Source organism: Ctenopharyngodon idella, chromosome 1, assembly GCF_019924925.1.
Source record: "Ctenopharyngodon idella isolate HZGC_01 chromosome 1, HZGC01, whole genome shotgun sequence".
Classification (NCBI taxonomy): domain Eukaryota; kingdom Metazoa; phylum Chordata; class Actinopteri; order Cypriniformes; family Xenocyprididae; genus Ctenopharyngodon; species Ctenopharyngodon idella.
The window spans coordinates 11,812,771-12,301,969 of record NC_067220.1 but is presented as its reverse complement, the minus strand read 5'-3'; the positions used below and the strand labels follow the sequence as shown (position 1 = coordinate 12,301,969).

General features: G+C 36.5%; 19 protein-coding genes, 1 long non-coding RNA gene and 1 other non-coding gene across 40 annotated transcripts; 13 read left to right on the top strand and 8 right to left on the bottom strand.

The window, feature by feature from the left end:
* The first annotated feature begins 36,451 nt into the window (after positions 1 to 36,451).
* On the top strand, positions 36,452 to 107,148 carry LOC127517021 (uncharacterized). 2 transcript variants are annotated; one of them, XR_007931169.1, is made up of 4 exons: positions 36,452 to 36,812; positions 63,336 to 63,582; positions 71,520 to 71,615; positions 98,603 to 107,148. It is a non-coding gene; the product is annotated as an uncharacterized LOC127517021 (long non-coding RNA). The 2 variants fall into 2 exon arrangements; XR_007931168.1 differs by lacking the exon at positions 98,603 to 107,148 and adding an exon at positions 71,961 to 73,100.
* Positions 107,149 to 107,258: 110 nt separating this feature from the next.
* uncx4.1 (Unc4.1 homeobox (C. elegans)) lies at positions 107,259 to 124,966 on the bottom strand. 2 transcript variants are annotated; one of them, XM_051902055.1, is made up of 3 exons: positions 124,846 to 124,966; positions 110,112 to 110,287; positions 107,259 to 108,573 (listed from the first exon to the last, which is right to left on the bottom strand). In XM_051902055.1, the coding sequence occupies exons 1-3, from the start codon at positions 124,874 to 124,876 to the stop codon at positions 107,590 to 107,592; spliced, it is 1,191 nt and encodes a 396-aa protein (XP_051758015.1). In that variant the 5' UTR covers positions 124,877 to 124,966; the 3' UTR covers positions 107,259 to 107,589. The 2 variants fall into 2 exon arrangements, with proteins under 2 accessions (XP_051758015.1, XP_051758006.1); XM_051902046.1 differs by lacking the exon at positions 124,846 to 124,966 and adding an exon at positions 111,035 to 114,166.
* On the top strand, positions 124,888 to 135,890 carry ubn1 (ubinuclein 1). 3 transcript variants are annotated; one of them, XM_051902013.1, is made up of 17 exons: positions 124,888 to 125,130; positions 127,176 to 127,277; positions 127,576 to 127,674; positions 127,798 to 127,935; positions 128,086 to 128,183; positions 128,337 to 128,748; positions 128,823 to 128,893; positions 128,999 to 129,128; positions 130,164 to 130,282; positions 130,416 to 130,529; positions 131,375 to 131,518; positions 131,711 to 131,761; positions 131,933 to 131,972; positions 132,067 to 132,531; positions 133,206 to 133,443; positions 133,901 to 133,999; positions 135,078 to 135,890. In XM_051902013.1, exons 1-17 carry the CDS (start codon positions 124,888 to 124,890, stop codon positions 135,128 to 135,130), a joined length of 2,616 nt encoding a protein of 871 aa, XP_051757973.1. In that variant the 3' UTR covers positions 135,131 to 135,890. The 3 variants fall into 3 exon arrangements, with proteins under 3 accessions (XP_051757973.1, XP_051757990.1, XP_051757982.1); XM_051902030.1 differs by lacking the exon at positions 132,067 to 132,531; XM_051902022.1 differs by lacking the exon at positions 133,901 to 133,999.
* Positions 135,891 to 138,834: 2,944 nt separating this feature from the next.
* Positions 138,835 to 145,898, top strand: zgc:136472 (uncharacterized protein LOC678514 homolog). The gene is made up of 11 exons (XM_051909700.1): positions 138,835 to 139,069; positions 139,922 to 140,128; positions 140,288 to 140,421; positions 140,855 to 140,992; positions 141,133 to 141,240; positions 141,334 to 141,459; positions 142,412 to 142,609; positions 143,055 to 143,175; positions 144,000 to 144,181; positions 145,184 to 145,273; positions 145,354 to 145,898. Exons 1-11 carry the CDS (start codon positions 138,904 to 138,906, stop codon positions 145,414 to 145,416), a joined length of 1,533 nt encoding a protein of 510 aa, XP_051765660.1. The 5' UTR covers positions 138,835 to 138,903; the 3' UTR covers positions 145,417 to 145,898.
* Positions 145,899 to 147,976: 2,078 nt separating this feature from the next.
* On the top strand, positions 147,977 to 148,867 carry LOC127511511 (proline-rich protein 18). Its single transcript, XM_051892354.1, has one exon. The coding sequence runs from the start codon at positions 147,977 to 147,979 to the stop codon at positions 148,865 to 148,867; it is 891 nt and encodes a 296-aa protein (XP_051748314.1).
* A 2,099-nt stretch (positions 148,868 to 150,966) lies between these two features.
* gng13a (guanine nucleotide binding protein (G protein), gamma 13a) lies at positions 150,967 to 151,962 on the top strand. The gene is made up of 3 exons (XM_051907533.1): positions 150,967 to 151,367; positions 151,482 to 151,579; positions 151,825 to 151,962. The coding sequence occupies exons 2-3, from the start codon at positions 151,482 to 151,484 to the stop codon at positions 151,928 to 151,930; spliced, it is 204 nt and encodes a 67-aa protein (XP_051763493.1). The 5' UTR covers positions 150,967 to 151,367; the 3' UTR covers positions 151,931 to 151,962.
* A 142-nt stretch (positions 151,963 to 152,104) lies between these two features.
* On the bottom strand, positions 152,105 to 171,796 carry chtf18 (CTF18, chromosome transmission fidelity factor 18 homolog (S. cerevisiae)). Its single transcript, XM_051907523.1, has 22 exons — positions 171,574 to 171,796; positions 168,926 to 169,096; positions 168,140 to 168,260; positions 167,489 to 167,714; positions 167,308 to 167,400; positions 167,174 to 167,226; positions 165,500 to 165,641; positions 165,201 to 165,413; positions 164,286 to 164,383; positions 164,073 to 164,196; positions 163,838 to 163,977; positions 163,197 to 163,290; positions 163,017 to 163,115; positions 162,812 to 162,942; positions 162,340 to 162,463; positions 161,379 to 161,603; positions 159,586 to 159,735; positions 158,973 to 159,103; positions 155,617 to 155,761; positions 153,171 to 153,298; positions 152,584 to 152,650; positions 152,105 to 152,447 (listed from the first exon to the last, which is right to left on the bottom strand). The coding sequence occupies exons 1-20, from the start codon at positions 171,659 to 171,661 to the stop codon at positions 153,242 to 153,244; spliced, it is 2,625 nt and encodes an 874-aa protein (XP_051763483.1). The 5' UTR covers positions 171,662 to 171,796; the 3' UTR covers positions 152,105 to 152,447; positions 152,584 to 152,650; positions 153,171 to 153,241.
* A 621-nt stretch (positions 171,797 to 172,417) lies between these two features.
* LOC127521543 (U6 spliceosomal RNA) lies at positions 172,418 to 172,524 on the top strand. Its single transcript, XR_007932396.1, has one exon. It is a non-coding gene; the product is annotated as a U6 spliceosomal RNA (small nuclear RNA).
* A 987-nt stretch (positions 172,525 to 173,511) lies between these two features.
* Positions 173,512 to 189,391, top strand: ern2 (endoplasmic reticulum to nucleus signaling 2). 2 transcript variants are annotated; one of them, XM_051894152.1, is made up of 22 exons: positions 173,512 to 173,854; positions 175,987 to 176,104; positions 176,312 to 176,345; positions 176,568 to 176,640; positions 176,716 to 176,788; positions 177,008 to 177,130; positions 178,154 to 178,258; positions 178,369 to 178,636; positions 178,979 to 179,057; positions 179,135 to 179,288; positions 180,125 to 180,252; positions 180,823 to 180,951; positions 181,134 to 181,353; positions 181,725 to 181,815; positions 182,244 to 182,433; positions 184,567 to 184,666; positions 184,852 to 185,087; positions 185,222 to 185,369; positions 186,723 to 186,850; positions 187,127 to 187,250; positions 187,384 to 187,451; positions 187,553 to 189,391. In XM_051894152.1, the coding sequence occupies exons 1-22, from the start codon at positions 173,789 to 173,791 to the stop codon at positions 187,721 to 187,723; spliced, it is 2,826 nt and encodes a 941-aa protein (XP_051750112.1). In that variant the 5' UTR covers positions 173,512 to 173,788; the 3' UTR covers positions 187,724 to 189,391. The 2 variants fall into 2 exon arrangements, with proteins under 2 accessions (XP_051750112.1, XP_051750121.1); XM_051894161.1 differs by having other exon boundaries at positions 173,513 to 173,854; positions 184,852 to 185,051.
* Positions 189,392 to 190,672: 1,281 nt separating this feature from the next.
* plk1 (polo-like kinase 1 (Drosophila)) lies at positions 190,673 to 197,924 on the bottom strand. The gene is made up of 11 exons (XM_051894175.1): positions 197,198 to 197,924; positions 196,052 to 196,220; positions 195,790 to 195,934; positions 195,619 to 195,712; positions 195,232 to 195,454; positions 194,996 to 195,062; positions 194,750 to 194,850; positions 194,467 to 194,544; positions 192,652 to 192,806; positions 192,342 to 192,524; positions 190,673 to 191,237 (listed from the first exon to the last, which is right to left on the bottom strand). The coding sequence occupies exons 1-11, from the start codon at positions 197,558 to 197,560 to the stop codon at positions 191,031 to 191,033; spliced, it is 1,785 nt and encodes a 594-aa protein (XP_051750135.1). The 5' UTR covers positions 197,561 to 197,924; the 3' UTR covers positions 190,673 to 191,030.
* A 3,488-nt stretch (positions 197,925 to 201,412) lies between these two features.
* Positions 201,413 to 202,799, bottom strand: rasd3 (RASD family member 3). Its single transcript, XM_051895841.1, has one exon. It carries the CDS (start codon positions 202,623 to 202,625, stop codon positions 201,990 to 201,992), a length of 636 nt encoding a protein of 211 aa, XP_051751801.1. The 5' UTR covers positions 202,626 to 202,799; the 3' UTR covers positions 201,413 to 201,989.
* Positions 202,800 to 205,518: 2,719 nt separating this feature from the next.
* palb2 (partner and localizer of BRCA2) lies at positions 205,519 to 217,624 on the top strand. 5 transcript variants are annotated; one of them, XM_051895138.1, is made up of 14 exons: positions 205,548 to 206,403; positions 206,600 to 206,646; positions 206,952 to 207,011; positions 207,171 to 207,339; positions 208,348 to 209,730; positions 210,082 to 210,474; positions 212,001 to 213,463; positions 213,572 to 213,727; positions 215,307 to 215,389; positions 215,591 to 215,752; positions 216,460 to 216,576; positions 216,751 to 216,838; positions 216,914 to 217,062; positions 217,148 to 217,624. In XM_051895138.1, exons 2-14 carry the CDS (start codon positions 206,608 to 206,610, stop codon positions 217,353 to 217,355), a joined length of 4,470 nt encoding a protein of 1,489 aa, XP_051751098.1. In that variant the 5' UTR covers positions 205,548 to 206,403; positions 206,600 to 206,607; the 3' UTR covers positions 217,356 to 217,624. The 5 variants fall into 5 exon arrangements, 4 of the variants coding, with proteins under 4 accessions (XP_051751089.1, XP_051751081.1, XP_051751098.1 ...); XM_051895148.1 differs by having other exon boundaries at positions 208,348 to 209,769; positions 210,121 to 210,474; XM_051895129.1 differs by having other exon boundaries at positions 205,547 to 206,353; positions 208,348 to 210,474.
* A 361-nt stretch (positions 217,625 to 217,985) lies between these two features.
* On the top strand, positions 217,986 to 220,441 carry ndufab1a (NADH:ubiquinone oxidoreductase subunit AB1a). Of its 2 annotated transcripts, none has more exons than XM_051895196.1 (5): positions 217,986 to 218,195; positions 219,445 to 219,573; positions 219,702 to 219,789; positions 219,985 to 220,091; positions 220,184 to 220,441. In XM_051895196.1, the coding sequence occupies exons 1-4, from the start codon at positions 217,992 to 217,994 to the stop codon at positions 220,074 to 220,076; spliced, it is 513 nt and encodes a 170-aa protein (XP_051751156.1). In that variant the 5' UTR covers positions 217,986 to 217,991; the 3' UTR covers positions 220,077 to 220,091; positions 220,184 to 220,441. The 2 variants fall into 2 exon arrangements, with proteins under 2 accessions (XP_051751156.1, XP_051751148.1); XM_051895188.1 differs by having other exon boundaries at positions 220,180 to 220,441.
* Positions 220,442 to 222,391: 1,950 nt separating this feature from the next.
* Positions 222,392 to 232,326, top strand: si:ch211-14k19.8 (mucin-4). Its single transcript, XM_051895164.1, has 11 exons — positions 222,392 to 222,681; positions 223,178 to 223,531; positions 224,691 to 226,892; positions 227,004 to 227,074; positions 227,568 to 227,626; positions 228,686 to 228,843; positions 229,281 to 229,440; positions 229,630 to 229,821; positions 230,058 to 230,279; positions 231,900 to 232,056; positions 232,129 to 232,326. Exons 1-11 carry the CDS (start codon positions 222,639 to 222,641, stop codon positions 232,201 to 232,203), a joined length of 3,693 nt encoding a protein of 1,230 aa, XP_051751124.1. The 5' UTR covers positions 222,392 to 222,638; the 3' UTR covers positions 232,204 to 232,326.
* An 872-nt stretch (positions 232,327 to 233,198) lies between these two features.
* Positions 233,199 to 239,521, bottom strand: cacng3a (calcium channel, voltage-dependent, gamma subunit 3a). Its single transcript, XM_051895177.1, has 4 exons — positions 238,144 to 239,521; positions 236,468 to 236,551; positions 236,067 to 236,207; positions 233,199 to 234,611 (listed from the first exon to the last, which is right to left on the bottom strand). The coding sequence occupies exons 1-4, from the start codon at positions 238,352 to 238,354 to the stop codon at positions 233,857 to 233,859; spliced, it is 1,191 nt and encodes a 396-aa protein (XP_051751137.1). The 5' UTR covers positions 238,355 to 239,521; the 3' UTR covers positions 233,199 to 233,856.
* A 341-nt stretch (positions 239,522 to 239,862) lies between these two features.
* Positions 239,863 to 283,142, bottom strand: prkcba (protein kinase C, beta a). Of its 2 annotated transcripts, none has more exons than XM_051859582.1 (17): positions 282,806 to 283,142; positions 282,266 to 282,297; positions 265,909 to 265,991; positions 263,135 to 263,246; positions 262,578 to 262,706; positions 257,114 to 257,270; positions 256,876 to 257,010; positions 256,691 to 256,787; positions 256,458 to 256,604; positions 254,909 to 255,082; positions 254,724 to 254,815; positions 253,808 to 253,870; positions 253,322 to 253,460; positions 253,148 to 253,228; positions 252,925 to 253,032; positions 251,701 to 251,841; positions 239,863 to 244,400 (listed from the first exon to the last, which is right to left on the bottom strand). In XM_051859582.1, the coding sequence occupies exons 1-17, from the start codon at positions 282,964 to 282,966 to the stop codon at positions 244,248 to 244,250; spliced, it is 2,004 nt and encodes a 667-aa protein (XP_051715542.1). In that variant the 5' UTR covers positions 282,967 to 283,142; the 3' UTR covers positions 239,863 to 244,247. The 2 variants fall into 2 exon arrangements, with proteins under 2 accessions (XP_051715542.1, XP_051774645.1); XM_051918685.1 differs by lacking the exon at positions 239,863 to 244,400 and adding an exon at positions 247,062 to 249,128 and having other exon boundaries at positions 282,806 to 283,138.
* socs1b (suppressor of cytokine signaling 1b) lies at positions 281,271 to 303,311 on the top strand. 8 transcript variants are annotated; one of them, XM_051859883.1, is made up of 6 exons: positions 281,317 to 281,335; positions 295,596 to 295,705; positions 296,980 to 297,050; positions 297,475 to 297,567; positions 297,717 to 298,983; positions 302,097 to 303,311. In XM_051859883.1, the coding sequence occupies exons 5-6, from the start codon at positions 298,882 to 298,884 to the stop codon at positions 302,730 to 302,732; spliced, it is 738 nt and encodes a 245-aa protein (XP_051715843.1). In that variant the 5' UTR covers positions 281,317 to 281,335; positions 295,596 to 295,705; positions 296,980 to 297,050; positions 297,475 to 297,567; positions 297,717 to 298,881; the 3' UTR covers positions 302,733 to 303,311. The 8 variants fall into 8 exon arrangements, with proteins under 8 accessions (XP_051715756.1, XP_051716081.1, XP_051715843.1 ...); XM_051859962.1 differs by lacking the exon at positions 281,317 to 281,335 and adding an exon at positions 295,847 to 295,948; XM_051859796.1 differs by lacking the exon at positions 295,596 to 295,705 and having other exon boundaries at positions 281,271 to 281,335.
* On the bottom strand, positions 286,514 to 293,869 carry tlr2 (toll-like receptor 2). Of its 2 annotated transcripts, XM_051918532.1 has the most exons (3): positions 293,588 to 293,869; positions 293,445 to 293,482; positions 286,514 to 293,097 (listed from the first exon to the last, which is right to left on the bottom strand). In XM_051918532.1, the coding sequence occupies exons 2-3, from the start codon at positions 293,453 to 293,455 to the stop codon at positions 290,736 to 290,738; spliced, it is 2,373 nt and encodes a 790-aa protein (XP_051774492.1). In that variant the 5' UTR covers positions 293,456 to 293,482; positions 293,588 to 293,869; the 3' UTR covers positions 286,514 to 290,735. The 2 variants fall into 2 exon arrangements, with proteins under 2 accessions (XP_051774492.1, XP_051774404.1); XM_051918444.1 differs by having other exon boundaries at positions 293,445 to 293,869.
* A 21,256-nt stretch (positions 303,312 to 324,567) lies between the features above and the next one.
* grin2ab (glutamate receptor, ionotropic, N-methyl D-aspartate 2A, b) lies at positions 324,568 to 428,499 on the top strand. Its single transcript, XM_051905464.1, has 14 exons — positions 324,568 to 325,510; positions 326,076 to 326,259; positions 331,140 to 331,535; positions 390,241 to 390,836; positions 412,241 to 412,355; positions 417,690 to 417,892; positions 418,173 to 418,338; positions 419,197 to 419,350; positions 419,452 to 419,577; positions 419,793 to 420,022; positions 421,005 to 421,165; positions 421,286 to 421,473; positions 423,800 to 424,038; positions 424,459 to 428,499. Exons 3-14 carry the CDS (start codon positions 331,155 to 331,157, stop codon positions 426,238 to 426,240), a joined length of 4,341 nt encoding a protein of 1,446 aa, XP_051761424.1. The 5' UTR covers positions 324,568 to 325,510; positions 326,076 to 326,259; positions 331,140 to 331,154; the 3' UTR covers positions 426,241 to 428,499.
* A 39,404-nt stretch (positions 428,500 to 467,903) lies between these two features.
* Positions 467,904 to 474,612, bottom strand: hapstr1b (HUWE1 associated protein modifying stress responses b). Its single transcript, XM_051897203.1, has 4 exons — positions 474,226 to 474,612; positions 472,977 to 473,057; positions 470,194 to 470,469; positions 467,904 to 469,036 (listed from the first exon to the last, which is right to left on the bottom strand). The coding sequence occupies exons 1-4, from the start codon at positions 474,419 to 474,421 to the stop codon at positions 468,795 to 468,797; spliced, it is 795 nt and encodes a 264-aa protein (XP_051753163.1). The 5' UTR covers positions 474,422 to 474,612; the 3' UTR covers positions 467,904 to 468,794.
* Positions 474,613 to 477,824: 3,212 nt separating this feature from the next.
* Positions 477,825 to 488,191, top strand: abcg2b (ATP-binding cassette, sub-family G (WHITE), member 2b). The gene is made up of 15 exons (XM_051894188.1): positions 477,825 to 478,716; positions 479,771 to 479,830; positions 479,928 to 480,045; positions 480,245 to 480,400; positions 482,192 to 482,349; positions 482,531 to 482,682; positions 483,290 to 483,373; positions 483,484 to 483,626; positions 484,415 to 484,566; positions 484,649 to 484,738; positions 485,677 to 485,801; positions 485,945 to 486,099; positions 486,188 to 486,277; positions 486,393 to 486,445; positions 487,709 to 488,191. Exons 1-15 carry the CDS (start codon positions 478,544 to 478,546, stop codon positions 487,854 to 487,856), a joined length of 1,857 nt encoding a protein of 618 aa, XP_051750148.1. The 5' UTR covers positions 477,825 to 478,543; the 3' UTR covers positions 487,857 to 488,191.
* Positions 488,192 to 489,199: the final 1,008 nt, after the last annotated feature.

The following is a 489,199-nucleotide window of genomic DNA, read 5'->3' as shown; positions in this document are numbered from 1 at the left end:
CATACAAATTTATTCCGGTTCCGTCTCTGTTTGGCTTTGTCGTTCAATGAAGAAATCTGCTGCGACACAGATTATACAGCATGTGAGACCACAAGAATGGGAATGCTAACATATGCTAATGTATGTGTTGATGCTCTGTCAACGCTGATATGGCGAGTGGATTACCTGTGTTTCCTTCCATCTGATCCACTGAAAGTGCCTACAACCGAGGACACCCCATTGAGCTTTACATGTGGCACTGCTTTGATATGCATTTATGCTAAGAGTGTTTGTTTGGTGCCGCTTGAATTGAGTGATGAATATAGGTTTGTAATCTTGTTTAGTTTGCCTCATTTATTTCACTGTTAAAAATGAGAATTCGGCTAAAAATTCCAAACATTTTTAGTTCTTTTGTGGAACACAAAAAGAGAAGTTTAACAATGTTCATATTGCTCTTTTCGCAACACAGACTAATTAAAAAAAAACATGCCTCTATTCCTACATTTTTGCAACTCCAAAAATGTACCTAGAAGTTTCCAGCTGAAATGAACACTTGTGGCAGTACATATCACACAAATTGATTACAGTGGCAAAATATTGATTTAATAATTACTCATTTTCACACAGTTCCTTGCACAATACTGTGTTGTGGCCTCAAAACACTTTTACCATATTTCGTGACTTGTAAACTAATACATGTTGACTTTTGAATCTCATAACCAGTTCTATATGTATGGCTTCATAGTCAACTTGCTTGGTATCTCACCTAGTACAGCATTGCACTTGCAATGCGGAGCACTTAAAGTGTTAGTTCACCCAAAAATGAAAATTCTGTCATTTATTACTCACCCTTATGACGTTCCACACTCGTAAGATCTTCATTCATCTTTGGAACACAAATTAAGATATTTTTGATGAAATCCAAGAGGTTTCTGAGTAGAAAGCAATGAAATTACCATATTCAAGACCCAGAAAGGTACTTAAGACATCGTTAAAATAGTCCACGTGACTACAGTGGTTACTGAGCCCGCGTTCTGACGTAAAACCTTGAATCGCTGCACTGTCTACAATGTAAACAGCATAGCAGAATGACAGGGAAGAGAAGAAATAGTTGAATAAAGTCGTTATTTTTTTTTTGTTTTTGAGCACAAGAAGTATTCTTGTCGCTTCGTAACATTAAGGTTGAACCACTGTAGTCACGTCTTTAGTACCTTTCTGGACTTTGAATGTGGTAATTACGTTGCTTTCTATTGGGGATCAGAAACCCTTCGGATTTCATCAAAAATATCTTAATTTGTGTTCCGAAGATGAACGAAGGTCTTACGGGTGTGGAACGTCACTGGACATTTCAATTTGAAAGTGAAGCGTGCAAGAAGCAACGACAGTGTTGGGGAAAGTTACTTTAAAAATGAATGCATTACAATATTGCGTTACTCCCTAAAAAGTAACTAACTGCATTACTTAGTTACTTTTTATGGAAAGTAATGTTATGTTACTTTTTGCATTACGGTTTTTCACCTGGGCTGAGCTTGCTTGTTTTTTTAAGAACGAACAAACAAACTATATATATATATATATCACACCCAAAAGTGAAATGAATAAGCCTCAGGCTGAAGGAAATGCAAATTCACACCTGTACAGTAGAGGGCGCAGCTCAAACATGCTGCCATTCTGGATTGCAGAAGTGTAGGATGCAGAAGAAGAAAGTTCAACACTTTTACTTCAACAATAAAAACAAACAAATGAAACACACTTGTGATTTTTAACTAAAGTCATTTTTGCTTATTGGCATAGGCGGAGTGTGTGCAAGGCTGGGGAAGGCTTAGCCTTCCCCTGGCCATGGGTCAAAAATTAACTAGGGCTTCGCGATGAATTATGAGTGACAGCTTAGTGATTATAAAGGAAGCGGTTTTATACACGCTTTCTAGGCCTAATTCATTCAGAATTTGAAGATAACGTATTTTTTTGCGTTTATGTTGGGATGTGTAGGTTGCTAATAGGCGATTTTCATGTTTATTTCATGACATAGACTTATGTGTTTTTATGGAGGAATCGCATCTAGCTTTACCCTGGAGTTGGTTCACCCTCTGCCTATGCTTATTGGTATGGTTGAACTGGATCATGGAAGGTCAGCAGCAAGGACATTGGTTAATAAAGTTGAGGTTAAATCCATAAACTACTTTTGAGGAATACTGAATCTGTTTTTGTGCAAATGAAATGAGTAAATGCATTACCTATTTGAAAAAATAACATATTTTGTTGTAAATTAATGCGCTACTTTACTAGTTACTTGAAAAAAGTAATCTGATTACATAACACGTTACTTTTAACCCCCAACACTGAGCAACGTATTATCATTTTTCCAATGAGCCTGCACGTTTACAAAAATTTGTTTTTTAATTTATAACAAATATGTATATAATATTAATATAACCAATGTAAGTCATACCACATTGTCACTTTTGTGCTCTTTTTTGTTTGTTTGTTTGTTTTTCCAGGTACCCATACTGTTTTGTGAGAGAAATATACAATTTATTAAAGGTTAAGAGATTTCCAGCTATTTAAACAATATTATTGTGGCTTGTGGTTTTATAAACACTTTTATCTTGGAGGTTATTTTTGTGAAAGACATAATAGAGAATTTCTCTGCAGGTGCTTAATTTCAAAACGCTGTATGAATGTGTATAATTGTTTTCTTTCTGTAGGTTCACTGTGCTGAGTAGTGTAATTTATCGTCATAAATGCTCTGGGTTAAATGAATTTAGCAACACACACGTAAGGCAGAATATAAGCCCCTCATTGTGTGCGAGGAGATTTCTGGGAAAGACATTAGAGATGGAAAAGCTATCTACACTGACCTGGAGAGATTGTCCATGTGCAGAGTTCTACACACACACACACACACACACACACACACACACACACACACACACAGCTTCATGAGTGCACACATAAGTATTTGAGCCAGGTTTGAACCCAAAACTATCAATTACACAAATGCACATGTTGTATTTGATGGCTCAATAAAACGGTAAACACCCATGAAGGGTCGTGAGCATAGAGAAAGTTTCCTATTTTATGTGAACATTAAATTTTTCAATTTGTGAAAAGATAAAGTTTTTCAAGTCTGCAGAGACAGAAATAGGAGAAATGACTAGTTCTGAATTTAGAGTTTCATGGCTTATATTGATTCCACTATCTAGAGAGCAGAGCGGCTAATGGATGATATACACTTACACAACATCGCTGAATTGTTCAGACACTGAATTCTGATTTAAAGTCATTAAACTTAAAAAAAAAAAAAAAAACTTCAAATAAACACTTTTGACTTTTTAATGCAGAAACTTGCTGTTGCTTGGCTAATTAACAATTTTCTGGATATAATTGTTATATTAAATACAATTATATAAATGTAATTAATATAAATATATTTAACTGTGGTCAAATCACTGTAAAACATGACCTTTCGTAGCTTATTGCTGTTTGCCATATTAATAAAAATTCACTACAAATATGCAAATTGATAAACAATTTGCTAGAAATATGCAAATATTTATCATCTATTGATAAAGCTGTGTATATTGAAAAAAAAGTACCTGTAAGCTGTTGTTGAGTAAAAGACTGTAATAGAAAATGATGACTGGCCTGAAGTCTCTCCATACTGATAACAAAGTAAAGAATCATTACAGGAAACAAATGAATCAAATACACTGTCTTGCGTATTTGATCAGATTACACCTTTTTTCTTTACCATTATTGAATGTTTATCATGATAGAATGCTTATTGTTCTCTATGATGTTGTTTGCGTGCACACTTTCTATTCAAATTCATTCTCTGGTTTAATTTACCTCAGTGTAATTGCTTCTGACTTGGTATTTGATTTACTTAGGGTCTGGCTAAAACTTTTTAAAAATGTACTGTGTAGTGATGCTGAGTTCATTATTGCAAGTTTTGTTGTTTATTGGACAACCTAGATGTGAGGACATTCTAATCTGTTTCATGTCAGTTTGCAGAGAAATTGTTGAGGTGGCATCTTGTCAATGTGTTTTAAAAAAAAATCGACTTAAAAAAAACAACCACTGTCTTGTTAGAGATGTGGCCTATAGCGGTTAGTGCACAAGCTTTGACTTGTTGAACCATTTTCAATTCCAGTTTTCCCTACTTATCTTTCCTGTCATCCTCGCCACTCCTAAGTGGTGAAAAGGCTAAAAAAAAATAACAATAAAAACTACATTTTCTGAAGTAAATTAGTGTGGTGCTTGCAAAAGTTGCCTGCATGATTCTAGGGAGTTCTGGGTGGTTTCTTTGGCATTACTAGATAGTTGCCAGTTGGGCTGCATGATCAAAATAAAACCAAAATTGCAATATGGCTTAGTGTGATTGTAAAGGCTGTGATTTAATTAAATTTATGCGCTGCGTATTTAAGAGTGAAGCACGGCACTGTGTTCTCATCAACCGCAGGTGTTTACAGTGAGTTGCTTGGTTCACAGTAAGTGCTGCTGCACACAAACTCCATCTCTGAATCTGAGTTTGGGTTGCCTTAATGTACATTTGGGAACACAACATGCATCTTCTCATAGGAAGCGTATATAAACAAAAGAGAAGCTACAATATGTCATTTTTTTGCCGCTAAAGGTCGCTCATTCAAAACAAAAGGAGTAGCTTGCTGATGCCTTGATTTCACAGAATCTTGGGAGATGTTGTCTTCACGTCTACAGCCGGTGGAAAAGAATTGGGACAGGACTCGGGCAGTAATCATGTTCATGTTCATGGATAACTGTAGTATGAAGCAGAGCAGGACTGCGTGCTGTTAGAGCAGAAACGAGGCCGCTGGAGCGAATGATAATGAGAGACGAGCACGACACACTTCTCAAGAGTAGCGGAACTTTTATTATGCCGCGGTCGCCGCTTACGCTTTTTCCGGTCATTTGTATGTGGGATAAAGCAGCACTGTTGTGTAGAAAGTTGTTATAATGCTACTCCTTGCGTTCACTCGGCGGCTACTATGAGACACTTGTTGCACACTGCAGTAAGTTAGATCGATATTAGGTATAGTAACCTGGTACTCGCTGTAAATCAAAAAAACGAGATTTAAACAATATAACTTACTGTGTTTAGCAATATAACATGATTAGTTTTCTGTTGATGAATGTATTCACCCAAACAGTTGATCCCTTGTCCCTCCCTAATAAAACACATAATATATTAAAGTGTCTTTGGTGTTTCCATGGTTTCTACAAAATAAAACCGGAAACCGAGCGACACACGGAAACGTCCCGAGTCCTGTTTAAATAGCTTATTTCTCTGGATTTAAACATTCTTGGAAGCATTTGGTATAATGTAAGTGCACAAGTCAACAAAATATATAACATTGTTCTAGTGGTTTTTGGATATTTTAATCATTCAAATTTTACATATTGTGCCTTTAAGGACTCATTGCGGTTTTCCGTCAAAGTAAAAGTTTGATGGTTTAACATTTGAAAATGAAGAAATTAAGATTAGTATTGGTATTGTCAATTTTCAGTGTAATGTAAAATAAAATTATTATTATTATTATTATTATTATTATTATATTTTTCCTAAATACTGTTTTTTTTTTTTTTTTTTGCAGTAAAATATTACAATAGTAATATCTTATTTTTATTTAGTAATTTTTTTATTTAAAGGTGTAGTAGGTGATCTGGGAAATGCTAACATTAGCCTGCTAGCATTGAAAGCATACGATCCCACCCTCCCTGCAAATTGCAGTCCAAAGCCACGCCTCCTCCAAAACACATGAATGCGCATACACACAGCTGCTCTCGGCAAAGCATCACAAGAGACGGCGTTAAACTACCTCATGTTTCAAAGCACATGACATTACAATAATAATGAATGTAAACAACTTTTTTAACAAAAGAGAAGCTTTAAGGACTCAGTGCAGTTTCCATCAAAGTAAAGGTTTGATGTTTTAACATAGTTAAACCTGGATTTTTTTTAAATCGCATTTTAAATACAGTTTTTTACCATTTAAACAAATTCCAGGTTTACTATGCTTGTTTGAAGGGCTGCATAATTCTGTTCTGAGTGGTTGCTTGAGTATTGTAAAAATTACAATATTGCATTACTCCTTAAAAAAAAAAAAGAAATGGAAAACAACACTAATGTTACAGTATAAACGAATTCTCTTGTTATAATCAATGAAGTTATCTACACTCAGGTACTTAAAGTGTGTGCTGTCACTGTTCTTAGTGTTGATGGAGTGAATGACTGTGTTGATTAAAGCTGTTTTCTTGATATATATGTGTGTGTGTGTGTGTGTGTGTGTGTGTGTGTGCGTGTCGCACAGCTTCACTTTATCTCTACATCACTGTAGGATATGAGAGAAAGTGAGACAAGTTAAATTATCTCACCTTTTCTCTTGCTTTCAGGTTTTTTGCCCTCACTTTTCCACTCTTATTAGATGTGTGTGTTCTGTTGTGTAATTCAAAGCGGTTCTGCTTTTTCGATCTAAAAGGTTGTGAATCACCCCCATTGACGCGAGTGTCAGAGAGCATGAACAATTTGTCATTTGTGTCTCTCTGTCACTCACACGTATATAGACTCTCCAAAGCGATAATTCAAAATCATGGTGAAGAAGGACCGGTTGCCAAGCCTAACACGGCGCTGGCATAATTATCGCTTTAAAGACGTGTGTTTGTGCACAAACTGACGTCAGTAGCAAGTGAAGTTTCTCTCTTGGTATTTTTGTTTTGTGTGCGATTGAATGTTGTGGTTTCGTCCAGCACTTTGCAGTCTGTCTGTCTGAACGCAGGCGACTGTGACCCAACATGTGAAGCAGGGTCTGATTTTGGCCCTGTCCATCATCATAACTATGATTCTCTGCTGACGTTTATTACTTTATGACTAACCATCTCCCAAAAACACACACTGGCGTCACCACACCAACAAGACCAGGCCCAAAATGTGACAAGTTATTCAAGAGTTATTCCATCCTGTATTATTCCAGTTTATGATGTATTGTCCCATAAGTCTGTTAAATATTGAGAAGAAATGAGAATACGTCAGGGTTTTTCCAGTAGGCATATTAATTTAGCAAAATGAAGCTGATTGTCCTGCTTTTGGGAGTTTTAACAAGTTCGCAGCAGAGTAAATAAATGGAAGAAAGTTCAAATTAGCCTAGCTAGTGAAAGCTACTAAGAAAAAGTATACATTGAAGAGATAATTTACCCAAAAATGAAAACTCACCCTCTCATTTCAAATGTGTATGAATTTCTTTCTTTTGCGGGACACAAATGTTTGTAACCAAACAGTTTTGGTGACCATAGTATGGACAAAAAAACAACAACATAAAACATACAAACAAACATAACATATCTTTCATGTCACACAAGGAAGAAAGTCATACATGTTTGGAATGACACAAGTGTGAGTAAATGATAACAGAACTTTCATTTTTGGTTGAACTATCCCTTTAAGGGCGATATAGTTTGAGGTTTAGGTTTCTGGCAGAAAGAGTTTTTTGAATGTCAAAACATAAAACTTACTGATAAATTTACACCTGTTATACCAGTTCAAAAAAACATTGATGAACTAAATATTCAGTTATAAAGAAGATAAAATGCTAGGGAAAAGAATCTGTGAATCTTTTTTGTATCCTGTTAATTGAATCAAAGAACCGTCCGAACAAACCGATTCACCATGGTTTATTGGATTAGGCATTTTAATGATAGTCTACTAGTTGTAGCCTATGAAAGAAAGAGAGAGGATCGTTTAGGACGAACCAAATCACTAGAATGTATCGGGCTGTTCATTGTTCAATGCTGCATAGGGCCATTTAGGACAAAACGATTCATTTGAATGAATCGGACTTTCTAATGCTCGCTATTTGGCCTACTGTTAATCGGTGGAACTGAAGATTTGTTACAGGAAGCAGAGGATTTATAATTTTACATGTACAAAACACTGATCAAATTCAACGGTGGTTCGGAATATTTTTGTATGGGAGGAGTCGAGACTTTGATACGCTACATAAACCAGTGTGAGTAGCTGAAGTTTATGCTGTTGAAATGGTTATTAAGTAATTTGCTTGTTTAATAATACGCACACAGAAACGTTTAAAAAAAAAAAAAAACATTTGAAGACAAGCGTTTAAAAGTACGAGACGCAGCGTTTCATGTTGATTAAGGCGCGTTTTTAAAAGTCGAACTTTTCACGGCGTTTTTAAAACGGGGCACTCGCCACACACAGTGTTGCCACCTTGCAAAGTCCACGGGTTTCCCGCGGAATTTGGGCTGCTTTTACACTGTTGCCGCGGGTTGTTTGGAGCGCGATTGGGCTAGTTTTGGCGGGGTTTTTTTTAATAATTTACTGAGCAAAGAAGACACTGGCTGCATCCGAAAACCGAGGCAGCTGACTTGTTGCCTCGCTGCCTTATCAGGCAATGACTTGTAAGGCAGGCAGCATTTGTGCTTACTCCTTGCTTATTTGAGGGAAACGGATGAGGAAAAACAGCGCATAAGGCAAGAGAAGCTGTTATACCTTTTATTTTACGTTATTTTACCGTGCGCTTGCATAAATGCTGCATCCGTAGGGGCTGCCATTGTTGTTTCGCGGGCTATGTGACGTCAGAGCTCGGAACTGGGAGTACATCGATCTAGTACGAGTTCACAGGTGGGAAGTCACGGGTTTGACTGCCTTTCCAGTGAACTTTCACGGGTAGAAGGTTGCCTGGAACACGGCATAACTGATTTCAGACAGACTTCTGAGGCAGCGTAACAGTTTAATGATCTACATCAAAATAGCGTGAGCTTTGGTGAGAACTAACTAAATATTTAATTACTACACTAGTAATTTCTCACTAGAAATGACATTAAAAGTGGAAAATGTTGATCAAAAACATACATTTACACACAAACTGACCAGCAAACGCAACTTTCGGACGCCATCTTTATTTTTCTAGCTCAGCTGTCACAGAATGGAATGCACAGGATTGTGGGATATCAAAAGCAGCAAAGGATACATCTATGCTGCCTTCAAAAATCGATCAGATGAAGGTATCTCAGGAAACATGGACATGCCTTGATGCCTTCCTATGTGTCCTCTGAAGGCAGCATTTTCCAGTTTTCGGACGCAGCCACTGACAACCCAGCGACAGACAGACAAGACAGAGCAGGTCAAATTTTGTAATTTTTTAAGAAATTCAAATAATAAATACCGTTTTGTGGCTCTTTAATATGTCTTGACAGATCACTGTAGCGCCTCAGTTCAAGCGGCACGTGAACCGATCATCTCTTCCTACTAGTTATAGCACAATATAAACATGAATGAACATCAGAATGTATGTTGTTTCAACCGCGGAAAGACGTAAATACACACTATTTTCAAGTTAAAGTCCACCGATGTTAATTTACTCACTCCTGTCTGGTTTGTTCAGAATAGTTCTGTATGAGAAGAGTCAAGAATTTGATGCACCATATGAACCAATGTGAGTAGCTGAATTTTATGCTTTAGAAAATGGCAGCGATGTAAGCTAATATAGGCTATTCACTTGCTTATTTTTTAATATGCATGTGTTAGGGGCAGAAACAGAAAGACAGACATTTGAAGACGAGCGTTTAAAATTACAAGCGTTTTATGTTGATCTCAAGTCGCATTTTTAAAAGTGAAACTTGTCACGGTGTTTTGAAAACGTGGCGCTCATGCACAAAACACCAAAAAGCAGCGGCACAACTGTCAAACACATCCATCTAAGGAATGTTTACATAGAAAAAAATGTAAAAAGCAGCGCAATGTAAAATGGAAAAAGATAATGAATATATGGAATGATTGGTTCTAATTTTACTACATCTTTGATATCTAATCAATAAAAGAAGTAGTAGGCCAAAAGAATATTTACAGACATACACATATCGACTTCTGCCCATTCATTTCTCGTATATCCCTATCTATCCTCTTCATTACACTATTTTCCCCATTACCTCCTCTCTCATTTCTACCCCTTTATTTTTTTTGTCTCATTACAAGTCCTCTCCTCTTTCTCCTCTTGCGTTCCGTCGTCTTGTTTCTAAGCTAACCTGATTTCAGCCCATGTAGTCTGCACAGATAAAGACAGATCCTACTCCGTTTAGTGGATTAGATAGTTAATCACAGTATATTACAACCTCTCTGTTGGCTTGCCATTGAAGAAGAGACACCTCTCTCAGCCAAAGCACATTAGACGGCCTAATCAGATCTCCCCTCCCTCTATTACAAATTGAATGATATAATATTCCTCAGTTTTCAATATTAAAAAAGCCCCCGACCTTTTAGTTTTGCCTTTCCAACGGGCGTGTAGAACTTCATCATGCCCCTATGATAGAATTAGCTGATATCTGAGCTTCCCATTCCAGCATGTCTTCATGGCATGTAAGCTTCCTCTAAGGCTGGCTGATTGAATTTGAGGGAGGCTACACCAACCACTTAAGGATTTCTGCACGCTCCTGATTGATTATGCCCTTATCTTATCATCTTGCCTGGAGTCGTTTGATAGGCCTGCTCTCCATACGTCTCACACTCTCTCCCTCTCTTTGCAAGTAATTTCGCATCTTTTTTAATGCCTTCCAGGCATGTTTCGAACCTATTTCTCATGGTCTGTGTGAGAGAGTCAGATAGCAATGGATAGCTTGTATCCTCTCATATACTGTAGAAGAGTAACCAAGTTATGAATGGGCTATAGTTAGTTATGAAAGGATGATTAGAGATTGAATCATAAGATACTGCATATCTTTGGGGTGTACTATCTCTTGTAGTTTAGATCTGACAATAAAATGTCCCAGTTTCTAACAACACCCAGATAGTCATGTTGATTATTAGATAATGAGAAAGACTTAAGAGTTTCGAACATTGGTGAAGCTAACATAGTATTAAATGGATAGTTCACCCAAAAATGAAAATGATCCCATGATTTACTCACCCTCAAGCCATCCTATGTGTTTATGACATATATCTTCTTTCAGACGAACACAATCGGAGATATATTTAAAAAATATCCTGGCTCTTCCAAGCTTTATAATGGCAGTGAATGGGGGGGCCCGATTTTCAAGCAAAAAAAAGTGCATCCATCCATCTTAAAAGTACTCCACACGTCTCCAGGGGGTTGATAATGGCGTTCGGAAGTGAAGCAACGGGTTTTTGTTAAAAACGAGAAGCATCTAAGCTTACGCTACTCCTACATCCAACGTCATACATCGTGTCACGGGTTACTCTTGTGGTGCAAGTCGACTTGCGCAGTATGCACACGGTCGTCTGCCGGAAGCTAGTTATTTTAGATTATAAAGTTTTAAATATAGATATTTTTCTTACAAAAACCCATCGTTTAGCTTCAGAAGGCTTTAATTAACCCCCTGGAGCCGGGTGGAGTACTTTTACGATTGATAGATTAACTTTTTTTGGCTTCAGAATCGGGCCCTCCATTCACTACCGTTATATTGCTAATCTCCGATTGTATTCGCCTGAAAGAAGATAGTCATATACACCTAGGATGGCTTGAGAGTGAGTAAATCATGGGGTAATTTTCATTTTTCGGTGAACCATACTTTTAAATGTCAGTGAGTAACTCGTTCTGCGTGGTTTGTGCGACAGGATATGGCAGGCCCTGATAGTGATGCACCAAAGTGAATTTTTTATTTTATTTTATTTTTTACCAAAATTAAAGTTCTATCATGACAACTCTCTGAAGATTTTTAGCATGGTAATGGATATGACATTGTTAATGTATTTGGTCTTGGCAGAATATATCTGCTACGCTGCTGCTGCTGAATTGCTTCTGCTGTTGATTATTGCTGTTGTTGTAGATTATTGCTGCTGCTGCAGAGTAAGTACAGGAATTTGCTACTGCCAGTACATACGCTGATACGACGCTGTGAGTATGTATGACATACATACACAAATAGCACATATATCAATTACCCATAGCAGATCTATAATGGTGGAGCTGGGGAAGGTGGAGGGTTTCAGAGGAACTCTGAAAGCATGCTGCAAACTGCTATAGTGAATGCCAAACAGCTATTTAAATATTGAGCAGCAAGCTCATTGGCTGCAGATGCGATACGAACCATTCAACTTGTGCCAAGTAGTTAATGCTAAGAATATCATCGGTTTGCATTAAGGACCCATCAGCTTGCACCATCTAGAGTTTCATGAGGAAACTCGGCATTTTTCATGTAGCCACGTGGTAACACGTCCACACTGCTAACATGTTTACCTGTTGTAGCTTATCCACATGTGTACACAAATTAGATGCTGACACATCATTGGAGAAGCATTAATTAAACATCATTGGTTTGTTCAATGATTTCGGACATCCAAAACTATTTCGGTTAAACTGAAAATGAATTTTGGTACATCATTACCTGATATTGTGTGACGTATTGAGGAAAGGTGCTTTATTATTATTTTTTAACAGTCAGACTTAATGATTTTCAATTGTCAGAGCATAAAATGCGCCAAAAAAAAAAAAAAAAAATCACATAGACTTCCATTGAAAGACAGAACCTTTTGACTTTTTGACAAGGGCTTTTTGACTTGGGTTTAGTACATAACCCCCTAGAAACCAACATGCTAACAACCACTCAGAAAAACTTTGCAAACATATATCCTGAAGATCCCTAGCACCATGGCAGGAGTTTTGCATTAAAAACATTTAAAAAAGTAAAATTCAGGGAGCTTTGCATTCATGCCAGCCTTGAGGACATGTGTGTGTGTTTGGTTATGCTCTCATCAGTGACCGATGTGTGTAATTTGGTGTGCATTTTGCATGTACCTGCATGTGCATGCATGTGTGCATTTCATGGGGTTGAGACAGACCCTCTCTCCTCGTCTCGGCCCGGGCGTTAATTAGTACACAGATAATCCAAAACCCACTCAGCATGTGAACAGACCGATTTGGAGCCTGCCACTACAAGCACACTAATACACACAGGTACACACCTTAAACACACACATACTGTACATGCAGACTTAAAAACACATTTCCAGTCTGACACTTTCTAATCTAATAACACTTTCCCTGGTTTGAGTACAGCAAACTGGACTTATTGTGAAAAGGTCACCACCTTTCTGTCTGGTCAGGTAATAGCTGAAAGTCAACATGAAAATTACATTCATATCCCATTTTACTTTTGTAATATGTATTTCAGAGTGAAACAGGGCTGATGCCCACTTTTGAGGAGGGTTTTTAACCAGGTTGTGGAGGATGAAGGTCAACTCTTTTTTTTTTTTTTTTTTTTTTGTATTAATTTGTATTAATATTGTAAAAAAAAAAAAAAAAAAAAAAAAAAGTAGTAATATTGTGAAACATTATTACAGCAATTTAAAGTAACTGTATTCTACGGAGCCCCAAAAGAGACATGGTGATGGAAAAAAAAAAAAATGAGATGGGAAGAAAAATTATGTAGATGATTTTGCGTTCTCTCGCAAATGTTTTTCATTCCCCAAGAAACTTTGCGTTCACTCGCAAAATGTTTTGAAAAAGTTTCGCAAATTTTCTTGGGGGAACGCAAAACATTTGCGAGAGAACGCAAAAGCATTGACAAATAATTTTTACTCCCATCCCTTATTTTTCCCTTCTCCATGTCCCTTTAGGGGCTCTGTAGTTTTCTATTTTAATATATGTAATTTTTTAAATGTAATTTATTCCTGTGATGGCAAATCTGAATTTTCATCATCATTACTTCAGTCTTAAGTGACATGATTGTTCAGAAATCATTTTAATATGCTGATTTGCTGCTCAAGAAACATTTCTTATTAGGATCATCCATTTTAAAACAGTTTTGCAACAGTTGTGAACAATTTAATGCATCCTTGCTTAATAAAAATATTAATTTATTAAAAGTCTTAATGACCCTCAACTTTTAATGAGTAAAATGAGTTTCGAATGCCAATTCACATTGACTTTATTTAAAGAGGTTGTATTAATAGCCTAAAACAATGCCTAAATAGCTATTTGGCTATTGGTCAACAGTGCATTTGACCTAGGAGACATCAGCTGAAAAGAAAAGTTGTTTCAGAGGCCAGAGCAAGTCATTACATTTACAACATTTTTTGTGCATGAATGAATCCTGCATGATAAGACCAGGACTATGTATTGACAAAGTAAATTGGGTCAATTTTGTCTTCATGATGACTTTAATAAGACGTGGCAGGATGGTGGAGAGTAAGTGGAGAGAGGTCAGAGCAGAATAAGAAAACAGTAGTGAATTATAGGACCTTTCAAACTCACCGGCCAAGTTACACACAGTGATTCGCATACATAATGAATGAATGAGGCATAATTCATTCCACCGTTTGGACAGTGATTATTATAGCAGATAGACTAAAACTGCTTTAGCTAAAATAGCATCCTCTTCTAAATGGGTCTTTTAGTCCACTCTCACTGCTAGAGTTTTCATTAAACAGACTCCAAAACATAGTGAGCAGATGTCTCTTATTCTCACCAAGGCTGCATTTATTTGAAAAATACAGTATATTTAAAATTATATGAAAATTATTACATTTTAAAGTCCCCCTGTAGTCAATAATTTTATCCCTTAAAGCTCATCTTTGATCACCAAAATGACATATTTAAAAAATTTTTCCTGTGAAAAAAAATCTTCATGCCTTAAAATTGAATGTAACTCTACACCCTTGCTTCATTTAGTATACCGGATCTATGAATATGCTAATTAGCCACGCCTCCACTAGCACAAGATCCACTCGGTCAACTTACTGAGGTAAACGCTGCACAATGGTATCGCTCTTTACAACGTCGGACACATAACGGTAATTAATATGATAGCCTTTTGCTTGACTACATTATCAAACAGCTAATAATGTGTTGCTAATGTTACACAAACCATGTTCCATTGACATGATTGGTTACAAGGTAGTTTGTGACGTCAGAAACACCAGCGATTTCAAACTGTGTTTTTGAGACTGTCTTCTTTAGATCACTGCAGTTTTAAAGAGAGATACTCCGTAATGGTGTTGACTTATGAATTTGCACATGGTTTGTCTTAAAGTATATTAAAAACATCACATAGACATATAAACAACATTAAAAACTTGATTTTCACCACAGGGGGATAAATGAATTTTGAATTTTCAGCATCATTACTCCAGTCTTCAGTGTCTTCAGAAATCATTCTAATATGCTCATTTGCTGCTCTTATTATTATCAGTGTTGAAAGTAGTTGCTGCCTAATATTTTTAGTATTCATTTTTTTTCTTCTTACCGATTCCAAACTTGGCATTTTCAGGCAGCATTGATCTATCTTTTGTGCATAAGACAGTCCTAGAATGCATTGTGAAAAAAAGTTCAACATTTATCCAAGATGGCATATGGAGCAGATTTTAAAAACATTTCATTTAATCCTCAAATTATCAATAAAAACTAGTTCAATCTAATTAATACTGAATAAACACTGAATATATTTGTGTTCAGTGTATTTTATGCTTATTGCAGTATTATGTTAGCAAAATGCTAATGCAAAACACCTTTGAAATCAATTGGCCCTTCGCAAAGACCCGCCCCCTTTAGTTACTGTTGCTATGTCCGACAAGCCATGCCGCTCTCACGCAACACATCATGTTCTCACGCAGTGAAAAATACATCGCAGAGCAAAGAGGATACGGACAATGCGCCAACAGACAAGACTTTCAAATTTTGTCATTTTGTCATTTTTTAAAGAAATTTAAACAATAAATACTGTTTTGTGGCTCTTTAATGTGTCGTGACAGATCGCTGTAGTACCTCAGTTCAAGTGGCACGTGAACCGATCATCTCTTCCTACTAGTTATCGCATGAAATAAACATGAATGAACATTAGAAGGTATATTGTTTCAACCGCGGAAAGACATCAATACACCATTTTTTTCACTTCAAGTCCAGTAACGTTAATCTACTAACTCTCCTGTTTAGTTTGTTTGTTGGACAAAATGGCGGATTCTGCATTATGATTGGTCAGATCGCCTGTCAATCAAACTCCAGGCAAAGGGTGAATTGTGTTTTTGTTAGGATTCTGCCTAACAAAGAAGCTGCCTATGTAGACAAACAATTTGAGCCTGTTGCACAATGAGATACAGTATTGCATGCATTGTTGTTTTGTACATTTAGACAGTATACTGAAAATGTCATTACTGTGGACATACATACTGAATACTAATTAATCGTATGTTGTATGCCAGTCTACTCAAAAGCTCTGTATCAATTAGACTGGTGAGCTGAAGATCAAATAAGGAGTGTTGTTAAAGCCCTATTGAAAATGCAATCTTAGCAAAATGCCCTCTCATATATATAACCAGACCGTGGGGTCAAAAGTTATTCATTTTTGCCCTTTGAAAGGACGCAAAAATAACAATAGCCTATTGATGCATGCATTGTAAGCCCCTTATCTGTGCACATCTTTATCGCCGCCACAGATCTAATGACAAAAACAATTACCCACCCAGCCGCTATTCGCAACCAAATTATGTCACACACACGCACACACCCAGTCTCTGACACACATTTGCTGACACTCATGATGTATACACACACACACACACACGAGTCATGGTGCCATCTCGGCCTTAATGAAGTCCTCTGAGTTTAATTAAGTAGCTAAATTATCAGCAGTAATGTTAGCATTAATTATGCCAAATTACAGCACCGGAGAGGCGGAGGGTGAGAGAAAACAGGGGAGGAAAATGTCAATTCAGCTCAGCTCACCTGCAGGGTGAACGTGAGATGGATGGAGGGAAGAGAGGGCAGGTGAGTGTGAGGAAAGGAAATGTTGGCGTAGTCACGTCATTTTAAATACAGGGACAGATAATGAAGAAATGTCAAAGCTGGATCATCTTTTCTAAAATATTCAGGTTTATTTCTATAGCGTTTTTCATGTTTTAAAGCAGCTTTACAGAAAATGCTTGTTTCAGTGTTACACTTTAGGAATTATTCTGTTATCAGCCAGAGATGAGTGTAACAAAGTAATGTCCATATGGCAGTGATATACAGCTATAATACTGTATGTTATGTGGTTAGTTAACTACATTTATGTAGTTAAGCTAACGCAATGAACATGTTAGGCAGCAGTTACAACTTGTACTCGTAATGATTACAATATAAGGATAATATTTGAAAGTTTTGTGTGTCGATCCAAAGTTGCCATCATCTGAAATCTTCACAATTGTTGGCATTGCCTGAAAGCATTGAAATACTTCACGGTTGTGCATTTTTTCCTTCATTATACACTCACCTTCAGCATAGCCTATATTTACCATGGTATTACCATGTTTTTTGGACTTGACATTATGGTTACACATAGGGTTGTCAAAAGTGTACTGAAATTTTAAAAATGTGATGATACCAGCATTTCCCCCTACCATTTTGAGTGCTGTTGAGCGGATTTTTAAACACCTCTGATTGGCCATTGTGTTCATGCACTCAACAGATATGTCTGTGATTGGCTTCAATGATCCACGCATTGAAGTACCATACAAAAACCATGATACATGATACAAAGATTACTGTGGCAGTACCATGGTACAGTAATGGTATTGGATGATAATACCTTAATATGGAACTGATTACCATAAATACCATGTTATTTACATGATTTCCCAACTATATTGCGGTACTTGCACCGTACATGTAAAAACAAGGAACACAAAAACTCTTATAAATTCACATAGTGATAGTATCACATTGTAATGCTATGGTACATTTTAATACCATGGTATATGAATATCATTCAGTACGATAGCATATGTCAAAGTACTATTGTATTACCACTTGATACTGTTATTGCAACATGGTCCTGCCAGAGTAAATCATAATTTTTGTGTTTTTATAAGGGTATGCATACTTATGAATATACTTCGCCACTAAAAATCTAAACAACAGCTTTATGTAAATATAATGAATGATTCTCTAAATAAATTATCAACACAGGCTTTGTGTGAACAGACTGCATGTGTATGTGTGTGTTTCTGCCCGCCCTGTCTATGAATGTCACAGTTCTTTATCTCATAAATGCTCCCTCTGCGGACAGCCTCAAATGCTGCGTTATTAAATTATGAATATTAATAAAAATCAGACATGAAAAAGGTAATAATTCTGCTGGCGCACAGAAATAATGAACCTAATTTTGATAAATGGGGTGATAGCACAGCAGCTGAATATGGAGGCGAATTTATCTTAATTAATATCGCAGACCTGAACACTGTACTAGGTAAATGGGACCGCTGGGGCTGGGAGCAGTCGATGGAGCACACACACACTCGTCTGTCAACATACATTTTTCATTCTTGCCCTGCACAGTACATAGTAACGATAAGGGTGCTAAACTTAAAAGACTGGTTTGCTTATATTTGTTGGTACTGTATGTGTCTGGCCATATGAATGCAATGCTTGTGTTTTAAAGGGATAGTTCACCCAAAAATGAAAAGTCTGTTATTGTTTACTCAGCCTTATGTTGTTCAAACCTGTCTGAGGAACACAAAAGAAGAAACTTTGAAGAATGTACGTGCTGCCTTTTATAATGGAATAAGTTTTGAATGGGGTCTAAAGCATTCAAGCTTCCAAAAGGACAGAAAAGCATCATAAGAGCATCATAAAATAGTCCATAACTATATATCAAGCCTGCTGAAGTCATAACTTTGTAAGAGAAACACTCTAAAATTGGTGCATTCATGAGTTCATGAAGTAGAAGTATAGCGATACCTGATTCATGAAATCTTTTGAGTCAGATTTTTTCAATAAATTAGTTCATCTGGTTCATAAAACCAGTCTGAATGATTCTTTTATGAATCAGACTGATCTGGTTCTCAGGTTCAATTCAATAATTCTGTTGCAACAATTAACAGCCCACTGAACAAAAACATCAGCAGCTAATTATGGTACTTTTGCCTCTTGTTTTGAAGCACAAATGCTTCAGTTCCCAATAGCTGTAGTTCAAAATTGGTAATATAAAATTTCAAATTTTTGTTCGACAAAAGAAAGAAAATCATATAAGTTTGGAACAATAGTAAGTAAATGATGACAGATTTTTTCCTTTTTCTTGCTTTAATATTGTGTCAATATGTTTGTGTGTATCTTAACAATGAACCTGATTTCACCAAGTACGACATGTTCCTGGATCACCATCTTTGTTGATCCTGGAACAACATTCCACTCAACCAATCAGATTTGAGGGATAAGTGTACAGTTTATGTCAAGTTTAGGCTCACGGCCAGGGTTAGATGCTTCTACATCAGTGTTGTTCATCTATTATTTCCCTCTGATTTTAGAGAAAAGTTATGGGTAGGGTTAGGTTTAGGGGCAGGGATGAGGTTAGGACTACATTTTCGGACAGAATAACTAAATATGTTGATCCAGGAACATGACTTGCTTGGGAAAATCACGGTGACTGTATGTTAACCATGTTAAATGGTATCAAAGCACTGGGTGTGTATTTAAACTCTCTCTCTCTTTCTCTTTAAAGCACTTGCCTCAAGCAGCCTCAATTTAACACAACTTAAAAGAGAAAATAGTGCAACAGAAAAAATGTAAATGACATGGATTTGCCCTGTGGTCAACATTACGAAGAACAACAAAGAGGTTAGAAAAAAAGAAAAATGAGGCTAAAGTGAAATGGCTACAAAGTATCCATTTATTAGAAAGTGGGACAAATGTAGTCAGAATAAATTAATTAATCAGATGCTTTTAATTGATTCGTTTGGAGTCCTGGCGCGCTGTGTGATTATGCTCAAGTGTTTAATTACGAATATAGATGAGATGATGCTGTTTAATTAGTCTGGCCGGCGAATGAGCTTTCACACTCTTCGTCGTAATTAGCATTTTGAGTATGCATGTGCACATGCGTGTACGCGTTTGCACTGCTGCAAGTCTGTGGGTTGCATGTATATCAGTTCGTTTATTTCAATGTGTTTTTTTGTGTGTGTGTTTGTAGCCTGATAAAGGAAGTGGTGTTGTTGTTTTGTTGTTTTTTACATGAAACCTGGAAGGAGGGGTGGGGGGTGCCTTACCTCAAGGGTCTCACTTTAACTTTTTCACTTCATACAGTAAATGTATTATGCATATACAAAAACACTTGCAATATTCAACAGTTTACCATGTTACCACCACAGTATTTTTGTTTTAAGAGAAATAAAGTAAAAAACAACAATGTACCACATGGTACTATAGGACTGCCAGTACCATGTTTGATAAGTACCCTTGTATAAGAATTTTTGTACCATATTATTCTGCTTTTCAAAGTACCATGGTATTACCACAGTACTTTTTGTAAGATTAAAAATTTACATGGTACTACCATGTTTTTTGGAAATAATACCATGGTAGTACCGTGGTTTTCTTAGAAGCATTTAGAGTAAATGTAAAAATACAATGGTACATGAATTTCAGTACCATGGTATTATCATCACCATACCATGGTACTTCCACAATACTTTTTAATAACAGAATTTACATATACAGTGGTATTTACTTTAAAAGTTTGGGTTCAGTATGATTTTATTAAAAAATTAATAGTTACAGTATATTCAGCAAATGTGCATTAAATTGACAATAAAGATTTTTTGACTGCATTTGAAAATTCAGCTTTGCCATCATAGGAATAAAATACATTTTTGTATTACATTAGAAATAGATATTTTAAATCATAATTAACAATATTTCAAAATATCACTGTTTTACTGTGTTTTAGATCAAATAAATGTAGCGAAAATAAGAGTAAACATAAGAGACTTCTTTCAAAAACAAAGAATTTTGGTATTATGAACATGGTATTTTTCAAAAACCATGGTATTACTATAATATTAGCCTACTGTATGTCTAAAAAAATGTGGTAATATGGTACTTTTTAGTTCTTGTAATTTCTTAAAAGGATTAGTTCACTTCAGAATTAAAATTTCCTGATAATTTACTCACCCCCATGTCATCCAAGATGTACATGTCTTTCTTTCTTCAGTCAAAAAGAAATTAGAAAAACATTCCAGGATTTTTCTCCATATAGTGGACTTTAACAGTTACCAACGAGTTGAAGGTCCAAATTGCAGTTTCAGTGCAGCTTCAAAGGTCTCTACATGATCACAGACAAGGAATAAGGGTCTTATCTAGCAAAATGATCGTCATTTATAAAAAAAAAAAAAAAATGTATATACTTTTTAACCACAAACGCTCATCTTGCACTGTTCTGTGATAAAAAGTCTATATATATTTTTAATTTTTTTTAGAAAATGACCAATCGTTTCGCTAGACAAGACTCTTATTCCTCATCTGGGATCATGTAGAGCCCTTTGAAGCTGCATTGAAACTGCAATTTGGACCTTCAACCCGTTGGTAACTGTTGAAGTCCACTACATGGAGAAAAATCCTGAAATGTTTTCCTCAAAAACCTTAATTTCTTTTAGACTGAAGAAAGAAAGACACAAACATCTTGGATGACATGGGGGGGTAAGTAAACTATCAGGAAATTTTAATTCTGAAGTGATCTAATCTTTTAAATAATTTTATTGTAAAAACATAATTTATATCTATGATCTTCAACTTCAGGACCTAATCAGAAGCTGCGGCGTGTCTACCTGAAAGGGTTTCACCCTCTACTTTGCTGTTTGTCACAGCCTGCAGTGGAATCGGGCCCCGCAGTGAGGGGCCTCTAAGCCAATCATCCGAAGTGCTTTCTTTTCCATGCCTTTCAATGCAGAGAAAATGTGTGAAACACACCATTCAAACATCCTTTATGAGTGAGGTCTGCTCGAAAAACATCCTAAACATGTTCTGAGAGAATCGATTCTGTTTGGTGTGTGTGTGTTTGTCACATGTGCATTGTAATCTGGTGTGTCTGGTTCTCTTGTGATCCTAAAATGCGACACTGTCTTGTTGGTTGATTTTATTTACAATTATATTATGTGTTTTGTATTCATACACATTCAGAATTTTTTTATGGATCTCAAAGCAATGGAAAAATGACTTTTATTCGTTCTCAGTTTGGCAAACACAAAGCATTTCATGCTTTCCGCGAAACACATTTTCTGTGTTTACAAGCGGATCAGGTTCGGACATCCTCGATTTGATAAGAGTGCTACACCAGAGCCGCGGAAATGTGCAGGTACTGCTTTTCAAATGTTGTACAGCAACATTCAATGGAGCAAATGATATCCATATGGGAGACTTTCAGGCCCTGGAAGGCATTTAATGTATCTGAAAGTTTTTCTGGAGTTTTCGGAAACACTGTTTGTATCTTTGGTAAACAGATTAGAGTTTGGGCCTGGGGGGATTACAGGACAACAAAAGAGTGCTTGAAGACGAGAAGAATGAGAAGAAAAGCCATCATCAGACTGATTTAATTTAAGTCCCCTTTTAAAGAGATTCAGAAACAATGCTCCCAGTATAGCAATTGTATGCTAATGATGAGCTTCTTGGCTGTGGCACTCGTGTGTGTGTGTTTGCGCAAGACACTCTTGTCGAACATGAAACATCTTGTTGAATAACCTCAGTGTTGTGATAACCTCATTATATCCGTTTAATACATCCTCTGAAAGCATTCTGGTTTCAAAAGCGTCAGAATTAGGGTGACTAATATCACTCTTGTTGCACAGAAACAAAGTGTAATTGTTTGGAAATCCTCGCTTCGGCTCGGAAATGGAGGGCGTCAATCGCCGTTCTTTCTTTTGCACCTTGAAAGGTTCTTTTATAGGTTCCACAAGGGAATGTTTCTTCAGAAGATTATCATGATTTATTTCTTTCCTGGCCAAAAAACAGGATGAAGTAATTAACAAGCAATAAGAGACAAACTCCTGGCCAGGGAAAAGCGTAAGCCTGCTATTGTACGTATGGTAGTACGACGATTTTCTGTATGAATATTGCAAGATGAGTGTGTGTTAAATTTGTCCATTTTCTTCACATTGTTCTTCTGAACATTCCAATTTTGTAGCATCCGTTCAAAAAGCTTTTTGTATTTAAACTAATTTTCATGCAGTCCAGCTTAACTACAAGCCTTTCACAGTGTTAGTGTTTGCTGTGTTGAATGATGGCTGTAAGGATGAAGAGCTACAGAACAACTTTCATACAACCTAGACAACTTACAAGACAGTTTGTAGTTGAATAGCCTACTTATGTGAAAATAGTAGCAGATTAATGTTACGTTTCACAATACAAAGAACTTTTTGTTCTGTTTATTAACTTATATTATATTTTTGTAGCTAATTTTGCTAGCTGTTTATTAGGGGTGTGAATCATCACTGGACTCTCGATTCTATTACGATTACGATTATCATGTCAACGATTCGATTCCACGGTGTATCCTCAATTTTCAATATTACTGCACATGGCTACATTTTTGTCAATGCATACAAGCAGTCAGATATATGAACTCCCTTTTTATTTTATGTGAGCTACTCCAAGAAAGTACACTTCCTGAATGTAGAAAACATCAAACAAAACTTCTGAACACAGCATACAACAGTATTTCGAACAAATAAACACTAGTACTAAAAGTGCATGAACGTTTGTCAAGTAGTGTACTTTATGCTGTGTCCCAGGCAGGTTTTTGAGCTCGTAAGTCACTACTCACGACTTTGTAGCGTTCCAGGCAAGTCGACGCCAAACTGCCTGAGTGTAAACAAACCAGCATGGCGGACCGTACGGGGCTTATGCTCATTTACAATCATTTCTATCGCCAAAGGTGCTTGCTCCTTGCTTATTCGAGGGAAACGGAGGAGGAAAAACGGCGCATAAGGCAAGAGAAGCTGTTATACCTTTTATTTTACGTTATTTTACCGTGCACTTGCGTAAACACCGCATCCGTAGGGGCTGCCATTGTTGTTTCGCGGGCTATGTGACGTCAGAGCGCGGAACTGGGAGTACATCGATCTAGTACGAGTTCACGGGTGGGAAGTGCCAGTGCACTTTCACGGGTAGAAGGTTGGAAAAACACGGGTTACGGGTTCCTTGGAACGCGGCATAAGTTACAATAACACGCGCGCTCTCTCGCTCTCTCTCTCTCTCACGCGCACGCACGCACGCACGCACGCATGCTGTAAATGTTAAAAAAGTAGGTGCATTTTTTATTACTTGCTTTTGTGTTTTGCCATTTTACGCTAGCGTGACAAGCGCATATGCGACGAATGACGTCAGAGAAACGTCAGTAGGCTATAATCGATTATCGTCTATTACTACATCGATGCAGAGTCGTCCACGTCCGCATGGCAATTCATCTTAGAAACTATTAATTTCAACACCCATACTGTTTATATAGAGCAGCTTTACAAAACCACTATACTTTACGTTCATCACTTTAGTTAGATGTTCTGTTTTGCATGCCAGCTCCTCTTTTCCCAACTTCCATAACTTTAATAAGTTGGTTATACTTCTTACTAAATAAGTATAACACATTATACATACAGTAGCTTAAAGAATAATTATTTATTTACTGTCCCATTTAGCGAATAAGTTCAAAGGTGTGTTTGAGTTTTTGTGTAAAAAAATAGAAGGTACTTCCAGAAATACCATGGTAGGCCTACTATGCTACATGTCCAAAAAACATTATAGGTCTATAAAGGTTGATTTTTAAAAAAAAAAAATGAATGTTTTTTTTTTTTTTTTTTAAAGAAGTCTTTCATGCTTATGATGTGTTTGTTTCTTAAATTCTGACACTTTGTTCTTACAGTAATGACTTTGCTACTCAATGACAGGCAGGTATGTATTTGTGTGTGTGTTTGTTGGTTAAATGTTTGCTAGCAGGTGATCCTGTAGTTAGCAGATGGTGTTTGCAACTAATGCTAGCTCCCAGCAGAGAGAGACACCAGGAACACACACACATACACACACAATTAGTCTGTGACTTTGTCCCTTTGTGAATTGAGAAGGTAAAAGTGATGTGCAAAATAAGTGGCTGGCAGATTTTATGAATAAAATGGAAAAACAATGAAGTCAATTCAACTGGAGAGAACACTTTGGAATAACGGAAAACATAAAAAAGAGTGTTTCTTCAGTATGTGGTATCTGGCTGTATCCCAAAGCAATCTCGGCAAAGAGACATTTCTTTTTCTTGCCTCCTTTGCACGTCTCACCATTTTATTATTGTAATTTTTAAAAATTCATTAGCTGCATCCCAATTCTCATTCTATTTGTCCTAAATATTATGCAAGAACAGAGTGCCACAGGAATAAGTCCTAAAACCTGGAAAAAATTTTTTTTAAATTATAGAAGTTTATTATTATTATGAAAAATGTATAAAAATACTATTGTAAATTTTATATGAAATATATTTTCCAAAACATATTTACTCTATAACTGAGAAATCAAAGCCATGAATCTAAACAAGATGTGTTCCAAATTTGAGGTTTCATTGCAATTTTGTTTGGGCGCAGTACCAAACGTTTCCACTAGATAAAATTCACTTCCCATTCATTGCCAATGTAGTCATCTTTGACCACAAACAGTACAAGTGTGACTATTTTTTTTTTTCAGGACCATTTAACCTTTTTGAATCAAGTCAATGATTTTCTTGTGTGTGTGTGTGTGTGTGTTTACAAAGCAAGTGCCAAAACCTTTACCAAGTTTCGTACCATTCCAATGAAGTAAAAATAAAGTACGTAAAAAAACAAAACGTAAAATTGCTAAACAGCCAAACCTTATCCCTTTGGAACACTGAAAAAAAAAAAAAAAAAAAAAAGGTGTTTTTTTAATGGGCAGCTTTTCTGTTGAATTAGCAAGGCCACACTGCTTCTGAAATCTGTTTTGTAACTTTAGCATATATAGACAACCACCATAATAACGGGGTAAAGAGAAAGGCGCATGATGAATCAAAGTTCATCAGCTTTTCCACAAGCTGATGTAAATACTAATATACAGAAGGTGCACACACTGTGTCATGTACACAAACACACACAACACCATCATGGTAACACACAAGACACTAAAATAATGCAATAAACATTCATTTAACAACATATGATGTAACAAAAACCTAACTTGTAACAAAAAACTGAGAAGAAACGTAATTATTAAAATAAAAAACATCAAATGTGAAGTGGCAAATTTTGGGAATGTCAGTTTATGTTTTTTCGCTGTAAATTATAAGGTGATTTGTTCTTTTTTTACTTCCAAAAATGATACATTAACCAGTATTTTACTGTAAAATGAAATGTAAAGATCTATTACAGTTTTTTCCATATATAACTTTTCCCAATTTACTGTTAACCAGTTTTTACTGTACCAGATTTTTACTGTAGCATTTTAGTCTTTTATAGTTAAAAAATGACAATCATTTTTGATCAAATTTGGTGTAGTCTTACTATAGACCTTTTGCACCAGAGAAACAAGTGTGCCGTCATCTTTATAATATTGTCTTTGAACTTCCGTTTTCGCGGTTGCCCTGTACATTTCTATGGCGTCGCTGTCAAAGAATAATTAGCTGGTGAAGCGGATTTTCTTGTTGTAGAGTTAATGAAAGTTATTGTGAGCATTGTAATGTTTAAAGCAGATGTCTTAACAAATGTCAGTAGACCGGGAAGATTTCAAAATGAGCAATTCATTCATAAATATGTAAGATCGCTGCGGAAATACAAACTGGAAGTCAAAAGACAACGAGCGCAGTGCTGAAAAGGGGCGGGGCTACATAAGGTCTATACGTCAAAAAGTGTGACCGTTGGGTATCACTACCAAAGTAGGTACATCATTCGAATAGTAGAAGTATGTGAACTGTGATGCAGTGATTGAGGGGCCTTTTGCACGACACCATTTTCAACTAAAGAAAAACAGCGTTTTATGCATTTTGGTCATTCATTTTCACAACCTCTGCGTTTTGGGGGCTTGAAAACGCAAACTTTTGAAAACAGGATTCAAAGTGCAAGTTTTTTGAAAACTACCATTGTCGTCTCCGTGTAAACTACAAAAATACGTATTTGTGAAACCGGTGACGTCATGCGCATGCGTTATTACATATTTTAGTCTATAGGTGCATAGTGTTTCTTTACAAAGTGACATCGCCATCTACTGGCCTGGCAGCATAACAGCGATTTTGGTCATTTTCACAGATCCTTGTGAATGTGGATCGTTTTGACAATGTTGTCGCCTGTACGCAAAAAAAAAAAACTCAAAAGAAAAACTTTTCAGATTTAATTAGTACATCGTTGTCGTGTAAACATACCCTGAGACTTCTCAAATTCATTGAAACCATCTATGCTATCGCTCTCTCTCCCTCGCTCTCTCTGTAATTAAGCTTTTAATTGCAAAGTGTCTCTTGATTAGCTTTGGGGGATGGAGACAGCCTGGGCTTTGTGTACATTTTAGATCCATTTACAGCAGATGACACACACACACACACACTCAAGAATCGTTTTGAGAAGTTGAAGCTAATTCTCTCTGTCTGAACCCATTACAGCATTAATTTAATTTAGAGTGAGCTGCCATTAGCTCATTAACACGTCTAATTAATTCATTGACAGCACTATTAAGATGTCTCTTTTGAAATTGGCATCTGGTGTGTGCGTCTGTGTACTGCGTGTGTGTGCGTGTGTTTGTGTGTGTGTGTGTGTGAGTGTCTAAATTTGTGTCTGACGCTTGGCAGAAGAGGTTAAAATGACAGATCAGGTGACAAAATATGGAGAGTGAGGAGGAGGAATTGAAAAATGTCATTGACGAATCTAATTGTCCGTCATTAATATGAAGCAGAAACACTTACCAATAATAATGATATTTCATGTCCATTTATTTATTAGGTAATTAGATTTTTTATACTGTATACATCTCACTTTTTTTTACATGTGGACATTTGCTTCACTACACACACTGAGAGCCGTGTTTAACTGGATTAACTTCCTGTACTGGCAGGAAGCTCATACGCTCGGGGAACAGGTGTCACTCACAGAGAAGCATCTGTAGGAAGCATGTGTGTGTATGTGTGTGTGTGTATCTGCCTCTCTCCGGCTGTGTGTTGTGCTCCATCACCGTGGGTATCCGCCATAGTGATAGCAGGAGCGATGTCACCATGGCGATATCAGTACACATCACTATAGCTACTCATGTCCCTGTTCAGTGTGACTGTGATACCGTTCTGCCCCGTGTGTGCGAGTGCCAAAATCTTGCTGGGTGCAGCAGTGTTTTCAGTTATTGATACTGTGTGGAGGAAACATTTTATTGGTCCAAGTCAGAGGAGACTCAAAGTTATGAGATGTTTCATTTGAGTGTCAACTTTCTGTTTCTGTTAAAAAATTGGCAATTCATCAAAGAATCCTGAAACAATGTATCACTGTTTCCACAAAAATATTAAGTAGTATTAAAAGGGAACCTATAATGCCCCTTTTACAAGATGTAATATAACTGTCTGGTGTCCCCAAAATGTGTCTCTGAAGTTTCAGCTCAAAATACCCCACAGATCATTTATTATAGCTTGTCAAATTTGCCCCTATTTGGGTGTGTCCCTTTAAATGCAAATGAGCTGCTGCTCCCGGCCCCCTTTCCAGAAGAGGGCGGAGATTTAACAGCTCACATTTTGGTCGCTCAACAACAACAAAGCTGGAGAATCTCACGCAGCCAAAATGAGGATTGTCAGTAACATTGTGTGTGTGTGTGTGTGTGTGTGTGTGTGTGTGTTATTCTGGCAAATTATTCTGGCAAATTAAATATACTATGGCAGGATTTTTTTTAGGATAGACAGACAGATAGACAGATAGATAGATAGATAGATAGATAGATGTGTGTATTGTATATAATATTTGAGTGACAAAAGCAGAACTTATGCACCAAAAAAATAACGTTTTACTCAAGTACACAAATACTGATGAAAATGCAAAATCAAACTTGTCTAGCTAGAAACATTTGCATTTGTGTGGTTGTTTCAGAGTATGTTTTGAGTTCTATACAAAATTCTCCATTTGCCTGTATTTAATTTCATTGCTGGCTAGGAGAAACATCTACTTTTTTCTTTTCTGTGCTGTTACAATAATTCATAGATATTTTGTAATTATCTGATTTATTTATGCATATTTTGGTAAATATCATCTGTTAATTGCTTTGTGTGATAACAGCATAATTTGACTCTGTGCCATCTATCATATAATTTGATATTAGCACGTAGATACATGACATCATCTTGATAAAAGATTTGATTAATGTCTTGTGCGCTTCTTGGATGTGTTTTCACATTCACCTCATCTCATTCTCAGCTCTCACTCTTACCAGCTTTAGCTGTTTGCTTTTTCCTGCAACACCGTGCGTTTCTCAAACATCTGCCAATCGTGAAAAACAGAGCTTTGACTAATAGGTGCCAATTTGTTTTTAAACATGCAATAAAAAACTGCTAATCAACTTTCCAAATGTTTTATCAAACATTTGGGCCGAGATGTGTAAATTATGTAAACTGGGTGTGTTGAACACAGAATAAAATGTGCAAATTGACAAAATACCACCAAAGCTTGTGTCTTGGTGTGTGTTTAGACTTAACACAGTAAGTTTTCATCACTCTTTTTTCAAATGTTTGACTTTCTTCCATATTCCATATGAACGCAACACTGCCACTTAAATATTTACAATATTTATATTTTCATAGAACACAGAAGAATGCATTAGAAATACTTTTATAATGCATTATATATAACGTGTTACCCATTTTGTATACGTACATGCCATTTAGGGATTGATTTATCTGAAACTATTGATATTTGATACCACAATAATAGATCAAAATGGAAAAAACGAATTCAGAAAACAGCAGAAATTAGTAGGAATGCATTTATATCTTGTGTAACAAATGTTGGTACAGTATTTAAATATGGTAATCAAGGCATTTATCAAAATACAATTGTACAAAATAGAGTTACACTAACAAAAAGTATCAAAAGCTCTATTTACATGCAGTATCATGGTCTTCTTTGAAGTACATTACAATCTAAATACTATGGTACATGACTATGGTAATAATTCCATACCATATATATCAGACCACCATTGTATTACCATATACCATAGTACTGGCACAGTACATGTGTAAAGCTCATATGACATTAAAATCCATTGTTCCCAGTCTAATTTTATCTGCTTTATTAGTATGAATACTAACTTATAGTACGGCATCAGCTTGTGTAAACAAACAGCAGCTGAAAAACACACCCTTGATCTGTGGTTTCAGTGGTGTCATGCCAGATACCAGACCAAAGAAGAACAAATAATGAATAAAGAAGGTGCGAACATTGGTGCATGTGTATATATGTGTATGTTCGGACTGTTCTGCCTGTTTAGCACTTCATTAAACATCTCCTTGAGAGAGACATGAAGACTCCGGGGAACATCTCTCTCTCTCTTTCACTCACTTCTCTCTCGCTGCTGCAGCTGTAGTAATTAACCCCTCTCCCTCTTGGGTCTCATTAGTGGAAAGAAGCGCCTGTTAAAGCTGCATATGGCAGCAATTAAATCAGACATACACTGAATCAACATCTCTGTCTGTCTCTCTGCCTTATACCAGCAAATGTCGTGACGGGTTTGGAAATTCCCACTTTGATGCCCATTGATCTGATTTGTGTTCCATTTTTTTTTTTTCCCCTTCTGTTTCATTAGAGGCCAGTCATGATTATGTCCCTTAAGCATCAATAATGAGGAGATGAATATTTAGCCCCACATGTCAGAAGCCAAGACATGCAATATCTGGTTACAGAATGTTTAACTCCAATTATCTAATTCCAAATTTCTGATGGGTTATACACCAAAGTACTTTTCTGGCCTTTATCATTGTCAGGACCTCAGTTGTTAACATACTTCAGTTACCTTACAAGAGGGTCAGAATTATTCTCAAAGCTCAGCACTGAGAGGGTTTCAAATCTTAGTAATGAAACAGGAATAAAAATGATGTCTAAATTACATTTCAAGTATTTGGTCACATAAGATACGTTTAAAGGGATAGTTCATCCAAAATTCAAAATTTTGTCATCCTTTACTCACTCACTTTCGTTCATCTTTGAAACACAAATGAAGATCTTTTTAATGAAATCTGAGAGCTTTCTGTCCCTCCATAGACAGCTACGCAACTGACACTTTGATGCTTCAAAAAGTTCATAAAGAGACTGTAAAACTAATTCATATGAATTGAGCGATTTAGTCCAAATTTTCTGAAGAGACACGATCGCTTAATATGATGAACAGATTTAATTTAGGCTTTTATTCACATATAAACATTGATCAGCGAACATAAAAGCTCAACAAAACCTGCGTGACGTGCGAGAGCAAACCTCATTGGTTCTTGCAGAAGCTCAGGCCACGTTTACACTAGTGCATTTTCATTTTAAAATGCATAAGTTTTGCTACGGTTACACCAGTTGTTTACATTACACCAGCGTTTCCGAACCTCGAAAACGGAGACTTTCGAAAAAGCCGGTGTTGCGTTTCAATGTAAACGGACCAAAACGGAGACTTTTGAAAATGATGGCATGGCTGCCCACGTTCGCTCTGCGTATCCTTGACGACAGTGTAAACAATAACATCAAGACTAAACTGCAATCTTTGCTGACTTTGTTGTCATTTTTAGCAGCCATTGTGCAGTTAAACTCTGCAATTTTTAATACTGCAGCTACTTACACGCGCAAGAGGCAACTGTTTACACTTGTACACGCATGCCAAGTGTGCATGAACAGTCATGTGACATGCGTTTTCAGCCGTGTAGTATAGACGGAGATCGTTTCTGAAACGCTGTGGAAACGCCAGTGTAGATGAGGATCGTTTTCATTTTAAAACGCTGTTTTAAAACTAAAATGCACTAGTGTAAACAGGGCCTCATATGTGCTGCGTAACACGAGAATGAACCTCATTGGTTCTCGCACGGTAAGCGAACATGCTTGAGCTTCCGTTTACCACAAGTGATGTGTGTGTTGATGAATGTTTATGTGAATAAAAGCCTAAATTCAATCTGTTCAGTGATTGTGTCTCTTCAGAAAATTGCGTAGCTCAGTAGCTTCACTGTCAGTTGCGTAGCTCTCAGATTTCATCAAAAAGATCCTCATTTGTGTTCCGAAGAGGAACGAAAGTCTTACGGGTTTGGAACGACATGAGGGTGAGGAATTAATGACAGAATTTTCATTTTTGGGTGAACTAACCCTTTAAAATATAGTATAGAAGTAGAAGAAAAATGGTCATTGTTGACTATGAATCATATGGAGACAAAAAATGGCTTGAATTAGTTAAGGTGCGATATCTGAAAATTTTCACAGGTGAAATCCATTCATTTCAATCCATGCAATCAGGAATTTCTGCATGCAGATTTTGCAATGGGTTAAATTGGGTCACACGAATTTGCTGCGTTGACCAACAAAAAGAAAAGTGACTTCTGTGTGAGCACTGAGCAGTGCTTTATTCATTGCTAAGCTATTGACCTTTTTTGCTCTCAAAGTTTTGCTAATGTGACCGCATCACTAGTAACAGCAGCAACAATCATATATAATGGAGTCTATCAAGAGAAGTCAAGTCTTGGAGTGGTTACAAATACTCAAAGGGGAGCAAGTGATGCACAAAGAAAACACTGGGAATTTGAGTAATTTCCTTACCCAGGTATTAAGCAATTAAATGTGGTTTAAAATACAGCTCTGATCCACAGAGAGGATTTTAAGTCCAAAACGGCGCTCTGAGACTCAGAAAACCCTTTAGACTAATGAGCTTGTTTTCACATGTGTATTTGGGTGCCTGGATACAAACAGCAACAAATCTAACAAACTCTGCTCATCACAGCATCTAGAGGTACCTGTAAATGTTTTTATGATTAGAATTTCTCCAAGGAAATGGTCTCTGCACTCTTTTGTGGCTCTTCTTGATTCTTTTTTGGAAATAATAGACCTAAATAAAACACATGCACAGCCAATGAAAGCAACATTAAACAAAATCTTGAATGATTATTTTATAATTAATGTATAAAATGAAGGCTGTTCTAAGCTATTTATAAACTTTATGTTGGTTTTAAAGTTAGTTATAAAGTAATTGGTTTGAAATGAATGCATCGACATAAATACATATGCTTAATTTACTTTATTACAGTCCTTAATAGTTTAATCCTCTCTGTTTTCTTCCCAGCTGTTATGACATGATGTTGTGAACGCAGGGCTTGATGCATATTCCTTTCTGCCATTTTTCATAAGTGAACTATAATGCCTGAAATGTAGTGTTAAGTTGGATAAGTGACAGTGGATAAACTCTGTCTCCCACTTAATCCAGCAAGCTTTCATGTGACCATATAGTACTACCATTCAAAAGCTGCATTAATTTGATCAAATAATATAGTAAAAACAGTAATAGTGGCAATAAAAAAATATATATATAGTCTTCTGTGTCACATGATCCTTCAGAAATCATTCTAACATGCTGATTTGCTGCTCAAGAAACATTTCTTATTATCATCGATGTATTATAATTTGTGGAAACCGTGATGCGTTTTTTCCAGGATTCTTTGATGAATAGATTTGAAATATAAATTTTTTGCAACAAAAAAATCTGACCCCAAACTTTTGTACGGTATTTAGAAATGGCCCAATGAACATGCCTGTGACTGAGATATGAGAAGAGTGAAAAACATTTTTGCTTGATGTAAATTTATGCCCATGCAAATTTATCCAGATATATAAATAAATTATATATATTGGTGAATTGAAAATATATAAAACCATGCATATTATTTAAAATAAAGAAGCCATTAATTATTAAATAAAGCCATACTGAAAATATCTTTGACTACAAAATATGAAGTCTAATATTCAGATTTTTTTAAACCTTTTCCTTTCTGATTTGAATGATTTATGTGAAAAAATGTTCAGCAAAACAAGACTTTGAATGGGATTAATCAGTATATATTTTATATTCCATTTATGTTCATATTTTTATTTGCTTATATGTATGTGACAAGCAAAGCACTGTCGTTTTTGTTTTGCATTTGTGTATGAGCTGTTTTCTGAGATTGTTCTCACTAAATCCCACTGGCAAACCTCTGACTCAAAGGCCCATGGGTAATAATGTTACCACACACAGCTTCCATGGTAGCGGCACAGGGGTCACAGCAGAGTGTGATGTCTAGAGGTGTGCTTATGGGGCGCATGATCATTAGGAAAGACCATATTATCAACAGTGTTTTGTTTAAGACTGCTTTTCTTTTGAGATACCGATTTTACTGCTAAATAGACACTTATCACTGAAACACTCGAGTACGAAGCATATCAATTTTTGAAATACTCCTAAAATGACCATAAAACCATATTATCAGTCATATTAAACTGTTAATTCAACTGTTAAATCCTAGATTTCACTTTATCTATGATTTGTGTTATATATTATCATGTAGGTATTGATCTTCCGCTGTCCACTACATCTGAAACATAAATATATGAAAATAAAAAAGTCCAATTGCTCATGTTTAAAACACATACATCACAAGTTGCAGGTTTCCAGTGCTGCTAATTTGGTCTGATTTCCATATTGCATAGTGGAAAGCCAAATGAAAATAAACACTGGCCAGAAAGAGAGAGAGCGAGAAATAGAGATGGATGTGTAGGGAAACCTCAGACTGAAATATCCCTGTCAGATTCATGCCAACCCAAATGAACCACTGAGGGCTCATGCCAAAATGCTGACCGGGATCCTTTAGCATGTCTGTTCTATTACTTGATGTGCTTTTTACCCACGATTTGAAATCAGCAGATCATCCATTCTCATAGATGAGCGTTCCATGTCAAGCTGAGTTATTCTGGCGGTGCAGATATCTTCGGTAAATTTGTTTAAAGATAAGTTCATTCACAGTTACACTGATGGGACTCTGTGGTATGGACATGAACCCTGCAATCTGAAATTTTAGGGTTCATTCACATTTATTAATTAGGATAATTAATACCCCAAGGTAGGGGCGTTATATGCACCATTTTTGAAAGGGCACCAGTTGCAGTCTTTGGTGCCCTAAATAAGACATAATATAATAGGCACTCTAAAAAGTAGTTCCGGGGACCTGTTACTACAACTTAAATAAATGCATGGTTGCAAGTTAAAAATTCTAATTTGTTGTTTTAATTAAAGCTTTTCAGTTGCAAACATTATTTAGTTGAGTTCTGTTGACATAATGTTGATCATTACATCAACTTTTTTGTTTGTTTGTTTTGTTTTGTTTTTAAATTAAGTTGTAGTAATGTAATGAAATTATCTTGATAACTTTGGAAATCAGTGGACTTCTAGTTCCCAGCATGCTTTGCATAGGACTGGATAAGGAGAATAAATGTTGAAATTAAGTGTTAATTTATTTGTTTTTAGTGAAGGGAAAGACCTGTTAGTGTTTAATGCTGTTATGTTTGACATTTAAAAGAGTTTCTGTAATGTTGAAGTTTTTTGTGGTTACTATTGTGCTGAAGAGTACATACATGAAAGTAAACACTATTGATAAGCAATGACTCTATAAGCATACTCTATAATCTGCGCTAATGCCAGTGACAAGTAGATTACTTGTTCATTCAATATACATGTTAAATAAGTTATGTTAGCGTGTGCTGTGATAGCTGTTGATTTGAAATAGTTAAGATTAATTGGTTCCAGGGCTACAACTCTGGTAGTTGGAGCGACTTAATTTTTGTAATCAACTTAAAAATTTGTGTTTATGCTACAAATTATTAAGTTCCTCTAACTCAATGTAGCTTGTTGGTTGAACGTAAATTCACTCAACGTTGTCATAACTCAAAATAAATTGATGCAAACTGGTCTCTACCTTATACTTTTGCACGTTTTTTCATAGAACATAATATTTTGTATAGGTTAGGCTATTTACATATTTTCACAATAACAATAAAGTTAAATCTAATCTAAATATTTAGTTAATTATAATAAGTGCCGATAGAACACTGGGATTTTTCAACGTTTTATGTTTGAACGTTGCGGGCAGACTGACAATTTGTGCATTAGTGGTGAGGATAGTCACGCTGTCTTCATAAGTGAGTCATGGAATCGTTCATTCAACCGATTCAATCATAAATACTGATTCATTCAGTAACGAAACACTTCACTCAGTTATAAAGTCTGGTGGTAGCTACCTCCGTTCAAAATACCAAATGGTAGACTATTTTCCACTGATTTGAAGATTTTTTATGACTCTCTAACATCAATACAGAACAATCGAAAAGCTGTTAAGACATCTAAGCTGTTGAAAAGGATACTTAATGTAATAGAAACGTGACTGTTTTGTGATATAAGTTTTATATATTCAAATGTCTTTGTATTCCCCTACTGTTGTTTCAATAATAATAAAAAAAAAACCTTTAAACCTTAAAACCGTTTTAATTATTTTTTATTTAAATAAACCAAGCAAGATTGTAATTGTATTTGACAGTATCAGCATGCAGCATGAACTTGGCCTGCGTCTGCGCATACAGACAATGTGCATACTATCCATCCTAAATAGTAGCCTATGTGACATTAGTAGGCCTAATATTCAATACTATTTAGGGCGGGGTGGATAGTATGCACATTGGGATGCAGGGACAGTGTTTTAATCAAATATTTTACTTACAATATGCGTGTGTAGCGTGCAAAATTATTAGCAGAAAATTATGTGTAGGAATCAGACCTTCATACGGGTAAGCACAACTGAATCGTTTCGCGATTCAGTCTGAATCGTTCACGCACTAAATCGGACTTGAGCACGGAATCGTTTGGAGCGGTTTCTCACTCTGTAAAACAGCAACGCAGCACTTTAGAACACAGAAAATCAAAAACGCGTTGGATGAAGCGGATTTGTACCTACGATTGAAATAAATAAATCTGCAAAAGCGTCCTATATCGGTTGCCAGCGATGAGGAAAGTCTTTACGTTCAGCAACTGCACGTGCAGCTTCTGAAAGACTCCTTACTGCAGGTAAACATTTTCTCGACCTTGTGTATCGTGGAAATACGTTGTTTGTTTACATTTTTGGCCATATGTCTTGGCATTGCCATCGATGTACTGCTGAGACCATGAGGTGCTACTGACCCACTGACCCATGAAATTACATAGTAAGATCATATGGTTAGTATAATTTTCAAATGAAATAATGGCATCAGAAATGAGGGAAAACTACCTTAAGTGTAGAAAATTGTAGTATTATTGTTTGACTTGGAGTTGCCAAACATCTTCTGCAAGGCTGTTATTGGGATCACAGTCGCAACTAACCTTGGAACTCATTAAGCAATGTCTATACCCTAAAATAGATGTGGGGCATCTAAAATACACAGTTATGAGTATGTTTCATTCTTTTTGTCTCTCTCTGTCTCTCTCTCTCTCTCTGTGCTCATCTGTCAGTACCATTTCCTGCTGAGTTATTGGCTCAGCACCGCTCTGTGTGGCATATGTGCTTCAGTGCAGTCCACACACCTCCAATTAGCCTTGCATCCATAGACAAACACATTGATTTTACAATATTCTCCTTCTCTCTCGCTCTCTCTCTCTCTCTCTCTCTCTCTCTCTCTCTCTCTCTCTCTCTCACACACACACACACACACACACACACACACACACACACACACACACACACGGCTATTCAAATAGAGGCTCTTTCAGTCTCTCCTCTGTAGGATAGTCAAATCCTTGTGTATCTGTTTCCTCATGCCGATTGCTGTTTTACTCATTATACCCTTTGGCATGCTGCAAACATGCTGTAGCTAATTAAAAGAATTACACGGCAAAACAATTAACTAGTCACTCTTAAAGTGATCACTGCATTTGTGAATAATACTTTTCATGGCATAAAATATCGGTATCGAGCAGATTAAAACTATAATGAATTAAAACTACATACAGTTTTTTGATTGAAAATTTTGTTTTGTTTTTTCAAAAAATAATTAAAACTATATTAAATTAAAACTATATAAAGCAATTTTTTTAAAGTTTTTTTTTTTTTTTTTTTAAATCAGATGAAATATGATGTACACGACCAGAACTATGTAATTCATTCCTAATAACTTTTAAAAACTGTTAAACCTTTACTTAATTGAAAATTTATACTGCTATGTAATTGAAATGTTTGAATTAATATAAATATTTAGAATTAATATCAAAACTTTTCAATATGTATATGGGTCAATGACGTGACAGGTCTTTTTTTTTTTTTTTGTCCAAAGGCCTTAATAATAATAAAAAACAAAGATATGACATCCAAAGTATGTAAGGTAGTACAACTAGATCTGTTTTATTGAATCCAAAAGGTTTTAATTATATTTTGCTACATATAAAGGTATTTTAAAGATTTTGAAGTGTCAAAAGGTCATTAAGTTTAACCGTCCAAAGGCCAATACAGCCATTTCATTTGTGATTAAAATGTCTTAAAATGTAATAAATGTATATATTTTTTATTATGGCATGATTTTATAACATCATAAATCAACATAGTGGAAAATGGTATTCAAATTATGTTTAGAAGTCGTTGCTTTGTTATGAGAAAGAATGTCTGGAAAAATGAATTTCATTCATGTCATTCGGAGTAACCAATATAAAGGGACCATTTTGGATCAAGTCATGCGGTCAATATCATGTGACAGGATGTGACATCATTTAGACACCTGCAAAGGACCACATGGTCGTGAAGCAAAGTAACTAACTCTCTCTTAACTATTTGAAAAATTCATGTTTTCACTTGCTTATACGCATGTCCCGAAACATCAGGTCATTCAGTACAACCGCTATAAAACATGGAAAATGTTGTAATATTTTAAAAACTTACTAAATATAAAATGTTTGATTGAAAATATCGTCATTCGGTGTAACCAAAAGTGTCATTCGGTAAAACCAAAATTTTAGTTAAACTGAATGACTTTTTTTGGTGACAAATTTTGTCCATCTTGTAAAAAATGTCAAAAGTAGTGTTAATTGATTATAAAAAACACATAATCTTATTGTTAACACTTAATAAAACTTCAAAATTAATTCTATCTCCATTATGTTTTTAAAAACCTTATTCATCAATTAACCATATATATTTTTATAAAATATCAATTGATCTTAAAATTGCATTAAATTAGAACTATATGCAGACATTTAATATAAATAATTTATTTATTTTTAATTATGACAATGACCATTGAAAAAAGTATGATTTTGCAGACTAATAATTTGTGTTTATACTGATGACATCACAAATTTGGGACACATCAGGATTGGTCGCCTGCTCCGCTCCCCTTCATTTCTCTTCATGACATCATATAGCCTGGAGCTTCAGGCTAGGTTAAGCCAGGCAATTACCTACCGTTTGATTTTAAAGGCTCAGTCTCTCATTTCTCACACGCACGCTTGTCTCATTGACTTTAATGACCCTGGGGCTTTGCTAGTTCTCGTTTCAAATCAGTTCTCCCTTTCTTACTCTCACTTTCTCCCTCCCCCCATGTCTCCTCTACTCTTTAACCCCTCTCCCCCTTCTTTTGTGTTTCTCTCCCTTTCCCCTTCTCATTTTTATCATTAATTATTAGTCACTCTCTTTTCTCTGTGGTGCTGAGCTGATGACAGCTAATTAAGTGTTGGCTGGTGCCTCCCTCTCTCTCTCTCTGTCTCTCTCTCTCTCTCTCTCTCCTTCTCTTTCTCTTGTTTCTTCCTTTTCTCTTATTTGTTTCTTTCTCTTTCTCTTTGCATCTCATTGTTTTTAGCTGTGCTCGTTGTCTTTATTTATTCCAAATGAAATCTGTGTCCATCTGTCTTGCTTCTAGAGATCACCAGTTGTGCACGGCTCCGTCTCATGGTTAATTACATCTCCTAATATGCTCATTCACTGCTGCAGGCGTTGTCAGACAATCTCATATTAACTCTCACTGACAGTAGTGTGTGTTATGCTATCAAAGCCATTTGTCATGCTAACATTATGTCGCCATATTACTGACGATGGTGCTGCTGATGTTGTCAGTTCTTCAAAGAGGTTGTAGATCCTTCAGTTCAGCGTGGCTGTGTTACACAAATGTCATTGCAATGCTTTCACTATAGTTTATTTTTAAAAATGACTAGTTAATGACTATTAATCATCTTAATGACTCTCTCTCTCTCTCTCTCTATATATATATATATAATATATCATACACTCTAAAAAAAATGCTGGGTTTAAAACAACCCAAATTGGGTTGAAAATGGACAAACCCAGCGATTGGGTTGTTTTAACCCAGCGATTGGATTAAATGTTTGCCCAACCTGCTGGGTAGTTTTATTTACCTCAACTATTGTTTGAAAATTACTTTATTGCTTGCTTAAAATGAACCCAAAATATGTTGGAAATTAAAAATCAGACACATAAATACTAGAGGCAACACTAAAAACAGTGATTCACAGGGTCAAAAAGAGCCTGCTTTAACGTCACTATTTTTAAACTGTTAATGTGTTAAAATTCAACAGCGATTTTCTTCACACACAGTATGTACGAGTTACAGTCTGAACACGTTTTTCCTCATCCTTTTGATTGACAGGATATAATCGGCCCTGATCATTGGCAGTTTTTAAACAATCAGTGATAATAATAGCTTTTATCGGCCGATACCGATTGTTGGCCGATACATCGGTGCATCTCTAATATATATATATATATATATATATATATATATACATATTAGATTTTTAACCTAAAATCTTTGTTTAATATACATGTTGATGTTTTTATAAAAAATGTTTTTTTGTTTGTTTTTTATAAACACTAAAATTATTTTTTATTATTCATGACTATAGGACTAGGACGGTTTTGTTGAGATAAATTGGAAATGAGACTGGAAATGAGACTGGAAAACAGCTTAAATAAATTAAAATAACAGTGTGTCACATTAAGAGCCAACCAAGCATATGTACGTCAAAGCCAGCTGGACAAACATAGCTGGAGCACAAAACTGGTTTTGGTTAGTTTGGTTTCTGATGGGAGGTAAAAATTCCAAAGGTTGAAAAAAATAAAGTCAACTCTGGACCGTTGGCGGGGAAAAAGAACGGCATGTAATTTCTTAAAAACGGATTACGAAAGTTAACATGAAGATGAGACATACCAAAAACTGATTAAATTAAGGGCTGAATAAATGCAGTACAAGCTTAAGTTTGGTTTCCTATACAGAGAAGATCCAATAATAATAGGAGAGTGCGTTATATTATGCTTCATTACATTTGTTAAACCGGTTCCTTTGCTGAGCACAAACTGAGAGTAACATGGAACTGAATGATCAGGAAAAGCATCTACATGTGCTGGAGTGAATTAGTTATGTGTATTACAAATAAAAAGAAGTTACTCTCATGAAAAGGCTCACACTGTATGCAATGTTTTGGATGGTACTAATTGCACTTTCTAGCAATTTTTACTCTCATACTTGTATGTGTGTTTGCAAGTTGTTGTTTTTTTTACCGGATCACTTTATTGGAGCCTACACTGCAAACTAACACGATCTGCAGTAATATTTACACCTTTGGATGTTCATTAAATGTGAGACAAAAAGAAAGAAGCTGAAGCAGAAGTGTAGTTGATAAACTCTTTGTTTGCCGGATTATTCTCTGTTGCTTCATACATATTTTTTTCTCTCTTTTACAGTTCTGCTTGTTCTGGTTTTTACTGGAATGTCTAATCCTGCAGTGCTGGCCTTGAAACAATTATGGAAATTTGCATTATTTATGGATTAAACTAGAAGCCAAATTAAGCATACTGACATTATGTCTCCAAAATAGCAAGTTCCACTATAATTATGCCTTAATTCTGTCAATTTTCTGTGGTAGAACATAAACACTGACGAATTTCTTGATCTAAATGGCTAAAAGTGAATCATATTTGGATGGCTGTTTTTACAATTCATCCTCCCAGTGTTTCAGTGACTCGGGTCATTTTTGTCACTACAATTTCAGCTCTGTAACTTTAAAAATATTTACTTGTTTTGTAATTTAATAAAGATTTTTAAAAATGCATTAACATATACTTAACCTCATTAACATAGAATTGAGGTTAAAAATGAGGTAACATAAAATAACCTCATTAAATCTACAAGCTAAAGTTAGCCATTGCTCATCGAGAGACTGAACTCACATGAAGGAATAAACTAGAAAATCATTTTGATTTTCTTTAAACAAACATTTATCATTTTACAGTTTTTTTCTGTAATTTTATCAAACCGGATAAGATCATATTAATTGGTTTGCCTTTGCATAATGCCACAAAACATCACAGAATTCATCAAATCCATTACCAGTATTTATTAATGTTTGTGCTTTTGTTTTCCCACCAAAAAGATGTCACTTCCTGGAGGATGATGTCATTAAGGAATAGGCTTTTGTAGGAAAATTAGATGAATAAAAAGTGAGCACAGACCAATTAAAACAATATTCCCAAGAAAACGTGTTTTCTTTGAATAAAAATTGATTAGAGAAAGAAAAAATGAAGGAACACAAACACAAATATGTCTTAATAAATTGCCAATTTTTCATGTTAGAAGTCAAAATAGCAACATGCATTGAAACAAATATTTTAATAAAATATAATAATAAAAATATAAAAATATAATATTTATAATTATTTCAAATTCACCCCTTGACTTAACTGTGATGGTAGAAAACTAACATGATTTCCATTTTAAAAATGTGACTTTAATATTTTATCCAGTGTATTGAGAAATTTATCAATTTTATAACATTTCTAAAAAGGATATTAATATTTTTCCAGTATGTTAAGACAAGTGACAAAGAAATATATAATTTTTATAAAATTATTTAAAAATGTATATTAAATATATTATCTAAGACATATGAGATGTAGAAATTGCTAAAGATTATTTAAAAAGAGATGTTTAATATTTTGTCCAGTATATAAAGACATATGTGATGTAGAAATGTATGAATTGTATAAAATTATTTGAAAAGAGGTATTTAATATTTTATCCAGTATATAAAGACATATGAGATGTAGAAATGTATGCTTCTGCGTAACAGTAATGCGTTGTGTTCACTGACCACAAGATGGCATGAACCTCTCTGCTCTGCAGCCCCGGGTGAGCGTGTGTCGCTGTGATCGTGTGCGAGAGCTTTTTCAACACCCACTGGTGTCCAGATGCTGCTGTCAGCACGCCCTTACAGCATGTTACCCACCACGCACTTTCTCTCAATGTACTCCACACACACACGCACGCACTCGGAGACAATGGGAGGGGTGTGGACCGCGTGAACCGTGACTCCCCCATAATTACTATCCGCCCAGTCTCAAGCTGCTCCCACTCTGAGAGAGAGGGAGGGGTGAGGGGCAGAGGACGAGAGTCTGACCATTGCCCTGTTTCACCCTTTGTGTGTGAGTTTATGTGTTCATCTGACTCGCGTCTCGCCGTATCTCTGGTCTCTGTTAGAGCATGTTAAACATGCCCTGAGGCAATCAATTCCCCTTTAGCCCTCACACACGTGCACACACACACACGAGTCAAGCTGATACGCAGCCTCTAAGCTGCCTTTAATAACCTGAGGCGTTGAATCACAGATCAGGAATTGTATACAATAAACTGTATCTTTATATCTCCTTTACTGAACAGCAGTGATAGTGTGTGTGTTTGGCATTGTGTGCATGCTGTTTTAAGATTCACTTTGAATATATTTAATTTTATTAGTGGGTCTTGCTTCTTGCTACAGGGATGTTCATGCTGACAGCGTTTTACAGCGGCAAAGTGACCTGAAGTAATTAATATTTTAATTTATTAAGTTGTCCAGCAACATGAGCAGTGCTCAAATTTATGCTCAAATGAGCTTGTTATTATAGGGTTTGAATGTTTAGTTAAGTTTTTATTTTTGTTAGTTTTCAGTATATTATTGTACGATTTCAGTTTATTTAGTTTTTTAGTTTCAGCTTTAATATGCTCCATCCACCAGTGTTAATGCGTTAACTGGTATAAATGTTTAAAAATGTTTAACATGTTAAATTTTCCTAGCATCGTCTAGTGTTATTTCTATCTAGGGACATTTTGATGTTTAATGCTGCAATCACGCCATGTCGTCATTACTGTTATTTCGAGATGACGGCACTTGACGTTCTACTCGTAGCTGTTCATTTCCTCGGACTTGGAATTATGCATTTCTACGGCAACACTATCAACGGCAAAATGAAGGTGCTTGTGGAACTTGTAATTACAATGTGTAAACTTGTACTACGTGGCCACTATACTACCTGACCACTGCAGATTTAAGGTGTGTTCGACTTGAAGCGGCGCTGTGCCGACCGATTGGTGTATGACACCAAGGTACCGCAAGAGCAATTTGAAAGCATACAGAGCTTTATTTATGTAATTATGAAATGGCGTGAACACAGCATGAAGTGGTCTGGTGGTAGAGGTCACGTGGTACAAGTTGGAGCTGTCAGAAAATTCCCAGGTTACAAGTTGTAATTACGATTTCTATAAGGATGTGAAAGCTTTTTACAAGTTCTCAATGTTGTGGAAGATTCAATATAATGTGGATAAAATTGTATAAATATTTTTCCGTCAGGTTAGATACTGATTATTAATAAGTCAAACCCCTTTCTCTTCAACCGTCAGTCTCACACATCCGCCATGTTTGTATTTGTGTTTGTAGTTCTAATTGAATCCTTGTCCAGCACTCAATGGGTTGTGGGCAGTATTAGTCATTAGAGTGTGCATGTGTAACTGGTCCTACTCGACCCGCTCTGAGCAGGATTCGAACCAGCATCTCCAGCATGGGAGGCGGGCTTGCTAACAAGGACTCTAACATCAGCCACCAGTGCGCCTCTTGAGGCCAGGGGAGTGAGGTTTACTCAAACGGCTCTTACTAGCGGACCTCTGTTACGCTCAACCCCTTAAACCTTACTCCCATCCGGGTCACGGCACCAAATGTAACCAGTCCTACTCAACCTGCTCTGAGTGGGATTCGAACCGGTGCCTCTGGCTTCGGGGGGCGGGCGCGCTATAATTACAATGTTTTTTAGTTTAGTTTTCCCTTTTATGTTAGTTTTTTTATTTTAATTAACAAAAATATTTTCATTTAGTTTTCACTGCTAGCAGCCATCCAGAACAACCTCACAGCTGTGCTACACCTTAGCAAGTCAGCAACACTCATTTCCTTTATAAAATGTAATAATCAATTTTATATTTAAGGCTTTATACATAAATTGTATAACTAATTCATCAGGCGTTTCATGATAGAGCATATGAAAGATTTTCATTCCTTGCCCAGAGAAAGAAACCCAGTAGAGATGTTCAAATGTGATTTAGAAGTGATTTGCGGTAAATCTACAGTAAAGTACTGCAAACTGCATTTAAACACGAGCGGGTGTAATGCGTTCATGTTCAATTACAGTATTTGTTGGCTCATTGATTGCCTGAGCGCAAGACGTCTGGTTTTATGATGAGAGGCCTTCATCTAGGCCGATTATGGTAAGAGAAGGAGTTAAGTGTGTCAATTTGCCCAAGAAAAACTCGGCACCCAAATGGGGTCAAGCCCTGAGATGTGAGACGTTTCCCTCCACTCTACGCATAATTGAAAAATCTATTTTACTGAAATGAAGGGGAAGTGGTGGAGGCGAGGGGGAGGAAAAGAAAGAAAGAAAGAAAGAGACTTCAGCGGAGGTTTCTCAAGGGGGATGGGCCGAAGGACGGCAAGAAAAGGATGAGGGTGAGGTTATGTTGTTGTGGTTATCATAACCAATATAATATCAGTGACCGTCATATCTCTGAGTTATTGCTTTTAGGGGATTTCCTAAGAATCCGACATTTCTAATGAGAACATGTAAGAAAAAGAGAGCGAGCAAAAAAGGGAGGCACAGGGGGTTAAATACACCTGATCTCCAGCGGTCCCCAGGAAGCCAACCTCATTTGTGTCTTGAGTTATAGAAGCACAACCAATCCATTTAGTATAAAAAATAAAAATTCTTTAAATAAACGTCTTTACCAAGAGTCTGTTCTCTCATCCTCTATTTCTGTTTTCAGCTTTATCTTCAGGATTTATGATGTGTTTTACATTAAAATAATGAGATGTAGAATAATTTTACAATTGTTACATTTAGGCAGCATCAACAATCAGAAGTAATTCAATAAAAATGTCAAGCATTAATGATTTCATGACAGAAGAAAAGCATAAAAATATTTAATTGCAGCACAAATATTCTTTTTCTTTCTTTTTCGGTGAGGGAAAGAGGGGGAGGAGCTGGTCGCACCCTGGGCAGTGGAGATTAGTTAACACCTAATCACCGCTTTAACATGACTGGAGCGTGTGGAATAAGGAGGGAGGCTGGAGGAAATTATAGTATCATTGTCCACTGAATCTAAGCAGATTTTCAGAATGCTTTTAAATGATTTACTTACGTTTGATTAATCCATGTTTTATTGTGTTTTCAGTCTTATTTATCTTGCAATTCCGATTAAATAATCTTGCAATTTATATTATTTATAAATCATACTGTTAATGTGTTGCATTTTAATACATTTATTTATTTTGTAAATAATCTTTTATGAGCAACCCTGACATTTTAAGTAATATATTGTTTATATGTACATTAATATAACAGCATGTACCACAGCTGTTAGAAAAGCACCACTTACCTCTGTGTAAATACTACCACTGTTGCGTAAATAATAATTAGTTGGGGAGCTACAATTAAGTAGCTGGAAACGTTTAAACCTTTGTATTTTACTAAATAACTACATATACAGGTACAACCTTGTACCTCCGTATTTCGTCATTTTTATTTTTTTCACAATTCGCTACTATTGGTCACCCTTTACGTCTTTATGTTTTTGGGTCAATGATGTGACATGCATATTTTTGTGTCCAGATGCATTATTTCCTTTCAAAATAATTTCATAAATTCATGATGACATATATCACTTTATTCTATAAAACCTATTTAGTTTGTATTCATTTTTAGTACATTTAAATAATACATATTATTATATGCTTTGTTATCTTAAACCCCCAAAATGTCAGGTGGTGCAACTGTCTGAACAAATGAACAGACTAAGAAAACTATTTAAAATGGTGTATTAATAATAAAAAATTAAAAACTAAATACTATGGTATCATTTTAGGTTTGAAATCTTTCATTTAAACAAATTTTATAAAGTTTATATAGTTTTAAAGCTTTTTAGATAATAGAAATATAACAAGATAATTGAAAATTTTTTGTCGAGCAATTTGCAAACATGGCTCTTTTATTATAAATTGACAAGGTAATAACAGTAAACATGATAATGCATAATCTAGAGGACTCCAACTGATCCTTGTGGCAGAGTGAAAAGGTTTGTAGATCTCTCTCAAATACTGGTAAAAACTGCTAATTTCAAATATGGTACACTTTCCACGTCAGGTGGTACAACTAGCCTACTATTTGGTTGTACCGCCTGACATAAAAACAGTCAAAAAATAAACGTAAACACTTTGAAATGTTATTTAACAATTGAATCTTGTTTAAACACATTAATGACTCAAAAATACACATTACATCAGTGTATTTGAGGAGCAGAGAAGAGTGTCTTAGTCTAGCATTTGTTATCAAGTTATAGCCAATACGGTCTTAAATAGCCTGTGCATAGCACTTCATCTTTAATAACATGGGATTTTGGCCAAATGACCGAAAAACTGAGCGCTCACATAGTTACAATAAACTTTATAACCTGTAAATTGATGAAAACGTACTGTGATGTACTTATCGCCTTTATTGACGGACAAAACACGTACGCACACTATATGTCCGAAATTCTCAGAATCGCTGGTCAAAAACTTCATAACTCAATTTGAGCTTGATTTTGGTAAAATGTTAATAATATAATGACACATGTATCTGTCTTGACCACACATAAAGCCACAGTATCAACTTTGACAATGCACTGTTTAATTATTTAAAAAATAGTGTTTTTTCCATTTCCTGAAAAGTAGCTATCTTGGAGATACAAGGTTTTCTGCCGACAGCGACGATATAATCATTTCATTGGTGTAACCTAATGTGTTCAGGTTGATTCAGTCATATTAAAATATTTTTTTCCTTGAATAAAATCTGCTAATTTGGATTTTACTGAAGCACGTTTTTTGGTTACCTGACAAAACATTTTTACGCTGTATCTCTTATTTTCATTCCATCATCTTCATTTTACACTGATTGTCCTACCAAGCAGATCAACTATCAGATTTAGTTTCTTTGCACAAGAGATTGTGAATTAACTAATTCATGTTAATTGAATACAAGCAGTATAGACTAATATGATTGCTTAATTAAATTCTTCCTTAATGTTTTCTTTGATTTTAAGCAATTTTAAAGAAAAAATGCCAGAAACTGTAAATTGTGGCCTATGGTTTAGTAGACAGACAAAATGTATAGTTCACCTGAGTTATTAAAGAAAAAGGGATAAGCAAAGGTAAATGAAGAATTGTTTTTCTGTTTGCCACAGGCAGTTTGATTAGTGAGACACAGATTTAGAAAACCAAGGAAATCAAATGATTGAAAAAAATAATATTGGTTCCTCTCATATGAGAGGTGATAAAACTTTAATGGAGAAGGGTCTCAGTGCCAGTTTAGTAATAGACGATATTAAATTACACCTTGAATGTAGGTAATATCTCAATGTGAGGTAAAGGGCAGCATTTTATTTAAAGGGCATCAAGAACTCAACAGAGTCATTGGACAGTTAATCATATATGATACAACCATTTGTAATGTACAGACACTTTTAATTGTAAATGCAAGATGTAATTAATGTAACATGTAATCTAATATGAGCATCAGTGTGAATTAAAACATCAAGTTTTGTACTGCTGTCATGAGAAATATCATATTTTTTGTTTTGTTATTTTAGAGTTCAGATTGGGAAGAAATAGCTCTTTAAGGAATCAGCTGCACATTTTCACTTTTATAGTGTGATTATTGTTCGTTATAAAGCTGTCAAGCATTTAGATTTACAAATGATATGTCCGCCAGCAGCCACGTGTGGGCAAATGCAGTGGTGTCTGTCGACAATATTATGCCTTAAGTAAACAACAGTTGTGTGTGAACCAGAATTGACCTCATTTGCCAAATCAATGGTTTTACCAGACACTAGTGCAGTCCATGATAAAAATGACTTAGGTCAATTACCACAGGTTTCAAAAGAACAAGGAGAAAGAGAGAGAGAGAGTGTGTGTGTGTGTGTGTTTTGAGTGGCGCGGGGAGGTGTTGTTAGACTCCTGTGGAGAGAGTTTACAGCCCACGATGAGAAAAACACACTGAATGCTTTAGTGAGAAACACACACACTCACATTGCAACATATTTACAACCACATAAGCATTTTACACTAATGCATCTGATTATGTTGGACATCAAATGAGATTTTACTGGATGAAATGATGTGTGCATGTTTGTATTTACTGTTTGTGAGGTGGAAATGATTGCAGATTGACTTTGAATGTAGCTACTTTCACCTCTAAAATAAAGTACCCTGGTAATACCATGATATATTTTGGAGTACCATGCATGTAAATACCATGGTAAAGTACTTTGCACCAAACCAAATGTCCATTATTTATTATTTAAGCTGCTCATTACAGTAGCACTCCTCACCTGGTACAATATTGCATATCCTGCATGGGTATTGTATATTATTCTGTGACTGTTAACATTGTACATATCTATGTGTAATGTTATATCATTTGTATTTTATTTGGCATATTTACTATGATCTTAGAAGCAACCCTCCATTTTTTGTAAATAACTTGCTTGGTCAGTGAAACATTTAGCTGAAATTAACTTTAGATTTGAATTTTATAAAAGTTAAACTACTCTAATTTAGAAAATTTAAACTCATTTCATTTTATTTATATTTTTTTCCCCCACCAAAATAGTTTGAGATCAAACAATAATTTACAGACTCCCTGTTGAACACCCCAGGGTTTATCTAATTCAGTACTGCTCATACTGAAAAGCTTGTTTCTGTCAAGGAATAAAAAATAAAAAAAGGTAATTGTGACTTTTCATCTCACAATTGTTACTTTTTTCCTCAGAATTGTGGGATATAAACTCACAGTTGCGAGAAAAAAAAGTCAGAATTGTTGGATTTAAATTCGCAATTACCAGTATTTATCTGAGAATTGTAAGTTTATATCCCACAATTCTGACTTCTTTTCTCAGAATTGCGAGTTTGTCCCACAATTCTACCTTTTTTCTCAGAATTGTGAGTTCATATCCTACAATTCTGACTTTTTTCTTAGAATTGCAAATTTATATCCCACAATTCTGCCTTTTTTTTCTCAGAATTGCGAGTTTGTCCCACAATTCTGCCTTTTTTCTCAGAATTGCAAGTTTATATCCCACAATTCTGACTTCTTTTCTCAGAATTGCGAGTTTGTCCCACAATTCTACCTTTTTTCTCAAAATTGTGAGTTCATAACCTACAATTCTGACTTTTTTCTTAGAATTGCAAGTTTATATCCCACAATTCTGCCTTTTTTTTCTCAGAATTGCGAGTTTGTCCCACAATTCTGCCTTTTTTCTCAGAATTGCAAGTTTATATCCCACAATTCTGACTTCTTTTCTCAGAATTGCGAGTTTGTCCCACAATTCTACCTTTTTTCTCAAAATTGTGAGTTCATAACCTACAATTCTGACTTTTTTCTTAGAATTGCAAGTTTATATCCCACAATTCTGCCTTTTTTTTCTCAGAATTGCGAGTTTGTCCCACAATTCTGCCTTTTTTCTCAGAATTGCAAGTTTATATCCCACAATTCTGACTTCTTTTCTCAGAATTGCGAGTTTGTCCCACAATTCTACCTTTTTTCTCAGAATTGTGAGTTCATATCCTACAATTCTGACTTTTTTCTTAGAATTGCAAGTTTATATCCCACAATTCTGCCTTTTTTTTCTCAGAATTGCGAGTTTGTCCCACAATTCTGCCTTTTTTCTCAGAATTGCAAGTTTATATCCCACAATTCTGACTTCTTTTCTCAGAATTGCAAGTTTGTCCCACAATTCTACCTTTTTTCTCAGAATTGTGAGTTCATATCCCACAATTCTGACTTTTTTCTCAGAATTGCTTGTTTACATCCCACAATTCAGAATTGTGATATGAATTGCAAATTATAAAGTCTGAATTGTGAGATATAAATTTGCAATTCTGAGAAAAAAGGTCAGCTGACAATTCTGATTTTTTTCTCTTAATTATGAGTTGATATTTTGCAATTCTGATTTTTTTTTTCTTCTCATAATTCTTAGAAAAAAGTCATAATTAGCTTTTTAATTATTTTTTTTTTTATTCTGTGGAAGAAATAAGCTTCCCTAGAAACTGGTTAAACATCACCAATTAGAAGAATTTGGATGTAGCTAAAAGTAAAAGTGAGCACATGTCTGGTGAGTTGTGTTAATATATATATAAAAAACCATTATAATAGTTCTACATTATAAAGCTCTACTTGTTTCCGTAGTTTTTTTTTTTTTCATGTCTGTGTGCTTGCAAAAGAAAGGGCTAAAGTTAATATGTGAAAATTTGCTCTCTGAAAAAGAGGGAGAGCTCCACTCATGTTTTTTCCCTTCATTGATTCAGTGAATTGAGGAAAAGAGAGAGTGATTGATTAGTCAGAGCTGTCAGACTATCAGTCGAGTGGAACTCGCAAATCTCCGGTCGTTCTGTGTGTGTGTGTCTGTGAGTACAATTTTTTTGTTTTTTTTGTTTGTGTGTGTGCATTTCACTGCGTTTGATCGTGTAATCCATGAAGAATCGTCCCTTCCTCTTCCTCTAATGATCAAAGCACAAGCTGTCACCCTTCAAACACCTTCTGACCCCCTAAACACCCTGCATAGAAACTGTTTTCTCCATTTCTCCCACACATTTACATAGCAAATGATTAAGACAACTTTGCGTGTGTGAACCTTATGCAAAAGATACAGTGAGCAATACTGTAAGTTTTGAAAAATTAGGCTACTTTTGATTTATTGATTCATTCAAGCAATATTGAAGGCTACAAACACAAATAATGCATTTAGTTATTGCTACAAATAATGCACCGACCAGAACTTTGATTTCTGTCTTTTTTAACAGCATGTTTAGATTTAAACTGTTCTCTTATATTTGCATTGCAAATGAAGTGTATTTATTTATAACATGATTGTAAATAAATGCTGTTCTTTTGAACTTTCAATCATCAAGAAATAAAAAAACTTTTCTATATATTTATACTTGATCTGACCTAATGTACTCTTGTTGAAACAATAATATCAAATATTTTTGTCTTGAACAAAACTACCTAATTTAGTACCTTTTTAAGCTACCTGACAAAACCATGCGAAAATGTGTTGAAAGGTTTGCTTGCACTAATGCACACTTTTTCAATTGAATTAAACATAAGGGTCTGTCAAATCTGAATATGTTGACACTTTTTTAAGGGTTTTATGATAATATAACATGCTCTTCCCAAACAGCACACGCTGACCTTCAAATCTAATTAAACCAGAGCGTTATTTAGTGCCAGGGGTTGAGTTTTTATGCATATAAATGATTCTTTAACCTGTGCGTACATCCAAAGAAATCCACTCTCTGCATCATAACAGGGTTGACCATGCAGCTAAAGTGGACTAATATGTTACTTATTGGAGTCCCTCTCGTTTTGTGGCTGTGAAATGAAATGTCTTAATGGATGTTTTGTGGGGAGGGGGAGCTTTTAAAAGAGGGTCGTTTGCATTCATATACACACTGAAAAGCCATTACAGTAGGAACACACTCACACAGGTTGGCATCCTCTCTGCTGGGGCAGTTTTAATGGTGTAAAGCATTCAATTAGGCTCATTTACCTTGTCGGAAGAGTGTTCAACTAGAACCCCAGTTAAAAGGATAGTTCACCCAAAAATGAAAATTCTCTAATCACTTACTCACCCTCATGTTGTTCCAAACTCATCTGACTTTTATCCATCAGTGGAACACAAAAAGAGGTTCTGTTCCACAAATGAAAGAAAGTCATACAGGTTTGAAACAAGATGACAAAATTCGGTTGCTCAACAACAACAAAGCTGGAGAATCTCACGCAGCCAAAATGAGGATTGTCAGTAACGGTGTTCAGCCTTACGTTGTTCAAACCGGAGTCGGACACTGATGGAGAGACTCAGGAAGAAGTTACAATTTTTAGAATATATCTGGACGTTTCTGAACGGTTAGTGGATAAATTTATGTAGTTTCTGTGGAGTTGATTCAACTCATCGACTAGCATGTGCCGTCATGTTAATCTTTTGTGCAAATTCAGTGTTGAATTGACCCTCGTTTGTGAAGCAGTCAGGCGTAAAATAATGGCATGTCAACAACACTCTACTACAACAACTCTTCCTCTTCTCTAAACCAGCCCAACATGGTCTCACCCACTTTAATGCGTGTTCCCGGGGGCAGGGTTTATGTAAATTTTGGGCTTCATGATGTCACCAACCCAGGAAGAAGCTCTTTAAATTCAACATTTACTAACACATTATTAAAATCAAAAGTAGTATCTATTAACATTATTTAATGGACTTGACCTAACAGTTATATTTTTATTAGCTAATGTTAACAAAGATTAATAAATATTTTAACAAAATGTATACTCATTAGTTATTGTTAGTTAATTCAAACTAGCATTTACTAATGTAACCTTATTGTAAAGTTTTACAAGTTTTTTCTTAAAAATGCATTGTTTTTTGGTTTTAAAAATGAACTGGACTATTACATGTTGAAATTAATATGAAAAAATGCTGTATAAGTATTGTTCATTGTTAGATCATGTTAACTAATGTACTTAAATTTAACAAATGAAACTTGCCCTATTCTGTTGTTTGATGATGATGATGGTCAGGCTGCTTTTGGTTGAAGGAAAGGTCTTGTGCGTGTGTTTATGTAAAGTTTTTTCTCAGTTTCATGCATGACAAAAGGGGCTTTGAATTTTCAGAGGACCACCTGAAGTATCTTTCTGCTTTTTGCTCTCTCTCACTCTTCCGCATAGGTGAAAATGTATTATCCAGTGGAGGTATAATTTATTTGACGTCTCTGGCCCCCTGGTCCCGTCCTCCTCTTTTCCTCTTCCGACTGATCCCTCTCTCAGGTTCATCCCTCTCTCATGTTACCCTGTCCAAAAACAATTAGTGTTTTAAGCTGAGGGGGTTACAGCTTCAGGTCTTTGCGGTTGTGTGAGTTTGTGTGCATGTGTGCACGGTTGACGGGATGAGAGACGCTGCGGTCTTCATTCCCACCCGGGTCGCTTCCGTCCAGAGATCTGACCCTTTGACCTTTCAATGGCATCACAGGGTGAGGAGTCAGAAAGTCATGAAAAATATCCGGTCACCAAGACATTTGTCTGTATGTGTGTACATGAAGATCTAACATCTGGATTTGTCCTTTGATTTTTGTCCTGGATTTGTATGTTAACAATGAACATAGTACACTGTGTAAAAAAAATTTTTTTTCAAAGTTTATAAAACAAAGATTATTGGAGTGTGTTATACAAGAAAATACTGTTTCAGTCTTACCACTTCAAAATTTCACATTTAATTCAATGTGTTTACATTTCTTTGTACTTATGTGTGAAATGTACTAGCAATTGATAAACATTTGACAATGTTTTGTACATGTACCATGACAGTTTCATGGTATTCTAGGAAATATCATGGTATATTCATTTAAATACCATAATATACACCAAAATACCATGGTTTTACCACCCTTACAAGCATCATGGTACAGTGATGGTATCAGGTGGTAATACTATGGTACTTTTAAAGTATACTGAAATACTACCATAGTACATTCTCAAACTACCATGATAGTACTTTTTTTGGTGCTTATCTGTAAATGTGTGCTCAAACAGCTATTTTGGAAAAAGTACTATGGAAATACAATGGTATTTGGACATGTACCATGGTAATACCTTAGTATTCCTTGAAGTACATTGGACTAACCATGGAACTGTATGTGAGTATAGTATTTAAACAGCAAATTCAGCATTGACTTTGTCCTTGCTCACTTACAAAGAAGTACCATGGTAATACACTATACAGTGTTTTTTGGACATGTACCAAAGTAATACCATGGTATTCTTTAAAGTACCTTGGAGTACCATAACAGGGGTGTAATGGTACATGTATTTGTAACGAAACGTCACGGTACGGATGTCACGGTTCAGTACATACACTCAGACGACGAATACAGTCAGTCACAAGTGATCCACACTCCACGCAGAAGGGAGCGTGTGTAGTAATGCAATCCTGTTTGCTAACCGTCACAACAGGAAAAAGAGCAGAAGAAGAACAGGCGATTTATGCATAGAAATGTTTACATGCCATTTTTCAACCAGTGTTTCAAACGCAGAAAGACATCAGTAAAACAGCTTGAGAATAATATCGCATGTAGCATTACATTTACCTCAGGCAAGTCATTTAGTGTCCACAGCATGTTAGTTCACTAGAGAAATGAACTCTAGAGGGGAGCATTTCACTACATATGCACTATATTAGCTTATATATTAATTATATTTACTTAACTTGTTAGTAACGTCTTATTTAATACAGTATATATTTAAATAAATTTGTCATGAAAACAAGTTATGACAGTAACTGTGCAAGTGATTATATTTCAAAAAATGAATTGAAGTAAAAAAATAATTGAAAAATAATTTTATAATTAGATTTAGAAGTTAATGCAAAACCTGCATGTTGATTATTATATTTAAAAATAAATAGAAACTGAATTTAATACCGGTAGTTTGGGCTCTGTTGTTAATTGTAACCTTTAATATTATAGTATGTGTTACTATAATATTATAGTACATTATAATAATTCTCAGAGCTCACACACATCATCATCAGCAGGATGTCTTACAGCTTTTACCTTCATTAAGACACAAGTGTTGCATCATTACCCATGGTTAAAGAACCAGCTGTACAATAGCTATCGCACAGACACTGTGTTTAGACCTAAGATATATGTATGTATGCATAGTTATCAATCATTCACTTGATGTATATTCATTTTAACATTTAATTACATCCGTACTGTATGATGGACCAATCTGGAAACCGGGATAACAGAAAAAGCTTTCGAGGAGCTGTTCCACCTAATGTCACATTGACATTGACTTTGACTTGATTGTAATATATATTAAGAGATCATCAAACTAAAGTACACACATCACCGGGGCAAATTAATACCTCACCTAAAGACACACAATCACACATGCTGCGAGCGCAATCCTCCACCTCACTGAGATAATACCATCTCAGAACGTGAGACAAGTGTACGAAATTTCAATTAGAAAAATGCAATTAAAATGACGGAATTAAACCCTGCTAATTACTCCTCCCCCCCTTTAACGAAGAGTTCTGATTAATTATGCTCTTTTAATTTGCATTCCATGTGGAACTAATTGACATGAATTGGTTTTAATTATTTGAGAGGGTGTTTTTTTTTCAATGGCAGCAGTTTGAAAATTTATCTGACACGCTCACTGTGGGAGTTAGCTCATCTTCTCAACATATAGCGTGAGGAAGCCATAGTTCTTGCATGCGTATATGCGAGAGATGGTTTTTGTGCACATGGGTACTAGACAACAACCTCATCGCTTATTTTTCTTTATAAATTCAATTTTTGGTAGATTTTCATTATGCTTGGTGGTTTTTAATGTGTAGATGTTGGAAGTTTGTGTGATTTAATTGTCACCTTTTCTATGCACATACTCACATTTGCCCAGAATACTTGAACAGGGTTACATCAGTTACAGTTATCTCTGAAAAGATGGTCTTCTCCTCAGAAGCTCATTTGCCAGACATTAAACATTCATATAGACTAAGAGAGAGAGAACGATTGAGAAAAGATAAGTGTGCGTCTTTATTTTCTACTGATAGGCTTCCTCCATGTAATGCACAGCACAAACTCAGCCAGGCATCTCTGATAATCTTGTTAAGAGTGTAAAGGGTCCAGCTCTCTCTGTCAAAGTTCATAGGTCATATAAATAGTTGCTCTCTCTATTGAAAAGAAAAGGTTCCCATGTGCCTTATCAAGTGTGAGAAGAAGAGAGTGTGGGTAAGACGGTGCGAGAATGCATGAGGGAGACGGAAACCAAACACATTCACAGAGGTTCATTAGTACATTAGGTGAAAACCGGAAGAGAGAGAGACACGGCATAAAGCAAGTGAGAAAGTGACATTTTCAGCAGCTTAAGTTCATCAAGGAAACCTCTTCATTGTGGGCTTTTGAGATCATGGAGATTAATAAAGTTATTGATATTACATTAATGGTTTGTGCGGTACAGGGCCCCAGACTGCCGCTAAAATTGTCACAAAAAAAATTGTATCTGTTGTTGGCAATAATATAATGGAAATAATGAGAATAATGGGAAAACTTATGCAGTTTCATTAGATGTGGTGGCATTAAGGCTCTGATATACTTCGAAATCGATGGTGTGACATAATTTCGAACAAAATCAGGCCAAGTTTTGGGAGTTTGAAACAGCTTGCCAAAGCAAACTTTCCGAAAAAAGTTTGCTTCGGCTGGTAAACGCCTTCGAACTAACATTGGTCCATGGTGATTTTGTGATAGGTGTTAATCTAAGGCTCCGCCTTCTTTGACGTGGTATTAATCTCTGATTAATTTCTTCTGTTCAGTCCGTCGAGGTCAGAAGTCTGTGAATAAAAACATCAAATACTTTTTAAACTGTTTTCTCACTTCTGTCATTTTTGTTGTGCCTTTATTTTGTTATTAAAGGGTTAGTTCACTCAAAAATGTAAATTCTGTCATTACTCACCTTCATGTCGTTTGTGACACCAGTGGTTTAACCTCAATTTTATGGATCTACTCGAGTGCTTTATTTGTGCAAAAAAAAAGTTAGCACTTTATTTACAAAATATGAATCAAAATATTAATATTAAATGCATCGGAGATTTTGTAAATAAAGTGGAAAAAAAAAAAAAATTTGCGCAAACAGCACTCGTGTCTCTTCATAAAACTGAGGTTAAACCACTGGAGTCACATGGATTACTTTGATGATGTCTTTACTGCCTTTCTGGGGCTTGAAAGTGGTAGTTGCGTAGCTGTCAATGGAGAGACAGAAAGCTCTCAGATTTAATTAAAAATACCTTCATTTGTGTTCCAAAGATGAACGAAAGACTTATGGATTTGGAACTACTCGAGGGTGAGTAGGCTAAATGATGACAGAATTTTCATTTTTGGGTGAACTATCCCTTTAAGAGGAAAACACGTGGCGCATATTTATATAATCATCTAATCATCACTCCAGCAGCGTGGGTGGTGTCTGGATGTTTGCTAGCAGTATACGGCTGAAAAGGTATTTCAAACTTCTTTGTACCCCATAAGTGAAGAACAGAAAAGAACTTCATTGTGTGTATATCGAGGCAACAACAAACATGGCATGAGCCATGATGTCCGAATCATGAACAAATGACTCTTATGAACCAGTTTGTTTTAATGAATCAGTCACGAGATTCACAAAACATGTATACTCTCGGTTCCTGAAATTTAAAGGGATAGTTCACCCAAAAGTGAAAATTATATCATCATTTACCTATATGAATTTCTTCTATCTCTGGAACACAAAAGATATTTTGAAGAATAACCAAATAGCCAAATAACCAAAACAGTTTTGGTTACCATCGACTTCATCGACTACCATCAATTCTATGCAACACTGCAACATTCCTCGAAATATCTTTTTTTGTGTTCAACAGAAAAAATACATGTTTGGAACAACATGAAGGTGAGTAAACGATGACACAATTTTCATTTTTTTTCAGTAACTATTCCCAATATTTTGGGGTGAACTATCATAAATACAGTAAAGAAAAAAACAAAAAAATCAGAGGGTTTTCTAAACTGCTGTGTGACATTAGGCTATAAAATTTGTCAGGTTGCAGAAAGGTTTTTAGAAAGCATCTGTGCTGAATTATCACGTTTTACTTTCATTGACTATAAAATTTAAGTTGTTTGTTTGGTCCTAAAACAATCTACAATCTTCCGATTTGGCAGTATGCTGGTAGGAAACGTCCTGTAGTTGACATGGCTGGCTAATGCGTATGATTTAAGAGTGTGCATTAAATGCTAATTCATTTTTCACAACATCACTAGTTGTTGCTCACTCACACACAGATGGCAGGTTGTAAAAAACGATTCCCTTTTGTACTGCCGTCATAATAGATCCTGTTAAATAGATAATTATAATACCATATGAGAAAACTCTCCAACACCCAGCTCATGATATACAGTAAGTGTGAGCAGATGACTCCATGAAGACATGAATAAGTGAAGCTATAAATCCAGTCGGATGGTTGGGGAGAGGGGAAACTTATCATTATGCCATAATTCCTAGTCCACTGGGAATGACGCTTCCGACGTTTGAACCTCCAACACCCTCTCCTTTTCTTCCGCCTTAGTTACACATTCACTTGTTTTAATTGCTTGCGTCAGCCCCTCATTGACATATAAGACCCTCATAGATTGTAAAACAAGAGATGTGTTCACATTGACTGGGATTAAATCATCTCTTATGCTCACCAAGACTGGATTTATTTGTATTTTAATATATTGTAAAATTAAATTTGTTCCTGTGATGGCAAAGCTGAATTTTCAGCATCATTCCTCCAGTCTTCAGTGTCACATGATCCTTCAGAAATCACTCTAATTTGCTGCTTAAGAAACATTTCTTATTATTATCAATGTTGAAAACAGCTGCTTAACATTTTTGTGAAAACCTTGATACTTTTTTTCAGGAGTCTTTGATAAAAGTTCAAAAGAACAGCATTTATTTATAATCTAATTTAAAGTACAGTACTGTTGCTTTTTATTAACTCTTGCAATCCTTGTTTAATAAAAGTATTAAAGATCACAATGATCATAAACCTTAATGGTTGTCTTTGTTTGGGTGATTGTTTTGAACATGCTTTAGTATGGTCTCATGAGGATTTGCGTGCGTGTCTATATGAGAGATTATCTGTGTTCGTGAACATGCCAGTGCACTTTTAAGCCCAGCCAAGTTCCACCATATGGGGAGAAAAATTAATTAGACAGCTTAAACACTTCTGATAATGCAGATATGTGTGTGTGTATTTATGTCTGAGCGTGTGTGCATCCATGCGACTGTTTGTTAGTTTTCTCTGACCTCCACTTCAGGATTAATATTTAATTAGTTTGCTCAGGCTAGGGAGAGGCACTTATTAACCCAATATGTCAATCTGACAGAGGCAGTGAGGGAGCATGAGAGAGAGAGGAGAATGAGAAAGAGGCTGGAATATCACAAGGTGTAGTTGTTTACATGATCCACATAAACACCTCACAAATATTATTTAATCTTTCCACAAAGTGGAAGTATGTTTTCAAACCGGTTCCAGACAAAGACTGTACTGTTTTGGCAGGCAGATTCTGATGCAGTCTGAGAAGAAGTCTAAATAGCATTGTGTTCAGTGAAGTTCACTGTATCTTTCTGTAATGGCTTTGAAATAATCTTGTTTTGTCACTCTTACAGGTTCATTATATGTGATTTTAGAAGAAAAAGAAGAAAAAAATCTTCCTTAGTGAAAAATTTCTCTCTCAGAAATCCTTTTTTTTTTTTTTTTTTTTTGTCATTTTCGAGACTTACTACTTAATCAGTTGTTGACTTACAGTAAAGTAAATTTTATTATTTGGTCTTGGGAGAATTTAAGAAACCTCTGAGTTCATATTGACATCTCTGATTTTTGATTGCAGACTTTGGTATCTTGGCAATTCTGACTGTTTGAGATAATTATTAAGAGGAGAAACGTAAGATTACTGGGCTCTTTTTGTCAGAACAATATGAAAAACAAGACATTTAAGCCAAAGTCTTCATTTGATCTACATTTAATCACATTGCTTTCTAAGAGAAACAACTGATATATTAAAGAGAATTGGGAAATATTTAGTAAACATGTCATTTGTTCCTGAAATATGATTCTATTCTGTGCTTTAAAATAAATAGTACATTATAATTGAAAAAATATTAACCCATTATGTTTCCTATTTCAAAACATACTTTGTGTTAAGTCACATTTAAAATGTTTTGGGATAGAAATATGAAAAGTTGAAAGAGCAAAAAATGCTAATGATAGCTTTAATTAGCATGGTTAATATTGATGCCACACACATTATTAAGAATATTTGTTGACAATGTCATAAACAACATTTTGTGTAAAGAATATTTTCTGAAAAACAAAACGTTGTCGCTATATTTTTCTCCACACCAGAGTTAAACTACTATGGAAGCTTATTTCCACACTAAATAGAAAATAAAAAAGGTAATTGCGATCTCACAATTCTGACTTCTTGTCTCGTAATTGCGAGTTTACATCTCGCAATACTTTTTTTCACAATTACGAGTTATAAATCAGAAATGAAATAAAAATCAGTCTTTTTTTCCTCAGATTTGGACTTTATATCTCGCAATTGTGTTTATATCTCACAATTCTGACTTTATTTCTCGCGATTCAGACTTTATTTCTGCGAGTGTATATCATGCAATTCTGACTATAACTCGCAATTGTGAGTTTATATTGCACAATTCTGACTTTATAACTCGCAATTGTGAGTTTATATCTTGCAATTCTGAGAAAAAAAGTCTGAATTGCGAGATGTAAACTCGCATTTGTGAGATAAAAAGTCGCCATTATCTTTTAAATGGTTTTATTCCGTGCCGGAAACAAGCTTCCATAAACGACTGATCTTGACAAGGCCAATATAAGTGTAAACATAAATATTATGGCATGAAATTAAATATTGCCTACTGTTAAAGACAGAGAAATATATCTCTGTTTGAATCACAGTGATTTTAAACAACGGATAGATTAGAAAGATCAAATTGGTATTTTTAAGTAGGGAAGTATCACATAACATGGGTGAACAGAAAGTCAGAAGCAAAGTAAAATTTTGATCATATCCACAATTTCTTTGTGTATCTGATTTTGTTCGATTGAATCCACAATATTTCTTTGAAAATATTTGCTTTGTTGACATTTAGTAGTCGTTTCTACAAATACGTAAACACAACATTACCCACAGTGGCCACATATCACTCACAGATACACAGATAGAGGTGTTTTATAGATCCCTGAGGGGAAATTCAGAAGGATCCTATCTGACATTCAGGAGTATCTGGTATCATAGTAAAACCACGCATGTCTTTGTTCATGTTTGTGCATGTTTGTGAGTGTGTGTGTGTGTAGAGGCTTATAATGGACTAAACAGATACGGCAGTATTAAAGCAGGGCAGTGTACACTCATATATCCAGACCTGTGTTTTGACATTGACATAATCTTACTCCTCATAATCTCTAGCCTCCATCACGCTATTAGCAGATTTTTTTTCCTTTCACCATCTGCAGACGTGTGCCTGTTTTTCGCTTCCACGTCTAGGGTACAATTTAAGGATGTCACTCTCCTATCATATTTGACAGCATAAGATGTGCAAATTTTTGACATCTGTAGTGAGATTTACATGCAAAATTCAGTTCCTGTGTGATCCTCACTTTGCAAAAAAAAAAAAATAGCACTTATTTCAAGTAAGCATCCGTCTCGAATGCTTAGAATATTATACTCTTTACCACCATATCTGTGACAAAGCTATTAAAAAGTTTATTTAAAACATTTATCTTAAAAGCACTTATGCTGAAAAAAAAAAAAAAACATTGTAAATTGGGATTTTGTAATTATCTCTAAACTTACACCATATGTTGATGTATCTTGATGCTAGTCTTGCATTATAAGTACATTTTGTTTTATAATGTGTGCGAAAAGCCTTATTGGAACTCCAATGAACAGTCGGTTTTACTCAGAGAACAAGCTACAGTCTTATAATTGTAATTCATTAGTGGTGCTGGCTAAGGCTTTGATCAGACTTATGAGTTTTATTGCCTGCTGGAGAATAAAATGAAAAAAGTCCAGACCTGACCTGAGTCAGTAAGTAACCACTCAAATCACCCTGGCAAGCCCCTATATAGCACCACTCATATTTTCTTCAAAAATGTAAATATATAATTTATGGTTTTATTTCTTATAAAGTGCAATAATAGAGTGTTAATGGATATTTAAATAACATATTAAAAATGTATGGCATGTTTTGGTGCGAGTGCTTGTGCAGGGATGCTTGTGTGTGTGTGTGTGTGTGTGTGTGTGTGTGTGTGTGTGTGTGTGTGTGTGTGTGTGTGAGAGTACACATCTGATAGCATTAGCTGATGATTACTCTCCGATGTTATGAGATTGATGACTGTTAATTATACACACAATTAGTCTCCTAATTAAACATTTATCACACAGTTCAGAGCGAGAGGGGGAGAGAGAGCTCGAGTTTATGATGCTTTCATGCGATATCTATCAAGTGTGTGTGTGTGAGAGAGAGAGGTTAAATTACTGCTCTATCCCCCCTGGTTGGGTTTCTTTTTTCCTTCCTGCAGGTTTCCAGTTTTGCTTTTCTTCTGTGATGTTTTTGTTTTTCAGGGATGAAACGACCCATCGGATGAATGCTTGTCAGAGAACTGTGACCCTCTCTCTTTCTCTCTCCTCTCCCCCTTTTTCTTTTTTCTCACTCTCACTCGGTATCCGGAGTTTGCAGGCCTTTCTTTGTGATCCGTGGTGGATAATGGTCATTCCTGCTGCTCCGGCAAACAGTGGATCAGGAGAGCATTTCCAGGTGACCAGAAAGAGACCATGGGACAGAGTGAGGGCTAAATTGTGGAATTACATGGTACGCAGTAAAATATTAAAATATTTGTTGTGCTGATTAACAACTGATTATTATTTAAAGGTGCACTACTGAAATTATTAACAGGGAGATTTTTGCAATTTATATGTTGCCTGCAAAAAAAAATGGATTTAGATTTTTTCATTTATGTTTCTTTCATTTATGTTATGTTTTCCTGAACTATTAATATAAAAGTGGTCTTGGACTTCATACTGACATCTATGGCGTACACACAGAAATAACTTTTTTATTTACTGATGCCAGTGTACTTTTTGCTGACATATTTGTCAGCAGTTAAGTTATTCCACAAAAAAATAAATAAATAAATAATAATAATAATTGGGGTGTTACTGAGTATTAAGCTGGTCGTGTGATCTCAGCATGAGGGTAGACCACTCTTAAAGGGATAGTTCACCCAAAAATGAAAATTATACCATGATTTACTCACCCTCTAGTCATCCTAGGTGTATATGACTATCTTCTTTCAGATGAATACAATCAGAGATATATTTAAAAATATCCTTGCTCCTCTAAGCTAATGGTTGTGAATTGGGGGCCACATTTTGAAGCAAAAAAATGCTTCCATCCATAATAAAAGTACTCCATACGGCTCCAAGGGGTTAATAAAGGCCTTCTGAAGTGAAACGATGGTTTTTTGTAAGAAAAATATCCATATTTAAAACTTTATTAACTATAATAACTAGCTTTTGGCAGACGGCCGTACGCATTGATTTGCGGCAGAAGAGCAAAAGAGCAAAACAAAACACCGGTCATGAATTAGAAGTTTTTTAAAGAGAAATGTCGGAGGATTTCAATATAAGAGAAGAGGAACTTGAGTTTGTTGCACAGCCCTATTTGTTTAAACCGTGAGAGGCGTCTAAGCTTACAGTACTCCTACATCCAGCGTTATACATCGCGTCACGGGTTACTCTTGTGGCGTAAGCCGACTTGCGCAGAATGCGTGTGGTCGTCTGCCGGAAGCTAGTTATTTGAATTTATAAAGTTTTAAATATTGATATTTTTCTTACAAAATCACATCGCTTCGCTTCAAAGGGCCTTTATTAACCCCCTCAAGCCGTGTGGATTATTTTTATGATGGATGGATGCAATTTTTTTTTTTTTCTGCTTCAAAATGTGGCCCCCCATTCACAACCATTATAAAGCTTGGAGGAGCCAGGATATTTTTAAATATATCTCTGATTGTGTTTGTCTGAAAGAAGATATCATGGCTTGAGGGTGAGTAAATCATGGAGTAATTTTCATTTTTGGGTGAACTATCCCTTTAAATGAATGATATTACTGAATCTGCTTATCTCATTTGAGCATACATTATTTCAAACATATTTTGTTCATTATCAACATATTTTGTTTATTTCTTTTGGTGTAAAATTTTTAATGTTGAACAAGTACACCTTTTTTTAAAAAAGAAAGCAAATTCAGGAAAAATGGATTAATGATGCATGTTACTGGTCTAATTGTGAAATCATCCATCCATTTTTTTTTTTTTTTTTTTAAGACTTTATATTACAGTGTCCTTGTTACACAACACATCCATTTACTACAGTAATAACAGTAAATTATGCATAATTACATGCAACTAATCTAAACCATTCTCTAACCGTATAGTAAGTACATGTTAATTAAAATTACTCAATTTTTTTGTGACACCTTGAAATACAGTGTAACCATTATTATATTTGATAACACTTTATTTTGATGGTCTCCCAACAGACATTCTACTGACTAAGTAACTTTGCAACTACATGTCAACTTATTCTACTAACCCTAACCTAGTCTCGCGTAGCCAGACCTTCAGACTGACGGCAGAAGGTCTGGACTCTGTCGCAGCTTTCATTAGGCCAAGGACCTCCCAAGAGGGTGTTTGACTGATATGTAATGCAATCAATAACAGACCGGCGTGCATCTAATAAATTATTAATTCAAGAACGTTGTGCAAGTTTACTGCAACAATGGAGCCGTGAACTTCACATACTTCTGAAAATCCAGCGTTTACATAAGCAGAAGCTCAACCGAACCTGAATAACGCACAAGAGCAAACCTCTTCCGGAAGCTCAAATGTGCTGCGTAAGACATGAGAATGAACCTTGTTCCTGAATGAGGTTTGTTCCTGTGCATTATTCAGGTTCTGCTGAGCTTCTGCTTATGTACGCTGATCAATGTTTCCACTGATAAATGTTTACATGCGATTACAAGCCTAAATTAAATCTGTTCATCATAAAAAGTGATTGATTCTCTTCAGAAAAGTTTAACTAATCCGCTCGATTCATATGAATTCGTTTTCCGATCTCTTTATGAACTTTTTGAAGCTTCAAAGTTTCAGTTGCAAAGGCAGTCTATATGGAAGAAAATCTGACAGCATTCTGTCATCAAAAAGATCTTAATTTGTGTTCTGAAGACGAACGAAAGTCTTATGGGTTTGGAACAACATGAGGGTGAGTAATTAATGACAGAATTTTCATTTTGGTGTGAACTAACCCTTTAAGTTAACCACATTCTGCCTCCATTGCAGTATGCAATGCTCATTTTTCACAACCCAATCAATAACTAATGGATAAAATCAATTCCCACTCTATGTTGTTTTTTTCTTGTTCAATAGTGGTTTCATAATCTCTGTCGCAGCTTCTGTTTCATGCTGACTGTAGGTCTGAGTTACTAACTCTGATTAATTCATCTGAAGGTCTGGTGAATCATTTTAAGCCACCAGCTGTTTGCAGAAAATTCACGGTCCAAAGCACAGTACGTGTCTCTAAAGAAATGTAGGTAGGTACTACTTTTTCTTGTTCCCACAAAAAGACCGTAGTATCATGTACCCTTTAGTGGTGTACAAAACATATCTTCGGTCTCTCCAGTAGACCACCTTCTGCACCATCTGACAGATTTAAAGTGTGAGAACAGAGAGATGGCCTTACAAAAATACTTTAGGATTATCATGGTACAGTCATGGTACTGTATCAGATGTAGTCAGATGGTAATACCATTGTACTTTGATATTTCTTCCATGTTGCTGAATGATTACCATATTCATATGCTCTTTCATGTATAGAACTCCAAGGTATATTACCACGGAATATGTCTTATGGTATACATCCAATAAACAATCATTTTACTATGGTACCATGTCATAATACCATATTAATCACATAAAGGATGTATCAGACATACAGTTTGTGGGGTACAAAAAGAAATATACTCTATACTTAAACTTTGCGATATTAAGCAAGCTTTTATTCTTTTCTACCTGTCTTCAACTGTTTTTATGAAAGTCTTGAAAGGAAAAGTGTGTTTACACCAGGAAAAGAGAGGGGGAATGTGTATGTGGTGTGTGTGTTCATATCACTGACAGCCGAGCGAGGTTATGAAAACAGTCATTCTTCCCGTCATCGCTTCATAGCCGGTGATTTAGCGGCGAGCCGCCCCGGTGCAGCAGTAAAACGGCAGGCAGAGATTTACAGTGCACTCTGGGATATCACTCAGCCCAGGGGCCACCGTGCCACATCGTCCCAGCTCACCTGCTACTGTGTTTTACCAGCCAAGCCTGAACACCCCCTACACCCCCCAGACCTCACACACCCCAAACCCACTGGACCTCATTCAGAGAGTTTAGCTTCTGATTGATCAATACAAACACCAATCAGACCCTACTAATAATAACTTATTGAATGTGAATATAGACTTCAAAGATTTTCTGGGAAATGAACTGTTGAAATATTTAAAAAAAATCAAATACAAATGTCATTTTATATATATATATATAATGACATTTGTATTTGATTTTTAAATATATGAATGGGTAATTCACTGTGGAATGAAATCTATTATCAAAAACTAAACTTACAGGAGTCAAATTTCTTTGAATTTAATTCCTTTTTAACACTTAAAGTACCACAAAAAACCCTAAAAATAAACAAAAATATAAAATTAAATATAAAATTATTTTATTTATATATTTATTTTATTTTATTTTTAAAGGGTTTGTTCACCCAAAAATGAAAATTCTGTCATTAATTACTCACCCTCATGTTGTTCCACACCCGTAAGACCTTCGTTCATTTTCGGAACACAAATTAAGATCTTTTTGATAAAATCCGATGGCAAGATAATTAAAGGCCTTTGCACACTGAGTCCGAAATTTTCGTATGCATTTTTTCGTATTCGTGATCCTAAAAATTTGTCACGTCACCTTGCATACTGAGTCCCATATTAATGAATCCATTGCAAAAAAATTCGCAAAATAATACAAAATGAAGTCTTCGAGCAGTGAGCATGATTTAGTGTTTCAAAGTTTACTTCAGGATGTCAGTGCCTCAGTTTGATGCTTGATGCTAGTGATACTGTCACACTCTATCTTTATATTCTGTCTCTTTCCGCACTTGTCAGATGGCATTGGGGATTTTGGCGTTCGCATACGGTGGCTCTGAATTGTCAAAACGTCTCTCAAAATGCGTGGCACGGATGTGAAAAACGCAGAAAATCAAACCTGGTCCGAATTTTTTTATGACGGACGAAAGTTTCAGAGGCATTGTGTAAACGTGATTGACACAACGTGAGGTCGTATTTATTTTTTAACGTGTGAACATTTCAGACGCGAATTTCGGACTCAGTGTGCAAAGGCCTTTACACTTTCAGTGCCCAGAAAGTTACTAAAAACATATTTAAAACAGTTCATGTGACTACAGTGGTTCTACCTTGATATTATAAAGCGACGAGAATACTTTTTGTGCGGCAAAAAAAAAAAAAAATAGCAAGTTTATTCAACAATATCTAGTAATGGGCGATTTCAAAACACTGCTTCATGAAGCTTTGAAGCTTCATGAATCTTTTGTTTCGAATCAGTGGTTCGGAGCGCGTATCAAACTGCCAAAGTCACGTGAACTATTGAAATTTCGAAACACTTATGACGTAACGAAGCCTCGTTTACTGAAATCACTTGACTTTGGCTGTTTGATACGCGCTCCGAACCACTGATTCGAAACAAGATTCGTAAAGCTTCATGAAGCAGTGTTTTGAAATCGCCCATCACTAGATATTGTTGAATAAAGTCACTATTTTGTTTTTTGTTGTTTTTGTTTTTTTGGTACACAAAAAGTATTCTCGTCGCTTCATAACATTAAGGTTGAACCACTGTAGTCACATGAACTGTTTTAAATATGTCTTTAGTAGCTTTCTGGGCATCTGACAGTGTTAATTATCTTGCTGTCAATGCAGGCCTCAATAAGCCATCGGATTTTATCAAAAAATATAGAGTAATTAATGACAGAATTTTCGTTTTGGGGTGAACTAACCCTTTAATGTTTTTCTTCAAAATATTACTTTTTTATTTTTAATTTTACATCTTGTTTTATTCCATTCAAATAACATGTAAAAGATAGGAACATTTACTTTGAGGTCAGTGGTCTTCTCATGGCATGCTTCCATATTTTTTGGAAGTGAGTCAAGTTATGAGATAAAAAACAATTTAAGTATGTTTTTATACATTTTATAGAAATCCAATCACATCAAAACTAGTCAAACAGATATAGCTATATACTGTAGATCTGGGCATCTGTAATCTAATTTACACTTAACAAAATTGCTGCTTTTGTACAAACTACAAGATCAGCTTTGCAATATGTGATTTTCAGTTGTAATGAGGTTATTGTGTTCCATATGAATGTTATCAATGATATTTCAACACTGCCTAATCAACATGATTTATCTCTTGAAAATGACCAATTTCATTTCAGATTGTTTCATCTGTCAAATTGTAATATGGACATTCCCGTTCACTGCTGTCATGAACTGCTTATGTAAGTTGCGTACCGTGACTAAAGAATCACTGCAAATGTGTCATGCATAACAAATATCTTTCCTCGTGATCTTTTTTATATCTGCTATTTCTATGCTAACAATAATTGATTATGTCATGCCTCAATGCATTGTCTGTCACATTTTCTTCAGAGGCAGCGTAATTGGTTTGCCATGCTCTCTCCTCATGAGCTGAATGCTTACTATGACATTAGCCTACTGGTGTTACTTTATCCACTGGTATCTCTGAATGTATTCTTTTTAGCAAGCAGCTGCTATTTTATGTGTTCTATAACAGAGTCCCATAAAGATAACAGCATGTATGGAACAAAACTGATGTATATATTTGTAGATTCACGGTGCAACTTGTAGAAGATATGAGATCAGAAATTCTGCTGTACATGAAAAATGCATTTTATTAACTTATTGCAGATATTTAAGCATGATTATTTATATTATTCTGAGATTCACATTTATGCATTTGGTGGACACTTTTATCCAAATCGTCCAAGGTTTTAGGTGCACTTAATATTCTTTTCAGTACACACTATAATGTTTTAAATATAGAATTCAGGTTGGACAAACAGAATAGGTGCACAAAGTGTTTGAAATATTAAAAACATATTAATAGCATTTATAAAATTTGTTTTGTAAGTAGTTTTGGGAGTGATGACCCTCTTTACATACTGGAGTATCAAAATTTGTGGACGAGTCAAGACATACATGCACTCTTTAAACGTTGCTAGTGCTTTTGGGTCGTTTTTGACCCAAAATTTTCCTTTTTTATTTTTCTTTTCTTTTTTTTTTAAGATTTTTTTACTTCATCGGAATGGTACGAAACTTGGTAAAGGTTTTGCCACTTGCTACGTGAACACACACACACACACACACACACACACACACAAATCATGGACATGATTCAAAAAGGCTAAATGGTCCTGAAAAAAGAGTCATACTTGTATTGTTCGCGGTCAAAAATGAGCACATTGGAAATGAATGGGAGATGAATTTCATCAGTTGGAAACATTTGGTACTGCACACAAACAAATTCTTACTGAAAGCTAATTTTTTGAGATATCAACCTCAAATTTGGAACACGGCTTGTTCAGATTTATGGCTTTGATTTTTCTCAGTTTTAGAGTAAAATGTGTTTTGGAAAATATATTTTTCATATAAAAATTGAAAAAAAAAAGTGCATTTTTCATAATAAATTTTTATGAAACTTTTTTCACTTCAGCAATATTCTGCCAAGTGTTGTTTTTAAAAAGAGGCCAAACTTAAAGGCATAGTTCACCCACAAATGAAAATTCTGTCATCATTTACTCACCCTCATGTAGTTCCAAACCTGTATAAATTTCTTTGTTCTGCTGTACACAAAGGAAGATATTTGGAAGCAGAAAGAAATTCATACAGGTTTGAAACAACTTGAGGGTGAGTAAATGATGACAGAATTTTCATTTTTGGGTGAACTATCCCTTTAAATCTGTGCTCCAAAGCATTCAAGATTTATGACAGTTTAAGTTGGAAATTTCATTTTCAGATCTATGTTCAAAAAGTGAAGAAATGGATTATAACTACTGCATAAATGTAATGTAGTACCATAAAATCCCCTAAAAATACAAAATATTAAATAAAAGATAAAAATAAAAGGTACTACAGTTCCATAAAGAACCTTTGACATTCATGGAACCTTTCAAATGAACAAAGCTTTTTTATATGGTTCTTCTATGGCATTGCTGCAAAAAAAAAACCTTTTTGGAACCTTTATTTTTAGGTGTGTGTGATGTGAATCAAAATCAAACATAAAAAAAGAAATATGTTTAGTTTTGAAATACTATTAATCTCATTATAGTCCTTAATTTGTGATTCTAATGGCAATGGTGATTTTCCATGCTGTCCTGCTCTGACTGGTTAATGTTGTTTTGTTGTTGTTGTTGTCGTCGTCCATGTGACTAATGGACAGAGCATGTGTTTACTTTCCTCACCATGTGTTTACCTCAAACTACAGGGCCTGTCGTAAATGTCGGCATGAACCCTGGCAGTGTGTGTGTATGTGTGTAAAAGTGATCCTCACCAGGAGGGTGTGAACAGGAGCGGAGACATAACCCTTGATACCACCTGTTTCCTGTTTTCAGGTGATCAGTGCTAGATTTGTTGGACAGGGCCGAAGATCAATTGGTCACAGAAGCCCCCATCTTCCCCCAGTGTAGAGCGTGGGAAAGTCTGATTGGGTGAGTGTGCATGTAACGCTTCTTGTCTAGATGTGAGAACAGATGAAATACATATAGAATTAACAGCCATTCTACCAGTTGAATTATTAAGTGACTTTGTACATTGTTTGGGGTCTGTTTGTACCCCAATAGTTTGCATACAGTATGTATGTAGTATGTAATTGTATGCTATACTGTATATAATATATACTGTAATAATAAAGGCCCATTGAATGAAAAAAAAAAAAATATATATATATATATATATAAAGTTCTTATCCCCTTTGATCTATGTGTGTGTAGTTCTATAGTTGTCTAAATTATAATAAAAGGTGATATGATGTATTTTCTTTATGCTTTTCACAGGTCAAGAATTCCTTGTCTTGTCCTTGACACTTTTTTATCTCTCTTCCTAATATCTCTATTAATGTGAACTGTTGCTACAAACCACATTTTTCTGATAAAAGAACTAATTTATTCTCTTTATAGCTTTGCAAAGAGACAATTATGTTGTAAAAAATTTGGGATGTGTGCTCCTCATTCAAAGATGTTGTACCAATATGAAGATGTTAATGGAAGTATGATGTCATGCATTTTAACCTGTAGAACATGCCCAGACCTGTTCATTTTGTCTTTTCTTCTCCCATAATTACCTTTGCTTCAACTCAATTTCAAGCTGAACACTCAATTTACTGAAGCCAAATTCATTAATTTTGAAGAATACATGCAGCACTTCAAGAATCGTTCAATAATTTCAATATCTTAGTTTTGATTATATTGAAAATGTTCAAAGGCTCATAAATTGGACAGAATGATGGATGGACGGACGGACGGATGGATCGATCAATGGACAGATAAGTGGATGTATAAATGGATGAACCCCACTGGCAGTACTATGGTACAGAGATGTTAATACGATGGTGCTTTACTGTGAATGTCTACCATATTTACATACCAATGTCTTCTAAAGTATATCAAAGATTATATGTCCAAAAAAGCTGGTATTCCATGGTACATGTACAAAATTCATGACTTAAGAGAGGTATTATATTGGATTGCTACACTCACGCATGTTGAGAAGCAGAAAGAAATATTGAGAATGAGATCTTTAATAAATTAAGTTACTCAAAAGACTATATATCAGTTTGGCAGCTGAGATTTAGTCAACGTAGAGTGAATTGTCAGTATTTTGAGATGAATTTCTCATATTCCACACCAAACACACACACACTCAGCAGGGTGATCGTTTCTCCCGGGTCAGGAGGTACATGGGAATTATCACATTTGGAGACTCTCACCTGTTTTCTTTGTGACCATACAAATCTCTGTGTCCCATGTCCAGCATGTGAAACTGCTGTGTATGCGTGGACTCAAACATATGTCTTTCAGATGGTGTCTGTCACTGTGATTTAATGTTCTGGAGTGTGTGAATCCACATGAATATATCAATATATCAGATTGCAGTTGATATTGGAATTTTATTTGTTGTTGGGCAGTTCAGTGTCATGTTTTCAAAGGTCATTATCAATAAATTCCTTCTAACGTCTTCTAAATCGTACAGCTTTATAAAATTGAATAAAATACAATTTGAAACTTGTAGTTACCTCATAGGATTACATTACTTTAGTCAGCGCTAAAATGTAAATTTTCAAATTCAAATTTGAATCAATTCAAATACTGCCATAATTTACTTGATACTTCATACTTCATTTACTTGCTTTATTCTATTTTCTGTGGAACACAAAATGTCAACAAAAAAAAAAAAAAACATTCCTGAAATAATGTATTCAGAAATTATTAAGACATTATTAAAGAGAATGTAGTAAATTACACAAGCGTTATAAAGTATACAGTTAGGCTGGCAGTGGGTTCACAACATGCTCTCTCACCTCGCACCTATTCCTAACATACTGTGATGCAACAGATGGGAAGTTATCATTAGAGAGCATTCATTTCTTTTGCATTATCCTCAATAATTATGTGTGACAAAGACAACAGCGCAAACCCATTCAGCAACTACATACACAGGAAGGAGTACTGTAAATCTGAAGGGTTTTCTCTTCTTCATCTGTCCAATGAATTTTTGTTTGAGCATTTCTCCCTGTCGAATCAGTTTATTTGTTATGAAATTAGGCCCTCTGTAGGGGCTTCCTTAAAGGGGATATATGTAAGAATTTTCATGAATAAATCGTTGCCAATGTGTAAACAGCTTGTAACGAAACTTAAAAAACGAGATCTTCCCCGACTTCCTAGGTTGTCTATGAAAGCATGTAGACGGATTTTTATGTGAAGGACTCGGGACGTTTTTGCCGGGAAAATCAAAAGGATGTGACGTTTACACAAGAGCCTCTCTTCTGACACATGAAACGAATGTAATGCCGAGAGAGCTATTCTGTACGGTAATGTCAATGTGTCATGCAAAGAAAATGAATCAAGACAAACTACTAACAACATACACTATATTGCCAAAAATATTGGGACACCCCTCCAAATCAATGAATTCAGGTGTTCCAATCACTTCCATGGCCACAGGTGTATAAAATCAAGCACCTAGGCATGCAGACTGCTTCTACAAACATTTGTGAAAGAATGAGTCGCTCTCAAGAGCTCAGTGAATTCAAGCGTGGTACCGTGATAGCTTGCCACCTGTGCAATAAGTATATTCATGAAATTTCCTCACTACTAAATATTCCACGGTCAACTGTTGGTGGTATCATAACAAAGTGGAAGCAATTGGGAACAACAGCAACTCAGCCACAAAGTGGTAGGCCACATAAAATCACAGAGCGGGGTCAGCGCATGCTGAGGCGCACAGTGCACAGAAGTCGCCAACTTTCTGCAAAGTCAATAGCTACAGACCTCCAAACTTTACGTGACCTTCAGATTAGCTCAAGAACAGTGTGTAGAGAGCTTCATGGAATGGGTTTCCATGGCTGAGCAGCTGCATCCAAGCCTTACATCACCAAGTGCAATGCAAAGCGTTGGGTGCAGTGGTGTAAAGCACACCGCCACTGGACTCTAGAGCAGTGGAGACGTGTTCTCTGGAGTGACGAATCATGCTTCTCTGTCTGCCTGGGTTTGGCGGTTGCCAGGAGAACGGTACTTGCCTGACTGCATTGTGCCAAGTGTAAAGTTTGGTGGAGGGGGGATTATGGTATGGGGTTGTTTTTCAGGGGTTGGGTTTGGCCCCTTAGTTCCAGTGAAAGGAACTCTTAATGCTTTAGCATACCAAGACATTTTGGACAATTTCATGCTCCCAACTTTGTGGGAACAGTTTGGGGATGGCCCCTTCCTGTTCCAACATGACTGTGCACCAGTGCTCAAAGCAAGGTCCATAAAGACATGGATGGTGTGGAGGAATTTGACTGGCCTGCACAGAGTCCTGACCTCAACCCGATAGAACACCTTTGGGATGAATTAGAGCGGAGACTGCGAGCCAGGCCTTCTCGCCAACATCACTGCCTGACCTCACAAATGCGCTTCTAGAAGAATGGTCAAAAATTCCCATAAACACACTCCTAAACCTTGTGGAAAGCCTTCCCAGAAGAGTTGAGGCTGTAATAGCTGTAAAGGGTGGGTCAACTCCATATTAAACCCTACGGATTAAGAATGGGATGTCATTAAAGTTCATGTGCACGCAAAGGCAGGCGTCCCAAAACTTTTGGCAATATAGTGTAGCTAGATCTATATAGTCTAAAATATACTTTATAATCAGACTATCATAATTTTATTTTAATTACCTCATCTGTCGACATTATGAATTGCAGAGCTTGTGCAAACATCCATATCGCAGTGATCATATGCTTGATTTCTCACCACTGTTATTTTTGTTTATTTTTGTTACTGAGAGGAAAGCATGCAGGACAAATTCACATATTCATCTAACCATCGCTTACAGCAGCGTGGACAACGTCTGGATGTTACTTTAACCCCAGTGCAAAAATGTAATGCAAAACCCCAGTGACGGGTAGGTTTAGGGGCGGGGTTAGGGGTAGGTTATTCGTGTGAATTCATACAAATTTGGCAACTCGTAAAATACGTACGATTTAGCAAAAAATGCACGTTATCTTGCATTCAGGTGCCTGATGTTTGTGAACGCAATCACGTAATGCGCTTCTGGGAGGGAATTATACCAAACCACTTTAACGACAAACTTTGCTCAGGCATTACAGGATGACCAAAACAGCATTTCAGATGCTGTGCAATGAGATCGGTCCGCTGGTTGGTCCACTTATGCCGTCCCATCGCAAGTCACATGTCTTTTTTGATGCGCATCAAGGAATTTATTCAGTAAAAGTGTTCATTGTAGTTTATGTACCTCAGTTGAGCACATACATTTTTTATGCGCATTTTTAGAATTCATGGTGATTCCATCCAGTGTTTTTTATGTGATATCCCAAAATGTGCATAAAAATAGGTGGATGAAAACATCACTACTATCTGCATTTATAAAAAAAAAAAAAAAGAATTATACAAATCAGGGAATGATACAAATATAGCCTTGAAATTGCAATTTGCAAAGCGCAATTCCTGATCTATCAGTTCCAAGCGCTTCCGTTTTGTAGAAAGCAGGCAGTAAAACCATAACATTAATTGCAATCTATAATGAGCCCAATTTGCATGAAAAGGAGGGCGTGTTTGCATATTTAGCGCCTGGTTAAACTGGATTGGGTGGTTAGTGAATAAGACAAAGGTTTTGGCGCTGAAATACAGCATGCTATTGTTCACTGAATTCCCCACTGTATGGCTTACCATCCCTTTTTTATCTCTTTATTTACTCACCCTCTCTTTTTTATATAAATGTCAGTTGTACATTGTGCGAGTGATGATCTAAAAGCTTATAGAAAGAGAAAGGTCAGTCGTGATGGTTAATTGATTTTATAGTGACATTGGAGGAGAGTGGAAGGAAATTGCTGTCTCTTATGAGTCCCATTTTACCCAGGGCTAACATGACACTGTGACAGTATTATTTGGCTCAGCAGTCAGGGAAAGGCGGCTATCATATTGCTATTATATCGCCCATCCACAATCATTTAGATTACACACACAATTCTCTCACATCAATTACGTTATTATACCTCCAAAGACATTCACAGACAAACTGAGGATTGTAATGCAAAGCCTATAGCGGGAGCGACGCACATTCACGCTAACACATCCACTGTTTAGGGGGAGATTGGGGTTTTATTGGCCGAGCCGGTGGAGCGGGACTGCAGGATAATGGGTAGTTATCCAGGCCGCCGTTTCGGCTTGCCAGAGCACAGAGTCTTTACGAATAAAACGCAAGAATCGCTGTAATCGGAAGCTAAACAGGAATTTTTCCGAGGGCGCAGGGATGTTTAGCCCCCTGCTGATTGGCCTGGATACCAGGGGCCCGAGCAATCTCATTCCACTTTACAGAGAGAGAGCCTTGTCAAGGTCAGCTGAATGTAAAGTCAGATTGAATGGGAGATAGGAGGGAGATGCTGTTAGATTCACTATATCTTTCAGTTCTCTTTCCATTACAGTGACTCATATTCAGTCTGACACTACACTTTAAACCCGGGGATGGGGGATAACGCGGGAACAGAGAAAGCTCACAGCTGTCACTCATGATGATTGATAGGCAGGGGCGTGTTTGATGGTTCACTAGAGCTCATTTGATCAGTTGTATGTTTATGAGTGTGTGCTTATGAATAAATTAATACATAGGAAATTACTTTAGACAGTATACCAGAGACCAGAAGTTTTTTTTAAAGGGATAGTTCATCCAAAAATCTAAATTTTGTCATCATTTACTCACCCTCATGTTGTTCCAAACCTGTATGAGTTTCTTTCTTCTGCTGAACACAAAAGAAGAAATTCTGAAGAATGTTGGTAACCAGACAGTTGACAGCACCCATTGACTTCTATAGTATTTTTTTCCTGCTTTGGAAGTCAATGGGTGCCGTCAACTGTCTGGTTACCAACATTCTTTAAAATATCTTCTTCAGAAGAAAGAAACTCATACTTGAGGGTAAGTAATGACAAAATTTATTTTTGGGTGAACTATCCCTTTAAATTAGCAATAGGTAGTTCATGTCAGAAGAATATAGAGTAAAGTAAAAGTTAATACATTTATGTTTATACATTAATAAATATGATTTAATGCCATAGAGCAGGGATTTTCAATCTTGGACCATGGCCCCCCAGATATGATCATCCTCGTGTGAGAGACCACATCTTAAATTTTAAAAGGCATCTACACCCAATTTACACACTGAAATACACTATAAATATAAACTTTATATTAAGTTACAGTATTAAATTTTTTTCTACTCACTATAGTACTGTACTGTTAAATTTATTATTTAATTTTTTTATTTTATCCCTCCACTACACACGTTGATGGCACATGAAAAAAAAAAAAAATATTCTACTTCATTTTTTTGGTTCATTTGGGAACATTTTATTGATAAAACATTTTTTTGACCCCCCCACCCCAAAATATTGTGCAAATATTCCAACGTTGTGCAACAATGGTACAGAATCATAGAGAAAATTATCATAAGACAATGCTCAGAGAGCAATGCAAAATCAATTTTTTTTTTTTTTATGTCAAGAAATCATTAAGTAAAAAGGGAAAAACACTTGAAAGACATTGATATATTGGATTTGATACATGCATAGGTCTGTATCATGTAGTGTGTCATGTCATATAATGTACTTCATGTAATAAGATTTCACTCCGTACGAAACTTCAAAAAGCAGTTCTTCTCTGCTGTGAAACAGAGGTGTATGTTACAATTTTTGCTCATCACTTTGTGTGTTCTTGCGCACCCAGGAACCCTACATCTTCCCTTCTTATAACACATTATTGCCAATGTGAAACATCCTCGAAAAGTACCCCTTATTGCACAACGTTGCCCTGAGGCAACGAAAAGAAAAACTGAGTTTCTGAACATGCAAAATAAAAGAAAAACTTCATAAAACCTGACAAAAGGCTTCATTACACCTTTATACACACACACATATTTTTTTATGTACAGTTTATGTCATTTTAAATAAGATTACTAAAGCAAATAATCTTGCCTTCATCTCACACCATGTGCTCCTGTGACCATGTGTCAGAACAGGAAGTCCCACCTTCAAATGCTGCTTGATAGTGACTCCCACACCTTACTGGACTGTTCTTTGGTACTTTTTCAACCTTTCTAATTGGTTGTAATCACTTAAAGAAAAATGTACTAAACATAGGGCTTAAGAAAACTTTCCATTGCCTGGGCAATGCTGTGCTGTAGAGGGTTATTTTATTTCTATTAATAAAATGGTAACTAACTTTATTTGAACCGATACCGATACTTTGAACCGATACTAAATGTGAAGTGTAAACAGCACTGCAGATCACTGATTGGTCAGAGAGAATCGTCACTACCAGCGCCATTCTATTTGAAACACAAGACACCAAACAGATTTAAATAGTCAGTAACAGCCACCGCAGTATCATTTGTTCACGAAACGACTTGCTTTAAACGACTGTCGCACGCAACTTGAAAAAGTCCCACTTTATATTAGGTGGCCTTACCTGCTATTTACTTACATTTAAATTAATCATTTGATACAACGCACTAATTGTGTACATACATGTTTTTACATTGTACTTATATTTTGAAAAATACCTGCATATAATTACATCTGTAATTAATTTCTGTAATTACATTTATAATTACACTGTTGACCCATCCCTTACACCTTAACCCACCCTTAAACCTACCCATACCATCAAACCTGTCCCTAATCTTACCCGTATCCCACCTCAATAGCAGCAAAAGTGTTTTGCAATACAACATGAACACAATAAGTACATTGTATTTATTTTTTTATGTAAGTACATCGTAGTTAAGGCCACCTAATATAAAGTGGGACCAAGAAAGGGCTGTTTCGTGGTCAGTAGATGAGATGCAGACTCGTTGGTAGACGAGGAGCGGATCCACAGCACAACTATAACGATCAGTCTATAATCCCACCCACTTTCAAGCGGTACTAACTGCAATGGAAAAGCAAACTTTTTATTTTTGGGTGAACTATCCCTTTAAGAAAAGTGTGTGCATTTCAATGTGTTACGACATCACTCCATGCTTTAACCAGCTAGCAGTCATTGTAATATCTGCAGTATTGTCATATCTGATCTTAAATGTGTTTTATGATTTAGATCTCAATGGGTTCACCTTCTGTGCTCTGAAATCAATAGCTGTCACTATCTATCAGTAGAAGGCATATAAGCTACACAAAGACACAAAGACACACACACACACGCACACACACACACACTAAAGCAATGATTAACAAAGATGCATGTTTTAATGTCATCACTGACAACTCGGGTATACATTATGCATCAAGATACCAAATGATAATTGTGATACCTCAAATGGCAGTAAATTTGAGACATTTGCATTTTAAACAGCATTAGTGTACTCAATTTGTTCTTGAAAGAGATATGCAGTCTTTTATGTTAATGGATGTAACATTTAGCATTATTGCAACTGTATATAATTGAGCTAATATGTGTTTTAGGGATATGTTTAATTTATTAGAGTCAGGCCCAGGTGAGAAATTTGGATCAAATCAAAGCAGCCTCCAACCAGGGTGAGTAGACTATGCCAAAACAATAACTGTTTTGAATCCACTTAGGCATCATTTAAGTCATTGCTATGGTAACATAATTTATCCCACAATATACATGAAACGGGTGACTGCAACAATCCAACTTGAATTCCACGAATTAATGCTGCAACAATTCTTATCTAGACCTTTGTTCTTCATTCCTGACCAATGCCAATTTAGCCGGTCTAGGCTGTATTCTTGTGGAATTCAGACACACGGCAGTCAAATTAAAGCTTGTTCGAAAGCCAAGTACCTACTTTGATTCTGGAGGAATTAACATTACCAAATGTGTTTCATAAATTAAACAGCGGATTAATTGATTCATTGATAAATGTAATGACATTCTTTTCACGTGCGACATCTCTGTGGCAGAGTCTGTGTAGTTTATTCATCTACTGGGATACGAGAACTGACAGTAATTACTGCAGATGAGGCGACTGACAAGCTTATCAAACGGGATTCAAAAACCAGCAAAAACATCAAAGAGGTGCAATTTATACACATCAAAAAACAGCTTTAGCCCTCGGTGCTTCACTTACACACTTACAGCGCATCAAACAACTTAAGTGCCTGTGCTTCACTCCAACAATACATCTGTCTCTCTTTCATAGCGATCACTCGAAGTACCAAAAATACCTTGTGGGACATATATCAAATAGTTGTTTTTAGGAAAAATCAAGAGTGTCAAAACATAACGTGAACAAAGCTGAAATGTCTGCAGCGCTAACTATTCATCATTAATAACATCGTGGGAGGTGATAATATTTAGAATTTTAGTAAATCACTGATCAGTCAAATGTGTCAGATTTTAATACTTTAATACTAAGCTAATCACAGGCAATCAGAATATAAATGACTAAAACCATTTTTTTATTTGCTCAAAGGTTTTGGAGACGGGTAATGATATAATCTTTGGCTTAATTAACATTTTTAATGAGGCAAATTGAGGTTTGGATTTAGGTGCCCCAGTGAAGGGTTTTGTTGAAGGTCCTGAAATGATCTACTTTGGTCACACTGACCAAGACAGCATATTATATAGATTATCTTTTTGAAGTTTACTTTAACATTGCTACCTTAAAGGGAAAGTTTACCCAAAAATAATCATTCTTTCATCATCTACTCAACCTCATGTTGTTTCAAATCTGTTTTTTGTTTTTCTGTGGAACATATAAGAAAATCAGTGAGGTCCAAAACAACATTGGGCCTCAATGACTTTCATTGAGTGGACAAAAAAAAGAAAAGAAAAGAAAACAGAGACAATTTTTCAAAATATCTTCTTTTGTGTTTTGCAGAAGCAATTCTTGTTTGATAAATTAAAGTCAGCATGAAATGGAAGTTAGTATTGTTTTTTCTTCCCTATTGTGACATATATCCGAGTAAAACAGCTTCTCAAACAAGAAAAAATGTTGGACAGGACTTGATTTTGTCCATTGGGAATTGATTGGATCATTGGATTGTTGTGGTTTGTTATTGGTGAATCAACATTGGGCCCCATTGACATTCATTGAATGGATCAAACAAACAAACATTTTTCAAAATATCTTTTATTGTGTTTTGCAGAAGACAGAAATTCATGCAGCTTTGAAATGACATGAGGGCAGAATTTTCATTTTTGGTAAACAATCCTTTTAGAAACTCTATATAGAATTGTCTGGCATATATAAATTCATCTTGTTTTAATTTTTAGAAGTACTAGATATTTTAAGCTATTAGTGTTTAATAAATTAAAGTCAGCATGAAACAGAAGTTATGATCAGGGTTGCCAGGTCTGTGCATGGGCGTAGAATACGTGGGGGATGGGGGGGACGTGTCCCCTGCACTTTTAATAAAACATAAATTCGTCTCCCCGCACTTTTTTCGGGCAAGATAGTCTATGCATGACCTGCCATTTTATTCTTAACTAAAATGAGGCGATCTAAACATTATGGAGCGCTCACTCTCGTGTAATATATGTTTCATTCATACTGGAAGCCGGAGGGCGCTCTCTCGCAGAATGTCCAAAACTGTTTCGTAGAAGTAATTCAACTATTGGCTCTAGCAGCAGCTGAATAAAATGCAGAAACGCATTGACTGATGAAACTTGAAGACAATAAACAAGATATGGATTATTATGTGTGCTTTTCAAGCCATCTCAAGGTATTTATTGACAAAGTATATGAATAATGCAGTGCTAATTGACAGCCTTTTTAGTGTTTTTGAAAGAAGTCTCTATGCTTGCCAAGGTTGAATTTATTTAATCAAAAAATACATTAAAAACAGTAATGTTATGCAATATTATTACAAATTAAAATAACTGTTTTATATGTGAATATACTTTAAAATGTAATTTATATCCTGTGATCAAAGCTGAATTTTCAGCATCATTACTCCAGTCTTCAGTGTCACATGATCCTTCAGAAATCGAATTGATTTCAAATTAAAATCAAGAGATGAGATAAAAAATTTAAAAAATTGATCAATTATTCAATGGTCAGATAAAAACTGGTATTACACCCAACATTTCTCTCCCCCTCACTTTTGAAATGATGGCTATGCCCCTGGGTCTGTGCAACAAAAGTAGCCCAAAAATAGCCCAATGCGATTTTCTCCAACGGGCGGCTGAATTCTCCACTGAATTTGTACATTTGGGGGGGTTGGAGCACCGAAATCGTACATACGGGAGTGGAAATTAACCCACGGAAAACATTTCTACCCGTGGCAACAACTTAAAAGTAGCCCAATTCCGCAGGAAAACCGTGGACTTGGCAACACAGTTTACTATAGTCTCTTCTTCCCAATTGTGACGTAGGTTATATCCGAGTGAAACGTCTTCTTGAACAAGAAAAAATGTAATGTGGGACTTGATTTTGTCCTTTGGTAACTTATTGGATATTGGACGGTTGTGGTGGATCTATTGGTGGATGTCATGTGAGTGACAGGTTGTCCCGATGTTGCTGCAAGCGGGAGGGGAAGTTATTTTGATTAAAGACTGAGGGTCGTGAATAAAAATAATACTAATAATAATGTGCACGGATAAATCATTTATAATAAATATCCAATATTCCATTAAAAAAAGAACTGTCAATTTTGATTTCATGGTGACTTTAACATAACACATTCTAACCAGCAGTTGTCTTTCCTCTTTCACCTCCTGTTTGCAGTGGAGTTAAGAGCAGGTTTAGAGTAATCTAATCTGGCAGTCTGTTTCAATGGACACTAACAGGTAGGTGTGAAAGGAAGGCAGCTCTAATGTCTCAATCATTTACTGCTCATTGGATTCTACCTGATCTATTCATGGGTCCACTGCTTAACAGAGGAAATGCATGAGTGTAACCATCCGGATCAATTCGTTCATGCATTTGAGCGCAGACACGTGTCCGTACATGACTGACGTTGTAAGTCTTCTTTTAATTTTACGCTAAGCCGATTTTCTTTGCACTACCCAGAATCCATATCTACATGGCGACTATATTTGAGAGACTAGTTGCATCGAAATTTGCATACCAACCATGTGCAAGATGAGAATTAGTGCATCCCAAATCATATGAAAATCAAATGCATGATTAAAATAGTATGCCTGTAAAAGTGCTTGGATTGCATGACCTAGCATTTCTGATGGATTTTCAAAGTGTGTATTCATCATGCTTTTTGGCTACAACACCTTGTGCAAATGAAGGGTTTATGAAGGATCTTTAGCAGCTTTTTGAGTGAGAAATGGCAAAGAATGCAACCTCAGTCTGCTATACAGTGTTTTTTTAATGTATGAACTTTTGTAAAGTAATGAAATTAGCTTTTGAGCTAAAACAAACAGTATTTGACAAAGGGGTCTATGATATTACAATGCAATTTTATGGCTAATTATGTCATAATATTGGCCCACAGAAGTATTGTATATCACCAGAAATGTACGTACTCTAAACTGGGATGCAGTGCATGGTTTTAATTTCTTTATTACTTAAAGGATTAGTTCACTTCAGAATGAAAATTTCCTGATAATTTACTCACCCCCATGTCATCCAAGATGTTTGTCTTTCTTTCTTCAGTCGAAAAGAAATTATGTTTTTTGAGGAAAACATTCCAGGATTTAGTGGACTTCAACAGTTACCAGTGGATTGAAGGTATAAATTGCAGTTTTAACGCCGCTTCAAAGGGCTCTGCACGATCCCAGATGAGGAATAAGGGTCTTATCTAGCGAAACGATAGGCCATTTTCTAAAAAAAAAAAAAAAAAATTTATATACATTTTAACCACAAATGCTCGTCTTGCACTAGCTCTGCGATGCACCACGCATTATGTAATCATGTTGGAAAGGTCACGCGTGACGTAGGCGAAAGTACCGCGGTAGGGCGAAAAACTCGTCATCTGACATCGTTGTTTTACCTTTTATTTGTAAAGGCTGTTTGGCTTAGTCTTTGCACGTTCACTTTGTGAACACTTGCTTGGTACTTAATTTCTTTCGACTGAAGAAAGAAAGACATAAACATATTGGATGACATGGGGTTGAGTAAATTATCAGGAAATTTTAATTCTTAAGTGAACTATTCCTTTAACTTTAAAGGGTTAGTTCACCCAAAAATGAAAATTCTGTCACCATTTACTCATCCTCATGTCGTTCCAAACCCATAAGACATCCGTTCATCTTCGAACACAAATAAAGATCTTTTTGATGAAATCTGAGCTTTCTGTCCCTCCATTGACAGATACGCAACTACCACTCTCAAGCCCCAGAAAGGTTTGCGCAGAAAAAAAAACATAATTTACCACATTATTTACAAAATATTAATCTCCAGCATGCATTCAAGCAACAACGTCTGCTCTTGTGTCAAAACAAAGCACTCGTGTTACTTCATAAAACTGAGGTTAAACCACTAGAGCCACATGAACTACTTTAATGATGTCTTTACTGCCTTTCTAGGGTTTGAAAGTGGTAGTTGCGTAGGCTGTCAATAGAGGGACAGAAAGCTCTCAGATTTCATTAAAAAGATCTTCATCTTTGTTCCGAAGATGAACAAAAGTCTTATGGGTTTGGAACGACATGAGGGTGATTTTCATTTTTGGGTGAACTATATCTTTAAGATAAACATGTTTTTGCAACAGTAAGAAGGAGGGCAACAGTTTATTTGCTCTCCTTCAGACATTTAATTCGATTAAAAAAAAAATATATATATATATATATATAAGAATACAAGAATACAAAGACATTTGTTTGGAAAAACATGCACTGATTAATTTTATTATGATAAAAGTTAATATTGTCAATATTTTGTTATTTTAAAACCAAAAGAGATTCATTTGATAGCACGCCAATGATTATAATTTCAGGGAGAATAGCATGAATACAAAACTTTTGTATATGGCTATTCAAAGGTCGCATTCAACTACAGTTTCAATGTAATCCAGTTTCAGAAAGTGACCAGCTACAAGCAAACACAGAGACTTCTTTTCAGCCCCCCTCTCTCTGTGTGTTTGTGTCTGTCTCACCCTTTTCACTCTCTGATAGCTGTTAGGTGGTAGATAAAGAGATTGGAGTGTTTTATTGATCTGAGCATCCAGACTACAGCAAGACCAATGACCTCCAATCAACACCTGCCAAGACAGTTTAGAGCTCACGTTCTGAGAACGCTCACGAGAGCACACACCTATAGATAAACACCCCCATCGGTTTCCTTCCGCATCGACAGACGCTCAATCAGCTAATCAGGGTTAACGAGGAAGTATGTACATTCAGAAATGAAGCTCAAGCGGCGATTGAAATTGAATAAAGAATTACCACTGGTTGCTCTACTGAAACACGGTGTCCTACATTATGTTCATCTCAGTTCCATCCCCTCCTCCCTCTTTACACATTAGTTAGCCAATTACTGAGTGAGACTGGGGAAGAGGTCATATTCTCCAGAGGAGAGGGAAGTGTCAGACACCGCTAGACTTATATGCGTGCACGCACACACAAAAGACAAACTAATAAATCCAGAGATCATATGTGCCTCATATATTATATGCATATTTGTTTTTGTAGTACATTTATTTATTACATTTATATTTTTAGATACTTTTATACTCAAGCAACTTACAATAAGGTAAGGCAGAAATAACGTGAATGTCAATTACCAGAGCTGATAATATAATATAATATAATATAATATAATATAATATAATATAATATAATATAATATCAGCTACCTACCCTGATAATTGCATTATATTATATTATATTATATTATTGCTGAATGCTAAATGGGCTCAAAAAACCACACAAAATATGAATAATTTGAACTTCTCTATTGATGTTTATTTTGTGATAATTATCAACTGACTGTAGTATCTTGCTTATTGCAAGGCTAACAAATTCATAAATATTGATCTGAGTTTAAATTATTTTAGAGGCTGTAAAGGGATACGCAAGAAATGAAACTAGCGTACAAATATATTTGAAGACAAATATTTGCTCAGATTGACCATTTACAAATAAGGTAAGGCAGAAATAATATTAATGTTAATTAAGTTGCCAGTATAATATAATATAATATAAATATCAGCTACCTACCCTGATAATTATATTATATTATATTATATTATATTATATTATATTATATTATATTATACTGATGCATGCTAAATAGGCTCCAAAAACCACACAAAATATGGAATAATTTGTATCATACCATAAACATCTCTGTTTATCTGTTTATTTTGTTGTAATTATCAACTGACTGTAGTATCTTGCTTATTGCAAGGCTAACAAATTCATAAATATTGATCTGAGTTTAAATTATTTTAGAGGCTGTAAAGGGATACGCAAGAAATGAAACTAGCGTACAAAATATATTTGAAGACAAATATTTGCTCAGATTGACCAATTATCTTGCTTATTGCAAGGCTATTTAACAAATACATAAATAATGGACATTTATATTTATTTAATATATAAATAATATACATTTATTTATTACATTTATATTATCAACTGACTGTAGTATCTTGCTTATTGCAAGGCTAACAAATTCATAAATATTGATCTGAGTTTAAATTATTTTAGAGGCTGTAAAGGGATACGCAAGAAATGAAACTAGCGTACAAAATATATTTGAAGACAAATATTTGCTCAGATTGACCAATCAGAATCAAGCATTCGAAGAAGGCATGTAATAAATGTAACTAATAAATAACTGGTAAATAGCTTATTCATGTGGGTTTATATAGCCTATATAAACCCACCTATGTATATTTCTTTATATAAATATACAAAATAACTGTAACCTTATTTTTTTACATTTTTCTTGAAACTCTTCTTTTTCTTTCCATTTTACACATAATGCTTTTTCTGCTCGGTTCCAAAAATGCTAATTGTTCCATCAGGCCAGAGTTGGTCTTTTCTTGTATGTTGTAGCATTACGTGTGTGTGTGTGTGTGTGTGTCTTATTAGACAATCAGTTTCACCGCCTTGCCAGTCCACTACCCACAATTCCAGTGCGGCACTGGGACTTTCCTGATGAAAGAATGTGAGTATGTGGTTGTCTATTAAGATATGTAAATTTCTAATCTCTCAAAGCCCGCTTTCACACCATCCTCTCCCTATTTCTCTCTCACACACTCTTCCCTCGCTTCTTTTTCTCTGCCTCTCATGTCAACAGCAGTATTATAGTGATTTGTGTAGTGTATTTCAGAACTGTCTTTTGAGAGCACAGCTCATTGCTAATTAGAATCATAGAGGATGAACAAAGCTGGATGTCAGGCTTTAATTAGTACACGCACAAACGTATATTTCAGCACACACGCTCTCTAGGCAGGTATTCACAAACACTTTATGCACATCAACACTTAAAATGCAATTATACTTCTGCCAATCACACATCGCTGTCGTCACCGTCTATAACAGCTGCACTGGTGACACTGTAATACCTCAAATGTTCTGCTGAACATTCCTGGACATCACAAAGTCTATGAGCACAGAATATTCCCATAGGAACATCAGACCGTTCTGGGGAAAAATTAAACAAGAGCCAACGAAAGACAAATGAGATTACAAGGACACATATAGGTGTGGACAGCATAGGACATGCATCATCAAGAATCAATGACGCATATGAAGTAAAGCCAAATATGGACTCTTACTATAGGTTATGTGGTGTCAGAAGACGATGCAAATTGATTTATGTTAATGTGGATAATGCTTTGTAAGGCTGTATATGGGAAACACTACAGTTTGTGAAAGTGGTGCTCTGGTTGTACTTGTGCCCATCCTTAAATAAATATACAGTTGCATGAAAAAGTATGTGAACCACTTGCAGAATCTGTGAAAATGTAAATAATTTTAACAAAATAAGAGAGATTATACAAAATGCATGTTTAGATAAAAGATGTTTACATATTGTCCACAAGACAAAAAAAAAATTAGCTGAATTTATTAAAATGGCTCCGTTCAAAAGTTTGGGAACCATTGGTTCTTAATACTGTGTGTGGTTACCTGGATGATCTACGACTGTTTTTTTGTTTTGTGATGGTTGTTCTTGAGTCCCTTGTTTGTCCTGAACAGTTAAACTGAGCTCTGTTCTTCAGAAAAATCCTCCAGGTCCTGCAGATTGTTCAGTTTTCAAGGAACCCTTTCCAGCAGTGACTGTATGATTCTCAGATCCATCTTCTAACACTGAGGACAACTGAGGGACTCAAACACAGCTATTAAAAAAGGTTCAAAGATTCACTGATGCTCCAGAAGGAAACACAATGCATTAAGAGCCAGGGGGTGAAAACTTTTTGAATTCCCAGATCAAGGTAAGTTGTACTTAATTTGTCTTCTGGGAAACATGCAAGTATCTTCTGTTGTTTCCAAAGGGCAGTACTAAATGAAAAAACAAAAAACAAAAAAATAAATAAATAAATAAATCTTCATCCTGTTCAAAAGTTTTCACCCCCCGGCTCTTAATGCATCGTGTTTCACTTTGTACTCAAGGGTGTTTTCATATGTCAAGTAGGGGTTAACTGTAATTTTTGGGGTAAGTTGTCAAATGTTTTATATGTTGTTTAATATGTTTAAAAATATATGTAACTTTATAATATTTAATTTTACAGGCTATTCATTCAATTTTAAATAATTATATTAAAATTTATTGCAATTCAAGGTACACTATGTAATTTTGTTCATCAGAATGAATAAAATTTAAATAATGAGTCAATACATCATTAATCCTTCTTCCAAAATGTGTTTTATCCTACTCTGATTCACTATGGTAAGCCTGTTATAAATGTTTATATTTTAAACTTGATGGGATGGTTTTCATGGGAAATTGCATACTTTCGGCCCTATCATACACCCAGTACAATGCGACACCAGGCGCGACGCAAGTGTTTTTTGCTAGTTTCAGCCTGATGCAGTTATCATTTTCACAACCTGTAACACGTTGTTTAAATAGCAAATGCATTCATGCTCATCTGTTCACCCATGGGCGTGCTGGTCTGAAAACGAGGTGTGTTCAGGCGCATTGTAGGCATGTTGCTATTTTGAGACAACTGAAAACGACTACGCTATTGACTTTAGACCAGGTTTCAGTTGGTCAATGGCGCAGTCGTTTTCAGTTGCCTCAAACACGCCAACAATGCGCCTGAACACACCTCGTTTTCAGACCAGCACGCCCATGGGTGAACAGTATTTGTTTATTTATTTTTTTGTTATTTAAAGGGCACATTAGTAAATTGCGCCTATAGGCAGGTGCACAATGTGCGTACATTCTGCTTGTTACACACACAGGGACGCGCAGCAGCACACAAACATGCCAAATATTTAAAATAAAAGATTACAATGTAAAAGATTATTATTGTGTAGACTACATAAATATAAAAATGCCTACATGTCATAATGGATAGTCATTGCATGTACCAGAATTACCTATTTGCAGCAATGATGAATGAAATTGGCTAATTATTTAACCAATCGTGGCAATACACACATGTATTTAAACTGACTCATCAGGTTGAGGTTGTCTATATTCCGCCATGTAAATAGCGAATCCACCATGGTGCAAGCGCACCTGGCTTTTAAAGGGAACAGGAGATGACACTCTAATTGGTTTATGGCACGTTACACCCAAAAAACACACATGACTCATTAAGAGACTATAGGTACAACCCTTTTAGACCATGCGCCTGGCATGCTGTCCATTTTTTCCGTCGTTAAACTATAGCAAAAGTGGATTCGGATACGCCCAAAGTGCACCTATGCCATGTGCTTCAGACCATGAGCTCAGATCATTAAAATAGGGTCTTTTCATATCTGTAAATAGAGAAAAGTTGTTCCGGCTACTTTGACGCGTGTTGTGGGAGTGACATAGGTTAGTCGTCACAGCAAGCGAAAAAGGTTGACATGGAGCCGCTAAATCTCGATACTCCGGGGAATCACCTGTTTAAAAAAACAGTGAACAGAGTAGAGTCTGCTGGCAAAAAGAGATCACAACAGCTCGTAATAAAACAAGAATCACCATTGGCTTTGCTATTCGAAGATAGCGAGAACTGAGGGATTTGAAATGTTGTAAAAGCGATGCCGGAGATGGTGTTTTTATTACTCTGCAAGTGAGTAAGTTATTTTATTGAACAAATAAATTGCCATATGTAGCTCTCTAACAGGAGTTCATTATAAAGCATTATCTATTGTGAAGGGTCATTTCATTATGGTTGTTGTAGCACTGTCTGGAATTTTTCAAGGAAATACCATGTCTGTTAAAGAATTAGTTCATTTTGAAATGAAAATTAGCCCAAGCTTTACTCACCCTAAAGCCATCCTAGGTGCCAACCCCCCGGAGCCGTGTGGAGTACACGTTTATGATGGATGGATGTGGATGGAAGCACTTTCTTCAGCTCGTACTCATTGATCCCTATCACTGCCAATATAAAGCTCGGATGCGTCAGGATATTTATTCATATTTCTGCGATTATGTTCATCAGAAAGAAGAACGTCATATACACCTAGGATGGCTTGAGGGTGAGTAAAGCTTGGGCTAATTTTAATTTCAAAGTGAACTAATCCTTTAATGGGTATAGACACAGCTTCGTCTTCAGCTAGTCAGCTTAAGATCCTTTCCATTTAAACTGGTTATATCACTTAAGCCTAGTAGTGAATGTTTTATGAGCAGTAGAATAACCATATATATCTGCAAAGTCACACAGAGAGCCAAAGCACAACCAAAACAATGTTCTTCCGCAAAATGCATGCAGTTTTGTTTTTTAACTGAGGGGGCCAAAAGTTACACAATGTAACTAATTAACATATTATCATTTCTATTTCCCAAAACAAATTCTATGTTTCTGCATGTTATCTTTACATTTTTGCTTTTTTGTGACTTATCTTGTTTCTTGTTTTAATTTTTGCGGAATTGTATGTTTAATGGCAGATTCTTTTGTGTCAACTTGCCCCATATATGTTTCCGCTATTGGAGGTATGTAATCTTTCTGTGGCTGGTAACAGTGGAAATATCCGATTGCTTTTCTTGTAGCTAAGGCTGTGTCTGTACAGAAATTGACTTTGACTTCTGTCAAAAATAAACCCACCCTGAGGAATATTCACTGAGTAAAAAGTGTAACAACTAGGCCCAGTTTCCCCTATAATCCGTATTGTTACTAAATTAATGTATGTGACTATATTACTAAAACACTTTTATATAGGCTATATTTTTTTAAATATATTTTATACATTTTTCTCATTAACCATTAACATTTTATAGCAATTTTGAAGCCATATCAAATCTCCATTTCTTTTCCATTTTTTCACTCTCTCATGCTCTGCCTCAGGTCTTATAGGTGCTAGACGGGGAGACATTTAATCGGCCGAATCGAGCTTTCATATCTATTACAAAAATCAAATAATGCACCATGATTTACTCCCCCTAGCAACCAAGGCGCAGAGCCATAGCAACTGGCATAGCCCGAGGTGCTAGGTTTAATCAGGTTGAAAATATTTCAATTATTGTGTTGGTTTTGAGTGTGTGCGTGTGTGTGCGTGCGTGTGCGTGTGCGTGTGTGACCTAACTCGGGATCATTTTGATTTTAACAGGTAGGAGAAATAGTGCGGTAAGAGGAAATGGAATCACTGCCGTTTTACCTTCAATATCTGTTTTTGTTGGCGTGTGCGTGTGTTGGATCGGTGACATTTGATTCTTGACTTTCCTGTTAGAATCTGTGGACAAAACATCAAATCTTATCCAGCTGATTTTAAATGAAGCTCCTCGCTCTCTCTGTCTTTGTCTGTCTTTCTCTCACTCTCTCTGTTGTTTAGTGTTAAATATTCACGCAGCTCGTTCACAGTCCCTGGAAGATGCATCAGCTCCCATTTAGCACTTGGTGTTTAGGGAAATACCATCCGAAACCTGGAAACCTTCAGGGGCTAAACACAACTCGCAAAGATAACGCATATAAAATGTGTGAGTACACGTGTCTATGCATGTGTTGGTGTATGTGAAGAAGTGTAATTGTGTGTTCTAGTTTGATGTCCTTGGTAGGTTGCGCACTAAATGAGCTATGGCTGTTATTACTGTGTCTGCTCACCCTAGCGGCCTGGGCAGAGTTCAACCTGACATTAGTCACGCCTAATACTGCGATCCGCTGGAGTGCTTTGCCTACAAGGCCAATAGTGCTGCTGCTTTATATTAGCAATAGCATACAGGGTTGGTGATAATTAAAGGTAAAAAATGAGAAAATAACCATGTACACATTGTTTAGTTAGCTGTTAAAATGACAAGGCCTGGTTTCACAAACAGGGCTTAGATTAAGCCAGGACTAGACCTTAGTTCAATTAGGAGCTTTTATAAACGTGCCCTAGAAAAAACATTACTGACAAAACAATGTCTGTGACATATTTTAAGATATGCCAGTGCAAGTTGCTTTCAGTTCAAACAGCTGAAGCATTTTCTGTGAAACCGGGGGAAGAAGTCATCATTAGGTGTATTGTTTGCTGAGTACTCTTGTTTGCAATTTCTAGATGCTCAAATTAAAGGGGACCAATTATGCCCTTTTTCAAAGTCTTGATTTTGTTCTTTGGGGTCTACTAGAACAGGTTTTCATGCTTGAATGTTCAAAATACACATTATTTTTCACATATTTTACATTGTTGCAGCACCTCTCTTCCCAGTCTGTCAGTAACACTTTGTTTAGTTCCGGTCTCTATGTAACCCCTCCTTCCGAAAAACGCAATGTGCTCTGATTGGTCTGGCTTGACCAGTGTCTTGTGATTGGTCAGCTGCTTCGAGCGTATTTTGGAAATGTCACGCCTCTTACCAACTGTTAGTTTCAATACATTACTAACACAACTCAACCAGGCCTTCACCTCCATTGATAAATCCCCTCCTGTGGCCTCATGGGACAGTAAAGTGTCCATTGAATGCGCACTTCAGAATCTCGCTGGAAGTAGTAGGTCATCCAGGGACTTTTCGCCTACTGTTTACTACTACTGTGTACTGTTTTTCGCATACTATATAGTAGGAAAGTATTCGATTTCGGAAAATTCTGAGACGCACACTTAGGACTGCGCGTGCGCATTGGCTGTTCCAGCCTGAAAAATAAACTTTTTAATGCTATTTGAGCATAAGAAACGACATTTATGGGACGGTTCATGTCAGATTTTGTTGCTGCTTTAAAATATTATTAATTGTTATTAAATGTAAGTTCGGCAAGCAGTTTTTGAGATTTCAGGATTTCCCCATTCAAGTAGCCTAGATTGAATTTCCTTGAAAGGGACTTTGCTTGATACTGTGATATGAACAGTAATGATGGCATTGGTTTTACCGGATCAATTCCAACCTGAGTCCTTATCCTTTGGAAATTTGATTTGACTTTCGCAGCACAAAAAACAGCATTTTCTCAGCTATCGACAACACAATCCAAGCTGGCATTATGCAAATTTGTTACTAACCTACATAGGTTCGTGCAGGAAGTGAGACTGGAATTACTGACAACATGTTTCAGGCAGTTCAGAATCGATTCTTTCTTTTGGGAGACAATAACTCCATTTATCATGAACTTTGATCTTTAAAACTTTGCAGACATTTCACATTCTCAAACAGATGCATTACACACTGCATGAAAGGCATCAATAAAATCAATAAAAGAGTGAGCAAAATAGTTTCATCATTATTATTTTAACTAGGCCTATATGCGTGTGTGTGTGTGTGTGTAATGAGTAATTTACATATTCTACATTTATCATGTAGTTTGATTATGGGTTAATTATTTTTGCTTAATTAATAGCAATGACTTAATTATAATAGTATTCAGTATTTCATACAGTAGATAATTGTTTTTTTAATGCAGTTAATGATTTGAACAGCAGTAGGTGAACTTATTTACTTGTAATTTTCTTTTTCTAGAATACAGAAAACATTTTTTCTCTTAAGCATTTAACAGTTTTATAAAGGTTATTGACATTTACTCAGACATGCTATTTTCAGCAGATGCACACAGCTAGATCTGTATATCAAAGGTACAGTTCATCATGACTCCAAACAAACAGTGTAATTGAAATAGAGCTCAACTGTCTTTCTCTTGTTCTTTGACTCTTGTAGCTAGAGGTTTAAGAGAGAGAGAATAAGGGTTAAAAGAGAGAGAGCTCACATCAAACCCTTTTTAATTGCAGGAAGACTATGCCCACTGGCCCGCACCAAAGCAAATGGAAACTGAAATAAGATTTGTCAAATGAAACATTGGAAACAATGGACACTATTTAATTTAGCATATGAGTTATGCCAGCTTAAAACCCATTATATCACATGGACTTGAGCCAAAGTGTGTGTGTGCGTGTGTGTGTGTGTCTTTTTCATTGTTTTTGCTTAAATGAGTAACAAGAAATATAATTGTTTACTAATGCAATAGCAGTGAATATTTGCTTCATTTTCCCCTTCAAGAGAATTTTATATTAATGGAAACTCGATCATTCCCTAGTGAAAATTTCTGCACTCCTGTCAACGTAACAGATTTTAGGCAGAATGTTCAACATGATGGAAATGACTAATCACTGACATCCACTTTAGCATTTGACCAAATCAGTCCGACGCTGTCAGAATAAAGCCATTATTGCATTTAAAAACAAAGTTCTCAAATTGAATTATGGAATAGCACACCATCATGATATTTGATTTGTATTACCCTCTCTTTACCTCTGTATTTCTTTTCTGAAAATAAACTATTTGTAGGATGTGAACTGCAATTCTTTAGCATACAAAATTGGTGATGATTAAAAGTTTAAAAAAAAACATCTTTCAACTGCAATTTTCTGCTTTCTTCATTTTCCCCTTGAAGAGAACTTTATATTAAAGGGGTGGTTCATTGCGATTTCACTTTTTTAAACTTTAGTTAGTGTGTAATGTTGCTGTTAGAGCATAAACTGTATCTGCAAAATTACAGCACTGAAAGTCCAATGCAAACGGAGATATTGTCTTTTAAAGAATTCTCTGTTTAAAGGAATAGTTTACCCAAAAATGAAAATTCTGTCATCATTTACTCACCCTCAAGTTGTTCCAAATCTGTATACATTTCTTTGTTCTGTTGAACACAAAGGAAGATATTTTGAAGAAAGTTTATAACCAGGCTGCTTTGGGGCACCATTGACTTCCATAGTAGGAAATTTTTTTTTATGGAAGTCAATGGCGCCCCAGAACTGTTCAGTTTCCCACATTCTCCAAAATATCTTCCTTTGTGTTCAACAGAACAAAGAATTTTATACAGGTTTGGAACAACCCGAGGGTGAGTAAATGATGACAGAATTTTCATTTTTGGGTGAACTATCCCTTTAAGAACTACAACAAACGGCTGGTAGGGACTACAACGAGCTTCTTTCTGGGTTGGTGATTTAGGGTAAGACAAAAACACGGTTTGGAAAATGAATTCATGTTGTACATTCTCATATAATTTTTGTACATTTTGAACACAAAAAAAGTTACGGACAGCAGCTTTAACTCCACATCAGCTACATAAACTCATCAACTAACCATTTAGAAACGTCCGGTTGCATTCTACATGTTGTCACTTCTTCTTGAGTCTCTCCATCATTGTCTGACTCCGGTTTGAACACAAAAGGCTGAACAGTTTCTGACATTTTCAGTGAGTCTGAGGTAATCAGAGCTGCTAACAGGAGCTCTTGAGACTCCGCCCTCTTCTTGACAGCAGCAGCTCATTTGCATTTAAAGGGACACACAAAAACGGAGTGTTTTTGCTAACCCTCAAAAAGTGACAAATTTATTATGCTATAAAATATTATCTGTTGGGTATTTTGAGCTGAAATTTCACATACACACTCTGGGGACATCTGAGACTTATTTTACATCTTGTAAAAGTGGCATTAAATGACCCCTTTAATGTGAACTTGGGAACTCCATAATTCCTTTGTAAAAATTTCTGCACTCCTTTCAATGTAACATTTTAGGCAGCCAGTAGAAATCTGAATATTCAACATGATGGATATGACTAATTACTGACTTTCACTTTACTATTAGCATATGACCAATAAACTAATCATGCAAATGTTGTCAGAATAAAGTCATTGTTGCATTTAAGCCAAAAGTTCTCAAATTAAATTATGGGATAGTATGATGTCATGATGACAGATCTATATCGCCCCCTCTTTAACTCTATATTTCTTTTCTGACTCTGAGAGTAAACTATTTGATGTGAATTGCACATCCTAGCATATAGAATTGGTGATAATTAATATAAAAAGGCGGTTTTCTGTGAGCATCACTCCAACAATTCAGACCAGCCAATGAGAATGTATCACATAACAACCAAGCTTGAATATGATCATGTTACCATAGACTTGCTTTTTATGTTAGTCAGTATCCCCTAATTCATGCTACTAGTAAGTTTCTCTTCAAATTGTGTTCTTATATCATCAGCTTTAAAAACTTACAAATTTTAATTCAAATTGTAATTCTCTTGAACTTTTAAAGCGAATCCCTGAGTTTATCCCCATTAGTCTCAGACTTTTTTGTCCTCATTCAATCACACACACCTGTGGGTCTGATATCTCACTCACTAAAGCGAACGTCTCTCTCTCTCTCTCTCTCTCTCTCTCTTTCTCTCTCTCTCCCTGTCTCTCAGCAGATGCTTGACTCGTCTCTCCCTGCTGGTCCTGGCAGGCTCTGGTGTGGCCAGGGGGTCAGTGTAGTCCAGCCCAAAGTAAATAATTAGTGATACTGGCTGGAGCTCTTTGTCTATGTGCATATGTGTGTATGTGTGAGCGTGTGTGTCTTAATTTGGCTAAAGCTTGCGGCCGTGAAGAGAGATGTCATTATTTACGCCAGATTATGGTTGCCGGGTGCCACCAAGGGAGTCTGTTGCCCATTCCACCGGAAAGCAGGCTTAAGCTGTTTATTTACCATTCCTTGTGAGTGTATGTGTGTGCGAGCGGAGGTTGGCATTTTTAATACGCCTCATCCTCCATTTAACAAGCACTTCAGTGCATTTAGAATGAAATTAAAACTAATTAATTGGGTCTAATGTGATTTTTTTTTAAATTATTGTTGTTTTTGCTGTATTGGGAATGCCTATTTAACAAGGAGACCTGCCAGTGCTAATTAAAAAATTCTCTAATCAAACTGATAACACCTTTAATATGTTAAACACTGTGATATTATATAATCCACCCTGTTTTACTACTTTTAACTTTGCTATCTTCCTAAAGTTTTTTTCTTATATGACATATATTTTTTATATATTTCTTACATTTCTTATATTTTTTCTGCATAACAGGTACAGAATATAGGAGAAAGATATTCAGACGATGAATTACTAATTTCACCCTATTTCTAACGATTCAAAATGGAACATCAATAAAACATCTTTTTATGGTAAAGTAGGTTAGAATAGTTTGGAAATGTTAGCAAGTCCCATTATTTCATGTTGTCAGTTTAAGAGAGCACTTACTGATATTGTGTTGTTTTTAATGGTGCTTCAATTGGTCATTCTTATGAAAAATGGAATAGGCATAAATCCATTACACATGGTTACAACATTGTAGTTTTAATTAAACTTTTTTCTTTTTTTCTACACACATAAAATTCAATTTCATTTTTATAGCATTTGTACTAAGGATGGCATTGTAAACTTGTAATTGTAATACAAGTATGTACTTGTAATACATATATATCATGTATATATTAGTATATACATGTTAATATATACAGTATATATTAGTGCTGTCAAATATATATGTGTGTGTGTGTGTGTGTGTGTGTGTGTGTGTGTGTGTGTGTGTGTGTGTGTGTGTGTGTGTGTGACTAAACTGACCTCTAAGTGAATTGTTTCATTTGTTTTGTATGTTTCTACATCTTTTATTAAAGGATCATTCTTCCCTTTCTTTGCCATCTGTTCTTGCTATTTTCTCTTTTTCTTGACCCCTTTCCTTGCATTGATTTCCCCAACTTTATCCCCAGGTCAGAAGATCATGGTTTCCTGGTGATAGATGCCAGGCCAGGGGTATATAGTGGGCATGTGTGTAAGACTGGGCCCAACTGCTCTACTCTGCCCTGCCCTGGCACTTCCCTGGCACAAAATAAAGATAGCCCAGCCTCGGTGTGTGCCAATCTGCTGCTTCTCCCCATGCCTTCTGTGCCAACACCTCAACAAGTTCACAGATGACTGGTTCAGTATCTTCCTTGACACTTTTAAATCCATGTTTTGGATTCCAATGCTCACTTCATATACAGATTAAATTTATTTAAGGGGGGGAAAGAGTGGTACATACAGGGTTAACCGTGTGTGACCATCTCTCAGTGAGTAATTCTTAAAATTGGAGAAGCTTATAATGAAACACATTTGGTCAGGTGATAATGACAGAATGAGGCTGGAGAATCAGAATCAGGGTGTGAGATTGTTACAAACACCAACATGCCCCACACAAAGGCAGGGGGTCCATTTAAAGAAGTAGGCCTACATCTCTCTAGTCTAAATAACGACTTTATTTTTTAAAACATTTTTAAATTTGATATAAACTGGTTTGATCTGTAATAGGCCCTACAGAAGATATCCATTTGGGGAGGAAACAATGTTATATTATAATGAAATGATGTGTAACATACCTTTTAATGTAAACTGAGCCAAAACCTTTTTTGGGGGTAACATTTAGGTGATTGGGACAGCACATATTTTCATTGATTTAGGCTAGTGTGAGCATATTCAAATGCAAGATTTCCCTTTTTTGTTCATCATTATAAAGAGTTTATAAATCCATCCACAGTTCATATTTCATACACTATACAACACATGTAATTGAGGTAAAAGAAGGCATGATGTCCAAAAAATGCTTCTGGTCCAAAATTCATAAAAAAAAAAATAAAAAAAAAAATAAAAAAGTAAACTGACCCAAAACCTTTTTTCTTTTTATTATTTTAGTAACATTTGGATGAAAGGTTATGTGGCCCCATCCCCAATAAACTGTTTGACAAACGCATTTAACCTGCACAAACCTTAACATGAATATGGTGTATTGCTGCAACAAAATAAGTTAAAAAAAATGTTTCTATTTTCAGAATAAGGTTGTTTTATTTTAGCAAAATCCAGCTAGTTCATGAACATTTTCGTGGTTGATTAGAGGTTGCACAATGAAGAGGATGGAAACCAGCATACAGAGCATTTTCTTAATTAGCAAAGTCTTTAAGCACTGTTCCCATCCATCCAAATTGTGTTTGAGTGGATGGGACAAAATAAAAACAACCTAATTCTGAAAACATAACATGATATTAACACATTTTTTTAGTGATTTTGTTGCAGTAGAGCAACAAAGTAGTCATGTTTCCATCAAATGTTTGTGCAATATGACACATTTATGACCTTATTATGAAAACTACCTAAAGCTCATTTTCCTCACTTCATGCATTTCAGGGTCAACTTCCTGTTTGATGCCTGCCCTGCCCACCCACATGATGTCACACCAATGAGGGCATTCAATTTTGATTATGTGGTCTCATCAATGCTATCTCATGACCAATTCGTACATATTTTACAAGGTGGCTAATTCGTACCAATTCGTATGACCTCACTCACGAATTCATCCGATTTGTCTAAACCCCAGTGACAGGTAGGTTTATGGGCGGGGTTAGGGGTAGGTCATTTGTACGAATTCATACAAATTTGGCAACTCACAAAATACGTAGGATTAGCAAAAAACCTACGAATTCATAATAGTGAGGTCATACAAATTTGTACAAATTAGCCACCTTGTAAAATACGTACGAATTGTTGTGAGATCAGGTTGGTCTCAAGCTGGCAAAAAAAAAAAAAAGGAAGAAATTCCTTTCACTCATTAGGGCAAGAAAATAATTGGTTATAGGTTACTGTCCCAGTTGACCTTATCACCCTGAATTCACCCCTGTGATTCATACAAGACATGGAATTGATTTAAATCATTCATGAAACTTTTAATAATGTTTATCATGCATCACATTTAGTGCCTTAATTCAGTTTTTACGATTTAACTGTTAATTCGACACAGAAAGTAGGCTATTTCTTCCTTGGCATTCACTAAATAAATAAACGGGCATAATATGGAAATATTAAATAGACACGCCTATATTATATAGGAATTCAGGGAGAGGGTTTTAGGGGTCATTTCTATGAGATTTCTATTCGGTTTCTATTCAGAACTATTACTGAAGACTTCAGTAATAGTTCTGAATATAGTTCATCTCGCTTACACCGGAGGCTACTAGCTACTGTCTTTTGCAGGCTTTTTTATTTGACTAAAAAAGTTTTATATCATGTGTGTGTGTGTGTGTGTGTGTGTGTGTGTGTATGTGTGTGTGTGTGTGTACTTGTATTTATTACTTTGTGATAAAAAAAGTACGAAAGATACGGAATGTTTGAATGTTTGACTTTGTGAGGTCCTTTAATTGGACCCCACAAGGACAAAATCTTTTATATGAGACTAAATGTTGACTCAATTTATTATCGTCTTTCCCTACACTATACCTAAACCTACCCGTCACAGGAACCTAATGTAACAATTCACAAAACCAAACCTGTGTGTGTGTGTGTGTGTGTGTGTGTGTGTGCGTGCGTGTGTGTGTAATAGTAGTAAAGTGCTAAATAATAACAGTATTTTGCCTATGTAACGTTCTGATTCTAGTGCTAGAGCAGCATACTGTTGCTATCACCACACTCTAAAAAATGTTGGGTTGTTTATTGTACCCAATATCTGGGTTAAACATATTGGGTCGCTTTGTTGGGTTATTCCTAGTGTTTATTGGGTTATTTATATATTAACCCACCATTGGGTTATCTGTTGGGTCATTTTTAACTGTTTTAATCGAGCAATTCAGAGAAATGGGATTTTTTTTAGAAAAACTAGCTTTTCTACTCCCAGTGTTAATTCATATTAGTAAAGCAGAAAGAAGGGGCATGTTGAAAGCCTTTAGGCTAACTCAAAATATTAAGTAAAACATTCTTCAGTTGCCACATTGAGCAGTAGGTTATAGATGGATTGTGACAATTTGATATGATAGCCTACCTGTGCTTTAGGTCCAATTAAACAATGAGGACCCATCCGTGCTCAAATGTATGTGTGCAGGCCTATGTATTTGCACGGTGATGTTGAATCAATTTGACACCTCGGAATGAGGGAGATCTTATTTTTCACGCTCGTTTCAGGCTGTTGAAATAATCTGGTCTCATTAGTCGGCCGCCGAACTGGTCTGATTTATCCAGACTGTCAGTGACCCTGTAGTACCGCGGGTCCCGAATCAATCACCGAGCTTGAACGGCTAAACCTGAGACCAAAACGTGCTTGATTTATCTACCAAATTACCGAGGCCTAAAGACACGACCGAGGAAATTGCGCGCTACTCCCTCAAGCAGTGTACCATCACAGGCCCACCCCCACTCAAAGGATCTCAAAACAAATTGTTGGGGGTCTTACAAACTACATTAAACGGGTTATTTCTGTATACTTTTAAGAACGTTTCCGTTGCATTTTAAGTCACCCACATCGCTCGAGCACTTTCAGAAATGATCAGTATCGAACAGTAGCTCGGTATGTAGGCCTTCTTACATTAGGCCTATTTATAAATTTATTATATTCCCATATCACAGTTATTTTAGAAAAAAAAAATTTAAACAAAAACGATATGGGCACCAAAAGACATTATGGATTGCACTGACAAGAACCAGTAGACTTGGTCAATGTGTGGTCATACAGCTGTAAAAAACAAATGTCATAATGAATAAGAAGTCATAGAGATGCACCGATACCGATACCAGTATCGGTATCAGGCCCGAAACCAAGCTCATGTACTTGTACTCGTAAAAATACCCCCGATACCAAAAGACCAATACCTCACGTGACGTAACTGACAGAATTTTCCGGAAACGCTCGCTCTCTCGCGCATGCGCGATCTCAGTTCTCTAAGACAGCGCACAATCAGTTCTCCTTGCGCCTGGATGGTCAAATGCACACATACTGTAGTTGTCAAAATGTCCATCGTGTGGAGTATCTCACGTAAATACAGTCGGTTATGGCTTAAGTGGACGTAAACAGGTGGGTGAAAACAGGATATATGTCAGAGTATATTACATCCATGGATTCGGTCTTAAGGGACAGTAGCCTAATTAAATATTTGTCTGTCATTAATGTTAATAAAACAACAAAAGAAGTTAAATAAATGTATATATAATATATATCATGAAATAAAATTTGTGCTGTAAGTTTGTGACAAACACATAAAAATTATTACTTTTTTCATTTGAATAATAATAAAGAAGCTGTGCTACATTCATTAGACTCACTGTGTTGTTTTTGGAAAACTGCCACATCAAACAAGAAAAAAAAAAGAAATTAATAAATGTATAAAGGCATCGGTATCGGTATCGGCGAGTACCAGAAAAAAGTATCGGTACTCGTACTCGGTCCTTAAAAATGGTATCGGTGCATCCCTAGTCATTATGTTCCGAAAATTTAGTCACATGAAAATGCAGAGTGAATTTAGCAAACCTTTGCAATGCATGACCTGTTATAAGTGTAGCATAAGGTGACGTTAAGTATGAAATTGAATGTATTTATCGCCACTGAACTTCGAGAGGGTGAAAACAAATTCATCTAAAAGCATCTTTATATGGCCATATTAAGGGTGCGCTGCAGCAGGGTTTGTCTCTGCTCCAAATTCAGTGTAAATACGATGGCACAGTATATGTCAGCTTTGAACCATAGTAAATTTGACTCTGTTGCAGCTGCTTCTGTAAATGGACTCTTAAAAATAAAGGTTCCAAAAGGGTTTTTTTGCAGCAATGCCATAGAAGAACTATTTTTGTTTCCTCAAAGAACCTTTCAGTGAACAGTTCTTAAAAGAATCATTTTTAGTGTGAAGAACATTTGAATAATCTAAAGAATCTTTTTACACTATTAAGAGCCTTTTGTGGAATGAAAAGGTTCCATGGATGTTAAAAGTTCTTCATGGAACCATCAATGCCAATAAAGAACCTTTATTTTTAAGAGTATAGGCTACTTCTCAAAAATTGTTGTCATGATCATTTTTAATTATTTGTATTTTAGTTTCATATTTTTATTTAGAAATTTAGATATTCATTAATAATTTCAAATTTTCTATATTTACAATTTAATGTTTAAAATACTTAATAACATTATTTCTGCAATTATTGATGTATTAATGCCACGTCTGTGTATCTTTAAACAGTAGGTGTATACAATTTTTAATGGGGAAATGACATGAAATTATTTAGGAAGTTGATATCCTGTGAATATTTGTAGGGTACATCGGGGCTAAAGGCGCACCAGGGTAAAAGGCGCGTTTGACTTTATTCTCCTTTAAACCACTAGATGGCAGAAAAATTCAGCATAGGACTTTTCTTAACAGCCGCTTTTAATGATGCACGTGGAAATTTGGCTGATTCTTGACGTGATCCGCACTAATTTGATCTAATATTTAATGTTTGCTTGTTTGTTTGTTTGTTTGTTTTTAAATGTTGTAGATTTATGTAGCAAATGAGAATCTATAAAATTATTGTCTATACTTTAAGACAAAGGTCTTGTTAATGGTTTTCAGTTAATAAACCAACAGTTTTTCAATAACGGAAGAATATGTAGCCTAAAAGTATGTATTTGGGGTAAAAAGCGCACCTGCTGTTGGGGCTAAAGGCACAATAATTAACATGATAATAAATAGATGGCTGACTTATCCATTTGTTGACATGACAAGGCTAGATTCAGATGGTAAATATCGCATATCATATTGGGTATCCACCTTAGAGATAATACCCATATTTATAAACCATCATATTTAAGAATATTATATTAATCATATCATAAAATATATTTATTGTGTTACTGTAAAGCGTTATTAAATTATTATGGGATCTCATTCAATGCTTTCAGAATCTTTACTTTTTTTAATAATTTTTGTTTCTGTATTTTTAAAATGAACATATTTTAATGACACAATTCTTTTATTTATCGAAATATACCGAAAATAGTACAAACTTTGAAAAAGTGATTGTTTTGAACAAGTATTGGCCTAACTTAGACATAATTTAAAACATATTATTTTAGCTAAAGTATTTCTATCAACACTGTGTGCCTTTTGCCCCATGCTGGTGAGTCTTTTACCCCATATGTGGGGTAAAAGGCGCACACCTCATACATTTATAAGATTTTTTAACAAACAAACCCATTTTATGATTTATTTTCACACAAAATCTGTTGCTCCATCAATGTTCAATAAACATATATATTTTTTCTGCAATCTATGGGAGTAGTGAAAAGCACATGTTTCTTAGTGTCTGCCATTTTATCCCCGTTGTACCCTACTTTTAAAAAAAATATATACTGCAGGAATATGTAGAATAAACCTAAAATCACCTAGAATATACTTTTAAACATTCACATAAATATTAACAAAATTGTCTTGTTAATTGGGCCTAAGAAAAGTCCATGCACTGTTATGTCAACTATCCATACGCTTCTTTGCCGCCAATGCAAAGAAATTAAGCGAGAGTGAGAATTGACGTTGAGGCTAATTAATTGTGCAAAGGTTTTCTTTTTAAATAAAAATGTGACATGCAATTAAATGAGAAACTCAACCAGCATTAATGAAACTTGATGTCCTAATTTCACAACACAATGTTTTGGGCCACCATCCACGTTAAGGTTTTTATGGGTGGATTTTAAAAAGACAACCCCGTTGTCCGTTGTCTGTTCACGCGGCTCTAGGGTGGCAATCTCTCCCGGGAGAAAAGAGGAAATGAGATACGGAGATAGAAGGCTACGGGAGGTGGTAAATTAGCTGCCTGATCCGCACTCATTGGCGCATACACTTCCCCCATTAACTCGCCCTGACAGCCACACTCTCTCCACCACCCCCCTCTCGCTGCTGTTTCTCCACTCGGTACCCGGGGCATGGCGGCCTTGTAGATTTATCATGCGGAGAAATGAATGTATGATGATCAGTTAAATTGAAAATCAGCAGCCGGCTGTCGATGAGAAGCAACACCTTCGTAATTAGCAAGAGAAATTGCGGCTTACGGACAGATAATAGCGTAAAAACAATTTACACTCCTCCCTTCTCCGTTTATAATGAGTCTCAGGGCTCAAAGTGAAAACTTTTTACTCCCTGAATCTATAAACCGAGTTCATAACGTGTACAAGACTAGATTACAGCACTGGGGGGCTGACCAGACGTGAGGAGAGCCTGTAGTCTCATCAATTCATTTAGTAGAAATCAATTCATTGTTTGTCTTAATAAATTATTATGCCTACTAGTGCTTGCAGGATCCCGAGTGAGTGGATGTGCATTGTAATGGGGATGGCCGACCTTCACAATCAACTCATATAAAATATGCCACTGTAAAATATTGCCTTTCTTACACTCATTTCGTCCTACACTCATAACTACACTAAAACATTTATGTTTCTCCTCGCTGAAGTAGCACATCCCCCCAGAGATGATCCCTTCTCTCATTATTTTTCCTATAAGCTAGGTCTCATGCAGTGCAAATAGCAGTAACCCGAAATAAGAAATTATGTAAATGTTATTAAGGCTGGAAGATGTCATTCATAGGGTAAAGCTCCAGTCCCTCCGTTTACTTTTAATTTATTTGCAAATACAGGGGCTCAATGAAGATGACCGGAGGGTGGCGGTTTTACATTCGTAAAATACTGCCCACTTGTACAGAATCTAAACTGTGTGTTGAGAAAATCTTTTAAGAAATGTGATAATTAAGGGTTTGCTTAAGAACCTAAAATTCATCGCAGACCCATGCTGGGACCGTCTTCTTGTCAAAGACAACCTTGATCATATTGATCACCATATGTAGCCTAGCCTATTTATTAATTCACTTATGCCCGCTACACTATTTTCCAGTGCAGATGCTTTAATGTGCCATGAGTTGACCGTAACATTATTAGAGTAAACTGGTCTGCATGGTTGTGTGTGTGTGTGTGTGTGTGTGTGTGTGAGAGAGAAAGAGAGAGAGAGAGAGGAAGAAAGAGAGGGGGGCTGTTCTTATATAGAGCGACAAATGATCAATAGGCCGATAAGGCAGGAACATCAATGTACGCGACAGAACAATGAGGGATATCATCGAACATCTATCTTAATATTGCCGCCTACGCGTGCCCTGACAGGCCCATGCGCCTCATGAAAATTCCACCCCGCGAATCACTCAGGCTTGCCTCACTGTGCGCGCGCGCACACACACATCCTCACACGTACGCTCGCAGCTGCCTGGGCTATTATTTCCCCATTTCAATCTGACTCGCCAGCCTTTCATGCTAATTCTATTATTGTTGGAAGTTTATGTGATTTCATATCGCTGGAATCGGTAATGTATAATAACCCTTCAGGCTAACAGAAAAAAAAACGTATCCTCCCAGCCGCCACCGGGAAAATAATTACTTTCATATCAAAACTCCACAGGAGCTGACCGAGTCCTACCGCCCGCGGCGTGAGACCTCATTTTAACTGGAGGTTTTGAATGAATGAATTTGTTAAAGCAATAAACACGAGCCTGCTGTACAGCAGCCTCTCAAAACGATAAACAAAACAGACAGGCTAACCGTAAGCACTGAGGTGGCAATACAAGATCTTTTCTTTGACAATATTTTATTATTATTCTTATTATTACTTATCAAAATGTTACATATATAAATATTTTCGATATTTTATCATTTATACAACGTTTGAGGATATGTTGTTCTTGTATGCTGCTCATAAGCTAACTTGTTCCTTGAAGTTAGCCGAGTAGCTGAATTTGATAGGCTAGTTTTAAGCCGAAACAGATAGTTCACCTGAATAAAGAATATCCGTTTCTGAAAAGTATAAAAACATGAATTAAAACAGTCTTGTATACAAAAACGTGTCGTTTCAGCTTTGGGATTATGACAAGTCACTTGGCGCCACTGCTGCTGGCCTATATTTCAGTCCATGTCAACGTCCTCTCCATCTGTATTTGTGTCAGCAGAACTGCGGGTTTTCGTGTCAGAGTATTCAGACAGGTTAGGAGAGATGCTTTCTTTCTGGCTAGAGTTTGTGACAGTGGACTCAGAGTCATTTTCAAACTCCTTTTGTGGCGAATTAGATTCTGCAAAACATTTCTCTGAGCTTGTGTCTGAAGACTGAATGGAAGAGTTCTTGCTTTCTCTTTGCAGCTCGCCGTTTGTGGCCGCATTCGCACCGGTGTCTTTGCACAAATGATTGATGTCTTTCTGGTTTGAGGTCGAGATGTCTGTCGTGGAACAGTTGTGACCCGAGTTTCCTGAATCCTGACTCGGTTTCATCGCTGTCTGTGGCACAATGAAACCCAGTGGCTGGGTAATGGGATATAGAAGGAAATGGCCTTTACCAACCAGTGGTCGCTGCGGCGGTAACTGAGAAAAATCCAGGATAGTTTTTCTCCTGGGACTTGAGTCGGCTAGTAAACTCTCCACACTAAATGGGTTGAGTTTCTGGAGCGTGGAGGCGCGTGTGATGCCGTTCGCGGGGCACATGGCAGAGTTCCGCGTGGAGTCCATGGGCTCCGCTGTCTCGTTGACTGTACTGGCTCTTTGGTGGCGTGGATGTTGGTCACATATATGTTCAGTTTGCTGTCGGTGCGCGCTAGGCTGAGGCCCGCTGTGCGGAGTGGACTCGCTATCGGTGCTCTGCGATACTCCACTGTCGCTGTCAGATCCGGGTGTGTGGAAGAGCTCACCCGCTAAGAGCTTGTTCTGGGATTTCAGCAGTTTGCGTTCCTGTTTTCGCTTCTTCTTTTCCAAGCGCTCCAACTCCCGTCGCGCGATCTCCTCTGGGTCCATTGGTTCGCCGCTGCATGTAGTGGGGTGAGAGTTGTGAGCCGGTCGACCGGGCCCTTTCTTCGTGTTCTCCTTTTTGCGCCATTTAGCTCGCCTGTTTTGGAACCACACCTAGAAAGCAAAGGATGATATTTTTTGTTTCATGTCAGACTCATTTAAAATGAACCTCGAATTGCAAATTTATTATTTAGGCAAATGTAAATTAAACAACTGCTTGAATAAATCTGAAATGCACCTGAAATCTACAAATATTTCGGTTCTTTATCGAAATATTATCATGTAATCACAAATCACTGAATGGTGTCTTTTTATTTATTTTGATGAATTCATTCAATTCAATAAAACAGCAATATTTATCCAAAAGCTAAAGGTTAAAAAGCAGTTATTTTCCGACGAGATGCTTGCTTTCTGAAACGTCTTGTTTTTCTATTTGATATACATCCAAGGTTCATCAACAATATGACACGACTTGGACAGAGGAAATGTTTTCATCTAGGCATATTTTCCATCATAAAGCCCATAGCCACAGATGCGCTTGTCTTAATTGTCAATTGATTCAATGTAATGGCTCACTCTCAATCTTTCAATTAAGCCTGGTTCTTGCGTGGCTAATTTGGGCCTGTTCCCCTAAAGTTCATTTAGGCGCGTATAAGCGCTAGGACAGATTTGGCCCAGAAGAGGTAGAGAGCAGCAGGCTCGCACCTCACACCCAGGCCCCTCACATGGCGACTGCCGTCTGTTCAGCGCTGATAACACGAGAGTTAGCATCCACCAGCAGGCTAAGACGCATACTAACATAGAGACATCGAGGCTATACATGACAATAGCTGTGTATACACATGAAATGTTAATGTCGGTAAAATCTGTGAGCACACAAACCTAACGATAAAGAAGGCTAATCTTCCTTAAGGAATAAGAATAATACAAAGCTTAGCTTTTAACTCCCCAAACAAGACTGCTTCTCATCCAGCGTCGAGTTTTTACAAAAAAGGGAAAATGCAGACAAAGGCTGCACGTCCAACACTTGCAGTACTAGTTAGGACATTATTTACAATCCACTGGCCTATATTTAATTTAGTAAAGAATTGGTAAAACTGATAATATGTAATTATATTAGGCTAACTATAAAATGTAAGTAAGGGTGTTTAATATTGGCTATTAGTCAATAAAACAGGACATTTGTATCATTTTTAAAAATCTAAACGTCACCATTTTAGCGTAATAAAATTAATAAATTGTTTATAATAATCTGCTTTAGAATTACCTGCATTTACAGCTAAATCTGTTAGCATGAATAAATTGTTGTCCAAATCAGGCTAATATTATAAGATCTTTCATGTTTTTAATTGATGAAATGGTGGTTGAACATTAAACATTTAAACTTTGCTATTATTTTAAAATGTGTATCCTGTTGTCATGCATTTGGAAAAATAATAATTCAAACTTTTAGGATTTAAAAGCTTACATTTTTAATTAGGCCTACATTAAACTAGCATTGTAAAAAAAAAAAAAAAAAAAAAATCAAGTAGGCCTATAAAAGTAGCCTATATCTGCTATAGCTAATACGGTGTCTGTTAATAATAAATAGGCCATTGTAATAAAAGTCAATTAAATATTTTGTTATGACATAAAAACAAACCATCGTTTACCTGAACACGTGACTCAACAAGGTCTAGACGTAGCGCGAGCGCCTCGCGCATGAACACGTCCGGATAATGGCTTTCGTTGAACGCTTTTTCTAGTTCCTCCAGCTGCCAGCCCGTAAAATTTGTACGCGTTCGCCTCCGTTTACAACCAGGGCTTTCCTTGTCGGGGTCTCCGGCATCTAGGACCACAGAGTATGTGAGAACGCGCATGCAAACATGAACATGCACACACACACACACACACACACACACACACACACTAGCAATTACTTAGAATTGTCTACATAACATTTTAGTAACAGAAATTATTTAAAACGCTCCAATTTCTTTTTTACAACCCAGTGGTTGTCAAATAAAATACTAGAATAAATAATTTTACATGAATGCAGTGCCTGATTGGCAACTAATTAACCAGTGAAGTATAGTCTACTTTAAAAAAAAAAAAAAAAGAAAAGAAAAAAGTCAATTACTTGTGATTGCTAATAACATGATTCTTAAAATACAGCTTACACAAATAAAATCTGAGGTAATGATTAATTTTCAATATCGTGTTTTATATCACAGTAATTTCTAACACTTTTAGCCTACATAATATGCTTGTTTATTGATTTACAAAGTCTAGAATTACAAATAGGCTTCGGCTTGCCCATAAAACATGAATCAAACGCCTTTAAACCCACGAAAAATAATCTGTGTTATCATGATGATAACAGTAATACATTTCATTATTATCAGTGTATTATCAGCCCGAGTACAATCGGCCTACTTTCTAGTTTACCTGAAATCATGAAAATTAAACAAAGCTTTAATTTCTAAAGTGTGCCATTTACAAACACACACGCACACACACAAAAGTATTCCATATTATTTTGGAATATGCCCAATATTCTACATGGAATAGAAGAAGCGGATAACCGTTCTCTTACCGCTGAGTTTATACTGACTATCCCCGTTAACACCACAACCAGATCCGAGCAATGGGTTGGAGTTTGCAACAGACGCTGAGCATGATCCGTTAAGTAATCCGTCTATAGAAAAAGGTACAGCGGCCGCCGACTGTAGCTGGTGTCCGGAGATATCGTAAACATGATGGTGACCGAGGTGGTAGGGGAAACCCATTCCAACCATGCCCCCCAAAGAGCCTCCAAACTGGGCATGAGGATGCTCGAGGATCCGGCTATCCATCATTGCATCTCGGGAATCAGGCAAGCGTCTGTCTGGCCAAAACAAGCTCCAACTCTTCCCTCAGAGCGCATGCAGCAGCCGTGAAGGGACGTGCGGCGTTGACATGCTTTGCGATCCCAATTAAGGAATAAGGAGACCGAGGCAGGCGTGCGGGCTTTTTCGCTCTCTCCTACTTTGTCAACATCAACTCTCCCCTTGTCCAAATAACTAGCTCTCGCGCTAGGGAATTCGTGACCAATAAGAAACGTTAATCGTCGGTGACGTCAGAGCCACGACACAAACGTTTTCCATATCGATTGCTAATTATACCTGACATCCACCTCAATAAACAATACCAGCGCTGTCACAACACGACATGAGACATCACAACTAGGCGAGAGGGAGGAGAAAGGGGAGGAGGCGAAACCGGCAAATTGATTGATTCCCGACTAAATTCTAAACAGCGACTACATAAACACACAATGGTTCTGTTCCAATAGCTAACTGTTCTGAACGTCGCGTTTGTTCTATAAAAACAAAATAACACATGTAACAACCGAAAACGTCAAGTGGCTCAAATCTGATACTTTTCAAGGAACGCCTGGCTCTCTCTGAATGCGTAAAGTGATGTTCTCCTATTACGCGGAGGCATCGTTCCCTGAATAGAGTGATCCTGTAACAGACGAAGAATCGCCCGCCCTGTTGCGAGCTGTCAAGATGAATTTAAAACTACAAGCACCTCAGCCTTTCTAATATCTACACGCGAGCGCACCTCGAACTCATTTCCACAGTTCTGATTACTGTGGCCATGATTTTGGCAGGTGTTATGAAAAAATATCTGAAGGAAACAAAAGTGAGTCTGACAGAATAACTGTGAGGGGGGCAAGTTATATGAAAGCACAAACGTGCTTCATATTTCAGTGGGGCTTTTAGATTATTGGCTTAAGTTTGTTTAAGTAATCAATTATGCTTGTATTCCACTGATCATTTGTATCTACAAGAGGGAGTGTGGTGTGAGGAGGTCATATTAATCAATTTTACAAAAAAATACAATTATTACAATTTAAAATAAGATAACAAATACATACTTATTTTGAGTGTAAAGGACATTTTTTGTAAATTATGTCATGAATTAAATTAATAAGCTGAAATCCTACTGCACACATCACACGTTAGAGTGTATATTGTGCACAGAAAAAAAAAGGTAAAAGAGGAAGATGATAATAATTATTTAATATTTCTAAATTATGTGATTAGGGAATGGCTGTAAACTCCAGTTTTTTATTTATAATGTAGTTCCCCTGCCTCAATAATTGTTAAATGTAAACGCTGTCCAGCGTTTTTTTTTTTTTTTATTGGATTTGAAAAGTGTGTGAGCGAGCGAGAGAGAGAGAGAGAGAAAGAGAGAGAGAGATGGTTCTGAATACAGGATGGTAATCAATCCTGTCCATGTATAAAGTAAGTATACGGGTCTTTCCCTCTCCCTGCTCTCCTCCTCCATTACCGAGAATTAATTCCACTTTATTTATCCAATTTCTCCAGCTGCCAGAACGTTAATTTGAGTTGAAATTTCTCACCACTCGCTCGCTTGCGCTGACCCTCAGTAGCACCCGGATGGTGTGTAGTAATAACCTAAATCTTTCAACAGAGAGGCACGATAATTGTTACCTTATTAGCATGCAAATTGTTTAATTAATATTATTAAGAAGAAGCATATAATCCGTTCGTCACTTGACCCCGCAGTCTGTTGGCTGGCCGCCTCTCTGCATTTCAATGTGTTCATTTCAAATCAGCACTTTGAAAAAAAAAAAAAAAAAAGGCCTCTCTACTAGCGCTAGTCGCTTTCAAAGCACACATTCCCGGCGTGAGCGCGCGTTTGATGCTACTTGGTTTGTATCTCTCTCCTCCACTCTTTATCCCCAAACATTTCATCACTTCGCATACAGGAATTATGGAAATCGTTTCATTCTGGCCCTCCCCCGACATCTAAGTTCAATAATTGGCTTCTTGTCGTTTGCTTTTTGAAAACCGCTTCTTGAAAGGGCACCCCTCCGGTTCTGAGCAAGCGCTATCCGCTAGACGCGCGCGGCTCCTGGGTAGACAACCCTTGACACGCGGCCCCTGCGAAGCGTTGCAAGGCGCCTGTTGTTTTTAATCCGGCGGAGTGACTGTGTCAGATGCGCGGGCTTTAATTAACTTGATAATCATAAGTAGGCAAGCCACACAAGGGGCAGTGTTCAGTGAGTTTTCGCCCACTTTTATCTCACTTTCGCTACAAGGCGATACTATATAGCCTATATATACAAACGTATTAAGAATCAACACCTGTCATAATTATATTGCCCAATCAATTTGAATCCGGTATGGAAACCGCACCTGGATGTTTTTCCGAGTATCTGTACATTGACATTGCTATGCATTCTTGTCACGCATGGCATAGGCTATACTGTATATTTCTGCTCATAACATTTTTACATTTATGAAATAAGCCCATTTAAAGAAGTTAAAGGGGTCCGATATATTTATGATCGTATATTAAATTCCATGCAAACTTTAGCCAGGAAGATGGAATGGACTGGGCTGTTCATAACCTCTCATCTCACTCTGAAGCTTGAAGCAATTTTAAACGATAATCATAAATAACCATTAGGCTCTAATAAAACATTTTAATTAAAAAATCAATATACTACTTTTGAAGGTCTTAATTACTAAATTAACTTAATGTGAATTCATTTGAAGCTATCAAAACTGAGCTGCACATTAGTCGATGTACAGATAATTGGAGTGTGAAACGTAAATTAATTGTTGAAAGTCATTTGATCCACAAACGGAACCAATTAAAGTGTAAAATGATTTTCCTTTCTGTGTTTGTGTTTCACTCAAGCACAGTTTGGTGTTTTAGTGGGAAACTAGGCTATCCCACCAGGCAAATTTCCCTCTAATCCCGCTCAGCTAATCATGCAATTAAAACTTTCCCGCGCACTAATTATCTGCAATTGTTGGTCTGGCTGCAGAGAAAGCAGAAAGTAAAAGCGATTGATTCCGAGTTTTAATTCACTTCATTTCTGATTGAGAGAGAGAGAAAACGCAATTCCCCTTCAAATTACCTTATTCAGCCTTGCCAACCTACAATGCCCTTCAGAAATCTTATGGTCTGCATTTATGAGGGCAAAATGGAATCCTTTTAATAACAATAACTCAAACTTCTATTAGAGTAATAATTTAATTTCAATTAAAACTGACTTATCACCTTTTGCTAAAACGTGCTTAATATGCCAAAAATTATCAATGCTTGACGGACCCCGAGCAGGGATTGTCTAATTGTAATCAGCGAATCGAAGGTGCTTGTCGCTTCCCGTTGCCTCGCGCTGGTTTGCACGGAAATGGAACTAATTTACTTGCCTCCCCAGGGAAATCCGCCGAACAGATTAACATTTTCAAAATATACTAGTAATAATATAATTTGAGCAATTGTGATGACGCCAATTTTTTGAAGCCTTTGTGAGAGTAATTTACATATTTTTACAGTCCACTATTTTCTCCCGTTAATCACTCTTTGAAACTGAAGGACGCATTAATGTGTAGTAGTCTGGCACTTGCACGTGGGAGTGTGGCTTCGTGCTTATGCGCTCGCGTTTGTGCTAAAAGCATATTGATTCTATCCATCCTCGTGAAAAGTGAGGAAAATGAGCAGAAAAGACCTGTGACACGACTTCATTGATGATCAAGCACACAGGTATCACAGCTGTCAAAAACTTGAACTGTCATGTGGAAGAAGAAACCATTCTTTTATCGCCACCTAGCGTCGAGAGGTTTTATACGGCTTAACTTTAGGTGCCAAGGTGTCAGAAAAGTACAGATGTCTAGGCTATATGGCGTCAAACCAACAACCTTAAGACCATTTATAACAAACAATTCCCTGATAGCACACGTACATCTCGGAGACGTCTATTTGATTTACATGTTTACATCTTGAAAACGTATTTTATAGAGTGTTTGCTCATCTGCAATACGTCTAGACGTTTCCTATCAGATGTCAAACAGACGTTTAAAATGTCTTTAAGATGTTTATGGTTTAGAATATATGTAAAACTGACATCTTAAAGACGTCTATCAGATGTTTGTAAACAGCAGACGCTTTCCAGATGAAGTGATCTTTAGCAGACATCTTGCAGACGTACGTGTGCCATCAATCACTTTAAAAATGTCTAGTGGTGTAAAAACTAAAATACTTTTATTACAACTTAATTGATTAAAAACATTTTAAAAGTTTCTTCTTGACCTGAGAAAAAAACGTGCCTTTTAGAAAACAATTAAAAACAGAAAAGAAGCACCGTCATCATGGGGCTCTATCACAATGACTTTTGTTTCAGTATTGGTTACACCACATTGACAAAAGTTTTTCAAAGAAGGCCTATTAATAATATTTTATGGACAGTTAAACCACCTATACATTTATTTTTACTTTAAACACCTATGTAAAATATTAAAAAAGAGAGAGAACTGAAACGTCTATTACAGAAAAGGTGTATTCAAGACAAAACAATGCCACACCTCTTATGTTATCAAAAAAACTTTAAATCGTAAACGTAAAAGTCAGTGATTCACTGATCATTGTAAATATGTTTTAGAGAGTTAAACGTTAACTCCCCTCTTATAAAAATGATTAATCTGTCAGTGAACGCTTATTGATAGTGGTAAGTCAAGAAGTGCTTGGGAGACTTCAGTTCCTCAGACAACTCCGGATCACCCATCTCTCGCTCCAAGTAAATAAATCTCAGACGTCATGTGAATCGTGTCATCCGCCGGGATATCAATCCGGTTCTAGATGTACACTGACCGCGGTCGTTCGTGAGGGCCTTGAATAGTTAATATCTCTTTGTTATCCACGCTGCTCTAATCCCCTGGTGGCTCGCGGGCTCACGGTTGTTCGGATCTGGTACAATGAAGCATGGGAGGAGGAGCGTCAACTATTATTTTCGGGCGACGCGGCCATCTGCTGCGCGCAAGAAACCCAACACCCCAGAGACGCCCCAGTATCCACACTGTAAACTAGCGAAGATGTTTTAATTAAGGCGAGGCAGGTTAACTCCGCTGCTTAATGAATTGCCTTCGTTGCCCTCCCCTTGTCATCCAAAAGAGCCGCTTGTCTCGGCCCCCTCCAAAAACACTATACACTGTAAAAAAGAATTGTTGGTTTAACTTTAAAAAGTTAGCTAGCTACCTGGTTGCCTTAAAAATTTTGAGTTCATTGAAATTAAAAATTTGAGTTAATACTATGAATGCAATTAGAACTCAAAATATTATGTTATCTAAACCACATTAATTATCTAAGTTGAACTGACAAAAGAAAAAATGTTTTGATAACAAATCATGAAAATAATTTTTTACAGTGTGAAACAAAAGTTCTAAAGTGGTGTTTCTCAATCCTGGTCCAGATTTGGATGTCTCTCTTCTTATTTATGATCTATTTAGGCTATTTATATCATCATAGCATTAGATCATTAAGAGGTTTCCAGACTTAAACTGGGTGTGTCCGATAAAGGAGGCACCCAAAACCTATAAAAAAGATTTATTAATTTTCTTCCCAACTTTAGCCTACCAATTCTCGCTTGGCCTATGTTAAATGATGGATAATAAAAAAAACATATATTAAGTTCAGTTATTTAATAGTTTGTTTTCCAACCATATTTGCCCATTACCAAAAGATGGTTCTCGTGACGTTATACACAGTTAAGCAAAGGAGGTGTAAATTGTGCGACAGAATAATTAGACGAGCCTATCAATTAAATACATAATTGTGTTTATGGAACCCGAGTCTAATTAAATGTAGCCTACTTAATTTTTTGCCTAATTAGGCTACTCAACAGACGACTCTGATGGTAGTCACAGCGCTTCCTAGTGGTGATCCGAGTCATCGCCTCTCCCAAAAACTCCATATCGGCCTTAAATTATGATTATAGACGTTATAGTAATGATAACATGTGATTATACTCCACATAGTCTATTCATCCAACTAAAATGTGGCATAAGAATACAATTAGCAGCTGTGGAAGTGAGTAGGCTTATCTTTCCAAAAACTAGGCTAGTTTAGATTCACACTATACCGAAAATCAAACTTGTTTCACTTTAAGCTTAGTGTTTCTCTTAAACTACCGACTGATGGATGCATTTGGCCGTCGTGCTCTGATCTAACTGGTTAATTAAAAACAGCTCATGTTTGCTCAAGTTAATAAAAGGACTAAATTATTCACTTTGGGGACCTGAGTCCCAGAGCGCCTTAAATCATCCCGGGACAATATTGTAACTCTCTCTCCGCTCTGATGAAACGCTGAGGGGTCCTGCCACTGGTCGGAACCCCCTCCTCACTTTCCATCTGTCCCTCTTTGTCCTCCCTATAAAGCGTGTGTATTTTAGCTCATTGTCTTTCACACATTTATTGACACCTTTTTTAATTCGGCGCTTCTGTCGGCCTTCTCTAGCCGCGGGGCGCCAATCTCTTCCGCTCCATTAGCTCATTGAACAGGAGTCTGGTTAAACAAAAGAGATGCAATCTGATCCTCTGTCCCATCTCTCGCTCTCTCTCTCTCTCTCTCTCTCTCTCTGAGGCCATACATGTCTCTCTCGCACACCACGGGTTTTCGCGCCCTGTTTGTCAGTGAGACTGGCCTGTTCGTTCGCAAGCCAGCGGGGAGGGGGATCTTATTAGCATTAAAAGCCTACACCGTGAAATTCATTTATAATTGCTAGAGAGAGAGAGAGATAGCGAAAGCATATGCGTCCCGAATTACGTTTGAATAAGTTTGTGATATGTTAACATGGAATGGAATGCGACAGACTGCAATTATGACGCCTTTGTGACTGTCAAATTCGATTCATAAGAGGCTCGTTCCACGGTGAGCGCCCGTAGAGAAGAAAGTGAGGTGAATCTTAATGTAGCTATAGCTAAAGAGAAGACTAAGAGATTTCTGCTGGAGGAAACGAAAAGCAGACCGAACAATATAATAAAGTCGGTGAAAATGACCTATCGCCAGAATTTCCTGATGCTTGTTCAATCGGTGTGAAATGGACAGAAGCTTTAAACTAATCTTGTCCATCATTCATATCAGACAGGATTATAGAGGCAGACAAACACTGGTTGGTGGTGAGGACGAACCAGGTGTGCTACCATCTGGCAGATCCAGCATACACTCTCTCTTTCTAATATCAAAAGTTTTTTCTCTCAAAAAAAGTTTGAGATCCATAATGTGCAGCAGTGGACTCGAGGACCAGGATTGAGAGCTATATTGTAGGCCTATTGAGACAACTGACAGTGGTCAAGTATAAGCAGTGTTGGGGTAACGCATCAAATAACTTGAGTTACGTAATCAGATTACTTTTAAGTAACTAGTAAAGTAACGCATTACTTTTTCAATCTACAAATAAGTAACGCAAGTTACTTTAGCCACTTTTCCGTCGGGCCGAACGGTTCTTAGAATGGTGAGGAACTGTTCCAGTTGTTTCCACTTGAGCCCGGTATGGCACGGCACGATTACAAACCGTTCTCTGTCAGACATTCTCGGCACGGTTATGCTGAATCGTGTTGGTAGAATCCATGAAGTGACGTCGCCACTCAGGATTGGTCATTTGTCTGTTGCCTGGCTACCAGTTTCTCTGTAGCTGGCTAAGCGCTCTATTTGAGCGACGTAAACAATTTAATAATATAATTAAAAGAAATATCTGATCATCCTCCATAACACGGTCATAATTTACATCTCATATCATCAGTAAACCGTTGCGTTACCACCCTCACGAAAACCTCCTCTCAATGGTAATGCACTATATGTGAACGCCACAGATGCATGAATTCCTTATTAAGATGCAGGAAGTGCCTCCCAATTTTTTTTTATGATATACAGGTGCTGGTCATATAATTAGAATATCATCAAAAAGTTGATTTATTTCACTAATTCCATTCAAAAAGTGAAACTTGTATATTATATTCATTCATTACACACAGACTGATATATTTCAAATGTTTATTTCTTTTAATTTTGATGATTATAACTGACAACTAAGGAAAATCCCAAATTCAGTATCTCAGAAAATTAGAATATTGTGAAAAGGTTCAATATTGAAGACACCTGGTGCCACACTCTAATCAGCTAATTAACTCAAAACACCTGCAAAGGCCTTTAAATGGTCTCTCAGTCTAGTTCTGTAGGCTACACAATCATGGGGAAGACTGCTGACTTGACAGTTGTCCAAAAGATGACCACTGACACCTTGCACAAGGAGGGCAAGACACAAAAGGTCATTGCAAAAGAGGCTGGCTGTTCACAGAGCTCTGTGTCCAAGCACCTTAATAGAGAGGTGAAGGGAAGGAAAAGATGTGGTAGAAAAGAAGTGTACAAGCAATAGGGATAACCGCACCCTGGAGAGGATTGTGAAACAAAACCCATTCAAAAATGTGGGGGAGATTCACAAAGAGTGGACTGCAGCTGGAGTCAGTGCTTCAAGAACCACTACGCACAGACGTATGCAAGACATGGGTTTCAGCTGTCGCATTCCTTGTGTCAAGCCACTCTTGAACAACAGACAGCGTCAGAAGCGTCTCGCCTGGGCTAAAGACGGAAAGGACTGGACTGCTGCTGAGTGGTCCAAAGTTATGTTCTCTGATGAAAGAAAATTTAGCATTTCCTTTGGAAATCAGGGTCCCAGAGTCTGGAGGAAGAGAGGAGAGGCACACAATCCAAGTTGCTTGAGGTCCAGTGTAAAGTTTCCACAGTCAGTGATGGTTTGGGGTGCCATGTCATCTGCAGGTGTTGGTCCACTGTGTTTTCTGAGGTCCAAGGTCAACGCAGCCATATACCAGTTAGTTTTAGAGCACTTCATGCTTCCTGCTGCTGACCAACTTTATGGAGATGCAGATTTCATTTTCCAACAGGACTTGGCACCTGCACACAGTGCCAAAGCTACCAGTACCTGGTTTAAGGACCATGGTATCCCTGTTCTTAATTGGCCAGCAAACTCGCCTGACCTTAACCCCATAGAAAATCTATGGGGTATTGTGAAGAGGAAGATGCGATATGCCAGACCCAACAATGCAGAAGAGCTGAAGGCCACTATCAGAGCAACCTGGGCTCTTATAACACCTGAGCAGTGCCACAGACTGATCGACCCCATGCCACGCCGCATTGCTGCAGTAATTCAGGCAAAAGGAGCCCCAACTAAGTATTGAGTGCTGTACATGCTCATACTTTTCATGTTCATACTTTTCAGTTGGCCAAGATTTCTAAAAATCCTTTCTTTGTATTGGTCTTAAGTAATATTCTAATTTTCTGAGATACTGAATTTGGGATTTTCCTTAGTTGTCAGTTATAATCATCAAAATTAAAAGAAATAAACATTTGAAATATATCAGTCTGTGTGTAATGAATGAATATAATCTACAAGTTTCACTTTTTGAATGGAATTAGTGAAATAAATCAAATTTTTGATGATATTCTAATTATATGACCAGCACCTGTATTTTGCAAAGCATTAGGCCTACCTCAGGTTCAGGTTATCTTTATTATCCTAGAGTTTTTATTATCCAAGTTTAGTATCCCATTGTTTTTAAACAATTCCAATTTAAGAATCACATTAGATAATTTAATTCTAAATTATTTAAAATCATTAAATCATTCTAGCATTTAGAACCTTGAAATATAATTTCATTTTCTCTTCTTTAGTCATTCTGTTGTTTTTGAATAACCTTTAAATGGTAGTGCAAAAATGAAACTGTTTAGAAACAAACTACATTACTTTTATCAAATAATGACCAAAGCCTAAAATGCAAAAAGTTGTCCATTAATGTGACCGCACTGACTTCACCAAATTGGTAGTTTGATTAACACTCATTACCTTCAGTTTTAAGAAATCTGCTGCCATCTAGTGGTCACCTTTACATCCAGCAGAGGCTTGAAACTGAAAGTGTTTCTTAAAGTAATATGAATGTCTAATAAAATTCTTCATATTATTCAAATCGTATTATTTTACTAGAACAGCCTTCTAAAAACTCTACTATTTGGGTGAAAAGTAGCTTAGGTAGACCATACAACCTCATCCAACACTACAACTAAGCAGAAACAAAATAAAACAATACAAATACATTATATAATTGCAGTGCATATCATTACACTTGCCGTGAATGTATTTGAAAGACTCGTCCATAAGTATTTAGTGGTGGATGTCTTTCTACGTCAGTAGTCTACGACAGAATTCATTCAGTACCATGGACAGCACCATGGCGGACCGTTCCTTTTGTACAATAGTAATGGATATTATGTGGATATTACAAAGTCAAAGCAGTAACTGTTGGGTTAAAAGCGATGCACAATGCCGTGTTGGTCACGACATTTATATAATAAAATATATGTTAAATGAGAAATGGAGGAGGTCATTCAAAACCTAATATTTACAGTAACACTGTTAAGTAGGCTATTATTCTTTAACCTTACCTGTTTGTATACATCAGCTGAACCACAGTAACAACGGGAGACATACACACACTACAATAATCATTTCCTAATGAAAAAGTAAGTAAGGCGCAGGATGATGACGACTAAACTGACTAGGATGCGGTACGTCCAATGAGAACTGTGAACTGTGATTTTGGAAATAGTTGTGGGTGTCCATATCAGTGATGAAATTTGTCTAGTAAATATGTATCGCTACCAGTATCGTCAACATTTGATCGAACAGAAAGTCTTCTGATCGATAAAGCGAACCATCGCACAATTCATATTAGAGATAAAGCCTGGCTGTCTCCTATTTGCGCTCTGCATCTGAAAACAATAATCCTCCATTGCCATGATAACTCGAGCGAGTTCTTTATGGAGAGTGTTCGAATGTCGGCGTGACGACGGCTACGCGATTCACCGAGGGCCGCGGAGATAGAATGAAAGCGCTCAGCCGAACGCTTTCACGAAGAGATTGGCTGCTGGAGACTTCAGAACATGCCTTGCAAAACAGCATATCAACGATTCACCATTACATGACATGGATAAGCATCTGTGGTATGTTTTATTTAGAGGTTTCTTCAGAAATAGCAGTAGTTCACAAACCGGTTCCAGGAGACATTTTGTATGTCTCCCCAATCAAACACACAAATATCCTCCCGTTTGCTCCCCTCCCCCTCTTACAAAAATGAACCGGTTTTATTACAGTAAAAGTGTAGAACCATGTTTTGGGCGGATTAACCATGGTAACTCCTTGTAGTAAAACTGTGGTTATACAAATGGTAAACTATGGTTAGTGTAGCAAAACTCACGGTTAATTTGTGGTCATCATGGTTTAACTATACCCATTTTTTTTTTTTTTTTTTTTTGGTAATAATGTAAGGGCCAGCAAGCAATCTCTAAAATGTTTTCCCCCGTTTTCACAGACAAAGCTTAAGCCTATAGTCCCCAACTAAAATGCATGTTTGAGCTGTTTTATCTGAAAGCACCTTGCAGACATATCTTAAAATATGGCTTGCCATCGTTTTGTCTTGATACACACCAGTAATGTTTTTTTTGTTTGTTTGTTTTTTTTTATAAGGCATGTTTATAAAAGCTACTTAAAGGGTTAGTTCACCCAAAAATGAAAATAATGTCATTTATTACTCACATGTTGTTCCACACCCGTAAGGCCTTCGTTCATCTTCGGAACACAAATTAAGATATTTTTGATGAAATCCGATGGCTCAGTGAGGCCTCTATTGCGAGCAATGTCACTGAACCTCTCAAGATCCAGAAAGGTATCAAAACGTATTTAAAAACCGTTCATGTGACTACAGTGGTTCAACCTTAATATCACAAAGTGACAAGAATACTTTTTGTTCGCCAAAAAAACAAAATAACGACTTTTCAACAATATCTAGTGATGACCGATTTCAAAACACTGCTTCATGAAGCTTTTTTGAATCTTTTGTTTTGAATCAGTTGTTCGGAGCGCCAGAGTCACGTGATTTCAGCAGTTTGGCAGTATGATACGCGACCCCAATAACTGATTCGAAACAAAAGATTCGTAAAGCTTCATGAAGCAGTGTTTTGAAATCGGTCATCACTAGATATTGTTGAAAAGTCATTATTTAGGTTTCTCTCGTCACTTTATAATATTAAGGTAGAATCACTGTAGTCACATGAACCGTTTTAAATATGTTTTGAGTACCTTTCTGGATCTTGAGAGGTTCGGTGACATTGCTGGCAATAGAGGCCTGACTGAGCCATCGGATTTCATATCTTAATTTGTGTTCCGAAGTCCGAAAGCCTTACAGGTGTAGAACGACATGAGGGGGAGTAATAAATGACATTTATTTTACTTTTCGGGTGAACTAACCCTTTAAATGTCCTAGGAATTAAATAATTGAATTAAGGACTAATCCTAGTTTAAAGGGATAGTTGACTCAAATTAAAATTCTGTCATTTACTCACCATAAGTTGTTCCAAACCTGTATACATTTCTTTGTTCTGCTGTACACAAAGGGAGATATTTGGAAGAATGTTTGTAGCCAAGCAGATCTCGACCCCCATTGACTACCATAGTATTTTATTTTTTTTCCTTCTATGGTAGTCAATGGGTGGGCGAGATCTGCTTGGCTACAAACATTCTTCCAAATATCTCCCTTTGTGTACAGCAGAACAAAGAAATGTATACAGGTTTGAAACAACTTGAGGGTGAGTAAATGACAGAATTTTCATTTTTGGGTGAGCTATCCCTTTAATCCCGAAGGCCTGTCTATGAAACCAGGCTGTCAAGTCGCGAAAATGTTGTGGCTAGGTTTGTTATCGTACGTAGCCTACCCAATTTGATAGATAAAACATTACTCGCTGCAGTTGCGTAGCCTACATTGCGACGTTTCAAGAACTCACTACACATTCAACCTGGAATTACATATGCCGTCATAAAACTGTTTTGCCACGTAGGCCTACATCTTTCAAAGTAAAAAGTTTACCAAACAAGTCTGCTAGAAGGATATCGACAAATGAGACTTCGGCTTGTCTAAATTATTTAATGACTCACGCGCAGGTTTTATTATTATTATCAGAGCTCTTTTTTATTCTCGAGAGGTAAAAGTGTCTTTCTTCAGTTTTAAACGATTTAGGCCTACGTGTTACATTTTTGTCAGTTGTTAAATTTACAATTGCAAAAACTTGAAAGAAAAAAAAAAACCGTTGTAGTGTGACGTGGTTGTATTTTTTCTATTTTACTAGGCTACGTTTTTGAATCATTTCAAAAATCTAAATAAGACGTTACAGTTTTGTCAGGTTTTGAATTCATAACGTCAGTATAACTGACGTTTTGCGCCAACTTACCAAGTTAGGTATTTTCACGTAATAAACGACTACTCTACAAATACTACAACTGCAACCAAAGTTAAGCCTGTTTTTGACTAGTCGTTACCAAGGACTGAAACGGTTTTGTTAGCTGAGACGTTAAAATTGTGCAGTGTAGGCCTCCAAGAGCACAGTTGCGAAGCGCTGCTTACCCAGCTTCCCTTTTAGGGCAGGAAAATGACACTTCCTTCAATTGGCTTCACAGGTTCATAATTAATCAACCAAACGCGCACCTGTTCGGGGAGAATCGTGGAACGTTGCCATCGGTCTGAGCAATGGCTGCACCACGAAGAATTCATCTCACCGCAATCTCAAGCAATGCACACTTTCCTCTTCCCGCCGTCCCCCCTGTCCCCAATGCCAATGACCTACCTGTCAAACAGGGTTTACTTGTGCCGACGCAAGCGGTCGGATCGCCACCACTTCAGCATGCTGCAACGAGAGTGGAATTAAAACTCTTCGAGTCGGATGAACAACGCTGCCCGGAGTTTTGCTACCCGGATTTGATCAGCGCAAAGGTAAACAAGCAATGACATTAATGTATTTTCTGATTTTTATTCTTGCTAAAAGCAAAATTTAAACACTGTTATAAAGAAGTTTACCAGAACAAAATACAGCTCTGGAAAAAATTAAGAGACCACTGCTAAATTAGCAGTTTCTTTGGATTTATTATGTATATGTATCTGGTTAAGTAAAATGAATTTTTTTTTTTAATTTATTCTACAAACTACTGACAACATTTCTTCCAAATTTCAAATAAAAATATTGTCATTAAGAGCATTTATTTGCAGAAAATGAAAAAAGATGCCATGTTTTCAGACCTTGAATAAAGCAAATAAAACAAGTTTATATTCATTTTTAGGAAGAGTTCAGAAATCACTATTTGGTGGAATAACCCTGATTTCCAATCACAGCTTTCATGTGTTATGGCATGCTCCCTATCATTGCCGTTGGGCGACTTTATGCCACTCCTGGTGAAAAAATGAAAGCAGCTTGGCTTTATTTAATGGCTGGTGACCCTCTTGCTTACATTTTTCAGGTTTTCAGTGGGGTTTAGGTCTGAAGATTGTGATGGCCATGACAGGGTCGTGATCTGGTGGTCCTCCATCCACACCTTGATTGGCCTGGCTGTGTGGATTGGAGCACTGTCCTGCACGAAAAACCAATCCTTCGAGTTGGGGAACATTGTCAGAGCAGAAGGAAGCATGTTTTCTTCCAGGATAACCTTGTGCGTGGCTTGAGTCACGCGTCCTTCACAAAGACAGATCTGCCTGATTCTGATCTTCTCTGATGAGTCCAGTCTTCAGCTTTGCCCAACACCTGGTCCTCTAATGTTTAGACAGTGACCTGGAGAGGCCTACAACCCAAAGTTTCTCGCGCACACTGTGTAATTTGTTTTGTTGGAGGATTGGTGATGATCTGGTGGTTCTTCAGTAAGGCTAGAATTGGGCAGATACGTCTTTGTGAAGGACGCGTGACTCAAGCCACGTACAAGATTATCCTGAAAGAAAACATGCTTCCTTCTGCTCTGAAAATGTTCCCCAACTTGAAGGATTGTTTTTCCCGCAGGACAGTGCTCCAATCCACACAGCCAGGCCAATCAAGGTGTGGATGGAGGACCACCAGATCAAGACCCTGTCATGGCCATCACAATCTCCAGACCTGAACCCCACTGAAAACCTCTGGAATGTAAGCAAGAGGGTCACCTAGCCATTAAATAAAGCCAAGCTGCTTGAATTTTTTTCACCAGGAGTGGCATAAAGTCGCCTAAAAGCAATGTGACCGACTGATAGGGAGCATGCCAAGACGCATGAAAGCTGTGATCAGGGTTATTTCACTAAATATTGATTTCGGAACTATTACTAAGGTAAAACGTTAGTATTGTGTTGTTTAAAAATGAATATAAACTTGTTTTCTTTGCATTATTCGATGTCTGAAAACATGGCATCTTTTTTTCATTAATTTGACAGTATTTTTATTTGAAATTTGGAAGAAATGTTGTCAGTAGTTTGTAGAGTAAATAAAAACCGTTCATTTTACTCAAACAGATACATATAATTAATAAATCTCTTAATTTTTTCCAGAGCTGTATATGCTTTGAGTTTATATTTAATCATTTTCAATCACTGAACATTTTATGAATTTAGAAAAAAAAGTCACAGTTTAAAACTTTGATTGGAAAAGTACTACATTTGATCCAAAAGTGTTAACAATGGTGTCAAAGTAAGCATTGACTATGTTGTGTAAATTTAAAAAGTCGTGACTTATATTAATTCCTACCAAAACATTTGCTGTGAGTTCAGCAACTTTTAAGTGTATTTTACTCATATTTAGTTAAAAAAAAAAAAATTATTAATTGTTTAAACAAGTATTGCAATTTCGCTACAAGTAAGTGAGGATTAAATCAGTACTGGTGAATTTAGGAAAATCTAAATTGGTATCTGGTTCTCTCTCTCTCTCTCTCTCTCTCTCTCTCTCTCTCTCTCTCTCTCTCTCTCTCTCTCTCTCTCTCTCTCTCTCTCTCTCTCTCTCTCTCTCTCTCTCTTTTTTTTTTTTTTTTCAGGAAACCACTGAGAAAAAGAAACTACAAACATTAGATGAATTGGTGGAGGACAGGGAGAGAGATGAACTGGAGGCACTTGCAAGAAAGTTTGAAGCGAAATATGTGCGTATGATTTCTGCCAAGATGTTATATTTCTAGCTTCATCACAAGTAAGTCTATGTCTATATTAGCAAATTAAAGCTGGGTTTCAAAGTTCTGTCGAAAGAAGTAAATATCAAGAGTCAAAATGCAAAACGATATTCAAGACTGCCTTAATTGACCGTACTGTGTTAAAGGTGGAATTAGACAGCATGATTCATATATTATGTTAAAATTAGTATTTTTATTTTGGGGGAAAAAACTATAGAGGTGGTGTTATTTAAGTTGTATTTCAACTACATGAATATCTGCCTTTTTTTAGGGTGAAGCTGGCAAAAGAAAAAAAGACAGATTACAGGACCTGGTGGATATAGGCTTTGGTTACGATGAATCTGATTCATTCATTGATAACTCTGAGGCTGTGAGTTCAGGCCACTGTTTTTAGCCATATGCTAAAACCACCTTTATCAGATTATTCCCCTTATAGAACGCATGCATATTTTACTCAAGTCTTCTTTTTCTCTGCTGCCACTGCATGCCACAGTATGATGAGCTTGTCCCAGCTTGTCTCACCACCAGATATGGAGGCTTCTACATCAACTCTGGAACTCTCCAGTTCAGGCCAGCCTCTGATGAGGGAGATAACCAGAATAATTTTGAGGACAATGGTTTTAAAACCAAGGTGCATAAACACATTTGATGACCCTTCCAACTGTTTTGTACCCACTATATTGCAAAAATCAGCTTTTTTCTTCAGAACAAAATTGTTTAATATATGAGCATTTCCATTTGTCAGCATACATTATCTCATTTGGTCTGATTCCTCGCTCAGAAACGAAAGCTTAAGCAAGGCAAAGACAAGAAGATGGGGAAGAAAAAGAGAGAAGATGACATGCTTGCTAAGAAGGAAGAGGAGGAAGCCAGGAAGAGGTTTTTTGCTGCTCCAGTGTTCAATTTAGTTTAAGAGTACAATGTTTACTGTTAAGAAAACATGAATTTTTTCACAACCTCCTTTAGGAACAAGGTTTCCACTGATTGTTTCTCAAATGCCCTCATTGTTCCTTCTTCTGGTTTCCTTCTCAGCACCCCACCAGACAAATCATCTGCAAAGAAGAAGAAAAACAAGAAGCCGCTAAGCATTGATAAGATGCTGAAGAAGTTCCATAAGGAAAAGCTTCAGCAGCTGCAGATGTTCAATGCTCTCAATGACACTGGTCCCACCATACAAGCTGAGGTTCAAGAACCACCCATTTCATCTGACCCTCTTCTCACACTCATTGGTTCTGCCAGTGCAGACGACCTCCTTCAAGCAGTCAAAGCAGCTGAGCAAGACTTTGACTTAGATGGGCTCTTGGGGGAGCCGCAGAATGTCTGCTCTCCAAGCCTGGAAGAGAACGGAGAGGCTCTGGTAGCGTCCGTCACTGAGAAGCCACCCACATTACTCCCCGATGGACTGCCACCTACATTAGAGCAACACATTAAGCAACTTTCCCAGGTATTGTTTGATTCTGAGGCTTTAGAGGATTAGACAAGAGTTTGCGGGTATACATGACTTATTTTGTTCTTTAGGCTGTAAAGAAAATTGAAGGACAAAACAAGATGGAGATTTTGTCTTCAGAGCTCAACAGTATTTTACTAGAGTAAGTTACATTACATGATTTTTTTATAGAACAGGAAACATCTTGATTTTATTGCATTGATTGTAGTTTAAATCAATGTATTTTTGTATTGCTTTGTATGTTCAGTGTGGAGGTGAACTCCAAACAGCTTAGTGGGAAAGTACGCTCCAGAATCTTCTCCTACTTGGCATCACAGCTGTCCTGCAGCAAAGGCACTCTGGTTAAAAGAGCCAAAAAGCTCCACAATCTACAGCAGGTCTGTAAACTTACAAAAATGCTTGACACCTCAGCATGGCAAACATCACCATCCCATCTGATCGGTATCTGCTGTCCTAAACCCGATCCTTTATTTTATTACGTCAGCTGTCACTTGGGTGTTGCGCAGTAGGTGGCGGAAAATGCACCTTCAAGTAGGTTTGCCAACCTGCATTAAAGGGTTTTATCATCATTTACTCACCCTCATGTCGTTCCAAACCTGTAAGACTTTTGTTAATCGTCGAAACACAAATAAATGATATTTTTAATGAAATCTGAGCAATTTCTGTCCCTCCATTGACAGCTACACAACTGCCGCTTTGACACTTCAAAAAATTTATAAAGAGATTGTAAAACTTGTAAAATTGAGTGGTTTAGTCCAATTTTTCCTGAAGAGACATGATCACTTTATATGATGAACAGATTTAATTTAGGCTTCTATTCACATATAAACATTGATCAACTCACACATCAGTTGTGGTAAACGGAAGCTCAAGCATGTTTGCTTGAAGCGGGAGAACCAATGAGGCACTCCTCGGCTCATAATGCATCGTGTTCCTTCTGGACCATCAGTGAACGTTTTAACCTTTTGTAATAGTTGCGTATGAGTCCCTCGGTTGTCCTCAGTGTGAAAAGATGGGTCTCAATCATACAGTCACTGCTGAAAAGGGTTCAAATATGCAAAAGATGCTGGAAAACTAAAGAATTTGCTGAAGGATTTTTCTGAAGAACAGTGGGCGTTTTAACTGCTTAGGACAAACAAGGGACTCATGAACAACCATCACAAAACAAACAAACAGCCATGGATCATCCAGGTAACAACACACAGTATTCAAAATCAAGGTTATGTAAACTTTTGAAAGGGGTCATTTTTATAAATTCGACTTTTATTTTGTCTTGTGGACTATATGTAAACATCTTTCATGTAAAATATCTTATTCAGAAGAGCACGAAATAAAATTATATATATATAAAATAAAATAAAATCTTGTTTAATGTTTCTGTAAGCTGAATGTGCTGGTCATGTGTCTTATAGGATGAACAGCTGCAGGAGCTGCTGATGAAGCTGGAGAATGCGGTGGCCAGGTCCATGCCAGAACAGATCACCCGTTTCCAGAATCACTGCCAAGCTCACTCTGAAGCCAGAGCTGCCAAGTAATCAGTCATTTTTAGTGTGTGATAACTTGATCACTTTCACTGTATCACTATACATTCACTGACGTTTTAATTGATATGCAGTTTTCTGGTAGAATACAACCTATTTTTTTGTGTGTGTGTGTGTGTCAAGGCTCGAGGCTGAGAAAGAGAGGGCGATTGATGGTTCCGACGAAGAAGAAGAGGAGAGGAGTGGAAAACGAGTGTTTGGGCCTCGCAAGAGATTCAGATGGAATGAAGAGATCAGGTCTGGTCTCTTGTATGTGTGTGCGCATGATTATTAAAAGCAGTGTTGGGGAAAGATACTTTTAAAGTTAATGCATTATAGTTTTGAGTTACTCCCTAAAAAAGTAACTAATTGCATTACTTTTTGTATGGAAAGTAATGCGTTACTTTACATTTGCGTTGCTTTTTCTCATCAGGGCTGGCCTGTTTGATTGTTTGTTTTTATAACAACAAAAAAGTTCTATTTTTGGCAAATATAGAGGCCCTTTCACACCAAAAGTGAAATGAATAAGCCTCAGGCTGAAGGAAATGCAAATTCATGCCTGTACAGTAGAGGGCACCGCTCAAACAAACAAGTCTTTCAGCTGTGCTGCCATTCTGGAGTACAGAAGAATAGGATGCAGGAGAAGTAAATGAATAAAATATGCTCACATTTAGTCTAGAACTAGTCTAGAATAAGCATCATGTTTACTCAGCGCACAAAACACCTCTGCACTCCTGATTTTTCTCAACATGGGGACAGAAGAACTGTGAGTCAATAAATGGGAAAACAAATTAACTTGCATTACTTATTTAAAAACGTAACTCAGATATTTTGTTGTAAATTCAACAGTAATGCATTACTTTACTAGTTACTTGAAAAAAGTAATCTGATTACATAAAACTCGCATTACTTGTAATGCGTACCCTCAACACAGATTAAAAGTTCTTGGTAGCTACTAGTAAATGATAGAAAAAAAGAGTTCTATGTACTTTTTATCAAATACTCTAATAATATAATGAATAGTAAATTTTGTAACAAAATCATTTAATTATGTAAGCTTTGATCACCTGTATCCACAAATGTCACTTTATTGACTTTTACAGGGAGTTGCTCTGTGAGCTTGTCAATATGAAGATGATGATTTATGATTCTGAGTCGCCCGCGTACTGTAGTTTGGAGGAGTATCTGAAAGCATTCCTGGAGGCTGATGTTAAACCGCTGTGGCCTAAAGGATGGATGCAATCCAGGTATGCAAGTCAAATCATTAAGACATTGAAATTAGAACGAACTTAGAAAGTTCAACTTTTAAACGGTAGTGTATGTGCATGTGTGTATCTATAATATTATTATTATTATTATTATTAATAATAATAATAATAATAATAATAATTCCTTCAGAATGGTGAGTTTCTGTTGAATTTCTCTCATTGTCTCAAAAGGATTCTGCTTATAGAAACCCGAAAAGCACATGGTCACATCACTGGTGTGGTGTAAGTATGATTTTACACTACTACACACTTCCTAGCTATTTAGCCAATGTTTCTGAAGAAAAAAAGGTTCATTATATTCTCTAATTTTAAGAAAAATTAACAAAGTGGAATCTTCTTTGGTAAATATTAAACTTAACCAAAGTTCATGTTGGTTTTCTCTTCATTTTACAGGGCAAGGAAGAAACCAATAGGTACAACAAAACTAAAAAAGGTACATCAGAACCCCTGTCTTGAATGTTGCATTCTTTAGGAAAATATAGTTAGACTTTTGTTTCTAAACCTTGCTTTATCCAATAAATGAATAGGTCAGCGCCGTCTCAGAGGACGGTAAGAATAACCCTGAAATTCAGGGCCCACCAGCACTGAAACGCAAGCGTCTGAGTGTACCTGCAAGCATGCAACTTGAAGTTGCAGCAACGCTGAGCACCACTGCCAAAACACCATCAAACACACAAACATCTGCCAGCTTCTCTACCCATCCATCTAATCAGACCTACAAGGAAGGGAATGGAAGAGATGAGAACCATCATATCGGCACTCAGAGAAGTCCGGTGACCGCAGAGGGTGCTGGATCGGTCCAGATGATTTGGACCAAGTCTGGTATGGATTCGGATTCAAAGCGACTCCAGGCTGGAGAGAAGGCGACTCCAAAGCTGACGCTGGTGGCGCCCCCAGATGGTGCTCAGAGTGACTGTCCATCAGTGGTGCAGGGAGTGGCCAGGCTGCTCACTACCACCTCAATGGGCGACAGCCCTGTTTCTATGGCAGCAGTGAGTTCTCTTAAAGAAAAATTCAAGAAAGACACATATTGGTTGGTTACTAGATGTGTATCATCATATGAGTTGTGGTGTCATACAAAATGCTTCCTAAATCCTTAATATTTAATATAAACTATGTCCAATGTAGGATGTTACATTAACATTGTCTTATTTTTTTTAATAAGTCTCTTACCAAGATGCTAACCAAGGCTGCATTTATTTTATACAGTAAAGTAATATTGTGAAATTATTACAATTTACAATAATTAATTTTGATTCATTTCTGTGATGGCAAAGCTGAATTTTCAACATCATTATTCCAGTCTTCTGTGTCACATGATCCTTCAGAAATCATTCTAATATGCTGATCAAGTAACATTTTTTTTTAATAACAATTTGGGAACAATTGTGCTGCTTAATATTTTTGTGGAAACCGTGGCACATTATTTTAAACATTCTTTGATAGAAAGTTCAAAAGAACAGTATTTTTTTTTAAAAAAACAACATCTTTACTGTCACTTTTGATACATTTTTTTTTTTTTAATAGTTTGATCAGCACTCCCGAAATGGTCAGCCAATTTCTTTGGAGTCAAATAGGAATTTGTCTGAAGCATTAAGGTTTTAAAAGTTGTCTATATTTGAACAAAATTGTATAATACTAACATTTTTCTTTGCTTGTATTTCAGGCAGCTGGTGAGATCTCCTGTGGGAACCCAGCGCTTCCCACCCCTTCTCTGTCTCTCCTTCCGTCCTCCTATCCCACCACAGTACAGCCGGGTGTCTTACCAAGCTTTGCCCCCCTGCATGCTCTCCCGTTCCCTGGACTGAGCCCTGGCACCAAGATCCCTGGACAGCCTCAGGCCTGTAAAGGAGCTGTTTTTCCTGGCCCAGCACCTGGAACTTTCCAGCATGGTCTCGCACATGGTGAGCAGATATTGATCCTGAAAATAAGCATGGAAACTTGGTAAGAATCATCTCTGTTTATTTAAAGGTGAAGTGTGTTATTTATGCTCCAATTGCTGCACCAGATGGAATTGATTCCAAACAGGTTCTTAAACACTTGCATGCTATTCTAATATTTCTGCTTTATATAATGCGCAGTGCAATGCACTTGACTTGATATTCCATTTCCCAAAACCATTTTAGTATTTAAAAAATGATACACTTCACCTTTAACTACGTACAGGGACTAGATAACTTCATGATCTCTGTCACATATACACCAAAGGTTTTGTACTCTTGTCTTCATGGGCATTGGATAGAATGGATGAGCTGAAGCACAACTCTGGTGTAATGTGGTTTAAAGCACTTTGCTCCATCGCTGTAATGTTGCATTTGTCATCCTGGTGTTTTCTTCTTCCTCCTCTCTTTCCTATTTCAGGTAACTCCATGCTGTGCTCTAGCACGCTTCATCTTCTGTCTGTCCCTGTTTCCTCTCCTGCTCCTCTTCATTCTTTAACACCATGGCTCTTTGGTTTAGGTAAATTTACACACCTTTGGGAAAGCCCATAGGGACCGTTGAAACATGCCCACATTGTTCATTGTGTTCGTTTTGATGTTTGCTTGCATTATGTGCATTTGCTTTTTTTTTTTTTTTGGTCCTGCTTTACTATTATTAATAGTTTAGCTTTTTAAATTTATTTGAAGTTTAAGCAGTAATGCATGCCAAGCTTGTGTTTTCTGATTTGTATTCTGAGTTTTAGTTCAGCTGATCATCTCTAGTAATTAATATAGTAAAAAAATATTAATTTTTTTGTTGTTGTTGACAGATCAATACAAGGTACACAATCTGTTTAATAAGAAGTAATTTAGGGTACTTTACACGACAACGATGTACTAAAAATGGAAAAGTTTTTTTCTTCATGTACAGACAACATTGTCAAAACAATCCCCGTTCACACGGATCTGCGAAAACGACTAAAAACGCTGTATTATTCCTGCCAGGCCAGTAGATGGCAGTCATTTTGTAAAGAAACAGTACATGCTTATAGACTGAACATGTAAGACACATGCGCATGATGTTGCCGTTTTCACAAAATCGCATTTTTGTTTTTTACATGGAGAAGATAACGGTATCATTTTCAAAACCTTGCAGTTTGAATCCTGTTTGCATTTTCAGGCCCCCAAAACCCCGTTGTCATGTAAATGAATGGCAAAAATGCATACGTTTTCCATTTTTTAGTTGAAAACGGTGTCGTGTAAACGGCCTCTTAGTTTTTATTTTTATTTTTTTGACATCATAAACTAGACTGTATGATGTCAGTCTTATAGTTTTGTAGTGTCAACATGAGACCAAAATTGACTCCATTTACTGTAATACATGTTCCTGGTCTTATTGTGCCTGATTCATTTTCAAAAACTGATAAATTCAATGGATAAAGTCCCACCATATTATAAATCATCAAATGTTCTTTTACATGGAAATATGTCAAATTATGGAAGTGAAATTGAGTCATGAGTGTCATTTCATATTGATTTTTAAATTAAACCAGCATTACATTGAACAATCACATCAGTGTTATATTGAGAGATTAAATAAAATTTTGTTTTTATGACAGATGGAAGCAAGATCCACACAGATGGTCTTAACGCTCGGAGAAAACTACATTAATGGCTATTAGAATGAAATGAAAGATGGCTGATACATAAAGCAAAATTTGCCACTTTTCCTAAGATCTTGAAGATGGAGTTGATATGACTGAACATGGATATGAATTCAATAGATTACGGCTTGGCAAGGAGACTTTTCAGTTGTATATTTTAGAATCAAAACTCATTCAAAACTGTTTTTTGCAGTAAAAAATGCTCTTATCTAGAATGGGCACATGGACTATAATGTAAGTATTTTGGTTTTCACGGTATTAAGATTAGAATTTGAATATGACCAGCCATGTCACCTCAGTGCAGTCCTATGCACTTGTAATGCACTTACTTTAAAAACTTGAAGGCAGATACTACTTATCTATTCGTAACTTTTCAATTGCCATTTCTCTCTCAGAGGCCATTTTATCAATGAAGATCTACAATCCTTGACCTATTTATGAAATGAAACGGGAACAATAGTAAAACAGGTGGTGTAGGTTACCACCCTATTATTTTACTTTAAAAAGTTAAGTAACTCAGAATCTGTTGTACTAGTAAAAGGCAGAAATTGCACTTTTTTTCTTGTTTGTTTTCTTGTTGTTGGACTTGGTAATGAAATGATGCCAGTGTAATGATCTCAGGGCTGTGTAAGTACAATAGCCTAGTTATTGAGTAATGCTGCAAAATATGTAGAGAACATGCACTTGCTTTTGTTTTTGAACATAATGAAAATGTCTTTGGGGAAAAAAATGAAGGAATAATGTGGAAAATAAAGTTTCCTAAAACAATCTATTGTTGACATTTTGTTGTTTAAGGAAAAAATAAAAAACACAGATTTTTCACTCTACCAAAAATGGTTTCATAGGCCCCCCCCCATATTTTTTGCACATATTTGTTTAAAATGAACATTGTCGTATCAAGCCTCATTTAAAGGAACACTCCACTTTTTTTGAAAATAGGCTCATTTTCCAACTCGCCTAGTTTTACCGTTTTCGAATCCATTCAGCCGATCTCTGGATCTGGCGGTACCACTTTTAGCATAGCTTAGCATAGTTCATTGAATCTGATTAGACCGTTAGCATCTCGCTCAAAAATGACCAAAGAGTTTCATATCAAGAATATCATTGCGCCTGCTGCACCCATGGTACGGCAGCAAAGTTCCTTGATTATTACACCGGAATGAGAGTGTAGTTCCTAGCCATATCGGCCTAGAAAATCACAACTTTTAATTTTCCGTCGGTCTTAGTACACGATGTAACTCCAGAAGAGTCAAGTTTTAAATAGGAAAAATATTGAAACTCTTTGGTCATTTTTTTAACGAGATGCTAACGGTCTAATCAAATTCAATGAACTATGCTAAGCTATGCTAAAAGTGGTACCGCCAGACCTGGAGATCGGCTGAATGGATTCGAAAATGGTAAAACTCAACTGTTTAACTCTAGGGGAGTTGGAAAATGAGCCTATTTTCAAAAAAAGTGGAGTGTTCCTTTAATGTCTTTGCTAAATTGAAATTGAGCAAAATTGAAAGTGCTGTTGTTTAATTACATCTACAGTCAGAATTATGATATTCCTTTTTGTTTAAAAGTTATGATGTGAAGTTAATGATGTTGACCCAAAATCATATTAGATTGATTTTTCAAAACAAAACTTGGTATGCTTAATCAGCACCATGATCTGAGGGTACATGTGAAATTTGGGAACAGTGCCACCTACAGGTCATGAGTTCCAAGAGTTTTTGCTCATAACTTTTGAATGGTCTATCAGAAAATTAGAGCTTGGTGTCTGCAGATTCCTTGGGTCATGCCGAATCAGTCGATACCAATTTTGCCAGGATCCGACAAATTGCCTGTCTGCCATTTTGAAATTTGACATAAACTGCGATATTTCTTAAAAGCTTAGACATATCGACACAAAATTTGGTAGGATTTATTGACTGCATGTCCTGAAGGTACCTGAGAAATTTGAACACAGTGCCACCTAGTGTTCCAGAAACACTAGGTGCAAAAACACAACTTTTGAAAACTTTCAAAATTTGTTTTCTGTCATTACATTCCTTGTTTTATGCTGATTCTGATAATATCTCATTAGTCATTTTCCATCAATTTGCCTGTCTGCCATATTGAAGTAAATGAAAAACAGTTTTTTGTTAGACCTACATTTTCTTTACACAGACACACTGAATTCCAGTGTTCATCAAGCATATATAACATTAAGGAAGTTTGTTCTAGTAGACAAATTAACACTCATGCACACACTCCTGAGTCAAACAGGAAGTGGATTTGAGTTATGACCAGTCACAGAAAGAGAGACGTTTTTTTAATGTTCTTTTGGATTGCTTAATAAAACTGTTTTGAAGTATATTGCATGGTGTGGCTGCTGTTTTTCCTGCTTTTGTCTAATTGTTATAACTAACCCCAGCATGTGTTACAACTTATGGTTGTAATATGGTGAAATGTCCAAATTGTTACTGATATGCCAAGTGCATTAAAGTGTTTGTCATTATTACATTTACCCCCGGTTTCACAAACAAGGCTTAAGCTAGTCCTAGACTAAAATGCATGTTTGAACTGTTTCAACTGAAAGAAACTTGCACTGACAGATCTTAAAATATTTAAGTGTCATCAGAAATATCTCTCTGATGCATATCAGTAATATCTTTTTCTAAGACACATTTATAAAAGTTACTTAAATGACTAAGTAAATTGAACTAAGGCCTAATCCTGACTTAGGGTAAGCCCTGTCTGTGAAACCAGGCCTAAGAGACTTTCCCCCGGTTTCACAGACAAGGCTTACTGATATGCCAAGTGCATTAAAGTGTTTATTGTCATTATTACATTTACCCCCGGTTTCACAAACAAGGCTTAAGCTAGTCTTAGACTAAAATGCATGTTTGAGCTGTTTTAACTGAAAGCAACTTGTACTGAAATATCTTAAAATATGTCACTGCCATTGTTTTGTCTCAAGATGCACACCTGTAATGTTTTTTTCAAGTGTACATTTATAAAAGATACTTAAATATCCTAATTGAACTAAGGCCTAATTCTAGTATTTTATTTAGGGCCAAAAAACAGTAGCCCCTCACTGCAGAACATGAGATCCAGGGGGTGGAAAAGGGTAGGTTTAGGGATATGTAAAGTGGGAGGAGTTGGATCCAGATCCAGGGGGTGGAGAAGGGTAGGTTTAGGGATATGTAAAGTGGGAGGAGTTGGATCTGGATCCAACCTCGCCCCCTGGATCTCGTGTTCTGCAGCGAGGACCATCTCACAAAAACTGCAGTTTAGCCTTCAACATCTCAAGTCTCTGAGAAATTAAGCAAATCAAGGCGTATGAGTGGTGTGCTCTGTAAAGCAACAGGCAAGATGTTTGAAGAGTGCTTGATCAAATCCAATGTGTAGTAAGAATTTAACCATGTGAATTGTGCAATGTTCATAAAGTTTCCTAACAAAACCCTATGTCCAAATTATGCCAAATATAGCCATAAAGGGTTTGGCCCCATAATTTCTGATTGCAGCTATATTTAACTAGAAAATTACTGCGTGTACCTATGAGAATGAGTTGTCTCTACCATGTGGACTACAGAGATTTGTGCACAAAGCACAAAAAGCTATTGTTCTCTCTATGTTGCTGTTAAAATGTTATCTATCTCTCTTTGTATTGGCTGTTAACGGTCCATTGCCAAAGTACACATTGCTATCACCTATACACTCAAGATTACTACACACACACGCCTTTTAATGTAGCACTTCACACATTCTCTCACGCTCAAAGGTCAGAGGGTCCGTTTCAGCTTCAGAGGGCAGAATGAAGGTGTGCATTACGCTGTGCCTGAGCTTGTGCGTGTATTTACACGAAGCTCTGGCGGAAAGCGATTCTGACTCAATCGTTGAAGACAAAGACGTTCTAGTGCTGACAAAAGGCAATTTCAAACGAGCTCTTAAACAACACAACCAGCTATTGGTGCACTTCTGTGAGTATATCTTCCTGCATGTGTTTTTATTGCTTCCCTGTCATAAAGCTCCATGAGGTAACAAATTAATACACCAACGCGAAGTAAGAGTACCGGTAACGCTTTACAATAAGGTCTCATTTGTTAACATTACTTAATGTATTAACTAACAATGAGCAATACATTTGTAACAGTATTTATTCATCTTTGTTAACATTAGTTAATAAAAATCCAACTGTCTATTTTGTTCATGTTAGCTCACGGTGTATTATGTTAACAAATACAACTTTTGATTGTAATGTATTAGTAAATGTTGAAATTAACATTAACTATTAATAAATGATGTAGAGGTATTGTTTATTTTTAGTTAACTAATGTAGTTAATAATGTTAACAAATGAAACCTTAAGTGTTACCAGACTAGTCTACCTTTAATTTTATGCAGTTTTTTTCCTCATTGACACCCCTCGAGTTGCTTCCCAGAGATTTTAACATGTATATCAAAGACTTTTAAAATGAACCCACTCCTGATGAATGATGTTGGCCTGGTGTTCTGCTCGAATCTCAGGGCTGGTAATTGGAAAGTTTCTGGTTCGATCTCCAAAAGAAATGAACCATGAGCTATCACCACTGTGCCTTTGAGCCAGTCACTTAACCTATGGAGAATTTTTGGAATGAAAACATCTGCTGAATGACTATTTACTTACTAATGAAGACACATAAGAGTATAAAGAAGACAGACTAGAAGCAAACTTAAAAGCAAATTAGAGTCGGCACATCTGGGACTGCAACAAAATGCCCCTATAAAACATTATATGGTGAATATTTGCAACAAGGAGTAAACTGTTGCAGCTTTTTCTCATATCTGCTGTAGATGCGCCTCTTTCTGGCCAGTCCCTTGGCTCTATCCTGGAGTTTAGAGAAGCAGCCATTGCGTTAAAGGAAGCAAAGTCAGATGTGAGGCTGGCAGGAGTGGATGTAAAAAAGGAAAAAGATCTTGCTGCATCCCTTAATGTCACAACAATACCATCACTACGGCTGTACCTGTCTGGAGACAAAAACAACCCAGTGTACTGTCCTGGTAATGTTAAAATATCTCTTTTTTTTCTTATGTTGACAGACATTTTAGATGAAAAAAAAAAATTATTTAATCACCCTCATGTCTTTCAAAACTTGAATAAGGGGATACATCCCCTTTAGGATCATTGTGTCAATGTTTGATGTGTGACTCCACCCCCAGATCTTAAGAGCTCCGCCTCCATCCTGACTTGGCTTAAAAGAAGAAAGGGTCCGAGCGCTGAAATCATCAGTAGTCTCACACAGCTGGAAGAGTTCATAGGTGAAGATGAGCTTGTGGTGCTTGGATTGTTTAAGGTAACCTGGGAATTTATTTTAGTGAATCTGTCATTTTCCCCAGTTATTCTCAGTTTAAAAAATGCTTCACTGATTTATTTGAGTCAACTCTCAGAAATGTTAACAAAAGTCCTATAGGGCATCATATTTATATGAATTTTTGTGGTAAAAAATTATATATATTTTAGCTGAATACTACTGTTTATTATGTTTTCTCGGACAGTGGAGTGATTTTGCGAATGAATTGCAAATTTGATCATATTATATAAAAAGAATCAGTCCAAATGAAGGATTCATTCACGAGACAGCCATAATTTAAGATGTTTTAAAACATTAAAACATCTTTGCAAATAGTTGCAAGTTCAAATGAAGGACTCATAACTCAAGATGTTTTATTGTATTGTCGTATTAAACACTGTTTTAAATGTTGCTCATCTGTGTTAATACATTACAGGATCTTGAAGAAGGCATAGTCAAAGTGTTTTATGAAACAGCCAATGACATTGCTGACCTGCCCTTTGGAGTAACAGGACATGATGAAATCTTCAGCAAGTATGAGATCAGCGGAGACACTGTTCTCCTCATCAGAAGGGTGAGAATCTGTCAGAGCTCACTTGGACAGTGCAAGGTCGAATCTGGCTTGTAACATTTCTTAAATGTCCCAAAAAACAGTAAAGTGCCTTCTTTTTAGCACATGAATTGTGTCTCATCCATGTATATCTTTTTCTTTAGTCTAAAATTGACAAGCAATTTGAGATGGGAAGCAGCACAGTGAAGAAAGATCTCGTTCATTTTATCAGACTTTATGAGATGGAACTTGTGACCGAGTACAATGGCGTGGTAACTTTATATATTTTAATAAATAGGCATTGTGACATGTAATAATAGATGTATAAAAATAAACAAACCACTTTCTTTTTGGGTTCATCCCAGACAGCATCTAAGATCCTGAATTCAGTGGTGCTGAACCATTTGCTTCTGTTTATTAATAAGACTGAGGATGGATTTGAAGAGTTATACCATGCTTTTAAAACCACTGCGGAAAAACTCAGAGGGAAGGTCAGTGTATACCAATTGGCTTGCATTTAGACACAAACCACATCAATCCAGTACTGCACAACTGCAAAATAAAAATAAATCCATAGAAATACTGTAGATTGTTATTATGATATTGCCTGATGCTAATAGTTAAAGGATTAGTTCATTTTCAAATGAAAATTATCCCAAGCTTTACTCACCCTTAAGCCATCCTAGGTGTATATGATCAGAGATATCTTAATAAATATCCTGACGCATCCAAACTTTATAATGACAGTGAACAGGGGTCACGAGTATGTGAAAGTGCATCCATCCACATCCATCCATCATAAACGTGTACTCCACACAGCTCTGGGACCTTCTAAAAAAGGCCTTCTAAATCTAAGCAATGTGTTTGTGTAAAAAAATATCCATATTTAACAAGTTATAAAGTAAAATATCTAGCTTCCACCAGACCGCCTTCCATATTCAAGTTATGAAGAAAGTGTAAACTGGCGTCACGTCAGTTACACTTTTTCCATAAGTTGAATAGGGAAGGCGTAGGACGTAGCGTAAGTGTTTTGAACTGCAAGAGTTTTACACTTTCTTCGTACGTTGACTATGGAAGGCAGTCTGGCGGAAGCTAGATATTTTACTTCATAACTTGTTAAATATGGATATTTTTTTACACAAGCGCATCGCTCGCTTCAGAAGGCCTTTTTAATCCTCCGGATCTGTGTGGAGTACACGTTTATGATGGATGGATGTGGAGCTCATACTCATGACCCGTTCACTGCCATTATAAAGCTCGGATGCATCAGGATATTTTTCATCAGAAAGAAGAAAGTCATATACACTTAGGATGGCTTGAGGGTGAGTAAAACTTGGGCTAATTTTCATTTAAAAATAAACTAATCCTTTAAGTCTTTCTGTTGTCTGTCTAGTTTCTTTTGTATTACAGTAATGTTAAACACTTTAAAAACTCTGTCATCAGGTTCTGTTTGTAATGATTGATGTGAGTGAGCCACGAAATGGCCGTATGATGGAGTATTTCCGTGTGAGGTCAGAAGAAGCGCCTCAGGTCCGTATGGTCAATTTATCAGACAACACTCAATACCAGCTGCCATCTGATCAGTTTGACGCACACACTCTTTTAGAGTTCTGTCTGAGTTACCTGGATGGGAAAGTTAAGGTGAGTATACATAGGTAAATGAAACAAGTGGATTTTTTATTTTTCTGTACTTTTATGGTAATTTAATTTAAAACTATTATTATTATATTCAAATGTACTTTGTTTAATTATAATATTGTTTATATTAAATAAATATGAAATATATTTGTATACTATATTTTATATATTTATTACGTTTAATTAATATCTGTATATAATAGGGCACTTAACACATTCGATTAATTCAAAATCCTTAATACGTTAAACAATAAATGATGTATGCATAATTTCACAATAACTTTGCGATTAATCGTACAAAAGGGTGTGATTAATCACGATTAAAAATTTTAATCTATTGACAGCCCTAGTATATAATTATGATAATGTTATTCAAGATTTATATAACTATAATATAACATGTATAGAACTCCAACCTCAAACAATCTGTCTAATTTGTGTGTTACAGCCTAAGCTGCAGAGTGAGCCAATTCCTGAAAACTGGGACACACAGCCAGTGAAAGAGCTCGTTGGGATGAACTTTGAAAAAGTGGCCTTCAACCATAACAAAAATGTCATCGTCTTGTTCTGTAGGTACCTGAAACTCTTAGTTGTGGAACTCTCCAACTTGATATCATAAGTCTATGCAGGGCCTAAAACTAACTTTTTGCCACACCTGCCAATGGCCGGTGACTTTTGACTGGAATTTAGCGGCCATAAATATTTTTTAGTCCAAGAAGATGTGAAAGAGAGCTTGATTCAGTATTTGTGCGCTAAAATGCGTATTTCTAGGTGCGCATTTCGAATGTTGCGAACAGAAAACTTCCCACACGGCGCGCGAGTAATGAATTGAGTTCCCTTTTACGTCTTCTTGAGCTTGAATATTTAAATTAGCAAGGCTTAAACTTTCATGACGATGCAACACTTCCCTATCAACTGTCCCAAGCATCGTTCATGTTTGTTCACGTTCATGTTATCTTATAATTTTGCATTGTAAAAATTCATAAAAAATGTTACCGGCCAGCTGGCGATTGATACAGTTTCATATACTTGCCAACAACGATTTTTACTCGCAGTTGGTGCTTGACGGATGTTAATTTTAGGCCCTGGGTCTGTGTCTTCACTTAGCTTGCAATTGGCTGTGGTAGTTTTGTTTTTTGTAAAGTTATCTGTGTTAACCAAATACTTATAAATGAAATCAGAGCAGTGGATCTCAACCTTTTTGACTTTAAGGCCCCCCATTATCCAAAAGAATATTTGGAATAATGCTCTTTTTATTGTATTTTAAATAATTTTGTCATCTTAAGGCAGCAGCCCCCTGGTTGAGAAGCACTGAATTAGAGTATGGTTGTACCTCTGTGTCCTGACATTTCCAGATACATCATGATATAGTAAAAATCCCCTTTTTCAACAGATGCACCTTGGAGCAGTGAAAGTCATGCTCTGTTTCCACTGTGGGAGGAACTTGCTGAACACTTTAGTGAAGATGAAGATGTTGTTGTTGCCAAGATTGACGTTACTGCTAATGATGTAAACATTCATCTAGGAGAAAAATACCCATCAATCAAATTATTTCCTGCTCTTTATGTGGAGAGGGTAAGCAGTCTCTTACAATTAACTGTTCTCACATGTTCTACATAATACACTGCCCAGCCAAAAAAAAGTCGCTGTTTGGATTTTAATAGGCAAATACTTATCTTATACTTATCTTATGTCTATGGATGGATCATTATTACAGTGATTATTTTGTGTCTAGCATGTTATATGTTTGGGTTCTTTTAACCCTAAAAGATGGAGTGTGTAGCTTTTCATTTCAAGATGTATTATGGCCATATTCCAGGATGACAATGTCAAGATTCATCAGGCTCAAATTGTGAAAGAATTGTTGGGAGGGAGCATGAAGAATCGTTTTCACACACGAATTGTCACTGACTTTAACCTCAGTGTAAGTTTTTGGGATGTGCTGGAGCAGACTTTACAGACTGCTCATCTCTTGTACTGTCAATACAAGATCTTGACCAAAAAATGATGCACCTCTCGATGGAAATAAATGTTGTGATGTTATTTCCATCAAAAGGTGCATCAATTTTTGGTCAAGATCTTGTATTGACAATGCAAGAGGTGAGCACTCTGTAAAGTCTACTCCAGCACATCCCAAAGACTATCAAAGAAATTAAGGTCTAGACTCAGAGGTGTCAATTCATGTGTAAAATGATTCTTCATGCTCTCTGAAACATTCTTTCACAATTTTAACCCTGGTGAATCTTGACATTGTCATCCTGGAATATGACCGTGATGTGTCTTCCTACATGGTTGTTTATGAAATGAAAAGCTACACACTCCATCTTTAAGGGTTAAAAGAACCGTTGTCAAACATATAACATGCTGGAAATATAATAATCACTGTAGTAATGATCCATTCATAGATTCTTAAGCATTTGCCTATTGAAATCCAAACAGCGACTTTTTATTTTTGGCCAGGCAGTGTATTTTAAATCTCATATTCATTGTAAACTCCATATTCAGGACAGCCATGTAAATGAGTACTGTCCATGATTTATTAGCATTTTGTAATAATCGTACTAAAATATTTGCTAGGTAGTACCATATTCTGGCAAAAGGAAGCTGAGGCCTATAGTAACATTTATGAAAAAAGAGATTGAAAAAGCCAAGAAGGAAAAAGCCAAGGTAAGATATTTCCTTCTCACATTAATAGAAATGGATTGTGTTCATTGTGCCCACTCAGCATGCTGTGCTTGTGTATCCAGGAGGAGGAACTGAGGAAGAAATATCTGAATGAACAGAAGGCTGCAGTGAAAGAGGAACTGTAATGGCTTATTCATTGGTTTGAAATTTAAATTTAATTTTAAATTTATTCAGTTAATGTGCTCTGCACATGGCTGATTAATCATCTTGTGTCTAACAAGTATTTTCAGTATATACAGCTACTTGCATTCTTGAAAACAAAATACCAAGGTGACTGGTTACCTGGTTTACAATGTATCATTAGGACAATTTACACACAACCTTCATTTCCACTAGAGGGAGCCTGTTTCAAAGTGCTGCCTACTTTCTAAATTGAGCACTGCATCCTCATACCAACATAAAAAACAACTTGCAGGTATAATGTTAGCAGATAAGGATTCCATTTAAGGATTATGAGTGGTTAATAGCACATTCCAGTCACACTAAAATAAACTACATAGCAACAGTGAGAGAACATTTCTTGTGTGGGATGAGACTGTAAATAATGAACTTGCTTAATAAAATGACATTCGAATGAAAACTGTGACATTGATGTTTAGGCACAGACTCAAGACTCACTTTCTGTAATATTTAGGTTAATCATGACTGATGGAACCACAAGAACATGCACAATCTAAACATTTACAAGTTACTAGGCTTGTTGGACTTGAAGCGCTGTGCAGACCGCTCTCTAATCGCTCTCACAGTACTTTGTCGTACACCAACTGGTCTACACAGCATCGCTTCAAGTCGAACACACCTATTATCTTGAGTTAAATGTGTTCCTGGGTCAACATATTTTGTTGATCCTGGAACAACATTCCTGTCGGAAAATCTAATCAAAACCATATCCCTACCCCTAAACCTAACCCTACCCATAAGTTATCCCTAAAATCAGAGGGAAATGATAGATGAATAACACTGATGTAGAAGCATCTAACCCTGGTTGTAAGCCTAAACTTGACATAAACTGTAAACTTGTCCCTCAAATCTGATTGGTTAATTGTTGATCCAGGAACATGTTGCACTTGGTGAAATCCAACCCGATCTCACCGCAATTCGTACGTATTTTATGAGGTGGCTAATTCGTACGGCCTCACTCGTACGAATTAGTATGTTTTTTGCTTAATCATATGTATTTTACGAGTTGCCAAATTCGTATGAATTCATACGACTGACCAACCCCAACCCCGCCCCTAAACCTACCCGTCACTGGGGTTTAGACAAATCGTACGAATTCGTACGAATTAGCCACCTCGTAAAATAAGTACGAATTGGTCGTGAGATAGCGTTGGTGAAATCAGGTTCTGCGATTTTGACCTATGATGTCAAAGGGTGCAGACGTGAAACAATAAGCCCATTTAACTTTTAAAAGACCTTCAAAAAAACTGTAATTACCAAAATATCTATTATTTAAGCAAATATTTGCAGTTAACATTGTGTCAGAATTCACATTACTCCATAGTCAACAATGTACAATGTAGTCCTTTTAGCCCCTGGTGCTGTAGTTACGGTATCTACCAACAGTTCTAAACTCAGCGATGAATATTTATTGCAAAATCTGTTCAGAACTCCTAAAATACCACAAGAATAGTGACCAATATATTAGCATGTGCTGATTTTGCCAAGTCAGACATTCCTGTTCGAAAATTTAATCCTAACCATATCCCTACCTCTAAACCTAACCCTACCCATAATTTATACCTAAAATCAGAGGGAAATGATAGGTGAAAAACACTAATGTAGAAGCACCTAAACCTGGTTGTAAGCCTAAACTTGACATAAACTATAAACTTGTCCCTCAAATTTGATTGGTTGATTGGAATGTTGTTCCATGAGCAACAAAGATGTTGATCCAGGAACAAGCTGCACTTGGTAAAATCAGGTTTTGCGATATACCCAGGCCAATGAATTGACTGTCTACAAATGACTCTCCACCCTGACAGAAGTTTGTGGGTTATGACATGTTTTGGCCTCACCTCAGAAATGACCATCTGCTTATTCATACTCAGGTTGGGATGTTAATCTTACAACATGCAGTAGGAACCTTTACTTGGTGCCAAGAAGTGAATCGAAAGTTACTATATGCGTGAGAGAGATTATGTGACCTTAAAGAGATTAGGTTCAGTAAACCCTAAGATCCTTTAATTGGGAAAACGCTTAGACACGTGTGGATCAGATACACATACTAATGCTTGATGAGCACTTGGAACTAGAGTAGTGTACAGCAGTCAAGTCTTTTAAATCTTAAATTACAACGTACACACAACCTTTATTCCAGACATTTATGTAAGGATTATGTATTTAGAACTACAATTTTTACCTCAAAAGCTGCCGAGTTGGGTTTAACCAATGTGACCAAGACCATTTGGTGAAAAAGAAGCTTTGTAAATTGAACAGTCTACTGTAGTCTACTCTTATATGCATTACTACCTTTACAATCCCAAAGTTTAGCAAGAATGCTACTACTGCATTGAATGTTTACATCTCGTTCCATTATGCAACTCTAAGCCACACGTGTTAGGCTTACCTACTCCAAAGGATTCACACATTGCCTTGGCCAAACCCCTTTCCCAACACCCTATAAAGAGCCAAGCTATTCCTGCACGCTATTTCCGCAGTGGCTGTGTCTGAAGAAAAAAGTGGATGTTGGGGGCTCTGGAAACCACTGGTTGTCCTGATCATGCGAAAGATCACATCCCATTTCCGTCGCACTACACCTCAAAGACTGAATTCTTGTCCTACGTGCTGCTCTATCTGGTGAAGATGCCTTTCCCGCCTGTGACCAGACCTCGAAGTCTTCCCAGCTCGGGCAAAGAAAAACTTTCAGGACCGTTGCCTGTCATTCCGATCAAGACTGTGGAAGAGAAAAGTTCTGTGAAGGAGCGGCTCAAGAAGTTGAGCAAGAAGGCCTCGCCGCACAAAAGCAAGTTGCCCACCAGTCGAGCCACTTCTGGCTTGAGGATGGAGGGTAAAAACACCTGGATTATGACTCCAAGACCTGCAGATCCTTCAAGCTCCTCGACCCCAACTTCTTCTAAAAGTACTTCTGACATTAGTACCTCTGCAACCAATCTGGCAACAATCTCCTCAGCGAACTCCTCTAGCAAGAAGATGTTTCCTGCCAGCGTTTCAGCAACAAGCATCCCAACAGACTCTTGTAGTCTGCAAGCCTCCTCTGGATCAGACCATGGATTAAACAGCAAATCTAACTTCTCTCTCAACCTGACTCCTGAGGCCACCTTGCTCCTGCAGAAACGTAGCCGTGAGAAGCAGCTCCGTGGCACCGTAACAACACCGCACCAGAAAGCCCGCCCGCCTGCCAAGTCGGGTTCTCGATCTAACATCCCACTGGTGAAGATATCTCTTCTGAATGACCGTCACCGATATGATGACGTGGAATATGAGGAAGACAAAGAGCAGAGTGTGGATCAGAGCGTCCTACTGAAATGTTCTGAATGGTTGCGAGGAGTGGAGAACGCTGCCGGAGCTACGGTCCTGTGTAGAATGGACAAAATCAGCCAGAAGAGCATTTAGCAGATGAGATATCCTGTTACTTGTGCTGTTGACTGTGACTTGAGAAACATGGTAGTTTTGAGTTGTGGTTGACCAATATGGGTCCTGCAATGGCTGATGTTGATCCCAACAACTAAAGAGCTGGGTGCCTTATGGCCAGTACATGCAGAACATTTGGTAACACTTTATTTCGATGGTCCACATTAGACATTCTACTAATTACGTTACTTTGCAACTACATGTCAACTAGCAGTCATTAGAGTATTAGTAGACTGTCTGCTTAATATCTGCTAACATGGTCCCCCAACAGACATTTTACTCACTAAAAGTAACTTTTCAACTACATGTCAACTCATTCTATTCACCCAAATCCTAATCTATCAGTCTACTAATACTCTAATGAGAGCTTGTTGACATGTAGTTGCAAAGTTATTTATAGTTAGTTCAATGTCTAAAGCGGACCATCGAAATAAAGTGTAACCGAACATTTTATTGCTTAGTTTAATAGCAGAAAATGAGATGTAGATATAATTGCAAAATTTATTTTACACAGTATCTCTAATATGGAATATTTAATGTTTACATTCAACATTGAGATTTCAGACCTGACTTCAGGGAAACTAATACTTGTTAAGTGTTAATGCACACAGTTATTGGCTTATTTTGATTTATCAGTCTAGCACTATTGCTGTAGTACTGTAAGACTTCTGGAGACTTCACATGGATGGGGGGTTTTTTTCTTTAAAATGCGTTCATAAAAAGACATTGTCTATGATCTGACTTGGAATAAAAGATGATCTGCATCATACTATCACTCATTGCTGTCTGAACACATCGAGCCCTAACTCTTCATTCTAAGAACACATGACTCACAGATATATTTGCTGTACTTCACTATAAGTAGCTTAAAGGACAGGCTTAGCAACAACACTGCACACTCGTAGCATTTCCTGATCTCATTAACAGACAGGTGCATTCACTTTTAACCCAATAGCAAACATGGTAGAAGTAACCAATGGTTATGTTTCTACTAATAAAGTACATCAATCCCAAGTAGAAATGACAGGAAGTGGAGCGCTAAGAGGTTTTCCAACATTCTCCCTGTTGTTAGTTGCTTTAGCAAAAGCATGACAACTGTTGTTTTTAGTGTCAAACAAGTATTGTTTAAGTGTTCATTCAACAATCATTCAAAGAAATCAGAAATTGCTTTTTGGCAAATACACTGACTTTATGATTTTTATATATATATATATATATATATATATAGTACCTGTCAAAAGTTTGGAAACATTACTATTTTTAATGTTTTTGAAAGAAGTCTCTTATACTCATCAAGCCTGCGTTTATTTGATCAAAAATACAGAAAAAAAACAGTAATATTCTTAAATATTACAATTTAAAATAATGGTTTTCTATTTTAATATACTTTAAAATATAATTAATTTCTGTGATGCAAAGCTGAATTTTCAGCATCATTACTCCAGTCTTCAGTGTCACATGATCCTTCAGAAATCATTCTGATATGCTGATTTGATACTTATTATCAAAGTTGGAAACAGTTGTGCTGCTTAGTATTTTTTGGATACTGTGATAGATTTTTCAGGATTCATTGATGAATAAAAAGTTAAAAAGAACAGCATTTATATAAAATAGAAATATTATCTAACAATATAACTCTTGCTGAATAAAAGTTTAGTAAAAACTTTTTATTCATCAAAGAACCCTGAAAAAAAGTATCACAGGTTATAAAAAAAAATATTAAGCAGCACAACTGTTTCCAACATTGATAATAAATCAGCATATTAGAATGATTTCTGGAGGGTCATGTGACACTGAAGACTGGAGTAATGGCTGATGAAAATTTAGCTTTGCATCACAGAAATAAATATATTTCAAAGTATATTATAATAGAAAACCAATATTTTAGATTGTAATACTTCACAATATTACTGTTTTTATTTCTGTATTTTTGATCAAATAAATGCAGGCTTGATGAGCATAAGAGGCTTCTTTTGAAAACATTAAAAATAGTAATGTTTCTAAACTTTTGACCGGTACTGTATATATATGTATGTGTATATGTATATGTATGTGTGTGTGTGTATATATATATTATATATATATATATATATATTATATAACAACAAGAGGTCTCTTGATAACATCACAACATTTATTCTAAAGTTTATTGTCCCTGGCAAAGTCTAGGTAAAGCCAAAAAGGCATTATTTGACAGTTTTGCATGTGTTTTACATTTATCCAACGAGCTAAACATCCCTCCCATTACAACTCACGATGTAGAGAGAGAATTTGAGTAACAAAGTAGTTTGAATGCTCCATAACCTCAATGCCAGGTGTGTGTATAAATCTCCTGCGTGTACACTAGGAGTTTACAAAAGGGACAAAAACAGACTCCCTCCTGTTCAACAGAATACAACATTCAAACTCAAGCTATTTGCTGGAAGACTCCTGACAATCCCATCACTTCACTTCTCAGATACATAACTCTGAATTCATCACGGTAGGCTCAAAATTATAGATTTTATATACAATTATTTTATAATGAATAATCTAGCTATTATTTACAGATAATTTAGCTTTGAGACTTTAACAAACATGCCGGCTGGTATTTCAGATGGATGAGCTGGATGAGGCTCAACTGAAGAACCATGTGGACAGTCTGAAGCAGCAGCTACAGTTTCAAAGAGAGAAAACATCCGTCTCTCTTCCAGAGTAAGTATCTATCCATCCATCCATCCATCCATCCATCTATCTATCAAAATCTGAATATGTGCTAAAAATACTGAAATATTATTCAATATATAATATAGTAATAGTAAATATAAATTTTGATTTGTGAAGTTCCAAGTTTAGTGTAGTAAATTAAGTAAATACTAGGTCATATGGGCTAACAGAACTTACAGAATTTTTGTTGTTGTTGCTATTTTTCTATCTTCCTCTTATCTATTTATTTTTAGGTTAACTAAATGGATGGAGGAGAAAATGAATGAGGATCCATTTCTGAATCCAGATGTACTGAGGGAGAACCCATGGGTGGAGTCAAGCAAATGTGTTATAATATAGAGCTGTCAATCATCACTATGGCAACAGGAATGACTCCACCCATTGTCATGGTTACACTGTCTGACTTTGACTAGGATGGACAAAGATGCAAATGAATTGATTCTGAGTAAATCTGCTTTGTTGTTTACTCTTATCAGGCCATGACATTATGAAAAGAAAGAAAAAAAACTGCTGTTACTCAGTGAAAACATGTATTTATAAAAGTGTAAGACAACTATACAAGAATACAATAAAAAGAAACAAAAGAGGAACCAGTGCTTTTTGTTTGTTTGTTTTTTTTAGACATTGTAGATGTTTTTTACTATACAGTACAAGGTTCAGAACATTTTTGTTTTTTATGTATTGATTTACAATGGTAAATTAACATGGGCTTCGTTCTTCTGTCTTTAAAGTAACTCCCGAATGTAAACGTTTCTGCGCACTGCATTGGACACACCTTCATTGAAACGAAACCATACATCACTGTTACCCACAGCTTTACCAATGTGCACCACTCCGCCTGCTTTGCCATCTTCACCTGCGGAGAGAAGTGATATCAGCATAAGTGATATTTCGCATTTCAGGTTATGCAGAACACATATGCTTTGATTTATTGTACGAGTGTGTGAAAAGTATATATAATATATAGTATAGTATATATATAGCAAAGACACCTGTAGTGGTGGTAACCATTGGCTTCTCCTTGGGTACAATGGCTCGTCCAAAGAAATCCAATTCAGGCTATAACCGTGAGAAGGATAAATAAACAAGTCATCATGTGAGAGCACTTTGACCCTGATCCACTGTTAACCCAATTAATCTGGGATTATCATGAAGCATAAGTCAAGCATAAGTAAAGAGAGACAGTATGAGGACAATCATTTAACATAGTGGCACAGAATCACTGCGAGGGCGAGTTAAGTGCAAAAACCAGCATCTTATTCACATACCATCCCCAGGCTAATTTAACCAGGTACTTAATGTTCTGGTTTGGCATTACAAATTTGGTCATAATCAATAACCTATAACTAGCAGTGCTCATTTGTAAATATTATCTGCATTTTTAACTGGTTAGTTATAGTTGAGTTTCACACAATGCCAGAATGAAGTTGTGAATCACCAATCCCAGCATCGAAATTGTTATGGTAATATTCAATGGTGGACTGGACTTCAGAATTTAAAATGGGATTTTGTGTGGGATGCTGTGGTAGTTCAAGGACAGATATAAAGGATTTAAGGTGGTTTAATATAGATCTTTTACCCTGCTTTCCACCACAGTCTGTTTAACGATGTTCTCCAGCCTCTGTTGATGGTTCCTGCTTGTCTGTTTCTTCACTTCGGTTTTCTTCTCCTCTTTCTTCTCTCTTGATTCTTATTTACTGCCTCTGTCTAAACACACAGAACAAATACTATGCAATATATATAGCTTTGTATATTGTACAATGTATATTGTTTGGGAACTGCACATCTGTCCAAGTTTACATAACACAATGGTTAATCAAATATTTAATAGCCTCACTTCTATCTAGTGTGCATAGTGGATGAAGTCGAGATTCAATGGCAATATCTTTGTTAGTCCAACTTCGCAAAGACTGGTACAACTGCAGCCGGACAAAACAGTGAACATTTTCAAAATCATAATGATGTAGTCCAACTAAAATCGATTAAGTGCATGTAAACATATTCTGTGTCAACACTGCAAATGAGTGGTGAAAAACTAAATCACACCCATTTTAAATCAATAAGATTTCCAAATGCAAAAGATGCAGCGTGTATAAATGGGTATTGACTATTTTGCAGGCACAACAAAAGCAAGATTAGGCAGAAATTCATTACAATATTATTATATATTAATATTTTATCTATCTATCTATCTATCTATCTATATTAGGGCTGTTGATTTAACGCATTAATTTAATGAATTAGTTATGACAAAAAATAAAGTGTTAAAATGAACGCATTTAAAGCACCCGCCCTGCCCCAGACCTACGTAGGTCATCTGACATTTCACAAAGTTAGGTTGTGACTATCACTGTGTGATGTAACCTATAGAATGCAGTTAGAATGGCTTAAAATTTAAGCTATCAGGGCAAAAATGCCCCTATATGAGTTTTTGTCTCATATTTATATAATATGTTATAGTTAAGCAACATCACACGAGTGCTGTTTTTGCAAAAGTGATATTGATTTTATACAACAGTTCAATAAATAAGTTAAAGGTGGGGTATGCATTTTTTCAACTACACTGTTTGGAAGTTAGTCGGGCCGATACCAACAACAAACGTCTAACCAATCAGCATTAGGGGGCATATGACGGTCGTGGAGACAGAACGAGCAAGAGGGAGATTTTGGAAAAAAAAAAAAAAAAAAAAACACAGAAAGAGATGAGACAATACAAAAGAGCTCAAAAGAATACCACTGGAATGAAGGTTTATGTGTTTTAGGACCTGTGGTAATATTAGAAAAGCTTTCCAGCGCTGGAGAGAAGGCCTGAAAACAGACGCGGCTGCTTTGATTCTGCTTCACACGTGAGTAACACTGGGTTTGATTGTCTGGAGCTGCTGTGCTGTTGGCGACTAACAACAAACTCTTGTTTGTATTTACTCTTGTGTACTGTACGTTCATTTTTTGTGTGTCCTTGTCATTCGTTCATCAACTGCGCTTTATTTTTCGTGAAGCATTTTGTTGCGCGTCAGTTGTGATACACAGACACCCACTCTTGTATTGCGTGTGTAACAGTGGCCAGATAGTGAGAGTTGTGCAGGTAAACCACTGCACACTGATGACCTCTAGAGAATGAGGTGTTTAGCATCATCGTTAGTGCACTTGCCTCTAATGCCAGCAGCGGACGGGCTGGGGTTCGAGACCGACTCGGAGCAGGGTGGTTAGGATTGGAGAATGAGTTTTGGAGGCAGAGCAATGAAGAGAGGGGTGGGTTTGTTTGGGTTGATTTCAAATATCAACAATGTCCAACGGCGTTGAGAAAAAAAAAAAAAAAAAAACACCCCACCTGTAATATTATGTTATATTTTAGACACAATATTGTCTGTTTTTGCCAACAAAAATATTACCTATAAAGCCAGAGCAGAACTGTTGTGTGTCTCCGAGCAACACGGTTTTCGTTTGCGTGTTTTGCGCGAATCAATGGGGTGAACCAATGATTCAATGGCCCATTGATAAAGAGAGCCATTTACTTAATTCCTGAATGAATCAGCCGTTTGACTCAATGACTTACTCATTAGGACATTTACCGCCACCTACTGGCAGTTTTAGTTTCTTATTTAAAGTATCATTTTATGAATAAAATTATTTCATATTTCCATAAAAAAAACATAAAAAAAAAAAAACATTAAAAGGTATAGTTTATCATTTTATCATCATTTACTCACCTTCATGGCAGTTGAAGCCTAAAAGTTTGCGTAAAAAATACATATATTTCTTTCTAAAGCTACTTTTTGTAATGTCTATTTGAAGTTTTTCTCATTTAACAAAATAATGATTTTAAATTATCTTATGGGGGGAATTTCTCAGCCAAATTTGATGTGTGATTAATTTGCGATTAATTGCCACAGAGTAATTAATTAGATTAAAAAAATTAATCGCTTGACAGCGATATATATATATATATATATATATATATATATATAAATATAAATATTGCAATACTGGTTGTAATTGTGCACATATGTTTACAGTCTGTGTTTTACCTTTTTTGGGTTTCGTTTCTGCTGGGCCCTCTCCACCCTCCTCATTCTCTCTAATTCTGTCTCCCTGGCGATCAGCTGTTTCACCTGATAGGTTAGCTGCCTCCGGGGAGGCAATCCCGGAAAACGCACCACATCTTCTACATTACTGTGGAAATACAGGTCATAAAATTACAGCCTGAAACTGAAAAAAGCATACTATAATGTTAGCATAAACCTGTAGATAACATATAGAATCTGAACAAGGGACTCTAATGAGAAGGGATATGAAGGCAAATGAAGTTGTGATGGTTTAAAGAGTGGAAAGCGGGTAAGCTAAATAATCCCTCTTACTTCTAAGGTAAAACACTGTTCCAGGAATAAAAGGAAATTAGACAATATGTACAACACACACAAGCAGATACAACTCCAAAAGCAGGATTAGTTGTGCAGGGTATTCCTGGTCACGTACACAAAGTCATTTCTCTAGGACAGTTGGAGAATGTTCTGTCAAAAAAAATAAATAAATAAAATATCGGAGCAGAGGTTCAGAAGTTTTTGTTCCCATATATTATGTTGCACATTCACATTAAAATCAAAACATTTCTCCCTTTCTAGGGAACAGGATAGCGATGAAAGCTTCCCAGGTTATTTCCAGTGTGAAATCAGATGAAATCCAGATACTTCAATATCTCTGGGCAAAATATGCTGCTCATGTGCCATCACATCTCACATTAAATAGTCAAAAAAGACTTCATGTATACATGGAAATGCTTGCTGTGTATTGGCATGATTGAAGATTGCACAGTGGGATTATACTGACAAGATGGTCTGTCAAAATATCACAGTAATTATAAACGAAGCAGAGATGTTTCTTCTATTTTCCTCTGATGAAAGTTGAATTGTAATGTTGAACTATTGCTCCTCATAATCGGACGATGCTATGGAAATGCAGTTAGCCATGCAACATTTGGCTTGGGAATTGTACAATCCTCAGTCCATCTTGTTATTTTCCAGGGTCATGGCTTCAGTGTGGTTACTCAGCACTTGTTGGAGTAAAGCTCGATAAGAGATGGCGGGAAGATACAGGAAGGCGTAAACGAGCAGAAGCAGTAACAGGGCGATCAACAGTGGAATACCCCAGTCAGAGGTGACCAGTGTCTCCTCGCAGCGGGCCTGCAGGAACGACTGCTGCATGATTCTACCACACCAATCACAGAGAGAACACACATACACGCAAATAAATAATGAACTTTAGAAACATGATTATGAAAAAACATGCACAGGGATTTCCCCGTCTAATCTAGGCTGTAGTAGGGCTGGATGATATAATACTTAAAGGATTAGTTCACTTTAGAATTAAAATTTCCTGATAATTTACTCACCCCCATATCATCCAAGATGTTTATGTCTTTCTTCAGTCAAAAAGAAATTAAGGTTTTTGAGGAAAACATTCCAGGATTTTTCTCCATGTAGTGGACTTCAACAGTTACTAACGGGTTGAAGGTCCAAATTGCAGTTTCAGTGCAGCTTCAAAGGGCTCTACAGGAAAAAGGGTCTTATCTAGTGAAACGATCGGTCATTTTCTAAAAAAAGTAAAAATGTATATACTTTTTAACCACAAACGCTCATCTTATACTGCTCCTCCAACTTCAAAATTCACCCGACATTGTTGTTTTACCTTTTTTTCGTAAAGGCCATTTGACTTACGTAATTGTGTGGTGCATTGCAGAGCTAGTGCAAGATGAGCATTTGTGGTTAAAAAGTTGTTGTTGTTGTTGTTGTTGTTGTTTTTAGAAAATGATTGATCGTTTCGCTAGATGAGACCCTTATTCCTTGTCTGTGATCATGTAGAGCCCTTTGAAGCTGCACTGAAACTGCAATTTGGACCTTCAACCCGTTGGTAACTGTTGTAGTCCACTTTATGGAGAAAAATCCTGGAATGTTTTCCTCAAAAACCTTAATTTCTTTTCGACTGAAGAAAGAAAGACAAACATCTTGGATGACATGGGGGTGAGTAAATTATCAGAAAATTTTAATTCCGAAGTGAACTTATCCTTTAATTTAAATCCAATATCATTTCATTGGCAATATAAAATTAACTGATGATTTTAGTTTGATTCATTTACACAAAGCAGTTTGAACTTTCAATGAATCATTAAAAAAAAAATTCACAGAAATCTCTGTGGCATTTTACAGGCTAAAAATACATTTAAATGTAGGTAAATATTACTGTTTACTGTTAGATAGATACTATTACATTTAGTGCATTGTTATATTGTAACATGCATATAAATAAATGTGCTAATTTAGTGAAAATATGCCTATATTTTTAACTAAATTTTGTAACTAGTAAGAAATTAATACTTTTATTCAGAAAGGATGCATTAAATTGATCAAAAATGACAGCATATTTATTATGCTACACCCAAGATCTCTATTTTTAAATAACTTTCTATTCAAGTAATTATGAAAAAAAAAAAAAAAAAAAAATCAACATTGTTTACACAAAAATATTAAGCAGAATGTATCATGTGACACTGAAAACTGGAGTAATGGCTGCTGAAAATTCAGCTTTGCCATTACAGGAATAAATTACATTTTAAAAACATTTAAAATAGTAAACAGTGTTTTTAAATTTTAATAATATTTCATAAAATTATTGTTTTTACTGTATTTTTTTTAATGCAGCCTTGGTGCGCATCATTGACATTTAAAAAAAAAAAATCTAACATTCATGCAAAAACTTTATATAAAATGAGAAATGCTCAATAAGAAGCAAACTTACAGAAATGCTCTTCTTAAGTTCCAGCTTGAACAGGCTGTCTGAAAACCAATCCAATAGCGCAAATTGTTACCTTGTTTATCTTCTCATTCCTGGTTTTTAATCCACCTTTAGCTCCGTCAAGCAGACTTTCAAAGGTTCAGCGGCAAGTGCTCAACTTGTGAGTGTTGAAAGCTTATTTGTGAACATTTTCAGCATCTCTTCCATCAATCAATGTGAGTGGTAGGACACGGTAAGCCAGAGAGGATTGCGGGTCTTTTTATATGCTTGAGTGATGAACATGTGTCCATGCATGACTTTCAAAGGCAAGTAACAAAAACCCCCAAGCTCTCATGTGAGAGAATCGCCAAAGTGAAACAGAGGACGGAGAATAATAAAAAAAGTGGAAGAGGAGGGGATGGAGAGACCGTAATCTGGAGCTGCAGCCTAATCTCTCATAAATCGTGATGAACAGGAATCAGTGCCATGTGTGTTAGTGTGTATTGTTGTGATGTATGAGTTGCATAACTAAAGTCCCGACAGACAAGCATGGCTATTTGTGTTCAATGAGTCTGTAGGTCAGGTTATTGTTGTTTGTGTATATGCATGTACTCACGGCTCCAGCACATAAGTGTACTGTCCCTCTGGTGTGCGGTCCTGTCTGTAGGTCAGGTTGTAGTTGATCATGGTGTCAATCAAATCGTAAAGCTGCTGCTTCTCCCTGATGCTGTAAAGCTGAGGGTTGACCTGTAATAAAGACATCAAGTCTCTAATTTGAGCAAAAATATTCAAATGTAAAATAACTGTTTACTATTTAAATACGATTTAAATTTTAAATAGTAATGGCAAAGCTGAATTTTCAGCATCATTACTCCAGTCTTCAGTGTCACGATCCTTTAGAAATTATTCTAATACGATGATTTGCTGCTCAAGAAACTTTTTTTATTATAATCAATGTTGAAAACAGTCGTGTCTTGTAGTCGTGTTGCATCTAGTGTGGACAAATTGCTTGTCGCTGGAATCTTGTTGCATCCGGTTAGAACACAGAGTTACAAAGCAGCATAATTATAAGAAATATAGATAAGGATATTTCTTTTTGTAGCGTTCACTGCTATGATGCTGTCTAAGTAGGCAGCTCACTAGGGTTTAGAACCAGCTTGCAATTTATCTAGCATAATATCATTATTACATTGTTACCTTGTTTGCACGCAGACTTTAAAATGACTCACCGGCCGCAGTTTGGGGGAGATGAGCTCCAGGAGAAGGCTGAGGATGTCCAAACAGAGACTGCTTATGCAAACACGGCTCTGTATGGCAGGTGGGATGTCATTCAACATGGCAAGGAGGGCATTCTTGGTGTGCTGAGCTTTAGTGAAAGCCTAGAAACAAATTTAAGACTTCATTTATTACCACTTTCATTTTACACTGAAAACATATAATCATAATATAATCATTAAAATCATTATATAATGACATGTCAGCATACCTGATATCAGCAATCCCAAATACGTTAAATCATTTAGGGTCAGTGTTTCTGATTGGCTAGTTGTCTAAGTGGCCTTAAAAGTGCGGGTCATTCCTCTCTTTTGTTTTATTACCTAGAACATTTGAGTTTGCTGACATGTCTTTGAAGGGCAGGACTTTGGAGATGGGGTGTGTGTTTGACTTTGAAGCTAGCAAAATGGCACAAATTAGCAAACCTGCTGCAATTGACTGCAGCAACTTTTTAAATAATGGGGTTCATAAGTGTACCGTCATATCAAAATTGGTGTGTAATACATGTGTAATACACTTAATTTTTGCATGAAAATACACAACCATGTTTGGGGTCATTAAGATTTTGAAATTTTTTAAAGAAGTATATTTTATACCAAGGTAGCATTTATTTGATCAAAAATACAGTAAAAACAGTAATTTTGTGAAATATTACTATTCAAAATAACTGTTTTCTATTGTAATATAATGTATGTAATGTAATTTATGATGACAAATCTGAATTTTCAGGATCATTCCTCCAGTCTTCAGCGTCACATGATCCTTCAGAAATTCTAAAATGCTGATTTGATGCTCACAATTTTTTTTTATTATTATCAGTGCTGAAAACAATTAACTTGCTGACATGTCTTTGAAAGGCACGACTTTGGAGATGGCGTGTGTGGTTGAAGCTAGCAAAATGGCACAAATTAGCAAACCCGCTGCAGTTGACTTTTCGTAAGTTCATAAGCATATCGTCATATCAAAATCATTAGAGATTCATTAAACTTCTGTCAACACCAATAATGGTACATGTGGAATACAGTTCGTCAACTGTTCAAAATTTTGGGGTCATTAAAGATTTTTAACATTTTTAAAGTCTTTTTTAAAGGTGTATTTTATACCAAGGATGCATTTATATGATCAATTGTTCAAAAATTCAAAAAAACAGTAATTTTGTGAAGTATTATTATAATTTAAAATAACAGTTTTCTATTTTAATATATTTTAAAATGTAAAATTTCCTTAACTATTCCTGTAATGCAGCATCATTACTCCAGTCAGTGTCATAAATCATTCTAATGTGCTGATTTGCTGCTCAAGAAACATTTCTTATGTTGAAAACAGTTTATTATTTTTGTGGAAAGAGATTCATTTTTTTCCAGGATCTTTTGATAAAAAGAAAGTTCAAAATATATAAATGTATTTACTGTCACTTTTGAACAATTTAATGCATCCTTGCTGAATAAAAGTATTAATATCTTTCAAAAAAAAAAAAAAAATCTGACCCAAAAAGTTTTGAATTTTCACTATTATCAAATACCAATAAAACATTCACAACACTTGAAAAACAGATGCTCAATGGCATAAATGCAGTCATAGTGAAGAGAGACACATGAAGTGTTTTGAGGCATTATGGTCAAGTGTGTAACTGGGACAGTGCTTTCATTTGATGAAAGGTAGAAAGGGAACGACAGGACATTAGGGTATTAAGGATAAGGGCAGATAGACAGTATGCACTGTCACCTATTCAACTGCATTCTCTCACCTCGTAGTGGCTGTGTGGATAATTGATGCGTGGCACAGAGTTTGCGGCATATAGGTGGTGGAAAGCAGCGGGCAGGAACGGGAAGTAGCGCATGAGCGAGTAGTTTTGTCCATGTAGCACACACTCATTCAGCAGGTCAGAGAAACACAACCAGTCAAGACCCGTGCACACACCCAACATCCCAGGGTCCTTCAGCTTCATGTTGAGGAAGTTATCATACAAACCCTACAGAAGAGAGAGAGTAAATAATTTTGGCTGAAACATCACTCTTTTGTAGAGGTTAAACAGATGCTGTCTAAGCCATTTAACGTCAAACAACCAAACACAGCTTTAACAAAGATTAATCACTATAGTTTTATTTTACATTTAGGTTTAATTATTACATGTCTGTACCTGAATACACTACAGTTAGACCTTACTTTATTTGTAACTTTGTTATATTGTATTTATTTATGCTTGTAATTAGTGTATTTGATCTCATTTTTGTACTGACTGTTCACTTGTCTTTAATAATGTTTGGACTTTATTAGTTAGGCTAGTAGTTTTTGCTGTGGTATCAGACTACTTAAAGTGTGCTTTAAGTAATACTGTAAATGGAAAGCAAAACCATGAACCGTGATTTTGTGATCCGTTGATTCACTACTATTTTGTATGGATTTTTGAAGGATATTTAAAAAAACAACAAAAGGAAAAACACACTTTTCAAGTAAAAAAGTTTGTGAGGTTTTAAATGCTAAAACATCATATATATGGTTCAATACAAAATGACACTTTCTGGTTGTCGAACATTTTAGGAACATGGCTATATTTAATGTGATGAACTACTCTGACATTTTGTTATATTAAGCAAACAAATTCAAGCATTTTAAGTGTGATTTATGTGTCCAAATATTTTTGGGGCCACCGTTCGAATATGAAAATCAATTTAAAAGGAGCCCAAAGAGCGTAGAGCTCTAGTTACCTGAGTGAGTTTCTCATGCTCTCCATTTGATGAGACCAAATGTAAGATGTGCTGAATCCTTTGTGCACCATCTTTAGGTCCAGCTTCATCAAAACCACCAAAAGGATCTCCACCAATCCGCTTCCTAAATCACAACACCATCATAAAATGAAGAATGCAGTAATCAGCGGCACAGTGATTGAGTTAAAAATGACAGCTGACAAATAAAAGTTTTTTAAATTTTTTCCAATTTTATCTTTTAACTTTTAGATCGAAAGACAACATTTTCAGGTCACATTTTATCCCAAAAATCAGATAAAAAAATACTATTTGTCATAAAGACAAAAAATCCTAAATATATATATATATATATTATATATATATATATATATATATATGCTTCTATTTCATTGCCCACACTGAAAAGCTATTAAGGGGAGGGCTGAGTGAAAAGACCATGTGCTTGAGTATGGCATATTGTGTTTTAGTGTACCTTTTCAGCCGAGGAAGCTGGAAGATTTCCTGCCAAACTGAGAAGAGTCCCTTGTTTTGATCTTTCAATCCCACACACATGGAACTGACGCTGCGCTGATCCAAGTGCTTCTGTCCACGACTGTGTAAAAACTGCACACACACTTGATTAAACAAACCCTTATTTTAATTCTGACAACTTTTAAAAAGGCACACATCTCTCTCACCTGTAACGTGTTGATGCAAGAACGGATGTCATTGTCGGTTTTCTCACACAAGGCCATCAGAGTGCCTGTATCTGCTTTCATACCCTGACGCCGCGTGATCTACACAAAGAAACAAAAGCTTACATGAGTCTATACATTCATGTGTTTATGAAATCATGTGAGTGCATGTGTGTTTGTCACCTCTGCCAGTCTTTGAGCTAATCGGGAGGGCAGAGTCTGGGGAAAGGACAACAGGAAAGCTTGCTGTCTCAGCGGCCTCAGAGCTGGAACATAACTGACAAAAGTACAGGTAAATGCATTATTATTTTTTTGTATTGATTTTTCAGTGTTAATGTATATTGTGATGGTGATGCACAATTATAATTAAATAGTTAACACTTTACAAAAAGGTTTCATTTGTTAACATTAGTTCACATTAACTAATGTAGTTAACTAACAATGAACAATACTTCTACGGCATTTATTAATCTTAGTTAATGTTAATCTCAACATTTACTAACACATTTTTAGGGTCAAATGTATCCATTAACATTAGTTTATGCACTGTAAACTAACATAAACATGAACATTTTTTAAATACAATTACAAAGGTAAATAAGTGCTGTTAGAATATATTGGTTATTGTTAGTTCATGTTAGTTAATGCACTAACTAATGTTAACAAATGAGACCTTATTGTAAAGGGTTAACATTGAATGTTCAGAAATTTTGTTGGATATTATTTGTATGTTTTCTGAAAGCTTAATAGTTGACTGGGAAAATATGTAGAAATTCAAATATTTTAAATCCAACCAAAAAAAACAAAAAAAAAAAACATATTACAGGTCATTGCAGATGCAGATGATTGGTCTAAGCAGCACAGATTGCTTCTTCTTTTTCTTTTTCAAGGCATTAACACCTGACTCCTCTCCATCTCGGCTATCCTTCCGGTTCAGAGTGGCCAATAAAATATTAATGGCAGCCTGATTCAAAAAGAAAACAACAAAAAGTGAGAAACAGCTACAATTAGACAAGCCGTTGATTAAAAGTAACCAATAAAACTGAGAGCAGATCTCACAGCAGGAGCCCCGTCAATTTCATCTATAATAAGGCAGTTGGGCTTTTCATTGGCTCCCAGGACTGACTTCATCTGTGTAGCGGTATCAATGCGTTTCTGGAAGAGCTCTGCGCTGCGGTCATCACTGAGAAGAGATCAACGCTATTAGTTTGTGAGTGTTGAGATTTATATGTGCATACTTCTATTTCAAGATTGGTTAGCATCAGGGCTTACCTAGCGTTGATTTCTACTACATTGTAACCAGCATGCTTTGCGATAATGTGTGCTAGCGTGGTTTTCCCCAGTCCAGGAGGACCTGATAATAGTGCCACCTGTGTAGTATGATACATACGGTTACACTACATACACTAAACAGGTTTTAAAAAATGCACACATTGTAGCATTACATTCACTACTTGGTCAGACCATGTGTCATGTAGCTTGTGTTAAAGGGACAGTTCACCCAAAAATGAAAATTCTGTCATCATTTGCTCACCAGAAGTTGTTCCAAGCCTGTATGAATTTCTTTCTTCTGAACACAAAAGAAGATATTTTGAAGAATGTCGGTAATCAAACAGTTGATGGGCCCAACTGACTTTCATAGTATGGAGGGGGGGGGAAATACTGATTACCGACATTCTTCAAAATATTTTCTTTTGTGTTTAGAAGAAAGAAATTCATACAGGTTTGGAACAACTTGAAGGGAGAGTAAATGATGACAGAATTTTCATTTTTGGGTGAACTATCCTTTTAATATTTTACAATAAAAACATCTGGTAAATGTCAAGCCAACATGGTCTTTTGGCAAATTTAGCAATTCCAATTTTCCAATATTTTTCTAAATAAGTCATTTTTTTTTACATATTCATGAGCTAATAAATACATTTTATTCATATATAATATAAAATATATAACAAAATATAATCTTTTTTTATATTATGTTACATAACTAATAATGTAAATGTTATAAATAAATCTAAACTAACAAATATATCAATGTAAAAACTATTAAATCTAACACATTAAATCTAAAAATTAAATCTAAATGTAAATGTTAATCTCAAGTACAAATATAAAAAGGTTAATTTATATAAATGTAAACCTAATATAAATATAACAAATCTGGTGTGATTGCTCAGTTTCACTCGCCTTAAATTTAGGCCTTTTGTACTGGTCTAGCTCAGCCTCTAGTATCTCTTCTGTCATTTGAGACTTGGTTTTGAAACGCTGGGACTGGTTTTGGTTTTGAGCATTTGTAAAATTCGATCTGACGTCTGCAGGGGCCGGACGGGGTTTCCTTTCTCGCCCAAAGACCACAGTGTCCCAGAGCTTCAGCCACTTCAGCAGACAGCGGTTAGTGAACTATAAAGATAGAGAGACATTGTAAAGAATTACAAGTCAAATGCCTGCCAATAATAAGTTTTCAAGTGAACGTGTCTATGACTCACATCATCACTCAGCAGATCAGTGTAGTGTTGTGGTGAGAACTGATCCACCCACAGCCGCGAGGATGAGCCTTCATCTTCCCCACTATCGCCATCCACACCAGAGTCTGCCTGCTCTTCTGCAATAAGCTTTGGATCGATACCACTAAAAAGTGTAGAGAATAGGGGTGTGTGATATCACGATTTTTGATCATGGATGATTAAAATGTCTCCAGGATCTGCTTTTAAAGAAATATCATAGTATCATGTTACAGTGCATTCTATCAGTTGAAATTCTGGCACCTCCGTCCAAACATAGTGTACAACACGGGGTACATTCACATGTTAACGCATAGGTAGGGTTATACACACGACACCGCAGTTACTCACAATCATGAAAGTTTATTATTTGCATGCGTTTTAAAGCCTTGCCGGTTAAACATTTTAATCGCACGCTATTCTGACATGCGCTTTTCTGAGCACATACATCCAAAGCGTGCACGAACACACTGAACAGTCATACAGCGCGAGTACTGAACTATGCTATATTTTGCGTCTCATTGCGCTTAATCTGTCAAATACACACAAGGTTTACATAAACACAGTCAATTATGTCTTAAAGGGTTAGTTCACCCAAAAATGAAAATAATGTCATTAATTACTCACCCTCATGCCGTTCCACACCTGTAAGACCTTCGTTAATCTTCAGAACGCAAAAACCAAAAATATTCTTGTTGCTTTATAATATTAATATTGAACCACTGTACTCACATGAACTGATTTAAATATGTTTTTAGTACATTAATGGATCTTGAGAGAGGAAATGTCATTGCTGGCTATGGAGGCCTCACTGAGTCATCGAATTTCAACAAAAATATCTTAATTTGTGTTCCGAAGATTAACGAAGGTCTTACGGGTGTGGAACGGCATGAGGGTGAGTAATTAATGACAGAATTTTTTCATTTTTGGGTGAACTAACCCTTTAAGTGAACGTAAACAGTTGGGAGAAAACCGGATGTGGTAATTTCGTTGCTTTCTATGGGAGAAAAAAAACCTCTCGGATTTCATCAAAAATATCTTAATTTGTGTTCTGAAGATGAACGAGTCTTACAGGTTTGGAACGACATAAGGGTGAGTAACTAATGACAGAAATTTCATTTTTGGGTGAACTTTTGGGTTGATCAAACAACAAATAACAAAGAAAATCACTGCTCTTCACTAAATATCTTCAGTAGCTTTAATATGAATCAGTGTATATATAATTTATACAGTGAAGTCTAGTGTTTTATTTTTACATTTGTTTATTCAATTTCTTACTTGAATACTACTGTTAAATACCTACTGTGAAAAAATAAAGCACTGTTTATTTCATTTGTATATTATGTTATATAAACAATTAAATAAATATTTTCATCTTCTCCCAACCCTACTTTGGCCTAAATGGTCTGTCATTCTTTTTTCTTTTATATTTTGTTAGCTTGTAAAGCTACATTTTTAAAATAGGGAAATTAGTTTGGCTGTACTGCTCAGTCACTTGCAAAATAGTAAAACCAAAACGGACAAAAATCGTGAATCATTATTTTCCTGCAAAAAGTCATGATATGATATTTTTACCATATCGCCCATCCCTAGTAGAGAAGTACAACAGTTTAGAGTAAATAATTGACTGGTACAATCCACACAAAAATGTGTACGCACCTGTTCATAAGTTCTGTCAATCTCTGGGATTCCTCCACCACTTGTCGATGGCGCTGAAAAAACAAAACCATTTCAGACAGATTTCCCCCTAAACATTAATTTAGTTTTGTCTGTATGTTCACACATATTCTTACTCTCTCTGCAATTTGTTCTTTCAGCACTTCTATTGGAACTGCTAGCAGTCCTAGTCCATTAAGTGAGTTACGGAAGGCTCTTGGGTCTGGTGCCTGAGAAAAAGGATAAGAAAAATTAATAAACTTCACACATTGTACTACTGCAAGTAGTCAAGTAAAATTTTTGGGTGGGGTTTAAAACCTTCTCCTCATCCTCTTTCTTGTTAAGGTAGACTCTGTTTCCTATGGAGTCTGTGACTGTGATGTAATCTCCGATTGCAGGGGGCCGTTTCTGGGCATGACGTCTAGCTGAGGTAACCCGCTTTGGTGACTCCTGTAACGCTGCCAGTCCACTGATATCTAACACGTTGGTTGTTATTTTTGTGGCTGCTGGTCTATCTGGACTTAGGCACAGGGAAACTGCAGGTCTGTAAAAAGATAAAAAAATAAAAAAATAAAAATAAAATAATCGGTCACACTTTAGATTAGGGTCCAATTCTCACTATTAACTAACTACTAACTACAACTTTTGACTCAAACTCCTAATTACTGCTTATTAATAGATAGTAAGGTAGTTGTTAAGTTTAGGCATTGGGTAGGATTAAGGGATGTAGAATATGGTCATGCAGAATAAGGCATTAATATGTGCTTTATAAGTACTAATAAACAGCCAATATCTTAGTAAAATGCACGCTAATAAGCAACTAGTTAATAATGAGAATTGGAGCCTAAACTAAAGTGTTACCAAAAAAATCATACTTAAAATGTCAACAACCAATGGTTGTAATGTTATGATGTGAAATGTGTTCCATGCAGCAGCACAGATTAAACTGTGATGTGCATAAACTTTTACCCATCTCTCACTCGTCTGTCGTAAACCTCTGGGGAAGACGGAGGAGTGATGTCATCATTGTGTTCAACACCAAACTGGAGCTTTTTTGCCACATCTTGTCTTCTTTTCTTGGGTTTAGGAGCTGTGAGAAATCACAAACACCATTAGACACACTGCAATACTTTTATAAACTCACTTCACAAAGTTTACACTACCGTACAAAAGTTTGGGGTCAGTAAAGATTTTTTTTTTCCAAGTAATTCATACTTTTAATCAGCAAGGATGCATCAGATTGATCAAAAGTGACAGAAAAACATTTATAATGTTACAGAGTTCTATTTCATATACACTGTTCTTTTAAACTTTCTATTCGCCAAAGAAACTTGAAAAAATATATCACTGTTTCCACAAAAATATTAAACAGCACAACTGTTTTCAACATTGATAATAATTGGAAATATTTCTTGAGCAACAAATCAGCATATTAGAATGATTTCTGAAGGATCATGTGACACTGAAGACTGGAGTAATGATGCTGAAAATTCAGCTTTGCCATCACAGGAATAAATTACATTTTAAAAAATATTACAATAGAAATTATATTAAAATAGAATTTATTTAAACATTGTAATATATACTCACAATATTACTGTTTTTACTGTATTTTTGATCAAATAAATGCAGCCTTGGTGAGAAGAGACTTCTTTCAAAACTATGAAAAAAATTTTTTACTGACCCCAAATTTTTAAACTTGTAGCTCTGTTATGGAGGTGAGAAAAGTGAGAAAATTCAATATAATGTACTGACTCAGGGATTCCTCCTCCTCCTCATATACTAGAGGTGAGATGCTCTCGGGATGTTGGTTATTTACTGATTTATTCAATTGTACATCACCGGACACAATGGCTTCCTCGAACGTCTGTGGGATCGGCTTCTTATTGCGGAACTCAGACACTTTTGCAGATGATGAAAGTTCGCCTATACACACAGAAACATTCATACATTCAAAATTAACAGTTTTCTAGTGTGTTTTTAGTTCAATTTTATGTGATTATTTCAAAATAAATTACACAATATAGCTTGCAATATTTCTTAAGATATATTGAGCACTGTATGGCAATGTCTTACAGCAATGTTTCCAGCAGAAATATATATACAGGTGCTGGTCATATAATTAGAATATCGTGAAAAAGTTCATTTTTTTATTGTAAATTATTTTAAAAAATGAAACTTTCATATATTCTAGATTCCCTACATGTAAAGTAAAACATTTCAAAAGTTTTTTTTTTTTTAATTTGTTGATTAGAGCGTACAGCTAATGAAAGTCCAAAATCCAGTATCTCAAAATATTAGAATATTTACATTTGAGTTTCATTAAATGACCATCCCTACAGTATAAATTCCGGGTATCTTTTGTTTTTTGAAACCACACTAATGGGGAAGACTGCTGACTTGGCAATGGTCCAGGAGACAATCATTGACACCCTCCACAAAGAGAGTAAGTCACAGAAGGTCATTACTGAATGGGGTGGCTGTTTACAGAGTGAAATATCAAAGCATATTAAATGCAAAGTTGACTGGAAGGAAGAAATTGGGTAGGCAAAGGTGCACAAGCAACAGGGATGACCGCAAGCTTGAGAATACTGTCAAGTAAAGCCAATTCAAACACTTGGGAGAGCTTCACAATGAGTAGAATGAAGCCGGAGTCAGCGCACCAAGAGTCACCACACTCAGACATCTTCAGGAAAAGGACTACCAAGCCACTTCTGAACCAGAGACAACGTCAGAAGCATCTTACCTGGGCTAAGGAGAAAAAGAACTGGACAGTGAACAGTGGTCGAAAGTCCTCTTTTCAGATAAAAGTAAATTTTGCATTTCATGTTGAAATCATGGTCCCAGAGTCTGAAGGAAGACCGGAGAGGCACAGAATCCAAGCTGCTTGAAGTCTAGTGTGAAGTTTCTGAAGTCAATAATGATTTGGGGGGGCCGTGACGTCTGCTGGTGTTGGTCCATTGTGTTTTATCAAGTGCAAAGTCAATGCAGCCATCTTCTAGGAGATTTTGGAGCACTTTATGCTTCCATCTGCTGACAAGCTTTATGGAGATGCTGATTTCCTTTTCCAGCAGGACTTTAGCACCTGCCCACAGTGCAAAAACCACTTCCAAGTGGTTTGCTGACCATGATATTACTGTGCTTTATTGGCCAGCCAATATGCCTGACCTGAATCTATGGGATATTTTCAAGAGAAAGATGAGAAACAGTCGATCCAACAATATACAGATGATCTGAAGGCTCAATAGTGCCTCAGCAGTGCCACAGGCTGATCACTTCCATGCCACACTTCAGTGATGCTGTAATTTGTGCTAGGAGCAAGTCATTTGCTGTAATATGTCCTGCCGATCAAGTATTGAGTGCACAAAAGAACATACTTTAAAATACTTGAACTTTTCTGTTTAGCAAATCCATTTTTTGATTGATCTTAGGAAATATTCTAATATTTTGAAATACTGGATTTTGGACTTTCATGAGCTGTACGCTCTAATCATCAAAATTTAAAAAAAAAACTTTTGAAATGTTTTACTTTACATGTAGGGAATCTAGAATATATGAAAGTTTCATTTTTAAAAATAATTTATAATAAAAAAATGAACTTTTTGTTGATATTCTAATTTTATGACCAGCACCTGTATACACAACTTGAACATTTCATTCATTAATACAGTTTATTCACTATAGTTTTAAAAAAATGGTAATAAAATATGACAAGATCTCAGAGTTAAACTGTGTCAGAAAAAAAATAATCTTAATTATGTCAGATAAATAAGCAAAACATGGTCAGTTCAAAGTGTCTGAATAATTGTTGGTTCCAAATTTTTATCAATTTTACTGGTAATCCACTGTATGAAGAATTTTTGGGTATAATACGTCACAGTTTACTTTATTTTGCTATCCTCGCTTTCATAAATGAACTATAGTGTCCTGCTCCCACTAGTAAAAATATATTAAAAATATCAAAAATGTATGAATAATTTTTGGTTTGACAGTATCAATGTATCACTTTAGGAGCTGTTACCTTTAGGCTGAATAAAAATCTGATCTTAGGTATATCCATACAAATGGTGCATAAAGTATGTCATCATGATCATGATTCATTTTCTGACACTAACCAAGAGAGGAATGTTAACTTTTTTAGTTCTCTTAAAAAAAGTATTGTGGCAATCCCATGGTACAGTGCTATTTTCAGATGGGACGATCTTAATATATGTAATGGCACGGAATATTTACCATATTCATGTACCATATTAGTATTATTCAAAGAATACCGTTATATTATTGCATGCTATATGTACAGAAATCCTGTTTTGTTAGTGTTATTTTTATTAAGTAGCTTTAAATACAGTCAGTCAGCCATTATGCCATCTGGGAGTAGACATGAACATATCTTTCTAACTTACGATCCATTTCAGCCATGACTTCCAATTCATCCGCAAACTGTTGTTCAAAATCATCTTCAATCCCGTACATTTCGTCATATTCGTCCATGTTTACGTTCTCTTGTCTGTTTTGACACGAAATTTAAAGCCAATGTGACATTAGAATAAACAAGTGGCAGAGCGTACATGAATGCACAACAGAAATTTTCGCGCAAAATTTTTGTGTACGTAAGTGTATTTCCGGTTCCATTGTAAGTCATACATCCGCTCTATAAAAGTCCTTGATGGCCAGCATTTATATACAGGCAACTGATAAATATAATAAACGAGAAAGAATTAAACAATTTATCACTGATATGGAATAAGAAACAGCATGATTACAAAGTCTAATATCAGCCTTTTTGAACGGTCAATTTTACAATAGTTCGAATTAAGTGACGTGACGAATTAATATGAAATATTTTTGTTTCCTAAATATCGTATGCACTAAACAATGATATAACTACATAAAAACAACAGCTGATTTATTTTTAATCTAAGTTAATTCCCTGACATTCCCAGTCCAACACTGAGGGGGCGGGGCATTACGTCAACAACGACAAACAAGAATGCCAATCATTCCGCAAGAACGCAAGTATTTTGCATATGTCCCAGAATGCTTATTAGAAGTAGTAAACCCTCTTAAAATGTAAGTTTTTATTATCTTTAACTGTGCTCAAGATTTCTCATAAACAGCTCTACGACATAACCAACTTGTTGTATAATTGTTATTATACTTAATTTCGTCTACACCTTTTGACTACCGTCGAGTACATTAATAGCCAGTATCGGAGCTATTAATTTAGGCGTTCCTCATTCATTAGTCGTGCTGTCTCGGCAGCACATGTACTAAAATTGGAACGATACAGAGAAGATTAGCATGGTTCCCTGCGCAAGGATGACACGCAAAATCGTGAAGCGTATCCAATTTTTGTCATTTATCAACTTACATTCTAAATGTTCTCAATGATTTCAAAAATCGTTATCTATTGTCATAGATACTGTCATAAAGCTCATTAACTACAAAAGCAATGAAATTAGGAGCGATTAATCAATCATTTGATAGCTTGTTTGTGATTTTATGACAAAAGTGTTGTACAATAAATGTTTACATTAGTGCAATGATGCAAATTTGTAGCTGTCTTGAGTTTAAATTGTTTCCTTCACATTAAAAATCTTACACAAGAGGGCAGCAAAGTTCGTCGGACATAAGTATATATTTCAGCAATTTGTCACACTTTATTAAAACACATTTAAGCGTTTTAAATGTTTTACAAGTTTTAATTACAGAATACGTTGGTCATAATAATGGTTTTATATTTTGTATGTTACCTTTTTTTTTTTTTTTTTTACACATCCTTGTTTTAATTAATTGTTTTATAAGTGTTTTAGTGTTTAATGTTCCATTAAGGTATAAATTATATATAAATTATAAATGTGTCTATACAGAATATATATATATATATATATATATATATATTAATATTGCTCTATACATTGCATTTAATTCAGTTTCACAAGTATACCAGTATCTGTATTATTCTTATGCTTTAAATGATCAAATTGAGAAAATAGACTTAACAAAATATGTCATATATGTTCCATGTTATTTTTCTTAATAAAACATTGTTAGGTTTTATTACACTAAAATTGCAGAAAATAAAGCGGTCAATACTTTTCTTTTGCCCACTTAATAAGCAGAGAGAATATTCTATGTTGAACTTCGAAAGGAAAAGAAAAAGTACACAGAACAGGCCTGTTGTCATCAATTGTCGGGGCCAAACTATTATTGTTCCACGTGTTTTAAAATGACATCCAGTTTTCTCGAAACTCCGCCTTTCAACTGACCGCAGCGAGACGCAATTGGTCAAACGCGCTGTCAATCAAACAAACATGGCCGTGCCTTCTAGTTTTTTTACTGTATGCTGTTTGATTTGAGTGACATCACCAGTTCCGTCCCAACGCGGAAATGTGCAATATTTGTTATTTTATTATAGGATCAGTTGTTTGGCATGTTACAGACTTATGCTGAACCGTAACAGTACTGTAAGTGATTGAGTATGTCGCTGTGAGGTTTTTCCGACACTATGTGATAATGGTGTTTTGTTGGAGGAGTTTGGAGCCCGTTCGACCTTAGTGTATATTTATTGACACGGACCGAGAACACGCCGCGACTTTAACCAGATTTAGGGAGAGAATGATGGACTGGAGACAGATGCTGCTGCTGCCGTTGTTGCTTAGCTTCACTGGAATCGTGTCACAGGTAAAAACGGGAAAATGTATCTCATGTTTACCACTTTATGTTGCTGGTCACCATAGGGAATGCACGGGGACAGTGATATGTGTTGATCTATTTTTGGGTACGCTTTGGGGGGGGTTCCTGGAAAGATAATTAAAAATAATAAGCAAATAAATGAGAATCAGAAAGAGCTTATTATTGTTGTTTTTATAATAATAATAATAATAATAACAAAATAATAATTATAATAATTATTATTATTAATATGAAATGTGTGTCAGCCAATCATTTTGTCGAATCGGTTCACTCGGACGGTTCGTTTGAACGAATCTGTTCACAAACCCCATTCACTCTAGTTATCATTCACTCAATTGCGTCCATAGAAGTCCCGCGCTGCTTTTTAATGTTTATTTTGTAGTGATATTGTTGTTTCTTATAATTATGTTTTCGATTAGGTACTGTAGGTTGCATCTAATAGGTTTTCTGAAATAACAAAATTTGCTGTAACTATGGTTTTTTGCTGAAACTGATTTTTTGGCCTTTTTTTTTTTTTTTTTTTTGTAATGGTAGGCTATTGATAATATTGAAAAGTAGAATTAAATATTAGTAATATTACTATTATTTTTTTCCTGACATTGATTGTGCCTACCTCACGGTTTACCCTCACAGTCGAGTGGTTTACAAACGATTTGTGAATCGTTTCGATCGGATCATTAAAAATACCGGTAATCAGTTCAAAAGGATTCATTTCGTGAATCGGACATTGTTTGAGTGATCTAAGCAACAAGTTTGGAAGAAGTTGGAAACATACCTATAGTAGGCTAATTGAGGTTTTTAAGCTCATTTCAATTTGTGTTCTTACAATAGTGTCATATTACCCGGATCTGAGCACGAGACCTGCATGGGAGCGCGCTTAATAGGCTTGTACTGGAGAGCTCGCGCAATCCATTATGCATTGTTCCCAGAGCGGGTGCATGTGTGTTATAACAAGAGTTGCTATCATGTGTGGGGGGAAAAAGAGTGGTCAGTGTTAAGTTAGATGGTGCTATATGGTAATTTCTTTTATTCACTTACTGGCCCATGTGTTATCATATTAGTAGGAAGAGCTTCAGTCTAGTTTGACCTGAGTAAATATCACTGTTCTTTGCGCCCTAATGATGAATCATTCTAAATGTAAAATATTGGTAGCACTTTATTTTACAGTCATGTTACTCATGTACATACTATGTACTTATTATGGTAATTGCAATAACTAGGTAATAACTAGGTACTAACACTGAACCTACCCCTAAACCTTACCTTAACCATGTAAACTAATATTTCCCAGTACATAATATACGTAATATTTCCCGATACCTTTTAGACCATGTTTATATAATGTTTTTGCAAGTTCTACACAGTCAACTTTATTATAATAAAAATAACAAACATATGTTCTGAGAACACTTTGCTAACTTTCCTGTTAAGTTATGAAAACATTATATCTGAATGTTCAAAACATACAGTTTTTAAAATGTTTTAAAAAACGTTTTTCTTTGATTATGCAAATGTTAAGGGAACATTCCATTTCATAATTTTGAACAAATGTTCTATAAATGTTACTGGAAGAATGTTTGTGAGAGAACGTTAGCTAAACATTGGGGGTAAGATAGATATCTTACAGTAATGAACTGGATATGTGAAGGTTTAAAAATTATGTTATTCAGAACCAGGGTTGAGTAATATTGACTCTTTCATAGTTGCTTGTCCACACTTTCTCAGCTGTATAATGTCTGGCAGTTTTTTGGTAAATATAGGAGTGGTGTTAACGGCTGTGAAGAAGGATATCCTGGTTAATAGTCGTTGTCTGTTAACCGTGCTCTCTAACACAAACACACACAAACCTCTGAAGCTATCAGGACCTCTTATGGATACAATGGTTTTCGTTCTTAAATAATGACATTTACTATACCCTTCACCTAAAGCTATCCTTTCAAACATGTTGACGTTGTTAGATTTAGAGTTGAATGATTTTAAAAAATAGCCCTTGCAAGTATCCAAACCTGTATACAAACACACTCACTCTCAAGAGAACACACATTATGGGTATTTCCGGCTACATATCAGGTAGCATTTAGTTTTAAATAGTCTGATATCTGCAGGTGTTTCTCTTTCAGTGTGAGGGAGGAAGTTCAGTCTCACTCCCTGAGTCTCTGCTCTTTGTTTCTACACTGGATGGAAGTCTTCATGCCATCAGTAAACAGACAGGAGACATCAAATGGACACTAAAGGAAGGTGTGTGTGTGTGTGTGTGTATGTGCATTATGAAAAGTGATAACAGAAAGTATGATCATGTTGTAGCAGTGCTGTTTTGTAGCATCAAGACAAGTGTTTAAATAGCTTTTTGTTGTTACAAACATGACATATTTGACATTTTTAAAAGTAGTGTAAATTAATATCTGCCAAACATCTTCCATAACCATTTCACCCTCTCTCTTCTAGATCCCATCATACAGGTTCCTACATACTTCCAAGAGTAAGTGTTTAACAGATTCAGAAGCAAAATGATCATACACTACGATTCATAAGTTTGGAGTAATATTTTTGAAAGAAGTCTCTAATGCTCACCAAGGCTGCATTTATTTGATCTAAAATATAGTAAAAAAAAAAAAACAGTAATATTGTGAGATATTATTACAATTTAAATTTATTTATATATTTATATTCTGTATTTTCATTTAATGTTCAACTCTTGTAGGCCAGGCTTTTTACCGGATCCCAATGATGGCAGTCTGTATGTTCTAGGAGGCAAGCGCAAAGAGGGTCTGATGGTGAGTGTCACTGCAGCGAATGTGTTTATCTGAGACAGTTACAGCTGATGTCATTTATACTAATCTTCTCTGCAGAAACTCCCGTTCACTATTCCAGAACTGGTCCAGTCTTCTCCCTGCAGGAGCTCCGATGGAGTGCTCTACACGGGTAACGTCTAACATGTTTGTAATGTTTTATGGTGAAATCAGTGTTTGATATCTGTAGTTACTTAACTTAATTGTCTAGATTAGTTTTTTCTGTGTGTTTGCATAGACTTGATAACATTAATTGGTCTGGGAACCCTGATGGCATGTTGTGATGAAATGTGGCATAAAATGTGAAACTTGTGAAAAGCACTCTCATTTATTGTACTGTGTACTTTCGCAGGTAAAAAACAGGACACTTGGTTTGTGGTTGATCCTCAGACAGGTGAAAAACAGACAAGTCTGAGCACCTCCTCCTCAGACTCCATATGCCCCTCTGCTCCTCTGCTGTACATTGGTCGCACAGGTCCGAACACACATACATGCACCTTGTCATATAACTCAGCACACTCATTCCTGTATATGTGTGTCCCTTTGCTCATTAGATTCCTTTATATACACCCTGAGTCATTCTGACATGGCACATATATTTATATATATATATATATATAAAATAAATAAACAATAACATGTATGGTAATATTGCAACCAGAACACCCCAGCCACTGCATTGCAACACCCTGGCAACCGCCAAGAAACTGTAAAAAATGTACTTATATTTACAGCTGATATCTTGAAATTTTCACAGATTTAGTTGCAATGTAGCATTAATGTTTTTGAAAGAAGTCTCTTTTGCTCACTAAGGTCTTTTTTTTTATCAAAAATACAGCAAAAACAGTAATTTACAGACTGTTTTGTAAAGAAATCAATACTTTTATTCAGCAAGGATGCAATAAATTGATTTAAAAAATATTAAAAGAAAAATATTTATATATATATATATATATATATATATATATATGTATATATATATTTATATATATATATATATTAAATGGCAGTACAACTGTTTTCAACATTGAAAATGATAAGAAATGTTTCTGGAGCAGCAAATCAGTATATTAGAATGATCTTTGAAAGATCATGTGACACTGAAGACTGGAGTAATGATGCTGAAAATTCAGCTTTGATCACAGGAATAAATTACATTTTAAATACAACCCCAACTTTTTTGGAGTGTGTTGCAGACATCAAAATCAAAATGTTGGTGAGTGAAACCATTGCGTATCTTTTCTTTGTACTTTTGTCAGTTAAATGAAGAAAAGGTTCAAGATAATTAACAAATCACAGATTCTTGATTATATTGCATTTTACAAAATGTCCCAATTTTTCTAAAAATGGGGTTGTATATTAAAATAGAAAATAATTATTGTAAATTGTAATAATATTACTGTTTTTACTGTATTTTTGATGACTTTGGTGAGCATTAGAGACTTCTTTTCAAAAACATAGAAAAATCTCACTGACCCAAACTCATGTATGTCTGCAGAATATATGATCACCATGTATGACACGAAGACTCAGGAACTCCGCTGGAATGCCACCTACAACGACTACTCCGCTCCCCTCTATGATGACAAGAAATATGAATACAGTAGGTTCCTCACCACACATGCACAGATTTAACAAGCCATGTGAATGCATATGAGTATATTTGTGGTGTTTTTCGAGTTCCTCATGGTTGCGTGTGTCTGTGTATCACAGAGATGTCACACTTTGCATCCAGTGGGGACGGTCTGGTGGTTACGGTGGATCGGGACTCTGGTGAGGTCTTGTGGATGCAGAAGTTTGATTCTCCAGTGGCAGGGTTCTACTTATGGAGTCAGGACAGTCTGCGACGAGCTCCTCACATGACAGTCGCAACAGAAACACTGCGTTACCTGACCTTCACTGCCGAAAACACACAGTCCCAAACCATGAAGTGGGCCTACCAGTTCACAAAGGAGAGCCACAGCACTAAGACTCAGCTAGTGTAAGACGATCTTATAATAGTTTTTTAAATCCCATTTATTTAAAGGGATAGGTCACCCAAAAATAAAACAATTCTGAAACCTATAATGACAAATGGAACACTCTACGGTCTTGTGAGTCCATTGTAAATCCACAAGACCACAAGTGTACATAAAGTGTGCCATTTGGGACAGGGCCTGGGAAGAGAGGTGCTGCAACAATGCAAAATATGTGAATGTTTTTTGAAAATTCAAGCATGAAAACCTATTCTAGTTGACCCCATAAACAAAATCAAGACTTTGGAACAGGGCATAATAGGTCCCCTTTAATGTAATTATGTATTTGTGTGTGCTTTTTTTGGTAGTCCTACTCTCTATGTTGGCAAGACGGACTCTCATCTGTATGCTTCTACCTCCCTTGTGCATCAAGGTGTTGCAATAGTGGTAAGTTCAGCTATCCATTTTTTCAAAATCAATATTTAAGCTTCCTTCTGATTAACCTTATTCTGTTCCCATGGCAGCCAAAAGGTCTCACTCTTGCGCGCATTGAGGGGCCAATCACAGCTGGCGTCACAATGGGTAATGGGCGGCCCGAGTGTGAGATCACGCCCAGCACTGATGTGAAATATCCACCAGGAAGCAGCACCTCCCTGCAGAATCAGTGGCTGCTGATTGGTACGGCCAATTCGTACACTTGAACACACAATGTATTTATTTTTATATATGCATAGACACTCTAAATTTTGCTTACTTACATACTTAAATGTGTGTACTTCAAGATACATGCATGTGCAATGCTGTAACACCCACAGGTTAAATTCTAGTTCAGTAGTTTCAGGACTGAGGTTAATATTCTTACCTCTGAACCTACTTAAACCTCTTTTAAAACCATTGGGCTGGGCTGATTATAATGTAAGAGATATATGACAAAAATCATCTTCCCTAAAACAGTTGTCCTAAAGTAGCGGCGTATCTCTGTAAATGGATAATAGTGTTCAATTTATTAATTCAAAAACAAATGATATTATATTATACATTTTGATTTAATTAAAAATTAAAAAAAAAAACATTATTATTATATTGTATTATATTATATGTTTAAAAATGTAGTTTACAAAATAAAATGAAATTGTTAAAGAAAGAGCATTTCTTAATGTTCATTCAACCAATATCAGTATTTTTTATTACATTTATGCATTTGTTGCTTGGTGTGTGTGTGTGTGTGTGTGTGTGTGTGTGTGTGTGGTTCAGGTATATCCTACGTGATGGGGACAAAATGTCCCCAGAAAGATGGCAATATCCGAAATCCTCAACCTTGTGGGGACATTTTTTGGTCCCCATGAGGAAAACAGCTCATAAATCATAGTAAATTATGTTTTCTGAAAAAGTAAAAATGCAGAAAGTTTTCTGTGATGGGTAGGTTTTTATGTCTAAAAATCATTATGTCTATGGAATGTCACCATAAAACATGAAAACCTAAACATAAAACGTGTGTGTGTGTGTGTGTGTAGGTCACCATGAAATCCCTCCTGTGGCTCACACCACCATGTTGAGAGATTTCCCAGAGAACCTGCAGCGCTCTGGTGATGTCATCCCACCTCGAGGTTCTGGTTCTTCTTTCCGTTCTGCCTCTCACCCAGTGAGTCCAATGCATAATCCCACACACACTCTTAAAGGGATAGTTCACTTAAAAATAAAAATAAAATATGACGAGTCATTTATTCACCCTCGTGTTGTTCGGAACATGAACAGCTATGTTAGTGTGTGCGTTATGTTTCACATACACATACAAACACATACAATGATATTTTGCATAATGTTCACAATGCTGTTTTCCAGAAAACGTTCAAAAAAGACAAATTAAAAGTACCATAAAAGTAATCTATGCAACTTTATTCCAAGTCTTCTGAAGACATGATAGCTTTGGAGAAAAAAGACTGAATTTTAAGTTATTTCACAAAAAAAAACTTACATAGTTCTGACACCTTTATATTGTGATTGATTGTTTATAATGGCTACATCCATGTATCAAACTATGCTGAGAATAATACTGTATATTCTTAAATGAAATTGTGAAATAAATTGAGATTCAGATGATGGAGTCTATAGCAACTTTATAAGTGGTTGTAGGCCGTTGAAAATCTCATGCATGTTGAAATTGCAAGCATTCTGAACAGCCAAGCACAAACTTGTCATTTTTTGTTTACAGTTGCCACCGGTAACAAAGCCCAGCTCTTCCCCCGTGTTGCCAGACTCCTTGACCTCTGACCCCATGACCGTGCTGGTGGTGACACTGCTGCTGGGAGCTTGGATTGCCTTCCTGCTAACACACAAAAGGGTGAGTAATAGATTTAGAGAGTGAGAGATAGATTTTGAATTAATTGGTATCAGTGTCAGTGATAAAAATATATAAATCATATATAGTATATATAATAGATCTATACATAGATAATATATATGTTATATAAGCAATTAGACTTAAAAATGAAACATAAAAACTGTTGTTCTCTTTTCGATCAGCCTGTCAAAATATCCCAGAGATCTGAAGAGCCAGTGGACTCCAACCTTCTGCCCGGGCTGACCAATCAGAGCGCTCCCACAGAACCCAACACTCCACACTCAACATCATCCTACAGCAACAACAGCAATTCAGAGAAGACTAGTTCTGTTGCATCCAATCAAACAAAGCCATTCTCAAGCAAAGACTCCGCCCCAATGACGACAGCCGGCCAATCACAGAGTACGGAATCTATTCTACTTAGCCTCATTAATGAAACACAAAAACAAATTTCTGTGTAAATACAATTAAATCCTAGCTGTAAAGCTATTCTTAACTAAATTGTTGCTTTTTATGACTGATTATAGGAATTATTTTTTTAAAGAAGGATTTTACAAATAATTTACACAAAAAAATTTGTTCTGCTTGTATTCAAGAGTGAGGCCCATTGTTTTTTTCTATTTATTTACATAAGCAGTTTATTTAATTTACAAACCTATATGTTATTCACTATAATGCTAATTTTAGTTAATTATGTTTTTTTAATTATGTTTATTATGTTAGCTCTTTCCCCATTGCATATCATTATAATTTTTTGTGTTCATATTCTTCAGATGAACATCCTGACGTTGTGGAAGTTGGTAAAATCTCTTTCAGTCCTGCTGAGGTGTTGGGGCATGGGACAGAGGGAACCTTTGTGTTCCGGTGGGTTTTCATGGATTGTGATACTAGTTGTGAAGTTAAAGTGTAACCGCCAATTTTCAACCCACTTTGTATTGTTACAATGTTGGTAGAATATGTAAATTAACAATGTTTCCTCGTTCTCCATGTTACCTGGACAGAGCAATTCACGTTTATTTGTTAACAAAAGTCTGCTGTTGTTGTGCTGAAATTCTGACCCCGCCAGATTATTACCCCCCTGAGCGTAGGTAAATTTAGGGTTAGGTGTGGGGGTGGGGTTAGGATTAGGCAACCAGGTAGCCCCTTCAACGAAGGGGGTAATAATTTTGCCAGGGAGTTAAAATTCAGCGGTGAAGTACCCCTTTACATTTTTGTAATCTATGAGTATTTTGTTTACTGGTTTGGTTGGTTGGTTGTTCTTTACTCTTAATTCACTGGTATTGTGCACACAGGGGTCATTTTGACGGTCGGCGTGTAGCGGTAAAGCGTATCCTTCCGGAGTGTGTAGAGTTTGCAGAGCGCGAGGTTCAGCTTCTCCGTGAATCAGACGAGCATCCCAACGTCATCCGTTACTTCTGCACAGAGCGGGACAGACAGTTCACTTACATTGCCATAGAGCTGTGTGCCGCCACACTCCAGCAGGTGTGTTTCAATGAGTGTGTGTGTGTGTGTGTGTGTGTGTGTGTGTGTGTGTGTGTGTGTGTGCATAGACTGATGGATTCAATGAATGGTTTCAAGTGATTCTAATCTTTTTGTCTTCCACTTTTCAGTTTGTTTTTTAAATATTTCTATTTAGCTTTATTTTTATTTCAATTTTAATAATTTTAGTATTTCTACTTATTTTATTTCAGTTAGTGTGCAATGCAACATTTTTAAAGTTTAAGTTTTTCGTCTAATATTTGTGTTGCATCTTTTCAATTAACAAAAACACTTTTCTTTACTAGTTTTAGTTAACAATAGCCTAAATTACAAAAATGTGCTGAAAATAGGAAACATAATAGTGAACAGATTTGGAGAATTTAAATTTGAGAATTTGATGTTTCCCCATTCAAAGAGATAAGAGCTGTACTTGCATGACTGAAATAGCTGCCCGAGAGGTATTTCAAAGATGGCCGCCAAGTGAAATGACTTGCCTTAAAGGGGACCTATTATGCAAAATTCACTTTTGCATGATGTTTGGCTATAAATGTGTGTTGGCAGTGTGTGTACACAACCACCCTATAATGATAAAAATCCAACCACTCCTTTTTTTTAATCCCCATAAATCATAAGCAGTGTCTCAGAACAAGGCGTTTCCAGATCCCTGGCAGTGTGACGTCACATTAGCCACAGGCCCCGCCCACGAATAATTACAGACACTTCCGTTTTAACATAGAACCGCCCTGAGCGAGTTCACAGCAAGTTGTACAGTCCGCCATTGCTGCACTGATGAGAATGTCTCCTAAGCGTTTTAGGTGTTCTGATGGATTAATCCACATAGCTCTCTCCATTTACTCCCTAAATCTGAGCCGCTGAAGACGAGGTGGATTCATTTTGTTTTCGAAGAAATTGCTCCCTCAACTCTACCGAAATTCATTTATGTCTGCGCAAATCATTTCACACCGGACTGCTTTGTGAACAAATTTTTTAGTCTGTGCTAAAAAGTTGTTACTCAAGGATAGATCAGTTCGTGATCCAGCTTACAGCCTCCAGAGTGATATTGGATACGGCAGTAATGAAGGTGAGAGCACTTTATTACTGTTCATCGGAGTTGATTTACGGATATGAAGTTTACCAGTTTATTAAGCACCACCCGAAAAGGTCTTTATATATTTGTTTACTGTTAGTTGTAACGAGTGTTTCTGTGTAATTCGCTATGTATGTTGATGATAATGCAAGGGAGAAGCGAGAGAAAGTTTATGGATAATATTTTAAGGCACACTTGCACTGTTTTATTAAGCTCTTACAGTGATTTTCTAGAGTGAAAATGGATGCTTCATCTTTTGTGTGAAGTACAATAAACATCATAAAACTCATCTGTAAAGTTTGGCCATCATTCGGACGGGGTCCGGTACAACAGGCTTGTACTAATATAGTGGAAGAAGACAATATAAGTTATTGAACTAAACTATACCTGTTCTATCTCCATGCAGCATATATTTGCAGTTTCTGACATTATATTGCGTCCTGACCATTTTTTTTTTACAGTCTATGGTCCTGACTGACTTCTTGCGCCGGAGAACGAGCTCTTGAAGCTCCGCCCTCTTAGACCGAATGCAGCAGCTCATTTGCATTTAAAGGGCATACACTGAAATGGCACGTTTTTGCTCAACCCCAAAAAGTGACAATTTAACAAGATATAAAAAATTATCTGCGTGGTACTTTGAGCTTAAACTTCACATACACACTCTGGGGACATAAGAGACTTATTTTACATCTTGTAAAATGGGGCATAATAGGTCCCCTTTAAAGGGACTTGTATTCAAGATACATTTTCTGACAAATATACAAAATGCTTCATTTAAAAAAAAAAAAAAAAAAAAATAGTTTAAGGATTTCAATATTCCTTCTAAAAAAAAAAAACAGAAAACATAGTGATAGAGGAAAAAATAAGATTTTTGCCACTACTAACACAACAATATTCTTATACTATACTGTATTCTCTAATTTCTAACGATATAATCACAGTTTCAGTATTCAATTTCATCAGTATAATCAACTGTATTTTCAGCTGTATAATCACAACTGATCTGTTTCAATGCACTCTTTCTCTGGTTTTTATGTTTTTGCATGTAGTATGTGGAGGACCCAAGCTGTCCTTACTCAAGCCTGAACCCAGTGTCCCTGCTGGACCAGACAATGTGTGGCCTCAGTCACCTTCACTCCCTCAACATCGGTGAGTCACTGTTGTCATAGTAACGATTCCAATGAATAACTTCCTGTAACTACATAAAAATGCATCATAGTTGCACATGGTAGTATTGCATTGCACTGATGTTTATTATTAAACGAGTAAGTGGATGGTGACGGCATATATGCAACCCACTATCGTTTGTAATTACATGACCCTCTCGTACTCAGTTCACAGGGATTTAAAGCCACGGAATATTTTGCTCTCTCTCCCGGGGGCACTGGGTCGAGTCCGGGCGGTGATCTCAGATTTCGGCTTGTGTAAGAAGCTTCCAGATGGTCGCCATAGTTTCAGCCTACGCTCTGGGATACCAGGAACCGAAGGCTGGATTGCCCCTGAATTACTCATAAATGCACCAAAAGGGAACCCTGTACGACTGCCAGTACACATGCATACAAACACATATGTCAGTTTAGTTGAGTTTGAAAAACAGATACTGTGGTGTACTGAATATTAAAAACTAAATAAGTTTCTAAATAAGATATATTTCATTGTAATTCATTGCATTGTTTCTTATTCCCTCTATTTTTATCTGTTTAGACGAGTGCAGTGGACATATTTTCTGCAGGATGTGTGTTTTATTATGTGACGTCTAAAGGACAGCATCCGTTTGGTGACACTCTGCGGCGTCAAGCTAATATCCTCTCTGGAGTCTATAACCTCGACCACTTTATGGAGGATATACATGGTTTGTGTGCATGCTTTAATGTGCATGTGTGCTCTTTGTCTCAGAAGTGTCCGGCTTTGTTTAAAAACTCTTATCACTGCCATAAATGTCACACAAAAAAGTCCCATCAGTAGAAATGACTTGATTGTATGTTTTTTTTTCTTTTTTTCTAACAATTGGCTTTGCAAAATTTGAGCATACAACTGAACAACTGGCAAATTATTTGATCATTTTGAAATTATTGGCATCAACTAATAACTGTGTTGTTTGGCTGACTAACAAGTGGCTTTTAAAGGGAACCTATTATGCCCTTTTTCAAAGTCTTGATTTTGTTTTTGGGGTCTACTAGAATAGGTTTTCATGCTTGATTTAAAAAAAAAAAAAACTTATTTTCACATATTTTACATTGTTGTAGCACTTCTCTTAGCAGTCTGTCAGTAACACTCAATGCGCATACTATCCATCCTAAATAGTATGTGACATTAGTAATTTTCAATACTATTTAGGGCGGGTAGTGTGGATAGTATGCACATTGGGATGCAGGGTCAGTTTAGTTCCGGTCTCTTTGAACCCCCTCCTTCCAAAAAGCATAGTGTGCTCTGATTGGTCAGCTGGACCAGTGTGTTATGATTGGTCAACCGCTTCAAGCGTGTTTTGGAAATATCATGCCTTTACCATAACTGCGAGTTTCAACACACTACTAACGCAACTCAACCAGGCCTCACCCTGTTATTTGTGTTTAACTTGGGAGGGAATTATTTAAATGAGTAATATTGTGATGTGTTTGTTCCCAGAAGAAAACTCAAGACACTACAATTGAGGCATTTCAAGGAGTTCAGAAACAGTGCATGCAGATATAGAGAACACCTTCCTTTGAACTGGGCTTTGTGCTTTGTAACTTTTTCATGCTTAAACAGCAACATTACACACTAAAGAAAGTTGAAAATGTAAAAAAGCAAAATAGGACCCTTTCAATAAATCAATTCTAAAACCAGCCTTGTCAATGAATAATACAAATTTTGTGTTTTCAAAATATTATTGATCAATTTTAGGTATTTATTAGGTAAAATAAATGTTTAATTTATTTGTATGCATTTTGTCATCATATATTCGCCCTAATGTTGTTCCAAAACTGTAGTAGTTTCTTTCTTCTGCTGAACACAAAAGAAGATATTTTGAAGAATGTTGGTAACCATACAGTTGACGGTAGCCATTGACTTCCATGGTAGGAAAAAAAAAAATAGAAGAAAAACGATAGAAGAAATAAACTCATACAGATTTGGAACAACATAAGGGTGAGTAAATGATGACAGAATTTGTATTTTTGGGTGAACTATCCCTTTAATGGTTTTATGGCTATTTTGGTGTTTGTAGAGGACGTGATTGGCAGAGATCTGATTGAGCGGATGATCGGTGCAGAGCCAGAGACTCGTCCTTCAGCAGCGTCCATCCTCAAACATCCCTTCTTCTGGAGTCCAGAGAAACAACTGCAGTTCTTTCAGGTGTGTGTTTGTGTGTGTTCAGTGAAGCATGTTTAAGTGAAGTGAATTAGGTAACACTTTATTTTAGTGCCGTTGTTACATGTAGTTACTGTAGTAATAACAGTAAATTATGCATAATTACATGCAACTAACCCTAAACCAAACTATATTCCTAACCCTACCCTATAGTAAGTACACGTTGTTAACTAATATTACTCAGTACTTAAATGTATAATTACACTGTAACAAGGACACCTTAAAATAAAGTGTAACCATGAATTCATTCTTTGGCTACAGGATGTCAGTGACAGAATAGAGAAGGAGCCGGCAGACAGCGCTATAGTGGCCCGTCTTGAGAACTCAGGCAGGTTTGTTGTAAGAACCAACTGGAGGATGCACATATCAGCACCACTGCAGGCTGGTAAGAAGTTTATAGAAATATTGAATAAAATGTGGAACTTTTTGATGTATATGAAAAGAACAATGTTTCAATTTATGTTTATTCATGTCTATAAATTCACACGTCTAATGTAAACTTTTTTTCCATCTGGCAGATCTTAGAAAATTTCGTACATATAAAGGAAACTCTGTGAGAGACCTACTTAGAGCAATGAGAAATAAAGTAAGTGTTTAGAACTTGAATGTGCTTCATAATATAATATAATTAATATAATATAATATAATAAAATATATCCTAACCTCTCCTCTAATGTTTTTCAACAGAAACATCATTACCATGAACTCCCATCAGAGGTTCAGATAGCTCTCGGTGAAGTCCCTGATGGCTTCGTGGCATATTTTACCTCCCGTTTCCCCCGGTTACTGCTTCACACACATTCAGCGCTTAGCATCTGTGCCCCTGAGAGACTGTTTTACCCATACTACCACCACTAAACATCCACAGAGACATGCTTGTTTGTTCCTACACTGGACTGGAGAGGAAAAGTAGGGTGCTTGAGGAAACGGAGACCTTGAAGACTAGACTAAACACTACCGATCTATAATTCTGGACATCAGAACTGTGAGCGCATTTCGTTTTGGGGCACTACTGACAATTTTCTCCTAAATATCCCACTGGACTTGCTGATTTTTATGCCTATGCTTTTATAGAGGCAGGTTTTATAGGTCAGATTAAGTTACTGAGTGTATTAATGGGCTTTTACAAAGCTGCCATTGTTTGCTGCTGGTTTTGCTGACAGAACCAAATAGCAAAGAAATAAAAAGGCCATATTTTCTGATAAGTTGACATCAGCCAGTAGATTGGCGTATGTTCCACCATTTCTGTCAGTTTGTTTTATTTTAGTTCTGGCTTTTAACACGCAAGATTACGTGAATCTCCAGCCGACTACTTATATTCTTGATAGGTAGAATTCTACAAATTCAAAGTATTTTTATATTAAGGACATGGTTTCTTAAAGGGATAACTCACTGCGAAATTAAAATTCTATAATCAAATATTCACCCTCGTGTCGTTCTCAAATCATATGAATGACTTTCTTCCATGAAACTCAAAAGGAGAAAGTTTTGAAGACTGTGCCATTTTTCCATTCAATAACAATGAATGGATGCTTCAAAAGGGTGAAAAAATACTCTAAAAATATCATAAATGTAGTCTGTCTTGTGCAGTATATTCTAAGTGTTCTGAAGCCACAACAGACAGTCTGTTTTCATTTTTGGATGAACTATTCCTTTAGCCCGGTTACATGCTAAAAGAATGATAAAAGCCAGCACAACATCCATTGATATTTGCAGATATATGAAGATCTTTGATAATTCGTGGACTAAAAACAAGAAATATTCTTTTTTCATGTGTCATATTGTACACCAAGTGTACTGTACATGTATTTGTGTGATTCAGATAAATTTGGACTGTTTTTTTCCCCTTTGTGTTTTTAATTGCAGTTTCATGCTACATTTACGGATCTTCTACAGTCTACCACACATTGCAGTTTCACCCTTATCTGTGTTACAGCTTTAAAACACAAATATGGTGTTTTCTTGAAGTATTTTTACAGCCTGCTGTACACTAGTTTATACTAGTTAAAAAAAAAAAATAAATAAAAAACATTTATTTTTATAAATTAAGTGTTATAAAGATTTTTGCCACTGGAAATATTCACCAAATGTGGAAATACTAGTGCCTTTGTTTTTCTACCAAATGTTGAGTACATTTATTATATGTTTTACCAAAAGAAAACTGTGCAAATATTTGTTAAAGTGGCACAGATCTGAGAACTGTTATACTTGATTCAGATTAATGTTGTTATGGATTTTCATTGCACAAATACTGATTGTATCAGGTGGTATTCACACACTGTGATAATTACAAGGTACTCAAAAATATCATTATGTTACCATGGTGCATGTACAAAAACATGGTAGTACCATGGTACTTTTATGTGCCATTTTACTATAGCATCTTCAACAGACTATTGGCCAACTTCATGGAACTACATGAAAAATGTTCCAATTAAACATGACTTGGTGCCATGCAAACACTTTGGGCAGAGATATACAGATTTTTTGTTTAGTGCGCAAATAAATAAACTGTACTTTTAAGCATTTTATTTGCATTTACGTTTTCCTTGCAGTTTTATTTTATCCATGATAAATCAGTCAGCTCCTAACACAACAAGTATATCCCATCTGGTCCATAGTATTATGTTGTGGTAAATGCTATTATTTTGCAAATGTACTGAAAATAGTGTTTAAATCATTTGTCAGCTTTGTGATGGCCAGTGTTACTCTTAATGATAATACAGGTGGTTTTGGTAACTGACAGAAGCAAATGACAAGCCTAAAAGCAAGAGTAGACCGTTAATGTTTGTTCATGCACTCAATGGCAATGTAAATAAACACTACAAAGAGGACACAATTAAATGATGCTTGGAAGTACCCGCAATTACCTTCATGATCTTCGCTCAAATATTCTTATTTGCACATGCTGTCTTAACAAAGGAGCATAAGCTTAGAAAGTAAAAATGCTTGTGGCATCAAGTCATAATGCAGAAATATGCAATATTATATTTGGGGTCAGTAAGATTTTTAATGACTTTGAACGAAGCCTCTTATGCTCACTAAGGCTGCATTTATTTGATCAAAAATACAGCAATATTGTAAAATATTAGAATTTGATGAGAACAGTATTCAAAATAACAGCATTTACTAGAATAGCATTAACAGAAATGTCTTTTTGTTCAAATTAACACATCCTTGCTGAATAAAAGAAAACGTCAAAACACAGAAAACGAATTCGCTTGTGGTTCCCTCGAGATTTCTTTACCGGTTTTTATAATGGTTTTTCAGTTTGTGAGTAAAATAAGGTCTGTGGTAAACATAAGTTGACGATACTTGGACGTTTTGTTCCACAACAAATTACACATCCATAATGAAAAGGCAAATTTTGAATCCATTATGTTTATTTTAAAAAAAAATTATGTTTCTAATAAGTTACTAGATAAGAACATTTGGGGTGCGAGTGTGTGTAAGTAAAGTGTACCACATATTTTACTCAACCAAAAAAAAAAAAAAAAAAAATTTCAAGAGAACCACTTGCGAATTAGGCCTCCATGTTGAGACGTCCCAAAAAAAACACTAAACTTGCTGATCCCAAAATTTTCAATAGTAGTGTATATTAATTATTGGACCCCATATCAATTATTTTACTCATATGGTGGGTGGGGTTGTTTATTTAAAGTAATGAGTGAAATATTAGTTTGATAGTAAACGGTTTCACGTTGATTCAAACACATTTACAAAACACATTTTAATTAATTAAACTCGTAATTATAAACTTATATATATATATATATATATATCATTAACAGTATCTAACATTCAAAATTTCTCTAAAAAGATCTTTATTTTGGAATACCAACTTATTTCAAATATTTCTCTTACAAATTAAAAGATTAAATGTCCAAAAGCTTTTATACAAGGAACAGTCAAAAAGGTAAACAGACAAGTTCTAAAACATTAAAACATGTACAAAGAGCATTCACATGATACAGATAGCTGGCAAACTCCCCAATCCAGAAAAACAAGTGATAGAGTAAACAGATCAAGAGGATGAATTCAGTGTAGAACTCAGAAAACTGTACAAGTTTTGCTGTTAGAATATCTAAGGGCCCTCAGACTCAAGTGAGGGAGATCAGAATCGATGGGGACCTCTCATAGCTATACAATTTGTGACGTCAGTGGGTCAGCGGGCGGAAGTAGCGGCTGCCGCCGTGTTTCTGCTGGCCATGAGCTTCTCCACCATGTTGCGAGCGTAGCGCAAACGGCTGGCCAACTCTTTGCAGCAGCCGAACTCCTCGATTAAGCTAATCTTATAGGTGCAGAACTCTCGTTTCTCGTTGATGTACGTCACTGCTCCCATCAGGGGACACAAAATAAGCTTAGTGTGGTCCTGGAGGGCACAAAGAGAAAATGGTGAGTTCAGTGTCAATTTGGCTCCTTCTGTATTTTGTTAGACATGTCATAAGTACCCAGGTGCAGTACTTGACCTTTTTAACAAGGGCCCTATGATTTACGTGATGTGGAAAACATGGGCAATTCAGTCATAAAAATGGGATTTACTGTGCATTTCAGAATGTCACAGAATTCAAATTTGGGATTATAAAGTAGGGCTGTAAATTCATTGCATGCGCACATCTAAACATCACTCAAGCAGGTGCTCAATCAAAAGAAAACTTAGCTGAAATGCAAAAGAACTGGCACAACACCATTTCTGCTCCCAAAGTAGTTTAATAAATTGCAACGTTTTGAACACAAGCCTCCTAATGAAGACTGCTTGAGGTCAAAACATTGCAATTTATTAAACTTTTCAGAAATAGCAGTGTGCCAGTTCTTTTGCTTTTCAGCTAAAAAGTAGGGCTGTACACTTAAAGGGGTACTTCACTGATGGCAAAAAGTGCTTTCAATAAAACTTGGGTGCCTATGCAGTAGAAAGGTGACCTTTTTATTTATTTATTTATTTATTTTTAATCAGTGCTACCTGACTAGAGAAAGCAGAAGAAAGGCTGTTGTCTTCTTTTGCCAAATATAAAAGTAGGTTGAAAACTGTTGAAATTACAATTTAATCAAATCGAGATAAATTGGACTAGTGTCTGTGATTAATAAACCACAAAAAGACTATTTAAACATGAGGACTGCATGTTGTGTAATGCCTTATTTGATTGCCACCATTTTTAACTATAAATTTGTATTAAATTATAAATTTGTATGCATTTCATAGGGTCCTACTTTTGCACAAAAAATAAAGTATTATGAAATCAATTGATTAGACATGCTTTTAAATTATTTGATTAAATCATTAAAATGGAATCCAGAAAAATTAAAACTAAACAGAATTTGTGAATTGAAACAGAATGAGGAAAAATTTAAATGCATTTCATAGGGCCCTAAAAATGATTTCTATTAAGACAATCTTTGATTATAAAATTTAATTTAACCATTAAACCAAAGTTTCTCATTTCACCATTAAATCAAAGTTTCGGCCCTAGTTTCTCACCTGGAAGAAGTTGATTTGCACAGTTCCGTTGCTCAGGTGTAGCACAATAGCACTTTTTGTGCGGAACCAGTGACGAAGGTAAGGCAACCGGGTCAGTTCATCCCCATCGCGGGGTGTTATGTTCGCCCCGGCCTTCAGCAAGTGCTCGCTCATGTAATTTCTGAAGTATTTGAGGAGTGTTATCTATGGGGAGGAAAGAAGAAAAAAAAAAAAAAAAAAAAAGAAAAAAAAATTATTCAGCAATCCTGGATAACCAGAAACCATTATGAAACTCATTCATTGCATCGCATTATTTCCAGTGCAGACAGACCTTTTTGGAGAGTGCAGAGGGGTAGGAGCGAACACTGAGGTAGGATTCTGCCGAGTTGCGGTCGATGTACTGCAGACTGTCACCATCAGCGTACATGATCAAACGTGTGGAATCATTGAACAGAACACCTACACTGTTATCACACAGCTGGTAACCTATGAAGGGGGAAAATACAGTAGCATTAGGGCAATATTCTATTTTTGGAGAGCATGTTAATCAGTATCCGTTTCCATCTAAGGTTGCAATGGCCATCAAACTTGTGAAAAATTGGAATAATCACAAATATGTAAGGGATAATCCACTGCTAGGGTGGTTGCCTCCGTGGAGTGCGTTCAAATCATTTAATGCACAACTAGCCGTGGATTATCCTGTTTATACCATGGGCATTTGCCAGCATTTTACATCATAAAATTACTTGCACTTCAGAACACACAGATGAAACACAAATGTTATCCGGCGTTCGGAGATGGTTAATTTTACTGAAAACTGAAAATAGTTTCAGTAATCAGGATACATGAAGTTGATAAACTTTACTATGACTGGTTTAATTTATCGGCAATGAGCAGTCCCTCTATATTTCAGCCAAACAAATTTCACATATTGCTATGCAAGCATCATTTTTGGTCACAGTGAAGTGTCCACACGGCTTACAAAGCTGGGTAGATTACTTGCAATTTGTAGTCCATTACTGAATACAAATTATATGAAACTGTAGTTAGTAACAATCTATTACATTATACGTAATATAATCACTACTTTTTAATTACTTTTGGATTATTTTTAGTCATCTCACACAAATTTGAATGGGATCATTTTCATTGATATAAAATCTGATTACGTAATCCAGATTACATAAGCCGCTTTTTCACCGTCGGGCCGAACGGTTCTCATCACGCAACCGTTCCATTCCAGGCCAGCTGGTACGGTTGCGGTTTCATTTTCCACTGTGGGGCTGATAACGGCCGCTCTTTGGAATGTAACACAAGTGTCAGTCGTTGCCTTGGTAACAATGGTTTACTTATGATGAGAGATATAACCACGTTATGGAGGATGATTAGATTAGATTAATTTTATTAATAATGTGTGTTTACGGCACTCAAAGAGCACCTAGCTAGCTATGGAGAAACTGGTAGCCAGGCAACAGACAAGTGACCAATCCTGAGTGGCGACGTCACTTCACGGATTCTACCAGCACAATTCGGCACAAATTCCGGGCCGAGAATGGTTTGTAATCGTGCCGTGCCGTACCAGGCTCCAGTGGAAACAACTGGAACCGTTCCTTACCATTCTAAGAATCAGTCGGCCCGACGGTGGAAAAGCGATTATAGGTGTATAATCAGTTACAACACAGCACTGACTGCTGACATGTTCACCTGTTGTAGCTCATCTACGTTGTGCGCATGAAATAGACATTGACAGTCAAAATGAATCATCCGAGAAGCGTTAAGGGGCTCGCACACCGGACGTGAAGCTCAGCGCTGCGACACGTCTTTAAATTTCGAACGCATTGTTTTCTATCGTTTTCCCGAGTCGTAGCTGGGTGCTGTGGACAGGCGCCGAATGTCGCCGCCGGTGTGTGTACGCTCATAGAAAACAATGCGTTCAAATTTTAAAGACGTGTCACGGCGCTGCGCGGCGCTGAGCTTCGCGTCCGGTGTGCGAGCCCCTTCAATGAAACATTACATTCGGTCAATGATTCTGGCCCTCCAGAACTATTTCATACAAAACCCCAAATTCCTTTTTTTTTTTTTTTTTGGCTGCAGTTTCTGCCTTATTTTCTTAATAATGAAACTTCGGAATTTAGTGATGTCTTACCAAGACCATATTTGTCAGAGTAGTCGACCCATTTACTAATCCAGAAGATAGGAATACAAGCAGGGTCCTCGGCTTCCTCTGTAAAGGGAGGGAAAACAATCATTGCATTGTGCTTATCAAAAGTTTGAGCATGTATAACTTTTAAACTAACCAAACAGCACCCGACTACATTTTGTTTGGCTTTATGTACAAATGCATGAAGTATACTTTGATTTCTGCTATCATTAAAGCTTCTTCCATTAAAATACAGCAACTCCATTTCACTTGCAAGATGTGATGTTACCTTGTCTAATAAAGTCTCTCTCAGAAGGCCTGGCATTGTTGACACTGGCCAGCTGCTGCAGCATGTCACTTAGGTTGGAGTCAGGTTGCTCAGATCCATCCCTGAACATGTATAAAAGCCATGGAATACAAATTTAAGCCCAACCTCTAAATTTATAATTGACTAGAACGCATGCCTATATTAATAATCATGGTTTTGATAGTGTTGGCCCAGTAGTTCTCCAATATCTACACTGATAAAACTGACCTTTGCTGAAGATCTTCCCTTTGTGGCTGCTCCATTTTCCCCATTTTCTCAATAGGACTGTCCGTTCCTGTACACACAGAAGAACGGTTACAGGTAACTTACAAGCATTCATTTTAATTCATTTCAAAGTGACAGGATATTCAACAAAGGGGAAAAAAACCCTAAAATCTAGAACAAAAAGCAGGTGTGCCAAAATACAATTTGCATTTTAAACATGGATTTGTCTATAAACATACCTTTATTAAGTGACGAGAGGGGTTTGCGAAGGAGGGCAGGATCCAGGCTGGAGGGGGCGATGGAGAACCTAGGAGGAACAGTGAGACAGGAAGTGGGCAGCCGCAGAGGCGCATAACCGGAGGTGAAAAACTCATCGGCCAGCAGCTCAGCCACAGAAGGTCTGAGTGTAGGGTCAGCGTGCAGCATCCGGCGAATCAGAGCAGCAGCAACTGGGTTAATGTGCTAAACAGGAAAGAAAAATAAAATTCACTTTTTAAGTTGGATTCAAAATTCAACAAAGGTGGGCGGAGGATTGGGAAGTTCTATGCATTAGTTGTTGATCGGATTTTGAGATGTGTGCATTACACAAGATATAAAAGGCAAACTCATGACACAAAGATACTTACTCTAGGAACATTGTACTCATTCTTCTTGATTCTGATGTAGGTCTCCTTCAGACAGGATGTCTCAAATGGTGGCTTTCCAACCAGCAAAGTGTATCTGATGGACATAATAAAACTCTGTTACCAGTGTTTTGAAAATGCTTCCATAGTTATGCAACTTAACGTGGGACTTACAGAATACACCCCAGTGACCATACGTCTACTTCAAAGCTGTGGCCTTTCTTGCAGAGCACCTCAGGGGCGATGTAGTTTGGAGTGCCACACAGGGTCTTCTTTCTCTCGCCATCAAATTCGATCTTAGTGGCCAAACCAAAGTCACCTAAAGAGTGAGAAATACAACAAATAGTCTTGATTTAAAAAAAAAAAAAAAAAAAAAAAAAAAAAGAAAAGGTCAGGAGAAAAGAAAAAAGGCAAAGAAACACCATTGCTTACTTACCAATCTTCACATCCATGTCATCATTGAGAAACAGATTTCCTAGTTTGAGATCACGGTGGATGACCCGGTTGTTGTGCAAGTACTGACAACCCTGAATAGTCTGGCGCATAAAGTATCTGGCCTCAGGCTCCGTAACTGCCTTCCTCCTCTTGTGCAATTCAAGGAGAGACTGTAAGGAAAGAAATAAATTAAGGACCAAAATCTAGAGCAGGCGTAAAGTTCAAACAAACTCCATTCATAACACAGAAATCTATACATGTCATTGTTCTCACAGAAACTATCAAATAGGAATCAAATAAGAAATCTCCAAGAACCTACTGCACAAACAATTTGATTTTTCATAATTTCTTTAATCAGGTAGGATTTGAGGAGTATTCGAATTTACAGAATCTATGCATAAAAACACACATATACATGAACAAACTAATGAAAGCAAAAATGAAAATTTACTTACCCTCAAGTTGTTCCAAACCTGTATACATTTCTTTCTTCTGCTGAACACAAGATGATATTTTGAAGAATATGGTTAACCAAACAGTTGATGGGTCCCATTGACTTCCATTGTGTGTGTGTGTGTGTAATATATATATATATATATATATATATATATATATATATATATATATATATATATATATATATATATATATATATATATTATAGAGAGAGAGAGAGAGAGAGAGAGAAAAAAAAGAAAAAAAAAGATACTCAAGTCAATGGGTCCAATCAACGGTTTGGTTACCAACATTCTTCAAAATATCTTCTTTTGTGTTCAGCAGAAAAAAAAACTCATACAGGAACAACTTGAGGGTGAGTAAATGACACAATTTTCATTCTTGGGTGAACTATCCCTTTAACAACAATATCTCCGAGAAACACAAAATCAACTGACGTCACATCCTCCAGTTTAAAATCCACTAGCGGCATACGGGTGTAGAACTTGTTTTAGCTTATAAACCTGTAACTGTACATTATTAAAACGAAAAAACAAATGACATTTGAAAGAATAAAAGGAGTACCTGTTAATCTTAACAGGATTTCATTCGTTTAATGTGTTAAACATCAAGCATTGTAACATACTATCAGTCAGTGACAGGAATACCGACCGTTGACGGTCTGTTTTCAAATCGGTTTCCCTGTTCTTACCCTTCTCCGACAGATTTCCAACACCACGTAAACGAAGTCATCGTCCTCAAAAAACCCATGAAATCCCACGACGTGTGGGTTATCGAGACTTTTGTGAATGGAGATTTCGGTGCTCATTTTCTCTTTCTGATGCGGCTTCAGCAGCATCGACTTCGGCACCACTTTCCCTGCGAAAACCTCCTTTGTGTCCATATCTGTGATTTCGTAGCATTTCGCAAATCCGCCCTTTCCCAAAAAGCGACCTCGCATGTATCTCTTCATGGTTCTGGGATCCACCAGAATATCAGGAATCTCTTTCAGAGGAGCAGATTTGGGATCGACGTGAGCCGATGGCTTCGCCGTCTTTGCAATTCCAGCACTCATCGTTGCACACGTTATAAGATGATTTAAGTAAAATAAGTCACCCTAAAGTCTTGAAAAATAAATAACTGAGGCGAAGTTTCTTGCTCCTTTATCCCGAAACAGCACGCGATTCGCCAATCATCCACACCCGTTGCGAAGCACCGAAAACTACATTCAAATAATAACTTCACCACCTAGAAATCCCACAGTATCCACTGTATTTTATCTAAAAGCTCTATTTTCACCTCCTTAAAAAACGCGTCGGTCGGATTTCACTGAAAATACTGAAATCAAACGGGCATAGATAAAGTGTGTCGGCCCGCTGCTCAGATGGGAATGCAGTGAGTCCCTGCTACTTTTTGAATTGTGCTCGATTCGTTATCTCCGCCTCTGATTGGCTGCTGGGATTTAAATTCTGACCAAACACAGCGAAGCATCATGGGACTCCGCGTGCACGCTCTGAAAAACTTTATTTGTGTTCTTTGGATATTTAACTTTGGAAAGGATTAGGTTTCCTATTCATACAATATTGTGTTTTATGATTTATAATATGAATTATACATTTTATTAGGTCTTCGTTTTAAATACTCTATTATATAACATCTACTATCGTGTAATAATTAGATAAATTAGATACATTTTTAAATATAAATGATCTATATTAAAATGTAAACAACTGAATTGCGGAAAAAAACTACCTGTGCTAGTATATTATTTGCTCATAATATACAGCTAATCCTTTGGTTTTGTACATTATTCCATTTGTTTAATCATGCCACATGTGCACTTTTGGGTTTTTGTTTATACACATTCATTCATGTGTATCTAATCTCGAAAAGTAAATTTTGATGTCAATATCTTGCTCCAGTTTTTCTTCTTGCCAGTGATCCCACGTGTTTTTAAAGCTTTGTGTACATTTGTGGGTGTTTGTGTGTGAGAATGGTCAAACAAGGGCACATTTTTGATTGTGCAGGGGAAAAATAGTACAGTATCACCTATCATTGCACACGTTTTTATGTTTGTACAAGTGTGGGTGTGGGTTCTAAAGGAGAGAAAGAGAGATAAACAGAAAGAGTGCCCTTGTGAAACAAAAACAAAACAGTGTGCAGTACAAACAATATGTATTACAATATCTTACATTACATTATTGGACCGTTTTAGAATTTATTTTAGTGTCTCGTCCAGTACCATGATCTTCAATTATTTCCCTCAGATGTAAAAATCATTAATGAATGCATGTGAAAAAAAATAAAATAATATATATATATATGCAAATGTATTTTTTTTCATAGTTAACCTATAAAGAGAAGACATGACTTAGATTAGCTATGTAGGTGCTTTTTTGTGTGTGTCTGTCTTTGTGAACACTGTGAAGTGTTTCCTAATAAGGTTGTTTACTGTTTTTCATGACAGCTTTCCCACTCTGGCACTCACGACCATCCCTGGCCTAGTTAATTCACAAATGCACGCATACACCCACTGTTTCCTTATTAAAACAGCACAAGTGTCTCTCTAATAGGTTGTCATGGCAGTTAGATCATTTTAGCCTGTATAAAAAGGTGGGTTGCATGGTTGCAGAGAGAAAGGAAGTACTTAATTTGTGCATAAAACATGTAAGCCTCCTTGAAAGCTAAATAAATTATAAACAGGCTAAATTAGACAGTCCTAAAATACTGCAACCTACGCATAGTCATTTATCTTTGGTCAGCAACTGCTGGTACATTACTATGTGCCGACATTGAAATTACTCTTATTTTTGACGAACTGTCTTTACAGATATGAATGTAGCTGGCATATTTAGCAGAACAAAGTTTTTACCACAATTGTGTTGTGCATTATAATGCAATTATGGCCGTGAACCTTGGACTAACTAATAAAAAATATTTTTTTCTTCTCATAATGTATAGCTACTCCATTTTACATTGTCTTATTGGTTTATAAATAAATATTTTTTGAAACTATGGAAATCATTTTTAGGAAGTGACGAAGCAGGGAAACAAGGAGAACTGCAATGCGTTCAGATGGAAAGTACTCTGTTTTGAAATCTTCTGGAAATTGGGGCCGATTCCAAATAAGCAATAACAGTAAAGGCCCATTCACACCAAGAATGATAACTATAACGATAACTATATTAGCGTCCACACCTACGCATGATATCGTTCTGTTTATTCTAAGCGCACGCTGCTGTTTTGTAGTCTGCCACTTTAAATGCTAAAGCTCTTTAAAGCAAGATGGATTCTGTTTGGCTGCCAATGTTTTTATTGTTCATCAGCAGGAAAAAATCGTTCTGAAAGTTATTCCAACTAACGTTTCACTGTGCTGTTATCGTTTTAATGCTTTGCAAAAAATAAGTGAAGATGACGAACAAATGTCAAGGAAGAACAAAAAATGAACTAGTATAAACAAGCAAGACTTGGTTGTTAGTCGCCAGCAGTACACCAGCTCCAGTCAAACACTTAAAACTGTCCTGTTTTATAGCTAATATTACACCAACAGCATATCTTGGTTCTGAGAAACACAGCAAAACCGCAACCACTGTGTCCGTTTTCAGGCCTTCCCGCTTAGGTCTCTCCAGCACTGGAAATCTTTTCTAATATTAACGCAGGTCCTAAACTCTTGCCTGATCCCTTCTTTTTCCAGTGATATTCCTCTGTCCTTTTCTCTTTTGTAATGTCTCTCAGCCATCTCTCTTTCTACAGTCTTGCTTCAAATCTCCCTCTTGCTCACTCTCTCTCCTCACTAATCATGAGTGGACACGCCCCCTACAGAAATCGCTTACTGCACCTTTAAGTTGATATGCCACAAAACAGCCACAAGCCATCTATATGTTTGAATGAATTCCATGGTCGGACTCATTGACCACTATAAAGCATTGCTTACATTTTTATTTTTTGGAGCATTAAATGGTTAGTTCACCCAAAAATGAAAGTTCAGTCATTAATTACTCACCCTCATGTTGTTCCACACTCATAAGACCTTCATCTTCGGAACACAAATTAAGATATTTTTGATAAAATCCGAAGGGGCCTGCATTGCCAGCAAGATAATTAACACTATCAAATGCCCAGAAAGCTACTAAAGACATATTTAAAACAGTTCATGTGACTATGGTTCAACCTTAATGTTACGAAATGACGAGAATACTTTTTATGCACCAAAAAAACAAAATAACGACTTTTCAACAATATCTAGTATGGGCGATTTCAAAACACTGCTTCATGAAGCTTCGAAGCTTTATGAATCTTTTGTTTCGAATCAATGGTTCGGAGCGTGTATCAAACTGCCAAAGTCATGTGAACTATTGAAATTGCGAAACACTTATGACGTAACAAAGCCTTGTTTACTGAAATCACGTGACTTTGGCGCTCCGAACCACTGATTCGAAACAAAAGATTTGTAAAGCTTCGAAGCTTCATGAAGCAGTGTTTTGAAATCGCCCATCACTAGATATTGTTGAAAAGTCATTATTTTGTTTTTTTGGCGCACAAAAAGTATTTTCGTCACTTTATAATATTAAGGCTGGACCTCTGTAGTCACATGAACTGTTTTAAATATGTTTTTAGTACCTTTTTGGACATCTGAAACTAAGTGTTAATGATCTTGCTGGCAATAGAGGCCTAACTGAGCCATTGGATTTCATCAAAAATATCTTAATTTGTGTTCTGAAGATGAAATAAGGTCTTACGGGTGTGGAACAACATGAGGGTGAGTAATAAATGACAGAATTTTCATTTTTGGGTGAACTAACCCTTTAAGGACATGATGATATTATTTGCAGAGTCTGTGAGCTCTCATGTCTAATCCCAATAGTAAAGAAAGGGTGTGATATGGTGTGCCATGCAAAGACCTGAGCACACAGACTGATAGGCCATCTGTAAGCTGCAGAGTTGACTTTATTTATTGAAGAAAGGTCAGGACATTCAGCACATGTAGCAAAACCGTTCGCATGTTCTATAAGTCAGAGTGATATTTTCTGTCTGTTGGGATCAGAGCAGCAATGTGCAGAAAACACTTATTGACAGTCATTGATCTGGCCTAGACTCAAGATAATGTTTCAAATTAATGGATATAAAGTATATGCCTCTCCTTCATTCCTATACAAATAATAAACATGTCTGTTGCATGCACAAGTTTGTTTTTGTAGGCTACTTTTCTTGTAGCCTATATAGGTCACATTTGATAGCCTATTACCTTTTATGGAACAAGCTAAGGAGTATGCAGAGAAGAACACATATTGATTGGAACATAATTTGCATTTATTCACTAATTAAAGATGATTTTGGCTCTCATAGAATAGCGATCATAGAACAGAAAACCCTTTTATTATTATGATAAAGTATCAACATTCAGTGTCCCTCAACTGTCCAACATTTATGTGGAGTCTATTTGATCCAGATCACTCAAGCATCAGTATGATGCATAACAATATATAACGTCACGTAAATGTCCATTAAGACAAGATACAGCTGTTGTTCTTCTTCATTGGAGGTTTTTTCCGCGTCTCTGTAAGCTCTCTGGTCATTGTCTGCGTCCGTCTGCGCAGTGCCGGGCTCACGCGGCTCGGTAACTTCATCTGTTGGAGCAAGTCCCGAAACACACCGTTGACATTCTCGCCGGTGCGCGCGGACGTCTCCACGAAGCCCGCGCCCCAGTCCTCCTCCACCGTGCGCATCACCTCAGCAGTAGCCTGGCGACTCCGACTGCCCAGGTCCGCTTTGTTCTCTATCACCGTGATGCCCGTAAACTTCTCCCCTTTCAACTCCAGAATCTCCTCACGGAGTCGCTGCACTTCATCCAGGGAGTCTGGCTCGTCTGCGGCGTATACAAGCGCAAACGCGTCCCCGGTTCGGATGCACAGAGCGCGCATCGCTGGGAAGGGATAACTGCCGCTCGTGTCCAAGATCTCAATGCGCACCCTCGCGCCGTCCGTGTCGTACTCGAGCGCGTGAAGCTCTTCCACCGTGCGCGTGTATTTGGAGTCGAAGCGATCCTGCAAGAAGCGGGTGATCAGGGCAGTTTTTCCGACTCCGGCGGCGCCTAGAAACACAAAGCGCACAGTCCGATGCTCCGGCACCAGCAAAGACATATTCCTTCAGTCGTTAATTTTATAAATTATAGTTTGCAGAAGATATTTTTGATGAGCAAACATTCAATAACACATATAAATCAAATACTTTGAGTGTACTAATGTCGTCGAGATCCGGTACTCAGTGTTGAGAAGAGACAAGGATGCTGCCCTTATATTAGCCTACCTGAATACGTCCTACGTACCACTCAGTAGCCAATGGAAACGCGAGTGACGTGACGCGTGGGTTTCTGTGTTGTAGAGTTTCACAGGAGTTCAGCTAGGGATGAGTAGGAAAATTTCGAGGCGCAAACTGTTGGGGTTCATTAATCTCGTACAAATGTTGTCTGTTGCTGCCTTAAAGGGATAGTTCACCCAAAATGAAAATTCTGTCATCATTTACTCACCTTCAAGTTGTTCCAAACCTGTATGAATTTCTTTCTTCCGCGGAACACAAAAGAAGTTATTTTGAAGAATATGGGTAACCAAACAGTTGATTGGCCCTATTGACTTCCATAGTATGGAAAAAATACTATGGAAGTCAATGGGGCCCATCAACTGTTTGGTTACCTACATTCTTCAAATGGGGGAGGGGAGGGGATACACTTGTGATATGCAAATATATAATAAAGTGATGAATGATGACAGTACGTTTATGAATGTAAAACTAAACGCGCGAGTATTGCTATGGTTACCTCTTTAGTCATGATTTGTTTACACGAGTTTATCGCAGGTGAAATAACCTAACTTTTGTGTTTGCTGAAATATTTGAAAAAAAAATTAATTTGTCAAATCTCATTTTATTTATTTGTCGATTTAATTCATTTTTGTGAAACATATTTGTGTATCGTATTCATAAACAAATACCGTTGGAGTGTGTTTTACAAAAAAATACTTAGTCAAATTTGCTATAGCAATTTCAGAGTGGAAATTGTTTCAAAGTAAATCCTACACCACATTTTTTTCCAGTAAAAGCATATTACTGTTTGAAAAATGTATCGCTGCATACTTTGTTCTGTTTAAAAAAAAAAAAAATAGAGTTTTGAATTTGCACAGTACAGTATGTTATGAATAGTGTGCTATTCTAATCAGGATTTCTGAGCCTGATTCTTGTAGGTGTGGTTTGGAAAAGTTTTTTTTTTTTTACTCTGCCCTGCGTGTACGCCTATCTAACATCAGGGTTAATTATTGAACTAATGTGTGAACAAGCCAGTTATTTGATGTCTAATATAATCATCTCGATCTTAATGTATTGACTGACCTTTCAAAGACTTTCATAAGAATCCAGGAAATTACCTATTTAATGAGCTTAATTAGTTATGTTTCATCATGTTGTCTTTTCATGAAAAAAACTGTTGAGTACTTATTAAAATATGTAAAATATTCAAAACAGCATTATATCCTTAATTGCTTAAGCAAGGCTATAACTTAATTGTCATTAAGCGAAGACAGACGGCGCATCCTGAGGTCAGTAATACTTCAAACAACTGTTTCATGAGCTCATCACGTCAGAGGTGAGTTTCCATTCATTGCATATTAAAATCATAGTATCAGATGGAAGGGATGGTAATACACATGGCCACCTCAGAGCACCTACATTTTCCACACAAACACTGTTTACGCAAGTCTGAAGGCTATGCAGTCAAAGTGCTTTGTCTAAGTGAATAACATAAAAGACATGATTGATTTTATTTGGCTTTCAGTTCTGCCTTTTCTGAACATTGTCTTGTTTATTAGCATTTAATGCAGTATAGTACATTTATATTAGTAGCCTACATGTTCACATATGATTCACATACTAAATATTCTATAAATATGTACTAATATAAATGTATAAACACATAATGTGATTAACCTATATTAAGATAAGCCTGTTGTCTGTGCTCAGGACAGGTCCATCTGACTTTTTGACATCAGACAGCAAATGTCAGAGAGCAGAGAGCTGACATTTTGTATGTAAATGCCAAGATTAACATATTGGGTAGACATCCTCTTCACTCCACACATACACATTAAACACTACATAACAACAATATCACCTCCAAGGAACCATGACGTATAGAGGCACGACCCACCGTCCTCGCATGGACCCTTGATGTTCATGCTTGTAAAGAATGAATGAATGTCCTGTTTGATGCAAACCCTCCTTAATAAGCTGCATCTAAATTGTGCAGCTTATTAAGGAGACATGTGATATTTCTTTTTTAAAGTAGGCCTATTTTTTCCTTGAGGGAGTCTTTGTGGCAAGGCGGTTGCACCAGTGTCAGTAAAGTGAGATGGACAAGCACCACTCACATTTTCTTCAGAAAAATCAAAATCATTCTAGTTACAGAGCCTTCCAGTGTTATTTTGAGATATCACAGCCTTTAAAAATGTTTTGAAATTGTTTTTATTTTTATACTTTCCATATTTAATTTTAGTGAAAGTTTTAGTAATTTTGTTGTATGTTTTTATAGTTTTTATTCATTTCATTTTTAATTATTTTAAAGGGATAGTTCACCCAAAAATGAAAATTCTGTCATCATTTACTCACCCTTGTTGTTCCAAACCTGTATGAATTTCTTTGCTCTGATAAACAGCAAGGAAGATATTTTGAAGAATGTTTGTAACCAGACAGTTTTGGGGCACCACTGACTTCCATAGTATTGAAGAAAACGTAATATGGAAGTCAGTGGTGCCCCACAACTGTTTGAACAGTATTTTTATTTTTGGGTGAACTATCCCTTTAAACTAAATGAAAATGAGAGATGTTGCCTTGACAACTACCTGAAATAAAATAAGTTTAAGCTTCTCTATATTTTATTTTACTCTATTTTATTTTAGTTAACGTCCATTTCAAGTAACGAAAATGTTTTTAAATGGTTTTAGTTGGTGCCTTCCCATTCAAATTGCAGAAGCTTTAATAAAAATAAAAAATCTTGCTATTATTTGCCACTAACAACTGCTAATATAACTGTTTTATCTTTATTATCTTTCTACACTTGATCGTTATGTAGGCTACTTGACTACTTTGAATTTTTTTTTTTTTTTTTTTTATTAAACAACACATACAGGGGATACATAAAAATAGATTTTAAAACAAAATAGAAGTATAAGTATATAAACAAGCAAGCAAATAATTATGTAACAGAAACATCTAAAACAATAAATAATTAAATATAAAAAAAATTGTCATTTTCAGGAAATACACAGGAGTTATTCGTTAATTATAATTTTTCTCAGCAGTAGTGCAAAAAAAAAAAAAAGGATTTATGAAGCACCGTTCCCTCTAATGCAAATAGACACCTTTAGCTAATATTTAATCTACCATACTACTGTCAATAACCTTACAGATGCGAGATAAAAGTTAAATCCAAGCACATCAGCCCCAAATCTACGGCAAAGTAGCCTTTGCTAGTACTCAGAAAAAGTTTTCTTCTTCTTTCTTGTTTTACGGCGGTTCAGCTTATGGGTGCATTACCGCCATCTTCTGCTCCGCCTGGTAAACAGACATTACTAAAGAGTCCCGATGAGACGGATAATGCATACGTCTGTCTAAAATTAAATCATGCTCTTCTAGAGGTCCTTTAATTTGATTATATAATAGGCTATATGTCTATTGTTGTAATTAACAATTCTAATACCAGTAGCAAAATCGAGTAACATTTCCCTAAAGTTTACAGAATGTGATCTGTTGTCGATTGATTTTGTCTGCAGTCAGAACTCGCGGGAGGGTTGAGTGCGGCAAAATATTCCTCAAGTCTTGTCAGGTTAGAAACAAAACTCAAAACCAACTTTTGAGAATAAAATTTTCTCCTGGGTATGTAAACGAATGTTTAGTAAATGAAAATGTTTGTTTGGGCATCCAAATCTGTGTTTATTCATAAGTGCGTCTCAGTCAGATCAGATGTTTGTGTGGTTGTTTACAGTTGGTTGAAACTCTCGTAATGTTTTCATGTCAAATGTATAACATACCCGCATCTAGTAAATAAAGTAATAACATATTAGCATATTAGTTTACAGGATGTCAGAGGAGATTCTCCATAACGAAGATAAAGAGACAGTAAGTTCGTATGTTTATGTATTTGTGGAAGCACCATTTGAAAAAAGTCATTATACCATGGTATTCTTTGAAGTACATAGGAGTACTATGTAAATACTATGGTACCTTTCAGCATACTTGGTGTAGTGCCATGGTATTAACATCTTATATCCTCTCTGTACCATAGTAGTACTTTTAAAGGTACCATATAATGTTATTATATGTATGATTAACATTTATTTACGTTTTAGAGTTTTTTTATGTTATTACTTAATATGATGGATAAAAACATCATTATTTCATTTGTCATTCATTTAATGTTTTAGCTGAGGAGACGACTGGAGCAGCTTAAGCGAGAGTATGAGAGGACGGCACAGAGACTGCAGGTAAAGACATGCTGTATTTGTGATTATGGAAGAATTTGTCTTCAAACTGATGTTAAAACAATGATTTCTGCAGTATAATAGAGCTTGAATTGTCATCAAATTTAACTTGTTAAAACCTGTTAACGAATGTTTGTGTTTTTTTTTTTTTTTTTTGTTTAGAGAGCAGAGCATCATGATGCCACTTGCAGGCGTGTGCAGAACAGAGACTCTGACCGCAACAGATTTACACAGATTGACTTTGCACACACATCTGAGCCGTCTATTGCGACTTCTTCCGTCCCGGCCTCAGAATATTCTGAAAACCATCAGAATCTGCAATTACGGACCAGTAAGGGTAGCTTCAGTGTGAAATCAAACATGAATAGATACAAACATGCTTTTCCTAGACCATGCAAGATTGTATATGTGGCACTATTCATTTGGAAACCTGAGTAGTTTGAGATACCTTTGATGACCATACGGACCATTTTTAGATTTTTACCAGCCTTATTTTATATTATTTCTATACAATTATAGCATTTATTAATATTTTATTAATATTGATTTAATTGCTTTTGTTGTGTGCTTTTGTCATTTAAATTCATTTATTAAATATTTCTATTTATCTTTAAATTATTTTTATTTCATTTTGTTATTTTAGGACTTCAACTATTTTAAGGCAACATTTCTTAGTTTTTTTTAAATGTTTAATCTAATTATAGTTTTATTTTATATTTCAGCTTTATTTCAATTAATGAAAACAGTTTTTAATAGTTTTAGTTTTTACAAAGTTTACCACACATTGTTTTCAGCATTATTACTTAAGGAATAGCTAAGGCACCATATCTAAACAGTTGGACATATGAACCGGCAAAACATCCCATAGCATTGAAAAATGGCCAACACATTTATTTTCCCAGACTTAATTGTAATATTAATGTTGAAGGGATAGTTCACCCAAAAAAGAAAATTCTGTCATCATTTACTCACCCTCAAGTTGTTCCAAACCTGTATGAATTTCTTTCTTCTGCTGAACACAAAAGAAGATATTTTGAACAATATGGGTAACCAGACAGTTGATTTGCACAATTGACTTTTGATAGTATGGATAAAAAAATACTATGGAAGTCAGTGGTGCCCATCCACTGTTTGGTTACAGACATCCATCAAAATGTCTTCTTTTGTCTTCAGCAGAAGAAAGAAATTCATACAGGAACAACTTGATGGTGAGTAAATGATGACAGAATTTTCATTTTTGGGTGAACTGTCCCTTTAAAGAGTGTTGAAAATAAGTTAAATTCAGATGGTAATGAATTCCAAATACTAATAAACTGTGGTTTTCTTTTTGCTTTTTCAGACATAGTTGCAGAAACAAATAGCTCTGTACAGAAAATTTCTGCCATAAAATTGCAACACGCAGAGATTGCATCCACACCACCTTTGTACTCCCCTGAATGCAGGCGAACCCCTGCCCATCGCCTGCGCTCCAAGCGCAGTCGATTGCGCCTACAGAACAAAGAGCGAGAATCGGACACTGACATCAGCCAAGAGAAAGAAAGAGAAGGATGTGGAGACAATATTCGTGAAAGGGAGAAGGGTAGTGAATGTATTGATAAAGAGAAAAGTCTGAAAGGAGTGAGAAATGAAGCTAAGAAGGAAGAGAAGGACTGTGAAAAGAAAACAAGAACAAGAAAACAAGAACAAGAAATTAAGATGATGCCAGCTATAGGGGAGAAGAACCAGGATAGCCCTATAGGAGTAAGAACAGATTGTAAAATTACTAAAGCATCACAAGAACTGGAGAATGATGGAAAAAGAGAGGGGCATTGTGTATTAAACTGCACTGTGAGCCAATCAGATAACAAACTGCCAGTGATTTCAAGTGAAGAAAATAATTTAGAAATTCAAAACATTCACTGGAGCAAGAAAGAAGTTAACGTACCTCTGATTGATCTGCCTGTTGAGAAAAAAATACAGTCGGGTTCAGCAGTGCCTATTCAAACCTCATCTTTCCCTCAGCCATCTGAAGCAGTACAGATTACTGACAAATCAGAAGAGATGCTTAAACAAACTAACCAGTCAAATAAAGGTTATGATGACAGGATAGACATTAAACACTCCTCGTTTACATCTGGCATTCTGGACTCTTGCACGCTGGTTGAGGGTTTACCGTTTCCTGTGGAGTATTATATTCGGACGACACGGCGCATGGCTGCATCTCACAGCTCTGTCGATCTAGATGCTGTCATTTACAGCCAGCTCACTGGGGGGCGAGGCAGGCGTAGGCTCAGCCAATCACAAATGAGTGGTAGAGGTCACATGACCCCAGAGCGTTCAGAATCAGTCTCCAAGTCCACAGACCAGGCCAGATGCAGAGGAAAAGGTCAGAGAGGGAGGAGAGGAAGAGGCCGTCGAAGAGGCACTGTAGGTAGAGCCTCATGTGCCAAAGCTGCTCAAGATTGTACAATATCACATCCTGCAAGTGATTCTCAAGCAGATTCAGAGTCTCTTACAGAATCAAAGTCTGACACTAAATCACCCAACCAATCAGATTTGGTCCTTGATCAGTCACAGGTAGAATCTCAGCCAATCCATTCACCTGGTTCTACAGTGAGTTTGAAACCAAGCCCAGAGCAGGGAGTTACTCAAGATTTTAAGCATCTCCCAGATTCTCAGCTTCACTTTGATTCCCAACTTCTTGTGGATTCTAATTTGTACAAAGCCAGATGCAGAGGAAAAGGTCAGAGAGGGAGGAGAGGCCGTCGAAGAGGCACTGTAGGTAGGGCCTCATGTGCCAAAGCTGCCCTAGATTGTACAGTATCACATCCTGCAAGTGATTCTCAAGCAGATTCAGAGTGTCTTATGGAATTGAAGTCTGACACTGAATCACCTAGCCAATCACAGTTGCTCCTCAAACAGCTACAGACAGAGTCTTGGCCAATCCAGTCACCTGGGCCTGCAGCGAGTTTGAAAACAAGTCCAGAGCAAGGAGTTACTCAAGATTTTAAGCATCTTCCAGATTCTCAGCTTCACTTTGATTCCCAACTTCTCGTGGATTCAGATTTGTATCAGACCAGATTCAGAGGAAAAGGTCAGAGAGGGAGGAGAGGCCGTCAAAGATGCACTATAGGTAGGGCCTCATGTGCCAAAGCTGCTCTAAATTGTACAACATCACATGCTACAAGTGATTCTCAAGCAGATTCAGAGTCTCTCATAGAATCAAAGTTTGACACTGAATCACCCAGCCAATCACAATCGGTTCTTGAACGGCCACAGACAGAGACTTGGCCAATCCAGTCGCCTGGGTCTACAGTGAGTTTGAAGCCAAGTCTAGAGCAAGGAGTTACTCAGGATTTTAAGCATCTCCCAGATTCTCAGCTTTTCTTTGATTCTCAACTCCTCCCAGATTCAAATTTATACCCTATTTTCAGAAGAAAACAAGGACAAACTGGAAGAGAGTGTCAGAGTGTTTCTCATAAAGATGGTGAGATTTATGTTTTAAATTTTCTTTGAGAGAAAATATTTAGTGTCTGTGTCTTGGAGTATGTTTTTTTGATAATTCTAAATCACTGTTTTTTATTTATGAATGTATTATTAAATTTATTCCTGTAGCTCAGGGGTGCCCAATCCTGTTCCTGGAGATCTACCTACCTGCAAAGTTCAGCTACAAACCTGATCAATCACAACTGAACCAGCTAATTAAGATCTTCAGGAACACTTGATAATTACAGACAGGTGTGTTGGATCAGAGTTGGATCTGAACTCTGCAGGTAGGTAGATCTCCAGGAACAGGATTGGGCACCCCTGCTATAGCTCAAACATTAGAGCAATGGTTCCCAACCCTAGTCCTGGGGGCACGTTCAAGCTCATACTGGTGCGCAACGTTTTGCTATGGTTTCCGGGTTGAACGTTTTCTGGAAACGGTGTGCAACGAGGTTTGAGATACGTAACATCGAGCGTATTTTGCAGTATTAAACACGTATTTATACCGATTTCATCAGGCTCCGAAAATTCAAAAAGAACACAAAGAATGGCCTTCTCAGCTGCAACTCTTGCGTCATCAGAACAGGGTGTTCAACGCACCACCATTTCTGTTTAAAAAACTTTTTGCAACGTTTTGTCAGGGCTGAACGCAGCCCTGATTTGGAGAACCCCCAGCACTGCACAGTTTAGATGTCGCCCTAATCAAACACACCTGATTCAACTCATCAGCTCGTTAGTAAAGACTCCAAGACCTTAGATGGGTGTGTCCGATAAGAGAGACATCCCAAATGTGCAGTGTTGGGGGTACTCCAGGACCAGGATTGGGAACCACTGCAGTAGAGCATGGCACTAGTAACGCCACGGTCATGGATTCAGTTACCAGGGAATGCAATTACATAATGATAAAATGTCAGAATAGAGGGTATGCACTGACGTCATTTTCCCGCCGGGACACGCCCCCTCAGTAGGACTCAGTAGCAAAACATCCTGCAACATGACTTTTTTTCTAAATAAGGGAAACTGCAAAAACGGAGTAAAACAAACTTATCTTCTTAAATGAAGGCAGTTGGACTCGATAGTCGACAAACGTTGACAAAAACTTTACGGTTATGCAGAATATAAGATTTAATCGATGAGTTGACAATACATATAATTTTACCCTAAAACCAACATATCTGACACAAAATAACTGCAAATCAATGTTTCACTGCTTGAATTTCCGTTGTTTTTGCAAATTGCAGCGATTCATTTGCTTCTCTTTTCCATAGCTTTCGGCAGTCTCTAAAAAGTTAGCTCAGATTTCTTGTTGAATCTATTTGTAAAGTGAATCGTGAAGCTCTTTGTTTTGTGTGTTTTTCGCAGCATTTCAGCTACACCAATGCTGCCACTCAGTCTTTTTGCCACTCAGTGACTCCCGCCTACTGTGACGTCATGTGCATACCCTCTATAAGACCATAGATGTGAACAAGAATTATTGCGTAACGGTCATGTACACATTAATGTTTGTGAATGTGTTTTGCATTTTAGATCAGTCACCTCTTCTGCCATCAATAGCTTCACTCATTCAAGCTCTTCAAGAAAAGGATACGAAAACTGTACTGCTGGCTGCTGTTGATATCCAGGATTTCCACCTACCTGATGATGATTTTGGACAACTGAAGCTCGAAAGATTGCGCTTGTCAACTTCAGCAGTAGAACCTTTCGCACAGCGTCCCCTAGTGTACAACACACGGCAGAGCAGCAGGCGCCAGAGAGTGAGTGGGAGAATAAGAAATTGTGAAGTACGCTACTCAGAGGGTGAACTATTTACTCGAGAACCCCCAACTACCTCTTCTCTTGAGGATAGTTTACCTCTTTGTCAGTCAGACCCCACTGACCAATCACAGACAGAGATAAAGAAGGACCTCAATGCTGTAAATGAAATAAAGACCATCTCTTCAGATCTGATGGACAGCAGACAGTTTGGCCAAACTGAACCAGACAAAAGAATAAGTAATGAGACAAAAGTGGAATCTTCTGAACCTGAAAACATTAGTGAGCTTCACATAAACCAGATTCAAAAAGAATCTCAAATGCTCTCTGAGAACACCTCGCTTTGCCCTGTGATACTGAACTTGAGTCCGTCTCTGACCCCACAAATGCAGAAAGGTCAAGATCCTCTTCTACCATCTTTGGGAATGTCCCCTCACTTTTTGATTACAGGTTCACCCATAGAACTCCGGTCACCTCTCTTTTCTTCGTCTGGTGTCCTTAGGTCTCCCTCTTCAGTCTCACTTAAGGGGTATGTGTCTCCAGAATCAGTCTCAGCTAAAACATCAGGGATCATCAAAAATTGTATCTTTACTAATAGTAGAGATCAGGGAGGTTCTGAAACACAGAATCAAAGTCAAATTAGTCAAGAAACAATGACAAAAGTTCAAAATACTGTGAAAACAGGTACTCCATCCCAAAACAACACTGCACTGGGATATGAAAATTTAAACAGCCCAGAAAAGGAGTCCTCATGCATCTCAGAAAATGAACAGGAACGTGAATGCGGTTTCGATACAAAAAGCAATCTTGAATGTAGAAATAAAATCAATTGCACACCAGAAAATGAAGTTCAACTTCTCAATATTCCTGACCCTGGGAGTTTTAAAAATCTTTCTGAGTCTGAAGTCCAAACCCAGAACAATTTTGAAATGGAGGTTCAAACCAATAAACACTCTGAGCTCGGTTCAGAAATTCAAAGTAATGCCGTTACAGATGTGAAACAGTTTAAGTCTGGTAATGTAGATCAAACTCCTGTTGAGACAACATCTTTGGACACTTCCACCAAAGGGAGAACAGAAACAAGGACAGGTTCCGACAATAACACAACTCAATCAGAGGAACGTAACACTGATGCATCCAACAATCGGACATTATTACATGAGGAAACCGTAACTGCCACATCATTCTCTGATGCAGCTGGCTGTTCTGTAGTCCTGCAGGAGGTGCACACTTTTAAGGTATCAATAAATTAGAAGAAATAATCTATTGATATGCAAAGCAACGATATCTGCTTAATTTTGTAATTACCTAATATGTATGTGGGTGGTGCTTGTCTTTGTATTAAGGCACTGGAGGGCGGGTGCGTGTTGGACTTGTGTTTGGTGCGATGGTCGTCGGAGGATTGGTGCATTTGTGTGGCAGGAGAATGGAGCGTTTGTCTTTGGGCTCAGATGAAGGGAGTTCAGTCTTGGAGTCTTTTACACACCTGGACTTTTGCACAGGTAATCCAATTTGCTACAGCATTTCATCATAAATAACAGCATAAATTTAAAGAATTTCAACATTTCAAATCACCATGAAATCAAAATTGACAAGTCTTATTTTTTTACAGAATGTTGCAGTGTTTATTATAAATGATTTATCTGTGTACATCTTTTTTTTTAAATTCATGTGCCCTCATAATCTTTAATCAAAAATGTCAACCTCCCTTCCTTCTCAAAACAGTAACCTGCTCTTTTCATGACGTATATATCTCGGCAGAGGGTGGAACTAAATATCCTCCACAACTGACTGCAATTTGGCATTCAGATCTGCCTCCATTTAGTTACTACTGCCAAGGTCATGGGTTCAATTCCCAGGAAATGCATGAACATAATTATAAAATGTTTGAATAGAGGGTATGCATTGAGATTACTTTCCTGCCAGGACATGTCCCCTCAGTTAGACTGAGTGACAAAACATCCTGCAACATGACCGGTTCAAATAGAGGAAATGGCAAAAATGGGAGTAAAACAAACAACTATCTTAAATTAAAGGCAGTTAGACTCGACAGTTGACAAACGTTGACAAAAACTTTACAGTTGCTCAGAATATAAGATGTTAAATATTAAATTGATGAGTTGTCCATACATTATATAACCTAGGGTATAATTTTACCCCTAAATACAACATATCTGACACAAAATGATAACTGCAAATCCATGTTTCGCTGCTTGAATTCCAGTTGTTTCTGTGAATTGCAGCGATTCATTTGCTTCAGGGCATTGCATTTATTAAGCAATGCCCAACTTCCTACGATCCAATCCATTCCCAAGGATGAAATCAAACTTGCCTCACATTCTTTTCCAGAAGCCATTTCACTTAAATATGTCACAATAGGGAAGAACAGACTATCACAACTTCTGTTTCATGCCAACTTTAAAGGGTTAGTTCACCCAGGGCCAGGAATGAAAATCATTTATTCACCCTCATGCCGTTCCAAACCCATAGGTCTTTGGTTAATCTTCAAAACACAAATTAAGGTATTTTTAATGAACCCGAGAGGTTTCTTTCCCTCCATTGAAAGTTCAAGTAACCAAAACTTAGAAGATGGTCATAAAGGCGTTGTAAAACGAATCCATATGAATCGAGCAAGTCTTGTGGGCTTTTAGGCTTTTTTAGGCTTTTATTCACATACATACATAGAGCGCATTGCATATAGTAAACACGGAAGCGTGTGTGTGCATCACATGAATGCTTCATAAGTCAGAACAAGCCACATTGATTCTTGTGAAACGCACACATGTTTAAGATTCCATGTTTACCATATGTGATGTGCTCTATGTATGTGTGTCTATTATTGTTTAGATGTAAATAAAAGTTTTAGTTACCTGGAATTTCAATGGAGGGACAGAAACCTGTCAGGTTTCATTAAAGATATCTTAATTTGTTTTTTGAAGATAATGTCTTATGGGTTTGGAACAACATGAGGGTGAGTAAATGATGACAGAATTTTCAGTTGTGGGTGACTATCTCTTTATCACTATAATTAAAAAATATGCCTAAGTCCTTCTGCTTTGACTCCTGTGTTTGTATTTGTAGCCCGTCATGTCTTTGCAAGTGATTCCAGACTCTTTGGGCTTGCTTTGTGTGACTTTGGGTCACTTGGAAATCACAGAAACAAGGTAACAAAAATGGCATAATATAAAATTGACAAAATTACCATTATGTGGACCAAAACTGTTATTTTTGTTTTTTTAATTCATCCTTTGAAAACATTGAACTCAAACACTTGGAGAACTGCGCTCAAAAACCAAGATGAGTTTTGTGTTAGAATTCAATAAACTGAAACGCTAAGCTAATTCACTCTGTGTTCTTGAGTGCAGGGTGCTCTGCTGTCCAAGTATGGATGGGACGTTCTCTCAGAACGTGGTGTGCAAGGACACATTGCAAGCAGTGGTGGGTGTGTCTAACAGTCGGCTTGTGTGTTGCTCCACCCCTGGAGATCAACAAAGAGTCAATGTGTTAACAGTGACTCAAGAGGGAAGGTAACAAACCATCATGCCTATATTAAAGGGTTAGTTCACCCAAAAATGAAAATTCTGTCATTAATCACTCACCCTGATGTCGTTCCACACCCGTAAGACCTTTGTTTATCTTCAGAACATAAAATTAAGATATTTTTTATGAAATCCTAGAGGTTTATGACTCGTCCATAGACAGCAATTTAACCACCACTTTCAAGGTCCAGAAAGGTACTAAAGACATTGTTAAAAGTCAACGTGACTGCAGTGGTTCAACCTTAATTTTATGAAGCTATGAGAATACGTTTTGTGCGCAAAAACAAAACAAACAACGACTTTATTCAACAATATCTTCTCTTCTGTGTCATTCTCATACGTTGTTTATGTTCAGCGCTTCCAGGTTCTACGTCAGAACGCTTACTCAGTCACGTCGACTGTTTTAATGATGTCTTTAGTACCTTTCTGAACCTTAAAAAGTGTTGATTATATTGCTGTCTATGGACGAGTCATATACCTCTCGGATTTCATCAAAAATATCTTAATTTGTGTTCCGAAGATGAACGAAGGTCTTACGGGTGTGGAACGACATGAGGGTGAGTAATTAATGACAGAAATTTCATTTTTGGATCAACGCTTTAAAGACCTGAAACTTTTTAAATGTATCATTCACTTGAAATATTTTAGCAAAACTTTTCATTATTCACTTGTGTTTCATTATTTCATAATTACAGGGTAGTGAACACTCTTCCCTTGGTGTCTGCTAAGCAGAACATTCGGACCCTTGCAGTTGTAGAGGGCGAAAAAGATGCTCTGATTGGTTGGACAGAATGTAAAAACCTCCTCATATGGTGATGAATTGAGCAATATTGAGTCTTAAACTTTAAAATGTGTTATTTATTTATATATTTTTTTTATTTAGGAAACTTTTATTTAGGAAACTGACTTAGTACTTATATCTTGTTTTGTTAGTATTTTAATTTTTTCTAATTGATTATCTCTTTTGTCACAATTGTGTATTTCAGGAGCATGAAATCCGGCCAGCTGCTTCAGACTATATACCTGGAAAAGACTCTAACCATGACAAACTGCATGAAGGGATATTCTTACAGAGTAAGTGAGTGTATTGTTCTTGTGTTACTAGAATGAGTATGTGCCAGTAATAACCTTGTGCTTTCATTCCTGCAGGGTGTGCTGTGTGTGTTGCTTCAAAATGCAGGAAATATGTGTGATGAAGAGAGTAACGCATCCCTTTTTACTCTGATTGCCATGAATCCTCTCACTGGCAAACACATCACACTGACCTCAATCAACTACCCTGATCAACACAAACAGCAGTAAGACTAGAAGAAATAAATGTTGTGATATTAGTGCACATTATGTTAGCAGTAAAGTTGAATCAATATTACTCTCTTTCTCTAGGTTAATAGATGGTGATGTCTTGGGCTCTGGGCTTGTTGCTGTTTTTCAGTCTGGTCATGTTGTTGTTTGGGATCTCGGAGGAAGCGTGGCTAAAGTCGTTGGCATGCTGGATGAGTTGTGTCGACTAGCTCGATGGGCAGGGCCAAACACTCTGCTGACTGGATATCTAAATGGGGATGTTAGTGTGTTTCATTATAAATCTACATAAATAGATCACACATCCCAGTTCAACAAAATGTTTGTTAGTCACTTTAATTAAAAGTTCTTTAACACCATTGTTAAATAATACAACATTTAAAATCTTACACTCTTAAAATCATAAAAAAAAAAAAAAAATTATCAAGATTACACAAGATTTGGAAATTTTTGTAAAGTTGTTAAATCTCAATACTGGCACAGCTAATTGTTTCAGAGAATTTGTGCTTTTTGTATGTGATAAGTAAAAATATTTTACAAAATAAAATATAATTCTGTGAATGGACTTTTTTTTTCTGTGAAAGATTAAACACTTTATATGTCTTTAATGTTAAGTGTTAAGGTTTTAGTGGAGATAATGTTGAATTATATTATTTTTTCCTTTATTTTTTTTTTTTTAAATAAATGCCAATACCAACGCAACATAAAAAGAACACAAAAAGAAAAGGTCATAACAGCTTTTATAGTTGACGCTCTTAATGTCCTAAATTGCATAGATATATAATTGATGTAGAATATTATTTGAATATATAATATAGTATGTGTGATCAAACTAAAATTGTACTTTTTACTTAAAAATTTACATTTATAGATTTTTAAGTAATTCGAAAAACTATTTTTGTTGTTTCGTGAGGACAGTGTGTTGCGCATGCGCAGTGGTAGTCTCGTGCATTGTGGGAGCGGATTGAGAAACATGGCGGCGCGCATCATTGCCCGGTGTGTCCGATCCCTGAACCACCGTTCTGTATATTTTAACCGTGTAAATACTGCGGCGACATTAACAGCAGCTCCGCTCACCCATGGCCGAACATTTTCACATCTGACAAATGGACACAAGTCTCCGCTGGCGCAGGTGTGTGTTAGTGATTGACTGATGACATCCAATGACCTACCCGTGTCTTTAGTTATGACTTCAACATGATGGACAAGCTGCCTTATTTCACTCAATTTCAGTTTATGCAGCAACGAAATAGGTGTGAACTAAGTGAGCTGAATGTAGTCAACGATAGTGTTTCTAATTTAATGTGTTATCATCTTAATGTGGCATAACAGATAATTAGACTTTTCTTATCTCTTGCTGTAATCACTTATGGTTTAACACTTATAATGGTTTATAGTATGCATGTATGCATTACAAGATTGTACGTACGTATACCTTAATGAATGTTTAAAAGTTTAAAAATGTTTATATAGTATATTGGCAACAGTTTTCTTTGATTCATTCTTTCTCATTGATATTCTGTGATATTAAACAAATATATGATTTACTTATTATCTTATCATCATACTCATGTATCACCAATTATCGTTTAACTGAACAGTTCCGTTACAGTGTTGTTGTTGTTACCTAAAACTAATACTGTTAAATCGTTTTCGGTAATTGAAATAAAACAAAATCTAAATATTAGATGAAAACTTAAAAACTTAAATAAAAACTTTCCTTGGCAACTAACTGTCGAAGTACTAACATTACTAAAATCTGAAATAAAAATAAAGCTAAATAAATAGAAATATAAAAATGACAATGGCACATAACAAAATTACTAAAACTTAAGATAAAATGAAAACTGAAAATATAAAAATAAAAGCTCATTTAAAACATTAATACTCTAATCATAATATAAATATTATTAAAACAACACTGCTCCAGTTGTCTATATGTGGCCCTGGAGCACAATAAGGGTCATTTTTTTTAAATTAAGATGTATACATCATCTGAAATCTGAATAAATAAGCTTTCCATTGATGTATGGTTTGTTAGGATAGGACAATATTTGTCCGAGATACAACTATTGAAAATCTGGAATCTGAGGGTGGCAAAAAATCTAAATATTGAGAAAATTGCTTTTAAAGTTGTCCAAATGAAGTCCTTAGAAATGCATATCCACTCACAAAAATACATTTTTGAGATATTTACGGTAGGAAATTTACAAAATATCTTCATGGAACATGATCTTTACTTAACATCCTAATGATTTTTGGCATAAAACAAAAATCGATAATTTTGACCCATACAATGTATTGTTGGCTATTGCAACAAATATACCCGTGCAACCAGGGTCACATATATACTTTCTAAAATGTTTTGTTTTCTTTTGTAGATCTCTGGCAGTTCATTTCAGGTCTTTCAGTGGAGGGCGTACGGCGACTTGCCTCCATTAACCCTAGAGACGATCCATGACCGTGTCCTCTACGTCCTGAAGCTCTATGACAAGATCAACCCTGAGAAGGTAAACACTCCATCAGTTTGATCAGATGGACAACATGTTTGTCTGAAATATTTCAAATTAGCTTCAAATATATTGCACTCTGCAGATTAACTGTTTGATGATGATAATTTAAAAGTTAATCTTTATAGCTTCAGGCTACGTCCCACTTCATGAAAGATTTGGGATTGGACAGTTTAGACCAGGTGGAGATCATCATGGCTATGGAAGATGAATTTGGTTTGTACTTGCATTTACAAGTGTTTATAATCTAATTTTTATGCATTACATTTCACAGATTAATTCTCCCTAGTATCACATTATGTTGAATGTATGCAATGTACTTGTTGGTGTATAAGGATTCATAGAATCTGATACTTAAATGTTATGGATGTGTATTTACCCAGCTGATACAGTGTTTTCTCACGTGTACAGGCTTTGAGATCCCTGACGCCGAGGCAGAGAAGTTGATGACACCGCAAGAGATCGTTCAGTACATTGCAGACAAGAAGGATGTCTATGAATGAGCATAAATATTCATTGTGAGTTTAGTTACTATTCACATCTTCTGAAAATTTACTTCAGTTGGAGCTTATGCTTATGAATGTTTATTTGTTCTTTTTCATTCAGATAGAGATCATCCCGTCAGATGACAAAGACCATGGAGGTTTTGTCATGAACTGTTTCTGCTGTTCTTCTTCATCTTTATTCTTTTTGTATTTAGATACGTTTAAATCGGTGTTCATAATTTTGTTTGTGGCCACTTCTGATTTGCAGGTCTGCAGCATTCTATGCTAGATACACACACAAGCTCCTCATTCATACAAAAAGAGCTTGCAAATAATGTTAATAATTCATATGAATGCTACAACAATAAAGACTTTAAATCATTTTTTTTTTTTTAGATTCTTTGTTTTCTGATGCATAAACCATGCACTAACACAAAATCACAAAGTATATATAAGCATTCACTATCAATATGAAGTACACTACTGTTCAAAAGTTTGGGGTTGGTAAGATTTTTTTAATGTTTTTGAAAGAAGTCTCCACCAAGGCTGCATTTATTTGATTAAAATATTATTTATTTCTGTTCTGCAAAGCTGAATTTTCAGCATCATTACTCCAGTCTTCAGTGTCACATGATCCTTCAGCAATCATTCTAATATGCTGATTTGCTACTCAAGAAACATTTCTTATTATTATCTTTGTTGGAAACAGCGCTACTTAATATTTTTGAGGAACGTGATACATATTTTCAGGATTCTTTGATGAACAGACAGTACAAAAGAACAGCATTTATTTGAAATAGAAAGCTTTTGTAAGATTATAAATGTCTTTACTTTCACTTTTGATTAATTCAGTGCTGAATAAAAGTATTTAATTTCTTTCAAAACAGAAAAAAAAAAAAAAAAAAATCTTACTGACCCCAAACCTTTGAATGGTAATGTATAAAACAATAAACTGCAAGAGTTCACGTTCATATTTAGGAGTGGTTGTATTTGGTATGTCACAGCACCACCTACTGGAAATGCTTTCCAAGTCGAAGACTTTTCCAGAGTTGGAGCCAAGAGTTTAAACAGGTCATATTAGGAAACATTTCTTGTCCAGTTCTTAATCTTCATTGTAATAAAACTAATACAATCTTCCACTATAACTTTTAACTCACCCTAAATAATATCAAGCTGTTAACATTTATTGTAGTATGGCATAAAATAGTGAATACTTTCACATTCTTGTTCATATTTGTGCATGAATTCCTTTAATGCCATTTCTAAAGTTGGTGTATTTCAGGCTTTTCTCTTGAACATAAAAGGACTAATGTGTCTGTCTCAACTTTGTATTTTCCTTTAGAATATTAAATATTACACATAATAGTCAAAATAGTCTTGCTTGAGGAGCAAAATGCAGAGAACACAAATGATTTTTGACATGTAATTCATCCTTAATCTAGACTTAATAAATAAGCAATATGCCATTGCCATAATGGCTCATTCAGACTTTAGAAGAGCTTTAGTTGATGTTAAGTTCAAAAGGGTTTAGATTTAAAAGACACTCCTATCTTCCACTTACGAACTTAAATAAGCCCATGTTTCCTTTTCAGGTGTAATAAAGCCTTCTCCCTCCCTCTGTGTTTATGTGTGTGTTAGTATGTCAGTGGATGTCTGTGAACATACCTCTCACTGTGATGATGAGAAGCCAGGGAGGGACGCTTCAGGCATTTCCTTCTTTTCTCTGTGTTTGTGAGTGTCAGAATCTCAGTGCATTTGGGAATGGTTAAGTGAAGTTTTAAATGCAATGATATTAGAGTTTGAAATAGTATAGGCTAGTTTTAGTTTCCACTTGGCTTTACAAATGCAGCTCCGGAGAATAAATTGTTTTAGTGATATTGTTACTGAAACTGATTTGGACTTGTGTCTAAAATCTGAGCTGTCTACACCCTCACACAAAGATACTGTGGTAATTTTTTGTTTTAGGTGCATTCAATCCCCAAAATCTGCTGTCTCTTGACTATCTCTTGATTTTGAGGCGCAGCCACTGAGTCAACACTGACAATGATCTCTGAATGACCTTCTGTGTTAATCTATTTTTTAGTTTGAATTGACAGCACAAGCTCGTCAGGGAAGCGAAAACAAACACTCTCTCTGTTTTCTCTCACACAAACACACACAACCTGGGTAATTAACCTAATCTTGAAATCTCCTCTGTCTGTCCCCTTAACTTTTAACCGCTTCCGTCCCATTTTCCCTCTTAAAAAGATGCCTAATCGTAATCATATGTTTGCACGTTGCCTTGTTTTCTACACCCAGTAGGCGAGCTCGCGCGCTCACAGAAAAGCAGGCACGCGCGTGCTTCATTAAAGTGAGCTGAGGTCAGTTCTACTCAACCTCTCTGCGGCGGACTGAAGGATGAACTTGACTCTTTTATAAAGGTCTTTTTAAAGAATCAGAACGAAAACTGCTGTTGATCCTCGTTACACATTCTTTTCGACTAGTTTAAGTAGTGTCTACATCATACTTAGAACAGTAAACTATTCTTTATGGAATTAACTGTGTGGACGGATTCCTTCCTGGAATGTTTTGGCTCGCAAAATGTTTCGATTTGTCTATGTTTTGTTATTTATTTTCGCTCCAGGTAAGAAGATAATTTCATTAATAGACAAGGAGATATTTAAATGCTAAACATATTATTTAGCCTACCTTATGTTTAAAAATGTAGCAGTATTTTATATTCTTTAAAAAAACTATTTAATATAATTTTAAAATATTTTATATATAATATCCCTACATAAATTTACAATGGTAACCTTAAAATTCACTATACTACAAGAATTGTTATGCACCACAGAATTTACACACATATCAAAAGTACTACCATGTTTTTTGGACATATACCATGGTAGTACTATGGTATTCTTGGAAGTACCATGTAAATACCATGGTACATGAACTCAGTACCATGGTATTTATCAAACTACCACAGTGACATCCCTTACAAAAGGTGCCAAAAGTGCTGTGGTGGTATCAGATGTTAATACCATGATACTTTGAAATATGGTACTAAAATTCATGGCCTAACTTTCAGATGCTTCTTAATTATTGAAGGTGCCAATAATGATGTTTCTCTGTAGGTAACACGTTGTTAAACTTGAGGCAAGACTGCGGCGGTAAAATTCTTGGAGAGAGGAGCGGCTCAATCCGGTACTCTTTACACCCAAACAGCCTTTTATTTAACAGGATAACCAACGAAAGCACAGAAAAACTGTTGGATGTTACCTGCACTTGGATTATTGATGCACATAAAAACCAGACTGTTTGGATAGATGTCATTTCTGTTGGGAAAGGTGCTCTTGGGATTCAGTTTGGGAATGGGGATACACTGACTTATGAAAAAGAGGAGCGGGAGTCATTCTCTGGCACTGGGAGAACCATCATTCAATGGAGCTTGAGAAGGACTGACAAAACATTCGCCCCATTATATCTGAGTAAGTGTAATGAAGTCACTTACATGCCAGGATGTCAATAGCATATTTTTAGACATAGTACTTAGGTAAATATGGTAATACCATGTTTTTTTGGACACGTATAATGCCAATGCCAAGTATCAAAGGTTTGTTCATGTACCCTGGTAGTACCATGTTATTCTAGGAAGTACTACCATGTAAATACATAGTACATGAATTTCAGGACCATGGTAAATTTCAAAGTACCATAGTATTAGCAACACTATACCATAATACCACAACCATACTTTTTTGTAAGGACATGGTACAGTGGCTTCTTGGTAAGGGGTACCGTGGTATGTCCAAAAAACGATGAAAGTACCGTTCCAAAGTTTGGTGTTAGTAAGATTTTTAAATATTTTTGAAAGAAGTCTCTTATTCTCACCAAAACTGTGTTTATTTGATTAAAATGTAATTTATTCCTGTGATGCAAAGCTGAATTTTCAGCATCATTACTGCAGTCTTCAGTGTCACATGATCCTTTAGAAATCATTCTAATTGGCTGATTTGGTGCTCAAGAAACATTTCTTATTATCTATGTTGAAAACAGTTGTGCTGCTTAATATTTTTGGAACAGCATGGTACTTTTTGTACACATATAATCTGCTAATCTTATAAACACGTCAGAAAAGAAACAAGTTTCTTAGATGCTGATGTATTTAGCGTTCATCAATATGAGTGTAAAATATTTTAATATGAATATTATTTACACAATTGTTCAAAAGTTTGGGGTCAGCAATATTTATTTTTTTATAGAGAAATTAATAATTTTATTCAGCAAAGACACATTAATTGATCAAAAGTGACAATAACATTTCAAATAATTTAAAATAACTTCTCTTCTTTTAAACTTTCTACTCATCAAAGAATCCAGAAAAAAAGTATCACTGTTTTCACAAAAATGTTAAGCAGCACAACTGTTTTCAACATTAATAAGAAACATTACTCGAGCACCGATCAGCACATTAGAATAATTTCTTAAAGATCATTTTACACTAGTGTATGTGAAAAGTATGAATAATACCTAGTGAGAATGTTGTTGTATGTTTGTTTATTTCCCTTAGTGTTAGAATCTTGTGTCTCGAATAATCTCATAATTCCTGTTTCCATTCATCTCTCTGTGTGTGTGTGTTTTTCTTAGGATGGAACACGTCAGAGGACAATCACACTCTTGCTATGATTCCTTACACCCACTTTGACGCTGACCCAGTGTCTCCCTCTCTGAGTGGCTCAAACGATGTAACCTACACCGCAGACATTCCAGTGAGCAGCAATGCAGCCCCCAAAACAGACACTCTCAGGGGCGAGAATATACAGCAGGGCGGAGGTGTGTCTGACCTGGTCGATAAGCACAGACCCCTCTTTCCGCAGGAAATCACCAACAATGGACAGGAAACGGCTGGAGCCTGGATCTCCGACCTCACACTCACTGGCACACATTCTTATTTTGATACGCACACCACCTCTGCCCTTGACACACACATGAACACGCTCGTTGGGTTGTCCCATGAACCTTCTTTGGCTCCCACTGAAATCCAGTCACCATTGCCGTCTGTCCAAACTACACCCAGACAGGCAACTGACGTTGCGTCGAAAACAAGTGCACTTTTAGCCACCACTGATTTTGCACACACTAAATTGCATAGAGGAAGTTCACAACACACACATACACATGCATTTACCAAAATTCAGTCCAAAACGACAAAAAGAGGTCGTCCAAGTTCAATGTTTCTGACTTCCAGCTTTATTACGGTAAGTCCACAAAATATTCAGCCATTTGATACAACTTCTAAACTTAAAGACTTCCTTAGTGACACTGTTAACAAGGCTAAAGCTACAACAGTGACGCCCCCAAACAAGGGTGTGTTTACAATACCAGAGAACGTCGGAACGAGTGAATTTCATGCCAGTTTTTGGAGTTCAAACACTATCACAGATGACAACCAGCCTATAGCATCGGAAATGGACAGGACAGATCGCTCTCCAAGGTCAACTAATCAAAATCAAACAATCCATGATGATTCAGTACTCACTCGTAGTACGCCTGCTACAGTATCAAAGTTTCCAAACGTTAATCAAACCAACCTATTAGCATTTTCTGATAGTGACATGACTGAATACTCAGGTTACTCCACATCTCCAAGTGGAATAAGTGAGTCGCCAATAACTCTTACCACTGAGTATGAGCCAGCAACCTCAAGTGAGTTCATGCACACTTCACGTAACACACTTGCAACTCCAACTTTAACTTCTTCGGAAGCATCAACCACTCGCATCTCACACACTATTCAGAGTCAGCACAATACAAGCACCCAAGAAACCAGCTCCGCATCTGCATCAATGTCTGATCTGACGGCACACAACAATAACGAAATTAGTGCCTTCACCACTTTCCCAACTACCATCCCTCCAAACCTGACTCCTACTGAAAGTCCTAATTCACGAAAAGAGGATGAGGGTCTATCACCATCTGGAACTGATTGTCTCGGTCTTGCATGCACCTCGTATTTACCATCTACAGTACGAGGAGAACAAGAAAGCCCCATTACCAGCCCTCCGTCAGTCTCTTTGTCGAGTTCTGCAAGTCCTCAGATTAGTCGTAATGTGACTTCTGACCTCATGGTTGAAGATAGCACTACAGTGACATTTGTAGAGGAACTTGAATCGTCCCCATCACAGAATACTAACACAAAATCAAGTATGCATACTGAATTCCCTACATTTACACCTCAGCATTCAACTCCATCTTCTGAAAACACGCAGAGCAGTGTGGGATTTTCCAATGCAACTGATATAAACGAGATGAGTAGTGGTCAAACAGTGGGTAGAAGTCATTCGAGTCCTACTCTGACTAGTGTGACAAGTTTGAAGACGACTCTTGGCTTATCTTCATTTAATGACATTCATACTGGATCAACAGAAAGCACTAATGACTTTACTGCCCACACTACCACAACATTGAGTACTTCATCTGACATCACATCTCCTTACATCTCTCAGGTCAGTACAACTGATCGTGCCTTTCGGACAAGCACACCTGTTAGTACGACTACTCCACATTGGGAAACCAGTCAGACCTCTGCGGTTCACCCACCTTCAATAACTACGCTGCAGATGAATCCGCATGCCACGTCCACAGAAACAACTTCAGCCTGGGTCCGTACAGTTCCTCAACCCAGCACTGTCAGACCTCCCCAATATATGACCACAAGCTCTTATCTTATTCAAACAAAAGCACACACAATATCTACACAGGCAGTCACCCAAACATCCAGCTTTGACAGGAAGTTGTCACATGGACGGCATTATTTCGTAGTGGAGGACCAGCCAGCAATCATCAAGGGTGAACATTTCTGTTGATTTTGCTTCTTTGAGACTCCTAATTTATTATACATTTCTGAGTAAAAAGGGATCTTCTTTTGTTTTCATGAAAAACATTTGTTCTGTTTTTCAGAGAAAACATTTCAAGTACTCTTACAAATCATCCTGGAAGGGGATTATGCCCCTAGTATGAGACTGCTTGAGGTGAAACCATTTGAATTACTTTATATACACTACCGTTCAAAAGTTTGGTACGATTTCTTTGAAAGAAGGCTGCATTTATTTGATCAAAAACACAGTAAAGACAGTAATATTGAGAAATATTATTACAATTTAAATGAACTGTTGTCTGTTTTAATATCCAGACTTTAGTGTCACATGATTTGGTGTTCATGTTGAAAACAGTTGTGCTTAATATTTTTGTGGAAACTGTGGTACATTTGTTTCAGGATTCTTTGAGGAATAGAAAGTTCAAAAGACCAGCATTTATGAATATTGAAATATAGATCTTTTTAAACATTATAAATGTCTTTACTGTCATTTTGATCAAATTAATACGTTCTTTCTGAATTTTAATTTCTTTAAAAAATCTTACCTCACACTTTTGAACTGTTATGTATGCATACTCATGTCAGTAGATGGTTGATGCCATTTGATTGGCATTGCAATAATGTTTGGTAATCATCCACTCCTGCAGGTGGAGACATTTCTGCAGAGCCTTTCTGGATTTCAGAATCAACAAGTGACCTGGCACAGGTAAAAAGCTGAGAGACTAGGATTTGCTTTCATTATTGATGAACTGATCATTCAGTGAGTATGTAATGTAAAACTTTTTAGTGTAATTTGAGTGTTTTGACTGATTGCCTAAACTTTAAAGGGTTAGTTCACCCAAAAATGAAATTTCTGTCATTAATTACACACTCTCATTCCAAACCCATAAGACCTTCGTTCATCTTCTGAACACAAATTAAGATATTTTTGATGAAATCTGAGTTTTTTCAATTTCCCATAGAAAGCAATGAAATTACCGCATTCAAGGCCCAGAGAAGCAGTAAAGATATTGTTAAAATAGTCAACGTGACTACAGTGGTTCAACCTTAATATTATGAAGCGACGATAATACATTCTCAGGCTAGAGACAAAATTCTCGTTATTAAAGTCGTTATTTTTGTTTTGTTTTTGCACACAAAAAGTATTCTCGCCACTTCATAACATTAAGTCACTGTAGTCATGTTGACTATTTTAACGAAGTCTTTACTACTTCTCTGGACCTTGAATGTGGTAATTTCATTGCTTTCTATGGGAGATAAAAAAAACCTCTCGGATTTCATCAAAAATATCTTAATTTGTGTTCTAAAGATGAACGAAGGTCTTGCAGGTTTGGAACGACATGAGGGTGAGTAATTAATGACAGAAATTTCATTTTTGGGTGAACTAACCCTTTAAGTATATATAACCCCTGTGTAGGATCATAATTGAACTGCAAAGGGTTCATGAGCTTGTGATAGAAATGCCAATGCAAAATGAAGCTAAATAAAAACATTTTTTTTAAAAACAGAATGTTACTAAATATACATTATTTTATTAGGCTATATGAAATATAATATTATTAAATATAAATTATTAAAACAATAAAAATATAAAACATATTTTAAGTTTAAAATCTCATGGAGAACTTAATTAAGTACTTAATTTAAATCACAGTGGTTCAGCAGACAAAAAGATTGTAAAAACCTGATCTAAAATATCTAAAAGTGATTGAACACGTGTTAATTAAGTGCTTTTGATTGACTCTGTCATGGGTGTTTTCATCAGTGGTCCAGTTCTGCAAACAGTAGTTCAATTCCAAACAGTGGAAGCGCTCTCCTGGCTGGGAAGGGTGGAGTCTCTGTTACAGGAGGCGGGGTTAAACCCACTACCGAAGAAAGGAATATTTGTGGGAGGAGTTAAAGTGAAAAATATTACTGTGGGAGGTGAGTGTTGAACAACTAGATCTTAACCAGTTACATCTTTTTTATTATCTCTCATGCTTATTCGTATCTTATGGAGCCCCTATGGGCGGTTGAAAAAAATATGAGATAGGTGGAAAAAATATATATATTCTATGCTTTTGTGTTCTCTCGCAAAACATTTGCGTTCTCTTGCATAACTTTAGCGTCACTCGAGAAACTTTGCGTTCACTCTGAAAAGCACTGAAATAGTATAGTTTTCCCTCCCACCTCATATTATTTCCGCAAAGTTTCAAAGGGGAATGCAATACTTTTGCAAGAGAACGCAAAAGCTTTGTAGAATAATTTTCCCTCCCCTCCCCTCCCATTTTTTTTTACCATCACCATGTCCCTTTGGGGGCGCCATAGTATCTCAACCAATCATTCCACCTTTCTTTTTTCTTTGTTTCTTTCTCTCTCAGGTTTGCAGACAGATGTTTGTGAATGGTTGTTTGAATGTCCATCTGGGTTCCAGTGTGTTTCTTCAAAAGGCAATGCCACCTGTACATCTGTGTGCCACTCTGAATACTGTAAACATCAGGGCATCTGTGTCCATCGCCTCGGACAACAGCCTATCTGCCAGTAAGTTTCATGTACAGTGACTCGCGGCATAAAATCTGGCCCTCATTGCAGCTTTCAGGTCAAGATCTTCTCATTATAAAGAAAGAAACCCTCTGACCGATACGTATAGCTTGTAACTTTCCAGGAGAACTAATTAAAAATACTTGCTGAAATGACCTGCAGGTTTGACCAAACTCTCTCTTTCTGAAGGTGTCCTGTTGGGGAGGATTACTGGTTTATGGGGCAGCGCTGTGACCTCCACATGACTCGACCGCGTTTGGTGGGCGTGTGTTTTGGGGTACTGCTCGCTGTCGCTGCAGTCATGGCTCTTCTGTCTTATCTCGCAGTGCGCCGTTATAAAAGCATGCTTATGCAAGCCAAAGTGGAACAAACACGCAGCAGGTATCACATGCGCAATCATTTTAAACACACACTCTCCCATGAAGTCATCTGTAGTAGCCTGGCTTTGTTATTGGAAATAGTTTGCAGGAAATCATAGGCTAGTTAAAGCAAACTATAGGTTGTGATAACACCACTGAATGTGACACAGGGAGGGACAGGGTCGAGTGAACACACACAGACACTCTTATATGTGAATTTTATTAATATTCTTTTGTTTTCTGTATGTGTGGACACAGTTATCGCAGATTCAATCACTTTGATGAGCTTTCGGCTCGTTTTTGGGGAAGGTCCTGGCCAGGCTCTGACGACTCGTTGGATAACCCTGCCTTCACCCGCTCTGATGAATTACTACATCTGAGAGCACTTGATCGTACTTGCTGTTACCATGATGACACTCTTTCTGTGGTATCCACATACCACGGAAGTGGAACACACCTCAACACCATATATCATCACGGGTACCATAAGATTATTTGCATATTATTGAGTAAAAAATGGTTTACCATTGTTTTTTGGACATGGTACTATGGTACACTACAGTTCAAAAGTTTGGGGTTTGGGCAAAAAGTCTTTTATACTCACCAAGGCTGCATTTATTTGATCAAAAATACAATAAAACAGTGAAATACTATAGTAGAGTTGTCAAAAGTACTGACTTTGGTACCAAGTTGGTACTGAAATTCAAAAAATGTGACGATACCAGCATTTCCCCCTAGCATTTTGAATGCTGTTCGTGAGCACCTCTGATTGGTCATGCGCTCAACAGATGTGTCTGTGGTTGGCTACAATGACCAACACACGGGAGTGTTTGAAAGCACACAGGTGTTTTGAAAGTAGGCGCCTATCAGCGGACCGGTCTGTGCAAGCGCTCGGAAGAGCGTCAAAGATGTCTATTTACATGTTTTTGAAGCGTTGATCGTTGTAGCCAATCAATGCTGATATCATCACATTTTTAAAGTTTCAGTACCAACTTGGTATCAAAGTCGGTACTTTTGACAACACTACTATAGAGTGCAACAGTTGGGTTCCAGAAGTAAAAACTCCATTTAATTTCTCCATAGGGAAATTGATTTTTAATGATAACTTATAAACGTTTAAAGACAGACCTACTGTGAGCTACTAGGTTGTTAATCGATGGTATATGCTTCTGTTGAAGCTGTCAGCCCGCATTATTTCCGCTTATTTTTAAAATAATCGTGTTTAACAGCGGAATTCCTGGTGAAAAACTACATTACCCATGATTCTGTACAGAAAATTACACCAATCAGTGAGTCAAAAAAGCAACACGCTCCAAAAGATCTCATTAGCTTCAACTCCCATGAAGCCTCGCAAATGATGTAATCGAGTCTCCCTACACTCTCAAAATGTTTCAGTATATATGCATATTTTGCAATAAACTTATATGCTGTTCACAATGCTTCATGGGATTGTAGTTCTTTCCCTCACTAAAGCTGTTAAGTACACAGTCTTGTACCTATGTATTTTTGTCTAATTTTCAAATTCTTTTTTGCTTCAAATCAAAGTTTGTAATGTTATGATTAATCTCATAGCTGCTTGAATTGGTTCATGGCTTATAACGCTTTAATGATGACTTTTTTGAAATCCCTATGGGAGAAATGAATGGAAAATTTCTGGAACCAATGCTGCTGAAAAAGTGGGTGGGCACTTATACAACTTAAAATAACTGTCTTCTATTTCGATATATTTTAAAATGTAATTTATTTCTGTGATGACAAAACTACAGCCATTACTCTGACATGTTGATTTGGTGATTTCAAGAAAAATTTCTTATTATCAATGTTGAAAATAGTTACACTTGTGGAAAAATTGATAATTTTTTCAGGATTATTTGATGAATAAAAAGTTCAAAAGAACAGCATTTATTTGAAATAGAAATATTTTGTAATATTATAAATGTCTTTACTGTCACTTTTGATCAATTTAATGTGTCCTTGCTGAATAAAAATATACATTTCTTAAAAAAACATCCAAAACATTTGATTGGTAGTGAATATTCCAAAGTACACAAGTAGAGTAATTTGTTAACTTGATTTTTCTGTGTATGTTTGGGCTTACAGTTCTCAGTATGGTTGGGATCTCAGCAACTGCAGCTTGGCAGATGGTGTGGTGGATTCTGGGAAGGCTAGTGACCTGTCGGTCTGTAGCTGGCCAATCGAGCCAATTCAATGGACACCATTCCCTTTACTGCAGCAGCTCAGCAGGAATACAACTACGGTAAGACACAAACACAGACTCTATTTCTATATTGTTGTAACTGAATGATACATAACTATGCTGCTTATCCAGGTGAAAGCATCTCGTCCTCGCTCTTACTGTGAAGGCATGGAACTTGTAGATTTGGAGAAGAGCTGGACAGCTTAACGGAGATTCAGAGAAACCTTCTGGCCAAGAGTGAGAATATTTCATCTGTTTAAGGAACAACATTGTTGTGCCAATCTGATATAGATCCATCTTAATAAAATGTCTTTTAACTAAACAAAAAAAGATTTTTTTTTTTCTTCTCTCAGTGTACTCTGCAAAATGTACACTGCCGTTGGGGTCAGTACGTTTTATTCAGCAAGGACACATTAAATTGTTCTTTTGAACTTCTAATGAATCAGTTTCCTCAAAAAAAATTAAGCAGCACAATTGCTTTTAACATTTAAAACAATAAATGTTTCTTGAGCATATTAGAATGATTTCTGAAGGATCATGTGACACCGAAGAGTGGAGTAATGATGCTGAAAATTCAGTTTTGCCATCACAGGAATAAATTACACTTTAAATGTATTAATACAGAAAACAATTATTTTAAATTGTACTGATATTTAAAAATATTACTGTTTTTACTGCATTTATTTTGATCAAATAAATGCAGCCTTGGTGAGCATAAGAGAATTCTTTAAAAAACATTAAAAACCCTACCAACCCCAAACATTTGAGCGGTAGTGTACATGAAATTTTTGTAAGTGCTAATTTAAAATAAAAGGTGGTACTTATTCTGAAAGATATAACATTGTTTTTCATATTAAAAGACTAAAATCTTTAAACAAAATTTTGTTTTTGAGAATATTTTGCTACACATCCGCTCTGCCTTCCAAAGTGTGACAACAAACCTGAACATGCCAATTGACTGAGGCAGTGAGACGCCTCTACGATTGGCTAATATGCTAAAACAAGGGTTCAAAGTTCAGTCATAGTCATGTGTGACCCAGACACTAATGTCACCATCCTGTTCCGTCCTCATTGAGTCTAAAATCAATCCACTTAACCCCTGTTGCTCCAGGCCATCTGTCCTATCAATTGAGTTGTCAGTTAATTTGTATAAAATTGTCTGTTAAATCACCCAATCCAGTAGACACACATAAAAAAAAATGTACAAGGACAAAGTAGCATGTTCTCTTCTGCATAAAGACAGCAGAGGGACAATAAACAGCACCATTTTTTCAGTCAACCACTTCATTTAGTATGGAAGCTTGTTTCCACCACTAAATAAAAAAATAAAAAAGGTAATTGCGACATTTTATCTCACAATTCTGACTTTTTTCCATAGAATTACAAGATTTAAACTCACAATATAGTCAGAATTGCATCTTATAAAGTCAGAACTCCGAGATATAAACTCGCAATTCTGAGAAAAAACGTCAGTCTTTTTTTTCCTCACAATTGGACATTATAACATGCAATTGCAAATTTATATCACAATTCTGAGAAAAAAGTCAGAATTACGAGATATAAACTTTTTTTCTCGCAATTCTGACTTTATAACTCGCAATTCTGACTTTATAACTCACAATTGTGAGATGTAGATTCACAATTGTGAATAAAAAGTGAGAATTGTGAGAGAAAAAGTCGCAATTACCTTTTTTATTTTTTATTACATGTCGAAAACAAGCTTCCATACTTTAGTACGTAAAGCTAAAAGCACATAATATGCACATATTCAGTGAAGGTAATAGCTAATCTTCACTCAGACATTTCATATAGCATCATATAACTTTTCAAATAGCAGCAGAGTTCTTAAACCATTTCTTTTCACACTGGAGTTGTTCTTCTTGTCCCACTTTGAGACGCATATGAGGGCTCTTTTACAGCATTTTGCATGTGTGCAATGTCATTCCCAGAATTTTGCACGTGCGCTGCGCTTTTACTGGGATTTACTGAGTTGAGCTTATAGTTCTGCGACAACATGACTCCATTTTCCGGCTTGACTGAATTTTGTCCATGTGCAAACCCTTTCTCAGTGCTCAGCGAGTTCTGTATGTGCGGAAGCCCTCTTTCTGATTTCACAGAGTTCTGCATGGTGACAACGTGAGGATTTGCAAAGCTGTTATTAACAATGACAGAGTTATGAAAATGTGCAAAACCATGGCTAGTGCTGAGGGAGTTGCGCGCGAGTGTGTTAGTAGCTGTAGGTGGAAGCCCGCGTCCCAGGGCGTACAGCCCGAGGTCATTCCCGTGACGGCCAGGGGAGGGTTCGCGAGATCGGGAGTCAGACGAGCGGTTTTGACCCTGCCTCCAACGGTAGCGGGAACGGTAGCTGGTCGAGCGGCGATGCTGCAGGGAATTCGTGCTGGTTTGGAATGTGCGATGCGAACGCGCTCTCAACACGCGGTGCGTGTCGATGAACAGGTGCACGGTCAGGACCCCCACAGTCTCTGCTATGATGAAGGAAAGAGCGCCGCAGTAGAAGCTCCAGCCATACCAGTGACTGCGCTTGGACTCACTCTGGTTGGGGTCGCCGGCATTGGACGAGATGTACACAATAATGCCAATGATGTTGCTGAGACCTGAAAGAAAGGCATGCAATTAATCTTCCTTCCTTTGCTGCAATCCATGTCTGTGTTTTTTTAAAACCTAGTCATATGTTGCGGACAAATTTGCAAAAAAATGTCCATCGAAGTAAGCTAAATGTCCGTAGAAGTTATCATGTTAGGATGAGTACAGGGGCCCTTATCAGAGAGGGGGTCCGGAAAATGATATCTACTGAGGGGGACCCACAATCAAATCATTCCTTAGTAAATCATAATTATGACATCAGCGCTGATAGCCTCGTGGGCAGCACGCCAACATATAGTGCACTTTGGGCGACCCAAGTTTGAGTCCCGGCTCGCGGACCTTTCCTGATCCCATCCCCCTCTCTCTCCCACCTTGCTTCCTGTCCACTCTATAATATCCTATCATAACAAAGACAAAAATCGACAAAAAAATAAAATCATAATAATGGCATAAAGAGTATAAAAATCATAATTATATATATATATATATATATATATATATATATATATATATATATATATATATATATATATATATATATAATTTTTATATAATTATGTAAGTCATAATTATGAGATAAAAGTCGAAATTGTGGGAAACTAAGTCCTAATTATGAAATGAAAAGTAAAGTTGAAATAAGTAACAATTTTGACATAATTATAACTTTTTATCATAATTTTAACTTTTTTTGTCATAATTGGTTTTGTCATAATAATGACCTTGTTCTTGTCATATTTGACTTTTTAACTCATAATTTCTACTTTTTATGTCATAATTATGATTTTTATGTCATAATTCACCCTTCGCCAGGAGTTTGATTAACAGGCAATCTGACCAATCATAACTGCAAATCTGCCATTTTGTCTGACAAACAAACCAGAAAGGAGAGTAGATTAACGTTGGTGGACTTGAACTTGAAAAATGGTGTGTACTGCCATCTTTCGGCGGTTGAAACAACATACCTTCTGATGTTCATTCTTGTTTATTTCGTGCTATAACTAGTAGGAAGAGATGAACGGTTCACTTGCCGCTCGAACTGAGGTGCTACACCTATTTGTCATGACACAAAGAGCCACAAAGTGGTATTTATAAATTGAATTTCTTAAAAAAGTACAAAATTTGAAAGCTGAGACTTTCTTTCATACCAAAAGTAACTGTCTTGTTTGTCGGCGAAGCGTCAATTATGATTTACTAAAGCAAGATTTTTTTGTGTGGCATGTGGCAGAAATTGGCTTCCATATCATTGCCATAAAAATACCAAATAAATTTGTTTACAGTGCCACCTACTGGTCAAAGGCTAAAAAGTTACAAATAATGCAAAATCTTAACCTTACAATAGGCTGCTATTGGAGTGGTTCACCATGTGATTCAGACATATTCATATTTACATGTATTTGAAAATAACATCTATGGTGCATACCCATTTAAATAACTAGGTAAAAGTATATATGTGTGTATGGACATACCAGCTGAGACAAAAAAGATGCCTGCGCACAGGATGACGTTGTGTCTGCTCTTGTAGAACTCGCTGGCGGCTACACACACTCCACCAATGAACAGCAGTCCCACACTCATTATAGGGAAAAGACTAGAGGCGCGCACAGCACCTGCCACACACACACACACACACACACACACACACACACACACAACAAAAATGTATAACTGACTGTTCTATAATAGTGTATTGGCATATTATTTCTTTCTCTGATCTAAAGTCAGTATTTATTGTGATTTATCTAAATAATTGAACTGAAATTTGCTATAATTCTTTTTACTGTGAATATGCACTATAAGGTTTCTAAGCGCTGTTTTTATTGTATGTGTTTGACCTTTAGCTGAATGTCAAGCATTTGTAGATACTCACGCAGTAGATATTCTGCAGCATCTTGCTCATAATCTGCGTCCTCTGGGAAATGATCAATGTTCTTACAAACCCCCTTAAATACGCCTGTAAGAAAGACACACACACATCCAAACGCCTTCACAGTCACACGTGCGTCAGTTAATGGCCAATGCCATTTTCCACATGATTGGACTAATGCTATCAAATCATTAACAATATCAATATCCTCCAATCTAATTAGTCATTCTCAACACGCAGACAGGCAAACACTCTATTTCTCTTTTAAATGGGCAACACATTTTCTCTTTCTCTTATAGTGTCATTCCACATATGAACCACATAACTGTTATCAAAGATGGATTAAAGTGGCATAACTTTAAAAATTGCTCTTTTTTGTTGTCATGTGCAATATAAAATCAACAAAATAATCCCCACAAGGGTATATGTTAGTGTGTGAGGTAGATGCTGTATGTATCTGCATGTTTAGGAGCTGTATTTCTGTTGATGTAGCTCTTTGTGTGCATAATTGACATTTGTAGAGTAAGTGCATAGTCTGTGCCAACCATCTTTCATAACTGTCATCTCGTACCCTAAGTATCTCATACTCGCTCTCGCATTCACACACGTAAAGTGAACGCTGCCACTTTGATGCCCTTTTAACAGAGTGAACGCTTCATTACACATTCCATTAAAAGAATTGACGTTGAACTGATATAGGTCAGAGAGTAGGGTGTGAGATGGGTCGAAACTAGAGGAACGTGTAGTGTGCGAGAAAGTAAAAATAATTCAATCAATAGTTAAATAAATAAATAAATCATCCCACAGGAAAGGGTTTGATTTGGCTCCAGCTTTGATAGTCAACACAACTCCACTACAAAAAAAAAAGTGATGTGGTAAAATGACAGTCATGGTAATGAGCGAGATGGTGTAAGTTAGGAATGATATATAATAGTGAACATTGAACAGTGTTTATACTATATTCATGAGTAATCCAAAAAGCTTCAAAGACTAGCATGATACTAGCATGGAACATGTAAAAAACATGGTAAAACTTTTGTATGAAATGAAAAAAGTAAGTTGATACTTTTTTGTGAGTATGAATATTTCAATTATTCAGTACATTAAATTAAATCAACCATTAAATCTCAACCAAACACTGCATGAAGATTTCAGAACCTTTCTGTCATTTCATTAATTTGTTCATTTTCTGAATTTTTTTTTTTCAATACCAGTTTTATTGCAACAATAACTATAGTGGTAAGGTATTTTAGCTGGAACTATGATTAACAAGGTCAAAATGTATTAAAAAATAACAAATATACAATTTTAGGTATATGTCAAACGATTAATCGCAATTAATCACATTCAAAATAAAAGTTTGCATTTGCATAATATATGTGTGTGTACTGTGTATAATTATGTATATTTTAATACACACATACATGTATATATTTAAGAAATATTTGCATGTATTTACTGTATATATATTTATATAATTGTATTATATATAAATATTTTATATATAAATATATAAAAAAATTCTCAAATATATACATGCATGTGTGTGTATTTACATAATAATTATACACAGTACACACACATAAAAACAAAAATTATTAATCGTTTGACTTGCTTTCATGTCATCCACATAAACATGCAGTAAAAAGCGGTTTATCACCGTTTTTAAAACAATGTACCTTCCATGCAGCACTGTCTCCAGAGCCCAGAGTGCGTAAGTACCTCTTCGTTCTTTCGGTTCGTGTCATTGTCATTCACGCTTTTGGTTCTGCAGACGCCGCGCGAGTACAGCCAGTAGTCGGTTCCCACCGCGATGGTCATCAGACTGAAGGCCGCAAAAGCCCCCGCCGTGGTGAGGAGCATCTGCACTCCACGGTTACACACCTTCATCCTGCACGCGGCTCTCTGGCATCAGTGTACACTTGTGAGGGCCACGACCGGCTTATCCACGAGGAAATTCATTGGTTTTAATGAACTCTCTCGCATGTCAGTGAAGTTTTCTTTAAGTTTTGGCACGCGTCCCTCATGCTGTGCGCGTTTACACGGTAAGTGAGAGAGATAATTCGAGTTTATCTCCTTCAAGTAGGTAAATCCTCATTTTGACGCTCCAAACTTACCTTATACATCAAAAATCAACTCCAAGAACGACTTTCTCCCAACAGTCATTGCGGTGAGGTCAGGTTTTCTCGATATTCCTTCAGATAAGTGAAGTTTGCCCATGACTGAACTGTGCGCATTCCCGTGGATCATGCTGAGGTGGTTTTGATTGAGCCTCTGGTGGGTCTCTCTCTGCTCGTGCTTGTGAATGTAAAGCACCGCCTCTGACTTTGCGCTCGATAGTGCAAAGTTACGCAATGCAAAAGAGTATCTGTGCAATTTAAAGAAGAACATGCACAAGCTAACAAATTAACTTAGCATCATTTTAAAACTGTAAAAATGAGGTGGGATTTTTAATTGCGTAAGATGCATAAGTGGTCACACGTTGCTATAGCAAGACGATTAATTTTAGCGTATATTTAATTCACATTTAATTTTATTGTTTTTTTTTTAGACCGCTTCAAATTTAATTAGTGTTGAAACTTTAAAATCTTGTAAATATGTAATGAAAACTTGTTAAAAAAATTATGAAATCGTATAAAATGTATAAAATTATTGTAATAGGCTATTAGTAGATGGACACTGATGCTGTTTTTTTTTTTTTTTTTTTTTTTTTTTTTACAGTATACAATATTAAATTGCTACATTGTAGCCTATTATTCAGTGTTCTGCCTGCTTATGTGATAGTTCTGGTGTTCATGTTGAATGTATGAACGAAAATGTTATGTCTGACTGTGTGTTTCATAATCAACAGTCACTGCTTTATATAATACTTTCATTCTCAGGAAATATTTGTGTCCCAGTGACTAATATATTTAACAGGAAAAACCACAGATACTATATTTATAAAAATAGATTTAACTCTGTAGTTTACACATTTTTTGCCCCAATTTTTCAGCATCACGTGGACGCACACACACAGACACACACACACACACACACAGACACACACACACAAGCACACATAGACACACACAGAGACACACACACACACACACACACACACACACATTATATATATATATATATATACACATACACACACACACACACACACACACACACATAATGTGCATGTAGCCTACTAGTATGAATATTAGGGGAGATGTGTCCCTATTGTGGTTCGACAACGTCTGTGGCAAAGTTAAGCAGTAACTTTTTAAAGTAAAATGCTAGAAAAAAATCCTATAATTTTCAGATACAAATTCCTCAGTTTCTTGTGAATGGGCCCCACAGGGCTAAAATGACTCATAACCTTTTAACCTCATAACACAATCTTACAAAAGTTATGAACACACAGATTGGCATTTGAAAAGTTCAGCTTTAATAATCCACATAGCATAAATAAATAACATGCAAAATATCTCTGCAATCACCAGCGATATCCCTCCCCAATATAGCCAACCACTGCTGCTGTCTGGATGTTAATGTTGATGTGTTGTTGTTGACATGCATCTGTCTTGCATAGTATAAAAACTCATTTTGGGGGTTTGATTCTTGTACAGGAAGCCCTTTAAAGTCTTCATCATTAAAACATGATAGAAAAACTAAAAAATTAACCAGGGCCAGGGGTTTACAATGCTAAAATATGCACGTTTTTTCAAAGGTGTGACAATTACTTTGATCACTTAAAGGCCACATTATTAATTTACAGTTATGCACATCATGCCAAAGCGATTTAGGACAGGAACGGTAGCAAGGCTGTCAGTTTGTATACGCACTTATTGTATCTGCACTTTCTGATGTCTTTTTCATAAAACATCCAGTTAAGATAACAGCTTTTCTATCCTTCGGTCTGGCTTTCACATCTTTGTAGTTCAGGCTACAGGTCCTTCATAAACATTTATCCTTCCATATACACTATACAATAAATATTATACAATATCTTTACAGTATCCCCACTTTTCCATGTATCGCCTCAGGAAAAGCAGATTATACTTAAATTGTCACTGTTTACATGATCACACAATGTGTTTTCATTTGGAAGACTAGAATACTTATATTTCTATTTCATCTAATTACAAAATGAAACGTTAACAAATATAAATGTTTACACACCATCAACCTTATAAGGATCTATGCTACAACAGATCCAACCATTACTGACACACTTGGTTAATAAGTAAACACCGAGTTAAAGAGAACGGGCTCTACCAGGCATGCATAGGGTAGACTAAAACTCCTTATGGAGTCTGTTTAACACAGACACATGGCATACAATGAGCTCCCTAAACACTGCAGATTCCCCAACAAAATATATGGCACATTAGGGTTTCAGTCAAGACTGTTAGCTGGAGTTGGAGTTTTTCAGCTCATACAGTATGAATCACATTCTCTGCAGCCTGTGATATGCATGGAACAACCTCTGATGCCAATTCCATTAACAGCACTAACGCACTTTATCAAGGACTGCAACCGCACGCACCCGTCATCTGTTTGGAAATCAATTGAAAATACATGGTAAAACTTAATACTTTAAACACAGTAAAGGTTGAATGTGCATTATAACATTTACCAATACATCAGGGCATCAGTTTGCAAATCAAAAATCTGCAATATCATACAATATCATTTGTTCTGTGCCCTCAAAGATGTCTCATTATCCCTTTTATTCACAAGCTATTTTTCATCTATTTGTTTAATATTAATTTTTGCTAGTCACTGCTTGTGTCATGCTTGCAGAAAGTTTCCTTCTCAAACTGTTTTTTTTTTTAACCCCAAAATAGGCATTATGTAAACTTCTCAGTAAAAATATAATTCCGCCACATAACGGAAAAAAACATGCTTTGGTAAATCATAATTATGACATACAAAGGTGAAATTATGACAGAAAAGTCACAAATGACATAAAAATTAATAAAGACAAAATTTAAAAATGTAAAAAATTTTAATTATTATGAGATTAAAAAGAAACTATGGCATTAAAATCAAATATGACAAAAACCTCAAAATTAGGAGATTAAAATGTAAAAATCACATATATAAACAAATTCGACTTTTTGTTATTGTGACTTTCGTATGTCATAACTGTTTTTCACATTGGCCCATTAATTGATTTAAAGGATTAGTTCACTTTCAAATGAAAATTAGCCCAAGCTTTACTCACCCTCAAGCCATCCTAGGTGAATATGACTTTCTTCTTTCTGATGAACATAATCGCAGAAATATTAATAAACATCCTGACGCATCCGAGCTTTATAATGGCAGTGATAGGGATCAATGAGTATGAGCTGAAGAAAGTGATTCCATCCACATCCATCCTTCATAAATATGTGCTCCAAACGGCTCCGGGGGGTTAATAAAGGCCTTCTGAAGCGAAGTGATGCGTTTGTGGAAAAAAATATTCATATTTAACAAGTTATGAAGTAAAATATTTAGCTTCTGCCAGACTGCCTTCTGTATTGAAGTTACGGAGAAAGTATAAACTGACGTCACGTCAGTTACACTTTTTCTGTAAGTTGAATAGGGAAGGTGTAGGACGTAGCGTAAGCTTTGTGAACTGCAAGAGTTTTATACTTTCTGCATACGTTGAATACGGAAGGTGGCTACACTCATATACACCTAGGATGGCTTGAGGCTGAGTAAAGCTTGGGCTAATTTTCATTTTAAAGTGAACTAATCCTTTAAAGGTGCAGTAAGCGATTTCTGAGAAACGCTGTTGAAAGTGGATCGGACCGAGCACCACAACACGCTTGTAGCCAATCAGCAGTAGGGGGTGTGTCCACTCATGATGATGGGGGAGGAGAGAGAGTGAGAGAGTGAGCAAGAGGGAGATTTGAAGAAAGACTGTAGAAAGAGAGATGGCTGAGAGACATTACAAAAGAGAAAAGGTCAGAGGAATATCACTGGAAGAAGAAGGGATATGATCAGGCAAGGACTTTAGGACTCGTGTTATTATAATTATGTCATTACAACTCTCTGGAGAGTGGTATGGTAACAGAGATTGGCATGGTGGTGAATATGGCAATGTTAATGTATTTGATCTTGGCGGAAAAGATCTGCTACGCTGCTGTACCGAGTACCGAGACTTGCTACGGCCAATACATTCACAGACATTGCTGTGAGCATGTAAGACATGCTGCTGCTGCACATGTAATGTACATAAATTAACCCCATAGCAGATCTATACAGGTGGAGCTGGGGAAGGTGGAGGGTTTCTGAAAGTGTGCCGCATACTGCTAACAGCAAACACTGCTGGTATTTGTTTGAATGTTGAGCCGAAGCTCATTGGTTGCTGATGCAACAACAACCAATCAACTGTGCTATGTAGATAATGACGTGATCGCTACCAAATCAGCTTGTGCCATCTAGAGTTTCATGCCAGAACTATATAAGAAAAGCTTCCCAGCACTGGAGAGACCTAAGTGGGGAGGCCTGAAAACAGATGCCAAAGTTGTGTTGTTCTGCTACATATGTGAGTAACATTGGTTTTGCTATGTTTCACAGAACCAAGATATGCTGTTGTTGTAATGTTAGCTTGAGTAGCAGGACAGTTTTGAGTGTCGTTGTTTGTCTGGAGCTGTTCTGCTGTTGGCGACTAACAACCAACTCTTGCTTGTATAAACTCTGCTGTACTCTTGTTCATTTTTTGTTCTTTTTTGTCGTTTATCATCTTCACTTTATTTTTTGTGAAGCATTATTTTTCTTTGCTTCAGCAATGATAAGGAGACATCCCTTCTTGCATTGCGCGTTTGTGCCTTTTGAGGGCGGAGCAAAGAAGGGACGGGTGTGTTTGTTTGGGTTGATTTCAAATTCTCAGAAATTGCTTACTGCACCTTTGAGACTGTTTTAATATCAGATTTTTTACTTATTTAAAATATTCTTAATACCAAATGATATGTAAAATAAGGGAAACAATGAACATATTTTTGCCACTAAACTAAAGTGATCTGTTTTAATATAAAAATGTTGATTTTCAAAGCTTTATGTGCTTTTGAGTTGCATGTAAATTATAAATTAAGCCTGATGGCCTATGCTATTCCCTCCAGCTATCATGACATAAATAATGAATGTTCATGAGCATCTCATGAACAGAAGCCATTATGCCAGTAGCAAACTAAAGGCCATATGGATATCATTATTTGACTGTTTGCTTCTAATGATATGCTAATGCAAGCTAATGCTGAGAATCTCACAACAAGCTGAAAGATATCATCCATTTAAACGAACATCTAGCAATAAATGCTTGAGGATATTTGCCTATCTATCATTTACTGATGCACTGGAACTTTGCTTTGAATTGATACCAAAATGTTTAACTAATTTAAACCAGATTTTAACTTAAAAGATTCAAGGTTGTGCAAGGCTTAATTAGCTTTGGGGGAAAAAGCCATTAGTGCTGCATGTTGTCAGATGAATTCATTTGGAAACGAGGGGCTGCAGTAAAACGCTGACTGAATATATGGAGAGAATGTATAAAAGAAAGAGGTAGGATAATTCTCTTGGAGATGAAAAGACAAGACATTCTCATGGAGACTATGAATACACTCTTTTATAACCGTTCTCTCTCCTCTGGCGAATTCAATATCAAGAGTTTCTGAGGCCTTGGTTGAAAAACTGAGTATAATCCTGATTTGGTTCTGCTTGATCCTGCTGGGTTTGTGCCTTTTTAAGTGAAGAGAGAGGACAATCAAGATGCACTGGGACAAAATAATACTTTCTGGGTAATAAGACAGTCTGTTTGGTGTTAAACCTGGATAACAAACTCAGGGTTGGTGTAGGAGAAGCCTTGGAATTCATTTTGGTCCAGATTCATGATGAAGAGTTTATCGGTTGGTGTCAGCTCAACCGCCATCTTGGTGAACTCCTTGTCGAAATTCCCAGTGTCACGTCGATTTTTCTGAAAAAAAAAAAAAAAAGAGAAAGAGTTATGAATGTGACCATCAAACTGATCATAACGTTTGTAATACCGGATTAATTGTTTAGGTAAGAATTACTCTGCAAAAGTTCAGGGTCAGTAAGATTTGTTAATGTTTTTGAAAGAAGTCTCACCAGTGCTGCATATACAGTGAAACAGTAATATTATTTATAACTAAAAATAACTGTTTTCTATTTTACAATATTTTAAAATGTAATTTATTCCTGATGCCAAAGCTGAATTTTCAGCATCATTATTCCAGTTTTCAGAGTCACATGATCCTTCGGAAAAAAATCTAATGCTCTGATTTGCTGCTTAAGAAATATTTATATTTATATTATTATCAATGTTGAAATCAGCTGCTTAATGTTTTGTGGAAACCATAATTAATTTTTTTTCAGGATTCTTTGATGAATAGAAAGTTCAAAAGAACAGCATTTTCAAATAAATTTATTTCAAAATTATTTGAAATAAAAAAAAAACTTTTGTAAAATTGTTTTACTGTCATTATTGATCAATTTAATGTATCCTTGCAGAATAAAAATATTAATTTTTTTAAAAAGATTCTTATCGACCCCAAAATTTTGAAGTTGCATAAATTAACATTAATCACTGTATTGTGAAAGAACAATTAACAATTTTTGTTGTAAAAAAGACAATTTTTGTTGCAAGATTTTTTTTTCTTTTAACATTTTGTTTTTTTTTAACTGAACTGACTTTGATTTTTCCATCTCTAGAAAATGGGATAGATTTTTTTTTTGAAAAGCATAAACCACATCTTACAACTTTTGCTTTAAGCATCAATTCAATAAGACAGTTATTCTAGCAAAAATTAAATTACAATTTGGTTTTAAAGTCAACACAAAATTGCATTTACTTCCAAAATGCGGTTAATGTCTGACTGAAACAGGATATTCAACAAGAAAAACTTTATCCATGGGAAATTGCTAGTTGGTTAACATTATCCAATAGCCCACAAGGCCTTCGTGACATCAGCAGAAAACTAAGTGGAGCAAGTTGATGATAGGCACTTTGGAAAAAATGCCAAAACATCAAGAATGTGTATTTAAGAAAGCAAATAGGGACCGTTTAGATTTTATGTTGACTTTAAAGCTAACGTCTGTCGTTATAAACGCATATCTATAAGATCACACACACACACACACACACACACACACACACACACACACACACAAAAAAAACATCACAGAGGATATTCAGATAGAAGTAATAAACAGCAAAAAAGACCAAGAGGAAATTGATGAAGAGGAACCCACACCTTAATACATCAGAATCAAAAACTCAAGACAAACAAAACTTTCAGAGTCAATCTGGAATAGGCAGAATAAACCACAAAAAACAGAGGGACAGTACAGAGGAGAGCAGACTGGACCATTAACATCTGAAAAACACCCATGAGAATGAGATGAACGTTTGAACATCAAGTCCAGCCACCAACTGGAGACAAACAGCTCAAGAAAGTTCTGCTAAACACATAAACCAGGAACAGAGACACCAAATGCCCTTTCATTCAAGACAGGACAATCAACAAGGTCCTACCTTCTGACAGAGGCCCAAAACCAGCTCAAGAATAAGGGCCCATGGAGAGAAGTGCTTCTTGAGAGTCTGGTCCCTGTACCTACTCAATAACTGCACCATCATTTTCTCATGAGACCCAGAAGTCCAAATGCACAATTTATACAAAACACTCCTTTTCTTCTCGCATGGATCTGCTGTTCGCGGATGGTTATTTTGCAGGTACGCTATTAGTACGATATAATAATTAAGCATGTGTGTGAGTTCAGAAGAGTTGATAGCGTATTTTTAAGACTAAGTAAAGTGTACTTGCATTGAAATTTATTTATTAACTATTCACATTATAAACATTAATCACTGTTATCACAATTTATGTTTTGAAATCTATAATCATCATTTGGTTGCTGGAAAATCCAGCTCAAGCTGGTATCTGGTATCGTTGTAGCTGATGGTATTTGCTTTCTTTATACTCAAAATGGATAATAAACTATAATTCAAAAGTTTTTTGTTTGTTCTTGAAAGAAATTAATACTTTTACTCATCAAGGATGCATTGAACTGATCAAAAGTGGCAAAAAAGATAAAATCATTTGTTACAAAAGATTTATTTTTCAAATAAATGCTGTTCTTTTATTCATCAAAGAATCCTAAAAAAATTTATCAGGTTTCCATAAGAAAATCAGAAATGTTTCTTGAGCACCAAATCAGCATATTAAAATGATTTATAATAAAATGATTTTATAATAAAAGGATCATGTGACGCTGAAAATTCAGCTTTGACATTTTAAAATATATTAAAATAGAAATCAAACATTACTGTTTTTACTGTATTTTTGATCAAATAAATGCAGCCTTGATGAGAATAAGTTTCTTTCAAAGACTAAAAAACATTAAAAAACATTAGGAAATCTTAAAAATATCTTAAAATTGCAGACCAGCTGTGTAAATGCAGCTATGAAAATGTAATGTTGTCAAATTATGGTACATTTTATGGACTATATTTTAATATTCTAAAATATTAGTATCCATATACTTCATTTCGGCACTGTTTGTGTGTGCAAGAATAAACACAGAGGAGGAAAATATACAGACATACAGAGATCATTAATATATTCCAAATACATATTCATATATTTTCCTCTATAGAAACAGTCTGTCCACAGTTTCACAGTAATTTGATCCAAACACTGCCAGGCACAGGTAACAAGTCAAAAAAATTCATACATCACAGATTTGGCAGAATAAAGACATAAAAAGATATGTTCTCGTAAGTAGTTACAACATCATCATGTCTGGAATTAAGTTGTTGTAGTTACATCACTATCATTTCCAGTTGGTTTAAGGATGTGGTTATGAGTATCCAAGCAGCACTGGTTGGAAAACTATACGTTGTATGACCAGTTCCTAAACTTTAATCTCTGACTTGGCACAGTTTCACACAAACACACGTACGACACCCAACCGAAAAAAGCACTAAAATGGGGTGACCCAGTAAACATCCTGATCAATAAGTGGTAAATGGTTCATCTGAGGCGCATTTGTGTAAGTGTGTGTGTATGTTATGGGGAGACAGAGAGATTTGGCAGCTATATTTGAAATTCTAAAGATATGTTACATCAGAAGCAATGAATGAATCTTATAAAAAATGTCAAGGACATGTCCAGGTCACATTTCACCCCAAACTGAAAAAAATAAGAAACATTTAGAATATACAGAGCCCCCGGACATGACATATGGACAAAAATATATATGCCATGGCCACGAATTAAGAATTCGTTCCCTCGTTTCAGTAAATCATGGCTACGTTGAACTAATTTGTTACGTCAACAAAATATGTTGTTTTGATTTAAAAAACAAATTAGTAATCAAGGGACAAATTGTGTGTATGATTTACTTAAAACAAGGGAACGAATTAGTAAATGTATTTATGTATTATATTGTTGTCAGAAGTACCGTTTTCGGTACCAAGTCAGTACTGAAATTTAAAAAATCTGACGATACCAGCATTTTGAGCGGATTCTTAAACACCTCTGATTGGCCAATGTGTTCATGAGCTCAACAGATATGTCTGTGATTGGCTACAATGATCAACGCTTCAAAAACATGTTGTAAATAGACATATTTAAACATACAGATACACAAGGGAGTGTTTGAAAGCAGGCGTCTATCAGTGGATCCGTCTATGAGTGGATATATTAAGGATCTGCTGATAGACGCCTACTTTTAAACACTCCCTTGTGTATCTGTATGTGTAAATATGTCTATTTACAACATGTTTTTGAAGCGTTGATCATTGTATCTGTTGAGCTCATGAACACATTGGCCAATCAGAGGTGTTTAAGAATCCGCTCAAAATGCTAGGGGGAAATACTGGTATCGTCACTTTTTTAAAATTTCAGTATCGACTCACTTTTGACAACACTAATGTATAAGTCATTGGAACGAATTTTTAATTCGTGGCCACAATGTACATATTTTTTCTCCCAGCATTTCATGTGCGGGGCTCTGTAAGAATAACAACAATTAAGCCTATTTTTTTTTTTTGCACATTTTCATCACAGTTAAGCATGTTATTTGTTTGATTCTCATTAAATTGTCATGACAATAATGTCACAATGCAAAAAAAAAAAGTTATGCTTGCAAAACAGCTTCATTTCTTTATGCAAAATATAATGATTTTGGGGTGAAATGGGACTTGGACACTGGATTCACCCAGATATTTTTGAGTTTTTTGAGACCCGTAACACCACAGTCCATGATATACAAGCATCAAATAGTCAAAATCTCGCAAAGCCGCCACACACTCACTCACTCTTTATAAGTTCATTTACAAAGTTAGTCAATCTTTTCCCTTGATCCTTTAAATCAAACAAGAAATAAGCAAGACGGAACAAAATAGATTGAAATAACCCCCATTCTTCCATCAATCTGGTTGAACTCTCTCATTGGCTCATTCAAACTATGTAATTTCAAGATCTGTAATCTCATTGGTCCCTGTATTGTGCTTGGCTAAAACTGGCTACTTGGATTTCACAGATGCAAAATTTGGGTTAATGTATGAGAAGCCCTGAAATTCTTCTTGGTCCAGGTTTTGAATCACTTCTTGGTCAGGAGGGGTCAGGACGGGAGGATGGCGGGTGAAAAAACGATCAAAGTTCTCTGCGTCTCGACCGCACTGTGGAGAAGACGAGAGAAGAGAGATATGGGATGGGAAAATGATAAAACGGCATGAGCAACCAAATGAAGAATTAATGACAAACGGAAGCCTCAAACGTGGAAAAAAATGGGAAAAATTCATCCAAAAGTGTGATAATAATAACAGTACTTTTGTACATTCCCTTAATTGAGGGAATGCGTAATGATAGAAAATGATGAGCACATATCTGTATTGCATAACTACAATATATGAATGAACATATTGTATTACAATCACCTTCCTGCAAACATTTCATGCACATCATTTTCTGTGTTAAAAACATATTTCTGATGCTGCCAATTATTTTGCTATTACAGAATGTAAGTCAGCAGATGTTAAAGAAGCATTTTGTTTTCAGGCGATGAAGGTGCAGCATTCAGAAAAATGTGATCCGTGGAATTGGAAAATTCCAAGCATTACAAAAGTGAGAGAGTGAAGAGGGATCGTGAGCAAATAATAAGGGATCTGTATTCAAACCACTTACCTGTGAACGGATGAAATCATTTTAATTTAACATTAAAATGTTTATTCGTTGAACTCGTGTCACAAAAAGTGGGGGCGTGGCTTACTAAACAGGCCAATCAGGCCACAGTCAAATGCATTATTAGACATATACGCTTAGACTTTGAATAAAATGACAATCTAACATTAATCTGACTCCGGCAGCACTGTTATATGGTCATCTGCACACAAAGACTCATCACAAAGAAGTCAAAATTCAGCAAATAATAAAATTAAACATGTTAAAATACTCTATCAAATTCAGTTTGTAACAAATAAGAGCAGGGGTTTAGGAATGATCTAAAAAGTGGGTGAGATGCATTAAAAATCTCATTAGCCCCTCTTAACATATACCACATGATTTTAAATGCCTAGTTACCATGGAAACACTCAAATGAGATAGCGTTTGAAAGCTTTCTTGAGCATTTCTGTCACTTTAATTATTAGAACTAAACTTTGTTATGAATATAAAATTGCATATATACACTGTTCAAAAGTTTTGGGTCAGTAAGATTTTTTTAAGAAACAACAAGGATGCATTATATTGATCAAAAGTCACAGTAAAGCCTTGTTACAAAAGATTTCTATTTTAATTATTCGTTTGAACTTTCCATTCATCAAAGAATCCTGAAAAAACTGTATCACAGTTTCCACAAAAATATTAAGCAACACAACTGTTTTAAAAATTAATAATTATAAGAAATGCTTCTTGAGCAGCAAATCAGCATATTAGAATGATTTCTGAAGGATCATGTGACACTGAAGACTGGAGTAATGATGCTGAAAATTCAGCTTTGACATCACTGGAATAAATTACATTTTAAAATCAGTGCTATCAAATCCATTAATTGTGATTAATCACATCTAACATAAAAGTTTGTATATATGTGTGCCTGTATACACACGCACACACACACACACACACACACACACACACACATACACATTATTTACAAACTTTTATGTTGGATGCGATTAATCGTGATTAATTGATTTGACAGCACTATTTAAAATATATTAAAAATAGAAAACAGTTATTTTAAATTGTACACTATTACTGTTTTTGATCAAATAAATGCTGCCTTGGTGAGCATTAGACATTTCTTTTAAATACATTAGAAAAATCTTACATACATACATACATACATATATACACGTATAAAGCCAAAGCAGCTGGTTGGCTTTGAAACAGAATTTGTATTGTTTTATCATTATTAACTTCTTTTATTGTGAAATGTTCTTCTTAAAGTGTGCCATACTTCTTTAAAATCAATGCCATTCATACATTTTGGTGTGGTTTAAGTGTCTGAATATGTTTTGGGGTCACTGCATATCCACATCCTGAATCAGACTCGGACCCACAACAAAACAACACTAAAAACCCGCAAAATCTGCACAGTCAAAATTGTGAAATTCTTAAAATGCTCCATTGTTGTTTTCTACAGCATTCGTGAGTCAGAATCTGAAAGCAAACCTTTCACATATTTGTGTTCACAAAATCTTTGTGGTTTAACAGTGGAACATGAACTGTGACGCTTTACTTCCTGCACTGAGCAGGTTGGAACCACAGCATCTTGTCCACATGCACCAAATCTTCTCTGAAAATTAGGCACTTAAATAACTAAGATATGCTCTATCACCGCAGCTAAAATACAGTGTACTACGAGAAAGAAGTGTCAAAAAGATGCCACTGTACTTTTATTGCCCTCCTGATAAACACACAGCTACACTTTATTTCAATGGTCCACTTTAGACATTCTACTAACTATAAGTAACTTTGTCATCTAACTCTCATTAGAGTATTAGTAGACTGTTATGGTTAGGCTTAGTAGAATAAGTTGACATGTATCTGCAAAGTTACTTATAGTCAGTAGAATGTCTGTTGGGGAACATCAAAATAAAGTGTTAGCAGATATTAAGCAGACAGTCTACTAATACTGCTAGTTGACATGTAGTTGCAAAGCTACTTATAGTTAGAAGAATGTTGGAAGTGGACTATAGAAATAACGTGTAACCAAAACAAAACATACACAGCTGTATTATTACTTACTGCTTTGGGTTTGAAGGGGGGTTGAACCTCTTTATCTTGCAGCTTATCCCAGTCCATGTAGCGGAAGAAAGCGTGTTCCTTAATATCTCGTTCTCCCTCTGGTCCACAACCCAGACGCTTCGCTGGGTGCTTGGTCATCAGCTACAAACATGTAAGATTGTCTGTTAGTGAAAGCAAGCATAGGGGCAGTTGTGGCCTAATGGTTACAGAGTCAGACTGGTAACCCGAAGGCTGCAGGTTTGATTCTCAATACCAGCATGAAATGACTGCACTGTGTGTGTCCATGGTTTGCAGTGTGTGTATGTGTTCACTACTCACTACTCCTAATGTGTGTGCACTAACTTGGATGGGTTAAAGGGATAGTTCACCCAAAAATGAAAATTATGTCATTTATTACTCACCCGTAAGACCTTCGTTCATCTTCAGAACACAAATTAAGATATTTTTGATAAAATCCAATGGCTCAGTGAGGCCTGCATTACCAGCAAGATCATTTCCTATTTCAATGCCCAGAAAGCTACTAAAGACATATTTAAAACAGTTCATGTGACTACAGTGGTTCAACCTTAATATTATAAAGTGACGAGAATACTTTTTGTGCGCCAAAAATACCAAAATGATGACTTTATTCAACAATATGTAGTGATGGGTGATTTCAAAACACCGCTTCATGAAGCTTTGAAGCTTTACGAATCTTTTGTTTCGAATCAGTATCAAACTACCAAAGTCACGTGAACTATTAAAATTTTGAAACACTTCTGACGTAACGAAGCCTCGTTTACTAAAATCATGTGATTTTGGCGCTCCGAACCACTGATTCGAAACAAAAGATTTGTAAAGCTTCAAAGCTTGGAGTATTCTCGTCGCTTTATAACATTAAGGTTGAACCACTGTAGTCACATGAACTGTTTTAAATATGTTTTTAGTACATTTTTGGGCACTGAAAAAGGAAATGATCTTGCTGGCAATGCAGGCCTCACTGAGCCATCGGATTTTATCAAAAATATCTTCATTTGTGTTTTCCGAAGATAAACGAAGGTCTTACGGGTTTAGAACGACATGAGGGTGAGTAATTAATGACATAATTTTCATTTTTGGGTGAACTAACCCTTTAAATGCAGAAGACAAAATCTGAGTATGGGTTATCATACTTGGCCTTCACATGTCACTTTCACGTTTCATAGATAAAAATGTATAAAGTGTGTGCTTGTCTGTGTCGCCTACCCCCTTGCATATGGCCACTGCTTCTTTGGACATGGATTTCGGGTAAGATACATGATGCTCCATGATGGACTGGAATAGCTCATCTTCATCCTCACCATCAAAAGGAGGCTAAAGTGGTGGAAAAACATTGGTACCACTGTATCTATCACAATTACATAATTACTTATGAAAATGGCTCATCCAATCTGAATTTGGACCTAGAATGAATGCAGTATTAGTTTACCTGTCCCGCCAGCATTTCATACAGAAGCACTCCATAAGCCCACCAGTCAACAGACTTCCCATACGGTTGATATGCAATGATCTGTAACACAGGACAGAGCATTTATATGCCTTGTGTACATTAACATGGACTCGCTCTAATTCACATAATACACTCATATATTCACACACACACCTCTGGGGCAATGTAGTCTGGAGTGCCACAGAAGGTTTTGGTTGTGGCCCCATCAAACATGTTCTCTTTGCACATGCCAAAATCAGCGATCTTAATGTGACCTTCAGAGTCCAACATCACATTATCCAGCTTCAGATCTCTACACAAACCCAAGGCACAAAGAACAGTTCACACACATGCATATATTAGTAAATATTTGCTCTCACAACAATTTGAGTATGATTCTTTACTAACAATGCAATGCATCATGAAATATGAGAAATTTGATTCCATTATATTTGGTACTATACATAATTTAGTTTAAAAAAATATAACACAAATTAATTGGAGGGACAATTTACATTACAGTGGTTAAAGGTGCATAATACACTGTGTATTATTATAACAGATTATTAAATTCTGCAATTGTTGCATTTAACTTTTATGCTTAGATTCCACCATTCAAATTTTTTTCACCATACACTCACAAACAAACAAACATGTCACCTGTAAATAATTCCCTTAGAATGAAGAAAGAACAGGCCAATGGCAATCTCTGCAGCATAGAACCTGATGGTAAACAAAAACTAGAATTAAAACAAGTTAAATTACTGATCCGCTGTAGGAATAAATCAAAATATCAGTAGTATATACAGTAGTAGTATACAATATATATATATATATATATATATATATATACACACACAGTCAAACCAAAATTTATTCCTAACATTTCATTCATTAATACAGTTTATTCACTATAGTTTAAAAAAATGGTAATAAAATATGACAAGATCTCAGAGTTAAACTGTGTCAGAAAAAAATAATCTTAATTATGTCAGATAAATAAGCAAAACATGGTCAGTTCAAAGTGTCTGAATAAATTTTGGTTCCAAATGTTTATCAATTTTACTGGTAGTCCACTGTATGAAGAATTATTGGGTATAATATGTCACAGTTTACTTTATTTTGCTATCCTCACTTTCATAAATGAACTATAGTGTCCTGCACCCACTAGTAAAAATATACCAAAAATATCAAAAATGTCTGAATAATTTTTGGTTTGACTGTATTTGATTTATCTGTATTATTATTATTATTATTATTATTTTCCCTAAATTTTAAAATACGCACAAAAGTTTGGGGTTGGTATGATTTTTTTATGCTTTTGAAAGAAAAGTTTATTTGATCAAAAATACAATAAAAACTATTATTGCAATTTAAAATAACTGTTTTCTATTATAATATATATTAAAATGTAATTTATTCCTGTGATATCAAAGCTGAATTTTCAGCAGATATTACTCCAGTCTTAAAATAAAAAATAAAATAGTACTTTGTTCAATAAATAATTAAATGAATATTTATCTAATTAATTTTGTCATTATTTAAGTGTTTTGTGTGCTTGGGAGTAAATACATACACAGCATGGGGTTCCTTAAATTTTCCCACTTGTTGTATCTGATACATCAAATCTCCACCATTGATATACTCCATCACGAAGTAAAGGCGGTCCTACAAACAACAACAACAACAACACAATTGAGTATGAGATTATTAAGTGTTTGTCATGTGTATGTGAGTCTGTTTTGTGTGTGTGATGTGTACCATGGTCTGAAAGCACGAGTGGAGGTGGGTGAGGAAGGGCGGTTTGCCAGAGAGAGCGAGAACTCTCTTCTCCACCATAGTGCATTCCACGTCATCATCCTGAATGACCACATCCTTCTTCAAGATCTTCACTGCGTACAGCTCATCTGAGCCTTTACGCTCGGCCAACATCACCTGGAGAAAGACAGAGCATGAATACTGTGATAGTGATTCAAATAATTGAATTATTAAGTAATAGTTTATTTAAATTTAACATAAAAGTGCTAATTATGTATAACTGACTTGACCATAATTACATCATTTGAAGACTAGAAAGGACATCGTTTTTTGTCAATGTTTTTCATTTATAAATAAATTTGCTGTTGCTGTTTTTTTCTTATAAATTTCTGACTATTCAACCAGTCTTTAAAAAGAACAGACTCTTAAAAACTTTTATAAATACTAAACATACACTGCCATTCAAAAGTTTGGGGTTTGTAAGATTTTTTTTTGGTAACACTTTATTTTACAGTGTCCTTGTTACATATGTTACATGTACTCACTGTAGAAATGACAGTAAATTATGCATAATTACATGCAACTAAACCTACACGGAACCCTAATATATAGTAATATAGTAAGTACGTTAATTGATATTATTCAGTACTTAAATGTATAATTATACTGTATCACGGACACCTTAAAATAAAGTGTAACCAATTTTTTAAAAATGTTTTTGAAAGTCTCTTATGCTCACCAAGGCTGCATTTATTTGATTAAAAAATACAGTAATACCAGTAATATTGTGAAATATTGTTACAAAGAAGAATAAGTGTTTTCTATTTTAATATACTTTAAAATGTAATTTATTTCTGTGATGGCAAAGCTGAATTTTCAGCATCATTACTCCAGTCTTCAGTGTCACATGATCCTTCAGAAATTATTCTAATATGCTGATTTGCTGCTCAAGAAACATTTCTTATTGTTATCAATGTTGAAAACAGTTGTGCTGCTTCATATTCATATTTTTAAGGAAACCATGATACTTTTTTTCAGGATGCTTTGATGAATAGAAAGATAAAAAAAAATCCTAGCAACTATAATATATATATATATATATATATATATATATATATATATATACATATACAGTCAAAACAAAAATTATTCAGATATTTTTGATATATTTTTACTAGTGGGTGCAGGACACTATAGTTCATTTATGTAAGTGAGGATAGCAAAATAAAGTAAACTGTGACATATTATACCCAAAAATTGTAACCAAAAATTATTCAGAAACTTTGACCTGACCATGTTTTGCTTAAGTGTTATCTGACATAATTAAGATTAATTTTTTCTGACAGTTTTATTACCATTTTTTTAAACTATAGTGAATAAACTGTCTAATAAATAAATAATAAATGCTGTTTATTTGTTCTCTTATTGACCCCAAGCTTTTGAACAGTAGTGTATTTAATCTCAAAAGGTAATGTTAGCTTCAACAGCCCTTATACTAACATGATGGCATGTGTGAATGAGTATGTGTACATGAATGAATAGTGTGTGCTACCTTGCCAAAGCTGCCTTTGCCCAGCACCATGATGAAGTTGAAGTCTGTGAGCTTCATGCGGTCTTTGTTGCCATTGGCATCATATTTGGAGATGTCATTCTTTGAAGAGCCATCTATATTCTTAGTACCAGGGCCAATCTTGGCTCTCTGGAGTTAAGAAATCATAATATTGTCAGTAAGGGAGGAAAGCTAGATGTAAAAAAATGGGAACAAAATGGGAAGGTGGACTCCACCTCAAATTTCTGCCTCAGTTCTTCATTGCCCTCCTCTCCATCTGGTGGAACTGGAACATTGAAATATTCCCCTTCCTCTTGACCCAGCAACTTAAACCTACAATCCACACAGATCAAGGTAATGGTCTCAAACCTCAAGCATTGAGGTCTGATGTGCAGGTGTATCTCATCATGGTAGTGCTTACCATCCATTGACAGCTTGTTTCTGCAGCTCCGAGATGCCAAAAGACATGGACCCCATGAAGTCATTTCTGCTGGTCAGATCCCAATCCCACACCTCCACTGACAAACGCCTGTCTTTATCTGTATCTTTGAGGTTACTATGATAACATGAAGATGCAAACAGACATTTCACACATGTAAAACATCCACATCCACATAAATGCATGCACTTGATTGCAGATTGGTTTATTTTTCACTCACAAGCTGAAGTGTTCCTCCCAGGTAGGATTGAGGGAGCACTTGATGGTTTTGGTCTTCTGCTTGCTCTCACTCTTTGGGTCTGGAATTAATTTAAGCTTCACGTATGGATCTGACAGTCCATTTGGATCCATTGGCACCAAGTTACGAGCCTCCTTGACTGTAAATTAAAATACACAATGTGAAAACCAATGAATGCAGGAATTAAAGCATTATTATATCTTCGCTGTGAGGCGGAAACCTTGTAACTCCATTTGAGCTTGATTTTGGCAAAATGTTAATATAATGTCACATGCAAGTGTCTGACCACATATAAAGCCATATTATCAACTTTGACAACGCTGTGTTTAATTATTTAACCCTTACACTGTGTTGAAAAACCTGTAACACATTATGGGCCAGATTTACTAGACAAGATAAATTAGCGCAATTCCAAAAAAGTGCCGATGGGAGTGGAAAGTTCTGCGCGTGATCTACTGAAGACGCACAATTAAAAAACACAGACGCAGCCGGATCATTTCTATAATGACCAAAGCAATCTACAAAGAGCAGCGCAAATTAGCGTCTGGTTTAAGACATGCTTTTTTTTGGGCAGTAAATAATGGCGCAAATACCAGTAAATTGACTAGCGCAAACCTTAGTAAATCACCTTGCATAATTCATTTAAATACTCTCCTCCCATAAATGTTTGCTTCTGAAAGGGAAACTCCTACAAATGCATGTGCAATAAGGTCAGCTGCAAAAATAACCTTGTCCACGCCTTTTCTGTTCTAATTTAAGTAAATCCTGACAGTTGTTTTTCATGCCAAAATAGGGTTTGCGCTGGCGCAAGCTTTTAGTAAATCGGGCCCTTGGTGTTCCCAGTCAAAAATGACCAGCCTTTTAAAAATTGCTTGTAAATCGCTCGTTATGCTATTTTATGATCCAAATATTGGATTTAATTTTTTGTACTTGCTTTCTTTCAATTAGGACAGGTTTTGTCTTCCTTTTTAGAACTGATTGATCATAGATTGAAGAAAATCCTCTCCGGGTCAAAATGACCTGAACACAACATTAGGGTAAAAAATAGTGTTTTTTCCATTTCCTGAAAAGTAGCGTTTTTAGAGATACAAGGTTTCCACCCGACAGCGATGATATGTACTTGCACAATTTCAACTGAAGCGCTTTTATGTACAATTTGTATTACAAAGCATCAAAACAAAGCATTATTTTAGTGTTATTATAGTATTTATTAATATTCTTAATTTAGCTTTTATCTTTTATTTTTTCAGTTTTCATTTTAATTTTACTTCGAATTTTAGTAATCATTATGTGCTTTTGTCAATGTTATTAGTATTTTTAATATTTCTATTTAGCTTTAATTTATCTTTACTTCAGTCTTAGCAATGTTAGTACTTCAACTTATTTTATTTGTTAGCTACCATTTCTAATTTTCATTATTTTATAAGTTTTCATCTCATTTTATTACAGCTTCATCTCAACTAACGAAAATGATTTTTAGTAGTTTTAGTTAACAATAATACCATTGATCTAAACTAAATTTCTAAACTAGAATTGCTAGGCAGTTTATAGGGTGTTCTGGGTGATTGCAAGAGCTTTGCTAGGGTGTTATGGGTGGTTGCTAGGGTGTTGTTAAGCGGCATCTAATGTGTTTTGTGTGGTTGCTAGTAGGGCTGTCAAAAGTACCAACTTCGGTACTGAAAGTCGGTACTGAAATTTTAAAAATGTGACGATACCAGCATTTCCCCCTAGCATTTTGAGCGCTGTTGACCCGATTCTTAAACACCTCTGATTGGCCATTGTGTTCACGCACTCAACAGATATGTTTGTGATTGGCTACAATGATAATCGGTTCAAAAACATGTTGTAAATAGACATCTTTAGATACACACAGGAACGTTTGAAAGCAGACCTCTATCAGTGGATCCGGATATATTAGGGATCCACTGATAGACACCTGCTTTCAAACACTCCTGTGTGTATCTGTATAAGCAGTCCGTGAAGAGCATCAAAGATGTCTATTTACAACATGGTTTTGAAGCATTGATCATCGTAGCCAATCACAGACATATCTGTTGAGTGCGTGAACACAATGGCCAATCAGAGGTTTTTAAGAATCCGCTCAACAGTGCTCAAAATTCTAGGGGGAAATGCTGGTATCGTCACATTTTTAAAATTTCAGTCCCGACTTGGTATATTTGACAGCCCTAGTTGCTAGAATATTGCTACCATGCTGCTGGGTGATTGTTCATGTTTGTTCATACTGGATAGTTGCTAGGATTATATTATAACAACGTCATCTGCAGCTCACCTTTTGACACTAAAAAATCTGTAAGGTTGCTATAAATAATAGCCAAAGTGTATGAAACTTCAGCTAACTATACACAGCCTTCTAAATGTAGCTCTAGAGAGCTGATGGATGGGTGAGCTGGTGTGTGGGTGAGTGTGAATGGGATGTGGGGCAATCGTTGGCGGATTGATCTCATGTTTCCAGAGGATGCTGTTTCTGCCCAAGGCAAAAAGAGCTGAGGAAAAACACAAACTCGTTTAGAACACTTTGTTGCTGAGCAGTTTTTTTTTTTTTTTTGAGTAATAGAAATATTTCTCATGAAAACCATTTTCTAATTTTTTCTTTTGTAACAAGATCTAGAAATCCTCTTTAGCTAAGCTAAAAAAAAAATGCAAAATTTACTATTATTGCAACATTTCCTTTCAATTTTCTTCTCTTGTTCTACTGATTTGCATGCTTGGCTGAAGCTAGTAAAGCAGTTTGCTTTCTGCCCTGGTAATATATCATATAACCCACAACAGCACTGGCTATATTTGCTTATAACATTCCATATTCAAAACCAGCACAGCTGTGGCTTTTCTAGTTTCTGAACAAAGCCCTTCCTCAGCAACTCCAGTCGAGTCCATAAAGATGAGTAAATTATTATCAGAGCATTTGTTTGGAAAAGCAACTGACCAATTGAAAAAAGCACAAATGACACATAAAAATCCAGTGCATTTTTTTTTTGTGTGTATCTCATCTAACACTATACAATAAGGTTTCATTTGTTAACACTTGTTAATTACATTAGTTAATATGAGCTAACAATGAAAAATACTTCTAAAGCATTTATTAATCTTAGCTCATGTTCATTTTAACATTTACTAATACATTCAAATCAAAAGTTGTATATTATTTAATGGATTAGAGCTAACATGAACCAACAATGAACAGCTGTATTTTTATGAACTAATGTTAACAAAGATTAACAAATACTGAAACAAATGTATTGCTCATTGTTAGGTAATGTTAGTTAATGCATTAACTAATGGGACCTTATTGTAAAGGGTTAACTCTAAACCAATAAAATCTTTATCTATCCATGCCAGGACCAAATATCCGCACACCGATAGTGCAACCTAAAAAACTACATTGTAGTGTCTGGAGTTATAAAAGGTTTTGATTTAAACTGGTTTTAGTTGGTCCTCAGCTGAACAATTTTGAGTTCAGCTAGATTAGCCTGACCAGTTGAAAAGTGTCCAAAACTTTACTTCAGTCTTCAGTGTCACATCACTTCCGCTAATATGGATCAACGATTTTGATGACATTACCCTGCACTTCAGCTTCTCATCAGATTTTCTGTCCAATCAAATGCTCTCTAGAATCTAAAGCATCCTGCCCCCTACATTATAAATAGACACTGAAGTGGCGGCTGAAATTGGTCAATTGTTCACACATTTACTATTTTCTACATGGTGAATGGTGCATAGTGCACTATATAGGGGATAGGGAACAATTCAGACAGTGTAAATATGCGGTGAATGAAGTCTGCTTTCATGTTAGTGTCACGAGAACTGCCACAGCGCGCACACACTCTGCTCCGGTCCAGAGACACGACAGCACTGAGCAGATGAGTCGCCGCAGACCAGAAAAAGTATCAGACCCATTTGAATTCTGCACAGAATGCTGCATTTTGAAGCGAAATAGAGTAGATTAGGAGGAGAAACGGTTAGAGATTGAAAAGAAACTGAGGTTTTACCAACTTAACAGCTCTGGCCAAGCTGTGAACAAAACAAAATGCTACTGGCTATTTTAAAAAAGGTGAGGAGCTGTTTGGTATGTACCGCCCTGTTTTCCTGTAAATAACGTCAAAACATTGAATAATGCTGTGCATTCAAAGGCACTTCAGTGCGCCTTTAACATTTTATTCAGGATTCTTTGATGAATATCATGTTCAAAAGAACAGCATTTATTTGAAATAGAAATCTTTGTAACATTATAAATGACTTTAATGTCATTTTGGTCCATTTAATGCGTCCGTGCTTCCGCTTTCCGTATTCTTCAAAATGCTTACGCTGTATGTCCTGCCCTTCCCTATTCTACTTACGGAAAAAACGGAACTGGTGCCACGTTCGTTCTGTAAGTAGAATAGGGAAGGCGTCGGACATACAGCGTAAGCTTTTTGAAGAATACGGAAAGCGGAAGCACGTGCAAGGTGATCATTTGTGTTTATAAAGCATATAATTTGTATTTTTTAAGAAAATGACCGATCGTTTTGCTAGATAAGACCCTTATTCCTCATCTGGTATTGTTTAAAGCCCTTTGAAGCTGCACTGAAACTGTAATTTTGACCTTTAAACATTTGGAGAGACCATTGAAGTCCACTATAAGGAGAATAATCCTGGAATGTTTTCATCAAAAATCTTAATTTCTTTTCGACCGAAGAAAGAAAGACATGAACATCTTGGATGACATGGGGGTGAGTAAATTATCAGGAAAATTTTATTTGAAAGTGGACTAATCCTTTAAACTATGCCAGAGCGCGTACACACCTCACGCACGGAGTGTACGCACGCATGCTGTGCGTAAGGCAGTTGGACACAGTGGTGTATTAGAGGTAAAAAATGATATAAATACTGTTCGTTTTTTTGCACAAACCGATCGTTTCGTGTCCTAGGACATCTATGTGTCGTCACGAGCCGCAGGGTTTAATTTGGATTTGTCTGTGCATGTTTTTTTGACTCTTATAGATTGAGTTCCCATTGACAAGCATTATACGACTTACAGACTGCAACGGTTGGAGTTAAAAATCATCATTTGTGTTCTACTGAAGAAACAAAGTCACCTACATCTTGGATGCCCTGGGGGTAAGCAGATAAACATCAAATTTTCATTTTTGTGTGAACTATCCCTTTAAGTATTAAATTCTTTCCAAATATATTTTTTTTACTGACCCCAAACTTTTGAAAGATAGTGTAAAGACCAGCCTGACCAGGCCAAGAGACCAGCTAAGAGCAGCAAACCAAGACATTGCTATGTGGCTGATTCGGTTGCCAGGACATTGCTAATGTGTTAAAATGTGTGCTATGTGGTTACTAGGGTATTTCAGACAGTTGCTACAGTGTTCTGGGTTTTTTTGCAGGAGGTGTTGTGAAGAACATTATTATATATATAAAGAATGTGTGTGTGTGAACTCACTGGTCACGGAGAGAACATTATTTGTGATATTAGCAGTGATATGCAGCCGTCCTCTCCTTTCGGTGTGGTCTGTTCCGCACAGGCTGGGAACCATTTCCACACATCGTTTATGAATATTCATCATACAAGCTGCAGAAAACCACAGATAATTAGATTGACAGCATTACACATGTAGCGTTTGGTTCTCACTCACTACTATGAAATGCCCACACAAACACTGCAACACCAGGACACACACACACACACTCAAAAACACCCACGGTCACACAAAAGATCACACCCACACTAGCAAAAACATTTACAGAAAACAACACTTAATAAACAGCTGTACCACACACAAAAATAAATGTAACATTTTCAAGATTTAAAAACAAGATATTTTTACATATGCATTTCCATGCATCAGTTCCAAACAGAGTAGCTCAAACAGTGCATCATGTAATGCATCATCATAACCTGCAGAGGTCACTGTATGAGGGGATTCACTGTGCAGTGACACACTGTTGGCTCAGTGTGTGTGTGTGTGTGTGTGTGTGTGTGTGCAGGTTTAGACTCACTATCACATTTCATCCCTTGGTGTATGAGCCCGTATAGTAGAGATCCACAGTGGTCACAGAACGTGGGGCTGGAGTATGTGTGTACCTTGAATTTATGCTTACTGCGAGGGTCCTGTGACACAAAAACACAAGCTTTCAAAGTAAGAAATTTCCTCAACAGGAAAGTGATATTGCTAAACCTTAGGTTACAATGATAATACAAAAGCCAAGCAAAGCTACAAAGCAAGCTATAGCAGGAAAGTATAGTATATATAGGTTTGGAATATATAATAATAACATTATTTAGTACTATATATTTATATTATATTTGTGACATTTAGTTAAATCAATAGATAACTAATTTAAAATCAGCAAAAAAAAAAAATATATATATGGGTCATTGACGAATAAGGTTTTTAAAAGTGTAAAAAAAACATTTTAAAATTTTAAACTTAAAAAGTTTTATTAAGTGTTAACAATGAGATTATGTGGTTTTTATAATCAATTAACACTACTTTTGTCATTTTTTACAAGATGGACAAAATTTGTCACCAAAAAAGTCATTCATTTTAACCAAAATTTCGGTTTTACCGAATTACACTTTTGCTATACCGAATGACGATATTTTCAAACAATGTTAACAGGCTGATATCTAGCTAGTTAGCTTGCTAGCTAGCTAACATAAGGACAATTAAAAAATATTTAGTAAGTTTTTAAAATATTACAACATGTTCCATGTTTTATAGCAGTTGAACCGAATGACCTGATGTTTCGGGACATGAGCAAGTGAAAACATAAATTTTTCAAATAGTTAAGAGAGAGTTAGTTACTTGGCTTCACGACCATGTGGTCCATTGCAGGTATTTGAATGTCACAACCTGTCACATGATATTGACCGCATGACTTGATCCAAAATGGTCCCTTTATATTGGTTACTCCGAATGACATGAATGAAATTCATTTTTCTGGACATTCTTTCTCATAACAAAGAAATGACTTCTACACATAATTTTAATACCATTTTGCACTATGTTGATTTATGATGTTATAAAATCATGCCATTATAAAAAATATATACAATTATTACATTTTAAGATATTTTAATCACAAATGAAATGGCTGTATTGGCCTTTGGACGGTTAAACCTAATGACCTTTTGACACTACAAAATCTTTAAAATACCTTTATATGTAGCAAAATATAATTAAAACCTTTTGGATTCAATAAAACAGATCTAGTTTTACTGCCTTACATACTTTGGATGTCATATCTTTGTTTTTATTATTATTAAAGCCTTTGGGCAAAAAAATGACCCGTCATGTCATTGACCCATATATAGGGTGAATTCAGGGTGATTTGAATTCAACTAATATATATATATATATGTCATCTGCTCCAATGTTGCTTAACATCATTTAAATTACACATTGATTAATGTTACAGTGTTGCTGGAATTCATCATATCATAGCGAATACATTAGAAACAGGTCAGTTCACCTACAATTATGCAGTGTTATTTTACTTATATTGAGATAATATTATAGTTTTTATTGATATTTTGAATTAGTTTTCATTTATATATTTTCCGTTTTCATTTTAATTTTGGTTGAAGTTTTAGTAATTTTTTGTTGTTGTTCATTTTTATGTTCAAGTTTTTTTTTTTTAAAGTATGTCTAAATAGTTTTTATTATTTTTTATTTCAGGTTTACTTTTTAGTTGTTTTAGTATATCAAATTAAACTAAATGAGAAGTAAGAAATTAGACCATGGCAACTAGATGAAAAAATTAATTTTCAAGTAACGTTTATTTGATGTTTTTAAGGTTTTAGTTTTAGTTTACTATGACAAACCCTGGACTAATGTTATCAGTTGTAATCGCTTTCCAGTTTCCAACTGATTCTTAGAAATTCGCAAAAAATATAGACAGAAAAATCGATAGAAAAATGGAAAAAAGGACAGTGCTTAGCGAAGGGTCAATTGCAGCGAGATATACAGGAAGGAGTTGAAAAACAATTCAGTGGATATCTAGGCACTATATGAAACAAATTCCTAAAGCTAGGGGGCGCCAGTAAAGAGACCCAAGGAATAATATGCAGCAAATATTACTATAAAAAATAAAGTGCAGCTATATGAAGAAGCAGAATTTTGATTGCTGCTTTTCCTTTGTTTAAATGATGGCAGAAAGTTAAACAATTAAACAAAAGCAAGTTAATGGTCTAATTACTCAACACATTCTCTGGCATTCTTCAAGCTTTTGTACAGGAGTCACTGGTGTAGAATCAAAGCTTTTCTACGCATCAGTCTCACACAACGGAGATGCAGCAAACATCACTTGTCAAGTACAGTATCATTCAAGGAAAACAAATATAATTGGCTGCAATGCAGAAACAAAGCACAACACAGGAAGTGCGCATGTGTGCGCCTGCTTTTACACATATAGGGAGGAAACGCGGTTATAAATAGAGATTAGAGAAGAGAAAACTGATGTCTCTGACTGTGTGCATGTGATTATATAGTGCAAGCAAACACATGAGGAACATGTTTAGTGTTAGGCTTCATTAAACAGTACATAATCAGTTACCACTGAATAAATATTTAAACTGCTCACCAAGCAGTGTGTATACATGAATAAGTGTGCATTTGTGTGTGCACTGCTTAGTCACAGGAAGACGTTTCTTTCAAATGAAAAGGAAGTGTATTTCACTATCAGAATGGCGCAAGAGAAGCCGAAGGATAGAAAAAGGGTGGGGGTGAGGGAGTTTTTTGAGGTCTAGTGCGCTCATAGGTTTCACTTACATCTGATGCAGGGCCCCTGTCGGCCCCTGGGCAGGTGAAAGTAACAAATTCATGGCAGCGTTTGTGGACCACGAAACAGCACACTGGGGGAGAGACAGCAAGAAAGAGAACACTTCATCAAGTGACCCTAAAACATATTCAGACATTTTTTTATTGTATTCAATATCAATATAGTATCAAAGCAAGTGGCATTTAGTTTACAGAAAGAAAGCATAAGTTCAGTTCTTAGGTTTTAAATGATAAAACGGTAGATGCACAGTTCAGAATGAAGACAAAATGTATTTGGACACTTTCTGGATGTCAAATGTTAGTGTAACAGGTTCAAAGTAAATGCTCTGTTAGTTTTGAGTAAAGCTGTGGCATCATTTGTTTGCAGATGCCACGTGATTAGATATTTTGTGGTCTATTGCAGTCACATTCAGACATATTTACGTAACGCTCAAGTGTTCAAATACTTCTTGGAAACAATGTATATCATCAAAAGCCGATATTCTTCAGGAGGTACATCTTTAGAGGATGAGATGGAGGACATTTGTGCTTCTGGCTGCTGACATTAAAAATGTTATTTTAGAATTATTTATATACTATTATAATTATTGTATTTATACATTTTTAATAATCCCTTATTCTTATATTTCCAGTTTTTGCTTTAGCTGTTGCAATTTTGTTATGTGAACTCTAAAAAATGCTGGGTTTAAAAATAACCCAAGTTATGTTAAAAATGGACAAACCCAGCGATTGGGTTAGGTTTGACCAGCCTGCTGGGTAGTTTTATTTAACTGAACTATTGTTTAAAAATTACTGTATTGCTTGCTTAAAATGAATCCAAAATAGGTTGGAAATGAACATTTAATAATATGTTTAATAAATGAACATTTATTAATAAGTTTAATGAATAATAATTAAACAATAAACATTTATTAAATTGCTTATTAATAAATGTTCACCTTTTGATTATTATTGCCTCTATAGTAATTCTGTGTCTGATTTTCAATTTACAACCTATACTGGGTTCATTTTAAGCCAGACATATAGTAATTTTTAAACAATAGTTGGGTTAAATTTTTTTTAATAAAACTACCCAGCATGTTGGGCAGACATTTAACCCAACCGCTGGGTTAAAACAACCCAATTGCTGGGTTTGTATATTTTCAACCCAACATGGGTTGTTTTTAATATCCCATAATGCTCTGGGCTGTATTTGCATATACTGTAAGTGAAAAGTGAAACTATCATTATATCAACAAATAAACGTCACCATATATAATTGAACTTTGCATCATCAAGCACAGTCTTGCTGGTTTAGTTGAATTGTGGACCTGAGCCAAGAGTCTTGCTCTTCCCACTAGTATTTGCCTAATTTGCCTATTGCGTTATCATAAACCTCACAGCGTAAGGTTATACCAGAATGTGCCTCTGAAAGCCTAATACTTCCCTAAATGATTATAATAAATCACCAAAACCCCAAATTATCTGGCCAATACAAACAGGAAGAGCAACAAGGTGGGACCATGACAAATATTTTCATATTTATCACAGTTACTGGAACAAATAAAGGGTGACATTCACATCTAAATCTCTGCATACAAAGTTAAACTAGCATTAGGTGAAACTATGAATACATATCACATGCTAAAAGAGCCCAAACCATTTCCATTAGGGATCCCATGGAGTTCATGTAGGCTCAAACGAAATATATTGTGCTGATTTTTAGAGGAAAATTCTGCGAAACATATTTAAAAATTGTTTTAGAATAAATCATAAAGCACAATCAAAGTAGCCAAAATGCACATAATGATAAATGTAAGTCACCGTAAATCAAGTAAATGTGTGGGCATCAATAAAGAATGCATGTATTGATGCATGTCTAAATATGATATTGTCACTAGCACACAAGCAGAATAAAAATTTCAATCAGTTCATAATGCTTTACTAGATAATGTCCCTATTCGATAGAGCCTAAATGCATGGGATTGGATAAAAAAACAAAAAACAAAATCTGCTCTTTTTATAATCTAACAGTGTGGCAAGTAAAGCCAATAATCATAAACCGCTAAATGATCAGTTGCCAGCTAAGCCCCGATCAGCACTGAACAATGAAACTGAACACTCCAAAAATCCTCGTATTTTTGTATTATTTGTCTATATCTATAAAATATTTGAATCAAGATAAATGTACTTGAGAAGCAACACTGTTTGAGATAATTAGCATATCTTTAATAAAAGTGTATTATTCTTACTGCACTGACATTTTTTCCATTTGTTTTAGGTTCAAACAAGTTAAAGGAAAGTAAACAAATCTGACAGTGCAGTACAGACAAGTTTCTTATTTATCAAGTATAAGTATTTAATTGATCTTGTTAACCCTTTAAGCCCTGAAGGCATTTTTAGAGTTGTTTTTTTCTGAGTGACATACACAAAAGTAAAGACTCATAACTCCAAAACTATAGCAAGGAGAGTCAAAAGGTAGGTAACTTTCTGTAGGACAGAAAACCTTTCGAATTTTTAGAGGGAAAAAAAAATCATTAAATTTCATTATTACATTTTCATTACATTCTCATACTGAGAAACTACTGATAAAAGATAAAAAAAAAAAAAAAAAAAAGTGTGCTCAAGGGAAATTTTACATATCTTTCTTATTTGACATGCAATAACTCAGGAAGGAAATAAGGTAGGAGGACAATTCTTTTTTTGGTGAAGTTCCCCTACATGTGATCTGCATCTGATAGCATAAAGTAATCAAAAATTATAGCATTTGGGGAAAAAAGTAGCCTTTTTGTTTAGCCAAGCGTCCAAAAACCTCTCCAAACAAGTGTTTCCGGTTTATGTAATTTTATTGTTATAACTCCATGAGGAATATCTTTAGATCGGAGTGATGGATTATGTTTAGTTTTTAATCGGGAGAAGCTGCTGAAAATAATACCGTGCCATTTTCCACAATCTATGCATGTTACGAGCGAAAAATGCCACATGAAAGCTACATTTGATTTCACTTAGCTACATGTGCATCTGTGGGATTTTATGTGTGTTAGAACTCCATGAGAAGATCTAAGTGACAGATTATGGTAAGTTTGGGCTCTTTTTAATCGAGAGAATCAAAAATGTGACATAAATGCCGCATCCGTATGGGGGTTTCACATACAAAAACTTTAGTTTAGTCAAAGCCCAAAACAATTGTGCTTGTTGTATTTTACTCCGTGAGACCTTTCAAATGACATGTGACACTTGACTATCTGAGCCGTATGATGTTTTTGAAATATTACAGTTGTAAAAAACAAAATTTCATAAATTATGAAAACATTTTTTTATTTATCAGCAAATAACTCAGCACTACTTAAGAGTTAAGCAAATTGCTACATGCATTGTAAAGTTCAGACTCTAAGCTTTCAAATGACACCTATTTTGTGTTGATCATGGCAGGAGTTTTGAAAAATATGATTATTAATTTTTTCGTAGCTAAGTGGCACCTGCCGGCGGTTTCTAAGCAGCAGAATGATACATATTTTGTGTTATTCCTGTCAGTAGTTGCTTAGTAATTTGATTATACATTTTTTCGCACGCTCATAAGTACATGTATTTTCTAGAAAGAAGGAAAGTCTTAAAGACTCTTTTGAATACAAGAATTTTGAATAGGTACAGTATGATGATGGCTGACCATCATAACCTGTTAATAACATGTTCAGTCTGTTTTGTTAACAATTTCAGGAACATAAAGGTGTATCTATCTTACCTAATGCCTATATTAAAGCATCATTTTCTGTAAATATGCAATATAAACTGTGAATATTCTGACAAATAAAACTGGATCGACAGCCATAAAGAAACACACAACAACAACACATTATAGGCCTTCAGACTTTAATCACTGGGATCTAGCATTCATTATTAACCAGACTATTAAATATGCATAGTTTGTCAAATTATTTATGAAGTTGATAACTCAGTGGCAACTGTTGCAATCTGTGATTTAACTGCAAATCTGTTTTTCTTTATGTACATTTTACCCTTTTGAATACCTTGCCGAACTTGACAGACCAGGTAAACAAAAGTGCAGTGGTGGAGGTGAGAGAGAAAACCACACACATGCACACATGGTAAATCAAGCTAATCTGACACGCACATTCCAGCCACTGCAATTCATGCTTAGTTACATAGTCAAAGGAGGAGGCAGGTATAGTCGAGTTACAGCGGCCAGACTTAAGGTAAAGGATCTCCCCTTCACACGTAAACAGTCTATTCTACTCAGCAAACCCTTCCCCTTTTCCAGAGAAGCATTCCAGGACATTCCTTCTGTAATCTGTCAGTTGTTGCCTAGCAACAAGAACTAAGGGTTAAAGAGGGTGGAACTGTTCTCTCAGCTAAATGTCAAGTTTATAGTCTGCCTCAGTTTTAAAGGCCTGTTCACAACAAGGATGATAACTATAACGAATTTCGTCTTAAAAATCGTTTCAAATTTAAAAGAATAGCAGAGTACAACTCACAACTATAACGATTACGACACAGAGTAACAATATCGCTGGAATTAGGGATGCACCGATACCATTTTTTAAGGACCGAGTACAAGTACCGATACTTTTTTCTAGTACTCGCCGACACCGATGCCTATTTGTTTATTTATTTAATGTTGCAGTTTTCCAAGCACAACACAGTGAGACTAATTAATGTAGGACAGCTTCTTTATTATTACTCTAATGAAAAAAGTAATAATTTTTATGTGCTTGTCACAAACTTAAAGAACAAAAATTTCACAGTGTCCAATAACCTTCAAAGGGCATAATTACCAATATATATAAAATTGTTGTTATATAAAAAGAAATTTACAAACAAATTACAAACAATACAACAAATACTATAGAGATAGAGAAATAAACTTGTTTTTCAGATACAGTAGGTTTATTTACCATGTATACATTTATTTAACATCTTTTGTTGTTTTATTAACATTAATGACAAATATAGGCTACGGTCCCTTTAAGACCGAATTCATGGATACTGACACATATCCTGTTTTCACCTAAATGTTTACGTCCACTTAAGCCATAACCGACTGTATTTACGTGAAATACTCCACACGATGGACATTTTGACAACTATGTGTGCATTTGACCATTCAGGCGTAAGGAGAACTGATCGTGCGCTGTCTGAGAGAACTGGCATCGTGCGCAAGAAAGAGAGAGAGCGCTTCTGGTCTGTGTCGTTCAGTGCGATTCTGCCTATCCCGCCTTCACTAATCGATAACGAATTGTGATTGAAAGTATGCAGTTCGTAATGTGTGTGTTGTCATCATTAATTTTGAAGTATTTCCACACCTCTGAGGCTGACATTGTTTCTGCTGCTGCCACCTACGGAGCCCCGCACATGACATGCAAGAAAAAAAAAATTTAATCGTGCGCATGATTTACTAATTCGTTCCCTCGATTTACTAAATTGTGTTTACGTTTTAGTGAATCGAGGGAACGAAACAGTAAATCGTGCACACGCTTTAGTAAATCGAGGGAACAAAATAAATTAATAAATTTTTCTGTCAGTTACGTCACATGAGGTATCGGTCTTTGGTATCAGGGGTATTTTTACGAGTACGAGTACAAGTACATGAGCTTGGTTCCCTAGTTGGAATCATCTTTTTTTCTTGCTGATGAACGATAAAAACATTGACAGCCAATCAGAATCCATCCTGCTTTAAAGAGCTTGAGCATTTAAAGCGGCAGACGACAAAACTGCAGCGCACGCTTATAATAAACAGAACTTTATTGTGCGTTGTATTTACTCTTGTGTACTGTATGTTCATTTTTTGTGCTTCCTTGTCGTTCGTTCATCAACTGCGCTTTATTTTTCATGAAGCATTTTGTTGCGCGTCAGCTGTGATAAACAGACATCCACTCGCATTGCGTGTGTAACAGAGGCCAGATAGTGAGAGTTGTGCAGGTAAACCACTGCACACTGACAGCTGCTAAAGAACGAGGTGCTTAGCATCATTGATAGTGCATTCGCCTCATATGCCAGCAGCGGACGGGCCAGGGTTTGAGACTGACTCATAGCAGGGTTGTTAGGATTGGAGTGTGAGTTTTGGAGGCGGAACAATGAAGAGAGGGGTGGGTTTGTTTGGGTTGATTTCAAATATCAACAATGTCCTTATAGCACCTTTAAGTTTTCTTTCTTTCTTTCTTTCTTTATTTATTTATGTCCCCTAGGGGCAATTGGTTTCACAGCAAGACCAGCATACAAAAGACAATTCACAATACATTAATAATTACATTTAAAAACACAAGACAACAACAGGCTCAAACAACTATCTACATCTACCTACTCCCCAAATGCCAGAATTTATCAAAGAAATAGAAGTAGGAATAAATGAATGTTTGTACCTGTTACTCCTAACATAAGGAAATCTTAACTGAGATCCTGAGGGTAAAAGCTGAAACTCAAAATAGTTTTCCCAATTATTCAACTTACATGACATGATAGATTTTTTTATAATAGTTATATTTCTACTGTCCTAAGTTACAGACATTTTGCAATATAATTTGTCATATTAGTTTAATCTCAAACTTTGTTCTTGACTAGAGACAACTTAAGTGGCAGCTTAGCCAGTTCACACCTACGCATTTGTGTACTGTTACGATAAGACACACTTTCTAACCATGACATGTTTAACATGTTTTCTTAGTAGCTAAACAAGTATGAACCTGCACAGTAGAAGTTTAGAAGTTAAACATTTGGTACATCCCATCCCAAACAGTAAAATATTGCATAGCAGTGATAGAAAAGTTGCTCTTGCTTAGACTGACTAACTTGATGTGTGGTCACCACCAAGAAAATCATGAACACCACTGCACTCCAATTAACCCTGAACTGCTCCTGAGCTTACGGAATACATGGTGCTTAAATACAACAAACTCAAGTGAACTACAGAGAGAAGGGGAGTTGTGCTTGTAAATGTCACTGCCTGATGCTAAGGTGTTGTGGGTGGTTGCCAGGGCATTGTTATGTGGTTACTAGGGTGTTCCGAATGGTTCATGTTCTAGGATAATCCTTAGATGTGGCTCAGATCCTTCCTTCAATGTAAATTCAATGTAAGTTTAACTGGTGGGTCACGACAATACAATGCTAAATGAAAGTAATAGAATGCAATTAATCTAACCCAACAATTATGCATTGTTTGTAGTGGTTAAACGGATCGTTGTTGATCCGTTTTAGAGGACCGAGCCCCACGGTTCGGCACGCATGTGATTCGCGGATCAATTGCAAGTTTAACTACAATAGAGTGAAAGGTTATCATTTGCACATGTTTTGTCTTGCTAGTTTACACATTAAATAGATATAAAACCATTCCAGCGCTAGAAGAGGCAAAAGAGGATTTAATTCGGTAGGCTATCGCACGCTGTTATTGGTGTGCACAGACGCACATACATACAAGGCTCGTGCGCACACACACACACACACACACAGAGAGAGGTGCTTTCAGATAGCTCGCAAACTCCAAATTGATTTCTCTTTCGTGTCCTCAATGCACTTAGATTTGTAACTTAATGTTGTATTTATCTATTCTTGTAATTAGTGTACAGTATTTGTTCTTTTTACAGTCTGTTCACTTGCCTTTAATAATGTATTAGTTAGGCTAGTAGTTTCTGCTGTGGTATCGGAGTAGTTAAAGTGGGCTAAGTAATAAATGCAAAGTTACCCCCCGATTTTTTTTTTGTGCTGATCCGAAAAATGATCCGACCCGTGACTTAATAACCGCGATATCATCCGAACCGTGAGTTTTGTGATCCGTTGAACCACTAATTGTTTGGATATAAAAAATAAATAAACAAAGTTTAAAAGGGAAGAGAAATGCTTCCCATATACTTTCTTGTTGATGTCAAAGGCTATGCATCCATTCAAATCAAACTTTATTGTATGTTATTATCTGTGTTTTGTCTTGTCACGGTCACTCTGTTGCACTGTGGAGCTTCTGTCACTACAACAAATTCCTAGCATGTGTAATCATACCTGGCAATAAAGCTCATTCTCTCATTCTCTGTCATGTTGGTGCAAATTCACCTGACGTTTAGTAGCAGCAAGCCAAATTAGGTAGATCTGAACATGAACAGATGAAAACGAGTTCTAAAGAAGTTCTGAAGAAACATCATCTGACACCTTAATAAGAAGCCTTAATACCAAAGAAGCCTTAATACCAAAGCAAAAGGAATTGTTTTGGATTCATGACAAAAAAATCAGCAAGAAATATGCAGAGTAAACACAAAGATTTATTGCAGTGCAGACAGCTTCATTGATTATAATGGAAGCATTTGTAGAAGTCCATAACTCGCACAGACAGTGAGCTCAAACATTGTAAAACTTGCAGTGACAGCTTCAGTGATTCAAACAAGATCAGACTGCTCTAGCATTGTTTTCTGCATATAATATTTTCAATATTTACTTAACGGTTTTGTTTATCATGCTGCTGGCATGTCAATGCAAGTTGATCGTTTAGGAACTGGATTTCCTTCATGCCACTGCTCATCCAGCACAAGCTGCAGAGTCGCACACAGTGCAGCAGGAATCACAGTTCACTGACCATGTGACGAGAAAAGGCGAGATGACTGTCAAGACCATGGCGGAGGATTCTTTGCGCAACAGAGCCTAAGCGTCTGATAAATGCCTTATCTTGAAGAAATCACATTCAGCACCACCGCTCCCTATTCACAGAATACGTGTGATCGTGAATTCGAAAGTAAAACGCGATCTCCCTGATGCGCGCAAATTAGGCTACACACAATAGCCTGTCTCCCAAAATCAAACGTATCTTAGGTTGGGCTGTGTAGTTGTAACCACCTCTTAGCTCTGGTCTCTGTTTGCACTTTGAATATTGAGAGAGAGTACTTTGATTATAGTTGCACTTATTGTTTGCACTTAATAAGTCTAATAAAAAACTGTTATTTATTTTTGTTATTTATACTGTTTTTATTTCTATGTTTAATTTGTGGAAAGGAGTTCAATTAGGAGGTTACACACAGCCTCAATCAGAAGTTCAGAAAGCTCATAATTCATGTACAGTAAGGTCTGAAGAAACTCATGTGAACTCATACAGGAGAGAAGCCAGTTAGTTGAGTTTGTGGCAAAACCTTTTACAGTGCTTGTATATTGTTGTCTTTCAATGCATATGATAATTCATACTTGGAAAGTAGAACTGAAATGACATTCATTTCAAGATGATTAGTTAAAACATTTCAAATGCACCTGAAGACTGTTTTTCCAGTCATGAATTTTGTCATTGAGGATTTCTTAAAAATACTGTGCAAAAATCTTGTCTCGTGAACCCAATCTCGTATATCGTCTCATCTGAGCTAAGTGTCTTGTCACACCCCTAATCATCAATCAAATTTTTTAAGAAATGTTGCAGCATTTATTATAAATTATTTATCTGTGCACATCATTATTTTTTTTAATTCACGTGCCCTCATAATCTTTTATCAAAATAACCTCCCCTGCTTCTCGCAGCACCATCTCGGGCCTCATTTATAAAGCGTGCGTATGCACAGATTTGATCATAGAGTGTGCGTACGCTTAAATCATTAATTAGGTGTCGTTTAAAATGCGGAGAATTGAAACCATTCAGCTGCTCGCAAGTTCTAGATCATTTGTGATTTACGCTCGTTTTCTGTGTGTACGTTCATTCTGTAAATCACATGTACGTACATCGGAGAAATGATCGTAAGATCAAATTTAGGACGGTTTCTGTGCAACATTTTATAAATGAGGCCCCTCTTCTCTTCTACGATGACTTGTTTACTGGCGGGAGGGTGGGACAACCTGTCAATCACATGACATCACAGCAATAGCAAACCACAACCATCCAATCAATTCCCAATGGACTAAATCAAGTCCCGTCCTACATTTTTTCTTGTTCAAGAAGCTGTTTCACTTGGATAAATGTCACAATAGCGAAGAATAGACTATCACAGCTTTCGTTTCATGCTAACTTTAAACTCAGCTTCGAAATTTATTGACTTTAGGGGTTTGTTAAAATCCCTTGTGATGCTTGTCCTAGCAATCACTACCAATAAAAGGAATTACAGTGTACGTAAACAGCATACAACTGGCAAAACTAGGACTTCACACACATTCATTAAGGAATCTCTTAAATCCCACAGCTACATGCATCTTAATTAGAGTCAAGGTCCTTATTAATTATATCTTTGCATTCAATTATTGCCCTCCAGTCATTACAGCTGTGTCATTACAGAAGGTTCATGCAGTCAGTGATGACGGGGTTCTGTAGCAAAGGCCTGCTATCAGTTTGTCTGTCCCTTTAAAACTCACTAAGCAACCACAGTGTCCATGCAGTTACTATCATAACATTTCCAAACATTGCATCCACTGTCCCATTAATTGTGCACATTTATTTATAATGCTACTGTCAACTAAATGTTACTGTTTACTTCATAGTCATTGTCTGTCTAGTGGCAATATTTTTTAGGTCTGACAAGTTTCATTAGACAAATGAGTGAACAAAACAAACTAAAGAAGGGACCAGAACTAGAGACCAGAACATCAGAGACTTCATGGGATGGCAAACACTAAAATATATATATTTTTTGCAACCTAATGTTTCTAATTACCCAACTTTAAAATAATTTTTTTTAGCTGGCACTCATTTTTGCTAATGGACTGTTTACATATCAGACAGCTTTTTACTTCATTCAAAGTATATGCATTTCCCTTTCGAGGGAACTCACGCTGCGTCCGATAGGAACGCTTTGGGAACGCCCTCAGCGTGATTGCGTCTGATGCACGTATGTCAACTAGTCCAATGGCGAAAGTGAGCATCACGGGCAGGTGGCGTCACGACCAGGAAAGGATAAAAACGCATCCGTTAAGACCGATCTTCAGCTTTTGTGCCTCAGCAAAGCGATCTGTGTGAGAACTGTCTCTGTCTATTTATTGTTGTTTGTCGACAAGCATTATATATTCTAGATAGGAGTTTATTGGCGAGCAAATAGCAACTTGAGTCGTGTGCCTCCCTGCCCTCGCTACTATTACGAGTGGGGATACACACGATTCATGTGTTGTTTGTTTGAGAGCATGCCCTTGTATTGGGATCTAACAGTGTTCATTCATATTTTCCCGATGTGTAGAAAAGCATATGCACTTTGAGACTTGAAGCTCTGCTCCTCTTGGCTTTTTTCTCGAGGGGATAAAGTCTTAAGCAATACAGAATCTAGTGGCTTGGATCTTTGCCGAGGCGACGCGTAGATTTCGGGTTTGCAAACTGCAATAAGATCAAAGGGTTTTCTCTGAGGAGGAACCCACTTCGTATGATCAAGATCACGCGGCGGTGGTTCCGCACCTTGGTTACACAGAAGAAAAGTTGGTTACTGTTCCAGGGCCCTGTGTTAGGAGCTCAATGTCATTGAGTTACTCTCAGGACAGACGCTTCTCTCACAGGCTGGGGAGCGGTAATGGAAGGCCGCTCAGCTCAAGGGCTGTGGTGGAGTCATCATCTTTCGTGGCACATAAATTGCCTGGAGATGATGGCGGTCTTCAATGCGTTGAAGTTCTTCCTCCCAGACCTGAGAGGTCATCATGTGCTTGTCCAGACAGACAACACATCGGTGGTCTCTTAAATAAATTGACAGGGGGGTCTGCGTTCACGCCCACTATGCAAACTGGCGCACCAGATCACCAGACCAGGGAAGATGCTCTCCTTGAGAGCAATGTATATTCCAGGGACCCAGAATATAGGAGCAGATATCCTGTCGAGACAGGGGCTGAGGCCAGGGGAATGGAGACTTCACCCTGAGGCAGTGAAGCTCATATGGGAGATTTATGGCCAAGCGGAAGTGGATCTGTTTGTGTCTCAGTATATGACGCACTGTCCACTGTGGTTCTCCCTCACGCATCCAGTTCCTCTTGGACTGGATGCCATGGTACAGACGTGGCCGAGGCTACGTCTGTATGCTTTTCCCCCAATTGTTCTGCTCCCAGGAGTTCTGAAGAAAATTTGCCAGGAAGGGATAAGTCTACTGCTAGTAGCGCCTTACTGGCCGAGTCAGATATGGTTCTCGGACGTTGTGTCTCTACTCAACGGCTCTCCCTCGGAGATTCCTATCAGGAGGGACCTTCTATCTCAGGCGGAGGGCATGATGTTTCACTCCCGCCCAGAAATGTGGAACCTGTGGGTTTGGCCTTTGAGGGGGCCCAACTCATAGAATCCGGTGGCTCAACCGAGGTTGTGGAGACCATTCTTCACTCCAGAGCTTCTTCCACAAGGAAACTATATGCCCTGAAGTGGAAACTTTTCACTTCTTGGTGTGATGTGCGACAGCTAGATCCAGTTAACTGCCCAATTGGTACAGTACTAGTTCTTGCAAGATCACTTTTCATCAGGGCTATCCTCATCCACCCTAAAGGTCTACGTATCAGATATTTCTGCATACCATGCCCCTGTGGATGGTACAACTGTGGGGTAGAACCCTTTGTTGTATTGTTTCCTTCGTGGCACCTTGAGGCTGAGGCCTGCAACACGCACTAGGGTTCCTGCTTGGGATTTGGCCATTGTGTTGGAAGGCTTGTCTGCATCTCCATTTGAGCCGCTTGATTCTGTCTCAGAAAAATTTCTGATGTTTAAGACTGTTTTCCTCCTTGCCATTTCTTCCCTAAAAAGAGTAGGAGACCTTCGGGCCCTATCTGTATTCCCTACGTGCCTTGAGTTTGCACCAGGGATGGTCAATGCATTCCTTTACCCTAAACCGGGCTATATACTTAAGGTTCTGACCAACATTCCACGGCCTATAGTGCTGCAAGCTTTCTGTCCTCCTCCGTCTCAGATCCAGACCAGGAAAAGTTTAATCTTGTGTGTCCAGTGCGAGCAACTATTTGTTTGTTTTGGACCACATAATAGGGGACGCCCTGCGTCCAAACAAATGGTTAGCAAGTGGATAGTCGAGGATATGTCTCTTGCTTATGAGGTTTCTGGTCAGCAGTCTCCACTGTCTGTCAGAGCTCACTCTACTAGGAGTATGGTGGCCTCCAAGGCCTTGTTGTCGGGGGGTTTCCCTCAAGGAGGTCTGTGATGCGGCTGGTTGGTCCTCGCCACTCATGTCTGTGAGATATTATGATCTCGACCTGGACGCAGCTCCAGGCTCATCAGTGCTCTTGTCTTAGTGTGCCACAGTTTCACACGGACAGGCATTTTTGGTAGTACAGCGTTTTGGTATATCGTTCCCGAAGCGTTCCTATCGGACGCAGCGTGAGTTCCCTCGAAAGGGAATGTCTCAGGTTATGTATGTAGCCATAGTTCCCTGAGAAAGGGAACGAGACACTGTGTCATGTTGCCATACTCCCTGCCTCCCTGTGATCGATTTGCTTCGGCAATTGAAACTGAAGACCGGTCTTACCGGATGTGTTTTTATCCTTTCCTGGTCGTGACGTCACCCGCCCGTGATGCTCACTTTCGCCACTGGACTAGTTGACATACGTGCATCAGGCGCAATCATGCTGAGGGCGTTCCCAAAGCGTTCCTATCGGACGCAGCGTCTCGTTCTCTTTTTCAGTGAACTATGGTTACATACGTAACCTGAGACGATTTTTATACCCCAAACTTACATATAAACGATAAGAATTGGATTGATAACAGAAATGAATGACAAAGACATCAACTGTTTTGGCACTGTTCCATCTTGTTCAAGTCTGTGTAATTTAATACGAACCTACCTGGTTGGGTTTATAGATTTACATACACGCAGTTGCACATCAAGTACATGTTTTGCAGTGTTAGAAAGAGCAATGACGTTAATGAATGAATTAATGAGCTGGCATTATTAAAAAGCATTGTACTTGGCTGTGGCTGTAACAAAGGCATTAATATAAGCATTTTGTCAAGCATGTCTTGGTTAATTGAACAGTAGCCTTCTCTTCAACCTCTTGTTTGCATTTTCGCACTCTCTTTCTCTCTTCAATTGAGTCTCAGCCTGCAAGTATTTGCCAGTAAAATTAAATGGTAAAAATAGCTGTTGTGCTGGTATCAAACACATCCCTTTGTTAACTGAAGCAGGTCAGGGACACACAGCACTGACCTCCTCTCTTGCCTTCTATTTTTCATTGCTACCAAATACAAATACTATATATATATATATATATATATATATAATGAATTTAAAGAACCCATGAAATCACTAGAGAAACATTGTTTTCTGTCCTTTGCACTCAAATTTGGATTTCATAGTGTCCTTAAAAACCAACTAAATGCCCACATGATTGACTAAATGATTGACAATGATTCTTGAGTGAATACAGAAATGTAATTTTGGCACAAGGAAAAGTGCAGGCTGTTCACTCTGTTCAATCTGCAAATGTGCATAGACAAGTGGAGGCCAGATCTATGCTTTGTTGAATCAATCTTTATTTCTTTTACAGTTGCATTTCTATGTGTGTGTATTTGTGTGTGTGTCCACAAAGTAAATGATCAACATGAATTGTTAACATATCGCTGCATCAGCAATGGCCCTGGCTAGCCCTTACAAAGAACTATAAATTTATCAACAGAGCAAATATGGTCGTTTGCTTGGTAAACATAAAATCTACCAAAATGAATGCAGTTTTTGTATGACTATACAATATAGCAATTGTTTGCTAAAAATTGGTATCATGCCAATATACTTTACAAAATGGCATGAGATGATAGATTTGACATTAAAAGCTTTCGTATGCAGTTGATGATGCCAGAGTGATGAAATATCAGAAAATCAGTAAAAAAACAAAAAAACAAATTCACTACAGTACTCAACATTAGTGACTGCAAAGATAAAGAGCCATGGAAGAGAGATGTCTCTCCAAGTGTGATAAAATATGCTAATCAATTCCATAAATTTAGAATTTGTTGGAGACCATGTGGAGGCAGGAAACATGGGAACGAGGCGTTATCTCCGCAGACAAGCCAAGCAGGCCATTTGTACAGAACTCATTGTGCTAAAACACGCAGATGACAATTTCAGTGTATTAATTGTGGTGTAATGTTTTAATATAACAGTCCCTACTGAGATCTGAGCTTAATTATCAAAGATTATTCACAAAAGCAGACACAAAGTGGTGAGATCCTTACTGATCATCATAGGAGACGTTTAAAATTTGGAGCAATTTAGAAAGTTTTACTTTGATAAAGGTAGATTTGATCTAAAATGATTTGCTGAAAATACACATTTTCATACAACAGATGGAGAAAATCCACAGCAGAATTTCCAGGTTTCCTTTTTTTCAGACAGATGTGTGCAGGGGGTGGGGTATTGTGATTCATTAATTACCTTTAAGCTAATTGCCTAGTCCACATGTAATTGAATCATATTTGATTGGTCTAAATCCTCTGCGTCTAACTTATTTAGTTTCACCTGTGTTAGTCAAAGCAGTTCATTACACAGTAGTGGCTGGTGTTTGTTGTGTGGCTGACGTAAGTTTGTGTCATTTTAATGCTTTTTAGCTGATTTAAGTAAGAAATGTTCATTGTTGTAAAATGTGACAACTAGCCCCGGTTTCTGCCACAATGTATTCGCTGTCTTAGTAAGTAGCACTGTAATGTAGTAATTGCGGATGATGAGTTTTTAACAGCCCATTAATGATCTGAGTAGGAGGTGATGTGTTCAGGATAATGCTGCCAAATGCCAGTATAATGGCAGTTTGACATTCAAGGCAACACTGCCTGAATATTGTATTTCATATCTAAATGTTCATATAGGGAAGTTGTCACCAAGAGCTGTACTCAATGACACCAAGTTAAGAGCATAATTTCAATTCAACTCTCTAGCAGAAGTTTCATATTCAATGATGTAATTATGCAATAACTTTTGCAGCTAAAACTTTAAGGTAAGTGCCTATACATAAACAAGCTATCCTAGTAAACATTCATTGGCGTATAAACTGTGACAAACAGATCTAATGAGAAAACGTAACTATTTCTGCATGAATTTGTAGTTCATATGATGCGATTTAAACAATAAGGGTCCACCCCTAATCTTAACTGTCAGATTGTACTGAAACGTAGGAATGGAATTGTACAAATTCATAGGAATTAGCCACCAATTGGCCAGAACGTAAAATAGTTAAGTTTTGTCATGTGTGTATGCTGGCTTTGACAACTAGCCCCAGCCTCCCCTCCCAGAGCACAACACAAACTGTCACTAGTAATTTCTTCAAACCACCACTAGAAACCAAAAAAAAGTGTATTTCTTCCTCAAACACACGCAAATGAAACGAGAGCCATGTACTCGTGTTTGCAACACTGCTAGCACATGAAAGCAGCTGTCAGGTAACAGAACATAAATAGTTGCAGTCATTGAAAATGTAAAGACTCAAATTTCTCTAGGGGGGCAAAGAGTCTTACCTTGACACTGGAAGCCTTGTTTGCCGAAACCCCTGCAAAAGAGGAGAGAGTGTGTGAGAGATTACAGCACAGAAACCAAATCTGGACGCATTCCTCTGCGCGCAGCAGCAAGACGCGCAGGCGCGCGCCATATTCCGCAAAATTGCCAAATCCATCTCTAGGACGATGATGATGATGATGATGGCTTAATCATAGCGCGAGGAATTTCATTCTCGTGATATACACTTTAACATTTATCCTTACTAAAGGAAGAGTAGAGCCTAAATAAATGTGCTCTAACTGACCCAAATGCGTAAACATACAAGTGCACTGACATATAAATATCTTGTGAAGCTGCAGCATTGCGTTGGACTCGTTGCGCGAAGCGCTCGTCTTTTCCGTCTGCGCTCAGCGTCTTTGTTCAGTGTTGACACCACTGCGGATGTCTGAGAGCGTTCAAACGCTTTGGTGTTTTTCCTTTCACGAGCATCAAGTGAGTCACCTGTGCCCTTCGCAGCCTTGTATATACAACAACACATCTACGTCCTCCAACATACTCACCAGATGAAGTCGGTGCAGTGGCTGCAGAAGGTCGGTTGCTTGAAGAAGCGCGCGATGAACTTGTGGTTCTTCACTTCGTGCACGTTCTTCTGCCTCAGAGCGCCTTGCCTGGCGAAGCCTCGCGCGCCCCCCTCTCCGTCGGCAGCCGTTGGGTCGGCCATGATGGGGACGGAATGGATGTAGTGGGTAGAAATCTTCTCGAGTTGTAGCCTGCGCCGTTGTACGGGGTCTTGCTCTGCTTGCGCTTCGCTTCCCGGTTGGTCGGCACGCGCGCGCGCACACACTCACGCCTGCCTCTCCCCAGCTGACTGTTGTGGTGGAGCGCGCGGGCAGCGGTGCTTCAGTGATACTGTAACCACGCCCCCTTCGCACAGTCGTTTTGAATGACTATTGCGGTTGACATAAATAATTTGGTCGTGCATCCTTATTGAAAAACCCGTTTAAAATCATTTCTGAGGAAATTGTCATTAATTGTGAGTGATCGAGCACCAGATGCACAGCACACTTGTTGATTTGGCGCACTGCAAACATTTATCAAAATAATATTAACATTAATATTTGTAGCTACTGCACTGGAATTCTGGTACGTGATTATTATTTATCACTGTCATCAAAAATAACAAATGACACAATGTTTCTAGAAAGCTTTTTTATTTTATTTTTATTTTTAAAGTAAAAAATATGAATCGCCTTTTTTGCGAAAAGGGCATTCCCAGGATTCCCTGCACTAACGTGTGGATTTCTTATTTTTGTTATCAGTTTCACTCACTGGTGTGTTTTATGCTGCATTATTTAATGTCCATTGCATTATGTTAGTGCCACGTGTGGGTAACCCTATGTAATTGTGCTGAAGAGGTTGTTTCAACTTGAAATCATTTAAGTATTTTTCATCTGCCAGTTCTTTACATTTAATTTTTATCCAGTCTACAGTAGAAAGCACTGTAGTATTTTGGCAGAAACCTTTTACTAAATGTTTTAATCATTCCTATAGGGCAACCCCAAGGTCATGGGTTCGATTCCCAGCGAATGCATGCACTGATAAAGAGTATACTTTGGATGCAAGCTTCTGCCAAATGCATTAATGTAAATGTGTAAATTAATGTCAAGTACAAGAAGCACTGTTGTTGGTATAATACCACTACTGGATCGAGCTGTAACACTATTAGAAAACATGGACACTTTAAATGTTGTGGATGAATTTATTGCAATAATCAAATTTACTTGTAGGTCTAGACAAAGACAGTTGCACTACTCCACCGTTACCTTTCCCCTCAGTTCATTTTAATTTGAAATGGTACATATTTTATTCAAAACCGCAATAGAAATAGAAAACAAATATAAAACATAGGCTAAAAACATTACATACATACAGTGTGTGAGTGCATGTTAGTCGCTTTTGCAGTTACGCCAGATGTCAGCTTTGGTCCCATTTTGTGCAGTCTTTGTGGGTTTAACAGAAGTACATGTGAAAGTAATGTTACAACCCTCACAGTCTGATCAACCATGACATTTACATTTGAACTTTTCATTTTTTTTTTTTTTTTCTTAATATAGGAAAACGTGTGTGAATATTTCATATTAAATTTAATATGAGAATCACCTGCGGATTCAGGCTGTCATTTATTAACATTCATTAACACAAAAATTCCAGTTAAACACAATTCAAGATTTAAATAACCGTGGAATACTCAAGAAACTTCAGTGTAAACATTTTAGGAACTTTTTGCAGGAACTTAAGGATTGCATTGTGCATGAAGTTTCAGCTTTAAGGTTCTGAGGTCATGATGCAATCTTAGGAAACCTTATAAGTTATTCAAAGACTAGCCTTGTTTGAAAGGGCTCTCCAAATGTTTTATTGTGGCAATATGAGGAGCCCCAAAAGGCATATCAAATATCTTTACTTTTTACTGTTATGTTTGTGAGAACTAGTTTCTGAGAACATTTGGCACTAAAACCAGTAATATCTGTTTAAGTTAACACAAGTAGCTGTGTGCCTGTGTATGCAAATCACCTCATAATATGTGCAGAAGGGGTGGTAACTCGTCTAGTTTCTATGGAAGACTATTTTCATGCCTGAGAAAATTTGTTCTTCATTTGTTTTTAAACTGATGACTGTTGTTTTTCAGACCAAGTACTTTTATTTTCACTTAAATAGCCTCCTTCTGAAGGAGTAGTGCTTCTATTTGTTAGCATTTGATGCAAATTGTGGTTGAAGCCTATGGTCTGTGATCTGAACTGATTCAATCCCTAAAGGTGACTCATGAATAAGAGTTCAGTAAAACCATTGTGCCCTTGAGTACACTTAACCTCAGGTACCATCTATAGGACTGTTCTTGCACTAATTGTTCAAGAGCAAAGCATAAAATGACTGAATGAGGAACAGTTGAGACCTCCCACTTGTTCTTTGTGGCAACAAGTTCCCTTTTTCATTTACATTAAATTTGCCATTTAGCAGATGCTACAGCATAAGAGATTAATCCTTAAAAGGAGGCAAATTCCATCCAGAAGTTGACTGACAGAAAGATGTGAATTAAAGTATATAGGTGACCGGGGCTAATTGTCACACTGGGAAGTGTTTTGAGGCAGAGATCCAATTACACACCAAAAAATATATATATGGGCTTGACATTAAAGGATTAGTTCACCCAAAAATGAAAATTCTGTCATTAATTACTCACCCTCATGTCGTTCCACACCCGTAAGACCTTCGCTCATCTTTGGATAACAAATTAAGATATTTTTGATAAAATCCGATGGCTCAGTGAGGCCAATTAATTAGCAGGCCTCACTGAGCCATCGGATTTTATCAAAAAAATCTTAATTTGTGTTCCGAAGATGAACAAAGGTCTTATGGGTATGGAACGACATGAGGGTGAGTAATTAATGACATAATTTTCATTTTTGGGTGAACTAACCCTTTAACTTTTTTGCTCACCAGCCACCGTAGCTAGCTGTTTTTTTCAAAGTTACTAGCCGCTCAGCATTTTCACCGGCCACACTTTTGAAATAGATACCATGGGGAAAACTGTCATATAGATATTTTTAATATTATCTCATAATTTGGCACCAGGTATATTAGGCTGCTGTCACTTTAAGACCTGACGCGCGGATCTGTTACACCTGCGTTTTCTTCCTCAACTGTTTACGTTCACTTCAAGGGATAGTTCACCCAAAAATGAAAATTATCCCATGATTTATTCACCCTCAAGCCATCCTAGGTGACTATCTTCTTTCAGACGAACACAATTTGAGATATATTATAAAATATCCTGGCTCTTCCAAGCTTTATAATGGTAGTGAATGGGGGATGTGATTTTGAAGCATCCATCCATCATAAAAATCCATACGGCTCCAATGTGTTAATAAAGGCCTTCTAAAGTGAAGCAATCGTTAAAAATATCCACATTTAAAACTTTATTAACTATAATAACTAGCTTCTGGCAGACTGGTGTAATTATGTTTTGATTCAGTTGATGACCAATGATCCTACTGCTCTAGGGCTCATAAATCGGGTTACTAATAAAAACATAAGATCTTGTCAATGAGGCTTTTCTTCACATCATCAAACCTGTCAGATGAGATTATTGTTAAATGAGATTATTGTTAAATGCTATCTGACTCTGAGATACTCTGATTTTGATAGCATAGCCTATCCGTAAAGACTCTTGAGCAAATACTTCTGGAGCTAAGGAATGAAATTATCACGCATTGTTCACTAATTAGCTTGCTGATGAACCCACTAAGGGTCACCGGTGAGTTTAATGATAAGGACACCGACTGTGATTACATTATTTAAACATGCAGTATTTAGTCCAAGGTTACAGTTTATTCTTTGACAACAATATGTACGACCCTATCCAATCACCACTGTACCAAAACCTTTTCTTTGAATCACTTGAATTGGCAACAAAAGCATTTGATACAGTCATCCACCATCTGCTGAGCTCCACGCAGGTACAAGATGAAGATCTTGTGATTTCTACACTTCCAAATCATTGGACAAATATGCCCTGGTTTGGGTTTCATTGTGAGAACAAGCAGGATTTATTGTGAGACCATTAGAGAAATAGTGAAATAACAGGTGACAAAACCCAAAACACTCTCATCTGGTCTTTCCCACCTCACCAGTATATTCACTGATCAGATATGAGTTCACGCTAGAAATTAATTCCTTCAAATTGTAAACTCCATTTAAAATCTTAAAATATCCAACAGGTGGCGCCAAAAACCATAAAATGCTATTTAAAAGCTGTCATTTTTTTTTTAGCAAATCATGAGATTTACTGAAAAAGAGATCTGAAAAACAGATTGCTTAAAAAAAGAAATCTTAAAAAAAGCCACGTTTTCCTCTTACAAGCAATTACTACAACTTGGTTTCAGTACTTTTTATGACATGTTACTTGAATTAATGGCTTCTGTTGATAAAATTATTTCAATACATATATTACAGAAACATCTCAAAGGAACTACTCATCCATAACCTATAGACAATCATGTGTTAGAATGTTATTGAGCAGCTTTAAATTAAAAATTATTTATCAATATAAATAATTTATTTGAAAATATCATTTTTACATCCCCATGGCCAGAAAAGTTACGACATTTTGTAAAATGCAATAAAATTCTGTGATTCTCTTGAACCGCTATTTAACTGATAAAGGTACAAAGAAAAGATTTCCACTGACCAACTTAATTGTATTTTGTAAATATAAACAAATTTTGATTTTGATGGCTGCAACACACTCCAAAAAAGTTGGGACAAAGGCAAAATAAAAGTGAAAAGATTACAGAATATCCAAATTAAACTGTTTTGAAACGTCCACAATAAGCAAGTGAATTGGTAATAAGGTGAGGGTAACATTATTGGGTATAAAGGAGCATCCAAAGCCTCAGTCTTTGCAAGCAAAGATGAGTCATGGCTCATCACTTTGTGCCAAATTTCATGAGAGAATTGTCAAACAATTAAAAAAAATCACACTTCTCAATGCAAGACTGCAAAAACGTTAGGTTTGTCACCATCTAACATACATAATACTGTGAAAAGATTTAGGGAATTTAGTGAAATCTCAGTCCGTGTGGGGCAAGGCAGTAGACCTCCGCTGAATGTGCGTGACCTTTGAAGTTCTGCATGAGAATTCATCATGCTGCTCTATTAAAGGATTAGTTCCTATTCTGAGTGAAAATTTCCTGATAATTTACTCACCACCACGTCATCCAAGATGTTCTTGACTTTCGTTCTTCAGTCAAAAAGAAATTAAGGTTTTTGAGGAAAACATTCCAGGAAAGCCAAATGCCCTTTACAAAAAAAAGGTAAAACGGTATGATATCGGACGATTTTGAAGTTGGAGCAGAAACTTAGATGAAGTTTTCCCCCCTACCGCGATACTTCTGCCTACGTCACAGGTGACCTTTCTAACGTAATGCGTGGTGCATCGCAGTGCAAGACGAGCATTTGTGGTTAAAAAGAATATATATATTTTTTTTTTTTTAATTGACCGATCGTTTCACTAGACAAGACCCTTATTCCTCGTCTGGGATCGTGTGAAGCGCTTTGAAGCTGCACTGAAACTGCAATTTGGACCTTCAACCCGTTGAGCCCCACTGAAGTCCACTATAAAAATCCTGGAATGTTTTCCTCAACCTTAATTTCATTTCGACTGAAGAAAGAAAGACAATAACATCTTGGATGACATGGGGGTTATTAAATTATCAGGAAATTTTCATTCAGAAGTGAACTAATTCCTTTAAATATAGCCACATGGGCTCGGGAATACTATGGAAAACCATTGCATTTCTGCATCAAGAAATGCCACTTGAATCTCTGTTACACAAGAAGAAAGCTATACATCAGTTCTATACAGAGATGCTGCCGAGTTCTCCGAGTCCAAAAGACAGTGGAAATGTGTGCTGTGGTCAAATGAGTCCACGTTTCAGCTAGTTTTGGGGAAAAACGGACATTGAGTTCTCAGAGACCATCCATACTTTCATCAGCGACAGGTGCAAAAGCAAACATCTGTCATGGTATAGGGGTACAGTACATCAGTGCAAATAGCATGGGTGACTTGCATATATGTGAAGGTACCATTTACATGGAGGCGTATATTGGGATTGTACAGAGACATATACTGCCATCAAGATGACATCTTTCCTTGGAAGCAAGACAATGTCAGGCCTCATTCTGCACGTGCTACAACAGAGTGGTTTAGTAGACACTCTACAGAGTGGATGTACTTTGCCTGCCTGCAGTCCAGATATGACTCTTATTGAAAATGTATGGCACATCATGAAAAGGAGAATCAGACAATGATGACCAAACTGTTGAGCAGCTGTCTTGAATCAGGCATGACTGGGCAAACATTCCTCTTTGCAAAACTGCAACAATTAGTATCTTCAATTCCCAAATGATTAAAAAGTGTAATTAAAAGGAAAGGTGATGTGACACAGTGGTAAACATGCTTTTGTCCCAACTCTTTTGGAGTGTGTTGTAGCCATCAAATCAAAAATTATTTATATTTACAAAATATATAATATTGGAAATCTTTTCTTTTGTCCTTTTGTCAGTTAAAGCTTAAAGAGAATTAACAAATCACAGATTATTGATTTAACTGCATTTTATAACTTTTCTGAAAATGGGGTTAGGACAGGTGTTATATCTATGGACCTATGGTTTGAGCCAGTAAAGCTACATCTAGAGCAGTTCCTCAGCCAAAGTATACATACAACATGCAAAGACCTTCTAAGTCTAAAATATCATTATGTGAATAAAAGGATATCATCAGAAGAAAATAGGTTCAGTATTTGATTCTATAGCAGTTCATTGTTGCTATACATTTCACTGTAAAGGCTCACTCTCATATACATTAGCGTATAATTCAATCTAAAAAAAATTACTTACCAAGTAACAGAAAATGGCTGAACTGATAATGGCTGAAATGATACTGGAGATAAACAGTTATCCATTACAGTACATTAAAAAAAATTTAGATAACCTTCCATTGTTTCAGCTCACGTTACACAAACACGTTCTACTGATAACACATGGCCTGGAATGTTAATATTTGTTGTGCTAACTATTAATATTGTTCCTCAAACCATGTGCATTCACAGCGGTGTTAGTCATGTGCAATACTCAAGTAACAATGTATGAAGTAAGAGCAGGACTTTTACATTTTAAAGCATTTAGCAGATGCTCTTATCCATGTTGTCATTTTAATTAATGTGACATGTTTTAAACTTCGCAAATATTATATTACATTATACAGCAATGTTATATTTAGTTGCCAAGGCATCATTTCTAATTTTCATTAAAGGGTTAGTTCATACATTTCTGTCATTAATTACTCACCCTCATATCATTCCAAACCCGTAAGACCCATAAGATTTTTGAGAGGTTCTGAGAGGTTTCTGATCCACCCATAGGCAGCAACTTTCAAGGCCCTGTAGACATTGTTAAAATAGTCCATGTGACTACAGTGGTTCAACCTTAATATTAAGCAACAAGAATACTTTTTTTTTTTTGGCGCACAAAAAGTATTCTCGTCACTTCATAACATTAAGGTTGAACCACTGCAGTCACGTTGTCTCTCGGATTTCACTAAAAATATCTTAATTTGTGTTCTGAAGATGAACAAAGGTCTTGCGGGTTTGGAAAAACATTAGGTTAGTAATTAATGACAGAAATTACATTTTTGGGTGAACTAACCCTTGTGTCATTTTTCATCTAATATTTATCTTTTATTTCAGCTTCATTTCAATTAATAGTTTTAGTTAACAATAACAACAATGGATTCAGTAGGCCTACAAATAAAACTAAATCTGAAAATGCATCCTAGAGACATTAAGTTCTGGCATTGGGCCAGTTTTATTGGGCTAGTTTTGATTGGGCTGTGTTTGTCACACAAACCTGGCAAGCCTTCATGAGGCGTCAACATTAATCCCTCTGTAAGGCGGCTCTCAGATTGCTCCAGAACTCGCCTCTCTTTTCCTCATCCTCGGGCCACTCCAGATACGTCCTGGAGTTCATAATCTTCCGCAGCTTGCAGAAACGCTTGGGAATGGTCTCCTTCTTGATCGGCTCTAGAAGTACTAGGACAGCGGAGTCATTGTGCTCATCGACTATGCGGAAATGTGAGAAGTCCAGCTCGTAGCGACACCATTCGCTGGTAACAAAGTGCTCAGACAGAACAAAGAGAGTCCGATGGCTCTTCTCAATCGAGTCGATTATGTTGTCCACAATCCAACGGCCCGGCCGGAAGTCCCGTTTGTGCAAACACAGGGCGAATGAAGGCTGAGAGCTCTCCAGCTCTGGAACAAGGATCTCCTCGACCCACTCAGCGTCATGTTGACTGTAGGATACAAAAGCATCATAGCGGAGCTCTTCGGAAAGTCGACCAACTGCAGGTTTTCGTTTGGCTTGTATCCATGCTTTAGTCATCTGCAGGTACCATATAACGTGAAGCTTATGGCAGGTGACAGCAATAAGTCCAAGCACTATGATAATCACAGAACAAAGCACTGAGACAGCAGGGATCATATAACACTCGAAGACTGACAATCTGACACTTTCAATAGCATCACCTCTGAGAGTAAATGGAGTGTCGCACACATAATTGCAACGATCATCCAGTAGTGTGATGAAACGGTCAACATCTTGTTTGAAGAAAGATACAAACTCGCAGGAGCACACAAAATTGTTGTTACCCGCCTCCAAGTATTGCAGGTTTGTAAAACTCCTCAAAGAGCTCTCGTTGAACATCCGCAAGGCGTTCCTTTGGATAAGCAACATATGTAGCCTCGGAAATAATTCCCCCTGTGGAAGTTTCATAAATCGGTTTCCTGTCAATATAAGTGTAGTAAGTTGAGTAAATCTTTGGATGAACGCCGTCAGATCATTTTCGCTGAGATCCAGAACCGTCAAGGTAGAAGGCAGGCAAGCGGTCATCGTACGTAGCTTTGTGCTGGAAAGGTTCAGAAACCTAAGAGTCGCTGGCCAGCTACACTTTTCTGGCATAGAAACAAAACTATTATGACTTAAGTCTAAATATATGAGCCTCTTAAGGTTAGTTACCAACCGAGACATCAGCCCAAGAGATTTTAAAATGTTCTGGCTCACATTAAGGGTGTTGAGGTTTTGATATGAGCCCAAACCTGTAAATAAGGTCGGTTCAATTGTCAGGTCTGACAGGAGATTTTGACTAAGGTCCAAGTATTCAAGATTTTTCAACAGAGGAGTTGTTTGTTGAGGAATGACAAACACTGTGCCGTTGATCACAGACACCTTATGGAGATGCATCAGGAGAAATCCCAACTGCATCATGCTACTAAACTCAAAGAATCCTTGGATGTCAAGATTACGTATGTAGGCCGTATATAAGTTTTCATAATGTGTGTATGAAGCTTTCTGCCACCACCCTTGACCGATTAAGTGTACATCTGTGAGACCAATATAAGACAAAGGAGAACCATTCATGACCTGCAATAAAGAGGTGATCGCTTCATCGCTTGTGGTTACATTTTGGAAACTCAAGCTTTTAGTCCCACCTTCTTTCGCCGCTTTGAAGGGTTCAGTTGAAGTGTTCGTTCTGAGTGTGGCGTCTTTGATAGTCAGCAGAGTTTCAGGGTGGGAGACATCTTGAAGAACCTTAGAGACAAGTTCTGGATCGTTCTGAAACAGATTCTGAAGGCTCAAAGAGACTGAACCGATGGGACGGGCTGCTTTCAAGCTCCCGCTCTCATACGACCTCAGGTTACTGCCAATAAATGTCATCTCGTCCAGATGAGTGAGCCCATCTAAGCCATTCTTGTGAACCACCCTCAGCGAAGGACTACCAAATTGCAGCGTCCTCAAGTTAACAAGAGACTGGAAGATGGAAGCGGGTCCCAAGGTGGAGTAAGGGTTTCCAACAAGGTTCAAATGCTGAAGAGATTTTAGCTCATGGAACCAAGACGAAAACAGTTTGTTCAGGTTGTTTAAGGACAGATCAAGAACTTTCAGATTACATTGAGATTTGAATGCCTCCTTGTGTATAAAACTGAGCTTGTTCTTGTGCAAATTTAGGGTTTTCAGCTCACTATAAGGGCTGAGATCATTTATGTTAATAGACTCAATCTGATTGAAAGACAGGTCAAGGCCAAGAGCATTCGCTGGAACCTTTGGGACCTGTTGGAGATGATTTGAGGCGCAATTGCAAAAATATTGCTGATCACATTTACATGTCCTAGAGTACTCAAAGCCCTGAGCCAAAATCAATATAAAAAGAATGATGGACTCCTTTGCTCCCAAGAGTCTCATCCTGTAAAAAGAGAACGATAAAAAAAAAACTTTTATTCAGTAAGGATGCATTAAATTGATCAAAAGTGATAGTGAAGACTTTTACATCACTTTTACAAAACTCTATTTCAAATAAATGCTTCACTTTTGAACTTTCTATTCATCAAAGAAAAACATTTCATTCAGTGAACAGAAACATAAAAAGTTCTTCATTTCCAAAATAGTCACTCAATCAATCCACTCTCATTATATCTATATCTACTCTCTACACCACATTTTGTACTATCACAAGCTGACGTTTGCAGTCAAATATTAAAGTACTGCCAGTCCTGCAAATTCCAAGAAAAAAATAAAAAGAAATTTGATTACCTGACTCCCATTGTATCTGCTCCTCTTACGCACGCAAACTGCAGTTTGGCAGTAGTCATAATAAAGGAAAACAAACAGAATTCAAACATGCAAACAGTGAGTCACAAGAGGTAGTGAAACTGAATAGCCTGATTGAAACTTACAAAATCGTGTCTCTTTTTTCAGCAGCATGATTTAAGGGAACCATCCCTACAGACCAGTCCTACAGAGCATGTGTACATAGATTTACATGCTGTAGTTAGGTAATAATTTTTCAGACCGTTTTAGAATGTCTTTTATGCAAATAGTTTTTTGTAAAACTATTTCAGACACGTTTTTATGTCCGCTTCACTATACGCTGCTTTAGAATTAAGGATATGAAAAGAGGAAGTTAGCCTTTTCTAGTAAAGCAAATATTTAACTTCACCACTACAAAGCATCACTTCACATCTCTCATGGTTTTTGCAGGACTCCACATAACCAGCTTTAATTCAAGACAGTTATTGTATATTATATCTTTTACATTTATTTTATATTATCTACACTGCAAACCCTAACGCTCAAAATAATTAATTGGTTTGAGTAGGACAAACTTAAAGTCAAATTAACTTTTATGAGTTTTTAGCACTTTCTTTTTCCTTCAAGTTCACAGAACTTATATATTTTAAGTTAACTATTTCATTGGTTTGAGGTTTATGAACTTATTTCTTTTAATTTAGACAAACCTAAAGGGTTAGTTCACCCAAAAATTAAAATACTGTCATTAATTACTCACCCTCATTTCGTTCTACATCCGTAAGATCTTTATTTATCTTTGGAACACAAATTAAGATATTTTTGATAAAATCTGTTGGCTCAGTGAGGCCTCTATTGCCAGCAAGATAATTAATACTTTCAGATGCCCAGAAAGCTGCTAAAGACATATTTAAATCAGTTCATGTGACTACAGTGGTTCAACCTTAATGTTATGAAGTGACGAGAATAGTTTTTGTGCACTAAAAAACAAACAAACAAACAAAATAACGAATTTATTCAACAATATCTAGTGATGGGCGATTTCAAAACACTGCTTCATGAAGCTTCGAAGCTTAACGAATCATTTGTTTCAAATCAGTGGTTCGGAGCATGTATCAAACTGCAAAAAGTCAGATGATTTCAGTAAACGAGGCTGTGTTTATTTTATTGTTTTTTTTTATTATTATTAAAAGGAATTAAATAGTTTACAAATTAAAAAGGATTTAAGGGAATAACAAAAAAGAAATAAGATCGGTAAAAGTTACAAGTCTATAGTTAACTTAAGTAATCAATTTAAACTATTTGCTACTTTTTTTTAAATAATCACTCTTATTTGTATGTCTAATATGCCAAAAACAACGTTTCTTGTTTCATCACATTCAGTTATGAATTACATTAATCATATCTTATTATTTACATAATAATAGCATGTTTTCAATTGAAAATGGTGAATCATAAAAAATTTGAGTAGTTTGCATCACTGGATATTACTGTTGGTCGCTGAATATTTCAATAATAAAACAGTCGTAAAATAATGTTTAGCAACTAACTCTTTACATAGTATTTCACTGCTAAAGCGAAAACGTTGCATTGGAATTCACATTCATCTTCTGTGAACAGTAAGCCCCGCCTTCTTTGATTTGATTGGCCAGCTCACTCATTCTGACAGTGATGAACGCTGTTAGATTGCTGAGGCAGACCAGCCTAAAAATGTAACTTTTAAAACTTGTTTTGTCATCCTAACAACAAACAGAGCGGTGCATAATGGGGTACAACAGAGCAACATCAATTATATCAAATATTGGGGGGACAATTTGGCCATTTCTAATTATTAGGGGGACTTGTTCCCCTCAATGTCTATGGTGATTACGGCCTTGAATTAGTGTACTCAAGTTAAGAACAATTAAAATGTACGAAATAAATATCTGCCAGTTCTGCTTACTTAAACTTTGAATTTTTTTAATTTTTTAACCAACTTATTTGGGTTTACAGTGTTTCAAAATAAAACAAAATAGAAGAGTCCTGTGGTAAAATATTGGGATCCTCATGCTTATTACACATTTAATTTAAATTGCAATATTTTTGATTTTATGTTGATTACTTGGTTGCAGAAATTTGCAATTTCATGATGAGAGTTCTTTTTTTCCATTCTGACAGGATATTAAATGTCAAAAAGCCTTCTCTTTTATGGCCTCAGCAGTTCCTCTGGTGAAAGGCAATCTAAAATTGCAAGATGTCTTCTCCCTTGTGTAACCAGTAAGAGGCAGGTGAAAAGAGGCATAAGTCTATCAGACATAAACAACTTCCTCAATTCACTTGAGACACATGAAAGCTACTTTTCTATTTCTGCTTCAGTTGATTTGAATTGTTGACAGCACAACAACCTTTCTGTATTGTTTCAATTTTAGATATTGGCAAAATTAATACGTCACGTTTAGTGTAAACATGAAGACTCCTATAACAAAGAGTCAAAAAAAGAAGTGCATGCAGAGGGCATAAGTCATGTTGCTGTAAGTATCACAGCCCTCTTGGATATATAAAACAGAAGAAAGCAGAAAATGCATTTTGTTATAAGTATAAATTTTGAACCTGTTTTACGCTAATGGGACAGAAAGGAAACCTTGCAAGTAGGTTATGCTAAAAAGCATACATCATATCTTGATATTCTGGTCTCTATAAATGTCTTTTTTTCAAAGTAAGTATATGAAATTTGATCTGCTACCAGGCAAAACTGAAAGTGATTAGCCTAGAAAAGTACATCTTGTCTCAACAAGAAACAAGACGTTTTTTTTTCTTAATGTCTGCAGCACAAATGGTGCAAGACGAGTTATGTTCCTAAGTTTATTAGCCTACTTACAAAACCCCAATCCTACATGATAAGTTATTCATATCTTATGTTTTTAAACATCTCAGGTCACCACTAATTGTGTAAACATCCAAATGCCAAGGATCATTAACCATGGGATAATGATGTCAGTTACCATTACACACACAGTACTATTGCAGGCTAAATGTGTAAGGATATTCTGGATCTGGGAAATGGAGAGTTTAAAAAATAATTTTGTACTTGAGGAAGAAACTTTCACTAAAGGAAACTGCGTTACATTTATCATAGTTTAGAGGAGTCACATTAGAGGAAGAAAGCGGTTAAAAGATATCTATGCGTTAGCCCATCGCCTCAATAACTTCCTCTGACCTCGGTTGGCACGTTCATTTACACACTATTGACCATAAATTCAAACGCGGGCGCTTTAACTCGTTTGCGTAACCACATCTAAGTCCGCCTCCAGACCTGCAGCCATTGGCTGAAAGTCTTCGTTAGGGGAGTTTTAATTGGATGCTGAGCTGACATTTAAAATTTCCGGAACTAAACACAGCTGTAAACAACCGAAGTATGCCCTTGTAGAAACTGTATTTTTAGAGTAATACAGTAAGTGTTGAGGTTTTATATACATTTCAAGACTGACATACTAATATTTCCATGGTCATTTGTTTTGATTTGCAGCAATACACGTTTTAAAATATGTATTTTGTGCTACAGACATGCCGACCTCCCCCGTGAAGACACGGATTCCGCTGACAAGTTTTGGTCATCTTATAAGCGAAGTGAAGGTAGACAAATAATAATTCATAATTCAACATATCGCAGCCATGCATGGTGTCATATTAAATAAATAATAATAATATATATATATATAAAATATTTAAATAAAACACAGATATAAAATATATCCCTCTGTCTTTCATTATAAATAAATAAATAAATAAATAGGCCTAAATGAATGAATGAATGATTGAACAAACATGAGAGAGCTTTTGAAGTCTACCTTTATATCAGGAGTTGCTTAAAAATACATTTATATATATCACTAAATACAGTATAATAAAAATGCCATATGCATATTATAGTTTTAGTACCATGGTATACATAAAAGTATGATATTACCACCTATCAATTAGTTTTTTGTTTGCTTGTTTGATGTTTTTTTGGACATGTACATATCTTAATATTTTGTATTGTGTATTTTTATGACAGAGACAGCTCTTCGGGATTGAAGCACCAGCCCAAACAAAACTTATAGGATGGAGGAAGCATTTTAACAGCTACACATTACAAGGACGCAGAAATGTAAGATCATGTTTCTCATTACTGAAGAATTGCAGTTTGCTTTTAAGAGCATGTCAGATTGTTGACTTGATCAAAGATAAACGTAACATGCTCACGTCACCACTTTCTCAATGTGTCATTTTTTTTCTCCCACTTATTCCCTTTTCCAGTTTGTTCTAGCCACATATGGTATTCTTGCTGTCACAGCTGCTGCCTACATGCTGAGACGCAGCAGCAGCAGGAAGGAGGAACATGAAACAGCATCTGCCTCCTTATAAACTACAAATGGAAAGTTTTTTTTGGGGGGGGGGGTTTAAAGATACAATAAATTATTTACTATCACTATATGCAACTGTGGTTAATGAACCTTATGTTTCTACATGTCACCGGCCAGAAGTTTTTATTTCTTTATCATGTACACAGATTGTCATTAAAAAAAAATGATTAAAGTTGCAGTGTTGTTTGTTGTAGGGCATTTGTGGCCTAATGGTTAGAGAGTTGGGTTTGTAATCCAAAGGTTGTGGGTTTGAGTCTCAGTACGGTGGGGGAGTGAATGTACAGCGCTCCTGAAGTGAGACCCTTGAGCAAGGCATTGAACCCCCAACTATACTTGGCTACATATCACCTCGCTCACTATTAAAACGTGTTATTTTTAAAATATACTCACTAACTTTAACACATTAGTCATTTGCCAGTAGAGTGCAGTGTAAGCTTAACGTCAAGTACATTTCTTGGAAGCGATTTGCTTTATCTGCTCTAAAGGCAAATTGGGTGGTTATTTTACAGCTGTTGATTTTAGGTTAGTGAAACTAGGAGTGCAGATGGGGACGCTTTCCTGTAAAATGAAATGCACAGAAATTATTTCTGAAATAGCAGTGCTGTTGTAATATGTTTTTCTGCTTTCTGTTTCAGGTTGATCATTTCAGTTAATTGTGTTTGGGCATCATTCTGAAAGTGAAGCTTAATTTAAATCCATTGATTACATTAGTCTACAATATTCCATTATTGTGGCAATCAACACATGACTGAAAAACTACCCCTTTCCTTTAAAAATCCAAATTTCTCTGATTGTTTTCCTCTTTTAGACATGGTATACTATATAATTTGTATCCATAGACACTCTCTGACTACATGCACTACAATAATCTTCAAATGTTAACACATGAATGTGACAGAGCCCAGCTAAAGTGAAACTGAAATGAAAGAGCACCTGAATACAGGTCCATGAGGGGGTTGTGGTGAGTTTTTTTCCCTGTAAAGATAGGGCAGTAGTGCACAGCCATAATAAATTCTCTGTAGGTGAATGTGCAGGTGCTGTGCTACATCAGGCAGTTGATGTCACTGGCACAAGAGTTGAGTTTTTGGAATTTGGGGTTCATATCAAAGGTTAAATTGCTTCAAGTGAAAATTCATCTTTGGGTTCATCTGCAGTGCAAGGTATTTTTTTTTTCTCTTCAAAATCTGAAAACAAAACAAAAAATCATAGCAAATATAGATTAAAATAAAATGAATGATGCTTAATTGAGTAATGATTAATAATGTTTTAAGCAACCACATACTTGTTAAATATATTTATGGATTTGGGAGTGTTTTCTGATGAAAATGCATAATGTATGATGAATTATTCAATTATTCTGTCAGGGGTATAGTTTATCAGATGTTTTTACAGATGGTCTGATTAAAGTTATCTTAAAGACATCTACAGAATGAACAGTTGTACAGCATCTGTTTACACTCAAAAATGTTTTTATGTATCCAGTTACCAGTGAATGCTGTTGTTTATTGTGCACGGCACACTAAAAACAATCTGGACACTTTAACATTGCTTACGTTTTACTTCACATTCAAATGAGTATTTATGTTTTTTTCTGTTTGAGCAATGATCTTAAAAAATAAAAATCTTAGTATAAGATGCTATATAATATTGACTTGCATCTGCACTAAAGGATGATCTGTGTTTATATAAGTCTATGGGATTTTATCTGCCATATATATATATGTAGAAATGACATAAATAGTGTAATTTCTGCTGTTTTCCGAGTCTATGAAAAATAACATTGCATATTTGTAAATGTGTGACTCATATTTATATGTTATGCGTAATCTACAGTGTTTAGGGTTACAATCTTAAACAATAAAAGTAAGCCAGGGCTAAGACATGACACTTTTAACGATTAACCTATCCTATGTTGATATGACTTGGAGAAGATCACGTGATTTAAAGTAAACCAGAACGTCCAAAGTGAAAGTGAAACAAAAGTGCACAATTAATATTAGGCAAATGAATAAATTAGCACGTATATTAATTTCAGTCAGTGATTATACTGCAGTTGTTTGCTTATATCAGGCTTTGTATGTGCATTATTTGCTTAAATCGCAACGATCTTCGCCATTTTGAAGGAGTTAGCTTACATTGAATGAGAGAGCTGCCAACCGCATTCCTACATCTAGGATTTCACTCTGCACATTACACATTATGTGCAGAGAGTGGTATAAATAAGAAACGGTTGGACACATTGAGACATATGCCCTTCATCCTGACAGTTCTTGGAAGAAAATGTCATCTTCCAGTCATTGAGGTGCCACAGGCGAGACCGCCTTTTATATTTTTCTGCAAACTTTCGCTTTCGTTATTCTTTTGTAATGGTCAGCCTAACAATAGTTACAACTAAAAATGTAGCATCGCAGGAAATCTGTACACAGTTCTGGAGAAGTCTGGCTTAGTCAACATCAAACTGCATTTGCGGTAAGTTGGATAGTGGTTTTTCATCTGCGACCGGGCTGGAGGTGTTTCTGTCACCTTTAATTTCACCGTGACGTTCTCCATGTTTTTGACACCGTTTTATGAATACCTTTTCAGTATGCATGTAACTTAATGGTTATTCTGAAACACGTACTAGGTGACAGATAATCGATTATTGAAAACGTTTTGCCTGTTTCACATAAGAACCTTCTTAATTCATTTCATGTGATGCCTATCTGAGTTCTTTCGAGAAAACATATAGCCTACGTACTAGGCTTTATGTACTGGTATATCGGAGAAGGCAGGGGGCTTCGCTTTTCCTCTGCTAACGGTTACAGCCAACGCGTTTAAAGAACCTATAACATCAAGACATTAGAAGAATTATGTAGCCAACCAAAAAAAAAAAAAAAAACACATAGAAAAATATGTTTTTCATATTTATGATGTTTAAAATATAAAATGTATTGATATAAATAAATTTAATTTTTTTTTGTAAAAAGTTTGATGTAAATATTGTTTTGATAGAATATTACGAGTGAGGGAAATGTAAATAAAACAAAGTTTTCGAGTTTTCGACATTTACGAGTTTCGAGAAAATATATATATATATTAAATCTAGCCTAGTTTAAAACATGTATGCTAAGTTCTTAAATGCCATCGTTGGATTCATGTTGGTTTCATTCATTTTTCTTAAAATGTTTGTACCATTTTCTACAGGATTTTGATTTACAAATGTGGTGTCACCAGTAACCATCAAGTAAAAAAGGCTTTCACTTTGAGTGCAGTACACAGTCATCAGTGTATAATAATAATTTTCTAAAGATTTTTTTTGTATTGACATTAAAACAGTTTCTAAGGGATACCCTATTTGACCTGAACAAAATGTGCCTTTTCAAAACATGTCAAAAAAATTATTTGACAGAGTCATGAGGGGTTTATTTTTCTGTTTTTATGGTCATTTTTTATGGTAATTGACATCTTGTATGTTGGTTACGCCACGCTAACTTCGATTTGGCTCACAAAAGTATATATTAATAATATTTTAAAACAAAATTTTCTTTATATTTTGAGTCTTATGAATCATCTTCATGTAAAAAGTCAAATTCTTTTTGCTTTCTGTTTCCAGTAAATAATTTTTTTTAACTTTCTGGTGCTGCTTATGTGGCGATCAAAAATGGCGACTTTTTTATTTTTATTTTATTTCAATGAAATGTTATATTTTAGTTCGATAATGTTTTTTTTAATTTTTTTTTATTTTATGTATTTCTAGAGGATTTTATATTACTAAATTATATTTATGGAATAGTTATGATCCATAACTTACCTGTTAATCACCTAAAAAAATGAAATTTCCAACTTAAACTGTCGTAAATTTTGAAAGCTTTGGAGCACAGACTTATGTTTGGTCTTCTTAAAGAAGACACTTATAAACAGCCAAAACTCTAAACAAGTTGTGTTCCAATTTTGACGTTGATATATCAAAAAATGAGCTTTCATTACAGGATTTTGTTTGGGTGCAGTAACAAACGTTTGCGGTAATTTAACCTTTTCGAATTATATCCATGATTTTTGTGTGCATTCACATTGCAAGTACCAAAACCCTTACCAAGTTTTGTACCATTCCGATGAAGTAAAAATTCTAAAAAACCAAAACGTACAGCACCAGAGGGTTAAAGCTGAGCTTAAAATCAACTGTGCCGTCTCATGCATACTCGTGCACTTTCTCGCACGCTCACAGATCTTGAATGTGTCCGGGCATGAGCTCTTCCCACCTCTTGATGTTTGAACTCTTTGTTCATTTGCACAGGCTGCAGAACCATTCATCTATGCTTTGGGACCATGGAGGAATGGTATGAGTGGGCCCCGATTCAGAATGGTCCAGCATAATGACTCTGACCATACAGTTGCGCCACAGGGCCCATCCAAGCCGGCCGAACCCCCTAAACCCTACTCTGACCCACCCACACACTTTCACCCCTTTCGGGATCAGCAGGAATGTGACCTCATCACCCAGGCTGTGAAATACTTGAACCACAGTGGATTTTACTGGGGTCCCATGGAAGCAGACGAAGCTCATGCACGACTGGCCGAACTCCCTCTTGGGACATTCCTGATCCGGGACAGCATGCAGGCAAATGTTTTCTTCACTCTCAGCTATCGGGCTCCCGAGGGCCCGACCAGTGTGCGGGTGCTCCTGAAAGGAGGAGGATTCAGTTTAGCGGGGAGTAAACATACTTTCTCTTGCCTTTTCCACCTGATAGGATACTATATTGCATCCCCAAAAAAGAGTCTGAGTATGCCGTATCGCGGAGATGCGCCACAGAGCCTACAAGATCTGGCAAGAAGAGCTGTGATGCAGAGTTATGGGAAAGATAGTATTCACCAACTACCTGTGAGCAAGAAGCTTAAAGAATTTCTGTGGTTGTACCCTTTTAGTATATGAATGTGTGTTGTTTATTTGAAGGCGAAGTTACAGATGTTGCAGCTCTTTAACAAAGCATCATTTATTTGATCATTTCATAGGATACTGTAGTCTTCATTGACCTAACTAGATCATGTATTTACTATTTATATGTGTAGTGATCGTTTGGATTATTCTCAGAAGAAAAAAAAAAGCACTACAAAACGTTTCATTTGACATGCAGCAAGTTCAGCACAACACCACAATTGGCCTTCGATTGTTTTAAAGCAATCACGTTGGTACTGGTCAGTTTGTATTTGTATAAAATGAATGATTTGACAACTTTGTTGCTTTTAAATAGTATTGTCTGTCTTTATATATGAATGTAAACCACTGACCACATGAGACTGGTGATGTCAATATCAGTATGAACATTTAATTATTTTATATATTGGTACATATATACAATATGTAGACTATATAATCTATAGTATATATTGTATACCAATGTCATTCTGCTATGCAGAAATATGCATTTCACCTAGTGAGAAGTACGGTTCTTTGTTTTGTTTGCTTTTTATTATTAATAAAGATAAATTATTTTATGTGTTTTACAGCTGATTTTGCTGTCATCGTCATCGTCATCTCTCTCTCTCTCTCTCTCTCTCTCTCTCTCTCTCTCCCCCCCCCCACCCTCTCCATTTCCCTTTCGCTTGGTTAGTTTCTTGTAACTCAGCCCAACCCAAAAAAAAAAATCAGAAACCTCTCACATACTAGTTTTACAGAAATGGCCCCATCTAGGGGAAATATATGTGTTGCATATACATTAGTATCTGAATTTTTTATAACAACATATTTTTACTGTCTTAATCTTTATCTTTTTAATTTTACTTAAACATTTCTTTGACAATTCCATAGCAGAATAAAACAGGAAGACATGTTTTGTTCTTGTGAAAAATTGTGTTTTTTTAGGACAGAAAACTGAAACAAAAACATCCATTGTTATTATACTGAACTGAATACCTCACATACCATACACAGAAGAGGACGTCTGCACTAGTGCATTTTAGTTTTGATGAATGCAGCATTTTTGACAAGCCAAATATGTCAGTCTCTGAGTAATGTAATTTATTTAAGACACAAAATAAACTTTCTAATTAGCATTTCTAATGTATCTAGCATGTTTCTTAGTTATCACGTCCATCAAAAAATTAGGTTGGCTGTTGGTTGGAATATTAGAACTAAAAACATTTGATATAACACACTCATGGGAATCAATCACTTGCCGGCTAAGAAATAAATAATTATTACCTTACGATCCATCTGTTTTCAAATCCACATCATTTGAATATCACAACATCAATGTCTGTCAAAAAATAACACGCATAATACATGGTATAGTATTTACGAGAAGCAGAGGTCCAGGAAGTACATGCATTTCTTGGAAAACCCACACCTTTGATGTTTTGACTAGAGTGTGAAGAGAGTGAGGGTCAAAATGAGGATGAAAATGGTGAGAAGAGGGAGAAGATGGTGGCCTGAGCGGCGTCAACATGCTGTCTGTAAGAAACAATAATGTACGTAATACATAATGCACGTGAGTACAAATTTATTCTTCACTCGCTGAAATTGAATATGAATGATCAGGGAACGGAGTGAAATACTTCATACTGGATGCTAAAGAGAATAAACACCAATCCAACTGAAAAACTTTGCCGGGTTAGTGAACATCGTTCAACGTGTTGGTTTTTAGACATTTCTTACGCCAAACCTACGCATTCTGATTCTGACATTCCTGATTTGAATATTTTCAATATTTTCTATTCTTGAATATTTTTTTCATAATTTTGGCAATAGATGAACTGTTAAATAAGTGATCTTCAGATGAATCCCTCATCCAATTTAAAGGAATACTCCACCTTTTTTGAAAACAGGCTCATTTTCCAACTCCCCTAGAGTTAAACAGTTGAGTTTTACCGTTTTAGAATCCATTCAGCCGATCTCCGGGTCTGGCGGTACCACTTTTAGCATAGCTTAGCATAGTTCATTGAATCTGATTAGACCGTTAGCATCTCGCTCAAAAATGACCAAAGAGTTTTGATATTTTTCCTATTTAATACTTGACTCTTCTGTAGTTACATCGTGTACTAAGACTGACGGAAAATGAAAAGTTGCGATTTTCTAGGCCGATATGGCTAGGAACTATACTCTCATTCCAGCGTAATTATCAAGGAACTTTGCTGCCGTACCATGGCTGCAGCAGGCGCAATGATATTACGCAGCGTCTCTCACAAATGTCTCCATGGTTGCAAGGCACGCTCCCTGTGCAAGCAGGGGTTCACAGGCGCTGCGTAATATCATTGCGCCTGCTGCACCCATGGTACGGCAGCAAAGTTCCTTGATTATTACGCCGGAATGAGAGTATAGTTCCTAGCCATATTGGCCTAGAAAATCGCAACTTTTCATTTTCCGTTGGTCTTAGTACACGATGTGTAAAATGAGCCTATTTTCAAAAAAAGTGGAGTGTTCCTTTAACTCTCATAAGCTGATGTAATACATATTATAAACTTGACGGGTGATTTTTATAAAATGTAGTTTGATCACTATCTTCTCAGTAGTTTAAAAGATAAAAGCAAATCATAAAATTTAAAAAAAAAAAAAAAAAAAATTATTATACATTTTTACATGAATTGTTACATTCAATTACCCCTTAGCAGATTTTGAAACCAGCTCAACTTGCCTGTCTGCTTATTTATGTGCATTTTTCGTCAGTAGCCTTCACTCATGCAGCAGCAGAGTAGCAGATCCAAGACTAAGCCTATGTACATTCCATTCTTATTGAAGGGTTAGTTCATCCAAAAATGAAAATTCTGTCACTAATTACTCACCCTCATGTCATTCCAAACCCGTAAGACTTTAGTTCATCTTCGGAACACAAATGAAGATCTTTTTAAAGAAATCTGAGAGGTTCCGTTGATAATCCACGCAACTGAAACTTTGACACTTCAAAAAAATTCATAAAGACATTGTAAAACTAATCCATATGAATTGAGCGGTTTATTCCAAAATTTTCTGAAGAGAAACAATCGCTTTATATGATGAACAGATTGAATTTAGGCTTATATTCACATATAAACATTCATTAAGTTCATCAGTTGTGGTAAACAGAAGCTCAAGCATGTTTGCTTGAAGTGGGAGAACCAATGAGATTCATTTTAATGTGTTACACAGCACGTTTGAGCTTCAGCAAGAGGTTTGTTCTCGCGCATCAAGCAGGTTCGGTTGAGCCTCTGTTTATGTTCGCTGATCAATGTTTATATGTGAATAAAAGCCAAAATTCAATCTATTCATCATATTAAGTGATTGAGTCTCATCAGAATATTTGGACTAAACCGCTCAGTTCATATGAATTTGTTTTACAATCTCTTTATGAACTTTTTGAAGCATCAAAGTTTTAGTTGCGTAGACTGTCAACGGAAGGACAGAAAGCTCTCAGATTTCATCAAAAAGATCTTAATTTGTGTTCCAGAGATGAACTAAAGCCTTACGGGTTTAGAACGACATGAGGGTGACAGAATTTTCATTTTTGGGTGAACTAACCCTTTAATGAATTCCGTTTAAATCTATTCCGAGAGTTGTCTTGATTGACACACACACACACACACACACACACACACACACACACACACACACACAGTAGCTGTAGCAGTGTTAAAGAGAATTCCGCAGCGTAAGGGTCAGAAATATCCGGACAACATGCACAGGAAGCCGGCTAGGCCAAAATATTCTCTCCTCCCCAAAGAATCAAAGATTCATTCAGCATCCAATCATCAGCAGGAGTCTCTCATCAGAAGCCAATTTACTGAGCGACAACATTATACAGGGTTCAACCAGGCATTTCAATGAGCTTCACCATTGTGATGACTGGAAATGTTGTCACTAGCCAAAGCATTCTTCCTGTATGCCTTGGCATCGGCTCTTTCTTTCAAGTCTATTAGTCAAAACTCCTTCAACAAAACTTTCTTTGTGCTGTGTGTTATTGTTACACTTAAAATACAAAAAACCTGAAAGACAGCAGGATAAATAGCTTTTGAATGCTTGAAGCAACGTTTCCTTTTTGCATACAAACACTTCTTTTGTATCAAACATGACTTTGTCTTTACATTGTACATTAAAAGAAATGTCTGTCTGTTCTTTTTAGTATCTGACTTGCATGTGACACTGAAGCAGCATAGCAACTAGTCGACGTGAAATACTCTACACAACCAAATTTACTTCTGTAATCTGGCGTTTTTATAAGTGAAACAAAAGATATTAATTGAGAAAAAAAATGTAGGGGTTGATTTTATCCATCAGAAATTGACTGGACCATGATAAGAGAACGTTCTGCACATGAATGAAGTCAGGTGATTGGAAGGAAGAAAATGAAAAAGTGAAAGCAATTTGTGAAAAAGGAAGTAGTGTCAGAGGAGAAAAAACAAAAAACAAAGAGAACATGAAGACAGTTTATTTTATGTGAAATAATGCGCATCCGTGAATCATGCATTTTGCTGTTGACTTAATTTAAAAGGGAAAACCAAAATACACACACACACACACACACACACACACACACACACACACACACACACACACACACACACACACACACTCCTGGGAAAAAACACGAGCCAAACATGAGCCCAAAATGCACCAAGCTTTTAATAGTCTTAACCACTAATTATTGGTCAGGAAATTTGCAAATTTAAGCAAATGCATTTAGCAGAATATGGGAAGTTGTGCATGGAATGATGAATCACAATGAAACACGAGTTGTATGGTGATGCTCCAGAGTGCTGTCTTTGAAAATCAGGTGAGAGATATAATAATAAATGCATCTCTCCCACAGCGAAGCATGGAGGAAGAGTGTCATTGTGTGGGGAGCCTTTTAGCTGCTGGTGTTGGTAAAGTCATTTAATGCTTCGGAGTGGGAGAATAATGCAGAATGACTTGCTTCCCACAAATGAAAAGTTGTTATCTAAAGAGTAATGATCATGTTATGTTTCAACAAGAAAATGCTCCTGCCCAAACTGTAAAGAAAACCAAGGAGTGGCTTGAGAACAAGTCCATCAGGCTCATGTTTTGGCCTGCTCAGAGTCCAGATTTGAACCCTATAGTGAATATTTGGTCTCATGTTAAACTCAAACAAACTGGAAAACATTTTTCAACTACTCATGAACTGTTTGAAGCCACCCTCTACGGTACGGTGTTGCCTCCAGGCAACATGGTCTATTTTAGTTTGTTTTTAATAAAATAAGGCACCAATTGATTGATCAAACGTATCCCAGGACAGAATAACTCAAATACTAATCAATAAAAGTGCAAAAAAGACCAAAACATGACCAACAGGGGTCCATTTTGTGTCTTGTTTCAGCACATGTGCACATGTCACATGACTCCATATTTTCTCCAATGAAAAGTGCTTTTTTCACTTGTTTGTATCCATTTAATCACCCACAAAAAATATGAGTCACCTTCACTGGCAAGTAAAGAAGTATTTTTAAGAACTTTACATTATATATCATCAAATGTTTTAGAGAAAATAACAAAAAACTGTGTGTTGCCTCAAGGCAACATTGTACCATAATGGAATCGCATAAGGCCATACAGGCATAATAGGTTTGAATACAAATGTATTACATTTGTAAGGAAAAGAGTTAGAGTTATCTAAATATATTTGCATTTTCACATGATTTTGTAATGTACTTATAAGAATAGTAATTCACATACTATATCTGCATATATTATGATCTGCACATTTTCTATTGCACTTCAAAAAGGTATAAAACACAGGTAGCACATGAGGGTGATGATGAGGGGTCATACTGTGATGAGGAAGATAAAATCATAGTGACTATCCGTCAGGGAGAGAGTGAGGGTGAGAGAGAAGATGGAGATGAGGATGAAGATGGATATGATAACTTGATATAATAACATAATAATATGATGGTCTGGTAATACTTGTGTTCCACTATGGTACAATGTTGCCTGAGGGCAACAGCTGGATATAAAATGTTACTTTTTATTAAATATGAAACTTTTAATACATTAAAAACTGGATAAATTTGTTTGTTCAAGTGTCTAGTTAGAGAAATTGATGTTTTCAATAAATATATTTCTTTTTTCTACATGATAATGCCAAATGTTTAAATTTTTCCATTGTGGTACAATGTTGCCTTGAGGCAACAAACTTATAAAAATTAAATAAATTAAAAATTATGAAAATGTTTATTGATATTGTTAAAGTGTCCAATTTTAAGCAGGAAAAACAACACAAATAATTTTTTCCTCATTGATATCATATTGCATACCATAGAGGGTTAACGTTGCATGGAACAACACTGACTCTTCCTGTAAAAAGCTGCCTGCAAGTTTACCCACATGGCTTAAACACTTAAAGAAAACAAAGGGGCAGGCTGTTCTGTGCCAAGTTACTTTATCTACAATATTTGTACAGTTCTTGACCAGTGATTTGTGATTAAAATGTTTTAGGCCATTTCTTGGTCAATATATTTCTTTATATGTGGCTGAAATGTGTATGTTCACTGAGAATCTTAGAATTGCTATTTTGTCATTCATGAAGTGGATGTATATTGGCCACAAGGGGGCAGGCAAGTTATCTGGTTGTAATTCGTTTGATTTTTGTATTTTGTTGGGAAGTGATTGAGAAACATAGTGTAAGCACAGTTTAAAGGCTAAGGCATCATTGCAGATGCTATACCCTCGTGTTTTGCTATTATGTTTATTGTATTGTAGTTTTGTTGCACACATCATTCTTTATTACCTTTGGATCAGCTAAAAAAATCAAAGTACTAAGTGCAAGCTTTGTTAGCCAAGAAACCTGATTCTGAACACATAAAAACCTAGGAGCAGAGTGAACAACAGCTCAAAAACAGGGGAAAGGTAGAGTATGTTGTAGTACGACAGATTTTAGTGAAGTATGACCTGAACATTTGCAGTTCCGATCAGGAAGAGTTTGTACATCTTAAAAATCAAGTGTAGTGAGTTCTTTTAGTAACAGTTTAGTGTGTACCATATGTGAGTTTGCATGACTCATCACTATATGGGACATTTACTTATAGTTTAGAGCATATGCACAGGCCCTTTACAGAAAAATCTTAGTTGTGATAAATAATAATCTAACAAATAGACTGTAAAAACTCCACCATAACCAAAATATTGCAATTGGAATATTTACCAAATAGGGGTTGTGTGTTTGACTGTACATGTTTCAAATGATCACCGGCTTCTTCAAAGAAAATAACTGGTGAGATCTATGCTAAGAAAAAACTGTGGCACTTTTTCAAACAACTCCGCAGGACTGGTTCCACCAGAATACTATGATTTCCCAGAAATCATAATGGAACATTTCCATCACGGAAATCAGTCAGCAACTATGCTTTTATTACAAATGAACCACAATTTAACCAGGCAGGTTTTCAAAGGTATCAAGCCAACAGCAATTAAACCTAGAACTGACTTGATTGACTTTTGCGGTGACCAAAGTATTGAATGTGAAACCAAACACTTTACATTTAACTGGACTACTTTGTGGTACATTGTTAGCATTTTCATATGACAACCAGGATTGCTTTAGGCTGTGTGTTTCTGCTGCAATGATTTTATCTTGTCAATGGTTGGAGAACCACCTCAGGGTTTTGCCATAGAAGAGAATGTTATGTCATGTAATTTGCATAAACATCACACAATATTTGTCTATATAAACTTCCAGCTATATTTACAGACAATGTGATTAACTCAGTTATTATAAACATATCTGATCTGTCTTACCTACAGCGTTTTAAACCCTGTCAAGGGGTTCAAACATATCTTCGCCCCGCAGCTTTCACATTTAAAAGGAGAGTTCACTCCAAAATGAAAATTTGGCATCAAATTCTGTCATCATACTGACCCTCAAGTTGTTCTAAACATGTGAGTTTCTTTGTTTTGTTGAACACAAAAGAAGATATTTTGAATAATGTGGGTAACCTGACCCCCGTTGACTTCCATATTATTTTTGGTTACCCACATTCTTCAAAATATCTTCTTTTGTGTTCAACATGCAGAACAAAGTAACTCATACAAATTTTGAACAACTTTAGGGTGAATATGATGACAGAATGTTCATTTTTGGGAGAACTATCCCTTTATCCCTATTGCAAAATTTCAGTGGATCTTTATGTTTGTGCTTGGTTTTCATGCACCTTGCTCAAACAGTTTCTTGGACCGTTCTTAGTCTTTTTTTCCCCCCTAGATTAGAGAGAAGGAAAGTCTTTAAAAGAAATTAATCTTTCTAATGTGTTCTATGTTCTGATAAACTCTGAACATTTAAAACCAATAAAATGTATCAACTAAGACAAAATCTTTTTTTTTTTTTTTTTTTTTTAATGTAGGAGATGAACACTGAGAATGTCTCTGTTTGATTTGACCCAGATGAGTCATATTAAGAACAAATCTGCATTCTTTAAAAACCAAATAAGACACTCTTTCAATAAGGTTACCTGATGCCCTCTGGTGGATAGTACAGTATTATGGATGTACTTAATCTACTTGTGTTTTTTTTTTTCCTTCATGAGATACTCTTAATCCACCATGGGAACCAAGAGTCACTCAATGAACGTTTTTTCGCTATTTAATATATATATATATATATATTTTAAAGTGGGTGGATTTTTTTTGTTGGATTTCCTCAGTATTAATCACAAATAACAGATACACAATTATTTTGTGTGTATTTTAACATGTTTCTATATGTCTCAGTGTACATGCAAGTATGCAATAATTCTTCAGACCAATCAGCAACGTCATCAGCAAGTTTCAGTATAACATATTCAGGTTTTGTCATTATGGTTGGGAAATTGATTGTACACTAAAAAAATTAATCATGGCACACAGTAGTTTATTATTGAGTATTATTATATTTCATTTGATTTTAATAAACACATTTTCAGACTGTATTTATTCAAATTGCATCAATCTGTTAATTGTGGAAACAATAGCCACGTTTAGGCTACATGTACACTTTTTGTCATTCCGATCGAAAGATTCGGTGGACTGTTTACATGAGACGTTATCTTATCCGATATGGTGTTTACATGTGTCGGCGCTTTCAATCGGAATGACTTTGTGACATGCGCACATTAGCTTTTGTCCTGTTTGAGAGTGGGGTAAGATGAGCCAGTGGGTAAGTTGACCCACCCCCTGTATCTTGGAAACCGTACCATTTTATTGTCATGTGACCATATATTTTAGAACCACCCATCATTTTTTTTTTTCCCAGACTGAAAAGGAAAAGCACATGGGAGGAGTAGAAGTCACTTATTTACTTTAAAAACTGTTTTTGGCTTGTCAAAGTAAAATTTTAACATGTAATGGCTGTTTCATCAAAGAAAATTTGTCCAGGTCTAAAACTATTTATGATGCATATTGGTGATTTAGCAACGTCTAAAACCATGTAAATCATTTACCTGAATATTATTCTGAATTGGTAAGCTATATGAGCCAAATGCTGTGGGGTAATTTGAGCCAGCGTTTTAACTTACCCCACCATAAGGCAATGAATTTAAGTTAAATCTGAAGTATAAACTGGTGTCATTTCAATGTGATATTACGCAACTGGTTTAGTTTATCTTTATTTTTGAGTTTATTTGATAGGAACAGTGTACAAGTACACCAAATCCTTCTCTGATACGAACCAGAGGATGTTTAATCAAATATATCTTTCCACCTGTAGTCTCTAATGGCCTAACATGGTTGACATTGCAGAAAAACTACCATGTCAAGAACCTTTTGACTAAAATGATTATTAGTTTCAGTAACATTTATTCATTCTTATTTAGTTTTTATTTAATTTTACTCAACAAACTCTCTGTTTATGGGAAGGTTAAAACTCTGATGTTCAACATATTGTTGAAATGCAAACAATTAAAGATACTGAAATTTCAGCTTCATTTGGTTGGTTTTATGTTGTTTAATTTAGCTTTAAAAAAGAAATATTTGTAAAATATTTTTACAAAGAATATTTGTAAAAGGAAATTTGATTATTAAATTAGTTTTTAAAATAGGTACATTATCTTTAAAATTTCACATGGGTTTGATTCAGACTCAGTTAGATGGTTAGTTTACACCCACCTACTGACTCGGCTCAACTTATCCCTAACCTGGGGTAAATTGAGCCAGAGGAACACTTTTTTTTAAGAAGCCATATTTTTAGAACCCTTTGTCATAGATGTATTCTGATCATTTAAAATGATAGGAAACATCCTGAAATTACTTTAAATACTTTCATTGTACTTCTGCCTCATTCTCCCTTATCTTGAGGACCACATAAGTAAAAAATGGCTCATCTTACCCCACTCTCCCCTATTCCTGTCAACATGGAGTTCCATTTTTTCTCATGCGCGCTATTTTTATGTAAAGTGTTGCTCTTAATCAAGCAAAAGCAGAAGCGTATGGATGAAGATCCGTAGTAATGATAAACTGATTTCCTTCAGTGTATTTAATAAACGTTTTGTTTTAGTTTTACTCCAGTTTACTCCAGTATATTTTGCCACTGCAATTGTGCATTCTGACAAGCCCTGGTCTCTTGACGCGATGACGCAGATGCAAAGTAATCGGTTTAACTCGTTTACATGGCAGAATTTTTATTTTGTTCGGTTTATAGAAAGGTTTATCCCACCCCTCTCAAACCGATTACAATTTCATTCGGTTTGGGCGTTTTTTATTCCGATTGGAGTGTTTATATGGAGCATTTTCATTCGGATTGGACTTTTAAACCGATTACAATGCTCCATGTAAACGCACCTAATTAAATTCAATCAGTTTAAAAGTATGATCATGGTTTAAATATCACTAGGTGTGAAACAAGCAATATTCAGTTAGTTAAAATGTATGAAATTGAAATGAATTGGTTAACTGGTTATTGTGTTCTTTAAAAAAAAACTTGGTTTATTAGTACTTACATAAATTTAATTCTTGTTTCAATTTTGTATGACTGACAAATATGCATCACATTAAGTTTAAAGTTTATTAGTTTGTTAAAACTGTGTGCCTTTGGCAAAGCATGCTGGGAAATAGAAATCCCAGCCCAGTTTCAGTTAAACTTAAAGGGTTAGTTCACCCAAAAATAAAAATTCTGTCATTAATTACTCACCCTCATGTTGTTCCAAACCCGTAAAACCTTCGTTCATCTTGAGAACACAAATTAAGATATTTTTTATAAAATCTGATGGCTCAGTGAGGCCTGCATTGATGGCAAGGTAATTAACACTTTCAGATGCCCAGAAAGCTACTAAAGACATATTTAAAACAGTTCATGTGACTACAGTGGTTCAACCTTAATGTTATGAAGCAATGAAAATACTTTTTGTGTGCCAAAAAAAAAAAAAAAAAAAAGACTTTATTCAACAATATCTAGTGATGGGGGATTTCAAAACACTGCTTCATGAAGCTTCAAAGCTTTACGAATCTGTGGCACTATGAAATTAGAATACATACATTTTAAACATTAGGGGTACATTTTTGTTTTGAGTGTACAGTTGCCTTCCTACCTGACTTCCTGTCCTACTTCCAACTGTTCTCCAAGTTATTCTTACTCCTATGATTCCCTGCCTTAGTATGTTTGCGTCATTCTGATTGGTGCATCAGGGGGAAAAAAATCCTGCATATTGTCTGCTTATAAGTCTATCTCTATCTCCCCATTCCTTCACTTTCTCTCTGTAGCATGTCAGTTTTGCTGCCATGGAGTCTATATGCAGATAATGACCTCAGTCATTCTCATGCAGAGAGGGAGAGAGAGAAGCACTGACCAGGTGAAAACAGTGTAAACTGCAATAGTGTAAAGAGACGGCAGCATTAGTATGTGGGTTTGACACTGTCAGAGAAATGCTCTCCTCACTACCCACATCTATAAAAAACAACTGACACTTTGCTAAGGTGCGCATGTTATGTAGGTTTGTTGAGTGAAGGTGGCAGTTCTAGAGACATTTTTATTGACACACTGTAACCGATTTCTGTAATTTGAACAGTATTTTACTGTTATATGTATTGTAAGATACTGTACAATTTACAGCAGTCTCTTTACAGTGAATTTGAGAGAGAAAATACGGTTGTCAATCCCACCAGCAGTGTGAATCTAACTTGGACTCAACTTGGTATCCACATTAAGTGATTATCGTGGGCTCAAGACACGTTTCTCCAATAACAGTTCTGAAGACCTGAAAGTATTTGCAATACCTTGGCAAATATTAGAATACCTGCGACTCAGACTTGAGGTGAGTCATATCTTTACAGACTAAACATTGAGTTTTTACAGCCCACAAAAACTGCAGCAAAAATAATCAGGTACAGCTTGGCTCATCTTTTAAAAACTAATGAAGACATGTACACAATTTTTTTTTTTTTCTTTTACAGGAAAATACTGTAAAAATGCTACAGTATCCTGTAAATTGTTAACATCGAATTATGTTATTTGACTGTAAAACACTTATGGTATTTGCAAGTAAAAACTATTGCCATATAAATTATTAAAAAATAAGTAAAAGACACGGACATTTCCTGTGTGACATTAGATTTGATTATATGTTATTTTTAAATAATTTAGTTTATTCTCATTTTTGGTATAAGTGATGGACATGTTGTGTTACTTTTTAAGCTATTTAGTTTATGTTTACTGCATTATTTTAGTGTCATGTGTTAGTCTGAGGGTGTTTTGTGTTTGTGTGTGACTCTCCGCCTCTATAAATGTATTAGCCAAGTATAGACAGGCCACTTCTGATGAACTCTGATTCATCATGTGGTTTTCTATTTTTACCAAATGTATTATTATTAGGGTGTTTTATCTGTACTTTTTAAGGTATAAAGCAGATTTTATTATTAACATTATATCACTTATTGAAAAATATGGTTATAAGTTGTAAAATATACAAGCACAAATTTGACATTCCGTGATACCTGAAACCATATTTTTTATGGTTATTTTCTTGCAACCACAGCTAATGTTTCTTCCTTTTTTCCCCATAAATTTAACAGGATATTTTTACAGTGTGTGTCTAACAGGTGCCAGCTAGTAAAGAGCTGTGCAAGTAAAACCTCACTCCTCTAGTGGCTGTGGTCTTTAGAGTCCTTGTTAGCGTGCCCGTTTTATGCTGGTGACGCTGGTTTGAATCCCGCTTAGAGAGGTGCGAGTAGGACCAGTTACATTGGTGCCATGACCCATATGGGAGTGAGGTTTAGGGTGGTGAGTCTAACGGAGGTCAGCTAGTAAAGAGATGTGCAAGTAAAACCTCACTCCTCCAGAGGCTGTGGTCTTTAGCGTCTTTGTTAGTGTGCCCGTCTTATGCTGGTGACGCTGGTTTGAATCCCACTCAGAGAGGTACGAGTGGGACCAGTTACATTGGTGCCATGATGACCCGGAGGGGAGTGAGTGTAACGGAGGCCAGCTAGTAAAGAGCTGTGCAAGTAAAACCTCACTCCTCTTGCCTCAAGAGGTGCACTAGAGACACTAGAGTTTGTGATCTTTAGCATCCTTGTTAGTGTACCCACCTCCCATGCCGGTGATGATGGTTTCGAATCCTGCTCAGAGAGGTGCGAGTAGGACCAGTTACATTGGTGCCATGACCCGGATGGGAGTGAGGTTTAGGGGGGTGAGTGTAACGGAGACCAGCTAGTAAAGAGCTGTGCAAGTAAAAAGTCACGGTTATGCTGGCCATGTGAGTAGGACCATGTCACATGTGGAACACAGGCCCTGTTTACACCTGGTATTAAGATGTGTTTTGGTCGATCAATCTCAAGTAGACGAGGAAGTCACATACCTATTTACACCTGGTGTTTTAATCCATTTCTGTTGTCTATCTTTTGATCTAATGGACAAAATAAGCTTGCATTTGAACAAGCGTGTTAGAAGCGTGTTAGCGTGTTAGAAATCAGGAATGGTGAGAGAACATTGTGCTTAGTATGTATATCTTTAAACCAAACTTGGGTCTTCAGCCGACAAAGTTTAAATCCCGTTTGGCTTGTGCATTTCCCATTATGTTTAAGTCAGTAGGTGGAGTGTAGCTGGTCTTTTGTGGCTGAACACATTCGACCACATGAGCGTTTACACTACGAAAGCAATCCGGTTGAATCCGGTTTTCGACTACCTCTGGAAGTGGTCGAAAGTGGACAAGCTCAAACCGTTTTAGGCCCCATTTACACCATTATTTAGCGTCGTCCACTTGTGATCCGATTGACCAAAACACATCTTAATACCAGGTGTAAACAGGGCCACAGTTGGGGTCAAGACCAGAAAGTTCAAGACACACACCAAGAAACCTCTTGTTGCCCAGATCCAAACCAAAAAAACAGACTAATTTAATCAACTGAAAAAATAAATGCTGAATTTATTGCAGCAATCATTTAAAAATATCTGATAATAATGTCACCACTTTATTTTCAATGTTTTCAATTTTTCCAAACTCACAAATTCCAATTAATTGTGGCTGTTTTACACAGTCAATACATTTTTGTGAATATAAACATTGTGCACCTCAAAAATGTTTTTTAAAAATGAAAACAAAGACTTCTTACATCTGAGGTCTACTAAAGAGGACAGGAGCTGTGGAGGCATCTTTCTCCTGTGCAGGGTTATGAAAAGATACTGTGCCAAACACTGGAAATAGACTGTGTCTGTTGTCTGGGACTGTAAGCAGTGACCCAGATCCAGACCAAGACACCAAGTGATTACACCCAGACTAAAGTCATGTTTATGCAGTCTAATGAGGACTAAGACCAAGACTAGGTCAAGGCCAAGAGTTGATTCCCTGGGAAAACACAAATGCTCCTTTTTCCACCATATTTAAGACATGACTTTACCAATGTGGGGAGGTTATGTCATGAATTCTGAACTTAATGCAATGCCTCTGGGGTGTTTTATTTAATGCACTTTGTATTGCATATCAGGAGTAGATATGTAACACAAAAAAACGTGGACTTTGTTGCAGATATCTTGAGTTAGAGAAGGCCCAGGACTTTGGGGAAAACAACTGTCCCACTCAGAAATCCAAAGTAGGTTATAAAGTACAACCAAGAAGCCCAAAGCAGAGCTCTGCTCAGATCCGCTATACACAAAAAAAAATTGTGTTTATATATACAATGAGGTCCAAACATCTAAGACCACATTGAAAACTTGGAAGTTTTTGTTATTTAAACTTGGAAGAAAACAGATTTTTCTCAAATTTAGAATCATTGATCATGTCTTGCATCTACTGAAGCACAAGATGCTTTTTGGGTCATTTTCAAATCATAAAATAAAAAAAGTAAAAGCTGTAACACGCGCGCACACAATGATAAAAGCCATGCAAGAAGAGTACCTGTCATGTACACTTCAATAGACACAGCAAGATACATTCATGGACACACATTAAGTTAAATGGTGGAATAATAGCCTGTGTGTCTGAATGTGTGTGGTTTCTGGCTGTTGTCGGATCTGTGGTGTATCCAGGACACCATGTGTGTGTTGCGTCAGAGTATGTGTTAGGCCCACGCGTGCTCCAGATATTGGCTCGGAGTAAAACTGTCAGTACAGAAACTGTGGAGCGAAGCACATGCTCACTACAGTGAGCCATTCAGCTTGATGAAGCTAACCATGCAACCCTAAATTAGTGGATTACACTTAGATGAATACACACACACACACAAGCCATCACACAAATCCTCCATTAGATCTGAACACGTCTTAATAAATCATTATCAGACAGGACCGTGCATCTCCTCCCTCATCTTAACGACCAGCTGACTTTTACAAATGTCCCCTGCACATTCTCTCTCCTAATGGCTAAAGTGCAGTGACACTGGGTTTGCGGGACTGTAAATCATTCAAGTTAGTGTCACACACTTCAGGGATTTACACCCATAGAGGGAGTCCGTTTAAGCTTTAACGAACTGACTTTTGTGTTGCATGTCATGTGCTAAAATATGTTGTATTGGCTTCCAATGACCTTGACAACAGTTATTAAAGAACCAGGAACTTCCAGTGTTGATGTACGCTGGGGAGCCAAACTCTGAACAATGTAAAACATACTTATTTTAAAAATTATTAAGGATTGCTGTAAATTTAGTAAAAAAAGATGCTTCTCTCTGTGACTAGCAGTTCTGAGTTTTGTAAAATGCCTTAATACCATATAGTATTATCTTTGTGTCACAAACAGAATAAAAAAATAAAAATAAAATAAAATACAAAAATAACTGTTTTCAAACAAGTTTCCCTGTCTGCCGGTAGGAAGTCTCGCTCAAGCAAATAGAGCAATGTTGAAAGCAACACAGAGCCACAGTCTTCACACTCTTGTGGGAAATCAACCATGAATGGCTTATTTATAGCTGTCTCTGCACATTAAGATGGGATAGGAGAAAGTATTTTAACATTTAAAAAAAAGTACACACATCAAGCTGAAGTGGATAGGAGAATTTATAGTAAATACTATATTGTTTTTGAACCATACTATAGTAAAGTACTTGAATTAATTTGCTGTGGTAATTCTATAGTTGCTGTGGTAACATAACAACTATAGTAATATAAACAAATTACTTCACCCAATACTGTACTAAGTTTTCTACAACTATAGGGTATATTATACTACAATATACACTACAGTTTACTGTAGTAAAAACTAAAGTATACTACAGTATTTATTACAGTTTATCAGTTCACTATAGTTAATACTACAGTATTCTGAAGCATTCATTAACAAAGTGTTGTAAATACTATAATATATACAGTATACTACAATTTACTATAGTATGGTTCAGAAACACTATAGTATTTACTATAAATTACTATAGTATTTTTTCACCTGCCACTGCACTGCAGCCAGTATAATCACAATGAAAGCATCCAAACTGCAATATTTAACATAGTATACCAACTACAAGCGTCCAATGTGTAGGCCTAATATGATTTATCTAGAACTGCCCAACCTTTTGACGCTCTCGGCCGCTGTCAATCCCCCAATTCACCGCGCGAGCGTAAAGCTCAACTCCCATAGGAATGAATTGAAAACGCTCGCTCTGCGCCATTGGACATGCACCGTACCGACCAGGCCTGCGTTTCCCAAAAGCATCGGGATCGTAGAACCATTGCACCAATGGTCTCTCCGATCAATTTACGCTTGCGATGCTATTTAGTCACACCCTGCAGTTCCTTCATCCAGCCACCAGAGGTCTCTCCATTCTGAATGCTATAATTTAATTGAACGCACCTACGTTTTGTTTACTGCTTGTATGTTTAAGTAGCCTGGCTCTACAGTCATCGGTAAGTCATTATATTGTTATTACGAAATTCTGAGTCTTTTCAATGGCACAGGCTACTAGTGTGTTGTATTCGTGTTTTTAACTTATTTTGATTTGTTTGCCTTCTGTCGGCTAATTGCTTTTGACTGCCTACATTATTACTATGATTACTGCATTAGCGTTTTACTATTTTGCTCATTTAACTCTCTGCAAGGGGATTCTCACACTGTGACAATCTGCTATGTAACAAAGTACGGGGAAGCAAAATGAAATTGCCATTACACTACTTATTAAAAAAAAAAAAAAAACAAACAAAAAAAAAAACACCCTGATTAAGAGGTGTGCAACCCATCCCGAAGTTTAGCTCCATCCTGCTTCAATACACTTGCTTTCTAGTCATGCTGAAGACCTTGATTTAAGGTATGCTTAATTACTTTTGGTGCTAAACTCTGCAGGGAAGTGGCCCTCTAGGAGCAGTATTGGACACACCTGTCCTAATCCATGAACATTTATTGAAAACATCAATATTTTATAATAATGTGAAATGCCATGCTGGGTCTTCTGGGAGCAATGTTGAGTGATCAAATAAATCACTGAAATAGTATTCTGAATCACTACAGGGTAAGAGGTTAGATTTGTAAGCAGTGGTATTGTCCCTTGCTTAACTCTCTTGTATGTATGATGTTATGGAGTTTTTATGTGTTGGAAATATGAGCATAACAATTTCCAGCTCTGAGTTTTTGCAACAGTGTACACCTCCTTGCTCATTGGTATTCAGAAGAGCCTTCAAATTCTCTCCTCATTCATCTCATTAAATGTATCATCTGACTGAAATTACCACCATCAAAAAGGAAATTATCCTGTAAGTATGTTGACCAGCTGTCACATTTTTTTTTGGCCAGAACAGCACGCCTATCATAAAGATGATGTTTTATATATGGAACAAAATTCAGACAAAGCCAGAAACCTGATAAGGTTGTCAAATATGCTATTGACCCATAGAAAAACTAGATGTCTTCTGCTTTACATATGCTTTCAGTTTAAATTTGGACATTTTTTTCTACTTATCTGCAATAGCCAAAACCACAAAGCTCACTATTTTGAAAACAGAATGAGAATTCAGATTCATGTATGGCCATGTGCTGAATATTGAATACATAGAAGCTCTGAAAACCTCTATAATTTTGTCATCTTATATGCACAATATGTGTTCCTTATTGAATTGGTATCAGTGTTGGCCTGAGATGGCCTCTGAGTAAAATGTTTTCTTGCTTATTTGTTTGTTGGACAGCCTCCATGTTGCATTGTAATAATACTGCATTCATTATTCAAAATAATTTCCACATTATATACTGTATCAGACTGCATTAAGGGTATAATGTAGGAAATAATGTATTAAATTGTTATACAAAATTGCATTGCAAATTAATTTAGACATTAAGCTTGCTGTAGTGATTGGTTTATTGAGTTTGAGGAAGGCTTTAAAATGCTGTTTCTGCATTTTTCATTTATTGCTATGAATTAGATGAAGATGCGTTCACATTTGTCTTCAAAATAAGGCTACAGATAAATTTAAAGAAATTATAAACGCATTACCTTAAGCTTATGTGCAGTATGTGTTTTTCACTGTACAGTATGTGCGAAAGCATGCATGTGCATCATGGCTCGTGTTTGTGCATTTTGTTTTCGTATGTTGTGTATAAAGATAGATGTAAATGGATGCATTAGGACTAAGATTAGGGTTAATTTATTCTAATTGCAAATGGAAATTTTCATAATTGCATAATTATTATAGAGTAAACACTGTCTTCATTTTTTATCACCCACTAACACTCTAGATGTTTGCGGGATAGTGGTGTGTTAAAAATTAAAAGTTTGCTCTAGGACTACCTTTAATAAAAGAAAAGTCTAATTAGATAAGATGGCTATGTTCTGGAGTATCAAAGTCAAAGCTAAAACTGTCATGCAAGCTCTGCTGTTCTATTGAGTGAAAGTGAGTGTGTGCGCACATTTGTCCGTGTGTGAAGGGGGGTGTGAGTGTGTGTTTTATGTAATGTAGCATGGTCTGTTTGGTAACAAAAGTGGTGACACTGAAAATTGGGTTACCATGGAGACAGAATTTTCCCACTTTTTTGTGCTCATGACAGACTCGTGCTAACCTCTCTTCCATTTCTTCTTTACTCCTTTATTTCATAATTTCTTCTTTGTTAATTCATGAAGTTGTGCATATTTTTTTTATGCTGTTGCTGTAGCCTTACTGTATTGTGCACTAACTTGGTTTATTTTGTCTGCGTTGGGATTAAAATTTATTGTTGTAAGCAGATGTTTGTCTGTAGATGTGAGATGAGGGAAATGTAATGATGTGTTTTGTAAATCTAAACAGTCCAAGGAAATGGGAGAATCTTCATTAGTCAATGTGAGCTCGTGTCTGTCATTTGTGTATAGCTCTCTCCTTAAAAGAAAAGGTCTTAAATTTATTATCTGTTTTCAGTTGTAAAAATTGTTACATTTTTGAGCTTTCTGGATAATTACCTGCGACTCCTTTCAAGTCAGTTCTGGGCTTTCATTTAATAAGTAAACAACTCCTAATTTGACCCAGTTTAACTCCGCATTAGTACACACACAAATAAGCGCTTGTCTTTGAGTGATTCACAGACTATATAAAAGATTTCTTAATAATTGTTACAGATTCTCTGGAGCTTCAATACTGCTTCCATGCCCACACATAAACATAAACCTGTGTTTTCTAATTAGAATTAATTGAATGGTTAGCTAGCAGACATACTTTCCAGAAAAGACTTTTATATCTTTGTTAGATGCTTTTATCCAAAGCGATTTACTTTGCATTCAAGATATACATTTTCTCTGAACCCATGTTTTCTATATGAGATCATGTATAAACTGGAAAAAAAGTAAAGGAAAATCTTTCTTGCCAAAGCAAATCAGAGTTCCCTTTGAGCCATGAATTTGCATTATTTGCTCAAGCAAGCAGATAATGGGCATAGGTTTCCAAACTTAGATACACAGACATGGATAATCACAATGGACCTGCTGTTACAAATGGTAAAGTTTATCATCTTGAAATTTGTTCAGTGGACTGTAAAACGTCCTTTTCCTGCCTATTCTGAAACATGATTGGTCGGCTGAGGAAGACAAAAAACGCTGGGGGTAACAAAAAGAAGCAATGCATTATGATATGTGAATGTTTGTATAAGTTTAGATGCATCAAAACTACTTTATAGAGGTTTGCATGCTTATATTCAGCATTACATCAAAATCAATGTAATCAATGCAGGTTGTCAAAATGGGTCATAATTTTTAAATATGAATTGGTATATAAAGGTTGACTTAACAGGAATGTGTCATTATAAGGATGAACAGCAAAACAAAAAATGTTCCTGAGGCATATAACTTGTGCATGCATGCCTGTGTGTTTGTTAAATGATATGTACGTTAAATGGTTTTGTAGTGTTACATCACATTCAAACGTAGTTTTCATAAAATAGTAGGCTGGGTGGTCTGTGCTGTGAATAGTGTAAAGTGCAAAGTCAGTTAAACTGCAGACCTTAATATTTGAAATAAGATTTGGCTGCCTCTTTTGGAATATAGAAATGTGTCATTATTCTAAATAAATCTATACAGGGATGTTGTGTAACTAGTTTTTTCAGAAGGTACCAGTGGCAGTCCTGACTCACTCAGTACCCTAGGCGATATAAGACATGACTAGGCCCAGGTGGAATCTGTGATGTTTTTTAAATCATTATTTTCTGTGCTATTTTCAGGGAGAAGCTGCAAAATGAATTTCAGTATGGTAAAATGTGCTAAAAGAGTGTTATACCAATAAACGGCTAAAGGAATAATGAAATCAGACAAAATGTGTAGAACTGTATGAATTCTGTGGAAATCTGCTGAACTTTCTGTGGTGCTGGCACAGGTTTTGTAGGGTTAGACATTACCAGGGGCTGTAGAAACATCCTCAGAATCCAGTTCAATTTGTTTAGTAACCATGGAAACTTTACTTGGGAAAAAGAACTTTTTCAAATCTTAAATCAAGAATTAAGATAGGAATTTAAAACGTATCTTACCTTGCGTGATAGGAAAAACACAATAATGGTGCAGCTTACAAAATCTAATTGTCTCAAAAATCTGATGGGACATTTGCCTTCTGTATATCTATAAGGTGAATTCAGGGTGATTGGGACACTTTTGCCATTGAGATGAATTGGGAAAAGTGTCCCAATCAACCTAAATTCACCTTACTTGTCCACCCTGTCATAATCTGAAGTTTAAAAGACTTTAAATAGATCTGTCAAGCAGTTTTCCTTTGACTGGGTGAATGATCTTAGCATAAAATCATTTAATTTAATTGCATGAGTTGGGGATCATAACGGCTCCCGTGGATTTCCTACAGGGAAATTACACAGCTGGGAGCGTCTGACTCATAACGAACCACCAATTTTGGCGCAAACGGAGCAAGCCCCAAAATCACCGTTTTCATTGAGACAAACAGGAGTCGGTTCGTTGAACTGTTTTGCTCTCTTTAACACGTGGAGGCGACAGTGGTTTTGCAACATCGAGAGGGAAAATGACTTGTTTACTGAGGCGTCGAGTGATTGAGAATTTTCCACAGTTTTGACGCGCCCATCATGCGCAGGGACTGTTAATGGCGCTCATTATCATGACTGTATTCATGTGTGTGATAGGGGAGAGAGAGAGGAAGGGAGAGAGAGCGAGCGAGCAAGCGCCTAACATCTACTTGATTCATGGAGTGTGCGTCTGAGAGCAATGGTCTGTAAAGTTGGGTGGAAATATGAACGAGCATAACCAAATGATTTTCCTCAGATAAGAGATAAGACTAGTCCGTCTGTGTTTACAGACAGAAAATCAGTATATACATCCCTGTAAAACGTATATGTTTATGTTTAATTATAGATGGCAAGGGAAGAGAATTGAGTTGAATTTGGCGCGGAGCGCGTGGGAGGCATTGGCAAGTACAGTCTCAATTCCGCGCTGAGATGTTAAGGAGCGTACACGCGCTCGACAGTTTGCCATGATGTCTCGACTTTAGTCGATGCTGTCGCAGCGGAATCTATATCCGAAATAGATCTAATCCCCGTTATCGACGTTTTAACGTCTGAATACGGCGTGTTGCTGTTTTCTCCAAAAGGATGCGATATTGACGGAATTCCCCTTCAGAGGAGGCACGCGGACCTGTTCCACAAGCTCCACTGCGGAACGCGCTCGAGACTCAAAAATAAATAACACAAATATTAGGGTGAAAAATCCATGTGGTCGTTTTATGTCGACTGAATCACTGAACGCATTTTTCTTCCCTTTTTCTGGTGAACCTCTGTAAGGAATGGACACGGTAAACACAAGGACACTGGTGGAATTACGCCGTTAAGAGCGCTGAACTTGACGGATTTGTTTATAAAGAAAGAGCAAGGTTATACGATGAAGAGTGAGGACACGGTGTAATTCCTGACTGGTATATTGGAAATGTATAACGAGGATATTAGGTAAGTTGTTCTCTTTTTACTTTAAATAAAACATCAAAGAACGTATTATTCACATATTATTATCCTTACCAAATGTGGGTTCGCTCTCTCATTCAAATGGGAGTCGTTGGATCCTCACGTTGACAAAATCGTCGGCTTATTTTTGTGACGGGAAAAATTATTTCAACCGCCTTGATGCGCAACACCTGCTGCGCGAGCGAGCGCCCTACATAGAGACAAACCTCGCGCGCGCGTGAGGGGAATACCACACCGGCCGTTATTTAAACACACCAGGTCTCTCACACACCTTTACATCACTGACTATGCTCTCGAAGCTCACTGATAGGTAGCCTATTCTTTAAAACACGCTTATGTGGTATTGTAGTCAGACTCTGAGGTTACTTGGTTCTGTGCGGGGGACCGTTACGCTTCCACGCAGATCAGTTTGCCCGCGAGCCCACTCGCGAAGCCTTTTGGTGTGGCTTTTCTCTCTGAACACGAGCGAGAAGTTATAGAAATACACTAAATAATGAGTTCTGTCATTTTTGTTGACCTAGTGTAAGGATTTTGGTTGACTTTCTTTCAGAACCTTGAATACTTAAGCTCCTGTCAAGGTGGTTCGCCGAAGGTCTGAAAAAAATGCGCCGAGAAACGCGCCTTCTCTGTGAGGAAATCTTCGTGGATAACATTCACAAGACATCGGTCAGTTTCACAGATGGCACATTTCAACCACGCCGAGTCTTCTTCACTGACACCTCGTGACACGCAAGGTAAGATCCGTTTTAAATATTGAACGGTTAGTAATAGGTGTGAAGCGGCGGACAGGGAGATCCGAAAGGGGGCGCCGTTGTTTCGCGGGTTCAGTCTAAATGGGGAATGAGGGACTTGCAGATTTGGGTGCAGTCACGTTGTCCAAGCACATTTTTGATGTTTTCCTCTTGCTTACAGGACCAGGCCTGAAATAGTCTTAACTGCAATGGAGGATACAAATTTAGGAGCTGAAATATATTTCAAAACCGCCCACTCCCTACCCCCACATGCATGTATAGAGACACTTATGCACTAATGTCTTGATAAAATGACCTTATCCGAGCACCCAGATATACAGCAATGCATTCTTACGTTTGCTATATTGGGCCAACTTTTGTTACGCTTTAGGCTAGAAAAATAATTTACGCAAGTATGCGTAGCACTTGAAGCACTTGGCCAATGCCTGTTGAACATTCTTGCTGGTAACAAGCTTCAGGACTCAAGGGGGCAATGGAGTTACCTTCAAAATTTTGTGCAATTAAAAATTAAAGTTGCTATAAACATTGTGACTTGCATGGCATGATTCTCTTTAAACTGTTGCTTTGCCGTAACAGTAGTTGAGAGAGAAAACTAACAAGACAATGTCAACGATACCGCAGTTTTCCACACATTTCGTAAGCTTGCATTGCTAGAAGTGTCTGCATTCACATACTTAGGTAGAATATGTGTAGACCTTAAACAGAAGAATATATGAGCATATATGTTGGTCAGAGAAAGAGATAGATGGGGGAGGAGGAGCTAGTGCAGGTGCTTATTTTGAGAGTACTCATAACTGTTGACCCCTCCACCTTTCCACACAGTCAAACTCAGAAATCCACCCACAACCTCCCCATTCGCCTGCGAAGCGAAGTGATCTCAGCGGTGATATTCTGCTAACAGAGGAGCCGATCTGCACTTCGCACTTTACGCTGTGGTTTTGAATTATGAAATATGGGCTGTGACAGACCATCAAAACTGTGGTTGGTACTTCCAGGCATATACTCAAACCTCACTCGTACAAACACTCCTATTGGCAAGATGTTTTTGGCAGCGTTGCTTAAATTTTGATGCGTAAAAAGCCATGGGTTTGTTTTTGTATGTGAGCGAAACGAGCTGTCTTTCTTTTGAACCTTGGCTGCTCTTCAGTTGAATCCTGCAAGCTTAGGTTGAAGGTGATGTCTAATGTGGCTGAAAACATTACACACCGTTTACTTGTAAAATGTCCAACAAATCTGACAGATGCACATGCAGAAGGAGTGAACAAGATGCAGATTGATGCTCTACATTTGCAAACACTAAGTGCTACTCCGAGTTAGACTTAAGGGCATGGATGCTTTGCTGGGGTAGCTCTGCGAGCATGCCAATTATGGATGTTAGCGAGTATACTAAATGAGAAAGTTACAGGGGCAACAGAGCACAATTGCCAGCCTCTGGAATCTCTAATGCAGCCATTGAGGCATGCACCACTTTTGGACCTTCATAAACTACCAGTGCAACCATCAAAAAAGCAATTAAGCAATTATGTGATTGGCACTAATTTGTATGCTTCACAATACAGCTAAATGTTTTAGCTGTCAGAAGATAAACCCTCTTACTATCTGCAATAAGTGTTTGGCAACATTTGAAAATGCATCAGTAAATTATTAGTTTGTCAAATGTTAAACAAGTCTTGCTTCATTTATTTAAAAATGATATTGTAGGAGGAATTATATAATACATCAGCAGATAACTCATCCACTTTTTTCTATTCCTGCATTGATGTATTGATGTTGTGATTTAACATATATAAATATCAGTATACTCAATTAATTGTGATTTTCACACACACACACACACACACACACACATATATACAATTGAAAAAGTATGTGAACCACTTGCAGAATCTGTGAAAATGTGAATAATTTTAACAAAATAAGAGAGATCATACAAAATGCATGTTTTTTTATTTAGTACTGTCCTGAGTAAGATATTTTACATAAAAGATATTTATATATAGTCGACAAGAAGAAAAAAAAGCTGAATTTATTAAAATGGCCCCAAAGTTTGTGAACCATTGGTTCTTAATACTGTGTGTGGTTACTTGGATGATCTACGACTGTTTTTTGTTTTGTGATGGTTGTTCATGAGTCGCTTGTTTGTTCTGAGCAGTTAAACTGAGCTCTGTTCTTCAGAAAAATCCTTCAGGTCCTGCAGATTCTTCAGTTTTCAAGCATTTTTTGCATGTTTGAACCCTTTCCAGCATTGACTGTATGATTTTGAGATCCATCTTTTCACACTGAGAACAATTGAGGGACTCAAACACAGCTATTAAAAAAGGTTCAAACATTCACTGATGCTCCAGAAGGAAACACGATGCATTAAGAGTCAGGGGGTGAAAACTTTTGAACAGGATGAAGATGTCCAAATTTTTCTTATTTTGTTTAAATATCATTTTTTTTCATTTAGTCCTGCCCTTCGGAAGCAACAGAAGATACTTGCATGTTTTCCGGAAGACAAATTAAGTACAATTTACCTTGATCTTCAAATTCAAAAAGTTTTCACCCCCTGGCTCTTAATGCATCGTGTTTCCTTCTGGAGCATCAGTGAATGTTTGAACCTTTTTAAATAGTTGTGTTTGAGTCCCTCAATTGTCCTCAGTCTGAAAAGATGGATCTCAAAATCATTCAGTCACTGCTGGAAAGGGTTCAAATATGCAAGAAATACTTGAAAACTGAAGAATCTGCAGGACCTGGAGGATTTTTTCTGAAGAACAGAGCTCAGTTTAACTGCTCGGAACAAACAAGGGACTCATGAACAACCATCACAAAACAAAAAAACAGTCATAGATTATCCAGGTAACCACGCACAGTATTAAGAACCAATGGTTCACAAACTTTTGAACCGAGCCATTTTTAAAAAATAACATGCATTTTGTATGATTTTGTTATTTCTCTTATTTTGTTAAAATTATTCACATTTTCACAGATTCTGCAAGTGGTTCACATACTTTTTCTTGAAACTGTATGTATGTATATATGTGTGTGTGTGTGTGTGTGTGTACAACAGCAGTCCTCTGTAGTGTGACCATCTAAAATGACTTTAAATAGCATTTTGCACAATGATTTTCCTTTTATTATTATGCACACTGGCTTATTACATCATATTAAATGAATACATGGAATGTCCTTTGAAACATTAGTTTGTCACATTGCAGGTGACTAAATATTGTAAAAATAAAGTTTAGTTTATAAAGTTATATGTATTGTTTTATATAAATATATTATGTCTTACAGAAATATAAATTTTATATGAAAGTGTTGAAGATGAAAAAGTTTATATGCGTATCATTTCTCAACTACCCATATATAGGCATTTGCAATATATTCAGTGTAACATTCCAGGGTAAGACTTTTTTGTTAAGCTGTGCATTTATGAGCTTCTGCATTAAGCTTTGTCCTTTGTTGAGGACTGGTGATATAAAATGGTAGTATTTGCAGAAGCTGATGGCAGCACATTCTTATCATATCGTTCATTGCTGAGAACCCCAAACAAACTCCCAAAACTCAAGCTGTGGAGACTGTGGGGTTTATTTCATTTTATTGATTTTTGTGTCATGATGAGTATTGATTTTAAATTACACACCCTGGCACATACAGTATATTAAGAGACAAACTGACACGGTTTCATGATGCTATATATATGTTCTGTTTATGTCAGTGTGTTGCCAATCCTCAACCAGACTTAAATAAGAAACAGAATATTTGACTAGTGCAGATATTTTTATTATAAGATAATTCTCAACATCTCAGCAGTACTTTTTCATCTGTGGTTGGTGGCTGTGGCCCAGTGGTATTCAGTGAATGAAATGTGAGTGATGACAGAACTCTAGGGATGAAGCAGGTGTATCCAGTGACATTTCTGAGAGTGAAAAGTTCAGAGTGAATTTGATGAATCTTGCTATCAAAGCCTGTTTTATAGCAGAGTATTCTCTACCTTGATAAAAGAGGCCAAATGAAAAAATCTATATTTTTAACTTGAAGGAATAATATCAGTCAGTCACTCACCCTTTAGTTGTTCCAAACCTGTTTGCTTTTCTTTTGAGTAAAACAAAAGGAGATGTTTTGAATGTTTTCCATTTCAGTGCAAATGAAAAAGAATACCGTTGAGTATGTATGGACTTGCCATTATTTTGTATGGAATAGAGCTGCGGTAGAGGAATACATCTTCTTTTGTGTTCCACAGAAAAAAAGAAAGTCGTACGGAATTCCTCTATTCTGAAGTTGACTTTTACATTCAATCTCCTGAGACTGAACCATCTTTGAACCACTGACATCAGCGCACTTAAATTTAACCATGTGTAAGCTGTTCTTCACTCATGAAGTTATAATGCTCTCCAGTTAGTGCATGGTTTCATCAATTATTACTATAATTTAAGTGACAGCTACACTAGCCATCTGGAATCATTCAGGCATCAAATTCTGCCTAGAATCGTAATAAACTATTGAAGAGTCCTATCAATTAGACGGGCCATTTAAATGCAACCACGCTGACATATTGTAAGACAGTACATCAGAGTTAATTGCTAATAAGTGAACCACTGTTCCATTTAACTGTTTAGACTAATTGAAAAGTATTGACTTAAAATGATTGAGTAGTTGAACAGAGTACCATGCCATCTTAACCTTTAAATGTTTGTCTTCCGTTTTCACTTTCCATTAATTTCCAGACCCCCTCGCTGAATCATTGCATGCAAAGTAATTGGCTGGATGTAATTTATGTCTGTGTGTTATCTGATTTTGGTCTAGTTTAGATCTAGTAAGCCTTTAGATCTGTTATCTGAGCATGTTTTGCATCCTTTTAAAACTTCTCATCTTGACAGGGGCTGAAGCCAGGAATGATGGGAGCTGTAGTCTGGTTGATGGTCTTATGGGCTTTGCTGGGTTGGTCGAAGGCTGCAGAGAAGCCTCCATCCCTGAGTGTTGCTGTGATACTGGGCCAGACCCCCACCGTATCCGAATCAGCCCTGCGTCCGGCTCGTGGGATAGGTGCACCTCTGGATGTGACCGTACTCAGTGTCCAGGTGAACCAGACGGACCCAGGAAGCATGCTCACACACCTGTGTGAACTCATGTCCCGACAGAGACTGCACGGGCTGGTCTATGGAGACGGCACTGACCAGGAAGCCGTGGCACAAATGCTGGACTTTGTTTCCTCTCAGACTTCCATGCCCATACTGGGAATCCATGGCGGCTCTGCCATGACCATGGCCGAAAAGGTAAGCATGCACTCCTCCCTGGCTGGCTGTATGCGCTTTATTTGTCATCTTATTTTGCTTAGGCATTTACAGCAACCTACCGCAGAATGTTTCATCATATCTGGCATCAATCAGGTGTTTTCCACCAAGGCCTAAACAGAAAGCTTGATTTCAAATATTCAATGCCATGTTTTGGACTGTCTAGCTGTGTGGCATTAAACGAGACACAATTCAGATACCTGGCAGATTTTCTTTATCAGTCATGCCATCTGCATCAGATATAGCCTGACGGATTGCCAGTCTTTCTGTCACTGTCCCTCTGTCTGTCTATTTGTTTCTGCAAAGTTGGCAATGAGCTGTGTTTATAGCAAAATCGGTTTCAGTTGTGTGGGTGTGACAGAAACCTGCGCCTGGGTTAGTGACAGATCTGCCACAAAGAGTTTAGTGTTGAAAAAGTTTATGATTGCACATTGATTCATTGATGCTGTCATGTCTACGTTAAACATCTAGCTGTGGATGTTTTAATGTTTTTATTATCAAAATTATTGATGTATTATCAAATGGATACATTTGACTATTAGGCTATTACTATACATTGTTCATCCACATAAACTGTAGAAACTTCTTCTAGTAGGCCATGTCATCCCGTTGCATCATCTGGCTGAGTTCACTTCAAACTACCCCTCCAAATAATGATTTGATAATTTTAGATGAACGCACAGTCTCTTTTAACAGTGATGAAATACCCAAAGTAAGTGGATTGTGCTATTCTGAAATGGTTAGGAAAGTTTTTCGCTTAAACCCGACATTGTTTTGGATATTTTAATTGTTATTCAATGTGCATTTAGATTTGTAAGTTAATAGATACCTTTTAAGAGCTGCTTTATTTTTTGTTAAACACATTTTTTGTTATTTTTCCTGCATTGCAAATATTTTGGCCAAGATGAATCTTTGTCCTGCCAAAGATTTATTTCATCATTAAATATGACCAGTGTTGGGGAAAGTTACTTTTTTAAATGTAATGCATTACAATATTGCATTACTCCCTAAAAAAGTAACTAATTACATTACTTAGTTACTTTTTATGAAAAGTAATATGTTACATTACTTCTGTGCTACTTTTTCTCATCTGGGCTGGCCTTGCTTGTTTGTTTTTTAATAACAACAAAAAAAAAGTTCTATTTTTGGCAAATGTTAAGGCTCTTTCACACCAAAAGTGAAATAAATAATTCTCAGGCTGAAGGAAATGCATATTTACGCCTGTACAGTAGAGGGCGCAGCTCAAATAAACAAACCTTTCAGCAGTGCTACCATTCTGGGATTAAAGAAGAATAGGATACAAGAGAAGGAATTTCAACACTCTTATTTCTAAATATAATCTAAAGTAATTTTTGCTTATTAGTATGGTTGAATTAGATAATTGAAGGTCAGCAGCAAAGACATTGGTTAATAAAGTGAGATTAAATACATATATTTGTGTAATTTAATATAGTTAATTATTACAGGTTTGGATAAAATTCTGAGATAGCATTTCACTGTTTTTATTCATTTTGAGGAATACTGAATGTTTTCATGCAAGTGAAATGAGTAAATGCATGTTCACATTTAGTCTAGAACTACAATAACCATCATGTTCACACACAACACCTCTGCACTTTTTTTCTCTCAACATGGGGACAGGAGAGCTGTCAGTCAATAAATGTGAAAAAGTAACTTGTGTTACTTATTTGAAAAAGTAACTTAGATATTTTGTTGTAAATTGAAAAAGTAATGAGTTACTTTACTACTTACTTGAAAAAGTAATCTGATTACATAACTCCAACACTGAATATGACAATAACTGCCGTTCTGCAGTACCAATACCCGCTGATAAGCGCTTTGTGTTTTTGCAGCGTTGAGCTTTGTAGCCAATCACAGACATATCTGTTGAGTGCGTGAACACAATGGCCAATCAGATGTGTTTAAGTTAGTCATAATCCACTCAAAACACAAGTTTTGCACATTTACGAATCCTTACATTATAACCAACAAAGTATAAATGTCAATAAGAGGTTCATTGTACAGCTTCATTGATTATAACGGGAGTTTTCACAAGAGCGCAACTTTGTGTACCTCGAGTTGTAATAGACAGCTTCAGTGATTATAATGGCATCTAAATGGTCATTATAATGGTGATCTTTGTTTTCTTTCTGTATATAATATATATATATTTTCATGCTGCTAACTACACATTGCAAAGTTTCTGAATTGACAACCATATTTAAATGTGCGACTGAATCCGACTGACAGGGATAACCATAGCAATGGACAGAACAAAATCTGATTCTATATGTCAAATGATCTGTGCATTAAGTCTTGGAGTGCAAAATAATAGACCTGCCACTTTTTCTATGTAATATGTGTAATAACTTTGTTGTTCACTTTTTAAATCAGTCATTCAGTGACTTTTTTACATTTAAATTTACATTATTTTTAAATATAAAATTGTTCAAAGCACATTTGTTTTATGATCCTTCCTGACAGTGATTATTTTTTAATTCACAAATAGGATGAGATGAGTTGTTTCTTTGCATATTATTTTGGATATATTGTCAGTACTGGGCTCACCGTTCACATGGGTACGGCACTTTTTACTGTGTGTGTGGATGACCGTGTTCATCCGCCACCACTGAAGGCCATTTTTGACCCAGGACACCCCAGAAACCGTATCCTCTCATTGTATGTATGACGAGTTGTTTGTGATGGCAAGTATATATTGAAAGGTGTTTAGAATTCATAAGGTTCCGATTTTTTTTAATATCTAATTTCCTCAGAGCGACATCCTCCAACTTCGCTTTGACACATTAGGCCCCGGTGCTGCTGTTGAGCTTGGAGGGTAATAATTGAAGAGACTCTTCAGGAGGGAAGGGCTGCTTAGGGAGTAAAATGCTGGGGCTGATGTGAATGAAACTCAGACATTAAGAGGCCCCCTGCTTGCTGTTTCCCATAACGCTTCTCATCCCTTCTTTAAATCATCTCCCAGAGTTCCTTTTGATACTCAGGCTGATACAGCCATTGCTGTATTGGCTGTGCAATAACATGTCAAGCACAATGCATTTCCAAGTCTGAAATAAACAGAAATAGAAAGACACAATTACCATCAGATATTGCATTATCACAATTACTATCAGATCCTTTTTACATTTATAAGGTATATTAATCAGGAATTTAGTAAAACACCAATATATACACTGCCATTCAAAAGTTTGGAGTTAATAAGATTTTTTATTATTATTGTTTCTGAAAGAAGTATCTTACTCTAACCAAAGCTGCATTTATATGATCAAAAATACAGTAAAATCAGTAATATTATGGAATATTATTACAATTTAAAATAACTGTTTTATATTTATATACATTTTGTGGTGGCAAAGCTGAAGTTTCAGCCTTTAGTGTCTTCAGTGTCACATGATCCTTCTAAAATCATTCTAATATGCTGATATGGGGCTCAAGAAACATTTCTTATAATATTATCAATGTTGAAAACATTTGTGCGGCTTAATATTTTGTAGAAACTGCTTAACATATTCGCAGAAATGTTTTCAGGATTCTTTAATGAATAGAAAAGAACAGCATTTATTTGAATTAGAAATCTTTTGTAACATTTTCATGAGTTTAATGCATCTTTGCTGAATAAAAAAAAAAGATATTACTACTTTTGAATGGTAGTGTACATTGGCACAAAAAAGCTTGTATGAATTTTCTTCGCATTCAGTATCAAAATATCAAGCCAAATGGTATTTGTAAACAAATACATTAAGCCTTTTTCAGAGGTTATTGGAAATGATTTAATTTTGGTTATTCGGCTTGTGAAGTTTCTGGTCTTTCTGACCAGACTGAACAGAATGAAACAGCTTCAGTGCAAATTTAGGTAAATGCGTTAACTGTGTTAAATTTAATTGTGTTAGATATATTTAATTGATCTCAAAGTACTGTATAACACGTTAACATTGGTATCCTAACTTGTAACTTGCATGCATTAGCGTAGGACTGAGTTTCTACATAAAATGTTTGTCTTGTCAAATGATACTTATTGGCAAAAATAAGGTAAAGATTATAATGTTAATATACTGTGGGGAGTATTGTGGAAGTAGATTTTGTTACATAATGCATATACATTTACGTGAATTATGTATATTATTAACTATTATTAAGCACTATTTACACGTCACACCGATTATCAGTTGATCTCCAACTGCAGCAGCTATTATATCAGTTCTGCTGTTTTATTTCTCCATAAAACCCAAAAGGAGACTGAAAAAAAAAAAAAAATGTTACAAATTAAACTGATTAAAATGAGCTTAAGTAACTCAATTGCTATACATTTTGTCCTAACTTAAATTCATTGTGTTCAATCCACTTAAATATATTTAAAATTATAGACGTTCTTGTCAGTGCAGACTGTACAACTCGCTGTGAACTCGCTCAGGGCGGTTCTATGTTAAAACGGCAGTGTCTGTCAACATTCGTGGGCGGGGCCTGTGGCTAATGTGACGTCGCATTGCCAGGGATCTGGAAACGGCTTGTTCTGAGACACTGCTTATGATTTATGGGGATTAAAAAAAAAGGAGTGGTTGGATTTTTATCATTATAGGGTGGTTGTGTACACACACACTGCCAACACACATATTTATAGCCAATCACCATGCCAAAGTGAATTTTGCATAATAGGTCCCCTTTAAATGTTCAGTTATGTTTGACATTTAAAAAAGAGTTTCTGTAATATTGAAGTTTTATTGTTACCATTGTGCTGAAGAGTAGAGCTTATAATTAGGTTGTGGATGGCTGCTTACACAAAGACTGTGAAGACTGTGAAGTTACATCCAATGAGCAATAGCTTTGCTAATGCCAGAGCACTGAGCAGTTACAAGTATCTTTCTACTTGTGCTGATGTGTTAGTTGCAAGACAGTCTTTTAATTGTATAACATAACAGAATGTCAAATACTAACAGGTATTTTCCATTTCAACAAAATTACAGACTTGAATATATTGGAATCTACTCATTATATTTGAACTAATAACTAAAAAACATTGATCACTGTAAGTTAAACTAAAAATAAATGTTTAAAATGAAGATAAATTAATTTTGCGTAACCACTTGCCTTAAAAAAACAAGTAAAAATAAAATCCAAAAGCCTTTTTTTTTTTTTTTTTGGTACAGAACCTCTTTAAGATTATTCAAAACGTGTTCGTTTGTGATCCATGGACAAAAATGACATTTTAAGTTTGGAATGACTTGAATAATGGCGGAATTAAAATTTTGGGGTGAACTATCCCTTTAAAATGTTTCAGAATGGCCTTTATCTCTCTATAGTATACATCCTTTATCTCTTGTACCTCTGTCTCTTGGCCATGCTTTGATCAAGTTCAACTGCATGTATTTTTGTGGTGCACTCATGGGGGTGTGTAAATGTGTTTTGAGAGTGTGTATGTGAAGGTCCTGGAGGACGCTTCGCTCTGCTGTAAACCCAGGTTTTCCTTCTCATGTTATTAAAAATGAAGGTGCGGGGACGCATCTTTTTAACCATGTTTCTGCCTTCTACGTGGGAAAGAAAGGGCAGGGAGCACTAACACACTCTGAGGGGGCAGGACTGAATATTCTATGAGCTGCTTTATGTGGTTCGCATGTTCAGTTTCTGGAATGAGGTCTGGGCATATGCGTTTAGGGTCTATATGAGGTGGCTCAGAGGGAGAAAGAAAACAGGAGGAAAAGAAAGAAAGAGAGCCAGGGCTGAAGAGTTAAACACTAAAGCTGTTTTCTGCCCCATTGAAGCTGCTTTTATCCCATCTGTATTAGAGAGGTGCATTATGGGAGAAGAGAAAAAAATAGAGGGGCTGACATAAATTAAATATGTAACATACACTTACAGGCGGACGTGCACACACAGAGTCCTTTTCTTTTTCACTTATCCATCTCCCACACAGCCTCAAATTTTCTTGTTATTCATTTAACAATAGACTGAGGTTGCACTGGCACATTAGATCATATGATGTCATCCGCTGTGCCAAATAAGTGCCTATAAAAAAAACACAGTAACGCACAGAAAACCCACTTGAAGGGTGAAAGCCAACTCATCTCCAACAAGCTTATAAGACACTTTGCTGATGTCACCGTGACATTAGTTTGATGATGTCAGCTACAATAAAACTCTCTGCACTGGCTCAGTTCTTTACAAACTCAAAGGTGAAATCAGGGAAAGCCCTTGCGCAGCTATAAATATCCATTCCCATTCAATGACTAGTAGGACTGTTCGATTTTGATTCCCACATTCCAATTCAATTTGATTTGATTCTGATTCCGTTGATTTGATTCAATCCAGTATATTTCAGTTACAGTGTCAATTTCGCTTCAGCATTTAATGTAAATATACAGGAACTTTCTAACATGGAACAAAATTTTCATTCAAAAATTAACAAGGCCCAAACTATGCAGTTTAGCTGCACCCAAAAATTAACTAATTATTCACCCTTATGTTGTTCCACACCGTGAGACCTTCGTTCACCTTCAGAACACAAATTAAGATATTTTTGATGAAATCCGAGAGGTATATGACTCATCCATAGACAGCAATTTAACCGACACTTTCAAGGTCCAGAAAGGTACTAAAGACATCGTTAAAATAGTCCACGTCACTGCAGTGGTTCAACCTTAATGTTATGAAGCGACGAGAATACTTTGTGTGCGCAAAAACGAAACACGAAACACAAAAAAATAACAATCTCTTCTCTTCCCTGTCGTTATCCTTACATAATTGCCGCAGTAAGCACAGTGAAGGCTTCCGTGTTTACGTCCGAATGCCGGCTCAGTATAGGCCAAAGCTGATCACGTGAGCAGCATGACACATGCGTGTGATGCTGGTGCAGGAGCCGGCCAATAATGAGTCGACGTTCTGATGTAGAACCTGGAAGCGCTGAACGTAAACAACGTATGAGAATGACACAGAAAATAAGATAATGTTGAATAAAGTTGTTATTTTTGTTTTGTTATTACACACAAAAAGTGTTCTCGTCGCTTCATAAAATTAAGGTTGAACCACTGCAGTCACGTCGACTTTTTTAACAATGTCTTTAGTACCTTTCTGGACCTTGAAAGTGTCGGTTAAGTCGCTGTTTATGGACGAGAATATATCTCTCGGATTTCATCAAAAATATCTTAATTTGTGTTCCGAAGATGAACGAAGGTCTTACGGGTTTGGAACAACATAAGGGTGAGTAATTAATGACAGAATTTTAATTTTTGGGTGAACTAACCCTTTAATATTTTTGTGAAAACCATGATGTATTTTTTCAGGATTCTTTGATGAATAAAATGCTAAAGAAGCAGCATTTACAGTATATGAAATAGGTTTTTGTAGTAATGTATTTTCTGTCACTGTTTTGATCAATATAACGCATCCTTGCTGAATTAAATGTATCAAGTTTCAATAAAAAAAAACGGAGTGTCTATTTACACTAAGTGCAAATAGCATCCCTTGTTGGCAAAGGCTATTTACACTAGCTCCACCCACCAATATCTGGTTGGGCCACTCAAGTTTTAAAAAGGACACACCAAATTCAACGTCTTCAGTGGCACAGCAGTAGCGAGTAAGGCTCACAGATCTGGCTTTTTTAAAACAATCAACACAGGTTCAAATCCACCTTTTGCCAAACTCACTCTTCTCTATTTTCCCATCACATAAAACATCAGAAAGGCATTTATTTTGAATAAAAATTAAAATAATGTTCTAAAAGTGGAAATAACCTGCCTAACAAGTGTTTAATAATATTTAAAGTATTTATTGGGAAGGGTTAGGGGAAGGTGTAGGAAAGGTTTTTATTCTCCCAATAAGGCAGCATCTATTTAATAATTTTAATAAATATAATCATTTATACTCCATGATATTATTGCATCCTGTTAATGTACAATTTTGAGGTGCAGATAGTTTCTGTCACTATAAAGTATAGATAGCATCTAATTACTATTTACTCTTATTGTAAAGAACATACTTTTACATGGTGTAAATAGAATCTATCAGTATTTTCACCTAGTGTAAATAGCATATCGCTAAGAAAATGCTGCTATTGTCACTTAGTATAAATAACATCTACAGCTATTTGCGCTTAGTGTAAATAGCATCTAATTGCTATGTGCAAATAGCACTAAGTGCAAATAGCATCTATCACTATTCGCATGTAGTGTAAATAGCATCTATAGCTATTTGCACTTAGTACAAATAGCCGCTGCTATAAAAAAATCTTACTGACCCCAAACTTTTGTGTGGTAGTGTATCTATCACTGAAATAAAATGTCTGTTAGTCGTCTGTTAGTCTTTATTTAGCTTAGAACAGCATTCTGTGCCATTTTAAAACGCTGATCCAGCTCTTGTTTACACTTTACCTGTGCTCCTGTGTTCCCAAATGCCCCCAAGGAGGGATCACTACAGCTTAAGTGAAAGTCCTGTAAAAGCCAAAATAAACTTGTCCTTCGTTATTTTGTGTGATGTATCGCTGCGCTTCAAGCAGACACCACAATATAGTTACAATGGCGGATATAAGCTGGAATGTAATTTAAGATGCTTTAAAAGACTCCAGAATGGTACACAGTGGACAAACGATCCGCCATCGCTCAATACTCTGATAAATCCTGCTCTCTCCCAACAGTGCCGCCTTGATGGCCACCTTGTTATTATGGGCTGCACCAAAGGTGACTCCCAGCAGTTCATAGATGCTGTTATAGATGTACTTTTCGTACAAAGATATGAAATTAGATATAAATTTAGTCGTTTAGTGTCAATAGGAGACTGGATAACATATCCCTAGCCCAATTGGTGTCACTTTAAGTCGGGTGACAGGAAAGCTCCCATACTGTATGTGGCGCTTTGAACTATAGAATCAGACATAGCTTTACAGGTCTTTTCTTAGAAGATAAAGCTTTCTGACCTTTGTCAAGTTTCAGTCTGTCTCCTCTTCTTTTAATCTCTGCAATCCCACTATATGTGAACATTTCTTTCCCCCATCTCTCTTTCTTTCTTGTTCTCTTTTATTTTCTTTCTCTATCTTTCTTCCTTCAGGGTTTATCAGAAGAGAGGGTCTACACAAAGGATCCCTCTCCCTGGCAGACCACCAACATGTCTCTCTCATCCTCACTTATTTTCTTCCTTCCTATTCCTCTCGCCGCTTCTTTCCCGCGGGTTGTAAAGGACAATCGGCTAACATGGAGATTGGTGGCTGTATTCAGGACCGAATGAGGTCATTTTCCCTCTTAGTGCTGCCTTCACAGGAAATGACAGTCTGTTTGGGAGAAGAACAGGCGAAGCAACTCGAAAAACCTTTGAAAGCAGCTTTTAAGGGCTAAGTTTAGATTCCCTGTTCCGCAGCCTTCTGCATTTTGTGTGACACTAACTTTATGAATATTGTATAGTGAAGTAGACACACAGGCTAATTCATTTAGAGTGAAACGTTAACCTCATAATTCCTACTGTTTTTCAGATTTGTCTTAGGCCAGAGGCTTTTTTTGTGTGTGTGAGTGTGAAAGACTGAATTATAGAGACAGACAATTAAAGTTTGGGAGATTATGCTAATATGTTGAATATGATCTTTTATATGCATCAGCTTGAGTAGCCTTAGAAAATATTAAGTCACTGCTATATATAGTACTGTTCAAAAGTTTGGGGTCAGTAAGATTTTTTTTCTTAAAGAAATGAATAGTTTTACTCATCAAGGATGCATTAAATTGATAAAAAGTAACAGTAAAGACCTTTTTAATGTCACAAAAGATTTCTATTTCAAATAAATCTATCAAGGTTTCCACAAAAATGTTAAGCAGCACAGCTGTTTTCAAACATAATAATAAGAAATGTTTATTGAGCACCGAATCAGCACTGAATCCACATATTAGAATGATTTCTGAACTGTTGAACTGTTTTGTATGAAGTTGTTTTGTAAAAATAATATTTCATAATATTACTGTTTTTGCTGTATTTTTGAACAAATAAATGCTTCCTTGGTGAGCATAAGAGACTTCTTTTAAAAACAGATAGATAGATAGATAGATAGACAGATAGATAGGTAAAAACTAAATTAGGTATCATATAGTAGCACTGTTTTGGTTGTGCACAGTAGGGCTGCTCGATTATGGCAAAAATCATAATCAACACTACAACAGTATTGGTACAATTCACAAGTTGGTTTCAAACTCACACTTGATGTGTCAGCATGCACCAGGGCATGGCTTAATGTTCCTTAATGCTTGGTATTTGTCATTGAAATTACATAAATACATATCCAGAGACTGTGCCTTTATTTGTTTCAGGTGCTATTTCATAGAACAGCCGTAACTTTAGAGAATGTCCATGTTTGGTCATAATGGTCTAGCAGTCATCGCATGATCAAAGACTGCCTGGCGTAGGATTAGATGCAGAAATGTGTAGCTGTTCAAAGCGCTGGGCCACAGTAGCTGTGTGTGGGACTGATCACCCCTTATGATTCACTTCCATACTCTGTCTGTTCAGGCAGGATTGCATTTCTCACTTTTCTGTTACCAAACTGTATGTCAGTACATTCTCCAATCCTCTTTTTTTAATCAGGTTGAGAAAGTGGTGAGATTCTATACTCTTAAAATAAAAGGTTCCTGTTAAATTCATGTACAGTTTATCCATAGGAAAGAAATATCACAAATGAGACCTCTTTAATATCTCAATTGTTACTCCTAGACATCTTTGAGATTAAATGTTAAGCAGGTAAAGTTTGCTTCAATCTGATTCTTAGATTTTCCTTTCTGAGAAAAAGACCCCAGTAATCTCACATGTGCCACATCTAGAGTTTTAGATGAGATCTCAGAGCCTCAGAGTGCACGTCAATTCTGAATCAAACTGGTATTTATCATTAGCTCACATAAAAAGAGAACACATACTTACTTACAAACACATACATACTTACAAACTTCAGTTGCGCCTGCTTCCATTTATTTATAATCATAGGAATGCACAAAACAACTCCAGTATGACTTTTAAGTCCAAAAGCTTACACATTTAGAAAAAATATTGATAAAATACCATATGCTTACATCACATTTCTTTAGAAGAATGATAATTTCTATTAATTTTTCACAAAATTATGCGATCTGAGGAGGTTTGAGTGATCTCTACCATCTTACTATACTATTACCCTTTCAGCCAGATCAACAGAGGGAGCTCATGGACAGAAAACAGGAGTTATTTGAGTTTATGTAATTTATGACATATGCGGATGCATTAGTCTGGTGTAAACAAAGGCATAGGGAAGAGACAGATTAAACATGAAACCAAATAAATCCATGATTATAATAAAATATGATTTGTCTACGTTCTATGAGCTGTCTCTGGGATTTTCCATAATATTTATTATCGCAATTGTTAGCATAAGTAGCCTTTAGCATCACATATAAATATATTTCTGCCTCATACAGTGATCAGAATCCCCATCAGAATCCAAATACTCGCTTGTGTCTGAAAGTGAATTTTAAGTTGAAAAATTGTTTTAAATGTCTTAAATATTGAGGTTGTAGCCTAATATGAAAACATGACCCTCTCCTGACTTAGATAAACTTTTTTCATGACCACTTCTCAAGCCCCAGTTGGCCTGCTTTGGACCAAGGAATTCCGCGGGCCAAAAACCCTTGGCCGTTGGCCCTGAGGAACGTGACAGTGGAAATGCGACTGGCCCTGGCACGCACTAGCACGCTCGCTTTTGGCCTGACAGTGGAAATGTGGCTATTGACTCATTTTGGTCTGTTTGTGTTTGTATATTCCCTAAGTAATGTCTTTGGAGAAACATCTGAGACACTAACAGGATTATTCCTAGGTCAAAATGGTCTTCGTGATGGTGAATGAACACGGTCATACACACAAACAGTAAAAAGTACCCTACCCATGTGAACTGCGAGCCCAGTACTGACAATAAATGCAAAGAAACAGTTTGTAATACTAACGTATCCTATTTATTCATGAAATAAAAAATAATCACTGTAAGAACAGATCATTAAACGAAGTGCTTAGAGCTATTTTATATTTAAAAATCTGAAGTGACATTTGAAAAGTTAGTAGGCTAATAAATTGAAAAACAAAGTAACACATTACATAGAAAAAGTAGCAGGTCTATTAGTTTGCACTTACATTCCAAGACTTATTGCACAGATTATTAGACATACAGTATCAGATTGTTTTGTTCCGTCCATTGCTATGGTTATCCCTGTCAATCAGATTCAATCACACATTCAAATACAGTTGTCAATCCAGAAACATTGCAATGTGTAATTAGCAGCATGTAATATATATATTATATACAGAAAGCGAGCAAAGATCGCTGCCAATAAAATCACCGAAGCTGTCATTTACTTAAGGCACACAAAGGTGCACTCTTGCGAAAACTCCTGTTATAATCATGAAGTTGTCTATGCTGTGCAATGAATTTCTTATTGACATTGCGTTCATACTTTGTTGGTTATAATGGAAGGATTCACGAGCATGCAGAACTCATGCTGAATAAAAACCCTGCTGTTTTGTGTGGTGTTGAGTGGATTCTGTTCTCAAACACATCTGATTGGCCATTGCATTCACTTGCTCAACAGATATGTCTGAGATTGGCTACAAAGCTCAATGGTGCAAAAACACATTGTAAAAAGAAACCTTTGACGATCTTCACAGAGCGCTTACACAAACACTCACGGGAGCATTTTAAAGCAGGCGGCTATCAAATACTGCAGAACGGCAGGTATTGTCACATAAAATGATCAAATAATTGTTTTTATTTTTCATTTTCGATGCAGGAAATACCCTGAGTACAGAAGATCTAAGAACTCCATTAAGTCTCTCAAGATATGAAAGAGGAACCTCTGAGCAATAAATGTTTTCATTGGATCAAAAACCGATAATAAATAACCTTATAGCCTCAAGAACCCCCTATAAAGTGAAAAATGATTCTTGATAAGTGGGTTATTCAGTTAATCTAAGAATCATTGAACAACCTTTATTGTGAAGAGTGTATCTGAAAGACCCTGCACCGTACAACCTTCCTCCATTGTGCCCTTGAGCAAGGCACTTGAGCCCTGTCTGCTCCGGGCAGGCTGCAGTTTGGCTGACCTTGTGCCTCATCCCCATCCTCATTCTGTGTGTGCATGTGTCTGCGTGTCTGCCAGAGATATATTACAGAAATAGAACATTTCGTGCTTATTACGTTTATGAAGCGTCATTATCTTCCTTTGCCTCATCTTCTTATCAAGTGTTTGCTCAGTGCATGTTCAACAGGAGTGTTTTTCCACTATTAATTAACCAACAGTGTGTGCTGCGGTGTGCTACTGTCAACAAGTTTTAAATGATGATTATGTAATCAGTATTGGTGCATCATGTGCCTGATCTGTAGCACATCAAGGGATACATACATAAATACATACACAAGCAACATGTTTGTCCACATGTTAATTGCACAGTTGTTGCTCTACAGGTAGTAGATGTTATGGATAAATTGAGTGCATTGTTAATTGATTTAAAGATTTGAATCAAATTAATGACATGGGGCAATAACCATTTAATAAATTTTATTGTGCATATCAATATTTGCTGAGAAAAACCTCCAAAAGAGGGAAATTCAAAGACGTTACATTAATGTGGCAGACGAAAGCATTGAATAGACATGACAAAAAGTGGCTTTAAAAGTCATTAGTATTTATTTTATTTGCATATAATTGAACAAAATTTATTTATGGTCGGGGGTAATTGCATTCATTTATCAATTTTTTTTATTTTTTTTAATTAAACCATGTAGAATTAGTCTTATGTAACTTGAATAAACAGATTTAGTTAAGATACTCTCTAGCTACAGGATTTATTTATTTATTTTTTGTATTGGAGTGTCCTCTAAATACCTTTAGGAGTACAAGGGAAAAAGAGAGAGGAAGCGAGAGAAAGATGTAGTCCTCCCACAATGCCCCAGGCAGAAACCTGGTTTTTATTGACAAGTGGACATTTTACCAACTAGCTTCAAAAGGTAAAATGTTCTTATGAATTTACGAAGAAGGTCAGATGACATTCTCAGTCCAGCTGCATTATGTACTAGAGTCCTTCAAGAAGGATAAAGAAAACATACTACATTTGCAGAAGGTATACTGTACGCCATACATACAGATAACATATCTGTCATTGAACAGTGAGAGGGTAGCATGTCTATATTCACACAGCAGCATAGTCACCAAAGTGACTAACTTAAATTTTCATAGTCACAACAACATTCGTGAGAAAGTTCAGTTGATAAAATGCCGTACGAACCACAGTAAGCTAGTCATTGACATGCATATGACATTAGCATGCACTTTGTGGTTTATTCTTTGCTGTCAATCACTGACGTTAGGGCTGTCAGCATCTCTCTGGTTATGAAAAATGGCAGAGAATGGGGTATTGTGTTTGAGAGTGAGATAAAACTGTTACGTGGTGGGAATATAGTGTAGAAAAAAAGATGAACTGCACAAAAAAAGAACACAGAATTTTACACACATCTGAAAGAAAGAAAACAGCGGGAGTTGCCTGAAATGCCAAACTGTTTAGAATACAAATTATTCTTAAAGATGCCATAAAAGGTCTCATTGCTTACTTTCGTGTACTGTCACCTTGGTTACAGGTTTACTCGAGGCTATTGCAAGCTAGAGAATGGGATTGACAGCATACATACAGACAGCATTTGATCCGCTTCAGTTTGCCTTTACATTTATAGACCAGTCTGAGAGTCACACCTCTTTAGGTGATTCCACACTTGAGTTCCATTTTAAGGTTTACACAATTTAACATTCACTACTGTATAAAAGTTTGGGGTCAGTGAGATTTTTTTTAACATTTTTGAAAGTTGTCTCTCTTGACTCACCAAGGCTGCATTTATTTTGATCAAAAATACAGCAATATTGTGACACTTTAATATTGTGAAATAGTATGACATGGGGTGTAATGGCACACAAAACTGACGGTTCGGTACGTACCTTGGTTTTGAAGTCACGGTTCAGTATGGGTTCGGTACAGCAGGGGGAAGAAAACTCAACATAAAATTTCTTTTCTTTTTTTTTCTTTTTTTTTATTAAACAGTAGTTACTTGAACATTACTATAATATTAAAGGTTAACAACAGAGCCCAAACTATTAGCCTAAATTCAATTGCTATTTATTTTTAGATATAATAATCAACACTCAAATAACTAATTGTATGCAAACATGTAAGCTGCACTGAAGGCAGTGTTTGCATTAACTTCTAAATCTAATTATAAAATGATGTTTTGCCTCAATTTGTTGTTGGAATATAAACATTTATACACAGTGGCTGTCATTTTCATGACAGATTTATTTAAACATTAAATAATCAAGACATCACTAACAGGTTAAGTAAAATATAATGAATATATAGGATAATACAGTGCATATATTAGGACGAAAAGAGTTCATTTCTCAAACTAAAATGCGAACTAATAAGCTGTGGACACTGAATGGCTTTTCTGAGGTAAATGCTCAGTGACATATTGTTTACAAGATATTTTATTGACGTCTTTCCGCCTGTTTGAATTTCCTGATAAAATGGACCAAATTTTTTATCAGAATTCTTATCGAAAGTAACAAAACGCAGAGCTTATTTCTATTATTGGTGGTTAGGCTACAGTGCTGTATTCGTACACATGTGCACCGAATCGGAAGTCCTCTACCGAAACAGTTCGGTATGAATACATGTACCGTTACACCCCTAATATGACAATTTAAACTGTTTTCTATTTGAATATATTTTAAATGTAATTAATTCCTGTGATGTCAAAGTTGAATTTCAGCATCATTACTCCAGACTTTAGTGTCACATGATCCTTCAGAAATCATTCTAATTTGCTGATTTGGTGTTTAAAAAGCATTTCTTATTCTAATATTTTCATGGAAACCATGATACACTTTTTTCAGGTTTCTTTGAATAGAACAGCATTAATTTGAAACCGAAATCTTTTGTAATATTATAAATCTCTTTACTGTCACTTTCGATCGAATCAATGCATCCTTGCAATCCATTTATTATTTAAAGCACACTTCTTTGATGCCACAGCAAAAACTACTAGCCCAACTAATAAAGTTCAAACATTATTAAACGCAAGTGAACTGTCAGTAATAAAAATAAGTACAAATACACTAATTACAAACGTACTAAAAAGATAGTACGTTTTATTTAGGAAGTCTGTAACCACTTAAATCATAGAAGGAAAAGACCATTTACAGCCAATACAGGCAAATTACCATTGGAAATAAATGGGTTTTAAAGCTTTTTAACAGTTATAGCACCAACTATAGTCCGATCTCCATAAAAGTTTGCATGCTTGTTTAGAATCATATGTCGCATGTGCTCACCTATTTTCGTGAAGTTCTGAGTTTTCATTTAGGAGTTATAGGCTTTTGTGTTCACTCGGCCACGCCCCTTTTCTAATTGACCCTGTTATAGCTTCAACTTTGTCAACAGTTAAACTTTTTTTTTTTTTTTTTTTTTTTTGATAATTATTGACCTAGAGAGTCCAGAGAATTGTTCTGCACTGGTTTTGTTCCGATCAGGCGAAAAACCTAGGATTAGTTTGCAAAAGTACGTTTTTTTTACATAATCGCGAATATTTAATTAACGATTTGATTGACAGCAGTGGTTCTTGAGGCAAAGTTGTTCAGCATGAGGAGATCTATCAAATGATATGAATATTGTGTGTATGTATGAAACAACGTGATTACAGAAGTGTACAGAAGATTACAGAAGATTTCTTTCAAAATTCTCACAGACCTCTAGGACCATGAGTCGTACATGCCCACCGAGTTTCGTTCCGATCGACCTCCGATAACCTTGTCTAATAGGTGCTCAAATTTCATTGGCCGATGGCGGCCATGTTTTTCGAGTTACTCCAATGTCCTCATAGACAGTCATGGCTCCTTTGACCAAGACACTGAATGCCAATTTTCAAGACATTCGGACTAACGGTTGCGTAGTTATAACTGTTTTCATGTTTTCTCGTGTTATAGTGCCACCTAGTGGCCATTCGCCATGATTTTTTTTTTTTACTGTGACCAAAACTTGCGCCCATAGACAGGTGTTCCAGTCATTTATAATATTTATAAGGTCACTTGCAATGCCCAAAAATATTTGTAATATTTGTATTTGTCAAGGTGAATCTGATCTTTGTGTTCACAAAACATATGCTATTAGTGAACCGAACCATGGACTTGCTATTTGCTTATTGTGCTTATCGTGGTTTGCTTATCCTCCTTTGTCTGTGATTTGGTTTTGACATTGCTGTAATATTTATGCGCAGCAATTTCAGCGATCGCTTTCCAACATCTTCCAACATTTTGAAAAATTGCCTGTTTTATTGGTTTTAATGAAATATCAGTCTGGTTACTAAGTGAAGAGCTTGATTTGTGTTTGTGTGTGTTTTTTTGTGTGTGTGTTTGAGAGAGAGTTAAAGAGGTGAGGTTCTCTTATGCAAGTCATAGGCTCACTGCGCGTGGGAAGTGTGCAGTATAAACACACACTCGCACACTAACAAAAAATCAGGGATGGGAGAGAGGGAGAATACAGTAGCTCTGTTCCATTTCAGAACAAGAAAATTCTTCATTTATTAGTGTTAGAGGTGCCATTTTGCCAGCATTCCTGCTGAGTTTACTATATTGAAGGTAAACACTGTTTTCTTTTATGCTCAGCTATTATTAAAAGTTTGCCAAGAAAACCTACAAGTAGTTAATTCATAATCTGTCCATGAAGTTATTTTAATAAACATCAAGATGTTAGGTTAAAAGGTACAAGGTAATGTGTATATGTTATCTTATTTGAACTTCCACAAAGGATTTAATCCCAATTACCCTTATGATTAATATGGCACAGATGAACATTAGGCAGAACAAAGGCAGACTAATTGAGAGTTATTTGCATTATCTCGGGGTCTTTCAGAAATCACTAGTGGCATTAAGGGTAGGACGCAATCGCTGAGAAACGTCTGAGAGAAAATTAAAGGGATAGTTCTTCTATGCAGCATAAAGGAAGATACTTTAAGAAATGTTACATTTTAGTGTTTTCTTTTTTGTTCATAAAATGTAAGTCCAAACATACATGAGGGTGAGTAATTGATGACAGAATATTCATTTTTGGGGGGACTATAGCTTTAAAATTAAATATGAAATTGAAAATTCTCTGGCTTAGATATTCTTAATGTCTACTAGGGTGTTTGGGATGATTGCCAGGACGTTGCTGTGTGGTTGCTAATGTGTTATGAGTTGTCTTTAGTTGCTGTGCAGTTGCTATGGTGTTCCGGTGTTTGCTAATCTAAAGAGCCTGAACCAAAGCTCTGATGTTCTAGTACCTAGATATGGCTTGGGTTCTTCCTTTAGTGAAAGTTTGTGGTACATTTTCTCCCTTTTAACATGCTCCAGGCAAAATCATAAATCTGATCACTTAGAAATGTAATAGCACACCTCTCCTCCGCAACCAACATGATTTGTGGTATCATTTATGTCTGTAGCACCAACACATTACACACCGGATTTTAATACTTTCGAAAAAACCCTAACCCAAGGAATGAGCAGTACTAGTAGTGATGTTTTGCATTTGTGCATACGTGTTTTGATAAATTTGTGAATGTGAATATGTCTGGTTTGAATAGTACAGCAGATTGGCTAGTTCTGATTTTCTACAGCAGCATTAGTGTAATAAATAGGTAAATATGTTAATGTTATGAATCAGTATTCAGTTTATTTATTGTATTTAAGAGTGTGTGACTCATGAAAAGAGTCAGTTCTGCAGTCTTCACTCCTACAATCACACAGTTGGTTTGACATGATTGGTTTGACCTCTACCAAACAGATACAGATAGAGCAAGTGATGTAAAAAAAAATAAAAGAAAGCCTTTTAAACATTTTGAACCCCCACACAAAGACAATTTAGAAAGACAAATAACATTTCATTGTCACCGTCATGTCATTCCAAACCTTTCTTTTCTTTTCCTTTTACTTGAAAACCAGGTCAAACCTATTTGTGAACAAGTCATTTAGACCAGAAATGATTCTTGATATTTTTTTAAGTCCAGGTGATACAAAGAAACATTGAAGAACCTTCATTTTGAACAGTGTCAAATTGTTCTGTCAGATGTTATTTGATAGCCAGCTGTGCCCCAGAAATAATACATCTTCTTTAAACTAATTAAACAACTCCTCCAGGCAATATGGGAAAAAGAAAAAAGACTCATGTTCAGACCAAATAACTGTAAGTAAGTGTAGTTCCCTTTATGGATGAGTGGCTCAACGATATTACACAGTTCATTAGTGACTGATCTCTAGTCCATTTACAACACTTGTTGCAGATTTTTAGGCCATAGACAGCAACCATTTAAGGATTTTTAATGGCTGACCACTGGCTTGCTCAATCGCTTGTCTCCTCATGCGTGGGATCCTGACACCCACCCAAAATTATATTGCTGTTAAACGCTTTTTAGTGCAGGCAGTTCGAAGAACCCTATGTGCTTTTAGTTTTTGTTGTAAGTAACATTTTAGCTGCAGGGACCCACAGGAATATACATTTATATACATTTTTGAAATATCAATATCGTGTTAATTTGGGGTGTGACAATATACCGGTATTGGCGATAACCACAATATTTAAAATGAATAGGACGCTTAGAACGAATCAGTTCAATGATTAAATGACCCATTCAATAGAGACGGTCACTTGCTTGCTTCCTGAATGAATCAGTCATTTGAACAAATCGGTTGAATGAATGACTCACATACTCAGTTTAGTTTCATATTTAAAGTACTTTTTAATTAAAAAGTTAAAATCAGAAAAAAATCCATATTTAAAAATTGAATTAAATTTTAGACAAATTATAAATGCTGTGTAAATATATTAATGCCACCTCTCATTCTGTGTCACCTCTGTATTGCAAAGACGGATTTTGTTGATAATGATTTCATTTGATTGGTAACAGCCATAATGTATAGGCTACTAGGCTAGTATTAATTTTTATTTCTTCAGGTCTTAAAAAGCCTTAAATTTGACTTTAAAAAATGTGCAGCAACCCTGAAAGAGAAAAACTAAATAAACAAAGTAAAAATTATTTAGACTGATACATTTTTTTCCCCCCAAGGATTCTATAGATATCGCGATATATCGATATTGTGAATTCTTTTGGCCACAATAACCGTGGAGTGAAAAATATAATATTGTGACAGCCCAAATACACATACATATATATATATATATATATATATATATATATATATATATATATATATATATATATATATATATATATATACGGTCATGTGAAAAAGTTTTCCATTTCAGGACATAATAAAAATTCATCTGGTCCTTGGCAGGTCTTAACATTTGGAAAATAAAACCACAACACATAAGATATCACACCATGTCATTATTCATTTAACAAAAACTAGGCCAAAATAGAGAAGTGTTGAAATCTCAGAAGCGAAGATCAGGAGACATGGATGTATCATCAGCAGGATTCTTTATTGAGAACAATATTGTCGGTAGCTGCAGTCATCAAGTCTAACTAAGGCAGTGTACAATGTAGTTTATATACATTTTAGAGGGCAGTGCTTAGGGATGGAGATAAAGCACCTGGGAGACGACCTTAAACAAAGCATGCAAATGAAGTATTCGGGTATAGGAACCCGCCCCAGACTCTAGAGTGTCGCGCGTCCTAATCCAATCAGCATAACTATTCAATAAATGGGACAGGGGCTCCAAGAGCCATTAAAGACAGATGGTGAGAATCTCAGTAATCTGATTCATTAGACATACAATAAAGAGAACAGGAACTGGCAGAAAACTCTTGCTGGAAACTTTGCTTAACAGAATCATTCATCGGATGTCATCATCTTTACCTTAAAATGCTAAATACAATTGACTTCACCTTAGTATTTCATGTGATGTTATGTCAGGATGTAGGATCAGCAGATCTTAAACAGATTCTTAAATTTGTAATCCCACAGAAGCCATGGGTGACAAACTAAGGACACCCTTACTGCTTCCTTAGGAATTAAGAGGGTAAGTAATGATCAGGCACTGCTAATCAAATACCTTTGAATAATTGATCGTCAGCAAAAGTGATCACCTCTATAAAAGCAGAAGTTCTGGCTGTTTGCTGGTCTGGAGCCTTCAGGTGTGTGTTAACACAATTACAAAGAGGAAAGACATCAGCAGTGGTCTTAGAGAAGCAAATGTTGCTGCCATCAATCTGGGAAGGGTTATGCAGCCATTTCCAAACAATTTGAAGTCCATCATTCTACAGTGAGGAAGATTATTCACAAATGGAAGACATTCAAAACAAACACCAATCTTCCCAGGAGTGGACATCCCAGCAAATTCACCCCAAGGTCAGATCATGCAATGCTCAAAAAAATTGCAGACAACCCAAGAACTACACCTCAGACTCTACAGGCTTCAGTTAACATGTTAAATGATAAAGTTCATGACAGTACAATTAGTAAAAGACGGAAAAAGTATGGCGTGTTTGGAAGGGTTTTCTAGGAGAAAGCTGCTTCTCTCTAAAAAGAACACAGCAGCATGGCTTATGTTTGCAAAGTTGCATCTGAACAAACCACAAGACTTCTGGAACAAAGTCCTTTGGACAGACAAAACCAAAGTGGAGATGTCTGGCCATCATGCACAGCGCCAAGTTTGGTGAAAGCTAAACATAGCATATCAGCACAAACACCTCATACCAAAAGTCAATCATGCAATCATTTCTAGCCACAGGCCCTGGGAACCTCAGAGTCATTGAATCGACCATAAACTCCTCTGTATAACAAAGTATTCTAGTGTTAAATGTAAGGCCATCCATCCGACAGCTAAAGCTTGGCCAAAGTTGGGTTATGCAACTAGACAATGACCTGAATATCACCAGCAAATCTACAACAGAACGGCTGAAAAAGAAAAGAATAAAGGTGTTAAAATGGCCCAGTGATGTCCAAACCCCATCCCGTATCGTATCATCATCGTATTTTATATTTATATTTATTTACTCTTATTTTGTTCTTCTTTATATATGTATATAAAGAATCGCAGGGTAACTCACGATATAATACGATCACGATACATGGCTCATGATAACGGTGATATCACGATACCGCGATACTGTGATAATCGATATATTGCTAGACAATCCTATAATGATGCATCATGATATCTGTCTAACTATGAAAACAAAAAGCCAGTGAAAAGGTTAATTGCAGGTTTTCTCTATTTATTAAAGTCCAAACTGTTAGAAAAAGCATAAAAGGTTTTTCAGTCTGTTATTAAATCTAACATTTTAAGTAAAGTAAACATTTTATGCTTATACTTTTTTTAAAAAACTTAAACTTTTGTTTGCGTGTAAACTCACACATTTGGCCTAAGTTAACTGCTTATCGACTTGTTTTATATAAACCTGGTACAGTACATTAAAAAATACCAACCTCTATTATTTAAACCTGGGAACATCTCAGTGTTTAACAGCTTCCTTAAAATAATCCTGGGAATAGTGTTGCCAAAAGGTACCGAGGTAGGTAGCGTATTTTAAAATGTTAAAAATGTTAGCAGCATAGCCTAGCATTTTGAGCGCTGTTGAGCGGATTCATAAACACCTCTGATTGGCCATTGTGTGTTCAGCTATGTCTGTGATTGGCTACAATGATAAACGCTTCCAAAACATATTGTAAATAAACATCTTTGACGCTCTTCACTGAGCGCTTCAGATTCACATGGGAGCGTTTGAAAACAGGCATCTATCAGCGGATACCTAATATATCCGCTGATTGAGGAATCTGCTGATAGACACCTGCTTTCAAACACTCACGTCTATATCTGTGTAAGAGCTTGGTGAAGAACGTCAAAGATGTCTACGTTTGTTGTATCAATGGTATAAAAGCGTATCGATTCTCATATCGCTCAGAGAAGGATGACGATATATCGCCATATCCCACCCCTAATATATAATAAATTATATACAAATAATATTTAGGATATATATATATCCTAAATATTTCTATAAAAATATTCTATAAATAAATTGTCAATTAATTTGTGTTTTTGTCCTGACCAGCCACGACAAGCAGAGGCGTAACTTAGTTTGTCTTTTTTGTATCTTCTCTGCCTCACAGTAAAATCTTACTGATTCAGAATCACTCTCCACATAACACTATATTAAACATGAAATCTTTTCTGATTGGCTGTAATTTATGTCATGTCGTGCAGCATTTTCACTGCACGAGTGAGGAGAGACACATTACTTATTGCTGGAAACTTGTCATGTCATGACTGGTTTAGACAGGATGTTCAGTTCTTGCAAATGGATGCTAGGTGTTACCAGACATCACATCTGCCATGTCTTTTCTGTGGGTTTACTAAGAGTGGTATTGAACAAAGTGTTCGGAAAAACAAGCTTGACTTTGATTTTAGCATTAGCAGTGATAGACATTTCTAAACTCTACATTTTACGATGAGGAGACAGCTTAAAACTGTTTAAGTTCATGAGGATGTGATGAGGATGTGACTGAATTGTGTTAAATGGTGCATAAAAACAACTCGTGGAAAAGAAAAATCACAAATTAGATTTCTTTAATATCTCAATTGTTTCTCCTAGACAGGAAGGAATTTTAAGAGAAACTCTTAGCTGTTTAACGAATTTAAATAATACTAATAATAATAACAATAACAACAGTAATGATGATTAGCAATTCTCAATTCAAGTATATATTTATTCCCTTTGATCACAGTCATTATTTGTTTATTTGTATTTTGAGGCAGATTTCAGATTGTAGTCATTACTAGTATTATGCATGCAGGGTCAGACAGACCAAATGTCAGACGCATTAGCGATTGTCTGATTGCAGCACAGCGTATAGCATTAGTGAGCTGACCGTCTCCTCTGAGTTCAGTGACAACTTAAATTGTTGACTTATTTCCTTGAGTGCCCTATATCTGCTGGAGATTGGCTTCAGTTACAGGAAGTTACAAAAACAGCAAACAGACATTAGTATCAGCAAAGAGAGGCCATGAGAGAGAGAGAGATCTGAACAAGAGTTTAGAGGAAAAGCACAACAAACATATGGACGGAAGGAGGGAGGAAGGGAATTAGAGAACAAGACAACAGGGAGAGTGGGATGGGAAAAGAAAGAAAGGAAACACGACTGCGTTGTAAAAGTTAAAGTCTTTGAGAAGAATAGCGTGAGGGAACAGGGAGAATTCTGAGAGAAGTGAGGGAGTGTTCTGAGAATATGAAACACGGTTTTATTTCTCTTCTGATATAAAGGATGTTACTCCTCCAAGCCACGCTTCAATGAGGAAAAAGACACCGCAAAGGATGAATAAACAAAAGAAGTGTCATCGAATCTGAAAGCTAATTACAGCCTGACAGAATAAAGCTCGACTGTTCAACTTTCCTCCGCACGAGTGAGGGAGAGACGCAGATGAAGACGTATAGATTGAGGGCCAGATGATAAATATTAGAGGATCTCCAAACACAGGCAGTGAGCGTGGCAGAATCATCATCTTTATAACATTGCCCTGCATTTGGATTGACTCTCAAAGGCCACATTTCCAGTTGATCACATTTTTCAACAATAAAGCACTTAAATTGCGTTGAAAATGAATTGAATCCAATTTATATAAAAGTAATGCGCTGACAGTGGCACACGAGAGGGGAGATGTGAGACGAGGGTGATGAATTTAAATGCTCCATGTCTGCGGCGCTAACCACCTCTCTTATCTCTGTAAAAAGGCTCCGTTGCCATGGTGTCACCACGGTGTTGCCAAGGCTACCGGAGTGTTAGCACAACAGTAATGGGGTGTTGTCACGGTAACCCCAGCTGTTACTGTGAAGATTGTGGAGGAATTTTCCCCAGGAAAGGGATTACATGCAACATGTTCACCCACATCCTAAAACGCGTGCACTTGCAATCACACGGTTGCTCTCAAAGGGCTCTCAGAACGGTGAAAACGAGAGATCAAAATCAAAATGCATGCGAAAAAAAGGATGTATGCTGCTGCTCGCATGTTCCTCCTTTATTAGAATTATTATATCAAAAAAGAATAAGAAACCACAGGGAACTTCTGTTTCAAAGCTGTTAAACACACACACACATGGGAAAGACACGGTTAGAGATGTATAGAAGAAGGGTTGAGTGAGGGAGAATTTTGTTGGTTTTGATAGTTTGATCTTTTAATGAAGCCCCCATGGGAGCAAGCCAAACACGCATGGCATCATGGGAACTTTTTTTTAAGCAGTATCATTCATCCCTCTACAGTGCAGTGCACCATACACTCTTTACATTGCATAATCTTCTTATGAGGGATGTTTCCTTTCTGAAATCGCCACTACATTGCAAAGATTTGGTTTTGTGAGTTGTTCTGTCCTGTGTTGTTTTCTGTTTTCTTATTTCATTCAGTTGTCACTGTAAAAAAAATCCTAAATGTCCAAAAAACAAACAAACAAACAAAAAACTGGCAGCTGTGGTTGCCAGACATTCACCTTAAAAAATGATATGAAATATTTCCTGTATTACGGAATAGCTTATTGGTTCATGTATATTTCACAACTTATAGCTGTATATTTTCATTCAGCTTTTCACCTTAAAATGAATGAATAGTCACTGTAATAAAACAGAAGGCCACATGATGAATACAAGTTCATTGTAAGTAGAGAATACACCAAGTTAACACACACGACACTAAAATAATGCAATAAACATTCACTAAATAACAGAAAATGTACAGAACACCCTAATGTACATCATTGATAATAATAAGAATAAGAAACAACAAAAATATTTATGTAAGATATAATCATATGTGATGTCACACAGGGATTTCTGAGAATGTCCTTTACTGTTTTTCACAGTAAATTATATGGTATTTCATAGTTTTTACATGAAAAAAAATAAATAAATTTGATAGTATTTTGTTTTAAAAGTAAACCCATTTAAAATTGTTCACTGTCTTTGGTAAGGTAATTTACAGTAAAATGCTACAGTACAAAACTGTTGTTTTACAGAAAGTCTTTTTCTATAAAAAAAAAAAAAGAATTACAGAAAGTTTTACTAGAGATATACAGATTCTAAATTTCTCTGCCGATGTCGATTATTCAGAATGATATCTGCTGATACTGATAGTTTGAATTTCTTAAGGAAAAAAATCTCCAAACTAGGCTAATGTTGTAAATTATACATAGAACCCTCTCATTTGGTACATCACCATAATATTAGAGGTTAAAATTAACAACAGAGCCCAAACTATTATATTTAATTGCTATTTATTTTCAGACATAATAATTACACTTAAATAAAAACTGAAAACTCAGTTGCACATAAGATAGTTTTCATAAACACACTTCATGACAAATTTATTCAAAAATACATATATAGTAAACAGTAAATAAGCTCCTCTAGTTTTTTTTATAGCTTTTTTTATTGAAATTTTTCCGCAGTTGAAACACTGATTGAGCGATTACATGAGACATGATATATTTCACTAAGTTGTACTGTATCTTTAAACATACCTTCTAATGTTCATGTACATTTTTTCATGCTATAACTTGTATTAAAGTGGAAGAAAAGACTCGCGCTCCACACTGCTGAATTTCGTCATAAAATGGACAGAATTTGAAAACTGAGACTTTGTTTCTTATCAGAAGTATCAAAGCACAAAACTCTTTGCGATTATTGGATGGGAGGTGCTACAAATAATGTTTGATGTAGGGAAAAACCACGGACCTGCAACCCTGGCTTGAACTACGGGTGATTCATAGGGTTAAATAAAGCCTGCTCTAACATCACTATTTTTTTTTTTAACTGTTAATGCTTTATTGGCACGTTAATTCCAACAGCCCTAAATTCAGCACAAGAGATATTTTCTTCACACACAGTATGACTTGCAGTCTGACATGTTTTTCTTCCCCCTTTTGATTGACAGGATATAATTGGCCCTGTTTTTAAACAATCGGCCGATAGTGAAAATAATTGCTTTTATCGGCCGATACCAATTAGTGGCCAATGCTGCACAATATTGAACAAAAATGCGATAACTTGTTAAATAATGTGGTATTCGATATGCGATACGATAATGCTTTGTGTATAAAATAAATGTAAATATATTTAAAAACTTAAAATTACATATATGTTTCACATTCTTTTTGTGAGAAGAAAGCATCCCCACATCTTCTGAAAGCGAACAGCCGAGTTTTACTGTAGTATTGCATAAAAAGTAAGTTTCATTGTATAAACCTAACTACAGCTGCACGGATCCAATATATTGTTACACGCCCACTTTCTTTCTCAACTTTTTACTCCAGTTAAGACATAACTCACTGTGTTTACGTGAATACTCACCAAGACTGGCATTTTGACATAATTTTGTGTGTATTTGGCCATATAAGCTGTGGAAGAGGACTGAAATCGGGATCACGTGCTGTCCGAGAGGTGGCTTCCTATGCGCGTGTGTATTTCGCTTATTGCGCATAATAATTAAGCATGTCACACACAAGTAACAGTCATGTGCCGGTCGATTCTTTGCTGTCTGCGTAGACCTAAAACTTAGACTTTTCGTAATCTTTGAAGTATTAAACCATTCAATTTCCGTAAGCCATTGTGATATGTACAGTATATCACGATATGTACATTTGTCATATTTCGATCATTTCAATGTATCGTGCAGCCCTACATCGGTGTATCCCTATTTTTTTTTGTTTTTACAGTGTATTCCATTGTATTCTAAAAGTTTTAAATGGTCTAGACTAGGTTTCTTCAAACTGTTGTCTTTTGAACCCCCCACAGCCTTATTAGTGAAAAACAGACTCACCAAGTAGCTTGTAGTTTTTGGAACTGAATAAATCATTTTTTTCTTTATATATATATATATAGATTTAACAAAGTAAAGCTGAAATCTTTCCAAGAACCCCCTGGAACCTGCTTAAGTACCCGCTGTGTGCGAATCACTGCTGTAGACCATTATGCGATTTGGCTGCTCACATTCAGATTCCAAACCATCCAAACCACTGAAGGGTAACAGAACCTTTTTTGATTGACATTTGTCAGTTGTGCAGTCAGCAGCGATGTCTCTGCATCAACCAGTCAACGGTAACACCAGCTGACCTCTTTTTACTGCAGAGTAGCATAAATTTAAAAAGGATATTTCATATGCAGAGAGCTCATGAAAACAGTTATTCGCTAAATTATTCTTGCTCACAAATAAATATATCATACCAAATGAACATGAATGATTCCTCTAACATGCTAACAGTGTTTGAATAAGTCTTTGGCTCACTGCTGTGTGTGTTTAGGCATAATACAGCAACCAGCAGTGCAGTAATGGCATGGCATTGTGTGTGTGTTTGTATTGTAAAAGAAGAAGAAAAGAGGAGAACAAGATTGAGAGAAAGAGAATTGAGTGTATGTTTTAACAGCAGGGCTTTGTTCTAATAGCTGAGCTCACACTGTGCTTATCAATGCCATACAAATACATTGAAAGGCAGCAGCATGTGCCAGAGTGATATGCTTACTGTCACTGCAAAAATCCAATGAAATATTGATCACATAGCTCAGGTCACACACACACACCCAGCCCTGTCAGTCTGACATTGTTCTACTGGTCCAAATATATTTGATGGATAAATGTGTTTACACTGTGCAGCCTGTTTTCTGATATATCAATATAATTGTACAGTGATTTGAATGTCATTACTATTGAAAGATGTTTATGCGAGGTTAATATAAGAAAGCCAATTGAGATTTTGAAGGCAAGGGACATTTTAAAGGTCAAGTGAAAGACACTTTTTCTACTTAAACTAATATGAAGCACAGACAGTGTATATGAATTATGTTCAGATAGAATAGGCTTATTTCCAGTTTATGCTAAATCTCTGCCCCCTCAAGGTGCTATCTAGCATATATATGAAAAATGCTGGATTTCTTAACATTTCAATGAAATATGAATTATGTTCAGATAGAATAGGCTTATTTCCAGTTTATGTTAAATATCTGCCCCCTCAAGGTGCTATCTAGCATATCTATCCAAAAATACTGGATTTCAAACATTTCAGTGATATTGCAATGTAACATCCAACAAATGTGAAATGGATCAAAATAATATGCTGTAATATATATAATACATTCATATATATTCATTGTTAGTTCATAATACCTAATGTTAAATATATATATGTGTGATGCGATCTGGGAAAACCTGTCGGATGTCGCAATGGAACGTTTTCAGTAAAGTCAAAAAATAGGTTGAATGTCTTTTTTTTTTTTTTTTTTTTTTTGTCAAAATTGGGTTTTCGTTAAATTATCATTCTATAACATCTTGTCTATCATCTCTGAAAATATCTTGGCAAAATTCACCTGTTAAGTGCAGAAAAATAGCAATTTATAGTGGCACTGTCTTTCTCTAACGTTACTGTTTAAGAACATACCCAGCGGAGGTAAAAAAAAAAACAAAAAAAAAAAACAGCCATAGCTTTCTCTCTCTTAACACTACAAAGACAGTTCACCTATCAAAATAAACCACATAAAATGTAGAATGAAGGTGCATTAATGCAAATTTCCCGCCAGTCCTGTATAAACTACGGCACGCAAAGAGTTTTTTTTTTTCTAATACAACGTTATCGTGAGAAGGCGGAGCACAAGAGAACAACGGAGCTATAATGAACACACATGTTCTAATTATGTGTTTAGAGGTTGAATTCAAATCAAATTTGAAAAATCTGAACTTTGGCGACTTTCTGGCGAAATCTGACTTTTGACTACAAGCTAGCTAAAGCCGGCAAATTGAGCTTATTTGCCATATTTTACAACTACTTTCCCGCTGACGAGTTGATGTGTTTATTCAGAGGAAGTGTGCAGAAACGAGACGAGCCGCCTGGCAGAAGCCCCTCTCATGACGCGAATTCGCGTCTGTTGTGAAGTGAATTTCACGCGCGAATGAAGCGAATTTCACGCGCGAATGAAGCGAGTAAACTCAAAATGTTCAAGCGTTCAACTACGCGCGAATAGCGCGATTTATTCGCGCAATTCGCGTCTGGTGTGAACGCCCCATTACATGGTCAGATATGGAGCTTGGGTGTCATCTAGTGAAAAAAAGTTTGGTACTGCGCCCAAACAAAATCTTACTGAAAGCTGAAATATTTCAACCTAAAATTTGGAATGTTGACATTTTTGGAATTTATTTACTTGCAGAGTAAAACATGCTTTGTAATATATTATTATAAAATATAAACAATTATATTCTTACATCTTCATAAACTTAAACTTTTTTTTTATTTCACTTTCATAATTTATTTCACTTCTACAATAATCTGACTAGTGTCTTTTTTAAAACAAGACCAACCTTAGGTCTATATTCCAAAGCATTCTTGAATAACAACCATTTATGTTTGGATAGTGCATTTTCATGTCTATGCGAAAAAAGGGGATGACAGTTATTTAAACCTGTTTTTCTCAGAGTTCCGTTTTTGAAAATCAGAGCAATCAGCCGACTTCAGATAACCATAACTTTTGTTACAGACAAGCTATGAAAGAAGTAAAAGCAGATTTGGAAATGGTTTGAAACCTGTGAGAGGTAAAATTTCACCATGTGATGGGTTTTCACAGATCACATCACATATATATAGGCTGTGTACACAGCTTTTTAAAAATGGCGGGTGTTGGTGTTTTGCGTGCGTTCGACCAATCATCGTACACTTATGTCACTGGTAGTACCTTTTGTGCTGAAGTAGTCGTGATTCACCTCTCACAACATAACATGCACCAAAGACTTTGTCTGAACAAACCTTTTAAGCACGCAGAATAAGTTAAGTGGATATTTTTTAAGTAATCGTACCTTTGAACGATTATGAAATCATGCCATTCGTAATTGCGATTAGAAACTGGATTAATTGTGCAGCCCTATATTTTAGGGGTTCCCATCATGGGATTATTTGATTGATTTAGTTTTAATTCATTCATTTTTTTTTAATTCATTTTTAACTTTAATTAAATGTTATGAATTAAGGAGCTAGTAAACATACTTTATCACTAGAAAAAAAAAAAGAAAGAAATAATCATTAAACGTGAAATAAATTTTCTCCTAGAACCTTTTTGGCATAGAGTGTTCTTTAAGAATTATAGTGTTCTATATTAAACCCCATTGAACATGTTTTTTTTCTAAGAGTGTATTTATGAATAAACATCAACCTAGATTAATAAATGCTGTAAAAACAATAGCTTATAGTTAGTTAATGATATCTAATGCATTAACTAATTAAACAATGTTGTAAAATATTCACAATATAATATTTCTTCTGTTAAGTGTCAAAAATTGATTTAAAATAGATTTCAGTTTTGTTTTTTTTCTAAATGTGTTCTCAGTACATTAAAAATGTTTTCCAAACTTTTATTCAAATTATCCAGCTCAAGAGAGTGGAACTAAAAAAAGTTTTTGAACATATAATCTCCCTGGAGTAAAGATAATGATAAAATCCTCTTCACAACGGGGTACTTTTAAAATTGGCCTAAAAGAAGTCAAAGGAAATTATAATTCCTAAAAAATTAGTCAGGTTCTTGCCTTTGCTTTCATCTTGTGCTGCTATTGGCTGGTCAGCTCTGAACTAAGGTCTTTTGGCACAACCTTTGCATGGATTGTGCACCAATCTCAATATGTCAGAAGGTGGAAGATGAAAGCTTTAGAGCCATTAGTAACATGGGATGAAAGCAAAGCAGGAACCTGTCGGGTTACCCTATGTGGCTGTTAGATTCCGCTACAAACCTGCCATCAGAGGGGCTTGCAGCACGAGGCCTTTTTATTTTCAGAATACCAATTTGTGCAGGCAATTTAAAGATATTATTATCTGCTTAATTCTGCTAACAAACGAACTCTGTAGATTAGTCCATAAGAAGTGTGAGTCATAATATTAAGTGAATAAGAAGTGCTGACAGAGGTAATTATTCCTTTTGAAGCTGATTTGTAGTGCCTATATGATATTTCAAATCTAATTTGTGCTTGAGTGGAAAGAGCTAAAACTTAAAATTTTGGGTGTGCACTAAATGGTGCAGAAGTTTGATTTCACAATTTGAGATATGACACAGAAGACTGAACTTGTACTTTAATGAGGGAAGTTTATCCCCATTTGCTGGTACATTTGGTCCAGACGGGAAACTGAAGTTGTTGGAAGCGGATTGTTCATTATTCATCAGTCCTGCTTCTAAATCTCATGTATAGTCCTAGTGTAGGCGTATGCAGGGGTCAGAATGCATAAAATGGAAGTCATAATTCATAATGCAATAACAGCAACTTAAACTGGGCAAGCGCACCAAATAAGCATGCGGCCCTTTTGAAACGCTTTTTGTTTTATTTGCCCCGTTTGTGCATTTAGTGGCGTGCAGAATGTTTTAAATGAACCGTGTTTGACAGTCTGTAATTTTATACTTGACACTGATTACATTTTCCAATGCTGCTTGATGTTATGGCTGGAAAATAATGAATTTAATGTCTAATCCTTTTGGAGTTTACCCAAAGGGATGGGATTTCTGGAGCACCTTGAAGGGCTCTGGATAATCTGAATAAACCAAATTATTTGCAGTGCAGAGTCCCATTTCTGTGGATCCTTCAAAACACCCATGTCTGTCACTTCCTGTTGCTATGAAAGGAAATGAGTGACTGCAAATCTTGGCCTCTGATGTTTCGGTCCACTTCGTTATGAAGTCTGTCAGTTTGTCTTTGAAGCTGCAGTGGCAACATTTGTCAAGTTGCAAAAACATTCCAATGCATCCCAGAGCCCAGTGAATTATTTAGTGAGTTTGAGGTCACTTAGTGAGGACCGACATCCAGACATTATGATGTTGCACTTCTACAGAGCTAGAGTAAATTGCAAAATAACCGTGCCAAGACCACACAGAAGCCATTCAAGAGCAAACTTTATGATAGAATTCAACGTGCAAAACTTCTACGACAGAAAACAGCACTTGCATGTACTGACAAAGCCGTTTTTGTCTCGTAGTAGTTCAATCTTATGTTAGTTTTGCTCCATCTTTGTGGGTGTATGTGTGTGAAAAGTGTGTAAACCATCAAGTCATGCAGCTCCCATTAGATTCAGTATGTGTGCATGTGTGTGTGAATAGATATGCTCTTGAGTAACTTTGGTGTTTTATTCATGAGTACCCTGCAGCAGCTATTTCTCTCCATCAGCGGAGTCTTGATGCTCTAAGAATAACACACTCATGTTCACACACACAAACCGTAGATTTTGTACTTCACAAGAATGGAGAAATCCTCAATTTCACTGATGGTACAATCCTGATTGATCATTATTGAGTTCCACTCCATTGATGGATGTAATTGGTTAATACGCATACCGTTCGTCCACTTTAATAAGATAGGATGTATATTGTATAACCTCACTGTATGACCATCTCCAAGTTTGAATGAGGAACGCATAATCTATGCATCAGCATAGATAGTCAACATGAAATCAGAATTGCCACTTTTTTTAATTCTTGTTTTTGGACTATGGTCAGTGTTTAACTTCCTTTCCCTCTAAAAGAAATGGTTTCAACATTAATTATAATAAGAAATATCTCTTGAAATAATAATAAATTAAATTTAAATAATAATTTTATTTAAGACCGTTTTTGATGCAAGAAACCTTGATTTACGTTATAAGTAGGGATGGGTATTGTTAAGGTTTTAATGGTATTACTACTCTTAATGGTATTCTTATTGGTTCTTTTTGTTATTTTTTTTATAAAAGAGAAACAAATTAAGGCATTAATTATTAACATAATTAACATTGCTTTATATTCTGAAATGTAAAATAAATATCTATAGCAAAAGAGACAGCAATATTTGAACAAAAGGAATATAAAACATCTAGGGCCCTATCATACACCCGGTGCAATGCGGCGCCAGGCCGCATTGTTTTTTGCTAGTTTCAGCCTGACGCAGTTATCATTTTCACTTCCTGCGCCACATTGTTTAAATAGCAAATGCATTTGTGCCCATTTGTGCGCCCATGGGCGCGCTGGTCTGAAAACGAAGTGTGTTCAGGCGCATTGTTGGCGCGTTGCTATTTTGAGGCAACTGAAATAGACTGTGCCATTGACCAACTGAAACCTGGTCTAAAGTCAATGGCGCAGTATTTTTATTTTATTTAAAGAGCGCGTTAGTAATAATCGCGGGTGCACAAAGGGACGGGTGAGACGGGTGCGCAACACACGTACAGTGGGTACGGAAAGTATTCAGACCCCTTTAAATTTTTCACTCTGTTATATTGCAGCCATTTGCTAAAATCATTTAAGTTCGTTTTTTTTCCTCATTAATGTACACACAGCATCGCATATTGACAGAAAAACACAGAATTGTTGACATTTTTGCAGATTTATTAAAAAAGAAAAACTGAAATATCACATGGTCCTAAGTATTCAGACCCTTTGCTGTGACACTCATATATTTAACTCAGGTGCTGTCCATTTCTTCTGATCATCCTTGAGATGGTTCTGCACCTTCATTTGAGTCCAGCTGTGTTTGATTATACTGATTGGACTTGATTAGGAAAGCCACACACCTGTCTATATAAGACCTTACAGCTCACAGTGCATGTCAGAGCAAATGAGAATCATGAGGTCAAAGGAACTGCCTGAAGAGCTCAGAGACAGAATTGTGGCAAGGCACAGATCTGGCCAAGGTTACAAAAAAGTACAGGGATATCCTGGACGAAAACCTTCTCCAGAGTGCTCAGGACCTCAGACTGGGCCGAAGGTTTACCTTCCAACAAGACAATGACCCTAAGCACACAGCTAAAATAATGAAGGAGTGGCTTCACAACAACTCCGTGACTGTTCTTGAATGGCCCAGCCAGAGCCCTGACTTAAACCCAATTGAGCATCTCTGGAGAGACCTAAAAATGGCTGTCCACCAACGTTTACCATCCAACCTGACAGAACTGGAGAGGATCTGCAAGGAGGAATGGCAGAGGATCCCCAAATCCAGGTGTGAAAAACTTGTTGAATCTTTCCCAAAAAGACTCATGGCTGTATTAGATCAAAAGGGTGCTTCTACTAAATACTGAGCAGAGGGTCTGAATACTTAGGACCATGTGATATTTCAGTTTTTCTTTTTTAATAAATCTGCAAAAATGTCAACAATTCTGTGTTTTTCTGTCAATATGGGGTGCTGTGTGTACATTAATGAGTAAAAAATGAAATGAAAAACTTAAATGATTTTAGCAAATGGCTGCAATATAACAAAGAGTGAAAAATTTAAGGGGGTCTGAATACTTTCCGTACCCACTGTACACTCTGCTTATTACACACACAGGGATGCGCAGCAGCACACAAACATGCCAAATATTAAAAATAAAAGGATTACAGTGTAAAAGATTATTACACACACCCATTACTCATGAAGAGAATAGGGACAACCCTTTTAGACCATGCGCCGGGCCCGCCAACCATTTTTCCCGTCATTAAATTGATTGTTAAAATAGGGCCCCTAATTTTAAAAGCACCAGTGTGCAGACATTTTGTTTGTTTTATAAAGGGTCAAATAAAAAAATAAGAATCAGATTGTATTTAAAAACCCTCTTTTGTGAGGAGCTACTTTCTTCTGCCACAGATTCAAATCTCAAGTTGACAGTTTACATGGCCCGAGAACGTATAAATTTTTTTTCGAATAGGCTCTATGATTGCATATAAATCGCATATTTGTGGTCTAAATAATTACATTCTCGCCTACAAAAACCTCCTAAGGCTACATTCCGTGAAACAATAACAATAGTATCTGTAAAAATATGGTGGACTTGCTTGTCCACCATAACATTCGCTGTGAGAATGCTAAAAGCGGAGTGATTCAAATGGTAAAACAGTTCCTGTGGTGATACTGGTAGAATATTGCATGGCTGGAAAGACCTCTCAGTCAATCAGATTCGAGAACCAGAACTGTTGTATAAATAGCAATAATATTGTATATATTGTGTGAACCGGCAACGTCTGAGCTTATCGATACAGCGGTCTTTCATAATTTAGCCCCGGGGCCCATTTAATACCGGGTCTTTGTACCCATCCCTAGTTATAAGTGGACACAAAAGTGTTGAATATACGCTCCTGAAGGTTAGTGATAGCATTGCCTTTTTTGGTGAATCAAACCCAGTATATCTGAATTATGCCTCTGACCGTGTGTTTGTGTGCGAGAGGAAGAGAGATTCATGGAGCAGAGCTCAACAACAATAATGGTCCGCTGGCCCGGGGGCAGTGTGAGAGAGTTTTAGGCCAGTTGACACAACTGTCACAACTGTCTCTGCACTGTCACTACATCCTACGTCTGATGATCAGGCACATTTGTTTTAAACTCTACATTTTTTTTGCAAATAAAACTTAGCATTTCATAAAAGTCTAAATATATATTTTTTGCAACATAAAAATACATGCTAAATATAGAGTTAAATTTTTTTTTATGGTGGTGTTAGTTGAAATGTTGTCAGAGAGAGCACTGGGGCAGCTGAAAAAAATCTTACTGTTTTGCCCTGTAGAAGGAATGAAATAGGCTGCATAAGCCAAGCGCCTTTCATAGATTTTGGCCAGCAGGACTCTAGACGACCCCGTGGTGAAAGCAAGGCACAAAGTAATGACGGAAGACAGAGAGAGACAGAGAGAAAGAGACAGTGCCGCCAGTAAGGTCAAATAAAAAGGAGAAAAAGATACTGAGAGAAAAAGGGGCTTAATGCACCCTCCCTTCCTTTAGACTATCTCTGCTAACGTTTTCTTCTCCTCATAAAAGAAAAGAAAGGTGTAGCAGCACAAAGCATAACCAAGTTTTATGAAAGTGAGTTTATGCTTAAATAAAAAATAAAAATACCATGAAATATGAATAAATATTCTTTTTTTTTTTTTTTTTTTAATATTGGTAGGACCACCAAGTAAACATGTCAGAGCATGTGCACTCTCCAACGTGTCTGGAGAAAAAGGTAGGGCCCAGAATTATTTGCTTATGGCCTGTGGAGTGAGTTTTCACTGATTTGGCAGGACGATTACAAGAGGGAGATGCTTAATCTGCAAAATTATGCAGCTGTTTCAACTATGCCAAATTAGCTGGCTTCAGTATGTGGAGCTTTTTGTGCACATGTGGATATATGCTTATATATAAAGGTGTAGTTGTGACTGCAGATATCAAACTCCAAAAATTGCAAAACATACTAACTGTGCACTATATTCGGAGTCTTTTGTCATATGTGATAAATGTGTTTTGATTGAGAGATTTTATGCAATAAAATAATGATTTGGCACATCAACATAAATAATCAACCATGTAATTATTTTGATCTTGAATTTAATGCAGATTTTTTCTTTTTATGTGTTTTTTGGTTTATTAATTCACCCATATTTTTCTCTGTTTATTTAAATTTATTTAAATTATAATTATTTAAATTTTAACTACTGACTTAAGACAACCTATAAGCCTTGTTTGGGAGAGAAGAAAGTCCCAAAAAGTGAGTGACCTGAGGCTGAGGAGATTGTGTCAGATTTATCATTTATTGGGTATCTATCCCTTTAAATACAGAGCAAATGTATGTTTTAGTTTGAACAGTTGGTTTCATTTATAAACTGTGTCCACTAGGGTCCGTGCCCGCCACTGATTACTCACATAACCTTTGAATTTTTCAGCTCTCACCATATGCTCCAGAACCTCTTGGACCCAGACAGGCAACAGGCTTTTTCTGTCTCTGTTATTGGTTATGTTTTTTAACTATAAAAAGTGTAAGTTGTTGTCTTAGTCTATTTCTACCTGATCTGACCCTGAAAAATTGCATTCACAAGGTAGCTCAATGTAGTCAGGTTAATTCAGACATATGAAATAATTTTTTTGACTTGAATAAAACTGGTTTAAATACGGACATAGTTTGTGATTCAATGGGTGAGTCTGATTCAATTACCACTCTGAATGATTCATAAGTGTATATGATTCACTGAATAAAACCTGTTCTTAGAGTCGTTTTTTAGGAGTCAAGTACACTAGTCACATTTTATGTTTTGTCACATTCAGTTATGAATAGTAGCACAAGAAACGTTGTCAGAGTCCCATACGATTCTCAGTCGAGGAACTAGACTGTGACAAAATATTTTTCAGTCTAGGCAGCATTCTCATTGTCCCAGACAAAGCGTGCATTCTTTCTCCTCTTAGTTTTCCAAAATATCCCTGTGATCTATTTCATGCACCTGCTTCTCTAATGTGTTGAACTGAGCCAGCTGCTTCTCCATTGCTGTAATCATCTACACCCTTGCTCAGTCTTTGTTACCGCCCTTTTATCCCACTTAGTTTGAAGCATTACTTGTAATAACCTTTATCATCAATTATCCCAGTGCAATGTTGAGTGAATCTTCTTGTATTACTTGGTGGATGCCTGCTGGCTTTAGCTCGAGAGATGACAACATGACAATATTCTACAATGAAGATTAACTTATTGCAGCAGAGTCTGACTTAAATTCTTTCACATCTTTCAATATGACACTGACAGATTTTTTAACAAAGTAAACATAGAGGCTCATGACAATGACTTTCATTTAAAACTTCAGGGAGTACAACCTTAAGACATGGATGTAAACGGCCACTGCTATGATGATTGGGTAACAGTTTTGCATATTAAAATAATTTTCAACGTCCCCGCCATTACACTTATGGAATTGTTTTAAAACTTCCAATGTTGAAAAATACAACCCGAAAACTAAAAAAAATGAAAGCTAAAAGACTTTCAAATCACATGAGCCAATATTTTATTAACAATAGAACATAGATAGCATAACAACAAATGTTTAAACTGAGAAATTTTACAATTTTATGCACAAAATGAGCTCAGTTCAAATTTGATGCCTACTACAGGTCTCAAAATAGTTGGGACAGGGGAAATGTTTACCATGGTGTAGCATCTCCTCTTCTTTTCAATGTGTGAAGACATCTGGGCAGTGTGAAGACATCTTGGCATCAGTGTGAATAGTGTAAAGACATCTGGGCATCGAGGTTATGAGTTTCTGGAGTTGTGGTGTTGGAATTATATCTCGCCTGATATAGGTTTCCAGCTGCTGAAGAGTTCGTGGTCATCTTTGACGTATTTTTCGTTTAATGATGCACCAAATGTTCTCTATGGGTGAAAGATCTGGACTGCAGACAGGCCAGTTCAGCACCTGGACTCTTCTACGACGAAGCCATGCTGTTGTAATAGCTGCAGTATGTGGTTTTGCATTGTCCTGCTGAAATACACAAGGCCTTCCCTGAAATAGACGTCATCTGGAAACCTTTATATACCTTTCAGCATTCATAGTGCCTTCCACTTACGCACCCCCATACCATCAGAGATGCTGGCTTTTGAACTGAACGCTGATGACACGCTGGAAGGTCTCCCTCCTCTTTGGCCAAGAGGACACGGTGTCCGTGATTTCCAACAAGAATGTCAAATTTGGACTCGTCTGACCATAGAACACTTTGAAACAGTTCATTTTAAATGAGCCTTGGCCCACAGGACACTTCTGGACCATGTTCACATATGGCTTCCTTTTTGCATGATAGAGCTTTAGTTGGCATCTGCAGATGGCACGGTGGATTGTGTTTACCGACAGTGGTTTCTGAAAGTATTCCTGGGCCCATTTAGTAATGTCATTGACACAATCATGCTAATGAGTGATGCAGTGTCGTCTGAGGGCCCGAAGACCACAGGCATCCAATAAAGGTCTTTGGCCTTGCCCCTTACGCACAGAGATTTCTCCAGATTCTCTGAATCTTTTGATGATGTTATGCACTGTAGATGATGAGATTTGCAAAGCCTTTGCAATTTGACGTTGAGGAACATTGTTTTCCACAATCTTTTTACGCACTCTTTCACAGATTGGAGAGCCTCTGCCCATCTTTATTTCTGAGAGACTCTGCCTCTCTAAGACATCCCTTTTATAGCTAATCATGTTACAGACCTGATATCAATTAACTTAATTAGTTGCTAGATGTTCTCCCAGCTGAATCTTTTCAAAATTTCTTGCTTTTTTAGCCATTTGTTGCCCCTGTGCCAAATTTTTGAGACCTGTAGCATGCATCAAATTTGAAATGAGCTCATTTAGTGGATAAAAGTGTAAAGTTTCTCAGTTTAAACATTTGTTATGTTATCTATGTTCTATTGTGAATAAAATATTGGCTCATGTGATTTAAGTCTTTTAGTTTTCATTTTATTCAAATTTAAAAAACGTATGTATCTCGTTACATGGTTGAAACATTTATGCGTATTACATGAACTTTATTTGCCACAAACAAGACTTATAAAGCATAAGTACTTGGAGTTACCACAGTTATAGTTGACAAATGATAACTTACCGTGTTTCATGTAAACGCCGGAAATATGAATGAATGAACCATCATTTGTCACACTGTCATTCTTATAGGCTATTCATCATTCATCTTTTTCGATAAAGTGAAACGTGTATTCATTTTCAGTGTCATGTTTTAAATAAAATGAATGACTGATGACAGAACAGAAGCAGTCACTCACTGAAGCTTTTATTCAGGATTACAGCGAATGGCTTAGATCAAAACAATAACAAAAGCAGCGTTCTCTACCTGCTTGCTTCCGTATCAGGTAATCCAACGCATTAACCTCATAAATGCTGAAGCAAATGAAAGAATAGCAAATCATAACTATTCACAACTATTCAGTTTAATTTTGGTGTTACAATGCTATAAATACATATCAAACGATCTGTATCAGACAAAGCATTACTATCATAATTACATTACTATCGGATCCAATGTAAACGTCACTGAATCATCTTTTATTTTCAGTCTCTCTGAAAAGCCTGCAGTTTCTTGTTTAAAAACAAATCTGCAGTAAAATGAACCGAACAAACGAGCATTGTCTTACTGACACAATCTGAAATTTTGTTAAAAATACAGTTCATTAAACTTAAATAAAATATACTCAATAAAAGCTGTTTTTGGTCTAACAAGGAAGTTTGGAGTTCTGAAACTTACAGAGAAAATTTGATTTCTCAATTCATGACCCCTTTATTATTAACCATTTATCAGTTATTGGCCATAACATGAATCAACTTATCCTGTTGACCAGAATTGTAATATTGGTACTTCCTAATAGTTTGCATTTGGAAAACTACTTGTATTTTTTAGAGAGAGAAAAAAAAAACAGAAATACAAATACTGAACTCCTGTTGCACTGTATAGTTTTATTTATTTATTTAACATACTGTAACTTGATGTCGTCTGCCTAATATCTTGGCTTTGAAATATGCAAATTATTTGTAACAGTTCAATAATCATTTGCATAGTACTCAGATAGCTAAATTACAGGAAGTGTTCCTTTGAAAAAGAAATGCTCCCTCATAAGTGCCTTAGATATTGGACTTGGATGTTTTGTGGAAGTGGTTCTTAATGGGCTTTTTTAATCAAGCTTAATATACATCTTGCTTACATTGCTGAAGCAAGCTGTTGGCACAAACTATTTAGCCCTCAGCAACCTCACCAGCAGCACTTACAAAGATTCAGTGAATGCGTTTTAGATTTCAGAAGCTAGTAACTTGTCATTTCATGTGCAGACACACTTGCTCTTTTAGGAAGACAGTAAGGAAGATGTTGCTTTCACCTCTTTTAGCATAGCGTGCGTTTTAATCATTGTTTGATGGTCTAATTAATTAATTGGCCTGTCGGGTTTGGTTTATGTGTGATTGCGATGTGATGAAGGGATTGGTAAGTGTCTCATAACTAAATGTGTGTGGGGGTGTGAATAATTAAGATTAGATCAGAATGAAGCCTTTTCTTCCGTCTGTGAGCCATCGTGTTAAAGTGTCTGTATTTGTCTGAACCGGATGAGTTGGTTGTCGTACACATCTCTAGACAGAATGTTGACAAACATTACTCTGGGAAAGGTTAAATATACATGAAACTTTGATCTGACTAATGTGATTTGATTTTAACATGCTTTCTGCTTAAGAACGTGGTGAATAAATGTGTGCTTATCTTCGTGCCTGTGTGTATTACGGTTATTATAGTTTTACACTTTACATTTTTGTATTGTCAGGTTTACTAAATTTTAATTAGTTTCAATGTAGTTTTTTTCCAAGGACACCGTTTTTCACTTTTATGTATCTTAAGCCCTATTCAGGACTATTTTTCACAGACATAGATGTGACTTTAATTCCATCCGAAGCAAATGCATTTGTGTTTTTCTCACGTAACGTTGGCAAATTATGTTCTATTTTTCAGCTAACTCTGGTCCTCTGAGAAATCTAATCCTGTTGGGATAGAAATGTATGTGATTGTGGTTTTAAAGAATTTTCACAATGCATCTCCTCATTTAATTTGACCTTTATCGTAAGTATGTAGTGTAACTAAGGTGGAAAACTAAAGTTGTTACACTGCCTAATGCACCTTCATTATGAATTTGGACTTTTTTCCCCAAATTTCCTGGAAAAGTCAGTGGTTTTAGCTAGCATCCCATCTGATTAAAAAAACTGAATGAAATCAATAAAGAGAGTCCAATCCCAAAAACTGCTCAGAATGGCCACTGTAGCAGCATTAGGTATCAGTCTCACCTTTATTAATTATGTTTTTTAATTGTTACATTATGTGATTATATAATTTACCTTTGTTAAGTTTTGTGTATTTTATTATACATACATCCAGAGCACATGCCCTTCTATATTGCCCATCCAGACACTACACGCTAAATTTTTTATTAGTATAAATGCAGATTTGAATCCTTTACAAATTAGAACATGTAATCACTAATATCCTATGGGAATAGCTGTAACACTTCTTTAGTTTTTTAAACTAATCCCATAGTAATACTGCTTTAAATTCAGTTTTTAGTCTTAGTAATTATAATCAGTTAATGTACTGTGTTAGTTTCTTTGGGTATAGCATATGGGTTTAGAAAGACATGAGGGTGAGTAAATGATAGAATTTTCTGTTCCTATTCCTAAGGGAATTAGCTGAACATTCACAGTTGTTTACCTCTAAATCAAGAAAAACATTTGAATTTAAAATTAAGTGGTACTTTTAAATACATTTAAAGTGCAAGAGAAATCAGAAGAGTTCTTTTTACATACACTACAGGAAAGTGCTGCGATTCAACAAAACTTAATTGTTCCTATTATAATCAACAAAATTGTGCTTGCAGTGTAGAAATCTTCGTTGATTATAATTGAAGCGATCATAGAGTGGTGCAGGGATGACGTCAGAACCCGTAAGTCTAATTTGCCACTGGTTTTATAATGGGGGTTTTCCAATTTATGAGTGAAATAAAGCTTGTTGTAAACATAACTTGACTATACTCTGATGTTTTGTTCTACAACGTACACTGCACACACTCACACCTCAAGCTGTCTTATCCAGTTACTTATTAAAAATTTAACAACTTTTACAAAATTTACGTTCTCACTACGGGTGTGTGTAATGTAAAAAGTATAGTCAAGTGATGTTTATCACAGGCTTTATTTTACACATAAATTGAAAAAACCCATTATAAAACCCCATAGGAAAATCTCAAAGGAACCAGCGGCGAATTAGACTTCCAGGTTCTGACGGCCAGTGTTGGGGAAAGTTACTTTAAAAATTAATCCATTACAATATTGTGTTACTCCCTAAAAAAGTAACTAATTGTGTTACTTAGTTACTTTTTATGAAAAGTAATGGGTTACATTACTTTTGTGTTACTTTTTCTCAATTGGGCTGGGCTTGCTTGTTTGTTTTTTAATAACAACAAAAAAAGTTTTATTTTTGGCAGATGTTAAGGTGCTTTTACACCAAAAGTGAAATGAATAAGCCTCAGGCTGAAGGAAATGCATATTTACACCTGTACAGTAGAGGGCGCAGCTCAAACAAACCTTTCAGATGTGCTGCCATTCTGGATTAAAGAAGAATAGGATGCAGGAGAAGGAAGTTCAACACTCTTATTTCTAAATCTAATAAAGTAATTTTTGATTATTAGTATGATTGAATTAGATCATTGGAGGTCAGCAGCAAAGACATTGGTTCATAAAGTGAGATTAAATACATAAAGTGAGATTAAATACATGAAGTATATTAGTGTAATTTAATATATTTAATTATTACAGGTTTGCATAAAAAATGTCACTGTTTTTATTCATTAAAGAATACTGAATGTTTTCATACAAGTGAGATGAGTAAACGCATGTTCACTTTTAGTCTAGAACTACAATAACTATCATGTTCACACACAACACCTCTGCACTTTATTTCTTTCAATTTGGGGACAGGAGTGCTGTCAGTCAATAAATGTGAAAAAGTAACTTGCGTTACTTATTTGAAAAAGTAACAGATATTTTGTTGTAGATTGAAAAAGTAATGCGTTACTTTACTAAGTACTTGAAAAAAATATTCTGATTACATAACTCAAGTTACTTGTAATGCGTTACCCCCAACACTGCTGACGGCATACTTGCACCACTCTATTCATCTGTTTTCTTTGCCCCATTCGTTGCTGTTCTCAAATATTGAGTTAGCCTGCATCACAATCTAACCTGCAGGTGGGAAGGTTCAAGGTTCACACAGACGCACAGGTCAGAATATTCTTCTACCAAGACTCAATGAGTACAAAAATTACTATTTATTTTCATTGTTTATTACTTTATTTAAGTTAATTTGTCAACCACCACTAAATAAACCTTTTAGTTTTGTTTATTTTTTGTCACTGAGATTTTGTCTTTCATTTGTTTCATGTTATTTTTGTCTTTTTTATGTCTGGAATTAACCGCGACGACTTCTGTTCCCATGAGGCTTTGTTTTTGTTATCCAGAGTTACCCTTTGCTTTCTTTTGTATGATGTTCTGGGTCTGCTGCATGAATTTAATGTAGTTGACCTACCTGGGAATACTGGGAAGGCTGCTTGGCATGCCAGTGCTCTACTGACAGAAACAGAAGAAAGAGCAACAACATGGGTGCAGCCAGCCGTAAATGGTGTTCCTGGCGCTGACGAGGGTTAAGGGCTTAACAGCAGTGGTTATAGGTAGGCCTGCATGGATTTGGCAACCAGCAGAAACCTGTACAGATTTCCACGTAATTTGGATAATTTCCACATAAAAAGCTCTACATATGCATTTACTTTTTTTATATATATATATTTTGGCCAATTTGGTAATGCTGTTAGCTACTAGGGACGGGTATTTTTGTACATTTTTCATTTCGTGTACTGACTCGTGTATGGGCCGCATAATGAAAATATTTTGACGATATTATGTATAATGTGATATATGATATTTTAATTAAAACACTGTTACGAAAATAAAAAAAAAATGAAAATATGACTAGAAAAATAACACTGCTAGATTATCAATAATGCACTGAAACATGGGCAGCTAAAGAACAAAGATCTTACAACATTTTATTATAATAGTGTTCTCATTTATAATGTTATGTATATGGCAGATTGGTACTGCACATCTTGCTTAACTGCATTTTCATCTACTTTATCAAGTGATTCCAGACATCACTGCGAGTTTTCGCAGCCATGACGAGAAACAATTTTTACCAGGACTGCACTGGTGAACCGCTTTGCTAGCGGGTTAATAAACTCAAACGCATCTTATCATATATAGGCCTATACAACATAAAAGTAATATTACAAATTACATCTGCACAATAGGACGCAAATGCACACTTGCTTTTCTGAATGTGTAACTCCCATTGTGGATGCGCTCTTCCTGTAACAACAACACTGAAGCACAGGCACAAAGAACTTACAACATTCAATTATAATAGTGTTCTCATGTATAATGTTATGTTTATGGCAGACTGGTGCTGCACATCTTGAACTGTAGTTTCATGATCAAAGTGATTCCAGGTCCATAAAATCACTTTATTTTGCCAGTCTGGGTGGCATGCTGTCATAACACTAACCAGTCGGACCTCAGGTACCACCCAAAATGCCGCAATATCAGAAAAAAAAAAAAAAAATTTCATGGCAATAGGAGTAAAGCCCAAAGTATGCTTTGGCTCTCCGTGTTCCATGACAGTCTGTGCACTGTCCATGTGACATAATTTTTGTCATTAGGAGGGTCTTGGAATATCCACACACACCGTCCGCATGCAGCCCAATTTTGGTGACCGCGTTGGTGTTGCATGTACAACAGCACATGCGCAAGGTGAATGTTGAGACAAAAGAGTCCACTAGGTGGCAATACTCACAGTTGTGATATTTTGTGCAGTAGTCGCAGAAGATTGCGTAAAGAGCAATACAAAACAGTAGACAAAGCAGCATGTCCTTTTCCATTATTTTTGTTTTTGGTTCTTGTTCTAAATTTTGCATTCTTCTTTCCTTCCAAGCGAATGTCCTGTAAATGACATGACTCAGTCCTGCACTCTGACATCTAGTATAGAGTTTAAAAAAAGCAATTGTACTGCATGTGTCAATCGCGTCCATCCACGCTGGTTGAAAGCTGTGCACACACGAAATTAAGTATACCTGGGCCTTTAAAGGTGCTCTGTCATTTTTTTGACTGTACTAAAGCATAAAAATACCATAATTTGCTTGCAGAGATGTAGGAAACATGCTGAATTCAAATACTTTTAGTTATTCTACTCTGAAATGTGCGTTCAGTCTCGGAATGTCTGTTTTTGTTTTAGTCTATGTGATCCCACCCACTGCCAATTTACCCAATAGTATTTCGACACCCCGGGTTGCCAGTTGGCGGAAAAAACAATGATGGAAGCCAGCAAACAAACTGGGTCAGCGATTACATAAAAAGCCTCGGCAATAAAAACATTGCAAACATATACATTAGCTGATCAACTTATACTGTAAGGCTTGTTGCTTTCCATTTGTCAATTTCACTAATTTCTGTTACGTGTCCTCAATCTGGCAACCCGCGTAAGCATTGAGGCTGAGGAAGAGGGGGTGAGGAAAAAAAAACGCTAGCTGTCAATATTACATAGTGTACCTTTAAGGTGATAGATCTCACATGATCCACCTCTTGATAGTTACTGTAGACTCAGCCAAGTCGACATGAAATCAAAATTGACCCTGATTTACATCCTTAATACATGTTCCTAGTTTTATTGTTCATCCTCGGTGCATGAAGCTCCAATGAAAAGAAGTCTTCAAAATATTTTGGCAAAATATACTAACTTGCTTTGCTTTGCCTGTGAATTTGCTTCAGTTTAATTTGTAACCACTTTTCTCAGTCCATTCAATTCCAGTGGATAAAATTCCATCCTACTTTTTGTTTATCCTGTAATATTCTGTTTCAAATATGCCACATTATTGAAGTAAAATAGCTTGTGAATGCTGTTTCATGTTGACTTTAAATCCGTTACGCAGATTTTCCATCACAATCAGAGCAGAAAATGTGCATGGGCATGAAAATTCTGTGTGGGCCCAGTCATAGGTAGTGGTTAATATGGGATTTGAATATATTTTTTTCTTCATAGAGCTCTCATTACTTGTGATCTAATAAGGGAAAGGATTGGAAGAAATGCTTACTTTGGTTGAATGGCACCTCACGTTATGAACTCAGTCTTCCTTAAGTCGCATGATGCTTCTGCTCTTACAAGTTTATTGGACTTTGAGTTTTCCACAGTAATGAAGTTCTAATGAATTCTGGGATTTTGAGTATTTGGGGGTTTGAATGGCCCAAGGGGAGAATAATAGAGACATTAAAAAGGCATTGTTTCTGCAAGCAGAAACAATAATGTGTTTCCGCTCAAAAAGAGAGACTCAGCACCGAATACTAATGTACTCACGCACACACACACAAGTATTTGTATGCATACTGAATACTAAATTATATAATATATCCTGCTTTTTTTTCCAAAAGAGAGAACACATAAGTGATAAGTGACACATGTGGCAAAATATAAACCCTGCCTATATCTCTCACTCTATGTGTATGTGTGTATCATAGTGGTATTTGATGGATGAGTGGTTGTTGTGATAAAGGGCTTTAGGAATGGAGGGATGTCAGGGTGGAGGTGTGTGTGAAGTGAGAAACGTTACGTTTTGATGGCTGAGAGTATGGTTAGGTGGATGATGGATGGTTAGAATAAACAAGTACAGTGTTCTGATGAAAGGATATTTTGGAAGAGTGGTGGAAGGAATGTACTTCATTGAGGCATATTTGGATGGAAAGATGTTAGAAATGAAAGAACATTCTGATTCCTATATGAAAAAAGCGAATGTTTTAAAAAAAATAGATTTGAGGACAGGAAGAAATAAAGTTCTTTCAAAAGTGACAGGAGAGACGGTGAATTTCTTTATTAAGACAACTTTCAGATGAATAAATGAAAAAGAAGGAGGCTCTTGTGACACTTACAGTTAAAGGAATGATAACTGGCATAATGTTATTATTGCGTGAGTAAAGATTTTGATGCCTTTGGTTATTGTCCTAGAGTGGCCCCAAAAAGGTAGGTAGGTAGATAGATAGATAGATAGATAGATAGATAGATAGATAGATATTTGTACTATAGAAATTTGTATTTAGTTTATATTTAATCATATTTTATAAATCAGCTTTTGTGAAAAAGGGTACTAGAACACTTAATTTCCCTTAATGCATTACCTGTGATGAATGTTTTTTTTTATTAATTACAACTCTCAAATTCTTCAAAGTTGAATTTTGCCCAACACTGTGGGAAGCAGTAGTCTTACTATAGTTTAGCAGTTATTCATTACCTGAAGCTAACAACTCATACTGTAGACATTGGACATGTTCCTTTGTGATGCTCTGCCAGGCTTGTACTGTTGCCACCTTCAGTGCCTACATGTTTGCTGTCATTCTGATATCAAATACACACAGTTGGATTCAGATTAAACAATTGTTTTAAACATGTTTTGTTGTTTGTGCCTGAACGCTCAAAGGGTGCCTAAGCAGAGTTATAATCAAGCTGCCAAATAAAGTCCCATCCAGTGATTTTTAAGGCATTCGACTGGATAAGAGCCAACAGTCTAATTGCCAACAGGGAGAGAACTAGTAGTACCCATATACCATTGGTCCTTGGGCCATTATTCAAAGATGAAATTGTGTGGTTTGGATACTGTGAGGGTCTTTCTTACTGCACATTTTTTTTCTTACTGCCTTTATCTAATTTATCTCTGCTTTGCTATCTTAACTGGCTCATTATCTCCTACTCATGAGATTTCATCATTTGTTGTACCCTCTCAGTGCAAGAGTAATTTTATACTACTAAAATTTTCCATTGCTGCCTTCAGCGAGTCTTTATAGAGGCAGGATTCAGAAAGAATCCCAAGACACAATATTATCGCTACAGTTGAGTCATGATACAATGCACATTGAAATTTCCTTTTTTTGTGAATTTGTGCAGTGTAATCCAAGTATTAGATTACATTGTGATTTTGGTTGTTTTTGTTGTTGCTTTATTTTGAATGCAGCAAGACAGACTTTCAAACAAGATCACAAAATTGCATTAGTTGTTTAGGGCTTGTTTTTCTGTGTACTGCCAAAATCAATCTCACATGATTTCAATGTGGATAGGCATTTAAAATTTTTGCTGACATGTCAGCCTAACTTTATGCCATAAAATACCAGTATGCAGGGCTTGACATTTACATCCGCCAACCCGCCAATTGCGGGTGTATTTCAGCAGTGGCGTGTAACGCAGTCACTCCTACAAGCCACTTTGGCGGGTTGAATTTTATATATAATATATGGGTCAATGACGTGACGCCTAAATTGTCTGTCCGATTGCATTTTTTTTTTTTTCAGTTAAAATTTGGTTTAAATGTATAAAAAAAATACCATATGTATATGTAGTACCTCTCCTGTGCATGTACTCACTTTAACTTTTCAAAAAACATTAGTTATTTGTAATTTTCTGTTATTTAAAGTGTCAAAATATCATGTGGTGCAACCATCCGGCCATAACTTCTGTTTTGGAAATGTCTTTGAAATTGCTCTAAATTTATTTGAATTCATTTCTGCACTATTTGGCATGATTTCCAATGTTTTTTGTAATCCTGTACAAAATTGCAAAGCATTTGTATTTATATTTCCATCATAATATACAAACAAACATTGTCCGATTATGTCCATTTTATGAAATATCATGTGGTGCGACCATCAAAAAACTACCACTTTGGGACTTTCATGTTGAAATCCATTCAAAGACAGGAAGTTGCATCACATACTAATTTGTGAAGGACCCATGGAAGCAGTGAGCAGTGAGTGGAAAAAAAAATGTAACGGCTGGTATGTAGTTACCACATTTGGATATCATATGTTATGACATAAAAAAATAAGTGAATATTACGTTATTTCTGCAAATATATACTTTCATTACAAATTTCATTGTGACCTTTTGTGGGAAGCTAGCTTTTTTTGTTTAGGTGGCCAATTCTGTGCCTGTAAATTTCGACTGAATTTGAAAATATCATGTGGTGCCTCCTAATATCATGTGGTGCGACCACTGTAGAGTGTTTTCCACATACATAAAGCTGCCTCTCAGTACTAAATTGAGTTATTTTTTCGCTGCTTATTGTGCTTAAATAGTCAAATACACACAAAATAGTGTCAAAATGCCGGTCTTAGCAAGTATTCACGTAAACACAAACAGTTCTGACTGATGGATCCAGGCTCTAATATATCTTTATGAAGGTAGGTTGAAGTCCAGGGCTCATCGGAACCGGCTCAATGGTGTGGGCTTTTAGCGTACCAAAGGTGATCTTTTCTTTTCGTATCAAAAGTGTCCTTTGTTGATCTGATCTGAGAGGTCAATGGTGGAACAACTGAAGGCAGAGATAGTTCTTCCAGCAGAATGCCTGTGGTACCTCTTTTAATGCCAAGAAACAAGTACTGTCCCAGTCTTTCCTGTCATTCATCAGTAATCATCAGAGCACATCAGAGCTGGGGATGCTAAAGGGTTGAACATGTTCAGCCAAAAAAGGCAAGTTTTGTTTTTGGGTCTAAATTAGACTGGAGGAGATAATTGGCTGAGTACTGTCTAAATTAATAAACATCATGGACTGTTTTTGACCCTCTCTAATTAGCTGAAATGAGTAAGCCATTCCTGACTCTGTCTACTATTATTTATATATAAAATTTTATTTTCTATGTGGTATACCATGATACTGTTGAGCTGCATTTTTCCTCATCGTGATTTTTGTTTTTGAAAAAAGTCTTATGCTCATCAAGGCTGTATTTATTTGATCAAAAATACTGTAAAAACAACTTTAAAAAAACTTTTTTCTATTGTAATATATTTTAAAGGCCCACTGAAGTGCCTTGAAACTCACAGCATTATTCAATGTGTTGACGTTTCTTTCATATCACAGCTCGGCCAGAGCCATTGAGCTCAGTAAACCCGCGGTTTCCTCTTAATCTCGAACCGTTTCTCATCCTAATCTCCTCCATATTGCTTTAAAATATAGCATTCTGTGCAGAATTCAAATGGGTCCGATACATTTTCTGATTTGCACCGACTCACGTATATGATCTGCTTTGTGTTATCATGTCTCTGGTCCGGCGCAGTCTGTGTGTGTGTGCTGCGGCAGTTCGCCTGACACTAACGTGACGTGAAACAAGACTTCATTGTCCCCCAATGGAAAGCATCTTTACACTGTCTGAATTGTTCCCTATCCCCTATATAGTGCACTATGTGCATTCACCATGTAGAAAATAGTAAATGTGTGAACAAGTGACCGATTTTATATATAAAATGTAGGGGGCAGGATGCTTTAGATTCTAGAGAGTATTTGATTGGACAGAAAATCTGATGAGAAGCTGAAGTGCAGGGTAATGTCATCAAAATCTTTGATTCACATTGGCAAGTTTTGAATGCTTATGTCATTTAAATAAGAATTGTCATTGTTTTGGAGCACACTAGCTTATAGATAACAGTAAGGCTAACATAGTCATACTAAAAGCCAAAAAAACTTCAATTTTGATTTCATGATAAGCCTATAATTATTTTCATGTTATGGCTGATGCATTATATTTAAATTCTATACTATTTTGTCTGAATAAATTAAAAATAAAACAGTAAAAACTAAAAATCGTTAAATGCTGTAATCATTATAATGTACAGAATGAAATATTGATATTTTGGGGGGGATTTTCTCAAGATTACAATTATCTGTGTTTTCAAAGATTTACTTTGCCTTTGTTATCATTGAGCAGTCAATCTAAATGTAAAAATAAAGAAAATGAGCATGTACAATTAAATATCCAATAACGGCCAATACCGATAATCTAAAACATTTCTAATATTGGCTGATAACCGATATGTTACTGATATGTTACTGAGCATCTTTAAATTTTTTCTGAAATATTGTGAAGCAAGTCAGCCATGAAATTGCAAGACTGCTAACTACCTCCATCATTCTCCTTATACAGAAGTAATGGGGGTGGATGCTGGTCTCTTTTTTTTTCTTGTCCCGAGGTCCTTTTTTACCTGTTTTTTCTTCTGGGGTGTCAGTCAAACAGATGTTCAAACCCTGGCCAGTCTTTGCTGAGTAAAAGCGGAACAGGGAGTGCTTTCTCTTCTCTACCACTTTGATGAAGTGAGAACAGCAGGCATTTCCACCCAAAAAATGGGATTGCCTTGGGACAAATAGCATACATTCAGAAAGATTTATTCCAAATGTCTTTAATGCCAGAATAGCTCATTACTCTCTAATGTGTTTAAACTTCTAAATTCAAAAACTATGTATTACCGTAGGACAGCAAACTCCCAAGTGTCATCTTCTAAATCATAATGCTAACAGCCATCATAAACAAATCAAATAATCTTTGATAAACTGTATTTTGGAAATACAAATATGAATGAGTATTTCAGGCCTGTTGGTGTCTAATCAGTATGTGTGTTTAGTAAGCATCAGTAAGTATGCATGGATGATCAGGATAAACTCTAGAGTCTGTCCATATCCTCTGAGATTACTTCAAAAGATCCATGAGGATGTTGAATTATTGATATGATTTTTCCATTTCTTCTATTATTAAATTTGCATGACATTCCAGAGCTGTAAAACAAAAAGTAAAACAAAAAATAAAATAAAGATTAGAGAGCGTTGCAATGTTTGCGATGATTATAATGTATATCTACAGTGGCAATCAAACAGTGTTTTCATTAAGCAACATTCGTATGCAGCATTATGAAGAAAATGGCAGCTCTAAGGTCAGGATGTGTGGCCAAATGGGTGACAAGATTGAAGAAGTGCTTTAATGGAAAGATATTTCCACGCTCTGACCCTCATACCCTCTCTGATTAAAGCAATTTCCAGGCGCACACATCTTTTGTGTGTTTGTTTATGTGTGCATCTACCTGCAAACCTCCAGCTCTGCGGCTAAATCCTAACCCTCTTCACATGCTTATCAACCTCCTGCCAAACTGGAAAACCTCTCAGCACCTCTAGTACCAAAAAAAAAAAAAAAAAAATTCTTATGTGCGAGTCTCTGATTCATTTTCAAAACCTGGTCTGAAAGCAGGTATTTTTGATTAGACACACTGTATGTGTACTAGGGGTGCAACGGTTCAGATTACTCACGGTTCGGTTTTTATCACGGTTTTAGGGTCACGGTTTCAGTACAATTCGACATGTGCTATGTTCAGGGAAAATAGGACAACTGTCAAATAAAAATAAAGAAAATAACAACAAATAATCAAACTACAAGCAACAGCACAAATCAATACAATAGAGCAAATATTCAAATAAAATAAACAGTGCTTTTCAGGTTTTTCAGGTATCTAACAGTAGTTTTCAGGTACAGAAAATGGATAAAGTAATCAAATATAAAATAATAACCCTGCATATTATCTTCACTGTATAAATTAAATAAAGATTAATCATTATTGAAGTTACAAAAGCTATTCAGTCATAAGCAGTGAGTGATTTCTTTGTCATTTGTTGTTCGATTAACATTGAAATCACAGGCAGAAGGAATAGTTTCTTTCCCTTGCACGATCCAGTACATATACTGTTACACATGCGTTGACTTTCTCAACTGTTCACTTAAGACAGGGGTTCCCAAACTTTTAAGCCCACGACCCCCAAAATAACGATGCCAGTGCGTTCCAGGAGCGGTGCATCTGCAGCAGTGCAGTGATCATTGCGCACAGTCTATTGCTGCGCTGCACCGCGCTAAATTAAAATAATAGCGCATTGTTCACATTAAAATAAACATGTATTGATGCGAAAAACTAGTAATTTCACCATAGGTGAATATAATTTAACGTCTCTGTCACAAAGTCAACACATCATGGCTTTTTGCCTCGGGTAAAGCAAGGTAAATGGCACCTTACCTGGCATTTAGGTGAACAAGAAGACATAATGGATAGCACTCGTCTCTTCGTGAAGGTGGAAAAAGTTCTTTATGACCTGAGGGATTTCTTGTAAAAAGATTTAAAAGGAAAGAAAAGACGAGTTGCCTGTTTTTGTCTATTGTTTTAATTTAAAATGTTTGTGATTTTAACATAAAGCTTATGTTTAAATGTTTTACCACTTGCGTGAGCAACATAATATGTAAATCTAAAGCATTACTTTATATAAATATAAAGTAATGAATAAAACGTTTGAATGTGCGATTAAACGTGACATCTATGAAATATAGTGTATACAAAGAGAATCACAATGCTGACAAGCCATGTTCAGTAACAACTTTTGGATTTGAAATAAAAATAAGTAAATGTTGTGTTTGTGATATACAGCCATGGATCAGTTGCGCACTGCAAACGCGGCATATGTGAAAGCACAATAGCGCGTGCTGCTCCTGCATCGCATACGCACTGCAAACGGAGTATGTGTGAAACAGGTGGTGCTTCTCCGCTCTCCTCCGCCTCCCTGCATTGTCTTTGGTCGATATTAACCAACGTTTTATTTCGAAAAAAAAATTATATCCATAGCTTAAAGCCTAAAGAATTACCTACGTGCACATGTCTGAATGTTTAACATGGTGCTGTAAATTGACGTGCTGTAACTGATGCTGTTGCTAATATGTCGTTAATCTGTCGTAATCACCTCAGGAGTCATGGTTGAGGGGAAGGAAAATTGAAAGGTTGATGGCTTTTTTATTGACATGTTTTTAATTTAACTACTATTTTTAGTATTTTGTTACAATTATGGAAAAAATATGCTATTTCTAATTGTTTAATTTTTTTTTTTTTTTTTTTTTTGATTTCTGGAAATTATCTCGCGACCCCTCCATCGCTGTCCCGCGAACCCCCCGGGGGAACCACGGACTTAAGACATAATTGACTATGTTCGCCAAGACGGGCATGTTGACATCATTTTTGTATGAATTTGTCCATTGAAGTGCAAGACTTGAAAGAGAACTCAGTATTTGCGCTCTGTCTGAGATAAGCGTGTGCGTGCTCCAGATGAGTGCACACACAGATCTTCTCACAGTGCGTGCAAGTTCTCTTTCGCGTCTTGCTCTTGAATGTTTAAATTAGCAAGGCTTAAATGAGTTTAGTTTAAATACAGATAGCAACGTGTGCTGTTCAGGTCTCACCTGCGCTCGCGCGCTATCAACACCAGGGTGATGACGGCATAAGTGACTGGTCATAGCCGGTGTCACCGGGGGGCGGGGCCTTTTTTTTAACCTTTTTTTTTAAACCGCTTATGGGGCCGTTCACATATCGCGTCTAAAAACGCGTGGATAGCATGGCCACACGCTTCTCCTTGTTTCCAAAGTGCTTGCGCTCCCGTGGCGTCTGTCATTCCTATGCAACCATGAACTGCGCTCTCCGTGACGAGGAATGTTTTTGACATGAAAAATAAAAACCCGCCCTGTATAGCTATGATCAGCTGTTCGGCTGAGCTTTCGATGTTTTGTTACGGAAAGGCCGACTTTCACTTTCAAATTAATGGCAATTGCTTGAATGGTGGGTTACTCTTACTGAAAAACTCTTGACAAAACTGACATGTTGGCATAATTTGTGTGTGTTACGGTTCGTTAAGAGCAGAAGAGAACTCGATACTGGCGTGCGCGCTTTGTCTGTGTGTCACATAGGCAGGACATTCACAAAACAGCGCGTTCTCTTTTGCCTTGTCGCGCTTGAATGGTTTAAAAGCATTAGCATGAATAAGAGCTTCATCATATAACGCAGAAAACGGATACTACATTAATTGCATTAAATGCAAATATTTTTAACGCGTTAAAGTGGGAAAAAAAATTAACCGCGGTGGGCAAGCGATGAACACCGGTAACATCGACTACCGTAGCAAGCCTAGTTTACACCTGAGATTGATGTGGGCCTTCATGTGTATGTGTGTGCGCATGCACCTAAATGTGAGCGCGCCCGAGCTCTGTGCATACCTCTAATCCAGTTTCATCCTAGAGCCTCTTAAACCCTGAAGTGCTGCATTCACAGTGCAAAAGGGACCATCCAAAACATTGAGTACAGCCACTACATTTGCATTGATTTATTAACTCCTCAGTGTTATCTGGGACAGAGTTTTAATGTCTCCTGAATTGTTTGTGTGATATATTTTTAGAATGTGACATAACTGGTTTATGTGAAGTTCAGTGCCTGCTCAGTTTTGGATCAGTGAAGATGTATTGCTTTGTGACTCAGTTACATGCCGTAAATTCAATTTTCTCAGTAGGTTCAGTTACAGTGAGGTACAGTTTGGATGAGCATACATTTACCTCATGTAAATTCAATCGCCTTTGGCCTCTTTTTTTTTTTTTTTATCCTGCACAAAGTATGGTGCTAATCCTTGGCGAATACCTCCTCCTTACCTGTTTATTTGTGTGTCACTGTTTGCTTAAGCTCAGTATTTTAAATCTGTCACAGCTCGTGGTGGACAGATCAGCGTCTGTGTGTTTGCACAGCGCGTGAACCATGATATTCATAAGCTCCATTGTCGCTCGTTTATGTGTTTGTGTATTCTGAGATATCAAGCTGTCACCGCACAAGGATGCAGTCATTATTCTTAACTCAGTCAGTGACTCCAGTGTGACAGTGTGCAGTGTGCAGCGAAGTCTTTCTCCCCTCTCCGGTATTCAACAGCTCACCGTCTGCTCCTGATGTATGCCCTTCTCTCTTGCTCGTTCCTGTTCCCTCTATAGACCTTTTTCACACTTCCATGTTTGCAAAGCTGAAAGCTTCAACAGTAGGGTAAAGAAACTTTATCCGCGGCAGCGAGAAACAGCCGTTTTCAAATATCTTTCAGGGGTGACGAAACAAAGCAAAATAATTTCATGTTACACGACTGGATGAAAGCAGATATTTTATGGTTTACGGGAGTGCATATAGTGGCCTTAAAAAGACACACTTAAAAATGTATGAATATCATTGCATTAGATACAAAATATCAATGTACACTACCATTCAAAAGTTTGGGTTTGGTAATTTTTTTTTTTTTTTTTTTTTTAAGGAAGTCTCTTATCTCTCTTATATAATAACTTTTATATTTTAATATATTTAAAAAAAAAAAAAAAAAGAAATTATTAGTGCAATGGCAAAACCATTACTCCAATCTTCAGGGTCACATGACCCTTCAGAAATCATTTAAATATGCTGATGCTGAAGAAACATTTCTTATTATTATTACTATTAATGTTAAAAACAGTTATGCTGTTTATATTTTTTGTGGAAACAGTGATGCCTTTTTTTCAAGTAATGATAAATAAAAAGTTCAAAAGAACAGTATATATTTGAAATAGAAACTTTTTTAACATTAAATTTTTTTTTACTGTCACTTTGATCAATTTAACGCATCCTTGCAGAATAAAAGGTAATTACTTAAAAAAATCTTACGGACAGCAAACCTTTGAGCGGTAGTGTAAGGCCATGTAAATGTGTGTAAACAGCAGTTCAAAAAGTAGATTTTTTTGTTATTAAGGAAATGCAAAAAATACAATATAAACAAGGCTGCATATAGCACATTAAACAACATTAGAGTAAGGCAAAGACATACATTTATGAGTAAAAATTGTTCTATCTGTGCAACATTATTGTTTACTGTGTATAATAATGTTCCCATTGTTTTCATGCTCTTTTTATTCCATATACTTTCCATGAACATTTTAAAAACCCATCAAAGAAAGGGATCCTTCTAGTCCTAACCAAATGAACGTGAATGTATAATGACCAAATGTATACAACAAGATAAATTGCAGATGCGAGTTTGGTGTAAATGATGTATGCAGTGTAAATAATAGCGCAAATGGAAACATTATGTCTGCAACCACATTAGGTTTGAAATAAAAAGGGAGAATAATGTGCTGCAACAGCATCAGTGAAACATTAGAAGTAACATTAAATCTTTTTGGACTTGAGTTGGCTACATGAAATCCTCTAAGAGTCACTTGACACATCTTGCAGCTCATTGTTTTTTCCTCATGGACCTAAGAATCACCTCACTATTTATCACGTCAAATACTGTTGTACATTTAAAATGAAATAAAAGGCTTACAGAAAGGCTTACCATGCCGAGCTAAGGAAATGTTGAGGTTTTATTGTTAAGGCTCAGCTAAGGTAGTTTAGTTGATTTATCAGAACTGACAACTGTCCATTGGCAAAAATGCAGGTGGAAGTACAATTACCCAACTATCAGAGTCGGATGTGACAACACATGGTTTGTATTTTCCTGCGTTTCTTTATCTAACTTTCCTTTTCTGTCTTCACTCCTACTCATGTTTCCCTTTCTCTTTTTCTTTTCCACCACCTGTTCTTTCTGGCTCTCCCTCCCTCTTGCTCTCTCTCTTTCTTCCAGGATGCCAGTTCTTCGTTTTTCCAGTTTGGGGCCTCCCTCCAGCAGGAGGCACTGTTGATGCTTGCTATAATGGAGGAGTATGACTGGCATGTGTTCTCGGTGGTCACCACTAAGTACCCAGGTTTCCAGGAGTTCATAGCCACCGTACGCGTCACAGTGGACCACAGCTTTGTTCGTTGGGACCTTCAGAGCGTAGTGACACTGGACGGTGTTGGTGAACCTGAGGACCGAGCCCACGTGCAGCTTAAACGCATCCAGTCGCCCGTCATCCTCCTCTATTGCTCCAAAGACGAAGCAGCACTGGTTATGGATGAAGCCCGTTCGCTAGGGCTCACCGGGGCTGGCTTTGTGTGGATTGTTCCTAGTTTGACAACAGGAAATATCGAACATACCCCGGAAGCCTTTCCAACAGGGATGATATCTGTGGCATATGATGAATGGGATTATCCCCTAGAGACGCGCGTGCAGGATGCTGTGGGAATTATCAGTTCTGCGGCTGCTGCCATGTTCAGAGAGGAAGGTCGGATACCTGATGGTACAGCTAGCTGCTATGGCCAATCAGAGAAGCCAGAGGTGCCGGCAAGTGCTCTGCGCAGGTAAGCAATGATTGCTTATGGTTGTGTGCATGGAAATCTGTTTGCATAATGAAATGGACAAACATGCACAAATGTAGAAGTAAATTGAAGTAAATGTCTTTATATGTACTATGCAATGGTAGTTATACTACAACATCAATGTTAACATGATAATGCATAATCTTGTTCAGACTCTGTAATCTCAACATACTTATATAGACACTCTTTTGGCTTGCCTATCTAGACTCAACAACCTCTTTCCAGTGTTGGGGAAAGTTACTTTTAAAAGTAATCCATTACAATATTGCGTTACTCCCTAAAAAAGTAACTAACTGCGTTACTTAGTTACTTTTTTTATAAAAAGTAATGCATTACATTGCTTTTGCATTACTTTTTCTCACCTGGGCTGGGCTTGCTTGTTTGTTTTTTAATAAAAAAATAAAAAAAAATTATATTTTTGGCAAATGTTAAGGCTCTTTCACACCAAAAGTGAAATGAATAATCCTCAGGCTAAAGGAAATGCATATTTACGCCTGTACAGTAGAGGACGCAGTTCAAACAAACCTTTCAGCTGTGCTGCCATTCTGGATTAAAGAAGAAGAATAGGATACAGGAGAAGTACACTCTTATTTCTAAATCTAATCTATTAGTATGGTTGAATTGAATCATTGAGGTCAGCAGCAAAGACATTGGTTAATAAAGTGCGATTAAATACAAAAAGTATATTTGTGTAATTTAATATAGTTAATTATTACAGGTTTGCATAAAATTTTGAGATTGCATTTCACTGTTTTTATTCATTTTGAGACATACTGAATGTTTTCATGCAAGTGAGATGAGTAAATGCCTGTTCACATTTAGTCTAGAACTACAATAACCAACATGTTCTCACAGCGCACACAATACCTTTGCACTTTATTTCTCTCAACATGGGGACAGGAGAGCTGTCAGTCAATAAATGTGAAAAAGTAACTTGCGTTACTTATTTGAAAAAGTAACTTAGATATTTTGTTGTAAATTAAAAAAAAATTGTTACTTTACTAGTTACTTGAAAAAGTAATCTGATTACATAACTCAAGTTACTTGTAATGCATTACCCCCAGCAATGCCTATTTCTTTGGGAAAGCAGTTTCTTTTACAAGCTTCGAAATCACTGACTACCATTACTGTTTCTTGTAACTCAATACAGCAAAGTGGCTAACATGGGTTTCCATTATTCCGCACTGCAATAGATGCACTTAGCAATGAGAATAGTACTTAAAGAAATTAGTAGTACTTTTGACAAATGTGTCAAAATGATGTTCAGTATATGAGTGGCCCAGAAAAAGCTGTTTTATTGTACATAAGTGATCCTTTCATGGTAGCTGTCATGTTGAGATAACTTTGAATGAGTTATAAAGACAAAATTTTCAATTTTTTCAACTTATGTTGTGCACACTGGTCAGCCTGCATGCTTTTGGGAGTTTTGGGGACAACAGAGAGGCTAATGCCATCGTATTGGTGGTTTCGAGAGACAAATATGGACAGGCACACACCAAAGGGTCAAGGTTTGGCTGTTTAGCATGGTCCAGTTAGCCCCTGATTGACTCGTAAACAATTGTGTCCGGAACTGAGTGGCTATGAGCAAAGATGGCAGAATTCAAATTGCATACTTCCGAGAGAAGACCGAGCATTGAGATGAATGCTAACGGACAGCTTTCTCCAGGCATTACAGACCTCCACGCACTACAAGACACAAACTCAGCACCCTTTGCAAGGCACAAACACATGGTGACCCATAGTAAGTCCATTCTTGACAATATTTGCACAGAAGGGCTTACATTTCCCACTGCCTCGCCCTCCTCTAGCGTTCTTTCTCCTAGAAATCTTATTGGCTGTTGGTCATTGCTGCTCAGAGACGCACCAGTGCACACATCTGACCGTTTGGCTAGATTTCAAAAAAGTTTGCGACTACTCTGAGTGTGTCACAAGTGCGCTAGAGCCAGCAAAACATAAAGGGTAATAAAAAGAAACAGCCATCAATATTTATTTTAGTTCACTGATTTTGTGGTAGGTCTCCATCAGTTGTTCTCAATCAGGGGCCACTATAGGGGCCTCAGAGTAACTTAAAAGTAGAGGTCGACCAATAGTGAATTTTAACGATAACGATAACTAGGCTGGGCCACGCTGGCTGATAACCGATTAATCAACCAATAGTTTTTTTTTAATGTATACTGAATGAAAACAAACATAACACATAAAATAGTGCTGAGCTTTATTACAAAAATTGACAGTACTGAACCATGAAACTGTACTATACTTTTTAAATATTAAAAATATTAATATATATCACTCATGCTACTTCATAGTACATTATATAAAATATAAATATTTATTTATAATATAAAAATGTATTAGTAAACGTTTACATTAATAATAAACAATACTTTTATTAACTTTAGTTACTGTTACAGATGTTACCCTTTAATATAAATTCAAAGTCATGCTTAAAGATGGCCATCTTTAAATATCTACACAAAGGCCATAGCATTGAAAATAGATACATATCTATATTTTATGTGTACTTTGACACTGTATTTGCTTCTATTTTAGAACACTTGATGATTATATAATCAAAATAACAAAATATGTAGGCTATTACTGTGAGGATAAAAAATTAACTGAAATTCAATGCGTTTCTGATTTGTTTCTGATTTGTTCTGCATGACAATACAGTTAGCTTTCTTACGTCGCTAGCTTTATATATGCAACTTCGCTGGATAACGAATGCATGTAACGCAACCAGCTGGATATAAACTAATGCAAATAGATGGTAATAATCATGACATTAAACATTTGGGTCAGACTTGCATGTGTTTTTGTCACGTTGTTTTAACGGCTTGAGGTACTACTAATGTTAGCGTCCTCTCAGCCTTGATGGCAAACATACTGCTGTTCTTTCTCCACTAATGCAGCATCTAGACAACAAATTAATTACTTTATAATGAAATGAAAACTTGTACGGTAGTGTACTGTATACATACCGTGTCTCTAGTGTCAAAACAAACAGCACGAGGCATGATAGTTTTTTATTTCCACTCTAGAGGTCTCTCTTGTACTGTATAATGACAGCAGAGCCTTCTCAGACACTCCAGCAATGGGCGAAACCCAGAAAAACTATCAGTATGGATTTTTGCTGATAACAGATCATTCCAGCAGTCGGTTATCAGTGCGATTAATCCGCAAAACCAATAGGTCAACCTCTACTTGAAAGTAGGGGTGTGCAGCTGAGCCAATATTAGTATCTGTATCTGTTACAATCTCAAAATTATTTGTATCTGTATTCGGATAAAACCAGAAGTGGTTTGGGTTTTAAGAGGAAGTTAGTCAAACTACTTGAGAAGACCGTTTTGAATGTATATCTGTTCCCTTTGTAGTTATCAAATATTATTTGTTATAATTATAGCATTTATTTAAATATTTTTTTAACTTTCGGAGCCAATAGCCTCATAGACAGTGCTTCGAGATGTAGTGCGGTTGTGCTTCGGGCGATCCAAGTTCGAGTCCTGGCTTGGGGGTAAATAAATATTTATCTTCTTATTATAACAATAATACTAAATGTTAAATAAAAGAAAAAAATAATAATTTTAAAGAGGAGCTTTGTGGTATGTCGGGACAATAATCAACAACCTCAAATAATTGGAGTCAGACTCTATAAATAACTGATTAGAGAACATGGAAGTAAAAAAAAATAACATTCAGTGGTTGAAAATTGCTAAAAAAAAAATAAAAAAAAACATAAATAAAATAAAAACTTTTACTATGCATACAAATGCAAATCTGAACAAATTATAAAGAATACAGAGACTAAATGCTTGCCATCTCAGAAAGAGAGGGTGAGACAGAGAAATTTCATGTAGCCTATCATATCGTAAAAGGTTAAAAACATTTAAATAGACATATCAAGTAGTAGAAAATGTGTATGATTCAGTATATTAGTTGATATTACTCTTGACAGAGCTGGTTTCTGAGACGCGCAGAGATGATTTGCAATCGTGCTGTGCTTCAATCAATTGTGTATCATATCGTAAAAGGTTTAAAATGTTTAAATATCAAATAGTAGAAAATGTGTATGATGTAGTATTTTAGTTACTCTGCCAAGCTTTTTCACACAAATACTTGGTATAGTTTTGTCTCTAACTAAAACAGATATGCTTGATGTATTCTGCTAGTTGAGACCTTTTCAACGATACATGACACAAGTCCATCTGTTACGTACTATGATTTTACAGATCACATCGTTTCACACTATGAAAATAGAGCACTTTTAATATGTCAGCAGTTTTAAAAGCACTTGTTAAGTGATGGTCATATTCCCTGTATTCACTGTAAATCCAAGCTTCTAAGCTTTAAAACAACACCTATTTTGTGTTGGTTAAGCAAGTGGTTGTTAAGTAACATGATAACTTAGTAGCGCTGCCCGCTTTGGATTTAAAGGGATAGTTCACCCAAAAATGAAAATTTTGTCATTACTTACTCACCCTCATGTTGTTCCAAACCTGTATGAGTTTCTTTCTTCTGTTGAACACAAAAGAAGATATTTTAAAAAATGTTGGTAACCAGATAGTTGACGGTAGCCATTGTTCTTTTGTGTTCAACAGAAGAAAGTAAGTTGAGAGTCAATAAGTGATGACAAAACTTTTCATTTTTGGGTGAACTATCCCTTTAAGAGGTTAAAGTTAACAATTAATTGATTAATTGATTGTTCATTTAAACAACGACCGATTATGGGAATTCATGTAAATTGACATCCCTAGTTTGGACATATTGATTTTATTTGTGCAGTTCATAAAAAAGGTCTAAAAAAAAGTCTTAAATTTGATTAAATTTGAAACCCTGTATGTACTGTCACTTGAATTTCCTTATTTTTCTTGTCTTAATTTAGGTCTCTAAATATTTTTCCTTTCTGGGTCTCGGCTTACTAAGCAGTGACAAACAAGGAGTTTTTTTTTCTGGCAACACATTTTCTTGCTCCATTTGAGAGGTGCTGGATATTTAAGGAAGCACAAAGATTGCTATTTTGGATCCCATTTAATTCCTCCTGCCCAATTCCTTTTATATCTCAATGATTGGATTGGTTTTCAGTTCCGTTCTGAGCTGCGAGGGCAACCTTGTGATGTCTACATTGGCCAAGAAGGTGTCCGTATCGCACACGGTAGTCGGAAACAAAATCTACTGTTAGTTTAGATTGCGAAGGCACTTGCTGTGGCTGTTTTTTTTTCTTTTTCAGAATGCACAGTTATCAGGAGTTGCCATGGGTTACCATCAGTAGCTGTTTGCAGCGTTGGTATCCGTCTGCTCCGAGTAGGTGTTCCTTTTGATCTCTCCCTCGTTGCTAAGGCTGTCTGTATCTGGGACACTGCAGACTCTTCAATGTGGGAACATTTTGTATGACGCCACCATCCACAGAGCTAGAATTAACCTTTGAAATGCCTCCAAGAAAGATGGATAGATGTGTTGTGATACTTGTTATTGCCAAGTATACACATATCGTAATGTGAACAGTGGTATTTTATATAACAGAATGGTCATAAAAGAGAATTAGACTTGGTGTTGTAATAAAAAAATGCTGGTGTAATATTCGGTAAGATGTCAGTTAAAGTTGGAGAATATAAAACAGTTGGCTGTCTATCTTAAGGCAGTCATACATATACATATATACACACAAACCTAAAATGCTTCATCTGAGTAGCAGGTGTAGTTCTGGCCCTTGTCCTTCTGTCCGCCCAGGGGCTAAACTCGTTTCTGACAAACGTACTGTATGTGTTGTCTTAATTAAGTCTGTTAATTCCATCATGCACACACACATATGTATACATACAGCTGCCCTCGAACGGTAATGGCAGCAGTTAGTCCCTAAAGTATATAACAGACTGTCATATGTAGTTAGTAGAAATACACTGATATAGAACCTTTGTCCAATACAGATAGACGTTATTTTTATGTTATGGCTGAAATTATATTTAAAGGCACAATATGTAAGATTTTTAGGTTAAAATATCCAAAAACCACTAGAACAATGTTATTTGTTGACTTGTGTACTTACATTATCCCAAACGTTTCCAACAATGTTTAAATCCAGAGAAATCAGCAATTTTAACCAGAACACAGACCGTGTCATTTTGTTGCCTGTCAATGATGTAATATCCTCGTTACCCTCGATTTCCCGTTTCACTTTAGTATGGAAACACCAAAGTCATGTATATAATATATTATGTGTTTTATTAGACAGGTGAGCAACTGTTTGGATACTTTTACTGACAGAAAACTAATCATTGTTATATTGTTCAAAATTGTAATGATGGGTCGAATGCGTGAGGATCCATTTGCAGCTTGTTTATTAAAAGTACTTACAGAGTAGACAGGGCAAAGGCAGAGACACAAACAGGGACAGGCAATGGTCGAGGCAGGCGGCAGACAAGCAGAGTAAAGTCACAGGCAATGGTCAGGGCAGGCGGCAAACAAACACAGTCCAATAAACAGTCCAATGGCAACAGAAATACAATCCACAAGAAAACGCTCAGAAGTGATCACCGGGGCAAATCAAGACTTCGCAAAGGGTGTGTGTGTGTGTGTGTCTTAAATAGTCCAGGTAATGATCTGCAGGTGTGTGTGGCAATTGGTGATTGGTGCATGTGATTGGAAGGGAGGATTATGGGAAGTGGAGTCCAGGAACTGACAGGAACAGACAGTGATCGTGACATAACGCCCCCCTTCCGGAAGGCGCGTCCTCGCGGCGTAAATGGCACAGATAGGGAGGGGGGGGTGGGTACATTGGAGACCTGTTGGCAGACGGGAACGGGGTCTCCAATGCAGGTCCAGGAACTCGGGCAGCCACGGCGGGTCAGGTGCCACGGGCAGCCACGGCGGGTCAGGTGCCACGGGCAGCCACGGCGGGTCAGGTGCCACGGGCAGCCACGGCGGGTCAGGTGCCACGGGCAGCCACGGCGGGTCAGGTGGCTTAGGCAACCACGGCGGGTCAGGTGGCTTGGGCACCCACGGCGGGTCAGGTGGCTTGGGCGCCCACGGCAGGTCAGGGTCCGTAGCCGGCCACAGCAGTTCACAGGCGGTTGAAGACCGTGGGCGTGTAAGGTCCCCACCCACAAGCTCAAGCAATTCGGAGGCCGCTGATGATCGCGGCCGTGCAGGGTCCCCACCCACAAGCTCCCCACCCTCAGGTATATGGCCCCCCCCAAAAAAGTTCTTGGGGAATTCAACGGAGGCCGTGGCGGTTTCGTGGGTAAGGAGCTCGGGTGGCGCCGGCAGGGCGAGGAGTTCGGGTGGCGCCGTCAGGGCGAGGAGCTCGGGTGGCGCCGGCAGGGCGAGGAGCTCGGGTGGCGCCGGCAGGGCGAGGAGCTCGGGTGGCGCCGGCAGGGCGAGGAGCTCGGGTGGCGCCGGCAGGGCGAGGAGCTCGGTTGGCGCCGGCAGGGCGAGGAGCTCGGTGCCGGCCTCCGTGGCTGTATCAGGAAGAGCGGATTGCTCTGGGACGGCAGCGGACTGCTCTGGGACGGCAGCGGGCTCTGGGAAGGCCTCCGGGCCTTGAGGGCTGGAGGAAGCCTTCTTCCTCCTCCTCCTTCGTTTGAATGGTTGAGGCGGTGGCTCTGTGCCTACCTCCTCGGTGGGCGCTGCAGCGGGCCCACGGGGTGGAGCGGACTCACTGGCTGGGGCGACCCCTATATTCCCAGACACTGGCGGGGCGGCCATCTTGCCCGTGGGCACTGGCAAAGCGGCCATCTTGTCCATAGCATCCAGAGAGTTTGAGTGCGTCGCAACAGACGAACTTGAGGGCGTAGCGGCCGGCGGAGGCTTAGGAATGCCAGCCGCTCGTACTGAAGTCAGCGGTGGATCAGCCACACTGGAACGCAACCCACTCCGCTCCCAAACAGATCCAGAGACGTGATGTGATTCTAGAAGATCAGCGGAGATGGGACGTGACTCAGGAAGTTTAACTTGGACTTGACTTGGCTCACGAAGATCAGCGGAGAATTGACTTGGTGTTGTAGTACTGGTGGCCGCCATTTTATGCATGTTCTCTGGCGCGGCGGCCATTACATGATTCGGCGAGGTGTCGTATTTCTCCGCGACACCCACAGTAAATGGGGAGCCCACAGTCATTAAAGCAAACTCCAAAAAATGACTAAGAGAGGAACGAGGTCCCTCACGAATCAATTGTGTCTTAAGTGGCTGATTAACACCCTCACAGAAAAAGTCTATCAGTACACAGTCTGGCAGATCTGAACCATATGCAACATCCAAATATTCTCTGATGTATTCCTCCAACGACCGGGTGCCCTGCTTGAGCCATAATAATAATTGTGCAATGTTCATACCAGGCCAGTGTTCTCCAGGAAAGCCGCTGGATCCATGTGTTGGCGAAGTCTTCTGTAATGATGGGTCGAATGCGTGAGGATCCATTTGCAGCTTGTTTATTAAAAGTACTTACAGAGTAGACAGGGCAAAGGCAGAGACACAAACAGGGACAGGCAATGGTCGAGGCAGGCGGCAGACAAGCAGAGTAAAGTCACAGGCAATGGTCAGGGCAGGCGGCAAACAAACACAGTCCAATAAACAGTCCAATGGCAACAGAAATACAATCCACAAGAAAACGCTCAGAAGTGATCACCGGGGCAAATCAAGACTTCGCAAAGGGTGTGTGTGTGTGTGTGTCTTAAATAGTCCAGGTAATGATCTGCAGGTGTGTGTGGCAATTGGTGATTGGTGCATGTGATTGGAAGGGAGGATTATGGGAAGTGGAGTCCAGGAACTGACAGGAACAGACAGTGATCGTGACAAAAATGATTGTTTGAATCGCTTGTTTTCTTGATTTACCATGAGTGCTATGTTTTTACCATGCCTCAGAGACAACATCATTTTGTCAAGTGGCTAACATAGCATAATCAGAGAGAGCTTTCTCCATCATACAATATATATTTAGATTAATTGCATGTCTTTCAGAAACAAAGCAAAGTCATTCAGTTTTTATTAATATGACATTCTCATATGGATCTAGATTACTACAAAGTGCAACAAGTCTCTCATACCAACCACTGAGCGAACGCACAGAGTACCATTATAACAATTTTCAACACACTCAAATGTATTTAGTATGATTGTTTTAACCATGTAAAACAGCACTGCATTACCCCACATACACAACGAAAAGAGAGGAAGCTTCAAACCACAGTAACGTTAATAAAACTTTAATGCATTAGCTCATCCATGAACATGATTCCTGCCAGAGTCCGTCAGATTGCTCACCATTGGCTTCTCCCATGATTCCACGCTCATTCACCACCATCAAGCTACGCCTTTGTTTTGAATTATCGACCTCTAGCGGCAAAAATTACATATTGTGCCTTTAAGTATAATCACACAAGCAAATAAGTGCTGTTGTTATACACAATTATATACAAATTTTAAGTAATTATATAAAATAATTACTTTCTGCTCTCGAATTTGGTTAGTCAAGCAGCGTTCAAACTCTTTAATGTTTGATTCACTTCACTTGTCTTTGTTTGTGCTTTCCAGACTGTCTATGCATTAGTGGTGGACTTTTAGTAACACAAGTGATTTGTTCAAAAACATTGATTCATTCTGGAATGAAACAAGTGATTGTCTTTTATGAGTGAATCACTTAATCATTCATTAAGTGGAACGTTTTCATTTATATTATTGTTATTAGTCATATTGTCCAATTTTAGCAATTGTATTGGCAAAATACACTATCGGTTGACCTCTAGCCATTATTATTAAATAATCTGAAGGTCCCCGTTTTTGTGAGAGCTTTGATTTTTTTTTTTTTTTAATGTGATGAATTAGATTTAATTAGAGTTTTTGTGGAATAAAAGTTATAGCAATTTAATCTACTTATTTTTTAAATAAATGGCATTTAACCTATTAAAATTTTGTGAGGTCTGTACTTTCTGTTATGCCGTATACAGATGCAAGTTTTCGCGTCACAACTAGTATTTTTTTTTTTTTTTTTTTTACCATATGTTGTTATAAATAATCAGATTTTGGCTCACACAGATTTTTGCACATCCTTAGTAAAAATGGTGATACGGTTATATCATGTATCCCTAGTTATGTTGGGCAAACTTTAGTTAGTTGGAGAGTTCTGCAAGCTCTGTCTGTGTTTGTGTTTATCTCACTGTTTGTTGTGAGCCCAACCCAGACCTGCTGTATCTGCTCAAGCACAAACACAACAACTCTTTCATAAGCACCTCCTGCAACATTATCACCTTTACACAGAAGACGCTGCCATGAGGCTGACAAGTCTCATGTTTTAAGCGCTTGAGTGATTTCACAGCCTAAGGCAAAAGTGTCTGCCTTTTTTTTTTTTCCAGAGTTGTGGCAACTCCTTTACTCCAAATTATTCACAGTCTGACACATTAACTGTAAATGGCATTGATTATCATCAGCTCATCTCGAGCACTGTTGTTTGGTTTTGTTTTGTTTCTGTTTTTCATTTGCTTGGGTTTAATTTAGTCACACATACTGTATTTCTCACTGTACAGATTTTAAGTTGACTTCATCTGGGGGTATTTTCCACGCTTGATATACTTTTAAAACATTAAACACCTTAGCGGTAGGAGTGCTGTATAATGGGAACACCAATCTGTTTTTCATCAGACATTTTCCTCCGCACTTGCTGTCCTTTGATTCTGGCCTTGTTTACTTGCTTCGCTTGTAGGCAAGGCAAGATCTCTGAAAATCGATTCTGAAGCTTTATGTTGTAGCTTTCCCTCGTTGTTGACCTCCTATTTATTGTCTTTCAGCACACAAAACAACATAATAACTGCTAGGCCAGTTGTTTGCTTGCATTGGATATGTCAGCCTGTGTATTATTACTGACAAACCTATGTTCGCTTACATAGTCTGTGCTAGTGAAATGCCATTTAAAGGTCTCTGTTATTCAGTTAATAATTCATTATTTTTTTGTTGTTTCTGATTTGAAAAAAAATTCTCTTGATTTTTACTTTATAGTCAACTACTCATATTTAGACTTTATTTACAAACTAGGTTTGTTCAGGTGTTCTGAATGGGTTTTAGCACATGTGGTTGCTAGGGTATTCATAGTTGTTTCTAGGTTTTTGATTGGTCTGTCATGATTATTACATAAATATAACCACAATCGTTGTGCACTTTAAATTTAAAAGGCTTAACATGCAGTGTGAATAGAGTGCTGCAGTGTTACTTAATTTTTATAATAGCAAATTTTTTTTTTTTTTGTTATCATGCAAAGTCAGTGACACAATGAAACAGAAGAGACAAACTACTTGCTATTTTTCTAAGGGAATGAGAGAATGAAAAATGTTGAAAAACTATAATGAAGTACACACTAGGGCTGCCCCCTAAAAGTCAACTAAACGTTAGTCGACTAGAAGAGGCTTAGTCGACCAAAATTATATTAGTCGATTAGTCGCAGAAGAAAAAAAACTTGTGGCGAAGTCACAGTTCATGAGGGACAGATCGTTAACAGTGGGACTTTGTGGTAATTACAGTATGTTGGACAGGAAATCCAAACGTTCGTCTATCATCCATCAGCCTCAAATATGGCTTATCATTTGAAACATGTAAGTAGCAACTTTACATGACTGCTCACTATAACTTTAACCTAGATAAATGTTTGCTACACAGCAAAATCCCCAGAGTTAAATCAACTCTGCTTAGAGTACATATAGTCCCTCTCTAAATAGTGTTAAAGTAACACTGAAGCAGAGTTAAAGTTAATGAGATAATCAAGTGATTAATTAAGTTATGATTGAGCATTAATGATGAACACCTGCTGTTAACAAGCAGAATCACTGAAGAAAACAGAGAAACAAAAACTATAACTGACTTTAACTCTGCTTCAGTGTTACTTAAACAATATTTAGAGAGGGACCATATGTACTCTAAGCAGAGTTTATTTAACTCTGGGGATTTTTGCTGTGTATTATTAGGCACATATCCAAGTTTTTGTGCAAAGTGTGGAGCATGCTTACTGCATGACGTGGAGGCGCCGGCACGATCACTTGCATTTTGTCACCGTCATTTTTGGTCATACAGATAAGAGGAATACGAAACTGTAAAGGGCCTACTTTTATTTGTGTAAACTCACAATAACAAGAAAACGTTGTGTCTTTGTAAAATAAAGAAAACAAACAGGATGCGCTTTCTGCCGTTTCAGTCTCCCTGAACTGGAGTGCGTCACAAAAATGAACCAAAACTCAAGAGTATAGGCTACTTACCTCACAGACATGAGAAATATATCTATAGAAAGCTTAAAATGAACTACTTTTAAATGAACCAATTCAAATAGAAAAAAAATTCTCTCTGCTTGTGTAATCCTTATGAAAGGTGCATTTCTCTCTGTAGGCGCATTCACTATACTTGCGGAGATGTCGAGTCAGCATTGTCAACTTCATCTTTGCAGCAGACGCTGACTCAGAAAACAGTAGTTTATTAATAGGTAATTAAAATGTGTTCTTGATATTTTTTCCAACACATTCATAATCATTACATTTGCTGGTGCTTTGCGACAAACTTGATGTGCTTGATGGCAGAATAGGCTATAATATATGCCTATATATTAGGGCTGCTCAATTATGGCAAAAATCATAATCACGATTATTTTTGTCAATATTGAAATCACGATTATTTAACACGATTATTGGTGGGTGATATGATAAAAGTCTTATTTCATGATATGAGTAATTTTAAATGTCAGTGAAATTTCACATTTATCAATACTTAATTAATACTTAATTAATGTAAGTAAAAAGTCCTCAAAACAGCTATAGAAGACAACAAACAGTCAACAATTAAATAAGAACAAAGAAACTAATTACAAACAAAGCAGACAAAAAATACAACAGAACAAAAATACAAATGAAATAGTGCTTTAGGTTTTTCAGATAGATGTACAGTGGTATTCAGATAAGTAATACCCAACATAAATTGAATAAAGTAATCAAATGTAAAATAACTGCTGTATACATTAAATATAGACTTATTCTTATTTAAAACTAAAAAAAGTTCAAGAGCAGTGAGTGATTTTATCTTTGTTTTTTCTTGTTAGATTAACAATGAGTTCAGCAGTCAGTAATGTTGGCTGCTGTCCCTTTAAGCTGCACAGACCCTACTGTTATGCTGCCTACACGTGGTCTCGGAATTATGGTAAATACGAGTTTCGCGCACTTTCTCAGTGTTCACTTAAGACATAACCGACTGTGTTTACGAGGATACTTACCAAAACAGAATTTTGATATATTTGTGTTGGCTATTTGACTGTTTAGGCGCGTATCTGAAGCCCTTTGCTTATGCGCATTCCGCACCGTCTCGGAGCGCGCGCACAGGTGGCCGCCTAGGGAACAGCGTCCGTTTCGCAGCTTAATGCGCTTTTAATAGCACTGTTTAATATCAAGCACATCCCGCAGTTTAGCAACAATAGACTGCATTTTACATCCCTCTCTTATTCGGCTGATTTGGATGTTAAGTTTGGGTCAGGGAGAAATGAAAGCGCACCGCTGTGAAGGAAAGGAAGGTGTGCTGGACGGAATGTGGCAGCGGTACAGTAATCATTTTACCTCGATTATCTTGTTTTAATAATCGTTGGAAGCCAAAATCGAAATTGAAATCGAAAATACGATTAATTGCACAGCCCTACTATATATATATTAAACTAATGGCTTAAATGAACGACTAGTCGACTAGAAAAATCTGTAGTCGGGGCAGCCCTAGTAGACACAGGAATTAAAAGGTCTTCTTTCATGTGAAATACAGGCTTATTGGTTTAATTGACCTGCCTTAAAATGATGTGTGAAGGAAATGAGCACAGAAATGTATTACTAATGTATAATAAAAATAAATATTATAATATTCAGTTTGGCTGGTTTTCAAAAACTACAACAACATTGTGAATGTAATATACTTGTAACATGCAAATATATTCTATTTTATCATAAATAATTTATTGTAAATGTATTTTATTTTATGTCCCTGTGTAATATTTAAATTACAAAGCCTTAATATATTGCAGTCTATTGCAATAATTTGTCGCAATTAGCACAGCACTAACAAGGACCTGACCATAGAAAGATTAATAGCAGTTGTGGCTCCATGTGGAACTATCATCACCTAATACGCATTTAACTACCTCTAATCTCGTACTAACATTTCACTGTTAATTGAGATCATGCATAAAGAGGCTCTGTGTACAGAAAGCCATTTGAAATGACATTTTATAAACCACCAACTCTCAGTGATATAATTAGTCGTAAGCTTTTGATAATTTCCAGAAGACTATGGAAAATAAAGGTCATCCAGTTTATTACTTTACCCCGTCTCTCTCTGTTTCTCAATCAGTGAGATTAGATGCACAGAATGATGTGTTTATTTAAGAGAATACTATGTGACAGCTATGACAAAAATCAATTTTCAATTTGTGCTGTGGAAATCTCCAATATATGAATAAGACACACTTACAAACAAACACGCACAACAGAAGCTGTATTTGAGTAGCAGGTGTAGCTCTGACCCTGTTCTTTTCATTTCTGCCTGAAGCTAAACCTCATTTCCTAGTTATGTTCCTGTTTCTTAATTAAATTCCGAAGAGAGTATGTGTGTGTTTGTGCCATCTGAGTAGTGCACAGCTGAGCAAATCTTTATTGTGCGTTACATGGAGAAGGCAGAGATACAGTACCGAGTAGTTGTTCAGTGGAGTGTATATGATTGAACAGGGCCTTGCGAAATTATTCAGGCCCTTCAAGGATTAGTTCACCCAAAAATGTAAATTCTGTCATTATTCACTCACCCTCATGTCGAGCAAAACCCGCGTGACCGTCTTCCATGTGACACAGATGGAGATATTTTGAATAACGGGACTGCTCGCTCATTTCCATGCCTTTACAATGAATGGGGACTGAAGCATTCAGGCTTCAAAGGATGCAAAAGCACTGTTCAAATATTGTAGTAGAAGTCCATACAACTTGTATTCCAAGTTTTCTGAAGCCATATGATAGCTTCGTGTGTAATGATAATCTTCCCCTCCTGTGAACTGTTGAGTCAGACTAGTTTTGTGAACTGGATCAGCAATTAATTGAAAAGATGCTGATTGTTTTTCCAGGAGATTTAGGGCAGATGTCAAGATTTAAATTTTCTTTTGTTTTCCATGGAAGAAAGAACATTTTACACGTTTAGAGTGACATGAGGGTTAAGTAAATAACAGGCTTTTTTGAGAGAACAAGTTGTTTAACCAAACTGTCTTTTTACTTCATTATAAATTGTTTAAGTATCTGTGACATTTTTATATTTACGCATAGAGTTTAATCAATGTTACATTGTTCCTTTATAAAATTAAAATATGCTGCATGCATGTTCAGTGTCCAAAAGGTTGGAGATGCTTTAAGTTCACAAAAATTATATGGTTGCCAATTTAATACAATTTACTATTTTAAAAAACAATGCATTAAGAAAGTAATTGCATTTAATCGTGTCCCCTGACCCTACACATATTATTACGTCTTTAAATTATCCAGATAGTATTTCATCCGGTGTAATTTTAGTATTATTTATATGCCATTGTAGAATTTTAGTGATGTTTTGAATGAGCTTTTATGTTGTATGCTTTAAATTGTTTGTTTTAGTAATTTTATTTGCTTTTTTATTTTCATTTCAATTTTAGTTTGTCATTTTAGTACTTTGTCTTGTGTAAATAAGTGTTGACAAGGCAACATTTCTAATTTTTGTTTTTACGTTTTTCATCTAACATTTATATTTTATTTTATTTCAGTTGCCAAAAACAATTTTAAATGGATAGTTCACCCAAAAATGAAAATTTGATGGTTATCTGCTTACCTCCAGGGCATCCAAGATGTAGGTGACTTTGTTTCTTCAGTAGAACACAAATGATGATTTTTAACTCCAACCGTTGCAGTCTGTCAGTCGTATAATGCATGTCAATGGTAACAAAATCTATGAGAGTAAAAAAAACATGCACAGACAAATCCAAATTAAACCCTGCGGCTCGTGACGACACATTGATGTCCTAAGACACGAAACGATCAGTTTGTGCAAGAAACCGAACAGTATTTATATAATTTTTTACCTCTAATATACCACTATGTCCAACTGCCTTGAGCGCGCGCACGGCATCCGTGAGGTGTGTATGCGCTCTGGCGTAGTTTAAACATGGTGCCTGTAGTACAACAGTTGTTATACAAATGGAAGTAAACCACTAAAAAACATGGTTTTATTACATTAAAACTTCATTTTATTTTGTTACTTTTCATAAGGGCAGCTTTACAAAAAAAAAGGACACATACAAAGATCTTGTTCACATACCTCAGTTGGATGTGGAAAAACCATAGGCACAGCTGATGGTTTAAGTCGTACATGATCCTCTCCTGGGTATGTAAAATCATCAGGGGAAAAATGATCGCTGCAGACCCTCAATAACTTTAGTACGTTAATGGGTGTGTTGATATCCAGCCGAAGAGCAATCAACCATAACTTCAGGCGAGCAGACTCAGAAGTTGGGAATACGTGGAAAGTCACCAATCCTGAATGAGTTTGCGTGAGAGAACGTAATCTTTTAGTTTTAAGTCAGTTTGAACAATCCGGATAAGCGCAAGTAAGTACCATTTTGATTAGCCGTCGTACCTACAATGTTTGTGCACTGTGTAAACTACGCCAGAGCGCGTACACACCTCACGCACCGGATGCCGTGCTCGTGCTCAAGGCAGTTGGACATAGTGGTGTATTAGAGGTAAAAAATTATATAAATACTGTTCGGTTTCTCGCACAAACCGATCGTTTCGTGTCTTAGGACATCAATGTGTCGTCACGAGCCGCAGGGTTTAATTTGGATTTGTCTGTGCATGTTTTTTTTACACTCATAGATTTTGTTCCCATTGACATCCATTATAAGACTGACAGACTGCAACGGTTGGAGTTAAAAATCATCATTTCTGTTCTACTGAAGAAACAAAGTCACCTACATCTTGGATGCCCTGGGGGTAAGCAGATAAACATCAAATTTTCATTTTTGGGTGAACTATCCCTTTAATAGTTTTGGTTAATAAATTGCAGTTTGTTTGAGTAAGCAGCATTAAATTAATTTGATAAAAAATTTTAATCACTTGACATCCCCCAAAAAAGTTAAAACAAATTTCCTGGATGAGGATATAAACAGGTACAATTGGATTATACCTCAAAGTCATTATAACCTTTCCTAGATAAACAAAAATGTCACGGTTATGGGATAATTATTCAGATTGTTAATCTAAAGGACAGCTGTGAAAATTAAGACTAAAGAGCATTCTAAATATGTCAGAGATAATGTTAGACAAATGCTTTAGGAAAAGGTTACAAAACAATGTCCAAATCTTTGAATGTCCCAGTGGTGTTGGTTCAATTATGAAGTGGAAACTACCACAAACCCCCCAGACACCATCTAGAAAAGGTCATTCCTCAAAACTCTGCACAAACAAGCAGATTTGTGAAAGAGGCCAGTGATCACAAAGAGTTACAGAGTTCAGCAGTTGGGAACAAAGTAAAAGATGGAATGGGCAGTCAAGCGTTATTATAGCGCCATATGGGAGGATGATGTGGCAAAAGAAACCAATTTGTCAGATTTTAAAATAAGGTGTTTTAATTAGTGTCTGAACATTTTAGGAAAAAAATAATTAAATGAATAGTTCACCCAAACATGAAAATTCTGTCATGTTGTTCCAAACCTGTGCAACTTTATTTTAAAAGGTGAATTTTTAAAGAATATTGAATATCAGCGGCCATATTTGCAATGCCTCCGGGCAGCCATTTCAGGCATCCAAGACCAAGTCATATCTACTTGAATGGAGGAATCTTGAAATCTAAAAAACTGCTTGCTTAACTCACAATTAAATGACATTTCAAATTAGCAACAAAATCTGACATGAACTGTCCCATAAATGTTGTTTCTTATGCTCAAAGGCTATGCTCACACTGTCAGTTGTTGGGATTGACAACAACTGACAGTTGTTACAGGGCCTAACCCCCAATCACTCCCTGGGCGCCACAGCAAAATGGCTGCCCACTGCTTCGGGGGTGTGTGTGTGTGTGTGTGTGTGTGTGTGTTCACTACTCACTACTCCTAATGTGTGTGCACTAACTTGGATGGGTTAAATGCAGATGACAAATTCCAAGTATGGGTTACAATACTTGGCATTCACATGTCACTTTCACATTTACTTAAAGGTGCGAGTCTGAAAATGCCATTCAAACAGCAACTTACAGAAGCGCCTGTATGAACTTGCAACAGGAGTAGCACTATCACTATGTTACTTAGCAGTAACATAGTGATAGTGACCAAAGTAATATAAAAAATGGCAACATCTATAAAACTGAAAAGTCTTATCACTTTTGACACAACAAGAGTCCACGTTCATCTGTCAAATCTTCATTAACTGACAGCAGCTTTTATATCTGGGTGGAGAGCGGAGCATTTGAGTCGCATGTAGAAAACAAAACTGACAAGAGCTGCTCCGGTGGAGAATTGTGACTGGATCTAAAACCTTCAGATGACACACAAGCTCATATCTCTGTCACTGTTAGTTACTGAAACCACACATGAAACCCTGCAACACACGGTAGATGCTTGTTTGTGCAGCACAGAGTGGCTCTCTCGGACTGTATGATGTGTCAGACAACTAGTTGTCCGGTCCGGTTCCGTTCACACAGCGCAGGTTTTCCGGGAATGCGTCTGTGAGTCCTGAAAATTTACAGATGCGAGTTCGCTTATAGAATGCAGTTGTCACTCCCGTAAATAACTGAATTTGCACCAAAGCAGGTGAAACTGATTCACAATCCATTATACTTCCTAATTGGACAGATTGATATCCCTGAAGTTTAAGTGACTGTGTTTCATTTTTAAGTTTAATTATACTGTGATGATTGCTTGTTCCTTCCCTTAATTTTTTTTTTTAACAGTGTATTTCAGAAACACGTTTGATTGTTTTGTTGTTGAACCTATTCTTCAATAGCTGCTTTTCCACTGTCGGGCCAGTACGAGCCAGGGCTATCAACGTTCTGTGCAGTAGCCCTGCAGCATTTCCCTAAAACCCGTTCTTAACACGCCTCCACAGAACAACCTCGCACGACCTCACCATTTCACCAGCTGATCACAAAGAAGTTATTTCAAACACTAACTGTTGTCTGAAAGTGAGCTTTTAGCTAAAAATTGTTTAAAATGCTGGTAGCCTGATATAATAACATGGTAAATGAGCAGCGGTGTTGACCGTCTCCTGACTCAGGTCAACTCTGCCTCTGTTCATGACCACTCCTCAAGCACTAGTTGGCCCGCTTTGGACCAAGGTATTCAGTGGGCCAAAAAAACCCTTGTTGTTGGCCCCGAGGAAACCCAGATGAGGCCTGATCAAGCCCAGGAAGTGACAGTGGAAACACAATTGGCCCTGGCACGCACTAGCACGCTCGCCTTTGGACAGCAGAAGTGCAGCTAATGTCTCCATCACAGTCTCCTCTACATTGACAGAGAGCTGTGCACTTTAAGGAAGCTTTTTTTTGTATTGCAGCCACAACTTATGAATGAACTAGCTTGCCTGTAGAACTGTTGACCACAATGGTCTCCAATCGCTTGGATCCATCCAACCCCAGACTGAGATGGCATATTTGGTGCCACCTCAAGTGCATGTCCCCAACAGTGTCCTCCTTGGTACACTGCTATTTGAGGTGCTGCACCAGTCCTTAGATGAGGGGATTTGTTCCATTCCTCTTCCTTTCTTTGTGAACAACGCAAGACAAGCTTGATTGATGTTGAGTTGGCTGCTGGTGATCATAGAGGAGAATTGTGAAGTGGTTCATAATGGAAATCACCTCCTCTGGAATGCTTTTTGGAGCCTTTGACAGGGCATTGAAGGCATCTGTATGGATATATTTCTTACAAAAAACCATCACTTCATTTCAGAAGGCCTTTATTAACCCCCTGGAGCCGTATGGATTATATTTATGATGGATGGATGCATCTATTTTGGGCTTCAAAACACGCCCCCCATTCACTACCATTATAAATCTTTGGAGAGCCAGGATATTTTTAAATATATCTCCGATTGAAAGAAAGTCATATACTCCAAGGATGGCTTGAGGGTGAGTAAATCATGGGATAACTTTCATTTTTAGGTGAACTAACCCTTTAAGTACAGGACTGACAAATACAGGACTGACAATCATAATCTGTTGCTGTGTGAACGTGGCCAAATAACGTTCAAAAAGCTTATTTTTCAGGCTAGACCAGCGAATGCACATGAGCAGTCCTAAGCAGACGTCTCAGAACACTGACTGTTTCTATGGCATCCGGAGCTTCTAACGGCGGCTGCAGTGATGCAATGACTTTACCAATTAGGAATTGGCTCTTTGAAGGCGGGACTTATTACTCCATAATACTTTCTCCCATTCATAAGTAAAATGAGTGCACCATCTTTGTGTATATGAAGTCTTTGGCTCCTGTCAAGAAGCACCCTGAAAGTAATCCATGCAGAGGAGAAGATTTATGAGTGAATGTAAATTTATGTATTACAGTGCAAAGTTATCATTTGGCTACAGAATGGATGAAAAAGAAATGCTGAAAAATATAGGGTAACACTGTTAGAGAACCTGTTTCTGCATTAAAAAAGCCAGTCATTGATCACAAAAAATTAATCCAAAAACATCAGAGAGGTTTAAGAGCATAAAGGTGAATGTCCTACAATGTCAGTCTGTGAAACTAAATTTGCAAACGGTATAAGCGTCATCCTATTAATCTGAACTACCTGGAGCAAATCTACCAGAATTAAATTAAAGGGCAAATTAACACATGTAGAGTGTGTGAAGCTCTTACAAACACACCCCGAAAAGTGTTTGTCTTTGGAGCAAAGGATGGTTCTACAAAATATTAATTTGTGGAGATTGAATACTTTATTATTATTGTTGTTGAAGTGTTTTTTTTTTTTTTTAAATACTTTTACATTCATTTCATATTAAAATAATTTAATTGAATGCTTTGAAAGATAGCATAGAAAAAATGCATAATTTGTCAATCTAAAATGAATTAGTTGGATATCTAAATGCATTTGTAAGACACTGTTTATGTGTGTGCTTGCTCATTGCATTTGGGGTTTTGGCTAAAAAAAACATGGAATTGGGATAGATTGATTTCATTTAAGATCACAAAGGCAATTTATTGTATTTTGGAAAACAGATAAGACACCAAATGGAATTCAATCAGATGTTATTTATATTGTTTACCTTTGAGCTTGTCACTAATATTTCATTAAATGACTTGCATGTCGCCGCCAAACACTTTAGTCAGAGCTCAATATGACTTGCTGAGTTTAAACTGTTTGGGGTTTTTGTGTCTGTGTGTGTTGCAGATATATGATGGGAGTCAATCTAGGGGGTAAAGATCATTCATTCATGGACGATGGCTACCAAGTCAATCCCAAACTGGTTGTCATTGTTCTGAACACGCGGAGGGAATGGGAGAAGGTAAGATAAAGAGCCTTTAATCTTTATATCCCTCCCGAATCTTCATTTTCTTCTGTTAGCTTTGCCTGTAAGGGGATTCAGGAACCATAAGCAATCAATATTCTGTTTACTAGCTCAAAGCCTTTTTGTGACTGTGACTGAAAATGCACTGGACTTTGCTATTAGGGAAAAAGAACATTTCATTTGTACTTCCCATTTCACAGCCTGGGGTTTTTCCATGCACATGACTTCAAGCATTGTTTACTTAGTCATAAAGAGTCAAAATAGCCCTTATTAACGCAATGGTTTCATAACTGATTTATTGCGAAAGCATTAAATTGGAGAAGAGTGCACATGTGTCTCCATCCAGTTCTATTGTGCTGGTTATTGCCCTTTTTCATTTCTCTCTCTATTTTGGCTATTAGCATATATAATTTGCTTGTTTTTTTGTACAGTAATCTATTCTCTGTCTTTGCTCTCTTTCTCTAATTAGCTTTACATGTTCTCCTATTCTATCTCAGTGCTTCACACACTCGTTTTCGTAATCGTTTGCTCACTCATGCGTTCTTTTAATGAGTTGTTATTTCTCTGAGGTGTGTTGGATGCTGTGTGTTTTGACAGTGCCCTGCAGTGTGTGTGAAGACACACACACTCACATTAAAACCCTGCAGTGATTGTGTGAAAAGTGTGACACTAATCATTTCTCACTGCAGCGGGGCTAGAACAGGGTGTGAGCCGATCGTGTTATCGGAGCTTATAGACGAGTACACGCACATGACGGCACACATAACTATTGCGCGAAGAGTACAGAGCACATACATGCTGTAAACTTGACACATTATGTTGTTACATGGGTAGCTGACATGACATTTCGAGCAGTAACAGCGGTTAGGCGTGCGATCTAAAACTACTTTAAGCAGCATTTTTCTGTTGTAATCAGTACGCATGCAGTTTTAAAGGCACAGTATGTAATTTTTGCCGCTAGAGGTCGCATATTCGAAACAATAACAAAGGCGCGTAGCTTGATGACGCTGTGAAGGAGCGTGGAATGATGGGAGTTGTCGTCTTCACCTCCACTGCCGATGGAAATCAATCCGACGGGACTCACAAATCATGTTCATGGATGAGGTAATGAAATAAAGTTTTATAACCGTTAAGTTTGATCTCATGATTTTATTTCATTCTAATGAATTAGCCGCAAGTAATGTAATGTTTAATGCTAAATTACTAATCATCACTTTATTTGTCAAATTAATTGGAGGGGTAACGCAGCGCAGTTTTACGTGTTCAAAATAAACATACTAAAGGTACATTTAAACGTACCCACAGCATTTGCAAAAAGGCTGGCTTGCTATTTTTGTTCACCAGACTTGTTAATTACATACCTGCAAACTAGTCGCTTTTCAGCGAAATTCGCCATTTTGAATGAAAATATGTCATCTATGTGAATCATGTAGATCCGAATAGTTGGGGGGAGGTCGGGGTAAAAATGCAAGCACAATAAACCTCACAAGAATCGAAAATGGACTACTTTCCCATAGAATGGAGTGAGACCATAGATGTCTCTCGAGCTGTCGTGATCTTTCTTGGCGTTCTTTGGCGTGACAGATCCCTGTAACGCTTTGGTTCAAGCAGAGCGCATGTGAACCGACCATCTCTTCTGCTTTACTAGTTACGAAATAAGCATGAACGAACATCCGAAGGTATGTTGAAAGATACAACTTACCGAAATCATATCATGTCACATGTAATCGATCAATCAGTGTTTCAACCGCGGAAAGGCGTCAATAAAACAGCTTGTAAAAATGTCACATTTACTGTCACATTTACCTCAGAAAAGCCATTCAATGTTCAAAAACTCATTAGTCAGCTACAAAAATGAACTTAGAGAGGAGCATTTTGCTAAATATATGCACTATAGGCCATTGCATATTCATTGTATTTGTACTTAACATGTGCTTCCATATTGAATGTATAAACCCGTTTTTACGACGGCCACCATTTAAATGTTTAGGCCTATATAAAAATGAGAAGAAACATAATTATGCCATTAAAATGTACTATAATGTAATTATAAAAACTTCCTTATGTGTAATTTTATTGTAAGTAGCTTATAAATCAATTAATTTTAACCTTTACTATTATAATGATGTGCCAACTGTGGTTCCCTGTATAGTTTACAGCATTAGTTGAGATATTTCTTTTCTTTGAGGAAATTTGCCATGTACTGTACCTGATAGGCCCCAAATTAATAAGTATTGAATTGAAGATAATCAAATTGAAATCAAATCGCAAGCTTCTGTATAAAAATCGAATTCAGCTGTGAAATTTATGTCAATGCCCAGCCCTAGAGTCAATAAATATTTGATTTTGTTTTATTTTACTTGAAGCAAATGTTGTCTTTTCCATTTTTTTTTTGTCAGAGTGCACCAGAATGCTTCGTTTTTACATGTTAAAATCACAAAAATGTTCTCCTGGGGACTATGCCACCAGACCCCCTACAACAATTTATTTCTCATACATGTCACCTTTTTCACCTCTTTTGAGTTTGCAGGTCTGTAATTGCACAAACCAAGTGCAATAATACTGCATGTCTAGTTATATCAGCATAAATTTATTAATATTCATTCAGATTATCTGTACTTGATTATTAATTGTTCAATAAATATATACATATACATACATGTTACTTGCGGTAAATTAAGAAAACAAGACATTCAAACAATAAGACTAACCCTGTTGAGGTATATAATAATGATTTAGTTTTCTGTCAATAAAGTTATCCAAACAGTGGCTCACCTATCTAATAGAACACATGAAAGTTCGGCATCTCTGTCTATTCGAAGTTTGTCGCGATGCTCTCTCCATCTAGGAAATCCCACAACAATATTGATCTTTGTTTTATTTCTCCTCTTGCCCAATCTGGGCAATTTGATTCACCTGTACGTTTACATTTCTTGGAGTTATCTTTGGTGACAGAATCTTTGCAAACGATAACAAATAATTGTTGTCCATGACGAATGTGTGAAACAACAACAGAGTGGCGTGCTAGGAACTACTACTTCTGCGTTTTTTCATGAGACTCCCTGTGTTGCCATGGTTTTTACAGCAGTAAAAAGCGAAAACCGAGGATAATACGGATATGACGCCATTGACAGGTGACGCAATGAGGATAGATGTTACACTGGTTAAAATTGCAAATTTCCCTAGATTTAAACATTGTTGGAAACATTTGGGATCATGGCCGCGGAAACTAAGGGTGCTGAGGGTGCTGCAGCACCCCCTGCTGACAGCTGTTTCACTACATTGGAATTTAAAGGGTTAGTTCACCCAAAAATGAAAACTCTCTCATTAATTATGTCGTTCCGTTCCAAACCCGCAAGACCTTTATTCATCTTCGGAACACAAATTAAGATATTTTTGATGAAATCCGAGAGTTTTTTTTTTACTTTAATCTCCCATAGAAAGCAAAGCAATTACCGTTAAAATAGTCCATGTGACTACAGTGATTCAACCTTAATGTTATGAAGTGACGAGAATACTTTTTGTGTGCAAAAACAAAACAAAAATAACGACTTTATTCAACAATTTCTTCTCTTCCCTGTCATGTTGTCGAATATGGTTTTATGACTTTGAGAAATTAATATAGGCTTTTTCAAAAGCCGATCTCGCATTAGATTGAGTGACGTGACTACGCTGGTTCAGGACCAGCATGTCTCAGAACTCATTTGCCACTTATGCACGTTCACAACTAAACATAGAGGTCTTGAATTAAAGTATATTCATCAGCATTAGGGGCCGTTCACACAGAATACATTTTTCAATTCCACTGTGCTACTTTTCAGTTTTTTTTCTATGTGAACGCACTTGATGCGTTGCGCTCACGTCTCGGGTCTTTTGCAGCGCCTCACGCATGACACCGTTTCAAAAATGTGGCCCTTTCTAAAAAAAATGCATCTCGAGACCTTGCATTTTCCCCCATTCCACTACCTGCGTCTCGCAATTTTGCTTTGAAGGTTTTTGCTTTCTCTGTGAACCGGCCCTAACTGATGAGCGCCAAACTACATTTGAGTATCATAAGGTAAGATGCAGATGGAGTGAAATATGCAGTGTTTTTAAAATTTATTTAATCATGAGTTCTGAGCATTCTCACATAACTCTGTCCTCATTCATGTGTATGTTCATGTTGTTTGGGCTGTTTAATATTAGGATTTTCTTTAAAATCCTCCACCACGACACCGCCCCGCCCCCCCAGCACCCCCCTGATAAAATATGTTCCCGCAGCTATGTTTGGGATAATGTAAGTACACAAGTGAACAAAATGTAAAACACTGTGCTAGTGGTTTTTGGATATTTTATTGCAAAAATCTTACACATTGTACCTCTAAGACACTGTTGTACTTCTAAAAATGTAATTTTACCCCACAGGACCAATGTAGATCCAAACTGGTTTTTCTGTGAGGACCCCAATATTATCTTGTTACGACCAAGATTATTTATTGTACAAAAGTAACAAAAAATGTTCTTGAAATCCAACATTAACATTGATTGATATTAGCATGAACCACAGAGGCCAAACAATGTGCGAAATTATTAACATGACATAGGCTGAATAGGGAAAACTGAGAATTTTGCTAATGCATAAACAGCAGCACAAGTGTTATTTACCACCCTAACACATGGAACAAATACCCGGCCAAATATAATATTGATATTAGTCATATTACCAAGCGACAGATGAATTTGTACCAAAATACCATAAAGTTTGATTGGGCGGCCTTTAAAGTTAACAACAAAATATACAGAAAGTATTTTCTCCTCCCTTTTAAAACTTGATAAGCACATTATTATTTTTCTATCCTGACTGGGGACGATTGTATGGTTAGGTTAATATTTTATTATTTGCATTTAGCATTGTTTTTTTCACCCTGCTGAAAGTAAAACCCCATTCATTAGAAAAGACCTGCAAACAATTTCTGGGTCACAATCCACCAGTTGAGAACCGCTGATTTAAATGGACTGCAAAAATGTAAAAGGATTTAAAATGACAAAAAAAAGATTAGAACAGAAATGAAAATATAAATAATAAAATATAAAAATAAAGTAAATAAAGAGAGAATGAGATGACATGGAGGAAGACTGAAGGAAAGATAGACATGGTCCCAGTGTTTGAATGTGACTTGCTTGCTTGCCGGATAAAATATACAGTGTTTATCTAATAACATTTTTGAGGTTTGCTTTGAAGAGCGGAAAATCACATTTTCATCCCAAAATATATAATAATGGAGGGCACTTGAGAAGAACCTTCAAACCTTGTTTATTGGTGAGTCAATGTTTGTTTGTGTATTTCTACAGATGGGACGATGGGAAAACCACTCACTGAAGTTGAAGTTTCCAGTGTGGCCGCGTTATAATTCATTCGGAGACATGGACGCTGATGAGAACCACTTGAGCATTGTGACTCTAGAGGAAAGACCCTTTGTTATAGTGGATGATGTGGACATTCTTACTGGCACATGTATGCGAAACTCTGTACCTTGCAGGAAACACATTAAAGAGTGAGTTATGTTTTATTTATTTATTTAACTTTAAAGAACAACTTTAGCAGATTATACCAGTTTTGAATAAACCAATAGGTTCTGCAGGCATTATACATCCTGTCTTAACCTTTAGCATGAGAGCTTTCTTTTCCTGGGGAATACAGGAATAATTGTGTTGTCTCTAATGTGGTTATGAACTTTTTAGTGTGTTATATTTAGAACTTATTAGATTGAGCTATCTTCAATCTTTCTCAGTATCAGCTGTGTTTCTGTATCTCTGTGCCTGTATATGCTGCAGTAATACCACGGAGGGCTCCTATGTCAAGAAATGCTGCAAGGGCTTTTGTATAGACATCCTGAAGAAGATTGCCAGAAATGTAAAGTTCACCTATGATCTTTACCTGGTCACAAATGGCAAACATGGCAAGAAGATCAATAATGTGTGGAACGGCATGGTGGGGGAGGTTAGTCACTCTAAAAGACCTAATGAGTCATCCATCCATCCATCGTACTATTTATCTATATAACAGTCTATCTATCTATCTATCGTTCGTTCTATCGTTCTATCTATTTATCTATCTATCTGTCGGTCCGTCCAATCTATCTATCTATCTATCGTTCTATCGTTCTATCGTTCTGTCTATAATTCTATCTATCATATATCCACCGGGCTATCAATCTGTCTGTCTATCTATTGGTCTATCGTTCTGTCTATCAATCTGTCAATCAATCTATCTATCAATCATTCTATCTATCATTCGTTCTATCGTTCTTTTGTTTGTTCGTTCTATCATTCGTTCGATCGTTCTATCTATTTATCTATCAGTCGGTCCGTCCAATCTATCTATCTATCTATCTATCTATCTAACATTCTATCTAACTATCATTCTATCTTTCTATCTATCATTCTATTTGTCATTCGTACTATTTATCTAACGGTCTTTGAAATCTGTTTATCATTCTATCTGTCTTTCTCATTCCCTCATTCTATCAGTTGTTCTATCTGTATCTATCATTCTGTCTATCATTCTATCTATCATATATCCGTCGGTCTATCAATCGTTCTATCAGTCTGTCTGTCTATCTATCGGTCTATCTTTCAGTCTATATATTTGTCTATCTATCTATCTATCTATCTATCTATCTATCTTTCTGTCTATCAGTCAATGGGTTTATCTATCGGTCTATCTATTGGTCTATCTATCATATTTTTATGGCATCCATCCATCCATCCATCCATTTATCCATCCATCCATGTGTATTTCGGTTTCATTCAGTGTGTTTGCTTTTTCTTGAGGTGTTTTCTCTTCCCTGCTCTGTAGGTATTCAATAAAAAGGCGGTAATGGCCGTGGGCTCATTGACTATAAATGAAGAGCGGTCCGAAGTCATAGACTTCTCTGTCCCATTTGTTGAGACAGGCATCAGCGTGATGGTGTCACGTAGCAATGGAACGGTGTCACCTTCTGCGTTTCTAGGTATTAGATGAAATAATATCTTTGAAATCCCCCCTGGAATCAGTGTTTTTCTTATCTCTTCCTTCCCCCATGCATTTTCTCAATTCTCTTTCCTCCCTCAGAACCCTTCAGTGCTTCAGTGTGGGTTATGATGTTTGTCATGTTACTCATCGTCACAGCAATCGCTGTTTTTCTCTTTGAATTCATCAGTCCGCTCGGTTTCAATAGAAACCTGGCACAGGGCAAAGGTATGATACACAACATCAAACACACAGTCAGCCTCTGCTTTAAGATGATCTGAAACAGTCAGTGTATATATAGTTAAAATTTAAAAACCTGAACATTAAACATTTAAACAATAAGCACCTTGAGTACCTGTAGATCCACAATTCTCTGGTCACTTCCTGCTCACTCCTCACTTCTACTCTCTAACTTTCCCTCTTTCTGTTATACATTTCTGAAGACCCTCATGGACCCTCCTTCACCATTGGTAAGGCAATCTGGCTGCTGTGGGGTCTGGTGTTCAACAACTCCGTCCCAGTACAGAACCCGAGGGGCACTACCAGTAAATTTATTGTATCCGTATGGGCCTTTTTCGCTGTGATCTTCCTGGCCAGCTACACTGCCAACTTGGCTGCCTTTATGATCCAAGAGGAGTTTGTAGACCAAGTCACAGGCCTCAGTGACAGAAAGGTAATTTTTTTGTGTCATGAAATATAGTGAGCTGTCTTACTCTCAACTGCTTCTCTAAACTCTATGTGTATTAGTGTTGTCAAAAATGTCAATATTTCGATATGTATTGATACTGAAATATCTGAAACGATTCCAATACTCTTTTCTGCAGTATCGATACACCGATACCAGCTGCACTTTCTTGTTCTCCTCTCTGACAGCGAGTTGACACGCACCCGCCTCTTCTCATTCAGTCGTCTCATTCACTCCATACATTTTGGCGCGGAATTGCGCATAATTCTAGTAATTCCCGCAGATTTCACGCTTATATCCGAAGCGCACATAATAAAGCCGCCTCTGAAATACAAGTGCCAAAATGAGCTCTTTTTCACAACTTATTAATGGTCAAATACATTAAAAAATAATGCCACAATGACCATCTTGGTGAGTATTAATGTAAACACAGTCATAAACAGTTCAGGAAAAATGTGTAACAGTATTTTCTGAATTTTCAGCAGCCATTACATTACAGTCTTCAGTGTCACATGATAATGTGCTGATTTGCATGCTTACAATTCCTTGTAAATGTAAAAATATGCAGTTGGTGCTATGGGAAGTTATTTCTACCTAATTTCTACTTTAAAAAATAACTTTTATTGGTGTAAACTTATGTATTCTGTTTGATTCAGTGATAATAAATAATTTGAATAAAACAAGTTCATTTAGATGTTACAACATGAAGCACAGTTTTTAGACTACCTGACAAAATATATTTTACAGTGCACTGTCTAGTTGGCAGCTCACTAGGTTTTGAGAAAGCGTCCGTATGTCATTATAAATTTACAAGATGGATCGTCTGAACTACACCAGTTACTAGGTTTATCTCCCTGGATTTATTTCTGTATTTGAGCTGGTATTGATTCTCTCCATGTATCTCTTTAAGCTGCCCTCACAGTTCTCTATGTAATTGATGTATTTATTTTTATTTTTTTCTCTTTCATAGTTTCAGAGTCCCTATTCCTATTCACCACCGTTTCGCTTTGGGACCGTGCCTAATGGAAGCACAGAGCGAAACATCAGGAAAAACTACCCAGACATGCACCAGTACATGGTGAAATACCATCAAACTGGAGTTCAGGATGCACTGGTCAGCCTCAAGACTGGGTAGGGCTGGGATATTCAGTTTTCTTGCATGGTCAAAAAGGTTATTTTTGTCAGACATAATGTTAATTTTTCTGTGTATATATACAGAAGCCAATATTTGTGCGTTTTTGTTTTATACAGTAAATTGGATGCTTTCATATATGATGCGGCTGTGCTCAACTATATGGCGGGGCGTGATGATGGCTGTAAGCTAGTAACTATTGGCAGTGGCTACATCTTTGCCACAACAGGATATGGTATTGCCCTGCAGAAAGGATCCTACTGGAAACGGCTGGTCGACCTTGCTATCCTCGGGATCATTGGAGATGGTATAAGTGTTTTTCTGCATTTCTCTCTTGTTATTCCACATATCTCATGACCTCTGTATTAAACACTATCTCTGTTCCAAACCTTAGTGAGATTCCTTGCTCTCTACATTGGCAGCATTCTAAATGAAATGGAATTTCATAAATTATTTATTTAAAACACTGTTAACACTCACCCAGATGCATAGCATCAAGAGCATGATTTGGATAGATTTTAACTTAGCGCATGTTATTGATGCAATACTCTGATAAGCACAAAACATACATAGACACACAAATATGTAAGGGATAATGTACAGTTAGTCATCATTATTACAAAATAAACCCTGTTAGGGTGATCTGATGGATAGAACGTAATATATATATATATATATATATATACAGTTGCAAGAAAAAGTATGTGAACCACTTGCAGAATCTGTGAAAATGTGAATAATTTTAACAAAATAAGAGAGATCATACAAAATGCATGTTATTTTTTATTTAATACTGTCCTGAGTAAGATATTTTACATAAAAGATGTTTACATATAATCAACAAGACAGAAAAAGTAGCTGAATTTATTAAAATGGCTCCGTTCAAAAGTATGTGAACCCTTGATTCTTAATACTGTGTGTGGTTATCTGGATGATCTACGACTGTTTTTTTGTTTTGTGATGGTTGTTCATGAGTCTCTTGTTTGTTCTGAGCAGTTAAACTGAGCTCTGATCTTCAGAAAAATCCTCCAGGTCCTGCAGATTCTTCAGTTTTCCAGCAGTGACTGAATGATTTTGAGATCCATCTTTTCACACTGAGGACAATTGAGGGACTCAAACACAACTATTAAAAAAGGTTCAAACATTCACTGATGCTCCAGAAGGAAACACGATGCATTAAACTTTTTGAATTTGAAGATCAAGGTAAATTGTACTTAATTTGTCTTCTGGGAAACATGTAAGTATCTTCTGTTGCTTCCGAAGGGCAGTACTAAATAAAAAAAAACTGATATTTAAATGAAATAAGAAAAATTTGTACATCTTCATCCTGTTCAAAAGTTTTCACCCCCCTGACTCTTAATGCATCGTGTTTCCTTCTGGAGCATCAGTGAATGTTTGAACCTTTTTTATTAGTTGTGTTTGAGTCCCTCAATTGTCCTTAGTGTGAAAAGATGGATCTCAAAATCATTTAGTCACTGCTGGAAAGGGTTCAAATATGCAAAAAATCCTCGAAAACTGAAGAATCTGCAGGACCTGGAGGATTTTTCTGAAGATCAGTGCTCAGTTTAACTGCTCAGAACAAACAAGAGACTCATGAACAACCATCACAAAACAAAACAAAAAACAGTCGTAGATCATCCAGGTAACCACACACAGTATTAAGAACCAATGGTTCACAAACTTTTGAATGGGGTAATTTTAATAAATTCAGTTTTTTTTTTTGTCTTATGGATTATATGTAAACATCTTTTATGTAAAATATCTTACTCAGGACAGTACTAAATGAAAAATAACATGCATTTTATATGATCTTTCTTATTTTGTTAAAATTTTTCACATTTTCACAAATTCTGCAAGTGGTTCACATACTTTTATTTGCAACTGTATATATACATATATATATATATATATAATAAATTCTAATTAGTATTTCATGTAAATTTGTGATAAAAGACTATTTCAAATGGATTATGTTCTTCCTATGTGATTTAAGGATCATGTGACACTGAAAGGTGGAGTAATGTTGAACCTTTGTAACTATATTTCACTTACAATACTACTGTTTTACTGTACTTTTGATCAAACGCAGCGTTGGTGAGCATAAGAGACTTACAAACCCCACATTTTTGAATGGTAGAACAAAGTAGAACAAAACTGCTACAGTGTAGGAGATTGATAGCCAGGAACAGCAGTCAAATATGCAAAGCAGTCATTATTAAAGCAGTCATTATTTAAAAAAAAAAAAATGACAGCAGCTGTTATCAACCAATTAGAATGAAATATTCAAGGTGTGAAATAAAATATAAAGTAGTTAATTTAGATTAACCTATTGTACCATCTTCTTATTTTGGATGTAAAATGTCATAGAGCTTGTAGTGCTTTATCCATGAAGTGAATGTGTATCAAAATGTATCGAAAAAGATCATTATTTGATTCAGTTTATTTTTAATTTATTTAATACAATATCTCACAAGGCAACATTATTTTGCTGCCTATTTAACAGACTTTCTGTTAAGAACTTGCCTGAAATGCTTAAAAATGCTGCCCAGGTAAACAGCTCGCTAGTGTTTGGAACAGAGCCAGCCTGTTTTTCTGTGCATAAGTATTAGCTGTGATTTTGTGTTGTGTATTAGGTGAGATGGAGGAGCTGGAGGCCCAGTGGCTGACTGGTATTTGTCATAATGAGAAGAATGAAGTGATGAGCAGTCAGCTGGATGTGGATAATATGGCTGGTGTGTTCTATATGCTCGCGGCTGCCATGGCTCTGTCGCTAATTACTTTTGTCTGGGAGCACCTCTTCTACTGGAGGCTACGTTACTGTTTCACTGGTCTCTGTTCTGGTCGGCCAGGAATGCTCTTCACTATCAGCAGGGTATGTTCGCAGAAACACTACGGTAAATTAACTAGAGAGATTCTGTTGCTGAAGGCAACCATTATCTGCTCAATCTTGACATATTAACATGTCATGGTGGCTGTTAACCACAAATGTCTTAAAGAGTAGGGATTGCTGCTTATGTGCTGACAAACACATTTTTTGCTGTTAAATAAGAAAGAGCTTATATAACAGAATATAATAGCCCCAGCCACCGTCTCTAGAATACAGTTACAGGGTGCGGTTGTTTGTCACAGCAGGGATATATTACTTTATTCCATAGCTTTATAGAGTTTCAGAACCCAGAAAAAATACAGCGAGACTATATTGTGAAATATTGTGCTAATATATACTTTTTGGTGTTAGCCTCCACTTACGAACTTCTTTCTGTTCATCTTTCCGTCTTCATTCCACCTATAGGGGATTTGGAGTTGTATTCACGGTGTCCACATCGAAATGAAGAAAGCCCCAGAGTTGGGCTTCAGCCCTCAGGCCAACATGTTGCACCTTCTGAAATCGGCTAAAGAGATCACCACCCTTGGAGTTACCTCACCTAAACGCCCCGTGACTAGCATTCTCCCTCCTACCCCGGGCTTGTTGGAAATTATGGGCGGAGGAAAAGGTAACAACCTTGCCCAGAAAAACTTGCCCTATAGCAATGCCAGCACCATGCTTAGCAACCGTCACAAAGAGCCACTTAACAACACTCTCTTGCCAGGGCAACGTGCCCTGAGCTTGACGGATGCTCAGCCAGGTGTTGCTGGAAATGGTGGCTCAGGAGGCGGAGGTGAGACCATACGACCTCCTGCCTCCAAGCCACGTGCCCTGTGGAAGAAATCTGTGGAGACCCTACGGCAGAACCAAGGACCTGGGGGAAATTCCCCACCATCTGCCCCGCAGCCAACTGAGACCCTGCCTATGAAGAGCCAGCGCTACCTGCCCGAAGATGCACCTGCCCGCTCGGATATGTCAGATTGCTCTGGTCGGGTGGACTTGCAAAAGCAGCACAAGGTAAAAGAAACGGTTCGAAAACGGAACCGCCTACCGCGGGACCTGAGCGACGTGGAGCTTTCAACATTGCGGAGCCAGCCCAGCCAGCAGAGCAACCACAGCGCTCAGATCTACTCTCAGAGCAGCCAGGGGAGTCAGATTTATACCATTGACTCCATTGACCAGGAGCATGGGCTGCACTACCCAGATATCTTCAGCGACCACCGTGACAACAAGCACCGGCCATCCTCTTCTTCCGAGCAGCAGCCAATTCTGCAGCTCAACAGCAGTCTGCTCTCCCAGGCCCATGAACCGGACGTGATGCAAACCGCCATTGCAAAGGATAAAAAATACAACACATATGGAAAGCCCGGCGGCGCAGGGAGCATCGCCGGCGGGCCTGGTTCTACTCAGGATCCACGACAGACACATTGCCGTAGCTGCCTGTCGAAAGTGTCCAGTTACTCTGGGCTTTACACTGTACGGTCCCCTCAGTATCGCTGCGATGCCTGCCTGCACTCTGGAAACCTGTACGACATCAGCGAAGACCAGTTCCTCCATCCAGATGGACGGGGCATCGGCGGCGGAAGTGTTGACAGGGCCTTCTCTCCTTTTCTCCCCCAGCCTGATGCTTCCTTCACAGCCTATCTTCCCCAGAGTGACCAAGAGGGCGACGGTCTTATTAGTCACTACCAGAACGAGGGCGTAATCATCCGCCAGCACTCGTACGAGAACCTGCCCCAGAAGAGCACCTCGCGGCGGGTCAGCCTGCAGGACAACACGCCATACGCTAACATTCCCTCGGCGACTCTGATCCCAGACAAGCCCCTAAAAAATCAGTCGGTGCACCTAAACCACACGCTCGCGGGAGTGGGTGTCAGTGGACTCGGGATTGGCCGTCGCAGCAAGTCGATGTATCCAGCACGCCCGACGGAAAACCCCTTTCTCCAGACGCTCCGTGACGACCAGCGTCTAGCTCATGGCCGCAGCTCCACAGACATTTATAAGCAGCTGGTACCACTCACATTAGGCCAGGCTGATGGCAATGTGCTCGGAGTGGGGATGGCTACCCCTGACCTCTATTACCCCGAGCATGTGATGCCTTATGTAGCCCCTCCCCCTGTCGGCACATACACTGCCCCCAGGGCAATGAGTGCTGGGGGCGCTCGGCGCGTCTACAAGAGGATGCCGAGCATCGAGTCTGATGTCTGATAGAGAGAGAGGTCTGAAAGACTATGAAAAGACATGCATGGATATTTCCACCAGGATATGGCTTAACCGTGGAACTCTTGGCAGGACTGAAAAGCTTTATGACTATAAGGCAAGCAAGTTTGGAATATATTTTGTTTCCCTTCTTGGACTTATCTGTCTGAACAGAAACCAGAGTTCAACTTTACATCAGGTCCTCCCCTCTAGTCGAGCGGCAGCTCTGTGTCTTCCAGAAAACATCAGAAATGGTGGGCAGGACGCTCTTGCGCCTTCGAGCGAAGGAAGAGCAGCGAAAGCTGCTTGGAAGTACCAGGGGCAGCTCCAAAGAGTTTCCTTTTTCACGCAACACGAGCAACCAAAAAATTGAATAAATAAAACATACGTGAATATCCACATTCTGCACTTTTAAACACACACACACAAGAAATACACATGCACATGCAAGAGGCACAAACAATACATGATCTCAAACCACTGAAAGAACAACATTAGGTATAATAATAGAATCTCTCTTAGCCAAAAAATGTAATAGCATACATGACAGGTGTGCACTTGCACACAATGACACGCTCTGTAATAAATAATTGCTAAGCAGATCCAAACCTGATTGAGTTTTTGGAAAGGTGGCAGAACATCTGTTACATTGTTTGAACGGCTTATAAATGCATGTACGGATGCATTTCGATGTAAGAGCTGCACTGAGGCACAGTCCACAAAGACTGCTCAGCTGAAAGATTAGATTTCCATTCCAGCCTGTGACAAAATGCACTACCTGAATGATTAGTCTCGGGTGTAATCTCTGAAATAAAGTACGTTAGAGAATTTCAGAGAAGGAAAGCTTGGTGCACACAAGGCCTGCGACTCGTTCGTGTCTCTTGAGGACACCAAGAGGAAAAAGTCTTTGACCCTCCCCACCCTTGAATCTGTCCGTACCTTGCCTGCATGCAGAGCTCAAATGCAGGAAAACACTCCTCTGCTCACAGCACAACAGTGTAGTAAGTGTCAGTGTTCATTCATCTAAATTTTATCATCTTGAGCATATTTCTATAGTTGTCTAAATTATTGAAAAAAGTGATAGTCAATTTTTACACAGTTTTATACACTGCCAAATATTTGAAAAAGGTGTGCAAAGTATATTTATTGAGATGGGAGGAAAAGAAATGCAGGGAAGTGACAGAAAAAGAGGTATGCTGTCTTTTTTGTGGCCGTAAGGGACTCGGAGAAGGCGTAGACAATATAAAAGCCCACACCAACTAATGATGTCAATACAGAACCACCGAGAGTTAAAAAATTCCTGTTTGCCTCGAACACACAAACACATCACTTCCTGTAGAATCCAACCACAAACTCATACTTCACAAATATTTTTGGTTGTTTTGAATTATAATGGTCGTTCCAGCGATATGCACAATATCAGGTTGCAATATTATATTTATGTATGAAATTTCCTAGTTTTAATATGTTTTATTATTAGTTCTTCATTTTATGAATTGTTATACATGTGGAATTAATTTATTAATGTGATTTAATTGCGTATATATTTAAAAGAAAAAAGATAAGAGCATGTTAATCTTCTCTATGGTCAAACTTTTAGAATTGTTCTTTTTGATTTTGATGTGAATGGGAGTATATGTTTACAGTGAATGTGAAAATATGGATTCATCTCAGATGTGATTTTGATTCTCATTTGAATACAAACATAAAACTGTCGTATGACCAAATGTTAACTGGATCAACTTTCTTTGCTGTGTTTTCAGTAAACGCTGTGTCTGAAGCAAGTGAGGTTAACATTTCAGGGTATATAGGTTTCAGACTTACCACAACAAAAGAGTTTGAAAATAATAAAGAGTATATATTGTGGCTTTAGAAAAGAAAATAATTTCTCATAAGGTCAGTCTGTCATATGCTACATGCTTGCCTCTAGCCGTTTTGGTTCTGCCAATGTATCCGGACAGTCATTCTTGTGTTTACACTCCCAAGAAATATTCAAATTAGCTGTTTGTTTTTAACCTCATTAATGTCTACGAAATACTAGCATATTCATATTTCATATCAGCCTCCATGGAGAAGGCCTTGTTTGTGTGCATCAACATCTCACTTGAATGTAGACAACAACATCCAGATCCAAGACACCATAGTAGGACATTTCAATGTCAAGAGTAGATGGGTTGTGGTTAGATTGTAGTGGTTTACACAACCAGTATGAGTTTGTATTTACAGGTAGATTTGAACTTCGTCTGAATAAATCTATTTGCACATTGATCTGTTTTACATCATTTGCATCACTTTCATTATGCAAATTTAGACTAATTTACACTAGCTTGATTCCCTGTCTAGTACAACTGATTGTTAAAATAGTTAATAATGATAAATTATTCTAATTGAGTTTTATTCCTCAAAAACATTGCGCTGTATTCCTACAGTTCCTACCCATGTGGAAATGTGGAATTTTAATTTGTCATTAAAAAAAAAAAAATGCATGTTAAAACCACATGTAGACCTGAGAGTATAGAGTCAGCTGAAAACAGACATTATAGCCAAATGAGTGCAACATATTATTATTTGTATTGTTTTGACATGCATTCATTTCACTGGATGAGAAAATTATATTTATTTTTTTCCAGCAGGTTGTTTAGCAGACAGCAAGTCATTTTTGTACTGCAGAAGAAAATGTCAAATGATAATGGTGAGATGTAACCACTTCCATTTTTCAAAGTTTCCCTTTAAATATATTTTTACTGTCACTTGAGACTATTTAGGCTATTTTGAAATGACCAGTAACAGTATGTTTCATTCTTTTAGGTGAAATTTAAATATGCAAGTATTCAAAAGATCCAACTGATAGGTTGGCAGATGAGTAGTCCCCTGCTAGTGAAGCTAAAAGGTAGTTTTTCACATATTTTGGTCAAGGGGCATAACAGTGCATTTTTGCTTCATAAAATGAAGCTTGATATGAAATTGTAATGCTGTTTTTCTTTTAAACCCAATTACAGAAAACCACTGTTTTTTGTCAAGTTAATGAGTTAACTTATAATCACTGGAAAACTGCTAATTACATTACCACTTGTCAAAAACAAACAGGAAATCTTGTGCGTTGCTTATCGATGCAAAAAACATTGCCACAATGTCAGGGTATTGTGAGGGGACAGGAAGTAACCATTCAGACTGCCCTAGCAACCAAAGTCTCCATGGCCCTGTTTAAGATGTGTTTTGGTTGATCGGACACAAGTGGATGAGGGAGACACATACCCCTTTATAGCTGGTGTTTTTCCACTTTCGACCACTTCTGTCCTGATTTCTTCGAGGGGAGCATCTATGGGCGGGTAAATGTATGGGGTTTTTTTCAGATCTTTCCATCTAATGGACAAAATAAGCTTACGCAATTAACATATGAACGCTCACGGAGGCGACAGAAAAACACACTGAGAGCATCAGCTTTCATTTCTGCTCTGATAGCCGCAAGACCACGCTGTGAGTACGTGTTAGAAATCAGGAATGGCGTGAGAACATTGTGCTTGGTATGTTTTTCATCTCTAAACCAAACTTGGGTCTTCAGTCGACAAAGTTTAAATCCCGTCTGGCTACCGTAGTTTCCCATAATGTTTATACGTTAGGTGGCAAGTAGGCGGTCTTTTGCAGCTGTTCAAACTCATTGAACCACAGTCGAATGCATTTTCGACTACCTCTGGAAGTGGTCGAAAGTGGACAAGCTCAAAACGTTTTAGACCCCGTTTACACCTGTATTTAGCGTCGTCCACTTGTGATCCGATCAACCAAAACGCATCTTAATACCAAGTGTAAACAGGGCCTATGATAATTCTTTCTGTAGATTTTCTTGTGTAAGTCAAAGGGAAGTTTTCACCAAATTTATCGTCCAGCTGATGAAAATTGTAAGCATGACCGATTTGAAAAATTATTTTTAGCTCTCCTTAAAGAATTTGTTCACTTTAAAATGAAAATTACCCCAAGCTTTACTCACCCTCAAGCCATCCTAGGTGTATATGACTTTCTTCTTTCTGATGAACACAATCGGAGTTATATTAATAAATTTCCTGACGCATCCAAGCTTTATAATGGCAGTGAATGGGACCAATGAGTATGAAGCTCAAGAAAGTGCATCCATCCATCATAAACGTACTCCACACGGCTCCGGGGAGTTAATAAAGGTCTTTTGAAGCGAAGTGATGCATTTGTGTAAGAAAAATATCCATATTTAACAAGTTATAAAGTAAAATATCTAGCTTCCACCAGACCCATTTACATATTCAACTTACGGAAATTACTTTTGTAATTTAAATACGGAAGGCGTAGGATGTAGTGTAAGCATTTTGAACTGCAAGAGTTTTACACTTTCTTCGTAAGTTGAATATGGAATGTGGAAGTTAAATATTTTAATTTATAACTTGTTAAATATAGATATTTTTCATACACAGATGCATCGCTTCTCTTCAGAAGGCCTTTATTAACCCCCTGGGGCCATGTGGAGTACGTTTATGATGGATGGATGCACTTTCTTGAGCTTCAAACTCATTGGTCCTGTTCACTGCCACTATATAGCTGGGATGCATCAGGATATTTATTAATTTACATTCGATTATGTTCTTCAGAAAGAAGAAAGTCATACACCTAGGATGGCTTGAGGGTGAGTAAAGCTTGGGGTAATTTTCATTTTAAAGTGAACTAATCCTTTAATAAATCAAATGATTTGAGGTATATAATTTGTGCTAAGGAAGCTCTGTGATTCTGTATGTAACAAAGGCTAACATATTGGTAGTATCAGTAACTAATATAACCTATTTAATGCTGACAATCTGCTGCAATTTTTTTTCTGCTCTGTCTAAATATTACCATCACTCTACATAATTTACATCTGTCATAAGCCTGGTTATGTTGTTACAGAGAAACATATGAAATAGCCCATTCCTTTTAAACGAAACAAAATTACGTCGATAACCGCTACATGACGGGCTTTTGGCAGATCTTTCAAAACAACTTTGCATTGGATTTTATTCTTTTTTCTGTAATATGTAGTTGCCAAAAGAAGCTGACAAATCTGGCATCTCATGGCACAATAATTGGCTCAGAATGCTCTGAATCCAGCACAACTAGTATTCATAAATTCACAAGAGTTAGAATATTTGTGCAAGGTAAACTATATAGTACAAGTAGGCTGATGCGCTGTAGTATAGACTTTGATATGTAGTATAGACTGTGTGTGTGTGTGTGTGTGTGTGTGTGTGTGTGTGTGTGTGTGTGTGTGTGTGTGTGTGTGTGTACACTGGCAGTAGACAAATGCTGTTCATGTTCATTTGTTCCTTTAGATGTCCAAGACTAGTATGTGTGAAGACTGTGTGTGACTTTTTGGGTAGATAGTAAGACAGTGTCTCTGATTAATCGTTCAGATTAATATAATTAAACGGTCCAACTGTCCTGGTTAAAGGTGAAGTGTGTAACTTTATTAGATGTTAAAACTGATTTCAAAACATTACTCTCTTTGAGTGTCCCAACCAGCTTGATACACCAATATTGACTCAACATTCAGTGTACTGTAAAAAAAAAAAAAAAAATATATATATATATATATATATATATATATATATATTTGTTGTTTCAACTTAAAAAGTAAGTGTTGTGCTGCCTTAAAGTTTAGTCAACTTAAATATCCAAGTTGTCACTTAGTACAACTTCACATTTAAAGTTGGCTAAACTTAAAATTTTTATGCAGCATGAACACTTACTTTTTTAAGTTGAAACAACCTTTTTTTTTTTTTTACAGTGTGGTCCAACCAATGGAGGATGGTGGGAGTTTTCGGAAACCTGTTTAAATACAATAATTTTTTTATAATAATCATTTGGTGGCACAGAAATTACACACTTCAGCTTTAATATATATTTTTTTAGCATTTTAAATATGCAGTCACTTTGAGTTCTACAATATCATAGAGCTGAATTGATAAAAAAAAAAGAAAATCTTTCATTTTATTTTAAATCAATATTTATATGCAGAATGTTACTCAAAATCCAGTTTGTTTTTTCCCCCCTCAAATTAAATGTCTAATAAAATTCAGAAAAAAGGCAGTTAGACTTGTTTAGCAGTTTTATAATGTTTTAACATGCATTCACTTGCCTTTGGCTGAATGGTACCATTTAAAGACAATAATACATGCTCAGACATATTTCTTAACATTTTTCTCCCTAATGGTTATTCATAATGTTTATGCATGTTTTATGATGTTTTATGTATTCATTAAGACCCTTTGGTCTGAAATAAAGGACAGTGGTAATTTCTAGTTTTATTTCTCTATCACTGTTTTTCATGGAGGCTTAAAGACCACTTTGCATGCTTTACAGATTTCAACCAGTTGTGACCTACTATTTCTTGAGAGCACTTTAATGGCAGGGAATGCACTTCATGAAAGAACCTCAATGGGAGGATGTAAGTGCACTACAGAACTGTTTGATTTTCAGTGCTATAATTTATAATGACTTGGGTTGCCATTTGACACACTTTAGGCCATAATGCAGCATTATACGTTTTCAGCCCATATAATTGATACAAAGCATGATATGTTAATGAAATGGACAAAAAGTATATGCCTCATCTAGAAGTTAGATTCATATACTTTCATTTAAAACTACTGTTTTTTATTTGATTTGATCTTTTTTATTATTTATTTATTTATTTATTTTTTGACAGTTACATTTAAACATTTGTTTTAAGTATGATATTGACAGTTGGATTTTACTTTTTTCATAGCAATTCAATGTTATTAGTATTATCTATGTACTATTATTATATTTATTACTATTTTGAATTAGCCCTTTTTCTTTAGAGTTTTACATTTTTCAGTTTTCATTTTAATGTTAAAGCTACAATATGTAAATTTTTCACCACTAGAGGTCACCTATTTAAAACAAAAGCGTAGCTTGATGACGCCGCGCTCGGAATCTTGAGAAATGTCTTCACCTCACAGCCAGTGGAAATTAATCAGGACGGGACTCGGGCAGAAATAATGTTCGTGGATGAGATTATTAACGTTACTGTAGTATGAAGCAGAGCAGGGCCGAGTGCTGTTGGAGCTGAACGAGGCCGCTGGAGAGATTGCTAATGAGAGACGAACGCGACACGCCTCGAGAGCAGCGTAACTTTTATTATGCTGCAGTCGCCGGTGTCGCTTCTTTCGGTCAAGCGTATGAGGTAACACAGCGCTGTTTATCATATTAGATACATTTGAGTGTGTTGAAAATGATGTTATATCGTTACTCTGTGCATTCGCTCGGCTGCTGCTATGAGACACTTGTTGCACATTGCAGTAAGCTAGATCGATTTTAGAATATCATTAATAAATGCTGGATGGCTTGTGTTGATCAATGGCATGCAATTAATTTTAAAACGTATTGTATTATGGAGAAAATGCTGTATTAGCTACTTAGCATAATAGTGTTTTTCTCTGAGGCATGGTAAAGCATGGTACTCTTGGAAAATCAAGAAAACTAGATTTAAACAATAACACAAAACATTTCGAGCTATATAACAATAATTCGTTTTCTGTCTATAAATGTAACCAATCAGTTGTTCCCTTGTCTAATATAACATGCAATATATTTAAGCGTCTTTAGTGTTTCCATGGTTTCTACAAAATAAAACCGGAAACCGAGGGTAATGCGGATATGACACCATTGACAGGCGACTCCCCGTATCCTTGGTTAAAATCGCGATTTTCTCACGATTTACAAATAGTTGGAAACTTTTGGGATATTGTAAGTACTCAACTGAACAAAATATATAACACCGGCCTAGTGGTTTTTGGATATTTTGCTTAAGTCTTACATTGTAGCTTTAATGCTTATTAAAATATTATTATTATTAATATTATTTATTTTATTAGTTTTTGCTTTTTTAATATATTTAAATTTAATTTTTTTTTTTTCAGTTTTTGTTTTAGTAATTTTAGTACTTTAACTTATTTATTTTAGGAGCTGCAAAGGCGATATTTCTTATTTTCGTTTTTTAAGTTTTTCATCTAATATTTATATTTCATGAAATTTCAACTTTATTTAAATTACCAAAAATAATCATTTTACTTAATAATAACACTGTAGCAGTCACATTTTTTCCCTGGGTATTTAAAAACCCTCTTATAATTGTATTTATTTTACTTTTATTAAATTTATTTTATTGTATCTGTCTCCTCTCTTAAGTTTGAGCTGTTGTTATTTTCATGTTTTCATTCATTTTTTCTCTCTTTGTCTTTGTTCTTTCTTTTTTACTTTTGACAGTTATATTTATAATATCTGTTATGTTTTAATGTATATCAAGGACCAAACGCCTCCATAAATTCCCACTCTGGAAATCTGGAGTCTGCGTCTCTCACAGTATGCATGTGTCATAGTGTGTTTAGCGATGCACATGGGTGAAAGCATTACTTTTACTCATCACTGGGCACTAAAAGGTCCAGATGTATTGTGGTGAGCCTGAGAGGAGTCAGTGCGAAGGGCAGAAGAGAGTCTATCAAAGAAGTTTTCATCATTTATACTGCTTTAAACAAACAGCCTCAAATACACGGATGTTAATCTGCAGTTAGTTCATCCTAATCTAATTAATCGTGACGTGATCCATATGCACAACATTATAGCCTGCAGTAAGACTGCACACACATCCTGACACATGTTTACATTGATGCATATCAGAGAGCGAGGATCTGGAGATACTAATTACTCACACGCATACAAGCACATGCCAAAAAAAATAAAACAATGGCACTAAATGAATCAAATTTGAAGAATTAGCATAATTAAGGCCCTAATGTGGACATATGCGACATCCCCTTGAGCAAAAGAAGGGCTATAATATGCTCACAGATTAGCATTTACACTCACACATGACTTTCATACGCTGGATTGCTGTCAGTAAGTACTGCGGAAGTTCAGAATGCGTGTAATCACGCGTATGCTCTTTGCCGCACGACTGCGAGCGTGTGAGCGCACATACGTGTGAGCTTAAACTGAGAGGTCAATGACTCCGAATAAATCTCTGAAGTGCGCCTGCCGCCAAACCCGATTAACATTGTATTATCATGTCACTAACATGGAGCTTGTGAAGAAGTGGAGGGATTTTTTCCTCTGAAGGTCTGTGTGGGGGCTCGTGAGGAAAGCGAGAGACCCAGATCTATCCATTTTTAGATAGAAGTCATTTCTTATTGGCTTAATCTACTGTGAGACATTGAATGTTCATGTAGTGTTAGGTGTGTACTGTATCTCGCTCTCGTGGTGGGTGTATATGTGTGCGTGTTTGTGCCAAACAGGAGGAAGAGAGCTGATGATGAGTTTTCTTCTGGGTTGCAGTTTCGAAAGAATGAGTGTATGTTTGTGTGCATGCATTTGTGAGTGAGTATTTCTGAGCTTTTGCCAGAAGAGCGCGCTCTGCCTACACATAGAAGAACCCATGAAAATTCATAAGGGCGCGACGCCTACTCTCCAATACTAAAAATACAGAGGAAGATAGTTTGAGGCAAGAGAGGGAGGGAGGAAGAGAGATCGAGAGAAGGAGGAAGAGGATGACGTTCGGCGAGCAGGGAAGCGTTGCACACGTGGCACACCACGCAAGGGTTTCTCTTTTCAAATTCCACTCTCAGAGTCGCAACCTTTTATGATCGTGTGTGTGTGTGTGTTTCAGATAGATGTGTGAGACTTTCCTTCCAGGCCTCCTTATGTGGTGTGACCAAAATTCCACATGTCACGTTATGTGGCGAATCAAAGTACAGGATATTGGAGTCAACATGAAATCAAAATGGACCCTATTTAAGTTCTGGGTCTTCCAAATGGTTATTTTGCCTTTCGTGATCTAAAAATCAAATTCCCAGTGAATTTTTGTAATATTCATTTCATATTTAGTCACTGTTTTAGCAAATATTTGTTTTGGTGTCATTCATATATTTAATGGTGATTTTTACGATCCAGTTAATTCCTGATAGATAAAATTTCCCAAAAAGTCCTAATCTACATTTTACAAAAAATTATTTTATGTACTTATATAATACAGTAAATATTTAATTATTATTATTATTATTATTAATTAGGAATGCGCAATATATTAGTTATTGGCTGATATTAGAGATATTGGATATTTCATTGTGCATTTCCCCTTAGATTTTGATTCACTTTCAGCAAACTCTTAGTTATTTAAAAATAACTATTTATTTAATAAAATGTATGTATCTTTTATTGGCTTTAAGAATCTATGAATGGATCATTATTACAGTGATTATTATGTTTCTAGCATGTTTTCCATTTGGCAACGATTCTTTTAACCCTAACAGAGTAGCTTTTCATTTTATAAACATGCATGTCAGAAGACGTATCATAGCCATATTCCAGGATGACAATGTCAAGATTCATCAGGCTCAAACTGTGAAAGAATGTTTGTGAGGGAGCATGAAGAATCATTTTGAATCAAATGTTATTTCCATCAAGAGGTGCATCAATTTTTGGTCAAGATCTTGTATTGACAATGCAAGAGGTGAGCACTCTTTAAAGTCTCCTCACATCCCAAAGACTTGAGGTTAAGGTCAGAACTCAGAGGTGCCAATTCATGTGTGAAAATGATTCTTCATGCTCCCTCCCAACAATTCTTTCACAGTTTGAACCTGATGAATCTTCACATTGTCATCCTGGAATATGAACATGATGTGTCTTCCTACATGGTTGTTTAAGAAATGAAAAGCTACACACTACACATCAATTAAAGAACTGTTGCCAAACATATAACATGCTAGAAACATAATAATCACTGTAATATTGAACCATCCATAGACTCTTAAGCATTTGCCTATTAAAATCCAAACAGCGAACTTTTTAGTGTATATGCTACAAATTAATTTAGGAATCATAACATTATAATGTACCATATGAAATATGGATATCATACAGTAAATTAAAATGTGATTCTTAAATTCATTTTTAGCATGTAAATCTGTTTTTAGTCAGTTGTTTGTATTATATTATTTATTTAGACAAAATAATGTAGAATTTTAGTATAGAAATTTGCTATATATGTTATTGAATGATTGAGGCATTGGTAGCACTTTATTTTCAGGGTCTTTTAATTGCTTATTAGCTTGCATATTACTAGAATTTTGGATGTTTATTAGTACTTATTAAGCAAATATTAATGCCTTATTCTGCATGACCTTATTCTACATTCTTAATCCTACCCAATACCTAAACTTTTCGGGTGTGTTCACACTTGTAGTTCGGTTTGTTTGGTTCATTTGGTCCGGACCAAAAAAGAAAAAAAAAACATTTAGTCCTGGTCCAATTAGCGTTCAGATTGGAAATTTTATCACCGAACCAAAAGATACCGAACCTAAAGGGTTCGGTATCTACATTCACAACCTGATTGGTCAGATTATGAAGTATTGCCTATTTTGAGACGGAACTTACCGAACATCCAAAACAATGCTGCGTACTGAGCTAAATGCACTCGTTGTGTGTGCGTAGCCTGCATGTGATGGTATTTTGGCCAGCTGGAACTCGTGAAGAGCTTATAAAATGTGTAAAGGAGTCAAAACAGCGGCGGGAATCCATCCGTCACACACACAAACGATCTGCTGCGTGGAGACGCGCGTCTGATGCCTGTGATGGGCAAACTCGTGACTATGACGAGAAAAAAATTATATGCGTGAGGATTCTGTCCTTTTTAGGGTCTCATCTTCCTGTTTTTGGTTCGTTTACATGTCTTTGGTCCGTGTTGCATTCATATATCATTCGAACCGCACCAGAGTTTGTTTGGAAGCGGACCGAGACCCATCTTTTCAGTGGTCTCGGTCCGCTTGTTTGGTGCGCACCAGGGTTCGGATGGCAGCGTTCACACATGCTCAAATGAACCGCACTAACAGAGCAATCGCACCAGGGTTCGTTTTAATCTAACCAAACATGCCAAGCATGAACGCACCCTTTCCATTGCCTAGACCGAATCCGAGTTCGATTACTCCCCCCTCCCCCTGCCCCCACTGGACCGTGTTCACATTATATTATTTGGGTCCGAACCGCGGTTTGTTTGCGTCATCAAACCAGCAGCTGTTTACTCCGTTGCTTAGTAACGACGGCACAGGAGAAGGCGGCAAAATGCATAACGTTGCTCTCCTCACTTTTATATTTTTGTTTTTGAACCGTTGGTTTTGTTCATAACGGCACTTGCCTCTATCTGCCGCGAATGTAGAACGCTGAAGGCGAGCAGAAATGAGATAGGCTACACTACAGCTCTCTGCTTGCAGCACGTCAGTCACGCTCGTTGGAAAAGTGAGTGAAACACACACACAAACACACATTTTTTTTCAAATAATACGGCATTAAAAGCGGTTCACTTCCACAATTTGGTACGTTTGCATTCATATCAGAAGTGAACCGTACCGGAGTTCACTTGAACCACACCCCAGACCACCCTTTTTAAGCGGACTTGGGTACGGTTTGTGGGTGCCCCCCCCCGAGTTCAGAAGACAGTGTTCACATCATCCAAACGTACCGAACTCGGGTGCGCACCAAAAGTGCTAATGTGAAAGCATCCTTAACAACTACCTTACTAACTATTTAAATTTGCTACATATTGAGTTTATTGAGGGAAAAGTCATAGTTAATAGTGAATATGTGTTCCCTACAGGGTTGCCAGGTTTTCACAGCAAAACCCTACCGATTGCTACTCAAAACTAGCCCAATCGAGTTTTTGGCAGGGTCCCCCTGGTAAAATTCACATTCCAGGGGCTAAATATCAAGTTATTTGGTGTTGCTTTAACCCGCAGACATGAAAAACAACCCACGGCAATGGTGTTAAAGTAGCCCAATTCCGCGGGAAAACCGCAGACTTGGCAACACTGATTCCCTATGCTAAAGTGTTACCGAGGCATTTATATAGCGCTTTATTATGTACTATTGTACACCCAAAGTGCTTTACAATCATATCAGGGGTCTCTCCTCATCTACCACCACTGTGCAGCATCCATCTGATGATGGCAACCACATTGCAACAGCGAGGGCCAATGGAGGGAATTGAGCCAGGACACTGGGGATACACCCCTACACTTTTTACGAGATGTGCCATGTGATTTTTAATGACCACAGAGAGTCAGGACCTTGGTTTAACGTCTCATCCGAATTACTGTTTTTTTTACAGTATAGTGTCCCCCATCACTATGCTGGGGCATTAGGACCCACACAGACCACAGGGTGAGCACCACCTGATGGTCTTATTAACACCTCTTCCAGCAGCAACATAGTTTTCCCCAGAGGTCTCCCATCCAGGTATTGACCAGGCTCAACCCTGCAGCCGATGGGCATAACATGAGAACTACTATCGGCTTATCTGTACCAGCCAGAATTTTAAATATCGGTGCATTCCTAAAATGAACAATGTATTTTAAAATATAGATATCCTGGATGCTGATTGGTCAAGATAATTTTTTGGTTGTGAATAATATGTATTATGTAGCCTATCAATGTGCCTATCAATGCCCTTCAGCCCTGATTAATGTTATTTAAATAGGCTTTAGAATCAATTTGAAAGATTTTCATAATGTCTTACAATACACATTGTAATTCATTATATTGTATCTTAATTATTAATTATAAAGACTGTCTTAATGCATTAATAATGCCTTATAATGCAGCTTATAATGATATATGTGTTGGTTAAACATGTTTTAATTCTTTAAGGTGCATAACCAAGTAGGCATTTATCATAATGCATATGACTGTGGTCACAATTATTCAAAAGATAATTACAGTTTATAGAACATAAGGTGTATTATAATGAGTACATTATAGTGCATCAAGAATCCCATAATAATGCATTGTACATCCAGACTTCATATGCAGTGCAAGTTATTTCACATTAGATTTGGAAGCATTTTAAAATGAATCAAGTGAACAATATTAAATCTGATATATTGTATGTGAACCCAATAATGTGTGTGAGCGCGAACATCCCTGTGCACCCAGAGAGTGTCAGTCGATGAGAATATGTTCATTCATAAAGTCACTTGGGAGAGAGACCGCACAAATAAAGCTAAGTTATGACTCTAATTATGCGTTCAAAAACACACCAAATGGGAACAGTTTATGCTAATGCATGCAAATTAGTGTTATTTTAGGTGAGTTCCTGGTTGGAGGCAGAAGTCAAAATGTTTGGATTAAATATAGCGCCATTAGACATATCGTCAAGCAGAATGTGATGAAATTCAATTTCAATACAATAAAAGAGTAATACTCTGTGGAATGGAATTGACATAAATGGATGCATATTTGAACAGTAAGCCTGAGGTCTATCTAATAAACACATTGCATGGCCAAAAGTATGTGAACACCCACTTTTAATTAATTAACAGATGTGTGCAGCCATGCAATCTTCTTTTCAGCAGAATGAAGCCTGTTCGGTTCCAGCATGACAGTGCACAAAGCATTTTACTGAGTCTGGTGTGGAAGAACTTGCACAAAGCCCAGACCTGAATCCTACTGAACACTTTTGGGATGAATTTCGGCTGCGTGCCAGACCCCATCACCTAACATCAGTATCTGACCTCCCTGATGCTCATGTCTGAATGGGAGCAAATCCCTGCAGCCGTGTTCCGACATCTTGTAGAAAGTCTTCCCAGAAGAATAGCAGCTGTTAAATGTTCAGCAAGCACATTTTGGTGAGCTGTTCACATATTTCTGGCCATGAAGTGCGTATACACTCTTATTTAGTTCAGCATAAATGTTTTCTGACTTTTCTGTATCAGTCAAAATGTAAATATTGGGGCATTCCTAAAATTAGCAATGTATTTTAAAATATAGATCCTGGATACTGGTTGGTCAATATAGTATTCCAATTGTAATAGTAACAGCTATAATGCAAAATATCTATTTAAGTATGTTTATCAGTGCATATAGCATGTGCCTATCAATGACCTTCAGCCATGATTAATAAAAGCATGTTAATTATACAGGCTTTTTGAATTCATTTAAAGTCCCCCTGTGGTGAAAATCAAGTTTTTAATGTTGTTTATATGTCTATGTGGTGTTTTTAATATGCTTTAAGACAAACCATGTGCAAGTTCATAAGTCAACACCATTGCTGAATAATTTCTCCTTAAAACTGCAGTGAACCATAGACAGTTTCAAAAACGTGGTTTAAAATCGTCACAAACTACCTTGTAACCAAACATGTCAGCGTGCTGGCGGGCTTTATCATTAACTATTACCGCTCTGAAGCAAGGGAATCTCAAGAGAAGTATTTACAGTATTTATGCTACTGAAAGTATATGCTGGAGGCCGCTCAGCGGATATGTTCCACGCATGCGCAGTAAAATGGCTTGAACAGTAAACAAACATGGATTATTGGACATCATTATTATCGCACATCTGGTTGTCTTTATGTTGTTTTACTGAAGAATTGTAGAGGTGCGGATAGCAACAGACGGACACAGCCTCTCTTCAAATTCAATGACCACTTTGTTTTTCCAGTGCATGCGCAGTTGGTGCTTTTGTTGCCTAGTGTCTGCACGGTCACAAAAAAATAGGATGCACACGGAAAGCCTCCGCGTACACCCTCCGATGACGATTTTTGTCTCACAGACCCTAGCACACTCGTGTACATGGAAAGTATAACAAGGCTTTAGAAGGCAGTTGTCTGACTCTGACATGGCGAACGGGAACAAGGTTTGTGTAACATTAGCATTAGCATTATTAGCTGTTTGATAATGTAGTCAAGCAAAAGGCTAATCATATTAATTACTGTTATGTGTCCGATGTTGTAAAAAGCATCATTGTGCAGCGTTTACCTCAGTAAGTTGACAGAGTGGATCTCTGAGCTTGTGTGAGTGATTGGAGGCGGGGCTAATTAGCATATTCATAGATCCCGTATACTAAATGAAGCAAGGGTGTAGAATTACATTCAAGCTTTTTTAAGGCTTGTAAAAAAAAATTTCAGAGGAATTTTTTTTTAAATATGTCATTTTTGTGATCAAAGGTGAGTTATAAGGGATAAGAATTATTGACTACAGGGGGCTTTTAAAAAACTTTTAATAGTGCCTTATAATACAGTATAAAGCATTATATTGTATCGTATTATTTATAAAAACATTCGGTTACACTTTATTTTAGGGTGTCTTTGTTACACTGTAATTATACATTTAAGTACTGAGTAATATCTGGATCAACACGCACATTCGCAAATTTCTATATATCCTAATTATTGTTAATATGTAATTCATTTTTCCAGGAGCTCTTTGCTTCTACCTTCAATTAAATTGCTAACAGTGATTGTATATTAATTGCCTAAATTATTACATTATTAGCTAACTGCATTCTCCAAATTGTAATGTTGACATGCATTCTCTGTAAAGCTGCTTTGAAACGATATGTATTGTGAAAAGCGCTATACAAATAAATGTGAATTGAATTGAATTGAATTAATATTAAGAAACTACATGTACTTACTATAGGGTTTGGTTTGTATTGGGATAGTTGCATGCAATTATGCATAATTTATAGTTATTACCATAGTAACTACGTGTAACATATGTAACAATAACACTGTAAAATAAAGTGTTACCAAACATTCTTATTGAATTAATAATGCCTTATAATAAAACTTACAATAATTTATATCTGAAATAAATATATATAATACATAAATTCTTTAATTCATTTTAACTTTGTAAATATTACAATAATAAATAACATTACTACCTTAATAAAATCTCTGAATACCATTTAAGTGATTGTTTGTGTTGGGCATATATACAGTAAATGCCTAAAAATCCAATAGTTAATCTTTGTCTAAAATTTGCATCTATAATTAAGTTTATTCCACTATTAAGTTTTTTTTTTTTTTCCCCACAAAAATAAATTAGTATTTGACTAACAAATGATATATATTTTTTAATATACTTAATATATTTGTAACATTTCAAACTAAATATTTGAGAATGGAGAAATTATATAATTAGTTACAAGATTAGTATACAATTAGTTACAAGAACTACAATTATTACTCATTCCATATTAATTTTCTTCTTATGTAACAACAAGAAACTGAGTAAGCTGGACACAATTAATAATCGTGTGCAAAAAGAGGGAAATCTTATTTTTCTCAGCATGCTTTGATACAGACTTTAATATGAGAGTAAATGCTAAAACTAAGTGTAATTTTGTGTTTTGTGGATTTTACAGCTTTAAAAATACTCCTTATGTTTAAGCGTAAAAATGTTTCACCAGAGAAATTGAGTATCATAGTTTTTAGAGTATATTGGATAATGGAAAAAAGCATGAGCTATTATTTGTTGAGCTATTATTATTAAAATGGAAAGAATTTCTACACTTCATTACTCTTGCTTGTTCTAGCTTCTCTCTTGTGCCTTTTGGGGACAAATAAGCAACATTTCCTGTTTTGCTGGGCATTTCATGTAGCTGTCAGTAGATGCAAAGACCTAGTTTCCCTCATAAATGCGTGTGTGTGTTTGTGAGAGAGAGAGAGAAGAATGTGGATGGGGATGACAACTGGAAAGTCTGGAACATTACGCAGGTGGCCCCCTACATGTTTAATTCATGGCGAGTGTTATATATTTATTTTTTAATGTGATATCTCAACATTTAATATGCATCTCCTGAGTGTTGACTTGTCAGAGTGTGGGCTGCAGCGATGATGTCATCTTGACATCCTGACTACCCGTGAGCAAACTTCTGAAACAACACACACAAAGAACATCTCAATTAAAAAAATATTGGGTCACTGGGACAAAAGCTGCTGTTTGATGGCTGACAACTTTTGTTTGGTTGTTTCCAGACCTCTAGGTTTAAGATCGTACCTAACAATACATGACGTCCTGACAGCTTCACACACAGTACCTATCAGTCACAAGACTGCAAATGGGTCGTTCTCAGGAAACTGTGCCATTGTGCCTGAAGTTCAGTTTCATTTGAAAAGGATATTGCTGAGCTTGTAAGAAATCATATTTTTGCACCTCAAGCCTGAAGTATCAGGGCCAGAACTGATATCAATAGTGTTTATTTTTACAATAAAAGTTATTGGGGTCATTATTTCAGCCCTGTCCCATTTTGTCACAAATTTGAAATTCATATCCAGTGACTTTCAAATTCATTTGCGTCGTGCCTGCAACCACTTCAGCCGTGACTTATTCACGATACAGCACTAGCCTTGAGTACCTTATTGCTTTTATAAAACGGTTACCACACAATACAAATATTAAAGCAAAAAATATGTATCAATGCAACTTTCATGAAGTAAACTTTCACTAAAAGCCTTACTTCCGCTGGAAAAAATAGTCCCTGACCGTGAACAGCAACAGAAGTTACATTATTATGCCATTAGATGGCGGCAAAGACTGTTTTTATGAGTGTGTCAGTCAATAGTGAAGATTTTTATATTGAAAAAACTGAATTGTTGTGAACACAGAACAAGACGCAACTGACAAATGCTTTGACTAGCGCTGTCAGTCACGGGAAAACCCCTTAACTGTTAAAAGGACAAGATAATACATCGGACATTTAAACAGATTTTTTATTATGAACATAGGACTGACCTGAAGGAAAAAGCTAAATCTGAATGCAGGTAATAAACTCGCTCACTCGATCTCTTTCTCACAATACTCTTCTACATAATACAGTAAGCTTCAGTGAACAATATCAATTGAGAACTTACAGTTTACGTTGCTAAGAGTGGTTTCTAAGGGTGTTGTGTAGTGATACACAGAACCGTTGGGTGAAGCGGTCATAGCCGTGTTTTATCGTGAATAAAACACAGCTATTGACCAATCAGAATCAAGGACAGGAACTAACCGTTTTATAATTTCTTTTAAAAAATCTTACTGACTTCAAACTGTTGAATGGTGTACATGAGTAAATACTGGTAGTGTCAGTTTAGGTGTGCCTTCTAATAAATCAAACATTTTAATGATAATAATAATACAAATCTATAAACAACCAATTTCTCTTTTAAAACAGACATTAAACATTCACGTTTTGGGGTCAAATGTTACAAGACTGAAGGTCAGTGAAGGCACTACACCACATTTTTCATATTTTTCTGTACAAAAAAAAAAAAAAGATTGTACAAAGACAAATTATCTTAAAGTGGCCATATTATGCCCTTTTACAAAGTCTTGATTTTGTTTTTAGGGTCTACTAGAATAGCTTTTTATGCTTGAATGTTCAAAAAACATTATTTTTCATATATTTTACATTATTGCAGCTCTTCTCGTCTGTTATGCTCTGGAGTGAGTTTCCCATACACCGACGTAACTCGCTGCTTAACTACCATAGTACGAATCATCTTTTAAGAAATCAACTAGCTAGTCACGACTGTTTCCCGAAATCGTATTGTCGCAAATTTGTCGTCCAACCACGCTGGGGTGCATTTCCTAAAAGCGTCGTTAGCCAACTAACATCACAAGTTCTATCGTTATCAGCATAGTTCAACGATTTGGTGTTTCCCGAGAACATGGTTCAAATGAACATTAGCAAACTGCATCACAAACTTGTGTGGTTGGAACGACAGCTCTTGAGCTGTGATTAGAAGCATAGTTTCTTGTTTTTATGACGTGGACTTAATAAATCGTTATCTTGAGCAAAATAAGCAAGCTGACATTAAGTACAATGTATATCTTTTATTTCGAATATATAGAGAAGTCATTTACATATTTTAGTTTGTCAGGAGATTTTAAGCACCGTTTTTGAGTGCGCGTGTACGTGCTCTGGTACGTAAGAACAAGCTAATGATTGAATCTGGAAATAAAGCAAAATAACTGAGAAAAATGAGAAGTAGTTTTCAGATTTTATGTCCGTAATTTATGGCAAAAAATCTAGCATTAATTCGATCTCAAACGGATTCATTTAAAGAAGTTATTACTCCATCACCTGCGTGACATCATTTAGCAACGTGGCTGAAGACAGGTTTGCGACAATACGGTTTATGGAAACAGTTGATTTCTTCAAGGATGCATCGTACTATGGTAGTGAAGCAGCACGTTACGTCGTTGTATGGGAAATGCACCCCAGGTTAATGAAATCACGCAGCTGGTGGAGTAATAACTTATTTTATTGAATCTGTTTGAGACTGAATTAATGCTAGATTTTTTGCTATAAAATACGGACATGGCATCTGATGACTAATTCTTATTTTTCTTAGTTATTTTTTCTTATTTATTTTGCCAGATTCAATCATTAGCTCGTTCTTACGTACTGCAGCACGTACGCACATGCGCACTCTTCAAAAACGGTGCTTAAAATCTCTTGACAAACTAAAATATGTAAATGACATCTGTGTATATTCGAAATAAACGATATAGATTGTACTGAATGTCAGTTTGAATATTTTGCTCAAAATAATGATTTATTAATCCACGTCATGCAAAGAAGAAATTTTGCTTCTAACCAACCATTTGAGAGCTGTCGTTCCAACCACACAAGTTTGTGATGCTGTTTGCGAATGTTCGTTGGAACTATGGTTTAGGAAACACTGACTCGTTGAAATATGCAGATAATGACGGAAATTGCGACCATAGTTGGCTAACGATGCTTTCAGGAAATGCACCCCTGTTTAGTTCCGATCTCTATGAAGCCCCTCCTTCCAAAAGCGCAATGAACTCTGATTGGTCGGCTGGACTAGTGTGTTGTGATTGGCAAACCGCTTCAAGCATGTTTTGGAAATGTCACACCCCTTACCATAACTGCGAGTTTCAACACACTACTAACACAATTTAACTAGGCCTCGTCCTCTTTTTTGCATTTGCCATAGACGGGAATTATTTAAATGAGAAATACTGTGACGTGTTCATTCCCAGAAGAAAACTCAAGACTACAATAGAGGCATTTCAGGGAGTTTTTCATGGAGTTCTTTAAATTATGTATAAAACATTTTAGAAAAAACTACGTTTTTTTTTTTAATTATTATTATTATTTTATTATTTGTTTAATTTAATCAATTCTATTCAACCCAGGCCAAAGTTGAACATGCATCCCTGCTAAAGCACTCCTGTGTGTGGGAAGCAGAAAAGTGACTTTCTAACTTCCTCAAATGTCACTGTAAATTGGAAATATCAAGTCAAGTAATTCACTTTTGATCCAGATTATATCTTTCTCAAATACTCGCCCTGTGATTTCTTCTTAAAATACCCTATAAGTCTCACTAATTGCTCTCCAGGGGGGCGGATGTCCAACCCTTGAATAATTTTTACTTTTACTTCACTTAGTAGACTTACCTACTGCGGGTGGATCCGTTCCTCAGGCGCAGGACGGAATAAAGGTCTATCAGTAATTTGAAGAGTGTGAAGCACTGGTCACAGTTAATTACTTCTGTTGGTGTGTGTGTGTGTTTTAGCAGGTTTTAATAGGCTTGGGATGAGGTCGGCACTTAGAACTTCTCTACCAGGGAGTCTCCATTAGACCTAATTGTGAAGAGAACACATTTTAGTAACAGATGGACCAAAGTTTCCAGTTGGTCTGTAACAGTAGCCCATAAACGCACACGCATAGACACACACTTAAGTAGGGCAACCTGACGATAGACCCGAAATGAGAACACACACACTTGCAACTCAAGCTGTCAACCTTCGGTAGTTTTGCAGCAGATTATTGTAGAAGTTTAGCAGGTGTTGACCTTAATATGAGTGTGTTTATGTGTATTTGAACAGGCACAGGTCTGTAACTTCAAGAATTTGCTTTCCATTGCAGTTTTATACAGGCTTTGTCTTCTAAGAACCGCATTTGGCACTTCAGTGCAGTAATGAACACATTTAACATGCCATCTTAGAGAAGTTAGGTTGAAATAGCTTTTGCACACTCTAAAAGTAACGTATAGAAAAGCTATATATGTGTATATATATGTATATAGCTCTATATGTGTATGTGTATATATATATATATATATATATATATATATATAATATATATGTGTGTGTGTGTGTGTATATATATTTCGATGCTTAAACCATTAAAGGGACACTTCACCCATAAATCAAACTTCTGTCATTTACTCATCTTCATGTCATTCCAAACCTCTTAGGCTTTCTTTCTTCTGTGGAGTACACACACATATTTATTTATGTATGTTAATTTTTTTTATTTATTTTTGTCCATACAATAAAAGTCATTGAGGGCTAATGTTGATTGGACCCCAGAATTTTTCAAAATATCTTCTTTTATGTTCCACAGAAGAAAGAAAGTGATACAAGTTTGGACCAACAGAGTTAGTAAATGATAACATTTTCAAAGAAAAAAAAGAACCCAGTTATTTATTGTTACTATATTTCTATCCTGTCACATTTTGTCACAAATTTGAAATTAATATACTTATAATTTGAATACTTTTATTCAGCAAGGATGCATCACATTGATCAAAACTAACAGTTTATAATGTTACAAAAGATTTCTATCTCAAATAAATGCTATTTTTAACTGTCTATTCATCAAAGAATCCTGAAAAAAGTCCACAAAAATGAGCAGCAAATCAGCATATTAGAATGATTTCTGAAGGATCATGTGACACGGAAGACTGGAGTAATGATGCTGAAAATTCAGCTTTGATATTACAGGGATAAATTGCATTTTAAAATATATAAAACTAAGCTATGTTCAATTGTAATAATATTTCACACACTCTAAAAATATCTGTAAAAAAAACTAAACACATTTACACAGTAAAATACCGTTTTCCACTGAAACAGTAATATACAGTAAAAACTATACATTCTGGGTAATATTTGTCGTTTTCGAGAAAGTAGCCTATACGAAAATGACAAATATTACCCAGAATACATTGTTTTATGGCATATTACAGTTTTAATGGAAAACTGTATTTTACTTAATTACAGTAAAAACAGTAGTATTGCAATATTACTGTTTTTACTGTAATTTTAATCAAATAAATAGAGACTTGGTGAGCAGTGAACACTTTTGAACAGCAGTATATATATATATTTATACAATTTATATATTTATATATTTATGGTGTAATTGTATAGATTTAAAAAAAAATATATCTCTCTTTTTTGGCGCAATCAGATTGCTATTCATTTGGCACAAAAACAGTATGGATCTCAGTTAATATAACCAAAAGTAATTGTGAAATTAATTGTTATTTACCAAACGGTTTCCTGAACAGTCTTTTTTTGTCTGCCATTGTCAGCAAACAGATGGCCCCGCCCTAAATTCATGTCATTGGTTGGGTCAGTGTTACTGTGTCATGATCAGATCTCATTTATACCTTTTCCTCAAACACCATTTTGTGATTTATGCTCTTTTGGGATTTTCCTACATTTAAATGACTAATAAAGTGGAGACAGAGCAGTCTGTTTATTAAATGTAAATCATCTTCTCACTGAAGCTGCGCCTGAACATTTAACAGCCCCGAAGGGACAAATACATAATCATACACATTCACGGTGTAAAGTTACTCCATGAATTACAGCTGTTTATGTTCACGCTGTGCTCCCGTTCACATTTCGGTAAGTTTTGTGCGACAGGGAAATGGACAGAAATGTCAGAGGCAGTCGTTTAGTCACTTCAACAGAACAGGGAGCAAGATTTCAGCAAAAACATTTTGGATGTCTGACATCCCCTAGCATAAATCAAGTTGTTTCGAGTCAGCCAGTTGGATGCCGCCTTTAGTTAGTTACTCTCCTCTCCTGTTATGCTAGATGAGCAGCTTTCCATCTCCATCATAGATCTTTCACCTTCTCAGCCGGATGTCTAGTTCTATACAACAGCTTACACTGATGGTTTCCAACAATTCAACTGCATGCATTATTAAATTTCTTCCTACTGCAATGCATCTTCAAATGGATCTTGTCACAGAGCAAACTTCACAGAATGCTGGGTCTAAAACCCTCAGAGAATGCCGTAGGGTACCTTTAAGCGACCTGTGGGAGGAATGATTCCCATAGAGAAGCGCAACGAGCAGAAACCTAGTGAGGAATCAGACCCGAGGGGAGCCTGTCCTCCTTTAATTGGCAGTGGGCAATTACTGTACTATAGTTAGAGGTTGTTCAGTCTTGCTAACTCATTAAACATATATTAAGGGGTTTGGGATTACTTTGGGGTTCTGGAGACATTCGGATGAAAAAAAAAAAAAACAAAGAGCCTGAGAATGCGTGGGAGTAATATGCAACTTGACGGCAGTTGGAAGAGGGTGTAGAGACCAGCAGGCTTCTTCTGTCGCTAACCAAAAGAATGAACGCTGCCAATCCAACACAACACACCATTGTAGAAGTTCACTTTCATTTGTTGAATCAGTACTGATCTATGATAAGTAAGTGTCATGTTCATTCAAACTGAGGTAAAAATCCCCCAAAAGTGGATTTTTAAAGGGTTAGTTCATCCAAAAATGAAAATTCTGTCATTAATTACTCACCCTCATGTCATTCCACACCTGTAAGACCTTCGTTCATCTTCAGAACACAAATTATAATATATTTTTAATAAAATCCGATCGCTTAGTGAGGCCTCCATTGCCAGCAAGATAATTAACAATTTTTAGATGCCCAGAAAGCTACTAAAGACATATTTAAAACAGTTCATGTGACTACAGTGGTCCAACCTTAATGTTATGAAGCAACGAGAATACTTTTTGTGGACCAAAAAAATAAAATAACGACTTTATTCAATATCTAGTGATGGACGATTTCAAAACACTGCTTCATGAAGCTTCGAAGCTTTACGAATCTTTTGTTTCGAATCAGTGGTTCAGAGTGTGTATCAAACAGCCAAAGTCACGCCCCCCAGTGGTGAACCATTGAAATTTCGAAACACTTATGACATAACAAAGCCTCATTTACTAAAATCACATGACTTTGGCAGTTTGATACACGCTCCGAACCACTGATTTGAAACAAAAGATTTGTAAAGCTTCAAAGCTTCATGAAGCAGTGTTTTGAAATCACCCATCACTAGATATTGTTGAAAAAAGTCATTATTTTGTTTTTTTGGCACACAAAAGGTATTCTTGTTGCTTCGTAACATTAAGGTTGAACCACTGTAGTCACATGAACTGTTTTAAATATGTTTATAGTAGCTTTCTTGAAAGTGTTAATTATCTTGCTGTCAATGGAGGCCTCACTGAGCCATAGGATTTCATCAAAAATATCTTAATTTGTGTTCTGAAGATGAACAAAGGTCTTAGGGGTGTGGAACGACATGAGTGTGATTATATTATATTATATTATATTATATGTAAATATTAGATTAAAAACTTAAATTTAAAAAAAATGTAAACTTTATTTCAGTTAGTTGTCAAGGCAACATTTCTAATTTATGTTTAAGTATTAATATTACTAAAACTTAAATAAAAATAAAGCTAAATAGATATATTTAAAAATTAATAAAAAGATAAAAGTTTATAAAAAATGGTTAAAACTTAAACTAAAATTAAAATGAAAACTGAAAATACTCAAATATTATTAAATACTATAATATCTAAATAACACTGGTTCAGTTGAGACACATCATTTGCTCTAAACTGAATGGTTTATCAAAATAATAATCATTTAAAAACACTATATTTCATAGGGGTTTCATAGCTCTGTACTGTTACACTCTATATGTCAGCATTTGTCTCAATCATGTCTATTTTTACTTCTCAGCAAGAATTTCTTAATCTACTTAATTATTTTGATTAAATGTATTTACTTAACATGAAATGTCCCCATAATGGTTCCCATAATGAATGCACATAGAGAGGAAAACACTAGCTGTTTTAAATTATTGACAATGTCACATAAAATGCCACAAACCTAAAAATGCCACACACAATTGTAGATGAAGCACAGAAAGGAAAATAATCATCTGATCGTTTTAATAGAGGAACAAACTCGCCCTGACATTACAAGAGAACAAGTTACTGAACACAACAACTATGCAAATAAAACTGGCAAACAGTGAAACAATGCAACTGTATTATTTATTCATGCCCCAGTGCATGTTGGGATCCTTAGCACTCTGAGAAAACAGCATCTGTGCCGCTAGTTAGTATATAGAAATAAAATGAGCATTCACTGTGGTTGTGACAGCTATAGACTCCAAGCTATGCCATTATGATAAAAGCCAGAACAATGCCAAAATTCACGTGACCCAAGTTAGATTCAACGTCAGATCACCCGCACGGTAGAAGGCATTTGCTACCCGCCGGGCCACGTCTCCAACAAGCTAGCAAAATTTAATGGGAATAATGGCTGATTTAATTTGATCAATAATTTTTTTGTCTGTTCTCTCTCTCTCTCTCTCTCTCTCTCTCTCTCTCTCTCTCTCTCTCTCTCTGTAATGAGTGCCAACTCATGTAATTTTCGGTCTCACGCTATCTGCCAAATGTTCACACACACATTTACTTAACAGACTACAATAAAACATGTTGTGAGATTTTCTTTTGACTTCTAGAAGATTGACGATTACATTAACAAACACACACACTCTCATACAAATAGACACACAGAGTGCATGAACTGTTAACAGAATGATATTTATTCAGTTGGACACCCACTAAGTACATAATTCATCATGCCATGCACACTCATTTTAGGCGTATGTTCACATATTTATGATGAACTCTCTTCTCCCCATGCACATACATGAACACACACACACACTTTGACATTTAATTATATATTTATGAAAGACACACACACAAATTCCCACACCTACATGCTTTTATCTAAGGCTTCATGAATGCATTTATGAAAAGTACACACAGAAGTTCTCATACACTGATTTCAGACACATATGCAGCGTCATGAACATACATTTGTTCTGCAAGTCCATTAGCCTACATACTAACTCTGGTTCATGCACTGGCCATTAGTTATAGGCTACTTAGTACAACTTTACAGTATGTTTACACTGTAAAAAATTATATGAGCAGTAAGTCATGGAACTTGTGTTTTTTACTCATTACTCATTAAAATATTAAATGCCATGAAACTCTAGATGGCGCAGGCTGATGGGTCCTTAATGCAAACTGATGATATTCACAGTGTTAACTACTTGGAACAAGCTGGTTGGTAAATGTCGCATTTGCAGCCAATGAGCTCGCTGCTCAACATTTTAATGACTGGTTAGCATTCACTATAACAGTTTGCAGCGTGCTTTCAGAGTTCCTCTGAAACCCTCCACCTTCCCCAGCTCCACCTGTATAGATCTGCTATGGGTAATTTTATATATGCTGTTTGTGCAGCAGAAGTTTGTCTTGCATATGCACAGCAGCGTATCAGCATATGTATTGGCAGTAGCAAGTTCAACAGCAGCAGCAGCAGGGTAGCAGATCTATTCCGCCAAGACCAAACACATTAACATTGTCATATCCATTACCATGTTAAAATCTTTGGAGGGTTCTCATTATAGAAAGCAATTTAAGTAATTTAAATTGAAATTACTTGTTCAACCAAATTGATTATACATCAGGCGGCAACTGAACTTAAAGTTAGGTGAAAATCAAGATTGTAATGTTGTTCATATGTCTATGTGGTGTTTATATGCAAATTCACAAGTCAGCACTATTGAAGTATTTTCTATTTAAAACTGCAGTGAAAAAAAGACTCAAATCTGCGGTTTAAAATCGCTAGCGTCTGTGACGTCACAAACCAATCACGTCAATGTGCTGGCGGGCTTCAGCTTATCATTAACCATGAGCGCTCTGAAGCAGGAGAGTCTCAAGAAGCCATCCTGGTATATATTTCCATTGATATAAAAAATCGGGTAGATTTAGCAATATAGCGGGTGTATGGTATATAACGATGTTTTGATGAACTATATGACTTTCTCCACTGACGTTCTGAGGTGTTCAAAGCGTTTCTAAGGATACAAATTTTTAAACAGCTGTCTGACTCGCGAACGGGAACATGGTTTGTGTAACATTACCAACACATTATTAGCTGTTTGATAATGTATTCAAACAAAAGGCTAATCATATTAATTACTGTCATGTGTCCGACGTTGTAAAAAGCGATACTATTGTGCAGCGTTTACCTCAGTAAGTGGATCTCTGAGCTCATGCGAGTGAGTGGAGGCGGGGCTAATTAGCATATTCATAGATCCGCATATATTAAATGAAGCAATGGTGTAGAGTTACATTCAAGCTATTTTAAGACATAAAGAAAAAAATTTTTACAGGAAAAAAATGTTTAAATGTGTCATTTTGGTGATCAAAGATGAGTTTTAAGAGCTAAAATTATTGACTACAGGGGGACTTTAAGATTTTAAGTTGGAATAGGTGGAAATATTTTACAGTGTAACAAAGTACTTTTTGTCTATCTATTCATCCATCTACCATTTATCAATATATTATTTCATTAAAGGTGCAATATGTAATATTTTCTGTACGCTAGAGGCCTATTCAAAACAAAGGCATAGCTTGATGACACCAAGTTTAAGCACGGAATCTTGGGACATGTGGTCTTCAGCTCAGCGGCCGATGGAAAAGAAATCATGTTCATGGATGCGATTATTAACGTTACTGTAGTATGAAGCAGAGCAGGACCGAGTGTTGTGGGAGCTGAACGAGGCCGCTGGAGTGATTGTGCAACACACGAGCAGCGGAACTTTTATTATGCCACAGTCGCCGGCGCTGCTTCCGCTTTTCCGGTCATGAGTACGAGGTAACACAGCTCTGTTTATCATATTAGATACATTTGAGTGTGTTGAAAATGATGTTATAACGTTACTCTGTGCGTTCGCTCGATGGCTGCTGTGAGACACTTGTTGCACACTGCAGTAAGCTAGACCGATTTTAGAATATCATATTAAATACTGGATGGCTTGTGTTGATAAATACAATTAATTTTAAAAACGTATTGTATAATGGAGTTCCTGTATTACTGTTACTAAAAATAAAGCTGCATCTGACTATGCTATGTTAGCTACTTCACAAAATAGCGTTTTTCTCTGAGGCGTGGTAAAGCATGGTACTCGCAGAAAATCAAGAAAATTTGATTTAAACAATAAGACTAACGTTAAACGTGTTGAGCTATATAACAATAATTAGTTTTCTGTCTATAAATATATCAAAACAATTGTTCCCTTGCCTATTAAAACATGTAAATATTAAAGCGTCTTTGGTGTTTCCATGGTTTCTACAAAATAAAACCGGAAACTGAGGGTAACGCGGGTATGACGCAATTGACAGGCGACTCGTCACACGTCTCGAGCCTTGGTTAAAATTGCAATTTTCTTACGATTGCAAAGAGTTGCAAACATTTGGGATATTGTAAGTACTCAAGTGAACAAAATATATAACACTAGTGGTTTTTGGATATTTTACTGCAAAATTCTTACATATTGCACCTTTAAACCCTGAGGAATATATTGTCAGCTTGCATTAAATGTCACTGAAATTCATGAGGTTTTGAGGATTTTAAAGGAAACGTATAGCATTTTAGAAACTTTATTTATGAAGTATAAGACATAAACAAGAGCGAATAGATTTAATAAAGTTAATATTTTAAATGAATTAAGAATTAATAAAAAAGTACTTAACATTGTTGTATAAGGAGAAATTCACAAATACTTATACATATGTATGTATATTATATGTATATGTATGTGCATATATATATATAAATATATATATATGGAGACATTTTTGTGTGAATATATTAATTTATTAAAAAAAATATTGAAAATACCATTCATATAGACAATAAATGTCTTCAATGATGAACATGTTTACAATTTCTAATTGAAAGATCATTTTGATATTTTGTGCGGAGTATAAAATAAAAAATGATAATGACAAAAAAAAATTCTCATTAAAATGACACAATCTATTTTGTTGTCATGTGACAAGAAATAGACTGTCGTAACAGATAGTTCCTAATATAGCTATATACAAATTCTTTTTACTCTGTTATAAAATGTTCATTTTCTACTCAGTTATTAGTAGGTCATCCACTTTCAACTCTGAAAATGATATTTACTCAGTTTTTTCAGAAAAATATGAAAAGATTGAGAATGCATTTCTAAATTGCTTTTCTAAGCATATGTGTTTTAAATTAGATTTTTATAGATTGGTGGGGTTTTTGTTTTTTTTACTAAATCCTCATCTTCACAATCCGTAAAAGTTATTGATCCATTTTTTTCCTTTAATATGCAGGAACCAAAGAGAGCAGACAGCAACATGAAGGGAGAGCCTGTGGGAATGTGTTCAGGACACGACGCAGGGCAAACTCAAACCTGCGTCCCAGCGAGCACGTGCAGCGTCACGGCTCCGACAGAGAACATAATTTGAAAAGTTGCCTTCCTTCCTAGAAGGTTCATGCTGAGTATCGCCAGCATCTCCCCAGGACCAGCTGTTTGGCTGAATTTCACATCCCCATTTCAAAAACATCCCAATCTCACCCATTCATACCAAATGAGAAGTAGAAATGCCAAAAGATATGCAAATCAGCCATATAGCGCCCCGTCTACATCTAAGGGGGGAAATCTTCCGAATGCAGCAGAGTTTTTCCTGTTTCCTCCAGATTGCAGGCTTTGGCAGGAGCCTGCAAAGATTATAACTAGAGGAGACATGTCCCCCTCACTTTTAGAAACTGAGAATGTTCATTGTCAGTGCTTTTGGGAGATAATCATTACTTTTCAAAGATCCGTGCTTTGATGTCTCCCCCTTTTGCTTTTCGAATCCTTCCTCAGCCCCTGATGTCAGGCTTTTTTATTCTGTCCATCAGGTAGTCTTAATAGGCAAATCAGAAAGGACAATGTTGGTGCTGCTCAATCACGGGTCTGTCGTCTTCTTTCAAAGTACGCTCTAATTATTCCAGAGTTAGAATTCCTAATTCCAACCATTTGGATGGGTTGGATTTGAATTTGATTAAAACAGATCAAACATTATAAGAGTTGGCACAGCCTTTGTGATTGCTTCTAATCTGGGAATTTCTGCTCTATATGGACACCTAAAATTTGCACAAGGGCCTTTATTTGATAATACATCACATTGGCAATTATAGACCTTATAGGGGTCTTCAGCCCCCTTGTCTTTCATCTAATCAGCAATGAATTTAACTGTCAGCACCCTTAAAATCTGTGATTATGTGATCATTAGTGTTTACTGAAAACAGCGGCATCTTATTTCACAGGTCATTTCACACTGAAGCTTCCCCTTACTAGTCATTAAACTTAAACTTTAAAGCTCATTAGATTAAAGTGATACTCAAAAATGAAAAATGTGTCATCGTTTATTCACCCTCATGTTGTTCCAAAGCTGTGTGGCATAGACAATTATCAAGACACTCTCTTAAAAATCAAGTTTCAAGGGGGGTTTTACAGTCCCAAACGTTTTTGTCCGCTGAACCCCTTAGATGTAAAATATTTTACATCTAAGTAAAAGTACCCCCTGAGATTTTAAGTAAACATTTTAATAATTATTGACACATTTGCATGCTCGTTCTCTGATGTTGGTTATTTGTCACGACATGAAACGTCTCGGGTTACTTGTGTAACCCTGGTTCCCTGAATAGGGAACGAGACGCTACGTCATATGACGTAGCGTCGACAGTTCCCATGAAAGGGAACGTCTCGGGTTACTTGCGTAACCCTGGTTCCCTGAATAGGGAACGAGATGCTATGTCATATGACGTAGCGTCGACAGTTCCCATGAAAGGGAACTAAACAGATAAAATATATATATATATATTTTTTTAGTGTTTTATTATGTTTTTTATTTTTAAATTACTGGACTGCACGTATAGGGCTTATTATTATTGCTAATTAAAAATTTAATATATTACTGTTGTAAATAAAATTTTACATTTTTCTATAAAAATAAAACAAATATTTCATGATTATAATAATTATTTTATTTTACACTGCAAGCAATGTTTATGTCTTAAATTCTCCACTTTCAAACATTCAAATCCTCAAGCTTTTATTTTGGTGGAAAACATACAATAGAAATGTTGGAAATTAAGCAAATGTGTAAAAAAAAACGAAAAAAAAAACAGCGCATGTGCTATAATGCAAGTTCAGTTTTATTTCAATTAATTTTGCAGTTCCCTCACAATCCACCAGGGTTTTTTTCATGGTGTGAACAGCATTTTATTAATCTAAAGAACCTTAAAGAACCTTTTGTGCAGTGCAAAGGTACCATGAATGTTAAAGGTTCTTAAAGGGTTAGTTCACCCAAAAATGAAAATTACCCCATAATTTACTCACCCTCAATCCATCTTAAGTGTATCTTCTTTCAGCCAAACACAATCAGAGTTATATTAAAAATAGCCTGGTTCGTTCAAGCTTTATAATGCTAGTGATTGGAGGATGAGATTTTGAATTCCAAAAAAGTGCATCCATTGGTCATAAAACGTACTCCACGTGGCTCTGGGGGGTTAATAAAGGCCTTCTGAAGCAAAGCGATGCGCTTGTGTAAGAAAAATATCCATATTTAAAACTTTATAAAGTAAAATAATGAGCTTATGGTGCGACAGCTATACGCATTCGACTTGCGTCTAAACAGTGTTAATTTCAGCGAAGTGGTACACAATGCCATGATGTTCTACACTACGCCATGACGTACTACGCTATGTCCTACGTTATAATGCATAGTACGTCATGCGGAAGTTAACGCTTTTTAGATGTAAGTCAAATGCGAATGGCTGTCGCGTCGGAAGCTTGTTATTTTACTTTCTAAAGTTTTAAATAAGGATATTTGTCTTACACAAATGAATCGATTTACTTCGTTTCAGAAGGCCGTTATTAAACCCCTGGAGCCGCGTGGATGGATGCACTTTTTTGGACTACAAAATCTTATCCTCCATTCACTACCATTATAAAGCTTGGAATATGTTTAATATAACTCTGATTGTGTTTGGCTGAAAGAAGATAGTCATATACAGGATGGCTTGAGGGTGATTATGGGGTAATTTTCATTTTTGGGTGAACTAACCCATTAATAAAAATAATATTCCATTAAAGAACCTTTATGTTTAATTATAATGGAAGTGATTAGGGACTATAAAGCTCCAAAGGGGCAAAAAAGGCACCATAAAAGTAGTCCATATGAACATTTTATGTAATTTTATAGAGTTTTTTGGAGTCAAAATGTGCTAAACAGGCATAGTTACATATAGTTATCTTATGGAAAATATGAATATTCTAATGAAATTTTCCTTTTGTGTTCGACAGCATATGAGTTTGGCACAACATTAGGGAGAGTACATAAAAATTTGAATTTTTTGGGTGAAATATTGCTGTAAAGCAAGAAATATTATTCTGAGTTACGGCATCTTAGAATTGCCCCTTATAAAACAGCAGCAGTCTTCAGCCTGTGCCATATACAGTTTTTATGACTCAAACAACATTTTCCTTGAGATATTTTGCTATTCCACTCCACATACACCTACATTATTTCCTTAATCAGAAAGCTTGCTATAAAGACTATAAATTCTCTCAAGATTAATCTTTATTTTAATCTCATTTCAAAGTAGCGGTGAACGGGTGACCCCATCCGAACATCAGCGTGAAGCGTACAGCGGCCCCAAAAGCATGAGATCAGACTTGCTAAATTTACTACCCCACTAAAGACAGGATGATTCTCTTGAGCTGCTCCTGCGGTCAACATATATTATTCAAAATAGTGCATAGGTCCATGCTGAGTCCTGCGACTGTGTGTGTATGTGTGTGTGTGTGTGTGTGTGTGTGTAAGAGAGAGAGAGAAAATGTTCTTGCTGTGAGAGCTCTCATCCCAGACAGCACACCCTGCGGGAGATAAAGGGAGAGAGATAGAGGGTAAAAGAGAGAAAGAGAAAGGGGGAGGGATCGAGAGTAAAAGAGGGAGAGTGCCTAGGGAATGCAAAACTTGAACTAAAGTTAGCATATTTTCTGTCCGTTCTGATAAGTGCTCACCGTCTCATATAGTGTGTGTGTGTTTGTCTTGGTCAGCTGGTCTAACCCAGATTGGAGAGGAAAGTTTGTATCAGATAGAACATTGCTGAGTGGCCTGAAAGTATCAAGCAGTTTTAGCAAAAAATGTAGAATTTTAAATTTTGAAAAAATAAAAAGATATTTTGATCGATAAAGGGCCGCTCATCGCATCCACTTTATGGGGTGCAGCGTAATTGAAGTCTGTGCATGAAAGAGCAAAAACTTGTCTTTGCTCTCCACAACAGACAAATCTGAGTTTCTCATCATCTGTTTGTGTGTAAGGAAAGCCATCTCTGTGGTCTGTGTGGGAATGTAGAAGAATGTAAGATAAGCATAGGAAATTGGAATAAAACTGAAATATACTACAGAACAGATGGTGTTTTCTAAATATGGTAATAGTAAAATGGAGAAAATGTATTTGCAAAGTATCACAAATGCTAAATCAGTTTAAAGTCTTAATGCAAAGATATTCATAACCCATTTTAGTTCCATAATGTGTTTCAGAGTAAAACAGGAAATTCGGTGTGAAAAAAATGGCAGGACTCGACTGGATACTGACATTTTAGAAAAACTGCATTATCTCCAATAACCTAAAACAGTGGCCTCGTGACCTTTCCTATCTCTCTCTCTCTCTCTCTCTCTATATATATATATATATTCATTATTAAACATTTTCCAGGTCTAAAAAGCATTTTTAAGACATTATCATTGTGAATAATGGTTCTTTTGGTTGTTTTGGTTTATTTTACTGCTGCTTGTTCTCAATCAGGCCTCCTAATAGTTTACTAAAACTAATGGGCCGTTTACACAACACCATTTTCAACTAAAAATGGAAACTTTTTTAAACAACAACGGCGTTTTGGGGACCTGAAAATGCACCTTTTGAAAACGTGTTTCAAAGTGCTATAGTTTCTGAAAATGGTACCGTTATCGTCTACGTTTAAACTAAAAAACGTTCAGTCTATAGATACGTACAGTTTCTTTACAAAAGTTATATCGCCAACTACTGGCCTGACCTGGCATCCGTGTGCATGTGATCGTTTTGACAACATTGTCGTCTGTACGTGGAAAACGCATATGAAAAACGTTTCCATTTTTAGTACATCGTTACAGAGCCCTGCATATGACATGCAGGAAAAAATAGTAGGCTAAATCGTGCGCAAGCTTTACTAAGTCATTCCTTCGATTTACTAAATCATTCCCTCAATTTACTAAATCGTCCGCAAGCTTTACTAAGTCATTCCTTCGATTTACTAAATCATTCCCTCAATTTACTAAATCGTCCGCAAGCTTTACTAAGTCATTGCCTCACTCTTTATTCGTTCCCTCGATTGACTAAATCGTGCGCATGCTTTACTTATTCGTTCCCTCGATTTACTAAATCGTGCGCACGCTTTATTTATTCGTTCCCCCGATTTACTAAATCGTGCGCACGCTTTACTTATTTGTTCCCTCGATTTACTAAATCGTGCACACGCTTTACTAAGTTGTTCCCTCAATTTACTAAATCGTCCGCGCGCTTTACTGTCGTTGCCTCACGCTTTATTTGTTTCCTCGATTTACTAAATCGTGCGCATGCTTTATTTATTCGTTCCCTCGATTTACTAAATCGTGCACACGCTTTACTAAGTTGTTCCCTCAATTTACTAAATCGTCCGCGCGCTTTACTGTCGTTGCCTCACGCTTTATTTGTTTCCTCGATTTACTAAATCGTGCGCATGCTTTATTTATTCGTTCCCCCGATTTACTAAATCGTGCGCATGCTTTATTTATTCGTTCCCTCGATTTACTAAATCGTGCGCACGCTTTATTTATTCGTTCCCCCGATTTACTAAATCGTGCGCATGCTTTATTTATTTGTTCCCTCGATTTACTAAATCGTGCGCATGCTTTATTTATTCGTTCCCCCGATTTACTAAATCGTGCGCATGCTTTATTTATTTGTTTCCTCGATTTACTAAATCGTGCGCATGCTTTATTTATTCGTTCCCCCGATTTACTAAATCGTGCGCATGCTTTATTTATTTGTTTCCTCGATTTACTAAATCGTGCGCACGCTTTACTTATTTGTTCCCTCGATTTACTAAATCGTGCACACGCTTTACTAAGTTGTTCCCTCAATTTACTAAATCGTCCGCGCGCTTTACTGTCGTTGCCTCACGCTTTATTTGTTTCCTCGATTTACTAAATCGTGCGCATGCTTTATTTATTCGTTCCCTCGATTTACTAAATCGTGCGCACGCTTTATTTATTCGTTCCCCCGATTTACTAAATCGTGCGCACGCTTTATTTATTCGTTCCCCCGATTTACTAAATCGTGCGCATGCTTTATTTATTTGTTTCCTCGATTTACTAAATCGTGCGCACGCTTTACTTATTTGTTCCCTCGATTTACTAAATCGTGCACACGCTTTACTAAGTTGTTCCCTCAATTTACTAAATCGTCCGCGCGCTTTACTGTCGTTGCCTCACGCTTTATGTTTCCTCGATTTACTAAATCGTGCGCATGCTTTATTTATTCGTTCCCTCGATTTACTAAATCGTGCGCACGCTTTATTTATTCGTTCCCCCGATTTACTAAATCGTGCGCATGCTTTATTTATTCGTTCCCTCGATTTACTAAATCGTGCGCACGCTTTCTTTATTCGTTCCCCCGATTTACTAAATCGTGCGCACGCTTTATTTATTCGTTCCCCCGATTTACTAAATCGTGCGCATGCTTTATTTATTTGTTTCCTCGATTTACTAAATCGTGCGCATGCTTTATTTATTCGTTCCCTCGATTTACTAAATCGTGCGCACGCTTTATTTATTCGTTCCCCCGATTTACTAAATCGTGCGCATGCTTTATTTATTCGTTCCCCCGATTTACTAAATCGTGCGCACGCTTTATTTATTCGTTCCCCCGATTTACTAAATCGTGCGCATGCTTTATTTATTCGTTCCCTCGATTTACTAAATCGTGCGCACGCTTTATTTATTCGTTCCCCCGATTTACTAAATCGTGCGCACGCTTTACTTATTTGTTCCCTCGATTTACTAAATCGTGCACACGCTTTACTAAGTTGTTCCCTCAATTTACTAAATCGTCCGCGCGCTTTACTGTCGTTGCCTCACGCTTTATTTATTTCCTCGATTTACTAAATCGTGCGCATGCTTTATTTATTCGTTCCCTCGATTTACTAAATCGTGCGCACGCTTTATTTATTCGTTCCCCCGATTTACTAAATCGTGCGCATGCTTTATTTATTCGTTCCCTCGATTTACTAAATCGTGCGCACGCTTTCTTTATTCGTTCCCCCGATTTACTAAATCGTGCGCACGCTTTATTTATTCGTTCCCCCGATTTACTAAATCGTGCGCACGCTTTATTTATTTGTTTCCTCGATTTACTAACTCGTGCGCATGCTTTATTTATTCGTTCCCTCGATTTACTAAATCGTGCGCACGCTTTATTTATTCGTTCCCCCGATTTACTAAATCGTGCGCATGCTTTATTTATTCGTTCCCTCGATTTACTAAATCGTGCGCATGCTTTACTAAGTCCTTCCCTCAATTTATAAATAGTGCACATGCTTTACTATTTCATTCCCTCAATTTGCTAAATTGTGCACATGATTTAGCAAATCGAGGGAATGAATTAACTTTTTTTTGCATGTCATGTGCAGGGCTCCGTACATCATTGCTGTGTAAACATACCTTAAAACTATAAATAAACATTAACTGAAATAAAAATAAAATATAAACAAAAATAAACTTGTTTTAATTCAGCTAGCATTTTCATTTAGTTAATGTACTAAAATAACTAAAACTGAAATAAAGATTTAAAAACAAAAAATTACAAAAAACACTACAAAATTACTATAAATCTAACTAAAATTAATATATATATATATATATAATATATATATAAACCACGGGCCTAAAACAATGTATAGGTATTTAGTTATTGATTAACATTATTGGCCCCGCCCCTAGGGCCTAGATGACATCAGCTGAAAAGGAAAATAATTTCAGAGGCGAAGCCAGTTATTTGAAATAACATGCACTGATGAATTGTGCACAATATGACCTAAAACATGTATTACAGAAGTAAATTATCCATTTTGATTTCCTGTTGACTGTCAACATCATTTGCAATTCATACATAAAAAAATACGAAAACATGACGCAGAGTTACTATACAAGATGCTGTCTGAGAAGGCATCGTTCGTACAGGTAGGGACACTCGCAAAGATCCTGGTGATAAAAATAGGCTTTTGTTCACTCTGAGGTGTTTCTGAAATGCAAGTAATTTCACAGAACCAGCCTCAGGGTCTCGCTTTGTGTGTGTGGCAGAGATAGAGCCACAGACAGAGTTGCCCTTAGACAGAAGTAATAATATTTCGAAGGCGCTCCGGGGCTGGGTCTCACAGACCATTCAACACATGAGAGAGACCAAAGTGTTTCTGTGTTTGCAAGTGGAACACAGCCAAGGTGGACGAGAGGGTGGGAGAGAGAAAGAGGAAGGGAGAAATTTGAGGCCAGACTGTATTTGGGTTAAAGTAATAGTCACCCCAAATAATCCAAAATATTTCAAATCTCTATTTCAAACCTCTGTCAAAAGTACTCACTGTAATAACAGTAAATTATGCACAATTACAAGCAAATAACCCTAAACAAAACCCTATTCCTAAGTACATGTAGTTAATTATATTATCTTTTGTATCCTTTTTTTTTAATCTTTTGTATACAATGAATGTGAATGGGGACTGGAGCTGTCATGCTCCAAAATTTGCAAAAATGCACAATGAAAGTAGTTCAAATAACTTGTGCGATATGTTCAAATGATAAATTTGTGTGATAAACAGAATCTAATTAGATTTTGCTTGAAACCTCCATGGCAGCTCTGAAATCTGATTTAAATACTGTGCTTGACAGCTTCAGTCCCCATTCACTTCCATTGTAAAAATAATAATAGCTGCTCTTCTCATTATATTCTGCCTAACATCTCCTTTTGTGTTCAACAGAAGAAAATCATACAGGTTTAGAGTGACATGAAGGTGAGTAGATGATGACACAATTTTCATTTTTTGGTGTGCATTATTAAGTGTTTGATGTGTATTATAGACAGGCTTCTACAATACACAATTATTTTCTACTTTTCTCTCTCTTTCCGTCTCTCTCTCTCTTCCTCTACCCACTCAGGAAGCTTTGTTTGTGATTTTTCTCATTCAGCACAGCACCAGTGAGCTCATCTTCTTTACAGAAATTTATCTATCCCCCTCCCTCTCTTATTCCTCTTCAAAGAGATAGAAAACCACCTTGTTTTGACCCTTTTTGCCAAAACTACTTTCAAAAGATGCTGTTACCTCATTTACACACAATCTATGTCGACAAGACGCGATCTGCAAGAGCAATTTGTGGTTTTGACGGATTTGATTTTTCATGCTCTCGTCACGCTTCTTTGTGTTGTTAACTGCTGCCCCCTAGTGGCGATTAATCAACATTACGCAACAAAAGATAAAAACAGCCTCAGTTTCTCATCGCTAGGAAGGATAAATATTACTTCTAGATATGTAACGTGTTGCTATGGTGATGGGCCCACGGTCCTCTTCACAGAGAAGCGAAGATGATTCGGAGGACAACGGCGTAAAGGAATGCGGAGTCGATGACATTGTACGTTGAGCGGCGGACTGTTACCATAGAAATAGTGAATCATTACACCCCTGATGAAGCGCGCGCACGCAAAGCGTGAACGCGTATTTTATCAATGAAACAACAGGTTCCGCGTGAGAAAGAAGGAGGAATGAATGTACCAAAAATGATGACGAGTGAGGAAGCGGTAAAACGGGTTCAACAAAACAGCAGAAAAAAGTAAACAGTTTTGAATTTAAGAAAATCTTAAAGGCATACTCACCCAAAAATAAAAACTGTCATCACCCTCACCGTAACGGGTTTTTTTTTTTTTTTTTTTTTTTTTTTTGTCCATACAATAAAGTCAATGGCCATCATGGTTTTTTCTTTATTTTTTTCATGTTTAAAGTTTAGAAACGACATAAGTTTTGTTACAGTTTTAATGATCCTGTTTTTTGTTGTTGTTGTTGTTGTTTTTGAGGTACTAATATTAAATGCAGTCTCAAAAATTACATACAGTATGTAACTACAAAATCATTTGAAAAATATTGTTTAAAATAGATTTGGAAGGATCCCAGGTGAAACAAAGTGCACTAAAATACACTTTATTTCAGTACACTCAGAGCACTTTAAGCACATTTTGGAAGTGTACTATTTTCACACATTAATTTTGTACTTAATACACTAAAAATGATTCTTTAGTATTTCTTAAGATAATCTTAAGAACGTCTAAGTGTGCTATTTTGAGACACCATGAATATGAACTAAAATACTATCTCTGTATTAAAAAATTTATTGTTATCACTTGTGGTACACCCTCTTTCATACACTTTTAAATATACTCATCAGACAGAAAATAGACTTATGACTTATTTAAAATATAAGAATATATAATATATACAAAATGTATTTATAATGTATTGCCCACATCATTTTATACATTAAATAATTCATTTCAAACGTATTGTAACTATGATAATATTCCCTTTATATGACGTAGTGGTGTTTTACTTGTAATTAATACATACTGTATTTTTCATGACAATCCACTAAAATAGAACTTAGTGATAGCATATATAAAAATCCACTAAAAATTTTATGTAAAGCTTTCATTTTTAATAATGCACTTATAAAAAACTTCTGTATATTTGGTTTACTTTATCTGACACTTAAAATCAATTTAAGTGTTAGTGCTAATTAGTGCATTTATATTAAGTGTACTTAAGTACCACAGTTGGGAAAATGTACTTATAACTAGTACATTAGTAATATATTTTTAATAAAATCAAATTCAACTTAGGATTACTATATAAAAGTCTAAGATTTAACTAATTTTTAAAGCATTCAAAGCAAACTTTAAATGCTTTAAAATACACTAATAAAACTCTGTATATTTTTGCGGTAGTATACTTTATTTCAGTGCATTAAAATCAGTTTAAGTATTAGTGGTTTTTAGAATACTTTTTTCAAGTGCACTAAAGTACTACTGACAGAAATGTACTTTTAATGAGTGTATTTATAGTGTATAACTTTTACAATTTTATTTAGCACAAAAAATAAGAATGTACTTGCTTGTATTTAAGTATTTTTTTTAGTGCATTCAAGTATACTTTATTTTTACTTGGGATAGCACATCATACTGCTGACACTGTTTGACATGCTGTCACCTGCCAAACACTTTCAACAACTCTTTTTAAAAAAAAAAAAAAAAAAAAAAAAATTGAGAATTGTCAGATATGACATTTGATTCCTCCTTTCCACACAATTCATAGCTTTATAATGTTAGTTCTCCACAACCATATTAGCTGCCCTTTATTAGCTCCCCCATGATGTTGGACATGACAAATCAGTGCAAAAAAAAAAAAAAAAAAAAACTTGTATTGTAGCTAGCATTGTGGGTCTGTAGCATCTCCAGACTATAGAGGCACATTCATTAAGTGTTCAAATACAGCTGAACACATGGGCACAGGCAATCATTTTGAAAGCATCGTTATTGACAGCTGTTGTTCACAGATTGTCAAAGGAACAGTAACAGATTGTACTTTTGACTGTACACAACAGAATGTGCATTTCATATATTAACATAAGATTTAATCCATAAACTGAATTATGTGCTCGCAAAAGTGAATATGCAATGACTCGGATGACAAAGGTAGCAGAAAAAGAGGTAGTTAAAAGCTTGATTTCTTTAATGCAAGAATCATTATTGTACATTAACAATTCAATGGTCTCTGCACAGCTTTTTTTTTTACAATATGTACCACAAGTCTATGTCAGCACCTACATGTATTTACATTACATAATGTTACACTGGAGACAAAGGTGCTGGGGAAGAGTGACGAAAGATGATGAATGAAAAAAAGAAGGATGCTCAGGAAGAATGAAGGGAAATTATTGAAGAAAAATAAGTGATTGAGAGATGTGCATGACAGCGGACGTATGGCTATCACAGCACTTGTGCCTGCTGCTAGAGCAGAATTAAGAGAAGGCAAAGAAAAAAAAAAATCATGAATAACATTGTCAATAATATTAAAATAAAACATTTGTTGCTTTTCAAAGCCGCAGCGTGTGGTAACTGAAAGCTGGGGCAGTGACAGGTGCTGGAGGAAGAGGCAGGTACCACACACACTAACACCCTCTAACACAACATCAGTCATTCACTCACACACATCAAGTACTTGTATACACACAGTCATACAGACATTGCTCATTATGTTGCGAACATGCACACAAAAATGTGTTCTCGTTCCTGCGTTCGATCACGTCTCGGTTCAGCCGTAACACATCCGTACACGCACACAATCAACTCACACAGCAATATAGTGAATGAGGGTCGTGTGTTTGTCGACAGGATCCTATGGAAGGGCACTTAGGCCTCTGCACTGAACACCGTCCCCCACCGATGACCTCAACTGGGCTCTGTAGACCAATCGGAGAACGTGCTGGGCTGTGGTGAGCACTGTTATTGGCTGCTTTTATTTCCTGGTCTGAAAAAAGATGGGAGGATGACTGAGGAGTGGCATTTTTTTCGCTGTTGTTGTTTTCTTTTTCTTAAGAGCTCAGATCATCCTATTGCGTTTGTGAGTGGGCGAGTCTGTTATGACATCATTGCACTGGGCGGAGCTTCGTTTCCGAGTTCCGTTGTCGAGGTGGAGCGCCATCTCCTCAGCAATGAAAGTGTTGAGGTCCACGTCGTGGAGACCGTTTCTGCGGCGACTGGGGGCGGAGCTAGCGCTCAGGTGTGTAGGTGAACCCGGGGCTCCAGAGCGCATACTGATACTCGCCATGGCTCCGCTCAGACCTGTAACACACACGAAGTAGGAAAACAAATAAATTATAAATGCCTGAAATATACTTTTCCATCAAGACAAAAAAATGCAACATGCTCCAACTGTAAGTTTAAAATTAGGCTGTGACAACTAGTGCTGCACGATTAATCGTTAAAAGATCGGGATCTCATTTCACGCGATATTATTCCTAAATGACATCGATTCAACATTCAAACCTGCGTTTGAACCTAGAGAGAGCAGCTCTCATGCACAAGTATGAAACAGCATCACAAACAGTCTTTTCAACCACACAGTATCATTATTTCTGTGTTATAATTATTCATATTATTACAGAAGTACTGGGATAAAGCTCAGATATAAATACTGATGCCTATGGTAGCGATCAAAATAGAGCAAATCACCTTTTGAAAGTAACTTGTAGCTTGTATCAATTACATTGTTACACCAGTAGGTGGAGACAAGTGAAAAAAAAAAAAGTATGTCATTGAATCATTCATTCAAGAGATTCGTTCAAAAACGGTGATTCATCCAGTAATGAATTAAGTGAAGTCTTTATGAGTCACTGAATTATTCATTCAATCCGATCATTTTAAATAATTCAAATTACTTAAATCTTTTTAAATAGACTGCAGCAATTAACATTTTGTTAGAACCGCTAGTAATGTCGTTTTGTTTACTTGTCTATTCAGAATCATGGGAGAATCGTGATCTCTATTTTAAAAAAACAAAAATTGTGATTCTCAATTCATTCAGAATTGTGCAGCTCTAGTGAGAACTAATCCAAAATTGTAGCTGAAAATAGTCAATGCTTGAAAAATCTTCATCAGTGACATTTTGCTGTATTTTGCAGTACTATTTCAGTAAAAAAAAAAAAAAAAAAGGCACATCTGAACAATGCCAGTGGCCATAGAGCAAGCTGAAATGGAAGTGTACAACTCAAAATGCCCAAAGCAAGGGAGCACTTTATATTATACGCTTCAAAGAATGTCATAAGACACATTTCTGTGCTGTTCAATGTGAAAGGGTTGTTTTGCCAGAAAATAACTTACATTATGTGTGTTCGCATGCATATATATATATATATATATATATATATATATATGGATAGATACATACATAGATAGATAGATGTGTTTTTATAATGCAAGCAAGGCACAGTCACACTCACCATGCAGAGCAATGGCCTCCCTGAAAGGCTGCAGGTCTGTTTCTACAGATGAACTTGTCTCCGAGGACGTGGGTCGGCTTGGTGACACCATTGCAAGTCTTGGCGGAGCCCTGGAGCTACGTGGCGGTGGGGCTTTACCACAGAGAAAGCTGATAAGATCCTCACGCCGAATAGTCCGCCTCCTTTTCTTCACCCACGCCAGGACATCTTTGTTTCGTCTCTGATGACCGATCTGAATACCCAGCTCATAACTCCGCTGATGGGCATCAACACTCTCTGGAAGATGGCAAAAAAAACTCAGCATGAGCATTCTTTATGTATGTGAGGAATCAGCCCAGCTGCATCAATGATGTCGGTCTCATTTAACAATCTGAAATCAAAAGCTCTTGTTAGAATTTTTAATGCGGCAACAAGCAGAGAGCAAGTATTTAATGTGAAGGAGAAACTGAAAAGCAGGTAAATTATTGCTAATGATTAAAATAAGCTTTTAATAATGTAATTATGTAAATGTTACATCATCAACTTCCAAAGCAATTGCATAACACCATGAATTTTTGTTCTGCCTGAGCAGCAGCATCTTCTTCTCCTCAGGAACGGCAGCCACTGTTCTTCAATATATTATTTTCAATCCATAATAGGCAACAAATAAACTGCCTCAACCAAAACTGGCAGGCATGAAGATTTGTTTCACTTGACAGGGTTTCCATAGCCAGGCTGGAACCAGACTGAAATGAATTATACGCTTACAAAATCTTGAGATGAGGTGCATGAAATGATTCAAGAGATGATAAAAATCTCACCAAGGAGGTTATGAGAAAAATGGGAGGTTTTAGAAAATACACTTGGACTGAACAATTTCTGGTTCGGTCAAAGTTCACAACGTGAATTTTTGATTGACAAAAACAACATGTAAAGCAGGTGATCAAACTTGAACTGACCACATCCTATATATGCTTTGAAAACAATAGCCAATTTGCTAATTAGCCAATATGTGTGATCTCCAGTAAACTGAACACACAAAAACCTCCCTATTCCTGTCAGCTCCTAATAACATGACTCAAATCATCCACATGACACATCTAACATCCTCTCTCATTACCAAAAACCAAACAAGACTAACTTCTGAATGACTCAAGTTTTGCTAGCAGACAATGCTGTACTCAGGTCCATGATGGGTTTAAGGTCTCATAACTGCAGTCTGATACACAACTACTTTAGGCTGTGAATCACATTTCCACTATTTCAGACAGATTCTGGGGAGAGGAATAAACCAATAGGATTTTAATAACTGCGGTCAGCAGTTATTGTTTTTAGTCTCCAACATATGAACAACCTACTAAACACTGTTCAACAGCAATTTTTTTTTAATTGGCAGGCAGGATTTCTTCATTAAAAAAATTATGACTTTGATTCATCTCAATGACTGTAAAAATTCACTCAGTTTACCTCATGTCAGTGGGTTGCAAAAAGCATCTTATTTGTGCTATGAATGAGGCACTGAATTGCTCACTTAACCAATTTATTAGAAAAGTGTTTCACAGCCAAACCCTTTCATCCTTTTTCTATCTTTGTTGTAAACGAGATTGAATTACATGACGAACTGAGTGAACATCTCATTCACTCAGTCAGCAGCTGCTCATTCATGAAATAAGTGCTTCATCTTTTCAGTGTCACTCCAAATCATTCATAGCACAAATGAGATGCTTTTTTACCACCGATTGACATAAATGTAACCCGAGTGAATTTTTTTAATTTACTCAAAAACACTGACCCACTCAGTGAAGGAGACGTTTTGTTCAGAAGGCCAACCAATTACATTCCTCCTTACACCCTGTACTTAAATCTTAAATGCAATAGTTATTCTTTGGAAAAACCTTAAGTGAACAGCAAATATGTTCAGATTATATGTAGATAATCTAGTGTTAAATGTAGTCATTTAACAGATTTGTTCAAAAACAGGGATTTGTTGAAACAAAACATTCCAAACAATGGTAGTTCACATACAAAAGCCCATAGTATACTTAATTTTTGATGCAAACACGTAGTGCATTTCATTCTTGTCCAATGTCTGACCCATTTCTCTCCAGAAGATAGTACCAAAAAATGTCTTGGTACTCTTTTAAACTAGAGTTGCAGGTATCCTTTAAAATCACCAAGAAATAAAAATAGACAATTGTTGATTATGTTCACACATAATTATTATTTTTAATTCATGTACCCTTGTAATCTTTAATGAAAATAATTTCCCCTCCCTCTTGCAGCAACATCTCTTCTTTTCTCTGATGATGTATTTACTGGCACGAGGGCGGGACAACCTATCACTCACATGTGATCACAATAGCAAACATAATTTGTTTTGTTTCGTTCGAGAAGCCATTTTACTCTCAGATACATCACAATAGGGAAGAAAAGACTATCATAATTTCCATTTTATGCCGACTTTAACCCCCTCACACACAAGCACTCGTCAACTTTGTTGATGCCGTCTCCAGTAGTTTGTTGTTCCATCTGTTTCTTTTCAACTAAAAAATGTCCACAAGGTGGCAACACTGCAATGGACCAATTTAATTAGTGCAAAAAAATTCAAGGTGCATTGCGAGCTGAGTGTATGCATGGTAAAGAAAATCAGGCTACATGCGTACAGTATGCACATACTATGCTGATGACGATATTATGTCACACAAACTGTACACATACTCTGGCGTATGCGTAAAAACTGAAGTATACATTGGGCTATAGTCATGTAAAATGCAAAACAGTTCATAAAAGATTCTTCAACTTACCTTTGTATAGGTTAGTGACGGCAGTTGCAGCATTTTGAAAGGGAACCCACAAGGAAAGCCCCTGTTGTTGACATACTCTATCTGAGGGAGTGATTAGACAGGACAGGAAATGTTTAAGTTGCAAGTGGAGATACATCATTTCCTGTCTATTTAAGACACATATTTACCCACTGTGTTTTAAAAAAAACCCAAGACAACTTAACCACCATCAGCTTCATATTTATAACCTTTACAGCCTCTCACACTGACTGTGTCATGAGATAGTGAGCTGCCTACTTAAACAGCACTTTTGGGCAACATAAGCGCGCTTGGAATGTTCTAAAAGCGTCTATGATGACCATAAGTGCGGTCTACATAAGCAGCCCTCTATGTTGTGAGACACAGCCATTAATTACACGACGTCTAAATTTGATATGTAGCAAGAGGACTCTACGCCATTTTGTTGTGTAGCTTTAGTTTATCTGATTGTGTACCGTGTTGTCCAAATCAGAACTTTGTGTATGATGAACTTGGTATGCTCTATATTAAAACCAGCTTTATAGTGTTTCATCGATTTAATAACAAATAGCAACAAAAACAACACACCTCTGACACAATAACTCACAATCTTTGAACTTAGCCTGCTAATCCTGCCTTCGCCATTTTGTTTCGCATACGATTATTGTTGTTAAGAAAATTTTCACGTTTTCATCCGTTCATCACAGTTTGTATTCCAAGATCTTTTCGTTAACATATATGGCGTTTGAGTTCATAACAGATGAGTTTTCGATCACAAATCGAGTTATTTTCATCAGATGAACTCCTCCCTGCACTTCGCCATTTTGTTTCGCTGGTAGACAACCAGCTGGGTGAAGCTTTAAATATATTTAAAAAATTTCATAAAACACGTTTAAATGTAATGTACTTAGTTTTATTACTAAATAAAGACGGACGACTGATGACATTTCTGGTTTGTATCCTTACAGAAACTGATTTGTGTGTCAGTTTATGTTGCTCGTCTGCCACTTAGCATCGATGCTAATCTGTAAACGCAACCGACCTTCAAAACAGCCAAATAAAAGCCGAAATAATATTAATTAAGCACTAAATGTGTGTATTTTATTTTAAAACAACCCCTCGACATCTTAATTAGATCGCATTACATTTAATTTGGTGTCTATCCGTTGAGCTTATAAGTTAGTGTCCTTTGTTTGCCAGTGTCAGAGTTAGCTGGCTAGCTCTTAGTGACTTTTTATTGTACATTTCGCACCTTTATACAGTTGTGCGACGGCGGTGGCGGAGTTCTGGAAGAGATGCCAAAGTTTTTGTTGGCTCTGCTCGGTCTCCTCCTCGCTCGGTTCCTCCTGCTCGGCCTCGGCTAGGCACTGCCGCTCCCATTTGGAGAACCAGTGCTCGGGTCCGTGTTCCTGGATCTCCGCTTCCCCCTCCTCCTTCTTCTCCTCCATGGCCACGAAAAAAACACTTAAACCGCTGCTGTAATGCTCTAACGTTCGCTTTAACAGTTCTCCGTGGCGATTAAACCCGGACGTTGTCGTTTGTCGGCGGCGGCCTCATCGACAGCTGTTAGTTTACGTCTGCATAGCGAACGGTGCTTGCACTTCTCCGCCACACAGTCGATGAAAACAACTTAGCGTTGCCGAGTCTCAAACCCCGCCCTCTTGAGTTATGCTCGACGCTCATTGGCTACAGTCACGCTGGGCGTGGCTTGGCGTCAACGGCTCAACTGTTTATTAGATGCGTCAACTGTCTGTCATCTGTCACGGAACGACAATGAATGACGACACCGCCCCTGTTTATGTCAACTGCCACACCAAATAGCTGCTTGAGCCTCAACTCAAGTACACTGAGTAGGAATGCAAGATTACGCAAGCCCATAATGAGTCGCTATTCATGCTTTCTAAAGTGTTTTCCTGTTTCTCTTCTGTTCATTACAGTAGGCGACTGTTAAACAAAGAGAAGGGGTTTTGATTATAGAGCCTGTTGTGATGACCTTCTTTTGCCTACAGAGGGCGTCCTTATACAAGTACACGAATGCATCTTTCGTGCTCAAAGCCACTTGGAATAAACTTAAAGTCACTGTAAAGTCACAAGACTTCACAGGTAGGAAACTAATTTGGAGAAAATACATTTTCAGGGTGGCACATTTTAAAACACCTCTCTTTTTAATTATAGACAATGTGTAGACTAGATCATTCCCTCTAAGACAACATGATGAACATATGGAGGAATAAACAGGGGAAAAAAAACAGTTTATTGAAAATTTAGGCAAAATATAAAAAGAAGTTGAGTATCATATCTGATACATAAAGCTTTGATAGCTCATATAGTAATATATGAAGCCCATTTTATTCAGAGACCCAAGCTGAGCAAAGATATGCAATTTGTTGCTGATATTTATATGGCTAAATGTGAAATTCATGTAAGTAATGAGATTTTTATAACAGTAGCAGACATAAAATACATTAAAATATCAGTTGTCACTCTGTCTCCCAATAATATGTCTTAGTAAGATTATATTTAAATGCTTACTTTTTTTTTTTCAAAGCTCTTTTTATTGAGGAAGCAAAACATGCATAAACATTCATAAAAAGCCTGATGTATCATATTTGACACATTTTTCTAAAAAAGTGTGTATTGATAATCAAGTAAACCTAAGTTGCTTCAGTCCAGTTAGTGTCCATCTTAAAATATTACTAGCAATATAAAAGTTATTCTTATGTTTACTTTATGTTTACTGTACCACAACCTGAGGGGGGACATTTTAGATTGAAACTAAAGGCCTTTTACTCCCTCAAAAAGTATAAACTATCCATCAAACAATAGAAGACATATAGTAGATTATGTACAACAGGGTTTTCAGCAAAGTTTTGGTCATGTTGATAATTTAGAGGCTTATCAGCGAGCTATACTGAATGGATCTTATTTCTTATAGTACCAATGATGTTTAAAAAAGCACATTTAAGGAGGGTTGGATTAAACTTCACAAAAGCATGTACACTCCTGTGGAAAAAACAAAATGGCTTTTAATTGACTTAACCACAAATTACCGGTCAGGAAATTAGCTAAATTTAAGCAAATGCACTACTTTAAAAAGCTATTGCTGTCTCAAAAAAACATCAACGACAGAATGAAGTTTTTGGCAGAATTTAGCAAGTTAGGAATAAAACACGAGTTGCATGGTGATGCTCCAGAGCGGTGTCTTCAAAAATCTGATGATAAATATAGTAATAAATGCATCTCTACCACAGTGAAGCATGGAGGAAGAGTGTCATTGTGTGGGGAGGCTTTTAGCTGCTGGTGTTGGTAAAAAAGTAACTTAATGCTTTGAAGTACAGGAGAATAATGCAAAATGGCTTTCTTCCCACAAATGAAAAGTTGTTATCTAAAGAGGAATGATCAGATGTTATTTTTCAACAAGACAATGCTCCTGCCCAAACTGCAAAGACAACCAAGAAGTGGCTTGAGAACAAGTCCATCAGGCTCATGTTTTGGCCTGCTCAGAGTCCAGATTTGAGTCTCACATTAATCTCAAATGAACTGGAAGACATTTTTTAACTACTCACGAACTGTTTGAAGCCATTAACATTGCGTGGAACAACACTGACTCTGCTTCCTGTAAAAAGCTGTCCGCAAGTTTATCCACATGGCTTAAACAAAGGAGAAGGCTATTTCCATGGTAAATAAATATTTTGCCCCTTTTTTGTTTGTTTTTGAACAGGAGTGTAGAAAGTCAAAATTTTATGTTGCCAGAAAACCATTAAAGGCACAATATGTAATTTTTCGCCACTAGAGGTCGCTTATTCAAAACAAAGGCGTAGCTTGATGACGGCTTGATTTCGCGTAATCATGAGAGGTGTTGTCTTCATGTCTACAGCCGGTGGAAAAGAATACAACAGGACTCAGAAAGAAATCATATTCATGGATGAGCTAATGTATTAAAGATTTATTAACATTACTGTAGTATGAAGCAGGGTGTGGCTGAAAGCCTTTGGAGTGGAACGAGGCAGCTGGAGCGATTGCTAATGAGAGATGAGCGCAAAACACGACAAGGCTCGAGAGCAGTGGAGCTTTTATTATTCCGCAGATGAGTGCTTCCGGTTCTTCCAGTTGTGCGCAGTGCTGTTTTATCATATTAGTTACATTTGCGTGCTGAAAGTTGTTATAATGTGCGTTCGCTCGGCGGCTACTATGAGACACTTGTTGCACACTGCAGTAAGCTAGATCGATATTAGGCATGGTAAAACATGTACTCACTGTAAATCAAGAAAACAAGATTTAAACAATAAGACTTACTGTTGAGCTATATAACATGATTAGTTTTCTGTTGATCAATGTATCCGAACAGTTGCTCACCTGTCTAATAAAACACATAATATATTAAAGCATCTTTGGTGTTTCCATGGTTTCTACAAAATAAATCCGGAAATTGAGGATAACTCAGGTATGATGTCATTGATAGACGACGCACGGACAAGGTCCGTGTCCTGGTTAAAATTGCTTATATCTCTGGATTTAAACATTCTTGGAAACATATAGGATAATGTAAGCACTCAAGTCAACAAAATATATAACTTTGTTCTAGTGGTTTTTGGATATTTTAATCCAAAAATCTTACATATTGTGCCTTTAACATTAAAATTAGTGACATTTTCCCTCTTATAGGTAAAATGTAATGTTCAAACATTTTACACACTCTGAGCTGTTAAAGATTGTGTTACAAACTGCTCTGAAACACTGGTTGAAGATCCAAATGCAGTTTTATTGGGGCAATCCAAATTCATAATCCATGAATCCAAAACCAAGGCAAACAATGACAGAGTCCAAGACACAGGCAGAGATCAAGACCATAAACCATGACAAGGGAACCAAGAAAGAGCACTCAGAAATGCAGTGTAACACATACAAGACTTCGCAATGAATGACAAAAAAACAAAAACAAACACAGGGCTTGTTAACAAGGATAATGAGACACAGCTGAATATAATCACACATAATGAGTCCAGGCAATGGGTCATGGGAAATGGAGTTTGTGATGAGCTAGTACGGCAGTCGAGAGGAGTGCCACCTAGTGTAAATCAAGGGCACTCCAACTGGTGGATGTAACAGATTGTTTGGTAACATCTTTGAGGAGTGACACTCATATTTTAATGCTCTTAGACATTTTAAACATTTGAAGAAAGTCACCTTGACCCCACAACAAAAGTAAGATAAAGCAAGATAACATAAAGGGGAGGAGCAGAGTGATTTAACATGCTTGCACGTGCAGGAGCAGTTGAATAATATGACATGTCATCCAGTGACTTAGATGGCATAATTCATCTTCATACGCGCAAAGTTGGGGCCTTATCAACTTTAAGTGCCGGTGTTACATAGCAGGAGGTGTAAAAACTGGGCATGCGAGGACTTTGACAGGAGACGCACAGTCAGTGACCCCTGGTTATATGGGCAATTAATGTCTGGAGGAAGGTCCTGAAAGGGAGGGGCATCAGTAGACTCTTGAATGCTCATTTCACCTGGAAGCTTGTCACTTTTTCTCTCCTCTTTTCTGCTTCAGGCTCTCCAGCGCCATGGAAGTGTGTGAGATAAAAATGTTGCCAGCTTGGGAGAGTGATGGCACAAAGGTGTCTGTAAAAGTGCCAGGCCCAACTCTGACATACCAGAATATTCTCTACTGCATTAGAGAAAGCCGTGGACCGTGTCGCAAGAGAGGACCAGAGAGAGACATCCTAAAAAATGTCAGGTTAGTGTCTGTGTGTGTGAGTATCCAAATGTTGATGTGCTGTAGAAGCAGTTAGATCAGATTGTCTTATTTGCTTGACCTTTACATGCTTCATAAGATTTACATCTCGCATAGACCATATTCAGCAAAACATACCGCTGTGCAGTCAAATATAGATTGCAGATTATTTTGACACAGATAACAGTTATCTTTAATTGATATGCATGTGCGTATCAGTGTCTTTCTGTGTTTCAGTGTTTTTATATCTGCAAAAGAAATGGTTCTTGACCCAATGCTGCTGAACATATCACCCAAAGTTTGTCTAGAGTTCAGATGCTTAGAGATTAGAACGGAAAAAAAAAAGAAGTGCTGAATTTGTAATTCTCCAAAGTTTTTGGTTGTTTTTTCATGTTTCATTTTTTGTGTTATATGCAGCAATCAGTTGCTTGCTTTGGTTGAGGAACTGTGATGGTAGTTTTTTTTTATGTCAGAACACAAGAAAACATAATATTATATAATAAATTATACACTATTGTTCAGAAATTTGGCACTGGTAAAAATTGTTTATGTTTTTGAAAGTCTCTTATGCCCCCAAGGTGCCATTTATTTGATCAAAAATACAGTAAAAACTGTAAAATAAATAAATTTTCTATTTTAACATATTTTATAATGTAGTTTATTCCTGTGATCAAAGCTGAATTTTCAGCATCATTACTCCCGTCTTCAGTGTCACATGATCCTTAAGAAATCACACTAATATCCTGATTGGCTGCTCAAGAAACATTTCTTATTATTATCAATGTATTATCAAAGTTCAAAAGAATAGCATTTATAGGAAATATAAATCTTTTATAAATGTTTTACTGTCTATTTTGATCAATTTAAGGCATCCTTGCTGAATAAAAGTATTAATTTCTTTCAACTTTTGAACGCTAGTGTATATGAAAAGTATAAAGCGAATTTGACTCTTACAAATTACTTTCATTGGTGAAACTCACATTTTTAGGTTATTTAATAAACATATTTCACCTATAATAGTGCACATATAAGACTGTTTTGCTATTTCCTGTTTTAGTGGAATCCTGAAAACGGGACTGAATGCAATCATGGGAGCAACAGGAAGCGGCAAAACATCGTAAGAAGCTCACATAATCATCAGACTACAGATTAGTTACAACTGACAACAAGCTGGCTACTATGCACAATTTCTAACCTTTATTTTTTGTGTAAAGGTTGTTAGACGTGATCGCTGGCAGGAAAGATCCTCGTGGTTTGCGTTCAGGACAAGTTCTGGTTGACAACAAGGTTGTGACCTCTGAGCTCCGTCTCATGTCTGCCTATGTCGTTCAGGTGAGAATGCAGAATTTCTCATGATGATAAAGGAATATTCTGCTCTGTTGTGTGACACATGCAAATGTTAAGGGAAGATTATTGTGTGAGAGAATTATTTTTGTCTCCTATTCTGGAATATTTTGCATTAATTTAATTGGTTTAATTTCCAGCATTTTCTTTGCTATATGTCTGTCTGTCTGCTTCTCTCCTTCCGTAGGATGATGTCCTGATGGGAACTCTGACTGTGCGGGAGAATCTTTTATTCTCTGGAAATCTGCGGTTGCCAAGGAAACAGTATTCCACTGCTGATAAGGAAAAAAAAGTGGAGAGCATCATTCAGGAGCTTGGATTGGAGGACTGTGCAGACACCAAGGTTGGTCTCAAATGCGACTGCCTCTTTTTTATGTCCAGATCTATTCATTTAGATGTTGGTTTTGTGGGGCATACACTCAAAAATGTAACTGTCCTGAGACCGCAAAGGGAAAACAAGTCTTGCTAAAAAGATAAAAAATATTGAAAAAAATTGTTATTAATTAATTGGGTATGATCTTTTAATTGTTTTTCATTTTAATTTTGTCTGAAAAAATAAAAAAAGTAGTGAAATAGTGAAGATTAGTTTTAAAATATTATTAATATTTGGAAAATGCCTGTCAGGGTCACAAGGCCACCAAAATCTTTTAGGGGGAGTTTACACAACACCGTTTTCAACTAAAAACCGAAATAAATTTTGGCCGTTCATTTACACGACAATGGCGTTTTGGAGGCCTGAAAATGCAAACTTTTGAAAACGAGTTTCAAAGTGCAAATTTTTGAAAACTATACTGTTGTCGTCCCCAACAAACAACAAAAACGCAAATTTGTGAAAACGGTGACGTAATGCGCATGCGTATTATGTGTTCAGTCTATGCGTTAAGTGTTTCTTTGCAGCAGTGGTCGGCGGCCCGCGGGCAAAAGTGGCCCTCCAGCAATAATATTTGGCCCGCGCCCGCAGCCAGATTATTTTGGTAGGAATGTGTTGTGTTGTGTCGCGTGACTCGCGTCGCACCGTGCCGCATCCAGTGTAGTCAATATCACTGATTGGGTAGACACGCTCGCGTCCGGTGTAGACACGATGTTATATTCTTTGAAAACAGCGACAACAAAATGCAGTTTAGTATGTGAGGATGCCAGGGAATAATTCTGAGTGTAAAAGTAGGCTATGTCAAATAATAATAAGTTACAATAAGTTAGGCTCCATTGTGTAACAAGCAAATTAAAATGATACACGTTTATTATTCACAATATGGAAAGAGGAAATAAAACCTAGTTCGTTAAGAGCATGACTCAAACATGCCATTAATGGGCTTATCCAAGTCCTCTTTTATTTTTTGAGTTATTTTTAACCATTCCGCATCTCCCACATATGTGTGTTTTAGCAAGGCGGTCTGTGTTGCAAGTTGGTGAATGAAGATACTTGCCAGGTTACGTGCCAATACTCTGCTTTATTAATTTATCCAGTGTAAAACCCAGACACTGCCACACAAACGTGGCTTTTTGTTAATGAATGTCCTACTACAGGATTTAACACAGAGAAACAGCTCAATGCCAGTTACAAAAGACACTGTAACAGTCTGCCACAGGCAATTCTAGTGGCATTTTTCCTCAGTTAATTTAAATTATCCTTTAACTATGTTCTGGCCCGCCATCTAGTGGCGAAAATTTTTTTTGGCCCGATGCCAAACTTAATTGCCGACCCCTGCTTTACAGTGACATCGTCAATAACTGCATGCAACTAATAAACTCACAATTCTGAGTTTATGTCTCGCAATTCTGATTTTTTTTTTTCCTCAAAATTGCGAGTTAATATCTTTAAATATAGGCCTAGCCTATGTCTTTTTTCCCCCTCAGAACTGAAAAAAGTCAGAATTGCTTATATCCCGTAATTCTGGCTTTATAACTCGCTATTCTGACTTCATAACTCGCAATTGCAAGTTTATATCTCGCAATTCTGAGGAAAAAAGTCAGAGTTGTGAGATAAAAAGTTGAAATTATTTAAATAGTTTTATTCCGTGGCGGAAACAAGTTTCCATATGCTTCAAATGGTATTCAATTTAAAATATTTTTACCTTAAAAAAATTGTTAAATGTCATTTAAATATATTAAATAAAAAATATATTGCTTCCAGATTGGTACAGAGTTTATAAGAGGTGTATCAGGAGGAGAAAGAAAGCGCTGTAGCATTGGTATGGAGCTCATTACATCTCCGACTCTTCTGTTCCTGGACGAGCCGACCACAGGCCTCGACTCCAATACAGCTAACAGCATCATTTCTCTCTTGCACAGGTACAGACGTGTGCTTTATTTAATAACACTCCATCGCCTGGTTCATTATGTACTTCTAACTCAAATATAATACCTACATGACCTCTGCTCGTTTGGTAACCAGATGATCTTGAAATCTTTATGTTCATGTCATTTTATCTTATTTCTTCAATTCCCCTCTTTCTCTTTTCTGGTCATTAAGGTTGTCACGGAGTGGTAAAACTATAATTTTCTCGATCCACCAGCCGCGTTACTCAATCTTCAGGCTCTTTGATCATCTGACACTTCTCCATAAAGGAGAAACCGTTTATGCTGGCCCTGCCGGCAAAGCCATGGACTACTTCCAGAGTCTGGGTAAAATATCCACACATTTAATATGCTGGTCACATAAATATGAATTAAATGAAAAATTTATATCAGACTTATTTATATCATCCAAGGTTTTTTTAACACTAGCAAGTTGGTAATACTAAGATATTCTTTGAAATACCTTGGAGTAACATACTGTGATATATAAATATAGTAATCATACTATGGTAAAAAAGGACAATGGACAGTATTTTACATAGTTTAAATTATGCATGAAATAAAGAAGCATGAAAAAATAAAAAGCAAAAAAAGGTGCCAGAGTTTAATAAAATCAACTAAAAAGGACATATAATAATAAAATAAATGACAATAATAATAAATAATGTTCTAAAAGCCTTTTTTGCTTGTGCATTAATACAAAATTTACAATAACTACAATATTTCATAGAAGGCTAATATTTTTACTACAATGCCTTAGCTATATAATAGAGAAAGAAGGTTACACTTTATTTTAAGGTGTCATTTAAGTTCTGAGTAATATTAATTAACTACATATACTTACTATAGGGTTAGGATAACAATAAAGTGTTACCAAAAAGAATATTTGCCATTCATATTTTCAAATCTTATTAAATTCAACTCTGTTGATTAGGTTATGAGTGCGAGGCTTTCAACAACCCTGCCGATTTCTTTCTGGACATAACAAATGGCGAGACCTCTTCTTCAATGTCAACAGGTGATACACAGAAACTGAGACATATGCAACTTATATAAAGTAATCAATGTTTTGTGGTATTGTTCAGTCACATGAGTTGAGTGGATTGAAAGTTTCTCTCTCTTCCTCAGAGAAGTCATTGGCTGAGCTTTACAGGGAGTCTCAGTACTGTGCTTCTATCAACGAGGAGTTGAAATGTATCGCTGGACCATCAGATCCCTCATCTGAAGCCAAGAGCAAGGCACCCTCCTATGTCACCTCGTTTTTCTACCAGGTTTGTTTCATAAGAAAAAAGTCTTTTAGGTGTGTGTTTTCAAGTAAATGGTTAACTGGTACATTAACATGACAGACTGTTCAACTTTAGCTCAGAGTTGTTATCAGGTCAATTATGGGTGAAGTGAACAGTGAGCCATAAACCTTGTCTTTCGGACAGTTGTAACATGAAGTCCACTGAAGACAAATTGTAGTGTTGACTTTGTCAGCTGTTTTTTAATTTAGTCTTAGTCCTGTGTCAAATGTACTTTTTAGTTTTTATCATATTTAGTCAAATGTTTTGCCAAATTTGCCTTGATCTTTTGACATATAAGTGATCTTTGTACCATTAAAACATCCTGCAAATTTCATAGCTTGAAATGTCATCCTCATTATAAACAGCATTTATTTAATCAATGCAGGATCTGTGACGTCGTTACTTTCACCTATAAGCACAAATCAAGGGAATATCAACTCATACACATCCCTAATCTAGTTTCCTGATTTATTATATGCTATTTATCATATAAATTACCACACTCTGTACATTATGAAAACTGGTAAAATAAGAAACTCCTTTAAAAAATGAAAACAGTGAAATTCCTAATAGTAATTCCAATATTTCCAAATTACTTTCATGTTTTTCTATTAAAACAACAGGAAAAAAGACTAGTATTGTCACACAGAGGTTGCATAAGTGTATTTATTCAGCAACCACAATCACAAACAATATAGTCGATATACATGTATGTGCATGTGCATGTTTACCTGAACATGTGTATGTGGATAAATATGTGTATTTGTGTGTAGTTAAAGGTGGTGTGTTGGAGGGCAACGCTGAACGTTCTCAGGAATCCTCAGACCTCATATGCTCAGCTGGCACTTAACATCATCTTTGCTCTACTGATTGGACTCATCTACTACCAGATGCCTTTAACTCTTCCTGAAGCCTTACAGAACAGGTACTGTCACATCCATCCATCCAACCATCCAACCATCCATCCATCCATCATTACAGTTTCATTTCTCTATGTTTGTGTGCAGGATTGGAGCGTTCTTCTTTCTCATCATCAACATGGTGTTTGGCAATCTATCAGCAGTTGTACTCTTCATTAACGAACGAGCAATCTTTGTGTGAGTATGACATTATCAGTTGTTCAAATCATCTATTATGGTTGTAATTGTTGTAAAACTTTAATTTTAATTTAAGTTTTAGTTATTCTGTTATGTGATTTTGTCATTTTAATTTATGTTTAGTATACAACATTTCTAATTTTCATTTAAGATTTTTAAGTTTACGTCTAATAATGTATTTTATTTTATTTCAGCTTTATTTGAATTAATGAAAAGGATTTTTAATAGTTTAATAGTTTTGGTTAACAATAACAACACTGCAGTTTATGTGTCCAGATTCTGTATGTATTTAATGAAATTTCCTTTCATTAAAGGGGTTATGACATGAGAAATTAAATTTGCCTTGATCTTTTGATATACTGTATAAAAATGACTCACCCTCAAGCCATCCTAGGTGTATATGACTATCTTCTTTCAGACAAACACAATCGGAGATATATTTAAAAATATCCTGGCTCTTCCAAGCTTTATAATGGTTGTGAATGGGGGGCGTGTTTTGAAGCCCAAAAAAATGCATCCATCCATCATAAATATAATCCATACGGCTCCAGCGGGGTTAATAAAGGTTTTCTGAAGCGAACCGTTTGGTTTTTGTAAGAAAAATATCCAAATTTAAAACTTTATTATAAGTATAATAACTAGCTTCCAGCAGATGGCCGTACGTATCAATTTGCAGCAGAAGAGTGACCTCTGACCCGACACATGACGTATTGATGAACGTGGACGCGCAGAGGATAGAGCAAATCAAAACAATAATCACGAATGAAAAGTCTAAAACAAGAATTTTTAAAGAGAAATGTTGAAGGATTTCGATAAAAGAGGAGCTTGATTTTTGTTGCTCAAGGAACATAATAAAATAATTTTAAAAAATCCATGTCATGGCCCCTTTCATTTTTCTTTTACAAAAAATATAAGTGTGTTTTATGTGTATGGTTTAGGCATGAGAACTCAGGGGGATATTACCGAACATCAGTATATTTCCTGTCCAAGGTGTTTGTGGATCTGTTACCAAATCGCATTGTACCAATTTTCATCTTCTCCAGCATTGCTTACTATATGATGGGTAAGCACACGTGTCACATAATATATTATTATTGTGCTAAACATCTGGCACATCATTAAAGCTATCAGTAGCACGTGTTGTGTACTAAATGAAACTTGAATATGCATTATGCACAGTAAGTGTACATATATATTTGTCAACAGGGTTGAATCCAGCATTCACATCCTTCTTGTGCTTTGCATTGACCATGTCTATGGTCAGTCTGGCGGGAGTCAGCTTGGCGTTCCTGGTCAGTGCCAGCGTGAGCTCATTTGCCATGGCCAACATCCTCGTAGCCTTGCCCTTTGTCTTCATGATGGTCAGATTTCCATCATACACTTGCACATATGTTCTTTGTCTTTGTCATTCTTTCTTATTCCATCTTTCTCTCTCTCTCTTTGTTGAAGGTGTTTGGAGGGTTCCTAGTAAATCTTAACTACATGCTCAACTGGTTGTCCTGGCTCAAGTGGGTCAGTATCTTCAAATATGGACTAGATGTAAGTAATTTTTGAATGCAAAATTAATTAAAAGGAAATTAAATGCATCATCACACATTATCAGATTATATACACAGTTCTGATTATACTGTACTTGTGTGTTGTTCTTTTATAGGCTGTGACTATAAATGAAATGAAAGGGCTGGTCTTCTACAGTGGGAATGATACGTAAGTTATTTATACAGATAAAAGTGTAATGACAGTTCAGTGAAAGTTCACAGAGTTGTATAACACAGAAGTTAGACAACCTCTTGCATATCATGACAAAGCCTCGATTATACTCCAGCCCGGACCCGGACTACTTGTGTTTATAGACGGGTTTCTGTGCACCGTCATCACAGAGATTCGGCAGAACAGATGTTGTAGGCTACCTGCAGAGATTTGCATCCACCTCTTTTCTCAGCATAAATAACTGTTACCTCCCGTGAGGTGCAAGCAGAACTCGGCATAACACCTGCTAGTGGTTTTGCCCAGAGAATGCGCACGCACCCAGTATTTTTATACAAGAAAAACCCGTCTATACTACTGAAAGTGTATGCTGGGGTCCGCTCGGCGGACGTGTTCCACACATGCGCAGTAGATCGGCTTGAAAAGTAAACAAACATGGATTATTGCATCATTATTATTACACATCTTGCTGTCTTTATATTTTAACGATGGATTGTAGAGGTGCGGGTAGCGACAGACTTTTTAACACAGCCTCTCTTCAAATTCGACGTCCATGTAGTTTTTCCAGCGCATGCGCAGCAGCGCAGTTGTGCTTTTGTAGCCTAGTGCCTCCGCGTACACCTTCCGATGACGATTTTTACGTCACGTGGACCTTCGCGCACGTGGAATGTATACACTAGCTTAATACTAGTTTCATACACTACTGTTCAAAAGCTTGGGGTCAGTGAGATTTTTTTTTAAGAAATTCATACTTTTATTCATCAAGGATTCATTAAATGATCAAAAGTGACATTAATGAGTTTTACATTGTTCTTTCTACTAAAGAATCTTTAAAATATGTCTTACAGAAATATTAAGCAATTTTTTTTTTCAGCAGCAAAACAGTATGATTTCTGAAGGATCATGTGACACTGAAGACTGGCGTAATGATGCTGAAAATTCAGATTTGATCACAGGAATAAATTACATATTAAAATAGAAACCAATTATTTTAAATTGTAATAATATTTTACTGTATTTTTTTTTTTTTATCAAATTATGCAGTCTTGCTGAGCACTGCATAATTTGATAAAAAATACAGTAACATAAACTTTAAAAAAAAACTTACCAATCCCAAACTTTTGAAGGCACAACACAATAAAGGGTTTGTTTTGAGTCATTGTTCAACTAAATCTTCACTGAGCAATTAAAATTGAAACTATTTATTGTGACAACCAAAACTAGATTTTTACATCTTATATTTGATCTCTTTCTCATGGTCAGACTAACAGGAGAGATGTACCTGATATCTCAGGGGATCGACTACAGTGTGTGGGGCTTCTGGCAGAACCAGGTGGCTCTTCTGGGCATCATACTGGTGTGTATGACACTTGCATACATACAGTTACGCAGGATCAACCGCTGGAAATAATGAACATTCTCTTCACAACAGACTGACTCATAAGCACAATGTAATTTCATAAAAGTCATGTTTTTGCATCAACTCCATTTCTGTTGTATGTTTAATACACCGTTGTCTATGTAAATTATAATGTTTGAATTTAATAATTCATCTTGTCTTATTTGGGATGGACACTGATACCTGTTTGTAAATATGCAACTTCTAATTTAAGAAAAAAAAAAAAACATGTTGTGCAATATATCTGTATTTGAAGTGTATTATAGGCTATTTAAATGCTTTTCTGCCAAAATTAAACAGTAAAACAATTATTAAATAAAACAATTCATTAAAAGATAAGAGACAAATTGCTTCTCTAGCAAAATCACTGTATTTGTACAATATGACTATAAAATATGCAATAACTTCTAATTTAAGAAGAAAAAAAAAAACATGTTGTGCAATATATCTGTATTTGAAGTGTATTATAGGCTATTTAAATGCTTTTCTGCCAAAATTAAACAGTAAAACGATTATTAAATAAAACAATTCATTAAAAGATGAGACAAATTGCTTCTCTAGCAAAATCACTGTATTTGTACAATATGACTATTGACTCAAAACTTTATAGTTACTGAGATGTAGCCCTTGTGACATGTAAATACAAAAAAATATAAAGTTCTCAATTTTTTGTGCACACGGAAGGCATGTTGCAAAGAAAATATGGTCATAGATTTTGTTCTGTTTAACCAAAAAGTGAATTATATTTATAATTATATATATATATATATATATATATATATATATATATATATATATATATCAATATGTTTTTATCCCAATAATGAAATTAAATGTTTAAAAAATTAAATGTTTAGCCTATGAGTGTGCATAAGTGAATGCATGTGAAGATTGTCTCGTTTTTATTACAATAAGAAGTCATTTCACCACAAGGTGGCAGCACCGTTCTGTGTCATGACCTACTGTGACTTATTCTGCACGTTCCTATTTTTTTCTTGCACTTCACTGATATTAATTATACACACTACTGTATTTTTTGGAAGTAGATTGAATATTATCCATTAACATTAGTATTTTTAAATATTGAATGTGTAGCTGTTAACTGAGTTTCATTATTCTGTCTGTCATTTAAGGGAGTGCATAGCTATATATGCTAACAAACATACATAGAAGCCATACAAAGCTTTTGTCAATTGGATATTTTCATATTGGAGTAAATGAAATGCTGATAGTCCTGCTGGTACCAGGCCTCAAATCTATACATACTTAAGTCTTTCATCCTGGTTTCTCGCATAATTCATTCTAAGCTCAGCTCTCTTTGTTTATCTATAACACAATTTTAAGTCATGTAATTT

What these genes read in the sequence shown, in the direction of transcription:
- ndufab1a (XM_051895196.1), top strand. Translation starts at nt 217,992, where the DNA reads ATGCGCAGTGGTAGTCTCGTGCATTGTGGGAGCGGATTGAGAAACATG. An exon ending in ACAAGTCTCCGCTGGCGCAG is followed by an intron (nt 218,196 to 219,444) that starts GTGTGTGTTAGT and finishes TTTCTTTTGTAG; the next exon opens with ATCTCTGGCAGTTCATTTCA. An exon ending in ACAAGATCAACCCTGAGAAG is followed by an intron (nt 219,574 to 219,701) that starts GTAAACACTCCA and finishes TAATCTTTATAG; the next exon opens with CTTCAGGCTACGTCCCACTT.
- abcg2b (XM_051894188.1), top strand. Translation starts at nt 478,544, where the DNA reads ATGGAAGTGTGTGAGATAAAAATGTTGCCAGCTTGGGAGAGTGATGGC. An exon ending in AGGACTGTGCAGACACCAAG is followed by an intron (nt 480,401 to 482,191) that starts GTTGGTCTCAAA and finishes TATTGCTTCCAG; the next exon opens with ATTGGTACAGAGTTTATAAG. An exon ending in GGACTACTTCCAGAGTCTGG is followed by an intron (nt 482,683 to 483,289) that starts GTAAAATATCCA and finishes TCTGTTGATTAG; the next exon opens with GTTATGAGTGCGAGGCTTTC.
- LOC127511511 (XM_051892354.1), top strand. Translation starts at nt 147,977, where the DNA reads ATGTTGGGGGCTCTGGAAACCACTGGTTGTCCTGATCATGCGAAAGAT.
- plk1 (XM_051894175.1), bottom strand. Translation starts at nt 197,560, where the DNA reads ATGAGTGCTGGAATTGCAAAGACGGCGAAGCCATCGGCTCACGTCGAT. An exon ending in AGGGAAGATCTTCAGCAAAG is followed by an intron (nt 194,851 to 194,995) that starts GTCAGTTTTATC and finishes ATACATGTTCAG; the next exon opens with GGATGGATCTGAGCAACCTG. An exon ending in CCTCTGCACTCTCCAAAAAG is followed by an intron (nt 192,525 to 192,651) that starts GTCTGTCTGCAC and finishes TCCTCCCCATAG; the next exon opens with ATAACACTCCTCAAATACTT.
- chtf18 (XM_051907523.1), bottom strand. Translation starts at nt 171,661, where the DNA reads ATGGACGAATATGACGAAATGTACGGGATTGAAGATGATTTTGAACAA. An exon ending in GGAGGAGGAGGAATCCCTGA is followed by an intron (nt 168,261 to 168,925) that starts GTCAGTACATTA and finishes GATTTCTCACAG; the next exon opens with CTCCTAAACCCAAGAAAAGA. An exon ending in AGAAAGAGGATGAGGAGAAG is followed by an intron (nt 167,401 to 167,488) that starts GTTTTAAACCCC and finishes CCTTTTTCTCAG; the next exon opens with GCACCAGACCCAAGAGCCTT.
- ubn1 (XM_051902013.1), top strand. Translation starts at nt 124,888, where the DNA reads ATGGCTGCACCACGAAGAATTCATCTCACCGCAATCTCAAGCAATGCA. An exon ending in AAAGGATGGATGCAATCCAG is followed by an intron (nt 131,519 to 131,710) that starts GTATGCAAGTCA and finishes TTGTCTCAAAAG; the next exon opens with GATTCTGCTTATAGAAACCC. An exon ending in ACCATGGCTCTTTGGTTTAG is followed by an intron (nt 134,000 to 135,077) that starts GTAAATTTACAC and finishes TTTTTATGACAG; the next exon opens with ATGGAAGCAAGATCCACACA.
- si:ch211-14k19.8 (XM_051895164.1), top strand. Translation starts at nt 222,639, where the DNA reads ATGTTTCGATTTGTCTATGTTTTGTTATTTATTTTCGCTCCAG. An exon ending in CTAGTATGAGACTGCTTGAG is followed by an intron (nt 227,075 to 227,567) that starts GTGAAACCATTT and finishes CCACTCCTGCAG; the next exon opens with GTGGAGACATTTCTGCAGAG. An exon ending in GTGGAACAAACACGCAGCAG is followed by an intron (nt 229,822 to 230,057) that starts GTATCACATGCG and finishes GTGTGGACACAG; the next exon opens with TTATCGCAGATTCAATCACT.
- grin2ab (XM_051905464.1), top strand. Translation starts at nt 331,155, where the DNA reads ATGATGGGAGCTGTAGTCTGGTTGATGGTCTTATGGGCTTTGCTGGGT. An exon ending in CGCGGAGGGAATGGGAGAAG is followed by an intron (nt 412,356 to 417,689) that starts GTAAGATAAAGA and finishes GTATTTCTACAG; the next exon opens with ATGGGACGATGGGAAAACCA. An exon ending in CTGGTCAGCCTCAAGACTGG is followed by an intron (nt 421,166 to 421,285) that starts GTAGGGCTGGGA and finishes TGTTTTATACAG; the next exon opens with TAAATTGGATGCTTTCATAT.
- zgc:136472 (XM_051909700.1), top strand. Translation starts at nt 138,904, where the DNA reads ATGAAGGTGTGCATTACGCTGTGCCTGAGCTTGTGCGTGTATTTACAC. An exon ending in CCAGCTATTGGTGCACTTCT is followed by an intron (nt 139,070 to 139,921) that starts GTGAGTATATCT and finishes TATCTGCTGTAG; the next exon opens with ATGCGCCTCTTTCTGGCCAG. An exon ending in CCAAGAAGGAAAAAGCCAAG is followed by an intron (nt 145,274 to 145,353) that starts GTAAGATATTTC and finishes TTGTGTATCCAG; the next exon opens with GAGGAGGAACTGAGGAAGAA.
- hapstr1b (XM_051897203.1), bottom strand. Translation starts at nt 474,421, where the DNA reads ATGGAGGAGAAGAAGGAGGAGGGGGAAGCGGAGATCCAGGAACACGGA. An exon ending in CGTCGCACAACTGTATAAAG is followed by an intron (nt 473,058 to 474,225) that starts GTGCGAAATGTA and finishes TCACTCCCTCAG; the next exon opens with ATAGAGTATGTCAACAACAG. An exon ending in CGTCACTAACCTATACAAAG is followed by an intron (nt 470,470 to 472,976) that starts GTAAGTTGAAGA and finishes GCCATCTTCCAG; the next exon opens with AGAGTGTTGATGCCCATCAG.
- rasd3 (XM_051895841.1), bottom strand. Translation starts at nt 202,625, where the DNA reads ATGTCTTTGCTGGTGCCGGAGCATCGGACTGTGCGCTTTGTGTTTCTA.
- gng13a (XM_051907533.1), top strand. Translation starts at nt 151,482, where the DNA reads ATGGATGAGCTGGATGAGGCTCAACTGAAGAACCATGTGGACAGTCTG. An exon ending in ACATCCGTCTCTCTTCCAGA is followed by an intron (nt 151,580 to 151,824) that starts GTAAGTATCTAT and finishes ATTTATTTTTAG; the next exon opens with GTTAACTAAATGGATGGAGG.
- prkcba (XM_051918685.1), bottom strand. Translation starts at nt 282,966, where the DNA reads ATGGCCGACCCAACGGCTGCCGACGGAGAGGGGGGCGCGCGAGGCTTC. An exon ending in TAATGTTCTCTCCGTGACCA is followed by an intron (nt 257,271 to 262,577) that starts GTGAGTTCACAC and finishes TTTAATTTACAG; the next exon opens with TCAAGGAGGCTCGTAACTTG. An exon ending in CAGTGGCCATATGCAAGGGG is followed by an intron (nt 251,842 to 252,924) that starts GTAGGCGACACA and finishes ACATGTTTGTAG; the next exon opens with CTGATGACCAAGCACCCAGC.
- ern2 (XM_051894152.1), top strand. Translation starts at nt 173,789, where the DNA reads ATGATGGACTGGAGACAGATGCTGCTGCTGCCGTTGTTGCTTAGCTTC. An exon ending in GACAGCCGGCCAATCACAGA is followed by an intron (nt 181,354 to 181,724) that starts GTACGGAATCTA and finishes CATATTCTTCAG; the next exon opens with ATGAACATCCTGACGTTGTG. An exon ending in ATCAGCACCACTGCAGGCTG is followed by an intron (nt 187,251 to 187,383) that starts GTAAGAAGTTTA and finishes TCCATCTGGCAG; the next exon opens with ATCTTAGAAAATTTCGTACA.
- palb2 (XM_051895129.1), top strand. Translation starts at nt 206,608, where the DNA reads ATGTCAGAGGAGATTCTCCATAACGAAGATAAAGAGACA. An exon ending in ACAGTGACTCAAGAGGGAAG is followed by an intron (nt 215,753 to 216,459) that starts GTAACAAACCAT and finishes TCATAATTACAG; the next exon opens with GGTAGTGAACACTCTTCCCT. An exon ending in TGTAAAAACCTCCTCATATG is followed by an intron (nt 216,577 to 216,750) that starts GTGATGAATTGA and finishes TGTGTATTTCAG; the next exon opens with GAGCATGAAATCCGGCCAGC.
- cacng3a (XM_051895177.1), bottom strand. Translation starts at nt 238,354, where the DNA reads ATGAAGGTGTGTAACCGTGGAGTGCAGATGCTCCTCACCACGGCGGGG. An exon ending in GAGACAGTGCTGCATGGAAG is followed by an intron (nt 236,552 to 238,143) that starts GTACATTGTTTT and finishes TCTTTCTTACAG; the next exon opens with GCGTATTTAAGGGGGTTTGT. An exon ending in CATCTTTTTTGTCTCAGCTG is followed by an intron (nt 234,612 to 236,066) that starts GTATGTCCATAC and finishes CCTTTCTTTCAG; the next exon opens with GTCTCAGCAACATCATTGGC.
- socs1b (XM_051859796.1), top strand. Translation starts at nt 298,882, where the DNA reads ATGTCACTGGCACAAGAGTTGAGTTTTTGGAATTTGGGGTTCATATCA. An exon ending in GGGTTCATCTGCAGTGCAAG is followed by an intron (nt 298,984 to 302,096) that starts GTATTTTTTTTT and finishes TCATTTGCACAG; the next exon opens with GCTGCAGAACCATTCATCTA.
- tlr2 (XM_051918444.1), bottom strand. Translation starts at nt 293,533, where the DNA reads ATGTTTGAATTCTGTTTGTTTTCCTTTATTATGACTACTGCCAAACTG. An exon ending in GCAGATACAATGGGAGTCAG is followed by an intron (nt 293,098 to 293,444) that starts GTAATCAAATTT and finishes CTCTTTTTACAG; the next exon opens with GATGAGACTCTTGGGAGCAA.
- uncx4.1 (XM_051902046.1), bottom strand. Translation starts at nt 111,296, where the DNA reads ATGATGGATAGCCGGATCCTCGAGCATCCTCATGCCCAGTTTGGAGGC. An exon ending in TAGTCAGTATAAACTCAGCG is followed by an intron (nt 110,288 to 111,034) that starts GTAAGAGAACGG and finishes CTGTGGTCCTAG; the next exon opens with ATGCCGGAGACCCCGACAAG. An exon ending in TTGTTGAGTCACGTGTTCAG is followed by an intron (nt 108,574 to 110,111) that starts GTAAACGATGGT and finishes TTTGCTTTCTAG; the next exon opens with GTGTGGTTCCAAAACAGGCG.